This window comes from Copadichromis virginalis, linkage group LG11 (genome assembly GCF_057382275.1).
Source record: "Copadichromis virginalis isolate Kocher_CV1m ecotype Utaka linkage group LG11, C_Virginalis_male_GT1.1, whole genome shotgun sequence".
In the NCBI taxonomy this organism is placed as follows: Eukaryota; Metazoa; Chordata; class Actinopteri; order Cichliformes; family Cichlidae; genus Copadichromis; species Copadichromis virginalis.
This window is the reverse complement of record NC_140628.1, coordinates 29,521,910-30,018,145: the sequence shown is the minus strand read 5'-3', so window position 1 is coordinate 30,018,145 and position 496,236 is coordinate 29,521,910. Positions and strand designations below refer to the sequence as shown.

Genomic DNA, 496,236 nt, shown 5'->3' with positions numbered 1-496,236 from the left:
TACTTTCTGAAGTGCCTTGAGATGACTGTTGTTGTGATATACCGCTATCTAAATAAACTGAATTGAAACACTGACAGAAAATGGATGAATGTTTTCTCCACATTTACTGTGTTTATAGAGGCAGTAGATACCTACATGGCAGCACCAAAAGAATGAACAATTGAATTTTTGCTGAAACTGTCCCCTTAAAAAGTGCTCTCCAGTGCAAGTTTCAACAATGACTATTAAGAATAATACATATTTCACAATTATATTGTCTCTTTTGAATATATGAGGATTTTGCGTGCGATGAACCTAACTCAAATTGAATCTAGAAAAGAAAGTGTGATAAGCGTACCAGATACTCCTTGAACAGTAGATCTGGATCTTCATTAAAGTAGATCACCAGGCTTTTAAGAGTATGCTCCCTCTTTATGTCGATGTCATCACACTAATGCAAGGGTGAAAAACAAGGGTGAAATAAATGTAATTGATTGCATTTAATTGATGGGTTTATCATTAATACTGACCAAACTACTGATCGCCATGATATCCTTGATCTTTTGGCCCTTTGCTCCTTTGCTCCCCTCAAAAATTTGCATCAGCTTGTCTGTTAAGTTGTCCAGCTGAGCCAAGAACTTTGCCTGCAGGGGTTTTGTAGTGATCTGCAGGAACTCTGCATTCACCTGGAAATAAAACATACATAAATATAGTAAACTAGAAGTTAAGTAAATACAGACTGCTGAATCAACTGATTATGTATACAAATATTATCTCTAAAATCATGAAGGGAGTATTTGTTGTGTTTTCTGTATATGCGTGTCTGAAATGTACTGTATATATTAGTTTCAAATTCACAATTTTTAAACACACATTGGACAGTTTGGTGACGCCTGAGATGTGTATTTATGTGTTGGAAAAAATTTCTCTCTGAAATATATTCTCTGCGTGAGCAAATAGGACACTGAAAAATGGATTGTTCTGATTTGTTCTGTGTTGTTTGTTCTGAATGATTTTTGTACGTGTGATTTAACAATTTAGTCCATGTAGTAAAGCTACATGGACAATCTGAGTACGGACAGGGAAACCGAATAACACCTCTTATATGCCCGTGAGCCTGTCTAAAATGTTTCAACAACAAATACCTGCTAGATAATTCTAAACTGCAGCTTTTACATGTCCACATCCAACTACCTGAAAGAAAGAAAAATAAGACAATATCAGTGAAAAATAAGCTTATAGAATCCCAAAACTGTTTTACACAAGGGAAATGTGCTACTTACCAACACTTAAAAGTTGACAGATAACTTGGTGACTTAGTGATGTAAAAATGATGATCACACTTCAAAATTGATCACACTGTAAAATAAATCATATAACATTTTAATTGGTAAAAGAATAATTTCATGGTTTTTCTTTACTTGCTCCTTACAGTGTTCCCATAATAACATCATGAATATTTCCGTAATATAGGCAACAATAAAAGCTCTGGACACAGATAGAAGTGGCAGAGGTTCAATACAGTCAGAACAGTTATTAGTAGTCGTGTTTCGATTTTCTAGTTAAAAGAGAACATGAGAATAATGTCAACAAGTGACGATTTGTGAAAGGTTTCACTAATGATAATGTGTAAGTAAGAAACATGCATTTGAAAACAAATATATCCGCCTATGTTCCTTTTTTCATGAAAGTTTACGTTTGGAATGCAACAATTTCAACAAAAATGTGGGTAAAAAAGGCAGTAATTCTCCATGAAGAGAAATCGGTTAGATTTATTTTGAAGCGGTTTGGGCCAGTTTCACCTTATGTGAGCGCATGCTGCGACATATGCGCGTTCACGAGGCCGTGTTCTTCTTGAATTAGCTATAAGTTAAGTTAGGGGCTGGAAACGTTTCTGACCCAAAACGCTCACTGCATTTGTTAGGCGGCATGTCATCGTAGTTCTACACAGAGTCGTTCAATAATACCGGCCTGCATAATGATAAAGTATAGGGAGCGGGGAAACCTCCGAGGGCAATCCGATATGGGCTCACTGTCCCGGGGAATAACTTTCCGCGATGGCCCGCCACACTTCACTGGTTTCACAGTGCTCTCCCCTACAAACCAGGCGACTGTCATCCGTCTCTCCTTCCAACACTTCCCGCCTGCCAGGGTGGATATTTTTGAGAACTCCATTTTTGCATTTAGTGTGGATGAGAAAAATTGAGAAAACGCAGTGTCAAAGGTGTGCGCGTTTTTTGGCGTCACACTGTGCGCCACGTTATTGTTTCGGTGAAATTAATTTCTACAATAGGGGACTTAGACAAAATACTGTTAATTGTCCTCTCTGCAGTGTTTAAATGCTTACATATACACACAGTTACTGTCCCTCTACACATAGGTCTCAGTTCTGCTGCTATGCGCCATCTTTGTTTACTATTTCTCGCCGAGGCTTCTAGACTTCTGATTGGCCAACATTTCTACACGGTTAGGAATATATCGCCACCTGTTGCTTTGGCATGTTCCTAGCAGCGTTTTCCTTCAGTTTTGCGTTTACGTGTGGACGGGATTATTTCTTGAAATGAAAACGGAAAATCTCCGTTTACAAAAATACCCGTGCATGTGTAGACGTAGCCGAAATCTTTCATAATAATAAGTAGGTTTGAACATCACGGGAGTGCGCATTGTGCTGACTACAGTTACTCTTCCGGCCACATGGTTCGCTTTTGGTAGCACCCTCAGTAAACTATGCAGTGCTTTTAGAGACACCTCAAAACAATACGTTCTACTAGAAAATGGCATTATATGATAATAAGCACAGAATACCACATTATTTGATTATATTAAAAAAAAACAGTAAGAAAGAAGTTAGCTATAGGACATCATCTTTCATTGAGCACATGGCCGCTGGCTAGCTGCTGATAAGCTAGCACACGCTCTGAGTACTTAAAAGTTGGCAGCTACACAATTTCTCCTCTATAACAAGGCACTTTTGAAAAGACCTGTCTATATTGTCCAAAAATTAGTATCCAAGCAGAGAAGAGAATGGTAGCACCACCTAAAGTTCGAAAAACAACTATTAAAAGCTTCTATGATAAATAGCATTGCCATACATTCAGCTCATAAAGTAATACACAATTGGATATATGAAAAATAAAAATGTTACCTTACCTGAAGGTGTAGTTTTGTTCGAAAAGTACAGAGAGAGGCCAACAGCAGCTGCATTCATTCTGATGATCCTGAAAGAGCGCAAAATCTTCGGAGAGGGCGGGCTGTTGGGTAACTCAGCAACTTTGTGTTCTTGTGACAAATACCGTTTTGAGGGAGAATAATTTAGGTTCACCACACGAATAATAGTTGCAGTAACCCTGGAGTGCTACATTTGCGTTGAGTGAGATTAAAAAAAATGTTTAGGCTTAATGAGGGGCTTGAATTTTTTTCTTTGAGTTTACAAATGTGCAAGTGCAAAAATGTACTCCCCCTACCCCCAGTGCCCCAACAAACTCATTCATTTTGTGTTCAGAATCAGCCTGTGCTGGTTTTGAATAATTTTAGGTTTACACAAAGAAAATCAAATTGATTTGGTATTTTTTAATTGCATTTGTGAACAACTAACATAATTTGCATGTGTTCTTTGAAAGGAGGACCTGAATCTGTTTTTTGAGTGTGTAAACTAGATCCTGAGTTTCCTCACAGGATTGCCACTCAGTGTGGTCTTCAGCTGCTGTAGCCTGTTTGACTCTAACTTGATATGTGTTGCATTCAGAGATGCTCTTCTGCATACTTGCATTGAAATAAGTGGCTATTCGAGCTACTGTTGCCTTCCTATCAGCACAAAACATTCTGGCCATTCTCCTCTCAGCTCTGCCATCTCACTGAATACTTTCTTTTTTTTGGACCATTCTGTGTAAACCATAAAAAAAATGGTTTTGAGTCACTCAAAATACCCTTTCTAATTCTCTGTTTGAACATCAGGAGGTTTTCTTGACTATTTCAACATGTCTAAATGCACTGAGTTCCTGCCATGTGATTGGATCATTAGCATACTGCAATAACAGGTGTATCTAACAAAATAGGTGATAAGTCCCTTGAAGCATCTGTTGTTGTGATAAGTAAAACTGAATTTATTCAAGCATATGTTATGTAGCAAAACTGAACAATTTATGCGTTCAGAGAATAACACTACGACGATGGGTATGGAAACTTTTATGAAATTTATACATGCAATATAAAAGGTGCACAAAGGTTTTTGTTTTTTTTTACCAAATATTTCTATTATTTACAATATGGAATGCTGTGCTTAAAATGTATGAATATGTTTTCTAAATCGGGCCGTCTTGGTTTTTGTAACATCATCTGGTTTTTAGTCGTGAAAATGTGACTCACCGCAAACATTAGAGTATGCAGTCACATAAAAAGCGTCTGGACTTCTTTAAGTTGCTTCAAGCAACTTAAAGAAGTCCAGACGCTTTTTTTGCAAGCTCCTTTGACTACGATGACCTGGATGACTGAGAACCTTCACAGACGTTAGAGTACGCACATTTTTGTTGCTGATAGGGTCTCTTGAGTCTCATGACATGACACTATTAGCTGCCTAACGGAGTGTGAGACACATGATGTGAGGTTTTCATTTTTGATGAGACGGCTGTGAGATGTTTAGTTATATCTTGATAAAGAAAGTTTTATTTATTTTTTTTTAGATTATCTTGAAGTGCATAACTGTCAGAAATGTGTCACTTTGCAAAAAATGGCGATTTTGTAAAACTATTGTAGCTCTTGGCCTACTTACAACAAAAGAATAAAGACCAACAATAAAACCACAATTATGACCACAGACACTGGCAGACACACAAACAAGTGGTGCACACTGATTCTTACCGTCCGTTCTGTGTGAACATGGCCACTTAGAGCTGGGCGATATGAGATTTTTTCATATCACGATATGTTCTTTTCATTTCAGGCGATAACGATATCTATCACGATATAAGCCAAATAACTATATTTGTAAGATTTAAATGTGCCGTTGCTCACAAGTAAAATGTGAAATAATCAGCAGCTTGTTTTTATTTAAATATTTATTTCCCATAATAAGTTCAACAGGGTAGATGTACTTAAGGAACATGAGACTTTTTCAGATAAATAAAGGCAAATATTGCAAACTACACAAAAGGCAGCCGCTAAAGCGTTTAAGTTTCAAAATAGAACAAACGAAACAGACTAAATTGTCAATTCCACTTAGAAACAAAATATTAATTCTAAAAATAAATCTTAGTTTGTTTTACAGAAGAACAGACAAAACTGACTAACCTTTGTCAATATCAAATAAACTGAGAACTAAAAGGAAATTCTCAATCTCTCCTTGTTGTATAGCTTAGCTTTTCAAACAGTTTTAACAGTTACTTTAGTCTGACAAAAGCCGAATGACGAATTAGCGCTTCCAGTCAGAGACTGAGGCTACGTCCACACGTACACGGGTATTTTTGAAAACGGAGATTTTCCGTTTTCGTTTTAAAAAATAATCCCGTCCACACATAAAGGCAGAAATGAAGAAAAACGCTGCTATGAACATGCAAAAGCAGCAGGTGGCGCTAGATTCCTAACCGTGCAGAAATGTTGGCCAATCAGAAGTCTAGAATCCTCGGTGGGAAAAAGTAAACAAAGCTGGGGCATAGAAGCAGAACCGAGTCGTATGTGTGGAGGGACAGTAACTGTGTATATGTAAGCATTTAAACACTGCAGAGAGTAGAATTAACAGTATTGTAGAAATTCATTTCACCGAAACAATAACGTGGCGCACAGTGTGACGCATGCACCAGTTTATTGTATTTCCAGACTTGCTTTCGGCACAATTTACAGTGCACGCTACTCTGTTTTTTGTCAGACTTGAAATAGCCGAAATACCTTCACACTACGGAACTTCTTTGGCTCTTCCGTTCGACAATCTCTCCGGCATTGGAACCATCATCTGTTTTCTCTTCGGTCACGCTCGGTTGATTTTTCTAGTCGGCACACTCATTTCCTCCATTACGCGCTGGCTCCATTACCCGCTGGCTGTTTCCCAAACAAACACACGTGCGGCTTGGCACTTGTGCTGTACGTAACAAGTCACGCGACGTGACGCTGCGGCTGTGATTGGTTCGGCTCTGCGCTGCTTAATTTGGATTGGCTGACCTTTTTTTTTTTTTTTTAAGAGGACAAGAGCGGCGAGGTCTATCGCGATAGCTTAATTTCTCTATCGAGTAAAAGTTATATCGCGATACATATCGTTATCGTTCTATCGCCCAGCTCTATGGCCACTAGAGGCGTAGTACTTCGGTCAACTGAAAGACAAAAAGGTATTTTGTTAAGTTTAAAGTTAATCTTCTTGATGATATTGTTTTCTTCTTGGCTGTTGCAGATTGATGGCAGATTTAACCCTGACATATCATCAGTCACAAAGGATACTGTGGGAATGGCCGGGCAAGTATTGTCTGAGAAGAAAAAGTAAGGCGAAGACAAGACTCCTTTATCACAATAATGATAGAGACCTTACTTAAAGAGATTTTTTTTAAGAGCAATGAAAAATTGAGCCTGAGGCTTGTTGCAGTTATCCCAGTGTGTGTTTACCCTCACCACAAGGCTCAATGTTTAAATCCCCACTGGTCTTATTAAGGATGAAAGAATGATTCATTGTATGATGTGAAAACGTTACAGAATCCGGAGCAGCTAGCCTCGGCTTCCTGCTCCTCCTGGTCCACAGAACAGTTTGAAACTGCTTTGTGAGTGATAAAGAAAGGACAGGCAGTCCTCAGTGATACATTACATATATAACCTAATTATATGTGGTGAATCTGACATTATGATAAACATACAGCATATTTCATAGCCTGCTTTATAGTCTTACTAAAAATATTCTCACCACTTTTTACATTTGCTGTCACTTTGATTTCAATGTACTGAACAGCAAGGAAGCATCGACTGTAAAATTCTAGGTCGCCAACAATGTTTAATAGTTTGACTGGCAGCCAGTTCTGATACCGATGTACTGTTGGTTTATTTTTGTTGTTAGTTTCCCCCTTAAAAAAAAAGAGAAATAATCATCATTCAAAAAGGCAACAAAATTGCTTTTAAGGCTTTCAATTCTTTATTAATTAAATGTGAGCTAGTATAAAATTGTTGTAATACAACAGTAGCAATTGCCATAAGGAAAAGTCATATTTTTGTTTTTTGCCAGTAGCAGCCAAAAAAGCCAATCTACTAAGGAGACTTAGTTCTGTCTCTGACTTGAATTTTTGCAGTTGTTAATATACCAGACAGTCAACTGCCTTAGAGGAAAAAGATAAATCCAAAAAAACACTAACTCATTTACCAGTGATTCACTCTTTCACCAGGTACATGTCAACCCTTTTCACAGAATCCACATTTTTCTAAATTTCTTCTACTTTTCCTTAAGGCCCTGAACATGTACTGTATCTCATTTGGTTCTTTAGGACTTTTGAGTTGGATCTGAAATGGCAGTTCTCAAATTATGCTGGGATTGTGGTCCAGAGTAAAACATCAAACCTTGGTCAAATGAAAAGAGGCAGTGTAGGTCAGAAAATAAAGTGAACCATGGTTTAGTTTTATTCTGGTGTAAAAATATTTTCTTGGGTGGTTTGAACCTTTGGACCAACAGCAAGGCAAAACAGGCTAACATCAGAACCAAAAGGAAAAGAATCAACTACAGTAACACATAAGACATGTTTGAGGTCTAAAATATGAGTCAACAATGCTATTAAAATAAACTAATGCCATTGCCGTGACCTTCTAGCTATTTTTTGGAAGGGCAGGAGAGAAAGGATACCAGGAGGTGGGAGTGGTGAGTATTATGCTTGAAGTTGGTGCTGCAGGGAGTGTTACTATTCTGACAACAAAATTAATCGGTTCATTTTTCTACATTAGTGTAAACAATAAATAAAAATTTATTTCATTTAATAATTTCCTATTCATGCCATCTACAGACAAACTGATGTCAAGTGCACAGACATATTGCCCATAGGTCATGACAACAGGACACTGGTATGTCATGTGCATTTCTTTATCTAAGTAAGTTTTATGATAGTGGACATATTTACTTGGCGGGTGTAATTCTTGGGTCTGAAATTTACTATTTTCTTAGGTAATCGTTTTTTCAAGTTTCAAATTGGTGTTACCCTCTATTCTAATAAACCCAAAATATAATAATAATGATAATAATAATAAACAATAATTTCCTGTGATGTAAAATAAGGAAAGGCAGAACATTTGGGTGAAAACCATATTTTGCCTTTATTTTTATTTTTTAGGATCACTTTAATTTTCCTGACTGCTCCTCGTTTGACTTTAAAAAAAAAAAAAAATTTGTCTGTTGTCAAGTTGTTAAAAAATGGCAAATCAATTTTGGATTATTTATTGCTTTGTTTGTGGCATAAACAAACTCAAAAGGTCAATACCACGATTACAGCGCTAGACAGCAATTTGCAATCAAGAGAGATTTTTGAGAGTAAATATCTGGGTCACAGAAAGACTTGTCGTAGACGTACATGCTGGAAAAGTCAAATCAAAACCACTGAGCAATACACAGGTAATCTGCAATCAAGCCCTCATTTCCAAAGGACAAGTGACTTCTGTGAACAAATTAAGCAGAAGGACAAAGAATTTGCCAGCACCAAAATCATTACCATCAGAAGCTGAGATGGATGTTACCATTTTATTATAACCGCCATCTTTTTTCTTTCATTTTGTCTCTTTTTTTCCTTCTAGGTTTGTCTCAATATCTCTCTCATATTATTCTCTTTTTTTATACGTATATTGCAGTTTTTTTCCGTTTAATTTGCATGTTTTCTCCATTGTGTCACTAACGATAGACACAGTAAATTGATATTAGAGAATAAACTACTGCATATTTCAATACAAAAAAGGTCGAGCATTCGATGATAATTTGTAAACAAAACAAATAAAAAAAAACCCCACATAAAATACAATTCTCTAAAGACCAATGTGACATTAAAAAAATGTGACCATTTAAAAGTCCAAAACACAAAGATTTGTGAATCAAAATGAAATACAGCAGAAAAGACTAACAGGTCCTAACAATGGAAGCTGGAATTTGAATTCATTTTTGCCACAAGTTACTTCAGTAATAAATAACCAGTCGCTATGATTAGTGATTTTTTTTTCTTATGTTGCAGCTTTAACAGACATACTTGTCTGTCTAGACTTGTAGTCAAGACCGCCTAAACCAAGACCAGAGGGTATCGAGGCCGAGACCAAGACCAAGACAGACCGAGTCAAGACCAAGACAAAGTCGAGACGAGACCAAGACCGAGACAAAAAAGTCTTTAAACTGCAGCCAGATGCTGCTTCGTTTACGGGTCCTCAGGCATATTTATGTGTTTTTGGGATGCACTCGTACATCCCTCCTCACCGCTGTCTACTGTCTCACTCACTTACTGAGAGGACAGACGCACGCTCCACTTGACTGTCGCGTCTCTCACCCTCTGTTTTTCACATAATGATATTATCCTATATCCTCACATGTGATTGGCCACAATATGGAGGGATTGGAGCATAGCTGAGCCACTGTGTGAGAGCTGAGCGGCGAAAGGAAATTAAGTGAGGAGCCGGCTCTCGCTCAATGGGAGTCGACTCTTGTGATTCACTACAAAGCACTCTCGAAGCACGGCTCTTAGAGCTGATGCTTTTGCGCATGACACATTATCGCACGTTACGCTGTGTGTCATGGATACTGTTGACTCCAAATCTCCCGACCACTATGTCGATCTGAGACAGCAAGACCGAGACAGTGAGACCAAGACAAGACCTAGACCACGTAAAAGTCTCAAAGACATCCAACTCTAGCATACTGATTAGTCTCCATGAAGCTACAGTATGCTCTTTTGTCAGCTGGAGGAAAGATAGGAGACAGAGATAAAGCTATTTCTGCATCTGTACTTTCAGAAAGTACAGAACATGCACTTTAAACCATCGATGGGATTATGACGACTGAATATATTAAAACCTCATCTGTTGTGAAATTAACAAAACTAAAGACTTACAGTTCAAAAGTCTTGAGCCACCCCTCATTTTTACTTTCACTTTTATCTGGATGTCCTAAAAACACCCTGAAAAGCCTTCAGTTAATCCAAAATGCTGCAGTAAGAGTCCTGACAGGGACTAGAAAGAGAGAGCATATTTCTCCTGTATTGGCTTCCCTTCACTGGCTTCCTGTTAAATTGAATTCAAAATCCTGCTCCTCACATAAAAGGTCTTAAATAATCAGGCCCCATCTTATCTTAATGACCTTGTAGTACCATATCACCCCATTAGAGCACTTCGCTCTCGCTCTGCAGGCCTACTTGTTGTTCCTAGAGTATTTAAAAGTAGAATGGGAGGCAGAGCGTTCAGTTTTCAGGCCCCTCTTCTGTGGAACCAGCTTCCAGTTTGGATTCGGGAGACAGACACTATCTCTACTTTGAAGATTAGGCTTAAAACTTTCCTTTTTGCTAAAGCATATAGTTAGGGCTGGACCAGGTGACCCTGAATCCTCCTTTAGTTATGTTGCAACAGGTGTAGGCTGCCGGGGGATTCCAATGATGCATTGTTTTTCCTTTTCAGTCACCTTTCTCACTCACTATGTGTTAATAGACCTCCCTGCATTAAATCGTACTTGTTATTAATCTCTGTCTCTCTTCCACAGCATGTCTTTTATCCTGTCTTCCTTCTCTCACCCCAACCGGTCACAGCAGATAGCCCCGCCCCTCCCTGAGCCTGGTTCTGCCGGAGGTTTCTTCCTGTTAAAAGGGATATATGAGATATAAGGGATTATGCTATATAAATCAAATTGAATTGAATTTATTTTTTATTTTGATCCCATGCAGACAGGCTTTCTAAAAAAATTTAAGTGGTCTTGAATGACAGTTCTTCAGGCTTTTTTGAGGCTTTTCATAGTTTTTCATTGGATATTGGCTGCTGTTTCACTAATTTTCAGTTCAGTCATTGTACCTGTCCATTCTCAGAGGAAGACACCTAACTCAAGGTCTAAACAAGTTTTGTGTCAGTTTTGACATGTATCAAATTGTATTTTTCCACCAAAAAGGTAATTTCCAAAGAGCTATTAGCTGGAAATGTGGCATATCTTAGCATGGTGTGCAGTGTATCCTAAAAAGAAAAAAAATATAGAGGAACATAGGACAAGTGGAGGATAAAAGAAGAAGCGCCAGGTCAAAAACTACAATGTCTACAGTAGAAAAACAATATCTGAAAGGCAAGTTGTACAAAAAAGGAACAAAACCCAGCAAACACCTGATACAGGACCGTCAGTTGTTCCAGCTGTTACTTGTTGAAACAACAAAAATGGTCTCATTGGCAGAGTGGCTGTCAAGACGGTATTCTTAAAGAAGAGAAACAGGGAGACAGGGCTGAGACATGCCAAATTACGCAAGAACTGGCTCCAAGTTTAAGTTTCTGGAAAGGTACTGTCAGATTTTGATCCACTATGCATCTGACTGGTAACAGGTACATTTTTCAGCATGACATTGATGCCAAAGACACTGCCAATGCAGTAAAAGCATACCTGGATAGAAAAACACACAGTGGAACACTATCAGTCATGGTTGCCCTCCCCACAGCCCAAACCTCAGCATTATTGAAGCAGTGTAAGATTATCTTGACAGAGAACAGAACAAAAAGCGGGCAACATCCACATAAAATCATTGGAATGTCAAGGTCAAGGTCAAGGTCAGATTTATTTATATAGCACATTTCCAACAGCCGATGCTGCACAAAGTGCTTAACAATAACAATAAAATTAAAAACTACAGTGTAATACAATAATAACAATAGAAACAATAAAATAGAAGAATTGAAACAATACTAACTAATTCCGATAAATCCAAAATGCTTGGGTCATAATGTGTTAAAAGCCAGAGCGTAAAAGTGTGTCTTTAGTAAAGATTTAAATTGCTCAAGAGTTTGAGCAGATCTAATATTAAAGGGGAGACTATTCCAAAGTCTGGGACCTGCCACAGAGAAGGATCTATCACCACAAGATTTGAGGTTAGTCCGTGGAATGGACAACAATAGTTTTGAACTAGATCTCGTGGGTTTTCCTGGAGCATAGGCAGAGAGGAGCTCTGACAAGTAGGGGGGGGCTCGGGCGTTGAGTGACTTAAAAACAAAAAGTAAGAGTTTAAATTGGATCCTGTAGGGGACAGGGAGCCAGTGTAAAGAGGCTAAAATTGGGGTTATATGCTCTCTCCGTTTGGTACCGGTTAGCAGGCGAGCAGCAGCATTTTGAACCATCTGGAGGCGATGGATGGTGGCATGATCTAGGCCATAATACAATGAATTGCAGTAGTCCAATCTGCAAGTAAGAAAAAGGTGGATGATACGCTCGAAGACGTCAGCCGGAAGGTATGGCTTTATCCTGGCTAGCTGTCTTAGCTGAAAAAAACAGGACTGAACTACTGCACTCACCTGCTTATTCAATTTAAAAGAGCCATCAATGTAAACTCCGAGGTTTTTTACATGTGTTTTACAATACGAGGAGAGGGTACCCAACGTGCTGTCGATATGATTGAAATTGCCAAAAATGACAACCTCAGTTTTGTTTTCGTTTAGCTGTAAAAAATTTAATGATAACCACTGTTTAACGTCGTCAAGGCAGCGTAATAAGAGCTGCGGTTGATCTGATCCTGATTTTAAAGGTAGATAAATCTGTAGATCATCCGCAAAGCAATGAAATGAAATGCTGTACCGCGAGAAGATGGAGCCCAATGGCAGCAAATAGAGTGCGAAGAGGGCGGGACCCAAAATAGAGCCTTGAGGAACGCCGTATTTAAGAGGAGCTAATTTGGAGTTGTGGGGGCCCATATTGACATAAAAGAACCTTTCTGTCAAGTAGGAGCGAAACCACTGAAGGGCAGATCCTTTTAGGCCAGCATGCGATTCTAGCCGTGATAACAGGATGTCGTGGTCAACCGTGTCAAAAGCTGCTGACAAGTCCAACAGTAAAAGGGCAGCAGGGCTGCCAGAATCCATAGTTAAGAGAATATCGTTAAAAATCCTTAAAAGTGCTGTCTCAGTGCTATGTAATGATTTAAAACCAGATTTAAATTTTTCTGAGATCATATTAGAATCGAGGTGTGCCTGCAACTGTAGATAGACCACTTTCTCCAAAACTTTAGATAGAAAAGGAAGCTTTGAGATGGGCCTGTAATTAGACAGAACAGTTGGGTCCAGGTTTTGTTTTTTAAGAAGAGGCTGAACTACAGCTTGTTTGAAGCATAGTGGGACGCAGCCTGTAGTAAGGGACGTATTAATCAATTTCAGAATAAAAGGGCCAACAATATTAAAAGTGTTTTTGAGCAGACTCGGGGGAAGAGAATCAGAGGGGCAGTGTGATGATCTTAGGCCACTAACTATCGCGGTCAGGTCCTTAAGGGAGACGGGATCAAACTGCTCTAAGACAGCTGAACACACAGGTGGAGGGCTTTGAACTGAGACAACAGACAACGAAACAAGGGCCCTAATCGATAAGATCTTGTTATTGAAAAATGCTAAAAAATCATCGCACATACTTGGTGAAGAAGTAACTCCAGGATTATCACATAAACTAAAAAAGCGATTAAGAATGTTAAAAAGTACCTGAGGCCTATGACCGTTTGCTGATACTAAGTTTGAGACAAATTGTGTTTTTGCAGTTTTTACAGCTTCTTGATAAGCAGAGAGACGAGTCCTTAAAATCTGTAAGGAAACATACAATCTGTCCTTTTTCCATCTCCTTTCAGCGCGTCTGTAGTCGCGTCTGAGGGAGCGGGTGTAATCGTTCAACCACGGTTCTGATGAATTCTTAGCGCGCACAGTTCTGAATGGTGCAATAGAGTCCAAGATATAAGTGCAAGTAGAATGAAGAATAGCCGAGAGGTCCTCAACATTTTTACAATTGGAGTTCAATATTCCAGAGTCCATAAAGGCAGCAGAAAAGGCAGGTGCTGTTAGTACATTAAGCGCTCGCTTTTTGCGCAGTGGGGCGTTCGACTTGTCCATTGAGCAGCGCAGTGTTAGAGTGAACAACACAGGAAGATGATCGGAAATGCGTAATTCGGATATATCCGTGATGCACACTTCCAACCCGTGGGAAAGCACCAAGTCCAGTATGTGACCTTTTTCGTGCGTGGGACCAGAAACCCACTGGGTCAAGTTAAAGGAATCAATAATATTTAAAAAGTCCTTGACCAAAAGTTTCGAATCACAACAGACATGAATATTAAAATCGCCAAGGATCAAAAAGCTGTCGTATTTAAGAGCGATTCCAGCCATAAAATCAGAAAACTCTTTGATAAAATCCTTATTAAACTTGGGAGGGCGATATATGAGGGCACACAGCAGAGGCGCAGCAGGATTAAGGTGTCATTCAAAATATTCCTGAAGACTATTTAAAGAAATTAAAAGAACACCTGGCTTGGACAGTTCAGGTTGTGTTGAAAAATAAAGGTGCTCATACCAGATATTGGCTTGTTAGAATTGTACAAATTCAGTTTTTGTCTTATATACTGTATTTCCAGGAATTTTTGCATGTTTGCATGTATCACTCAATTTCCTGAAATAGTGTTGTCTCAAAACTTGTGCACTTTAGTACCCAAAAAAAAAAAAAAAATACATTTAACCAACTAATATTTTAGTGTGACTAGCAAGGGCAGGGACATTTAAATGTCGCTGTTAAATATGCAATCACAAGAAAGATAAATTATGAAATCCACTTTCACTATATTCGTGTATACAGTGTCTGGTTGGTGAGTGCAGAATAAACTAATTTCCCACATTTCCAGCTAAATTTAAAGAAATGAGAGGTGCATCATTGTCATCTCAGGGCTTTGATTACTACTCTTAGGATTAGGATCAGTCTGAGTCCGGGTTTTAGTCATCATTTCTTATAATTTACAGGTATCATATGCATGTTATATTTTAAACAGTGAATAGCTCATTCATTCAAATAACCTACAGATTAAGCAACAAATAAAAATAGTCATGAATAAAGACCTTGTTTCTATAACAGCTATGACTTTATCGTACACTCTGGCAACACTTGCAGCTTTCAGCTTGTGGTTTTTGATGAAGTTCACTCTTCTGTTTTTGCTAATAAGAACAACTCGTCTGCTTTTCTAAGTAACTGCTGTTTCATCTAGTCTATGACAGAAGTGCAGAAGCTGCACTTCAGCTGTAAGAGATTGGGAAGCAGAAGATGAGCTGCCAGCTTCTATTACCAATCCACGTCACCAGGTATTCACAGTGTCATTCAGAATTTAGAGCATGCACGGTCAGCGGGAACATCTCAACAGGAGACAGCTTGTCGAATTTAAAAATGCACTCCTTCCAATTAAGAGGCATATTAAGATGGTGTGATTGAGTACTCTGTGACTAATCCCCTGACATTAGTTTGAGCTACTGTGCAGGAGTTAGTCATCATTTTGACTGCTCATCACAGAAACTTCCTCCTTTCTTTTTTTTTTTTTTTTTGCATTATTCTAATACTATTTTAATCAATCAAGTTTTTTTAAGTGTGAAATGTCAGGTTCCCAGAGCCTAGTCTGACATATTCAGTCTCTACACTTCAAATAGCAAAGATTCAAATTTCATTGGAAAAGCTGAAACCAGTGAATGTTTCAGATTTTCTGCAGATCAAATACATGGATGCCTGAACAGTTAATAGGCAAATCTTAGTGATGATGTTATCATATTAGTGCTGCACCAAATAATTACTTTCATTATCACTTAATCTGCATACTGATGGAAAATGTCCGTAACGATTCACGGGGCACAGAGCGTGCCTTCAAAGGTCTTTTAACTTGAAGCCTTGCAACTCTAATAACGCATCATTGCTTTCTTACTCAAGTACCCCTTCAGTTCAGTCAAATTTCATTCAGTTTCATTTATAAAGCACTGATTTACAAACTTTTATAAAGCAAAGTAAAGATCCTACAATATTAGAAGGAAAAACCCCAACAATTGAATGATCAGACTATGAGCAGCACTTGCCAAAAGTGGGAAAGAAAAACTCCCTTTTAACAGGAAGAAGCCTCTGAGGAGAACAGGGCAGAGGACAAAGAACAAACGATGGGAGACAGACGGCACCATTTAATGACTTATACCAGCTTACAAAACTAGAGTGGAAAAGAAGTGTGTAGTGCATCATGAAAAGTCCCCCAGCATAGCGGTCCCCAACCTTTTTTGCGCCACGGATCAGTTCATGCTCGACAAGTTATTTTCACGAACCCTCCTTTAAGGTGTCGTAGATAAATACAACAAAATAAAACCAGTACCGGTACCAAAAAAAAAGAAGATTTATTCATAACACACGGGAAAAGACCCAGGGAAACCGAGTTAACTATAAAAACGATTTTAAAAAATGATGGTAAAAACTGATAAAAACCCTGAAAACCATCAACTTCACACCCGAGTCTCAACTCTCACAGCCCGGTGCCAAACAACTCACAGACCATGGCCCGGAGTTGGGGACCGCTGCCCCTGCAGATTGGGCCTAATGCATGAAAAATAAGGAATTGTTTGGGTCTACCTGTGTCAGGCGTTGTGTGGAGGCGAGGAAGAAGGAACCCAAACGCAGGACTAGCAGGTAGGTGAAGGTTTATTATAGGGAGTGGGTGAACAGAGGGTGAACGAACACTGACTGGCTAGACAACTGAACGGCTGACTGAACTGAGGGAACACACGGGAAGGACAACGTAACATCAATGACACGACAGTGAACGAATAGAAACAGAGGACTTAAATACACAGACTGGTGAGGATGATAATGAAAGACCGGTGAGTACCCAGCTGAACATAATCTGACTAATGATACGTGGGAATAACTGGAACACAATACGCAGGCGGTATGCTGGCACAGAAAACAGATGTGAAAATAAACTGAAGATGACAAAACGGAAAACACTGGGTCAACGACCCAGGAACCCTGACAACCTGATCTGGTCCTAACGCTCACCTGGAGACCGCTGGAAGCACTGTGAGAATCATGTTCTTTGATTTCTCCAGTGCCTTCAACACTATTCTTCCCTCGGTTCTGAAGGACAAGCTGGAGAACTCTGGAGTGGACCATCACCTCACTACCTGGATTTTGGACTACCTCACCGACCGACCACAGTATGTGAGGACTCAGGGCTGTGTGTCGGACAGGGTCGTCTGCAGTACGGGGGCCCCACAGGGAACGGTTCTGGCTCCGTTCCTCTTCACCATCTACACTGCAGACTTCTCCCACAATTCCACCCAGTGCTTCCTGCAGAAGTTCTCTGATGACTCTGCAATAGTCGGCCTCATCACTGATGGGGACGACAAGGAGTACAGAGGACTGACTCAAGACTTTGTGGACTGGTGCCAGCTGAACTACCTCCAGATCAACGCCAGTAAAACCAAGGAGCTGGTGGTAGACTTCCGCAGGCACAAGCATTCTCCACTGCAACCACTGACCATCCAGGGTATGGACATTGAGGCTGTGGACAGCTACAGGTACCTTGGTGTTCATCTGAACAACAGACTGGACTGGACTCATAACTCAGATGCCCTCTACAGGAAAGGGCAGAGCAGGTTGTACCTGCTGCGGAGACTCAGGTCGTTTGGGGTGGAGGGCCCACTCCTGAAGACCTTCTATGACTCTGTGGTGGCTTCTGCTATCTTTTATGGTGTGGTCTGCTGGGGCGGCAGCATCTCTGCTGGGGACAGGAAGAGACTGAACAGGGTGATCCGAAGGGCCAGCTCTGTTCTAGGATGCCCTCTGGACCCAGTGGAGGTGGTGAGTGACAGGAGAACGGCGGCTAAGCTGTCATCCCTGTTGGACAACATCTCCCACCCCATGCAGCAGACTGTGACAGCACTGAGCAGCTCCTTCAGTGGGAGACTGCGGCACCCACGGTGTGGGACGGAGAGATTTCGCAGGTCTTTCCTCCCCACTGCTGTCAGACTCCACAACAAAGACTTTAACTGAACAAACACACACATCCACACATGTGCAATAACACTAAGTGCAATAATCTTTTCTGGCATCGTTGTATTTTTACTCAGTTGTATATAGCATTCGTATTCTATTTTTATCTTATTGTATATTTTTATTCTATTTTATTCTACTGTATATAGTATATTATTTTATTCTATTCTATACAGTTGTGTACTGTATTTATTCTTATTGTATTCTAATTTTTGCGTCATAACTTTTGCACTGTCCACTTCCTGCTGTGACAAAACAAATTTCCCACGTGTGGGACTAATAAAGGTTATCTTATCTTATCTTATCTTAACTATAAAAAGTAAAGTTTTAAGCCTTATCTTAAATGCAGAGAAAGTGTCTGTCTCCTAAAACCAAAACTAGGTGCTGGTTCCACATGAGTAGGACCCCCCCCCCCCCCCCCCCCCTAGTTTTAAATACCCTAAGAACCAATAATAAGCCAGTGGTCTGAGAGCAAGGTTCTCTATTGGGGTGACGGTGCCTGATTATTCAGGGCCTTGTATGTGAAGGAAAGGGTTTGAAATTTAAAATCCTTCCTCTCAGATTTAACAGGGAACGAGTGAAGAGAAAATGCCAGAAAGAAATACATAAGTGTCACATTGAGACACATTGAAGGACACATGCTGGTCAAAAATGACTCCAAAATCTTTCACAGTGTTATCATTAGTGGTCAAGCTAATGCCATTTATAGGGCTGACTATAATAGCCTCAGTTTTGTTCAAATTTAGAACAAAAAATTTAGAGGCCATCAAGATGTTTATGTCTGTAATGCATGCAAAGCTACATGCAATGTCTGAAAAGAAAAAAGAAGGAGATCTTCAAAGCATTCCAGATCATAAAAACTCCTGTTGGTGGACCATTTTTCCTGAAATCTGGCTCGCTGCATCTTTCTAAGTTAGTGATGAACTATAGCTCAGAAAAGAACTTCCAACAGTCCACAGAGGGAAAGTCATAGGTCCATTTCATATCTCACATGACGTCCAAACTCATCTGACCTGCAAATCGATTGAGGCGTTCCACACAATTAAGGTCGTCAGAGTCCTTTAAGTTCTGTTTTGAGGAACGAGGCAGAGTTTAAGAGAGTAGAGCGAGGACAGAAATAAGTGGAGCTGAGTAATATGGATAAAATCAATATGATGTTATTAATAAAAGTGAAAGTAGAGACCAGTAGTCTCTCACAACAGTAAAGTCAATGTTGCATCATAGAGGTTTTTGCTTTACTATAATCTTATTTTTGACCAGTTTCACATAAACTTGTCAATTTTTTTAATATAAAATTGATTATAACTTAATAATAAGTTATAATAAATAATAATATATTCCCTTTTCTTATGAAACAAGCATTTCTGATGGATTACTTGTGACTTGTTATATTCTGTCTCAGCATGTGCTGCTGTTTTCTGCAAAAATTTCGGTGGATTTATTCATACACTTGTTTCAAGTGATAAATATTGTTTTCTTCTTTCACACAAACAGACTGCTTCCTCTTCCAGGAATCCTTCATACATGCATGTGCACACATGCATACAAACTATATTCCACACACGTGGAATATATTTAGAGGAAAGGTTTTCCAAGTAAACACCTTAGAAATGGAAAGAAGTATGTTGTTGCCAGAATTGTCATTGTCAGGTTTTCTGTATCACGAGCAGCTTCAAAAGCTACTCAGAGTCTTCCATACAAAATCAGGCAACAAAATCAGTGCATGTTTACAGGGCCTCTATTGGCAGAAAGACCATCTGAAGCTTCCAGGCATGAATATTAATATGAAATGGAAATTCAAGCAAAAGAAAACTTTCTTTCTTATCCTCGATCAAGGCCGATCCTGGTGTTATCATTCATACGTGCACATTTTAATCAAAGGAATCTACTTGTTTGTGATGTTTTTACTGACCATGTGCCATCTTAAGATGAGAGTGTAATCCAAACTACATTTCATATTATATTTTCTATTATATTTAAAGTAATAGCAAAGTAGAAGGTGTGCAGTAGGTGTCAATGTAAAGGAGTCAACCTTTCATTTAAAGAATCTGACACGCACTTCCAGTCAGTCAAATCATCTGGAGAAACAAAGTATATGAGGACTGAAGTTTTGCACAAGTAACCTTGTATTTAGGAAAAAAAAACAAGGTCTTAAAGGTAAATCTAAAGAGGCTTTTGTAAAGGCTCGACCTAGGGTCACTCCAGAGTGATTTTAACAAAGTTCCAGGAACCCTTCTTGCAGAATAAACTTTATTCTACTAGAATTTTGTAAGAAACCTTTAAAAGGATCATTTGAATTTAGTCTTTTAATATTTCTAATACAAGTGTGTCTGACTAATGTCAGTATGTAAGTGGTGTCAAGGGGTTAATGTGAACAGTCTAAGACTGAGGAGAATGTTACACATGCATTTATGCTTTTTTTGACTGCTAACCTATTCACAAGGGGTTGTCACAGCAGATGGCTCTGCATATTTTGGATTGGCATAGATTTTTACACTGGATATAAGCCCCCCAGAGCTTTGTGTCTCATCCTAGTCTTAAATCAGGGATCTTTGCATGTTTGCATGTTAAGCAAATGTGTTAACCACTACACTACTAAATATGATTAGGAAGAGGTGAAGGGGGTAAAAGCCAACAACAAACTGACAGCTGTTTATTAATATTTCAGTATCCTGAGTAGGCATAAAAAAAAAAAATCAGGTTTGCGGTTGAAAACTTTTGGTCTGTGATGATGTTTACAGCTTAATTACTCGGGTGGTATTTTAATTCTTTTCTTGCAGTGTGTTGCTGATTGTCACACAGAGTGCAGTGTAATGCTGCAACATCCTGCGATGCAAACCTTAAGTTGTCTTCCTAATTCTTACCTTATCGAGTCAGTGCTCACCATGAATGCCCTATGCAAGACAAAAGTAATGAGGAACAAGTGCAATTAAGTATCAGCAACTGTGATTATGTTATTTCATTTGAGACACTTTTTAGCTACAATAATTGTTAGAATGGAATTAGACTGCTATGTTGTCTACGTTTAATTACAAATAAATTATAGAAGCTGATAAATACAGAGTTCTGTGAACAAATTAGTGTGTTTATTTGAGTTTTATTAGGTTAATCTTATGAGAGAGGTGAATTAAAGTGCTTATTAAGTTAAGTTCAATGAAAAGGTACAAGTAAAAAACGATTGTTTAAAAAGCTATTTGGACAGCTGGTGATTCACAACAGTGTACAGATTATAATGTTGCACATCAACCTGCATAATGAGCTATAGGCAGCTGTCAGAGTGAGTTGCAGGGATGAAACAATAAAAATCTATTTTGAAATCTATAAATGCTCAGTAAATTGCCGGGCAGGGATGATAATGACATGACAAATAGAATATTACTTTTGCGTTACGTTTGACTTTATTATAATATCTGATTTTTTAAACTGACTAATCCCCACCTCCATAATTTGCTTCAGAAGCAATTGAATATAATTGGAACGAAATTGCAGTAATTTTTTACCTATCCAGGAATAATTAATATGGATGTTTCCGTAATGTATATGAATCTATAACAGATGTCAGCAACATGCTTACAAGTATGAATTACAAATTTACATGTGTGGGTTAATTATTGGGTATTACCACATAACATGATCACATGCTTTTTATTTCATCATAAATGAACATTATTTATCATTAGTGGAAAATATATGTTGAATAAGCTCTCAAACCTACTCCACTAAAATCTATTAAGTTAAAAAAATGTAAAAGTTGTTAGCAAAAAGACTATTTTGGAATAAACGCATTAAAATTTGGTCTACTATTTTTTCCATTTCAAAAACAGAATTATCCACTCACTGGACACAGTGGGCTGTGACTTGCCTTTTATTCTCCGTGGCATAGATTCAACAAGGCTTTGGAAACATTCCTCAGGGATGTCTTTGAGTAATGGAGCACATCAGTTATTCACAAGCACATTTGTTTTTTATTTCACCTATATTGTTATTTCTTATGTTATGTTATTTCACCACAAAGGCAAGTTTACATAATTCAAGTATAACTGAGCAAAAGCGATCAAATGTCAGGCTGAATTTATGAACATGAACCTGTTTAACCATCATCATCATCACTTCTTGCATATTGCTTGCAGCTCTCCTCTCCCTGGATGCAGCTCCTCTCTCTCTCTTATTCCTGTGGGACAGTTCCCTGCTCTCTCCCTAACTTTGATGCCATCTCGGTCCCGCACTTATTCTCTAGTGAATTTTGAGATCTACCACTTTTCACAGTGGTAAAGTCACAGTTACAGATATATATCTGACAGCTGAGATGGAGTGCAGGCTTCATCCAGAGGAGGGCTGGTTTATTTCCAAGTATTTCACCATGTAAATCGAAAGCCTGTGTTACAGTTGTCTTTCATGGTGCGTAGAAGAACACAGCCCATTACTTAGTTACTCATTAACTGACACATCGCCATTGTTTTCTTTCTGCATCTACGTCATCGTAGCTCTTTATTAAGGTCAGATTTATATACTGTAAGATTCTTGTATAAATAAGACACCTCCGAGCTTTGCGAGTCCCATTAATTGGAGCATTTTGACAGACATTTCAGTGCCGTGTATTACAGATCTGAGAGAAGAGGTAAAACACACTACATAAAAGTGATTTATGGTGTTGCAGAACTCTAGGACTGCACTTGGGTTCATTATGGACTGATTTCTATCAATTGACTAAAAATCTGAAACACTCCATCGGCTCACTTTCAAGAATATCTTGATTGCCTGCAAGAGAAACTGTGATAAGGTCAACTGTAAAATTAACTATGTCCAAGAGGTGCAGTTGGTTTTGTGACTCATAGGTTTGTACATTTATAGGGACTTCCATTTCAATACACAAGATTTTCAGAGGGGGATATTTAAATGAAGTTTGAGGCACTAAATTTAATGCTAAATTTAATACTGCAAAAAGGTTATTTTAGTTGTGGATTTGTGACAGTTGGAGTGTTTGTTTATTTAGGATGACACATTCATAATTGGCATGCATGGGTGCTCCGAGATGTGCTAAAACTCTGGCTTTGTCCTGTAAGTTTGAGTAAGCCCTCTCCTTGCATGTTCAGAGCTGAGTCCCTGTCTGCTCCTCAGTAATAATACTCATATTTTATTGAAAATGAGAAGAAATGAATTGAACTGTGTTCCAGGTTTTCCAGTCACATTTCTACAGAGATATTGATACGATTTTTTTTAATAAAAGCTCTGCACATCTTTTTTCAGCAGTGCACGCACACAGAACAATTTTCTCGTAGCCTTTTCCCGTTACTTTTCTCTACTAAAGCCATACATTCAATTTTTAAATCCATCCAACCATTCTTTCTCTTCCGCTTATCCAATTCAGGGTCGCAGTGTGGTCGAGCTACCCAGCTACCACAGACCATACTCCCTTTACAGATCACCAGACTGTCACAGTGCCAACATAGAGAGACAGACAACCATTCACATTCTCACTCCCTGATTGGCTGTGTTTGTTTTTAAACCAGCAGTTTATTGTGCTCTTGGCAGATAATACTAAAATGAACTGACTAGTTCTTTGTTTATAAATTAGCACACTGTTAAGAACTTTCCACTGCCCTAGATGCATTTTTGGGAATTAATCATCACACTAATTTGCCCCACAGCTTTCAGTTGTAGACACGGCTCCTCTTTGGTAAACCCTGACAGTAACTTTTTGATGCCAAAGTGAAGCTAGCCAACTTCAATTATGTTTTGTGTGCATTTTGCTGGAAAAAAATAAACTATAAACAAATAAAACCATATTTCATTCATCACTTGTTTTTTTGATAAATGAGGAGGAAGGATTATGTCAATGTCTTGTTGCAGTGTGACTCAAGGAATAAGCTTCTGTCTTCCCCCTGGAGAATACAGGGCCCTGCTGTACTTGCTCACTAATAGTTGTTGCTAGCAGGAGAGTGATAAGTCTTCAGTCGCATACCGTAGAGGAAATATCGCTGTATTTTTCGTGATTGATTAAATTTGTCTCCAAAAAACAAATTTCCTGTGGGTATCTTTAACAACTGATGCCCGTGTGGTATGAGGATATAGTAAGATGCAAACAATCTCAAACTGACACATCTAAAGTTGAGAAAATATAACTAATCACAAATCCAGGCCCCACAGCTTTCTTCTTCATCCTATTACTCATAAACCTCTCAGTTTCTCCCAGCTGTCTGCATGGCACAGATAATAAGGGAGCCAAACATTTTTCTCTCTGCTTTATGAGGCTCCCCTGTCTCCACAGTAGCTGCCGCATTTTCAGATGTCTTTTTATTCTCTCCACACGAAGAAACACTTCTGACGTGATTAGCTGAAAATATTTAATAAATGGGACCTGGCTAACGAGCTTTTTCTCGGAGAGAGGACTAAACATGCAAAATGATTTCTTACTTTTGTAAAACTTTAATGTGCTGATTATACAGGATTGGAGCCAAATGTCAAGGGTGTGTGACTGATCAGAGAATGTTTTCATATTGAAATCGGGAGGAACATTGTCATGTGTGCAGTGTATGCCCCACTGACTGAGAACAGCTATTATTTGTTTCATGTGAGGGTGATGTTAAGTGGGAGGTGAATTAGGCTGTGAGAGACAGCAGGGTTTTTGGATGATATTTTGTCCCTGCCAGGACCATCTGCACTGTTGGAACTGCTCTCATTTTGAAGCACTCGCTTTGGTCGTCACATCTGTTTGTGAATTCTCTCACACACTGCTGACATGACACATATGCACACGTGTGTTTCTCTTCTGTCTTTGCAACAGATATTATGACATTTACACTTTTAAGGTAAGGACATTTGTTTAACATATGCAGACAACATGGACAGACCTCACAGTGAGCTTATGATTTACAAGTATGTTACGGTAGGACATCAACGTGTTAAGAGTTACTTTGCCATCATTTTGAATGAGATTTCATTAAATACTTCTTTTAGAAAGTTGCAATGTTTTGTTTCACCGCCTAATTCTAACAAGACGTCCAAATATTGTATCATATACTTCTTTAAAACTTGTAAAAGTTACTATCAGCCCTGAAACCCTCGACTTCTGCGCACCTGCCTTTTCAGTCTATGGTACCAGATGTGTGAAACACTTTGCCTGGATCAGGTCCCATCAGGTCAGGCTTTTAACTTTTTTATTTACTAATTTGTTCCTATTTGAGGACAGTATAGCCCATGATTTAGTAGGTCTAATCTACACACGTTCACAGAAAATGTCACATATAGGCACAAATTTATTTAATGTGTAAGAAACTCTGCATGTTCAAAAAATGGTTTCATGACATAAGACAAGCAAATACAATTAATTAAGAAACAGATATCTTGGTGAGAATGAGCTTGAGTTTTAGACAATCACTCATTTTCTTCTGCCTACTGCATGCAAATCAGGGTCATCTAGCAGGCTGAGGCCTGTCCCAACTATCACAGGGCTTATCTACAAACTAGAACTTGTTGTAAGACACTCGTTTTTTTCCACAGGTAAAGGGTTAAGGCTTTTTACAGTTGAAGGTATGTTTATGGGACAAATTAAGATAAGTTTTACCACTTAGTTGATGTAGCTAAATATATGATTAAGAGTTTTGGGAATGTATTACTAAAAATGCCAACCAAAAGTGCCTCTGTGTCTGCATGTGTGTTTGTTTGTGTGTTTTACCACAAATTCAGAGTGCAGCAGACAGGAACCACTCTGGTAAAAAAGAAAAATGGTAAAAAGAAATATGGGGGCCACTCTTAAGCGTTTTCTAAAGGTTGAATTAAAAAGTAATCTTCACTACTTGTTTAAGACTTGTTTTGTCAGCAGTGGTTGGTCAGTTAACTGACTCATTTTCGTTAAAGAGCAAATCAATTAAATATCTTCGATAATGGACTTTTTTTGTCATCTCTTTAAATGAAAATTTCTCTAGTTTCAGAAAAAAAATCTTTCTTCTCTTGTTGCTAAGAGCAAACTCACTATTTGTTCAAAGCATCCCTCTGAGCTTTACAACTTGTCACACATTTTTCATAGTAAGAGCCACTTTGGCGACACCTGTCTGAAAAACTGCAAAAACCAAGCCTTGTTCCCCCCTCGCTGTATTTTGCATAAATAAATATTGTAAAACAATGGTTTTGCCTGTTTGTGGAAATGAAAAAATTGCACATGATGTGCCAGAGATGATATTTAAAAAGCTCATCCAGTGAGATAAACCATTTAGCAGATGAGCTCACAGCTAGAAATGATTCGATGGGGTTTGGTGGTCCTGAGCCAAACCAGGACAGCATTTGGTCCATGGCTCACCCTGCTGGGTAATAATACTATTCACTCGGCTGCTCCTGTGCCCTCACCATCTGGGGATTTAATGAGCCCAGAACGGTCTTGTTGATGCCAACCAATTGCAGAGCTTGCACTCAGTCCCCCTGGTTAGTCAAACTCCAGCATGAGTCTGGAGCTTCATGGAAGCAGAGATACGTGAAGTGTCCCATACAGCGAGTTCAAGTGAGGCGCTGCATGATAAGCATAGTTTTGGGGGCCCAGAGACATACCTGCGTATAACACTTTCTTCATGTATCAGTATACTCTTCATCATAAGAATCATAATTGTTTCAACAATGATTTAGGAAATTCAGTGAGGAGGTGCAGTATCTTTGCTAAACATCTATAATTTGCAGGTCACACTGTTTGACTTTTGATTAAGCCCTAGAAATTCTCCTCTATCTAATTTCAAACTCTCCATGAGTGTGCTTCTCTCGAAATTCATCTTTCCTCACAAGGACATCAGATAAGACCGCGAGTGCTGAAGCAGGGAAGGTGAAGGCGGTTTACAACTATAAGTCTGGCCGAAATTCTTTTTTCTCACAGTGCGAGTCAAAAAGATCAATAGTCTGTGTTGCTCATGTTGAGCCCTGCGGGTCTTTGAGTGGTGTCTTGACATAGCAGCGGCGGCAGCTGCTGATTCAGAGTGCATTGGTGATGGTGAAATCCTCCCTGTGATCGAGAACTTTAAAGTGACAGAGCTCTCCCAGAAGGCCTGAGTGGGGCTCAGTCAAAGCCTTCTGATGCTGTTCTTCGTGCTCGGAGAGTGAGCAGGGACTGTAAGCTGCATGCATTTAGTCATAGTAAAGCACAATATAGTACAGCTGTTCTTTTACATGACTTGGAATCACAAGCCCTGATCACGGTGTTAAATATGTTTGTGATATTTGGCACAAAGACTAAACCGTTGGCAAGACGTAAACAAAAAACAAAACCTGTGTGTATACACTCACTGTAGAGCTGCAGTGACTGGTTGGTTAAACAGCTGATCTATTTTTTTACGTATCGAGGAACAAATGAGGAAAAAAGGATCTGTTTTGAATGTTTTCTTTCTCATGCATGACAGTAAATAAAATAATTGGGGGATTCAAACCTTTTGTCAGACCCACACTTTTCACTTTTTGCTGCCATTTTATTAACAAATTAATTAATGGGTTGTTAATTGAGCTGATTGAGCTTGAACTTGATTAAAAATTATAGACATTTGGATCCAGTACCAACTGAATTTTAGAAATGTTTGCATTTACAATTGTACTTGGAGAAAATTCAAGGAGATAAAACTGTTTCCCCTGCTTTCCAGTGCTGAAAAAGAAATACATAAAAGAGCATGTTGGTGCCAGTGCGGCTGAACTAAATCCCCATTAAATTATAAACAGAGGGGAGCTCTGACAGGATCTTAAATTATGAGACCATCTGGAGCTCTCTTATTAATTTCTATATGCTGATATACTAGCTTTCATTTAGGCCAACGTTGGTTTTATTGGATATCATAAAACTCATTAATACCAGATTTTTAACAGCCCATCCCAAATGTCACAAACGGGCTTATCCTCATTGTGAGACGTGACAGGAGAAACATACCATACTGGGGTGCTCGGTACAACAAATTTAAGAAGCAAGCACTGATATTTGTTAAGTTTAGGCACAAGAGAATAATCGAAATGGCATCTGCCTTTTATGAATTCAGACAGCATCATCAGACAGTTGATTTAACCCTACCTATTATTTTTCCAAAGCTTTTATTTATTCTCGTGAGAACAATCCTGCTTGTTTAAGCCGCAGAGAAACAAACAGCACAATTATGACAGGGAAGTCAAAGAACTTTTTTTTCCCCAGAAATGTGCAGCACAACAGCACAGCCATGGAGGAACTAATTAACCACTTTTTCCTCTGCTTCTTTTAACTGACACCTAACAGATAAAAGTGACTTTGCTGGCTTCTCAGTCGCCCCTTTGACCAAGCGGACTTTGTCAAGACAATTCAATTACTTCTTCATTGGTTACACACAGGGCTTGTTTATTGATGTTCCCAATTTTATTTGCCTTTGATTCTGTTTTTCTCTTCGAGAGACTTGCTAGTTATGCCCCACAGTTGCATATAGCTAATGAGGAGCTGTGTTTATGCCTGCTGCTTTTTTCCCCCCCCCCCAAGCACTCTGTCACTGCCTCATAGCCCCATTCCCCTCTCCTCCTCCCAGCTCACGTAATGTGCCCTTCAGGAGACCCTAAAACTGCGCTCCACAATCTGTACGGAGGTGATCTTCTCTGTCTGCACCTCTTCCCAACTGAGACTGTAATTAACTTGCACTGATTGAGCCATCAAGCCCACTCAACGTGTGTTCCTGCTCATTTGAATCCCATAGAAGAAACGACACGAAACACCAGACGTGCTGCTGTTAGCTTGATGACGGTTGCATTGTTTTCTTCCTTCTCTCAACTTATATTTTGTTTCTATTTCAAACGTTTGGGAATCTGTCTAGACAAGAATACATCAACACGTGAATGAGAGCTCTGTCGCACAAACACACCCACACACAGATACAACCCATGCTTTAATCCAGAGAGCTTTATTAGCAATAATTCTGAGTTATCTCTGTAAAGCCTCACAGGCTCCGGCTCAGTGTGAGGCAGCACTCGAACCACACAGAGACCTCCCTATAGTGCCAAATTATTAGAGCTCAAAAAAGACTCTTCAAAGGCCTTTGTGACTTACTCCTCCAATCCTCAAGCACTAATTTCCAGCCGTGGGGTTTGTCTGGGGTCAGGTGGGGATTGTTAAAATTGTTTCAGGTCCAATTATGCAGAGAAAATAAGCCATGTTTATTGGCCAGCCGGGACTAAACTACAGCTCACTGATCTTTCCAATTTGATTTAGGAAGTTTAGATACACTTGATGTGTTTTCTTGGATATTTCTTATCTTGACAGGTTTATTAGCTTGGGCAGACTGGCTTAACTCACTCAGAAGGGCACTGCTTTGTAACAAGTGATTTTCAGGACTTTCAGAGATGTCATCTTTCAGTCATTTTGATATCCAAAATGGCAAATGAAATCATAAAGAATGTATTTATTACCATCAGCAGATTTTACTTATAGTGATTGTGTGAACTCAAGAAGGTCTTAGTCATACTTGATGCACTGCACTGGCCTGAAGTCTGTCTGAGTTAAAACTAGGCAATGCAAACATGATACAAACAATGTTTAACTTCTAAACTTCTTATTCGCAATTTACAGAGCGATCATGCTGACTATATGTGAAACAGCTTCATCGCAGAAACAATTCTAGCAGTGCTGCCCACGCATGAACTTTACAACGACAGGCTGTCTAAGTATATTTACTGACCTGTTTAATTTCTTTATCTGTCTGTGAGAACAACACAGTCTGTGATGAACACTCCCATCAGCCTCGTTTTCAGAGTTTAGTTGGTTGCTTTTCATTTTTTCCCTGCTAGCTATTTTTTAGCTAGCTTTTTGCTGTTATGTTGTTGATTGGAACATCACCTTGGCTTCAGAGCAGAGGTATGCTACATCCAGCATCTTTTTAAATGCATGTAGGAAAAAGAAGCACGCTGATTATGTCAAAAACTGGTGTATCAAATATGATACACAGAAGGCAGAATTTTCTCTGTCACAAAGAGGCTCTGTTTTTACCCTGCTAAACCATTGTGCTAACTTATGCCTAACACTCCACCTAGTCAGGAGCAGGTTATGTATCCTCATATTTCCAGCATATTTTAGGTGCAATAAAGATTCTCTGCTAGGGGAATACATTTTAAATGTGCAAACTGATAAAATATGCCACACTAATATCGTGATTGAACCCCAGCTGTAAAGTTGGAACAGCACAAACCACGTATCGAATTGTCATAGGAAATTGCATGCATTCAGCTGGTAATAAGAAATTCTATTGAGAAATTATTCTTCTAACCTGCTGATGCTGCTTGAATTGCAGATACTAGAACACAGAACACTCGCCATGTATCCAGTTTAAGGTTTCAGAGCTTTAATGTGCAGCCGTCATGTTAGAAATAAACATCAGAACTGAGAGAGTTTAAACAATAACTCAAATTAAAATGTTTATTTTACCGCTCTGTGTGTTAAATCCAAAGGTTAATGATTCTCTGCAGTATTAATCTCTCGTACTGTTTGCAACAGCGTTTCATTTGCTTGTTCTTTACAGATTTTTAAACCATTTTGTCATCATCTGATAATATCTTTGGAGTAGGCATCACTTGCAGGGTGGAAGAATAATCATATGATGAATAAAACACCCCTTGAGGTTGAAGAAAAACCTGATAACCACTGTTGTGATACTCGTAACGTTGTAGCTTACGCCCTCATGGGAGCACCTTTGGTGCCATGCAGTCCTCTCTATAGCCTCTCTAGACTTAAATACCTCTGCTAATGGACACAATGACAGTTGCATAAATTAAGCATAACAGGAACAACTACCTGGTCAACAGGTCTCCACCTGTCCATGTCTGCAAATGAGAATAATCCAGGCTTACGAGGCTACAAGGATGTTGGCTCAGTGTAACGCTTGTTGGTGAGCTTTTACAATAGTACTTATTGTGACAACGTGCTGACAGCATGATTAAATATTATTTCACTTCAGCTGTCTCCTGTTGGCTCCACACCTGCGTGTGAGGAAGAAGGAGAAACCACTAAATTTAAGATTCTAGGCACTGCGTCTGTAAATGACCCTCACGTTGATATTTTTTATTCTGGGATTCGTTTATTTTTTACATTTTATTTGACAAAGTTAGCAAAGATCTTAATGTTGGGCTTCATGTTTCCTGACACATGAAGGTGAGTGATACAGAATAAGAATTTAACACTGGTATCAGATTGTTTCTCTGCATCTGCAGATACCCATAGCAAAGATACCATAAAAACCTGTCCACCCCTACATTTTCTTTCCTTTTAAAAACAAACAGACAAAAACAAAACAAAGCAAAAAAACCCACAAACCTTGGAGGAAAAATTGCACAGCAGATAGTGGCAGCTTAACAGTCTTAAGAGCCTTAAAAGTGAACAGGTGTTGTAGTTAAAAATACATAAAAATACAAGAAGCTTGTGGCAAAAAGTTTGGCTAATAAACTAAAGTTGGGCAGTCAGTCTCACGTGTGAAATGCTATTTTCATAAAACTAAGTATACCACTTTAACACTGCCATCCAACAAAGCATGAGGAATGTAAGCAGATACAGTAAACACCAGCAATTTGTCTTTTCCCCTTCAAACAGCAAGGCTCTTAATCTTCCTGCAACAACAGCGAACACTGCTTAGATAACTCCCATTTGCTGATGTAAATTTAAACAAATGACTATTGCTGCAAGCATTTCAGTCTGAAGAGTTTTTAAGGATTAATAGTGAGAAAGAGCTGCAACGTACAGACGATCAGTCAAGTCGACTGCTCCACCGAAAAACCATATTTTTTCTGTATTTTGGTAATCTGTTGTGTCTTTGTCATTTTTCAAGTGAAATAGCCAAACGTTTCTAGGTTTTGCAATGTGAGCATTATCAATTACTGTATGGAACAATGTACATCTACTGGACTGCTGGTCCAATCGTTTTTGCTTTTCAGACACTTTCTCTGTTTCAAAAGATGAAGTCATGTTATTGGTTTAAACAGAAATTACACAGAACATAAGTTAAAAGAACAGACACTGTGTCTTCAGCTATTCCCATACATGCAATGCAATTGTGAGTTGTTAGAAGGAGACATACAAGGAGAAGTTTAAGATTCTAGGCATTGTTTGGGAAACAGCCTGGAATGAAATTAGGAGAGACAGCAGTGAAATGGATCCTGGTTGGGCTCTCGCTCCAGTTAATCAGATAACAACAAAAGGCACCAGAGCATGGGGTGAGGAATCTGTCAGCGGGAAGTTGCGGCCTTGAAACCCTAGGAGAGGCACAAAGAGATGGAGCGAGTGAACAGCACATGTATTTGGGGGATGAAAGAGCACAAGAGTATCCTTAGAGGTCCGTGCGTCTAATTGCTTTTGTAATAGATGCACCAGCAGGTGTCAGCAAAGCAAATGCTAACTAGGACACACTCCAAACCGCCCTTACATGAATTATTCTCCCTAATCCCCATTCTTTGGGCAAAACTGGAGCATGAAGTATGAGAAAGAGACTTTAAGTGCGACCTAGTGATGACAGCGACTCGTAAGCAGATCGAGCTCTGTCATCTGGCTCCCAGTTTATTCTTAATAAGCCAGGCACAAAACACACATGGATAAGCTTACATCAAAACTCCATAAGTCCTTTTTTTTTTTGCACTTTCCTAAAGTTGGGAGATTTGGATGCTTTGGTGTCTGCCATGAACAAAAATGAAACAAATGACACATTTGACCGTGTCAGGATGACACACTGCCTCTCAGTATGCAGCAGTAGTGGGTCCCTAGGACTCCCTACTGTAACATTGCCTTTGATATCATAGTGGGAAGAGCATGAAAACCCTCTTACTCAGTACATGACGTCAACACAGGCCCCAGTGTGTATAATAAATATGTCAATCAAATAATGAAACATTAATGTTGAGTATTGAAGTGTCAGCACATCTGTGTCACATCTTGCTGAGATGGTTTCTGAACTGATGGTTTTTGGCTCACGTTAATAAGACCGGCTTCTTCCAGCTTTTTCAAGTAGAGGATTTTTTGCTATTCTGTAGATTAATTAACACTGTTTTTAATTCAGTCTTAAACTGTATTAGTATTTAGATCTGTGAAACGCAGAGACAGATATTTAGATAAATTAGAATTGAAATACAGATGAAATACAGTGGGAAGTATTTCAGCTGGGACACACATATCCCTGGTTACCTGCAAAGCTACTCTGGTGAAGATGCAAAGTTGCTGCTTTATCACTTTGAATTGAGCCAGCTCTAATATACTGTTAACGTTACTGAATTTAATACAGCAGCTGAGTCTGTAACCCTTGCGGCACATCTATACTACTCGACACACTGATTTCATAATTACCGATGAATCCGTTTAAAATCAGAATCAATAATTGAAAAATGTCAAAAGGAAACAGACAATTTAAGAACAAAAAACTCATTAATGTTGTCTGTTAACATGTGAATACTGAATGGAAGCTCGGTTTTAAATAATATATCTGCAAACCGAACTGCACATTGTCTCATTCAGCCCTTGTATGTGACATGATGTCAGTAGTACGGCTGACAAAAAAGTGGCATTTGACAAGTGCATTCCTCAGTCCTCACTTGTGGTAGTGCCTCATGGGCTAATTTTTAAAAGCTCCTTTGGATGCATAAAGTGGTAATAATGGATTGCCTGTCTCGTAGGCGGAGGCTGGAGGACGTTTGGATGGATTGGCAGCTGTCTCCTGAGCAGTGTCAGGTCTATTTTCATCTCTATACAGTGTGAGTGCAGCCGTTAGCTAATGTCTGTCTGTCTCGTGTCAGTTAAATCCCAGAGTCTCTCAACTGCAATACCTCTTTTCCTTTGTTTTACAGTTTCACTCCCAAGAGCTCTGACTCTAACTTTTCTATCTTTGATGTTTTACTCCAATTCTCAATCTCAGTCTGCCTTCACTCTCTTACTTCCTGCTGTGAAACCCAGGATAATTTTATGATTTCTGCCTGAAATTGTGACAGAAGTGAGCACACAACTAATATAACTCCCAGTTCATTCATTTATACACTGGCCTGTTTCATAAAACTGCCTTCCTTTATTCCTTCATTCCTCTGTTATGTCATATTTCATGTGGTAGGAAGGTTTCAAATCAGTGTCAAGCCTGACCTTTCCTTTAAAAATTGCCCAACATGTACAACACGTATTGTTAGGTGTGCAAGCACGCGTGGGCTTCAGTGTGTGTGTGTGTGTGTGTGTGTGGGTGGGTATATATATACTGAAACACATACTCAATCTCCAAAAATAATAATAAAAAAGTAATCAGAATGCCATGGTCGTTACCCCTCATTTTTCCAGAAAAAAAGCTGGAAGTTTACAAGAATCTATTTGTAAAAGGTCACGCATGACAGTCCAACAGTTTGCAATTTCATTTCCATTTTGTACTTGATAGGTTTGTAGCTTGAACCCATCCGCTGGAACGTTGAAGACAATATAATTACACTGCTAAGCAAGACACAAATAGGCAAAGTTCTTCATGTTACACGTGCACGGGAGAGACCGGACAGAGCGCCGTCCCTTCGCTTGACCCCAGTCGCTCTCGTCCGTCCTCCCGTAACACTGTCCTTTTACAATCAACAATACAAACTCTAACAGTACTGTTGTCCTCTTGCGTGCGTTTCTCTTTCTCACACCCCCTCCTGCCACCACTATCTCCTATTCCTGTATGTCTTCCTCCAGAGCATTTCTCATCAGACAAACAGAGCCCATCTTGCTTTCCAAAGCAGCCACACCAAGTAGCTATCAGCCTGTCACATCTTATCAGAGTTTATGCCTTCTTTCCAGGGAGCGGAGACACTGGAATCATGGCTCGGTAGATTCCTAACCATTAAATAGTAATAATAATGTGGACCTGTTTCCGTAGTTTGGGGAGCTTTTTGGTCACTGGAGTGTGCAAATTTGTCACAGGAGAGAGGGCCGAGTTCAGCTGCAGAAAACACAGATTTCCTTTAATGGCAGCCGACATGCTGTCAGCTTTCTTTGAATTTTGTTAGATTACATTCTACCAAAAATAAATAAACATATTTAAGCTAAAATGCATATTTGGTGCTTTCTTACATGTTAAAGGTATTGAACACCGTTATATTTAACTTTGAAATGACTGGCAATGTATTCTACTAAAAAATATTGTACTTTGATGCCTTATTAATGATATAATTTAATGTATAAGGTGTCAGGAAGGAGCTGCAGCAATGGGAATGAATACCAGAGCCAAGGTGTTATATCCAGATGCCTGTGTTGGATGAGCAGCCTGCAGTTCACTGCAGTTCATTTACCCTAACTGACTGGAAAGTAAATGAACGTGTTCTCGAGCCACTGCAAACTTTTATAGTTTTAAACAAGAGCATTCTCTTTCCTACAGCTTAAGAGAGCATTGCTTTATGATATAGTGAGAAATCTGCAAATAACTGAACAAACATTTTCCATTGGTTGTAGAATCCTGATAGTTTCCATTTCAAAATTCAGTACTTTTCCAGATTACTCATATTTATTATTTTAAAGAATAATAAATTTTCTTTGTGCAGAAATCGGCTGCACTGAAAGGCTGCTACAAATTTTTATATTTTAGAAAACTGAAAAAAAATCTGTTTTTCCTTTTACCTACATCACATGCTCTCAAATGTGTAGAAACCACTGATTCCTACAGTTATGCTCTAAATGTTTTGTGAGAAAATTCTGTCAAACCTTTAAGTTAGGCCTCAGCTACACAGGCCTAGAGACCAGTTGGCAATAGGGAAAGATGTGTGCGGACGGTAAGTGGTTGCTTGCAGTTGCTGAGCTGTAGTTAAAAGTGTGAAAAGTTAGATGCAAAACAGAAACAGAGGGAATTCACCTTCAAAGTAAAAGTTGTTCCTGCTGAAACAAGCTCAGTGGTCAGTTGGTGACTGCTTGCACGCAAGTCCATTTTAACCATGCTAGCTGAGCGAGACTCTGCTATTGACCAAAGCAATAACAAATAGGTTTTTGGTGTAGCACCTTCTTTGCAACTGATTTCACCTTCTGTCAGCCAACAATCTCCAGCAACCACTCACCAACAGTTTGGTGAAATACATTTTCCAAAGGTTTCCAGGGGGTTGCTCTGTCTCTAGAGCCATGTGACCAAGGCCTTAAGAGTTTGGTGAAAGAACCGATACAGTCAGTCATGTAGTATATTTTATTATCAAACACTGAGATTTGAAACCTGTGCAGAGCAGTCCTCATGCTTGCTTTTTTTATTTTAGTTTTTCAGCTTTCTTGGATTGGTTACCCTTCTGTCTGTCCGTACCAACTTCTAAAACTTAATGGATACTGAAGAACAAAGAAGGGGTTGGAACAACTGTGTGAAAAGTGGCAGATAACCTTTAGAAAGTCGTTTCATATTTGTGCGGCTTGAAGAGACTCATGAATAATGAGAGCCCCAGGCCGGAAAGTCTCTGCTGTTTAACTCATAATAAGTTCAACAACAAAGAAAGCTTTACATCCTCAGTACAACAACATTTCTAAGACTCATTTGCTCCAAGGTCAAAGACCCCAGAGAGAAGTGGTTAATATTTGCTTATTATTTCTAAAGAGCCTTTGCATAATGAATTCAATTATTTAAAAGAATTTAAAAAGGACATGGGAAACCTTGGCAGTAAACTAACGCAACAAAGTAAACTTTATTCTATAATCAAAAGACATGTAGAAAAATTCTGCCCTGTTCTTTATCCAGAAGGTTAATGGAATAGCGACTTATTTAGAGCCTTCTAATCAGAACAGGGAAGCGGGGCAAATGGAGAGAGATACTGTAAATCTCTGACATCAGTAAGTCTCATTTATTTCCTCAGCTCTCTCTCAGTTCTCTGCTTTCCCTCTTAATTAACTGATAAAAACAGAGGATATGAAAAAACTTGTACTGGTCATTTCAGTTGTACAAATGAATCATATTCTATTACAGCTCCACAGACTGAAGGTGTTGACATAAAATTAGTCATTACTTCAGAAAATAAAGGCCTCTATTAATTGCTCATGATGGCTGGTTCATTCTAAACCACAAATATTTCCTTTTTTATTGTTTGCCTTCATTTGATGAGAAACTAGAAGAACTAGATGCACTTAGCAACTATTCTGACAAACTATTAATTATGTTTATAACCATTTAAATCACACTGCTTCTGTAATGAGGAAATATAATTAACTGTTAATTTTAATACTAACTATATAAGTTCATAGACATTACTGTGCATAAGGCTTGATTCACCTCAGCTATTCATTGAAGCATGCAAACATACATGGAAAAACAGTACAGTGATATAAAACATGGTATAAAAACAGTATAAAAGGCAAAAACTGAGGTTTTACATTTCTAACAAGCTTGTTATGACCTTTATTCTCCAACACAGCCTGAACTCTTAGGGCAAACTTTCTTGTAATTGCTTTAAGTAGTCTTCAGGATTGGTTGTCCAGGCTTCTTATAGGTCAGAACCTTTCTTTGGTCTGGAGGTCTGGGCTGTGGGGTGGCCAGTCCGCCACTTATAGCGGTCCATTGTGTGTTTTTATATCCAGGTATGCTTTTACTGCACTAGCAGTGTGTTTGGGATCCTTGTCATGCTGAAAAATGAGCCTGTTGCCAATCAGATGCTTTTTCCAGATGTTATTGCATTGTGAATTAAAATCTGACAGAACGCCACTGGCTGAAATGCAGCCCTGAAACCTGACAGACCTTTTTTTTTTATTTTTATTTTTACACGTGTCTGTAAACACTGACTACAGTACCTGTCTTATGGCTTACCCTGTGCATAATAAAGACCTTCAGAAAGCCTGGAAAACCATTGCTCAAAGACCAATTTAAAAGAACATCTGGCTGCTTGGAAGCAAATTATTTAAAAAAAAAAGAATGATGATGGGGGTGGCTCAAGACTTTTGTCTAGACACTGGTATCATTAAAGTCAGATAACGTCCACAGTAATGTGATGCACAAGAGATGATGTGTTCATCACAACTTAATTTAAACTATAATCATCCCCAAACCTTATTTGACTAGGGAATGGTTGTTGTAAATCCTCACTCATACATAGAAATAAAAAACGTACCTTTGAGCATTAATCAGGCAGTGATTTATGAAAACGCCACTAAATCATTTAACAGCATAAGCTTAATTTACAAGAAAACTGATCTGACAACAGCTGGAGACAAAATTCAAAGTATATTGCCTCACTGTGGTCTCCACAAAACGCTGAGGCAAAATCAAATGAAGACTGATTAAATATTTACAGGCTAAAGATTAACTGATTAAAGATTAACCTACACTAATTAACAAAGGGTTCTGGAAACTGTAGCACTCAAATAGCATTTACCTGAGGATTATACTTGTGTCTGGTACCAAAAGACACATAAAACCATTTATGTGTAAAGGGTTTATAAAAGTTAAAGAGAAAAAGGTCCTCCAAAAGAAAAACAAATATCTTTGGCTCAGTCAGTGACATGGTTTACGTTCTGTTTTTCATTTATATATTTTCTGCTTGTACAGCACTTGTTCTACAGCTTTAAAACACAATAAAATAAAATTTGTTTACTTAATGAAATATTCTGTAGGAGGCAAAACTCCCAATGCGACTTTATTTGCATTCACGTACTAGAGTTCAATTTGAGCCCTCCATTTCTTTGATATAGACTGTATATATGGGCCACTTTACAGGCTGGGCCAAGCTAACGAAGCCTCGGCTCATCACTCGATGTCATGGATATATATCTTTCTTCTCTGTCTCACTGGTGATGGAGAGTCTCTCTGCTCACCTATGAAGTAATCAATACTTCAATGAGGGTAAAACAGAGCAAAGGGTGGGAGGCAAAAGGACAGGGGCGCAAGTCAAGGGTGACTGAAAAAAGGAATACTGCTGATGAGTGTTCATAGACCTGTGTGTGCGTGAGAGATGACAATAATAGGACCTGAACTAGGGTAAACAATGATAAAAAAGGAGTACAAGCTGCATCAGTATTTTGAGTCACTTGCTTTAATCATAATTAGTGAAATAACTCCAAATTCAGTAAAAGTAATTGAACTGAAGTTGGTCAGAAGCCAATAATTTACGAGCAGATCACAGTTTATTTATACATATTTATAGCAATGGTCTCACATGATGTATTTGGTACCAAGTGTGACATCTGCCATTTGGCAAAAAACAAATTACCAGAGTTTGCACAGAGATTGCTGGAGTGACCTTATCATGTGACAGTTACTCAATAATGACCTGTGATTACAATTTGGAGGGAATTAACTTTCACTATTAAAGGAAGAGGTTCTTTTTCCAAAAACACAAATTTTACAAACATGTGTCTGAAAACAAATCAGAGGACTTGATACTAAAAATAAGGATTTTAAATAGTAAGTGTTTAGAACCTGTTATAGAAAGTACAACCTAATACACTGTACTACACCGCATCTAAAATCTGATGTGAGCTGTAATTTTGACTACAGCAGCAGGTACAAAAACACAGTCACGCTGACAACAACAACGAGAAAACACTGGGAACATATTATACAGCGGTACAGACTTTGACATTTACTGCATGTTTATGGCTGAGGCATCAGTATCTGAGGAGCTTCTAAGGACTCAAGAGATGTTGTCTTAATGATTCATAACAACAAAGATCTTTTTTTAAAAATGGTGTAATTAATGAGCACTTTATTTTTTCTTTGTTGTGAGTTATTTACATAATTTAATAAGTGTCATATTGTTCACAGCTATAGTTAAAACGATAATGTAGTCCCCTCGCAGCAAGATGGTCGTGAATTCAAAATACACAGCGACGCGCGTTTTCCTGTCTTGGGGACAAACAAAGATTTTACACTTGACTGCATGTCGTACATGTTAATGTAGATTCAAATCACACGTGATTTTGGGCCTTTTTCAGGCACAAAAAAGATTTTATTTACATGAAAGTTTCAATAAACAGTGTTTACAAGGTCTCAATAATGCCATCTTAAAATAAGATTCAGGTTGAGATATGATCATCCTATTCAGTATTTATATCAAATCATATAAATACACTTATTCCTAAATTTGCCTCTGCCACCACCAAACAATTTATTTTTTTCAGCTGACGACACTTTTCATTGAGTTTTTATTGAAGAACAGACACTCCAGGCTGCACCTATCACCATTGTATTTGATTTAAGACAGTGAAGGGCTTAAATGCCCAAAACCACTATGGTACTACCGGGCGGCATGGCTGAGGACATTAATGTTTTACTATTTATAAGAGAACATGCCATTGTGGAGAGAGATGGGAGGGTATACTCTGAAGTTGCCTCTTCCTATTTACCTGTACTCAGCTAATTTTAAGAAACACCAAGAATCCTATGGTCAAAAATATTTATGATTGGGGTGTGGCATTAAGTTAAGACTGTAAGTAAATTGTGTTACATGTACCATTGCAGTATGTATAATTTGTGGTGTATGCACTTGTTTTGTTACATTTTAGCAGTTGGGAAACACAGAATCATAAATCTGTGAGGTATATGTATGCAGTTTGGGCAATGGTTATGCTGCGTTTCAGGTAATTTTGAGGTGTTATTAAGCTTTTTGAAATCTAAATTTTATTTGATTTCACAAATTCTGGCACACTAGCAACAAAAAAACAAAAACAAAAACAAAAAAACATCATAGACTGACTAGATAAAGTTAATCCACAGAGGGGAGGCTGGCAGAGACGAGTAGACAAACCTGTGTAGAAAGGTCAGCCCTAATCTGACCGTTATGTACTGCATCACTCACAAGTTACAATCGAGGTATGTTTTTATTGACTCACAGACTCAAAGATCTGCTGATGATCTCTGTAAATGATCAGTTTCCTCTTTCCCTGTCCAGACGTTTACAGATGTGGGAAAAAGAGGACAATGTGCTGCAGATTACGCTCTGCGGGAAAGCAGAAAAAGTCTGTTATTAAAGCTTTTTTTTTAAAAAATTGACAGCATTTTGCAGAGTTCATTCATGCTTGAAAATGTTCCAGTGTGGCTGAATTAAAACAATTCTGCAAAGGAGCATTGGCCTCCACTCCTCCTTCACAGCAATGTCAAAGTCTTATTGCCAATTATTGCAAATGCTTGATTGCAGGTGTTGCTGCCAAGGGTGGCTCAGCCAGTTATTAGGTTTAAGAGGAAAAGCTTTTTCACACAGGGACAGGTAGGCTTAAATGGCTTGTTTCCTTAATAAATACAATTTGATGATTAGAAATATTTATTGTGACAAATATGAAAGGAACTCACACAAAAAACACCAATCAAGAAGGGGACAGGATTTTTTCATGGCACTGTATAGATGTGCATTTGATTTAGTGGCTTATTAACTTGTTATCATGTCTGTCCACGGGAATCCTGAATCCTTCTCTATCAGTATCTGTAAACAGCTCAGGCTCTCTTCAATAATCCAAGTTTAGAAGAGACACTTCTTGCTGGTTGAGAAATAGAATGGTTTCATTTAACCATCTTCTCTCACCAGCCAGTTGGAACCTTTTGTTCTCTTCTATATCTTCGGTTTAATTTAATTTCAACGTTGACTGATTTTGAAGAGTGGCGTTGTGTGCTTTGGCTTAACGTTGCCCATGCTGTCAGAATGGGTAATCAGTTTTCTAAATGTGAGAAAAACCCAAGGGAGTCTAGCCACACAAAAAACGTCACAACCATGCAAAATAATCCTGGATCTGAACGGCTTAGTCAGTGTGGTTTAATTGCATATACGTTGCTCTGCAAACAAGGACATGCAAACTCTCTTCAAAACTACAAAAAAAGTTGTGGACTCGGGTTGTTGTTGAGGGAAGGAAACAATCCAGAGCCTGCCAAGTCTGTCTCATGATGTGAAAAGATTTGCAAGTTGCTTTGTCGACTCTAACAAAACTAGCCGCTACCGTAAAGCTGACATTGAGAAAAATGGATGACTAACCTTACTGTTGTACAATTTGTTTTGGTCACAGTGGTAAACCTAGCTTTAAGGTGGAAAATGGAAAAAGGAGGTGCTACCAGTTAATTTGCTTTGTGCAGGGACCTTAGCTTTGTAGTGACTTGACTTAAAAAAAAAAAAAATGCAGTGAGAGAACGCTGCACAAAATCCTCTGACAATCAAAGATTTACTCCAGGCCACGGTTGGTGTTGTTACTTGTTAGGCATGTCACTAATATATTTGATGCAGTGAGTCAGCAAGTTTGATCTTTTGTTGCAAGAATAAAAATGTTGTTATTGGAGGTTCTAAATCTTTGTTTTTTGTTTTGCTTTCTCAGATTTATGGTGTGGCTGCTCATAGAAGATCCATGCAAGCTTAAGTTTATAAAGAACAAACATTGACAGTGGTGAATCTTTTCACTTCCAAGCATCTATAAGTCTGTGTAAAGGTCTCAGTTTTGGTTCAGAGCTGATACTTGATTCAATAAATCAATGCAACACGTTTTTCAGATTGTGTTCTACGTCAGAACAGCTTTTGGAGATGAAATGAATATAATGTGATAATCCAGGTGATTTGGGATTTTAATATTTTTTAAAAAACAATGTTTGTGCAACGTTTTGTTCAGTCTCTCACCCTTTAAGGAGACAACTATATACAGACATGTATACATATGGCTGATGGGATGAAGTATTTAAGACTTTACATGTGTTACATAGCTAGTCAGAGTTGCTTTTTTCGTGGTCAAATGATTCAATTCAATTCAATTCAATTTCTTTATCGAGTCTCGATTTCTGCTGGAAAAAACAGATGCAGGGTTGGATTTTTGTGTAAACAGCATGAAAGTATGTCCATCTTGCCATCACCTCCTCCACCACATGATAGTGTAATAGTGTGAAGGTGATATTTTCTTGTGACCCTTTGAACCACTTGATACAAAGTGAGCATAATTTAAACATCACAACCTACCCATCCCTTTATGACCACAGACTGCTAGGAGTCAGATAACACTGAATGTCATTAGCTCAAATAATCTCAAATGTCATGATCCTTGGTGTTGTTATTTAGTCTTTAGGTTTCTGTTATCATGCCTCGCCTGTGTTCAACATCACGTGTTTAGTGATTAGTCACTTGTTGTCAATCTCTCGTCTGTTTCTCACCAGTCTCGGTATCAAGCCTGTGAGTTTATTTCCTGTTTTATTTTGATAGTCTCTCGTCCTGTGTGCTGTTTTGCTTCCTTTGTCTCTTTAGTGAGTAATTAGCTCCAGCTGTGCTCCCACCTGTTGCCCATCCTCTCGTTATCTGTGTGTGTGTATTCATGTCCTCAGTCTCCCTCTGCTCATTGTGTTGTCTGTTTAATCTGTGTGTTCTGCCTCGAGTTTCCATGTCTCCTAGTTTTGTGCCTTACAGAGTTTAGTTTTGTTTCGGAGTCCTGCCTTACCTGCCACACAGCCGTAGTTGACATCAAATAGGTTTTTTGAGCATGGTCATAAGTTCACTGTACTCAAAGGGTCCACAGTATACCAGATCTCCATCTAACAGAGTACCTTTGGGTTGTGGTGAAACAGAAGATTTGCATCATGGAAAATTTGCAGCAACTGTGTGATGCTATCATGTCAATATGAACCAGAATCCCTGAAGAATATTTCCAGCACCTTGTTGAATCTAGTTCATGATAAATGAGAAAAGGGTCAAACCCAATGCTAGCAAGGTGTACCTTATAAAATGTCAGTTGAGCTTATAGAAATGTAAAATTTAACTTTATTGTTTTTGTTTAATAAGAAAAAAAAAGTAAATTACTGTTAAGAGAGCATAATGATGTTCTGATTGTCTTATGAAGATTCTGAAGACAATACATCATCTGTACAAGCTAAAGGGCTGCATTATTTCCCAGTTTCTTTACCCAAAAGGACTAAATAAAAACTTGTTCTTTGGGGTCAGGGTTTATAAAAAGACAGTGATGATATTAGTTATAGCCTTGCCAGATGTTTTGAGGAATAGATCTCTTTATAGTGCAAATCCAGACAAACAGCCAGAGATATAAGAAGAGACACCTCACTTTTGAGAAATGAAAAAAATGCAGCCCTTAAATTCCTCCCTGAAAATGCAATAATGAGGACAAATGCACTCGTAACATGGAGGACACCTTATTCCTTTCGGAGGACGCGTTTATGACTCCCTAATAATTCAATACCCAAGGTGAAGTGAAGATCAGTAAAATATTGCACTGGCAACAGGCTAGGAGGTGGTTTGGGCCTTAGAATTGTCACATTTTGATTTGTGTATCCTCAGAGAAGCCCAGCAAGGGCTTGCATTCGTTTACGAATTATTCTGTTGTGATGCATTTTGTCTTTTATCCACGTCCAATATACTTGCTTTCCTGGGAAGAAATATTGATAGTAGTTGTCAACCCAGGATGACGCATGGGGCCTGAAGTAAATTCTGCCACTAGGCCTGTATCTTCCTGGTTCTCAAAGGTGCCTGCTTCAGATTCACAACTCTCACTAATGTTGAGTTAAAAATGACAAGGCCGCCATTGAAAACTCTCACAGCCAGGTTTGCTGCATATTGGCTGTCTTTACTCTAATAATCATTGATTTACTTAATGGATTAATGTTTGCTCCTACATGGACTGAGGCACAGATCTGCAGCACATTTCCATTTAGCTGAGCCGGAGCAATTTAAATGAGAAAACAAGCTTTGGCTCAATGACCCAGACCTGTTTTCTCCCTGCTCAGAACAGTGTTATTAAGCAGAGAGTAAATTAGCATGTAACATACATACAGCATACAGTAGTACACATTAAATGACTTAATGGTTTATCTACCATTAAGTTCAACAGTATCTTTCTTTTTGCTTTCCTTTTTACTGACCCACCACCAGAGTGGTCATGCTGAATGATTTTACAGGCAGCATGTTCTTCATGGCTTCTCCTGACCATTTTAACATCTGTCACATGTACTCAGGGTGAACCTCCTCTGTGAAAAGCACAGGGCCCCAGTGGTGGACCAATGGTGCCAGTTCTGGTATTCTATTGTCCATGCCAGTTGGGCTTTACAGTGCCAGGCAGCGAGCACAGGGCCCACTAGAGGATGTTGGGGCCTCGGGCCACCCTCTAACTGTTTGGTTAAAGACCTGTTAGAGATTTCTGGCAGTGTTCATCCTGTTCCTCTTTGCACAAAGGAGCAGATACCGGTCTTGCTGATGAGTTAAGGATGTCAGGAGAGCTGCCCCATCTCCTGGATTCTCATCCATGTGCTCAAGACTGTGGGAGGGAGACACAGAAACATTCTTGTGATGTTGATGTGATATCCTGGAGGACCTGGACTACCTGTCCAACCTCTGTATGGATCCAGGCACTGCCTGATTCTACCATTAGTGACACTGACCCTAATTATTGCCCCTTTACTGCACGTGTTGTTAATTTTATTTACAACAAGGCAGCTGAAGCTGACTAACAACTCCCTCTACTACTTAACTGACCAGATCAATATCCCAAAAGTTTAACTGACTTGATGCTCTAATTAAAAAGTGTCACTTTTTCATGGTACATTAAAATGTGGCCAATAAAAAGCACTTCTGCTGCTAGCAAGAGAGAGAGTTTTATTTATGACTTCAGCTCACCATAAGTAGAATTTAGATTATAACTAGACAGATATCAACTCAAAGCTGTAAAATATGTTAGGTGAAAACCTTTGCTTGGCTCCTTTTCACATTTTTTTCCCTTTGAGTTGCCCAACTCATTCAGGATAGAGACCAGGGAGATCCACACAGCAACAATTTTCTGAGTAGAATTAGAATAGCTCAAAAAAGATAAAACAGAACTGGTGAATTGGTGCTAACCTAAGTCTACATGGTTTAAAGTAGGGATACTAAAGCTAAAGCAATATTTGGTGTCTGAAAGGCACCAGCATTTCAGCAGGATAAAGACACAAGTTTGGAAACAACTAGCTTATATAAAATCTCAAACAGCACAGTAATTTTTTATGACATGGGGTGAGAACTAGACTAGATGGACAGAGTCTATATGGAAGCATGCATCTGCACACATTAAAAAGATCTGTGTGCAATGTTGAACTGCAGATTAAACCACTACCACCCCTTTCTTCGTTGTGTTATATAACTTTTAAGTGTGAGAAAAAGGTCTGAAAGTTACAAAGTTCTTGCCGAAGGCAGTTATTGCTTCCCTGAGAAAGCACTTACTTGCAAACTCCTTGTAACAGCTCATTTGTAGTACAGGCTTTTCTTCTGTAACTCATCTACTTTACCATGTAACACATATGCATAACCCTACAGGCTGGTCCCACACACACACACCCCCAAACAAAGAGGAAGCTGCTTAGCAGACCATTTTTTATCACTTGAGTTGCTTCTGCTATGATAACTCAAGCATAGACTGCATTAAACATCAAAACATTCCTACACATTTCCATCCCGGCTCAGTAAAGACCAAACCAATGGAACCAACAGTCAACAGAGTACGATAGTCTATGAAAGACTTCAGAGACCGCACACATAACTGGAAATAACAACACATAACGAAGATCCAGATTAAACACAGGACTGCATAACATGATGTTCATGATGTTCTGTTGTTGTGATCACTTTTTATGGTTAGACTATCACATCATCAATTTTGTGTAAGTTATGCTTCACATAGCCACAAAGTTTCAGTTGCATCTACATATTGTTTTATTATTGCTGTTTCACTGACACTGTTGGCATTATTGTTTGAAATAAGGAAACTCAAAGCTCCCACTTCACATGTGCTCACCACCCCTGTGAGCACACAAAACACATAACGACAGAACCTGAACTTATTTCTTACATTTGATCCAATTTATTGCAAACATTTTGAGTGAATGTGGTTATTGTGTTGATACTTTACTGCTGCCCCCCAAAAGGTTATTAGTTTGGTATTTTGCATTAGTTTTCTATTTTATTTATTTATGTTTTTAATAATGTTTTGAGTTTTTGTTGATTTTTTTTCCGTTTTCAGTGCAATTTAATTGTACAGGCTATTTACCAGGGGCAAGAGCAAGTTTTGAATGAGTACTTTAATCCAAACACTGAGATGTTTGTGTGACATCCCAACCTCAATAATCATAATACTAAACCTGCCTCGTGCTGGTTGCCCTGAAAAATTTGACAACAACTAAAAACATTTCCTACGTGTCTTCCCGTTGTTTCAGCTTTGTCAATACAAAAATACCCTTAGTTTTTTTTAAGTCTATTTTTTTTTATTTTTAACTTGGTTTAAAGTAAGTTTTAGTATTAGTTACTGTACAAAGTTTTTGATACTCTTTACTAGCTTTGTATATATGAAACTATGGCAACAACACAAAAAGCAAAAGAGACTTTAGAAACTTCTATAAAACCTAAACTCATACATGGACTCAAGACACCCAGACTAGACCCAGGAAGAGGAACAAACATGACAGAGTTGAAGAAACGGGACCGAGGGATGGAGAGGGCAACAAACATAACAAGACAAAAACCAAGGACTACAAACTCAGAAGCACAAGAGAATACTAAACACAACGACCAAGACAACTTCTATCAAAGAAATAAACAACAAGTCCAGAACCAAACTTAAACTACTGGGTCAATGAACCAGGACTAGGATGGCAATATTTCATGTTTGGTCTGTGATTTTAGTCACTGAGGTTGTTTCTAGGCAACATGATGGCATCATAATATATCAATCATAGATCAAAGTTTTGTGGATATGAATTACATTCAATTATCATGAAATAAAACGATAAAATGTTTTTATAAGGTGCCACAGATGGGGTCATTTTAGCTCAGGTGGCTGCTAGATAAGGCAATGACATGAAGGTATCGGATATACAGTAGATAAGGGGGATGTACCTGTGTGCCAAGAGGAGTTTGCACACAATAAAAAAAAATGGTGTGGTATAGTAAGATATAAACATTAACATTATTTAAAACTGATAATTCATCAACTCATTTGTCTATTTTCTTTACCTGGGGTGGTGTCTACAGTGACCCACTACAAGTTCAGAAAACACCAGCAATCAGAAAAATGCTGCGAAAGCACAAAACACAATGAAAGTAGAATAAAACATTGCAAAAGCTCAAAAAAATAAATAAATAAACAAAAAACACATAAAAAACAGTGGAAGCCATTTTGGGGAGAATAACATAATAGGACAGCCGTAGCAAACTAATAGTAAATATGTATCTTAGTATCTCAGTCTTTTATGAATGATGCAATTAAAACACACATACCTGCATCTCTCCCCCACAAAGCTGACAGATCTTCCACGTCTTAATCCTGTTTCTGTCACTTCTGCAGCTGCTCAGCTGTTCCGTCTCATTACCGTTTCCCCAGAAAAACCTCTGCTGTGTTTTTTTTTTTTTTCTTCATTTTCCTTCCATTGTGTTTTGTGTGCTTGTACTAGTTTAAGAGACGGATCTACATATCTTAAAACGGTGGGAGCAAAACAAAGCAAACCTCTTGGAAAAGCATATGAATCTGCAAATGAGCATAACATGGGCACTTTAAAAAGACTCATCTCTTTAAGGATACAACCTCACTCTTCTGACAGCTGATGATCAGGGATCTGTGGTTGTAATGCATTATTCAAGCAACATAATATCTGCATCAAGAAATCCGGTCCACATCAACAATCCTGTGTTGGAATAAGACTCTGTGAAGGGCAGAATGCATTGTGTGCTTGCAATATAAAGCAGACATGGCCTACATGCATTTCACCAATAGATTCCCATCTCATCTAAGTAAATGTTCCAGCTGTTTTCCACTTTTGACTCGCTGCACTCAAACACCTCCACCTCCTGCTAAAGTTATAATGATCTAGTGTTAATTGATGGGTTTGGATAATGTCATGGCAATAGGCCAGGCATGCACCATGCAAATCACATTACCAATCAAGCCAAGGGTCTTCGCCTCAAGACACATGGTAGATGAGTTTTACATTTAAAACAACAAAAAAAATTCTCATTAATTTACGAAAAGGGCACACATCACAAAACCATTATTTGCCCATTAGCGAGTTTGTTGTTTAGAATAATCAATTTTCTGCTATAGTTTTTCAGAGAGTATACATTCAAGCCTCATTATAATAACCTCCTCTCCTCCTTGTTGTGGTTAATTAAATTGTTCAGCTTCTGTCTATGTTCTTGATGAGCCTAAAGGAGCTTTATATATATTTAAAATGGCATTAATGCAGAAGTCAAAGAATGTATTTTTTAACCCAATTTGTGCTGGATAAGGTTACTGTGTGTAGGTTACTTTTTGACCTGCCTCTCACAAATTCATTCGCTCAAACATTGCGTGAGACACATATTTTCTTTGTATTGAAGAAGTGCAGCTCGTCTGTCAAGTGCGTGAGGTTTCTTTTTGGGCTGATCAGTTTCACTTGAGGTCTTTCAAAAGGGACTGTTGGGAGAACAATATAAAAGGGTGAAGGTGGCAAAAAGGGGGTAAATATAATTAGCAGAATTAGTGAAGCAGCAAGTAGCACCCATTATATAAAAGTGTATGAAGATTGTATCCGTCATGTCTCTCGGGCCCTGTTTTCAGTACTGTGTGCAGTTTTAGTGGAAAATGCACAATGTGTTTTTGTGTAACTATGCAACGCCCATCTTAAGTTGCCACTTTGGCCAAGTCTCTCATAAAACAGTGTAACTCAAGACACTTCCTGGATAAATAAAGGAGGTGGATGGGCAGCAATGTGCCACGTAACTTTCATGCTACATTTACTGTGGCCAGAAATGTTGGTAGTATTCATACTTACTAGGATATAATAATAATAATAATAATAATAATAATAATAAAAACTAAGAAGTTTTACTATAGACAAAACAAGCATTTCCAAAAACTATAAAGAAAACCTACTATATTTTTTGCACATGCTCTTCTTTCTTATTCAGCTATTTATCAATAAGTGACATATACACACACACACACACACACACACACACACACACACACACACACACACACACACACACACACACACACATATATATCACTTATTGAGACATACATACATGTATATATTGTGCCATTCCTTACTTAGTGTATTGTCTGTCTGTGTTACTGTTTGTACTGGAGCACTGTAACCAAAATAATTTCCCATGGGGATCAATAAAGTATTCTGATTCTGATATATAACTAGCTATTTTTACTATAGAATACAGGGTGGAGCTGCAAATCAGGGGAAGGCTGTCATTTTCCTGTGATTTGCAATTTTCAGTTCTTAAATCCAGTTACTGTTTATATTAGTTTATTCATTTCCTGTTCTGTCCTGTTTCCAGTTCCTATTCTTTCCACCGTGTTCTAATTTTCCTTCATTCCCTGTGACTGTGTGAATGTGTGAGTATGAATAGGGCTGTCTTCCCCTTACTTATATTTCGTTACAGTATGCGTTTTTGGGATAATCAGGCTTTTTTGCACAAGCAATGCTTCCTTACACCTGCATTGTTGTAGAAAGCGGGGGGGAAAATTCTCTGTGTATTCAGTTTTGTCAAATAATGAATGACACTGCTGACTGATCAAAGATGCTTCTGATCCTGAACTCAATATATTTTTTACTCCACTGGTTTTTAATCTGCTTTTTCACTTTCAGTGAAAATTAAAGCTAGATCATGATCATCAACAAAGAAAACAAATGAAACATATTAGTCATTTTAAATGATGATGTTCTTGAAGTGCAAGAGGCTACAGAAGTGCATCACATCTCTTCCACAGGTTGTGTCTAAGAAAATCACAGCTTTTGTTTCTCCTGTTGTAATTTAATTTGACAACAATAGGAAAAGCAAAGATTCTTTCACAAACAAAATGTTCTCCCAAAAAACAAAAAAAAAAACAAAAACGTTTTTTATAATAAAAGTCATTGGAAACTCTGTACAAGCACAGATTTCTTTTATATTGTGGTTTTGTTTGTTTTGTTTTCTTCTTTTTTTTGCCTTTACTTACTCTTTAGCATAGTGTCTAGATGCAGAAAGCAGAGTCATACATCAGCTTTGACAGCCCAGTAGAGTCTGTTTTCGTTGTTTAGCCACTTCAAGGCTAGTATATTGTGTATTACACCTTCTTCAGTGCTTGTCATGGCAAGCATTGAAGCACTAAAGCCAAAATGTTGTTGTCAACAATAAGGTGTCATAGACCATAACCCACTGAAAACAACGCAATGATAAGCAGATTGTGTACATACAGTTATTAGGAAGAAAGAGACTTAAATTAGTAAGAGAGGTTGTTAGACTGCATGCGATCTGTGTTAACTCCTGATATGCTTTGTTTCATTCTGTAAAGGATTTTTAAAAAATACATCTTTATAAGATGTTTACGCAAGACTTAAGACTTTTCTGTTGAGGGGGAACCTCAGGCTTGTATTTCAGCAGCAAACTGCTCGCTTTTAGTATTTTTCTTTAAACCTTATTGTCAAAGTAAAGAAGTCTAGCAAAATAGTCTATATTAGTTTCAGGGGCAAACATCAAATCACCATAAAACACTTCAGCCTGACCTACAGATATTGCTTCTGTGTTTATGATTCCATCACCTATATGTCAATATGTAGTAGAAAAGAGCATTTTGGATTTCAAAATCATTCTCATTTACACCTCATGTATATACTTTGTCCTAAGAGCTGGTTTCAATGCTTTAATGTATTCATTTTGTCCAAAAAAAGTGGGAAGGCAAAGCAAAACAATGACATTTACTTCTTAGTTTTAATTGAACAAGCCCACAGATTATAAGAGCATGCATAATTTATCAGAAAACTAGGCCGCCATCACAAAATCTAATCACATTAAAACAGGGAAAGAATGAGGGTTAGAGGCCAAGTAGAAATAAGTTTTGCTTTTCAAATCGTGGGAGCATTTTAAATTGTGACTTACGGTCATAACTCAAGGCTCAGACTCCCAACTCTCAAAGTCAGTCTTTGTCAGCTTGTTGTTTTGTTAAATTTGATTATGATTTGCCCTTTGCCACATAAGCGAGCAATTAACGATGAAACTTATGACTCTAAAGCTCAGAGTGGCATACAATATTTTAATGTGATCACTTTGCTTCCCCGTGAGACCTGCAGTGTTTCTGGATTAAAGATTGGCTGTACATTTAACAACCTTAACAGTAAGTATCCTGTGAGCCGGAAGTCTGTCTGTCGGATAAAAAAATTATGAGTATCTAACATTTATATAAATAAATATGTTTTTGAAGACTTACAAGTCCAAAGTTCACTTAAGCATGACTGCATCAACACGTAAAACTACATTTCCCTTCAAACAGGGCGTCTGTTTTAACTGTGAGAGCTACTGATGCCTAACACGTTTATCCAATATTGCATAATAACTGCATTCCTATTATATACAATAGGCACTCCCAGCTTTGAGATGTCTGCCTACATATTTAAAAAAAAGATAATGAATGGGGACAAACATGTCGCATGAACATCACAACACCACAACGTTAAGAACCTAAGCTGCCTCTAACAGCCTCTTGGTCTTGAGACAGCCTCTTGGTCTTGAGAAATGCTTTCAGTGAGGTAAGTGACGGAAGTGATGTTGTAGGTGACGTCAGACGCCGGAGATTTTGGCGGAGAAAAAGCAAATGGTAGCATAGAGTTTAACAAAGGTTTTCCAAGCTTCAGTATTTCCAAATATTTTCCAAATATACTAATCAATTGTCATATAACTAACAACATCTGTTTTATCATCTCTAACACCCTGGAGGACAACGGGGAGAGTTTAGACGCTCTCCAAGATTACATCGACCGCTGTTTTCAAGATTTAGTAATGCATAAGGCCCAGAGTGCATCTTCCCCGGCCAAAATCGAGACGCCGTCATCGAAGAGAAGTCGCCAGGCAGACTCCCCCGGTACAACATCGCCTGCCGGCAAAGACATCGCAGAAATCCTGGAGTCCATCGACAAGCGATTGTCCAGTTTCGATGCGAGGCTGTCCCTGGTGGAGATCTTACACCGGGAATTTAAATCTCTGAGAGAATCCCTGGAATTCAGCCAGCGGCAGGTGGAAACGCTTGCCGCTGAAAATGCCACGCTACGGGAGTCGGTTAAATCTCTCACCGATAACGTGACCCAGCTAAACATTGAAAATAAAAAAATAAAAGAGTCCGTTATCGATTTACAAGCCCGTAGCATGAGAGATAATCTTGTGTTTTCTGGTATTCCAGAAACTGCCGGAGAGGACGCAGAGGCAACGGTGAAAAGCTTCATTAAAATCCACCTGAAGCTGCCGGAGGACACCGTAAAGAACATCGACTTCGATAGAGTACATCGCTTGGGGGGCGTGAGGTCGCGGACCGGGAGACCACGGCCTATTGTGGCCAAATTCAGCCAATTCAAACAAAAGGAACAGGTGAAGAGTCGCGGCAGAGAGCTGAAAGGAACGGACTTCAGCGTGAACGACCAGTTCCCCAAAGAGATCCTGGAACGACGCAAGGTCCTGTTCCCAGTTCGACGTAGCTTTATCCAGAAAGGCTCCCGTGCTGTCATCGCTGTGGACCGGCTCTACGTGGACGGACAGCTGTACCGCGACCCCGGCACCACACCGTGGTTATACTGACTGCACTCCAGATAAGAACCCGCTACACTCTTTTCTTATTCATTCACACTTTCTCCTTTAAAATGTGTTTAACCTAGTAATATCAGTAGGATGTCATAGCAGATATAATACCGTCACCCTCCGTCATTGCTTTAATTGGAATGTTTCCGTTTCGTTTCCTTTTTTTTGTTGTCGCTCACAGTTCATGTGGTTTCTTTCTTTCTCTTGTCTTTCACTGCTGTGATCACCTACTTCCCCACTCACCTACAAACAACACCCTCTATTTCTCCATATTTTCACAACACGATCACGCAAACACATCAGCTCAACGGCAGCACATTCACAACAGCCTCACAGCACGCACAGACTTGCAGGACACATAAGCAAGCCACGCTTGTTCATATTAGTGAATATTCACACACATAGTCAGACTTATGGAGTCTCTCACCACACTTCTTTTTCTCTTTCTATTTACAAACAAGGGATGTTTCCATATTCTCTCCACCTGTCTAAACGAAACACCCAGCATACATCATTAAACATACACGCACAATTAAGGGCATGCTGAGGTTTGTCACATGGAATGTAAATGGAGCTGGCACCAGAGGAAAGAGGTTAAAAATATTTAACCAGCTTAAAAAACTACAGGCAGATGTTGTTTTATTACAAGAAACTCACAAACCTGTCACAGGTTTAAACGAACTTAAAACACCTGAGTTTCCTAACGCGTTTGCAGCCGGTTATAATTCTAGACAACGGGGAGTAGCAATTTTAATACATAAAAATGTTAATTTTACAGTACTCGATACAGTTATAGATCCAGAGGGTAGATTTCTAATTATTAAACTATCAATATTGAACAAAAAACTATGTATTGTTAGTATATATGGTCCAAATGTTGATGAACCCTCATTCTTCCACGGTTTTTTTAGTGCACTCTCTGAACACCTTGATTGCACACTCATTCTTGGCGGTGACCTCAACCTTGGACTAAATGAAGAAATGGATAGGCTCAACACAACAGGAACTCAGCGTAATTGGCAGTCCACAAATATAATCAAACAGTATATGAACGACTTTGGTCTTTGCGATGCATGGCGCTCTCTTCACCCCACCAGTAAGGAATATACTTTTTTCTCGCATGTTCATCACTCTTACTCTCGTCTGGATTATTTTTTGGTCAGCAGCTCACTGCTGTGTGACATTTCAGACACTGAGATTCATCCTATAGCTGTCAGCGATCATGCTCCTGTATCTTTAACACTAATGCACAAGAATAATACTACGCCAAGTAAAAACTGGAGATTTAATATATCACTACTTAAAGATGAAGACTTTATTAAATACTTTAAAAAGGAATGGACTTCATATTTAGACTTTAATGACACTCCCGGAATATCTGCTTCTGTTCTATGGGAAGCAGGGAAAGCTGTGATGAGAGGTAAAATAATTTCTTTCTCATCACACAAAAAGAAAGAAGAAAACAAAAATATTCAGGAATTAGAAAAAAACATCAAATCACTAGAAGAAGCCTACGCGTGCGACCAAGATCAGGAAACATTGAACAAAATATGCAAAACAAAACTAGAATTAAATGAAATTATTAATAAAAAAACACAATTCCTTATACAAAGACTTCGCTTGCAGAATTTTGAACACAGTAACAAATCAGGTCGATTTCTAGCTAACCAGCTAAAAATAAATAAAGAAAAAACAACTATATGTGCTGCTAAAGATTTATCGGGGAACACAATATATGATCCTGGAAGAATAAACAACATTTTTAGGGATTTCTATGAAACTTTATACTCACCACAAATAAACCCATCTAAAAATGAAATTGATCTGTTTCTTGACAACGTAACTCTTCCAAAATTACTAGACAGTCAAGCAATGGAATTGGATTCGCCACTGACGCCAAGTGAACTCCAGGAAGCCCTGATAAGTATGCCCAATAATAAGGCTCCAGGTCCAGACGGCTTCCCTGCAGAATTCTACAAAGAATTCTGGACAATTTTGGCACCAGTATTCCACAGCATGTTGCAGGAAATCGAGGAAAATGGCAGACTACCACCAAATATGAATTCTGCCAACATTAGTCTCCTGCTAAAACCAGGCAAAGACCCTTTATTTCCCTCAAGCTATCGTCCAATTTCTCTTTTAAATGTAGACCTTAAAATAATCTGCAAAGCTCTCTCAAAGAGATTAGAGAAAATGACCCCCCTCTTAATTCATCCTGACCAAACTGGTTTCATAAAGGGTCGGCACTCCTCAACAAACACTCGTAGATTACTTAATTTAATAGACTACTCATACGATAAAAACATCGAAGCCATAATATTATCTCTAGATGCAGAAAAAGCATTTGACAGAGTTAATTGGAAATTTTTATTCGCAACTTTACACAAATTTGGTTTTGGAAACTCTTTCATAAACTAGATAAGAATATTATACAATTCCCCAACGGCTCGTATCAGAACAAATGACCAGACATCCTCCAGCTTCTATCTCCTGAGGGGCACCAGACAGGGATGCCCACTCTCCCCCTCACTTTTTGCAATTTTTATCGAACCTCTAGCAGCAGCATTTAGACAGGCTACAACAATTAAGGGCATAAAATGTAAGAACATAGAACATAAAATCAGTCTCTATGCGGATGATGTGTTGCTTTTTCTGCAAAACACACAAACCAACCTCTCTGAAGTAATTACTTTAATAAACTGGTTTTCAAGAGTTTCAGATTATTCAATTAACTGGCCAAAATCTACAGTTCTCCCCATTAACTGCTCCTTCCATAATTCTTCCTCTGCCCCACTGCAATCCGGAAATATTAAATATTTAGGTATTAATGTCTCTCCTAAGCTTTCAGACTTAACTAAACTAAACCACATCCCACTTCTAAAGAAAGTAGAAGGCGATCTGACTAGATGGAAATCTTTACCCATATCACTCATGGGAAGGGTCGCCACTATAAAAATGATGATCTTGCCAAAAATAAATTACTTATTTTTGATGATCCCTAACAAACCATCACAAGATTGGTTCAGATCTCTGGATTCATATATTTCCAAATTCCTTTGGAAAGATAAACCCCCGCGTATTAGCTTAAAAACGCTACAAAGAACCAAGGATAGAGGAGGATTAGATCTGCCTAATTTTCACCAATACTTCTTAGCCAACAGGCTTCAGTTCATCTCAGAATGGTTAAAACATACCTTCTTAGTTGAGCCCTGGCTAGATGTTGAACAGGCACTATGCAAGGATCTAGAGATTTCAGACCTACCATTTATTAGCTCAAACATCAAAAGACATGAATGCTTTAAAAGTATCAACATCAGCTTTTCTCTAACAGCATGGTGGGAGTTTCTAAAAATAACGGAGTCTTCATTAATCCCATGCAAACGTACACCTATCTGGAATAACCCTGACATATTACAAAACAATAATATGATTAATTTCCCAGAATGGAGTTGTAAAGGAATTAAATACTTAGAACATATATTAGAGGGAACAGAATTTATTCCATTTGACAGACTAGTTGAACAATATGGGATCAACAAGACAAGGTTTTTAGAATATCAACAAATTAAATCCATAGTAAAAAAGAAATTTAACCTGAGTCAAGTTGAATTACAAACACCACTAAGTGCGGCACATTTTCTTACTCTTAAATCCCCCAAATTATTATCTAAAATATACAGAACACTTTCTAAATTAGATGAATCAATATCCCTTCCTACTGCAAAGTGGGAAGCAGATTTATCAGTCAACCTAGACCAAAACTTCTGGTCTCAGATTTGCTTAAAAACTTTTAAATTAATTAAAAATCCCAGTCTGCAATTAATACAATACAAAATACTTCATAGAGTGCACTATACAGGTCATCGGATGTTTAAGATGGGCTTTACATCTTCCAACAACTGCTCACACTGTCAAGGCAATACACCAGACAATTACATCCACGCTCTTTGGTTCTGTCCACCAGTGCAAAAGTTTTGGCGCGAGATATGTGAAGACTTATCAAAATGTCTGAAATGTAACATTCCAACTTCCCCCTTAGTGTGTTTGTTGGGCAGCTTAGATAATGTCACTTCAGAAAAGAATATAGCCCATATGATCTTCACTGCCCTATGCATAGCCAAGAAAACAGTCCTCATGAACTGGAAAAATAAAAATAATCTTAATTCTAACCAATATAGAAATTATCTATTAGATTACATTAGTCTTGACACAGCCTCTGCCACCACATCAGATCAATTGCTCTGGGCCCCTATTATCAGCTCCATCACCTAGTGGGGGTGGGGGGTCATAGTTTGGTCCCGCCTTCACTGTTGTGATTGGTGAGGGGGTAGGGACAGGCTTAGGGCGTCGGGGGGTTCCCCGGAGGCATCTTCCTTGGGGGGCTCAACCCGGGGTAGCGGTCACGTCCGGTTGAGGGCTCTGTTGGCTCTCAGGTGACTGTTTCCTCGCGGCTGCGTGCAGCGGGGCTAGGGGAGGGTCTGTGCTGACGGACGTGGGTTACTGACCTGGCAACCTGGCTGCCCCTGGGTGGGTCCGGGATGGGCGTGAGGTTCTGGGGGTGCTCCGTCTCTGGGCGGGGGCCCGGGCCGGGCCTCGGGGGCTCGGGTCCTGGTTGGTGTGTTGCCGGGGTTGTGGGCGGGTGGGTGCATGGGGGCCCGGCCCTGGAGCAGGGTGCCGCCGGTGCATCGAGCCGCCTGGGGGGCTCTTCAACTGGTGGGGGGGATGGTCACATCTGGCAGGAGCTTTCTTCTCTCAGGAACTCTCTGCAGGAGGGGGAGATACAGGAGAGGTGGAGGAAGATCTCAGCCTGGGCGTTTACCGTCTTATGTAGTCTGGAAGATGTGTGGTTGGTGGGGTGGGTGCAGTTTTCTCTGTGGTGGGGTTGGGTGGACTGTCCAGGGCTCTGTGGAGCCGGGGGGCGCTACTGCACTGGGCCCCGGTCTGATGGGCCTGGGCCCCCCTTCCCTGGCGGGTCGCGGAGGGTGGGAGTGCCTACTGGGGTCAGCGGGGGAGCTGGCCCCAGGGAGGGGTTACCTGCCCCTCCCTTCCTTCCCTCCCCATCTCCAGCTGCCTCCCTCTTCCCGCTCCTCCACAACCACCCACACATGCAGGGCCTTGGAGTGGGGGTATGTCACCAGGGTGCAGAGGAGGCTACCCCCCCCCCTGTCCCCTTCTGGCTGCCTCTGCCTCAATTTTATCCCACAACTTAGACATTCACATTATTCACACTCTCATTACACATACATATAGGATCTTGGGGGTGGGCACAATCACGGAGTCCAAATCACCATCAGGGTGTATACCTCACCCCTGACGTCGTTGCCCACCTCTCAATTTTAAATACACTTAGTCATTGAGGGCTAGCAGGAGGGACCATGCGCTTACCTGCTGCTCCTTGGCAGGTAGCTCCATGCCCTCCTGGGTTTTAATTGCACCTTAGAACACATATGCATCAACACTACAATGAGCGGGTGGAGGGAGGTTTGGAGTCTTCTCCCACCCCCATTCTCTGCGGCCTGCTGGAGCGGGGGGGCTAGTAGGAGGAGTTGGCCGTCCGACTGCGGTCTGGGGTGTGGGGCCTCCCTGCTGCTGCGGAGTCGGGGTGGTCTGCCTCTCCCCACCGCAGGGAAAAGGGTAACACCACCTGGGTCTGGGTGCAATTCCCCCCTCCAGGGGCAAGGGTACCTAGACCCGGTTTGTAGAGTACGCTTGGGGAGTGTGATTGTGTGTACAGCGTCTCTTTATGTCTGTCTCCACGTTGGTTGAGTGTGGAGTGAGTGCATATGAGAGCATGAGGGTGGGAATGGATGTTTGTGTCTGTGTGTGCCTGTATGTCTGTGTCTATATGTCAGGTTGGGTATCAGACGCCACCTCTCTGGGGACACCTCAGGCCCTCCAAGGTTTGGAGGCCTATCTCCACCCACCACCACTTCCCCTGCCGGTGGCGGACTCCCTCAGGTGTCGGTGTGTTGGTGGTTCTTTGTGTCTGGGGGTGGGCGTCCGGGTACACACCGGCTCACTCCTTGGCGGCCGCTTGTCGGGGCCTGGGGCCTGGGGCTCGCTCGGGCCCCTTTGGAGGTGGGGTGCCCCCGGCCTCTCGGCCTAGGGCTCGGTCACTCAGGCGCAGCTGGGGGCCGGCGGAGCTCACGGGCGCGTCACTGCAACCCCCCCTGGCTTCTGCTCCGCGGCTGCTGAGTGAGCCCTCATCTGGGACTCTCCTCAGCTCTTACTGGAACAGTGGCGCGGCTGCCCCTCTGTTGGTCTTCCATGGTCTCTTGTGTTCTGGGGGCCTCTGGATGTCTGGAGTTTTGATCTCCTCCATACCCGCTTCACACCCTGGAGGATGGGGCTGTGGCCCCCCCACACTCCCTAGCAGATCATTACATGGAGAAACCTTTGGAATGCAAGCATGCTGATCCACACAGGTATGCACACATGGGTATTCACAGACGCGGACTAAAGCTTTCTTGGCTGCTGCCTCAAAGCACACTGTGCGCTGTCTATCTTGCGTGCTGCACAATATCGTTTATTACTTAGTAAATACTGATATCTATGACTAGCTAGTTTATTGTGATGGTGCTTTGTTTTCTCTATTATTATGTTGCTCTTTGTTGTTTGCTGTCTCCTCTGTTTGTTTGTTTGTTTGTTTGTTTTTTCTCCATACAGGTGACCCAGGAGTTTTTTTTTTTTTTTTGTCTCTCTTCCCCCCCCTTCTCACCGTCTCTTCTCCCCTTGGGTTTTCTTTCTTTCTCTCCCCCTCTCTCTCTCATTCATTCCCCCTGTCCTATTTATTTAAAAAAAAAAAAAAAAAAAAAAAAAAAAAAAAAAAAAGACAAAGGATGAACTGAAGCTCTGCCATCACGTAATGTCGCATACTGCTGTTTCTGATGTCATTTAAAAAAAAAAAAAAAAAAAAAAAAAAAAAAAAAAAAGAACCTAAGCTGACTTTAAAATCAATAGCATAAGCAATTTATATATAAAAAATACACACATCTCATAATTTTCAGTAAGTGCTCTGAGTGTTTCTAAACTCAGAACTTTAAGAGGAACCACAAGGTCACTGAGTACCAGGGTAGCCTGATTATGTAAATATTTATGTGTTAACTTCGGATTAGTGAATGTGATAAAAATTATCAAACTTTAACATGTTTAATTTCTTAAGTTGTGCCCCTATAGCTTTTTGGTCCAAAATTTTAATTGCCTCATTATATATTGTCATAAAGTGCCTAATTGTTTAGTATGCCGCTTGTCGCCAAGAGATTACACATTAATTTAAGTGAGCGAAAAATCATAAAATCTTTTGGTAACCTTGGTTACTTTTTTAATATGTATTTAAAAATTTAGATGAAAATCTAAAATTAGGCTGAGGAATTTGAACTCTGAAACCCATGAATTGCCCATTAAGCTTTCAACTTAGCTTACGCACTTCTTTTCAGGAGCCAGGAGCCTGTTTTTTGATGAGTGTAAGACAAGGATATTCAAGCCATATAACCATGTATTTCCTGTTCAAACAAATCAAACTCTCTGCCATGAGAAACATTAACCAGGCAATCTACTAGGCCTCTGTTTGAAAGCGATAGCTGTGTCAACGAACTTGGGTTGCATTCATTTTTACACGTGATCAGTCACCCGTTCTTTTCTGTGTTTGAGCCATTGACTTTCGTGCGCAACCATTTTATGTCAACAGTACAGCATAAAGAGTTTAATATCAAGTACACTTTTACAATTAACTTTTGTTTTACTTCATAATGTTGCTCTCTTCCAGTCTGTTTATAATTGTTGTTGTCAGAAAATCAAGAAAAGAACTTAACAGATTTTCAACCATCAGCAAACTTTTGCTATAGATGACATGCCATTTTATTTTTCAGGATGCAAACCATTTCAGATAATCTTATGCAATGTTTCAAATAAAAACAAATGAAAAATAATACCTATAACCAATCTATATGAAGCTAATATCTAATTAAAAAGATTTTTGGATGGATGGATGGATGGGGCATAAGCGTCTATATATGTATGTGATGTATGTCTGTGAGGGCAGACTTCTGTATGGAAGGAGCAGCCAATCACAAGAAAGCTGGTTTAAAGCAAGCAAAGCCTGCCTCAAAGGTAGAGTCGTTAAAATCACATAGAATTAACTAAGAGGGTCCAACGCCTATAAGTAAGGTTTATATGGAACTGTGAATCATGCAAAGAACAAAAGAAAATGAGTTTCTAGTACCAGCCAAGCCTACTGGCAGATGATCTGTGTGAATGAGCCAGTATCTTGTAACCACTGGGCATTGTTCCTTAATCTTTTCATTGTAACCTCCAAAACAGGTAGAATTCCACAGCACATATCCCACAGCTTTCTGAATCAGACAGTACTACACTTACAGAAACTGTGACATAACTTGCACATCTATGTATTTATTGCCTGAACTGTGTGTTATAAGTGTCAACCCTGGGCTGTTTCAGCATATATAACAGTGGTCTGTGACCCATATATACGCAAAGTTTTTTTTCTTTCACTTTCTGTTTTTTCCAGTTTCAAATCTCGATCATTTCCAGTAAACCATGAAAACCTGAAAGACAAGTCCAGAGAGAGATTGACTGACTCAAGGTGAGGAGGGAGGGAAGAAAGAAGGAAGTTGTAATTCTGGAAACAGAAAATGGGCGGGACATATAGCAAGAAGAAAAACAGGAACAAAGTTATGGCAAGTCAAAGTCCAGTACACCTGCACACCTGAGTAAAGCCACTCCTTTCCTAGATCGCATCAGAGATGGTTGAGAAGCAGAGGCAGGGAAATGCTTTGAAACCTTATTCAGCTCCAAGACTTAACAGCGTTTTTCACATTCATTCAGGTTTTGTTTGGGAAGATTTCTGACATCAGGTAGCTTTTTTATGCAGGTGTGTTTGTGTGTGTGTGTGTGTGTGTGTGTGTGTTTCTTTCCCCCTTTTTTTGTATTTTTTTGGTTTTACTTAAAAGAGAGCAGAACTACCTGGAATTTTTGGAGCCCACATAAGTGATGAAGATGTGGTTCATGAACATTATGATGCTTCTCTTTTTCTGCTTTGGTGAGTACAGCAAGTTAATTTGGATCTTTTTCTCTTATTTACAGGTGTCAACTAGAGGCAGGCTTACACTAAATGGATCATTATTTTCTAACAGCAGAAATAAAAAAGAAACACTTGCAGAATTGAGTTATTCCCTCTTATTTGAAATGAAAGAGTTTCGGTGACCGAGAACTCCTTGGCCATTGTAAATGACCACAAAAAAAAAAAAAAAAAAAAATGGAGTCTTTAATAGATGACATTGAACCACTAATTTTAAAAAAAGCTAATTCTGAATTTACTGTGTCCAAATTTCAAGCTTTCGATAAACTTCATGCACTTTAAAATTGAAATATAATAATACAATCTGCGCTGTTGAACCACTAAATCTGTGCGTATGGTTTGACTCCAAAATGCAGCTTGTAAAGGATATGGTTTCCCATCCTGAGTCACAGCCTGGGAAATGGCCGAGTTTTATATCCATGTATCAAAGATATGACTGGAAAAGGAACCAAGAGCTTCTTGAGTTTCAGCCACCTGTTGAAACAAAGCCCATCTTAAATGATCTCCCCGCAGTCCCAATCCAGTGTGTGCTCAGTTCAGTTATACTGGGTAACTGCTACCCTCTTTAGTTCAAAATTCAGGCAGCTGTATTAGCTGAGGGCACGAATGCTTTTAGACCGACTGTATTAAGAAAAAGCAACAGAAATGACTCATTTTGAATTTATTGGTTTTAAAAATACTATCAAAAGAAATCACTTATTCAAACAAAGGATTATTATTTGTAGCAAAAGACTGACAGACTTTTCCCTTTGTCTTTATAGAATCCTCAACTGGCAATGTCACAGTGCAATTTAACTCCAGGAATTTCAATAACATACTCCACTGGGATCCTGCAAAGAGTGATTTTCCAGGGCAAAGGTTACTCTATAGTGTCAAGTACAAGAAGTAAGTCCAGCATGATTGATGCAAGATTATGTGACAGCTGTACTTTCCCTGCACTGTTGCTCTGATATAAGGGGCCAATGCAAACACACTTTTTTGCCAAGTGTTGCTGGTGTCTCATTACAAACTGTCGTGGAAAAGTTATAATGCAACTTGACAACAAGTTAAGAACACAGGGCTGGGTGCCACATGATTTAGGGTTGTATATAGATGTAGTGTTGCGATGGCAGGTATGGCATGCTGGACAAAACCTTGCTTATTTTTACAAATGTCCTCTGCTCACATGACTTGTATAAAATAATCTTAATCTCTGTTTTATCATTTCTGTATGTTTACTAAAGACATTTAAAAAAAGACTAAAATTGCCACAGACACACACTGTTAATGGTCCTTCCATGAACTACCCCACTGCAGTGGAAAAATACTGTTCTGTTTCTGAGCTCACATACAGGCTACTGCAGAGACAAAAACAAATATTCAATTACTCTTTGAGTAAATCCTGATAAAATCTAAGCTGATTTCAGGCCTTTTCTAATGATTCATACATTTTTGATGACGGTTTTTGGAGATTTGAGATTGGATCTCTTCATACAAAAACATAGAAAATTGCCATTCTTATCCGTCAGGATCTAGAAATCTATTTTGCAAAGAGTAGAGGCCCCTCTGTTGCTTTCCCTCACCACCTCTTTTCCCCCTTTCTCTCCTCCCCTACATGTGTGTTTATAAAAACACAGTGACTCACAACGTGCCTCAAAAATCCCACAGTTAGTCAAGTTTATCATGCTGTTGTGTGGCTTAGAAAACTTCTAAAGAACGTCTAAATATCTCCAAAAAAATAAGGCTTGTTACAAGTGATTAGCAGCCTACGTGTTTGTTTCTATGCTGCTTTCGTCACTAAAGAGAGCTCCAATACTCATATGAAGCTTCCAAGCTGATTTCTTTTTTTACTCTTTTCAATCAGTCTCTACAAACGGCCTCCACAAAGTGGAAATGTCATCTTGTCCAATTAATCATGATGTAGTTTCTTAGACAAATGTCAAGTGCTCCTCCTATCCAATTGACTTTTCTCCCAGCTACTGTCACTTGAAATTTCTGGAGTGATTTTCAGCTTCATTTTAGCTGCAGAGAAAGACTAGCATGCCTGCAGGATAATGGTTTCTTATTAACACAAAATGCTCATTTGTCTCTCTCAAATAAAAAAAACGTATGTGTGGTAAAATGATTATGGAGAATTCTGTGAATTCAGTGCAGCCATTGAGGCGCATAACATTTTCAGTGCTTGAATGCTGGTTTTCACAACTTTTTATAATATACAAGGATTATAATGAATAATTAATATACTTTGCTATCAAAATTCGATTATATTGCACTACTCTCTTTACAGTGATGATAGTGATCAGTCATACAAGATAAAAGACGAGTGTCAGAATATCACCGTCCTGTACTGTGACCTGACGGCAGAAACGCCCTTTGTTTATGATGTTTCTTACCACGCTAAGGTGTTGGTTAATGGCAGAGCTCACGGTTCCACTGAGACAAGGTTTAAACCTTCAGAACACAGTAAGAATACCCATACTCAATCATACATTTCCTTGCATCTTATAGTAAGAACTATTATATCGCAATATTCATCGATTCATCTTTTTTTCCCCATCTTCATCTTTTCTCCATAGCTATTTTTGGTCCACCCATCTTGTCTACATCCACAACAGAGTCGTCTCTGTTTGTTAATGTCACCTTGCCTGTGGGACCAAATGGAGTCTCCATTGCAGACATCATCATTAATGGCAGAAAAGTGCTATTCGAGACTAAATTTATCTATACCTTGGATTTATACTACCCAGATTGGGCTACAGCGGTGAGTGGGAATTTACAATATAAAACATACTGTGTGCATATCTATGTATTGTGTAAAATACGGCACAAGTGAAACCAAAATTACAATAAATTTAAAAAATATAGACATTTAATCTACTACTGTTTGCTGATGACAACAACTGTATGTATCAGTAAGAACAGTGAACCAGTCTACACACATTAAAAAAAGCTCAACTCTGGTAATTCTTATTATTTGAGCCCAACCAATATATATTGGCTAATATTAGCCATTCAGTGATAGTATTTATAGCATTTATAACACCTGAAAAGAGTAAATTAACAGCCTTCAAGTGCATTATGAATGTTTTTAATACTATGACCACCAGAGGACACATCTTCAACTTCCCTGTTGGTAACACGTTTTTGGAAAGCTACAAACACAACAACTAAGTGATCAGAGGAAAGTTAAGCATAGTGTAAATGAGTGATCAATGACATATTATAATGTTTCACTGCACTGCCATATTTTGCTAAGGACTAATGACTCATAAGTACGCACTAACAAACACTAGCAGACGTTAGGGAGCTATATTTATGTTTCATGTGAATAAAAGGGTAAAAAAAAATACAACATGAGTATTGAGCTTAACTGCATATCTGTATTTTTATCTTCTGTATCATTTTGTCAAGTGGGCTCTGATTATTGGGGGTGGGTGTTGTTGTATGTTATTTTACTACTAAAGAGCATAGAGAAATTAATGTTGTTGACTAGAAACTTTTTTTTTTCTAGCTTGAAGCGTACAAATGCATAAGAATAGGGTTGAGTTTTAAGTATTTTTAAACAAGGAGACAATGCAAACACAAAATAGGAAAAATCAGATTAGAGTCCAAAGCAAAAGATCAGGGAAAAAACTAAGAGCTACATTAAAAGGCCATTTTAAAGGGTTGTGAATAAGGAGTGCTGATTCCATTTTCTTCTGTAACTGATTACCTGCAGTGGCAGGAAATCCCATCTATTTTCCAAATATGGACTGCTAGAAAATGACATAACTGAATTATTCTCTCCTTGCCTAAGTGTTATTTTTCTACTATGGATCAAGAAAAAAGGATCGAGACAAATTATGCAGTGCTCTCTTCCATGTGAACGCCTTTGCTAATGTCAAGACAGTCACGGTCGGGTGATGCCATGACATCCTTTATTGTTCCAATATGTTTACATTAAATAAACCTGCTTTCGAATTGTGTTTGACTTCGTGGCTTTGGTTATCTTACTATGACAACCAATCCACACTGGCTTTGAATAACTGAATTTTAAACTGAACTGAAGCTTGATCTGGATAAAATCTGATCTCTATATTGTAAGTGGGCCCCTGACATGCATTTTAAACTTCGTAACAAGCTGAGAAACATATTCTAAATTATTTTAAAAAGCATTTACCATTAGTTCATGTTTAGTTCTCCTGTACATTATAACAGAACACAGCAAAATGTGTTTGATTGCTCTAACCTGTGATTACACAACTATCATTAATATGAACGTATTTTTCCTCTAGCACTTTGAGAGCCACACTGGCCAGTTCAGCATCGACTTAAAGAAGAAGTCTAAATACTGCGGCACAGTCATCTACAAACCATCTTCTGACTGGGGTCGCCCGAGCAGTGAGAGCGCCTCCTTCTGTGTAACACTGCCAGGTTAGCACAATAATGGCAACAGCATATAAAAATATCATTTTATTCAAACATGAATATGTTGGTTGTTTGTTTGTTGGTATTCAAACTATGATGGGCTGTTTTTGAACAACAAAACTTGATGTCAGTTTTGGATGTTAATACTTGTGTACCTTTTTTAAAACTCCTGTACCCTGATAATATTTACAAAAATCAGGTTTCACTTGAGAAAACTGTGTGCTGCTTGACAACCCCATAGGAAGCTTTCAAGGGTCCACCTGCTGAAGAGAAAATGCAAAAATTAAGATGCTTGAAAATGCTGCTTTTTTTTTACATTTGACTTTAATCAGACTGCACAAATTTCTTCGAGTGACTGCAGTGTTTGATAATAAATCAAGACAGTTTGTTATAAATCAGCGCTTCTTAAAGCCTTTGCATCTGCACCACACAGATGAGGCACTCACTGGCACTGCAATGAAGCAGAAAATGAGGCTACACAATAAACACGCTGTTCCTTCTGTAAATCTGTACTAAAAACGTAATCTTTTTAAATCTCAAAAAAATCTACCCCTATTATTGTGAACTCGATTAGGCAAGAGATAAGATTACACATTGGACTTGCAAAGATAATGTTCTCACCTGTGCTTGCCAGTGTACATTCCTTAGTGCCATATATGACAGTAAAAGCCACAAGTGCAAAGGAGTTTTCACAGAAAATCCATTTCTGTATTATTTTAGAGGAGTTACAGTTAACTATCATTCAAGTTCATCTCGAAAATACTTCTACATACCGGAAATTCAGGAATGTCTGTATTCATGTGCTCTGTGTGACAGGTGTAGTCAGGATACTCCTTGAGAACATTCCTAAGCATGCACGTCACCCTGGGAAGTTTTATAGCTCCCTGCTTTTAAGTGCTCAAGCATTTTCCTGTAACATGTCTATCAAACAACCTTTCCTCTATTTCAGAAAATCCGTGGATGCTTCTGCGATGGCTTCTCTTGATTGCGGCTGGTGTGGTTGCCTTAGTCATAGTATCAGCTGTGTGTACGTGCAAATATGTGAAAGGTGGAAAGTCAAAGAGCATGACACAAGCACTGGTAAGGCCATTGTTTTGTGTCTTTGTGTCCTTCCTTACTGTCACACAAGGAAATGTTGTCTTACCGGAAAATCAATATCAATTGCACATCACTAACTCAACACAGATTCAGTTTGATAAAGTGTAGCATCAACTTAAGATACAAACAATGAAACACTGTGGGTGTTGTTTTAGTAAAGTCAAAGGAGCATGTGCAGTGAGTCATGGTTTGGTAACAGGTGTTTTTTGTAGTCTGTGTATGCTCTCTTTGCTTTTTGTATCAACGTAGCATTAACTGGGATATATTGCTAAAACATTTAGAGAAAATGAAAACCATACCCATCTGACATTCGCCTGGCAGTCACCGTATACCCTTATTGTTGAGATGGCGATTAATTTTGTGCGAGCGATTGCCCTTTAGGTGCACTTCTTTAAATATGGTGAAATTTGATGTACTTCATTCTTTTTTTTTTTTTTTTTGGGGGGGGGGGGTATATATAAAAAGGAGCATTGAGCTTTTGTTACATCTATATCTCTGTACTACAATCTTGAGGCTCAGTAAAAATTAATTTAAAAAAATGTAGCATTGACTACAGATTTCTAAACAGCTTGGTAGACCTAAAAATACTTTTATCAATTGTTCAAATCGTGTGTGTTTGACTGATCTATATCGCTTCATTGTTTTGGAAACAGGAGGTAACCACTTCTGAAACCCCTAAGATACTGCAGGATCCAGATAGAATTCTCGTAATTTCTCAAGTCGAGGTATGCCCTCACATGGATGAAATAGTTTATGCCAAAATCCAGATGAATAAAAATGGGCCTTCAGTTTGGAATGGAGGCTATTCCCCCCAGGACATCCCTTTCCCTCCCTGGCAAGACCACACTGGCTCCTCTGTGGACACAGGAACACGCAGAACTCCAAATTCTGAGGACACAAGTGCCCAGTCCTCTGACATCTACAGTTCTGTGGCTGTTCTACCTAAAGAGAATGATGACATTCAGGAGGCTGTCACTGAACGTGAAAGACCATTACCGGATGCTGATTCTTGTGACACCAACCCAGATGGGAAGCTGCTGCTGCACACAGTGCGGGATATCAATGGAAAACTCATGTTGCCTTTCCTCAATTTTCAGTCACAGAGCAGCAATAGTGATGCAACATGCCTGTCAAACAAAGAGAGAAAACCTCTCCTATCAGACCTCATACCCTCTATGGATGAGTCATCGTTAGCTTCCTTGCTCAGCTTAAATAGCTCAGAGTGGTCCGATTCTGGATGTGACGATAGCTCTTCAACGACACCGACCCACTCATACTGCACCACCCGTTTTTCTCCATCTCAACCACTTATTCCAGATTCTGACAAGGAATGTGAGACTACACTATCGAGTGATGTCTCATTTGAATCAGGATACAAGCAAAACTGGATGCCTGAATTATGTAGCGGACCTTCTATTATAGACAGTTGCAGAAGGACAAACTACATGTGGACCTGCAATGGCTCCAAAATGGAAGACGACGACAATGAGGAAGTTGAAGACCAGGGAGAAGAAGAGAAATCAAGACCAATTTTCCTGGGAAGTTGGACAATAAGAATTCAAGAATAATAGACTTTGATTGACCCCTAACCCCCACCCACACATCCCGGTCCTTGAATAACTATAGAGAACATTTCTCTGTTTTTTTGACGGGAGGACTGACAGTACTTTGGAGGCAGAACTCCAGTAGATGGGTGGGTTAGCAACACACTGTGTTGTTCAAGATGGAGAACTGCCTCTGAATTGTTAAGTACATTTCACTCCTATGCGTGGCATATTTTCCTGTTTGTATCGTATATTTTTGTATATTTTTATTTATTATCTGACAATTGCAAAATATTGGTAGAAACTAACTGGGTTTACATTTAAAAGCCTGGGTGCATTTGCTGTTTATAAATTCTGCAAATTCTTTGTCACTGTCACTTTTTAGCCAAAAAACCCACTTAAAAAAAAAACAAAAAACAAAAAACAACAACATAATTTGCATTTTATATGAGGTTAAACAGCCAAAGTTTACCTCCTTCCAAACTAATAACATCTGTTCTGAATATGTCATTGTGTAATGTCTAAAGTGAAGTGAATAGGTGTCAACAAACATCTCATTTCTTAGGGAATTCATAGCATATCTCACATTTTATGTAATGGGCAACAAAAAGAAAAAGTTGCACACTATTAATAACTCCCAAAACTCTAATGACACATCACAAGCATGCGTGTTTGTGTGTTATCTCTTTGACAACATGTTGCAACTTATTACAAACCCTAAATACACAAATCCAGTCTGGTCATTTTTAAATTACAATGTGGGCGATCAGCCTTAAAGATTAGATGGGAAAACAAATGCGATTGCATAGTGGCTGAACACAGCAGCAGACTGAGCCCGACACTTATTGTCACATATTGAGGTGTTTAAAATGGGAGTAAAATGACTGAATGTCTGCAGGACAACAATATATTCAATTTCTTTTCTCATCAGCATGTTTCAGTGTTAACAGATTTACAATTCATGAAATGGCTACATTTATGTATATAAAAAGAAATGGTTTTTTTCATCGCAATGTTTACGAACTCAATGTTTGCTGTTCTTCCAGCAGAAGGAAACAGACGGTATCACATATATTAGAAGGTGGCGTTGGTTTCCACGCACGCCATGTAGATAACACTGAGGCTTTTAATAGCGTCAGTGCAGACTTTTAAATACACCTATAAAGTAATAATGTCAGGTGTGTTGAAACCATGTGATGTGAGTCACAAATGAACTTTGTTTTATAACAGATGATATATAATCTGTCTGTGTTCTTTATTTACACTTTGTAAATTTCCACTTACTGTTTATGTTGGAAGTTCATCTTTGCAAGTCTGAGTAGCATTAAGAGATAAGAGTTTAATAACAACCATTGAGTAACATGTTCTACAGTAAAATTTGTGAAAGTGTCATTTTCAGTTTTGAGTTATTACTGGAAATTATTAAAATGTCTATATACTGGAGAACTTCCTTAGAAACTGTTGCAGTGTGAGTGTAGCAGAGACACAGTTCTGTATGCAAGCTTGATTGGGAAAACTGAACATATTCTGAAGAAATGTCTAAGAAATGTTTTGATTAATGGGCATTCACTAACCAAAATATTGGTTAGACAGTGCTTATGTGAAAAAACCATGCCAACGAAATAAATTTGCATCTGTTTTGTAACATACTGAAAGTTCTTGCAACATGCCGTACACATTGACCTCGTCACGTAATAAAGAGGTGATGTGGACGGTGCAAAGAATCCAAAGTTCAACTCAACCGCCTGTTGCTAAGTGCATGTTTTCAGTCAACTAATGATGATAAAGTAGCTTTGTTTTTCTACTTCTGCCTGGGTGAACATGCTGTAAAAGTCTCGTGCTTAACAGTTTAAAAAAACAGTTGTTATGTTGAAAATCACAAGTGGCACTGATTTAGCAACAGACTGCACACTGAGAATAGAAATGTCATTAAATGGTTAAATGGTTAGAAGGCACGCTCAGAGGGGGTAGTTTAAATTATAGCCTAAAGAATCTAAGGGCTGACCCAATTGATTGTGATTTGAGCTTATATACAAAAAATACACAGCATTGTTGGCAACTGTATCTGTAGCCTAAAATGAGAGTCCATTGTTTTGTTTGGGTTTTTTGTTTTGTTTGGGCCAGACACTATTGGACCTCAAACCTGTGGTCCAAAATATTGTGTCCTTTGGAGCTGGTGGGCAGCAACCCCTGCCCCCATTTGCATCGGAAACCCCGGGTTACCTGTACCGGGTTCCCACGCTACCTTCCCGGCGAAAGCGTCCTCGTCGCCGGGGTAAACGAAGCGGTCGCCTGGTGAAGCTAAAGGTTTACCTAAAGAATTATTCTGCTGTTTTCCGACCAGTGCATGGATTCTTGCCAAGGCTGTTTGAGTCTCGGCGTTTTCTGGATCCTGTTGATACCTGTTTGGTGCCTGTGGTCGGCTTTGATGATGATGCTCCTCGGCCTCGCTGCCCATGCCCTCCCAGGCTAAACCTCCGCTGTCAACATTATCGGAATCTGAGATCGCTGCGGCGGGTTTCTGGACCTCCTGAACCCCGAGCGCCAACTCCAGCTCCAGCTAGGATTGGCCTGGTGAACGCCAGATCACTTTTAAACAAAACTTTTATTCTTCGGGACTTCTTCAGTTCCCGTGATCTGGATTTTCTGTGTGTGACTGAGACGTGGCTGAGTGTTGGTGAGTCCAGTGTTCTATCTGAACTTTTACCTGTGGATTGTTGCTATTTTAACTCGCCACGGACGTCAGGCAGAGGTGGAGGCACAGTGACTGTTTACAAAAAGGATTTTAAATGTAAGCAGTGTTTTCTACAGCCTTCGTTCTCCAGCTTTGAACTTACCTCATTTGAGGTGAGTCGTACAAACCCGATTTTCTGCGCTGTCATCTATCGCCCCCCGAAATACAATAAGAACTTCATAAACGACTTTTCTGATTTTTTAGCTGGGATTATGCCCAACTATGATAGTGTTCTTATTGTTGGAGATTTTAATATACATGTATGCTGTCCTGATAAGCCACTGGTAAAGGACTTTTTAAGCCTTATTGACTCTTTTAGCCTGGTACAGTCCGTACGTGGCCCTACACATGAGCACGGACACACACTGGACCTTGTTCTGTCATATGGTCTGCCTGTCACTGACTTGGAGATTTGTGACTGTGCACTCTCAGATCATATGCCTGTGTTATTCAACGTTGGTTTGACATATACCGCAGTTAAACCTGGCGCTGCTACTCGGTGCTGTCGGGTTATTAACCCCGCCACTGCTGCGCAGTTTTCTGCTGCTTTTAATCAGCTCGGCGGGCCTTCTGACTTTGTTTCCTCTGACACAGAAGACCTACATTCCTGGTTTAATTCTTGCTGTCAAAAAATCATGGACTCTGTGGCTCCTTTAAAAACCAGGCAGCTTAAGGCTAAACCTGAGCCTTGGTTTAATAAGAGCAGTCGTGCTGTTAAGAGGGAATGTCGTCGAGCAGAACGGAGGTGGAAAAAGGATAAACTGCATGTATCATTTCAAATTCTCAAAGACTGCTGGCATCGCTACCAGAACACTGTTAAAGAGGCAAAAAGGGAATATTTTGCAAATATTATTTCTTCCAACTGTCATAACCCACGTGTGTTATTTAGGACCATTGACACTGTTCTTAATACTCCTTTGAATGTCTGTTTGGAAGTTTCTCCTGAGATTTGCAATGATTTTCTGAACTTTTTTATTGAAAAGGTTGTCACCATCAGGGCTCTTATCACAGCTCCTGACTCTGACCCCTCTGTCTCTGTCCCTTGTGCTGCTGTTTTCACTCAGTTTGAGCTTGTGACGCTCTCCTCTTTAGAGAATGTGGTTCGCCATATTAAGCCCACAGGTTCCCCACGGGATCCTGTCCCTCCACAATTCTTTAAATAAATTTTTCCTAGTATACAACAGTATGTCCTTGACATTATTAACAGCAGTCTGTCTTCTGGTGTGGTTCCTGCAAATTTCAAACATGCAGTAGTACAGCCACTGCTTAAGAAACCTGGCCTTGATCACACAGTTTTAGCGAACTATAGGCCTATTTCCAAGCTGCCTTTAGTCTCCAAGGTTTTAGAGAAAATTGTTTTTAGTCAACTGAAAGATTTTCTAGATGAAAATGGAATCTTTGAGGTTTTTCAGTCAGGTTTTAAAACCCTTCACAGCACAGAATCTGCATTACTAAGGGTTTTTAATGACATCCTTCTGGCATGTGATTCTGGTAACCATGTTGTTCTTGTCTTGCTTGACCTAACTGCTGCCTTTGACACAGTAGACCACAATATTTTAATTTCTCGATTACATGATGTAGTGGGTATTGGTGGCACTGCACTCAATTGGTTTAGGTCTTATTTGTCAGATAGAACTTTCTCTGTCAGCCTTCTCGGTTACGAATCGTCTTCTGCTCCTCTGTCATGTGGTGTCCCACAGGGCTCAATTTTAGGGCCACTGCTCTTTTCTCTGTATCTACTGCCTCTGGGTTCTATCCTTAGAAGGCATGGGATCTCATTTCACTGTTATGCCGATGACTGCCAAATTTATTTGACACTAAAACGCAAGGATGCCATCTCCATAAAACCTCTCTTGACATGTCTAGATGACATTAAAGCTTGGTTGGCTCGAAACTTTTTAAATTTTAATAAAAAGAAAACAGAAGTGTTGGTGTTTGGACCCAGTGGTCCCTGTGAGTCCTCCTCTGTTGTTTTAGGATCCCTGGAAGTCTATTTTAAATCTGTTGTTACTGACCTTGGTTTTAAGTTGGACAGTGATTTTAAATTGGACAACCAAATCAGAGCAGTGGTGAAGTCCAGTTTTTATCATTTAAGGCGACTGGCAAGACTAAAATCTTTTCTTTCGAGGCAGCACCTTGAAACAGTGATCCATGCTTTTATTTCTTCCCGCCTGGACTACTGTAACTCACTTTATGTGGGGGTCAGTCAGTCATTGCTCTCACGTCTGCTCTCACGTTCAAAATGCGGCTGCACGACTCCTAACAGGAACTCGAAAAAGAGAGCATATAACCCCCGTGCTGGCCTCTCTGCACTGGCTGCCTGTGTCTTTTAGAGTTAATTTTAAAATTCTTATGTTTGTTTTTAAATGTCTACACAGTCTTGCCCCGCCTTACCTCTCTGAGCTTCTTCATCCCCACATACCCTGTCGGTCTCTCAGGTCAGCTGACCAGCTGCTCCTGGAGGTACCGAGATCCAGGAGGAAGCTCAGAGGGGACAGGGCCTTCTCTATTGTGGCTCCAAAATTATGGAATAATTTGCCCATGCATGTTAGAGAGGCCCCTTCACTGTCCACTTTTAAATCACGTCTTGAAACCCACTTTTATTCCTTGGCTTTTAACCTCAGTGAGACTTAGTTTCTTTTTTAATGCAGTAGTTATTTAATTAATGATTTCACTCTTCTTTTATTTGTTTTTTATTTATATCTCATGTAATTTTATTTTACAGTTCCAATGTACAGCACTTTGTGTCAGCTGTGGTTGTTTTAAAGTGCTTTATAAATAAAGTTGATGATGATGATGATGATGAGTAGCTAGGAGAGAAAATGATCCTTCCATTCACTGTTCAAACTGAAAAGGGTAAAAGTGTAGCTAACTTCAAGACATGATACAGTATAAGCTTTTGTGCGCACCTCAGATTTAATGGCCATTGTTAGCTTAGTTATACAACTGTTACCAGATATGCTAATAAGATATTTTCCAATGAAAAGCTGACCTATAAGCAGGAAACAAAGAAAAAAGTAAGTGATATGCAATGCTTCACTCAAAACAAGCCTTAAATATCTAATCAGAATAACAGATTCATTGTAACTACTATACGCCGCTGTACTATGACTTTTTCCTTTTTCTTCTTTTTTTGGGGGGCAGTGGGGGGGGCTTAAGTGGACAAAATAAACAAAATAAAATTAATTATATTTTGAAGGTAATGTCAAGATATGATAAATCATTCAATGTAATATACAGGTTTCAAAGCCAAATTAGTAGTGGCAAATCTAATTTCAAAGTTGCATCAGTAACAAAAACACAATGCCCTCAATATAACAAAAGGAGCAGCTTCATATATCATGGAAACACAATTTGCAGAGTGCACTTTGTAGGACAGTGACAAAATTTTTTTACAAACACACACACACACATACACACACGCACGCACACAGTATGAAAAATAACCACACAATTAAATCAATACATCCTGAGACACGATATCGTCACAAACTTACATTATGAACATGTCAGAAGCTTAGATTTATGACCATGCTGCCTGGTAGAAATTACTTGAAATCCAAAGCTCCTGGAAATGTGTGACACAGAAGTAAAGCACCTAGACAGCTACATGGAAACAAAGAAGTGATACCGTCTAATGTGACAGATTGTGCAGCAGATTATTGGTTTTAAAAGTCAAAGATAATGCCAGGTTGTCCAGACAGCTTCCCCATGAGGGCTTTTTTGTTTATCTTGTATCTTTTATAAAACTAGTACTGTGTTTTACTTTATTTTTAAAGGAACAATATAACTCCTGCATTAGTGGATGATGCTGATAGCTAAGGTTCAATTTTGCTTCGCTGTTCTGTGCAAACAAGTAGACACAAAGTATTTTGTGCAATAGAGTTCACAGCCCTTGGGTGTTCTGCAACTCTCTTCATCCAAATACAAGCGTCTGAATGAACATGGGGCTCCTGCTCTGCCCTTTACATATAAATGAATGGGTTCATCAGTTCTTGAAGAGAGAATAGGTCTGAAACATAAAGGGAAAAGTAGATATTGTTTAACATTAGTAGAGTGCTGGAGCTGAAAAGCAGTTCAATTTTATTCAGTTTTATTTATATAGCACCAATCACAATAATAGTCCCTCAAAGTGATTTATATTGTAAGATAAAGACACTACAATAATACAAAGAAAACCCCAACAATCAGATGACCCTCTATGTGCAAGCACTTCGCGACAGTGTAGTGTTTTAACAGGAAGAAAACTCCAGCAGAAAAAGCATCAAGCAGGGGCGGCTATCTGCCATGATTGGTTGGTGTTTAGGGAAGGGAGACAGGACAAAAACATGCTGCGGAAGAGAGTTTAATAACTACTAATGATTAAATGCAGTGTGGTGTAAAAACACAAAGAGTTAAAAGAGGTAGCGATGAAGAAATGATCAATGCATCATAGCAGCCCCCTTAGTTTTGACCCAGGCAAAACTAAGGGAGAGTTCAGGCTCACTTTATCAAGCCCTTACTATAAGATTTATCAAAAATGTAAGGTATAGCCTAATCTTAAAAGTAAAGAGTGTCTTTCTCCTGAAGCTAAACTGGAAGCTGGTTCCTCAGAAGAGAGGCCTGAAAGCTGAATGCTCTACCCCCCTCTACTATTAATCGTCCTGGGAATCACAAGCAAGCCAGCAGTCTGAGAGCAAAGTGCTCTACTGGGGTGATATGGTACCACGAGGTCTTTAAAATTAGATGGGTGATTAGATTTCAAAACCTAGTATGTGAGGGAAAGGATTTTTAATTTGATTCTGGATTTAACAGAGACCCAAGCAAGAGAAGCTTAAGGGAAGCATCCATAATTAACCTTAATGTGTAAGGAATTCTCCCCATTTGCATGAACAAACTGTAATCTACTAGACAGATATTATTCAATTCTGCAGAGGAGTAAATATGACTACTATACTACTATAAATATTTTACAACTATGCTTTCAAGAACTTTTGAAATTAGCTAAGAATTAGCTAAGAAATCTAGGTTAAGCAATGCCTTGTTAAGTAATGATTTCATTACCACAACCTTAAAGACTTATGGCGTTGAGAGATAGATTGATGATATTCAAGATCAAAGTGTTAATTAATGGTAGAGCTACGCTGCGCAGTCTTGTCAGAATAGAATCTAGCTGCTGAAAGTGATTACTAAAGTTAACTCAGAAAGATCAATCGGAGAGCCTTAATAAATATCTGTAGTATTCAAAGTTGCTTGCTCATTATGAATATTTTTTTATGTTCTGGATTAATTTTTATTTGGAAAAGAGATTCATGAAGTCATTACTAGTTCGCTTTAAAGGAATGCTTGGGTCAACAGAGTTTTGACTCTTTGTCAGCCTTGCTGACTGGCTACAGTGCTGAAAACCTGAGGTTGTTCCAATTTCCATCCAAACACTAATGAACAGTAAGTCCTAGCTTTACATAGGGCTTTATATAGGCCAACACATTCTTTTCCCAGGCTAAACAAAGATATTTTACATTAGTGCAATGCTATTTCCTCTCCAGACTAAAGGTTCTCTGCTTTAAGGGTCTTCTGATTTAAGGCTTTCTTTTTCAGAGAAACCACAGTATCCAGAGTTGGATGAAGTGATGATTTAACACTGTTAACAAGATAATTGACCTCTGTGCGAGTAGAGTTTAGGTAGCTGCTCTGCACTCTACTGGCACACGGCATTGAAGATAAAAGTGAAGGAATTACATACATTAGTTACAGCATTTTCAGTAAGACATCTACTGCAATGAGATTTATTCCCCACTGCTGTGTTATTAAGAAATGATCAGACAAAAGAGGGTTTTCAGGTAATACTGCTAAATGTTCAGTTTCAGAAAAAAATCCAGGGCTTATTTAAAGTGGTGGGTGAGCTCATTTACATTTTGAGAGAAGCCAACTGAGTCTAATAATAGATTAAATGCAGTGTTGAGTGTTTTCAGCATTTACATGGATCTTAAAATCACGTACTATGAGTATGTTATCTGAACTGAGCACTAAATTAAATCAAAAGTCAGATAATTTAGATTGAAACTCTAAGTAAGGTTCAGGTTTACAAATTTACATAATTTCCTTAGGGATGTTGTTACATAGGGAACAAATAATTAAAAACAATCGCAGTTTTCCAGTTAGGGCGTACAAAGGTGAGCAAGGCTTGCAAATATTTCAAAACTCTTTCCGTTTCTTTGGTTGATTAATAAGTGGAGTAACAGATTGCTCCAACAAAATTAAAAAAGAAAGAAAGAAAGAAACTAAAGTAGACCGACAACAATGAAATGTATGTGAAAGGATCTTGTGTGTAAGAGTAAGTGGGTAGTCGAGAGACAAAGAAACTGGGTAACACCCAGAAAAGAAAAAGGAAGGAAAGTAGGACAACAACCTACATGAGAACAAACTGTGCTGTGGAGAAGTGAGGAAAGCAAACAAGAGGATTTTAAACTGTAGCCGTGGTGTTTCAAAAAGTCTTTGAGAAATTAGGGTTTTTCTATCTGTTGTGTTTAGAAAGTCATGGCATAGAGCATATTGTCAAGCTTTCAAGCTCGTGCCCCGCATCTCCCCATCTGGCTCCTCTTTGGACAGATGTACAAAAGAAACTAGGAGCAGTAACAAGCAGTAGTTTGTCTGTCAGAAAGCCGTCTTTCTCCACTTTCAAGCCTTGACAAGATTGAATAGGAGATCTCAGGGCAAACCCTCGAGTCTTACAGCTATAAAAGAACCTGCAATGGGGAATAGCAGTTTGGATGAACCCAGTGCTTCTGCACCCAATGAGTGTCAGACAGTGTTGAGGGAGTGTGCCTCCCCTGGATCAATGAATATACTGACAGACTGACTACCTGGGCCACTTAAGTTAAGACAACACGCAGGCAACCATGTTAGACAGTTGCATAAATAACTGCCCATTTCAATTATTGCCAGAAAACTCAAAGGCTGATTGTATTTACAGAAACAAACACCTTGATTACAATTCTTTTCTTATCGTTTTTCATATAAATTACAATATTGTTAATTCTAAAAAAAAATGCCAGTGCTCCCCCTCAGCCTCCTAATAAAAGCACCTACTGTATGGTTTAAATTTGAAAATCCTAGGGATTTTCTGAAACGTTGACCTCTGACCTTGATGTCCAGGTTACTGGGATTGCAACTTGACTGAGATTTGTAGTAAATGCACCTATAGCATGAATTTGAAAGTCCTACTTCCCCTCGTTCTTGAGCTATCATGTTCATAACATTTCAAAAAAAATTTGACCTCAAGGTCACTGGGATTCAAACGCACCCAAAATCTTTAGTAGTTTCATCGATGGTATTTGTTTCAAAATCCTGTGTTGTCTCTTAGTTATTGCATTCACAAACTTGGTGTTCATGCTGCCCCACCCGCCTTCACAGTTACGATAATGCTTAGCTTAGCGTTAAAAATTTTTTTTTTCAAAAAATGCTCAATTTATGACCTTAAACGTCCTTGTTGAAGTATTTAATAGAGATCTCAATATTTAATAGCTCCTGTGATATTTCGTTTGCGAAGCAGTCTTTATGAGTGTTATTTTGGGTCATGTTCAGCTAATTTATCTTTTGTATAACCAGGCAATGCAAAATTCTAGTTTGGAGAGATACAACAAAAAGAGGAAAAACTTATTTGAAGAAAATATATTTGAAGATGCTCAGAGAACATAACTACGGAGCCCCGCAGGGGACATGGGAGAAAAAAAAATGAAGACAACCTTTTGCGAGATCTCGCAAAACAAACTCGGGATCTCGCAAAAGTTTTGCGAGATCTCACAAAAGTTTTAGCCGCATTCTTTGGAGGCCGCCAGCTCGAAGCCAACCGGGAGGTCGAGGCACGATGTGCCGGGAAAGCGGTGTTCCTCCCGGCTGTAGTTGGTCTCGACCTCCCGTTAGCTTCGAGATGGTGGGTGTCAGATCTCCGAAAACGTCGGAGCACTTTTGCAAATATGTGATGTCTTGTAAACCGAGCAGGTATCTGACGTTTACACAACTACATTCACGCCTCAAAATATCTTAAAAGTGTATTTTGTGACCCAGAAAGAGTAATATTACAACTAAGTAGCTGCCGCCATTGTTGGAATTCAACTTTTGCAAGATCTCGCAAAAGTTTTGCGAGATCCCGAGTTTGTTTTGCGAGATCTCGCAAAAGTCAGTCTTAATTTTTTCTCCCATGTCCCCTGCAGGGCTCCGTACATAACAGCTATAGGTTTGGGGGTCTCGTCATAAAACTATCAACATCCCTCCAATCTCAGATGCAGCCATCTGTTTTCTAATTATGTCTTTTCTGATAAGGTGAAGAGAGTTAATTGGGTCTATTGAAATGCATGCATGCCTCATAGCTAATAACTCTGCACTCTGATCTTCAAGGTCCTTCATTAAAGGTTCTCATTATCCTCATAAGATAATAGAGAGAGAAAGTAAACTTTCAGCTAATAAAAGACTGCAAAATAGTTTGTCTTTTTACACAAGAGAGTGTGTATGACTTGCCAGTTACTTACAGATATAAGACATAAAGCAATGTGTGTTAATAGTATGAAAATGAATGAGGGGAAACAAGATGTTTAACAAAGATAATGCTATAAATAGCTTGATATTCTTGGGGATTGGGGATGCAGCCTTCCTAAAGTATAGCCCCAAACTCTGAAACAAGAAACTTTTAATCTGGCATTTAAACAGTCCATACAATTAATAACAACAGCTATAGCAACTGGGTTCAGCCACATTTAAAAGTCTGGTAGATGCAGGGCTTATCGATATATTTTTCATCAATATCATATTGACCTTCTGCTTTTGTTTCTTCCAAGATTGTTTTCATATTTTTCTGTGCTTGACATGATTTTATGTTTGACTATGTATTATTTACATGTCTACGTGTGCGCTTCTGTAGGTATGTATTTCTGATGGTTTTTATGTTTGTATAAATTTCTGCTTTAATAAGTGATTTTTTTTATGCCCGTGAAGCTCTTTGAACCCAAATAAAAGTCCATTTAGCTGAATTAAATTGATCTTTGCCATTTTGCATTGGGCCTAAGTTACACAGGCCTAGAGACCAGTAAGCATACCAGCGAGTGGTTGTCAGACATACCAAGCAACCACAGATTGTTAGAGAAAAATGAGTTGTGGCAGTTATTAGGTGAAATTGGTTGAGAGAGGTATACTGTGCTGCACCAAAAAACTTTGCATGCAAGTAGATGGCTGCACTCGCCAATGGTTAGCATGGAAGAAGCCAACTTAAACCATAAATGGAAAAGTTTTGCCCTCAAACTAAAAGATGTACTTTTTTTTGGTAACATTTCTCGGTTGCAGCAGTAAGGCACAACATTTACTCTGAAGGCAAACATTCCCCGTTTACCTTTTTGCGCTGCACTTTTTCAAGTTTCACCACAGCTTGCCAACCATTGGGCAACTGTTTACAGACTTTATGGTATCTTAAAGGCACACTATGAATAACCACATCAGTTTGCTAGTGACCAAAGTAATCACAAGGTAGTTTCTGGTGTGGAACCATCTAAGGAAAGCCATTGAACTCCAGCAGGCACTTACCAACTGGTGAGGGAATACAGTTTGTTCCCTAGTGACTGGATGTTTTGTTTTTGCCTGAATTGATCAGTTGCCGATTATGTATTGATTCTCGATGACCTGTACTTTTATAATGTACACTGTATACCATTTGTTATTTCTATATATATATTAGAGATGGACCATCCGATATTACGTATCGGTATCGGTCCGATACTGACCTAAATTACTGGATCGGATATCGGAGAAAAATAAAAAATGTAATCCGATCCATTAAATATCACGAAAGCACCTCACAAAACTTGCAACACGCCAGAACGTTAGCACGTCGGAGCAGTATGCATCACGTGATAGAGCGGCTGTGGCATGCGGGACCTGTCGGTGGTCTGGATAGCATGTGGAGCTTCGCTAGCAACCTGGCATTTCATCTCTGACAAAGTTATCCCGAGAGAAGTAAAGCAAGTGTGTAAGTCCATCTCTGAATGTTTGTAAAGCATTCCTGCCTTAAGCTTAACTAGCGACTGCCTCTCGCTCTCCGGCTGCTACTTCAATCATGAAACTGCTAATGATCAGCTGATCGGCTTTTCTGTCGCGAGTCCGTGTCTCTTGTTTGCTTTTGGCCCACTTTGCACCAGAAAGAGGAAACCAGCGGCTGAACAACAGCAGCACGTTTAAGCTTGATCAGCTGTTGTTAGAATTTATTTAATATTACTTTCTACACCAGGATCTTTTTCTACGTAGCTGATGCTGGTAACTGTGCAGGGGCGGATCTAGCAAAGTTTAGCCAGGGGGGCCGATAGGGCATTAACAGGGAAAAGGGGGCACAAAGACATAATTTTCTTTCTTATTCTCATTTAAAATGTCGAGCTTTTAATTATTTAATATTTATCTGAATCTTACACCCAAAGTTTTAATCTGATGTAAAATGTATAGAAGTCCATTATTGTATATAGTAACTGTTAAGTCTAATATACCCAGTGTTGGGGAGTAACGGAATACATGTACCGCCGTTACGTATTTAAAATACAAAATATGAGTAACTGTATTCCGTTACAGTTACCGTTTAAAAAGGTGGTATTCAGAATACAGTTACTTTGTTGAAATAAATGGATTACACTGCGGTACTTTCCTGTTTGATATTGTCGCGGGTCAGGACTGTTTGGGTTTTGTTTGACAGCTACGTTCTGTTGTTCCAGGCGGCAGCGTTACGGTTGCCATGGTTACAGGGCGACGCTCTCTCTCTCTCTGCGACTGTGTGTTTCCTGGGTGAGAGAGCGCCTTTTTGTTGTTGTTGTTGTTGTGCTAAGCTAACAGGCAGAATGCTACAAGCATAGCTCTAAAGAATGTAGCCTCATGGGCAGTGTAGTCCGTGTTGCAGGGAGAATGGACTGCCATACGCGTTATGGGTCTGTGAGCGCGAGGAGGGAGAAAAAGGGGAGTGGAAAGGTACGAGTAGCTCCTTGAAGGAGAATCCTACTAATAATTTTTATACAAAGGTAAATGAACCTTGTGCTATACTAATATTAGATTTACACAACTGAATTCAAAACGATGTCAACAGTTTTAAAAGCTATGATGTCTGATGTCCACCCCCTATTCTGACACTATACTGTTTATACTGTCTTTACACTAAGACCGTATGAAGCTGCAATTCAGTAAATTAATCTAAGGCTCATCCGCTTCAATGCAAATTCATCTCTGCATTTGATGTAAACCCAACTCTGACCATTTGCATTTTAAAAAGCAGCTCTTACCTTTAAATATAACCTCTCTACTTCCTCCCCTGTGTGTCTGTCTTCCTACAGCTGTCTCACAGCAGCTGGACCTTCAGCTAGCAGCACACTCAGCAACAAACTGCACACAAACAGTTTGTGTGTTTGCTGATGTTTGTTAAGCTGATAGAAACGTTGAAATTGAAATTACCTGCTACTTAAAATTGTTACTAGCTTCATGCTCACTCCTCTTCTGTGGAGCTAGCTAAATGCTAAAGTACTTCAAGCACGTCCTACAGTCACCAGGAGCTTCCTGCCCACTTTAACTCCCGAACATAAACACTATAGACGAAGCTAAAGTATGAAAATGTAAGGAGTAAAAAGTACTGTTTTTTTTAAATGTAGGAAGTAAAAGTAAAAAGTTGAGAAAAAAAAAAAGAAAAAGAAAGAAATACTCGAGCAAAGTACAGATACCTGAAAATTTCAAAAGTCCACTTACCATTTAACACCAACTTGAAAGCACCGATCATCAGTCAGCTCTTGTAAGTTGTCAGTCTGTTGAGAGGCAGTAAAGGAAGGTGATACGCCGTCATTAATCTCTCTCTCAGCTCTTCATACACTAAACTGCTTCACCAATCAGCTAAAGCAAGACCTGCAGACCTCTTTATTAGATCTGGGTGGCAATTCAGAAGAGCTAAAAGCTAAACAAGCTTTATTTAGCATTAATAAACTACCTACTTAATGCCAACTAGTAAATATAAAGGGGAGACGATCATCTTTTGGCTCTGTGGTGACAAGCCTTTTTAAAAGTAAAGATACATCCAACAACAACATGACTGACAACAACTGGCGTCCTTTTTCCTGCCATCCCCTTGTAGAGGGCACCTACATCTCGTCAAGACCATGTCATTTAATAAATAGAAGTCTGCATGTAATTGGAACCAATCACTTCGCCCCCTTCCTTTCCTCTCTTGCATTCTAATGATCTCGTAATGGGCCCTTGATTAGAAAAAGGCATGGAAACAGCTGTCAAGGCAGGCCAGGAAATGATGGATCATCCTGCAGACTTTGGTGTCCATTAAGTTCTATTCTGGGCCTGATCACCACTGGGGGAGAAGATAGCAAAGAAAGTTTAGTAATATTTAGTTTCCCAGTGGAACAACACTCACTAAAGTCTTGAAACTGATACCAAATTAATTTTGAGCACTGGGAAGAACATTCAGTCTGAACCTAACAGTGTCGTGCATTTTTGCACATTGCCTCTTGTCAGCATGGTGTGTAATGTGTCTAAACTTCTCATTACTAAGCCCGGCATACTATGCTATTTGCTCAAGGGCGCAAAAGGTAAATATGATGACACAAACTGATGGTATCACATGACGATGGGAGATATTCAGTTAAATGAGATTAAATGCATTAAAAACCGAGTAATTCATCATATGTTATCAGAAAATAATAACATGACATTGTTGCTTATCAAAACATGAACAACCCCACATGAAAAAATGTAATGCCATGCAGGAAATGTCTCGTATCCTTTCATATTCTTGCCTCTGGCTCAGGTCACGCCAGATTTACTGTAAGCATGAACTGCAAAATAAGGAAAGAAATACCTGGCCTCCAGGATTGGCGTATGCTAGAACTTTCTCTGATATGAGGTTTTAGAGTCTTACTCAAAAAAGTTCCCAAGTCCAACTGAAAACACTGCCTAATAATAACTAGAGACAACATTGTGATTCAGTCACACAAACCACATCCACCTTTTATTTTAATGTCAACTGCACACCTGTAAAGTGTCTGCTTGTGATGAGGTACCTGTTGACAAAGGCCGATGACTCACCACCAAGCCGAGTATCACATCCTTCTTAGAGGACTCAAGACGGATCATGTATCTGTGACAAGAAGCTGATCTATTTAGTTGTATTCTCTGTTAGTTGGTGCTTGCAGTAACTTTTTTAGCAGCAGTAGAGAGCAAGGAGTCTGCAGTTTCAAGGCATTTCACAAGTGTCATGCCTAGTATCTTATTCTCTCCAAGTCTTCTACTGTGATCAGATAAGTCAAGAAATTTGGGTTATTTTAATCTATTGTTGCGTTCAGGTTGTCAGTTGTTGGGAAGTTGTTTGAGTTTTCGCTCTTATTGTAGGTTCTTATCAATTATTGTCTTTAAATCAGTTAATACAGCTTCTCCTAATTTTCCTTTTGCCACCACTGATCCATATAAAATATTCTGGACCAGTCAGAAGAAACAGCTTGGATATAACAGTTCTCGTCAATGCAACCTCTCGCTTTGTGAGCTTCAGATGAAATGATATGATTTCCATGAGCCCCCCCCCCCCCCCCCCCCCTGAATTTGGGCTTTTATTCGTACTTCAAAGAAGTAAAAGTATAGTCCAAGCATGAATTGTGAATAAGCATTAATGATTAATAACACATAAGTCATTCTGAAAGTGCTGCAAATATTTATTTCCTCTTGGCTTCCCGTACATGTTTAACCTGGCACGTGTAGTAATTGAATGTAATTGACTGTACTGTATGTTCCCAGAGCTATTACTCTGGGAACATGCAAACAAACTGATCTGCATAAGTGGCCTAAATAAATTAGGCACTAAACAGACAGAAGCTGCTCCCATCGAGCTTTTGAGCATGACAGCACTTCAGCAATTTTGTAACAAACGTGCTAAATCATTCATGCCTCTCTGAGGATCCAAGAAAACACGTTAAAGGCCTCTTCTTTGTTCTGCAGTTATGGTAAAAATATAAGACGGCACTGACATTAGATGGTCCTGGTGAACCTTAAAGCTGAGGACTCCTTCAGAGAAAGAGGAACTAATAAAGATGGCCCTCAGCTGCTTTGTCTCAGCAGTTATTCTTAGTCAGACGGTCACTGCTCATGTATGTATGAGAAAAGAAAGCCTGGCAACCTGAGCTTGTATTGTGCACTGATATTCCAGAGGCAGGTGTGGCAACTAAAAGCTTATAAATAACTCCTCAACCTTTTATACACTGCTATGGCCTTAAACGATGAATGCTTTGAGTCTCTGTGAGTCAAATGACCACTAGACACAAGAAAATCTTGTACCACTTATAGTAAAATGTCAATTTCCTTTAAATTGTTTGCAGATTTAATGTCCAAAAAGTGGAATTCAGTCAAGTTTATGTTTCCAGAGATAAAAAGTTTTGAGAGCAACATGAATAGACACAGTTCCAATAAACTCTTGGGAATACAGTGCCATATTTAATGAGACGAAACAGTGGCGAAGACAACAAACGAAAGGCAGGAAAGAATGTGAAAAAAAGTCGTGCTGCAGAGGATCAACTCGAAGTCAAATCATGAAAGGAAACTTCTGGAAAGTTTGAAACTATGATATCCAGTGTTTACTGAACTAATTACTAAAGCCAGCCACAAAAACACAATCCTGTGTAACAGGTTTCAAATTAGTTTCGTCCTTGAACGTGTTATCATTCTCCAAGTAGCAAAACAAAAGACTAAAAGGAGATTAAAAGTACACATACACCCACAGATAAGGTGACTATATGTACAAGTATTCCTGTGAGCCAAAAGTTCAGGATTCGGACTGCTTTGGTTAAGTTTCAAACTTTTTTTTTTCAACTCTTGGCCCTGTCTGATGTCATTGCAAGCAGATACCACTAATATGGTCATCTCTGTGAACACTGACTGGGTAGCCAATCAGAGGAAAGCTGATTTAAAACATTTTACTTTAAACAGATTGCAAACTGAGGGGCTAGAAAGTATAAGTGAAGCTACTCTAATACATTAATCATCAGAGGGCCATAAATGTTACTGCCGTTTATGCTAAGCTATTGAGGATGTGTGTAAATTATGAAATGCTGGTGACAATTATTAGGGTTCATCCTGTGGGCATCATCATCATTATTTTCTGAACCAAAAGTCATTGCAATCCTTTTAACAGTAGAAAGATTTTGCTCTGTATTCACGAGCAATCACACAGGAAGCCTGCATTATACCAACTGCTTTCTTTTAAAAACAGACTAACTGGTCATACTGTTAATGTGACAGATTGTTTCCTTTTCAAATACTACTTATTATTTTTTGCTTTTGTTTTCAACTATCATGTCTTTCTTCCTCACTTTCTCCCGTTCTCTTTGGATCTTCCTTCTCTCACCATGGGCATCTACCTCCCCAGTGCTTTAGCCTTTAATTTTCTAACATTTGTACCCAGGTGGAACAGTGCTGAGAGGGCTGAAATAAATATATATTTCTTTTAGTGGCAGTTTGTAGTATTACCACAGCCAGTTGTTCTCCTGAGGCCGTTCCAGCTGTTACTTTCAGCTGTTGGGGTTTCATTGTACAGGGAGCTATTGTCTCATCTTTTAGCTGCTTGTACACAAAGATCTTTCTAAATCGATCTGGCAGTGTGTGTGTGTGTGTGTGTGTGTGTGTGTGTGTGTGTGCACGTTTCAGTATACACAGGGGTGTCATTGGTCTATATTTACCAACTTAAGAATGAGACAGCATTGTGTTGTCGACATACTTGGCAGTGAAGGACAGAGTTCAGGGTCACCCTGATTACTCAAGAGACATAGAGAGAGTGAGGTACAGTAGATGAAGACAGACAGACAGTCAAAGGCAATAAAGAGAGGTGAGACACTAAGACTGAAAAGCATCTTCAAGGAGTGAGACAGGGAGACAAAAGGAAGTGGAATATATTCGTCCTACAGATCTTTGGCAACAAGAGAAACTGTGAGTGGGATTTCCATTTCCTCAGCCACTAGCTAGATCTAACACAAATAGCAAGCAAGGCTTTTTTTGCTGTTCATCAGTTGCTGAGGAATTAGAGTACCTAATAGTACTAAGCCTGAGTAAAATGCATGCACTGTACCTCTACAGTACATTTGCATATAGCAGCTAATTGCTAGTGTTTTTGCTTTGTCAAAAAGGTTTCCCTTCTCTTCTTGTTTCTCTTGAAAATGTTTGCTCGCTTCTTCTGCTAGCTGAACTTCTTAATTGTCTTGTCTTTTGATGGCCTTAGTGGATGTAGCTTTTTAATTACTCTCCTGGGAGACCACAAGTCAAGCTCCTGATGTATTTGTATAATTTCTTTCCCGTCAATGTTTAAAACAGTGAATCATTTACCTTGTTTTGTCTCAGGTTGATAGATTTTTATTATTAACATCAGACCTAGAAAATGAGCTCTCACATTACTCCAGAGACTTTAAAAAAAATTGCACGGTGCATAGAAATAGAGCCACTTTGCTTTATCTGCTTTCCCTCCAGGGGCCTGGGGATCCAGGCTTCCCCATGGAGATTGATCAATTCCAATGTGCTAGAGGTTGACCTACTATCCTCTGTGTTCAAACAAACCTCTCCCCTTGGGCAGCAGTGAGACGCATAAAAACTAAAATAAAATAAAATAAAGTAAAGCAGCAAGGGAATCAGCTGACCTGCAAGCATATTAGCCTGTTCCCCAAACCTCTTCCACAATGCAATTGAAGGAGATGAGAAGAAATAACACACTGCGCTTGTTTATATTGCTAACACAGGTGGCTGCTATTGGGAATGGGTGAATGAAGCTATCATTCAGGCACGACCTGATTCTGTTTGTTGGGTGCGTTCTGCACTCACCTCCCCAGAGCAAACACATGATTAATGATGGACAGGGTGTGTGCAACACCATGGCCAACTGAGGCTCAGTTGCTGAAAAAAAGGGGGTGATTCACTATAACACACCATTTCAACATGTCACAACACAGTAGGCTGGACAGTGAACAACACACAAAAAAATTGTAGGTTTTCACTTTTCTTTAGCTTTCTTTTCTATTTTACCAATTTATAGGTTAACCCAATAACTAAAGCTTCAATTTTCAGTTAGAGGCCCAGTAGAAACCCCAGTCGCTGGGGGAAAATGATCATTCCCTGGCCGGTTTGCAAGTGATTTTGGACGTTGCCAAATTGGGTGGAGCACCAAGAAAACCTCTTGCTAGCAGATCTCCATGGTCAACTGCAGTTTGCATAAAAGGTACTAACTTGTCTGCAAGATGTCAGGGCTTCGCAGTGTGGAGAGAAGGAAGAGAGGACCCAAACGTAGGATTTATGAAGGATAAGGACAGTGTTTATTACAAAGGCAGGATGAACGGAATATAACAGACTGAAACTGACTGATTGACTGAATGGCTGGCTGGCTGGCTAACTGAACTGGAAAAACACACATGCAGAATTGTCGGCAGCAATGACAAGACAATGAACTGGAGGAAAGTAAGGACTTAAATGCACAGGAGTGATGATGATGAGAGACAGGTGAGAACACAGCTGAACTGAATCTGACTAATCACACACAGGAAGTGGAACAGAACATAATGGACACAGACCGGGGCAAACGTAAAACATAAAATGTGAAAACTAAACAGTGGCAAAATTCAAAACTGAAAACGCTGGGTCATCGACCCAGGAACCCTGACACAAGAACCTGCAAACTAACCTCAGAGCTGTAGTGAAATTACAAAAAAGTGTGGCCAAAAACAAGAAAATGGAGAACGTTCACCTTCAAAGTAAAAGTTGTGTCACAAAACATTTCAAAAGGCAAACAGTCTTCGTTTCCAGTTTGCATTACAAGGGTAACAACCACTTAGTGAGTAGCTGGTGAATGTCTGCAGACAAGTCAGCGACTTCTTCAGCACAGTTTATCTCTTTGAAAGCAATGTCACCTAGCAACAGTAAAAAACCTCCAGCAACCACTTGCCAGCTGGTTGGGGAATATATGTTTCTCCGTAGCAACCACAGGTTGCTAGACAGTCGCCATTCAGTCTCTAGACCTGTACGACAAGAGCCTATGATAATCAGCAGCTTAATGAAAAAAAAGTAGTTCCAGCAGTATTTCAAATGTTTTTGTAAAGCTACATATTAAAATGCTTAATCGGTTTTGATGTATTAAATGGATTCTGAACAGTTTCCTTTCCTCTCTGAAGTGTATCATTGACATATTGGATTGAAGCCCCTTTATCGAAGTAGTATTGGGTGTTTGATAACCTCTTTTGATTGCTGTAGATTTAGAAATATAATTATTATTATTTTCACCTTGTTCGTTGTTTGTAGTCACTTCAATATAATATCATAAGAGATTTAAGCACTACGACAAATATTCTATATACAATTAAAACTTAGGGCTGATTATTCCCATTATAAATCTATTGCTTTTGAAAAGCTTAAAGCACACAGATAAAGGTGTTTACTGTAAACATATGCATAATCGTGCAACTAATCTGAACTCAATTTCAAACCCAGCTTCAGGCTGCTGATTACTAATACAGATACCCTCATGGCTAAGGCTACAGTGCCTTTAGTGCTCGACTGACTCCTATTGACAATCACATTGCCTCCTACACACCTCTGCATGCTCACTCGTAGCTTCCCCTCCACTCCCAGGTGCCAGTTGGGGCGTTACCATGGAAACCAGGATGGTGATGCATCGAGAGCAGGAGGAGCAGTCGTCCCAGATGTCTCACAGCATGCAGCTGTCCTCCCAGATCAAGAAGAGGACCTTCACGTCAAGGTGCAAACAGACACACAGTGATAGCAACATCACTGCATGCCATTTATAATGAATTAATTTGATAATATTTATCTTCATTTTAACAAAATTCGGGAAATGCCACAACCAAAGAGGAACTAAGGTATTATCTTTGACATCAGATCCAATTTATTCTTTTCTGCCAAAGGCTTTCTTTGTTGCCCAAAACCTATAAAAATCTCAACAAGCTACACTAAGTGGCATGTTCCTTCATCTCGCTAATAAACACAGGAACCTCTTTATATCGTGTTATGTGTGGTATGTGTTCTCCGCTTTTCTCTGCAACTATTCTTTCGATTTACTTCAAACTTGGCAGGTGTATTGCTGGGGGCTCACAAAAATGCAGTGTTAAGCTTGAAGTCTGTCAGATCAGAACTTCTGATAATTTTGCTGGAAAATCGCTTTCTGTTACACTTCTAAAACAACTAGTTGCCTAGGGTGTTTAGGGAACATCGACACCTCGTCCCCCAAGGAAAAAAAAAAAATCTGAAACAACGGCTCTCACCAAAACAGGTCTGTTTCTGGTGATTATTTGACTGTTCAGTAACTGTTTCTTTTAGCATTGCTCTGTGCATAATTTCATATGATTTATTTTCCATTTTTAGTACTTAAATAGAAAATACAGGCTTAGTGAGGTCAAAACATTATAATCAAGAGTTGGTTTTGTCTTTTCATGGGGTTTGCTAACAGCACAGATAAGGAGGAATAATCTTTTACCCTTTCATTTAAAAACCACTACTTATCAATATAATGAACTAAACGCACTCAAACATGTGGCCTTTACATGGATTTACTGTCATCAGTGATCAATAAGTACTGCATACACATGAAATTCACTTCATTAGATGCATCTGTTCAACTGATTATTATTGCAAATATCATATGGACGCAACTCGCTGGATTTAGGCCTGGAAACATGGTCAAGACCTGGTGAAAGTCAAACAAAAGATTATAATGTGGAAGAAAGATGATGTAAGTAACTCTGAATGTGGCGTGATTGTTGATGCCAGAAAGGCTGATCTGAGTATTGGTAAATGGCCTGTATTTGTATAGCGCTTTACTTAGTCCCTAAGGACTCCAAAGTGCTTTACACTACATTCAGTCATTCACCCATTCACACATCATACTGGTGATGGCAAGCTACATTGTAGTCACAGCTGCCCTGGGGTGCACTGACAGAGGCGAGGCTGCTAGACACTGGCGCCACCGGGCCCTCTGACCACCACCAGTAGGTAACGAGTGAAGTGTTTTGCCCAAGGACGTAATGACCGGGACTGTCCGAGCCGGGGCTCGAACGGGCAGCCTTCCGATTACAAGACGAACTGCCAACTCTTGAGCTATGATCGTCCCATTTTAGATTTTAGAAACTGCTGATCTACTTGGGATGTTCCCACACAACCATCTCTACAGTTTGCAGTGAACGATTTAAAAAAGAGGAAATATTCAGGGTGGGGTTGGTTGCAGAGGTGTTTTTGTACACATTGTTTAAATACTAAACAATGTGTTAGTGTTTACCACAGTTATCTCTTTATAACCACAGTGTACATTTTTGGATGGCTGCTTAGAGCAGGATAAGATGCCACGTCACAAAGCCCAGACCATCTCAAACCGGTTTCTTGATCATGACAATGAGCTCACTGTGCTCAAATGGCCTCCGCAGTCATCAGATCTCAATCCAGTAGAGCAGCTTTGGTGTGACGCTATCATGTCAAGCCAAATCTCAGAGGAATGTTTCCGGTACCTTGTTCACTCTATGACACAAAGACCGAAAGCAGTTATGAAGGCCAGCACTAGCTACTTTACAGTACTTTTGTTTACTATACAGGATCTAAGTTAAACTCCTCTTAACTCTGGGACACCTCAGAGTCTAAAAAGTGGCTTAAAAGAAGCTCCGTAATCACTCTCACAGTAACAGCTTGAGGGAATACAAAAACAGAAAACTGATAAGCATAATGTTTGTGTTGTCATATCATGAAGACTTCTGTTCAAACTCAAATTTCACAAGCAAAACTCTAGAAATAACTAGTTCTGTTTTACTTTATGTGCAGTATTGTTTATTGCACGTTTATTTTTAAATGAAAGAGACAATTTAAACAAAAAGTACAATAGAAAATTCACTGCACTATAATAGGAAAGTGCAGCTTGAGGCTTTAAAATTGATGAAGCAAACTGATTAATATTTGAAAAAGGTGGAACTGTCTCGCACCATACGCAGCTTTCTGTATAGTATTAAAAAGAAATAAACAGGATATAGGATTAACAGATTGAGCAACTTGTTAAGATGAGGACTCCTTGCAGCTTTACTGATAACAGAGGACATCCGTATGCATCTTTGTTATAAAACAAATGTATCCTTTATGTAAATTTCATTTTTAGTACTGATTCACTACATGGTTCAATGACACATTCAATCAAAAAACGACCTCAACACATGCACACAAGCAAACAGTTTTATATTTCAGTCTTTTCTACCAGAAGTCCCTTTGACATTGTACTACAGCCGGTTTTAAAGGCTAAAGTTAAACATAAACTCTTGATCATATGATAAGCAGACAACAGCGGGATGAGCTAACGGATAAATTAAGACACCTGTGTGTACAGATGCATCAGTTCAGCTACTTTGTGGTTAGCATGAAAATTACCTGAAGCAGGAAATGAATAGCTTTCAGTTAACCTGCTACACAAACATCTAAAAACAATCTCAAGGTCCAAGGCTGACTTTCAGTCTAACCCATGAACACCCAGTCCATCATATTTGATAAATATAGTTTTATTTTTGAGACGTCTACAACTATGTGATTTTTTTTCTCCTGAAAAACCTAAAAACCATTTTAAAGCAAATTCAAGACGTAGCAAATATGATACAAATGAAAGCTATATATGGAAATGAACATTTTATAAATAAAATTGTCAGTGGTTTATTAAACTCTAAAGTTTCAAAAAAATTAAATTAAAAGGTTAAAGTTTTAACCGACTATAAACATGTCATGTGTAATGATTAGATTGCAAGTCTGGTTCATTGTTATTTGCCTCATTTTAATTTTCTCAAAAGGTTTTTTTTATAACTTTTTTTTGTTTCTTTTCATTTGGCTGCCCACACTCACATGCAGCAGGCCTATCCATTTACACTATGGCAGAACACAAATGAAAGCAGGCACACAGGTACAAGTCAACATATACTCATACTCTCAAGCCAAATTTGCCTTCATTTTCATGCACCCCTCTTGCTGTAGTGAGTTATTAAATTAGGCTAACCTGTGGGTCTACAATCTCCATTGCAGAATAAAGGGAACTGGCCAATTTTTCTCCTCGGGGAAGTTGAAAATAAGCAATTATTCCATCTAGCTTAGTTCAGCTGAACTTAGAGGTCATGTCTCCTTTTGTTTAAAAGAAGAAGCATGAGAGGGAGCAGGTGCATTGGTGAAATTTATACTTAGAACATGCTCGTGGGAGCACACTCAAATTTATCTTCATGTTAGATTGAGCAAAGTGGCCTCTGGGTAGGTTTAGCCAACACCAGAGAAGGGAACGGTTTTCTCTACAGTGGTTTCATTTTTTGTATTTGTAGAATAGCACAAAACAGTCTTTGTACAGTATGTTGACATGCATGAAACAGCGATAACAGAACGTCCAGTTCCATCAAGTTTCCCTCTTTTTTATTTCCTCCTTCCAGTTACACCAAGTTAATATTTTGAGGAAGCCCACTGTTTGTAAACACAAACGAACAACCACTCTCTTTCAACCAACAGCAGTGGCATGACATTTTTGGCCTGCATGGATTACTGCATGCATTTGGAAGTTCCTGTTTATATGTGCCCTCATGTATACATATATCCACACACACACACACACACACACACACACACACACACACACACACACACACACACACATATATATATATACACTACCCAGCCAGATACAACATTATTCAGTGGTACACACATTCAATGGGAGCCCAAACAATAGAAAGAAAATACAATTATAGGAAAGCAAAAGCAGAAGTTGTTCTCTCAGCACCGTGAAATGGGGAAATTTCCCAGATTACAAACAAAAGAAAAAGAGAAGTCACGTCAATTTGCATTGCCATTTGTAAGATGACTTGTTGAAAGCAATGCTTGAGGCTAGATGTTAACAGCAACGGTCGGGGTTTGTGTGACGCAGGTGGATAAAAATACAGTTCTGGCATCACATTTGAGATTTTGAGATTTTTATTTATTACAGTGGGACTCTGTGGTAAAGTAACGTACACTACTTCACAGGAAGAATAAGAGCAGCAGCTTTTTAATTAACAGGAATCCAAAAAAGCTAATGCATATTCCTAAAAACAAAAAGAAAAGGTTTTCATTACATAAGAAAAACAAGGGAAGCCTTCGCACTTATAAAATAGCCTCTCACTGAGGTTGCAATTATTCTAAAAGAGTAAGCCTCGTCTTCAGATAAGGAAAAAACTCAAATTTGTGCTTCTCGTGTTACAAATGTGCTATTCAGTTTCACAACTGCAACAACAACAAAAGCCTCTTTCCTTCCATGGTGGTGCACATACTGTGGATAACGTCGACTCAGTTTTATGTTGGAAATTCAGACAGAGTTTGTGGTGCAGTGTAGGCTCAGAAATGTACATATCTGCATAATTGGGCAAAAGTCTTTTCTTTACTAGAAAAACGGGAAGTAGGTGCAGCGGTTTACTGAAACATGGAAAACATAAAAGGCAAAAACAGAGTTTTTACAGTGATGTGCGGGAAAATCACTATTTGTTATGAACACCTTCTTTCGTCGACACAGCCTGAACTCTTGCAATGCTTTCTTGTAACTTCTTTCTCGAAGTCTGTAGGTGTAGTTCTCCATGGATCTTGGTGGATGCTTCAACGCTACATTTTGGATTTTGACTAACTTTTGTTCCATTCTCTTGCAAGATGACCCCACCCTGTTTCAATAATGTTGAGGTTCAGGAAGGCCAATTTCTCAGGTCCTGTTTTGATTGGGGTTTTTATTTTTCTTATTTTTTAAGGACACTACCTTCAGATGCTGGTCATCTACCGTAGATAGGTTTTTCAGGCCTCAATTTTTACAGACATACTGCACAGGCTGCTGAGATCTGTTAAGTCAGCGGTCCCCAACCCCCGGGCCTCGGACTGGTACCGGTCCGCGAGTCGTTTGGTACCGGGCCGCGAGAGTTGAGGCTCAGGTGTGAAATGTATGGTTTTCAGGGTTTTTATCGGTTTTCAGCGTTAGTTTGTTATCGTTTTTATCGTTTACTCGGTTTTCCTGGGTCTTTTCACGTGTGTTAGGAATAAATCTTCTTTTTTTCTGTACCGGTACTAGTTTTATTTTGTTGTATTTATCCGCGACACCTTAAAGGCCGGTCCGTGAAAATATTGTCGGGCATAAACCGGTCCGTGGTGCAAAAAAGGGTGGGGACTGCTGTGTTAAGTCATCAGCTAATAGACAAAAATACTATTTTATCTGTAAAATTAGGTTATTTTTTGGGATATTTTATAGAGTCAACTAAAGAATTTGGAAACAAGTTAGGCTAGGTAATGATGATCGGTTTTGCCTAAAGACACGATTTGAAATTGGCTTAAAATTTGCTACGTTGTCTGTTATATAGAGAGAGCTAAAAAAGCATCCAGTGTCTAAAGAAGGCTTTTGAAAAAATGTAAGAAAGACTAAGGACTTATTGTAAAAGACCGTGTTAGAAAAAAATATATATAAATAATTCTTGAAAGCAAAATATAAACAAATGGGGGGGTTGGTGGAGTAGTATATGATGAAGCGATAACTAGGCGGTAACTAGGAGAAGTGTTGGCAGTGCATCAATATTTACACTCTCCTGTATGTGACCAGTGACTGCAGTTTATGTTTAGTTCATCTGGTATATTCCCCCTCACTAAATGTAGCTCAAACAGCCAAACCATCACCTGAATCAAACATACTGTAGAGCCTGAAGTTTTACTGTTCACTATAGTGGCCAGTAAAACTTTCAAATGGCTGTGACCGTGTCATAAACAATCCAATAAACTCGCCTATACATTTGCATGGGCTTAACGTCACCAACTGCAGTTCCTCTTGATGACAAACACAATAATAACATGTGTTTGTACACCAGTGAGGAAAAGGGGAACACTGACAGAGCAGAAGCAGCAGCTGATTGCAGTTATGATATTTCTCACACTCGAGGAGAAAAGAGGTCGTATGCTGCTCTGCTCGAATGGCTATATTAGGGTTTTCAAACCCCACATGGGATGAAGCTAGTTGAATAATCGCATAAAGCACAAGGCTACAATTCTGCAAACACTGCACATTTTACTGCCCACAGACAAGAACCTGAAGACACGACTGTTTCAGCCCTACCACTGTGTTTAATATCCTGTTTTTAGCTCGTATCCCATTGCCACAGGGTCATAGCTAAAATTAAAATATGTTTTAACAAAGCAGTATTTTGTATTTCCCATTTAAAATAGTAACGAATCCAATTTAGCAGCTTGCACAGTAATACTACTGACAACACAGGAGTAGTATAAACTGAATAGTGACAAATATGCTACACCATCCTATGAACCACGCTTTGGGTTTACCCCAGAGCTGCAGAGTGACAGAGGGTATATTAGTGTGACAAACATTACAGAGGATGTGTTTCAAAGAAGTTCTGCCTGTGATGGATTTATTTTCTTTGCAATTTCCTTTGTCTTGTTTGATTTTTGGTTTGCCATTGTTTACTTCGCTACATCTTCACAACAGGAACCAGAAAAGATGCATAAAAGTTGTTTTCTTAACTGAGATAAGAGTTGCCTGCTTTAAAGTGAATCCCTGGAGCGCCTGAATAAATGAACCCTCATGTACTTTGTATTTGCCTACATTAACCGAAGCACTCTCTGATGCACGGCCTCCTGTGCTTCTCAGCTAGAGGATATTAGAGGCAGTGCTGCTTTCTAGTGGCAGAGGAGAATAATGGCCTGATGAACAACAGATTGGATATTGTGTCATAATCCGTGACAAAGTTAATAGGCGTGCTAATATCCTTCTATCAGCAGAATAGATAACTGTGAAGGATGACAAGGGAAGATATCTATTTTGTAATCTGTCACCTTTGTGTGTCGTTTGATGATTTGCGCATGTTAATCATGCTTTGTTTTATTTATTTTATTTTATTTTTTTTGTCCTCCACAACACTTTGGATGTCACAGCGATGAGGAGGCCTCCTATTCAGGTGTCTTTCCTATCGTACCCGGTGATGTCATGTCAGTCAAAGAGGTCCTCGACATGGACAACTTCCCTCGGCACAGAACATGGTGAGGCACAAAACAGCTCACAGATCATCTTCATACAGATGTAATTTGTTGAAAAATACTTTTACATTTAAATTATGTTTTAATTTAAATTTGAAATCCTTGCATTTACATTTTAATAATTGTGGATGAACTACTAGACAAGAATGTCTTTATTGAAACGTGTTAATTCTAGTGTCGTAAATATTCAATACTTCCATAAGACGAGTCAAGCTCAGTGAAATGTGTCCTGGGAATTTCAATGGATATCTATCAACAAATACATATCACCTTGCAGGACGATGCAGTCAATTCATCCTCTTTAAAAAAAAAAAAACAATAACATCCTTGAGGTTCAAAAATGGGACTCAAAAGCATAGAAAGTGAGAGCAACCACATGATCCTTTAAATAGTCCTAGTAGCAGAGGCTCACAAAAACCAGAAGCCTGCATCTGCAAGTCTTGATGCGGGGATTTCTAACGCAGGATGAATCTTCAGTGCATGAAAAAAAGGGCAGCAACCATGGACGAGTCTCTTCACACTGTCAACAAGGCTCCACTTTTTTTTTTTTCCTGAGGACTTCCTTCCTGGATGATCTGTTTATGTCATAAAACCCCTGCCTCTCCGTCACTATCATGCTCTCTCTCCAGTTTATTTGAGGAAGAAGAGTGGGTCAACTTCCACTGACGCTTTGCCCTGCGAGCTAATACAGCACAAGAGCTTTTCTGTCAATAGAGAATCTCAGTAAACAACGGAAATCAGGGTTTTTTCCCTCGTTCTCGTCAGTCTATAAAAGGCCAGCTGGGTCCCTTCATTTGCTGGCTGATGTCATGGACCAAATAAGCAATAACTATTCAACTGCAGTCATGCAGAAGAAGGATATTAGATATGTTTGTATTTTTGTGGTTATAGATAGAAGCAGGGGAGTCTCACATCCTGTGGAGGGATGTAGAGCACAAAGCACTGTTTTATTTGTTAGTCCATAAAACTCTTTTGTTTTTGCTATTTAATTATAATAAATATTTGTTTCCCCATTTATTTAATGTTCATGAAACCCTTCATCACACAAATGCATGAAACTGTAACCAGGATCAAGACTGATGGGATACCACTGATAAACATCAACTACCGCCACGCTCAAATGACAGCTAATCTAAGATAGGAGTCAGCCGATACTGATGATTGTCTGATAAACTCAAGCTATCGAACATCTTCATTTTTGACTCTGGTTCATTTACAGAGAGTGGGGCAGTGGTTAGCCTTATAGCAAGAAAGCCCTTGGCTTGAATGTGATGGCCTGTGTAGTTTACATGTTCTGCTGTGCCTGCACGAGTACTCCTGGGGGCCCTTGACTTCCTCTCATAGTCCAAACACATGGGTGCTGAGTTAAATAGTGATTATAAGTTGACCACAGGTATGAAAGTGAGGGCAAATGGCCGACTGTTTCTCCGCGCTAGCTCTCCAATAAAATGATGACCTACCCAGTTACTCACTTAACTACCTATGTAGTTAACATCTACAGACTACTGCAGATTAAACCTACTAGTTTGGTTTTTAATTTAAAAGATATTGAATTTTTTTAATCACTTTATGACTCTGAGTATAAGGACTTTGCAAACAGTCTGTGAAAGTAAAGAAACATAAATAAATAAAAAAGGTCTTTTTTTCCACTTATAGAACATATACCACCTACATAGTGCTCTCCTGTCTGGTGCAGTCAGGTCCATTGATAACAGCCTATCTTTGCAGCATCTTTGCAGCAGACGGTTTGGTTTTCAAACAAGTGAAGAGTGAAGGCAGTCTGCCAAAAGGAGCATGAGGTTGTTACGGCCGAGAGGGCCCGGCTGTGGGTGTGGACTCAAATGCAGACACAGAGGGAGGCAAACGGGCGTGAACACAGTGCTTTATTTACAAGTGTCTAGTGAAATTACACAACAGGAGACTATGAATACTATGAATTATGAAATGCTATGAACTGTGAACTGTGAGGCCAAACTGTGAACATGAAACTGAGTGCTATGGCTAGGTGCTGGATTTCACGGATGGAAAAAAGGGGCAGCGGCTTGGATGGAGGTACGCAGTCAGCGTTGCAGGTTTAAAGTGTCATGCGAGGAAGGGGTGTCCAGGGGGTTCCGGGTGAGGAGTGTCCAGAGAGGATCCAGAATATGCGTGGAGTGAGGGACTTGGCAGGGACTTGGCAGGTGTAGTCCGATGGTGGAGAGGAAGAAACCAGATGACAGAACCAGCGTCCAGGCGGAGATGAGAGTAGTTCGGGAAACGTGACTGCCAGGTGGGTCCTATGACAAAGAAAAACACGGTGAGGGAAAAGCAGTAGTTGAGGGTTCTCACATGGGGTTCGCAGCCTAGCACTGACATGGGTTAGCAGAAGATCTGGCAGAGGTCTGTTGTGAATGCTGGTCTTATATGCAGGTGACTTGATTGGAACCAGGTGTGGAAGCTGATTGGAGTCTCTGCCTGAAGGTAGAACCCAGCGGAGTGGAAAAACCCCGTGCTCACCCGGACCATGACAGAGGTTTTAAAGAAAAAAGGCCTCCATGTGCTCAAGAGGGAATTATAAAACTGGTTTGTGGGTCAATTTGAAAGACATGTTGGTTAATTGTGTTGGACTTCATATACGAAGCAAAAGAATAAATATTCTGGTACTCAAGCTGGACTTTTTTTTTTTTTTGCCAGAACACATGGTCTTTAACTTAGTAAGTGAATCAGAATATAAGAGGATTTTGCTGATGACATGTATGAACTCTTTTTCTTTCTAAGTGTCTTACGGTCATGTTGCCAGGACAGGATTACTGCTCGGCTGTCATATCTAAAAGTAATCCCAGAATAGAGAGGTTTAGGTCACAGAGAACACACGCTGAGGGATTGTTGCCTCTAGTGACTTGATTTGCTTTACTAAAATCCCTCTTCTGCTCTAGGGGCACCTTGTCCTGTCTGGGTCACGTAGTGTCTGTGTTGCAAGTCAATAGCACTTTCAAATTTAAAGGCTTAGCAGCAGCCAGTTTCCTGTTCTCCAGTCTATCCACAACCTGATTACACTCTTGTGTCAAAAAGGATTTGACATCGCTAGTGTAGACTTCATCATAAGTGCTAAAAATAAAAGATATTTCCTTCTTCAGGCCATGAAAGGAAGCTCTGGCTGGCAAGTGGCCGAAAAAAGTAAATAGACAGATGAACAGAGGTCACAACGAGTATTAAAGTAGCAGATTAGAAATAGTAGAAGACAGTTGCCAAGTAGCAAGAGTGAAAAGAGGGGAAGTCATCGAGGGTGAAATCACACCCTCTTGAAAGACAAAACACAACTGAAAGTAATGAACCTCAGCTGCAATGATGTAGTCCTGCCAACTTAGCATCTCATTATGTCCCCTCTTCCATATCACCACGACAACCCTCCTATCTCATCAACCAGTGACTATCCATCCACAAACATGCTCAGCTAATGCCGCAGTTTTGTGTCACCTTCAGATTTTAAGACCCAAACCCTACCGCGCAAATTTGCAAGGTCGACTCCCTCTGAAGTGCATCTTCAAACTTCCTTTCTCCTCAGATGTGCTCAGATGAACACAGTGTAGTTGGATAGTTTAGGATGGAGGCTGGAAAAAGCTGAAGATGACTGACCTCTACGGGCCAAAAATGAAACGATGGAAGGATGAAGCTGAAAGCTCTTGAGAACTGGCACACTATTTCCAGACCTCTGCTTTAGCGTTTGCAAGATGGGGGAGCTTAACATTCGATTTGATTTGTGCGGAAACAAATGTGCTAGATCATTCTGTGCTGGCAACTACATGTTCCTATCAGATTCACGTAATGGTCTCTCCAGTATCTTCCCCACATAGGTAAGAAATAAATTATGCAGCTGACTCATGCATGCCCAGTTTGTCTTGGCAAGAACGTTTTTCCTTTTCTTTGCAGAGACAGGAAAGGTTTTGGAGAAATAATAAACCCATAAACCTCTTCATGCCCACTGACTCGATGTGATCCAGTGGTTCATTCCACTCTAGGCTTAAATCTGAACCCACAGAGATTAAAAGCACCAACACACTTTGCTAAACAAGCCGGTGGCAAAAAATACTAAAAACTGTGTTTTTAGGCACATGGGATTGTTAGTGTGTGTTTGCACATATTTATTTTCCCGTTTAATCAAGAAGTTTGCGCATTTAACTGAAAGATCTCGGCCATTTACCGAGCGATTCATGCTCTAGCAAAAAAGCTCAGAACTGCTCGTGTGAATATTTAAGAGTCTTTCTCTCTGCTGTGGCAAATAATTAAGCCCTGGGGTCTGTCAGTCAAAAAATGCTTCAAGATGCACATCCACTCTACCATGATGAGAGAGGAGTATTCATAATAACTATAATTACATGATAGCATGTTTCAGTATGTATATATCTATTCAAATGGATTAACTGGATGTACAGAGGAGATGTATACATATTCATACCGTCAATATGTCATGCAAACGTGCATGGGCTACCAGTAAGGCTTCATTAATTTTTTAAGAGGTGTCTGGTTTGTTTAACAGCTTACAAGGAGATCAGAGCACAGGTTCAAGAGCTGAGAGCTGGTGGGGATTAACTTTGTAACTTCACAAACACTTAGATTAACACAAAAGAAGAGACTAATCAAAAGCAAGCCTTGATCCTCTTCCGCTAGTAACGCAAGTTTTCCTACTTAGTGTGTCACCTTTTTGCCCTGAAAAAAAACAAAAAAACCCCAAAACATTAAATTTGCTTCTTCTGACTGAATATACTATCACAACTGCCTTGCATCTCCATGACAACCAGCCCGATGAAAGGCAAGTCAAGGATGTGACACGGCCGACGACACAGTGTCGCTTTGAACTGTCCACACCTGAAGGATTCCTGAAGAGGTGTTCGTCAGGGTAGAAGCGTTGCATCGTTTTTACAGTGATGTGAATCAGCAGTGGCAGCCGGGCTTGATGTACAACTCATAAATACCGATGCCTCAAAGCCTTTGAACGTGTGCGAGAAGCGTGCTATATGAAATGACAGAAAGCTACAAATTGAGCAGTGAACTAATGACCTCATCAAGGAGCGTTTGAGAAGACAATCTGACGAATATCATAAAACTAGCATTTGACTGTAAATGAAGTGGGACACACTGAAATTGTATTATGGCCCTCTTAAAGTGAAAAAGAAACGCTATTTGGATTCTCTCAAAAGGTAAAGCCATCTATTGCAAAACATGTTTAAAATTTTACCTGCAATTCACGTTTCTGCTGTTACCTCTGATGAATGCTAGGTGTTTTTTTAACATGCTACTCACACCAACAGCACAAACACCTTTGGGAGGTCCAGTTCAGTGAATCTAATTAATGTAGGTGAAGCTTAGCAGACAGGCACCAGCTACATCTCCCTGTGTCAGCATAACTATCGGTCACAGTGCACAAGCCTCAACAGCATCCAAAAGAGAGCTGTAAAAAAAGTATGTAGCTAACAACTTTGGAGCTTTAATGAGAGAAAATTGTTTTTGAAAATTCACTTTTTAAGCAGAATGATCTAAATCATCCTTGGTAAGGACAACCCAGACAGAAAACTCTGTCCACTGCAGTCGAAGTTTGCCTTGGGATTAATTACCCCAGCCTGGAGAGAGAAACACCTACAGAAACTACAGTAATATTAGACCTAAATCTGTTGATCTATTGGATGATTCGAGTTAGTGAGACAACCAAAATGGCAATCTGGCACCTCCTAGTGCAGGGGTGGGCCATTAATTTCCCCAAGAGGCCACACAAGCGACTTGGACTGTTGTGGACTACATCAAGAGGCCACATTAGCATAACTGGTACTCCAAACCAGTCCCAGTGACCCTTTGAGAAAATTAATTGCTCACTACTGTCCTACTGAATGCCCAAACAAGGACACAAGTAGAGTTAATGTAGGCAATAAAGTAAAAAAACAAAGATTTAAAAAAAAAAACCCATCTGGGACCTAGCATGGCATATATAACACATCAAAGCCTGCAGAGGTTATAAAGAAGCTACTGCAGGATGGAGCAATGTAGTAGTAGTGTTGTTTCTTTTCAACAACATTCACAATACTATACTCGGGACAAATCATCCAACATTATGAAACAGCAAATAAATAACCACCAAACAAATTTAAATTACTTCATGGTTTACACCAACAGGGAAATCCTAAAAGAAACCATGGCTGCTGATGAAGAGTATGAGAGAGAGCAGTGGACAATGTTTGGGAATGAGGCGGAGAGGGTGGAAATCGATGTGATCAGGAACCAGCAGTTGTTACGCACTCGTGTTAACAAGATAGCTCTTCGCAAACAGGTACAGTCAAGTATTTGTCTTAAGAATCCCATTATTTTATTCATCAAAAGACTACAAAACTGTTTAGATATTAGCATTTCTGGAGAAAAAGTGCCACAGTTTGTCCACCTTAAATAAATACCGCTTTTCTGATTGGTAGATAACAACCAGAATATTTTTCAGAAAGGTTCCCTCTTGATTACTGTTCCTAATTTTAATATATAATTTTCCATCCTTCCTTGGTCCTCCCGCTTGTTTTAATGACAGCCAAAGCACAGAGACTTGCTATATTTAAAAAATACAGTGTGTTTATCTACAATAAATATTTATAGACATGTTTTCCTTCCATGGATAAATTCACCACTGTCTGTACCTCAGGCAGAAATGAAGGCATCTGCCCACATGAGGTACCTGGAGCAACTGAGTCAGAAGGTCCCAGACTTTCCAATCCCTCTGAGGGCTCACACTGTCTGGGAAGGCATGAGTGTGAAACTCTCCTGCACTGTCCAGGGCTGTCCAACCCCAAAGGTGACATGGTGAGTACCCTCATCTCTTTCTACTACTGCATTCTTTATGCTAAAAATGTGCAGTTTCCCCACAAAAATCACAGGACCATGGGCAAAGTTGCATCCTGTGGTGTTAACCTATGATGTCACTTGTCTAGTTTTGTAGATATGCTCTCTTGAATATAATACAACCAGATGTGCCTTGCCTTGTGGAGCTGTAAGGGCCAAAAACTACAACTGAAAAATCCAGGAGCATCGCTCTTCCTACAAAATCATGACCAACTTAAGAAAAATAAATACCAATATAAAAATAACAAACCACAAAACTTGTTCTAAGCATTTTACTTGAGAAACTACTTTTTTATACTGTTAACATTATAAATGAACAGTAAGTAAGTTTAATTGCCATAAAACTTGTTCTAATGGCCAGCAAGATGCGACTACTTGGGTTTAAATGAAGAAGCCAGATTGTTTAAAAGTCTGAGGAAAACCTAACCCTAACCCTAACCCTAACCCCCGGGCCGGCGGTTTTTCGCTTCTTCACTTGTATTTCGAAATAATCGAAGGCGGGTAAAAATCAGATCGTCCATCCTGGATCGTTCGGTTCTTCGAAGCTCATCCGGGACTTGCTGTCATAGCAACAGAGCCGTAAGCGTAAACCTGCTCGGGAGCAGGTTTACTTTATGTAAACAGGATTAGATCGCGGCCACTCAGGTATTTCCGCTTCATGTATACGAAAGCAACAGCGATATTTTACCACTGTTGTACCATAAATAAATAACATCAATGTAACTAAAGATAATGCAGCACTTGATCCTTTTATTGATTTCACACAGATACATACAGGTCATTTCCTAAAAAAGGGAAATGTACTATTAACATTCTATTACATGTATGTGATTATTACAGATGTAATTCAGATTTCAGAGTAGTAATTGCAATTTACTTCGTGTAATCAAGATGGGAGACCACGGCTATAAAAGCGAAGGTGGATTTGGGAAGTCTGTCGCAGCCATGTCCTGTCCGTATACGCGAGCCACCCATTGCGGAAGGTGCAAGATTGATAAGGAGAGTCCTCAGAATTCAGCGTATATTGCGGGACAGACAGGATCCTTTAGCTCAGCGCGACAGTGTGCTCATAGAGAGATATCGATTTTCCCGTGAGGGTATTATTCACTTAACCAACTTGTTGACGAGGGGGTGCAGGACCACCACCTGTCTTTTTTTGCTCTGCCCTTTTCTTGGTTGCTGTTATAAACAAACAAACAGATTATTTCAGGGTCTCTGTCCAAGAGACGAAAAGCAATATAAGTGATCAATATTACCATTCTGTAGAATATTCTTATATTTCACTTTTACTTGTTCCCATGTTCTAGTGGGTCCTGTTGTGGCTCTAATGTGAAAGGGGATATAATATAACATATTATAATATAATATAATGTAATATAATATTGGATAATATGGTGTGATATGATAAATCTACCCTACCACCTACTGGTGTTGGCCAGAGGGGCCGATGGCGCAATATGGCAGCCTGGCTTCTGTCAGTCTGCCCCAGGGCAGCTGTGACAGCTACCAGTGTGTGAGTGTGAGAGTGACTGAATAGTGGCATTGTAAAACGCTTTGGGTGCCTTGAAGAGCGCTATATAGATCCACTCCATTATTATTGTTATTATTAAATTACTTACGAGTTTAATTTGTCAGCAACTTTCTGCCAGCCCTCTCTCCTTGCTTTTGCAGCCTTTGCAGTGTTCCCTTGCGTTTTAATTAGACTCTGAAACTCCTAAAATCCCTCACTCAAGAGTTCTTGCTCTGCTGCCGAAGAATACCGAGCGCGCTCCTTCGACATTTTCGCCGACCAATCAAAGGGTTGCCGATCAATGTTTCTACTATCGATGCGTAGCCCCTGTTGGGCCACCCAGTGATCTCACATTACTTCATCCAGCTATACTAATCGTCAACAACAGGTGTGTTCGGGGAACCGGAATAGCGAGCTCAGAGTTAGCGCGATGATTTGATCTTGGATGTGTCATTTGATCTTGGATGTAGTAAGCGACGTACGAAGAACGGGCCCACTGTCACTGATTTCAAATTTCACTGAACGCATCATGATGCTTATTTAATAAATTACGGTTCCCATTACAGTCACTGAGGAGGAAAAAGCAGGGTATGCTTTACGGTGGGTCGACCCTGTAATTGACTACTCTGTGAGCATGCAGTATCCTTCAACTTGGAAAATCCACCCTTTTTAGAAACAGACACACATCACATACATAGCTGGTCTCTGTCTATAACACAAGGTGCAATATCCTGGGGAAATGGGTTCCTATCCTCTGGTCTAGCCATACATATCGATATCTGCATTTGTTCCAGCTGATAAATGAACATTTTAAAAGTAAAGAAGAGACAGGAGAAACATTCGTCAGCATAGCTGGTTCACCATTGAACACTCTGAAACTTCCAGCACAGCAGCTAGAGGACATAAAGAGGAATCCACAATTTGTTATTGTAAAATGTGTATATTTTGAACTGCGTTGTCATGTTATCTCATAAATAACTACATATAATAAATATAAGGAATAAGGAAGTCTGTTTATGCTTTAGGTGTTTATGTGTCACGTGTGTTTATGTTATTCACAGCAAATTTTCATGCTGTGAATCATAGTCTAAGGAGCTTGGAAAGAAAAGCGTCTGGACTTCTTTAAGTTGCTTGAAGACGTTTCACCTCTTATCCGAGAAGCTTCTTCAGTTCTAAGGTCAAATGGTGGAGAGTCCCAGATTTAAACCCAGTGGGAGTTTCCCCCCCAAAGAGGGACAAAGGACCCCCTGATGATCCTCTACCTAATCACATGAGCCAAGGTGTGAAAACGGGTGTGGGTCACAATCAGCCAGAGTTTCGGGTGAGCTCATTGTGAAACCTAGCCCCACCCTATCATGTGATTTCCTGAGGTCAGATGGCCCAGGATGTGAGTGGGCGTTAAGGCGTCTGGGACGGGATCTCAAAACTGGATTATAGATGGCAGAGAGTTGGTGTCGTAAACCAACGCCTCTGTTCAAAGATGGTCGCTCACAGTGGACATAGATGGCTTCTTTCACTCCTCTTTCAAACCATCTGTCCTCTCCGTCCAAAATGTGAACATTGGTAGTGACCTTTGTCCTTTAGATGCAGATGGACTGCTGAGTCTTGTCCTGTGGAGGTGGCTCTTCTATGTTGTGCCATGCGCTTGTGAAGAGGCTGTTTGGTCTCTCCAATGTAGAAGTCTGGGCATTCCTTGCTGCACTGTACAGCATACACCACATTGTTAAGTTTGTGTTTAAGAGTTTTGTCTTTCGGGTGAACCAGTTTTTGTCTGAGTGTGTTGCTGGGTCTGAAGTACACTAGGTTTAAATCTGGGACTCTCCACCATTTGACCTTAGAACTGAAGAAGCTTCTCGGATGAGAGGTGAAATGTCTTCAAGCAACTTAAAGAAGTCCAGACGCTTTTCTTTCCAAGCTCCTTAGACTACGATGACCTGGATGACTGAGAACCTTCACAGACACATGCTGTGAATCCTTTTTATACATTTATTTTTTATTTAGGTAATAGTAGTTTTCTCAATGAAATATTGATGATTGGTGGCCTAAGGAACAATTGGATTGCCTGAGATCTTGCTCTGCAGGAAAGCAGGAAAAAGACTGTCATCATAGCAGACTTTGAAATCTACTAAAAAACAATTTTTAAGTGACAGGTTTGTTTGTTTTTTGAGCACTTAAAAAACAAAAATCATAAAAAAAAGTTTAATGGCACAGCTGACCTAACATCACTAAGTGGAAGGGGAATTTTATTCTGGTATGTTAAACCATTTGTATTTTGGGGTTTGATTGAATCATAGGCATGTAAAAAGGAAAACATGAGACTGAGAATACTGTATATTGTAGACCAGGCACCTGTTACAGCCCACCCATGGCTGTTTTCCTCCATGCCAGTCCCCCTGTGACTGCTTCTTTAACTGTCCAAAAGTTTCTATTCAATCTGACATGGGGTCATCGGCATAATTGTGTCCCTTTAATTTCATTTCTCGCTTGGATAGAGTAAGTTAGAGCAGAATAAACTGTTTGCAGAGTTGTACCTTTTGGGGAGAAACTGTGTGTTATATAATCAGAGTTGAAATAATCAGTCTATCAACACACACAAAAACAAACAGGTTTAGAAAATTACTTCTTAAGTCATTTATCAAGCTAGCAAGCATTCTGGTTTTAGTCTCTTGAGTTTGATGATTTGTTGCTTTCTATATTTTATATCCATGCTAACTGAATATCCTTGGTTATTGGGAAGTCAGAGCAAAAACAGAAAGATGAATCTTCTATGAATAAAACAGTCCTTAGTGGCAGCACTACATTGCATCATTATTTAATATGTAATTGATCCAAAATAAACAAAAGGTTACATTAAAAGTCCAAAACTTACTTGCAAAAAACCAAAAAGACCAAGAGCCATGACATTGCTGTCCAGAACCCTGAGCTGAATATTGCACGCAGTATTAATATGAAATAATCTGTGTTAATTCAGGCAATGTGCCAAACTGTCGACCTTGATACCTGAGCTGCTGTGAGACTAGCTGATGAAAAGACTGCGTATGCTTAGTATTCATGAGCTATGAGATCCACACAACCTGTGGCTCATGAGTTTCACTACCCCATATGGGACCCATCAAGCCCAATGAGCTGCCCTCAACAATGCCCAGCACAAGACAGAATAACAGATCAAAGACCCCCTGTAGTCGTCAGACATTCAGCCAAACTAACAACTGATTATGAAAGCTGTGCATGAGTAATTAGTAGGCAGGAGCATAAACCACCCAAGTACAGCCTGTTGTTCATTTACTCTGATATTCAAAAAACAAAAATTATGTACTTTTTCGGCAGGTACAAGGATGGTGAGCCGCTGATAATATCTGACCGACCATGGAATTACAGTCTTCAACAAAAATTTGGTCTCAACACACTGGAGATCAGAAGGTGGGTCACTAGCTCAAATCTCTAATTAAGTCTGGGAAACTGGAATGAATGTGATGGAAGTGTGCAAGATAGGGCACGCAGCAGATTACTTGACCTTGCCACTGACAAATTAGGAATGGAATAAGAAACTGAAGCTACTTGTAGGTAAGATAAGGAAATTAAATGGTGGTGTTATGAGATAAAACGTGCCGGTTCAATTAAGAAGTACATGTGCGTGCTGTGTTGCAGGTTTTTTCTATTACCCAAATCCAGCACATGAAAAGAGGTCACAGCTTTTTCAACATCTCTTGTGGCTTGAAATTCACCCACTTTCAACTCTCACTCACAAACAGATGACATTCTATATCTTCTACAAAGGTGCTCTCCTGATGATGCTGGCGAGTACAAAGTGGTAGCCAAGAGTCTCCTGGGTGAAGCTGTGACCTTTGGAACGCTCGTGGTGAACTGTGAGTGGTTTCTTGTTTCATCTCAAGTCAGCTTTGCTCAAAAACCAGTAGCAAAGATGGAATACAGTACAATTGCCCCCAAAACACTGAAGAGTCTAGTTTCAGTCAGGCTGGCAATGAGACACTGACTGTCATGATACGTTGTGTGGCAGGCAGGAGAAGGACCCAATAGCAATACTCACAAACACGGGGATGAACTTAAGAAACACAGCTTTAATGCTGGCAGGACAGAATACAGGACATGCAAAACTAAACCGGAAAAACGTAAACTAGTACTCGAAGGTAGACACAGGGAGATCCACACAACATGAGGGAGAACACGACGCCGAACAGAGGGAGACTCAGACAGAAATACCCAGAGGGTAAACGAGGAAAGTGGGCACACACGGGGAACACAGGTGACACTGATAATCATAACGAGACAGGGCGGGGTGAACTGAACATGACATGTAGAGGCACAGAGGTTCCGACAGGAGGAGAGAGAGCACGGGGAAAACACAGACATAACGGGCTGGGGAAACATGAAACAACCACAAAGGGAGACGAGGGCTCATCAATACATAGAGGGCACACAGGGGGGAGAGAGCCATGAAGGGAAAAACACTTAGGGAACAACACAACAGGGCAACTCAGAAGACATGGCCTAAATAAGGAACGAAATACGAGAATACAAAGAACTAAGAATACTGGGCCCACATGGCCCAGGACCATGACACCACCCCCCCCTAAAGGGCTGGCTCCCGACAGCCCAAACCCGAGAAACAAAAACAAAAACAGAAAACAACCCACCCAGGGCAGGAGGCGGGGGACCAGGACGGAGGGACCAGAACGGGAAACAAAATAAACAACAGAAAACACGGGAGCACACGACCATAGTCAAAATAAAGTTCAGGGGGCCGACCCAGAGCCCACAGGAACAAGAGTTCACGGGTCACACGGTCGGGGGGCCGACCAGGCGGGTGGCACAGGTGGCAGAGCTGGTCCGGAGGCCGGCCGTGCGGAAGGCAGCGGCGGCGGCGGAGGAGACGGCAGAGCTGGTCCGGAGGCCGGCCGTGCGGAAGGCGGCGGCGGCGGCGGCGGAGACGACGGAGCAGTTCAGGGGGCCGGCCGCGCGGAAGGCAGCGGCGGAGGAGACGACGGAGCAGTTCAGGGGGCCGGCCGCGCGGAAGGCAGCGGCGGCTCTCCAGTGTCAGGCGTGCTGGCCATGGCCCGGTGGGCACAGGACCAGACGAAGCACAGGCCGAAGCCGCGGCAGACGAGGCTGAAGGCTCTGAGGCTGCAGCGGACGAAGGCTCTGAGGCTGCAGCGGACGAAGGCTCTGAGGCTGCAGCTGACGAAGGCTCTGAGGCTGCAGCTGACGAAGGCTCTGAGGCTGCAGCTGACGAAGCACAGGCTGGACCAGGCGTAGCAGAAGGTGGCTGGATGGGCTCCTCGGGCCCTCCAGCTGATGTGGCATGGTGCTGGACGGGCTCCTCGGGCCCTCCAGCTGAGACAGGAGGCTGAACGGGCCCCTCGGACCCTCCAGCTGACGTGGCATGAGGCTGGTGCGGTTCTCCCGAACCCCCAGCTGACGAGGAAGGTTGCTGAACGGGCCCCTCGGACCCTCCAGCGGAGACAGGAGGCTGAACGGGCCCCTCGGACCCTCCAGCGGAGACAGGAGGCTGAACGGGCCCCTCGGACCCTCCAGCTGACGTGGCATGAGGCTGGTGCGGTTCTCCCGAACCTCCAGCTGACGTGGCATGAGGCTGGTGCGGTTCTCCCGAACCCCCAGCTGACGAGGAAGGTTGCTGAACGGGCCCCTCGGACCCTCCAGCGGAGACAGGAGGCTGAACGGGCCCCTCGGACCCTCCAGCGGAGACAGGAGGCTGAACGGGCCCCTCGGACCCTCCAGCTGATGAGGTAGATGGCGGCGTGGGAGCCGCCGAGTCCTGGATGAGCTCATCCGAGCTCCCAGCAGGAGCTGATGCAGAGCCAGAGAGATTTGAGACCCCTGGCTGAATGTTAAGCCGACCAGCGGACCGTACTGCTATCGGGGCCTGCGCTACAGGCGGCACTGGAGCTACTGGGGCCTGCGCTACAGGCGGCACTGGAGCTACTGGGGCCTGCGCTACAGGCGGCACTGGAGCTACTGGGGCCTGCGCTACAGGCGGCACTGGAGCTACTGGAGACTGAACTGAGGGTGGCTGCGAGGGAGCTAACTGAACTGAGGGTGGCTGCGAGGGAGCTAACTGAACTGAGGGTGGCTGCGAGGGAGCTAACTGAACTGAGGGTGGCTGCGAGGGAGCTAACTGAACTGAGGGTGGCTGCGAGGGAGCTAACTGAGCTGTGAAGGGCTGCGAGGGAGCTAACTGAGCTGTGAGAGGCTGCAGACCCTGGCGGCTCCGAGGGCCCCCGAGAGCCAGGCGTGTTCCCCGAAAGATGTGCTGACAATCGGGGGTAGGCCACGGCTTTCTCCGGAGCTCCTCCTCTACGTGGGTGCAAGCTGCTTGCTGCTGCTCACAGAGACCGGGCCCCATGATTTCCGGAGTTAATGCGGTGCCACGGCGGCGCCGGCGCCGCCCCCTTCTGGTAGCTGGCGCGATGGGCGCTGATGGCACCAATGCAGGGGGTGATGTAGCGGCGATCTCCCGGTCGTCCGCCCACATCCTTGCCAGAAATGAGGCAGGCGAAGTAAAGTCTAAGTGGATTGGAGACGGCGAGCGGCTGGTAGGCTGTGCAGCAGGTGAGAGGTCCTGCTCCGAGATGAGCCAGGGCTTCCACCGGAGCTCGTCCTCCCGATAAGCCCGCAACACCTGCTGCCGCTCCTCCTCACCGAAGTCAACAGCCTCGGGCATCTCCGTGCAGGCAGGCGGTGGCGAAGATGCGGAAGCTGATGAAGTGTGAGCCAATGGTGTGTCCGTGGTGAGCCTCACCGTTCCGACTCTGACCGCCACTGGCTCATGAGGCGGCGGGGCAACGGCGCGATGGCACGGCTCTGGTGAAGGTGCACGCCCACCGGGCCGCTGCTGCTGCGGACGGAGTCGGAGAGCGGAGACGAGAAGGTCGCTGACGAGGGGGTGCAGCGTCTCCCATAACCAGGGGAACACAGACACGCACACCCCTACCTGGCGGGCGAACTCCTCCCGTTCCTCCTCACTGGAGCAGTGCAGCCACTTGTCGCATAGCGACTCCACTGTCCGGACAATCTCCAGTCTTTGTGTCGCTGGGTCCGGCATGGTCGCGTCGTACTGTCGGTCCGCGGAGGGGTTGTGAACTGCTGGGTCCATGTTGTGGTCGTGTTCTTCTGTCATGATACGTTGTGTGGCAGGCAGGAGAAGGACCCAATAGCAATACTCACAAACACGGGGATGAACTTAAGAAACACAGCTTTAATGCTGGCAGGACAGAATACAGGACATGCAAAACTAAACCGGAAAAACGTAAACTAGTACTCGAAGGTAGACACAGGGAGATCCACACAACATGAGGGAGAACACGACGCCGAACAGAGGGAGACTCAGACAGAAATACCCAGAGGGTAAACGAGGAAAGTGGGCACACACGGGGAACACAGGTGACACTGATAATCATAACGAGACAGGGCGGGGTGAACTGAACATGACATGTAGAGGCACAGAGGTTCCGACAGGAGGAGAGAGAGCACGGGGAAAACACAGACATAACGGGCTGGGGAAACATGAAACAACCACAAAGGGAGACGAGGGCTCATCAATACATAGAGGGCACACAGGGGGGAGAGAGCCATGAAGGGAAAAACACTTAGGGAACAACACAACAGGGCAACTCAGAAGACATGGCCTAAATAAGGAACGAAATACGAGAATACAAAGAACTAAGAATACTGGGCCCACATGGCCCAGGACCATGACACTGACACAGTAAATTATTTGACTTAGTTTGAACATTTTTCAAACCTGGTTTACACAACTTTTACCTCTTTTGTTGTTAGTTTATCTTTTCCCATTTTCAAATAAAACCTGAGTTCTGGCTTCCTGAGTGCAATTCCTTCGAGATCATACATCGGAAGCATGAAAAAATGAACTTTAGATCTCACACTTCTAACATTTTCAAACTTCCTTATTTTCCCCATAAACATACTTTTCATACACTCAGTGGAAAAGTTTAACCCTCTTTGCTTTAATTATTTAACACAGATTCAACAAGATGCCAGAAATGGTCCAGATTGACCTGATGGCATATGCAATTGTTGCAGATTTGTCAGCTGCAAATCAACGATGCAAATCTCTCTTTCCACCACATCCCAATCTCTACCGGATTGAGATTTAGTGACTGTGGAGGCCAACAGTTAACTCGCAGTTATGTTCAAGAAACTAGTTTGAGATGATCCGAGTTTTGCGACATTATGTGTTAATCTGCTGAAAGCAGTCATCAGATGATGGATACATGTGGTCATGTTGAGTTGGACACAATGCTCAGGTAGGCTGTGGTGTTTAAACAATGCTCAGCTACTACTAAAGAGTCTAAAGTGTGCCAAGAAAATATCCCCCACAGCATCACACCTCTATCCCCAGCTAGAAACACTGATGTAAGGCAGGATGGATTCATGCCTTCACCTTTTATGCCAAATTCTGTCCCTAACATCTGAATGTTGTCTACACATAACAGACAAGTTACCAAAGAACCGATTTTAAATTCAATTTTTAAGCTAGTTCCTCGAGTTAGATACAGTATTTTGGCACCTACAAGGTGATTCAGAAAGAGGTATTAGCTGAAAACGTCTCACCGTGGTATGCAGGATACCCTTAAAAACATTGGGGAAACTGGAGAAGTGTGGTCAAAGCATAAGAAGAACACCACCTAAAACATCTTAAAAAATATTTACTGCAAAAAAACAAAAACAAAACCATAACCTGAAAGAAATATTCTTATAAAGGATTAATTATGAAACCACGATGCACGAGTCAAGACCACTGACATCAGCCATGCAAGGAAATCCTAGCACTTTAAGAACATCTTAAGTTTGCACAAACAGCCTGTAGAAACAAGTGTCTCAACTGCAGCCTGTCCAACTGTCAGCCATGCACCTCTTAGTTTGACAAGTAGAATAAAAGTAGTAAGTGAAACTGATTTTTTTAAATAATTTTTTACCTTGTTTAACTTTAACTTTATTTTCAGATTAAAGAAGCCCCGCCCCTGACATCCCAGGTGGTTTGGCTAGCCACTGAGAAACTAGAGAAGAAGACGATATTGTGTTTAACTAAAATAAAGTTCAAACGTTAAATTTAACCAGCACCTCAAGCTTCCATGAATATTTACTTAAACCTCCTTTTACATTGCACCAAGAATGTAGCGCTGGGTTTTTCCTTACAGGCATGTTTTTCTTCATTAGTCCATTTACAGCTAACGTAAGTGCATATTTTGAAATCCTGCTATGACAAATAGAGCATTTCATTTATTTTTTATTTTTTTGCTTTATGTTGTTGCACAGATGATCATTAAGGTGCCCAGGGTGCAGATGCTATGCTAGCTAAATTTGACCAAATGTTTGTATCTCCATCCTCCTAATGCCTCAGGTCTCCATGGTGCGGTTTTCTATCCTCATTATCTGAGTCTCTATGTAAATTTGGTGTTTGTAAGAGAACCAGCATCAACGGAAATGATCAGAAAAACAGGTCCCGTTGCAGTGCTCATGCATAATAAATTAAAATGAGACAGTGGGTGTAGCAGTGACTAATAACATCTACAGTGAGCTATACTGCCTCGCAGCAGTGTTACAGAAACTATTTATTTTTTTATTTATTTTTTATTACCTTGACCTACCTGCCCTTTTATGAAAAGGCTTCACTTCCTGAATGCTCAGCTCACTTTAATGACTTTAATGAGACACGTCAAGGCTTCTTCTACATTTCACAGGTATTCTTCAGGCTTTAACACAGCCTTAGGTTAAAGGGAATATTAGATGTGACTTGCATAAATGTGACATTGCCAGGTTTGATTCGCCTTCTGCTTTATCTTTTCTTGCTTTCTTTCTTTTTTTTAAACATATTTCTTCTTCAGTCTCACAGTATCATTCACTGCTTTTCTCTCTGTTTTTGACCCTGCCTGCCACTCTCCAATCTGTCCTGCTCTGCCGCCCTGCGATTCAGCATATCAAGGAGCCGTGGCTGGTTCAGAGCGCTTGCAGACCTCCGGTAAGCTTCACACCAGTGCCTAATGAAAAGTGTCCCCTTTCATTTTCTCTGCCACCCTTTGAAGTTCCTCCCTCCATCAGTAAACGAGGGCAGGCTGAGTGACTTTGAAGACTGACACAACGTTTGGCTCTGCTGTGCATGTGGCACCTCTTAAAGAAAGACATGGGAGGAATGAAAGGGAGCTGCACACTGATGCTGTTTGGATATCATGGGAATTTATGTTTCTGTGTGGGTGTTCATAGATGTACAGGCATAAGTAAGACTATTTGTGGGGTAGTTACTGAAGGGATAAAATGACTTGCTTCCAAGTGAGCAGAAACGACAGTCATGTATATTTCATTCCAGGGACAGCGGGAGATTTATCCCACTTCGCTTCAAGCTGCGGAGCACCTCGCACTAGCTGTGGCACTCTGTGGCCTAGATTAGCTTCTGCCATGTGTGGGGTTCAGGACTTTTTAACCTAGAACTACATAATTTCTATACATATATATGCTCGCAATCTGATCAAACCAAAGAAGCGGTTTTGCCAGGAACAGCTATCTGACATAGACATGTTTATCTTACAAGGACCTCTAGTTTTTGTATAAAACATGACATCCTGAAAAAATATATACACTTTTAGAGTTTTATATTAAATTAGTTAATGTCCCTTCAACTTCCCCTTGTTTTTTTAATTTATTTTTGTTAGTATTTTCACAAATTACCATCTTCATCCAACCTTTTCCAAGTAGCTTTAGTGCCCAGATTTAACTTAACACTTGTATAAATGACTTTTGCAAACATAACCCAACCACAGGTGGCCACAACCCTGTGTACCCCTAATGCTGGTCCCAAGCCCATTTTGGTCCTGGTATTCATGTGGATTTTACTGTTATGTATATAATATATATACACTTGCCAAGCCTAAAAGAAAAATCCCAAAAGAAGAAGGCTCAAACATATGCTTCGGTGGTGGTGGTGGTGGTGGTTGGTTGTGGTTGGTGGGTGGTGAGAATGTTTGAAGTGTTGTAAATAAAGACAAAAGCTCCCTTAGTTTTGCTCTGAGCTGTTAGATAAAGTGAATGAGGGAAATATCCAGTCCTAGAGTGTTTTGTTGTTGCCCCCACGGGCCTCCCAACGGTTACCAAGGGCTCTCATTGGCCTGCAGGCCACACTTTGAAAACCCTGCTTGTAACCCACAGGACCCAAGGATACCAGTCTCAGACAGCAAAGGCCTGTGACCATTTCTCAACAAGCTGGATTTTTTTGATAAGAGTTATTTTAATATTGTGACCCATGTATGCACTGCTAAAAATTTACTGATAGTCAACTCTGTCCATTGTCATCATCGTGCACAGATGTTGCGTGTTTCTTGTCAGGTTCGACAGATTTCATATACTGACTGTGCAAATGTGCGCGTTTCTAAAGAAAGCAAGATTTCTATTGAAAATGTGCTGATTTTTATTTTATCTTAAAGGGATTTTAAAGACATAGCAAAACTGGAAAAGTCAGGAGCAATATAATTTATGTATATATTACACTATTGCTTCTGAGGAATGACCATGTGGGTGCGAGACAATCCAATATTTTCCCTACACACACAGATATTAAGTGGCAATCATGTTGAATGAAGCTTTATCAGCTTGTAATGGCATCAGGGGCCGCTTGCTAGGAGAATGTGCTGAAGAATTGCATGCTGCTATTTTTTTGTAACTGATACTTGATTATCTCATATGGAGCTGATTGTATTTTCCAAAACAAATCACTCAAACTAAAGCGTGACTGCGGTAAATTTATCATAACATCAGTGCACTGAGGGAAATGCAGGACTTGAATGATGGGAAGCAAACATCTTTGCGGTGTGTTTCAATAATTCTACGCACACTGTTGTGATAGCCCGGACTTCTAAGCAGAACAAGATCATTATGAGAAGCATGTCACAATCTTTCAGATTCATCCCTGAGAATGGGATTTGACGAGACCTCATGGCACACATATCTTGCACGTCCGGATTGTATTGCTTTGCTGTTTTTGACAAGGCAGAGAATGACAGGCAGCTAAAGGAATAACTTGTCAGGAACTGTTCACTTAAAAACAAAGAGTGCCATCTGCAGCTTTTCTGCTGTCCTGTGACGTTTCCCCCGGGGAATTCTCTTATAGCTGCTTTGTGTGTGTGTGCTTGGATAAAGCAGTGGGTCTTTTTCTAGTCTGTATTAGATGGTCTTTTTAGGCATTTCTGTCTCTATCACCCGTGTGTTCTTACTCCTGCTCCATTCCTCCCATCTATTCTAGCCTTACAGCTTCAACAGGAAGCTCGGTTTGGCACCTCCTTTCCTCCGACCTGGGTGAAAGAGGGCGACACCCTCACCCTGGAGTGTACATTCACCTCAGCTCTGCTCCTCTTCCAGAAGGATGTCAGCTGGTATAGAGATGGTAAGTGTTGCAAATACAAAGTAATTAAGTAAGTAAAATTTATTTATATTGCATTTTTAAAGAACAAAGTTCACAAAGTGCTTTGCAGAAGAGAATACACAACAATTTAAATGGTATAAAACTAAATCAAGGCAAGCCTGCACAAGCTGGTCTTAAGTTTCTTTTAAAAATGTATTAACACAGATCTTAGGTCCAGAGAAAGCACAGATCTAGGGCTCTAGGGACAGCCATCAAGCAAGGATCAGCAGATCTCAGAGATGTAGAAGTTATATATGGCTGTAGTAGCTCACTGATGTATGGAGGCAACTGACGATGGAGGGCTCTAATCGCCAAAGGTTTAGGACCTTTTAGATTTACTCAGAGCAAATCATCCCAAGGGTCCAAGATTTTAATTACTTTTGGGAACAAAGATGTCAGGTCCACAGATCATAACTTCAGTTTTTGTGTATTGAGAAACAGATAATAGGATACCATTTAGTCCTTTATAATATGAATGCAGTCTTGAACAACAGATAATTTGGTCACATTCTGGGGTTTCAAAGACAAGTACAATGAAATGTCAGCCGTATAACAATAGTATGAAATGTCTTCAAAGTTATTCAGGATGTGTCCAAGTGGGAGCAAACAGGATACGTCCCAGGACTGAACCTTGCGGCACACCACGGGATAAAGCAGCAGGAGATGACACAAAATTAGCAAAAGCAAGTGTAACACTCCAATGAGAGGGATGGGAAGAAAATAAGTCAAAATGCCCACCCACGTTCTAAATCTCTTAATCAGGGTACTACGATTAACTGTGTCAAAGCAGCTGACAGACGCAAGAGTATAAGGATTGAATAGTTACCTGCATTTCATCTCATTTTATATGCTAAAATTTCATTTGAATTTCAGTAGAGTGAATCTGGCTGAAAGTTCTCTAAAATGTTGTGAACAGTTCAAACTTCTGGTAGTTGGTTGGCCAACACTTTTTATAATGTTTTGGAAATAAAGGCAGTTTTGAAATTTTCCTAAAATTAAAAGAGGGTGAATAATGGCCTCATTAAAATATGAAGGGACACAGCCAGAAGTTAAAGTTAAAGCATTAATTACCTCGAGTCTAGTGGTGTGAAAGACCTTTTTGAAGTTGGTAAAATGAAAGTAATGGGTCATAAAAGCATTATTCTTGACTTTTTAGCTTGCTTTTTCTATTTTCCAGGTGTACAACTGCATCAATCCAGCAATGTGGAGATTAAAACATTTGACACCAAGGCCGTCATCACCTTAAGGGCTGCACACAAGGAGGATGAAGGTCTTTATACTGCAAGACTGAGAACCACGGATGGAATCCAAGAGCACAGCGCTTTTGTCTATCTCACAGGTGAAATACTCTAAAATGTTAGCCTACACTTACAATTTATCAATGCATTAGAGTCCAAAGATTAATGGATCTAATATAAATACTGAAGCTGGCTTTGGCGCTTTCAAAATTATCCATTAATGTGAAAATATACCTCCACAGCCTCACTGAGAGAAAATTAAGACCACTTTTCATGTGCAAATGCTTAGCATGAACAAACAGAAAACCTCCAGATGCATTAGTTTAGCTTAAAGTTTAGAAACAATAGGAAACCCTCAGCTGGCTCTCAAAAGGATCATCATGATTATAAAAAAAACCCAACATACCATTCATGTAGTCTTAAAAACTGTCACGGGGGGGTGGGCCGGTGTGTTTGAGGTGTGGACCAAAAATGCGGACACAAAAAAAAATTGCGGTATAACAAAAAGCGAACCGTTTATATCTGGGCTGATGTCGAAACAAAAACAAAGCAATGCAAACTGGAAAAAAACTAACCTGAAACCTAAATGGGGAAAAACTAAAACATAAAAACTGACTTGAACATGGTCGGAACAGGATTCATGAAAAACTATGACAAGAGATAAATGGACAATGAACAGGCGAAAGGAAACTCTGTGACAAGATGTGACTTGACCTGGTGAAGACAGAAGACATAAATACACTGAAGGGTAATGAGGGAAGTGGAAACACCTGGGGAAACACAGCTGACACAAATGAACCTGAATGCCACAGGGGAAGTACAACTAAACACATTGAGCATGGAACGGACTCTTCACAATAAAACAGGAAACATAATAGAATGTAGACATGACAACACGAGCTTGACAACGTGGAAGCGCATACATGAAACAGACAAAGGAGAGACGAAAGTACTGGCACAGCTAAAAGTACAACATAGAGGACAACACAGACTTACACCAAAGACAGGAAAAGACTCATAAACTCAGAGATATGGATGAAACTAAACTAAAGAATAAAAACCAACTAAACTCTAACTAAATAATAACACAAGAGCTTCACATTATTTCAATATAACATAAGAAATTTCTTGACCACGTGCTTCTTTCCTTCTGACGTCTCTTTTATAACCACCAGTCACAGTCTTGTAATATCCCACATTTTCACTGTTTTTACAAACACACCTAAGCAGAACATGCATCTGAAAACAGAGTGCTCTTCATTTGTTCCTTGAAGTGCCCAGCACTCTTGGTCATATTACAAATTTTGCAAACATTTTTAAAATAACTGAATGTGAATTCATTTTAAGCATATTTACCATCAATGGTCATTGTATTAATTACCTCTTGCTTGTGCTTGGTTGGACCCAATTTACTTTTAGAGCTGCTTCAATTTGTATTGGTATAGATTCAACAAAGTGCTGGAAACTCTGGAAACATGATAGCATCAGACAGTTGCTGCAGATTTGTCAGCTGCACATCCATCATGTAAATCTCCCATTCCACTAAGTCTTGATGGTGCTCTATTGGATTGAAATCTGGTCACTGTGGAGGCCATCATGTCCTGCTGGAAGCAGCTATCATAAGATTATACAGGGTGGTCATAAAGGGATGGACATGGCCAGCAACAATAATGCAGGAGAGATCCATGATCTCATGTTGTTTACATCCAATTCTGACCTCTCTCATCTAAAAGCTGCAGAAAATTGAAACTAACGTTTTTCTCAGTCTTCTGTTGTTCAGATATGGGGAGCCTGTTTGAACTGTTGCCTCAGTTTCTTGTCATAGCTGACAGCTCGAAGCAATCTGGTGGTTCTCCTCTGAACTCTGGAATCAGCAAGGCTTTTTCACCTAGATAGCTGCAACTCTCTGGATATTTTCTCTTTTTTTCAATCATTCTCTGTAAATTCTATAGATGTTGGCAAATCTCTGTAGGTAAAACATTTTCTGAAATACTCAGACCAGCCCGTCTAATACAAACAACCATGGCACATTCAAAGTTAGCTAAAGCACTTTTCTTTTCTGTTCTAATGCTTGGTTTGAACTTTGGATTTCCTAGATGCATTGAGTTTCTGCCAAGTGAGTAATTCTCCCCCCAAAGGGAGGGAGTATGTAATCAGTTGCATTTGTTTGTCTGGCTCTCTGTTTGTTAGCCATCTAGCATCTACAGTTTTCAAAAAAATAATTTCCAAATTTTATGTGATGGTAGATGCTAATAACAGATTCAACTGATTTCATTTTGGTGAAAATCGGGTGTAAACGTCAAATTTGCACCAAATTTGAAAATCAGTAAAAATTTTATATGATCCACAATTTTTTTGTGGATCATCGTCAAACCTCACAACAATAGGCCTTGGGAACATGAGTACCTAGGTTGCCTAGGCATTACCTGCTTCTATTTACATAATAACATATATAGTGGTAACAGTTAATGCTTATCTAAGCAGATGATGAAATGTATGATTCATTTTGCAGACACGTTGCTTTTTTTGAAGTACGTAGCTTGTTTTCAACGACTTCCTAAAGCCACTCATAGGCATTGTGCCACGCTTGTAAGTGGGTGTCAGATCACATCAGAAACTCCTCAAATATTTAGTGTCTTCTTTGAAGAACTTGCCCAGCTGTCTTTCAAATTATACGCTTTGTTTGATGTGATGTTTTCAGTCCTCGGCAAAATGACAAATAATGACAAAGTGTGATCTTGTCACCTGTGCGTACAAAATATATGTCTTTTGGAAAATATAATCGTCTTTTTTTACTTTCGAGTTCAGAGCAAACATTCCTCCAAACATTATTTGTATTCATCAGATTTTGGTTCTAGTTTCATTTCCTTTCAGCAAACTGATTCACACAGGGAAATTGCACCATCAATCAAAATATTTCTCTGTCGAGGGCTTGTTAACTTTGTTCGATGAAAGTATATATTTTTCATATGCCACTTTCTTCTTTCGACATGCAAATAAACCAGAGAGAAGCTCACACTTGAGTCATCAACTTGAAATCTAAGCAGCATTTGTGTTTTAAAGTAATTGTAGTGCTTGTTCATGTATGTATTCAACCTTAAGTCCCACAGCGACAGCATGAAGTGCTCTGAATCATTCATGAGCTCCTGTGCACATACATCGATAACACATCTGAGCCCAAATAAACACACGTATACGGACACTTAATGCAAGGTAAATCTCAAATACTTGAGATACTCGCTCTCTCTTTTGTTTGGGAGCTCGTTTTTTTCACCAGAGCTGTAGGTACTAATTTTGGAATCAGGGAAGGTCTCTGAATGTGTGTTTTTTCCATCATTCAGCCATCATATTAGCATTACAAATGGGGGGGTTTGCAATAAAAAACAAATAAGAAATGAAGGATGGGAGCGAGGGTGGCTGGTGGATGCGCATTTAAAAAGGAACGAGATATGTTTCCTATTTAAATGTTGACTTAAGCCTTTTGTTAAAAACAACAACAATCTATTCTCAGCATCAAGAAAAGGTTTGCAAACATGTCACGCTATGTTATTCAAGTCTGCTTTGAATTATTTCTTCATTTCTTTTTTGTCCTTTTCGCTATGTCTGTGTGTGTGTGTGTGTGTGTACATGTTTAGGCATCTTTGTGAGGACAGAAATTAGTTGCGGGGACCAGCAGTCACTTATGGGAACAAAATTCCCGTCCCCACGAGTTTGAAGACATTTTTGAGGGTCAAAATGGGGTTTTGGTGTCAAGGTTACAATTACGTACAATTACGGGTGTCAAACTCCAGGCATCGAGGGCCGGTGTCCTGCAGTTTTTAGATGTGTCCTTGATCCAATATAGCTGATTTAAATTAATAAATGACCTCCTCAACATGTCTTAAAGTTCTTCAGAGGCCTGACAATGAATTAATCATTTGATTCAGGTGTGTTGACCCAGGATGAGATCTAAAACCTGCAGGACACCCACCCTCAAGGCCTGGAGTTCGACACCCCTGGGTAAGGGTTTCATGGTTAGGGTTGCGGTGAGCAGCGAGGGAAAGCATTATGTCAGATGCTGACAGACAGATGTCCTCACTAAGACATGAAAACAAGTGTGTGTGTGTGTGTGTGTGTGTGTGTGTGTGTGTGTGTGTCAAATTTGAGACGGCAGGAGATTTGAAAGTTCAGAGATTAACACACACTTGATCTGTTATAATATCAAAATCTAAAGCCAAAGTCTTGTTTGTGTTCAGAACAGCTTTTTCCATAACCAGCTTTGAGCATCAGTATCGTGGGATATATCAAGTTTAAAGTAGCAAAACTTCACTAATGCAGGGTCTGTGATGTAGATCATCAGAAAAAAACGACTGCTACCGGTGAACTTTGATCTGTTTTCTGATCATTTGCTGGAGAAGACTTCAAAAGGTGCATTTTAGGTAAACTTTCCAGGGAGATCACCATGTGGGATAGGTGGCTGGTCAAAACAAGTTAGAGCTCATGGAAGGTCTTATTTGTACCTATACGTTCTCTACCACCCCGTCTTTTAGCAATGATTCCATCTCTGTCTAAACAATTTTCTAATAAACCATAACTTAACTGTCACTAATGGCTCTGAAATGGAAGAATTACATTTGTTCACATGTTCTTTTGGATAAAAAAAACTGGATCAAAGAACATCAGGTACTTGAGACACTGTTTTTTTTTTTTTAATCTTTCCAATTTGAGCACACAGAATTTATTTTATATAGAATATCTCCTGGAGTAACTTAACATGTGGAGTGGCAACTATTGATTACTTTAAAATCATTGATAATCCTTTGGTCATTAGGAGAAACACACAATAGCAGGTCAACAAAGCAAAACTCGTTTTTGATATTGTCGTCACTGGCAGGCGGGTGGCATGAATGCCCAACTTTGTGAACATGATCATTTGAGACTGACACAATGTAGGATTTTCAAATTGATGCCATAGGTGCATCTACTAAAAATCTTGGACAGGAATCTCAGTGATCTTGACCTCAAGGTCAGAGGTCAAATTTTCTGAAAATCTTGCAGACATGAAAACTTAAGAAACCCAGGATTGGTGGCCATTTTTTTTACTTTCAGGCTTATATGTTTGAATCGATTGCATGAACTAGATTGCTGTAGATCCTATTATTAAACTTTCCAGTTCCTTTTTCCCTTGGTTTTACACATCTCCTCCTCTTTTGGCTCACTAACTTTTTCCTACTTTGTTTGTTGGAAAAACAAACCCTGTGTTTCCACAGTAAACGATTTAGTTGAGTGCTAAACTGGAAATCCAATAAATATATTCCAAATAATGTGAAAAAAGCAGCACATCACAAACTTCTCTGTCAGCTGGGACAAATTGCTCCTGTTTGACTTGTTTACTGGTTCATTCAGCTTTCATTAGAACTACACAAATTCAGTTCAGTTATTAGTACATAGCTGGGGGCTGAATATTTCTATGCCGTTTTTCTTCTCGCTAACTGACTCTCTGCTGACATCCATAGATGCATCGGCTGCAGTGGTGGGCGGTCCCGCGTCTCCTCTCGCAGTGCAGGTGTCTGACGTGAACAAGGACTACGTTTTCCTGACTTGGCAGCCGCCCAGCGCTGATGGAGCTTCACCTGTGCAGGGATATTATGTGGAACGGTGAGAATCGCGATGTACCGCTTACTTCAAATATTCCGTTGGGTTCAAATGAATCGGGTAAAACAAAGTGAAAGCTGACACTGAAAGTTTATTTCAGACCTTTGAAAACTAGCTGACAGTGTTGGCAAATCAACAGTCCACTGAGCAGGTGTTTATCCTGTTGACATAGAAATGTGCTTCTTTGTATATTTTAGGATTTCTAGATTTTCCCTTTTAAAAAGTTAATGATTTAACAGCTTTGGTGCAATCACATCCATCTGCACTTTCTTTCTAAATGTGTCCACACACTTTTAGATTTCAACAAACCCGAGCATGTCCCAGGGCTAGAGGTGAGGTACACCCCACCTCTGTATTCGGACAAATTTTTCCTATCATTTTCTATATTACACAACACTGTCCAGAAGACAGAGTGTCACGGTCCTAGTGACCCAGTGTTTTGTGTTATTATTAGTTTTTGATTACATCATGGTTTATCACTGTTAGTGTTGTGGTTTCTGTTTTGTATTTCTAGCGCTCTAAGTTCTGCAGTATTTCTTGATTTCTAGTTCTTGGTTTTTGCTCATGTGCCCTTTATGTTCAGTGTAGGTTTAGTTCTGTCTTCATGTTTATTTTCTTGTTCCCCAGTCAGTCGTGTCTCATGTCACTCCTGTCCCTGTGCTCCGTGTTCCCTCTGTTCAGTATCAAGTCCGTGCACTTGTGCCTGTCGTGTGGTTCCTGTTTTATTTTGATAGTCTTGTGTTCTGTGTTTGGAGCTTTGCTTTACTCCTGTCTCGTTACGTCTGATTAGTCCCAGCTGTGTTTCCACCCGTTTCCATGCTCTCGGTTTTCAACCTGTGTATTGTAGTCCTCACACACACTGAGCAAGTGTGCTGTCACGTTGTACCTTAACTACTCTGTGTGTTTTTCCTCCATGCTCCTTGTAGTTGTTTCCCAGTTTAGTTCCTTAGCTTCCCAGTGTCTTAGTGTTTTGATTTTAGTTCGTATTTCTAGTTCCTCGCTTTAAGGCTTTGTTTTTTGTATGAAGTGTTACGCCCCTAGTCTAGGCGGGTAGGGACGCACATAAGGTTGGAGGAGAGAGAGACAAATCCCCGCCCTGGTTCCCAAGCCAAACATCCAAACCAGTTGTGAGTAAAAAAAGTGATTTTATTTAAGGACAAGAAGCATAGCTCCAGGGTGAGCCCAGGCCAAAATAATAAACAAAACCAACTAAGTCCCACCAGAAAAGACTAACTAAACCCTAAGAAAGAAAAAAGAACAAACAAATGACAGAGCTATCCCTCGCTCCCTGACCAAGAAAACAGGAGAAAACGATTCCAAAAGAAAAGGCAGCTCACCCCTTCCGCTTCAGCCCACGAGTGCCTAAGCTCTCAGCTAATGCACTAGGAGCGGCTTTTACAATTCACACTCCCACAAATACACAAGATAAACACAGGCTGGGAAAACCAGGGTCAGGACTGCGACGGCTGTCAGGCTACTCGCTCATTCCACACTCTCTCTCTCTCTCTCTCCCTGGAGCTGTCAGAGCGGCTTTTTGAATGTGGTCACCTGTTCCATGGTCCAATCAGCTGCTCACTACTCTTCATTAGGGGAGGGACCTGTAAAGAGTCTTAAACACAGTAAAGAGACACAGAACAAACAGCCCACACAGTGTTCTTATGGCCACAGCCGTAACAGAAGAGTCATTTACAGCCAAAATAATGCTGCCTTCTTTAGTTCACTCCTTCATTGTCCGTGAGTCCTGCATTTGGGTCCTACATCCTGCCTGCCACACAGCAAACCATGGCATCGAGTCACCTTCATGTTTTTTACATATTGCAAATGCAATGTCAGGGTTTCTTTTTCTTTCTTTTTTTTAACCTTGAAAATTGACTGATGAAATTTCGATTGTCAGAACTGTTTTTGTTTTGTTTTTTTCATTGTGTTCATATTGATTTTTACATTAAGCTTCTACATTAAGTCATTGCTTTGGTTGGTGATTTATCATGTCATTTAAATATCAATTAAAATGACAGCTGATTATGTCATTTAAACACGCACTTAATCAACTGATGAACTGTGAGACAATTAGTCTGACTACGCTACCTTTTCAGACTGTGTGCATGTTTGAATTCAGTAAAACAACGAAAGAAAAGTTTTGACGAAAAGATTACAGGTTTTCATTGCCAGAAATATCCAGCACAGAGATTGAATCTCCTACAGTGAGCTCACGTTGATTTGGCATTCATTAAAATGCTTATTTTAGATTGGACTCTCAGTGATTTCCTGTACTGCAAGTCAACATGTGACCAACAGTAAGCCTACACTGCTAACCCTTCTGTGTGCTTCTGCTGCTGAGGAATTTGAATTGGACATATTAAGTTGGCAGAGCCCTAATGAGATGGATGGTATACATGGTAATTATCAACCCTCAACTGTGTGTTAACAGCAGACTCAAAGGCTCTCTGAGGAGAACAGCTACTGGAGCTATCACCAAAATCAGTCAGTCAGGATCACCTGAACATGTGTGCTCATATATTTGCATTTCTGCATTTCATGTTCGTTTGTGTATTTTCTTCTTTAGTCACAGCACACAGCTCTAAACGCTACTGGTTACTGAACAACGAAACAAAGTGTAGGATACTTCCCAGTTCCCTAGCAACCCCCCCGTCTGGTTAGAAAAGTGGCAACAGTTTGTCATTGATGTCGTACAATTTGAGCCTGGACTTGTACTTAAAAAACATTTTTGTTCTGTTTTTGGAGCCTTGTTATTTTCGCGATGCTCTCTGGTCACAATTATACTCTTTTGTGGCGTACATACTGGCTGTTATGTGGGATAAAGTGTTTCAGAATTGGTGTTATAATACTGTACCCCGCAGACTGCACCTAGTGTTGTTCAAACACAATGGGTTAGTTCTTTGTTTTTCTTGTACAATTTTTTTTTCTTTATTACTGTATTTTCAGGACTGACTTCTCCCTCGCACCGTGTGTCCTTTTCAGATGTGACCTCAGCCAGGGTGAGTGGGTGCGCTGCAATGTGGATATTCAAAAGATTTGCCATTACCCAGTGTTTGGGCTGAAGGAAGGAACTCTGTACCAGTTCAGAGTACGTAGTGTGAACCAGGCCGGTGCAGGGCGCCCCTCCAAAGCCACGAAGCCCGTCGTCACTGCAGACCCCCTGGAACACACCAGGACTATGGGTAACACATTAAACATCAACACTGACATATAAAAAGCTTTAAAATGTGTTAATGTTGCTGGTTTTTCCTGCATCGTCTAATTTATTTGTGGAGTGAAATTTAAACCTGACCAGCAGAATACCTCAAGAGCTTTGTCTTTTTGGCGTCTGATATCATAAATAATGCCAAAGTATCCACAACAAATATGCATGAGTGCTTAAGTGGAGGAACTTTCCCCGATCAATTAGCAAGTGGAAAAAACACTCTCCTGAAATTCCTTAAATTACTGAATCAGGCTTTGCGATGCAGTTGTATTTATTCCTTAATCATAATTAATTAATTGTTTGAGTTCATAAAAAAAGATAAAGAAATAAAGAAAATGTTCCCAGTCTCTAAGATGTCATTTTGTCTCTTGGGCAGCCTTGATGATGTAAGATCACAGGCACTAAAACTGTCCTATCAGTTAGCTGTCAGGTTCATGTACTTCATGTGGTTTGTAAAAATGGGGGAACTTGCATGACACATCAAAGTGTTTTTCTTTGGTAGAACTTTTGGATGTCTGACAAAAGATGCATAAAGATGCTTTTCTGGCTCTAGAGAAAGTTGATCTACTTTGAAAACCAAAAATGTAAGATTATAGAGTCAGAAGGAAGAAGAATTTCTTCTCATACCTTGAGATTTTCATCTGGACTTTACTGACTTAAATCTCTGACTAAACTGTTGGCTTTCAAGCTGCATTGTGGGTAATGAGAGGAAAACATGGCGTGTGCCAGAGTGAAAAGGTGTCAGTGTATCATTATTTCCTTCATTCAGACTAATGTTAGGTCACCTTTATTTATATAGTACATTTCAAACAAGAGCTGTTGACTCATAGCTCCACATGAACAGACTCCTGCTTCCTAGAAAAGATCCTTGAAGTTTCAGCACTTTTCTACATATTTCAATTTATGGTCTTTTGAGAGCCAGAGTCAAAGAAAGTTTAAATTCCTCCACTAAACATAGCAGACATAATCAAGCACTGTGGTTTGCAAATGCAGTTGCTCCATAAGTGCTATTGGAGGACAAATGCCTACCAAATCAGCACAATGGGTGGGTTTACCACTGTTATCAAGGGGTACTTTACATAGCTAGCACCCTGCCCCAAGGACAACAACTTAAAATACCTTTGGATTCAGGTGGATATGGTTGTCTCCAGTGAGTGATTAGAGAAAAAATATGTTCCCTCTCGCTTGTAGTTAGTTAGAGTGGACCTAATGGCAGAAAAAAGATAGAAATGCAGCTTAATCATTGGGCAATTCTGTCTGAAATCGGGCTCAAAATCGTATGCAGCTGTTGGGTTGTTGCTGACTGTGATCGCAGCATATGATTTACATTATTTTCGAACACATCAAGCCATTGAGCGACCCCTGCGCCTTTTCATGGAAGCATCTGCGTGCACTATGTATCCCCACTTATTTATTCAGGCTTTTCCTTTAATTTGTCACTCATCTGCATCTACAAATGACTACAGGGAGCATCAACAATGCATTATCAGTTCGTTCCTACTGTTTATTCACCTCATCTGCCTCAGTTGCCATGTTACACCTGCAAGGAAATCAGCACTACCAGAGAGAACAGATGCAGATTTAGATCTCACTTTGTAGAGCCGCGGGCTTTTGCAGTTGTTTCTCTGACAGCTTCTTAATTACATTGTGGGGTAGAACACATTATTTCCTAAAAGATTACGTATTTTAAAGCTTTTCTGTTTGGTCAACGGTGTAATGTTGGAATGAGCAATTAATAAGATGCGATGTGGATCGTGGAGTGTGTGCGTGCCTGTGTGTAACTGGGAGGACAGATGGACTCTGGTCAGATGCTGTGGATCATTAAACACAGATGAAGGACAGACAGAAGGCTGACTTGCCTCCGGCCTGCTCTCCATCCTCCCATGTCGGTCTAGCTCACTTCTTTGTGTCTCTCTGAGTCTGACTTTCTTATCAGTGGCTGCTCCTCTAACATTAATACAATAATATTGTTATCGCAAGCTCATATATAACTTCATTACCCTGGTACCACGTTCCTTTCTATCCTCTCTATCTTCAACCTATATCTATCTGTTTTGTTCTCCTTTCACAGTGGTTACAGTGGACAGAGGAAGGACCATTACTATCACAAAAGATGAACTGGAAGGTGAGAACCTTTATTTTTATTTCAGTGCATAATTTTGTCCGAAAAACAAGCCACTTGAACATTTTCCCCATTGATTTAAAACAGCATCCATGTTTTACCGGCACGCATGGTGCCTCCTTTATGCCTGCAGGATCCCTCGGGGTTTGTGGCTTAATGCATCTTCATATTATATTTAACAATGAGCTGCAGTAATTGTATGACTGTAGCAATGAGCATTTGCTCCATTTACAGAACTGAAAAGAATGAACAATCCCTGGCGGTGTCCTAGTAAATGCACATAATGGCTCGAGCTAGTGTGAATGCCTGTGAAGAGGGCTGATAACCTTGGCAATGTAACCCACGGACAGATAAAAAGGAAAGCGGGAGGAGGAATTTGTGTTTGTGGAGCCATCTAAAACATGTAGCACAGGGAGTCCATTTATACTCTCTTTATTGTGTTCTCCAGAGGAGGTTTAGAGCAGAAGGAGTGTATACATGTATAACAAAGAAGTGCATGTGTGCAGCTTTTAACAGAAGTGAAATGACATAGCACTGCAACATCCTGAACTTCTAAGATCAGTCTCCATCCAGACTGACTCTGTTGCAGTACACATAACTTCGGACACTCCCTTGTCCAGATTGTATGTTGTGTGTAGAATGAAGAATCAGAATATTTGAAAGGTTATATGCTGTAGAGCTGTGGGAGGGTTGGAGAGAAACTAAGCCGAATGAATGTGATGTATGTAGTTTGCTAATGCTGTCTCACTGACCTTTGTTCCTCTAAAATTAAACTTGGATCCCTTTTTTATTATTTATGATCTATAAAAAATTGTGACGTTTGGAGGTCTGACCTTTGTTTGACTTTTGAAGGTGGAGTGCATGGCATGAAAAGTTTGAGAGCCACTAAATTATGGTCTCTAAGTTCAATGAAAGAGGAAACTTTCTCCCTTATTTTGGCTTTCTGAAAAGGGGAGGCTAGCCTCCAGATTAGAAAAGTGAGCTAAAAAAGTCACAACCAAAACAGGATGTGACTTTTGTAGTTAATAAAAAAGGCATCTAACTCTTCCTTATTACTGAGTTTATGGTCTCAAGCTCTAGTTTCAAAGTCTTCTGTATTATGTAAGTTTACATTTAGAGTTGCATTTAAAGTTAAATATGTTGTAGATAAAATAGGGTATTGGAAAACTGTAAACTGAGAGAAACAGCTAGCTAGTTTTTATTAATTTCAACAAAAGCAAAATATAAAAATGACAGTGTACTTTTATAAGTGGCTTCATAAGTACTTTGAATCGATCCCGTTGAACTGCCAAGCTAATCTTGGCTTGATCTTCATCTTGGGGACACTGATTTACAAAATCATACCATATCACCCTATTAGAGCACTTCGCTCTCGCTCTGCAGGCCTACTTGTTGTTCCTAGAGTATTTAAAAGTAGAATGGGAGGGAGAGCCTTCAGTTTTCAGGCCCCTCTTCTGTGGAACCAGCTTCCAGTTTGGATTCGGGAGACAGACACTATCTCTACTTTTAAGATTAGGCTTAAAACTTTCCTTTTTGCTAAAGCATATAGTTAGGGCTGGACCAGGTGACCCTGAATCCTCCCTTAGTTATGCTGCAATAGACGTAGGCTGCCGTGGGATTCCCATGATGCATTGAGTTTTTCCTTTCCAGTCACCTTTCTCACTCACTATGTGTTAACAGACCTCTCTGCATTGAATCATATCTGTTATTAACCTCTGTCTCTCTTCCACAGCATGTCTTTTATCCTGTCTTCCTTCTCTCACCCCAACCGGTCGCAGCAGAGGGCCCCGCGCTTCCCTGAGCCTGGTTCTGCTGGAGGTTTCTTCCTGTTAAAAGGGAGTTTTTCCTTCCCACTGTCGCCAAAGTGCTTGCTCATAGGGGGTCATATGATTGTTGGGTTTTTCTCTGTATCTATGAAGCGCCTTGAGGTGACTTTTGTTGTGATTTGGCGCTATATAAATAAAATTGAATTGAATTGAATTGAATCTCGATGTTGTATTCATTATGTTTGAGGCCATATATTCATCAGCACTGTGCAAAGACTATAGGAGCCCAGGGTTTTAATGACCTCATATGATCACTGAAAAAAGAATTAAGGTTAAAGTTGGCATTGGTTTCACTTAGCAGACAAAGATGTCAGGTTGTAAGTTTTATGAAATTCATTTCAGTTTTATTTAAATAGCGCAAAGTCACAATGGTTACCTCAGAGAACTCTATATTACAGAGAACCCCCCCAAAATGAGCATGCACTTGGTGACAGTGGGAAGAAAAAACTCCATTTTAACAGGAAGAAATCTTCGCCACAGTTCCCAGACATGTATTGTTGTTCATTTCCTTTTGTGTACAGTATACACACCGTATGGGAGAAAACTTCAGTCTGCCATGTTGAATCATTACGTGTAAATAATAAAATGCTAAACACTTTTATGTTTGACATTTAAAGATGTGCTGCAGTCATCTTCTTTTGAACTGAGGTCAGGTGACTGACTTCACCAATCAGGTGCATTCCACTTACTGTCCCTAAATGCTCATTTTAGCTGCACATTAAACATAATTTTCCTACTGCTTGGTTGTTTAAAAAAAAAAAAAAAAGAGTGCATTAAAATGACTATATTGTTTGGCTTCAAACAGAGTTTGATTAAGCACTTTGAGAGCCACGAAAATCAAATCATTTCCCTTAAATTAGCATATTCAACAGTCAAACAATACAGCATTGAATAAACAGATAAATGTTCAAAAGAAATGTAAATGCAAAAACAGTAAAGCTGCAAAGTACATAAACCATTTAGAGACCAAAAAATATTCACTGTGATTAACATCCCTCTTATGGACAATATTTGATCATTTGATTACCAAGTATTGTTGGCTTGTTGTGCAAGCCTGTGCTTTAAAACTCAGTCCTGGAGGCATTGTTATGCTCATTATGAAGCACATGTGTGGGGTTATTAGTGATGGCTTGGCTTTTACTGTGTACTTGTTTGTTTGTTTGTTTGTTTGTTTGTTTGTTTGTTTGTTTATAGAGCTCTATCAGGGATCTTTGGGTTCTTATAATAAATGTAAAACTGGTGTTAGTTGTTCTTTTAGCCTGTTCTTGTCTTTCTGGAGCAACAAATGAAAGAAATGCAAGCATGCATTAAATAGAGGAGGTGAAATATGTTATAATTACTCTCTCATCTACCCCGCTGAGAAAACCCGTACAACCACCGATGAGCCTGCTTAATAATATCTGTGTTCTCAGTAAACTTTCATTTCTCTTCACATATACCACACAAATATGTGTATGTCTTCACAGTTTCACAGCATTCATTAAAAATAGTCCCCTCCCAGAAAATGGGTTTAAGGAGCCTATCATTGCTTTTGTCTGTCATCAGCAGATTTTACTACATGGCTTTATGGTTTTTTCCGTAACCGCTGCAGCACTACATGAATTTTGTTTTTTTAAAGCACAGTGTGTCCTGCTGCTCAGATACTCCTCTGTATACTAACAAAGGTTTGCTGCCTCTACCATCCCTCTCTCTTCACTACTCTTTCAGCCGTGGAGCTCTTCTCTGATCCACACTGCAGCTCTACAAACTCTACAAGGAATACAAACGTGCAGAGACAGATGGGACACTTCTGGCTAAACCTGAACACTTCTATTGTCCTTGAATCATTTGGAGTGTCACTGAAAGTATTTGACTACATGTTATCTGCTATACTTAGGTATTAGAAAAGGAGGTGAGACTGGGGTAGCCAGGTGCTGTGCACACATTCAGCAGCAAAGCATTTTAAGAGAAAGAGAATCAAACGCAGCTTCTCAGCCAACACTTTTTTGGATTTTCATTCTCATTGACCTTGTTCTAACTTTTGCATTTGTCATCCTCCGCCTCCTACTCCTGTCTTTGCTCTCTAGGTCGAATCAAAGCTCCTTTTCCTCCCACAAATGTCCACGCCTGCGAGGTGAGCGACACCTACGTGGTGCTGAGCTGGACCGAGCCTGAACCCAGAGGCAGGGAGCCGCTCACCTTCTACGTGGAGCGGGTCAGTCACGGCACATAAATATTCATATTACAACAACTTAGAAGACTCTGATTGGCTGCAGGCCTCCCCGAGGGTCTTGGTTAAACTTCTTTCATCTTATGAGCTCATAAGTGAAGTTTTAGTGCATCTACTAAAAATCATTTTTAGATCAATCACATCTGAACATAATTTAAACTTGGAGAAACATCTCCAATCTTTGTAGCAGCCAGTAGAAAATCTCCTCACAGCGACTTGAAACTGGTCACTATAACATATCAGAGGTTTATTATCAAGCTGATTTGTTTTGATCCGCTATTTGAAAAAGTGGCCTGCTCTGGGAGTCAGGGTTAATCTGAAGTCATGTGATATGTTGTCTGAAGAACTGCAAACTAAAATCGCAATGATAACTGTTCATGCCAGAAGAGGAGAAAAACTGAAAGATGAGGATATCATGATTAGATTTTAGATTTCTAAGATGGCTGGATAATTGAGATAAACTTATACAGTTTAATTTACAAATCTGAGAAATGAGACTGATTACCTTCTGTGAAGTTTTACAAATTGGCTTTTATTTCATTTTAAAAAGACCTGCCTCTGAATTAAAAATATATGCATATGTGGGAAATGGACAGCAGTAAAATGTTAAACATTCATTTGAGCCGAAGCTCCTTAACTCCATAATTATAGATTAAGAAAATGTAATGGGCCTGTGTAAGTTGAAAACCCAGCAGAATTTTCACCAGAGTCTGCAGCTTCTGCACTTTACGAAGCAGTATGTCATGTTTCAGCTAATTGCTTCCATTTTACTGCAGCTTTAGTGTTTTGGTTCAGTCTCGAGTCACATAGCATCACACATCATTGTTGCCTGCAGCATGCATACAGCTGTTTTTAGCAACAATAGACTTGATGTACTTTACCTACTCTGTACCAAACAGAATACAATGATTGCATCTAGCTGGCAACCACAGTATTCAGCAACTTAAAACCTCAGCAGACGACAGAGAGCAATCCAGACCTGATAGAGCAGTGATTTTTATACCTTCAGGTTTCCAACAAAAGTTTCATGTTGCTCTGTAGATGCTGGATTAATAGTTCCATCTTAAGGAAGCGATGATCCAGAAAACATCTACACCTTTAAGATTTCTGAACAAACACGCACCTACTATGGTAAAAGACATTAAAAAATATCTACATTTAAATTACAATTAGATATAAACTCACCTGGCTACTCTGCTAAGTAAATCTTTTCAAGTTCATATATCTACGTTTATCACATTGCAGCATCTAAATGCATTTAGATGCTCGCAATCACAGAATTGGGAAGAAAGGGAATTTAAGTGACTTTAAACATGGAATAGTTGTTGTCACAAGATGGGCTGGTGTAAGTATTATAGAAAGTGCAAATCTACTTGGATTTTCACACAAAACCAGCCCAGTTGTTTAAAGAGAATGGTCTGAAGAAGAAAAAAGAAAATGTCTAGTAAGTGTCAATTCTCTGTGTGGAAATATCCTGTTGATGCCAGAGGCCAGAAGACATTGGCTGAAACTCACAGCAAGGCAACAGAAATTCAAATAACCATTCCCTATAACCAAGTTATGCAGAAGAGCTTCTCTGAACAATCAATATGTCAGACCTTGAAGCACATTGGCTACATCAGCAGAAGACCACATGGTGTGGTGCTTCTTAACAGCACATGTCTATCACTCTATGACCACAGTGTACACATTTTCACAATGCTCATGCCATCTAAACTGGGTTCTTTAATACTACAGTGAGTTAAATGGCTGTGCTTTGAATCATGGATGTGTTGCTGATAAACTGCAGCATCTGTGTGATGCTATCACATCAATATGGATCAAACTCTGTTACAGTATGCAGCAACACACTGTATGAATTCACAAAGAGGACCCAAAATGCAGACACCAGGGAACGTGGAACAAACCTTTAATGTTGACAGAAAGCGAGCCGTTTATTCAAGTTGGTAAAACATTACAAAACAAAAGGCAGACGTGAAACTAAACTGGGGAAACTAAAGATAAACATAAAACAACCAAAACATGAAACCTGACTTGGATACAAAGATACCTGGGGCCCGTTCTTCGTACGTCGCTTACTACATCCAAGATCAAATCATCGCGCTAACCGTGAGTTCGCTAATCCGGTTCGCCGAACACACCTGCTGTTGACGATTAGTACAGCTGGATGAAGTAATGTGAGATCACTGGGTGTCGTAAAAGGGTCTACGCATCGATAGTAGAAACATTGATCGGCAACCCTCTGATTGGTCGGCGAAAATGTCGAAGGAGCGCGCTCAGCTCGGTATTTTTCGGCAGCAGAGCAAGAACTCTTGATTGAGGGATTTCAGGAGTTTCAGAGTTTAATTAAAACGCAAGGGAACACTGCAAAGGCTGCAAAAGCAAGGAGAGAGGGCTGGCAGAAAGTTGCTGACAAATTAAACTCGTAAGTAATTTAATAATAACAATAATAATGGAGTGGATTGATATAGCGCTTTTCAAGGCACCCAAAGCGCTTTACAATGCCACTCCACCACATTCACACACTGGTGGAGGCAGCTACGGTTGTAGCCACAGCTGCCCTGGGGCAGACTGACAGAAGCCAGGCTGCCATATCGCGCCATCGGCCCCTCTGGCAAACACCAGTAGGCGGTAGGGTAGATTTATCATATCACACTATATTACCCAATATTATATTACATTATATTATATTATAATATGTTATATTATATCCCCTTTCACATTAGAGCCACAACAGGACCCACTAGAACATGGGAACAAGTAAAAGTGAAATATAAGAATATTCTACAGAATGGTAATATTTATCACTTATATTGCTTTTAGTCTCTTGGAAAGAGACCCTGAAATAATCTGTTTGTTTGTTCATAACAGCAACCAAGAAAAGGGCAGAGCACAAAAAGACAGGTGGTGGTCCTGCATCCCCTTGTCAACAAGTTGGTTAAGTGAATAATACCCTCACGGGAAAATCGATATCTCTCTATGAGCACACTGTCGCGCTGAGCTAAAGGATCCTGTCTGTCCCGCAATATACGCTGAATTCTGAGGACTCTCCTCATCAATCTTGCACCTTCCGCAATGGGCTGCTCGCGTAAACGGACAGGACATGGCTGCGACAGACTTCCCAAATCCACCTTCGCTTTTATAGCCGTGGTCTCCCATCTTGATTACACGAAGTAATTTGCAATTACCACTCTGAAATATGAATTACATCTGTAATAATCACATACATGTGATAGAATGTTAATAGTACATTTCCCTTTTTTAGGAAATGACCTGTATGTATCTGTGTGACATCAATAAAAGGATCAAGTGCTGCATTATCTTTAGTTACACTGATGTTATTTATTTATGGTGAAACAGTGGTGGAATATCGCTGTTGCTTTTGTATAAATGAAGCGGACATACCTGCGTGGCCGCGATCTAATCCTGTTTACATAAACAGCTGACACTAATCTGACATAACGAGACAAAGGAAGCACACTGACATAGGACACGGACCTTCAAAATAAAACAGGAAACATGAGACGCAGACATAGCAATGCAAACTTGACACATAAGACAGCATGAAACACATAAAGGGTGAGAGAAACTTAAATACAGGGGTAGAAAAACACAAAGAGAATCTAATAAACAAGTGTACTTAGTTAACCTAAAGAACTTAAACATAAACATCAAAATAAACTAAAACTTAAAACGCTAGTTCAGTAGACCCAGGAACGTGACAAAATCTCTGAGGAATCTTTCCAGTACCTTGTTGAATTCGAGTCACAAAGACCTGAGACACTTCTGAAGGCGAATGGGCTCCAATCCAAGTTTCTTACACAGCAAATCCAGCATGTCCAAATTAACACTGTCAGATTTGATTTCAACACTATTAAAGTGTCTATATGGGTCCACACCAGAGAGTGTTAATTTAACTCTTTTTGGAGAGTTGGTACGTTAACTCTGATTTAGTGTTAAACACCAAATCTGTCTGGAGTTGATCATTTAACACTTGGTGTTAAGAGTTTATATATTAACTCTTAAAGAGTATTTTAGTTTAACTACGTAAGAGTTATCTTCTAATTCATTCTAAAAAGCGGGAATTTTACTGTTCTGAACTTCTAGAAATTTCTTTTGGAAATAAACATTTACTAAAAAGACGCAATGGTTTTTGAAAAACATTTATTCTGAACTGTGCACCACAATTTCAAAACATTTTCTGAAAGATGTAACAGTATACATGTTCTCACTTTCATTAGAATTTTGTTTATCAAAAGGTCTGACATGGTAAATGCAAATAACAGCATTCTCATCACTTATTTCTTCAATACAATATGCATGTCCTTCATTCATCACTTTGTGGAACTTCAACGCACTTCTGCTCTCCCCCATATTCCATCTTCACAAGCATATCCTGTGCGGAGATTGAATAAAAATTAGTTGACACTAATTAATGGCACAAATAATCCAGTAAACAATTGCAGCACAGTAAAAAAAAAAGGAATCCTTTTTGAGCCATTACTTGTGTAAAGTATTTTCCCAAAAGACAAGGACACAGGCAACAGGTAATACTGAACTAAATGTAAAACCTCAACCTTTTTCATTTTTACCTAAACCGTGTGCACAAAACTCTGGAGGGATCTATGCTAACGTAGAATCCAGTCAGGACGTCAGCTACTGCTGTTTGCTCGTTTTTTTTTCATGGGCGATCGTTTTCAGGCTTCAAGTAGCACCATTATACCAACATTTCACATTCTAGACATTGTTTTAGGTGTATTTGACCAAAAGTTTGACTGAAAATTCACATGCAAGCTTTTTTCAAGGCTGTGGTATTTGCCTGCAAACAATACCTTTCAGCTAGCTAAAACAGAATATTATGCTATCAGCGAGCAACATGGCTAATGCCTTTCACACAGCTTTGTCTCAACTCCAAAGAGCCACAGAAGTAAAAGCTAATAGAAATAATTGAAACAATCTTTGAAAAAATGACTTACCAAGCATGGCAAACAACTCAAATATGTAGAGCAAAATGTTCTGAAACGGCTTCACTTCAGCTTCGATTGGAGCCGTGCTGGGGGCGGAGTCTGTGAATTTACTCTGTTGGTGTCATAGCCCCTCTAGGAGTTCAGAGTTAAGAGGTCAAGAGTTAATGTTTCCATTGTAACACCTCCAGATTTGACATAGAAACACTCATTTTTAACACTCGATTTTAACTACTATCATTTTACACCTCAGAGTTACATTAAAAGAATGTGACTCTACTTAGAGTAAAATTAACTCTACTTTTGCAAGAAGACTATTAACACTATTTAACACTTTTGAATTTGCTGTGTATAAGTGTATATAATGCTCTCTCATATATGAATATTTACACGTATCCAGCTAACCACAGTTGCAATTAGTAATACCTTCACATCCAGTGAACACAAGAATCAGTGTTCTTGCATCAGTACTTCCCCCTTGTTTTGTTTGGGAAGTCCGGAGCTGGAACGTGAGTCAAATTAACAGCAGGCTGCTGACAACAGCACTAATTAAACAGACAGAAGGAGAAGAAATACACACCCACATATACTGTGGTGTTGTCAGTTTAGCTGAAACTTTACCATCTTATTAAAAACAAGCAGACCTTGATGTTGCTCTTACATGCCACATATTCTGGCATCAGGAGTTGTGTTTTGTTTTTTTTTGCTTGCATGCAGAGATTTTTTCTAGTGATTGGTTGTTGGCTGGATGTGTTATCTAAAAGGCTTTGTTTGGTTTAAAATTAGTCATGCATCTAATCCAGCAACCTTTAAAAAAAAAAAATTTTTCAGAGGCATTATTGGGGATGTCAAAAAAGTTTTCTCCAACATATTGGAGTGTGTGGACAGCCCCTGGCCTTTACAATAGTAGGAGGCCTAAAGGCTCTCTAATATCAGCCCAGGCACTGAACAGCTTCTAGCTCCAATAATCAAAAAAACTGCTACAGGAAATAGATCTTTATTGAAGCTTTATAAGTTACTGAGGTAATAAAACTGTCAAATCTGTCACAGGCATCTGAAATTACTAAAAGTCTACAGCTTCACTTCCTCTTATATAATGAAGAGAACATTCAAATATCATATTCGCCCTTGAGCAAGCACTTTATAATCACTGATCTCTGGGAACATACCCGTTTCTCACCGGAGACTTGGGGAAAGAAATGATGGCAATACAGAGCAGGACAACAGCTACGTTAATGTAGCCTATAATGTAGACACTGCATGATGATGGCTAATTGACAAAGATGAAAAGGAAAAAAATTCAAGATGACAAACTGGCGGTCTACAATTTGCATACCTACCCATCTGTCTTCTTTTTAACTTTTTCCTGGCATATTGTTCCTTTTTTCATATTTCTGCCTTTCTAAATCAAAGTATCACTGTCTGTCACTCCAAACTGTGCAGATTGAATCCACCTGCATATTTTAAGGATCCTGAATTATGAAGATGTCCTTGAGATAGACAGCACTTTGGAAATTAATCTAATTCCCCACCTGTTTCAGTCCCTGACAGGAAAAAACAGCTGGGAGATGGTGAGTCTGGACATGGTGGTAAACTCTCCCAGGTTCCCACTATTTGACCTGGTGAAGGGCAAGCAGTACTACTTCAGAGTGCGTTCAGTCAACAAGTATGGTGTCAGTGATCCCTCTGAGCCGAGCACACCGATCTCCCTCGGAAAGGCACAAGGTGAGATTAAATATGTTATGTACCGGTAGCCATTTATTACTCTGCCTCTTGTAAAGGTCACTTAGATTTTAAAGAGTGCCGTCATTGTTCAGCATTTCCACACTGAACTGTATTTCTCCTACTCTACATGTTCACTCATACAGTAATTTTACAAGAGAAATGATGTGGCTATATTTATCTCGGTTTTCAGTGGTTTAATAGATTATCTGGATTTCTTATTGAGAACAGATCACAGTACAATATTGAGGGCTCGATAGGAATAATTTATCAACCATATAATTATCATTTTAAATAAATGACAGTATGAGACGTATCTTATGGGTCTAATAACATTACCATAACACACAAATCCTTGTCTGTGTTGTTAGTGTCTTTGGCCACTGACTTCGCATGTTGGCGCACAGATACTTCTCGGGCCCCTGCTGCTTCTTATCGGTATCTGATGTTGTTGCGTGGTCAAGTTGCCTAGCAACCACTTAGCATCAGGATAAAATGAGGCGTTCTGTTTCTAGCACTTAGACTCATTATAAAAGCATTGGATCCTTTTTTATCTGACCAGAATAACATTTAATTTATATCTACAAAACTACAAAACATTTTGCATTATATATAATATAACGTCATTAAGTTGCCTAGAACACATCTATGTGGGGGGGGGGGGGGGGGGGGGGGGGTAACATACATGCCTACCAATGACCTAAAATGACCTATTTTTAGCATATAAGCAATACCTACCTGCCTTATTTTTACTTTTCTCAATGTGATTGAATGTATCAATTCAACAACACAGCAGAAGCAAGCCAAACAACAATACTGAAACATGGCCATGCACTACTTTTTTATTTTAACAGAAAAAAAACCTGAAATTAGTGCTAAGGTTTTTATTTTCATTCCTTCAGTGCTTGGTTCATAGAATTCGTGAAAGTTTCTTGCAAAAAAAAAGTAAAGTTTTCAGTAAGTGGTTCTGAACAACTTTGTATGTACCCTTGTGCTCTAACAAATGTGTTGAGTGCATTTTCTTCCTCTTAAAATATTTAGTTCAGTGGAATGTTCCCAAAATTTGGAGGTACCCCCAGTGGAGGTGGAACAAAGTAAAGCGGTGTTTTTGATAACCTCTAAGGTTTCCCACATATGAAATGGATTATTGTATAAAAAAAAACATTTCATTGCAAAGTGGCAGATGTTTTGGAACAACCCATAAATAAAAGAGAAAAAGAGAAAAGGGGTCCTCTACATGTCTGAAAATCAGAATGTGAATATCTTGATGCACAACAATAGGTATAATTTTACATTGTACCTATATATGAATATATGGTGAGCTATTCATTTACTTTTTGGCAGACCTGCCCCAGAAACACCGACCAGGGTTGGCTGGGCAGATATCACTTGTTAAATCCAAGAATATGTGATATGTAACTGTAGCAGTAAAAAGTAATGATATTGTAAGTCCACGTAAAATAATATTTCTCTGCCTTATATACCAGTAGTGTGTTTTCTTTCCTTTTAAGGGTAGATTTTTTACAGGTATTACTATGCACCCTATAGAATCCAGTGTTTTATGTGCAGAAAACTGCCAGTAGCTACTGGGAAAAACAAAAGTCATCTTCCTTTTTTGGTTGCACAGTGATTTTTCATTTTCCCAGAAGATTTCATACCCAGTGGCTTAAAGCTGCATGGTGAAAGCAAGGTTTAGAACCAGTCTAAACACCAGGGGTGCCAGTGTTATATTATGAAACCAGAAGTTAAATTATAATAAGTCCTTCCATCTCCTACCTCTTATCCAGTTCAGGGTTGTGTGGTAGTTTATCCCAGCTGACGTGGGGCAAGAGGCAGGGTACGCTCTCGACAGGTTGGTTATCAGAGAGATAAGGAGAGACAACCATTCATGATCACGCCTTTGGCCAGTGTTAGAATCACCCAGAGAGAGCCCACACAGGCATTTCTAGGACCTGTAGATCAAGTGTAGGTGTGTGTGAGTGCATGTGTGTATACACAAGACAAACAAGACAGGGAAGCAATGATAGAGTCCTTGAATTATAATGCTACTCTAGATTATTTCAGTATAGAAAACAACAAAGTTACTTCAAGCTCTACTGTGGGCCAACTCCTGAGGAGATTATTGACAGAAAAATAGGTGTTTTCTATCTTGTAGTCAGTTTTCCTTTTACCATTTTAAGTTTCGTGGTTTTAGTTGATATTTTTTTTGTTTATTATCTGATTCCCACCAGCTGTGCCAGTTCCACCTCACTCTGTCATGGCAATTAGAGACACGGACACCTCTGTGCTGGTGCAGTGGCAAGGGCCCAAAGACAAAAACGGCATCCTGGGATATTATCTGTACTACAGTGAAGCTGGCAAACACAACTGGAAGACAGTTAACAACAAGCCCTTTGCTAAAAACAGGTATGTGGGTAAAATGTTAGTATGAATAAAATTAAGTTATAGTGACAGTCAAAATGATCTCATTTCATAGGCCATTTCCAGATAATTATAAGTGATATGCATGATAAATAAAGGTTATTATAGTTAACAAAAACTAATATTAAAACTCACAGTGGATATAAAAAGAAATTGAATTAAATTAAAATAAAACACAAACTTTTTAAGTGTAAACAGATGTTTCTTTAATTTAGCAGAAACACTGAAAATAACATCAATATTACTTTCAGATTTCTTTAGTCTTACTTTTAGCATTGGTCAAATTTGTTATGACAGCTTGTCTGGTGAGCCTTTGATGGGAATATTTATTGAGGCTTTAGACACCTAAGAGACTGCTTTCAAAAAGTTCTTTCTTTTCATTTTACATCTATAGTAATTGTTCTAAATCCTGCCTCTGGCCCACCTCACATGAATACTTAAAAAGACTAAAACTACACTGAAATTAGACTACAACTAAGTATGTTCAAACTGCAAAAGCTAACTGAAATCAGCAAATCAACTCTGGAAATGAACTGAATTAAAAACATAAAGTCAAAAAGAAATAGAAATGAATATCATAGAAAATGCACAACTGCAATATATGTGATTTGAACATAATCTCTCCTCAGGTTTACAGTCCATGGCCTCAAGACTCGGAAGGACTACGTGTTTAGAGTAAAGTGTGTGAGCCGAGCAGGAAACAGCAGCTATTCAGATGAGTCTCAACCCATCATGGTCAAATCAGCCATTCGTAAGCATGCCTGCCAGACAAAAACATAAAATACTAAATATTTTGTAAATATTTTGTAATTCTGTTATTGAGCATCTAACTCAGAGCATTCACACTATATTATAATGTTTAAATGGCAGTGAGTGCTGAGTATGTTCAGGGGTTTCTTTGGTATACAGTTGTGATATGCATATGCTAATCATAGGCATGAATGTCATAATAATTTGGAGATTTTAATGATTTCTTTTAACATCTGACATAATTCAACCTGGATATTTGACCACTCTTTTTGGCAGAATTGGTGGAGTTTAAATTGGTTGGCTTCTTGGTTTTTAAGTGGAGTTCACAAATTTTTAATAGGGTTGAGGCCAGGGCTTTGAGAAGGCCGTTAGTGAAGTGTAAAGTTAGCCTAAGGGCAGCTACACATTTCAGTTGATCTTCAAGGTGTTGATTTTAGAGCAGGGTTTTCTGTCTTAGTCAACATCCTCTCCATGGTGATGTAGACCTCCAGCAGTGCCAGCTCCTGTGGCTTGAGACTCGGTGGTTCCTGGGTTGTCTTGAACATCCCAATCAGTTTCCTGTCACCTGAAGGTGACCGTTTGAGTCTTCTTCCAAGCAAAGTGATGATTCATCCAAATGAGTTGTACTTATGTACAGTTGTTTTTACTGATAATCTTAGAATCTGTTGCAGTTGTTTACAAATGGCTCCTTCACAACTTGTTTAAATCTGCAATTCTGCTTAGATCTTCACTGAAATCCTCAGATTTCCCCATGGATCTGATCGGTCAATTGAATAAGTGCCGTCTAATAAATCATTTTCAATGTTAGAAAAGAGAAACTGCCAGCTGAAGTCAATCAAGATCAATAACGTGAAGTTAATCGGCCTTTGTATTGTCATTTAAAAAGACACTGTAGAACCTTCAGCACCACTTATTAAAAGATTTAAGTGAATGTATGTGTATTTTTCAGCCTCTATGTATAATTTTGACCATGTGTGGATTATAGAAAATCCAAAACAAATTCAAACTTCTGCCCTCAGTTATTAAAGTTCTACGCTGTGAAAACACTCCACTCTGGATTTCTTTGACCTGGTCAATCATTAAAACACCAAATTATCATGACATTCATGCCCATAATGTGTGTTTGTAAACTTCTCATCACAGTTAAATTTTATTTTTTTTGCTTTTTCTCAGCTTTCACTCAGTCTTGGTGGAATGGGTTTTTGTTTTTCACTGGTAGTTTTCATTTGCAGCCTCACGAGTCCTCCCCGTTAATGCATATGCACTGTAAAGCAGGACAATGAAAGGCTTCCAACATTCACCCTACATTTGTTATTTGGTGTCCTCCACATAGTTGCAGCATTTTAGGTAGTGCAAAATCATTTTTAGGAAATATTTAACAAAGAAGGCAGAGAAATCAAAGCTTGCATTAATATAGCACATCACTGTTCACTGCTCTTGTTATCATATCTAACGGAAATTGTGATCCTGTCACATAACAGTCTATATGTTTTGTCAAGTAAGCTCTACCAAATGACTAATCCGGTAGAGACTGACTATACATGAAAAGCCACTGACCCTTCTTGCAGTCTCAGATAATATGCTTTCTGCAGCCTGCAGTATAGTAGAGTTATGACTCATTTCGCTTGGCACTCACTGTCAGAATAATCTATTCTGCTACTCTACCATTACCTGTGGGATAATAGCTTGAATCCAATTCTTTGTGAGGAATGCATTTTTGTCAAATAGAATATGAGGTGAATATTTATTTCGTTATCATTGGAGAAAGTCTAATGTAGGCCTAGAGTTGTGAGATTGAAAATTTGGACAGAAGCTGTTGTCGGCCAGAGAGTTATTGGCATTTTTTGGTCTATTTAGCAAGAAGGAGTGCCTGCTGAGACTTTCTCATCTATATGTATTTTTTTCCCCAATTCCTTCTGCTTGTCCAGATGTTCCTTCTGCTCCCTCTGCCATCGTCCTTCTGCTATGCACTGGGTCAGAGATGGTTTTGGGCTGGAGGGCTCCGTTCTCTGACGGGGGAAGCCCTGTACGTGGCTACTATCTGGACCAGAAGGAAAAGGGCATGGAAATATGGAGAGAGGTCAACGTCAAACCTGTCAAAGAGCGCCAGTTCAAGGTGGGTAATACTGAAAGTTTTGGACCATTTCTCTGAAATTTAAGTGCTGACTTAGGTGATGGTCTGGTTACAGTTACAGACACAGGCACAGGCACAGTTTTGGGATTTCAGTGAAATGTCTGCTGTCAACCAGACTGGCACAGAAAGCAGAGCAGACTTTGCAATGCAGTTTTTAAAGAGACCATTTTTCTCCATTTAAAATGATAAGTTAACATTAGAAATTCTTTATTTAACCCATTTTGGGAAATTCCTATGTCACAGGAGAATATAGTATTATTATTATTATTATTATTATTATTATTATTATTATTATTGTTATTATTATTATTATTAATAATAATAATAATAATAATAATAATAATAATAATAATAATAATAATAATAATAGTGTAAAATATTTTTTAAAAGAATATATGGACTGGTTCTTGTATAGCGCTTTTCTACTCTACCAGAGCACTCACTAACCCATTCATCTCAACATTTTATTCCACACTTAGATGGATGCATCCGAGTGCAAGTTGGTGTTAGTATCTTGCTCAAGGATAGTTGGCATACAGCCTGAAGCAGCCAGGGATCAAACTAGCAACCTTCCAATGCATAGACGACCTGCGCTACCTGTTGAGCTACAGCTACCCTGACAAAGTAGCAATGTCAATACTTTTTGTAAATGAAAGGAAACGTGATTACGTGCCAGACAGATATGTTGGATTGTAGTGTTATTGCATTTGCTTATCATCGTGGCAGCTGAGCTGAATCAGTCTGTTAGGTAAGGGGTGCGGCTGCTGCCTGTCCAGCAAGTGCTGTGGAGGGTGGTCAGCACTATCCATGATGGAGAGCAGTTTGTTCAGTGACCTCGTCACCACCACAGCCTTAAAAGTGTCCAGTTTACAGCCAGTCACAGAGTCGGTCTTCCTGATCAGTTTAGTCAGTCTGTTGTTGTCACCAGGTTTTACGATGCTTCTCTAGCAGACCACAGTTAAGCAGACTGCACTTTCCACAGCTGACTGATCTCCAATATTTTGCTGTACATGTTGAAGGATCTCAACTTCCTTGGGAAATAGAGCTCATCCCCTTTTTATAGTCAATTGCTGTGTACAGTTGTAATTTTTTTAAATTAGAAAAATGTCAAACTGTTTGGATGGATTGCTTTTAAAAATGTCAAGACATCGGCGTCCTCTTTAGCATGCGGCACGATTTAGCACCAAGATTGGTTCAACACTGATTCCAGTCTTGTCTGTGCTAATTAGCAGCTAAGACAGTAAGCCTAGAGCTTTAAGGTAGAATGCCAACATGGTAAAACGTGTACCTGCAAAACAGCAGGCTGGTATTGTTTTCATTGTTGTTATTATGATATATTCATACAGTCATCAAACATTGTACAGTTAGTATGGACAGCATAAACAATACAAAAGTGCTAGCGTTATGCAGTGTTTCCTTATGTCAGCAGAAAATAAGTTTGCATGTTTTCCACTTACTGACAGCAGCCGAAAAACAAAAAACATGCTGTTATACTTTGGATGAAAATAAAAAAAAAGAATAAGTGCACGGAGAGATTTCTAGTCACTTGCTAGTCCTTGAATTAAGGACTTTTATAATAATAACAATAATAAAAGTTATTTCTGGATTTTGCAGTTGCCTCTAAATAATGGCAATAACGGCCAAAGCTCCCTCATCCGCACTGGCTGTGTCACTAGGCAACAAGCAGTGTCCATGGAGACCCAGAGGAAAGTTAAATCTTTAACCTGTCTCAGAGAGATTACAGGTGCTCTGTAATTAGACATTGTGCAAATGTGTTATGTGTGAGTGGCTGTTTTTAGCTCCTGGGAAAAACAAAGACAAAGCCAATTAGAACGAAAATGACTGTGCCACCATAAATCAAGATTAGACCCGCGTGTTGCAAAGTGCAGACTTTTGAGGATTGGAGACCCCTTTTGCTGAAGAAGAAACCCTGTGATGAGAACATGCAGCGCCCCCTTTTGGACTAAACAAGCCTTTTCAACATTGCATCTTCAAGAAGCACAGAATCGGCGTGAGCCTTCATTTGAATCAAGTTGCTGGCTTCCTGGATGCAAATTAGAGTCATTAGAACATCGATTGTGCTGCAATTTTGAGCTCAGGGCTGCTTTTCTGTCTGGAGCTGTGCTCATGATTTTGGTTTGGAAGCTTCTTTGCTTTAGCTGTCACAAAGGACCATCAGGAGCCCATTTTAGAAGACAAAAACAGACTTTAACCTCCTGTTTTTCTCTCACTTAACTAAAACGAGTACACAGATTGCTCACTTAAGTAGAAGTATCAATCAAATACTGTGCAACTACTGTAACAAGTGAAAGTTCTTCATATAAAATCCTACTTACAGTACAGAAGTATTATCATATGCATATACTTACCAGTTAATAAAAGAAAAAAATCACTTTTTTTCCAGAGCAGATGCTATTTTGAGTGACACATTAACACTGCTTTGTTAAGTCTGATGCATAAATATATATTAATTAATCTTTTGCTGTAGCTTGCTTGTTATAAAGTATAAATCAACTTATACTAACAGGGTTCTCTGTGAGCCTCAAATTGATATTTAAACATAACCATCAAAACTGTCTAGACTGCTTTTTAAGATAAAATGATAAAAATCTGAAACAGTTTTTTATTCTTTCTTTTTTAATGAAATATCTTTCCTAACCTGCAAAATAACAAAACAAAAAAAAACTTCAGATGAATACAGTGGAATAGAAAATATGATATTTTACACCTAAAATGTAGAGAAGCTGCAAAAGAAAAAATATGGATACATTCAAGTCTAGGTGAAGTACAGGTCATGTTTTCAGCCTTTCATCATCCAACCTTGCAGATGCTTTGCTGATAAAACTCTCTATAAAAAAAGGTGTCCCGCTGGAGGATGGAAAATAGTTCTTTAATAATCACATGCATCCTGTTTGCCATCTAGTGGATGAAATTTGCAGTCATTACTTGGGATGGGCTTTATCTCAGTCTAATACCATGATTGTTGCTCCACCTGAGTGTGGTTAGAGCGGGATCGTTAGTTAATAAAGGAACTTGCAGACTGTTGCAGGCTGGATTGTCCAGAGAGCATTCTGGCCATGAGCACAGGGCCCATGCACCATCGTGCACAGGGGTCTGTAGCTTGATGATCCGAGCATGGCAGCAGGTGTCGGGTGGCGTATTTTAGATACAGTGAAGAAAGCTCTCCGTGGTTGTGTCAATTAGTTACTGGTGGAGAGCTGAAAGTAGAAGCAGAGGTTCACAAGTGTTCACAGCGCCGATAAGGGCCTTAAAGTCTAAGTGGCTGTGAATAGAAAGATCAATGAGGCGATCAATAAGGCTGATTCGCCTGTCTTTCCAAAGCAGAAGTGTCTGGGGACAGGCTGCAGAAAAATGCTGTGGCAGCATCTCCAGAGAAAATATGTCGTAAAATGCCTTCCTGAGTCAAGAGGCTTTAACTGTTCAATGAGGGAGCTTTTTGTCCCTGCTTGATGGGACATCGTATCCATGTTTTCAAGTACTTGGTTTTGATTTATATGAATAAAAGCTTGAATCACTGTTTGTGCCAGATAAATAACACTACACTGATGTTCTTAGAAACAGTATTAAAATAATTTAGAAAATCAATTTAAGGAAAACAAAAACAAATACAGCCTAATGGCAATACTCAAGTAATATGGCAATAATAAATTATGTATTTACCAGTTTCATGACCAGGGAACAGCTTTGCTTTAACAATTGGGAAGATCTGAGTAATATTACAACTCAGTATTACAATAAGGTGCCATAAACTAATAGCAATATTTAATACCGGGGGGGGGATTTAATCACTCTTTTACCCCAAGACACAGGTACATTATGAAGTGTACTGTAAATGTTTCTGCAGGTTTGCAACCTGACAAGCGGACATTTCTACCAATTCCGTGTGTTTGCTGCCAACGTGGTCGGCATCGGGAAACCGTCTGAACCCAGTGAAGCTTTCCTATGTGAGAAGTGGACGATGCCAGAGCCAGGTGAAATTAAATTTCCGTTATGCATGCTTTACTTTTAAAGTGCTTAAATGTTTAAATCATCAATTCTGCACTTTGTTTTGCTTGTCGCTGGTTTATTTATGTGAGCAACCCTTTCACGCATGAATTAGCCCATTGAACAATACACCCCTAACTTAATTAAAGACCCTAAACACTTCTTCCATCACAACACATATAGTTAGTGACCCTTTTTCATATAATACCATTTATATTGGGATACAATGCAAAGGTTGACCATAAATTATTTTTGAAGTGGAAATTAACTGTAACCATGTCATGTTTTTTCAGCAGTCTGTAAACATGTTGATTTTATCTCTGAAGTCAGGCATCTCAACATGGGAGTCAATGGGGACTGAGTCACTTTTGAATCCATTAGTGGAACTGCAGCTATTAGAAGCTTTTTGGACCTGTCTTTGTTATGAACAAAATGTATTCTTTATTTATTTTAAAGAGGATCCAGCTTACTGAAATAAATAACTCTGTTTATATGAAAATGTTAACAAAAGCTTTTGATCAGTGCTCAAATCTATGTTCACTTTCCACAATGTAATTTGCATGTTGCACTGTAACTGTAAGAACTTAAATATTAAAAGTTGTTTGTTACATTTATACACAAATCTGTTTTATCCCCTGAGCTATGTGCCTCCATCAGTACCCTCCTGGCATTCGGTTTCCTCTGTTTGTTGACCCTGGCTCCTGTGACCATCTGAGACCATCCATCAACTTGAGGGCCCATTTATATAAATCAGTGGAAGTGTGTGTGTGGTCACCACACATACATACATATTTTGGTTTCAGAATAAAATGTGCTTATTTGCTTATTGTGCCATTAAAGCGCAGGTCAGTGGTCAAGTGAAAACACAGTATCTACAAAAACAGCCTGTGGTTAGATTCAGTTAGTGGAATTCATTATGTGTTTATCATCTGTGGCTTGTGCTCAAATATTGCTATGGATGGTTGTTGGTATCCCAAAGCAAGACACTGAAAACACTACAGAAAAAGTAGGAAAAAGTCACTGAAGCAATAAATGACTAATGATGGAAATAATGTAGTATCTATCTTTTTGTTAAATGAAATCAGTTAAAGTTTTAGCTTTATGTTTTGACTCATTCTTAATGGAGTAACAATAAATAATAATTTTGTTGTTTTCTTACTTTTGATTGACGTTGGACTGATGTGTCACCCACAGGCCTATTTAAAGCTGATGGTAGACTCTACCATCAGCTTTGCATGATTCAAAATAACACTTATCTTGTACTTGATGCTGCCTCTCAGTTTATCCTCCATCTGAAACAGGCCAACTCAGCTTCCTTTCAGTCTTGTGATTGGCTGCCCCTTCCAAATAAATGCTTGGACATTTAACAGCTGTGGTACGTGCAGGCCTGAAATGATTATTCTCAATGCAATAAAACAATTCCAAGAGTAGAAAATGTTTTTAGAGCAATCTGAAGCCTGTTGGCTACACTTAATGCAGGAGAGATGCATTTTCAGCGCTGAGCGGTGTCTCCAGGCATTCCCTTTAGGTTACCTAGAGTCCAGAGTCGAGGCTCAGTAGATATCCCAGCCACTCTGACTCTGCTCATATCAGCTTTGTGTGCCATTAATATTGAAAATGGAAAAAGGCGCTCTCAAATGTGCCACTTTTAAAGCGCAGCTCGTTAATCTTGGCAAATGGGCTTTCCTCTGTGCCATTAATGATTTAAAAGTGACCCAAAATCATTAAGCAAATTAGCTACCACATTCTGGGATGAAGTCAGTCGGGGTAGATTAAGGAAAGTCATTGTACTCATTTTGACTTTATTGTTATTTATAGTTTGCTCTGTAATGACTTTCCACTGTGACAAAGACAAGCTGTTTTTGTGTCTGTGCACTTTTACCGAACTTTTCTGGCCTCACATTGTTGCCCTGTGTTCAAAGTCCATGATCTGTTCTCCTCTTTCTCAGGCTGCCCCTACGACCTGGAGATCAGGGAGGTGAGAAACGGCTCCCTGGTGCTCTTATGGGCTGCTCCACTGTATGAAGGACGAAGCCCCATCGCTGGCTATTTGCTCAAAATCAGCCAGGGTGACCAATCAGAGAACTGGACTGCTCTGAGTGAAAAAACTATTTCTGACACGCATTACAAGGTGAGCGAAGTATAAGCATGTTCAAAATTTAATCAGGTGACAGGGCAAGCGATGACGGTGTGGTTTAGCCTATGACTGGATTGTTATCAGTGTAAAAATGATCTCTGACCTCCATACCAGAATTTCATTACTTTGTGAGTCTGGGGGTAAAAATGTTTAAATGATTGTGATGAATTATGACAGTGACTGTTAAATATTTGATGTGTTTCTAATGACATCCAGGTGTCGGGACTTCAGGTGGGTGAGACCTATCGTTTCCGTGTGTCGGCTATCAATGAGGCTGGCGTGGGTCATGCCTCTCTGCCGTCTGAGCCGGTGATAGCTCAGACACAACCAGGTAAGCTTCTAGACAAACTATACAAATTAAAATTCCTATGTGTATGTAATAATAGGAAAACTGCACACTTGTTTGTTGTTTTTGATGAGTTTTTAAAAAGGAACAAAAGATCTTAGCAAAGATCTCAAATTCGTCTGTCAGATATGAAGGAGGAGTCAGGAGATGGTTAACCCAGCTTAGCATTAACACAGGAAACAGGAACAGCTTTAGCTCTATACAACAAAGCAAACAAGTGGATTTCCTAAAAATAAATCAATAAAAATACATTTTATTTTCATTTTATATCCAGCAAAACATGCAGTACTTTACACAGAGTTCCTTGTAATTTGTTTAAGTAGACTTGAGCTGTAGCTCTAAGGCTTTGTGGAAGGACAGTATATGACAATTATGTCCTTAAAAAATTAGAAAAGTCCAGCAAAGACCTGACACGGCCGGAGAGATGGATCCACCCTTTCATTTGATCCTTAAACCGTTTCAGAAATTACTCAATGAAAGAGTGGCTGTCAGAACTCATTTTTAAAGTCAGAAAACAGGGAGAAAAGACGGAGAAGTGCCAAGAGCTTGTTAAATTTGATTCACATCACGCCTGATTTTGATCCACTAAAATTATAGATTTTGATGGATTTTAGTGGTAAGCTACTCTCAGCTGCTCTCTTATGCTCATGGGGTTGCCACAGCAAGTAGATAAACATATTTTATTTGACAGATTTTTATGCCAGATGTCCTTCCTTATGGAACCCCCAAGGGGTGTATGTCTCGTCCCAAATTCCAACTGTGATTTTTCATTTGTTAGGCTAATGTGTAAATCACTGCACTTTGGAACCACCATGGAGTGTCTGATTGGCAATAGCTTAATTTTTTCAGCATGACAATGATCCTGAACAGAATGCCAATGCTGTGAAAGCACACCTGGACAGGAAAACACACAGTGGAACACAGTCATGGATCAGCCCTCCCACAGCCCCGACCTGGACATTATTGAAGCAGTGTGGGATCATCAAAAGGCAGCCAACATCCAAAAAAGAGCTTTGAAAGTCACTATAGAAGTATTCCTGAAGTCCACTTAAAGAAAGCACACTAAAGCTTGCTTAAAAGAGAATAAACATTGATTTTTCAGGCTCCCTGAAATTGCACAAACTGTTGCCTTATCTAATGTGTTTCCATTTATATTCACACATTTCAATACATTCATGCCCTTATTTCTCATTTTCCTTGCAAAATATAAATGAGGAATGGACCAAGACTTTTGGATAGTGTTGTACACCCAAGCAGTGAAAAATATGCACTATCCAGCATATGCACTATGTTCAATTTGGTGCCACTAAATGGACTATTACTTATATAGTCGTATGCTGCTACAACACCAGAAGCACTGTAGAATAAAGTGAAATACACGACCCCTTCTAAGCAGGCTTCTCTTTCTCAGGCACCAAAAACATTGAGATTGGTGTGGATGATGATGGCTTCATATTTTTGGGATACGAAGCTGCTGAGATGAACGATGAGAGCAAATTCCTCTGGAGCAAAAATTACACAGACCCAATTGGTGCTGGGAGAGTGAGAGCAGAAACCAAGACAAATAGGTAGGTTTTTCATGTGCAATGTGGAGCAATCATTATTTTTTCTCTGAAAATGTCTAACAGCATTTATGAACGGGAAAGTGTGTTTGAAGTTAAAAAAGGTAAAAAAGACTCGGTGCATTTCAGTTTCATATTCAAAGAACCACTTGATACAACCGAGGTATAAAAAAGAGCATCGCTGTACACACAACACCACGAGGCTTGAACCAGATAGGCTTCAAGTAGGAGAAGACCACACCAGGTGCCACTCGTGAGAATAGGAAACTGAGGTCAGGACTCAAACAGGCTCAACATTGGAAGACAGAAGATTATGAAACAGTGTTGGTCTGATGAGGCTGGATTACTGCTGCGATATACAGATGGTGGGTCAGAATTTGGCATGAACAGCATTAGCCCGCCCATCTTCTGATAGCTGCTTCCAGTAGGACATCACGCCATGTCACAAAGCTCAAATCATCTCATTCACCAGAGCTCAGTTCAATAGCGCATGTTTGAGATGTGGTGGAATAAGACAGCTTCAGCATCTCTGTACATGCATCCGTTTGTTTTTCATTGTCTGTCAGGTCAGTCCTCACCTTCACAGACCCCTCTGAGGAGGACCTGGGTCTCTACACAGTGAACATGAGCGACAACCCCCAGCAGTCGTCCAGCTACGATTTCACAGCTGAAGGTAAAGTGGTAAACTTGCGAGCACCCCATGCCCCTTTCTAAATGTAACACTCATCAGAATGAAAAATGTTCAGTTGTCTCTTGCGTTATTGAAGAAGCTGACGGCAGCAGGAATATACAGAGCCTTTAATTTTAAGCTTTATCAAGCTTTTCTCGCAAGCGAGTAATTATTCTGCTCACAGCCGCTTCCACAAGGTCACTCGCCCAGCAAAGCAGATGGTCTCAATCGATCTTGATCTTCAACTATTGCACTATTCACTAGTACTTTGACAATACAACTGCATTATGTAACCAGTGTTCAGATCAAACTATAATTAACCTTGAGTTTCTGTTGGACTTTTTTTTTCCAGATCTTGAACGGCTCAAAGAACTCAGTTGGCAAGTCAGAAATCCGCGTACGTACTGCTAAGACATTATAATATATGAGGAAGAGCTCACATTGTGCTATCAGCTTATTTTAATCACTGGAATTAGTGTTATTAGTATTTATTCATGACATATTGATCACTTAATCTGCCTTTAATTTATCTTTGGCAGTGATTGCACTGAAGTCGGCCTGGCAGGTGGAGGTTTCTGAGAAAGGCAGTGTACGGCTTTGGCTTCAAACTGAGAGTCTGAGTAATGCAGCTGAGCTCCGTCTAATCTTCAATGACCGGGAAATCTCCAGCACGCCGGTAAGAGCCACTGATCTGGTTATCCTGTGTCCTTGCCAATTTGAGAGTTGAGGAGTTCACAAACCCTGAGAAATACTACCATTGCTGACCTTTAAATGGTTAAGCGTTGTTAATGTAAGAATCTGCCAATGGGCCACTTTTTAAGCTGCTGAAGGTTACTCTATTAGTGTTGAACTGCAGTTTATATCACCTGTGCCAGGTTAGTTTTGGGCCAGCCCACATCAATATCTGAGGAATTCGGTTTGACAATCTGCCGAAATGAGTGAGTAGAGGTCACTTGTGATCTCGTTTGTCTAGGAAACATCTTATTTGAGTGAAGTGACTTGGAAATATTTGCATGAAAGCCATAATAGGAGGTCATCACATTAAAATAAGGTGCTTCATCCTTTACGAAAGATATCGGTATCCCATAATCCAACACAGCAGACCCAGATTAGAAATGAAGTCTAGTCTAAGTACAGTTGGATTCTCTGCACATTCAAGACTCTTCTGTGAAGTCCTTAAATTTTTTTTGCATCTTTGTTGACACACCTCATGACATTTTCAATCAGGATCAAGACGTGATTGGGAAAAGGAAGGAGGTTTTTGGACAGTTTGACTAAAAGCTCAGTGTTGTCATGAGATTTTTGAATGATTTGGTTCCATATTTCTGGGCGTGTAAAACAAACTACCAGATATGAAATGCTGAAACATGTCACTAATTACACAGTAATTTGGTCATGGTTTAAATTAAGGGTTATCTGTGATGATCTGTGATGCTGTACAGACATGCTTGTTCACACTTTCAAATTCTTCAAGTGGCCACAAACCAGATTTACAGCTTTCCGTTTCTGCTACGTAATATAGAATACATTTGAATCCCCAGGTAGTGACATCAAAGCTTGCTGAAAATTCCCCCCTTTCATGCTCACGACGTGGGAAATTTGCAGATGTCATGAAACCCTACCGGGCGAAAATAATCAGGTGTAGGTGCAAGCATCTGTGTTTATGACAAGTCAGTGTGAATTCAAAACAGCAATTACTGTTTAAACGAACATCCTGAGATGCAGGATGGTGAGGCTATCAACAAAGATGAAGAGCAGGTGTGCGCGGCTACAGACAGGCCTGGAAGCTGTGCTAATTTTACATAGTCTAGGAGAAAAATCAGCTCAGGTGAATGTGGGGGAAAAAGCCAACATCTGGGCAAGGCACATGAAACAAATTTGGACAATGTTCTTCAGGAAAATATAATTTAGGATAGTAAATCTGTAGTTAAAACAATAACATAAACTAATGTTACCTTCTAGTGCAAGAAGAAATAGCTCTTTGAAATTTTGAAATCTGGTATATTAAGAAAAATGTTCCTTTTTCCTTCCTATGACACAACTAGTTGAAATATATTACACTCACCCGACAATTGATTAGACTCACCTGTCCATTAATGCAAATATCTAATCAGCCAATCATATGGCAGCAATATACTGGCTTTAGGCCTGTAGACATGGTCAAGAAAACCTGCAGAAGTTCAAACTGAGCATCAGACTGATGAAGAAAGGTGATTTAAAACCCTTGTGTTGTTCTCAGGTCGAAAATGACCCCAGGTGTATGGCAAACAAGCGTATGGGAATCCCGAGGACATTAAGTGACTTAGAATGTGGCCATGATTGTTGGTGCCAGGCAGGCTGATTTAAGTATTTCAGAAACTGCTGATTTACTGAAAGTTTTCTGTGCAACCATCTCTAAGGTTTGCAGAGAATAGTCCAAAAAAGAGAAAATATCAGTGAGCGCCTATTCTCTGGACTAAATACTTGTCGATAGCAGAGGTCAGAGGAGAATGGCCACACTGCTTTGAGCTGATAGGTTGGCAACAGTAGCTAAAACAACCACTTGGTACACCACAGCCTACCTAAGAACACTTGTTGGCCATGTCCTTCCCTTATTACAGCAGTATCCTCTTATGGCTCTTTTCAGCAGTTCTCTCTTTATCTCAAGCTGTTTCTTAAACATGATCATGACTTCTCTGTACTTAAATGACCTCCCCAGTCACCAGAGCTCAAGCCAATAGAGCACCTTTGGAATGTGATGGAATGGGAGATTTACATCATGGATGTGTCGCCAACAAATCTGCAGCAACTGCATTATATGGACCAAAAGCTCTGAGAAATGTCTACAAAATATTGTTGAGTTTATGCTATGAAGAATCAAGGTAGTTCTGAAGGTGAAAAGGAGCCCAACCACGCACTGGCAAGGTCCAGTTAATAAAGTGCACAGATAGTGTATATCCACACACATCCATTTTTTAACTATTTATCCATCCAGGGTCATGGAGACTTGGACCTTATGTCACATAAGGGTCAGGGTTTAAAAAGAAAGAAAGAAAATTTCTGTCTCAGTAACTATTTGCAACAAAAACAAGGAAGCAAAAAAGCTATTTCAAAAAGATCCTTACCCTATTATTGATAAACTAATGTAATGTTACTGTAATGTAATGTAATGAGAGACCAAATATGGAAAATGTAAAAGTGCAATTCAAAGTCAGACCGCCTAAAATAAAGAAACATTATAATCATAAAGGAACATAAACTGAATGTGAACAAACTTATATGTGTTGTGACACTGAGCACAGAATAATCAGTGCTGCCATTGTAGTTATTGAACCGTGCATTGATGTGTGCACAGAGAGAAAAACAAATACAAGGCAGCATATTTATTGCGGTTTCACAACTCTGTCAGCTACATTTTCTTTGCCCTGGTTTGTTTGCCGCTGCTTTATATTCAGCAGCTTCCATTTATCGCTTGTATTTCATTTTCATTTATTCCATTATTTCCCAATATCAGAGTTCCATCTGAACAGCACTGATTACACATTATTTCTAAATGATCACAGCTGAGGTTTGTGAATTCAAAAGCCATTTAGCTGATTAGGGCCCTTAGGCTTGCCATACATCACAAATCACATCCACCACTGAGGCCTATCAACATGCAAGGCATACACTTATCTTGATGAGCATAAAAGCCGTGAAAATGAGCTCAAAGGCTGTTTTCTCTGTGTCACTGTTTGTTTGCGTGTTTGCATGTGTTATAGAAAAAAAGAAGTGTTTCATCTTCAGTGTGCACATGGCATTTCAGATGCTTTTATGTGACTGTTTCATGATGTATTCTCTCTGTACGAGGAGCCATCTATAGGGAAGTTGCAAGCAGCACGTTCACCTGCCATCTGGGATCATCTGAGCTGATGGGTGTGCTGTATGTGTGGCAACATTTGTTTGCTTTTCTGCAGCACCGCAAGATCAACTTTGACAAGGCCAAAGGTTTGGTGGAGATACTGTTTGATCAGCTCTCTCAAGAGGATGAGGGCTCGTACACGGCACAGCTGAGAGACGGCCGCGCCAAGAACCAGTTCACTTTGGTCTTTGTGGATAAAAGTAAGTCATTCTCTCATATTAAGTGAGTAGTGCTAAATCTGAGGACCGATAAACAAGGAAGAGCTGCACAGAAAAGCAGGCATGTCACAAAAGGTACTTAATGAATAAATAAACACGCTACTGCAAAAAACCCAAAATGCAGCCTTAACTAAAATACATCTCCCTCCCTTAATAATTTAGAAACACAGAAACACACATAAAAGGGTGAAAAACCATTCAACAATAATACAAAAATAATGATGCAAACATCTCAGATAACTTATATTATTTGCAATGCAAAAATAAAAAGCTCAAAAAAGCTAATGGGAACTGTTGATTCCAGATTTTCTCTTCACTTTTACACCACACCCCCACTCAGTGAGTTTTACCCTCATGCGCAGGTCATCGAGAAGTGGAAGAAAATGGAAAACTTGTTGAACATGTTGGTTGTGGAGAGAAATTGACGTGCTATGATCTGAAAAGGTGGTGATGCAAAAGAGCATTCAAAAAAATGTCTGCTGATATTGTTTCGTGCAGCTTTAGGTGATTTATTTAATAGTGCTTAGATGTAAAAATTGGATTTTATTTGCTGATGTGTGCCATGTGTGTCTATATTGATAAAGGATATATAAACACAGATATTATATTCCTTACAGCAGAGGTCCCCAATCTTTTTTGCGCCACGGACCGGCCTTTAAGGTGTCGCGGATAAATACAACAAAATAAAACTAGTACCGGTACCGAAAAAAAGAAGATTTATTCCTAACACACGTGAAAAGACCCAGGAAATCCAAGTTAACGATAAAAACGATAACAAACTAACGCTGAAAACCGATAAAAACCCTGAAAACCATACATTTCACACCTGAGCCTCAACTCTCGCGGCCCGGTACCAAACGACTCACGGACCGGTACCGGTCCGAGGCCCGGGGGTTGGGGACCGCTGCCTTATAGTATAAATACAACTTCAACAGGTTGAAATCACTTCTCATCTGATTAAGTGTCATTTCGATCTTGTTTGGGTTCATTCTTGCACTCAGTCTGACGCTGTCTGTGTCTCTGTCAGAGTTTCATGAGACGCTGGCCTTGGCTGATGCAATCCGACATGACAACAAGAGGAAGACTGGTAAGAAATCTTCCACACATCAAAAACAACTAATGCAATCAGAGCCGACAGTCAAGGACCATCACGACAGCCAGTGGCGCAGATATTCTATGATGATTGTTTGCCCTAATGCTGAGAAATGTCTTTGTGAACTGATCTTATTCATTCAGTGATGCCTTGTTGCTTTAAAAGACTTTTTTTTATCTCATTCCAAGGCGAAAGCTAATAGTTGCAACAGGCGTTCATAATCGCTGTATTGATGAAACATATTAAAATTAGAGAGTTGCATAGAGAGAGACATGAAGCTTCCTGTGCCGCTGAATTCTCTGTTTTCATCACCTGAGCTCTGAGACCTGATACGAGAGGTTCTGCTCTAAAACTCTTTTGTGTGTAGAGGCCAATGTCCCAGTGTCTGTTTGTGTAAACAGAATATCTCAAATCAAATCCACTATTCAAAGTCCACGTGAGACCCAAAGTCCACAGAACTCGTTCTGTCTATTACAAGCAGAATACTAAGCTATAAAAGAAAAACCAGCTGGGGAAATCTTTCCTGCAGTATGTTTCCTGATTAAATCATACCATAATTCATATTTCAGACACCTACCACTGTGCGTGTACTGAACATACTGTTATGAATGATGTGTTTTGAATAAATTAAATGATCAGTATGGATGGATAATCATTTATTTTGTTTTCCAAGGTCCTTATTTCCAGGAATTCTTGTCCTGGAGTGTAAATGAGGATTGTGAATTAATTTTGAAGTGCAAGGTACTTTTATATTTTTACATATTATATGTCCGAATACTGACATATCTCATTTATACTAACCACCAGAAAATAGTGCTACTATAACCATTTTAGTAGTATTATGCTAACTCTGTTATCACTTATTGACTAATGTTTGTCACATCAACAATTTTAAGTCTGAGCTGTTCCAAGCCTTCTCGTCTTTTTCTTTCTGTCATTCCACTTTAATCTGTCCAAAGAGGCCTGTTTCATCAGTTAGCTGATGAATGGTTTTCACCTCGTAGTGATTAATAAGCACAATGTGGACAAAAGTACTGGGATACACAGGAGTTGCTAGGCCATGGAAACACATGCAATGAAGCTCCTAATACAGAGTTTTATGCTGATGTTGATGCCAGAAGAGGTTTGAAACTCAGTTGTTGGGTCAGTAGGACACCACGTGCTTTAATAGTTAGTTTCTTTGGTTCCTTTAAGCTTCCATGTTACAATAATACCACTTACAGCTGATTGTGTTATATGGAAGAAAAGTGAGGTCTTTTCTTCCACAAAGGCAAAATATATGGCTAGGTCCCTAAATTATATTTTCATGTGGTTCAAAGATGTGGCTCAATACTTTTGTCCATAAATTGCAAATGTATTAGATCATCACCCAATATAAGTTTTATGCCACAGCTGCACCAAAGCATTTTCCTGTAGATCTCCATCTACCAGTCTGTGGAAGCTCTCAAACTAAAATGATATTTTTAATGCTATAATATAATTCTTGTTGTTATTCATGAATTTTCAGAATTACTGGTTTTAGAAAAAAGCTTAAAAATTGTTTTTTTTTATTAAAATGCCAAATTACAGTTATTTACTTGCATTTCTGAATGGAAAAAAATCATTTTAGTGGTTGAATGTTTTACTTTCTAATTTCAAATGTGGGTATGAACATAAAATTAAACATATAAATGGTTTATTTGCCAAATAAAAAAACAACGATTTTTAGTTTCAAATGAGTTTTTGGCAAATTTTTTGAATACTTGTGTTTTCTTGTTTTTGCGATAAGTACTCTACTACATTTGTTAAGCACTGTATTTGCTCTAGTGCAGATGTAGCCTTTGATAAATTGTGTGCCTACCTCCTGGATCGTGTTCTTCATTTGGATAGATGTTTGTTTGGATGAGGTCATTTTTAATCATTTAAAGGATTCAGTGATGAACCACCTCTCTGCCTTTTAATGTGGCTGAATTCACCGGTGATCATTCTTTGTTTGGTTTTTTTTATCAGAACTAACTGAACTGTTTGTCTGGCCACATTGGTTGTTCTTGTTTCTCTGTAGCAGACTTGTTTTATTTTTGCATTTTTGGACAGCCTGTTTTACTTGAGAGCTATTTTGGCCAAATGTTACAGACTTCATAGCCACAGCTTCCAAATGCAAATGTGAAACTTCTTATCGTCACCATCTTTTGTATTCTCTTGTGAAGAAAGAGTGAAGGAACATTTCAACCTCTGCAGTCCCTGAAAGTTTATCCAATTTCTTACATTAAAACTGAAATTATTTAGGCACATAATTATCTTCCTATAACTCTAACTTGAATGGATTTTGGCAGTCTAGAGTGACTGAAAAGAAATGTGACAGTATAATAACATATGAGCCTCCTTGTAACCCAAAGCTAAAATACTAACATAACCCAAACAAGATGAAAGGACCCACAATTTTTGCACCAGCTTTTGAGAACACTTTGTGCTGTTTTTACAGGTGTTGTTTATCTCTCTTGACGCAGGTGACAAATGCAAAAAAGGAAACATCTCTCAAGTGGTTTAAGGATGGTTTGGAGGTGACTCAGGTTGCGTATGATCCATCAACAGGGGTCAGCGTGCTTACTATCCCACAGGTATGCATAATGATTGTGTCCTGTTCTATTTTCAGATAAGGCAAGTATGAATCATCACACTGTAGCTGATGTAGAGAGCGAAAGGAGATAAACAGAGTGACAGCTGACATTTATAGGATTAAGTCTACATGAGTCTTAACCTTGAGATGAATCAAGATTCACCTTGAAGTGAGCCTTGCCCTGGAAATGCCTCTTAATCAAATATTTGGTTCTCACAGATATCACATACTAAATGGTGAATGTTCTGAATATGTTTAACTTTTACACAGTAGATGATTTTTTCCCCCCCTCAGGTTACAAAGAAAGAGGCAGGCTCGTACAGAGCTGTGGTGTCAGACGGGAGAGGAGAAGATGTGAGCACCTTGGACTTGCTGGATGAAGGTGATACTTGATTTTCTAGCCAAACAAATATTACTGCTTTTTGTGTTATTTGATTTATCATGGAAATTAGTCATTTAAAATAAAATATAAAAATCTATTTGAATATGGATGATTGTTTTTTTTAATTTGCAGAGTATGACAAGCTTCTCCAGCACCTGAGTAAACAGTGCGGTAAGTGACACGTATTCAGAAGAACAATCTTGGTGAAATGTGCCAATGGCTTGTTTTCTACATCAGGTGAGCTGTGTCGGGATGGGGATAATACACCTGAAAGCCATGTTGATTAGCTGTTCCGTGCCCAGAATATTACTGTGCCGAGCACCCCAGATAACAAACACTTTGTTTTGAATTGCTAAAATATATCCAAAATGTGCTATTATATTAATCGAGAGTCCCACCCCCATATAGCGATATCAGCCAGCTCACTGAAGATTCAGAGCACCGGTGAAGGCTTCAAGCTCTACTGCTCACTTAAATACTACATAAGCTTCCTGAAGACCAGCTGGTACTTCAAGTGAGTTCACAAAGAGAACACTTCTCTGATCTAACATCCAATACCTGCTTCAGACATATAACTATTTTAAATAGTTATATGTCTATTTTAAATTATATATATATATATATATATATATATATATATATATATATATATCTATATATATATATATATATATATATATATATATTTTAATTTATTTTAAAAAAAATATATATATATATATATATATATAATTTAATTTAATTAAAAAAAAAATATATATATATATATATATAATTTAATTTAAAATAGACATATATATATATATATAATTTAATTTAATTAAAAAAAAAATATATATATATATATATAATTTAATTTAATTAAAAAAAAATATATATATATATATAATTTAATTTAAAATAGACATATATATATATATATATATATATATATATATATATATATATATATATATATATATATATATATATATATATATATATATGTATGTATATATATATGTATAATGAAGTAATTTTAATCTAAAATAAGATGAATCTTCTTCCTAAATCCCAGAATTTGATACTTTCTCTATACATCTCTATATATATCTATCCTGCACATCAATAGCAAAGCAGTAAAAGGAAACAAGTTGCTCTATTAACCTCTGTTTATGCCATAAATACATTTTCAATGTAATGGATTGTAATAGTTGTACGTTGTAATGGAGAACTGTGATATTAGTACCGCTGTCCGAGTACTTCATCTACCACTGCGTGATAATTTACCTCAACACTTGTTTTTATGGGAAAGTCTGAGGCTGCTTCCCTTACATGAACAGGCTGTAAAACGTCTAATAAAGTTCAACAGCTACATGTTAAAGACCTAAAAATAAAAGAGCCTTGATGTCTTTGATGTGTACATGCAAATCTGCACACTAAAATATCCTATTCATCCTCCTCATATGCTTTACAAAGAACATAGCCTGGAAACAGCCTTCAAATTCTTAAACTGCTAGCACCCCCTGCTGGATCATTCAATGATAACAGCAAATGATAATATTTTAAAGGCTCCTTAACGCCATTCCATTTTTCATTAGTCTCTTTGCACTAATCAGTGCTAAAAATGCTTTAGCTGTGATGTAAAGGAAATCATTTCTCACTGGCTGCCACACTGATCTAACATAACTGTATTATATAGTAACTTTAATATACGGCAGTACATAACTGTGTACATGCTCTTCTCCATGCTTAGAGAGAAGAGGATTGACGAGGAAGCCAGAACAAAGCCTGGCAGCAGCATGCAGAAGGTTTGGATTGAAATCTTCAACCCAACAGAGAGCGATAAAGGAAAATACACATTGGAGATGTTTGATGGCAAAGAGACACACAAACGGTTTCTTGACCTGTCGGGAAAAGGTGAGTGCAAATGTCATTTTAGTTTAAAGGTTTTAGATTGTGAGATCGTTTTTTCCCCAGATTTTTTATTGTGATTATTTTTCAAACATCCAACAGCTTTTGATGACGCTCTGTTGGAGCACCAGAGGTTAAAGTAAGTGCTACACCCAATGCACTGGATGAGATATCTAGGCTTTTACTGACACTGACAGAACAGTTTTCCAAAAGACAGAGGTTTTACTTGAAAACAGATTATCGTTTCGTGACACTGTGCAGTTCATTTTGATCTAACCCTTTGTTTTCATCCCTCAGGCAGCTGGCCATTGCAGAGAAAAGTGAGTGATAGGTTATGTGTTAATCCCAGGACATTTCTTTCCGTGGCAAAGATTAAAAGATTCTATATCATATGCCAGCAGAGAGTTATTTTTGCCTTTTTGTTTCAGATCGGGCTAAAGTGACAAAAGGCCTTCCTGATGTGGTAGCCATTATGGAGGGCAAGGTACAATAACTGTTTAAATCTTGCATATGTGCTTCTCTCTGTGACCTGCCATTTCATATCTTGTTTGCTCCTTCTCTTCAGTCTCTGTGTCTGACGTGCTACATTGATGGCGAACCAGCCCCAGAGATTTTCTGGCTTCGTAACGATAGGGAGATATTCAGCCAGGATCACTTTACAATCACTAAGGCGCCCAAGTGCAGCAGCATCACTATAAACAATGTCAACATGGAAGATTCTGGAAAGTACAGCATCTTTGTACGCAACAAGTACGGCTCTGAAACGGTTGACGTGACCGTGAGTGTTTACAAGCATGGGGAGAAACCTCCAGCTAATGCAGTGGAGTTGAGTTAGGACTCCAAACTGAGTCAAAAATCAATATTTCTGCAGGGAGTGAGGGTTTACCAAGATCTGCGCACATGTTACTTTTGAGAATTTCCTGCAAACAAACCACAGTATCCTCTACACCAGGATTTGCTTCTACTTTATTTGATGTGTCTAGTATTTTGCTTAATGAAACTCTTTTTGGCTGATTATCTTATAAAATACCACTATAGTAGCCAGTGTTCTGCAGTAAACAATGGTTGCATTTTCTGTAAGCAATTAGATACATATAGATATGATATGTAATTGACATTACGGAGCTAGTTTGCTGGCTTTTACTTGCTCCACTAGCACTGAATTTGGACTGCATTTTGTCATTTATCTGCTTTTGGTCATGCTGACAGTTTCAACAAGTCTCGCTTTAAGTGCTTTTGAAAAACCCTAAACTCTGATCTTAGTTTCCGTTGAAGCAGATTTGTATTTTGTGTGTGTGTGTGTGTGTGTGTTTGTAGTGAATAAAGGGATTTACAGCAATTTTTCTCTAGTGGATTACTTCTAAAATAGATTTTGCACTCTGGAAGCAAACAGTCCGCAGTGTCATTAACCTTTCTACTTTACCTCAGTGGTAGATTTACATTAGCAGGCTGGAGACGTGAATGAGGTTCAGTTAAGGTCTGCATATTAGTCATGTTTATGAAATGCTTTCATTTAGCATTTTCTTCTTTTCATCCTTAAACTCCTCTACGATTTGATATCCTTCTGATAAAAGGTTCGATTCTTTGTTTGTGTGCTCTTTTGCTGATTCAGATCCTTTGTCATAAATTGCAAGTGGAGCCTCAAAGAAGAATAGCTGTTCCTTTATAATACTAATGAGGATCAAAATAGTCAAGCTGTGAAATAGGCTGGCATGCATTTTACTGCTAAGTCCATGTGTGATCTGCACATCTTTCACACCAGTGAAGCTCTTAAACGCTAAATTTACTGAATTTACTAAATTTACCAATATGAATTGACCTTTGGTGAACGCTGTGTCGCCACATAGGTATAAATGAACTCCAGGTTGTTCAAACATGTGATTACTTCAGAGGACATTGTTACTCATTAGACATAGCACTGGGAGCCCTATACCATCAAGTATAAGAAGGTGGGGCATACGCTAGCAATCTCCACATTGTGTTGAGCTTCACACAGCTGCCTCAGCCTCCCGCCACCTCAGTGAAGGAGAAGCCAGACCTAAACAACATGGACTTCAGTGGAACGTGGCAGGTCTATGCTCAGGAGAACTATGAGGAGTTCCTCAGGGCCATGGGTGAGAAAAAAGCTGGGCGGTAAAGAAAAAAATCGATTATTTTCAGTAGCTGAAGTTGTAGGTTATTGTGCATAAATTAACAATATACATGTGTTCTGCTTAACAGAGCTCCCAGAAGATGTCATCAAAGTGGCCAAGGACGTCAAGCCAATCACTGAGATCAAGCAGAGTGGCAATGACTTTGTCATCACCTCCAAGACTCCCGGAAAGTCCGTGACCAACTCGTTTACCATCGGCAAGGAGGCTGATATCACCACCATGGACGGCAAGAAGATCAAGGTTACTCATTTTTATTTAACTTCTTTTTTTATATGAAATATTATCTTGAATGCTAATTTACTTCAGGATGATGCAACTTTTGAGAGACTAAAAAAATGCTGCATTCTCTTTATTCGTGAATCATACTCATATTTAGTAAACTGCCCCATTTTGTGTTATGGCAACAGTACCACTGTTAAATTGGTCACTTATTGCTGCATCTGCTGCTTCTGTTTGACTAAAGTTCGGCCATCTGTGTCTAAGAATACTCCTCTTCCTACTGGAAAAGTAAAGTAAAATAAAATGACATGTTAGTGGGCCTGAAGATGTGAAGGGTTTAAATTCATTTTCTTGTCTGTTTTGAGGGTTTCTTTATGTGTATTGTCTCTTCCACTTCTCTGCAGTGCATTGTCAATATTGAGGGCGGCAAACTGGTCTGCAAAACTGACAGGCTCCGCCACGTCCAAGAGCTCAAAGGAGGAGAGATAGTTGAGGTAAAGTCCACCTTACCAGAATTCAGACAGTAGCAGCATCAAAAACCAAACAAACTATTTGCTGGATTATAATCTTAATATTGTCTGTAATTTAAAAGTGTTTTCTTTTCTTTATCCAATTTCAGACTTTGACCATTGGGTCGACAACTCTCATCAGAAAGAGCAAACGGATATAAACTTGGCAGCGAAGAAAGCAGTGTCTATTTAAATAAAAGTGTTGATTAAAAAGAGCAGCGTGTGTCATATTTCTGTCCCCTTATATTTGCAATGGTCTTAATAAGGTCATTGCTTTGTGAGGCCTTTTTTCTGTGTCTAACGTGTTTTATAAAATATTAACTAGGTAAACAAAAGATATCCATGCAAAGAAGCATTTGATAAAAGTTGTGTTTGCCATGTCGGCTATATTGAGAAATGTGCTTGTGGCTTGACGTCCACACCATCCTCTAGTGGACTAGCGGGTCTAATGCACGCTATGCCGTGATACTGGTTTGGATAGTTCTGGGGGCTTGAGCAGGCATAAATCAGTTTCTATGGTCAGTGTGGGGATTTGGCTTCTGTTTGATGAAATAAAAAAGTAATTATAAATCAGGAAAGGTTAAGGTGAAAACTTAAGGAAGCTTTAAGCTTATAAGGTTATTTTAGGGAAATTTTGGCAAATATTTTAAAACATTAACTTTTAGGGAATTACATTTAATTTCAGGACTCTGTGATTGCCATATGTTTCTCTTATAATCACAGACAGTATGAAACAGATTTGTCACACATAAGGTCAGATTTTAGACTTTTAACTGTATTACATTTCCTGCTGATGAGGACCCTCCCTTTGGCCATTCACAATAATAACGTAATGAAATAATAGATCAACAATTAAATGGCAGTTATATACCATAGGAATTTCTGTGGATTCAAAAGACATTGAATTAACAAAAACTTTATAACTACATGACAGTCTCAGTAATGAACTAAATATTTTTCTTTAATTTTGCACATTTAAGTCTTCCAGTCGTGCTGACAAACTTATTTCGTTTGCTACTTAATTGTAATGCAATTAAACCTCTTTACATTCACAGGAAGAGGGAGTTTCACTGATCCAATTATGCTCAAAGTAGCCTATATGTGGTCCACAATGTAAACTGTCAGTTTGATATCCCTGTCTGAGGTCTGAGAAAGAGAGAGCAAGAGAGACCGTCGTGTTTTACTTCTAGGCATGCGCAGTGCCGAGAGAGCGCTCTGACTGACCACGTAGCCTGTCTCAGCTGCGGTACAGATAGCTGCAATACACGAATTCACGGCCTCTCTACAGTAGCAACGGGCCGCTGAAAAATGGCGAGATACCTGAGGCCTCCGAATACATCTCTTTTTGTCCGAAACATCGCCGACGAGTCCAGGTACGTTGTTACTTTCAACCCCGCCGGCGTGCAAGCAGGCATGGTCAGGCTAAATGTGACGCTAGTTAGTTAGCAAACATGTCAACGTGATGTCATCATCAAAATTAGGAAACTGACGTTAACGGTCAGAGAGCGACTCCGGACAGAGAAGCTGGCTACGGACAACACAACCGTGTAATATTTGGTAATACTTAGAAATAAGAAGCTGAAACATTCGTGTTGTTACTGAAGTTAACGCTACACCCTGACCTGTCTGAGGGGACAAAAAAAATAAACGACTGAAATACGTCTTTGAAACTGAACTAAAGGCTGGACAGCAGCAGTTCCTGCAAGTAAACTACAATATCTGTAGTTTACGCACTTTTGCACTATGCACTTTTTAATTATGGAATTTAATTTTATGTCCTTCCTATCATTAAAAAAATAATTAAAAATATTAAGGCAACACTTGAACATTACAGCCAATTAAAACTTCGGGCATATAAATAGTGAATTCATTTTATCTGCTTTGGTGCACGTGAAAGTGATAACAGGTGGATTGGAGAGGCAACAATACGACAGAATGGGTTTTGAAGGTGGTGGCCACAGACCGTTGCTCTCTCTATATCCCCTCTCACTTATTTTCTTGTTTTACTTTTTGCTGGTGCCCATGTCATTGCTGACATCATAAGACTGTGGTCCATTCGAGTTACAGAGATAGTCCACCTCTTACAGGATTGCACATCTTTAAGCCCTGTCACGAGGTTTGATTTGTCTCCCAGCACAGGCTTAAGACAGTGGAAGGGATCTCAATGCACTTCAAGGTGCTCTGTTTTCAAATTAAGTTCAAAAGGCCTTTATCCTCAGGGCATGGCTGTTTAAGCTTAAACAAAAAGTTCAGGCACTTGCTTGACTGTGCTATGAGAGTAAAGGCATTTTAAATTTTATTTTAAACAGAATGTCTTTTGAGTGTTTTGAAATTTTAGCCAATGCGTATCCTTTCCAAAGAGTCCCTCAAATAGAATTGGTATTATTCTGACTGAATAACAGTCAGGAGTGCTGACTGACTCCACAAGACTGTTGAGGCGATCCCAGAAGACAGCCCATTCCTTCAGGGGAGTTTCACGGGGCCATAGAAGGGAATTGACCCAGCAAAAGGACCAGTATCTGCTCCTTTGTGTGAAGATGAACAGAGCCTTGCTCATGTGTATGTTTCTGACCAAAGACTATGTAGGGCATCCTTTAGTAAGACATGTGGTCACATGCCATACACTGTGTTTGGCATTACCAGACAACACTTAGAACTAGCCCGTTGTCTTCACGGATGCAAGTCCACAGTGAGTACATGTGCCAGGTGTGAGCGAGCCTGGAGATGCCATGACGAATGTCATGATGCCAGCTACAACATTGGCACCAAATCAGGTCAAATGGATTCACAATGGGTTATGCTTCCTAACTGGGGACATTGGTATCCCTAAGGTGTAACTGCCTTTGTGCTACATTGTTTCTGCTGCCAAGATTAAAATAAAAAATGTATTTGGAAATTAGCGTAATGAGTTCTGTTTGATAATCTAGAGGCCTAAATGTGAATAGTATGACTTAAAGTACTTATTATTAAAGATAATAAGTAGATTTTTAAGTGTGGTTGATTTCACAAAATAAAAAAATCACTTCTGTGAAAAGTGCCATATATGGGTTTTATGGCCGCAATGAATATGTGAAAAAGACAGTTTCTGGTTAAATTGCACAAATTCACCTTAAATGTCCTGATGAGGAAACTTCCTTATGAGTAAGAAAGTAATTCGGTTTATTTGCTGTTAAGCAATGTCCGATGCTTTGCTGGCGCCAACTCTTGTGTATGTGCTGCACACTGGACTCGAGCCAAATTCATATGGTAGCCAGCAGAATAAATGTGCTTATTTCATGACACTTTAGGCCAGAGGATTTACGGCGTGAGTTTGGTCGTTATGGGCCTATTGTAGATGTCTACATTCCACTTGACTTCTATACACGACGACCAAGAGGATTTGCTTACATTCAATATCCTTTATTCTTTCAGTTTATGTTTGTACTTTTTCACTAATGGATTGTAAAGCATCAACTCTGATCTGTTGGGTGCAGTGAATTGAGTAACACCTGATTTTAATATTTCCCTTTTAAGAGGAGTTTTTGTAATGTAATTGATTTTTTTGTTTGTTTTTTTAATGCTTCTAGCATTAAATATACTCCTAACCAATATTTCTTCTGTTGTTGCCTCAGAATGGTAAAGATACAGGTATGGAGACCCCACACCAAAGAAAGTTGAAAGGCGGTTGTAGAGTAGATTCAAGCCAAAGACATCCAGGCGACAAGCAGTAGTGGAATTTGGAAAATAAAGACAGAGCAAAAGCATGAAGATACAAAGAGGACAAAAAAGAGCTTCCAGGCTTCCATTTGTCTACCAAAGGGAGGAAAAGAAAAGTGTTTATTGGGCAAAGACAAGCAGGAAACCTCAAGTTCTTCTGCCAAGGCTATAAAGATCAAGCTGAAGGTCAAGCATGTTAAAGGTAACAAGCCAGACTTTTTGTATCCTACCCAATCTGATCACCATTAGTATTTGTCTTGTCTTCACAATTTGAAGTCACAAATGGGCCTATTTTTAATGTTACATAATTTGAGTTGGTATTATGGAAGACGGTCAATTATAAATGAAAGAAATATGCTGAGATGATGAATTACTCTTATACATTTTTGGCCTCACTGATCCAGTAGCTGTGTGGTGTTTTTTTGTGTGTGTTTGCTTTTTATTTTACTTGTGTTGCAGCTGCTTGCTGGTTTTTTTTTTTTTTTTTTTTTTTTTTGTTTTTTTTTTTATTATTGCATGCGTGCAGCTTTCAGCTCCACCTTTCCAAATTAAAAGTCCTTAACAATCCAGCATGTTTGAAGATGTCCGGGATGCAGAAGATGCTCTTCACAACCTGGATCGTAAATGGGTTTGCGGGCGCCAGATTGAGATCCAGTTTGCACAGGGAGACCGCAAGAGTATGACCCATTGGCATTCCTACTTGAGCTTAACTGCACCATCTCCTTTTGGGAAATGTGTTGTATTGTTACATAACCTTTTGATGTGGATTTGTCAATAAAGCCCCTAATCAGATGAAGGCCAAGGAGCGCCACTCCCCTCGCAGTTTCTCTCGCTATGAGGATGATCGGGATACCCGCAGAAGACGATCACGGAGTCGCAGTTATGATCGCCGCAGGTCCCGGAGCCCTTCTTTTGACCGTCGCCCTCGGAGGTCTGAGAGCCCTAGAGAGTGAGTTCTTGGCAACTTTTACGCCTTTTAAGGAATATAAGACATTAAAGTTCACCAAAAACATAATTATATAAATGTAGTGAGTGTGAAGGAGTGCTCTATGGATGTTTGCAGCTCTGAAAGCAGGCACTTGCAAAGGAGGAGGAAAAAAGAAAGGGGAAAGATGGAGGGGCAATTTATGACTCAATAGAGTGGGGGGGGGGACGTGTGTGTACATACTGGGGCTGCAACAATTCAAGTAACATGAATATAAATAAAATTCTCAATGCAAATTTTTTGCTTCACTGCTTTGTTTAAACTCTGTAGCACTCAGATGTCATTATGTAAGTGCAAGCGTTTCACACACGTTTTGTATTAAAAATAAATATGCAATAGAAATATATCTGGCGCACATGTGCAAATTAAAAAAATATTACAACATTGAGCCCAAGCAGCCCCCAATTTTTCAACAAAAAAACGGATAACACAACAGCAGCAGGGAAGATGCTGTCATAGTTTATCAGGGAGATGCCGTGTGGGTAGTTGGCACTCTGCCTCTGCTCTGTGTGGGTAGACAGTGCAGAGGCAGAGCAGTTACTGAGATGCTGAGCTCAGCTGGGGTTAAAGCAAACATTTTCTAGTGTGCAAAACAGCAGCACTTATTCCTGCAAGCATTATTAAAACCTTTATTTGGAAAAAGCTGGTGGGAGTTCTCCATCAAACCACCTGTTTAAAAGCCTTCAACGTGAAGAGAAGCAAACTCTGTAGTCATCCTCATTTTTGTTTTTTCCACAAGGAAAATCTACAGTAAAGCTACTGAAGTTAAAATATGGAGATGGGCTGTTAGCTTAGTCTGATAAGATGTTTAGATTAGGCAGCTAGCTAAAAGCTGCAAGCAGCTGTCTTACTTTATATCAGAGCAATACCTGCAACAGGGGTGACTCAACGAAATGGGGACATAGGGTTTAGTAACCCATATTTATATCAAAGCTTTAGTAACGTTATGCAATCCAAATCCACAACATAAAATATACAGTGTTATATTAATTGTATCAATATTTAATAATATAAAAATAAAAGTTTTTTTTCACAGGCTGGTCAAGCTATAGAAGGGCCAATAGCTGCCCTCTTTGCCACCGGAGAGCATTGAACAACACTTCAGGAATTTGGAGTTATCATAAATGTTAACATGCTAACATTTGCCGTTTAACTATTAGCAACTAAATGATAGCAACATTAGCCACCTGTCATCAGTAATGTAGCAGCCTGTGGACAGTGAGTCACAACTTATTATGGACAAATGGAGAACGACACAGGTTACTGGCTGTGCAGTGTCAGGGGAACAATAGCTGAACCGAGCAGAGAATCCAGAGGTTTGTTGAACTAGATCTGAAGACCAGAGCTGAGGATCTAACGAGCTGCACACTGCAGCAGAGAAAATAGTGGTTTAAAGAGAGACTGTAGGCAATTGTGGACAAAATGACAAACTTTAACTTTTCTACTTACAAAAATGTTTTGAAAAATGTCTCATTTAGTTTAGCCAGCTGTGACTTGGCTTTGAAATTGTTTTGTGACAAAACCTGAGACAAAAACATGCATTAAAACATACACATGATCACACATCAAATCTACCTAATCCAGGAGCTACAACCCTGTCAGAACTTGCCTGCTGTAAGAAATCTTTTGTGTTTACATGTATGTATTCACGTATATAATACAAAGGGTGGGGGTGGGGTACTGCAGGGGCTGGCAGAATTTTACGTATATATGTGACTGTTGTTTTCGTTTGTTTGTTTTCTCAGCTTCAATCTGGGATTTTGCAAACATAACACTTTTTAGACATAACTAATTGTTATTCTGTTAAATTAGGACGTTATACAGGCAGGACTTTTTCTCATTTTCTTCTTATCCCTCACTTTAACGTTTTTGTTTGATTATTAGCTATTGCGACTGGCCACTACTTTAATGATAACGTAACAAGCGGTTAATGTGGCTTTTTCACAAATGTACTTTTAACTATAGCAGATAGATCCACATTAAAATTATTTGATTTGGCACAGTTTTTACACTGCATGCCCTTCTACACGTAACCCTCCCATTTATCTAGACTCTGGTCTAGGAGTGCACTAGCTTGTGACTGACTTGAGTTTGGGTTTCTGTCTTTCACTGTCTTTTACGTTTATAACTGTTTAATATGTCAAGGGTATTGAAACGAGAGCTTAACCAGCTTTTCAACATCCCTCAAAGAATTGCTCGGTTGACTATCTTGCAATTTTGGATTATGCAAATTAGCAACTTGCTATTCTCATGATGAGCTGGGGACCTATTCAGGTTATAGCCCACCTCTCAACCCTGAGATAGGCTTCATATCCTGCCCCTGCAACCCTGAGTGGAATAAGCGGTAAAGAAAACTGATGGGTGAATGATGGATTGAGGAAACATGGTGGGTGTATCACTCGTCTCTCTGGTGGAACTTTAAAGTAGAGCCTATATTTAGTATTAATTTCCTCATAATTACAAACTGATATGCAATACATTCCTTGGAATTCTGTTTTTTGTTTGTTTGTTTTTTTACATTTAAATATTAAATTAATTGAAAGTTGTCATTACATTTAAAAAAAAAACAACAAAAACAAACAAACAAAAACAAAACAATTCTGTGAACTTCATTTACCAAAATGCAAGTGAACACAGTCTGAAATGGCTCTCATGCTGTTGGCTGATTGCAACTTGGTGCAACACAGTTAACTAAAGCAGTCATTTAGCAAGTTTGGAGTGTCATTGCTTTGAAAGTGACCAATCACAGTAAGACCAGTTTCTGCTGTGGTTCCTCCCCTCTGTCATTTAACTTTAAAGGAGAGCTTGTACACTCTGCAGTGTTCTGAGACGAATGTGCTGTGTGCCTGGTGGCTGTTGTGCACTTATTTCTATGTGCTGACATGAGTGAGTCTACCACCTCTTGTGAAATATTTATTTGTGACTATGTTTTAGTTATGATCTGCTTGTGACATGTGCCATAAATGTAGTTTCCTGTAATTGTGTGGGCCATGCGCAGCGTGTGAGAGGGCATGATGTTTGCAGGTTTGTACACAGAAACTTTGGACGATGTCCGAGCGTGGCAGTTTCTGCAGGGAACAATTTATGTAATAAAGAGGAAGCCATATACTGCTTGTATGTAGGCAAGCCATGCTGTAAGGATATAAAGTAATTCACTCAAACTGTACAGTAACTCAGCAATTTTGTTTTCTTGTTCCCTCTTCAGCTCTCGATCCTACAGCCGACACAGAAGAAGCAGAAGCCATGAAAATAACAAGTGGGCTCATTTCTGTCCTCTTGTATTTCAGTAATCATATAAACATGGCACTGTACTCTGTAATGATAGTAACTGTAATGATAATCCCAATAGGCACAAAGCTCCTCCCAGTGACCACCACAGAACGCACCATGAAACGGCCTCACACTCCACCTCCCGCTCCCCATCAGCGTCCAGGTCAAGACCAAAAGGTAAAAAGAGCCAGTCCAGGTCTCACAGCCCTGCCGAAGACTTCCACCCATCCCAGAAACAGTCTGTCAGGAGATCCCCATCACGCTCCTACTCTAGATCCATGTCCCGGTCACGCTCTCGCTCCAGGTCCTGGGCTGGACGCAAGTCTGGAGGCCACTGACAGACTGTTCTCCAAAGCCCTGTTTATGTTTCTCTAGAGGTTTCTGTTTAATGTTCACCTCTAGCCATTTTGGACATGCATTACTTCACATTGTTGGCTTCATTAATCTGGTTAATGATTAATTAACTGGTTAATAATGTTCTGTTACGTTCCTCCCAGGTTTTTTTGTTTTTTTTTTTGTTTTTTTTTCCCCCCAGACGTACAAGCAGCAGTGACAGGAGAACCACAGTATGTGTGCACAAGATTTTTTGCTTTTGTAGCTACAAGTATTATCAGTATTGACTCTAGCATGTATAACATTTGGTTCCCTGCTCTTGCTGCTGAGAACTGCACCAATTCCCTCCCACACAGAGAGAAGGCTACCTTCTGGATTGGGAAAGTTCGTAACAGAAGAATACCTTAAAGTTGTAAATTTAAAAAAAAAAAGATTGGATATAAGCTACTACTGTAGTGAGCTATGGAACTCATGCAGAGCAATGATTTTGTGCGTCACTATCTATCAATGTAACTGCATGCACTCAAAGTTGAATGCTTCAAGGTCCAACTGTGTTAAGAACTGCTGTTGTGACCTTTATGAAGAGACCAGGGTGCAAGTAGACATGTTAAAAGGTTGTATTTATAGAAAGGTGTGCATGTGTGAAAGGAGTCTTGTGCTTCCTGCTTTCATTTCTTATTTGAATACGGAGGAATCTCTTGCCAAAGGTAAATAAACAATTTTGTTATGTTTGTAAGAAAAGCACATTTGGCTCCTGCTTTCTTTTTTCTTTTTTTTGTGTACATGTGTTAAATTAAACTGAAGGCCTGCTTTGCCAGTATTCACAACATGCCCTGGTCTGGTTTAATTTCAGCAGGCCAACTTGTATACTATAGTTATTGTAATTGCTGTGACAATGAAAGAGATGCTGATACAGCTGGTACCCAGAGTCATTTTGTTATGTAATAATATACTAAAGATAAGAATCAATTGTTTTTCGTGTCCCTAAGTAACTCCCTTGTTTAAACTGTTATACCTGATATCTTTTGACAATAAATACATTCTTACACTGCTCTAGTTGAACAAGCTGTGTTGTAAAGGTAGTGTCAAACAAGTGTTACTATATCAAGTCAAAAATACTCAAACACAAAGTAGGGGGGTAGGGGAGGGGATTTAATTTTTTGTTTGAGGTTTTTTTTTTTTTCGTTCAAGTTTTTCATCAATTCAAAGAGTGCTTTCTTGTTTTACATTTTGTAACAAATTAACACCAATTGTAAACAGGGCACATTTCATTGTTCTTGGTGACATTTCATCCGAGGGACAAATTAAAAAGCCAATTCACTGATTAAAATTTTGAATATGGAGACTGCCATGCATGATTTAGTCTGGGCAAGAAAAAAAGGTTTACATGAACCAAGAAAAGGCAGTAATTAAAATAATAGACATTTTCAATTGTCAGCAGGCGGAAGAACAGCCAAGAACTGAAAATGTCTGGAAAATATTTGGTCAACTTGGGAATTTCCACCAATGATTATGGTCAGTTTCAGTATGAGTTTTAACTTAGGCACAGTTTTTCTTTTTTGTAAAAAATAAAACAAAATAAAAAAGTGCTATGCTTACACACCATTGTAAGCACATTCACAACTCAAATCTATACATATGCAAGTCTCCTAGAGTCCAATTGGGAGTTTTTTTTTCTATTTTACTTGTTTTTCCCATTTAGCATCTTTCAACCTACACTGCACAATACACAATAAAAAATGTGCAATAACTCTGGAAAGATCAGAGTATAGGGGTACTGATAGATGCTATAGGCAGCTTTTTTTTTTTTAACAAAAATATTCTTCAGTATTGAAGTCAAGACATGACCTTAGCATGTCTCATACATTCAGTGTTATTACTAAAAATACTTTTGTCAAACAGGCCACAAACTTGGCCTGCAAATGTACATATGCTACAAGTGTTTTATACAGTTCATTATTTACATGGCTCTTGAACTCACAAGCTTTCATACTTTGTTTTGTCATCTTTAAGCTGGCCATGAATGGCTCCAATTCTGCAAAGGGAAAGCAAAGAGCCTCAACAGAGAACTGAAAGAGAATCCATAGAAGATAGTCAATTACGCCTCCGTTAATTGAACAGCATCCTGGCCTGTAACTTATGAAAAAAAGAAAACAGTCTGATTGCAGTGCAGAAGGTTAAGGGACAGAAGTGCAAGAGACAACAGGCAGCAAGTGTCTGTTGATTATGGGGTAGTTAACCATTGAGACTTAATTTGTAAACACAAACACCAGCCTCCTGTCTCACATTGAGGCGCTTGGGCCTCTTCAGAAACATTCCTTAGCTCTGTCTCGCCTTGTGCACAAAAGCATACAGCCAACAGGGCCAGGCAATGTGGGGTTTTTTTGAGAAAACAAAACTCAGTAGTCCCACATTTAAGCAAGGCCCCCTTCCGCATGTTGGAGCTGCAGGCACTGTCCTGAAGAGGCAGAGACTGAGGAGCAGTAACGGTACTGATCAGAACAGGTGATCAAGGAGACGTCAAACCATTCACTTCGAGTTGGCAAGTGGAAATGGCAACACTGCCTTCTGCCCAAATGTCCAAAAAAAGAAAAGCAAAACATTGCTTTGGTTATACACAGCACATTATACATCTTTCAACAACCACAACAGAAAGCACTTATACAAAATAATGCTATGATAAGAGTGCTGTAGACCTTGGACACACTCAACTCCAAGTGCATGTGCGCACAGCGCAGTAAAAAAGGGTACGTGAGTTGGTGGTCCAAAGCCAGTGTGCCATGGTCTCTTACTACCCTTCGTTTGAGGTTATACCATTAACCTGTAGTTACACTACAGCTCATCTCCTGTAAAATATCTTTTTTTCCCTGCAGAACTGCAGTTGAGTGCCTTCTTTAGCCAAACAATGAATGTGATATATAAACAACAGTGGGCCCTTGATTAAAAGAAATAAAATTGCTACAAATATGAACCTGCTTTAGCACCTAAAGCTTAAGGAGATAACTCCAAAGATCATTCTTCATAGAAACATAAATGAAACACCATGTCTGTCCAAAGAAGTGGACCGTAAAAGTGATGGGAATTTACCTGACTAATGTTACCATCCTTGTTTGGGGAAAAAAGCACACTCAATCTGCCTTGGCAGCCAAGATTAAAAATAACAAAACAAAACATAAGTACAAAGAATATCCAGTTTGTCATAGTCACAGAAACTCCGCTAAAGGCATCACCGACCAGCAAGGCTGCAATTCTGTAAATTTTAAATGATCAGTTTTTTTAAAATGGATGGTAAACAGGAATTGCAAAACATTGCTCCTGTCAAGCATCCACCAACTTTGAAGGTCAGCCAAAAAAAGGAGAGAAAAAGAAAAGAGCTAAAAATACTACAGAACTGAGGCGTTCCTGGTGGGTGGGTCCATGCATTGGCTTATTTTTTTTCTTTAAATGAAGAACTGGTATCACCCCCATCAGGCCTGCACCTTCAGGAGGCTCTTGAGCTGGAAGGTCATAACTTCCCTGTTGTCACAGGAGCCGATAGGGAAAGACACCCAGTGACTAGGGGGTTTGGGCAAAACACTGGGTGAAGGTGGCTCACTGAATTTAGGCCCTGCATAGCTTGGGCTGCCTTGGGTTGCCAGGAGTGTGTTGAGATGAGACACTGCACCCTCCCAGTTCTGATCATAGTTGGTGGAAAAACGGACAGAAGCATTCTTCTCTGCAGACACGGCCTGCCGTGTCTCTGGAGACCTGTGGTAGGCAGCGCCTTTCTCGCTCCGTCGGTGGCCGTGGTGGTGAAGGCCCCCTGCCCCCCCTACGGATGCAGCTGCTCCGTTCTGGTCACGGCTTCGCTGCTTTGCCCGGCCAAGCTGGTGGTTCTTCTTGGCCAAAGGGCGCTCAGGGTGGGTAACTGGAATGTTGTACCTCTCTCCACCTCCCATACTGCTTTTGCTCTACGTGTCACCTAAATTGTGAGAATAGTATTATTAAAAATAAACTCTGGTTATACATTTCTATTCACGCTAATAATCTATGCAATTACAGCGCAAGTTGTTGACTACCAACCGCGAGCACAGGCGCACCACATCACAATAAAAACAAGTACAGAGACTACGTGCAGAAACACCAGACAGCGAGGCTCGCCCATCCCCCACACGGACACCAGGAAAACAGCGCCAGCTCACCTCTTTGTTGTCAGAAAGTTAACCGAGTAGACGTCTCTCTTCAATCTTTCTCCTCCAATCGGGCCCCAGGTCCTCGAAGTAGTCTTCTGTCTACCTCTCGCTGCACATTTGTGTCCAGCAGGGTCTGAGGTTTTCATGTGCCAATAAGCGTTGTTTTCTCGTGAAGCCGAGCTGAACATCAATTCACCTCGGCGCACGATACTCCAAGAAGTCGCCGACCCTTCAGGGCATTAACAAAAAACGCTTATCAGATATGCTAACTTGACAGGACTTAACGTCCATTAGATATGCTAAATAGACAGGACTCAACATAACAATAGCGCTCACAGTGTTGTGACGTGTGACTGGGAACTGACGTTTTCTTCAAATATTCTATTACATAACATTGAAGTACCGACAAAATGACATTTCCTCGCCATTACATTTATAAAAACCTTGCATATAACTTGTAATCTATAGCGATTATCACACGAAAATGTTATGTAAGAAAAGTGCGACATCATAGCCCACTCCTGTTTGCTCAGGCTGGGCTTAAACTGCGGCCAATTTTTCCCTTGTTCTTGTGTAGTAAATTAATAATAAAACGAAATAGTTTGTATACCCTTCATATAGGATCATTTAATTAATTAGCAAACCCAGTGGTTCAAATTCTAACGTTTTTTTTATGATCTAGGACGCTCTACTTTGGCACAGAACCAAAACAAAGAAACTCGGTTTAATATGGCGACGAGGTACAAAACTGTTTCTTACCAACTTCTTCAGGCTTGGTTGTTAAAGCCTTTCGTCAGAAAAGAATTTACAGTTAGCTTCTAAACTCCCTCTACGGACTATGTAGGAAGCACAGCAAACTATATCTCCTACAAATCCGTCACTCTCGAAGCTTATTTGGTGTTAAAGGCCGGTGAAGAGATCTCACTTCTCTCTCTCCCGACTCAGAATTGCGACAAAATGGACTCTACAGCAGCGGTATGTACTCCCTTGCAACGCAAATCTAACCAATCATAAAGCGACTACGAAATAAACAACCAATCATCGAAGAGGCAGTCGACAAGTTGCCTGTTGCCAGACTGGTGACGTTAATTGCCGACCCGCCTCTCCTTGCCTTTGTTGGAGCTCGGGTATTTCCCGAGAGAAGTGAAATAAAGAAGGAAAAAAACACCACTTTCGGGCTCTGGAAGTTAACGTAATAGACAGGAAATACCCGAGATGGCACGTAAAACATTACATAAAGGTTTAGAGTGAGCATAGAGGCAGTTAAGTGTTATGTAACACCAAGACACCAAGCATGTCCGCTACCCCTTCGGTTAGGTTGTAAACACGTCCAGTGTTTAGATTTACTGAGGTTTGTGCCACAGGAAACTGTTTTGGTTTGTTTTTATCACATTTCTTGCTTTTTCAGGTTAACCCCTTTTATGCCCACTTGACACAGCAGCAACAGGCTGTAATAACAATGTCTATGAGCGGTTGTCCATCCCAAAAGTGTTTTGTTTTATTTAAATTCATTGGGTGGAGGTCTTAATAAGGGTTGGGGGGCTATATTACATATATTACCCTGTTTGTCCCTTTGATGTTGGTCTCACTTTTCCTCCCAATCTTTTCAAAGGACTTTGAGGTTTGACTTCCATGGCAGTCTTCCAGTAGGTTTTATGAGCGCAGGCAGGGCTAAGTGTCATCGCTCTGTGTCATCGAGGCCTTGCCTTCTTTTCTCGCCTGGATTTTTAAAGAGTTGCACAACGCTGCTGAAGGCTGAAGGCCATGGCAAGGCAGGACACTCCCCAAAGCAAAGTAATCTCTGAAATGGGGCTGTGCCAATCAAGAGTCAGCTATGTAGGTCACCCAGAGACTGGGTAGGTCGCTAGAAACACATGGGGGGGTGGAAAGGACTACTCGCCATATTTGACTGGCTGCAGAAGCCAAGCAGTGTCAACACGTCACACAGATAGTGTACAATTGGAAAGTTGGATGGAAACTTTTTTCCTCACACAGAGAAAAAGAACAAAATTACAGATTATCTATTGGCCTGATTGTTTACGGAGTCCTGTTGGCCTACAAACAAGTGATTGAAGTTATGAATATGAACTTGAATGGTGCAAAATGTATGTCATATGCCCACACAAAGGGAAGTGGGGAAAGTACAGAAGCAGTTTCACACAGCTCAGCAATAAGTTCAACACATATAAAGAAAATCTGCACACTCAGTAAACATATTCAAATTAAACCTTGTACATTAGTTACTTAACAAAGAAACTTAATATGCTATAAAAGTAACACATAATTTACAGAATTTAAATATTAAAATGAAACCCATGGTGAAATTGATCTATAAGTGGGTTTGGGTAAAACAGGCACATTAAATTGGAGGTCCTTCTCATCCCTACTGTTATTTAAGATTTATTTAGTTAGCACCACAGTGCGCAGATGAAGTTGGTACACTCAGATAACACTTTTTTTTTTTTTTGAAGATGTGCCAGCCGCAGATGGTTTTCTGTGAAAAATGCCCACAGAGCATATTTGGAATGAACCACTGAAACCAAACAGGAAAAAATACCATTTCAGATGAAAAAGTTATTGTTGACGTGTAGTTGACAGAACTATTTTCATATATATATATATATATATATATATATATATATATATATATATATATATATATATATATATATATATATATATATTTATTTATTTATTAATTTTTTTTTTATTATTATTATTTTTTTTTTTAATGTGACTTTTAACAGACCACTGATTTACAAAACAGATGAGAAATAATGGCAGTTTTCAACAACATTTCTCAGGTTTCCCAGTTTCCGTCATTACATGAGCAAAGGCTCAATTCACTTGTATTATTTTACAGCTTTATGAATCTAACAAGCTGTTTAAATTACAAATACATTTAACTCCTTATTTGTTTCGACTAATGCTGGCATCACCACACCAGAAATAGCAGTGCATGATTTCTGAATTATTAATGACTTCCTTGCAATCACGGGTATGGGTTTCATTTTACTTTTTGGGGGCAGGGACACCAAGTGCAGGTTATCATCCAATAATTAGAATTTTCTGCATCTGCATGCATGTGCATGGCAGGTGTCATTTTTATTCACTATTTTAATAGAAAATATCTATTATTCTCATTTAAAGTATTTAAGTGCTTATGCATATGCTTAGATGGAGTATGTGTATGTGTCAGCATGACCTTTTGAAAACTGCTTAGCTTTGCTTAACGACGTTTCACTATGTTATCTGCTAACTGTTAGGGCGTAGAAGGACTAAACTCCCAAGATGACCAGTGCCAAGAGCTTCCTGGGAATAGATAGTGGGAGTTGTTTTCTGCCCAGAAACAGCCCATTGGACAGAAACCTGTTGTAACTGGGAAGATACAGAGAGTTGTTTGTGAAGGTATAAAAGAGGAGCTGAGACACCCCAAGGGCAGAGCGCTCGTAACTCAGACCTGTGATGTTTTGATGTGTGTGTTCACTCTCCTGCATGCATGCAGTAATAAAATAGCTTGACCACAGCTGACAGTGTTGCAGACCTTTTTTTTTTTTACAGAAAATTCCACAACACTACAAATGAGTCATCCAAGTTTTATGAACTCAGATTTTCATATTACAAATGACCTCTTGTATTCATGCAATGCAAGACCTTGTGTGCAGCAAAGCTAACATAAGCTGAGGGGCGTTGAGCCTGATGACCTACCCACTGCAGTGACCCAATTTAAATAGATAACACAAATCAATACATATATGTAGTCCTAATCCTATACTATGATAAGGTATGCTATTCCCAGGCGCTTTGTTACCTGTGACTGACGGAGTGGGATCCTGGTTATAGGCTGGCCTTGTATCGTCTTGTTCAGCTGTGCACTAACTTGCTCAGGAGTTATTCTTTCTTATAAAATTTGCTGCTGAACTGACTCGGTTAGTGGTGGGTAAGGGCCCAACAGGAAACTTCTGCACGTTTCAGCATGACTGCAGTTAAAAGACTGTTGAGTGTGACTGTTGGCACAGAAGAGGTCAGAGGCCTCAGACCTGAGAGCAGAGCTGTGTTTTTAATTCTCTTGTTGAGAAACAAATAGAACTTACGCAGTTGTGGGTTGTGGGAAGTCTGGTCAACGCTACAGGATGTGGCTGTGACCTATTAAAATATATATTCTCTTTACAGATAAACAGATATCTCTGTGAACTCCATCGAGGTTCCTGCGGCATTCATAATTCTCATGTTGAATTAAAAATTGTAGCTATCACTTTTCATATTTCGTATTCCCTCAAAAAGAACCCTGATCATGTCCCAGTTGAAGTGAAAGTAAACAACGCTCTAGATTGTCTGTTAAATTTCAATTTTTAAGCAAGTGAATATCCTTGTCCTTGTCATAATTAATTGATATCTTTCTCTCACTCAGTTATTGCAATAAACATACAGTTAGGTCCATACATTTTTAGACAGTTGCACTTTTTTTTTGTAATTTTGTCACAGTACACCAGCACAGTAAATTTCAAATCGAACCGTCAAAATGTGATTGAAGAGCACAGTTTAATCTTTAATTTATGATGTATTTTAAGAAGTACAGCCATTTTTATACAGGTGTGAAAAAGATTGTTTTGAACAACAAAGATTAAAATGAACTTGTATCAGAATGATGACAAGATAAAAGTATGGTGAAAGAAAGGAACAGCTCATGATCTGTCTGTGAAATATGTTATATGTAGGCATGTGTGGCTACCGGTGGAACTGGGCCACTAGTATTTATTGATGTGACTGAGGTGCACAGGGTTATACTCTCTGCTCAGATCAACCAAATGCTGCAAAAGTAGTCAAAATGTGCTTCACAGTACAAATGAATAACGACCCAAAACACTCTGCAAAAGCAAACCAAGAGTACATAAAGACATAAAGAACATAAAGAAATTGGGCAATCTTGAATGGCCAAGTTAGTCACGTGATCTTGAACCTAATGACGCATGCTCCTCGGTTACTATAAAGATGCTATAAGTTGCCTTAATTTCTAATATGAAGGCAGAGAGTCCCATAAACAAGCTGCAACTAAGAGGAAACAATTGGTGATATGCACAATTTCCAGGGGCACAGACACAAACAGTGGCAAAATTACAAAACTGTATTATTGTCCAAAACATTATGAACCTGAACGTAACTCTCTGCATGTCCTCCTTCATTACGTATATCCGTGAATCTTCCTTTTTTACTCCTGCCTGGCAGCTCCATTTTCAACCCACTTCGCTGTCCCTCCTCTGTACATGTCCAAACCGTGTCAAACCTGAGCTGTCCCTCTGATGAATTCATTAATAATCCCATCCATCCTGGTCACTCCCACTGAAGGTCTCAGCATCTTCAGCTCTGCCACCTCCATCTTCAAATCGTCCCCAAACCATACATCACCTGCTGCTATCCTTCTGTCACAAATCCCCCCTGGACACACGTCTCCACCCACTCCACCCCGTTTCCCATGACGATGTAATTGAAAGCTATTTGAGTCAGAGATTTAGATTTATCTGTGTGCTTTTGCAATTTTCATTTGGTGCGTTTCATTTCCATATTTAGAAGTCAAGCCTTTCATTTAACAAAAACAAAGTAAACAATTAAGCATGATTAAAGAATTAAGCGTCCAAGTAATTAGATTTTTTGCCTGATCATTTTTTCCTGTGTTCTTCATGTCAGTGAACTGATACTGCTCCCTGAGGGTCTGGCAATCTGGAAATGAGGAGCGGAAATTTGATTAATGGATTTAATCCAAATCTGTCTGAAGCAGCAGAGCTGGCCCTGATGTTTGTGTCCAAGGCAATTTCTAAAAATGGATTGTGTAACAGGATGATGCAGTTCAACAGATAATTGAACATTTCAGCTTTTAGTCTGCCCTGTTGTCTGTCGTGTTTATGCTGCACCTGGACAGACAGTGAGCGGGTAGAAATCTTATTGAAGCTGTGCTGCCTGCTCCTAATCACATTTCCTGCTTTCTGTCCTGCTGACTTTATCAGGTCAAAGTAGGAGAAGACACAGCCCGTGCACCAGATATCGCTGCCTTTCCGCGAGACATTTTTTGTTTCCTTTTCTTTTAAAACAGTCATGTAGTAGAACACTAACTCCTTTCCTTCATGAAATTTGATATATTACTTAAATTCGTCAGACCCAGTTACCGACGCATGATTTTCTCTAAATGCTATAATAGGTTGCTAATTTATTTCAGATTGCCTCGGGTATGTGGTTTAGAGATCTGATTAAATTGTTGTCAAACTAATGCAGCCTATTTTTACCACATGGGACTTAATCTAAATTAAATGACCTCATTGCTGAGTGGACTGCTTGTTGCGTTTGTATCTCTAATGAATAATCTTTAAACAAACCTTTAACTTGTCACCTTTAGTCTGATGCTTTTGGCCAGTTTCCTGACTCAGTCATATTGCCTACTGAATCAGGGTTGCCTAGTATTGCCCCCTATGTACTGCCACCAGTACTACAATACAATGGGCGAGTGGACTACTCACATAAAAGGGTTTCAGGTCAAGTGAGTCAGTGCTATCACTATGCAGATAGTATTTGACTAGTTCAATTTCAAAATGCTGAACTGGACACTTGAAATCCTGTCAAAGTAGAGTGGCTCACATTAGAATGAATTTGGTGGTGAAATATAAGGATCAAAAATCAAACATGTAGTCAGATTTATTGAATTGCAACACACACACACACACAGAGGAAAAAACTATAAAGTTGTCTGTTGTACGGGTTTTGATGAATGCTCAATCATCCAGGTAAGGAAATCCCAAAAGTAGCATTTTTAATGTAGAGGCCTTCGGTAAATGGTCTTTGATCATGAGAACTTGCATATTAATGATCAAGGAACTGACCTCATAGCCCATTGTTCATTAAGTTTCAGTCATTGTGCAGATGCATTGTTTATAAAGTTGGGGGAACTTGGAGTGAGCTAAGACTGAAAAAGTCACTTAAATGAGTGATGAAACGTTTCTACCACTGAAAACACTACGCCCAGATGAACATAATCAACTTTTATTTCCTAACAGATTTGTCGCAGTCTGGCGAGGGCAGACTGTATGAATTGACAAGAAGGACCCAAAATGCAGACTCCAAGGAACAGGGAACAAAACTTGAATGTTAACAAAAAGCGAGCCGTTTAATGAGGCTGGTAAAAGGTACAAACAAAAAGCAAGGCAAACTGAAGCAAAATTAACACAAATCTAAACTGGGAAATCTAAACAAACACCTGGTGTAAAGAACATGGCGTGAACAACAGACGACCTGACAAAGAATGACCAGAACACACCGACTAAATACACACAGGAGGATAATGAGGGAAATGGAAACACATGGGGAAACAGCTGACACACATGAACATAAGGACATCACAAGAGGAGAGCAAAACTAAAAACATTGAACATAGGAACATCGGACCTCTGCAAAATAAAACAGGAAACATAATGAGACGCAGACATGACAAACCTGCACTTGACAACGTAAGACTGAGACATGAAACACATGAAGGGCAAGGGAGACTTAACAGGGGTTGGAAGACACAAGGGGAATCTAATAACAAATGAAATAGAAAAACTAATGAGCTTAACCATATACTATAAACATCAAAATAAACTAAAACTCAAAACACTGGGTCATAAGACCCAGGATCGTGACAAGATTATTTGTGAGTGCAGAATACACGTTTCATGTCTATCCACATTTAACTGTTCCGTGTTCTTGCACCATATTTGTCATAATATGTGTGCCAGCCAAATGCAGGATGCCAACTTTTACATCTAAAAATCTTTATACGGGTTTGTCGCAATACTGTAGTAACCATCTGTTTTCTTCCACTTATCCAATTCCTGGCTCATGTTGGGGGGGGAGTCTACCCCAGCTCTCATAGGGCAAAAGGCGAGGTACATCCTGGGCAAGTCAGCAGTCTACTGCAGGACAAACAAGAAAACCAAGGAATTAAAGCCATCTTTTTATTATCTACAATTCCTTTACTTCTATAAACTGCAACAAGGTGTTCTTCTAATCCTTCAAGCAATGTTTTATGAGTATAGAATTAATGAGTGAAGCAGGGGTAGGCAACTCCAGGCCTCGAGTGCCGGTGTCCTGCAGGTTTTAGATCCCACCCTAGGTCAACACACCTGAATCAAATGATTAGTTCATTACCAGGTCTCTGGAGAACTTCAAGAAATGCTGAGGCGTCATTTAGCCCTTTAAATCAGCTGTGATGGATCATGGACACATCTAAAACCTCCAGGACACCGGCACTCGAGGCCTGGAGTTGCCTACCCCTGGAGTAAAGCATTAACTAAGTGATCCTGCAGGGACAGGGTATACGCACATATTTCTGTTATGATAGATGCTGTTTTGTCAGATGAATATGAGTAGAAGATAATAACAAAAAGAGGTGGAAAACAATTGCTATTTAAATAGAAATAATCTAATTGAAAGAGGGCTTCACATTGACTAGGACAGTTCAATCTTGACCTTAGGTAGTTCGTTAGAAATAACAAAAGTTCTCTTATTGAGATATTTAGGCACCATAAGAAGCTGTTGGCACTTGCAAAATATGCTGCAAAACCCAATGTGATTATGGCCCACTTCCTCTTTTTTTATGATCATGCTTTTTACACTTAACATTTGATATCTGACACTCAATAATCTTATTGGCTTTTCGCCACAGTCCAACCTCATGAAGCATACTTGAAATATATGAGAGACTTCAAAATTCAAAAGGGTTGATCTTTGAATGATCTACTGGTAATCTCTATTTCTGTTTAAGAAAATATTACGGAAAAAAACAAACAGAAGAAAATTGGAATTTGTGACAGAGAGTGGATAATTGATCAAAAAGTGGGCTTGGTTTTTGTTTTATCTCAGATGTCGTCTAAGCAGCTCCCGCCCCCTCATGTCATCACAGCTATACCCTCCTTGTCTTCTCCCTTCACATGCACACCAGTACTCACGTCTGCTGGTTTGCGTGTCATGCAGCTTCAGCTCTGCGGCTAAGAGGCAGGAAATCAGATATTTCAGTAGTTTGCCAAGAAAGAAGAGAAGGTGAGCTCTTATAACTTTATTTAACACAGTTAAAAATTTTCTCTTACATATGAGATTTAGCAATTTGGTTTAAGTGGCATTTTGCAAGTGTGAAATTGTTAGAAAAAAAATATGCTTTCTGCAATATTTCTAATCTAATGTGTAGAGAGTTGACCTGCTGTTTCTGACTTATTTTAATAAAGTCTCTGTTTCCTGCAATACATAAAAGAAGAGTGACTTCAAATAGTAGTTTTATTCTTTTTTTATTCCAATTCTGCCCAAAGGGTTCATGATCTTTTGTAACAATGTGTCAAGGCGCAAAAGTGACTCAAGGGGTTATTGCCACACGACGCTGCGCATGTCACCACAATGTTCATAAAATGTCTCTCAATAAGGATCTTTCTCAATACGTGCTTCCTTTGGCCTCATACATATGCAATTTTTATAGTCTTCACATGGCCGTGTCACAGATACAGTGGAAACAGTATAGCGTGGTATAATTGGAACAATGCCACACCTAATCATATTTATATAATTTCTGAGTGTTTATCAGCTGCTCTAGAAATATATTGCTTCAGGAATATTTTGATTAAACCCTCTGTATTTCATCAGTCATGCTGTTCCCCGCCAAAAAAAAAAAAAAGAACAAAGAAATCCTCAATCTTAAGCCACTTTGTGCAAACATTTGAAGGCAGTTCTTTTCATTTATAACAGCATAATTTACTTCAATGTAATGTTTTTGCCTCAGCTTTCCACAAACCCTTTAATCTATTGATTGCATACAGGCGACGCACTTCACTGGAGATCATTTAATTCAACTGTGACCTTCACCCGCTGATAAAACGACTAAATACAGTCTCCTCTGATTCCACAAGAGGGCACCAACATGGAGCTCCTGTACAGTGACGGCGCAACAGCAGTCTGGAAATATTTCAAAAAAAGCCAGCTAACAAAAACTACATAATTTTATAATGCAGAGTATCCACCCTAGGGGATAAACATTTATGTGATGTGCATAGATGTTCCTGACATGAATGGGAAAGCTAAATGTTTTAGAGATATAGTAGCTGAAATTTCACTATAACACTGAACATATCATGATGAAAAATTGGCTTATTTTTTAACATAACAGGCACAAGGATAGATCTCTGTGTATTTTTAAACTCAATTCAGCCTTCAGTAAAAATCAAAGTGTTTTATGGCTTGCTTGAAACCATGTTCTACCAGGCGACTATCTCTCCCGTAACATCATCAGCTGAAACTGTGATGATCGTGTGTTTGTTTTGGCCTCTAAATGACTTTCTGTCTTGACTCAGAGACGTTTATGTTCCCTTTAAGCTCCAGCTTCAATGTTGACAACAAGATAAAAAAGTAATCCCGTTTTCTGCTTTGTTTGTTTCACCACGGGAAGTTACCTGTCCCGTCCAACCTAATGTGACATACGTCAAAGTGACGGAATCTTAACACATAAAGATGTGAATGAAAGATCAGATTCTGTAGAGACATCTGTGCTTCATAAATAACTTGTAACATTTGTTACAGCTTTTTTGTACTTCATTTCCTAATTATAGTAGCTGGAATGACGGACGGGGAGAAAGCTACTTCTGTAGAGCATGGACACACAGGTAATATCTCATCAACAATAGCTATGCAGCTTTCCATTAATGGTAAAATTCAGTTCTGTGTTATATAAAAAAAAGGACATCTGTATGTACAGTTGACTGGTCAGCTAAGACTTGTCACGGTACTGATTGTGTTTTTCTCCTAGTTAACAAGTCCTGTGTGAATCTGACGTGCTACATGGTCCTGAGTGACGAAGAGAGGAAAGCCATCGGCACCATCTGTTTCCTGGCAGGCCCTGTCACACTACTGGAAAATGTTCTTGTGCTTGGGGTGATTGCTAGCACAGCCACCTTGCGAAAGCGGCCATCCTATCTGTTTATTGGCAGCCTTGCTCTGGCTGATGTCTTTGCCAGTTGTTTCTTCACCATAAGTTTCTTACACTTTCACCTCTTTCATCTCAAAGATGGCCCAGGCGCCTACCTCTTCAAGCTAGGCGGTGTCACCATGGCCTTCTCTGGTTCAGTGGGAAGTTTACTGCTGACTGCTCTGGACCGCTACATCTGCATCTACCACTCCTCGACTTACAAGGTGTTGCTGACACGGCGCAGAGCCCTGCTGAGCCTTCTGATTCTCTGGAGTACAATCATCTTCCTCTCCTTCTTACCTCTAATGGGCTGGAGGTGTTCCACAGGCCTTACTCCACCTTGCTCAAACTTGTTTCCATACATCAATAAGCACTATCAAGCCTTCTGGACCAGCTTCGTCCTTGTGATTCTGGTTCTGATTTTGGGGGCTTATGCTCTCATCCTGTGGAAGGCCCACCGCCATGAGTGCTCAATGACCAGCTTCCAGGGAGCAGCAGGAAAAGCTCAATCTCGCATGAGGATGGATATCCGGTTGGCTCGCACCTTTGGCCTGATTCTGCTCATACTGGTGGGCTGTTGGGTTCCTGTGCTTTCTTTCATGCTAGTAGATGTCTCAGTGATCCTGACCCGAGACCAACAGCGAGCCTTTGCTTTCTGCAGCACCCTCTGTCTGGTCAACTCTTCAGTCAACCCACTGCTGTATGCCCTGCGCTTTCGAGAACTAAGAATTGCTCTTTTGCGGATGCTGCAAAAGCTGTGTTGCAAGGGAAGGTGTAAAAAACTCACAGAAGACTCAAGCCATGGACTACCCTCTGCAGAAGACAACTGTACTGCTTTATCTGACGATGAGATGCCCAAGGCCAGAACCACCAGACCTGACTCCATTTCAGAAATGGTCTACAGTCACCAGCTGACCATGAGAAAGTGAAGGAAGCTGAACGTTAAAATAAAAGAGAAGCAATACAGTTCGTGAAACACTTGTTTTCACGACAGCTGTTAGCTAGTGATCAACACCATCACTGTAGATCAGGATAAAATCTGTCTATACAAGGAAATGTCACTTACTGCTTTTTTTTTTTATTGTAATTGCGAATAAGCTTGTAAATAAGTAAACAACACATGATAACAGTACTTGTCAAAACAAAACACAAACCCTGGGAATTACAATGTGACCATTACACATTACTTTAATTATAAGAGATTATAAAGTATGTTGTTGACCATTAATCCGTAATGTTATTACCAGTTAATATGCTTAAAATAGAAAATGATAGTTACACAGAGGACACACGGAGCTTTTTTCAGCATTTTGCAATAACTGCACCCAAAAGATTTAAATGGAAATAAATACCTCTGCACTCAATCAGACTAAGTAAATTGTTTTGTACAAATGTATGCTACTATGTGTTACTAATATTTAAGCACATATAAAGGTCATTTACCTTTGACCTCCATGTTTCCCCTCTCACTACTTTAGCATTCCATGAAATCCTGGTTCCGTGAACTGAACTGCTGACTTTTGGGTTTGCCATTTGTTGCTAGCATGATTCTTTATTTTTCAGTGTATGACCCAGAGCACGCAGGAACAGAGGAAGCAGTGGGTCGCCAATCTGCACATGAATGCCAGGACCCCACAGAATTTCACACAATGCTCACTGCACAAATCCAAGCAGTGTGTAGAGGTGAATGGAGCAGATGTTAGGAAGAGAACGAGCACAGACACTAGAACAGTCTTTGCGATAGTAAAAGCTGGCAGCTGCAGTAGAGCGCACACTGATATGCAGTTACACTCACAGTGACACACAGCGTAACAGAGGTAGATAATCAGAGCTGATGCTTGTTGATTTAGACTTTAGAACACCTATTTCATCCATTGTGTGAACTTATTAAAAATAACACTTGGTCTCGACTCTTTGTATCTTTTTTTAAAGCAAATTACACAAGTACATTTCTTTAATCTGATAAAGTGGGCCCATCTCTGTATCTGTCTTTAAGATGACTAAAGGGACGCTCTCTACCACAGAAGACAATCTGTGAAATTAGCTAGCAGTAAAGCACATGACTGCATTGGAGAAGAAATAGCAGCAGGTGGTGAACGGAACGAGTATGTGGCTTAATTTTTCTCACTACAGCAGCAAAAAGTAGGGCTACACAATTACTGTAAAAATTATAATCTCGGTTACTTCAGGAAGTATTAGGATTGATTATTTCGTGTCATAATCTGACTTCTGAAACGCTGAGAAAAAAAATTGCCTGTTATTCTTCGCCTAACTGAAACCAAAGCGTTTATAAAGAGCCGAATCGGTTTTACAATTCTTGGTAATCAAAGTCTGCCTTCCTTTGATGTTACCTCAAGCTGAAGTAAACCTACCCCCACCTCTAAGGGAGTGAGTTGTAGAGAAGCATGAAAACACACAGCTGTAAAGGAAAGACAAAATGAGAACTGCAAAAAAGAATGCAAAAACAAAATGGTTATTTCTTGGTCATTTTCTTTTACATAATATAAGATGAGCTTTATTGTCACTCCAAGCAAAACTGGAACTGTTGGGAGCCATCGATTTAATCAAATTAAAATTTTAATCATTAGCAAAAATTTAATGTAAAGGATGATCATATGTATACATTCATTTTAAACTAGTCTAAAGTTATAGCCTTGCAATATATAAACAAATAAAGTTATTTTATAAAGATTTGGTGGAAAGTGTTATACAATCAGGTGGTATTTATAAAATTCTTATATTGTTGAGGAAAATGCAATACAATGATTGGAAACTTGACAATAAACAAATGAAGAATACAACAGTGGAGGAAATTAATACATTTTTAAAGATTTACGTCATCATCATCTGCCTCCATCTCACCCTTTACTACATCCATGAACTTTCTCTGTGGTCTTCCTCTTTTTGTTAGTGCCATCATCTCCAAACCACATATCATAGCAGGCCTCAGTATTATCTTGTAAACCTTTTAAACCTTTTCTTTCAGTCTTGCCAAAGTTACTAATGCAATCATGGATAGGTTACTTATTGCCGAGTCTGTGCTTGGTCACTGATGTGTTTTAAGAGATCAGATAGCAAACTATCTCTGTGCGCAAATGTTTGAATGCAAGACATAGCAGATTAAATTTAGATAGATAGTGTGTCTGTGTGACAATAAAGCTCAGTTGTAGAGAATTTATGCTCTAAACTGTTACTTAACCTAATTATTAAACCTATTTAAACCTAACCTAAATATTAAATCTAAATTTTTCCATATGTCGGTAAAAAATTTGGGGTCCGTTTTTAAAATACCTAATTTACCTGAACTCTACGGCGAGACGTCTCGTGAACCTTGAATTTAAGTTCAAGGGAACGGCATCAACATCAACAACAGGGTAAGACAGCCGGAAAACGCAGCCTAGAAGCGCCGTATTAAAAAAGTGAAAACGACAAATTAATCTAGTTAGAATTAATCAAGACATTACAAAAGCAATTCTGGATAAGAATTACATTTTAAATCTGCGAAAAAACACAGAAAGATTCGTTGTAAATATTTGAAGACCCCCCTATTTCCGGTAATGGTAGGCTCTGGCTTTGTGACGTTTTAAAAATTCAGCAGGCAGGGTCGGCAGTTGCTTTACTACTGAGAGAAGAAAATCCGTTGTTGTGGAGCGGAAGAAAGGCGAAGAAGAAAACCGAGGAACGTTAAACGTACACACGCACGAGCGTTTAAAGCCCAGCGTTTGCGGGTCGTTTTTCTTCCTGCTTATTATTTTCCGTTTTGTTTAGCTATAATGGCTTGTGGAGCTACGTTAAAGCGGTCGATGGAGTTTGAGGCCCTCCTCAGTCCCCAGTCTCCCAAGCGGAGAAGGTGCAATCCACTACCGGGGACTTCTAGCACTCCGTCCCCTCAAAGATGCAGCCTCCGTCCCGCGGTCGACAGCCCGGCGCATTCGATGTCTCCTCCGGCTACTGGCGGCGAACACAGGCTCACTCCAGGTATGGATTTAGACCAAATTTGACGGCTTTTTCTCCCTTTCAGGGTGGGTGTCATGGGGGAGGGGGTTTGGGTGGAGTGGAATGGATAGCTAGCTACTTGAATGGGGGTTGGAGGCTAAATGTTAGCTTACCTCAGCTAACGTCAGGAAAAGGGAATGTCGTCGCTGATTTACCAGAACAGATCTCGTTACCAATCATAATGAATCAGTATAGGCACCGAAAAGTAGAAGCGACTCTGTAAGTATGGGGCTTGTGGCGTCACTGCAGCTCTCCGTTTTCGTCCTATTCTTTGCTGAGCTGGCTTACATTGGCTAAATTTGTTTTGTCCGTGAAAAAAAAAAATAGATCCAGAGTTGTTCGCTTGGCTAATTCAAACAGTCTATGGCGATAGGGGAAGTTGAATAAACATGACGCCCTTTTACAAGCTTTGCTCAGACAATCTTCAGCCGTGTTACCACGTTCAATTATTTAATATATTTCATTAAACTTTAATTCGTTTAACTAAAACTGGACTGAAAGGACTCAACAGATCTTTCTTCTTTAACCCCTGCTCGTTGGCTCTCCTGCAGACAAATGGCATCACAGCAGCAGCCACATCATTGCAGACTATTAATTAGGAGGTGCCTGGGTAATGTTCCTTAGTTTCAATGCCAGAGTGCCACAATTGTGTTGTATTGAGGTGGGGGTTACCATTATGCACCACAACCATTTCTTTTCCTCCTCAGGCATGGAGGAAGGCATTGTTCATTTCCTTTATGCCTGTACTTCACTCTCCCATTGATTTGAAAATGCAGCTCCATCCACTGTGAGTCTTGGATGGGTGTGTGGGGTGCACAAATAGGCCCAGACTAATTGCTTGTGTATATCCACTGCATCAAGTAGCCTTAATGTATGTGCCAGTCAGTGATATTTGGCAGGATGGCAGCATGAGGCCTAATCAATCGGTTAATTCTGCCAAAAAAAAAGATTGCAAGATTAATTTAGCTCTCTAACTTGCAGAAAACCACACAATTATAAACCCCTAGATTTTTTGGATTTAAACACAAATGTGACTCAGGAGGCAGATAGTGTTCTTTTTTGCCTATCATTTGGCAAATACTGAACCCCAAAAACTGCTCCTGATATGTAGAAATTCAAGGCTTTTACTCCTTATTGAACAGTTTGGAACTCACTAGAAAGGTTTTAGCTATAAAACACAAAAGTAAAATTACCAGAACTGAGAAAATCAAATTCACCAGGTCACTGTTGTTGGCCCAGTTGTCTCCTCCATGAAGTAGTTTTAATAAAAAAAGGCTTAATTATTATTTTTACTTGAGTTATTAAGCAGCTGGAACACGATTTGACTTGATCATTATAGCTATTATTGCTGTTTCTTGCTGGGATTGTGTTACTTGACCTAACTACTGAGTGGGTGTGCATGTCTGTTTTCATTTTCTTTTCCTCCTTGGAACAGCAACATGGATGATGTTAAAACCGAGTGATATTCGAAAAAAGAAATATGCTATTAGTCAGGGTTGTATTCATCAGAACATTAAACCAACGCGACTCCCAGTTTGCACAGTATGCCTGCTGGGCTGCACGTTTGTCTAGTATTGTTTGAACACAACTCTTTGGAATTTAGCTTTCAGTTTTAATTTAAACACCCCAGGATTATGTCTCAGTCTGACCTAATAGAAAGTTTTGGAAACAAGTGAGCAAATACCTACATTTGCTTCCTGATTGGCTTAATATGTATGACTGATAAGAGCTAAAGCTTAATATAGAACTTCTACTTGTGTCTGCCTTTGGGTACTTTTCCTCCATTTGCTATCAGTTCCTCTTGGGTAGATACTGTAATATACTGAAATAATAATACTGAAAATAATACTGAAATACTGAAAATATGTTAAGTTTATTTTGTGACCCAGAAAGATTAATAAGAGTAATTTTAAAACTTAGTAGCGGCCGCCATTGCCGGAAACTGGAGTTTGGCTGGGCCGCGCTATGATTTCTGGGATATGGTGGGCCACGAAGGACACACCCAACCCATCCTTCAAATTCGGGGAAAAGGACGACGCATTTGTCGGCTGCATTCGGAGGAGTCTACGAATTTGGACAGCCTAATCGGTCTACAAATGCGTCCTCAGGAGGATGCAGTCCTTGGTTTTGGACACAGCTATAGAAAACCATCTGGGTGATAATTTGTGATAATTATATGTATAGCAAAAATGTACTGAACATTTTACTGCTTGCAGGCAGCAGCGCTTATTAGTGCAACAATAATGCAAGGTGTTTTCTATAATTCTTCTTCAATGAACTGCTGTCATCTGTCACAAATTGCTAAATTCAAAGTGTGAATGGGCTGATCATCTTGTTGCGTGTGCTATGGAACATAAATTCATGGTGCACAGCAACTTGGGATTCAATTGACTTGTGTGGAAAGGTAGGACAAGTTTAAAAATGATCAAATAAGAACTAATCTCATTGTGCAGTAAGGTTAAATGCACACATTTGAGCTTCTGTTGAAAAGATTCAAGATGGAGTTTCAGCTAGCTTTCATGCTCCCGGTTTCTCATAAAAACGCAACAAAATGTTAACACTTTGGGGGACTCATGCAAAGGGACATAAATGAGGTACCATGAATTTACTTTCAGTAACACTTCCTCATGGTCAGTTCGAGCAAAGAAAACAGTTTTTTGGGTTGTTTGTTTTTTTTAATGCCCTACATCAGTACTTTGTGTGGGTTACATTAGTTTATACTGAAATTGTATGTAAAATGTTGATCTAAACCTCATTGAGGTTTGGTTAGGACGCAATCTCTGACAAAGGGGTCTCTGTTGTTGCTGTTGTCTGGACTGTAAGGAAAAAATGTGCTTCATTGTACACATTATTGTATGATGAGGCTGGGGGCAGTGCATGATATTTGTCAGAGATGAGGCGAAGCTGCCCTGTTCCTCATAGATACAGGTGTTTATGGTGGTTGGCTTGCTGTGAAATGTGTTTGATCTCTGTAAATATTAGCAGAAACTAGCCAAAGAATCAGGAGTGTTTTTCGTTTTGAGGGAAGACGGGGCAGTTAAAAACAGTCTTTTTCTTCTTCTGCTGATTTGTTTATTTTGTTTTGTAATTACAGCGTGGCTGTGTTGTAAAAGAATTAGAGTTCAGGAGCTTGGAGTAATGAAGATTTTCCTGCTTTAGAGACACAAAGTCCAGATACCTGATACTAAGCTCATCTTCCCTGAAAGAGGCCTCCCATGGGAGCAGCTCTGCAAGGCTGCCTTTCTGATGTGGTGTGCTAAGCGAAAGCAGCTTTGTATTTAACGAAAGGTCAACTGTCATCCCTCCCACCCAACTCTACCCGCACATGTTTTCCAGCTAGTCAGGTTCTCTCGTGTGCAGACGAGAAGGCAAGAAAACAGGATTGGACGTTGCCAGTGGATCTTTAAGCAATTTCATTTCATACTGTAGATAGGACACCTCTTCTCCTCTGCCAGTCTGGGCTTGTACTTCTGTGAAATTCCCGAAGATGACAAATGAGCGGAGTGTTTTCTTGAGAGGCGTTACTTAAAAGGATAAACTGTGTGGCACTGTTAATTTATAGGTTGGGCAGAAAGCTTCCCAGGTCATAGTTCAAGTGATAACCATAAAAAAGAACATTTAGCATACTATTAGACAATATATCAGGGTCTTTCCTGGCTCAGAATGGGTCTTCGGGTATGACTATGCACCAAAACACAGTCTGAATGTAGTTAAGGCGCCATTGTGTTTCTGTGCAGGAGTAAACTCTGTACTGGTGTTAAATGAAGCCTATTTATCAGAGTGTCTGTACTGACCTAAATGCATAGACATAAAAGGGCTAGTATTGGTAGGAAAAAGTACCAATATGGTGATTTTATTCAATTACATTGATACACTGCTACCAAAACATGTAGGCGCTTTAAACAGATCCCCACACCATTTTCACTTACCAGAGTCACTATATCAAAACAACTTGTAGTGCAGACTATAAGAGCAAATATTAAATATTAAGAGAGAATAAATAGAGAATTTTTGCCTTTTTTTTTTTGTTCTTCTTTACTTGTTTTAATGTATTATAGGTTATTTTTATGCATTGTATAGACAATAAAAAAAAACCACATTATCTTGGTAGTGTATTGTTTTCATTTTAACATGCTGTAGTTATATGTCGTTAAGACTTTTCACAAAGTCTGAAGTAAAGAAAATATCAAAGTTCTGGGAATATCCAAAAGCCTGATTTGTAGTACTGCACTGAGTACCCGCTGTAGTTGGGGTTGTTGTTGTTTGCATACTGTGAATTGGCGTGTCTGCCGTCACTAGGCAGCCAAGCTGTTGATGTTGGACTTGGAGCTACTAAATTTTGAACAGCACCTATGTTTTCTGAATTGCAGGGAGAAGGGGCCAACTCCATACTAGTGTTTTCAGAGCTACAAACACAAGGAAATGCATTTGTTTTTACTGGCAGAGCACTAGCCAACTATTGGCATGATGAGTGAGATAGAAGCAATGAGAGTGTATTGCATGTAACTAGTTTCTACTTAGCTAAACTCTGCCAACCAATCTCACATTGTGTTTTCTACATTATATGTGACACAAAGTGCAGCAACTTTTAAAACATGATTAACAAGAAAAATAAAGGTTTTGGATAGCTTCAAAAAATACATACAAAATACTGCTTTTGTTTTTTAACTTTACTAATTAGTGTTTTGAATGCTTTGGGTGTTGTTTTATATTAGTTGAGTAGTCTGATGTTAGAAAGTCTGATCTCTATGTTAAATGACTAGTTAATTAGTCATCAGAAACCTCCCTACCAGTAAAGCCTTGGTAATACTCTCTTATGGACATGGTTACCTGGAGACCTGATGACCGAGTAGTCATTCTTGTTAGACTTCTTTGAAGTCCACCACCTGGGGCACATGGATGTCAGTGGAGTCACAAAAAACAAACAGGCATACAGACATCTGCACAGACCCTCGTGCTTACTGTGCGATAATATTTACGTGGTTCTGACCTGAGCAGATGCTGGTGAACTCGTGGACGTGGAGAGTATAATCTTACATCACAACCTACTTCCCAACATTCGAGATATTTGAAACCTACCTCCCCTACTGCCCTTTACGGGTGGAGGGTAAAATGAAGTGAGTCAGCTTTGTTTTCTCTCCACCATGTCCATGTCTAGCCGATCTTCTGCATATTCACTGCTTAGCCCTTCAGCTTCTCTACAGTGTTGCTCTGGCTTCCGGAAGTCTCTGTGATTGATTGCTTGGTCTAGTTGTGGCAGGGTCATTGTTGCCAAGCAACCCTGTTGAGGCACTGGCAGTTGGCAAAGCTTTAAGTGACATACAGCAGGAGAGGGGTTTCACTTGTCATTTAGATGAAAAGACCAGTGATCAGTGGATACTGTATGCATACAAAGCATGCACTCAGAGGATTGTGTTCTCACTGATACTCTTAATTGATGATATTAAATGGCTAAGGTTTTTGGAGTGACTGTGGTTGAGTGGATCATCGGCTAATTGGAAGGTTGGTGGTTCAATCCCTGGCTGTTTCAGTCTGCTTGCCAGAGTATCCTTGGGCAAGGTACTAAACCCCAAGTTCAGTCTTCATATATGTTCAGTCAATGTGAATGTTAGAAAGTACTTGGATATAAAAAGTAGCACTCATATGACTGTCTGTATGAATAGGTGAATGAGTTGTGTTGTATAAAGAGCTTTGAGTGCTGAAGTAGACTAGAAAAGTGCTATATAAGAACCAGTCCATTTGAACTCTTCAACACATTTGACTTTAAGCGTCTGGCCTTGTCTTCTCACACATATTCATGCAGGCTTTGTTTGATCAAATGTCAGTTTGAGTTCCCTTTACAAGTGGAAGGTTTCCCCTAGTAAACTGGTTCGTGGAGATCTGTAGATCTACCAAGTGGCACTTGGTAGAACTCATAGTAAAGGCTAAAAAAATAATTTCAGCTATTCTTTTGGCTTCCAAGAATTAAGTTTGCCATGATAAAAATTATTAATTCTGTTTTTTCCTTTCAGCACATCCTTTACTTTTGGGCCTCCATAAAACCCTGCCAGGTTGTTGAATGTTTAGTTCATTTCACACTTTATTTTTCAGCAACTAATATAACTTGATGTTTGATTTGTCTTCAGGACAGCTTCAGCATTTTGCCGTTTCTGCAGTTTGTTGTCAAACTTCTTCAACTTCAGTGGTTTTTAAATGGCATCAAAACAGTGATCTGCTTAAACATTGTCCCACATCCCTTTTCTCTTCATACAGCTGATACGAAGCTGCAGAGCCTCTGTTGCCTGTAAGATGACATTGTTCTGTTTGCAGTGACGATGTTTTATTAGTCGCTAAACAAAAAAGTGCCTTCTAGATTGGTCTGATGGTGTTTATGCTCAGAGGGTTTAGAGGCGCGACTACATCCAACAGGAGGATGCATCTCGGAGGACAACAGTTCACCGCACAACCGTATAGAACGCAGTAAATCCTCTGGGTCTCCTCAGGTCTAAACAAGCATATTGATGAGTGGGTTGAAGTGAAAGAATGGCTTCTTACTCTATCCCCAGCCAAAATAAACAAGGCACTTTTCCTCATATAGAGATGCAGAGTGTGTCGAGACTTTATCTTATTCGACTTACAGAAAACTTTACTCTCTCTATATTCTGTTATCAGCTCAGTTTCAGGCCCCTGTGTAGATCTCACCCCACCCCGCCACTTGTTATGTGAGCATGCAGGCCATGATATTAGCTGTTTTTAACACTGGACAGCAGATTAACATAGACTTCATTCTGAGGAAAGGTGCTAGTCGATAAGTTCTTAGATACTGTACAGGAACAAAATTTACTTGTTGTGACACAACTTAAGGAAGAGATGGACATCCATGAATTAGTAGAGTGTGACACTTTTTTACCTTTCATGTCAAGGTGAACTTGAGGTATTGTGTTTGGGATTATTTTGTCCAACTAACAACCTGAAAGTGTCAGATGGTAAACCTTAAAAAGCAGCACATTTTTCTTACTTGCATTAATATACTGGTGCCAAGTAGAGCAGGGCGATATGACCAAAAATATTTATCACGATATACATTTAAAAATTTGCGATAACGATATAACTGACAATATAATTGACACCAGACAAAATACTTTACAACTCCACAACTTTATTAGTGCAAAAAAACCCCATCAATGTATTTTCACTTAAACAAGCAGCTGTTTTTTATGTGCATTAAAGTTATATAAAAATTTAACAGTGCAAATTCCTCGCTGACAGTTTAACCAAAAGGCATTTCAGTGGAAACTGGCCGACACATCCTCAGCATAACCATGTATAATATGCACAAAACTTAAAAAGAGGTTATACACACACAATACGGTAATATTATGTTTAAGCGCAGTACGTATCACTCCGCCTACGATAGCCGTAATGCTCCGACAATCCATCAAGCGGTGCTCAGCAAAGTCGTACTGAAACATTTGACAGATTTTCGAGCGCCGTGCACATAAAATCGTTTCCAGGTCAGTAAACACAACCAGAGTTCATACATAAGGCACACGGGATTAGGGCTGGGCCATATTATACCGTTCACGGTAATACCGGTATAATGTTAGGCAACGATAGGAAAATGAAATATCGCGATAGAATGGGAGTAAAACGCGCATGCGCAGTGCCTTTGTTTTCATACGCACATGGCCGATTGTTGAGTGAAACAGATGAACCAGAATTGGTTTGTAAAAATGGTGCAACTTCAGTGATGTGGAACTGGTTTGGTGTTTGTCCGTCAGATACACGACAAAGCACATTTTTTTTGCAGAACATGCAAGCGGGCTGTCGTTATTGTTGTATTTGTCGGACTAAGATGCTCTTAAATCTGGGAGTGATCTGGGTCCTAAACTCCGTATGCTTCAGGTCAAACGAACACTGCAGCATCACCAAGAGTTAACTGTCTAAATTCTTTCATCTTTAATAAAACGATCAGCATTGCTGCTTTACCAGGTGTAACTATGAAGTTTAACTTCCAGGCATCCATGAAAACAAAAGTTATTACATTTAACGGAGTTAGAAGCTAGCAGGAAGCTAGCGGAAGTTAGCTCGCTAGTTTCGCTAGTTACCTAAGCATGATATTGCATGTTCTGACAGAGATTTCTGAAAAAAATCAAACGTACAGCTCTGCTATCACTTCCAACATAAATGAAGACAGGAAACTAAACAGCAGTGACGTTTGTAGGGTTACTGAAGTTGGGCTAGCTGGTATATAATGATGTGCTACGTGATCGCTAGCGACACAGCTATGTTAGCATAACATAAACAGTGAAGCTGGAGGACGAACACTAACACTTTTCCACTTATAAAAGTTAACGTGAAGGTTCCTCATGGTTAGAGACAAATGCAATCACATGGCAGGATGCTGTAAACGGACCAAACTTCAGTCAGGAGAACAACTGAGATAATCCATCCACAATACGAGGTTAGTCATTAATATACTGCAACAACATGGGAATAGAGCAGCTGCCAGAGAATTCAACATTAATGAATCAATGGCACAGAAGTGGAGGAAGCAAGAAGAATGAGTTTAATAAAGTTTGATTTATCTGACTGCTTTGTTTCGCTTAATGTGCCTTATAATCCCGTGCACCTTACGGTCCGAAAAATGCATACTGCACACTGCAGTTTAATGTTGCAAAGCACCTATTTTTAACTTCAGTGGATATTATACATGGTTGTGCTCAGGATATGTCAGCCCATTTCTACTGGAAATGCCTTTTGGTTAAACTTTCAGCAAGGAATTTGCATTTGCACTGTTACATTTTTATAAAGCTTTAATGTACATAAAAACCAGCTTCTTGTTTAAGTGAAAATAAATGGAAGGTTGTCTTTTTGCGCTAGTAATGTTGTGGAGTTGTATTTTGTCTCGCATCAATTATATCGTCGGTTATATCATTATCGCAAATTTTCAAATATATATCGTGATAAATATTTTTGGCCATATCGCCCTGCTCTACACGGGATTATAAGGGGCTCTGTCGACTTTCAGAAAAATCAAAGGATTGATTTTAAGTGCGCCGTATTTTCCAAACAATACGGTAATACCGGCCCGCTAGCATGCGCTACCAAAAATAGTGCTTTGTTGTGTATCTGACGGACGAAAGCTAAACCAGTTCCACACCAGTGAAGCTGCAGCATTTTTACAAACCAGTTTTGGTTCATCCGTTTCATTTTACGAAGCTTACTGGAAAAACGACTTAAACTTGTTGGTTAAATCTTTGACTTTAGTTAAAAAGAAAAAGGCTGCTTTTTTTGTTTCCTTTATGGGAGATTTTGATTTAGTGAGTTAATAACCTGTTAAATTATGTGACCCCATCTTTATATTTTATTTTCACTATGTATGAAAGTTGCTAATATGTAAGAAATATCTGTTCTCTGAATCTGTAATATATGGTGCATTTTGTTTGTATGTTTATATTACTAATAAAAAAATAAAATAAAAGTTTCATTTTATGATCCGCTTTCGCTCTTCTCATTCTGCGTCGCCGCAATGTGCGTATGTAAACAAAGGCACTGCGCATGCGCTTTTTACCCATATTCTATCGCGATATTTCATTTTCCTATCGTTGCCCAAAATTACACCGGTATTACCGTGAACGGTATGATATAGCCCAGCCCTAGTGCCAAGTAATATTTTTTGATAAGACTGACTTATAGATGCACAGTATATAGCTGGCCTGTTACTGTACTTATGTTTCTCTTAGGCTAAAAATGCATGACTCATGCAGCTTGTACAACAATACTAATCACTTTGTACTGCATTTTCACAAAAACTGCTAAACAGACTATAGAAGGACAATGGTTGGGTACCTTGGTAAAGAAGTGATTTCTGTTGCTGTTTAGGTCTGAGCATTTGCACTAGTTGTAACTTGGCTTCACACACTGCTATTATGGAAACTGTATGAAAGAGAAGTGAAAATGATAGTCATAAGATTTAAAAACCAAAAAAGACCTTGTTTGGCTGTGTATGTGTTACAGCTGTGTTAGTCATGTTATTAATGTCAATCTAGTGCACATCTGTTCCTTCGGTCAATATTTTAGCCTATATTGGCTAACAGAGAACACATGGAAAGTGTTTGTTTTTGTTTTTTTCTCCTGGGTTTTTTTCTTTTGTTTTTTCTTTGTTTTTTTTGCTGGATTATATTAACTTTGCTTTGTGGTTGATCTTGAATTTAACAACAGAACAGATTAATGAAAATAAGCAGGGTTTTTTCCTGGAACAAATCTATGTGCGAAAAACAAAAGTTGGCTTATTCTGCTATTTAAATGTGGACATTTAAAGTTTGCATCAAATACTTCTAGATAATTTACACTGACCATCATTTCTACGATCAAATGTCTCAGTGTTGGGAGCATGTGTGAGTAAGTTTTTAATCCTGTTTTTTTTTGTTTCCTGTTTGCCCCCCGCAGAGCAAATCTTCCAGAACCTCCGTCAGGAGTACAGCAGGATCCAGAGGCGGCGGCAACTGGAAGGGGCCTTCAACCAGACTGAGGCCTGTAGCTCCAGTGATGCCCCCAGCCCCAGCTCCTCTCTCAATGCTCCCAGCTCCCCACCAGGTAGGAGACGTAATAAACTTGGTTTTCTGCACCATGCATTTTTTTCCTTTTTTTTCCCCCTTTCTGGTAAGCATAAAGACAAATAAATAAATAAATAAATAAAACACACAACTGCACAACACACTCACTGCACAATTTCAAGAAAGGCAGATAAACTGTTTCCAAGTGTTGATGAGAGATGTTGACTTCTGCGTGGGGCTGGGTGACTTGCTCCTTGCTCCTGTTGTTGCATAGAAACACGCCAATTTGAAAGCATACAGGAGTCAGGGCATGAGCTTCTTTACATGTAGCCATGCAGGCCAAGATACCTCAGTGTTGCAAGTGTTTGTTATATGTGGATGTTTTATAGAGGGGAAGATGGACTTAATTAATATCATTGTCAATAATATACTTTATCATTGGTGAAATAAGATAGCTTGCCAGTTTAGACAGTTTCTATCAGCGCCACGTTGATCATTGTTGATCGCCATCATCATCACCCTTTGACATAACTTTACTTCTGTCCCAAATCTAACCTGCTGCTGGTGAGTCACTCTTATCCACTAGATACGATAAAAGTTTGGGTGAACACAGAGAATACATGCATCATGGGCATATTATCCAAGTGCTGTTGACTGTAACGTATGTGTTTCAGTTGGAAAAATTTTTTTAGATTAACATTAGATTATTTAAATACATACATAATTTAAAGAGACCTGTCATGTTATTACATGGTCAGGAGGAAAAAGACCCTTGTGACTTTGCACTATACAAATACAATAAAATAGAATTAAATCTGAAGCTCATAGATCAGATTCACTAAAAGAGTTGACTTTTTCCCCTCCTCGTCTGCTTTGTGCAGCTTGATGTGGCTTCCATAAAAAAAAATTGGCCCACTGCTATTTTATGTGATGCAATGCATCAGATGTGATGGAATTACAGGCATTGTTTCAAGTTGTTCCATTCAGCAGTGGTTACATTATCAGTTTGGTGCATAAAGTAAAAAAAAAAATTAAAAAAAAAATCCCAGTGACTGTGTGTAATCCAAGCCTCAGGGCTTTGGGTCTGTGTGCTGTGTGACTCTATGCAGGACGACCTCGTAGATCACAATGACTGCACTGTTACTAACCTGGCCTCTTTCTGTCTGCGAGGCCACTGTTTTAACCTTCATCCCCACTCTGCCATCCTCCACTGTGACTTACAAACATTTTAGTCTATCTGGCTCATAGCAGACCTCAAAGACCACTTTGTAATGAATCACCGAGCTAAAGCCGGCTCCAGTTTGAGCCTGGCAGAGATGCTGGGGAGACTCAGAAAGAGGCAGCATTAGTGTTGCATGACCCTCCTGGTCTTTCTGAGGTGAGAGAGGACACAGAGCTGTAATTCTGCAGCCAGCTGAGCAGCTATTAGCTTAGAGAGGATGTTTCTGCCCATGACTGGGTATTGCACCATAGATGTGATTCTGCCTTATTTATAGCTGATCTGATTTGTTTTGCTTTTTTCCTCAGGTGCCTCAAGGAAGGACCAGCCTTCGTTTACGCTGAGGCAGGTGAGCTACCTGTGTGAGCGCCTGCTCAAAGACCACGAGGAGAAGATCCGGGAGGAGTACGAACAGATCCTTAATACAAAACTTGCAGGTAAAAAAATCCTCCTTAATAATAAAATTGAAACAACTCTAATATGAACAGTGCCCTTTATATTCCGGGGATGATGTACAGTCAGTGTGACAAGCATTCGTCTTTAGTATTTCTCAGATTTTCACGACTAAGCGTTTACAGTGTGTAGCTTCCTGGGAGTTTAAATGTGCTATTAAATCCCAAGATGAATATTTTATAACAGCTGGAGGGAACAAAGACATAAAGAGGATATAAAATGTCTTTTGGCAACAAAAGCAAATCTGCATTCATTTGAGTATGTCTGCTTTAAAACGGTTAATTTAATAAAAAAAAAAGTGCGCTCTCTGTTTTGACTCAGGCCTGAGTGTTTGGAGGGTTTATAAACTTCCAAATTCCAGCTTGGGCTTGTTGTATACAGGAAGTGAGACGATCTGCTACATATCACACATTATGTTTATTAAAAGCAGTGTTGACTGTTGCACACAAAAGTACGTTACTTCTTTTCTTCCTGTAAACGAAAACTTGTTAAGCTTGTCTTTACTTTTGCATTGCTCTGTGACATGGCCCCAGGTGCATTATCACATAGTGTGCAGCCCCTCACACTAACACAAATACCTGTGCTAATGAGAACACACAGGGTCTTTGCTCTATCGAGGCCGAAAGCCACACAGAACAGTGTTGCAGGGGTCAGCAAACACTCTGCTTTAACGTCACTCTGGGTTCTTGGTTGCTACGTTTGTACTGGCTTGCTGTCAGTTCTAGGAAAGTGGCAATGTCATTGTTAGCAGCTATTTGTGGTCTGAGTCAAACCGTTTGTACTTTACTGATATTTTTGTCCTTCCATTGAGTATAACTCAAAGTAATGGTTATCTGCGCTGCTCTAAAGTTGACTTTTCCTCCTCCACATAACTACAGGGAGCCGATTGTAGCAGAGGTACACTGATTAAAACGGTGTCGGTGAGGTTTAGTAGTTCTACTGATGCTTTATTATGGACAGTTTTTATTAAAAGACCTGGAAATGTGATTGTGAATCAGTTTTCAGGTACTTAGCTTAATGAAAATGAAGACTCGTTCCTCCACCCATTTGATGTTTGCAGAATGTGGCACACACCCTCACCTCCATCCTCTTCTCTTTTCAGAACAATATGAATCTTTTGTAAAATTCACACAAGACCAGATAATGCGAAGATATGGAGCTCGACCTGCTAGTTGTGAGTACTGTTATCTTTATTTACTTTGTTTTTAAGTCTGTTCTCAGTTAAAAAGGACTGCCTCTCTTAAAATAACAACTATTTTGTATTTCAGATGTGTCCTGAGCTCACATCCGTGTGATCCCGGCTTCCTCTAATAAGATGGCTGCTCTTCTACTGCCTCCTTCCAGTTGATTTACATTTTATTTCCCTAACACCGCCCCCTCGTCCCTTCTCAAACTGTTTGGGTGCCATGATTTATCCACTTTTTAATCCAGAAGTTGGTTTCTTACTTCAAAATTATTGCTGCTGGCCAAACTTAGAAAAGTCTGAGAGAAAATCTGTATGAAGCCCGCTATCTTTTGTTTGTTTTGTTGTTTGTTTGTTTTTTTTTCTTTCCCCTTCTCTTTTATTTTTTTTAAAATATGCTTTTCTGGACTTCCTCACTAAAGCAGATGTTTGTTGAATCTCTTGCCAGCGCTGTAGAAAAAGCTTATTGGCTTGTGACCGTTCTGTATAACCTTCCAGCAGCTGTATCTACTGGCTCCTGCTTCTCACCTTGTCCCACTTTACTGTCCCCCCTTTCCCAACCTCCCTCCTCACAAAACTTACCCAAAATGTGGATTTTTCTCCCTTTTGAAAAAAATAAAAGTTCTGTGACTAAAACATGTTGTCTGGGTGTTTCTTTAAAGCTCCATATTTATATTAATGTGCACATTAAGCCACAACATCTCATCATAAGGTCAGTAATAGTTGCTCTTTTGTGACATGTTGACCATAAAATATGCTATTTTTTTTTTTTTTTTTGTATCATCTCAAATGTATTTCTTTGCACACCTAAATGACTGAACTTTGAGTAAAATTATGTTGAACATCATTTTAACCTAAAACAGGTTATTGGAAATTATCATCCTGAAGAATACTGCTGGGGTTTTTTTTGTTTTTGTTTTTTAATCTACGGTTTGGCTTGTCTTCCAAAAACAAAACAAGGGTTATAATTAAATGTAGATAAACGACTAAATTTGAATTTTATTGCTTTTGCTTTTGAATTTTCTGACATTTTGTACAGAAAAATACAGATGAGCTGTGATTAATGGAGTATAATTGATGAATTTAGCAAAAGACCTCTAACATGAGTTCATCCATGCATAATAATAATAAAACCTATTTATGTTGAAATCTCGGAGCTGATGACTTGTTCAAATGGAAACTGTATGGCCATTAAGACTTGTTCACAACTGGTGTCTTATCTACTGTAATCGTTGATTCTAAAAATAATCCCGTCTATTAGCCTTATTTGCGTGCTGTAGCACCCCCCTGTGGTAGATTGGGAGAACTACAACCTCAATATTAAAGCGGGTCTCTGACCTGAGTGAAGTTTATTGACACTGATCAGTTTGAATGAGCCACGCTTCTACTCAAGAGTATTTTCTTTTCTATGTGTGGTTGGACGCTGGGGTGGTTGTATAGTGTTGGTCGGGATTAGGCCACGGCTCCTTGGGACGAAGCACTACCGTGTCTGTGACGTCACTGACCGCAGGTGTGGTACACAACAGGTAGGCTGTTTGTGCGCGGTTTGGAAACTTGGGATTTGTGGGGGGAAAAAACACAGCTGTGCTGTACCTGGGAAGAAGAAGGGGAGCATCGGGGTTTGTTTATGTCGCGTAGGAAGAAGGAAGCTTCCTGCAGGAAAAAAGCAATGAAAGGCCTATAATTATCAACAAGGGCTTAAGCGTTTTCTTTCAGTCTCTTAGGGAGGGTCAGTCTGAAGAAGGCAGCTCTGCGGGTCGCCCGAAAGCATGGCCGGACTAAGATAAACGGGGAGAAAAAACCCACAAAACATTGCTGTAGGTTACTGTTTAACTCCAGTTCTCACCGATCAGCTCTTTCATTCAGGACTTGGAGTCGTTTGATTTAGTTTGGAGAAGTCGGTATTTGTCTCTTTGGCACCGCCTGGAGCCATCTTCTCTCTTCCTGTTGAAGGTTAAGGTGAGTTAGACAAAGTTCGTGATGATCAATTTATTTTATGTATTTATTTTACGCAGCTATCCAAGAAGATACGAGCGCGAATGTAATCCAAAGCCTCTTAATGCCGACAGTCACCGAGCCCTAAAAATCTGACTTCGCCCAGAAAACAGGAAATGCTACAGCACCCGGTAACCCTGCACTGTTACTGTGCTGTGAGATCAGTTGTAGGTCAAAATGTAGGCAACACGGAAGGAAGTGCCATAAAATAACATTATTAATAATAATAAATTTGAATCTCAGCCTATAGTCTTAAAAGTTAGTTTAATGCTTACAGTAACCTTCAGTGTATTTCATGTAGTTGAAATGCACGATTAAAGACGACACCCAGCTTCAGGCCAGCTCTTGTAAACAAGGCTGAAATAATCAGCTGAAACATAACTGATCTAAGTAAAACATTTCTTTAGTCAATTTTCTTGCGCACAACCCGGAGGAGGCTTTATTGAATATTGGATGTTTACTTGTTCTGGGACATGACTGAGAGTCAGCTGCCTTCACAAAATGATGTGTTTGTTTTGGTTCCTTTTTCCAAACCTGTTAAGTGTCGTCTCCCGAAAAACTTCCGGATATAAGGAGAAAAAATAAACCTAAATATTCCTCAATAATCGGAGCGAAACTGAAACAAGAAACTAGACCTTTAAAACTAAATGAAACCTAAAGAAGTCTGAGGGGGGGGGGGAAAGAGAAGAGAATTATAATAATTGTTGGTGTCAGAGGAAAATAGGATCGGCTACTGGGTGTAAACAAAAATAAGAATGCAAAATGAAAGTATGGATCCATCTGGCCTTGTGTCAACGATTCAGCCTGCTGGTGGATTAATGGTGTGAGGGATCTTTTCTTGGCAATATGGGCTAAACTCGCAGAGGCAGGTGTTTCTAGCTCTGTGTGACAAAAAACTCAGGTAGTTATGAAAGCAAAAGAGAATCTAACAGAACGTGGCTGTCAAGACATAAATAGATGTGAAATGACCACATACTATTTATTAAATTAATTTCCATCCACATTTTAAAAGCTTAAAACGCAGCTCCTGCTTCCAGTAGTACTCAAATTTCTTTTACACTAACTTAGAATTCACTTTTAACTCAGGGCCAGAGCAGTGATGGCGGACGATGACCTGGAGCAGCAGGAGCCGTTTCCTGTGGAAACGGATGAGAGGCAGCCGGGGGATGAAGAGGAGCAACCGGATGGTGTCTTGGAGATGGGATGTTTTGAGAAGTTCCACCGTCTTGTCTCCAAATGGATGCTCCCAGAACACTTGCGCGAAAAGTACCTGGAACGTGCCAACTGCTTTCCACCCCCCATCTTCATCATCCTCATCAGTATTGCAGAGGTAGTTCTGCATATGCACACACTGATACTGTACAGGCACTAGGACAGTGATTTTGGTTTACATTAGTATTAAATACATTCAGGGTAACTGTTAATAGTACTGTTTTGTTGTTCTTTTGTTCTTAACTTATTTACTGTACAGTTCTTTGGTCCTGTGCTGGCTTTTTAAAAGTACTTTATAAATAAAGTTGGATTGAATTGGATAGGATAGCAGATATTAATGAGAAATTATTTGTGTCTTATTTGACTGTTTGTATATCTTTGAAAATGTGTGTTTTCACAAAGATGAAGCCTTAAACTGAGAAGCTTTGTTGGGCATTTCTTTCTTTCCATGTCTTTCAACATCTGCACTGCCTCCTCTGAATGTCCAGATGTCATCAAGTCATTGTTATCAGTGAAAACAGCGGTAGCTTCAGGTTACACTGAGCTTCACTGCTGGAAGAAGCTTTTCCACAGAAAGCCAGTGTGTCTTTCATTCAGATTCAGTTAAATAAAAAACATCCAGTGGAATTTGGTAGCTCATCAGTTGATTTACTCTGACCTCAAAGAGTTATTTATGATGTACATTATTAAGTCAAGGTTACAGGGAGTGTATTTAAAATCGCCTCTATGTTAAACACACATCACTGTAAGCTCTCATAGTGCCAATGTGAGCTCCTCTTTCTGGCCTTGTTGCCAGAACTTTATGGCTTCTGCCATTTTGGTTTTTTGGAGCGGGAAGTGATCATATTTAGACAAGAGGGTGGAGTGCTAACCTGGGAGCTAACGCCACCGAGCTTGTTTACATACCAGCCTCAATTTCCGGGGCTGAAAATTAAAGAGCCACAAAGTGCCAAGAGGAAGACTTCCTCTACTTGGCCACATGTAACAAAGCTCCCATGTTAAAATGCCCAACTTTCATGTTTACAGCCTGGTCTGTGCAGATACTGTCCCCCGTCACAACAACACTAGAGGTGGTGAATTTCAGTATAACTCGCCTATCTGGATACTGGAGTTAGGCGTGTTGGTACTTTGATTGGCAGCTGTAGCTGAGTGGTGTTTGTTAGGATTCACCTTTGCTCCTTGAAGTCACTTAACTGGATCTCTTCACTTTTTTAGTGTCCTTTGGAGTATTTTTAAAGGCTTAGTTGTATGTGGCTTGCTGTGCAGTATAGATTGTCTGTTTATGCTTCAGTTTCTGTGAGCACATCAGGGCTTGTGAGATAACCAAGTCAGTTTTCTACTTGGTTATATTGTAATGTGAGAGCTGGTGTGAAGCCTGTTGCCTCTGTTTGCATGTTGCCTTGTTCAAACTTAGGAATGAACAGCTCTCTTTGTGGCTCACAGATGTTCAGTGTTGCTGCATTTGAATGCCCATGGATACTTTCTCAGCGTGTTGTTGCTTTATACTCATAGAGATATAACCATGTAGACTCTTTGTATCATCAGACTGGGAGGAGTTTTGAGGTCAAGTTAGTGGGAAACATGTCTCAGTAAAGCAAACCTCAACATCTGTATGTCTAATTCCCTCATCCTTTTGTTTTGTTTTTTCACAGCTATTTTAGATTTAGCTTGACCCTGATATCTTTTCTACAGTGTTTTAGACTCTCATACTTCATGTCTAATGTTTTGTATCCACCCTATTTCATTCATCAGCTGGCTGTATTTATCTACTATGCTGTGTGGAAGCCACAGAAACAGTGGGTGACCCTGGATGAAGGCATCTGGAACAGCCCTTTAACCTACAAGCCTGAATGCCGGAACGAGGCATGGCGCTTTATCTCCTACATGTTTGTCCACGCCGGGTAAGCATGGGTAGAGCTTTTAAATATGTTAATTACACGAGTGAGGCTCTAATCAGTGCAAAACCCCCCAGAAAAACATTTAAAAAAAATGTGGATAAAACCCACTCACGGGTGGTAATTAAACCCAGCGGTCACTTTTGAGATTGCAGGTTTTGCCTAAAGCATCCTGTCTTGTGTTTTTTAACGTTGAGCTTTTAGCTGCAGCAGTAGCCCTTCAAAATTACTCACCACAGAGGTGAGTAATTTTTCATGAAGATGGATAACTAATATTATCCCAGCTGCCATGGGTCGAGAATGGGGGCACACCCTGGACAGATCAAAGGTTTATTACAAGGATAGCACAGAGAGAGGCAGACAGTCACACCTCCCACACCTACAACCAATTTCATTTTGAGCCCCCCCCCGCCAAAGAGGAAACCAGTGCAGGCACATGGATAGCATGCAAACTCAAGTTGAGCTTCAGGTCATGTTAAAGAGTTGCATGGAATCTTGGTAGTAATTGTCTGGCATGGCTGTAAAACCACTGCAAATGTACTGGATGCAGCAAGAAAGAAGTCATTAGTGCATAAGCTGCAGAAAGACCGGAAAACCAAACATCATGACTCCACAGGAAAGCTATTAGCAAAGAGGAACAACAGTCTAACCAGCTCTGACTGAAAAAAACAAACCCTAAGGTTTAAGGCGGGTGATATTCTGTAACAAAAACCTCTGAAAAGACCAAAAGCAACAATGAAGTGTATGCTGTGTGTAGACAAAATCATATAGAGCTTATTGCCACGGACACTCTTATTGTCCAAAACTATTAAAAATACTTACCTGAGGTGTGTTGTTGCCCTGGCTTTTTCCCCCCCATGAATAAACGCACTGTATATTGCTTTGAATCTGGCCTGCAAACTGCTTTAGTATCCTTCTGGAACAATGTGCAGAAACAAACAAACCAAGTTTAGTCTCTTAAAGTAACATTTGTGGAACTGATTTACTAATAAAACCAGTTTAAACAGGCTTAACACTTCAGAATGAGCGATCTAAAAAAGAACTGTCTGTGTTCATGCTATTTTGTCCATCATGCTGTCCTGCATCTCAATGGCCAAGAACTTATTGCCTACTTTGTATTTTCTAGTGTGCAGCACATTTTGGGCAACCTGTTGATGCAACTGGTGGTAGGAATCGCACTGGAGCTGGTGCACAAAGGATTTGAAGTGGGGATGGTTTATCTTTCTGGTGTTCTTGCAGGTGAGAATTACCTTTTTTCTTTCACTTAACAGCCTCAAAACAGAGAACCACCTGCTGGTGGAATACTGAAAGAGGATAGAGGACACACAAAGTGCCATGATGGTTTGGTCTGGCTTTAAATTGGATTGCTGCTATGTCCCTGAGGCTAATCTGGGACTATCGTCCAGTTATAATCGTACAAGTCTGATGTTATCTGCCCAGATGTGACTCTTAATCCAGGTATAGGTCCTTAATCTTGATATATGATGTCCAATCAGGGATATTCTCCACTTCACAAACTTGTGTGGAATAGTCGTTGCAATGGCAGGGCCAAGCCAAAGCATCACGATGTCTACTTTCCTAGGCAGTATGGCAGAGACGGCTCTGTCCATGACCCCAGTCCTCTGGGACTCTAACTACCAGATGTCAGCAAGCCTCCCTTCCTGAGACTCAGCCTTTCTGAAGTTAATTTTCCTGTTCATGTTTGTGTTTGAGTGTTAAAGCTGTGCATGTTTCTCCCTTAGGGTCTCTGGCCAGTTCCATTTTTGACCCTCTCAGTGCCTTGGTGGGGGCTTCTGGGGGTGTTTATGCCCTACTCGGTGGTTACTTCATGAACGCTGTGGTGGTAAGTTCATCAGCAGTTCATCAGGAAATCTGTATTTTCTTTTCATGTGACAATGCAATATGGTGTAGGTAGTAAAGAGACATGATCTACAGGTTAGTCTTGTAGGTAAAGACTAGAAATTGAAGTAGTAATGTTGAATTTTGTCAGTGCATATGCCCCACAGGTTGGGTGTCAGAAGAGAAAGAAGAATTTGGGAATAAGTTGGGTGAAGAGATTTAAGTCAGAGCGGTAGATATTGGTGATTGGATCAGGCTTGATTAGATACATAGCTGAAGGGAAAAGAGCTGAAGTGTTCATAGATGTGGTATCAAGGACAGAAATGCAGAAAAACAGATCGTGGTGGATTTTGCAAAAAGGATGGAAATGGTTGTGGTGAATACCTACTGCAAAAAAACAACAACATATGAGTGGAGGAAGGTGCACACAGGTGGACTGTATCTTAAGCAGAAGGTGCAATCTGAAAAAGAGGAAGTAGTGTCAGGGGGAGAATCTAACTAGAGATGGCACGATACCACTTTTTTATGTCCGATACCGATATCATAAATTTGGATATCTGCCGATACCGATATGAATCCGATATAGTGTTTTTTAATCAACAAAACTGTTTTTTTTTAAATATCTTGCTGCATTTTGTATAAGTTCATACTCAAGTTTAAAACAACAACTACACTAAAGCTATTCTGTTATACCTGTATGCAAAAAAAAATATTTCATAGTTCAGCAATACTGATCAATCTAATAAACTCAAACCTACACCATCCTCCCTATTCTGGTATTTTAAAGAGTACTTAGCGTAAATATTAAGCAACCTAACTAATAGGGTTCCAACTCCCAGCAACAACAAAAATAAATAAAAAATAGGGAACCACCCCTCACGCTCCACCTCATGATGCTTAATCGACGTAATCAACCTTAATTTGATGCAGTGTGAAAAAAAAAATGCACAGAAATCAATTATTTTTCAAGAATAATTAAATAGATTCAACATCTTTCTTCAACAAAATTGCAGACTGCACAGATGGTACCTTCCCAAAGGAAAAAGTACTATAGCTTACTAGGGTATATATATTAGACTTAATAGTTACTATATACAGTAATTGACTTCTATTCATTTTACATCAAATTAAAACTTTGGGTGTCAGATAATTATTTATTAAAAGCTCGACATTTTAAATGAGAATAAGAAAGAAAAGTATGTCTTTGTGCCCCCTTTTCCCAGTTAATGCCCTATCGGCCCCCCTGGCTAAACTTTGCTAGATCCGCCCCTGCACAGTTACCAGCCGTCAGCTGTAGAAAAAGATCCTGGAGTAGAAAGTAATATTAAATAAATTCTAACAACAGCTTATCAAGCTTAAACGTGCTGCTGTTGTTCAGCCGCTGGTTTCCTCTTTCTGGTGCAAAGTGGGCCAAAAACAAACAAGAGACATGGACTCGCGACAGAAAAGCCGATCAGCTGATCGTTAAGTAGTTTCATGATTGAAGTAGCAGCCAGAAGAGGCAGTCGCTCCATATATCGTTTGTTAAGCTTAACGCAGGAATGCTTTACAAACATTCAGAGATGGACTTACACACTTGCTTTACTTCTCTCGGGGATAACTTTGTCGGAGATGAAATGCCAGGTTGCTAGCGAAGCTCCACATGCTATCCAGACCACCTACAGGTCCCCATGCCACAGCCGCTCTATCACGTGATGCATACTGCTCCGACGTGCTAACGTTCGGAGGCGAGTTATGGCGTGTTGCAAGTTTTGTGAGGTGCTTTCGTGATATTTAATGGATCGGATTACATTTTTTATTTTTCTCCGATATCCGATCCAGTAATTTAGATCAGTATCGGACCGATACCGATACGTAATATCGGATCGGTCCATCTCTAAATCTAACTGGGCAACATTGGATGGTAGTCTATAGGATGACTTTGGAAATCAACGAGAGGAAGTGAGTGATGTGTTCATAGCAATAGTTCGCACAGCTTGTTTAATTAAAGGGGAACTATTCTGTTCTTTTCCTTTTCCATGATTTTGTTGTTGGATGCAGTGGTAGTAACTTTACATAGTGAACAGTGTAAATTCTTTTTAGCCCTACATTGGGCCTTAGGACAGTCCCTTAGTTCATCCCCTCTTTGAAACAAGCCATTTTAGGTTCAGTCCTTTTAAGGCAGCTTTCTTATCACTGGCTGACCTCTGCAAACAGAGCGTTTGTGCTAGCTACTGACAGCCACTGCTGTCTGCCTGAAATGACCACATTCAAGTTATCAGCTTTCATTTTACATCATACAAAGTGGTCATGATGAAACGGAGCATTTAGAGCTCTGGGAATGCTTTTGGCTCATAAGGATTATTTGTACATGTGCTGACCTCATTAGGTGAATTTTTATTTGATATTAGTAATTAAATTTTTTATGACCAAAAATAGAGAAAAACAAAATAGCTGTACATTTACATTTCTGATCATCCAATGCCCCTTTTACTTACAAATATATGGCAGATGTAAATTACTGTGTTAAGTTTAAATCTAAGTATTGATCTGGTGTTTGCTTCAATCTACAGAATTTCAGAGAGATGATTCCTCTCCTTGGAGTGTTTCGTATCCTCTTCATTGTGGTCTTTGGTAGGTTCTCCTAGCTGTGTTTTGGCCTGTTTGTGTTTTTGTACCTGAGGAAATTACCTTCAGAAACATTTGATTTAAAACTGTTTGCTTTTTCCCAGTTGGTTTAGATTTCGGGTTTGCCTTCTACAGAAGATTTGTCAAATATGAAGATGGTTTACAGGTATGATTTTGCTGCTGCTGTGCAAAAGCCATAAACAAACAGGGCCTTTTGTTAATCTCCTCTGACACAGAAGATGCCTCAAGACAGATCCAGCTAAGTCAGCTAACCTCCCCCAGCAGCAAGCTTGTTTTGTGATAGCATTACTTCCTTGTGGCTACAGACGAGCTCAGTAGCTCTTGCTGAAACTTGATTATTCATGCCGATACGCGCTCCTCTGTGCAAAACATGCCAAAGCTTTCCACACAACCAGAACACAACCTTTTTATTTGGTTATTAAACTGGTCTTGCAAGTTTTCTGAGTCGCTTTCCAGTGGGGGTGGGGGGCAGTAGCGTGACTACATTGTAAATAGAGTGAAAGACTAAATGTCGTCTTTTCTCTTAGGTGTCCTTTGTTGCTCACTTTGGAGGAATTGTGGCAGGGATGACCGTCGGCTACGTCTTCTTCAGTGCTTACAATGAGAAGCTACTCAAAGATCCACGTTTCTGGATTTGTATAGTGGGCTACACAATCTTTGTTCTCTTTGCTGTGTTCTTCAACATCTTCCTTTCTCCAGCCCCGTAGGAGCATGAAGCTGCACTCAGGTCCTGTTTTAAACTCTAAAATTCTTGTGTCACTCAGGAAGCAGATTTTTACTGATTTGTTGTAGAGAACAGTTACTTTTTAGGGACCCGAACATTGATTTGTTGGGTTTTTAGCCTTCTTTTTTTTTTTTTTTACTTTGAGCTCTCTTTAGGGCTGAATTTGTGTGAAATGGCTCCTCCTGCTGTTTATGTGTAGTGTTGCTTTAAGGCTATGCAGATGAAAATGTGCCCATTGAAGCATTCATTTTGAACATGATGGGGCAGTTATGTATGACTTAATTAACATATGTGGTTTACTTTTTCCTTGTGTGCTTTGTTTTGACTTTCTGTATTTTCCACTGTGTTCTTTTTATTTGGATCATCGAGGACTGCCATTGATCCACTGTTCATAGAAAAGTTTCTTACACTGCTTAAAAACACTATGCACTAGAAGAAAACATCATATTAACATCTGACATCACATTTTAAGAGTTTTTATACGTGACAGCCATAACTATATGTTTACACTGATGTAATGACTGGAAGAACAGGGTGAGTGTCCTTAATGCGTTTTCTTTAGCTATGAAGCCGCTTTACTATCAAGCATGTTATTTTAGAAATGTACTTTTTTTTTAAACAAAAAATATTTTTTGTTATTGAAACTGTAAATTATCTAAGATTGTGTGTAAACTATGACAAAAAGACCAAACAGACCTTCTACACTGTGTTTTCATAAACAAGTCACATTTGTAAATATTTTTTTCACATTAAATATGGAACTTCTGAAGATTTATTTTGTGTTCCACTTGGTTAAACCTGGTTTTGATCAGGTCCGCTGGTGGTATGCATTTACATATTCTGCTCTCTGTGTTCCAGATGTTGTTGTTGTGGGGTAGAGTCACCATCCCTCCTTAATAGCACCATAGCCTGGGTCAGATATAGATACAGCCAGTAGGTTATCTACTAATAAGTGATCTGATTTAAACGTTTCTGGGTAATAAAGTGTTGGAATTAATCTCCCATTTATGTGCAGATGCGTGATCAAAATTATGGTTTTTAGAGAATCATTTCTGAAAAGTTCTCCCTTTGACATATTGGAGATGTACTGAAGTTTCTCCTCAATAAATTAAACGAGATCAGTCTCATACAGCAGCAACCCCACCAAGAACAGTTACAAATATGACCAGCAGAGGACGCACTGTGCCACACTACTCAGTAATGTCTAAAAAACAGGATAGAAACAAATATACAGGCAGCTCCAGGAAACAGCTGCTTATATGGCAACTAATCTGCATCTGTACAGACAGTAAGTAAAAAAACAGGTTTAATAAAAATAATAATAAATTTAAAAAAAAAGCTTAATCTTCATTTGATAATTAAAGCTAAGCACAGAGTGAAAAATCCAGTCAGAAACATCACAAAAAACAGACATGAGTTACACTAGATGTAAACATTTTGTCAGTACCACCTCCAGTGGGAAACCTATTTTATTTCAGGCCAAAGTCAGCAAAGTATGTTTTGGCCCAATGCAGGCACGCCCATTCTTACCTAATGCACTAATATGTGTGATGCTAATATGTTTTTGTTGCAGTTTTGATAGAAATAAATGCAGAAACGGGGGGAAAAAGTTTGAAAAAAATAAGCCCAAATAAAATTAAAAGTATAAATATTGCATTACTTTAGTGTTTTTTAAAGCTCTGCTACATGTGGAGAAGTTGCATTAAGACAGATCAGGGACTAATATTGCTAAATCTCACCTGATTGTTGCGGTTAAATGTAATGTGTAGAAATAAGCACATCTGGGAAATTAGCACACTGACAACATCGATGTGCAATTCAGAAAACTGCTGAAGTTTAGAGTTGCCGGTCTCAGGTTCGCCTGCTGCTCATGTTACCACTGATGTTTCTTAGTTAGAGGAAAGCAGTCTGATTTATCCCTCAGTCATGCGACGATGCTGGGGCAGAGGGCTCAGGTTGGTTTTGTGCAATATTTTTGATACTCTGCTTACATTTGGCACTCTATATGAATCTGTGCCAGCACTCTTATGTTTAAAGAAATTAAAGACTCATTTAAAAAAAAAAAAAAAAAAAAAAAAAAACCCACAGCATCCTCGATCCACCTACTGACATCGAGCATCCGAAAGACGAAGAGGATGGTGAGACAGATTTTCCTATGGAAGTGGAATGAATATGCACCAGCTCTAAAACCCCCCAGAGGAAGTTCCAGCCTCTCAGCTTCACTCTGCCACGATGACTGATAGTAATTCAATAACAGAGAGACATTAACCAAGTAAAAGCAAAGAAAATCTGCTGAATTAGTCCAAACGTCAACATTTCCAAGGATAAAATGTCACATTTGGAGAAAATGGACAGCAAAGATGATTTCAAATATATGGCAGATGTGATCTCTGGACAGGTCGTAACCCTCTTCAGCAAATCATCATATGCTTGAAATCATCTTTGGAAATGCAGCTTTCTGCAAACGTGATGTTTTCTCCTTGTTAACATTTCATTTTGTTAAGCTGAGATATATTACATCTTGACAATACCACTGTTAACTACCCAAAAAAAATTTATACTGTGCACCATTAGTCTAAAATACTGCTGCAAATGTTGCTGTTTGAACTAATTCAGCAGATTTTCTTTGCTTTTATTTAGTTACTGTCTCTCTGTTATTGACTTACTATCAGTCATCGTGGCAGTGAAGATGAGAGGCTGGAACTTCCTCATGGGGATTTTAGAGCTGGTGCATATCCATTCCACTTCCATAGGAAAAATCTGGCTCACCATTGTCTTCGTCTTTAGGGTGCTTCCCCTTATGGCTGCAGTCGAGCATGTGTGGCTCAATGAGCATGCTGACTTTCTCTCCAATACCAAGCAGCCTGGGTGCAGTAGATCCACTACTGGGTGCTGCAGACCATTTTTGGGTCTTCTCCCTCTCTGGTTTCTATGGGGCACGCTCTTGATGGGCTCTGGATACTAGAGAAGGGATGGCAGAAGAATAAAGCTCCCCTCACTCCAACTGGTCGCGGCAGATGGCCGCCCCTCCCTGAGACTGGTTCTGCTGGAGGTTTCTTCCTGTTAAAAGGGAGTTTTAGAGCTCAGGATATAGCTTCCTCCAACTACGAAACATTAGTGGTAACAGAAGCAACAAACGAATCTCAGATCTGCAAATCTAAAAATCATTACAGGACACAGCGGTCCAGCCTATAAATGCGCTCCTTTTACATTGAGAAACTTTACACCAGCTGCTTTATTTTTATTATTTTTTATTTATTTAGTAACTTTAGACATGTCTGCACTGGGTAGACACAGGTGAGCTGTGACAACGGTGCTTTGGCTGTTTTATTCATTTAAACCCTCCTCTACCAGTCGTTTAATTTGTGGATTTCCAGAAAAAATCTTGTTAAACAGAAGAACATCTGATTGGAAGTTTTCTAATGTAATTTCAGGTTTCACAGCATCTGGACTGGATTTTAAATCTCAAATGACACATTACTATAAGCACTTATCTGAACAAAAACAATACTGTCAGTTTTCTTCGCCCGTTTCACAGTTTTGGTTTTTGTATGCACTTGGAGAAATAGGTTTTTAAGTGTGGAAGAAAGCCTAATGTGCTCTGGTCCCCAAGGTCTTTGTGCTTGGTGTTTGTTTTTTAATGTGTTTTATATCTGGTTTCTTTCAGCGGGTGATTGAGGATGTGTGTTAATGAGCCTACAAAGCTGTAAATGACCACAGTAACTCTGTTGCATTACAGAACTCACTGATTGTTTGCTGTAAATAAATTGATTAAAATTGGAAAAACAAACAAACAAACAAACAAAAACAGTGATTACATGGCCATGTTTTATTTTAGATGTGATATATTTTTGTGCACCTACACCAGATTTTTGTAAATAACACACATACATTGATCAGTGTGTGTCCTCTTAACAAGACAGGAAAGTAAAACAAACAGCTTAATGACTACTGTCTATTACTAACCCACTCGTCATGCTGAAAGTCAGTTTCTACTATAAAGCTATACTAAAGACTAAATAAACTAAAAAAACCAACACTTATATACATTCATGTACAAAATAAGTTAAATCAAAAGTAGTAAAGTAGAAACTGAGATTTATAAAAAAGACAAAACAGCAACATAAAAATGTTTAGTTTTCACCTAAGTGTTGTCTCGCCTTCAATTTTTAAAGTGATAGCAACGTAGAAACAAAATGCTGTTGGGTTGGGGTCTAGTTAGCTGTGCCTCCATCTTCAGGTACAGATTCATAACGCTGGAGCTAGAGAGACAGAAGAAAAAAAACCCAAACATCAACATTAGTCGAGTTCACAAGCCTTTCAGGAGCTCCTTGTGTCCATGCAGACTGTCAGATAAAAAAAATAAATACACACTGTTACAGACAGGTATCAAAAAGCATCATGGCAGACAACACACTGACCCACGAGAAGCGATACAACACTCATACCAGAAGCATCGGAATAGAGCTGTACCACGACAAAGGTAGGACGTGGTACATGATTGAGGTTTGCTTCTTTTGTCCTTACTAGTCTGGACACACTACATCATAACAAAACTACCAGACAGTCACAAGGAGTTTTTGAGCAAATTCCTTTTCATTGCACTTCAGGAGATTATGTGATTGGTATCGGAAAGAATGTATGGAAAAGATTACATTGAAAAATTATGCATGATCCAAATTTTTCCAGCAAAACAGTTTCCCAAATATGACGTTAAATATTGAAAACAAACAACAAACTGGGAGGCATCAACTGCATGTTTTCAGGAAAGTATCACTCGTTTACATTTGTAACGCTGGTTAAAACTTGTTAATGCTTCAATCGAACACACTGCTCCAAGGTCATGGGGTCATTTTGTCTCCCTTTGTCTCATTTCAAGTTATATTGGATATGTCGCGCTACTTTTGTGCATGTTAAAGTTTGTACTCTGAACTTTAGAATAATTGAAGACTAAAAGATCTATTTTTGTGTTGTATTAACTTATGTACTGATGAATTGTGAAATCATTGCACAACATTTTTTTGCTTTTTATTTCAACTTGTGGTATCTTGGCATTAATTTATTCTGGCCAGCTGTAGGACACCATGTCTTCTTTGCATTCTGTGTCTAATTATAATGACTGTGCTTCAAAAATCTTAAAATCTAAATGAGGTTTAAAAAAAAAAAAAAAAAAGAAGAAAAAAAGTCTTTTTACAAACCACTGGAGGCTTACCTTTGCTTTAAGCTCTTTATTTTCCCCTGCCAAGCGTGCACACTTTTGCCTGAGATTAATCACCTCCTGCTGCAGAGCCTCAGCATCTTCTGAAGTCTGCCCAACAGCACCGAGTTGCTGCTTGACAAATCTGGTAGAAGGAGCCAGTTAAAGAATCTACAGCGAGTGTAATTTCTGTTCAGACTTGTAGCTGGGAGGGAAAATATCAGCTGAAGGTTCACCTCAACACACAGATCATAATGTTGCAGGCTCATAATGTTCAGAATCAGCTTGTGCAATTAGAAGGATACTCCAAAGCGTTGTTGGGCTTTTCTTGTTGTTCATATAGCGACACTAGAACTGAAGACCAGGAGGGGAGAGAAAAGAGTTAAACTTTCTACTTATCACTGACTGTCAGTAAATACTTGGATGGACTCTTAGTTCTGTTTACTTGACCTCTGATAACATAATTCGTGAGTTAAATGGCAAATTTGGACTGTTTACTCCTTGTACTGTGCATTTACGTTAACTCAAATTATAATCTAATGAATTTGAGAAGTTCAGCACCATTTCTTACAGTGAAAAACAAGTCAAAAATTCTTAATAGGTGGAAAATCCTGCAAAAAATGTATGTTTGATATCTTACATTCTCTATCAACATTACATTAGCTATCAATCCATGTTCTTAAGATGTGTTTACTAAAAAGCCTGACACTGGTGAAAAGGTTTTCGACGTTTCCCCTCAAGGCTACTTGGTGTCAGATAATAATTTGCAGCACTGTCAGAAGAGGGTCTAGCTTTCAGTTATGCTCTGCAATACTTTGCGAATAGCTCCCAAAGCTAGTATAATGACTTTAACAGAAAAGAAATGCACCTTACCACTAGTTAGACTGTCAACAACACCAGCTTTCTCCAAGTATCTCCTAAACTGTTCCCTCTTGGGGTCTGGACCCTGCTGGAGGAAGAAAAATAAGACATTTTATTACCAGCTAATCATAAAGTACCTTTAAGCTGTCACGTCTTGCCTATTAGAGTGGGCCAATCCGGTTGTTCAGTCTGACGTCACTAGCCGTGTCTGGGTCTAAACTCCGCTGCAGCTCCATATATCAAACGATCACTGTGGCATTACTGAGAGTTGAAAAACTGTCTAAAGTCTTTCATCTTTAATAAAATGATCAGCGTTCTGCTCTACCAGGTGTAACAATTGAGTTTAACATCCAGGCATCCATGAAAACGGAATTTATGACATTTAACGGAGTTAGAAGTTAGCAGGGAGTTAGCTCGCTAGCTTCTATCTAAATACAATATAGCGTGTCCTGACTGCGGGGTTTTGGAAACAAATTAAAACGTACAGCTCTGCTATCACTTCCAGCATAAATGAAGACAGAAAACTAAACAGCAGTGACGTTTGTAGGGTTACTGAAGTTGGGCTAACTGGTATATAATGATGTGCTACGTGACCGCTAGCGACACAGCTATGTTAGCATAATATAAACAAGCTAACTTTTTTTCCACTCGATAAAAGTTATCGTGAGTGTTCTCGGTGGTCAGGAACAAATGTAATCGCATGGCAGGATGCTGTAAAAGGACCAAACTTCAGCCAGGAGAACAACTGAGATAATCCATCCACAATACGAGGTTAGTCATTCATATACTGCTGCATGGGCTGTGCTGTAGTTACATCCTAAGGTTTTAAAAACTGAGCTTAAATAAATGATTAGCGGTAATAAAAGCCGAGGGAGGTCAACAGTGATCACTGACTGTTTTAGGAGCTTTTTGAGATCAAATAGAAGAAAATACATGACATTAAACATGTTAACAACACAAAAGCCATATTAAACGCAGACTACTTTAGACCCGGAAGTAGGATTCGTCACGTCATCACTGAACAACCGGATATGATTAAGAGTGTTCTCACTATTTGTAATTCCCTCGTATTTAATGCCCTGGACTTCAAAGGTGTAATAAAGAAAGTATAATTTGTAGCCGTAGCTAGTTTATTTACGTTCTCCAAACTCTGTTTACCCACAAACATTTGCAGACCCCCATCACCGAGAAAGCCCAAATACAAGCCGTCACAGGTGCGATGGCGACCTCCCGATGAGCCTCCCTCCCTGCTAACATTAGCTTAGCTGTGCTTGAAACACAGGACATGAAGCGGGTTCTTAAAAACAGCAGAGTAAAATGAATACAATGACAGCACACGCGCTTACTTTATAATGTGCCATAGTAATGTCGGTTAGAAAACTGCCTTTTTCGTGTAGACAGCTCCTATATTTAGCGTTCCGCTTAAAATGGGAGCACCTAACTTTGAGAATCAGGTACACCGCCGGCCGGGTCGGTAAAAGTTTACTTTCGTTTATCTTCTTCGCTCAACCAACTGCTCCGCAGAGTCAAAGCTGCATTCAGGAGCTCCTCGGGAATATAAGAACGTGCAAAGGTTCCTCGTCACGAAACCAGTGATAAATTCTTACATATCTCCATTTCTGTTGTTTTCCCTCTTTTACAAAGCACTTAAAATTGCACTCTTAGGCCATTCTGCGATTGGAGGGCAAATAATGCGTCAAAACTGCTAAACAAAACAACAACAAAATAATATCATTGTGTTTAGGAACAATAATAAATAATAAACCATCAAAAAATTAGGTGTGTCCAGCTCAGGCAGTTTTTATACAGATACACTAGGTACACTTTTTAAGAGTTATTGTAGTTGCCGTATGCTATGCGGCATTGCATAGGCAATATAATTTACACAACAATGGATTTATTTACTCAACATGGATTATTTAATCTGTCCTGCAATTGCGGAAAGAAATAATTCCTACATTTCAGAAGGCTCATGAAAGCCTTTGCTTCACTGTAGTAGGCGCCTGCTTCCATCTGCTGGTAACAACACAGAATAACACTATAACACACTCTGTTTGGTTCGTCTTCATTAAATGTTCCCTTTTAACCCAAGATCATTTGTGACTATTATTTTAGTCCACAAAAAAAAAAAATACTCTAGGTGGTTTAAAATAGCTCATTTAAAAAAATGAAAGGTTTTATTTTCTCCTCTTTCGAGCGACAGTTCATAAAACAAGTCCGAGTACTAGTCAGGTGACAGCGGTGAACCTCATTAAAGTGGCAGGCTGCTCGGCCAATCACCTGTCAAATTGTAACCAAAGCAGCGACTCAGAATCAAAGGGCGGGACTAAATGGTGAGGTTTTTTTTCAGGGCGAGAGGAAATCCTAAGGAAATGTGTGGGATCACGCTCTGCGTTTCCAAGTGGCTCAGGCGTTATTGACAAACTATCTCCATCGGGTGACGTTACTTCATGGTGCCTACCAACGGCCCGCTACAAACAAACAACTAACCGACAAAGTAAACGGGGGGAATAAGGGGGGAAGCGACCGTGCTTAGGACAAAATGTCGATTCAGTACGAGGTGGAACAGCTGTCTGACAGCTACGGGGTTGCGGACTCGTTTCCCAAAGATTTCGGTTATGGTGAAGAGGAGGCCGACATCGAGGACAGCCCGGCACCGTCCGACAGCAAACCCAGGATCCTGCTTATGGGCCTGAGGAGAAGCGGCAAATCGTCGATACAGAAGGTAGGCGGAGATGTTAAACTGTTAGCCTTCCGAGGTGAGCGCCGCCTGCCTCAGCCTCACGCGAGTATAAACGGGACGTTAGCCAAAATAGCTACCGAGTTGGGTTAGCATGTCGCGAGCGATGACGGTTATCAGTCAGCTGACGGCGTGCTCAGCTACGTAAGAATTGAAGAAATAATAACAATAATAGTCATAATAAAGAAAATTTGTAGAAAGCTAATGGTCACTTGGTTATCTGTGTGAACTAACACCGGTGTGTCCGCAGGAGTGAATTATTAACCAGCTGAACAGAGGCGCTCGGTGCATCTTTAATGGTGTGTGTGTACATGCAGCATGTGACTGTTTGGTTAACAACTTATCCGACATGCAAACAAAAAACAGAAAAGAAAGTATGTCAGTCCCACACAACTGTGCGGTATAGATTTGGAGTGTGCCTTTCACATGATATCAGAGCGACCACACCTTTCGGTCTGCAAGCCATAACACTTTTTAAATCAGTGCAGCACGTGCAAGGCCTCTTTACCTGAGTCGTACCCATTTTATCTCAGAAAGAGGGATAAAAAATTTGTTCGGCCGCTACTTACCCCCCTCCAGTAACTGCCCCTGTGCATGATGGACTATTCAGACGCTCCCACACTCTCTCAAAAAATCAGGAACAGCCAGGACTCCAGTATGCTCAAGGAAATTAAGCCCGCCGTATAGTGACACAGCTCCTTGTTAGGAGATGACCTCAGTAGCTGCTCTGAGATTGCTATGACCAGCGGCACCTGTGTTTTCACCTGAATTCCTAATTATTAATTTCATAAGCAGTTTTGGCCTTCCAGCATATTAATGACTGTCTATAAAATGTTTTTAAAAAGTGATGCTTAATTTGCTTAAGTTTGAAATGCATTTTTGATTTTTTTTTTTTTTTTTTTTTTTTTTAAATGGCCAAAGGTACTTAAATCTATGGATGATGATTAACACAGACTTTTTGCTAGCTAAATGCAGGGAAACGCCACCCTCACCCCACAAAGTAAAACCCTGTATGAGTGTAGATGACATTTAATATGAAGGCAAAACCTCTGTCAGCTTTGGTGACTGCTGTAAGCCTGGAGCCAAAAAAAGTTGATATTACAAGTTATGGCAGAGGCAACAAGCCACCAACGCCTGTGGAAACTTTGCAGTTGTTGGCAAAGGGGGAAGGCACATTCGGAGGCAGTGAGAGAGAAGGAAAAGCAGGAGTGTGGATAACAGAAAAGGGACTTGTAGATATTGTGGGTTGGTGCTAGGGATGGGCTCAGGCGGAGGCAGATGACTTGCTGTTTCCTTAAAAGAAAACAGGAAAAAAAGTTTTTAAAAAAGTTAATATATGTAAAGAATAATAATTAAAAAAAAAAAAAGTTCATTACTAGTAATCCAGTTAACTACAACATAATTAAAAATAGGCACAGTATAAGGCGGAATGATAAGATTCTTTAAAAAAGTCCAGAAACTGAGTCTCAGTTAATTTTGTTAATTCCCCAAAGTATGGAATTGTAACTGTAAATAATCAAATGACCACAACCACCTGTCATGCAGCAAACCCTCAAGGCTGGTTCCACTTTTTCTATTTTTTTTCCCTTTTTCTAGTCTTTATTTCATATTTCATCTATAGGCTGCTCAGAATATGTTTCTTGGCCTGCCACTTTCACTGTTGTTGCACTGTTGTTTAATAATAGATTAGACGTAGTTGACCCTTCTATGATATTTTATTATTTATGTTCAAATCCAAGGGGGAAGTATGAAAAGACTGCATATAGCTTGACGTGCTGCAAACCTAACCTACAGAAAGTGCATGGAGAAACTTTCTTGTGACGAAGCACACTTCTGTGCCAGTGCATATATGTGCACTTGCACTGTGTTTGCTATAATCCATACACCCTCAAGTCGAAGATTAACATTTCGATGTAAGCTGCCAACTGGGCCCGAGAATCATGTGATTTGGATTTTTGCTGGTTCATCGGCCGGTGACCTCAGTGGACGACACATTGATTTAAAATGCCAGCAGGGGAGCAAATACTCCTACCACATCACACGTCCAATACATCTCGTTTTCTACCCTATTTGTTAAGCCTTCCTCTCATTAATTGTTAACTTCAGTTCAATGTACAGCAGCCACTTTACTTTCCGCAGCGTGAAAAGCTGAAAAATGCTGACGAGAATGACGTGTTGCAATGGATCTGAGTCTGCAGTGTTTTGCCCTTTTCCCTCTTGTTCTACATGTGATGTCTGGATGATATCCTTGTGCTAGAGTAACACTATAAAGCAAATTACAGCACTATTGTGATAATCTTTCACATGACTGCAATATTTTAATAATGGGATTATGGAACAGCCATTTGTAAACCACAAGTGAAGAAAACCTTACACGTGTCTTCACACATACAAATGTACGGTCATCGGACTTAAAACGTTGCTGGATGACTTCAAGTCTGTTTAAATTCACACCCGCAACAAAAGTTAACAAGGTTATTATACTGAAATTTTTTTATTTACACATCTGTTAGACCCCCTCTTTATGGCCACCTCCTCAAACTCTTCCGTGAGGACAACCATCTCAGTTTAAACATATCAAATCTCCATGAATCTGCCCAGGGTCTCCTTTTGGTAGGACATACCTGAAATTACTCGTCTAGGAGTAACAAGGCATCTTAGTCAGATTCTCAAATCACCAAAGTCCCTCCTTTCAGTGTGGAGGAGTACCAGCTCGTATGTGAGCCCCTTCCAAATGATCTAGCTCCCCAGTTTTTATTGAAGTATTTATTTAATATAAAAATAAAAACTAGACTTTAGAAATAAAGAATTGTAATAAAACTAAATTGATATCCAACACTCTTGATTTAAGAAAAACATACTTGTTATGTCAGTGGCAGTTAAGAATTGATTGCAGTATTGAAAATTTGAAGAAGCGCATGTTTGTCTAGTGACTACAATGATTAGCGCTGTGTCCTCTGTCCCCAGTATTTCCAATAAATAAAGATGAAGTAACGAGAACAGACAGATGCATTTTTTTTCCCAGCAGCTAGTGTCAGAATTACCACAGATTTGTGGTCACTGCTATATTAAAGTTTCAGTGACCCTCTTACAAAAGTGCAATTTCTCATAATCCCACTGTTTGCTGAGTGTCATCATATACCAGTTTTCCCCACTAAATTTAATTAATGTAAATCCGGTTCCTCACTTTAGACTCTGTTTGTATTTATTCAACTGAAACATGGCATCAATTTTCATTTCAGGTGGTATTTCACAAAATGTCTCCCAATGAGACCTTGTTTCTGGAGAGCACCAACAAGATCTACAAGGATGACATCTCCAGTAGCTCTTTTGTCAACTTCCAGATCTGGGACTTCCCCGGCCAGGTCGACTTCTTTGACCCCACCTTCGACTACGAGATGATCTTCAGAGGAACCGGGGCTCTGATATTTGTTATTGATGCTCAGGTGAAGAGAAAAAAAAAGAGGAAGAATTGTTTGATAAGATAAAGTGTAGAAGTGCAAAATCAGACCGCTTTCAGAATCACGACCACTTACATTTTTATTAAGATGAAACTGTACAGAAGAAGAAAACAGGTATCCAAGTATACACCCATTTCAGCACTGAAGAATGAGCTGGCTGATGAACAGCCAGAGTGGCTTGAATAAAAGACAATTACATGCCACGGCTTTTATGCCTGCGCTGTCCACATGACTCTGAGTGCTTTCAAGAAGTAATCTCAGCTGCGATATAAGCCACAGCTCATCTGATTGCATGGCTTTATTTGTGCTCAAGGTGCATCAGATTCAATTTGCTTCAGCAGTTGGTCACACAGTGATATGAGAGGAGAGCTGTTTTCCTTTTGCTGTTTTGGGAGGCGAGGCAGAGGTGCATTTCCTCAAACCTCACTTTAAACTGATGAGAATGTACTCCTCCATGTTATCTGAAGTGACAGCTAATAATTATGTTGGGCTTAGCTCACAAGACTGTCATTCTCACTTCTTTAAGAAGAAGCACATCTTGATTTTCCTGTTTATGTCACTGTGATAACTTTTTTCTTTTTTTTTTCTTTTTTTTTTGAAGGACATTGTTGGATATTATATACACTCTTACTACATTAAAATTTTTTCTCATAAAGTTTTTAAGGTTAAAAAAAGAGCAGATTATGGATGTAGTGTTCTGTAAGAATAAAGCAGCATGGTAGTATTAAAATTGTTAAATATTCTATGCTACATGTTGTTTCTGGTTTTGTGTCCAGAACAGCAGATTATGCTTTAAATCTCGTTTTAGATTCACTTTGTGAACATGCCTGTTTTTGTGTCATCTTCTTTGTTATAGGATGATTATGTGGAGGCTCTGAGTAGGCTTCATCTCACTGTGTCGCGGGCCTACAGGGTCAATCCAGAGATAAACTTCGAGGTGTTTATCCACAAAGTTGACGGCTTGTCAGACGATCACAAGATCGAAACCCAAAGAGACATCCATCAGAGAGCCAATGATGATCTGGTAGATGCCAGTTTAGAGAAGCTGCATCTCAGGTACGATTAACTTGTGATTATTTTTATCATCTGTAAAAGCCAGAATAAGGGGGGGGGGGGGAGACATCCATCCTGTTTTATATTTGATTTTCAGCAAACAAAGTTTCACACACTCAATAATGCAATACAATAACTCTACTGTTAACAGATTTAACTAATCAAGAAAACAAGCCACAGCTTATATGGCCATTAATAAGTTGGTACAGCAGTTAATCGCTTACTCCAAATCTCTCAGACAAAGCATAGTCTCTCAACAAAACTGGCTTTATTCAAGACAGTTTTAACATCCGTAATCACGTTGTCGTAAACAGACATGAGTAAATACAAGTCAGTGCAGACACAAAAAGACAACCTCACTGACTGGTAATGACACATGAGACTGAGAGATGTTTTAACCTCTTCCACAAACGTTTTATACTTGGCCCCACTCATCCTATTTGATAAAAATGGTTTAAGAGTATGGTATAAAATAATTTTTGGATTTTTTGGTAAAGTGTTCTTGCTTCAATCAGAGTGGCTTTTTGTTTGTTTTTCCCTTTTTCAATAATTGCAGTAGAAAAGCCATTGGGATGGTTGTTTTTATTAATGTCATTTGGTAATTGGTGTTGTTGCTAATAATAAGGCCTAAAAGTAGCTTCTGTTTCCGTCATTATATATCCAGTAGTCTGTGTCTTCAACATTGTCTGCATAGTTTTAGTGTTCCTGTGAGATTCCTCTTTGACCTCTTAATGAAGCAAGAGTGGCCTCTGCCACAGCTATCAGAGCTGTTGTGATTAAGGCTCCAAAGGGCAGAAAAACTTGAGATGCAGAAAGAAAGCCAAAGTACACATCTGCTGTTTGGTTCATCTTTGTGTGCACATAGCACACCATGGTTTGTTTGTTTTCTGATATAAATGCTAAAAGTTTTAACTTTTATATAGCCTGAGGACTAAATATGTTAATTTAGTAGTCTTTAGATTGAAGAAATGATCTTAAATTTTGTCATAGAATGCTATTAATACTTTGCCATTTCGCACAATGGATGTCATGGCTTCAGTTTTTTAAAATTCTTTATTTGGTTTGTTTTGATGTGTGGTTGGTGTCAAAAATTCACCATCATAGTAAATTCATCTTTTGAAGCCTCAAGTTACTTGTTTTGGCTATACTCATCCTACCATTTTGAAACAAGAGGAGGTAAAAGTAACTAAACAAACATGGACATTTGATACTTTAAGGGCTGTACTCAGACTGTGTTTTGAACGCAATATGGATAAGATCTTGGAGAAGAACAACGGGAATGGACAGAACTGGTGACCAGTGATGGACATTAGACCAACTGTAAAAGTTGGATGCAGTTGTTCGCACTAAACCCAAACATTCACGATCTTCACTCATGCGGCCCCCCTGGCGCCAGCTGAAGGCTTGCCAAAGTTGAAGCTGACTGGAACAACAAATTCTTCCCATGATAACAGGATTGTTGACGGAACTCTTTGTCCCTCCTTCAAGGCCACCTGGGTCCACTGGAAACTGTTGACTGATGCTTAACTGGGCGTGGTGACGCTTTCTCTTAGCTGAACACAGGATACACACATGCACACACACGAAACACGTACACTGATACGCCCTCACTATCACCCTCCCTACCCCGGATCCAACGCCTCCTCCCATGCTTACCTCCCATCCGATGTGGACACCGGATCAGCTGGAGGCGCAATCGAAGATTGCAGCGGTCCCAGATCAGCTGTACACACTGGAATACTCTCCCATGTTGCTTGTCTGTATTTTTTTTGGGCAACTGCAACTGACAAATAAAGGCTATCTAATCTCTCATCATCATCATCATCATTTACAAAGTGAACAATATGTTGTATTCATTAAGATTTGAAAGTAGTGTTTAAGACTAAACTTGTCAGGAAAGGGTTTACTTTGGTCATAGATCTGTGGAGGTGAATAGACATTTTGTCAGACAGTATAAAAATGTATCGCAACTTCTTAATTTGAAAAGTAAAGTCAAGGCCAAAGTGTCTTAGACATGCATTGTTTCAAATGGCTACCACATGATTCATTTTTGTGATATTTTCTAGAGTTAAACTAGTCCAGAATTACTAGATACTGAAATTTATGTTGCAGCTCTAATAAGATGAGTTAATGTTAATTGCAGCCTTTGCTCCGACACACTGTATAAGAAGTCTAAATGTGTTGTGTAGCACATTAAACAGTCTGTCGGGGTTAAGCCTGGGCAGCTCTGCAGCAGCTTTACTGTTGATTTTTAGGACTGTGTTGGCACACTGTGGGGTGTTTTATGTGGAGTGAGATTGTTGTTTATTCCGGTTAGACAGCCTGAGCGGTCCTGGATATATAGTGGATCTCTGCCTCTGGTGCTTTCTTCACCGTAATACATTGTGAAGTTGAGCTCCTGCCAAGTGTATGCAGACACTTCCATTTGGCTCACACCACTGTTTTCTCAGACACAAACTTTTTATTTATACATCTCACTAACCAATGTCTATAAGTCATGTGTGCCTAGTTTTCAGCAGCCTTATGAAGACTGTTTTGTTTTTTTTATTTGTCGGAATTTTTTTGCCAAGTTAGCATTAAGTTTTTATCCTTGTGCTTTTGTCTGAATCAGGCTTTAATGCTTTGATTCACATCTCTTTTCTACAATTCTGCAACTGTTTGTCATGTGATCTTGTGACTCTATGTATTTTTACCTGGTTTCATATGCATTTTGAGGAAGTGAGAAGTGTTTCCTACTTGTAACAGCTTATATGCTTCCTTTTTTTTTTCTTCATCATTCAGCTTTTACTTGACGAGTATTTATGACCACTCAATCTTTGAAGCCTTCAGCAAAGTGGTGCAGAAGCTCATCCCACAGCTCCCCACCTTGGAGAACCTCCTAAATATCTTCATTTCTGTAAGCACACAAAAACCAATCCTTTATGCATAAGAATTCTCTTGCAACTTTGTCACTGATGGAGTGATTTATGTGTGACAGCGTTCATGGCGTGAGTCATTGCCAGCACGGAAGCCACATTAGTGTTGGCAGTTCCTCCACTGTCCCTACAGCCTTTTCTGAAGATGTTTGTGATCCTCAGTTGTAATGCTACTTTGTCCCACACTGGTAGTAGTAGTCGCTCTGTAACTTTTAACTGTTTTATCTCAGGGTATGACTTTTGAGTGGAGAACAGCTGTTTCTTCCTTAAATGTACTAACTGGTTTGGTAAGATTTACTGTATCAAGGCAGTACATTCAGTAAACAAGTTCATATTTAGTTTGCCTAGTTTATTTTGGATGAGGTTTGGCTAACAGTTACTTGCCTCTTTACTTATATGAAAAACATGTAAACAAAAACAAACAAAATGCTCCAAAGTTATTGTAAATTTAAATTGGCAGCATCTTCAAAACAGCTTTAATAACTTTTTGCCTTTTTAAAAAAAAAAAAAAAAAAATTATATATATATATATATATATATATATATATATATATATATATATATATATATATATATATATATATATATATATATATATATATATATATATATATATATATATATATATATATATATATATGCAGGATTTATTTTACAGTTGTATTAGACTGCATCAGTTTAAGCTTGTTGTGTTATGAGTTGACAGTTGTCTTCACATGTAAAGCTTTAAGTATAAAGCATTGACTTTAGCTTGCTCTTATGACACATTGTCTTCATACCTGAGTTACTGTGAGATCTGATTGTGTATATATGTTATAATACATGATAAAATGACGAAAAAAGCCACAACTTGCTCATTTCCCATTCATTTTGTATTCATAATGTTCTCATAAATATATTAATTTTTTATTTTTTTAAAAAACAAACATTTATTCTCATGACATTTCAGAGTCTGCTCATTTTCTTTGCTTTATATTATTTTGCTATTTCAGGCTTTTAGACCATTAAAAAAAACTTTTGAATTTTACAGCCTGATCATACACAAATCAAAAATCTGATTTTTGTTTTGTTTGGTTTTTTTGGGTTTTTTTTGCAGCCTTTGTAAAAAAACAAACAAACTGTAACTTAGTTTATTCTCTCAGTAAGGGATCTGCTACCAGACATTAATTGTAACAGGAAGTAGCTTCCTGTTTCTTTACCATATTACACTTTTGACTGCCTCTTTTTTCTGTCTGTCTTCTTGTTGGTGACAGAATTCAGGGATAGAGAAGGCCTTTCTATTTGACGTGGTCAGTAAGATCTACATCGCCACAGACAGCTCTCCTGTGGACATGCAGTCCTATGAACTGTGCTGTGATATGATTGATGTGGTTATCGATGTCTCCTGCATCTATGGGTGAGTTTTGTGCTTTAGTGATGCACCAAAAGAGGTCAGAGTTGAGTAATGAGTGCTCCATGATTTGATAAACATAATTTTGGTCAGTGGTGTCTACAAAGTTAATTTTATATTAACTTTCTGTATTCATTTGCATAATAATAACTACCGTCATATTTGCTTGAATCTTTTGAAATCTTTTAAGCCTTTAAGAGACGGAGTTCACCCACGTGCTGTCTGAGGGTGCTTTCATTGAAGCACGACTTAATTTATGCACAATTAATAACCTCATAGACAAGCTGCAGTTTATTTCCCATTTCCTCTTTGAATGTTACAGTGTTTTGTTGTGTTTCACTAGTCTGAAGGAGGATGGCAGCGGCAGTGCCTATGACAAGGAGTCCATGGCCATCATCAAGCTCAACAACACCACTGTGCTGTACCTGAAAGAGGTCACAAAGTTCCTGGCCCTTGTCTGCATCCTGCGAGAAGAGAGCTTCGAGCGCAAAGGTAAGCTGTCAGATGACCTGTGATCCTCTGCTGCTCACTCGGCTTAATTTGGTTAATGGTTTTGGCTTGTGTCAAATGTCTTCATGTTTTCTTTCACTTTGTTTATCAGTGCAGTATTAGTGTGTGTCTGCATGTGTACAGATGGAGTGAAATTTGTAAACCTGGATGTTATCATGCACTGAAGTACATTACACAGAAAGATAGCCAAAGTTGGGAGTAATAAAAGGAAGCAGTAATTGACTTTCAAGCTCCAAAAACAGGAGATCCACCACTTACAATTAATTTAAATAGCAACATACTAGATGGCAGTTTGGGTGAATATCTTTGTGGCTTGTGATTGTCTGAGCCCATCTGCAGTTTGTTCCCCCATATTATGGAGAGTGTAGGAGAGTGGGTTTATTTTGATACTTAATTGTGTGTCTCCTTGAGAATTCAACACAGTCGATGAATTCTTGAGTGAAATTAAAAGTTTGTCCCATCACAAACTTTAAGCTAAAGCTGTTGTGCTAAAGGAAAAAGATATCAATTTGTAATTTGTATTTGAGACCCTGATCATTTAATAGCATGTTAGCCCTGGATCAGTTTGTGTATTCAAACAAGCTATGGGATGTACTATGAAGGACCTTCAACATAGCTGGGCTTTCTTTGCATCAGCTGGCTGGACAAAGCCTAAACCTCAGGATGTCACATTATGGTTGTGGGCTTTCTCTGCCTGTCTCAGAGTGCTTCAGGTTCTGTGAGTGTCACCTACTCTGATGAGAGACATTATCAGATGATATTAAAATGCTGATAAGAATCTATAAGGAACATAAAAAAATCTAACATTAAAATGCAATACTGCAGCAAACGAGATGAGATTAATGCTGAGCATTAATAGAGCGCTGAAATTTTAAACATCATACATTTAAACATTAAAAGGTTACTGTCCCATAGCCTAACAAAGGACACATGGGAATAAAAGTTAAATTCAATTTACCGATCGCATACGTGTTCTTTTTGTTTGTTCTGTGTGCTAATTGTTAAAATCCCTAATGACCCTGATGAAGGCCACAAGCCGAAACGCGTTGGTCAATTATTAAAGTTGTTCATCTTCCCTCAAGTGTTGCTGGAGTTCCTGCTTTGTGAATTCTTTCATCCTCTCCATGCACCTTGGAAGCAGGTGAAGTTGTGCCAGAAAATTTTGCTGCGAATTGTTAAAATCCCAACAGCAGTATAAATTATAAAAACACTTTTACATTTTCTGCATCACCAAAGGGAATGCATGCACATTTCAGTGAGTTTTGAGTTAGTGTAACATTTACTCAACAAGTCCACATATAAAATGTTCCCTTAGCAGAGGATCTATATCAAATTGTAAAGCTGTAAATACAGAACTCGTTGAAAACGTGCTGCTTCCAGAGTAATCTTTATAATTGGCAGTAGCATATGGCAATTCTATAGATTTGTAGACTTTCAGAAGCACTGTTACTGCTACTGTTTGAATCCCAAAGCAAGACTCCAGTTTGGCAACTCTAAGCTTCAGCTCCCTCTACAGGATTGTAGTCTGGAGACTGGCTCGGCTACTTTATGACTTTAATGGACTTTAGCCACTACGTTGTTGACAATGTTTTGGGTCAGGTCATGCTGGAAGAGCCATCCACGACCCGTCTTCAGTGTTCTGGCTGAGAGGAGGTTCCTGTCTAACATTATATCTTGCCCTGTCCATTGGGCCCTCAGTGTGGAGAAGTTGGCCTGTACCCTAAACAGAAAAAGCGTAATACTTCCACCTCCAAGCTTGACTGTGAGGATGGTGTTCTTTGGATATATTCAACATTTCTCTTCTTCCGAACACTGCAGTTCAAGTTGATGCCAAGGTAAATTTTGGTGTCATCTGACCACAACACTTTCTCCCAAGCCTTCTTTGAGACATTTAGATGTCAACTGATAAACTTCAGATGGGCCTGTTCATGTGCCTTCTTGAGCAGGGGGACATTTTTGGTCCTGCACGATTTGAATCTATTACAGCATACTGTGTTACCAATGGTGTTCTTGGTGATCCCAACTCTGTTCAGATGATTAACATGCTCCTCCCATGTAGTTTTGGGCTGATCCACCCCCTTTCTCATGATCCTCACCCCAATCCTGCATAGAACTCCAGACGGAGGGCGATTCATAGTGATTTTAGATTTTATTCAATTTCCAAAAAACTGTACCAACAGCTGTCACGTTCTCACAAAGCTTCGTGCTGATGGTCTTGTATCCAGCCTTGCAGCTCTACGTTCTTGCTTGTCATGTCCTTTGACAGGTCTTTGGTCTTGCCCATGGTGGTGGAGAGTGTGGATTTTTTTTGTTAATATTCTCTCCCTCGTCATCAAAATATAACTACCATTTAAAAAAATTAGTGCCAGTTCATTTCATTGGAAGTGAGCAAACAGTCATTGGACTGATCAGTTGTTTAATAACATAGTTTTTTGTTTTTCGCTTTCACAGGACTAATAGACTACAACTTCCACTGTTTCCGGAAGGCTATCCATGAAGTCTTCGAGGTGGGAGTTTCCACTCCGCGTTCAGCTGGTCCACAGGCAATGGGCTCACCCTGCTCCAAGGCTGTTGCACTCAATGGCACACCACGCAACACCATCTAGATGCTGATGCAAAATTAAAAAACAAAAAGATGCAACAAGAAGGAAGAGGAAAGGAAAGATTAGGAAGGTCTCGGGAGCCTGTAGAGAAAAGACTACAAAACTGGGGCTCACCAGCTCACCAGTCACTATCCCATGCTCCCAGCACTTAAAGCACTGAGAAATGCCTCAAGCCAAGAGTGTGGGAGCAGCAGTGGAGCACAGAGGGGTCAGGCCAAGATGGACGATTGAAGGGAAATTCAGGCATCAGGTAAATGCAAAGCACTGTGTTAGCTTTGAGGAAGCCGAGAGACTAAACTGCACCTGAACAGGAAAAGGTTCAGGATCTTTCTTTGGATTTCTTAAAGCAGTCAAAGGCTGTGATAATTAGCTGCTGTTTCCTCTGTATGAACAATGTGATGTGGGGGAATAAAACCCTCTGTTATAACCTCTTCATATGGACAAACTGTTAGTTTGGAGGCTTCTGTCTCGTGATGAACCCACCCCGACCACTTCTGTGCTGAAAAAGACGATGGACATGTTCAGAGATGGCCTTATGTAGATAAAGCTTGACTGTAGTGCAAGCTTTTTCTCTCACCACCATTCACCTCACCTTACCTGAATGCTGCCCAAAACTTGCTTTTGGTTTGACTTGTGAAGGGAAAATAAGGTTTTGTGAGCAGATTAAAAAGGGATTGTGTTGTCCAGTTAAAGTGAGTGTGTGTGAGAAAGGTTTTGATTAAATCCCAAGCGCGTTATTGTGAAGGAACTTAACAGAAAACGTATATATGTCCTTTTAGCTAAGAGCAGTTTAGCATGATTAAACTCCTGTCATTCAGTGAAAATAACTCTTCTGTGCTTGTGCTCCACTGAGGAACAGCTTCTGATTGACTTTATGATGAATAGAAAAAGGAGTTTACTGGAAATTTGGACATACACATTGCAAAAGCACTGCCACCATGAATGAATAGGAGCCAGTTACACTATGCCACAATTTAAGAAAAAAATTAATTAAATTTGTTAAGTATGAATGAGGTGGAAGGTTGATGAACAGGTGGACTCACGGTTTAGGATTGTCAGACTGGTTGCAGCATGCTTGCATGCTTTTCCACTCAGTCACAGTCCCGCCAAAAATTATTAACCCATGTAGCAACCTGATTTAGTTTAGTCCTGATGAGCGGGAGTCACAAGAGCAAATCATTACTCCAAGCATGCATACATCAGTGTGTTTTTTCAGTTGAATTGTTCTCAACCAAAACATTGCTTCTTGTTTTGAAAAGGGGAGAGTGGAAATGGAATTAACAAAGAAACTCAAACTGCTAAAGTAGGAGAAAAAGACCAAATTTTATTATAATCGCCATTAAAATGAAATGCACTGTTCATGTCTGTATGTTTGTGTTTGCTTCTGTCAGGACTGAGAGGTAAAAACTCGTACCGGTTGCACCTAAAGATCGGGAATTTGACTCAGGAACCAGGATTACCACATTATCTAGCTAACTTTTCTGAGTAAAACTAAGTTCTAGCTTTGAAGGTGCCCCTGGTTTTATTCAGCAAAGTTATTCAGGTAATTCTGGTGCTCCTTGAAACTGGCCCGAGAAGTTGTTTCATTAGTCACCCGAGAATAAGTCGCCGCTTCATTGTTGCACATCAGAACTGTGGTGGATGATTGATTTCATGTAATGTGATGCTATACTGTGTGAAATAAATGAAAATTTAAAGTGTGTTCTTGTGCTTTTATTAGTTCGTTGACTAAAGAGATATTTGAGAAACTTGCAACATGTGTGGAAATGTCTGCATTCTGCTTGACAACCCTTTCTTCACTATCTAATGCAAAAGTGCAAACAAACACAAGATGGTGCTGCAGGACCATCCAAGCCTCCTCTCCACTATTATGATATTCAGTTTTCTCTTTGCCAAGACCAATAAGTCTTTTTCATACTTGTTAAAAATACAGAAAGTGTGCATTCATTGCTTCACCTGTGCGGTGAATTATACAGCTTGTTAAATGTCACCAGCGTCTATAACAACAGCGAGAACTGCTGCTTCGTTTATTGGTTCTGCATTATGAGCATGACAATAGAATAAATTGGATTACTCAGTATTGAGGAAACGCAGGTGTTTACTCGCATCCAATTTCTAAAAAAGGCATCTTTATGTCGATTCAATGTTTTCATGTTAAAATGCCAAATAACCGATTTTAACATTTATTTGCTCAACAAAACTACTCCAATATAAAACAAGACAGACTGTTAATTGTCAGTTTTCTTAAAGTTGGCTGTTGTTCAGATGGCATAATAATGAGTGGAGAAAGACCCCCCCCCCCCTTTTCTGGTTTAGTGCATATAAAAACAACTCTGTGAATAGCTTCACCATGCAAGTTATTCACCAGTTAAGTTAAATAAGCCTCACAGCTACTGTCACGACCCATTATGTGGGGAGTAGGCGAGACAGCTAAACACCACTTCCACACAATTTAGATGCAATAAAACACTGACAGCTTTTTTATCCACTTCATTAAGCCAGTAATTTCTTATAAAAATCTCCCGCATTAATCCTGCCGATGGTTTCCCTGCGGTTCCTTAAGCTCTCCTCCAACCTTAGCCGCCTTGCTTTGATTCTTACTCAAATAGGCGCTAATTTGAGATAAATTATGCATCCACATGTAGCCTACCCATGCCAAGGAATATAAAGTGTGACACTGTGAAAGATGGTGAATTAAAGCAAAGTGTGATACCTTGACGGACTAATGGCAGATAGGTTAGGCCTGTCAGCCGGATGGTTTGTTGATCTGCATGTCACTTCACATTTGAAGAAGTAGAGAGGTCATGCTTATGATGTTTTGAAGGTCATTTGAAGTCATAGCTATTCCTGGAAGACCTTGCGGTGAGATGAAGAGCCCATGATATACTTAAATGAAGACACTCTAAAAGAATAAACAGAGTCATTTTTAGTTGTCCTTTAATTCCAATATGAATATCAAACATTTTTGATTCCATGCAGGGAAATTCAAGTGTCACAACAGCTGAAATACAAGAACAGATGCACACATAAGTAAGTTCAACAGTCAAAATGTATCTAATTTATCTAAATATGAGCATCTTTTATATGCCAGCGTAGCTCGAGAAATTAAAAGGTATTTAATTCTGTATATGCTGACGCGAAGTACACCGAGACAAAAATAGTAGCAAATAAACTGAGGCGGCAACAAAATCTGAATACAGAAAAAGCACTTGAGGGAACAAAAATTGTCTGGTGGTTAACGTGTCTCATGCCTGCAGACAGCTTAAAAAGCAGCTATTGCACTTGTACTGTAGCAGCAAAAACAAAGCGTGCTTCTAATAATGCAAAACCTGGATGTGTGCACTTCATCCCGAGCAGGTGTATTTATTGTCAGTTTGCTGGAAAAAAAAAACAACCCAAAAACCTCTCTTCATTTACCCAGGCTGAATTTAAAGTGACTGAAGTAAACTACATGCAATCAAGATATTGGTAAAATAATATCCATGAGCTACTGTTTACTGGAACACCTGGGTCACCTCGTGTCCACTCTGTATCACAGTGACTGAAAAGAATCTGTAGATGGGGCTGTTGTCTGCTGTTTCAGCTGCCGTCTCTCGCTCTTTGGCCGGTCTTTCTGCTCCGTGGTGCAGGCAACATGGAGATCAACATCACACGCGGAGACCTTCCAGTCAGAGAGAGCTGGAGAAAAAGGAGACTGTGGGGAAGTTGAGGAAGCAGCAGAGAGCGAGCCGTATGATGTACAACTGTAATTTAGCGCTGCAGCAGGTCTTGAAATTGCCTTGCTTTATCAAAGGCAACACTCCTCCTTCCCCTGTCCCTAATAAGTAAGCTTAACTAATAATGAAATAAAGCGAGCAGAACATACTTTTGCCTGTGATGTCATGCCCACTTCCGCACGCCGGTCCGCCCATCATCTCAGATCTCTTAGTATCATTACGACGACGATATTGCTATTACGTTCTTAATAAAACTCAGTCAGCGGTGTGCTATCTCCCATCTTTACATTTTATTAACCATGCTTATGAGAGATGAGGGAAAAATGATGTGGCTAAGTAAGACGTCGCAGATAGGTGACAGATGTAATACAGGCTACACTGGAGCTCCAGTGAGAACAATTATCCAGCATAGACAAGGCAAGCTGGTGCTGAGATGATCTGACATCAAAAACTGTAAGCAAGGCAGTTAGTAGCACGATCATAGCAGTTCGGCTTTGCTTATAGTCAAAACTGGAGTTCCTAATAACGTGTAATACAAATATGAACTGCTCCAAAATATGCACAAGGCATCTTGTAAATCACAAAAACCAGATGCCTAGTCGTGTAACAGGATAAAGGGTGTTCAAAAGTTCTTTGTTTCTACCTTTCTTCTTTTAAAAAGATGGCTAACTTAAGAGATTTGTGTGTCTTTGTAATAAATGAATTGGGGTAATTGGATAACAGATTGCCAATCATAACAGAAAAGTAATACAGGCATTATTTGGACAGTAATTGAGTCAGTAAGTCACTACCTTGGTCCAGCTTCTTTGCTTACTCATTAACTATCCTCCTTCATTTTGGAGGCTTTATTTGTTATCTCTCTGGTACCTAGGTTAAAAAAATCAGTCAGGTGGACAAAGCTTAAGTAAGGAAATACAACTTTCATGGGGATATTTTGGTATCCAATAAAAACCCATCCATGCCAAAAACATCACCTGATTTTCCCACAGCCGACACACAAACAGAAAACCTAGTTTGAGGTTTCTGTTGCAACATATCATTAAAGCAAAACAGACCTGTCATAAGGTGTTCACTGCTTTTTTTTTGAGAAGCTAACCAGTACAGCAAACTGCTCTACTACCCTTAATGTGCAGCAATGGGAGAAGCGGTATGAGGAGAGGGGAAAAGGATAACGACAGTGGAAGTTAGAGGAAGGGACAGGTGTCTCCTGCATTTTCTGGTCAGCTAGCAGAGCGTGGAACGAAGGGGCCAGCGGGCCAGCAGCCAGCTAATGGGGACCAGCAGTGAGCACGGGGCCAGGGACAGCGCTGACAAAAGGAACAGCGACAGATGCCATTATCTCAGCCTCATGCAGATACAATGGAGCTGGACAACACGGGTCCTGACACTTGCAGACATTTGTGAGCGAGCGTGTGGGCCGAGAGAAGGGGGCGTGTGTGTGTGCGCGCGCGTGCGTGCACTGTGAAGTTAATAGAACACGATGGAGGAGAAGTGGATTATCATGGAGACTACAATTTCTTGGTAACACTCTGAGCTCCGCTGCACCCCTTGCATGCATGCGTGCATGCGCGTATGCAATTCACGTGTGTATTTGAGTATAGCCTACATGACCTCATCTTGTTACAGAAAGACAGCTGGATCAGTCACCCATCACTTGCTTAGAATTCAGGGGCATCGTGGAAAGCGCACCACATTTGGTTTCATATTTCTCTGGGTGCTACTCTTGGACTTAAATTATGCAGCGTTCACTTCAACCAAGGATGTTCTGGTCATTTGGACAACCAAAAACGTGTCAGGGTGGGGTTTTCGAGGGGTGGGGGATATTAGCTGGCTGTGGTGATGCTTTTAGCAGGATTGGCAAAGGCAGAGAAGGGCTGTTAAGCAGCAGTTTTTGGGAGGGATAAGAAATGTGAGCTTTAGCCAGTGTAGTGCAGTGACATGGGACAGCGTTATTGACTGTGGCGGTGCATGCTGACAGTGGATTGTCAGCCCCTGCAGTCATTTGCCAGACTGAGCGAATGCAAGGATCAGAGTTCTTGGAGCTTAGAGAACGAGAGAAAAGAAAGTGAGACAGGGAGGGATGGCACGGAAAGGAGAGCAGAGAGACTGGCAGCCATACAAATGCAGGAATATAAACATAATACACACACAAAAAAACACACACACACAAACACACACTGAGATGTGGGCACCCCGCAGAGTGTCTGACACTGATGCTGCCAGACTAATCAGGGTACTCTCCCACTCTTTCACTTGCTCATTAGTGTTAGAGGAGAAGCCAGACAGTTGTGACGTTGCAACGAGGTTTTGTCTTGCCGTTGTAACCATGTGAGAGGGTAAGCAGTGATTTTAAAAGTGTTTGAAACAGGTCCGTGACATACTTTGAATGCACTCTCACATGATAGATTGAGCGGTAATATTTTTTGTTGTCGTTCGCTATGTAGAAGCTGTCTGCTTTAATAGAACAGTAACTTTAAAATACAATATCTGAATACTTTTTACAGACTTGTAGCATCTCATCCCTGTGTAAGAAGGAATTTGTGTGGCTGCAATGATTCTGAAGGCAAAAAGCTGACCAGTGAAATCAACAGAGGCTGAATATCTCAGATTCAAGAGAATATTGGAAAAAATCTGATATTTTTTTCCATCTATTGCTTGAGAGATTTTTCATATATTCAAGCCACCCTTGACTCGTGAAGGCATTATTTTAAAATTCAAAACAGAAAAAGGGGGTCCAGGTGAAGACCTGCAGGAAAGCTATGACCAGGACACAGCGTTATGTTTGTGCCTAAAGTGCTTTCTAATTACTTAACATAACTTTATTTTGTCATTTTGGCCAACACCTTTGACATAATGTTTTGCCATTTGAGGTGTGGTGTATTCATTTTGTGACATATAATTAATACAAAGTCCCTAGTTTACATGATGAGGTTTTAGGTCAGATTTGCTGACCTTATCATAACTGTTTTGCTCTTCAAACTAAACAAAAAAATGTATCAGCCACAGGTTGTGTTTTGTAACAGTTTATCTCAAGATGTTTGTTTGATGTAACCTGTTTTAGTTAAAAAGGATGCATAAATCTCAGGATTTATGCATCCTTTCATATCAATCCACCGGTAACAAATGGAAAAAAATCATTTTTATAGGACTTTATTAATTCTTGAGAACACAAGGGGTTAACAAGTGACAAGATTCCAAAAGACCCTAGACCCTTTCTAAAAATAACATTTGAGGGAAAACCTGCTCGTGCATTAACCAGTGTGTCAGCAGTAAATCCTTCACAACACTCTCACACAAACTGACTTTATTAGCCGTTCCATTAATGCCCGTCTGTTTTTTTTATGTTTTCCCTTTACGGTCCCAGCATGACTTATACAACCACAGGTTTGCTTTTCGTGATTTGTTGCCCCTAAATGGAATAGCAAGAGCAAGAAGAATACCGAAGCGGCTACTGCCAAGACATTACAAAGGCTGCTCGGCGCTGAACGGCACAAGGCAAAAGACTAGCGTTGTTATAGCTGTCAAAAAGGCCTCTGAGAATGCCCGCACCGAAGTGCGTTTAAAAGTGATGGAGTGGGCTTGAGTAAAGAGAGTTGGGAGCTTTTAATGCAACAGAACATAAGAAAACAAAGATCCTAAGGTCATATTTAAGTGTGTTATTGACTGGGGCAAAAACAAATCTAAACACAACTCATACACAGTACTTTAAAAGCTTAAACTAACTCAATAAAACTCACGTAGTTGAATGTGGGACCACTGAACAGCAGTCATAAAAAGAAGGTCTTTAAATAAACCAATAAAATGTATATTCAGATCTTAGGGAGAAGTACAGAAAAAAATCAAGAGTAATGATGCAGAAAACTCCCCCTTTGTCTGGCATATTATTACATATCGCATTATTGATTTTTACTGAAGCATCAAGTAGTGTTTTCGTCTCACAACCGTGTCTAACTGCTTTATATACTGTTAATATAGTCAAGCAATCCCAAAACTACAAGTTAGGTCATGAGTTAAATCGGAGACAGCCTGCGATGATTAATGTGGAGCAAAAAGGGCTTCCTGCTCTAATCTGTATTCATTTTTCTAAGACCTGCAAATTAAACAGCAAGAATTCAACACATTAAACGATTTCCCTTTGGGTGCATGAGTTTTCTGTGCATCCCAAAAGAGTTGCAAATTGTTCTTGAAGTTTTACACCGTGACAATGCTGCTTTTACTATATGTTATTAATGATAGGGTGGGGCACAAAATAGGACTGTGTTAGAGTTTCAGGATATTAATAAGAAAAGAAAGTTGAATGAAACCAGCACTTGGGTCCAAATAGAAAAACCTAATAAATGCAGTGAAGGAAAAAAACTATATTGGAGAAGAAGCATAAAGTCATTGAAAATGCCTTTTTCAGAGTTTCAAGGAACTTTGGTGCAGAAAGTTATGCGACTTATAAGAAAGGCAATGGGCATGGATACTAAAATAAAAATAGTGCTTCCATTTATGAATAGATGGACTTTGGAGGTGGCAGATGATCAAAGCAGCCAGATGATCAGACTGTAGATGGCTGAGAGAGCAGGGGTCGCAGGGTTATGTTTGTCTTTGGACACTGTGCACACTCTTGACTGGGTGCTCACTTGTTTCCCTCCCAGGAAACTTTGGAAACTTGGGAGTAGTTTCTGACTTTCGTCCCTCCTTCCTTCTTCCCTTCCCTGTTTCCTTTCCCTCTACCACTCAATCTGGGAGTCATGCTAATGACCCCGCTGTCTGCCCTGGCAGTTTCTCATAACACAACTTATCAGCACAGAGCAGGAGTATGGGTATTTTTAAACTCTCTTGCACACACACACACGCACTTACATGCATATACTTTCTTACTATTCAGTAGACTCGCGGGGAACCTGCGCTGAGGTCCAGATTGAAAATGTGATGTGTGCTAATGCATTCAGAACAGAGGTGAGGTTGGTCCTTTCCTTTTCTGTAAGCCAGCAGTGGGAACACCAGCCCCAATATGGTAAGCTAGAAAGGCGAGCACATTACAGTGGCTGAGTAATGAGAACCATGGAGCTCCAGTCATTCCCACATTCACACACACACACACACACACACACACAGAGGCTGGTCTGTGGGAGTGTGTGAAGCAGTATAAGACTCCAGCAGAGTAGTACCAGTGCTATCCTCTCCTGATGGTGATGCTGTGTGAAGTGCAGAGCTGTTCGACACAGACTCCAGCTGCTGCTGCCCTGTATTCAAATGGCACCACAAGACATCGGCACGCTGTCTCTTGGTTCTTATTAGACTCAGCCTCTCACTCTTTTTGTCTCTTGTCTTTTTTTTTTGTTTTTTCTTCTCCCAAACCTCTCAACTTATGTACACCCGCGGCATCCCACTTTTGCTTTGCTTCTCCCCCTCTCTCTCCGCCTCCCCTTTTCTTTACTTCTTTCCTCTTCTTGTCATGTGTTCTGTGCTCTTGTGACTGTTAGGCATCAATTTGTGGCACATCAAAAGATGTGGAGGGGGAAAAGAGGATGCATGGGGAGAGAAGTTTATAAGTATTCTTAATTTATTTGCTGAGTGCCTTCAAAGGAACATCTGAGAATCTCAGCGCTTTATTTATGTCAATTGCTGTTTTGTTTTGTTTTTTGTTGGTTTTTTTATTCCACAGTCATGCTACTTTTACTTGTAAAAATCGAAGTGGGATCAGTCAGGGTGTGTACATGTGCTAAAAATACACATTGTGCATGCAGTACATGTCAGTGTGTGCATTTGTATTTGTGAGGGGGTGTTCTGTGACAGCAAACATTTTCACGAAGCGTAATAGAGAGGTGAGACACTGGAGTTTGCAGCATGCTGGTTTTCCACTTTATCACGTGCACTCAGGTCCACACAAAGTACAAACAATGAGTCAGCCTTATATAAAGTATATGAGGGATGTATGTGTGCAGGATTATGGTGCACTGTTGGTTATCTAAAGTTTGGAAATAATGTTTAAACAACACATTTACACATTTCGAAACCTTGAAAATGTATTCACAAGTTATATATAGTCACACCGACATATTCTTGCTTACTGTAACATGTTGAAAACTACTTTTAGGGAATTTTATCTTAAAAAAATGACAATATTGCTATGTAAGATGCCTACTGAAGGGGAATTGTTTTATATATATATTTCACACATGGTGTCAATAGGATCTATATGCTTAAAGGATGAACAAATTTATATAACTGAAAGAAGCAAGATGAAGGAAATTCAAACATGAAAAGTAACAACAAAAAATAATTCATAATTCAAGTTTCCAAGAGGTAATTATTATTATAATTAAATAATCAATTTCATCACTTAAAGCATTAGAAATAATGAAAAAAATACAGGCCCATCAGACTAATGCCTGGTAAGTAAAAATACTTAATTTTTTGCTTAAAAAATAAATAAATAAAATGCTCTATAGCGCAATAAAAAAGGTAACTTACACATAATGTATCGCTCAATATTGGAATACGATTATTAATGTCACATTTGAATGCCAAACCACTCTGCATTTAATTATTTGTTATTATTCATTTCCGTCTCTTTTCTACAGGTCACCCCCAACTGGTCTGGCAGATGACCGCCTGTCCCTGAGCCTGGTTCTGCCAGGGTTTTCTTCCTGCTAAAATGGAGTTTTTCCTTCCTGCGGTTTTCTCTGTTTTCTTTATATTATTGTAGGGTCTTTACCTTACAATATAAAGTGCCTTGAGGCTATATGAATTAAATTCAATTGAAACTGGACAACAACAAACATGAAGGGCACATAGAAAAAAGGAGTGTAGAGAGTGGAGTGACGGCATACTGGATGCAGGTGGTCTTATGTAGCAATAGTGAGTTTAAAGACTTACCTGTTCTTCACCTGTTTCTCACTTGAACCGGAAAACAGACGTGATGAATTCGAAGCTACCGGTAGCTGAAAAATGAAGTTGACCTCTGGTGAGTGCGCATGCTCGACGGCTGCCTGAGCTAACTTTACTAAAATGTTAGCACAATAAGCTAGTTTAAAAAGTCCTCGGCAGACAATCTCCTCATCAAAAAACACTAAGGCTCTCAAGACTGTTAACATCTGTAACCGATTGAAACTGCTAACTTGATTTTGGCTCTTGCAAACTTTTGTTTATTTATGTTCCCCTTAATTTATTTTATTTTTTGTACTCACTTTTGTCTCACTGTCCTTGTCACTCTTTCTGTTCCTCATTGTACTACCACAATGTTATCTTTTATGTGATCCCTGTTTTACTTGACTGTATGTCTATAATGTGATAAATAAAGTTTAAAAAAAAAAAGCTAGTTTAATATCAGTGTGTGTAAGCTAGCAAACCAACAGTCAGACTACGATGTAAATAAATGAGAACCACAGACCGGAGTAAAGTTTAGCTCTGAGGGTGGAGAGTGGACTCTGGCTCCAACCAGCAATACTGACGGGATTACTGTGTATTTCACAGGTGGATGCTGTCATCACCAGTATTGAAAGACGAACAAGGCTAAATTCAACTTTAAATAGACTACATGGTGCGTTTTGGTAAGTACTCTGTAGTGACGTTCAACTAATTCCCGTTAGTACACTGTTTGTTGGGTTAATTGTTAGTTTTTTTGATATAATTGTAGGAAATAAACTGATAATTAATCCAACAATGATTACAGTAACTACAGGATAGTTAAATAAAACACTGATTGGGTAGTTCGGATGCTATTAATTGTATCTTTTTGTCAAAGAGATACATCTAACAGTAACTTACTAACTAATATGGCTGATTCAGGCTAGCTGCTTTGGTCTAGTTGACCAAAAGATGTCTTATTTCCTATTTTTTAATTTCCTATCACAGTAAAATGCAAAACAATTTCTGCAATCTAAAAGAGACAGAAGTTACCAAAGAAAATTTCCCCCAATCTTTTCTGAACTCACTGAAAAACCAAACTGGACTAAAACAGCAGAAAACAAGCAAAACAAAAAAAAAATTTGTTTTGAATTTGATAATATCTTCTAGTAGAGCTGTGCCAGCTGTGAAATTTTAGATCAGTACCCATGTTTAAAATAATAATTTGCCCAGTAGCAGAAAGTCTTGAAGGATTTCCTCAATTCTTTCATATTTGGAAATTCGATCCACAAACCTGTTGGAACTTAACACAAAACAGCATACAGGGGAATATTGGACAGTATTGACTTACTTTGATTTTTTTAATGTGCTATCCCATTTTTTTGCGCTATCATGCAAGATCACTGCTTGAATGTTGGCATGTTCAGTGGCGTTCAAAATGTCTTTAATTTGGTTAATTTAGTATCTGCTGTCACTTGGCGTGCCTTGCATAGTGGCTGAGTGGAGTTTGCAGTGAGAGGACACCTGAACTGTTTATTATTTCTGAGGCAAAAATAAGATGGAAAACCTTCAGTCAGCACTCAGTCCATCTGAGCCAGACTCATTTTAAAAGACAAGCAGCTCTTCCACTGAAGGATCCAGGGTCACCAGTATATGCTAATAGGAAATCTCTGTGGACTTGCAGTTTCTCATCACATAACCCATCTGCACAACACAGTGGCTGTGTATTTTAGACTCTGCTGCAGCCTGCCTTCCTCTCTTCCTCCCTGTCTTTCTCTCTCCCCTCTTCTGTCTTACTGTCTTTTCTCAGACTCGCATATATGTGGTGGGTTGAGCACAAGCAAGAGCACCTAAACTCACACACACAAAGTGCGCACTCACGCACACACACATACACACGCGCACACAGCAGGAGTGGGGCCTGCAGCTCCTGGGTGTTTTGTGGGTTGGATTCACACCGATGCTTTCTCTGACTGCACTATTGTTATTTAAATGTGGGAGGGCGATCAGCAGCAAGCATTAATGGCATCCTCAGCACTGCGGATTCTGCACAAGACACACACACTTGCACGCTCAAAAGCGTACGCACATAGACATGCACACGTGCACGTGCGAGACTCACACTTTCACGCAAACCTTGTGGATGCACCTTGAGGGCCATATGAATAACAAATACCTCTGCCATCTGCAATACCACAGAGTATTCCCGACCATTTCGGCACATTAGTCAGCAGTCCTTTGACTTAGGCTCTCCACGCACTACTTGGTGTATTAGCAGCAATCTCCCTCGCCACGATACGCTGCGTTTAAGAAAGTGCAGTTTGAAGAGAAGTTTGTTTTCTAAGCTTAAACTTTATGTCGCTGCCGATCTGACCTTGTCCTCTCGAGTTTGATGTAATGGGAGGTGCTTGAGTCATTTGCTGCGGCGATGTTTTGTTCTGTCAAGGCCAATCTGAGCCCGGCTCGAATACCTGTGGTGATGGTATCGTTTTAAACTGGTGAAGACCTCCCCCACCTCCCCGACACTGCCAGACCAAATGGGATTAGACAGGCACCCCTGGCCATTAACACTTGATCCTTACCTGATTTCTTTCTCCCTAGGAAACCACGGCTGAAATAGTCAGACATGTTGCCTTTCGATTCCACATGATAAAAGATGTTAGTTCAGAACTGTGGCAAGTGAGTCCAGTGGTGTTATAATGCAGCAAAATGAATTTGGAAGAAAGTTTTGTCGTCTTCCAAGTTCATAATGTAGTAGAAATTATATGCAGTGGAGTATTTTTTTTTTTAAGTTGCAACACAATATTTGAATTTGAGGCTTAGCTCAGTACTGTCATTGTTGGTGGTTGTGATTGTTTGACAGAATTTGGCAGTTGCATATATTTTCATGGGCTGAAATTCACCTAGATTTTGGTTTTTTTGGTACCCTAACAATTTATTTTCAATGATGTGTAGACACAGATTACTGAGATATACATCAAACTTACCTGCAAGGTCAAAATAGACATAATTGATGCTTTTGTATAGTCCATTTTTGCAGGATATTTCTAGTTTTCGGATGAGTGCATATTATAGGTATTAGACACCAGATTCCCTAACAGACTTGTCACATCCATAGATACTCATTTGGAGATGGTCTTGGAATATTTGTGAATTTCAGTCAAAGCATATATGGCGACAGGTCTGCGAATCCTGCTAAACACCCAAGCTGTCATAATGTTATGTCTGTAGACACTAAGGTTTTGTTTAGATGGCCAACATTTAGGTACACTTAGTAAATTTCACTTATTATTTAAATTGCTCTTTTAAGTATTCTATCAGGGAATTATTGAACAGCTCTCCAAGTTTATCATGTGCAGAGTTTAAGTTGTTAGTGTCCAAACTGTGCGGTATTAAAAACTGCAGCGGCATCTCTACACTTTTGCTCAGCCGCTGCAAAGTTTGTGATATGGGGCTAATAATGTTGTAGCCTGTAGTTATTTACTAAGATAATATCTTTCCCACCTGCACTGAGCAAAATTCTCTTGTTTTGCTCTTTTTTTCCAGCTAAAATTTGAATATGATTTTAGATGCTTCAAGCCTCGCTGAAAGATGTTGATATCACTTAAATGCTGATGTGTTTAGCACTTTTCTAATATCAGTTTTAGGTCAGCTACATCAATAGATTTTTTTTTTTTGATAGATTACTTTTCATTTTGCCTCTCAGGAATTTGTGTAATTGTTTATGTAATCAATGTTAACGTCAAGATAATGTGAATTTGGTTTATCACAGAACAATTTTTCTCATTTCTGTGTAATTAAATAAGCAGTTATTTAATAATTATTGCTTACAGTATTGGGTTAACTAACTACTTTTGTCTAAAAGAAAGCATAAGAATTAGTAATTACATCTAGTTATTATTAAAAAAAATACTAGAAGGCATTTTTTGTGACAGGAGAGCTGATTTGGAGAGCTGGCAAGCGTTTCTGAGTTTATGAGCGCAAGAATCTCCTCGGTTCCTTGGAAGTTTGCGTTTCATCGATGTTGATGTTTAAATGCAAGCGTTTTTGAGGAACATTCACGAATATGTGTTTGTGTGTGTGTGTGTGTGTGTGTGTGTGTGTGTAAGAGTGCATCTGTGTGAGTCCGAGTGTTTGTTGCAGAGTGTTGTCAGAAGTGATCCTATTTTCATTACTCACTGGCTCAAAGGAGGAGGTGAGGCCCTGGCTTGCAGCAGTGATAAATGCATTACCCCAATAAACCCTGTCTCCACTGAGGTGCTGAATGCTGACACGCACACACACAAAAACACAGACACGAGGGAGGTGGTTGGGGAGGAGGTGGTGACAGAGAGAGAGTAAGAAGGATGTATAGATGGAAGGAGTGAAGAGACAATCAGATAAGGAGAGAAAGACAGTGACAGCTAAGAGGAGATGAGAAAGAGAAGATGGAGGAAGAGAAAGGGGAAAAAAAAACAACAGAGGTTGGGATACAGGGGAAAAGTGAAAGGGAAAAGTGACAGGTGCCCAGGAAAACGGAGTGACAGCAGAGAGAGGAGACGGAGGAAAGGATGGAGGCAGACACTAAAGAGAAAGAATGAGAGAGAGTGGAGGGGCAGGTGGAGGGAGTGGTGGGTGCAGAGAAGCAGAAGGTTAGGGGTAGAGGGGTGCTAATGGCTGTATGCAGAGCAGGACTGGAGGGCACGCGGGGGCTTGTGGGAGCAGAGGAGCAGCAGGGTTGGTGGATGGTTTCAGTAGGTATAGATAGGAAGGGAGGTGAAGGATCAGTGGTGTCCAGCTGGCCTCTTCCTCTGCCCCTCATTAGAGTAGCACAGGTCTGTTGAGAATAGTAATCCAGGAGGAGATGAGGTCCATATTCTGTGTGGAGTGTTCATTTCCCCACATGTAGCTTTAAGTTGATTAAATTACCCGTATTCCTGCCTGATCTAACCTACATTAAGAGAAGTTCTCACATATGCACACTCCCATTTTTGGATTCAAACCCAAAAAGCTGAGTTTATTTATCAACGTGCCATCAAATTGAAATATTCTAAATGTCTTCATGTAATATTGATTTCATCCACACACAGCCCGGCGCATTTGGTATCATTAAAATGTGGGCGTCTGCACTAGAAGTGTGGTATTGAACAAAGTTTGGATGCGCAGCACAACTTTGTAGTGATTGACATAAACCTTCAGTACGCCAAAATGTGTGTGTTGTTGATATCATGCATGTTTTTGCTTTTTATTTTGGTGTAGAAACACAGATGTACATGATGTTTAATGTCTTAGGCAGATACACTATATGCGTGTTTATGCATCAGTGTCTGTGGCCAAAAAATGCTTGTGTGGGCATATTATAGGATGAATGTGCGTGCAAAGGCTGTATGGTTAAAAAGTGTGTGTTTAGTAAGAATGCATCTTAGTGTATTTATTTGTAAAGGCAGTTGTTTATGTGTGTGCAGCATATGTGTGTGCATATATGGAATGAGAATATAAAGAATCTGGCCTTGTGTGTATGCAGTGTTTTCATGAATATTTGTGAATGACTGTGGGTGTGTGTGCTCAAACTCCTAATCACCAACTTCCTCCCTCTCTCTCTCTCTTCTTTGCCTCCCAGCCCACCGCCTCTGGTAATGAGGTGAGGGTAGGAGCAGATCAGAACCCTTAGCGAAGTGGACTGGCCCCGTCCTCAGTCGCAGCTACATGCGGGTCAGGCCTCCCTCATTAGCCGCCATCACTGTGACATCACAGGTGAAAGCGGCGGTGTGCAAATTGAAAACACCAAGTTCACCAAATCAAATCAGAACCTGAACAAAGACCTGCCGAGTCTGAGCTTTAAAAAAAGGGGGGGGGGGGGGGAAGAGAAAATAGAAGAAAGTGTTAAGCAGGTCTTTTAAAAAAAAATTTTTATTTTATTTTTAATGAATTAGAGGAGGAGCTGGATATTGTGTGTTGAAGTAGTGGGAGGGTGTCTGAGAGGGGTGAGAGGGGAGAATACAATTAAAAGAGAGCAGAGAGTCAGGGGGACTGACCTGGTGATGGGAGAGGAGAAGGGGCAGTTCTGAGTGCACGTGAACCACATAATGAAAGGTTGAACTTTTTGTGGCCAGGCTGGCATACCAAATCAACTCACCCTGGGAGTGTTGAGGGGGACAAGAGGGGAAAGAGTCCGTAGTGCGGCGTGAGAGAGGGAGGAAGGAGAAATGGAAAGCTCAAGTGACCTAAATGAAAGAAGCAAAGGCGAAGGAGAGGCACAGACTTTAACGAGGGACAAGGGAGGTAGAGAGGGACTGAGCATGGGAGGGACAGAGGGATGCAGACCAACTAGCTGAATGAGTAGCGAGGAGGAGGCTGGAGAAGGAAAGGAGGGAGAGACGGAGAGAGTGAGAGGCCCCCGCTATGTGGCTGCCATGGGGGCCTGAGTGACAGAAATTAATAATTAGTGACAATGATTGACAGCACTCCCTCCATCTGCGGCTCTCTGCCGCCTCGCAACGCCTGCCTCCGCCAGCGACCGCGGGCACAATGAGCTCCAGAGGGATTGTGGGAGATGCACTTGATTGACAACTGCCTCCTGGAGAGACGAGGGAAGTGGAGTGGTGGGCTGAGGCAGAGGAGAGAGAAAGGAAGGCGTGAAAGAGAGGAGGGTCGGTGTAGGAGAGGGAGCGATGGAGGGAGAGGTGGGTGAAAGGGGCAAAGAGGGGACAGAACAAGAGAGGGGGGTTGGGAATTTAGGAAGATGGTCAGAGATTGAGGGAAGAAATGCTGCCATCAGCTCCTCTTCTATTATCATCCCCACTTTCTCCATCACACCTAGGGTTGCTCATATTGCCATTCCCTCCTCCACCCTGACACTAGCAGCCTTATGCAAAAGTGACAAATTTACCACAGAAGGGAGGAAATGGATAAATAAAGAGGAGAAAATGAGAAAGCGGGGTTGAGGCCTCGGGTTTCCGTGGTGAGAGGGAATAGCCTGTAAATAGTCATCAGCGGGGAATTTGTCACTCTCTCTGCTTCTGTCCTGTCTCTCTTTTCCTCGCGCCATCCTTCTCCACCCTTCCATCACTCCTGCTAGCCATCCCTACTTTCTTTCTCTTTGCTGTCAGCTGTGACACCACGAAGTGTCTCGGGTTTGCTATGCGCCTTTTCTTTCTCTGGAGGTGGAAATGCATCCGTGTAGGCATGAAACCTTGTATGACGATGTGCAAACCTCATGACATGAAGTCAAACAAATGTCATTTCTCCAACACATTTTTTCCTCTCCTTTTTCTTTTATCTTTGTTCCTTATCCGCCCCCGTCACATTTTTCTTCTCTCCCTGCCCTGTTTTTTTCCTCATTCATTTCATTCCCTTTTGATACCCTTTTTCATCTACTTCCCTCTGGTGTACCCTTCTCTTCATCCTTTTTCCTTCCATGCCAGACCCATTTCAGCCTGCCATGACATGGCCTGAGCTAATGTGCTCCAGTACGGCTTAATCGCTGCACAGGTCTCCAAGGCTTACTGCTACACACTGTAACAAAGTACACTACTTACCTCAGGGCCACACAGAGAATAGGCTTGTACAGAACACAGCGAGATCCAGTGGGAATCAGTTTCACATCACAACACATTATTGATTTTTTTTCTTCTCTCCCCCCAAAACAGACACGTTTTTCATTGTTGCTGTAACCTAGCTTCCTATCTCTCTGTCCCTTGCAGAGATGGGGAGGGAGCTTAGGATTAAGGTCATGCCCTAGAGGTAAATGCTGTAATGGGTCTTTTTTCCCAGTTTTACTGGTTAACACTTTTTCTACTGAGAATGAACCCATCACTGGTTAGTTTGCACTTTTTTTTTTTTTTGCTATGTCATGTTGTAACAGCTTATACAGCTTTCTCCCAAGACTTCTGCAGCACTGCAAAGAACTAAGTTGGAAAATAATATTTAAAAAATGATTTTAGTTTTCTTTTTTTGTGCAACTAGAGAGACAGAAGAGAACTTAGAAAGAACTCAGAAATCATTAGTTGTGAGGTTGATAAAAACTTTATTATTTTTTGTTGTTGACATTTTACTGTTCAGGTTGACCTGACTGTGAAGAAGGAGATAGGTGTCTGCTCTTTGGGGAGCTTTCTTAGTACATAACTGTCTCAGTTTTTGGCTTTAATGTGTGTTTGTGGGTTAAGAAATGTTTCCTCCTATCCCTCGTTATAGAAAAAGCAGCCAAGTGCTCTCATTTAATTGGTTTTTGTTGAAACATTTGTTGAAAGCAAGTAAATGTCCTTGAACGGCCCGCATCATTTCTTCTTCTCTGTCCATGGCCCAACTGATGCTTGTAACTTTGCAGCAACCCTGTACTCTTTGTACACACACACACACACACACACACACACACACACACACACTAAACAGACGGCAAAGAGCACGTGGAGTTGACAGCTGGTAACTGCAGGGCCCAGCAGGTGCAGAGTGTGTGTATGTGTGTGAGTGTGTGGTTGGCCCCAGAGGGCCCCTGACTCATGGCCAGAGAGGCAGGCAGAGGTGTGTGTGTGTGTGTGTATATAATGTGTGTATACATGGTTATAAGGGGGGCCTGGCTGACTGACTAGCCTGGAGTTGACTTCACTTCAGCTCCAGTGATTGATTGCAATAGGCCTGGACATGAGGCGATGTATTGCCCGTGGATACTACCTTTGACTACCTTCATTACATCAATAGCCCTCTCTCGCTCCTATTTCCTGTTTTGTTGTTGTTATTTGTGTGTTCTTATGGCCTTTTACTGAACTTTGAAGAGTTCACTTTATTATGATAATCGGCACCGGACTGCGAACTTTGTGGAGAGACTCACTTGATGAAATGGATCATCGCTTGGATGCAGGAAAAGTTTGACTTGAATGCAGTGAACGTCGAAACTTTCCGTGCACACACCGGAAACTCTTTATCTGTATATCTTCTTTCCTTTACCAGAACCAGCTTGGTCTTGGTCAGTATGCCATTTGATGGAGTGCTCTTTGCCAGCCCGCCCGCCTCTGGCTATGGTGCCATCTTGAAAAGCGCCGCGGCACACACACCTGGCCTGCCGGCTGCGTCTTTGGTCTGCCTCACCTTTTGTCAGCACCATGTTAATGAAGGCCCTGTCAGTGTCCACTGCTCGCACACCGGGGTGCCTTTTAATGAGTTCGCTATTTGATCACTATAGACACCCGGCATGAACCATGTTCCCTTTTTTTTTTTTTCCTTTTCTTTTTTTTTTTCAGATCCCTCATGGTTGCTTCTGCTTCAGTCTTGTATGCATGTTCACAAATTTTGTGTTTGTGTGTGTGTGTGTGTGTGTGTGGGGGGGGGGGGGTTAAAGGGAAAGGAGACAAGGAGGTCAGCTGATTGGGACTAGTTTATAATAAAAGGGGAGGGTGGTTGTCTTTTAAAAGAAGGGGGGAAAAGAAAAGAAAATTATTATTTTTATTCCCCCCTCTCTCTATACCCAAGTGAGTCGTGGCTCTCTCTTTTCAGGGGTAGATGAAAGCAGCTGGGCGCAGGGCTTCCAACAAAAAGTGCCAAGCGATCACAAACAAACCTTCAGATGAATCACATCAAAGGCGCTGCCCCAATTGTTAGCCCTCTCATATCTGCGGAAAATTGGCTCATTAAGGGCAAAAAATGACATTGTTTACATTAGCCGGGGCCCTGATTAGTGCTAGCCATGTTTGTTGTGTTGCTCTGCTGTCCGCTTACCAACAGACCACTTCAGCCGCTCTGCACAATCGCTCCTTTGAAGGCTTTCTTTCTGTGGAAAAAAAAAAGGAGATAGAAAGAGTGAGGACAACAACAACAACAACAACAACAACAACAAAAAGAAATGGAAAAACAGAGTGGAAAAATACACCAACATACACACACAAACACATACAACTGCGTTTGTGAACCCACACAAATGGACATGATAGCTTTTTCTCTCTCTCTGCCTCTCTGCTCTCCTCTGCTTATTGGCTTTTCTCTCTTTAGGACTAATTAGGTTGCTTGTGGAAATAAAGGTGATAGGAGAGGACAGTTGGGCCAATGATGAGTCTGTTTGTGCTGTAATTGCACTGATAAAGAGGCTAGTGTTGTTGGCGGCAAAGAAAAGAAAAGAAAGAGCTTGACAATGAAACGCCCGGGGCTCTTCTTTGTGGCGACGGCTGCGTATCTGTGAAAAGAACACCTTTTGTGGAGCAAAGCTTTTGTAAACTGGGATGATTTCTAATCTGTGGAAAGTGCTATGTGTTTTAGACAGGCATGTGTGTGTTTGATCTCATAGATCTAAGGTGTAAGGGTCCTTATACCTTCTCATCTACTACTTGAACTTGTTTTTTCGCTCATCTGCCCTTTTAAAAAAAACAAAACAAAACAAAGCTAAACAAACAAAAAGCATCTAGACACTGTGGAATCATTCAGCGCTACAAAAGAGATGAAATAAGACTGTTTTAATTTCTAATCACCTCTGCACAGACCCTGTCTTGTTGCATGCTATGCCATGTTATATATGCACAGAGAAAGCTGGACTGTGTTTGTATATTCTTTTTTATGGCGTGCTTGAACAGATGCCAAGATTCATAAAAAAAACCACGGCTAAGACTTTGTATAAAGGTCATGGCCTATAATGCATTATGAACACACTCATAAGATATTATAATGGAATTATGGGGCTGGATATAAACTGAACTAGCATGCCCAGAAAGCTTAAATATGAAATGAGCGTTTCAACTGCTCCAATCCACTGCTGGCATGTTTTACAGAACCACAGTGTGGTTGTTAGGCTGTTATAAATTGTTAATAACAAGCTGAAATGAAGGCTGTCTGTATGTATGTTTAATATGCCAGGTATCTTAATACACAGGCTGACAGCAGCAGTGGCCTTGCTCAGCATTTATTACAGCTATTACAAATCATAAGAAATGCAAAGAAACAGTAAGACTGGGAATGAAGACAAGATAAATACAGAATAATATTTATAGCCGCAGAGTTGAGAGTACCACAGCCACCTGACCGCTGCTATCTCAGTATCTAACAGGTAGGTTTGCTTGCTATTGTCATCCTTGAACGTGGCACCTGTTTGGTGTCTTTAGTCAGGCGCAGGATAGTTTGTTGGGCAAACAAAAACGAGTGACAAGCTCACTGCTGTGTATTTTCCACGGGTTTCTGTGATCTCTACAAACACTTTTCTCTTTCCATGAGAAGGTTTGCACACAAATTGTGAACTATGCTCCTCTTTTTTGTTTTTCTTTTTTTGGTTGAGTGTAACTAATCAAAGCAAGTGTCAGTGATCGTTACCATGGTAACATCAGTCTTAAGCTTTACTTAACCTGGGGGTAAGTTGTCAATATTTATTTGGTGCTAAATTAAGACAGGTCTAGCCCTACAGGCCTGTCTAAAGTATCCTTGTGAAACCATCAAACCGTCCATTCTCTTCCACTTATCCAATTCAGGGTCACCAGGGGGATGGACTCTGGTATTTGACACTAGGTATTTGACACATGGAGGTAAAAAGCATTGGGAATGCTGAACGTATAAAACCTTGTGCCTATTATATTAGCTATTTTGAGACCTTTCATCTCATTTTACTTGAGTAAATACAGATGCTGGAGTTTTAGTTTTTTTTTTTACGAAGCCCTCACATATTTGGCCCTTACACCCAAGGAGGAAGAGAACAACCAATAGTTGGAATGAGGTTCAAAGCTTTTTGTATTCCTGCTAAAAAAGCAACTTAATTGACACCTCAGTTCGAAGGTACGGACAGACAGTTCTCCAAGATGCTTGGAAGACACGGGTGATAAAGAAAAGAAAGACCTGCATGTGGTCTTTCTAGACCTAGCCAGTGCATTTGGGTCAGTGCTACATGAAGTACTGTGACTGCATATGATTTCTCAAGCGTTCCAGAGAGCATAGCTGCCTAAGCCTTGAGAGGATGTCACTGAGGAGGCAGATGAAAGGCAGAAACTGTGATACGTAACCATAGCCTTTATATTGTGCTATGCTCTCATGGATTTTAACATCTGGTCTTATTAATCAGTCGAATTCAGAACTTATGAAGAAAAAGGTAGAACAGGTCATCCAGTAATCAAAGGGTTGGCGTTTCAATCCCTGTATGGCTAAGCCTCCAGTCTGCATGCCTAAGAAGCTTTGGGATGCTGAACCCCAAGTTGGTCTTCTATGCATTTATATGAATGTGCGTGAATTTTAGATAGAAAGCAGTTAGGCGTAGAAAAAGTGCTTGTATAGGTGAATGTTGTAGAAAAGTACTATTTATCAATCAGGCTGTTTACTACTTTTGCCAATTTCTCCAAGCTTTTCCTCCTGTCTCTGTATCAGTTGCCCTCAAACAGTGATGAGGGACAAGTTTGTCCTATTTTTGATTGTCAGTAACATCAGGAGAATGCAAAATTTGTGGGAGAATAGTCACAATGTGTCTGAAGCATTTTTTTCCCAGCTGAAGTCGTACATGTGGATTTACTTCTTTGTATGTTGCCAGGTTCAAATTCATTCAGTCTTTCTTTTAACACAGACCATGAAACGTCTGCATATTGTTTCCTATTAAAGTACTTATAATGTATTATACACAAAACATTCATAAAAAACTGTTATCATGGATGCACTCCCCCCACCCACAAAACAAAACATGATTTTCATGCGCAAGAATTCTGTGATCATCTCTATCGTTTGAGTCCGAGATTTTTTTGGCAAACTACTTCCAACAAGTTCCCGCAGTGACACGTTTGACCTATTAAAATTCAGGGGAGGACATTTAATTTATCTTAGCTTGGTCTGGCAGCAGTGAGAGAACAAGACCGTGCATGACAAAAAAAAGATGGAAAAAACTTTGGGAGTAAAACTTCAAGTTATGGGTGAGCAGGTCAAGCTGCACTGCTAACGACAGCCACCGACCCCGAGCTCGCCCTGCGTTACCCTTCACCTTCCTCTGCTCCCCAGCCCAACTCACCTTTGCCCTGGGAGAGAAATGGAGTCTGAGATAGAAGAGGAGGGAGGATTGAGGGAAGGATGGAGAAGAGATCCCCCTCAACATAATGATAACCGCAGAGATCTGGCCACCGTCCCCCACCGGCCCCTGGACACTCAGCCCCGCGGCCCCCAGGTCAGCTCAGCACATTATACTCGCTCTCTCCTCCTGAACTCTCTGACTCTACATTTACATACCCACCACTTTTTTTCCCTCTTACTTTTTCTCTTTTTTTTCTAGTTTGCTATATTTCACCTCCTTTTTTTTCACTACACCTCATTTTCTTTTCAGTTTCTCCCTGAACTCCTCCCTTTCTCCTCTTTGTCTTTTGCATTTCATCTGTGCAGACCATGCGCTGTGCGTGTATGTGTGTGTAATAATTACCATTTAGAATACTAGTAGATCTCTGAGGGAGGGAGCACAAGTTTGCCAACGCTCAGGCATGGTGGGAGCTGTTTGGTTTGTGTTTAGGTGCCCTTGGTGTGCTCTGCAGAGGAATCAGAATTTCCTTGACTTTTGACCGTTGTTCTCCCCAGGGGGGCGGCGGGTGGGATAAAAGGGCACAGACTGACTTCCATTTGCCGTTTAAAGACCCATATGGAAAATATAAATTGGTAGCAGCAGGAAAGACTGAAACCATTGGCATTCCGGGCATCCAGCATTTGAATTCATGAGGTTGTGTTATGTCTCTGCCCACTTCTCGATTGGAATATTTAAGAACGCGTCACACGGGGAAAGATGGATAGAGATGTCGGCAGTGCTTGCTTCTGTCATTGTTTTTTGTCCGAACCTCTTTCTGAATATTTACTCTGTTTCTTGGTAATATCTGATGCATAAACAGAATAAATGTTGACAGCTACGATGAGTTGATTTAGGATCAACAGAGTGCTTTCTATATTTACAAATTGCTGAAGCCTGGGGAAAAGCTTGTACATCCAACATCTTGTTTGTTTTTATACATTTATTGGTGACATCCGGGAGATGTGCTCATCAAGACAAACTTACATAATGTTCATCATTAAGGAAACATAACTAGTGGAAATAAGTCGGCAGCAAACTATTTCCACAACAAGACATCTTGATCTTTTCTACAGTGTTTACTTGTTTTCAAAAAAGTGTAATCCTTCTAGTTTTTAACCCTTAACAACCTATGAATGACCTGCTCTCTGTTCATTTTTTACGAGCTGACGGCAGTGAGTGTTGACGTCAGCCTTTTTTTTGTTTTTTGTTTTTGTTTTCTAATCTGCATTGTTTTCATTTAAACTGATGTCAGCATTGTTAATTTGGAAAATCTAATGTAGTATATTAAACTGTTTGTGTCATTGTGCAGTCGTATAATGTTGTATTGGAAAACATAATGCTTTAAAGGGCTCAAAAAAGACCCAGTAACTAGTATGTTGTTTTCAAGCTTGGAGATGATCCAATGGAAACGAATGCTTTTTACTAATTCGTGTAACCCTGACCTTGTACCTTGAAACATTGCGTATATATATATGTATGTATGTATTTTTTTTATCTTTACCCATATGACTTGAGCTGAATTTGCCGAAGCTGCTATAAGTTTCAAAAATACCGGCAGCCACCAATGCTGCATATATCCTGTCTGTGCAGTTTGCAAAGTGCTGATGTTGTGTTCGTAGGATCTTGTATTTTTGTGCAATAAAAACAAAAGTAATGTCCATATCGCCGCTTAAAGACAAACAACAACAAGCTTAATGATAAAGAAAGAAAAAAGCATTGATATATTTTTTCTCTGTTCTATCTGCCTGTTTTGTAAATAATTCTTGAACTGTTATAATATAAGTAAAAAAATATAATTGTAATTTGATTACTGAATGTAGTATTTAGTTATTTAGGATTTAGTATAGCTAGTGTAGTTCAATTATTGTGTTACTAAAAATAGTAATGTGATCACAGTAACTCATTTTACCCAACACTTACAGTGGACAGTAAATTAAAAAAAAAACCAGAATAATAATTGTAATAATTTGTCTGTCTAAAAAAAAATTGATGTATTATTTCATTTATAGGTTTTTCAGCTATTTCTTTTGCGAAAGAACTCAAGATTTTTAAATATTTTTTTCCACTTAGATGGCCACACTATGTCGAAATAACCCGTAACTAGTTGATAAAAAAAGCAACACTTCCATGCAACACATTTACGGATGCCATGAGGCAGTGTCATGTTGACACTGTAATAGATTTCGTGTCTTACATTGCTCCTCCTGCTTCACAGAACCACGCTTGACTAGCACAAGGTGGTGGCTGAATGGAGTAAGGATTGGTAGATGGATGAGCAGAGTGTAGTATATACTGTGTGTGTGTTTGTGCTAAGCAGGGGTCGTAGACTGACTGTTTGGCTTACTGGAGGAAGAAGTTCTGTGTGGTTCGTGGGACCACAGACCAACTGACCTTGTGGATCATAACTGCCACCAGGGGTCACAGCCAGCCAGCTAGAGAGAGAGAGCGAACAAAGCTTGATGATGCCCCATTTTCTCCATCTCACCCTCCTTATGTCACTGCTATCAGTTTAAATGGAGCATTATGCAAAATGAAGATGATTTTGGCTTCAGGGGGTGTGATGGGGAGAATTGCGGGTTAATGTAGGGGAGAAAAGAAAAAAAGATGGGGATTTTGTAAGGTGGGGAAAAAAGGGTGGAAGCAATAGTATGAGGTTCTGGGGTTTGGTGGGAGGTGCTGGTGGGGGATAAGGGGTATAAGAGGGTTAATATAAGTGACAAGTGAGTGTTTCATTCTATCTAAACCACCCTCCTAGACAGGTAACTCACTTAGAGAATTTGCTGAATGAGGCAGTCAGGCTATTGGGAAAGATCGTCACTCCAGTGTCTGTCTCAATATCTGCCAGAGGCGACACAGGACCCCGGGGTCCAGCCTTCCCATATAAAAGCCCACCTGAGAGCCAGCACAATAAAGGCCACTCAGCCAGATGCAATATACCACAAAGAGAATTTCCTGAAAAACTTGATTTAAGCTGGAAAGAAATTGAAAGTTATTTGCAAATAGTGATTTCCTAAAATCATATACCCCAGGTTGACTTAGGAGAGTCATTCATATAAGATTGACTGTTATCTACAAACTAAATGGATTTAGTTTCACCTGACTCAAAAGAAAAAGTTATTGGAAAACACTTAGCTGGGTCTCTCGTCTCTTCCTGTGCACTGTTGAGGGAGACTGCAGCGCAGCATATACCCTCAGAGGACTTTCCATTTCCATTGCATACACTGTTTTGAAAGGGACCAAATCTCAGACTTCCCTTTAAGTTTATTCTACCTGCCATGAGTCCAAAATGCGATTACCTAAAATTGTTGTAATTGTATCTCGGTCATGTGTTCAGCAACAGTGAATTCCCGACTTCTTTAATATTGACCGTGTGTCTCTGTTGATTGTGTGAAATGTATGCAGCTGAGCTATTTTGTCAAATGCAGCAGTAAAGTAATTAGTCTGACTCGTTGTAAACAATACATTTTTTATATGGAGCTTATATTAATACTTCAAAGACATGTATTTTATATTGCATTTGTTTTTGCTTTAAATATGGAGGAGATGTAAAAATGAATTACAGGTGAAAAACAGTTTACAAGAAAGTTTTTTTGTTGAAAGTTTTTTAGTTGATTATTGATTTCTTTCTTTTTTTTCTTTTCTTTTCTTTTTTTAAAATTCACTTGTAAACTTCTCCCAAGCTCTTTATAACACAACAATATAATATCTTGCAGTATCTACATAAGATATTTGACTGCCCTTGTCATGTAAAGACACAGGAAAAGTGCAGTCCTCTGTTTAAAAGTAATTTGAACTTCCTGTCGATGTGCTGATGAGGCTGCACCCCTGGGGTGTGTTAAATAGTTTCTGTGTATCACTATTACAGAGGTTAACAATTATTTTCTCCCTTGAAATGAGGGGCATTGACCCTAATATGAGGCCACTTAACATCCATAATAAGATGATAATTGGCCAATGATGATGGCCTTGCCCCTCCCCCACCACCATTGCCGTCAGTTAATTGTAATAGATTACCTGTGTATTAGTTACATTCATCATTTCCAAAATAAAGCACGGGGAGACGTGTGTGCTTTGTACACTGGGATCTGTATTTGACTGATTATCAGTGGGGGCAGGGTGACTGAGACTTGAGATAATAATACTTCAAATCATTTCCTCCTTCTCCATCCTGATATTTTCTTTTTACGCTCAATGCCCCACTTCCTCACATGCGCGGTTCACTGATGACTGTCGTAATTGCGTGTTCACGGGCTCGATTTCCCCCGAGGGGTTCCCCAAATTAAAAGAAGTCATCCCACTCTTCCCTCATCTCCCTTTTCTCTAGCACCCTGTTTTACGCACACATAAACACGTACACAGACGTACACACACAATCACGCACACACTTTATCTCTCCCCCTTCTTGTTCTCTCTTACAATCCTGCTCCAGGGATGCCATGCTTATTTGAATGGAACTTTCTTGTCTTTTTTCTTCTTCCTTTTCAAGCCGCGTGTCACTAATGAATAAATAAAACACACACAAGCAGTGGATTGACTTTCATGCATGGGTGCACTGGCTTTGATGAGACACCCCCCCCCCCCCCCCCCTTCTCCAATCCTTAGACAAGCTGCTGAGGACAGTCACTCTCTGCTCTGTTAGGCTGCTGTTAAACATTTGTTCTGTACTCAGATGATTCACATTTTCAAGTTTGCACGTCCTCTCCACCTAAGATCAAATAACTGTAAAGACAAAGAAATTCAAATTTTCATTTCGTGTTTAACGGGGCACTTAGGATAATCCCATCTATTAATCTGGTGCTCTAGACTGGTACTCTAGATGCTCTGGATTTGCAGCAATCCAGAGCATGCAGAATTCTGTGCTGCACGCGTGGTGATTATTGCAAAGACTATAAAAACTGCAGCAGCAGATGCTGTGGTTTGCTTTAGGATAAAGTGAGAGTGAGCACTGGCAGTGATAGCTACCAGAGATCAAAGCCTGCAGAAACCAAAAGCAAATTCAAGGACAAGGTCAATCTTGTGCCACGGTTTAGTTGTGAAGTGATGACAGGGAGTCGCACGCACCAAAACAGATTCAAAGAGCTTAAGAACAGATTTCTGCTTTACACCTGGATAATGATTGAAAATAACTTTGATGCTTTTTATGCATGACGTAGAATGTCATTTTGTAAAGGAGCTGCTTGTTTATTCTTAGTTTTTGTTGTGAAAGTGTTTTGCATTGAACAAAAAGTAACTGTCTATGGAGAGTAGCCTTTGCTAGTATTTGGAAACCAATGCCAGGGGTTTGTGCCCTCTTAACTGCCAAGGGCCTGGCGTGCTGAGCAGGGCAGAGGGATCCTGGCACTAATTAGCTTGTAATGGCATCATAAATTATGGACAAATCAAGGCGGTGCATCAGACAGACGCTTTAATGAAAAGTTGTAATGGGTCACCCATGGAGGCCTGAGGGCTGAGGTCCTCTCGCCTGCCAGGGTTATCCATCACATCACAGCTAGCAACAGGATTGGATCCACAGACCGATTCAGAGACTGCATGTGTTGTCTGGAGGCTAAAGTTTTCATTCTCTGTTTTTCTTTCTTTTCTCCAGCGTTACCTGTTTGATTGCTGTGTCACATTTAAGTTTGTCACCCGTGCTGAGCTGATATTGGATATCCAAGCGAAGCAATCTTCTCCCCATTCAGCATTGTGACATCACCTTGCGTCATATTTAAATCCATGTATGCACATAGAGCTTCTCACACATGTCCACACACCACACATGCATGACTTGTGATGATAGGTCCCCTCTGTGTAGGAACAATCTTTCAGAATGAAATCTTTGAGGAATTGAACATCAATTTCTGAAACGAGTGGTCAAATAAAACAGTTTTGGGACTTATTGATGTTTCTTTTGTCCCTCTGTGCAAAATGCAATAGGGTTCTGGCCATGGCTGCCAGATGAGCGTCTGAGAATCATTAGCAAAGCTGATTTGATTTACGTCCTGTGTAGATGGGGCCATCCAAATGATCTGCTTCACCATTGCCATCATCAATCACCGCCAACCAGAGGGCACAGCCAACACGCATGGGAAAGAGAGCGGGTTGGCACACCAAAGCACCCACAGGGCTGTGAGCATGTGTGGGCACATGTGTACAGACTATACAAATGTACATTTTGTAAATGTTTGTGTGTGATTGTTCCCATGTGTATTTGAGTAGATTTTTGTGTGTGTGTGTGTTTGCTCGTGTGTTTGCTCGTGTGTTTGTATAGGGAGGCGGTGGAGGGTTTGTGTGTGTGTGCATGCATGTATGATTGAGACTGAATATGTGAATATTACTAACATTTAATGGTAAATTTATGTTACTTTGTAATAGCAGCTTTTTTCCAAGAAAGTAAAATCTTGTTGGTTGGTCTGTGATACTTTCATCTCAGACCTTTTGGACTTGAATAAGATGTGGCCTACTTCATATAGTGAATCATATAAGGCTTATGTGATTTACTCATGAAAGTGGCCACTTTCTCATTGCTTTCATATATTGTTTCAGTAAGTATCCAAAACATACAAGTTTCATTTATATAATTTTTCAAGGGATCTTATATAGGGCTGCCACAAACGATTATTTTGATAGTCGACTAGTCACCGATTATTTTTGCGATTAGTCGACTAATCAGATCATCATCCATTGGACGTAAAACTACAGCTTATTGCACCAGCAGCATCTGCTCTTATATAACTATCATTAGCTTACAGCTTTAAGCTTTTAAGGTCTGTGCTAACTAAAAATAAAGACAAGATGATAGTTTATTAAATTTTAATGAAATTTGCAGATTGTTTCGGTGAAGTTTAATAAACTCCTTGCTATCTAAAATATAACAGGACACTGGAGTATATTCTCCAGCATCTCACACTTCTGATAATCAGTTGTCTGCTTGACGTTTATTCAGCTGTGTAAAAACTATAACTTTAATCTCAGACAAACTGATTTACTCAGGAACAAATAAAATACTAAAAAAAAAAAAGCCAAACAATAACATTTTAAGTTATCTAAGTGACTCATATATATTTAACCTGAGTAGCGAAAGACGGCGGTGGGTTTGAAAACAATTTGCGGGGAGTCCGGTGTTCTCACGGCGCTAGTGAGCCTAGCCCCCGGCTCGCTAACGAGCTAGTGGGTAACAGATGTCTCCGAAAACGTCGGAGCGCTTTTGAAAATATGTGGTGTCCTGATAAACTGAGCAGATATTTGAGCTACATTCTCGCCTGAAAATATGTTAAACGTTTATTTTGTGACCCAGAAAGAATAATAAGAGTAACATTAAAACTAACTAGCTGCCGCCATTGTTGGAAACGGCGCTGGGCCGCGCTATGAATTCTGGGACACAGCTGCTTCTTCTTCTTCTTCTTCGGGGTTTACCGGTAGCTGACATCCTTGTACATGCAATGCTGCCATCTTCTGTTTCAGTCCGTTATTACACTCTTAAATCCTGCCACTTATTCCTGCGTCTTTTGTGATCTTACAAAGCTTCAAACGACGCATCGAATATTAAATCAGTCGTCGACGATTTTGATAGTCGACGTAATCGTGACTAGTCGACAAATCGTGGCAGCCCTAATCTTATATCTGTTTTCACTCTTGTATGCTTTTCATACAAGTTTCACACAAGACAGATACAAACTTTATAAGATTTATATATATCTTTTCCATATGGGTAACTAACTCTCTGATAGAGAATGAATATTGGTGCGATTATGACGATGTCTATGCAATAACATACAATAGCTGTTGCTGATTGTGGCTTATGATTTTAAAAATAATAAGGGAATAATAAACATAAACCTGACTACATATAAGGATTTTGTGTATCTGCAATAAATAAGCAGGACTGTACTGAACATAAGCCCTATTGGTGAGTCATTTATTACAACCCCCCCCCCAGACTGCCAAGAGTTGGTACTGCTTCACGTACTGACATTTCTGCATAACAAATCATCTATCCAACCCTAACAAAGTAAATACAACTAGCCAATCAGATAAGGGATAGGTTTGTCTTTTTAAAGGAGCAAGCCATAAAGCCATCATTAGGGCTGGGCGATATGGCCTAAAATCCATATCACAGTATAATTTGAAGCATGTGCGATAACGATATATATATATAGCGATATATTATTTTCTTCTGTATAACGTATTTTACACACCATAAGGTGTGTAAAATCTTATGGTTAAAACTTAAAATCCTTTAATTTTCTCAAAAATCGACAGTGCTTTATGTATGAATTCTGGTTGTGCTTACTGACCTCAAACCGATTTTATGTAGTACACAGCTCGCAGAAATCTGTCAAAAATGTTTTGAAACGACTTTGGTAAGCTATGAAGGCGCACTGCTTGATGGATTGTCGGAGCATTACGGCTGCCGTAGTCAGGAGCCTTGCAGAGTAATCTGGGTCCAAAACTCCGTCTTCTTCAGGTCCCAACGTCAAACGAACACTGCGGCATCACTGAGAGTTAAAAACTGTCTAAATTCTTTCATCTTTAATAAAATGATAAGCGTTGCTGCTTTACCAGGTGTAACAATTAAGTTTAACATCCAGACATCCATGAAAACAGAATTTAATAAAACAGAATTTATTAAATTGAACAGAGTTAGAAGTTAGCAGGAAGTTAGCTCGCTAGTTTACACCTAAACATGATATGCCATGTTCTGACTGAGAGATTTCTGAAAAAATGAAAACGTACAGCTCTGCTACCACTTCCAACATAAATGAAGACAGAAAACGCAACAGCAGTGACTTTTGTAGGGTTACTGAAGTCGGAGTAGCTGGTATATAATGATGTCCTACGTGATCGCTAGCAAAACATCTACGTTAGCATAACATTAGCACAGTGAAGCTGAAGGATGAATGCTAATTTTTTTCCACTCGATAAAAGTTAGCATGAGGGTTCCTGGTGGTTAGGGACAAATGCAATTGCATGGCACAATGCTATAAACGGACCAAACTTCAGTTAGGAGAACAACTGAGATAATCCATCCACAATATGAGGTTAGTCATTAATATACTGCAACAAGATGGGAATAGAGCAGCTGCAAGAGAATTCAGCATTAATGAATCAATGGTAGTGAAGTGGAGGAAGCACAGTTTTTGGCTTTCCCCATATTCCAAAAGTGCTTCGTCTCTTTGCTATTACTGTCGCCCGGCATAATTTGCAGATGATGTTGTTTGCAGCCACTGCAATGCTTTCGACCAAAACAGGCGCAACTCGATGACACCATCAACATGTGCTATCGTGGTAGAGCGGTATAGTCACAATCTCTACCGTTGGCCATATTTATCGTTTAATTTATCGTTTCTACCATATACCGTTTATACCCCCCACCCCTAGCCATCATCTTCAGTGTCCTGTCATGTCATCTTTTCGTAGTATTGACAGAATACTTGACAGAGTACACCAGCACAGTAGCTGTTCGTTGTGTAGGAATGCCAAAAATCTGGCTATTTCAAGCGAAATAACATCTCATTGTACTCAACCAAAATAAAAAAGCCCTCAAAGGGTTTTGTAGACACTGAATACTAGTTCGTCACTCTCCACTTTTAAAATAAGAAACTGAATGTTAACATAACCAGAGAGGAAATTTGTATAAGTGGGACAAGGGCATCTCAGCTCAGTGTAAAGATAAAGTCCACTTTTAATTCTGAATATAATTGTAATTAATATAAAACTACTGGGACTTACTAAAGGAGGGTTGGGGGTTGGTACTTGTATAGCACGTCTAGCATTTACCAAATCTATTTAGAATTCTGTCCAGTGAGTAAAATTATTTTCTAACCTGAGCACTTCTTACCTAAGGCAACTGAGCTGGTAAAATTCCCATGCTGCTCATGATATCCTGAAATCTCAGTTAAATTTTGTGCAGCTGCTAGATTAATCAAGACATTCTTATCAAACTTTCCCCTCAAAGTGCTCACCTCTCCCCCTTTGCTTTCAGTGTCTCTGTATATGTGTGTTTGTTTGTTTGCATGTGTATGAATTTATGTCTGTCTGACAAACTGAGTGAAGTAGTGGGTTAGTGAGAATAGGGTGCATTTCCATTTGAGGGCTCATGATTGACGGCCAACTCCAGCTTCCCTGGGAGTATGTTGTTGCTGGCAAGAATCCATGGTGCCTTGTTCACTTACAGAGAGCTGGCACAGGTTCCACTGCACAGTGGTGCACAATTCACATGCCATCGCACTGTTGCATCAGCAATAATCTCTCAAAGCCAACGGAGACAGGGAAATGGATCAACATTTAGTTAATCGAAGTGCTTTTATCCAAGCCTCCTCCCATCGTAACCACCTCCACGCTTAAACAGCATGGCGCTTGTATTATTGGAACATGCATGCTGAAATATCTCTCTGTGATATGCAAATGAAACACTAATCCTTTAGATTGTAGGTCTATTTGCACTTTTATAGCATTCAGAATCCAGCAATTCCATTGGATTCAGGTTAAAGAAATATCAAATTAGATATGCAGTATCAAGTCCTGGATTTATTACTCAAATGTAGGACTATTTGTTTTGTTGTTTCTAATTCACTGGAGCAATAGTAATGAGCTTCACTCAATACTTTAAAATTAGTATAGCACATGCACATACCATGGATATTAGAGACATGAATATTACACATTAGGGAGAGAAGGGTTGTCTGTGCATGTGTGCGTGTCTGTGCATGCACAGGGTGAAGGCCAAATTAGCCAGGTTGTATAAGCAATTATTGGGGCACACTCTGTACCTAAGCGCCCTAATAGGTATGTAAAGAAGGCATTATTCAATTAGAGTGGTGGTTTGCTGTAGTGAGGAGCAGAGCAGTGGTGACAGCGCCGGTGTCTTCTCCTTATGAAACAACCTATTTAAGCTAAATCAACTCCCACTTAAGAGCTACGGTAATAAGCGTGTGGCGACGCTCGCCGGCCCGCGGGGGCCCATCCGTCATGCTGTAATACGGAATCAGAATGAGTGATAACACCTAGTGCCGCTACAGCGCCTTAGCTGCTGCCGCAGGAACGGCTCTCAAACACACATAAGATAACATACACACCTGCACTGACACACTCATACACATATTGCTAGAAGCAGCAATACTGCTGGATGGCTTTGCTCATTTCCTTCTCCCACCCACCTCCTGTTCCTCCAACTTGCATATGTGGAAAGAAATTGTGTTTCTATGGATTTGCAAGTATGAGTTTCTTTTTTTTTTCTTTTTTTTTTGGTGGTGGGGGGAGTTTTTGGTGTTGTCCAATGTGAGCACACTTTATCTACATGTGTGTCAGTTGCTCCCTTAAAATTAATTAATTAATTATGTATTAAAATATTCTAATAATATGCTAACTGTTTAATATGTTTGCGTTATCAGGTGGTTTTTAAAGGCGTCACACTGCTTTTACGTACTTCACAGTCCTCAGAATTTCAATTTACAATAATAGATTAGAGTCAAAAAGCAACAAAAACAAAATTTTAAATTTTGACCTCAAACATTTAATGAACTCCTAACTGCTTTTAAAAGATTGTTTATTTTTTTTTGTTGTTATTTGTTTGTTTGTTTGTTTTGGTTATTATTTGCTGTTTCCAAAAAGCTGAGGTACTTATTATAGAATAAGATGATTTCAAAATAATTTAAAGGCAGTACTTTCTTGAAAGGAGCACGGAGATGGATCTTTTTTTTTATTTGTTTCTTGAAAAACACATATGTATTATCCCAGCAACTTCCCAGTGTGTTGCATCACCATGTTTGGAAAGTGAGGGTTTAGTTTACTCTAATTTTCAAAGCCAATTTTTTTTCCATTCTTGCTTGATGCTAAACAGTGTCCTCCTTTGTGTGTACTCTCTTTTAGTATGCTTCAGATGTTTTCAATAGCTGACAGGAGTGCAGGCAGATCAGTTTGGTGCCCAGGCTCTTTAACTACAAAACCTTGCTTTTAAAAAACATGAAAAATGTGGTCTGTCATTGTCTCGCTGAAACAAGCAAATATTTCCCTGATAACGACACTCTCTGCATTTCAGCATATGATTCTTCAAATCTAGTAGATATCATTCAAAATTATTGGGGTCTCCACAGATGTACAAATTACCCATGACATGTCCCTCATCACGTACAGGTATGTGAAAGTTTTCACAAGACTTTTTGCATTCCTGTGAAAAACTAAGTACTGTACACTCTTATTGCTTTCATAAGAATTAAGAGGTTAAGTAGTAGCCAAATGCACTTGATGACTGATCATCATCATCAAATGTGCCCTCCTCTATAAAAGCAGATGTTTTGGTAGCTTGCTACTCCCTAGCATTTAGGTAGTAGTTAACACCATACTACAATCTTCCCAGGAATGGTTATCCAAGCAAATTCACTCCAAGGACAGACCATAATGTTCAGAGAAATTGCAAAATACCCACAAGCTACATGTCAGACTCTACAGACTTTAGTTTGCATGGTAAATGTTAAAGCTCCTGAGAAAATGTGGTTTGTTTAGAAGGTTTGCCAGGAGAAAGCTTCTTGTCTCTAAAGAGGATTTGTTTGGAAAGTTGCATCAGAAGAAACCACAAGAACTCTGGAAAAATGTCCTTTGGGCAGCTGACAGCACATCGCCACCTTGGCAAAAACCAAATGGCAAATCAGCACAAATGCCTCATACTAAGCATGTCAAGCACAGTGATGTTGGTGGGTTTGGGTCATGCAATAGGACAGTGATTCCAACCAGACCAGGAAATCTACAACAAAATGACTGAAAAAGAAAAGTTTCAAGGTGTTGCAATGGCACAGTCAAGGTTCAGACATCAACCGAATGAAATGCTGTGGTGCAAATATCAATGAAGTGAAGTAACGTTGGAAAGAGGAGAGTTTGTATTTTTTATCCAGCACTGACTCAAGACCCAATATTAGTTTCCATTCAATATTAGTTTTCAGCCAAAAAATCTTTGTAATTTTATGTTGATGAATTTATTTCTGAAATATTTAAACGACAGACATTCTTTCACAGAGCCAAGAAACCTTGGCTCTCTTTACTTTTGAAAGACTCTGCTTCTCTGGGATGTTTTTTGTGTTCATAATCATGTTACTAATAAAATTAACTAGTTTTGAGATCTTCTGTCACGTCTTTCTTTTACCATTATCAAACTTTGGCAGTCTTTTGTTAAACCAGCGCCAACCTTCTTGAAATGTATTTGTTTCATAAAACTTTTATTTATTTATTTTTATATATACAGCGAATTACATACCAAATGAATTAGTTTTAAAGCTTTAAGTGTAGTAGTTTTGTTTTGATTGTTATTTGCAAATCATTACATTGTATTTTTATTAACTTTTGGCATAGAGTCCCAAATAGGGCTGTTCGACAGGTTGATGATATCAGGGATTGATGATGTTTGGAGTAATTCGAATTTCCAATCAAGGTGATATTTAGCTTGTTTTACCATTAATGCATCATAATTATTGATAAATTCATAGTAAAATCAATCTGTGTTGCAGGTTACATGACAAAGCACTCCGGCATATTTAAAAAGCAAGGCACTCATCCAACACAAGAGGCACTTGGATCAGGAAACAGAGTTGCTACGTCATCACTTTGCCCTTTATCTACTATATTTAAGCACGCAGGTTATTTTGCACAAGTTAGTTTGCACTAATTAGTGGGTATGCACTCCACACAATGGTATACAAGATGCCAGCAGCACAGGAGAATAAAGGCCAGGGATGGAGATAGTTGGCTCCATTCACCAGTAGGAATGGATAGTTCAGTTTCTTGGAATTTTTTAATCTGCTTGCCTATCGATCTTGCTTATTGATTCCACTTTCACTTGTGCTACAATCAGCTTATTTCAGTTTGTGTCCTAAACGAGGAAAAGAGTGGCACAGTCATAGATGTGGACCTTACTTTTATTTTTATTGCACAAAAGATTGAAGATGGGATGGTAAAGTGAAAGCTGCATCCAGAACAAAAACAACCACATTATGCTGCTAACACAATTTTGACTCTTTGCAAGCACCTGCACAGACAGCATGCTAGCACTAAGCTAGCCAAGAACCCAAAGTGATGTTACAGCTGAGTGAATGCTGACCAAAGCCCAGCAGCCTGACCCTGGACTTCAAGAGGTTACAAACAGATGAGCAGCCGTATGTGTGTCCCCATTAGAATAGGGATTATTCTTGTGTGTGGGACTGTAGCCTATGTTTTATATTGCTAAATGGGTTTTAGGAAATTTTATAGAGAAACACAAAAGTAATGTTGGGAGAATTGTAATAAATGACTTTCTCCTGATAGCAATTGAGTAATGTACTGCATTACTTTTAAGAAAAGTGTTCTGTGTAATACATAAATGTCTTTTTGAGTAACAACCCAAACACTGATCACAACAAAGAGTGCAAATAATAACATTTGACTACAGAGCATGCATTTTATTTATGTGAATGTAAGGTCTTTGATGTGATGCTTAGAGATTGACTGACTGAGAGTGACTTTCAAAGCGGAGCCGAAGGGAACCCAATGAGAATCGTTGAGTACTCAACTAATATCGATAATTGAATAAGAAAATTCTTATTCTCCCCCCCCCCCCCCCCCATTCACCAGTAAGATTCTGGTCAATCCTATGAAATGTTTGTAAAAGTTAGTGTAAAATAGTCACTCTAGGGCCAATGGGGATGGTGATCTTCAGCTGTCCAACAACTTTAAAAAAGGGAACCGAGGTTGTATTTGCTGAACTATCTGGAAAACTGAAACTCCATTACCCTGTAGGTGTATTAACTGTAGTAACATACTCACATTTGCATATTGTTCTAATGTAATAGGAGAGTTTATGCTGTGGGCACTATCCCTTCACTGAGCTTTGATCCTGACCCCCCCCCCCCCCCAAAAAAAAACCAAAAAAAAAACAGTTTAAACTCTATAAAACAGTACAACTGAGTTTACTATGTTGAATGTGCTTAGAGACAAAACTCTGAATTTCCTTTAGAGAGTCTTGAAGCAGTAGTTATTAAGTCAGTTACACAATGTAAAATGTTGTTGTACTATTTGGCTCATTAGATTTGCAGGGAACAGTAAAGTAAGAAGCAACTCTGGAGCTGGCAGAAACGGGAAGGAAAAGCCACCCATTGGTGTAAACAAAGTCAACCTTAAAAGTCCATAAAGTTGGGAAGATGATCAACTTTGACAGCACTGCCTTAAGAAAAGCCACATATGCACTGCCCACATCACAGACCCACTGGTGTTACACATGAAGCTGTTTATTTTTTTTCAATAAACACTTGCATGGCTGTAAATGATGCCCTGGGGGTAAAACATTGTGCCATATGTGACCCATTGCTGGTTAATGTTATGTTCTTTATAAAAGAATGTATCAAATTCTTAAAGCGTTCTAATCAATCATAAATCAACCCTATGTAGTGGATGCTCTGCCTTAGACTTTCATCCTATCAGTGGGACTGCATTATTTAAGGTTTCTACTATACATGTTCTTCTACTCACCACCAGCCTGTGTGCAGATAAAACTTATTACCAAGAAACACCAAAACAAATGCAAACAAACAGAAAAACGGGTACTTTCTAGAGTTTAATTATGGATAGTTGAATGTACAGATGAAAACAACAACAGATCATCTACAGTGATGAAAACAGAGGAGGGGAAAACACAGTCAATAAGCGGCATGCTTGAAACATTTGAGAAGCCTGATTTCATGGGCATCCTTCGTTCTTTTTTTTTTATCTCTTGTTTGTTTTTCTGCTGCATTCATCCCCCATCTCTCTCTCTCTTTCTCTAGCTGACTCTTTCCTAGCTCTCTCTATCTCCATGGCTCATCAGTGTGGTTGTTCATCGGTAATGACTCCCACTGTGGCAGGGCCCCTTTAAGGTTGAGGTCCCCCTTCCCACCCCTCCATCCTTCCCCCTCCTTCAGTCCCATCTGCCATGCATTATTCATGGCTTCACAATCAAATGAGGGAACAACGGTTGGTAGCAGGAGACATGGTGCATGGCTCTTCCTCCCCAAAAGTCCCCCGAGGTGCCCCAGTCTGGTACCCACCATCACCCACTCCCCTTAACCCCCACCCCAGCTCAGCCCAGCACTTCATACTCACCCCTCCCGACACAGTGAGTGACTTTTGTTTTTTTTTTTTCCTCTTTTTTTTTTCCTCTTTTTTTTTTTTTTTGCAATGGTGTGGGGGTCCAGACACATTGACTCCATCCTACTCTTCCCTGGGGTTGTTGGCAGTCACGCTGGTCACTGGTGACCTCCGTTGCCCTTTGGGGTACTCATCACTTCCTCTTCCTCTCCACAGGGATGCACACAAAGTGTCTGGCACCTTTTTAGTAAAGGGCTAAGGATGGTTGGGTTGTTGGGTTGTCATAGGTCTTTCTTCATTTCTTCTTCTTTCTTCTACAGTAAAAACTATACAACTGACAAGCTGTTAAACTAAAGATGTTAGATTGTACGAACTGCTGTTGCTGTCATTGCCCATCCCCCCCTCCACTGTGCTCTTTCTCTCTCAGAGCTTTGTGACAACAGGCATCCACTCATCTCATTTACTAAGATATCATCGTTTAGATAACTCTTCTAACTTCAATTCATCATAATATGCAATTATGTTATCTTTCCGAAACCTGACGGCCTATTTTAAAAATCGAAACAATGAGCATGCGAGGCAAACTTACAGGAGAATGGGGTATACAATTATTGACTTACTGCTTTCACAGGAATTAAGAGAGTGAGTAGCAGTCAGGTGCTGCTAATCAAATACTCTTGATTAACTGATCATCAACAGATGTGACAAACCTCTGTAAAAGCAGATGTTTTGGGAGTTTGCTGGTTTGGAGCATTCAGGTGTATGTTAAGAAAATCCCACAATGTGCCCAGGAGTGGAAGATCCCAATAAACTCACCCCAAGCTCAGATAATCCAATGCTGAGAGGAAGGAAGAAAAAAACAAAAAACGAATAAAAACCACAAAACTTCAGGAACAGCGTGCTATCAGATTAAAAGTGGGAATGTTTGGCCATATTGTGCAGTGCTATGTTTCCAAGCATATCAAGCCCAGCTGTGGAGGGTTGATGAGTTGGGCTTGTTTTACAGCAGTCACCAAGTGGACCGTGAACTCATCTGAACTTTTAAGTATTCTGGAGTCAAATATGGGGCAGTTTTAAGGTCCAGCCACAGTGTTTCAGAGAGCTGTGAAGAGCAAACGTCAGTGAACGAAAACAAAGTTGTTGCCATTTCTCTGGAATGATGTGAGAGACTCATAGAATTATAGATAAAATAATTAATTCAAGTTACTGCTGCTAAAGGTGGCTTTCCAGGCTGTTGAATTACAGGGTGTACTTAGTTTTTCACAGGAAACACAAAATGTAGGAAAACATTTATTTTTCACAAGACTTTAAATCTCTTCTGATCCTCTTAGATTAATAAATGATAAATAAAATTCATGTGTAGCACACACTCATAATGTACCCAATCATTGTGTGGACAGGATAAGGTACAGGACAACAACCAAAGTATCTCTGCCTGGTGGTGGTGGGGTGGTGGTGATGATAATGATCACATCTGTACCCAAACATGTGGCTGCTGACTACTGATAAACAAGAGCTGGATCTGGAGGTGAAATTTGTTAATTAATTAATTACATTAATGCTCCAAATATTAATTTGGAAAGTAGAAACGTCCTCTTTTGTTCGAATGTATCAATGCACTCATAGAATAAAAGGATGGGAATTATGAACGAGAATCAGACAGAAGTTTAATTGGTTATTTAATTGTATCGTGTTTCCCATAAATACAAATGGACACATGTATAAATTGTCACTCTTTTTGAAACATAACTCATCTCTCTCTTTTAAATGCTTGCACGGTGCACTTTTTACATTTGAGGACTGTCTTTGAAGTTGATCAGTATATTAAATGATTAGCTGGTGCAGAACTTGCATCAGCGTTTCCCACCATTCATTCTTGTACCCAGTGTGTGGGGGTCAGTGAGAACCGCTACGATTAGAGTTCTAGCAAGACAGACAAAAAAGGAGAAAATTCCTTCAGTGTGATGCCTGTAGAACAGTTGAATGAAGAGGAAGATTACAGATTAACATATTAAATGCCAAGATAGGCCCACCTGGTGTGTGACAGATCTTTCGCACAGCGCAGCCAGTGGAAATGGAAATGTATCATAACTAGGTCTCTTGTGAGTAATTTTATTCTGATCACTCCTGGTCTTCTCCTTTGCTGCTTTTTTTTTTTCATTAGAGGCTTTATGTGTGAAGGATTAAGTCCTGTAATCATGTTGCTAATTGAAATCGGGGGCTGTGATATTGTAAATTTCTTAAAGCCGCACAGTCTCTCGCCTGACTCTGGGTCTGAGTTCTCCCGCTTCTTTCGCTCCAATTCAGAATAAACTAAAACATAGCAGCCAGTCCTCTGCTTCTCCTAGCCAACCCATAAATATGCCATTATGGTACTCTTATTATCCTCATTATTGGCATGGCTGGAGTGGCGCCTGCGTCTATCACGGCCCTTTAATGTGGGTCTAATAGTTCTGACCTGTGCGGGACACAGGTGGTCTCCAGAACAGCCTTGATTGGGTCCATTTATTAAGCCGCTCTGGCGCCAGAAACGGTCCAGTTAGTCATTTGCGTGCGGGGCAGGTTCCATTCTCAAAACTGCTGATCGGTTAGAGGCGACCTCCCCCCCTCCACAACATCTCGCCCTATAGCCTCAGCTTTGTTCTTTCCTAATGGCTCAATTAAATTGGTTAATTTGGAATGGAGACCCTCTTCAAATCTGTTATTATCACCTAGCCCCCTTCCATGCAACATAACCAAAGCGTGTGCACGCACACACACACACACATTCTGCTGTTGCTTCAGTGCCCCCCCACCCCGCCCCAACTGCAAGCCCACACATTTATTATTCATTGCAATCAAATAAGTGAGGTGGTTGAAGAAAGTTGCTTTTCTCTCTCTCTCTCTCTCTCTCTCTCTCTCTCTCTCTCTCTCTCTCTCTCTCTCTCTCTCACTTTCTTTCTTACCTCTCTCTCATTCTCTCTACCTCCATCCCCTCCCTGCACCTCCTCTCCACTCGTCACCTCTCCTCTCCCAGGAAAGAATTGCTTTTATTGCGACAAACACTCTGTGGAGCCCTCGGCTTTCGGCAGTCCCAGCCAGTCATTGATGCAGGCAGTCAGGAAAGCAGGCAGCCAAGCAGCCAGGCAGCCCTCCCCGTCAGGAAAATGAGCAATTCTCTCATTGTAATAATGCGCCTCTGTCATCTTCCCATTATCGGCATGATAAAAGATGAAATATTCAGGGAGGCTGGCCTCCTAACCTGATCTGGGCGCGATATTGGGCCTGTGGAAAATGAGTTTTATCAGCTTTAATATACTCCTTGGCAGACTGACCCTTGAAATTAAACATTATTACAGAGCGGATATTTAAAAAACCGGGGCCACAAATTACATCAAAATGAAAATATTAAGGAACATTACGAATATATCAAGTGGCGCTTCTCTCCCTCTCTTCTCACACTTGCACACCGGCTCTCCTTATACTGACACCCCCTTTCTCATCCAGCCTCACCCGCCCCACCATTTCACCACCACCACTGCCACCCCCATCCTCGATGAGCGTGGTTGGGGATACGGCAGACGACGTTGTAAGTGTCACTGTTGTTGTGCGTGTGTGTGTCTGCAGTGGGCTGGCAGAGAAATAATAACAATGCTGCCTGTCCCACCAGCTTCATACGTCTGCATAAACTAATTAGACCTAGACGCTCTCATCACCTGCTTTATTGAGAATGGAGGCAGAACACTGGCACGAAGTGTGGGACTTGAGTTGCAGAGTGTGTTCCTATACTTGTGTGTTTGCATGTTCTAGAGGGAGTGTGCAATGAAATTAGTGTTCAATGTGCATTTAAGATGGGGAATTGAAAGTGTGTGAGCCTCTTTTACAGTCGCGGTGGGACTTTATGTGGCAGTTACAAATTTGCCAAGTAAATAATTCTTCCTCCTCAAAACACTCCAGGTTTTTCGACTGCTCAGGTATTAGCTTTCTTTGGACTGACTCCTGTACAGCGATGCTCATGGAAAATAATGGAAATACCAGCAGGAAGTGAGTTTCTCTAATCAGTTTAAAAGTAAAAATCCCCCAAATCTATCTGTCCCCCAAAATGGAGAGAAAGTGATGTTGGTTCTGTGAAGTGTGTGGTGATTTGTCACTTTGTGATGGGGGGATATGAGAAATGCAATAAAAGGCGGAGGAGAGATGTGATTTGAATAGATTTCAGAGGAAGTCGGTCCTTGGGGGAGTTGGATGAGTAAGCAGTGTCCCCGAGGACCGAATTAAAACTTTACTTTTGGTCACGGCGCCCCCCTCCTCAAAGTGCTCCCTTTCTTATCGCCCGCATGTGCGAATGTGTGTACGCATGGTTTATAATGTGTGTGTGTGTGTTGGTGTACAAGCATGTATTCGTCTGACTTCTCTGTTTGTGTCCCCGTGTGTGCCAATGTGTTTTCAGATGTGTGTTTTTACTTGTGTATGTGTATCCCACGCAAATTGAGTGCCCTCCCCTGCCCCTCGCCCCGAGGTTATGGGGGGATACACACAGCTCCCTCTGCCAGGCTCAGATGAGTATTCACAGCAGCACGCCCCTCTCCCTTAACCCAGCACAGGGGAGCTTTGCATATTGAGGCCGTGTATGTATCTAAGTGTGTGTTTGTGTGCGAGTGTGTGCACTAGCCTCCCCTCCACAGAAATGAACAGGGGGTCCAGATGATTCCATGCACATGCATTATTATTATTCCATTGGTGATTCAGCTGGCTTGGTTAGTGCCAAACTCACATAGCTGCATGCATACTTGCACAGTAGCTTAACATGAATTTAGTATTTATTTATTTATTTATTGTCATTGTCAAGAACAATGAAATTGCGTTTGGGGCTTCCATACAACCCAAAAAAAAGAAGAAAATAATAAATACCCCTTAAAACCCAAGTGTACATATTTAACCCAGTGTGACTCCAATGCAATAAGACAATCCTTAGCAATAATGTTCGTAGAAATTCAGACAAAGACCTGAGAAACATGACAAAATACAACAATGCAACCCATTCAATATTATTGTACTGTGAGATATGATATCAGATATGATAGTTATCTATTTAAGAAAGAGGGGGGGGGGGGGCAGGAGGGGGAAGAGAATAAAGATATGATGCACCAATGCAGACCAGTTCATTGCTATTAAGAAGTTGGATATGGTTATTGTCCGTGAGAGGGGGGCAGAGAGTTCAGGAGCCTCACAGCCTGTGGATACAGCCTGTGGTTGATGCATGCTACCAGCATATATTTTACTGTATGCTGTTAATGCTCAAAACTCTGATTCTCATTGGCCGGGCTGATGTCGTATGTCCAGAGTAGAGACAGAGGGGGAGTGAAATAAGCTCCTGTGTGCTCTGTCCAGCCAAACTCCCAGTGCCTGAAAGATTGCTTTTAATGCTCTGCTAAAAGAGGGAGAAGCAATCTGATCAATCCAAGAAAAGGGGAAAAAAAAGAAATAAGGGAAAAAAATAGAAAATAGGGTTGAAAAAAGGGAATAAGGCGAATAGAGAGAATAGACACCACAGGGGTTGGTTGCCGGGAGGGTAGAAAACAGAAGAGGGAAAATGGCTTTCTCCATCCACCCTCCCTCTCTCTCCCTCTCTGTTTCTCTCTCCTCTCTTTCTCTCTCTCTGCCACTTGATTCATTATGCTGATATACACAGTATTTGCTTCCTGAGTGAGCCCCCCTGCACTCCCGCCCTCCTGGAATGCACACACTGGCGAATGTACACTCGCACACAAACACACAGCAAGGTGGCGGTGGTGCCATAAATATAGCAAACGACACAGCCTAGCAGCGGCGCAAGGTCAGCCGCGGCCCAGGATGACAGTGCCGTGGGCGCTGCACCGAGCTCTTGTTAGAAATGCACACAGATAGCTCATTAGGACAGGCCCCTGAGGCCCCTCAACACACACATGCACACACAAACATATACAAACATTGATCCATTTACTATTTAATTGCAAAGTTACAGAGTACGCCGAAGTGTAGAACACGCACGGCTCTTTGGCGAGTTTTAATCTGCTCACCCCATCAAATGCTGCTTCATTCCGAGGGTGTGTGCTCATAATGCAGACTTGCAAGCATGTACATGGAAAACTCTTTAATTTTTTTTTCATATCTTCAACGTGTTAGACTCATGTATTTACACATTATATTTATTTTCCTTTTAAAAAGGGTTTGCTGCCCATTTTTACTCATATCAAGACAACTTTCACCCAGGAGATTCTGGATTCAAGATCCATCTTTTTTTTGCTTTCATTTGGTTTTGACTCACTGTTTACTTCCATTTTCACTATCTGTTTAGTTTTGTTTGATTGTTTTTAAGCAGCAAAATAGTTTTGGTGCCTACATAAATAAATGGCTCAGGTACCTAAAGATCAGATGTAAAAAGATGGATGTTGTTTTTCATGTCTGAAAAGCGACCACAGTGCAGAAGTGCCTTAAACGCGCTTTTTTTCTAATTGCCTGGAAGTCCAAGTTTATAAGTTTATAGTCTTACTGATGTTCATTTTGTAGAATATGAAGGAAAAACAAATGGAAAAAGCCGGTGGTGCTTCAGGGGAAGCTTACATCGTGAATATAAAGTCGCCAACCTATGAGCGTGCAGCGTACCTCAGTTTCTCAACCAGTTCCCCACTTTGCTCTTTACATTCATTTTCAAATGACTATGATGGCTGCTTCCATCCTCCATATACAGTTTGTAGTTTAGGTTAAATGCAGACTTTCACAGTGTTATCTGCAAGTTGCTCCCATTCTGATACCAGATTGACAATTCCACCAAGTATGTGACATGCCTTTATTTATTTTACCTCAAGATAGTTATCTTCTGTGTACATTGATTCTCCCTCTGGGCTGGGTAGGTACAGGTGGTTGTCTATTAGGAATGTGTATGGGAGTCATTACAAATTTTAACAGTCGATCAACTGGCTGATAAAATCATGTGATGTTTCTGTGATGTTTAAATGATCTCAGTATTTCTTTAGAAACCAGAACAGAGATCTAACCACGGAGCGGTCTCTTGAGTTTTCTTGCCTGTGTGAAAGATATCATGTTAAACAATAAAGGGAGAGCTGTGAAGTGTGGAAAATGTGTATGAGGAAAAAATTGGCAGGCGGGCCTCCATGAGAAAAGGGATGTGAGGACGACTAAAGCTGGGAATCACTCATGTAGGAACAACTGGAGAAAACGGATGAGTTGATTACGAGTCTACATTAACCTTATAATTGCAGGGGAAAAGTTTGAGTGTGTGTCAGGGAAGTGTTTACATTGTGTGTTTGTGTATAAGTGTTGAGGTTAGGGAGGGAGAGAGCAGGTGTGTGTGTGTTTGTGTGTGGACTCGAACATAGTAGAGGTACTTGGCTCATGCTCTGGACACGCCTGAGAGACTCTCTGAGTGTTGCCCTCCTCCCTCCTCCATGCGAGCCTCAGACACATGCTGGGACATACACAACTAGTTTTCCACTCTCCTTTTTTTTCTCCGCTATCTAGTTTTTCGTTTCTGTCACAGATAATAATTTTTTATCAAACAGATTTTTTTCTACAAAGGCATTGTTGCTTCATATTGCATGTATTGCTATCCATCTATTATATGCTGAGTAATTGCTGTCTTGTGCTCCAACCCTCTCCACCCTTCATATACTCCAGTTGTAGGCGCTCTATTGACCCTCTCTTCTCTGAGTGTCATCTCCAACAGTACCCTACTATGTGAAATAGATAAATGCATTGGATACTGATTGTCCCTTATGCCAACCTCCACCTCCATGCACCCCTTCTCTGGCCCCCTCCTCTGCCCCCTCTCTGCCTCCTGCCTGGCCGGCGGTGGTGTCAGTCTGGCAGGCCTTGGGGCCCCGTCAGGTGACCACTGGGCTGTGACGGGCAGCAGCTCTGCGTCCCTCTCCCTGCAGTCTGGCGCCCGCTGGGGTCTCGTCCGGGAGCCCAGCCTGCCAAAGTGACCTCCGTCCAACTGAGAGAAAAAAAACCTCATACAGGTCACGGTTCACTTCATTTTTACTCGGCGAACTGGACAATGCTGCAAACAAATTAACTAATATCAGTTACTTTGTGATAGAAATTCCACATGTTCTTACATAATAAATGCCTTAAATGCAGTTAATATTCCAAAAGAAAGGCTGACTTGTCTGTCTAAATTATTTTACTAATATTATTACATATTGCTCATTCAGTCTTCACAGATATGCAATCAGTGGTTTATGTTTTAGACCCAAACAATAATTTGTGTCTTTTGCGCTTTCACAAGATTGTTTCTCATCGTGATGAACATGTCATTATCACAGTTCCACCAAAATGCTCCAGTAATGGTTTGGAAGTATAAAAAGCCCACAAAAATACATTTTCATTTTGCCAGCAGTATAAATGATTGTAATTCTTCACTGTTCAACATCTGTATGAACATTTGTGGTTATGATCTTTAGTATTTTTCCATCACATTATAGTGTTTGTGTTTCTATGTAAAATTCTAATCACTCGAGAATATTTGCTCTTGTTTGTTCGCAGAGGCAAGTGTTAAAATGTTTGAACTTAAATTTAAATTTTCAGTAAAATTGAGCGCATCTCACGTCTATTCATAGAAGATACATGTTAGTTAAGCAGCACTATAATAACTGGATATCAAGGAGATTTCTTCTTTCCTGCCTACCAGTCGAAATCTTAATTCACGTGTGCGTTATTTAATCTTACGTTTGAAATGCGACTCGCTCATTTTTAACCGTCGTCAAATGCAGATGCTTCAGGATTTGTTCTTGCGTTGAGGACTTTCGAGGCAACATTAAGCTGCTCTTGAGAGGTCTAATTATTAGTGCGCCAGAAAGATCCAGGTGTGTTACACAAACAATTTTCTCTGCCACCATCTCTGGTGGCAAGAACACAACATCGCAGGCTCTCCTGCGACCGAGCATTGAGCTGTGCCTGCTGAGGCGAACCTCCCCCAGCATCCCTGAGAGGGTGATGCAGCGAGGTGACACTGTTAGGGAGGAGAGCTCTCTGTTGTGTGTCTGTTTGTGTATGTGGCTGTTTACCTGCATTAAATGGTAAGAAAGCGTGTGCCTTTTTCGGCACGTGCGCGTTTTATTATTATTTATTTTTTCTGACTTTACATCCAGTTCAAAGAACTATTTCTGATGTGTGTTTCGGTGCAGGCAGTGTGTACTTTATTATCTCGCTGTATGTTTGCAGTGCAATGTACTGTGCTTTACTTCCAACCCCTACCTCCCCGTCCTCTCCCTGTGCCCCGCCCTACCTCAGCCCCATGGAGATGCGTCGGGGTCAGGGAATATGGGGAGAGGAACACAGGGAGGCCGCACTCCACAACTTGAAAGGAATTCTAATGAACCAGCACAGTCGCACTCGCTATTCCCACGACAACAGGCCCCAAACAAATAGCTGCATTTGAAGTCCCCTCGCTTTATGACTTTGAAAATGCTGTGTGTATGTGAGAGAGAGAGAGCTTGTGGTTGTTTTTGTTTTTGGGGTACAGTAAGTGTCTGTTGTGCGAGTGTGCCCATGTGTGCGCACAAATGTCTACCTCCACATTTTTATTTTTTTCCAGAAGAAATTGGCCTGGGAACTGATCGGCTTTAAAGTCTGCACCAGACGATGTAATTATTGTCTGCTATGACCAGAGATAGACTTTTCTGGTTGTAATCACCAGATTTTTATTGGTGTAGTTCCTCCCCCAATAAACACTTCACATGTGCTGTGAGGAGACATCTGCTGTGCATGTATGAACAGATAATTGGAGGCTAATTTGTCTTTTATATTTAACATCCAGATACTTCTTTTAATCCAAGATAAGGTAATCATCGAAACACATTTACTTAGTACCGTATATTTCACTGTCATCACTCTTGGTGTTATTTAATTATTAGATTTGATCAAAATGAGCTAATTTGCAAATTTTTCTCATAATTGATCGGACTTTGAAATTTTCCTACTGAATATACAAACACCACAGAATTGAAAGAAACTTTAAAAGCTTGCAAAAACATTATTAACCTGGCTTTTGTGGAATTAAAACATCTCTGTTCATTTTTTGAACTTTGAATTTCGGGTTCGGCCTTGCTTTAAGGTTTGAGCCTATGTGGCATGAGAAAAAAATTAAGTATTTGTCACTCATTTCCCTCAAGTCATTGAGATTTAAGGGATTTCCTTTGAGTTTTAATTACATTTTGAAGAGAAAATGTAGTTTTATGCCAAACTTGCTATACTCTTGAGCTAAAAAAACACTTAATCCTGGTATGATATCATATAGTCTTATAGTATACCTTTCGCTCACTCTTTGTGCGTGTTTGTGTAGTTTGTAAATGGTTAAATAACTCTTCCATATCTTGTTCACCAGGTAAGGTTCTCACCCTCCATTTCCATTCTTTTAATTCATACACAAAGATTGCTAAAAGAAGATATAAAATTAACAAAAAACATGAGTAAGGCAGATGAGGGAGGTGTTGGCCAGTTTGGTGTCTGCATAAATATTAATATCAGTACCCCTTCAGTGCCCTCAGAACCTCCTCCCCCAACCCTTTTCAAACCCCCACTGTGTATGTGTGTGTTTCTCTTTGACAACCTCAGGATGCATGTACAACGGCTCCTATGAACCGGGATGTCTTTTATTTCTCAGTCCAGTGCCTTTGCATCAACTGAGCGTGGCGTGGAGCGGGTGGCTGCCAGGTTTGGTTGGCTGCCTGCTTCGGCTGGCGGGACCAGCTTGTCTGTCTGCGCTGCTTGTTGTTTCGCCTGCTCTGCGCAGACGGTGCGGGTGAGAATGTCAATCCACAAAAGCAGCATGACTAGAGCTGTGTAAACAGTAAATAATAAACAAGTACTCTAATACATTATTGAGAGAATCACTTTAGGCAACTGGGACAGCATGAAACGCATACCCCCCCTACCCAACACCCCCTCCCTGTCTCTTTTCAAACTCGCACTCTTTATGTTTTGGGTCGGTGATGCTGCAGATAGGCTCTAGCACTGTACTGTAGCTTCATGTTTATCCGTTGACATGTGTTCTGCTCTCTTTATTTTAAGATGGTAATTCATTTAATATTACTGCACTGATAAATGGGGTTTTTGGCCTGCAGATTATTGTTGTTTTTGATGATTAAGTCTGTTAAGTTTGTTACATACAAGAGTCAAAAACTCAGGAAAAATCAGCAAATCTTTACTTTTGAGAAGGTTGTTTTTTAACCTTTCTGCTTCACGAATTAGTTTTGATTTTAAATTAAATTAACCAATTGGCGAATTGCTTCATCAGTACTGGCCACGTAAAATGTTCAAATGTTAGAATTTAATGATTTTTTTTCCACTTTGTCATTTTCCAGCAACAGTAAAATGGATAAACAGTTATAATCATGAACTAAAAGCAAAGCATTTTTCTTTTTTTTTTTGGCAGATGTTTGTGTAATATTTCTAGTAGCGAGTTGGATGATATTGTGTGAACATAAAACAGCACCTGAATCTACCTGCTTGTAGCAAATGGAATATCCTCCTCCAGTGGCTTATTGAGCAGAATAATTACATTGCCCATATTGAATTCCACTAATGCTCCAAATGTAGGTCTTATTTAATACCACAACTCCCCGAGGGTTCAGAGAATGATTTGGAGCACACTTCCTTTCACTGTATCTAATGTTCCAGATAGATTTGTATATAAAAAAAACACATCCAGAGTCACTGCAGTGGTAAACCTGGCTGAATTGGCCTGAAAGCTACCTGGGAATGTACTTATTATTTCTCTGAAAATCTCTGCGATAGATTTAACCACGGTGATTATTTTGCTTTCAGCCTGCCGTATATTCATATGGTGACTGCTCTGCTGTTCATTTCTCAGACTTTAACTGTTCACGCTTTTGAGGAAAATCATTAAGGTGCATATAAATCTACAAGAATCTGAGCTGTTGATGTACGTTTATGTAAACACATGCCACACGTAATGATTATGTGTAACGTAAGTCTTAGGGTTACGGTGTCTACAAATCCTTGAATGAAATTAAAAGCGATTAGGGGTGGGGATGTCTAATTTTCATGAAGGAACAATCACCATGTTTAGCTGTAGGGCTTTTAAATCATATCTGTGGCTTGTGGGGAGTAATACTCACAACAGCCTGAAGATGGCAGCCAAAACCTAGTTAGCTGTCATGTGAATTTGCCGGAGCGTTTTCAAAATATTACTTCATAGGTCAAATGTATCTTCTGTGGTAGAATCATGTCTTACCTTCATGTGTTCATATCACGTGAAATACGGCAGTCAGCGTAGCGGCAAGACAAATTTAAGCTTTGTTCGTTTTAAGTGAGATGCATTTTCAACGCGCTGCAATAAAGGGGAAGTTAAACATGATGGATGGCATTCAGAAAATACAGTAAAGTAGTTGCTGCAATGAAAACAGGAGAAAAAAATTGTATGATTGGATGGAAAACAAATTGAGGATGTCTGCTGTTTTATCAACACTTTCAGGGCTGAAAATGTAAAACTTGGGAGAGCGCTTCGGCTTAAAACATGAAAATTACTCGAGGTCTTTGTGCATTAAATAAAAAGGCAAAAGAGTTATGCTAATTTCTAATTAAATAAAGTGTGAATCTGTTTTCAATTAAACAGAAAAAATGAATAGTGGTGATGCAGGTAATTTGCTCCCAAATGGATTTTATCCACTGTTGCGGTCTCACCTTCCTAAGTTGAGTGTTGGCAAAAAACACATCAGCAAACCTCTTCTTTTTTTTTTTTTTTCTTTTTTTTTCCACAGCATGAAGAACTTTCCAGCAGACACTTCTCTGCATCAGCATCCCTCTTTCACCGGCTGTTCATCTCTCCATTCTCAGCTGAGACAATGGAGGGGAGGAGAGGAAACAATGGGAGGTTTGGGTGGACGAGTGAGAAGAAGGGAGACAGAGGGGGTTCACACACACACAGACACACACACGGGCGAGCACCCAGACAGAAGGAGGGTGGTGAAGAGGGAAAGGTCATGTGGGTCAGCGATCAGGCTCTCTTAATCTGTGTGTGCGTGTCTTTTGGGTGCGCTTGCATGACTGTATGGAACCCAACACACACACGCAGACATAACAGCATGGGCAGTCTGGGTCATGCCTGTCCCTTCACAGTCCACTGCGCCATTATTGACGGCTTGAACTGATACCCCAACAATGAGGGTGTGCACGGTCATATGTTGTGTGTGAATTTATGTGCACACGCTGGTGGATGTGGTGTAAGGGGATTGGTCGTTACTCTTAAAGATGTCAGAGAGATTCAGAGTCCAGATTCCTCTCTTTATTTCAACCTTCTTTTTTTTTTTTTTTGTTCCATCTTGCATTACACACACAAAGTCTCTGCTGACACACCAACTGCTGGTATTTTGCACACATGCACACGCAGGCACAATAGGAGCCGAGTAGGGAGCCGAGGAATGGGGCCCCTGTGGGAGGGGCCTCCTCCTGGTCCGAATCAATATATGAGAAGCCATGCAAGTATAACAGAATCATTACTCTCACAGGGCTTAGGAGGGTACAATACACAGTATGGTTTGTGTGTGTGAGATAGTGTTTACATGTATGCTTTGACGCCTGTTGTCTCCATCCTGCTGGTGTCGGGTTTTTTTCTTTCTTTTTTAATAAAGCCAACTTTCTTTGATATCATTAGTATTAAGTCAGAGGATTGTCATTGTGCAAATTCATCGCTGGCTCTTCAGCTTATTCAGTAGTCTTTCCTCCTACACAGAACAGTATAACAATGTAACCGCACACACCTAAGTACCCACTGTCAAACATGTGCAGTGCTGTGGGTTCAGCGCAAAGAACAACAATCTACCGCTGCCTGAACCTGTGTCTAACAAGACTTTGTATTCTTCTCACTAATCATGATTACTGCCACAATCTTCCCCTCCAGCCCACCTCTTTCTACCCCCTCACACATCAGTGACAACCTCCTTTCATCTGCCGACGTTCAGCCCCACATCTACAATGTATTTACAAGGTCTGAAATGAACAGAGCAATTATTATCAGTCATGCTAATTCTGCAGATAATGATCAAAAGCCGAGTCCTGCTCCTCTTTCTTCTTCCTATCTCCCTCTCCGCCTGCTCTGGGGAGCGAACAGCGGTGACAAACCTCCCCTTTTATTATTTCATGGCCTGTTTAAAGATTTAGTGAGGCCCACAAACCACTACTTTTAATGACCAATTAACAGGAGCAAAGCTCTCTTCGGAGCACCGCGGCCTCGTTCAGGATTTGCTAGAGTAAACAGTGGCGCGGCGTTGGTTGTGCTGGTAGTGGTGGTAGACAGGGTGTATGTCTCGTTACCGGCTCACTGTTCAAACTCGCGCACGTACAACCAGCCATGCACTCACACACACACATACACGCACACACAAGCCCTCTGCTCCACTGCTTATTAAAACCTGGAGGAGCAGCAGTGCTTACCAAAACCTTGAGAGAGAGAGTCAGTCAGCAAGAGACAGAGTGAAGAGTCCCGCTCCCACTGGGTATGTGTTTTTTTTTTTTGTTTTTTTTTTTCCACTGCCCCTTTTTTTTTTCTTTTTAAGAAGAAGGGGCGAAATCTAAAATGATAAACCTTGCTACATCATGAGCTTAGCTAAAACTGGTCCGAGAGCCAGTGAAACGGCGTTGAAAAGAGAGTAAATGAGTAGAGCCTGGATCATTAGCATTGCTCAATAATGTAGCTGGGGGGTAGGACAGCACCACTCAAGGCCACAGGCTTTCTGAGCGGCTAATTTGGACCCGTCTTGTTTATGGGTATGGCAAGCAGGCCCCTCAAGATGACTGTCAAGCTGAGGCTCGCTCCCCAAACTAAACAAACACAAATGAATACACACCAGTAGAAATCCAAAACATGCATGGCTGATCAAGCATATTCCGAAGCACATCCATGGATGGTTCACTACTGTAACTTCTTAGCAGCTGGGTTTTGAAGTTTGCACAAAGTTATTTAAACTCGTCCGTGTTGCAGTTTTACTAGGAATACCTTTTAAAAACAGTTTTAGCTCAAAGACAAAGCAGAAATTAAAACGTGCATTTTTGTTATGTGTGGAATTTAATATAACGGCTACTTGTAAAGCCTTTTAAAGTATCTTGCAAAAACACAAGAGATGTAGCTTCTCAGTGATTTAAACTTTGGAGTCTTTTTTTTCTAATTTCTCTCTTATAGGTACACATATGATAACATTTTTTGGATCGCATGCATTTCAATTGTTGTTTTTCTTCTTTCTTCCGTTTATGTCTGCCCTCCTTCTATTTTGATTTTGGATGTTCTTTACTTTGCTGATTAACCTAACAGTCCTTTGCAATGCCATCCCTATGCCTCCTTACCTTTTCCCCATTACAAATCAGTGTTGTACTGTGTGCATATGCAAACCTGTATTTACATTTACTGCGCAGTGTCTCCATCAGCACATTGTAGTGTACAGAACACACAAGGAGACGAGGTATTGTCTAGCAGAAGAGGTGTTGTGGAGGATCAGACAACCTGGTTAATAAGACAGTGTCTTGATTGTATTTGTTTTCCATTTGTCTCTCATGGTTTGCATTAAAGACGCTCAGCGGTAATTAAGCCACTAAGTGAAACTGAAACAGGCGAGTCATGGGGTGAGCTCCAAAGCAGCATTATGAGATGAGAACAACAGGCGCAGAATGACAAGAGCTTGGTAGAACAATGCACGGAAATGGAAATCCCCCCATCAGGAATATCCTATTGTACCAGAAAGACAAAACTAGAATAGACAAAGGGAAAAGACGGAAATAAAACCACAATGTTGAATTGATGCCAAGTGTTTAGCATAATATAATAAAAGCGTGGTGTTTATCGGTGCATATGTGTACCAATATTGTAAGAGGTATAAAAGCAAGGCAGTCAGGTAAATATGGTGTGTGGGAGGTTGCAAGTTGAAAGAGGGCACATAAAAAGCTACATGTTAAATCAATACATATGTAGCAATGCACTGATATTCCAGAGAGGCTGGGATTATGGCCTCTCTGGAGTATAAAGTGTGTGTTTTCAAAGCAAACAACCCTCCCAAAGTCTTGGTCTCTTAGCTTTAAAAATAAAAATCATGTAAACTTTTAACTTTACTCTTCTCCAGTGTACGTTTTACTTGCAGCCAAGTGAAGCAAGTGCATTTCATCCTAAGAAATCTGGAAAAAAATGCCCATCAAATATAGACAAATATTAACAGTATACAGGAAAGAGGAAAACAAATCCTCATTTATGACAATATAATCAACACACCTCAGGGGCTTTTACTTGATAAATTGCTTAAATGAATTATGTTATGTTCTGTGGGTCTAAATGATCTATATTTTTCATTTCAGCACTGATGTATACCTAAAAATGATGAGATAAAACATAGTTTCATTCAGCAACTCCGTCCCAACACCTCCCTCAGAAGGTCCAAGAGCAGGGTGAAGACCCTTCGTCAGCCTTTCTTGGATTCCCCTATTTACTCTACCTTACTTCCCCCTTCTCTCCCCACTTACCCAATGAACCCCAGCAGCAAATCAATGGCCAGGGATAAACACAAATCCCCCACAGAGGTGACTTATAGAAAACAATTTGAACCTGCGGACCCCTCTTAGGCAGTCCTACCCAGCCTTTTTACAGTATGGTTTTAACCTCAAACCTTCTCTGTCTGGCAGTCAATTGAAATTAGATTCCCAGGTAGAAGCGAAGGAGGTGCAGAGATTCGGGAAGAGTGTCAGGAGTGACGTTTCTACTAGTAACACATCTAAATAAACAGTTTGCTAATGGTAACAAATGGTGCTGCATTCAAAGGAAAAGGGGCTCTTTTACTTTAAAGTGTCATACAGATAGATAGATAGATAGATAGATAGATAGATAGATAGATAGATAGATAGATAGATAGATAGATAGATAGAAGGGGTGCAACAATACTCGTATCGATATTAAACCGTTCGATATAGTGCTTTCGGTTTGGTACGCATATTTATCGAACGATACAAAATTTTTTATTTATTTTATCAACTTTTCTTCTGACGATGCTGTCTGTGTTGAGCGCTCAGTGGATCTGCGTTCGACTACTCCGCCTAGGCTGCACTGTCGAGTGCAGATCCACTGAGCGCAGCGCAAGCTAGCGAGACAGCTAAGCTCGTTGCAACATGGCAAATTGAACCTCCCCCACCCTCATTCAGATGTGACGTTTGGAACTATCTTGGTTTTCATGTGAAGTATGACCCTGATGGTAAGCGCGTCATGGACAAAAGTAAAACAGTATGTCAGATGTGCCACGCAATGCTCAATTGGTGGGAACTAGTGCGTTAGCGCAGTTAGCTTGTTAACGTGTTGACGCCGCCCAGCCCCACGCACGGGGCGATCCACGGTAACTTGTTAACGAAGATTTGCCGCGTTATGGCGTTAACGTCATTTTAACGAGATTAACGCTGACAGCACTAGTGGGAACACAAAGAATATGACTGCACATTTACACCGACATCATCCTAGTGCAAAGACAAGTGGAAGCAGACAAAAACAACAAGCACGCATGCTACAAACTTTACCCGAGTCCTTTAGACAGCCGTTAGTACATGATTCTATTTATGGGGACCTGATATGTTTAATATGCTGCTGAGAATATAGCCCAGAAGAAGCATATGGTATAGCTTTTATTTTGGAAAGACCCATTTCTCTGTAATAAACTCTCTTTTCCAAAGATGAGCGATTTCTCGATCAGATAGATTTATTTATTTTTGTTATTTTGTTGTTTCAGCAACACAACATTTTAAAACTGTACTTTTGAGTTAAAATATATATTTATAATTTTAATAAATGAAAAATAAAAAAATGCATGAACATTTTTTTGTATCAAAAAAATATTGAACCGAACCGTGAATTTTGTGTATCGTTGCACCCCTAATTAGTAGATAGATAGATAGATAGATAGATATAGATATATATTAGTAAATATTGTAGATATTGATATTATTGAAGAAACAGATTTTTTTAAATTACTAGAAAATAAATAAAAATGTCTGTTCAGCAAAGTGTCAGTATTAGTCTCATTCTTTTGCACACACACACAACAATTGTATTGGACCCAGTGATATGCAAAAATAAACATGATGTGCAAGATCTAATGAGATCAAGTTTGAGGAAGATGCAGAGATGAGGCCTTGGTTTCCTCAAGGGAAGACCTGGGCCCAGGGGTTGCACCGGGTAACTCTGGTAGGCAGCAAGAGAGTTAGAGGAGCTCAGGTGAAGAGGCTGTGAGGAGGAGGTGGGTAAGAACAGGACCTTGTGCTGAGTGGGCCCTCAGAGGGCTCCATCCCCTACTTCCAGATTTAGTGAGGTGGTGGGAGGGTGGGGAGGAGGGTGGGTTTGCATTACCTATTTCTTTATTCTACTCATCCCCCCCCCCCTTACTCTCTCTCCCTAAGTCTCCGGCTCTGTCTCTCACTCTCTCTGGTCATGCTAATTGCTCCCAAGGTCAGAGCTTCGGCTGCTCTTCACCGAATGCCCACCCCCAGCCCTGGCTTTGAATGGCATGTTTTGATCAGGCCTAATTTGATTGGTCGATGCTGTCTGGGGTGGATAGGGACAGCACTTTACAGCCCACTGCTTTTGATGTGTGTGGATGTGTGCATGTGTGTGCGTGTCAGGGTGATGCATGTCAGGTTATGAAGTGTCTGTGGATGAGTGCATGAGAGTGTTACACGTCAGTAGGGAAGTGTTTTTTGAGGGGTGTCAGAGTGTGTAAAGGGGAGTGTGTGTAAAGGGTGGTTTATGTCACGGGCGAGGGTGATTTTGTGTACTTGAGTGTCAAGGAGAGTTTGATGTGTTTTGATACAGCATATGGCAAGGATATTGGGAAATGTGGGCTGACATGTGTTGAAATGCTGCTGTTCAAATAGCAACCTTCATGTTGTCGATACCTGACAAAACTCGAAGCGTGCAGTGTGTACCACGGTGTAAGTTGTATTAATAAACTGCTCTTCTGATAAGGATTGAATGCTGGGTGAATGGTTAACGTTCACCACTTCATTTCTCAACAAAAAATAAAACTGTGATTATGAAACAGTAATTTACTTGAATAGTAACATCATTGCTGAAATAATCCCTTTATTTTACTCTGGTTGGCATTTTTTTTTTAAAGAAGTGATTGTTTATTGGACAGAAAACTGACCCACAGTAAGTTCCACATGCTTAATTAGAATTCAAATTAATGTCATGTTAATAGAATCATCAGATTATTGATATTGTGTTTGATGTGATTGTTTAGGTTACCCTTGACTCTAGTATAACAACTTTTAATACCCAAAAGACAAACTGTAAAGGAACTCCAGTGATACAATGTCAACCATTTATAACTGCAAAGATTGCTGAATTTGTTCATCTGAAAGTCCAAGTTGCCAAAATATTAATCAAATCAGCAAATTCAAAATTTAGCATATGGATCTAAAATACTCAAAGTAACTTGAATGGTAACAGGACACAGAAGAAGGAATAATAATATCCCGTCTTCCACTAATGGCAGAAAAATTGTTTGAAAACGCAGACCAACTTTTTAAAAGTGTATCTGAACTCTGCACATCACTTCCACATAAAGCCAGTGGAAAAGAAAGGAGTTTTGTTTTAACTCATTTCACCTCTGTCCTGCCAGTTACGTCTGGATGCCTTAAGTGTTTCCCTCCCTGGGGTTCAGAAACAGCAACATCCCTTCTGTGGGTCTCCCTGTCTTAGCTACACTCAGTTCCCCTGTGAGTGCTAGTGCACTAGGTACAGTAGGAAGTCCTAGCATTTCAAACAGGCCATGTGTGTCTGCTATCTGACAGCAGCGCTGATCCGGCCCCTATGAGTGAGATTGATAGGGCCTGTGATCAGGGACGCCGCGCTCCCTCCATCGCCGGCGAGATGGATCACATCACACTGCCGTCTCCTCTGCTTCCAGGATAAATGAACTGAGGGGGAATCTATCACTCCCCACGAAAGAGAGGGAGAGAGATCGGGGGACAGAATACCTTACAGAGATACTGAGGAGGATGCAGAAGTAGGAAGTGTAGGAAAAAAGGTGGGAAGTACAAAAAAAGCCCAAAACTGAGACAGAGGGAATAGTGCAAGGAATAAAAAGTGATTTGGGCCGAGGCAGAAAAGGGAAGTGGAGGAAAAAAAGGTTGTATGATGGCGACTGCCCCAGCGGCCTGCTGCTAGGTCAGCCCCCTTCCTTGCCCCCAGTCCCCTCACAGGTTAGGTGTTAGGGTGTGGGCTTTTTTTGTGCTCGGCTGTCAGCCAGCTATTTGTCACGGTGAGCGATCTGATGCTCTGCTGAATCAATCACACAGGAGCGCTGTGGGTTGCGCGTGCTATATACATGTGTCTGAACATGAAATCGTGTTTGTGCGTATAAATACATGAATATATGTGCATGGAGGCACAAAGCCGCGAAAAGAAGCACATTGCTCTCAACAGGAGGCCATAGCGGACATGCTCTGCTCTTACTTGCACCGGGAAAAGAAATGCATTAGGTCTAGAACAGGTGTTCTCGAACTTCTTCTTCTTTTTTTATTATACTTTCCAGTGGTCACAATCATTACTCAGCCCCTAGACTCCCCTCTTGCTCATTTGGCCTGGCATAAATTAGTCTTTGTCATGGCTGATTGGGAATAGGCACCTTATTGCATTAGGCCATGGCTTATTAAGCAAATGCTCTTAAGACAGGCCTTGCTTAACTGGGTGACAGCTTCTCAATTAGGTCGTCTGTGAAAAATACCCAAGCTAATTGCCCACAAACGTGAGGCTGAGAATCGGATTAGAACTTATTTTGTTTGACTTGTGTGGACATATTTTCCTTTGAGTTGACAGGTGTCATGGAGCTCAAAGTGGCTGTGCATGCATCAGTGAGTGCTGAAGCATTTGTAGTTATTTAGACGCCCCCCCCCCCCCTTCCCCCCTTTTTCTATTTTTTGTGTGTGCGCTCGCGTAAGACAGTGCACTTCAGAGTGTGTTTATGCATGTGTGTGAAGAGATAACTGACACTTTCTGCCTTTGCCGGATATAGTGCTCATGAGATCCCCTTCTTCTCCTCTCCGGTTGAAATGACAGCTTCAAAAACCTTTCCTCAATGATAATAAGTGACTGATTGGTGAGTCCTTAACTTCCTCTGCCTCCTCCAATAATCCCAACATGGCTCTCAAGTGGCTCTAGGCTGTCTTTATGAGTGCCTGCTTGCGTACTTTATGATTGCCTGATGTGAAAATGGCAACGGTGGTATGAGGGGGTAATTTGTCGGAACCCAACAAAGAAATGTTGTAACAATTAATCACGGGGTGAATACAGAAGAACGTGGTACAGTAATTATGTTCATTAAGTGGCGAGCACAAGAGCAATTATCTGGCATCAGCTTGGGTTGTTACAGTCATGTCAGGCCGAGATGTTGTAATAACTCACTGCTTTCAAAGGGTTATCCCCTCTCATTTAATACCGTGCGATCAGCAAGAAAACGTATGTGTATCCAGTTTGGAGCAGGATGGCCACAGTTTTGTCACGTGGTTGAGAAGATATGCTGCTATATGCCCTTGAGTTTGTATACAAATCCAGTGAACTGTGCATCATTACTAATAAATAGACTCTGAATGTGACTAATTGCTTCTCCTTCATCTCCATAAGAGAAATGCATTGTTGTTATACAATAGATGTAGTGTAACGGCAATTTGAACCACTTTCACTCCAAGTACGTGCAGTTGAGTTGTGTTTATTGCAAAGAGTGCCCCTTTGTTAAAAAAAAAAAAAAAAAAGTAAAAATACTTGAAAAATTAAATATTCCAGCTGGTGGAATGTTTTATTCCTTGCTGTGGGAATTTTTCATTGCTGTTGCTGTTTAAATCCAGTTTGAATCAACACCTGTTTAGATTCCTTCATCAGCTGATACAGTGTGCACTACTTATTGAGATACAGCTGAACACTTTGTCTAACATCTGCCTCAACTCCGCTATCTAATACCACCACATTCTTTTTAAGGTCCTTACTGTATAATTTTTATATGTTTTATTTATTTGAATCGTTTTTTTCAGGCTTCAGGCTGCTGTAACACGGTAATTTCCCAACTTTGAGGTTTAATAAAGTATTTTTTGTGCTAGTTTATTTTAATCTTTGTCTTCTTATCTCCTTCTCCCTTTCTTTTTCTTCTTTTTTTCACCTTATTCACCTTCTTGATGGGACAATGAAAGGACTATCACCTTGAGGTTAGATTTTGGTGTCCCCCAAAACTAATTCAGGTCAAACTACTGTGCCAAACAGCATGACTCCATTAGACAGATGATTTTTAAAATACCATGCAGGAACTTGTATACGCATTTGTTCATAAATGGCATCTAAAATCTAAATAAATTTTTATTAGATAAATAATCAGTGCATTACAAATTGCGATTTGGTGAATACTTTTTTCTCCTGTCACTTTTACATGAATGGTTGCTCTGTTAGGGAAATGATGTCAACAGGCGTGATGTGAGGGAATAGAAAATGATATCATGCAAGAGTTGAGACCTGATTAGTTAAAAATGGATACTGGTGAATAGAAATTCCAGTTTTTCATGAAAGACATTCATGATGTAGACACAAAAACCCATTAAAAGAAATAAGTCTGCTTAAAGGAAAAGTTGAATACTACACGTTCTCTGCCCTGTAGTGTGCGAAGTGGGCATGACTGGTTGTGATGTAGGGAAAGGAGCTATTCAGCAAACTGACAAGCATATTCCTTTAGTATCATACTGTATTAAATAGTTCCGAGTGTGGCACAGAGATAAGAGTTGTTGTCGACAGAAAACAGAGTTATGACTCATTTCTGTTCTCTCCTAAACAAATAGAAAAAAAGATGAGTTACCACCACACCTGCAGGAAAAAAACAACAAAAAAACCCACCTCACTACACCTGTATGAAACTCCTAGCGATGCTTGACTGATGTATACCTACTCCCCATCTGACTTACAGTGAAAGAGACCTGCAAGCCCCAGTGAATCTTTAAACAACGGGCTAAAACTTAAATCCTTACTCACAAATCCCAGCCTTGTAGATACAAAACCTGGAAATAGCATCGGACTAATTAAGCTGATTGGCTCTGTCTGTCCTGAAAGAAGGGCGGCCTGCCAATCAAACATGGATGTTTCTGCTGTAACAAACTCTGGCAACATTTTTTCTTCTCCACTTGAAGCCGGGGGAAGAATCAACCTGACAGTGGAGCGTGTGATTGGACAGAACAGTGCAGGCTGTAGCTGTCAATCAGTCAGTGAGGAGTTGAGTATTTCTGACCCTTCTCACCACGCTGCACACCTCTGAAGCTTCCAGGCATGAAAATAATAGATGCTTAGAATAAGGACTCCCAGTGTAATTATACAAACCTGCAGAAGAAGCGCAGTTCTCCACATTGTGAACACATTGTGCGCTCAGTTCTTTTCTGACATACTCTCTCCTCTTTCTGTGGTTGAGAAAACATCTGCAGGTATCTGTGCTCTCGAGGAGGGCAAGGCAAGAGAAAGATAAATAGCGTGGGCTTTTTATCACCAAAGCCCTCTTGCAAACAGACAATAGCCACACAGGTCTTATTTTAGTCACTGTCTTCTTTGGCTGCCAACAGTCTCAAGCTCCCTCTCTCCCATTTCCCTTTTATTTTCTTGTGTTTTTCCTTGGGCACAGTTTTCTCTCCCTCTCTTCCCTTTTCTTCCCTTCTCTCTCAATTGCAAGCCTATTTGGAACATGTTTGTTTTCACGCTTTCTCCTCTCGTTCTCAATCTCTCCCTCCCGCTCATTTCCTCTTGCCTTCCCCACCTCCCTCTTCTCCTTCATGTGTGTTTGTGTGTGTGTGTGTGTGTGCGCTGTACATCCATCGATGGATGCGAGGCGTGTATAACCTCAGGTAAGCTCAATGAAGCAGCCTGACTAGCCAGTGTGTCTGTGGGAGGCTCTGGCTCATCTCTGCCTGCATCCCTGTAGCCTTAATCTGTGACAGACCATTTCATAATCACAGCCAAGGGGGCTTCTCTCTCTCTCTCTCTGTGGCTCTCGCTCCTCCTCCTCCTCCACCTCCTCCTCTTCTTCTTCTTCTCCTTCTTATTCCTGTGCTCCTCATCTCCCTCTCTGCCTCTTCCTTCTTCTCTTTCTTCCTCTCCCAAAGTGCAATAATTCACAGGCATGCACCCTCCCACAGGCGGATTAGCAGGCGGCGTGCTCGTCCTACATAATCGCAGCACAATGAGCCCATACGTGCTGCCGCCACAGCCACGCCATAGGGCACAATGCATCTGTGCCGTCCCCCCCGCACCAAATGACATCTAGCTTCCACCACCTTCGGTGCAGGCAGGCCAGCAAGGAATCAGCGTTCCTATTTGGTCCCCTGTGGACTAAATTGGAACTGGATGCATTAATGAAGAAAGACGTACTTTTACAAACTCTTTGTGTTTCACTTGAAGTCACTTCTTACTAGAGTCACGTGTCAATAGTTAGATTCTTAGACCTTGCCAGTCAGACTCTGAATTAGTTTGTGTCTCCATGTGTTGATAAGTTTGTTACAAGTAAAAAAAAAAAAAGGCAAGGAAACAATTTTGGTGGGCATTGTTTTGGATTTCACATATGACAATTCAGCGAACACACTTGACTGCACTGAGCTTGCCTCTAAATTCTTCCGTGAGCCCAGCTGACTACACTGTGTAACATTAACATATTGTAAAAAAGGAACAAGCGTCTTATGATTCATTTTCATTGTCAGAATAATAGCTGAGCCGATTAGCAGCATTGTTGCCATTGGAGAGGCAAAACATCATTACGCTCCTCAATCTGTTTGAGTAATTAAACCATTTGGGAGAATAATTTCATGTGTTTGCTGATTCAGTCAGAGGAGGGAAAAAAACTGCTGTGGAGCACTGCAGCTATATGTAATGTTACATTTATGTATTAGCTTTAAAGGGCTTAAGTGTGAAGCTGTGCACAACTGCTCTGGTAACGGAATGTCAAATAGGATCCATCGCTCCATTCCAATGCGTTTCATATAATACTATAATGAAAGGCAAGGATTTATACCGCATTAGTATCAAGCTCCATCAGATTTAAAGCCATAAATCCATTCTATATCCTCCAAGTTTTCCTCTAACATTTTCCGGGCGCTTAATTTAATTTTCTCTGAAAGTGCCAGGCAACCGCTGTTCTTTGGTGTCAGGTGAATGAAATAATTTGCACATACTTTGTGCCTAAACTGTGGAAATCCAGAAGGCAATTGCTTGCTTTGCTATATCACACAAACACACCAGATCTCCTTTTTCCTGATGCTCTGTTGTTGAAAATGTGCTATTAGGCTTACTTTCAAAGTGTGCAGCTGGAATAACTGTGACTATCCTATTTGATTTATCCAGCTTCATCTAAACCACATCTGCTGTGGTACTTCTGTAAAAGCCATTCTCTGTCTTTCACGTTCATTCTATAGCATGAGACATACATTAATCTCTCTTTCAGCAGGGTCCAAATCAGACCGGTACAGGTTTCTTGAAGACTTGGCCTGTATGTAAAACACAGACACATTCAGCGTGGTATAGCTTCCTCTCCTCCTCTTATCCCTTTCTATTTTGCCAGCTCAGCACAAGCCCACACTGCGGTAATCCCTCACAAGTCAGGACAAAATGAGGGACACAGGGTGGGTTGCAGCTGGAACATGCACGGCCATGCATAAGAGATCTCTTAGATTCTGCCCCTACCTTAGCTTACCGACTGACGGAGAATGAATTAGCAATTAGGCAAACCATGTGGCCCAGTGTGTAAGCGCTTTCTACGGTGTGGGACTTTTCATGCATGCAGGTTTAAACACAAAGGACTTCATTAAAAGTATCACAGCCCGATGATGCTCGCTATATGTAATCCACATGCATGTTCACCCCTTTCTGCTTTGCAGCTCCAAACAGGGTTGCTAATGCTTATTTGTGTAGAGGTAGACGCTGAAATGCACAGCCATTAAGGACGCATGTATGGTTTGAAGATGTGCACATTAACATTTAAACACATAAGCACTGTTTCGCATGGATATTGATGAAATATTTCTAAGAACCCTAACAAATCTTCTCTTTTTTTAATAATAATTATAGTTCTAGTGTCAAATCTGTAAATTAGTAAAGGCAACGTTGACAGGGTCAGTGTGGCCACTTATAGGATAGTGCTGTACATGCATATTAGCTAGGTTAGCTAGCCTTTGTACTAACAAAATAAAAGAACATCCAGTTTAGAAGTACAGTATATGCAAGTCATAAGAGTTAATCTTGTAGGTTGGTGCGGCTAAACATCGGTAATGTTATGCTGCTGTTGTCTCACTTTTTGGTTTTGCTCGTCTCTCTCGCTTTCTCTCTCCCTCCCTCGCTCATGTCAGTCTGCTGATTTATGGCTCTGTTTAAGTGAAGGCCACACGTATCTCCAGACGCTGCTATTTGTTTCAGCTCGGCTTCATTTTTCCACTCTACCCCCTTTGAAGGCAGCGAGGAACTAACAAAAATTAACCCTTGGCTCTTACGCACGCAGCAAAGTAGGTTTTGTGGCTCTTCCCAGGGTTGTAGCTGCATCAGGGAGCTTGACAGGGCTGCACGGCAACTCCTTGGTTGCTCTGACAAAGCGCCTAGTAGGCCCGGTCCTCTGCTTTTATTGTCAGGAGTGCGTCGGAGATGTAGAAAAATGACATGCCACAAGGATGCCATTAATAATGCTCACACACACGTTTTTCTTGACGTGGGGAAAAATGGCCGACGTCACAAGGCCCTTTTATCAGCCTAATTTCATAAGAGGATTTCATGTCTGAGCAGGGAAAAGTGGCTATTTTTCTTCTTCTTTTATCTTGTAAACAGCCATTACTTGGAGAGGTATACAGGCCTGCTCTGGCAGTAAGTGGATATGAATTTCAAGACCAAACCATCCTTTTATATCAGCCACTCTCACAAACACTTTGACATAATCGTGACATCAGATAGGCCTTACTTGTTTTGTTTTTTTTAAACTGCACTTGAATTCTAGCCGTGCCATAATTCAATGCATTTTCTTGATGAGACTTTTTTTCCTTCCTTTTGGTGATACTGAAAATTAGTTCTTATTGATTTTTCCAGCAAACTAAAGCAATTGTTTGACTAAATCAAAGAGGCAGCTGGAGCCACAATTACATATTGTGAGTGTGATTGTGTTGCCATTGATTCTAAATGTCTAAAGCACTGAGAGGGATGTGTCTGAGTTGGCTTTAGGTAGTATTGTGGCTGTTAGTTTCTTCTGCTATGCAGTATTATACTATATTTGCACTTCTTCTTGTGCTTTTCTCATCTGTACCTTTTTGTAGGATGGTATGGAGGAAGCTGTTGTTTACCAAGATAAGCTGCCCATTGTCTCTGGTGGGAATTCCCTGTGGGAAAGAGTGCCACGGGAACACGACTTCAGCATGGCATGAGAAACTAACCGCAGAGCTGCTAGACTCACGTGGTGGGGCTTCTGTCTATCCACTGGGATCTGGTGCCAGGGGTAAGATGTCATCCCCTGGGACAGCGAGAGATGGTAAGATAGAGACAACAAAAGGGAGAACGGGAAAGACTGGCACAAAAAGAAGAGAAAAGGGGACGGATAACACATGACAGTAAAAGGAAAATCAGTATAACTGGCAGGTAGGAGCAGACAACTATAACAAATTTAGATTAAAAAAAAAAGGGAGATAGAAATAGATGATTAACTGAAGAAGAAAATCAATGACAGGACTGGAATTAATCTTTATTTACTTGGCATGTTTAACTAATATAGGACAACAACAGTAGAGAGAGGAAAAGAGATGGACAGGGATACATCAGAATGGAATAAGAACCAAAACGCCAGTCTAAAATATTCCACTCCCCCTCCCATCATTTCTAAAACAAGGCTTCCTGTTGTATGACCTAACCCTCTTGCACAATAGAGTTAGCTAGAGCCTGGCTATGCCTGGGGCTGGAGTAGAAGGTGTACCCCAGCTCAGGTGTGTTGGTAGTAGACGCAGGGCACTGACATTGTGGGTTAGTCTCCTGTCTGGATGCAACTTGACAGCAGCAATGCTTGCAGGGCCCAGTTGGCAGGTTTGGTGCTAAGGGCCTTATAGTGAACCCGAAGTGCACAGGACTCAAAGGGGATAAAAGCGCACGAAACATAACTGAGTCACATCTCAAGTCAAACAGGATGAACTGTTGGTCAATCACTGTCAGTCCCCGTTGCTCTGCCGATTCATAATGACAGCAACAGACAGCCTAGTAGACTGCGTGTGCTCAGTTTTGAAATTAAATTCAGGTAGCGTTATTAGAGCGAAATTGTCTACTTACTTTTGTATGACATACACCAGTGGCAGTCATAGAATCACATTACCATACCCTTGTTTGTTACTGCGCTTTTTTCCTTTCCCAGTTCACAAATGAAAATCACACTTGTTTTTTGAAGATGGAGATTTAATGGCTTTGCGTAGTTTAGCAGCATTGCACTACTTTGGAAGAGGTTGAAATGCCATTGGTTAAGATAATGGAAGAGAGAGATGTAAAGTTCAGTGGAAGAGAGCCTAATGCCTTCTTAAGGTGAGCCATTTTAGCACGCAACCACATTTGTATACGTCTGTGTATTTACCCGCAAAGGGAGGGAGGTGACCTTTCCATGTGGAGATGGCGTCTGCATGGAAACGCTGCTTGCTGCATCCTAATGGCCACCTAGGGCCAACTCGCCTCCACGTCTGTCCTGATATTTGCCTAAACGTGGGGTGGGTGAAAGTTTTTTTTTCTTACCCCTCCCAGAAATATTTACTGAGAATTACTAGTCAACAGAAGTGAGGAGAGAGGAGTGAGTAGATGGGAATGAGTGTTATAAGGTAAATGTGGTATTAGGCATTCTGTGAATCTGTTAAAGTTAACAATGTTTACAGTGTATTAATTGGAGCTATAGTAGCAAGTGCTACTTGTTTAGTTTAGTGGAAAGATACAACAATGTATGCACAACTGTGTTTATGCACAGCTGAGTGAACTCATTTCCAAGGTTATATAACCACTATTGCTGTATTGGCAAGTTTACATACATTAGTAAACTATAACTGAGCACACAGTCAAATATTAGGCTGATGAATTGGTTTGTACCTCCTACCTGAACATCGTGCCACTAGTTTCATGTCCCTCTCACCCTGAATGTGTGCTCTCTCGCTCTCTCACATATTCTCAGGTGTTGAAGAATAACATGTAAAACGTGGTAATTTAATATAGATAATTTTATGTCCTATATTTCTAAAAAGGAAAACAAAAGAAAGTTTTCTAATCATGTTGCTGCAGATCTGCTAACAAAGGAAGGGTTTTGTCCAGTTAATATGTTAGAGTGCTTTAAATTTAGTAAGATAAAGGAAGTGCTGAGATTTTGCTGACATTATAATGCATAAACTTTAACAGGGCAGGAGCGTAGCAGATACTAAAATATTGTTCAATATCTTTTTTGCCTTTTAAACACTATGAAAAGCTGGGCATGCGGATGCATGTCATTTCCTGTTTGAGGAAATGCAGTATTCATATAAATGAATGATGTATAAAATTCTGTTATATAACTGCCATCAGTGCACTATTTCACCATTTTAACAATTCTGAAAAATGATGATACTGTTTTATCTTTAATAATTAGTGTAGATTAGAGAAACTGACTGAATTTATTGGACTTCTTATGGAATATTTTCTCGCATGTTGCTCATTGCATGAGTTTGTCATGAAACAACAAACAACGGGTGAACATACCTGAAATATGACTGTTGCTTGTGTTTTATTGGCTGTCTTGCATAACACATGCTTTATTGATGATTCGATCTTTTAACGCATGTGAGCAAGATGTAACTTAATTATGTGGGATTGTGGGAAATTTGGATCATTCTGTTTTTCTCACGTGGACAGTTGAAGTGCGATGCCTGTAACTCGTGTGCATCGTATATTAGTTCACGTGTATTTCTTTTTTTTTTTTTTCATTTCTTAAACTAAAAAGTTAAATCACAAAAGTTAAATTATGGTGTGTGACTAGTTGTTGTTTCAAATGACAGAAGAGAAGTTTACAAACTGACCAACATGCTCAGCAGAGTAAGACTGACACGCTATCATTAGTAATGCTGCCCTGAGTGAGGGTTAAGGCAGAGGTCTCCCAGTCAACATGGCTCCCTGCCTCTAGCTGCTCTGCAGATCATTAGGAAAATGAACGACTGGAGAACTGTGTGTGTGTGTGTGTGTGTGTGTGTGTGTGTGTGTGTGTGAGAGAGAGAGAGAGAGAGAGAGAGAGATTTCTGTGCCACTGGGCTATGGACAGCCTGATTACTCTGCCCCGTCTCCTACTTACCTGCCTGCCCACTGACTTACCCTCAGCATACTAACTCCCTCAAGTTCCTTCCTCGCTCACGACACACATAGACACACACAGACACACACGGTAAGGAATCACAAATGCATTAATTTGTCAAGATTATTTTCTGCAAAACTTCTGAATGTATCACATCTTGACAGATGAGCCTAGGCCAGTAAATCTGTTCCTCGGGGTATCTATGTGCCTTTGGAAAAAAAGAAAAATCATTTGGCGCACGAAACCCTTACCTCCCGTCTTTCACCTGTGTTCATATCTGTTGTATATTTGGAAGAAAATGGCACAGATGTATTTAAAGTAAATAAATGACTGGAGCAACAATCCTGAAAGGTGAAAAAAAAGTTATTGATGTCAGAGGGACAACTTGGAGTAGGGGGCTAGACATTTTTCACTGCTGTATGGGGGACCGGTGTAAGCTATCCCCACTGGCAAACTGAGGATGAAGGCAATGTAATGCATTAAGCTACCAGCTCTAACTTTATTTCAAAAGTAAAAATATTGTTTGGAAAAATGTAGATAAATGCTGCATGCATTTAAATCTCCAAACAGAGCAGGAAAAATACATGTCCTTTTTGCTACCTTTGTAGAAATTGCAGAAGTATCTTTGTATCTATTCTGTAATTTAAGGCGCCGGATTACAAACCCTCATCTTCTTCCTCTATGTTTATTTTTCTAAAGAGTACAAAGCAATCGAGTTGTCTTCTTTTTATAAATTCCCATCATTCCTTATTTTGGAATACTAACAAATTCACACATTGCTGTTCACACATTAATTATGCAGTTAGAGAAAAAGCTGTAATGGTGGAAGGGAAGGAAGGTGAAAATGAGGAATTCAGTTTCTTGTCTTCCTTTGTTGAATATTCATATAAGATCAATTTTTTTGATGCTTTCGGGCATTGTTTGTTCCAGGGCGGAGCATTCACTTCCTATTTGCGAAGCTGTTAGGTCCCAGGAAATGGGTGAATCTGATTTGGTGAGAGGGGAAAGGTGTCTGTACTCTTAGGTTGACACATGTGAGGTGTCTGTGGCAGATTGTGTTAGATTTTTAAAGGGCGGTTTGATCCCCAGTGCTTCTCCTCTCCTACCCGAATTGTACCCACAAAATACCTGCCTAAATTTCATTTGATTTTTAATATAAAACCTATTGTCGGTGCTAGGGGGATGTTGATTTTCTCTGACACTCAATTCGGTGCATGTCTCACGACCACTTTTGTTGCTCTTTCTAGTTACCTGTCATAATTTTTCTCTTGGAGATTTGCACAGTTTGTTTCACCTCCGAGATATTTGAGAGCACTTAAAGATAATTATTGCCAAATGATGCTCTAATGAGGGGAACAACTGTCCTCGAGTCTTTGCTTGAGAGCTCGGCCTGCTTGCAGTTACGCTGCTTTTTTAGGCTTCATTTTGTTTCCCTGTTTGACAGTGTCAGACTTTCTATAGATGTTGCCTCAATCTGACGCATGCCATAATAATTGGCCGAGCCCAGGAGATGCAAATTGCCAAGGAGTTATTAAAATGCACCTTAAAGGGGTTAGAAATGTCTGTTCGCGAGTCAAATTACCATTTTGCCTCTCTTTGAGTCTTCCTTTTTTTTGTAAACCTCTCTTAAACTTCTTGCGCTCTTGGAAGAGGTCAGACACAGCCCTTCATTTGTGGAGGAGGATTTTCGTCTCCTGTGGAAAATTGCAAGGCATTTAGAGCTATCGGAGAGGGTCAGGGACCTTTCCTTTAATTTCCCTTTATCTTCTCTACCATGCTGCACGACCCCAAGCACATCACAGTACTGATGTCTGGCCTGTCTCTATGCATGATGTTTATTTGTGTACCTGTTTTTTCCTCTCAATCAAACAGGATGGAATTTTATTGGCCTGTTCCTTTAAGATATTTGGATCATTTTTGTCTTTTCCGAGTGTTTTAATATAATACAAGATTATTGTTTAATTCAAATCACAAATGTTACCTTTTATTGTTAATTCTTGTGAATTCAATTTTAGATTTGGTGACGGGATCAATGTTAAGTGGGCTGAGGTGATGCATTTGCCTGGAGAGGCTTCCTGCAGGTGAAGCTTGTATATCTGCCTGAACCTCCACGAGAATATTAATGACTTCGGTCGATTGTTTCTTTCTACAAGCTGCCGTCTTGTGCTGCTGTGTGTCTGTTTGGTGTCTTGAAAAGCCACGGTTTCTACGGGAACACAGATATCGTCACTGGTCAGAGGTGAGTGGCAGTTGTTTCTCATCAGTGACATAACGGGATAGTAGCAGGTACAGAAGCTCTCTCAGAAGCTTTACAAGAGGATGTTAGCACAGACATTTTCCCCAGTAATCCGTAGCTGAGACTCGCAAGCAGGGGACTGGAACTAATGAAGACAACAATTCAATTATGAGCTCAATTAATGCCAGTGCCTGGAAGCACAGATCACAGATGAACTGAGCTGCTAGCCCTAGATATTGTGGTCTACTGTTGCAGGCGAACAACACACCGAGAGATTGAAATTCTCCCTCAGTCCCTTGGCTTAGCAGTCATGGCTGTCTCCACTTTAAAATGGCTTTATGGGCTCATGAGAGGCACCTAAGAGTGTGCCTCAAATCTGTGCCTTTGTGCCTTCGTGTAGGGTCATAAGGACCTGAATTGACTATGTCTAGCTATCGCTTCTTAAGTATTACTCTGTTATTGCCATTCTCTCTTGAGGTTCATCTCCAGCTGCACGATATTTGACCGAGCAAAACAAAAATTCCAATTTAGGCTGATTTTCCTTTGATTCTTTCTTTGGCTCATATTGATTTCGTACAACTTGTTATGTTCTGTTTCTCCTCTGTTTTGTTTTTGGATAAATCCATGTTGTTTACAGTGTGCAATGACCCACGGGGCATCAAGATTATTCTTAACCCTTCTTTTCTCACTGTGGTTTTGTGGTGTATTGATAGGTAGCCAAGTTTGCTTATAATTAAGTCCCTACCATACCACAAATGGGACTCAGACCGGACCTCTTGGCCCAATTAAAACAAATCTTCCTACTTCAGGACCACCTGCTTTGTTATATCTATATATACGCACACACAGACAGACACATTATATATATGTGTGTGTGTGTATGTAGAAGTGAATTAGTTTGATAATGAATGTATTAGTTTGATAAAGAGGGTTACGGTATTTAGCTATTAATGCAGGTTGATACATGATGCTTGCATCCTCATGATGCAAAGCAGCTCTGGATTATCACAGAATATTACATCCTACTATAAAGCACCTTTTTACCCAAAGGGAAATGTTCCACACTGATTAAAGATTAAACATGGAGGAAAAAAAACAGGAGCTTTGCAAAAAGGAAAAAAAAAAACTAATTATTTCTCTAGAAGTAAAATAAAATGGTTAAGCCACTGGGGAGTTGGGTCTAATTATTTCATTTATCCGTAAAGGGCCTCATGAGGATGTTTCCTTCCTTTACTTTAATTTTTCTCCTCTTTTACACCTTTAGCAGTCTTCCATTGTTGCATTATATTACATTACATTATTCTTTCTCTGGTTTCATCTTTGCTGAACACGTCGAGGATGATAATTGATCTGCATGCATGCACTGGATTAGGAGACATTGATGGTAATTTGTTAAGGTGACTGGGAGTAATTCAAACTGGTCCACAGTCCTCTGGGTCTCATTAGCTGAAGAAGGCTGAAGATATGCTCTGTAGACCTTTGCTAAAACCACTGGCAGAAAAACGGGCCATCTTTGTCCTTGATCATGCATTAATGCTTTCATTTACACAGCAGTGTTTGTTACACATTTGATAGCAATGTGTCAGAGAGTAAGTGAATACTGGTAACTGATCCGTAAATTTGCCCTCTTTACACAACTAACTATGAAAGTGCAAAATAACTTGAGGCTTTTCATGTCCAGCACTCTCTCTTACACGATTATAGAGATTGATGCGTACTGTGTTTTTGTCTCTTCTGCAAGCAATACAACCCTTTAAGTACTGGCGCTGTACTCGACTGAATTTACGCAACTGAATCTGATTTAGCCGTTGCTTTTTTTGTTTTCCTCAAACAGACTATCTGACAAACAGAAGAATTTCAGCTCTGATTGTTATCACATTAACAGGATCTTAGATCGCCACAGTAACTTCCACATTGTTTACTACACAAGAGGTACAAACATATGACTATAGGTGTACGTAGGTGTGTCCTGTTAAAAGTCTATTTTGTAAAAGCCGTGCTGCTCCTCTTCACCCGCAAAATCAGCTGTGTTGCGTGTTCAGACAATGGAACTGTTTTGGAGGTGAGGTTTAATATTGTTTCTGCTGCTAATGTTTGACTCATTACAGGCACCTGTGCTCTTCCCTGACTAATTAACTGAACATGTATAGCCTACACACCTTCCTCAGTTCATTTGTACTATGCCCCGAAGAAGGCACACGCCGGTACGCGTGGGCATTTTTAATCGTAAAGCGCGAATATGTCAATATAATAAAGACATTTTAACCCTGAGCAGTGCTTTGATTCAAAGATTTTTTCTCTCCCCTTCTCTTTATGCATGGAAAATTTTAATGTTTATGCATTGCTTCAAACAAAAAGCACAGTTTTTCTCATAGCCTTTGTTGTCAGTAAAGCCAAAAGATATTCCCTTGCATGTGCTTCTGCAAGAGTTTTACAAAGTAGTTGGTGTGAAAGCCAGTCGACACTCACTATGCACCTTGAAATGCTTAAATTGTATTTTTATATTTAGTTTGTAAAATGCAAATTTGCTTTTTTAAAATAAAAAATAGTATCCTATTTTGATATTGCTTCTGATTACTGTGCTTTGTTTGTCTACAGATATTGACTGCTACATCAGCACAGGGCCTAACTATGAACAAGCTCGGTCCTCCGTAGCTCAGGGCGGTTGTGTGGTTATGGCACCCAAAGCAAGGCTTCCCTAGTGAGGTGACAGAAGCAGCTAAGCCAGTAAACAACAATGACAGTAATCATATGTTTGTGGTGCTATGCTTCATCACCTGTCTAGCACCAAGGCTTGTTAAAGGACAAATGACTGTTAATAAAGAATATTCTTTCCCCTCATCTCTCCCTCTTCCTCTTCTCTCTGTCCCCCTTGTCAGTGTCCCTTTGCTCCCTGCAGCCCTGCCCCCACCTGGGGAGGCCAGGTTGCCAGGCCATGGGGCGGTGGGATTGGCCGGCTCCACGCTGAGATTGATTACCCCTCTAATCTTAGGACTGCCAGTGTGTCTCCAGGGCAAAAACTCTGGCTTGAATCCCCCTCTCTCTGCCTCAACTCCCACCCTTCCTCTGTCTCTGTACCTCTTCTCTACCTCGTCCTCCATCCCCTTCATCCCTCTGTCCCTGTGCTGCCAGAGGCACTGAGGGACGACACTAAGTCACAGCTTCAGACAGGGCCACTCGCTCGTACTGACTGCCTTGTTCGTCATATGTCACGGCAAATGGGGCTCCCGTGGACTCTGCCATGGACTTACAGTAAAAAAAAGAAAAAGACAAGGGGGGCTTGAGGATGAGGGGTGGAAGCTGCATGAGTTGGGCAATAGGTTAGAAAATGCCAATCCAACTAATACTCAAAGATCATTAAGAACTGCAGTCTTCTTCTGACAGTTGTGCAAATGTTGGAAAAACTAAGTGTATAGAACCTATACCCACTTGGTTTTGGGCGTTGATGCTCAGTGTTTTTTTGTTTTGTTTTTTTCTATATTCACGCCGCTGAGGGGTGCAGGTGATGACGTGGAACCCTTTCAATGTGCATTATCGCAGCATCAAGGACACAAGATTCATGACAACGTGTAAAGGTGACAATTGTGCTTGGTGATGGTAGGACCTGTCATCCAGATGCTAGTGAAATGAGCTCTCTTGCTGCTACTCCGGCTCTCACTGGATTTCGAAAGACTTCATATATGGCTGGGTGGTGACATTACCTTTCAAAATGTCAGTTTGGCATTCGGCTTCTCTTGTAAAATCAGATTTATTTAGAACAAAGGTGGGAACAGAGTGGAAATCCTATGACAGTGTAATTAACACTGTCGAGATTCTGCACTTAGAAGAAGCAGAGCAGAGTGGAAATTATAAATAAGGCCAGAAAAAATCCCCTAACTATTGACTATACAATATGATGTGTTATTCCACCAATTGCCAATTGTCACATAACTTCGGGCCTTTTACTTGGAGCTACTTTAAAGCCAGCTGTTCTTTTAAGTGCATGAACTCGCATGAACTTTTAAGCGGCACAGTGACTTGCTTTTGTTGTTTCTGATCATCTTGTTCATACTGACCAAATATTTTTTGTCTGATTTGCCTTCTTAACTTAATCTCACCGTGGTTTCACATTGTATAGGGTTAAACAAGGTATAAACAAACCCCAGCACCTGATTGCCTCAGTGACAACCATTTGCACCAGTATTAAGAGTGGAAGGTGTGTTGACGTGATGATGTTGCGATATGGTGTTAACACTTAAAGACATGACAGATATTTGTCAGAAAGAAACACTTTTATTTCAAATATGTGGTTTCTTTTCTAGAATATATGGATATGAGAATAGTCGATGCTGATCATAATTGGAAAATGAGACTTTTTTTATTACATGTAAAGTGGAAACAAAACAAAAACTCCTCTTTTCAAGGTGAAACTTTGTTTACTAAACCACCTGCACATGGATGAGTAATGCTTAAAAGCTGAGTTTATTTCATACATATGAGTATGTCCCCAAAAGCACATGGAAAGGGCCAGACAACCATCAGAAGGCTCTTTGAAGTGCTCCGTCGGGCCACCATGGATTACCCACACACAAGTATTCACAAATGCACTCTTGAGAAAGTCATTGAGGGCACTGTTTTCTCATTCACCTCTGCACCTGTTTATACCTTTCCCCCGTTCTTCCTTTTTTCCATGTCTGAGTGAGTCCGAGTCATCGGAAAAAGAAAAAAAGAAAGAAAGAAAAACAGCGTGGGTGAATCTGAGCAGAGAAACATCCTCTGGGTCTTTTTCCTTTTTTAAAAGAACTCCTCCAGATCTCATGTTTAATTTATGAAGGAGGACTCAGGCGTGATACGTTCTGGCATGACAGGCAGAGTCCATCTTTGACTGGGAAACGTGGATTGGACCGGACCAGGGGTGATGTGCCAGTCTCCGTCAGGGCCCCGGGGAGCCACAGACTGGTCAACAGCTGGGGGCGAAATCAACCCTTTCATTGGAACCGGAGCGTGGTTAATTAAACAAGTTCCCCTTGGTCAGAAAGCAGCTGGAGTTGGTTTACTCCATGTGCCAGTCAGTGCCAGGCTGGCTGGAAGGCACACTCCACCACACAAAAGGAGAGAAGATGAGACACTGTTCTTCAATGTAGGAATGTGCAGATCACAACAAACAAATGAGAGGATGTTAATGTTTGGGTGTATTCAGATTTTAAGATTCTGCGCCTAAGAAGAGGAGTGGGATGTGCTTCCTTTGGCTCACCCACATCCTACTGTAAGCATCAGTCCACAACCCACACCCTTAAAGCCAACTCCACAGTTTTATGTGCAAGCGCACGATGAACAAATCTAATTTGTTTAAGGCTCTCCAGATCTGCATATTTACAGTGCAGACAAACATACCAATACGCACACATACAGGCTTAAACAGCCACAAACAAACTCAGACGAGTGAAATCTTGTCAAGCTGAACACCGAGTAAAGATTAGGCATCCTTGTCCGCCTTCACAGGCTGAGATGTCGTGGTCAATCCTGGGGCAATTTCAGGGAGAAAGATGGCAGCTGATAGTTGATGGAGAGAAACAAGCTGTAGTCTGAGTGCTAAATCAGTGCTAGGGTTGCAAACTGGGGGAGGGCAATAAAAAAAGCAAGAGAGGAAGCGAGGGGGGGAGCTGGGTACAAAATAGCCAATTTCATAGTACACATGTGGATTAAGTTCCCTTCTTTGAAAATGCTCTGGAATGCCCATGTACCAATTACACCCTGGTGGTACAGGCGGGAGCTGTGGGGCCATGTTTTTGGATGTTCTTGCGCCTGTGTGTGCTCGGGCTTGCCAGATTGTCTGCGGGCAGCATTTGTGCCTGCTTTGATTCGGTGCCAGTGAGGCCTCGCAGGCTCTTGGCATCCTGACACCTCCCCATCAATACGCTGGCACTATATGGTAGGGGGTATCAAAAATGACCCAATTAGAGGATGGCAATGTGTTCTGACAGGCACTACCTGCTTGGGTGTGTTTAACCACTCTGCCGTCTTTTTCTTTCTTTCTTTCTGTTTGCTGTGCACTTTCAAACTCTTCACACTCTGTCTGTGTTTCCCCTGCTGAAATTTCTGCTCGCAACTGGTGACAATGGCACAGAAGTGAGTGGGTCTGCCTGTCTTGACACCCTCTTTTTATGTTTCTTTCAGCTGTTTGCTGTAAACATCCCAGCACTTTGCAAGTGTTCAGATACGAGGGGATTGGTTTTGACTAAGAACACTGTGATTAGAGCTCTCAGTGACAGAAACATTATCCACAGAGCTGGCTTGTCAGTGTTCATTGCGCTGACTGACAAGTCTCTGGATTTCCCATTCTCTTTTCCTATGTCTCTGTTTTTCCCTGCTTTGGATTTTCTTGATCTGACTGCTTTTTCCACCAGCTGCTGGAGTTCAGTAGGAATCTCTGCCAGTGTGTGTCAGTGTCATTTGATATCTGTTCAATATGACTGCGGCTCCTTAACAAATTTAAAAACATGTTATGCTGCGTCTTACAAATACATGAAGCTATTAAGAACACTTCAAGTAGAACTAGTTTATATGTTGATGCTCTATAATTCAAAATTTAGCCTAAATTTAAGTTGCTTTTGCACTTCCTTCCTTCAGTTAATTCATGAAGGCAGTCCCCTTGAGTTCTCTTATTGAAAACAATTACCAGCATTAATTTCTGTCCTCAAGTGACACAAACCAACTTGCTTTTTTGCTCTTCTTTTACATTAGTTCCAGTCTGTCTAATTATATTTTTTCACCTCTTTCTGGAATTACTTTTAGTTCTTTCTCATTAGATTTAATGCCTTGCTTGCTCCATCTGAGAGCAGACTGTGAAGGTTTGGCATCTGATGCCCTCTGGCATCATACTGGTCGTGAGCCGAGCCCTCACAGGTCTTGACTGGCATGTTAGAGCAAGCTGCCAAGCTAGATGGGCAGTTGGCGCCAGGTCCACTACCAGCTGGTGAGGTTCTGTGCCATTCTCAGGGCCATCACGCTCATCTGTCAAAACTCCTATGACTTCTCCTCCAATTTGTATTTAACACGAGTGTCATTTGCTAATTTGCTAGTTCAAAATTTGCATCTCAAAATAAATATATTCTCACCGAAGTAACAGAAAAGAATATATTCCTGTACATGAAATCCTTTGCTCTGTGAATCCTTCGCGGCAGCGTCCCTACACTCGACCCCCACCCGATTCTCTCACACCAACTAACCTTTTGTGCCGTATTCTGTACTTGTGTGTATTTGTGTATTTTCTGTGAGGGTGTGCTTGTAAGTCTGCTTCTCCTGCTGATTGATTGGATGTGCAGGTTAAATGACCAAAAAAGCTTTTAGGAATAGGACAACTCCTTTTTCTTAAGGCACCTGTTAAGTTGTTTGTTGCCAGGAGAAACAGACACTTCATCATGCCGCCGTAAATTATTTCCTTGCTCTCTCACCCCGAGCTCCCTTTTCCTAGTTTCATTTTATTGGGGGGATATTTTAGCCGTAGACCCTCCATTTGTTAGTGCAAAAAACCGGGGCCACTAAAAAGGATGCAGTGCTGTTTCAGGACAATAGCTTATCTACAAGTAACAGAGGCCTCGGCTAATTTGTACGACTCGCCACAACCTGCCGCAGCACAACAGCTGAGTGCTTTCAGAGAAAGACTGATTTGACTTTGGCCATTATCTTTTGATAGATAAGGGGTCTGCAGGTGCTTTTCTCGTCCCTCAGGGTGTGGTTTTGAAGATGGAGGACATGTTTTTACCCACTGACATTGATGCAATACAACCCAGAAGCAAGGGTACTAATGTCTATATGGAGTCCACTCAATCCTGATGCCTAGTGTCCTCTTCTTGCCCCGGCCACAGCCTGCGGAGCCCTATAACCAAGGAGCGTGCCCACCAACCATGAGTCATTAAGGCCTGTGTTTAGACAGAGCTAGGGGTCATTGTGGTGGATGGTAATGTATGGTCTCAGTATAATCTCACAAATCAGAGATGGTCCACTCTAAACTGCTTTCTTTCTCCTAGAAAACAAAGAAAAGAATGAAAAGAGAAAAGTAAGGGGTGGCAGATACACAGGTCTACGCAAAAACAATTTTGGGTACATTTCAGAACTCATTTAGTCGCAAATTATGTGTTGATTACTCCAAAATATCTTTAAATATAGGCAAAATGTTTTGGTGAAATGATCATATTACTGTGTCTGCAAGCAAAAAAGACTAAAACTGTTATTTATCTCGGATAAGTGGAGCCATTCCTGTAGGTAAGTTTTGAATGGCAAGAGTTCACGGGTATGGGGGGGGGGGGGGGGAATCCACACTTTGCAATTAATTAAAGTAAATCCTTTCAGTGTAGTTTTTACCACATTTAAAAGCTCGAAACTTGACCATTAACCTCCAAATGGATGTGAAACACCACTAGTGTTCCCCTTCGCCTTTCTAAACACAATGTGCCACAGAAAGGACTGTAAAATGAAATGATGAGTTTTAAATGTACTTTTGCAGGCAAACTCAATTAGCAACATGTTTTTTTTCTCCCCTTTTGCAAAGAGCCCTACATTAGCACCAAGGCTAGTTATTATTTCCAGCGCGGACATCTTTACAAATCATTTCTCTTTGCCTTTCCGCCGCAGCCTCTTGTGTGCCACTATGTTCCAAAGTAGGCTCCAATTATGAAAGCATTAAAAATGCTGGTGAAGGATTTAGGTACATTACACCACTCAATGACATTCTACTCGCCATTATGTTATTAGCGGAGTGCTATGTGTAAAAAGGGCCTTTAATTGAGAAAGTGTTGTAGAAAATACATTTAAAACAGCCACTGTTCCCCTCCCTCTCAGCCTCTTTTACTGGCAGCTGTGCTCACTATGAAAAGCTTCTCATCTCGGCCGATTTGGCTAAAATCCCTCACTCATGACAAGTCTTTAAGGGTAAGACCTACAGAAATGCAGGTATTCACATACTCGGGAACAAATGTTCAGGCTTATCTTTCGGTTTAAAATTCTCAGATTTCTTCCATACAGGCTCTTTATAAAAAGTCAGCTATGTTGATTAAGATCCTGAAAATACAAAACCCATTGTCATTGGGCTCTTTTGTAATTGTGTAAATTATTTCTGGATGCATATTGTCATTACCAGCGTTTCCCAATACATATGCGCGTTGGATATACTTGCATGGTAACTTTTTTCCTCATAGATTTATGCAAATGTCACCATACCTCAATTTTTGTGATGGCTGCTTGTAAAAGAAACAATCTTTGTCAGCTTAATTTTCTTTTCAGATGAAAACTTAGCTCTGCTGTTCAGTGTTTGACATAGTAAAGCAGAGATAAGTGAAAAACATGTGTACCGCTAGAATTAAAAGGAGTACATGTCGACAATTAAACTCCAACTGGTTGCTTTAAATTAAATTAAATTCACATTAAACTGACAATCAAACTGAATATTAACTGGCACAGGTATGTATATTTGCGTACCCACTAGACACTTATTAGGCCACCTAGTACTGGGTTGGACCCCCTGTTGCCTTCAGCCCAGCCTTAAAAACCTTTCTCAAAGATTTTGATCTATATTGACATGATGGCATGGCACAGTTGCTGCAGATTTGTCAGCTGCACATCCATGATCTGAATCTTTTGTATCCCAGAGGTTGTTTAGATTGAGATCCATTAACTGTGGCGGATAACTAAGTACAGAGAACACATTTTTTTGTTCAAGAAACCAGTTAAGGATGATTTGAGCCTTAGGACATGTTGCGTTACCTTGTGGAAGCAGCTATCAGAAGATGGGTAAGCTATTGGAAATAAAGGGATGAACATGGTCAGTAACAATACTCAAGTAGATTTAAGCCATGCTTAAGAAGTTGGTACTGAGGGGCTCAATGTGTGCTAAGGAACCAGAGGACCAAGATATAAGGCTGGATGGAGCGGTGCTTTTATGTTATTTACACCACATTCAAATTAACCTAAATCATGCTCCTTCACAGTTTAGTTCATCATGTCTACATGCCTAAATTCATTGAGATGCTGTCATGTGTTTGGCTGATCAGATATTTGGGTTAACAATACGTTAAACAGGTGTGACTAATAAAGTTTGTGGTGAGTAGCTCTGTGACAAACCTGCATGTGTTAAAAAAAAAGCGTCACAGTTTCAGTATTTGTTTTAGCCTTAACATTTTTACTGTTCATCTGATTGTTTTTTTTAGATGATTTATGAACCCATTACAACTTTAAATTATATTTTAAAAAAAAACCTTTTTTAAATGAAGTGTGCTGCGTGTGCTGCCACAGATTAAAGCAGTGCGACATGCTTCTTTTTTGCAAAAAAAATATGGCAGGGTAACAGATGGAGTTTGGGTTCTGTCGTGCACTCCGTCCACACTCCCCATGTGTCATCTGTCATTACATTCAGGTCATTGTTCGGAGTTCAATGGCAGCGTGACTGAGTTTGCCACGGCTTGACAACGGATTGCGTTTCACGCAGAAATGGGGAGAATATGCAGACACCCCCAATACTCACAGGACATATTGTGCTATTAGTTTTTTCTTAGTTCAGTTTCCTAAATTAGCACTAAGATGTTGTCCATAATTATTGAATAGAGCAGATCACAACAGACTCTTCCTAGGGCTTTTAAAATATATATATATATGTATGTCTATCATGTGAAGCATTGGTTGTATGTTGTCATGGATGTTTTTCCTGAATCTATGATGTTAACTACCTCACTTACAAGCTCACAAACAGAATTTATATCAAGTTGAGCTACATATTCTATTCTATAATAGGTTCATTTCCTATTTGGTTTGTGTATTTTTCTTTTCAGTAACCACAAAATCATTGCCAACATGAAACCCACAACAAAAGAAAATAATCACTGAAAACATGACTGAGATATACAATGTAAAAAACAACAGAAAAGAATCAGGATGTTTGCGATGACTAATGTGTTTGTCAGTTAAAAGGAACTGAAAAATCAGAGCCATCAACAAGTCTAACAGAAAGTACTCAGAAAACCGTTAAACTGCAGTTTAATGGACAGGGTTAAACGATGACTGCTCAAATATTGCATATATATTTAGTGCCATAATAAGAGCCATTATTTGCAAAATGTCAAGACGCACCACAGCTAGCATCGTAGGTCTTTTATCCTGACTCATGTCCACAGACTTGCGATGATTGCACAACACTGGAATCTAAGTTTTTAACTTACCTGTTTACAGCTGCCTGTCACAGAGAGAAATGCTGCAGCCCTGCTTTTATAGGCCTGAAGTAGCAAACAGTCATCAACTTGCCCAAAAGGTAAACTTTTACTCTGGTTGAATCGCGCAGCAGTACATTATTTGCTCAGAACATCACCAGTAAGGTCACATATTTATTTCGCCCTGCAGTATTAGAACATGTTTCTAAACCAGAGATGTTGATATGCAATCGGATTTGAGGTACCACTGAGACTGGCCATTAAATGCCAAGTATGCCTCTGTGGCTTATGCATGCATTTTTTTTCTCTTTACATATTTGTATTGTGTATTCGAGTCAAGTGGCCTTCATTGTAGCACATTTTGAAACAAAAGTTGACCCCCATTTTTTTTCCAGTTCAAAAGGGCCGTCAGAAAATATTCACACTGGATTTAACCAAAGATGAATAACTGTGAAAAGTCTAAAGTAATTAGTACTTTATATAGACTAGCTTTTGGTTGCTTTATTTAGGAATGAGTAAATATTGCATCTTCCAGAACTGCTAAAGCGAGAAAAGGCAAACACACAATGCTGCTTTAGAAGCAGGAGCTCTGGGTTGAGTGCAGGGACTCCAGAAGAACGCTTTCATATGTTCACAGCAAAGCTCCTTCTGAGCATGCTGGTTGAATAACTCTTTGTCACTGTCTGTGGTAAGAACTCCCATAAAAATAAAGATGAGTGCCATGCAGAGCTAGTAATAACCAGAAATGGCCTTCATGTCAGTAAAAGTGTCTGCAACTATATTTGCTTAAATGCTTAAAAAGCAGTGTTATTATTTACACTTATAATCATAGTACATTTAATGTATATTGTATATTATATAGACTGTATATATACTAATCCTACCTATTGCAACAGATTTGCAGTAGATGGCAAAATATTTGTTATTTTCACCAATTTATCACAGTTAATTGTTGTATTATTGCAGACACACCTTCTACAGTTCATTGAAGGTAAAGAAATGGGCTGGGTTTCATATATTTTCACTTACTTTGTCTTACTGATGACTCAATGCACTTTATAAGCAACATTTGAACCATGTATTCATCTAGTGCGTTATCCTATACACGTACACACTATCTCTCGTTTTTGGCCAATTTAACTCACCAGTTTACCTAACATACATGTTTTTGGACTGTGGAAAAATAGAGTACCAAGTTTGAACCCACACAAGCACAGGGAGCACATTCAGACTCCACATAGAAAGACCTCAAAGCACTATGGTGAAGGTATAGAGATCAACACTTAAAATTTGCACTTTTTAGCTTTTAATAACAGGTTGAATATTTAATGCCTGTTTTGCTTTTTTGTTGTTTGTTAAGTAAAGAGAAAACGAACACACAAAAAGCACTTAAATCCCGTACCCTGCAGACACACACAGACATTTTAATTCCATGGCACATATTCTTTTATGTTTCCTTAGACTAGTTTATATTTATATTTCCATTTATTTCTTTATATTACAGTATGTCCGCTTTCCTATCTATTTCTTTATCCGTATCCTCTTCATCCAGCATCCCATTTTCCAGAGCGTTGGTTGGGCTTCTTCAGCGGTTGATGGGACAGGTTATTAGTAATGCTTTTTGTGTCTCTTTGGCCTTGCTCTAGCCCTGCAGGGTCAGGGCTAACATAAAGTCTGCTTATTATATATCTATGCATAAATCTAACTATAAACTGACCTGACAGTGCGTGCAGTGCTTAATGCACATGCTCTCCTTGGATGTTTGTGCGGTCGTGTGAGAACATAGTGACACTGAAGCTGTGTACTGCGTGCGTATCTCGTTGGCTTTTTGTAACCGGTGTTGACGATCACTCCTCGAATGCCGTAGTACTTACATCGTACAAGTATCAGGTATTCACCAGAACCAAAACCTTGTGCCACTAATGGCAAAGGTTCATATTCTGATAGCAATGCCTGGTTTAATGTCAACTGAATGTTTAACCTTCTGGTGAATAAAATAAATCCCTTGAAATCCATTTATTAATAAGAACTATTGACCAGCAGCATTGACTGAAGCTCAAGAGCCTGGATCCAATAAAATCTGTTAACCTTGTGGCAGGAAGTGTGGAGTCAAACCTGAAAGAAGCAGAGAGAGAAAATTATTTATTTTTAAATAGTTTAAAAAATAGTTTATTTTCCATTTAATTTTAGTCTTAATACAGTTTAACGCAACTAAGCAGAACCATGTCACATCAGCGATTTTTTTTAAAGTGATGGAATCTGTATAAAGTCTGTATAAATTCATTAGCTGCTGCAGTTTTTCAGTTTTATTATTTTTATTATAGAGTCTTTGCACTCCTAAGCAGCTATAATTTTGTCCGACTGTTCTGTCATAATTCATCACACCTTCCTACACTCATACCTCACAACCACATTTTCTTTGTGCGTGTGTGTATCTGTGGGTATTTGTGTGAGCGGAGCTCTGACTTTCACTGCTGGTTAGGGGGCTAACACCTCTTTCAGGTTAAGTCTTTTTTTCCACCTCAAAAAAAAAGAAAAAGAACGAATAACAGCATTTTGTGTTCCCTCCTCCCCTCCTTCCTTTCCTTGCCTTTCCCCACTCATCTGTCAATGAAAGACACAGTTTTGCCACAAGGCATTGTGTGTTTAGCAGTGGTGCCAGCAACTACCATTTGGGTGCAGGGAGGCAAGGGGATCCACCCCTTTGAACTGCTGCCAAGCCAGCCAGCTTGCACCTTCTTTAATAACTTCCCCCGAAGGCACTTCCTTCTTTTTCTCTACCTCTTCTCTCTTTTTCCCCCTTTCTCTCATTCACTCCCACCCTAGTGCTTCTTCTATTTTTTTTAAATGACTGCAGTTTTCACGGGTAAAGCTGTGATGCTGATAAGAAAGGTAAGGCTGCTTTAACTGACAGCCTGACATCAAATCTGTGCAGAATACTTGCACAAATGAGAATAGGGTTAAGAGCATGTGCTGACTTCGAGGGAGAAGCTTATGGAGTGTTTTTTCCCGAAAAAATTCGATTTTTGTTTTCCCAACTGTACAAATCAATGAATTCTTTTGTAATTTTTTAAAAACATGTTCAATACAAGTCCATTAAGCCACACAATTACTCCCTGGTATGCAGTGTTTTATTCTCAAAGCATTTTACTTGATTACAAAAGGAAATATATTATAATAAACAGAAATATCATTTAATTCTAATTTTTTTCTTCTTCCTTCTCTTATGGATTGCCTCTTTGGGCAGTGAGACGGGTTAGCTCCCACCATAAAGGCGCCCTGCGAACTCCTAGTCTGTCAGTTCCACTGTACAACACTGTGGCCCCAGGACACACGAGCCGGAATGGAGAGTTGAAGAGAAAAGAAAAAGCAGAAAGACCTGGTTAAAAGTGCAGTGGGCAATAGGTGTCACATTAAGGGTGTGTAATACACTATGTCACCTCAATTGCGTATGGACCATTAAAGCTATAACCTCATACAGCGTGGCGTTTATTTTGTCACTAGGGATTATTTGGAACAAACGGGCATGCTGGGAAATTTGTGTGTGTCTGAGGTTTGTTGGATTCAGTTTGCAAGTAGTGAAAAATTTATTGTTTGTGTACTGCGATTGTTGAGGCCCCGATATATATTATCTTCAGGGCATTTCTCTCTCTAAATCCATAGTCACCATTTTTTTTAACATGTACCTCCAGTGTGTGTGTGTGTATGTGTGTGTGTGTGTGTGTGTGTGACAGTGTGTGCTTTGCATGATGTCAGTGGAGGTGTATTAAAGGATAACGCTTTTTGGGGGAAAAGGGGGGGAGGTGGTGGGATGTAAATACAGGCATGGGCCCCCACCTCTGCCGCCGCCGCCACCTCGTTGTAGTCGTCCTCCTCCTTCTCCTCCTGTGTGAGGGTGAGCCAGCTAGGGGGTGACCTTGCCCGGTGTAATTAAAGTGAAACACCTTGACTTGTCACCATTGCCTGAGACAGCTTAAATCTCCCTAATGTAAATGGAGGCTGCCGCTGACGTTCTGCTAGGCATGGCCGCGGAGAAGATACAAGCGCTGGTGATCCATCTCTGTACCATAGCGCACACACGCACTTACACACAAACACACATGCCCTCGGTCTTCCTCTTTTCTCTCTCTCTCTCTCTCTTTTTCTGACATGCAGAAATGTACACAATCCTGTTCTTTCTGTCTTCTATTAACACCCTCCTTCCTTCCTTTCGTCCTTCCTTCCTCTTGCACCGATCCTTGGAAATCTGCAACTCTTATTCCATCTTGCTCTCCACAGCCTTTATTTATTTTACATTGCACAGCACAGTGCTTACTGTTAAGGCAGCAACAGCTCTTCTCCAAATAGCTCAGATGTTGTGATGAAAAGAGACACAAACATGCAATTATTCATACTGCAGTCACATTACTACCCATATCAGAAATGACATATCAATAGTTTTGGTGTTGTTGCAACAATGCGTGCATTATAATTCTTTAGAGAACGTTTTATACTATGTCAGAAGTGTACTGTGTGAAGCTTATTTGTGTTTTAAAGTTCCCCACACTGCTCTGTGGCTTGTCTGACTTTGTAGGCACCAGTGAGGCCACACACTGCTCATATCAACTGCCAGTTTTTTTGGAAGCAGGGGTGGATAGGGGGTACAGAGACGGCAATTAGCAGTGAAATTCTGTTGACTTTGCCCTTCAATTAAAGCTCTGTAACACAAAAGTCTTGTTGACCCGTCTGTTCTGCCTTCCATTATAAGTCATGGCAACACATTGCTGAAAGATGGCCTACTAAATTCCAGGCTCATTTGCAGTTCAGGGAACCGGGGACCGCCTGAAACAAAAACAGAAGCAGGACCAGAGGCTCCTGCCAAAAAACGCCCTGTCTGAATGCCACAGTGGCATGTGAAAGAATGCTATGGGTCCCCCGTGCCAACTTTACCAGTTGCCGATGCTTTGTGCCAGCACCTCTTCCCTCCCATGCGCTGCCTGGTCAGTGGGCAGCGTGACAGCAGACAGACACCCATCATGTGTCTGCACCAGGCATCGTGCCCTCTTGCTCTGATCCCTGGGGGAATGGCGCTCCTGGAATGGCACTCCTCCCAGGGACATCCCATGGATTGCGGGTGGTGCAAGGCAGTGAATATATACACACACACACACACACACACACACACACACACACACACACACACACACACACACACACGTTTTAATGGATTTGAGGAGGCGCAGTGGTTTGATGGCAGTTCCCACTCAAAAAGGAAATAATTCTGGCAGGGAGGGTTGTTTCTCTGTTTTTTTGCCCTCCAGTAATGCCTGTGCTCTCGCCACTCTCCTTTAGTAGATATTTTATTAATGTCACCTGTGAGCAGGTGGTGATTAAAAATACAGTCTTTAAAATCTGATTGCCCTTCCCATTTTACAATGTTATTTTATGTGACTATAAAACTGTGACGACATGGCAAGAATGAAAATCAGATTTTATTCGTCCATTCACAAAAGCAAATCCATATTTTACCATGTTAGCTGAAAATACATACCCCTGCCTGCGTGCTGTAGCATCATAGACAAGTACAGGTTTAGACAGCGTGGCAAAAGAGAGAGACAACAAACAAGCATGCTGCTATTGTGATGGACAGCCTCCACTGTGAGGTTCAGTATGTCAATGTGTTCAGCGTGTGATGTAGCAACTTCTCCAGCCGTGGGGGTCTGCTGGAAAAAAAAATGAACGAGCAAGAAAGAGATCGTGGCAGAGAGAACAAGAGAATGAGAAATGAGCTCAGGTGGGTCCGACATCTGCATTCACTTCCTGTCTTTTTCAGAAGGGAGGGAGAGGAGAAAAGGAGGGGTGGTTGCAGTGTAGAGGGGGGGTTGAAGAAAACAAGTGCAAGATGAAGGCCTTTCTGGAGGCTACAAAGGAGCTGTACACTGGGAAAGGGCTAGGGAGCCCTCAATGGGACTGAAGAACACACAGACAAAACTTGGGAAGGAAGAAGGCATGCCTTACAATGCAACCGGGCCCCATGCTTGGTTCAAAGAGCCAGTCAGAAAAACAGAAAGAGGAAGAGAGTGAAAGACAGAATGGAAATGATGGACCTGCTGGGAAGTATAGCAGTCGCAGCAGTAAGGGGGGCTGGTATATATGCTGGTCAAAAGGCCACCATGTTTTCTCAGCTATTCATTTGAAAACAAACTGCACAGGCAGGCACAGTCAAACTGCATCTGGGTGTGGAGTGGATTTTGTCTCGGTCTTCCAAAAAAAAAAAAACCTCTCAAAAAAAGAACAACCGATTCTCCATGTGTGGCCCCGTGCTACAAGTCAGGACAGAAGGCAGTGAAAAATAATAAAGAGAACCGGTGGGAAAGGAAGTGAGTTTGAACAGGGGATACACGAGTGATGATGTCATATCAGTGCTGCAGTGATGTAAATAATCCTGTTATAGTGGATGAATTGAAGAGTACAAGGTCTCGGACCTCTCGTCATTTGTTTTTATGCAAGCTTACAGCTACAGTTCCAATAAGATAAGATAAGATAAGATAACCTTTATTAGTCCCACACGTGGGAAATTTGTTTTGTCACAGCAGGAAGTGGACAGTGCAAAAGTTATGAGGCAAAAATTAGAATACAATAAGAATAAATACAGTACACAACTGTACAGAATAGAATAAAATAAAATACTATATACAGTAGAATAAAATAAAATAAATATACAATAAGATAAAAATAGAATACAAATACAAATACTATATACAACTGAGTAAATTTTAATACATTCAATACATTCAATACATTTTAAGGCAGTTTTATTAATGTTTAACTGACTTTTCATTCAATATCTAGCGTTTGAATTATACCAGAGTAAATGAATAGTGCTGGTGAGCTAGTCGGCCAAGGCATTTAATGTGGACACGGAGCACAAAGGGAACCGGAGTGACAGTGAGCTGTTTGTATGTCCTTGGTATGCCAGTGTCATTGTCGAGGCTTATCAGAATCTGGGGGCACAGAATGAGCAGAGGGAGGAAGAGAAGAGGGACAAAAAATGCACATGGCTTTTATTAGACTTTATCAGGAGTTACCTTAGCTCTGTCTACCTCCTGCACACTACCCCAACCCCCCCTCCTCTGCTACCCCGTGACACCCTCGCTCTAATATTTAAAGAGCTCTGGGTGCACGACTGCAGGAATCACGTTTAACTTCACCAATTTCTTATTGCCTGTCAGTCTCTCTAATTTGATCCGGCGTTGGACAGTTACTGTTTTGGACAGCAGAGTCACGGCACATATTGGCAGTGAGACTGGCAGCTAATAAAAGCCAGCTTGGTATTTACTCCCCTTTTCCTTTTATTTGTAATATATCTCAATATTGTTATTATGAATATATATGCATTTAAGCCTCACCTATCTCTCTGGGTGGCCTCTCAGTTAATAATATGTTATTGATTTCCATACCGGACTGGCTATATATCTGTTTTAATTTCCAGGCCTTATCGCTCCCTCTGTGATTCACGTGAACCCTTACTTTATTTCTTCTTCTTTTTTCTTTTCCTTTTTCCTACAGGCATTATTAAGTCTGTGTGGGAATATAGGTAGCATGTTTTTATAGACTGACTGGTTATTTTATATGACGGAGGGGCAGTCATTACAGGTCCCTTGTCTCCCTCAAGTCAGCCTCCATCTTCACTTTGACAGATTGAATCAAGGGCAAATTGGGTCAGGTAGTGTGTCAAGAATTAGGTAGCGAAGAATCACAAGAGAATTACAGAAAGGTGAAGAGAAAAAGCTCAAATTAATGGTTCTAACGCTTACCTTCTCTGATTTCGCCTGGTTTCTGATGCAGTAAAATTGCTTACCTTGTAACCTGATGTAACTCATTAATACTTCATCCAGATTCTGGACTTTCATACCATTTAATTTCTGCAGAGGACAACAGAGACATGGTGGCCCACACGGTGAAACCTTTGGCCAGCCTTATTGGATAGTTAGACCTCTGAGGGCACTGCCTTGCTTTAGGTCCCCTTGGCCCATCTCCTACCACCGGAATGATAAAGGGATGGAGATGAAGGAGAGCAGCAAGAGGAATAGGAAGACTACGAGGGCTTGGCGAGAAGGAAGAATAAGCAGTGCATGTATATATGCGAAATATATGCGCCATCAGCAGAAAAAGGGTCTGAGTCAGCCGTTTGCTAGGCCTTGCTGCATGCTAAAACACATAGAGGCAAAGCCCATTAAAAATGAATGCCACACTATAATCACATTCACACTTAAAATTTAATGTTGGTACATGGCGGCTGACAAAGAGAAGGCGGCATAGGGCGCTGTGATTATGACCATGTCTCCTGTACTTTCTGCTTAGAGGTGATGGCTGCGCGTGGCCTCGGGAAGTACTTTCTGATTTAAGGGGATCCAGGGGCAGATCTTGTAGTCTAATTTTAGCAATTAGATTAAAGGGCTACTAGAAAAGATTGACATCTTCATGGGGGACAGAATCTCTGTTAAATAAATCTGTACAAATCCCACAATCCCATATAAAATCTCAACCCAACTTTTTTTTAGTGCTCGTCTGTAATCCTTACATTTCTTTTTCTTTATTTACCTTTAATGTTCATTGGAGAGTTTTGTTTTTTCTTATTTTAATTATTTAGTAGGTAAGCATAGAGATCATCCCATTCGCTACAAATTTAAAAAGCTTTTTATTTCATTCTGCGATTTTCTCCATCAAAGTGAGTGTCACATCCAGTATTCTCCCTCCATTATTAATGGGAATGAAGCATTAGTATGCATTGGGATACTTGATACAAAGTACTCCTTGAATGCTGCTCGATTCTTTACCAGTGACAAAATTAACTCATCATCGTGTTTGCGCTGCTCTTGCTTGTTCACTATAAATTAATCCTTAAGCAAGTTCTCCAGCAGTGACAGCATAAAAAAACAGAGGAGTAGAAATGGGACAGCTGTATTAGTCCATCAGCCACCACACAAGCCCAAACCATTCAAGCCTCCCTATGTTGAGAGTGCATAGGGCCTCAGGGCCCTCATTTGGGGAGGCAGCTGAGACAATGAGTGGGTGGGTGGCGGCGGGAAGGATTGAGGGGAGGGTGGGGGTCCACTCCAATTCTAGCTCAAGTGGGCTGAAGATGGCTGAGAAGTGCACTTTCTTCAAAGAAAGCAAATGAATGTTCTTCTGCCCAAAACATAATATTGTCAGAGAGGTGCACAATAGAAGCCTCTCACCAATGTTTTCTAACTGTGCGTGCATGTACTGTAAGTGTGTGTGGGGGTGTGTATGTGTGCCCTAATGTGTGGCCATGACAGCCCCACTTAACCTGCCATCCTGGTCCACAAGAGAGTAAGAACCTCCTTCTGGTCTTCCTTCAAGGTCAGCCTGGAGTTTCTGAAAGACACTCTTCCAGTCAATTTTAGCTCCTTATGCAGACAAAGGATATCTCTTTTAACCTTTTCCCCTTCTTCTCCATCCTCCCCTCAATTACAAAAACCCTGGGCATCTTCTTTTGACAATGACATGGGTCCTTGGAAAAAGAGGAAAAGACAGATGGATAGCACACACTTTTGAATGAATGAAAAGAGACAGTAATGCAATCTAGGCTAGTCAGAGGTTGGCTGGTTGAGTGCGGCTAGTAGTATTTGTCTTGCAGAGCCAAATGTAGATTGCATTTTGGCTCTGTCCTTTTCTTATTGTAAAACAGTGGAAAACATAAAGACAGCTTTATTAAACACACATGCCACCTACTGGCTTCCAGACCACCACTCATTATCGCAGTTTTGCCTCGTTCACACCAAATGACACCAAGCGGGCCTAATGCTGCTATAAGTGATATTTAACACCGCATTATGCCATTGGTCTCCGAGATGTCTAAAGCCTGGTATGGTATGCAGGGTGTGACTTTTGGGTTCTCCCAGACAAAAGTCGACAAATGTGAAAAGGTTATGACAATATATTTGGTCTTTTGACCTTAAGATGGGCTGGAACAAAAATGTCAACAGTGACAGAAATTTAGGAGGAACATCAGACAACGTGAATATTGCTACGACACCAGTCAACTTACCCAAATAAGGATGCAGCATGAACTAATATGAATGGAATCTTTTGGGGGGGAAAGTGTTGAGAACTGGCAAGTTGAGCACAGAGCCAGTATTAAGCTAACTAAAACCAGAGGAAATAGAACAGATGAAGACAAAATCTCTTGAAATCCAAGACTCTTATGACTACACCAACCCAGATAAACAGTTGTGGAACTGTAGCTCTGCACCAGTCAGTAAAAAATAAACTCTGTGTTGGACTCAAGAAGATTCATATTGCACAGCGTGGCTTACATTAAACTTTTTGTCAGTTAGTTTGTTAATACCTGAGTCGTCAGCTTAAAGGCGCAACAAAGGTCCTTCACTCCACCTTGTGCCTTTATTTAGAACAGTATTCCACCTTAAACAAGCTTTGTGTAAAAAGGCTATGTGATCAGCGGCCTAGAAATAAAAAGTTTTAAAAAAAAGTGTTTTATTCAGTTTGATTTACTTACATTAAAGATCATTCTTCTAAGACCAATGTATTGAAATCATATGTAAAAGTGGAAATTATGCAAAAATCTACTATTTTGAGACAACTAGACCAGCAAAATGAATAGACAAGTGTCAAACACAGACAAAGGCGACGCTACCTATAAGAGTGAAGTTTTTTCTTTATCTAGGTCACAATATGTGGAGCAATTTCAACAGATGGGCTGCAGAGAACTCCCCAGGCGAACAGAAGTTAGTTTTTCTCTTTCTGTCTCTTACAGTTGCTGCGGTACCCCTCCTCTGCCGTGAAGGATTTCACGGCAGAGGAGGTTAGGTTGTTGCAGGCAAAGGGCCCGTCAGACACATAATGCATGCATACCCAAATTCTATAGACATGAAGGAGATACACAAAAAGTGTCCAAAAAAGTCTGATTTTTATTTAACACGATGGCAAAATAATAAAGCAGTAATGCTTGCTTTTTCTTTTTGTTTTCTAAGTGTAAATATGTAAAAATGTCTAGGAATGAGTTTGTACTTCCACTCTCACTCCCTCCAAAGAAGAAAAAGATATGTAAAACATGACATAATGAGCTATAGCAGAATTATAAATTAAGTCTTTTTTTGTTAAAAGCAGAAATGGAAAATTGTAAAAATAAATAAGAAAGAAAAACATTAAATAACAGCGGGAAACAGCGGTGGGAAAATGAAGAAAAAATGGCTTGTTTCTGGATCCTGTTGGTGTTCCTTCAAAATCTTCTCCGCACAAATTTACACATGCACTTTCTCTCTAACACACACTGAGCGCTCGGACAGAAAATGTTATGAAATATTCGGGTGAAAAAGGCATCCTGGGGAAATGTGGGATGCTGTTTGTGAGCGTGTTCATCCAACAGCCGACAACAGAGAGATAGCTTTAGAAAACACACAGTCCTGAAAAAAAAAAGCAGTGGTTGGTGGTGGAATTCATATGAGTCTGTGTGTGTTTGACTGTGTATATGTGTGTGTGAAAGACAGCAACATAGAAAAAGACAGTTGAAGGTGGAGTGTGTGAGTGTAGAGGGGGTCCCATATAATGGAGAGGGTCCACCTGTTTACACTTCTTTGCCCCCAGCATTCTTCAGCGGGCCCCCTTTAGAGGGCCTCATTGCTGACAGCCAGCTAACTGCTCTTTGGGAGCCCTCCACAGGGACCACAAAAAACAGCTGAAGCCTCAGAGGGCTTCCTGAAAGGGAGAGGGAGGGGCATGGCGAGGAGAGGGCATGACGAATAGGCAAGATAGAGCAAGAATAATAGCAATAAAACTAACTAGAGAAGGCTAGCAAACAGACACAAGCAACTTAAAAGACTGTATCACTAGTGAAACACTTCCAAACAAGCCTTACTAATGAGGTCCACTATTAATAAAGAAAAGGAGTGGAGAGAAAAGCAAGAGAGGGGAAAGCAAAAAGCAGGAGGGGCTGGCAGCAGACAAGGAAAAGAAAGAACGAATGGATGAATGTGTGTGTGAATGCAGTTTGTGTTCTAAATCATTTTATCTTTGTTTTTCTGTGACTGTACAATGACCTCTGTATGGGCTGGAATGAAAACAGTAGAAAGATAAGGATGGGGATGAGGAGAGGTGGAGGCGGAAGGGGGTGTTTGGGTAGTGGGAGGCTAACAGGCTAGGCACAAGGCCTTTGTGTGCAAATTTCCCAGCAGCGCCTTACCAGTTAATTAAGGAGGTCAGTGAAAGAGGGATAGAGAGACAGAAAGAGAGGTAGAAGGTGGGGGTCAGTCCTAACGAGCTGTCCGCAGCACATGAATGAGGGGTTTGTCCTAAACTAAGCAGAGAGAGACCAAACAATGCCGGCAGCAATTAGCAACCAGTGGTGGGCAACCAAGGGCCTGTTGACTGAGCAAGAAAAAGATGTGAGAAAGAAATTGGAACAGGAACACGCAGACACACATATACAGTTATGAACATCCAGGAATAAATGGGATGAAGCTAAGCAGTGGGGGGCGGGCGGCAGTGGAGAGCGGCAGAATAGGCAGAGGCGGGTCATGTTGCCTTCACCTCGCTGCACAGAAATGCCTTGCCCCTGCTTGCTGAGTGCTTTGAATCCACAATACTGGTAGAAGGCAACAAATGCAATAGATGATCTGTATGCTGAACTAGCACCTGATATGGTGGGAAGAATCTCTGAAGGTCTGAACAATCATTTCTGAGCACAAAGCAAAACAAAAAAGAGCATTTTTCTGCCTTTGAATTCAGGATTTATGATCATGATCATGATGATTTCTTTGTTGTGTCTTGCTTCATAAGAAGAGCAGTGAATTTTTAATTTTTTGTTTCTTCTTCCAGAAAAAGTCACTCCAGTCAGCTCTCCAGCACGTCTGTTTTCGCCTCACGCCTTTTCCCTCTCCTGTCTTTTTCCATTCTTGGCACAATATGAAGATTCCAGTCTTTGTTTCTATCTAATCTCAGAGGTGAAGTGGCCCTCATGTACATCAGGCTCTAATCGCTGGCTGAGACAGTGTTCTCTAGTGGCGCTGGTCTGCAGCAAAGACCCGACATCCCTACAAAGAGAAGGAAAACTGCTGCGTTCAGGCTTTGTGTGCAAATATAAAAGCACACAAAAGCGGGAGCCTGAGATAGTGTCAGAGTTACAATGTTTTCACTCTCCAGTTCTAGATATGGATTATATTTTTTTTATTGTGGGGGTTATTTGTTGGCCACTTGTGGGAAGGAGGGGATGCAGTGACTGTGAGAAAGTGGAGCCTGTAGACTGTAGGCTGTGAAGAAAGTAGGTTGGGGTGGTGTGGAAAGGCGAGAGGGTTCACTGGCTGTTAACGATGCTTGCAGGAGGGCATGAGAAATGTGAGAACTGTACTTTGTAACTGCCAGATGAGTTTCTCTTCTCACTAGTCAGTCAAGGGGATCAGGGATCGACTAAAGTCTTAACTGTTCTCCAACTAGTTTGTTAGTAGCTTGGGGTGGGGGGGGGGTGGGGGGGGAATCTGCACATTACAAGTAGATGAAATAAATCAGCCAAGTACCCTAAGTGGTCTCAACATCAAATATCAAAATACAGTGTTTGCAGCATATTCAATAATTTGAACTCAGTTATTTTAGATTAAAATCATAACATCATCTATGCTGGCTGTTGAATACCTGCCTGTTTTAAACTTTTATTATTCTTACATTGTCTTAAAAATACCATCTTTTAATTCCTTAATTGATTCATGCACTTGAGATGCATTTTTGGCTGCATCCTCTCGCTAGTGTTAATTCAGGGCTTTTCCTGGCACCGCCAAGAGGTTTTGGCCTTCCTCCAAAGGAAAATCACCAGAAATATAATAAAAATATATTTTTAAGTAGGGCTTAATTTACTCAGACAAAAAATATATTTTTATTTATCCAATGGGCAAAATTAGCAGAAAGAAAAAGCAAATACGTTTGTTAGGTAAGGTAAATACAGACTCACTGACTTATATGCAAATCAGTCGTGTAATGTAATGTTGCCAGATATGGATCATGATTTCAGGTACTTGATCTACATTTTGTTAATTTTGAAATTTAGAAATACTTTGTATTGGCTGTCAAAAATGCAACAAAAGTTGACCTTTGCAGGGTTTTTCTGCAAAAGTTTGTGCTGCTAGTAGGGCTGGGCCATATCATACCGTTCACGGTAATACCGGTGTAATGTTGGGCTAATAAGAAAATGAAATATCGCGATAGAATATGGGTAAAACGCGCGTGCGCAGTGTCTTTGTTTTCATACACACATGGAGGAAAAAGCAGAATGAGAAGGGCGAAAGCGGATCGTTGAATGAAACTGATGAACCAGAATTGGTTTGTAAAAATGCTGCAACTTCAGTGGTGTGGAACTGGTTTGGCTTCCGTCCGTCAGATACACAACAAAGCACTATTTTTGGTAGAACATGCTAGCGGGCTGTCGTTATTACTGTGTTTTTTTGGAAAATGATAAATTTTTATATAACTTTAATGCACATAAAAAACAGCTGCTTGTTTAAGTGAAAATGCATTGATGGGTTTTATTTTTTTTGCACTAATAAAGTTGAGAAGTTGTAAAGTATTTTGTCTGGTGTCAATTATATCGTCAGTTATATCGTTATTGCAAATTTTCAAATGTGTATCGTGATAAATATTTTTGGTCATATCGCCCTGCTCTAGCTGCTAGCATTATGAAGTGAACCTTGCAGTTCATGCCTTTACCGATGGCTGTCATTCTTGTTAGAATGCTCATCTACATCCCAGTAGTACGATCACCGTCAAAGAACTGAGTGGACTTGTGATGTTGATAATCAGCTGTGGTAGGATTCATATTTAATTTTGTCTTCAAATCTGACTTTTTAAAGAACATTGTAACAGCAGCTGTTTGTACTGTCTTTATGCCTAAATTTTTTCTGAGAAACTTGATTAATTTCATATTTCTTTGGGCTTTGTTGCTCAGCGGTGGGGAACGAGGTCAAGAGTATACTATAATTTTTGCAATTTTACACCCAACTTTCTGGCCATTTGTAACACACTGCAGCAAAACCGACGATTTCAGATAGTTTAAAAGTAAAAGTAACAGAAATAATCATATTAACAATGAGTTTTTGGTATGGTGAAAACATCTTGTTCAACAATTCAACCACTGACCAGTCCAAGTTCAGCCTCTTAATTTTGTTGAGTGTGCATGTCATGTGTACTTCTATGAAAGTGTTCTGAGTAGGTATTCTCACTTTTCATCATGTATTATGTATCGGAGTAGATACATTATAAATGCTGTCTCCATGTATTTTCACAGCCCATTTACAGAAATTGTCCAATTCCCTCCCTCAGATATCTCTGTGTGCAGATACTGTAGATATTGCTCAAATGTGCTGCTAAACCAATCTCCAATCCATCCAATCAACAGATAAATACATCCATTCATATTCCCACTTCTAAAATCCAGTCCCCTGTGTGCTCTAAAGCAGGAGAAAGATTCACTGGAATAAGTCCCCCTTGTCCTTCAGACCGATCCATATTGCTGCTCAGCCAGTAATCAGGGCATACAGGGGCTGGGTGATCAGTGACAAAAGCTAGGCAGGGAGACATCAACCTGCTGGAGAAGAGTTGGGGAAAGGGGTGGGGGTGGGGGTGGGGTGCTGGCGGGATGAGTGTTGTGGCAATGGAGGAGGAGCAATCAGAATCCCATCCAGCCTCAGTCTCCAGATATTGCCATGCAGATTTAAAGCCTATAAAGGAGGATCCTTGGACTGTTCCTTCTCCCCACTGCTACTTCTCCACTCCCATCCTTCCTCTCCCTCTTTCTGCAGTGCTAATTGGAGGCAGGTAGCCCCCAGATGTGGAGCCCAGGTTACGGTAACCTTGATGGTGCGATCGGCTGCTCGCCTTCATGCAGCTGGCTATTCATCAAAATGGAGGGGTGGGGCGAGTGGTGATGTGGGGCATGGCAGCAGAGGGGCAGAATATGCAGTAGGGGGAAATGAGCGTCCAAGACAGCTTCCCAAAAGGGTAACAAATCACCCTCCTTGGCCTAATCCGCCAAGGGGGAAGATGATGGACCAGTGGTCACAATATGTGGCAGCAGAGATACACAGGCTTGATAAATCAAACATGGAGGCTCATCTGGAATAATAATAAAAAAAATCAACTGGTAATATTGTCTTACATGTCTTACACGAAATACTGCAGTGCTGTTAGGTGTCGTGTACTCCAAAGAGAAACGAGTGTTTGCAGGTTGGTTTTGTTATATGAATATAAGAAAATAAACCTACAGAATATTGCAGTAAATGCAAATTTCCATGCAACACAATACGGCAAGCATCTTATCTGCAATATCCCACTGATCGATCACTGTGGTTCCATTATCAATCATCCATCATTGCATTGATATCTCTGCCATACCTATAATCGCGCTTGATCAGAATCATTGATCAATACTGAGGTGTGATTGATTTGGATGCCAGCTGGACTGGATGGCAGTGACACAGAAATAGTAGAGAGATATAAAACATCTGAAAGTGAGCACTATTGGCCATTATAATGTTTGTACTGAAAATAAAAGTTGCAAATTTAAATATATTTTTGCAGCAATAGTCATAGCTATGTGAAATATATCTTTTCTAATTTTGAACTGAAGGGAATCCCATATCTACAACAAAGAAACATTTCATGTGGCATATTACAACGTAATTACCCCTGATCTTGCATTTGTGATGACGGGTTTCCTCCCCATTGGAGAATACTGAGCTTGTGGCTTGTATTCATCAGGGAAAACAGGCAGCCACGGTACAGTACCACTCAGAATCTCTTCTGCATAGGACCTTAATCATCCTGGCTCAGTGTGCATGTGCATACAGGGAGATTTGTGGGAGAGAGCAGGTTGTGTGTACATGTGCGTGCATGTCTTGCAGGGGATGTTGTCCAATAATTGTGTGTATTTGTGTGTTTCTGTTAAAGCGTTTTCTTGCTGCTGTCTGCCTATGTGTGCATGACATAGAGAGAGGAAAAGAGAGAGGGGGAGAGAAAGATTGAGAGAGAAAACCCATCCCTCCAATTCCCCCTGAAACCCTCTACACCAATTTCAAGCCATGGGCAATCACTCACTCTGCATACACATCTACATACATAGAGGCTGATGAGATCCTTTACCATGTGACTAGAGCTCGTCATCTACTGTATGTGCCTCCTTTTTGCGCTCATATTCCAATACTATAAGTCACTGGGGGGGAAAAGGGTTTGCAATGGATGATCCACACACAGTTATAATACATAGATAATCTCTAAGGCGCAAGTCAAAGATACTCTTACCTTTGTTTCCTTTTGAATTCAAGAAGAATGCATCATTTTTGCATGCCCATTACCGCATGAGGTGAGGTGATGTCTTCCAGTTTTAGATGTCCTTGTACCTGGAAACAGATTCTTTGGTATATCTTGGTAACCAGTGACTGATATGAATTGATGTAGGGTTGTAGACTTGGGTAGAGATTAGAGCTAAAAAGAATGTCCACCCTCAAGCTGTGATGTTAACATGGGGCACTGTGTGCTGAGAGTTCATTAGTGTAATTGCCAGAATATTACCCATTGGCATGGTCATAATGTATAGAATATTAATGCTATAAATCTCCATTCCTCTCCCATCCAGCAGGCCAACAGTATAACCAACATAATTGCATATTTATGAAAAAAATGAACTTTATGAGCAGAGGCTATAAAATGATGGTCTCTGCTGTCACTAGTCTTCTGCTCCTGTATACCGACTACCATTTATATCCACATCTGTTTTGTTGTGCATGTATAGAGGCAGTAGCTGACTTTGTCTCTAGGGAAAAATAATGTTTTGATGAAGGAAGAGAGGGATTTTCTTAGAGTTGCACAACTAGGTGTCTCCATCCACCTCGCCTATCTAACATCCAGTCCTCTCCGTTTCTCTGCCGATGTCAGCACACAGCTTATTATCATTCTGGGGGCCAAAAACCTACACAGATGTGTAGAAGGAGGGTCAGTGCTGGGTTCTGAAATTACTACATTGTTTTCTCGAATAAATGATGTTATTGATGGGTTTTGTGTTAGGAATTTTGCTGACCATAACTAATATCATATTCAGCTGAAAAGCTACTCAGAGAGCAGATCCCATGTTAAAGCTGTTGGCCTTTTTTGTAATTGTAAAGAAAGTGCTCTTCATTGCCTTTCCACAAAGTTTGATTAAAACCACTTGAGTAGTTTTTATGTATTTGTGCTGGCCAACTTTACTCAGTGGGCTGTATTATTAATAGACATTTTTTATACTTGTGAAATTGAGCTATTCTGCAGAGGTCACGGGTTTATATGTAATCACAGTCTAAATCTTTGCTCAAACTATTTTACTAGCTTTTAACTCACCATAAACTTCAGAAGTAGTAGAAATATATACATTCAGAGATATGTAAGTGGTCCTTACATACCATTCCTCTTTTTTCTCTAGGTTAAAGGTTAAGGACATACACCTGTGTTTAATAAAAGGCCAAAGCATTTTGAAGGAACTTAAAGTTCTTAAGGCATTTATGGTGTTGCTGTAACATTTAAAGTAGGCATTAGAAAAGGGAGGCTGAAATAGCCTATTCTTCAAGCACCCACCCATTTATTTCTTTCATTTATTGATCTGACCTTCTGCTGCCCAGCCGCTGAAAATACCTCTGCATTTCCTTTCACAAACTCCCACATTTAACTTGCCAAGGAGTTATACATATACTACACTATCTAATGCTTCTGAAAGTAGTATGAAAAATGTATTTAATAAGTTAGAAAAAAATGTCAGTTGGTTCCAAGATTACTGCTTTCTCTCAGTGTTCTTCAGTAACATGCTAAATGTCGTTTAGAAGCAGTAGCTACTATTTTTTCTTTCACAAATATTTAAACAACAGGAACTTAATTTCCTTTGAGATTAATAAAGTATTTCTGATTCTGAATCTGTTTTTGATAACACAAAGCTAGAGACCTGTCTGTAGCTTGCTGTTCAACACTCAAGAGCAATTAGAACATAATGGAGGATTTTCCTTAGATCTTCCCACCACTTAGTGCCCAGTGCACCCCCCCCCCCCCCCACCCCCTTCCACACCCCTTACCTTCTCTCCCCATCTTTCCGTTGTCTTATATTTCCTTTTCACTCACCTCCTCCTTTCAGCTCATCCTTCCTTTGTACCAAATGCTCGGATACAAACACCAACACCCCTAAGAGAGTTGTGGAGGTGGACGAAAATGGGTTGGACCAAGGGACGAAATAGGTTGATAGGGTCATTAGATAGCAAGCAAGGGAAAGGGGTCAGAAGAATGTTGCTGACACAGCCTGAACCTTTACTGCACATGAAAGATAATTTTACAGTGTGTCTGCCCTCACACACATCATAACAGTAATTTTCAGTTGCCCCTTTTAAATTAAATAAGTTGACATGTTCATACAAAACATATGGCCTCTATTTATACTTCATAAAATATCACTTGTCATACGCCGGAGTCTAACTATGCAATTCATGAGCTGACTTGCTTCAGGAGCACCATTATCTATGATAAATGCTATGTAGTTTAATAGCTCATAAGGGTTAATATTGGTGAATATCTGGGCTGTTTAATGGGATAGTGGTGCAAGGAAAGCTATGAGAAAAACAGGTGTGCTTTAATATTACAATGCAGGAGGATTCCTGTGTCTTCTTACATGCACACAAGAGATGGTCATTTCTTGGCTGCCATGCTCAGTAACCAGAGGTGTGGACTCGAGTCACATGACTTGGACTCGAGTCAGACTCGAGTCATTAATTTTATGACTTTAGACTTGACTTGAAAAAATGTTCTAAGACTTGTGACTTGACTTGGACTTTTACACCAATGACTTGGGACTTGAATTGGACTTGAACCGGTTTACTTGAAAAGACTTGATATTTCACCCCAAATATAAAATTTAACATGCATATTATATAGAGATTGAAAATGTGACGTCATTCACGGGTAGAACCGCAAAGGATTCTGGGAACTCGTGGCAAGCGGTACTAGCGCACGCAGGCTTTCAATTAAAATCAGTTACACAGCGATAAAAAGAAACACAAAAATGTCAAGAAGCTGTTGTATTATTAACTGCAATAGCCGGTCGCATGACAGCCACGGGAAGCCGACGGGTAAAGAGATCGGTTGTTATCGGATTACGTTGTTGAAGAGAAATTGTTCGAGCCATGTTTCCGAAGTAACAAAGAGGCGACGGGTGGCCTGGATTGCAGCCATTCAAAGACCAAATATAACGTCCCAGAACCCTCCAGCTCACAGGTTAGTCTGCTCCAAGCATTTACACGAAGGTCAGTCTGCTGTTGTAGTTAATGCGTCATTTTCATAACATAATTGGTGATATAGGTTACAAGCAAGTCTGGCGCTGAACAGAAATTGTCGCGCTATGCTCCTTTATTTATTGTGCATAAATAGTGAATTGTCCTGACACAATATTGCGTTTCGCTTCTGTTATTATGGTACATTGACAAAAACATATACTTTTATTCACAGGGTAAAACAGTTGTTTTGTATCACTAATTGTCCAGTACGATTACAGCATACAATATTATTGTCACTGCTACATTTCTGTGATGCTACCAGAAATTATTTCCACTACTAATTAATTACCGTTGAGCTCAAAGGTCCTATTAATAAACGGTTAACGAATGTGTATTTATGAAGACGATTTGTGAGACTGGTAAACTTATGATACGTACGATGGTCTTTCGTTCTACACGGTGCATTTCAAGGTCCTGTACCCATCCGTCGGTAAACTGTACCTGGGCTTGTTGCAGTGACCTGAAGTTACTAAACTTCATGAGTGTATGCACTCACTCCAAGAACCGTATGATTATAAATATGCATATAAATATGCTACAATGAGATAGCTGACTTCATCTAACTAGCAAATGTTGTCCAGGCTACGTTGGTGATGCAGTTTTTTTTAATGTGTATGATATTTTTGTCATGCTATTTTAATAAAGCCGGTCCTACAACCGCATCCAAGAATGACATGCAGCTTATCTCAGAACTGTCGGTGAAAATTATTCTTGGAGCTAAGTTTAATTGAGCTGCATTTTAAAGAGGTGCAATTTCACAATTTGTGTATATTTTCTAAGTTCACTATTTTGTCATGTGTTGAGAAAAACACAGATTTTAAAATTACATGGTCTAATATTTACATTTAGCATAACTGCAACATTATTTTTTCATTATTTTTTTTTTAAAGACTCGAAAGGACTTGAAATTCAAAATTTCAGACTTGTGACTTTACTTGGACTTTTACACCAGTGACTTGAGACTCGACTCTGACTTGCCTGACATTACTTGAGACTTGACTTGAGACTTGAGGATAAAGACTTGAGACTTACTCGAGACTTGCAAAACAATGACTTGGTCCCACCTCTGTCAGTAACACATTTGAAGGAAGCATAAGTTAGATCATTAGCTGAAAAGACTTCCTTAGGTAGTTTGCTTTGTTTACTTCCTTACCCGCTTAAGTGTGAACTGCTTGTCCGGTCCACACTTCTCATTTACGGAGCATGCTGTTACTTGTATACATCCCTTGACTTTTCATGCAAATTTATGTTTAAGCATACTTGTTTGTGTGTACAATGAGGAACACAAACATATAAACATGCAAGTAGAGAGTGGAGGGAGACCTAGAAGGGGGTTTGCGGGGAGGGGGGGGGGGGGGGGGGTATTGGTGGTGGTGGTGCAAGGCGGTGACAGAAATTGAGGGGGACGGGGTGGCAGCTGCAGGCTGCTCGGTGCACTGTCAGAGCGGAATGATTAATGAATGGCGGCCCCAGCTGAGCCTAACCTTTGGAGAACCGCACAGGACATCTGCAGAACTGTCAGCGCTCTGACAAGGACAGAGCTGAACAACCAATTATTTCGCCATCACTAAGGTGGGCTGTCAGCTTAATCCTAGCCATTCACTTAGGCAAGGACAGGCAAATTTCTCCTTTACATACACACACACACACACACACACACACACACACACACACACACACTGAGCAGACCATGGTCCTGCATGGACACACAAACACACATACAAGTGAACAAACAGGCACACACGTACAGGAACACATGCCTATGTGGACATGTACACAAAGCGGACTACTACACTCGCTCAGTCACACACTCGCGTATTCACACACAGGCATGAGGTCTGGACAAAATAGAGTTAACCCCTCCACTGCTGGTAGTGGCAACCCCATGCAGGTGACATATATTAAGGAAAGCGGGGCAAGCAGGGGAGGTTTAATGATGACAAAACAGGGCTGGTAGACGCCGGCTGGGGTAGTGAGCTGGACATGGGTGGGGCTGCTTACTGGGGAAGGGACTACGTCTGGTACATGTGTGAGAAGGAGGGTGGGAAGGTGGGAGCTAGAGAGGGAGGGGTGACCGCCCTTTTGTCTGCAAGATGCATTTACATAGTAAAATAGGAGAGAATGCAGCAATCTATTGAATGATAAAATGATAATAGTAATTTCTGTCTGTATAAAAGTTGTAATAAGCTATTATGAATTAATAAATACATTTTCAGTTTCTCAGTGTCAAAAACAACTGAGGTATGGATAGCACAGCAGATGATCAAGCTCTGACATCCACTTTCCTTTGAATTTATAACACAAAAGCTAAGTGTACGTAAGTAAAAGATATCCGACGTTCAGTAGTCTACACATTCTGTGGATCTCTGAGCGTGCACATTCTTAAATTCCCCAGTGTGGATATAAAGTATTGATTGACCTTTTAAATTATACAAAATGGATCCTGTTGCATTGAGGAAGATTAAAAAAGAGTATTTGAATAAAACATGACGATTAAAATCACGATACCTTATCATGTCATATGAAGAAAAAGTTGATGCAGTCTTAAGTACTGATGTGCCGGATGAAACTGTTCAGTTTGACAAATGTTACGTTGTTGGAAGCATGGCAAATTTTAATTAAATGGGTTCTCAGCTATAAAACCGGCCCTCATATCTTTTTCCACTATGTCAAAACAAGAACTAATCATTTTACTGTAATTAGGACTAAATAGAACATAATCATAAGATTTATTGATTGGCCAGTGCGACTTTAGGACTAACAGAAGTGTACGAGTAAAAGTGCATTTACATTTACATTCTTCATTTATCAACCGCGTGTGTGTGGGTGCGTGTTTGTGTGCGGTGCTTGGCCAGAGTTGGGTGTTGATGGGCCATATGAGTGACTGATTGGAATTTGATTAAGGCGTTTTGGAGGTGATAAAGGATTGAGCGCGGCTACGAAGACTATTGACAGACTGCTGATGAAGCCAGATAGAGAGAAAGAGAGAGAGGGGAGAGAGAGAAGGCTAAGGAAATTAATAAGAGGATACAAATCAATTAACTTAAAAATCATCCAGTGGCCAACCACGTGTGTGTGTGAGACTGAGTTGCATTTTGCTCCACGCACCTGCGACAGAGCTATCATGCACTTACCTACAGTAGCTTCACACCACAACGCGGCTGTGTTTTGTGTCGATTGACCTCCTGCTCAAAGACAATTAAAACATAAAATGCCAAGTCAAGTCTCTTGAATCCTAAATGCTGCTTGGCTGTTGTATATTCATGAGTGAACAACGTACTACTCGAAGACTTTGAACAGCTCAACTCATTTGACCAGGAGAATCCTAATACTGCTTTACGATTTGCAATTCAAACAATCATGTTGGCATTATCTGCAACTCCGCTGTCTCCACTGAATGCAAAACCCATTAGCTTGTTTAGCAGTATTTAGCCCTTTGCGGTTTAAATCTAGAGAGCGGCTAATACAAATTGATTTCACTCATTTTTACAATAAATGTTTAAATGATTTCAGACGTGGAAGGAAGTGCTCGGATTTGCTATCTACTAACACAGACACAGCTGTGTTTGCAGACCAGTGCGTGTAAACTGAGATCTTAATCTGTGAGCAGTTTTAGGAGTTTAGCGATATTGCGTGCTCATAAAAGCACACACGTACGCACACATGCGCACACATTCGGTCAGGGTGTATTCATTAGAAGCCTGTTCCTACTAAGGGCTGTCTCTTGTCCCAGACAAACTGCAGGAGGAGGTGTCTGGCTGCTTGCTTTTAAACTGGGTTAGTGGACCAGAGAGTGAGAGAAAGAATGAGCGAGAGAGAGATAGGGCATGAGAGAGAGCGCAGGGGAGAGAATTTGAGGTCTAAAAGTGGGACGGGGTACATGAGAAGAATTTTCTTCATCAATTGCAGTGGCACTCCCTACTGTGTAACCCTTTATGTCACATGCACGACTATGCGTGTGCTTTTGTGAATGTACTACTACGTGTGGCTACATGCACGAAATGTCTATTTATTACAGAAAAGTTTTACTGTTTTCATACTTGAGCTCTACTGGCTTCCTGTAATAAGTTGAATATTTGTCTTGCGCTTTGCTCACTTCAGTCTCCTGCCCTCAGATGATTTAGTAACCAAATGGCTGCCCATTAACATGTGAGAATGATTGTGCAGCCTTGGGGTTGTAGTGCGGCAACCCACAGAGAGGTTTTTCCACAGCACATCTCTGTGATTCTCAGTCTTTGCACTGTCGACAAGAGTTAAGCATCAAAGGCAAGGACTAACTATCCTCACCCTCAATCGCTCCCTCTGTCTCTTTTTGGCCTCTGGGTTCACACTGTAATTTGTTCTATCGTTCCCGCTCTTTCTCTTTCTTTTTCTGTGTCTGTTTGTCTCTGTCTCTCCCCTCATCTCTCTGAGGGCTTGTGAATGAGGAAACGGAGGTGATGAGGTCAAAGTGAATCTTCTCTTCGCTGAGGATGATTATGTCTTAACCTGCCGTTATTCAAAGCAGCAGACCCCGTGGCCATGAGCTGGCCTGCCAGCCACGTGTCGGCATTGAAGGGGGCGACACATCGGCACTGTCGCAGAGGAGGAGAGAAGCTGTGCAGCCAAATGCACTCGCAGGGTCAAATGTACAATGCCTGTCTATGTGTTTCGTGTGACTCACTACCCCCATAGAATCTGTCGATTGATGGATGCTTGTCATTTTTTTAATGGCCAAGGCCCCTAATCTTAGACCCCCAAATCGATTATGGCTGTGGGTGACATCACAGAGAGCATTAAATTTTAAACTTGCACTGCAGGTTGATATAAGAATGAGTAAAGTGCTCTTGAGCAGATCTGATGTACCACTGGTTTTAGAGGGAAGTGGTTATGCCAGAGGTGTTAATTAAAAAATGAGCTAAATAGAAAACAGTCAAAGGAGCTTGCAAAGAAAAGCGTCTGGACTTCTTTAAGTTAAAGAAGTCTAGACGCTTTTCTTTGCAAGCTCCTTTGACTACGATGACCTGGATGACTGAGAACCTTCACAGATAAATAGAAAACAGCGTTTTCTAATTGGTCAGTTTTGGTTTGTTTAGGTAACGGAGAAGCCTCAATTGTGCTCTGTCTCTTTGACCAGCGCCCAAGGCTTCTCAGAGAGAAAACTGTTCAGTCTTCTACCTTTATCTCTGTCCCTTCCGACTTTTCATTAAGCCTCAGACTTCATATTCAGCAGCCTCAGACTTTGAGCTATTGGTCTCTTTCTTTTTTTAAATTAATTCTTTTAGAGGTTTGACACACTACACTTTAATACACTTCCTGAGATTGATACATGTGGACACGTGTAAATATGTACAGTAAATACACATTGCAGATACATGGGACATAGGAGATTTCACACACATCATTTAGTTTAGTGTGGGTAACTGGGAAGTCAATGAGCACTTATGTGAAATCCACTGGCAACACGAACAAGCCAGTATGAGGTGTGAACACAGCTGTTTGAGTCGCAACAAATCTAATACGCATTTCATCACTTCCTAAACAAGCTATCAGCAAGTCTAATGCTCTGGTTCTGTATGAGAGCTGCACTCTGTGATACATGTGCCTTCAAACCATTTTCTTAAACATCAGCACTTAGCACATCATTTTCACACCTTGGCGTCATGCATCTACCGTAAGCAGCGCTGCTGATAAGTCAAAATGTATCATTTTTGTGATTTGGATTTATAAAATCAACAATGTCCTAATTGATAACACCAACAGCTGCTACGGTTTCTGTTGCTGGCACCTAATCTGTGTGAAAATTATGTCTTAATAAGCGATTATCAAGCAGCGTGTGCCAGAATTTTGAATGCAGCTTCATTTTTCTTCTCTTCTTCCTATTTTTTGGAACAAGAAAATACACCAGAGCTGTCAGTGTCACTCACGACTGAACCAAGCGAGCCGTAGGGAATCACCCTGCGTGTCTGTTTCAGGGCTTAAGAGTTACTCTCTCATAACGCCTTACCATTTTAAACCTTATTTGGTTTGCAAAAGTGAAACTAAGCTCTTTTCTGTGCCACTCTTTTTTTCCCCCAAGTTTAATTTTTGGATTGCATAGCTTGAGACAGAGATAAGGGGGGATAAGGGGATAACTTTGGGGGACAGTGGACAGAGGATTTCAAGTGGGGGTCACGAGGGGAAGGGAGGAGGCAACAGAGGGAGAGGAGAAGAGCACATGGGAGGATGAGAGAGATGGAGGTGTGGAGCCTGGAAGGGGCAAGGAGTATGTGGTGGGGGCTGGGGTTGGGGCAATGAGACACTCCAGAGAGTTGACAGAGCTTCAAAGGGAAGTTTTCTACTTTGACTGACAGGCCCCTAGAGTGAAGGGGACCTGGTAGCAGGCGGCATACTCCAATCCCAGGATGCCCGGCCGTCTCCATGGCGCTTACCCCACATCCCACCGTATTCATCAGAAAGTGAGGTCAAAGTGATGGGGGTCAAGATGTGTGTAAGAGCAGCCATATGTCATTTACAGACTTCAGTTTTCATGGTATTGTGACCTTGAAATGTGAGCGTGAAGAACTTTAAGACTCCTTTAAACTTCTAAATGAAAATTAGAAGAAAATGTTCAGTTCTTATTACTCACAAATTATGATGTCATTCTTCATCTTTAAAAGATCTTGAAAAGCTTATCCACGCATTTATTACATCCAGATTGGACTACTGTAACTCCCTCTACTCGGGCCTCCAACACTCCTCTCTTTGCCGGCTCCAGTTAATTCAAAATGCAGCTGCGCGTCTTTTAACAGGTACGAGAATTCATGAACACATAACTCCAATTTTAGCCAAATTACATTGGCTCCCTGTTAAATATCGTATAGATTTTAAAATTCTTTTGTTCACTTTTAATATTTTGAATAATTTAGCGCCCAGTTATCTTTCTGATTTACTCCATTCATACAATCCCAACAGGGCACTTAGATCATCCAACCATAGGCTCCTAGCACAACCTAGGACTCGAATGAAGTCGAGAGGCGACCGGGCCTTTGCATCCGTGGCACCCAGACTCTGGAATAACCTCCCCGTTCATATTCGCACTGCCGAGTCTATCCAGTCTTTTAAATGACGTCTTAAAACTTATTTTTTTACTTCGGCTTTTGATTCTGTCTAGTTGGCTGTTTTAGCTTGTTGCGTTGTTACCTATTGTTTGTTGTCCTCTTCTATTGTTTGTTTTAACTGTCTCATGTTTTTATTGACTGTGAAGCACTATGGTCAACACTGTTGTTTTTAATATGTGCTATATAAATAAATTTTGATTTGATTTGATTTGATTCATCTAAATCACCCCAATTACAGTCAAAACATAATAAACTAATAACACTGTTTGCTGAACATATTAGAAATAATAAGCAAAATCTTTCAGGACCACCGGACTCCATCAGATGTTACATGACATTCACAGTGTGGAGACGAATGCTTTCAGTTTGTCAGGGTTTCTAGGATTTCTTGACGGAACATCTTCAGATACCGCCACAGCATCGCAGTTTGGTTAAGGTCAGAACTTGGCCATATCTATAACTAGATTGCCTTTTTTCCCCAGCCATGTTGTTGTTGATTTAATTGCATGTTGCAGGTCACTGATGCATTGCCCAGCATCTTTATAACCTACACTTACAATCTCCTCTCCTTACATGGAACATCTGACTTCAGCATTTGGATAAGGTATTAGTACATATGGTCCCCTATAGTGAAATATACAACCATTGGTAAGTCCAGATTTAAAATCAGATTTGTCTATTATTGTCACTGAGGATGAAGCCACATTTCCAGATCTTGTTCTTACTGTTTTTACAAGGCGATCATGTGATTTTTGGCTGTTAAATGCAGCACATTGATGGGCAGCCACTAATGTTTCTTCATTAGTGACAGTTTTCTTGCGTCCACATTTTGGCAAATCCAACATTGAACCAGTTTCACGGAACTTAGCAAGCAGTTTGCTAACTGTAGCATTGGAGATGGGTGGTCTCGTAGGGTGTCTTTCATTGAAATCTGCTGCAATGACCCGGTTACTGCGTTCACCAGATATCAACACGATTTCGATCCGCTCCTCACGTGTTAACCTCTTCGACATGTCAATGGCTGTGAACAAAGAGAAACTTGTAAATAACTCATGAAAGAATAAAGTTACGTTGAAACCAAGCACACCATTGTTTTTCTTGTGACATTACCAATAAGTTTGATGTGTCACATGGCCCTTTTCCTATTGAAAAAACAAAAGCTGTATCCAAGATGGCCAACTTCTAAATGGCCACCATGGTCAACACCCATCTTGAGGAGTTTGCCCCCTCACATATACTAATATGCCACAAACAGGACTTTAATATCACCAACCATTCCCATTTTATTACGGTGTATCCATATAAATGGCCCACCCTGTATACTTGCATCAATATTGCAGTCTTTTTGTATGATAGTGTCGAGGCTGGGACAATTCACATTTTTAAGTTATATAGTCTCAAATTCTGTTAATGACCAGATTTTCCCAATCCAATTTTCCATCAGTTTCTTGACTCATAAAAATCGTCCTTGATTCTCAGGACATTGGCTGAATGTTATATCACCTCCAATATTGTGCTTCCTCACTTACAAAAAGAGGAGCACTGTGTCTTTTCCCTGTATTCACAAAAAAGGACAGTTAAAGGAAAAAAAAGGACTGCCAAACTCTCAAAGAGTGCATCATAGTTAATGTCTTTTTGAGGGACAAGATAAATGACACCCTTGTTCCAGGTCCCTATAATCATGCTGATAGGTGAGAGCAGAGGGGTGGTGTTTAAAGGTTTCTCAGCAAACACTGTTAGGCCTTTGTAAACAGCAGAGCATTGATCAGCCCTCTATTTATGATCAGCATGTCTTTGCCTGCACTGGATTAGTCAACATACCGACCCATCTGTTTGCTCCACTGTAAACTGAGCCCAATGTCAATGCCAAGGCCTAAGTGGAATATTACACACTGCAGGACACGGGTGCACGGGAGCAAAAGACTTCCAATACTTGGCTGATATAACTTTTTTCTCTAAAAAAATATATTCCAATATCAAAATAAAGAGAATTTTCTCTTCATTCCAAAAATTGTTGAGCATTAAAGTGCTTGTATATTATAGACATACAAGTTTATAATCTACTGCTGATGAATCCAAAAAGACATCTGGTACCGCTTTAAATTCACTCCTTTGTTTTTACAACTTCTATAGTTGTATCTGCTACAACAAGTGTGGCATTATGTCAGTGGAAACCTCAGATCCACAAACATCAGGCTCGTGCCACTAACAGCCTCTCATCTCTCTGTGCTCCTTAGAGGAATGGACGCCACTGGTTGGCTAGGCACTGGCTGCTGTTTATGGCAGAAAAAAGAGGTAGAGTGTCAGTGATGGAGAAAAAGAAAGAGCAGGGGAGAGAGAAGCACTGAATTGTGGAGGGCAGCTGCATTGTATCACCCCATTTTAGCCCATTACACTGTGTATGGGGGCCTTTTTCCTCCCTCTTTTGCATGGTAATTATTTTCCAGCCCAAAGGTAGCTGCAGGCAACGTCAGCCACTGCGTCAGGGCCCACTGCATTAGCCGGCCATTGCATTATTTATTTGTGTGCGGGCAGCTGGATGGATACCCCAAATCCGCCGAGACACCGGGGCCTCTCAATGTCACCTCGTGCATTGCGGGAGGCATTTGGACTTACACTGGGAAAAGCTTAGGCTGAGAGTGGCTCAAGGGCAAAATGGTGTCTTGGTGTTAGGGGAGACATGCGTGGGAGTAGTAGTTAGGTGTGTAACATATTCAGAAATGGGTCCGAGGTTTTAGGAGCTGCCCTCAGTTATGCAAGAGTCAACTGTATAGGCTGCATGGTGACATAGTGGATGACCGTATGAGGGTCCTAAAGGACATCAGTGCGTACCAATGAAGTACAAAGTATAAATAGAGGGCCATACAGTTCACATTGCCTAAAGGCTTTTTGTTTAGTTATAGACGGTCCTATGCAGTTTGCTACCCTGGTTTCATACGTAAATAGACTTAATTTCAGCATGTAGGGACTGTTTTTACATTATACCACTCTCCCCTGTGTATCAATAAAAGGTTATTACACCCAAATACCACAGGGCTGGGTAAGGTCACAGCATGTCAGGCTTATGTGGAGAGGTAGACATAGCTCAGTGATTGTGACGTTTGGGAAGTAATACCCTTGCGTCCCCTTATGTACCACAGCACACACACAGACTACACTGCTCTGTTGGACATGAACCCCCCTGACCTGTCAGCCCCGGCCAATCGCATCGTAGCACCCGAAATGACAGCTGAACCACTGTCCCTGTCATGGCTCCTCAGTGCAGAAACACACACAAACACACAACGCACACATGCCACTACATATCCGCAACAACAGCGGTGCAACATCAACTCCCGCCGGCCCCTTGGATCTATCTCTCTGTCTCCCTGCTTGCCAGCCAGCTCGACCGCACGAGATGCTCAGACGGCCTTGTGACATGACAGTGACATCGTACTGATGCTGGAGAGCGCCCACAATGCTGTCCACTTCACCCTGCACTACACAACTGACTCTCTTGTCTCTCCGTAGACCCCTTAAGGGAGAAAATCCATGTTTCCTTTTCTCCCTCTTTCTCTCGCCAAGACAGAGAGGGACACAAACACCGACGCACAGCAGCTCCCTTGTTTAAATATGTTTTGATCTTTCAGTTTGATCTTTCTTTCTTTTTTAGGTGGAATTTAAGACTCATCGAACTCATGACTCTTTACATAGCTAGATAAATGATTTAGATGGATCTACAGAAAGATAAAGGAAAACAGACAGAAGATGCAGAGAAAATAAGTCAGTGATAGACATGGTTACACTTTGCTGTCGCACATAGCATTCCTTCTAATGGGTGCTGACATTGCTGAAGTGACCTGGATGGACAGTGGGGGGTGGAGGGCGGGGACCAGGATACTGCAAGTGGTAGACCTCCCAATTATTTTTCTGGCTGATAAGTGCTGGTACTTGTTTAAGGCTGCAGTATGGATGAAGGAATCGGATTGAGAGAGAGAAGAGGTGGAGGAACAGTGGGGCTGGGCTGCATGGCTGACAGGTCTTGATCTGGCAGTATGGCTGGTTGTCACACTCAACCTTAAACCGGGTTTCTCCTCGGGGCTTGTACATACACATGCACATGAACACAGAAGTTGCATGCACTTGTACAAATCATGTAAGCATGTTTAGACAGAAAAATGTACACATGTGTGTGTGAACCCACCCCCCCACACACATTGTTTAGATAAATGCACATATGTGGATGCTGTTCAATAACATTAATTTAGACTTGCAATGAATGTGCACTGCCTTAGAGGCATGTACTTGCTGCTGTATTACACACAAATTGCAAAAAGTGCAGAATCTGTCTATTTCCTGAGAAAGTGTTCAGTGAAATGCATTTAGAAAAAAGGCCAGCCTTGCTTGGCATTTCTAGTGTGGCAGAGAAGACACATGCTCACACTCATTGAACCAATTAGACTTTTTAAGATCTGAATGTGTCTTATTCCCAGGTATTTTATTTTAGCTTAACCCCATAACACGTGAGGCTTTGTCCTCGAAAAGTACAAGTGTGGAAGAACATCGACCTTTTCTTTGTAAATGTACAGTATTTTATCCAGTCTTTATTTGTAGTTTTTCGACGTGTGGTGTTATTGATACCACAGTGTACAGGATTTGCTAAAGTCTCGAATGCCTTGCTGAACAAGGGAAAAGGCTTTGCTGGCGAAGAGAAAGCCAAACGAATAATCGATGTCTCCGTTCACATGTGTGCAGAATGAGCATTGGCAGCTGCATTTGGTTGAAGAGCTGGATACTGCCACTTATTGCTATTCCTTTTGAGCAAGAAGAGAGCTGTAACAAGCAGGAAGCGAAGAGCAACAGCGTTGAGCTGTTAGACTCTCATTTAGCCGTAGAAGGCAATCTTTGTGTGTCTGTTTTAGCAGTAAATGACAGGATGTGCTTATTTCCAAAATTATGTAATGATTCTGAAAAAAAAACCCGGAAGTTTGAGGACAATTAATTCCAAAATAATACTTTTCAGAAATAATTATATACTCATAGTATAATAATATGCTTCAGATCATAGATACATCACATGAGAGAAATTTTTGCATCAATCACATTGAGGAAAATCATGCAACAGCAGTTCTTTAGTGTCAAACCCTTGTCTAAACAGCTGGGGTGTCAGTGTCTCGACAGCCTATAATTTGCCTCATGTTAGCTTAAATGAATGCCCTAATAAGGGTTATCCAATCTATGGTAAGTGTCATAATCTCAAGCAGGATAGCTGCATTGCTTTGGTGTCATTGCTGTGCTTTTAATACCTCAGTGATCACCGATGTGCCTAACATGCCCCACAGCCAGAAAAGGCTGAGCAGAGAGGAGTTGTCTTTTTGATTTCTTGTCAATCAGTAAAAACTATCACTAGCTTCTTTCAAAAACCTTTTTTTCCCCAAGATTTTGTTTTGCATTTTCCTTATTTCGTCATTTCTTCTCAGTGAAGGAGAAGGGATTGTGTGTTTATTGCAGTTCCTTCCATTATCACTGCAGAAATTCTTTATGCATTGCCAAAAAGGAATTTTCTTTTGCCTGTCTAGGGTGCAGCTTCAGCAACTTTGCTGTGCTGCTGAAGTAGCTTAAGTAGCTGAAGTAGGTTAAATAAGTATCATTCGGGGCTTCTTCGACATGTATGGCCATACTGAGGCACAAATGCAAATCCTGTTGGGTGGAAAAAACCCACTAACCACAGCACTCACCTGCAACATGTACCTTTTTTGTATCGCCATTTGTATTTCTGTGTATAGAAACCACTCCGGGATACTTAGCTATACAGTTTTGAGGTCCCACTAAGGCTTTGTGTGTTCCTTCTCTCAAGCAAGAGTCACTCCTTTTGCTTTAATTACAGTAAGTACAGCAGACCCCCCAGGCTTGTTTAAATAGATCAACCAGCAGAAGAAAGAAGAAAATGCTAATTAGCCCCATAATGTTGCTGACCACGCTTGTTCCTTAGCACTGCTGAGTTTTATTGACATAAGAAGGACAATAGGAATCTGTATTCAAATGATTTGCTCTGCCCTTGTGTTTGGGTGCAGCTGCTGCTGCGCTGACTGCTACCTACCACATATTTTATTGAATTGTTTGACAGAGTGATATTAGACTTGACAAAATGAGAGAGCGAACGTGTTCTTGTGGACACCTGTTTGGTTCTTACATCTAAGTGCAATGAAGCCTGTGGACCTCTAGTATTAGGCTGTTTTACTGTTTTGCATGTGTGAATATTGATAAAAGGTGCATGTTTCCATTTTTGTGTATTCATGTGTCAACTCCCCATCTGCAACTTCGGTGCAATGCAGAAAGCCTCTAATGCATTCCATGTTTCTGAGCTGAGGGGCTGTATGTGCGTGCATGTGTGCATGTGTGCTTGTGTGCGTGAGAGAGAGAGTCAGAATCAGGATCAATACTATTGACCTGTTTACCTTGGTGCCGAGCATACGGGCCAGCTCTCCAGTTTACCACTTGAAACATTAAAACCAGACTATTAGTAATACTTTGGTTCTTCTCTTTACTGATTGGACAGCAGCAATGGGGCAGTCCACCTAATACAACATGAACAGAGCGGGAGGGGGTGAAAGGTGGAGGGGGAGAAGCGGGAGGTTAAAGAAAGAGAGAGACCCTGAATCTAATCCTCCTGACTTAAAGCCATTGGGTTTTGCCCATGTCTCGCCGTTTGCCTCCAGACCTGATGTGGTCACTCAACCCTATCGAGCTGCAGGGCATTGTGGTCCGCCCGTCTCTGCCACACTCACACCCCTCCACCCTCAGGCGCTTTTGTGCTCCTGGCCTCTTGCCTCCTCCCCCATCTCTCCTTTTCTCATCCTCCTCCGCAACCACCAAAACAGAATTTCTTTAAATGCTTAATTTTCCCCCCTTTGGCTTCCTTTTTGCAAGTGTCCTCTCACTTGTTTGTCCATCGATTTTTCATCCTTCTCCTGCCATTGCCCCCCTCTGCCTCATTCCCGTCCTTCTCCTCCACCTCCTTCTCTTCCTCTTGCCCACCCCGCCCACCTCCCACCCATGCTTTTCCTCTGCATCTCCCCAGTCTCTCCATTTCTCCTGTGTTGTTGATATAAACTGATTTATTTATTTATTTAAAGCTTGTTGCCCAAGTAATTTGAGGTAGGTAATGACTTTCAGTGAACCTGCCTCGCGCTCTTTGAATGCTTTTTTTGACCTTTCCATCATCCCGACTGAACTCCTTGCACATCCCCTCTGTCCCACTTGGCCCCTCCTCATTTCCCTCTTTTACCATCTCACTGTCTGTCTTCCGTTCTCTCCCTCAGCTTTCTGCTCTTTGCCAGTGTATTTTTAATTCCCCTAGATATTGGTGGTGCATGATACACACGTGTGTGTGCCTCTGAAGCACACCTGAGGAGGTGATTGACACCTGGCCACTTTGCTGTGGAGAGGAGAGTTCTCACTCCTGCCCTCCTCCTTGTGCCCCTCTCCACTTTTTCTCGCAGCTTCGTTCTTGTGTCTGTTGAGGTTCTGAAAGAAAAGTATGTCTCTGGCAAGGAATGCAAAAGAGGGGAGATGTAGTGACTCAACATTTACCCTACTGTAATTTTGTGGTATTTTGCTTCCCTTTATCCTTTTTGAGCCGCAAAGGTAAAGAAAACAGTTCTCTTAAAGAGTGTTTAAGTGTACATGTAGAATTGCTGCATACACCCCCCCTCCCACGCACGCACACAAGCACACACACACGCACACACACTTTCCTCTTTCTTCTTTTTTTATTATACCACCTTTTCTTTCACTTGTCCCCATCTTTTCCATTGTGGCCTCGGCAACATTGCTACATTAGTATTCATAGGGGGGAACTGTTTGGGGGAGGAGGGCTGTTTCCCCAGCCAGCTGGCATACTGGAGCTGGCTGTAAAGCTGGACTGGACACTTACGGGAACAAGCAGTACTGGGTACTGGGAAGAAACAAGGACTATAGGGTGAGGTTTTGCGAAAACACTCTAGACTTTTTAACAGAAGTAACCTTGTGTTAATGTATACCTTAGAGTACAGCGTGCTATGTTTAATATACAGTATACTAAAAGCGGGTATTGTGACCCCCCCTCCCCTCCTCCTAATTGCAGACACAAAATTAGCCTTTAAATGAATGCTTTTAGCAAGGATAAGTATTATAGTGCTCACAGTATTTGAAGGACAATAAAGCACATAGTTTAATGTATTTCAAAGTGTGAAAAAAATAAACAGTTCACTTGAAAGTTTGATTATCAAAAAACAATAGAAATTTTGCATGCAAGTTTTTTGTCAGTTCCTATTAATGCAGACATTTCCCCCTTGAAATAAATGAGGAAGGTATTACTAATTCAGTAAGATGCAGAATTACACAACACAGCTGTGCCTTGTTTACATTTGTTAAAAGTGCAGGATTTTAGTGAATGAGTCTCTCTGCACTGTGAGTGTGATGGGCAGGTGTCAGTGTGTGGAAACCAGCTGCCTTTTTCCTCCAGGAGGGGACAGTAGAGAGCAATGTGACCACAACCACCTCCCCTTAATCCACAAGGAGGAGGGGTAGTTGAGGAAAAACATGGACAGAAAGACCCTCTTACCCCTCAATATCCACCAAGAATCAACGAGTTTAGAGAGCAAAAAATGATATGTATAACTGTAATGGGATGTATAACTGATTTTTAAACAGAATAATAATGACATTTATGAAATTAGTCTGATTATTTTAAAGTAATATTTCCACATTTGGAGAATCACACAAGAGTCTCCTACATACTCATAGACACTATTACTTTCCTCTGGCACAATTCAGAGGTCAGGGCAGAATTCATCTCCCTTAATCATGCAGATGAACATGACCTTGGCCGGCCTTGGCACCCGGTCACATCAGCACCCTTATCCAGCCTTGCTTTGCATCTCTGATTGTGTTAAATCATGTTTCCCTATCATCAGCACACACTGGATGGACAGCATCCTTCTCTAAGCACATCCAGAAAGGGATAATTGCTAAGACCTTTAAAAGCCTTTCAGAGAGAAACGGGAAAAATCAACATAATTCAGATGAAGGGGGATATCAGAGACATAAAGTAAAGTATGCCAAGCAAAATTGGGTGGGGGTGGTAAAAAAAAAGAAAAAGAAAAAAAAGATGCAGGAGTTTTAAAACGTTGGGTCCTTGGCATTATTATGATGATGATGCATTTAGCCACGTAGAGTGGGCCAGCTCATTGGAGGGCCCCTAAATGAAGAGCCTGACCTTCAACAAGCCCCTTTTCTGTTCATTAGCCACGTGGTGCTTATCTACAATAATACCGCTGCAGAGAACATGAGGCCAGCAGGCCCGGCCAAAGTCAGTGATGCACTACAGGTGGAAAGATGAATGTCTGAATCTGACTTCCATCCTCTGACTCCATCAAGCTCCTCCACTTTAGACAAAAGAAGTTAACTTTTCACATTCTTTAAGTGTAAACCCCCCCCCCCCCCCAAAAGTGCACTGGTTTGTCTGCATGCTTTGATTGCATACTTGCAGTAGCATCAGTGCATATACAGCACACAACAATCCATGCAGTGTGAAGAGGTGCTGATTAAACTGAAATAACAAAGGTGCTTTTAGTCTAAATAAGCCCCTGAACTGCTCACAGCTTTTATTGCACCCTCTTGTAAAAGGTGTGATCTTACAAGCTATTCAAGAAAATCTAGTTTATTTGTTTCTCATTTACAAACACAAGTAGACAAGCCCATATTGTATTAAAATTGCTCATAGGATGTCTCCATTGTGGGCATAGTTTGCCTTTCTCTGCCAAATATCTAGCCAAGCTCAGTCTAACATTACATCATAAAAAATTCTTCCACTCTTCTAATATAAATGACAACCCATTTACTAGATAAAATCACTTGTACAACTAAAAGTAACAGTGTACATGCTGACAAAGTTCTGAAGTATCAGATACCTCCAAATGAGTGAGTATAGGCCCAGTTCAAGTACTGATATAGGGGCTGGGGGGGAAGGGTAAATAGATGAATAAAGAACGAAGAGGGGGAGAGCAGACACAGAAGGTGGTCGATAGTGTCAAAAGCAGATGACAGATCTAAAAGAATGAATATTGATCTTTAGGAGGCCTTTACTCAGGCGACCTGTGGGAGGTCAGCCTGTGTAATTAGACCAGAGGGGGTCTAACCCAGGACTGGTGATGAGGCTGGTGCTATAGGAATGATGTTAGAGACGGTAAACAAACAACAACAGCAAAAAACTGCAAAATTATTGGAAATTGATGAGTTTTGTGGTACAACTTTGTAACTGCTGTCACCTACATTTGCTTTTAATTTCACAAATCAGCTTAAAAAAATTCTCCTCCTTCTATTTTTATCAGAAAGTATTGCAGTTTTTATCCCTGTAATCTTGAAAATATGATTTTTTTTAATATAAAGAATTTGTGCTTTGCCAGTGGGTTTCTGTTGCAGTAGCTGAAGTGGTAAATGTGGGCTGAGAAAGACATGGATAAGGTGCTGTTTATTGGATCAGGCTGACTGTGGATTAGAGTCCATACAACCCCAGGCTACAGACACTGCCCAAACAGTGTCCTGCTTGATGATGACAGTTAAATATTGCTCTAAATGTGACATACAGAGACAGCCGATGTCTCTCTGTATATTTTTGTATGCTTCTCTTAAAAGTATACCACGCTTAAAAGTAAGGAGGTGTGCGTGGTGCCCAGAAGCACACACTGATGAACATAGATGCATAAAAAAATATATGCGGAAAATGTGCAAACGCATACTAACAAGCACGGGCCCGTATGCAGTCCTGCACACACCCACAGACATACTCGCGTGTAGGTGCTGTCTCTTTATCTGTCTGGCTGTGGATAAACACAGCCAGCAGAGAGTGAGTGTGGATGTAATCCGTGTATCATTGGCTTTATCCACTGCAGTAGTACTGCTGATTTAGTGCTCCACAGCCATAGTAATGGGCCCCTGACATACGCATACCCACACATGCACACACACATACACAGACCAGACACAGTGCACCATGCAGTACATCCACTTCACTTGCGATGTCCTCTTTAAGATGTTACTGCTCACTGACCGACCCTCAGATGAGACATACATGCACACACTGTCATGCACACATGCTTATGGACAAGCAGTTGCATGCATTTACGCAAACACACACACACACACATCAGCAGCAGTGCGGTTGTCACCGCTTGGGGACGTCTCATGGTAAGGTGAACTCAGAGTGAACCTGCTCCAAACATAAATAACATCTCTCTCTCATCTTTTCTTAGCTGCCTTAGACCTTTCTTTCTTTCTTTCTTTCTTTCTTTCTTTCTTTCTTTCTTGTGAGTGGCGATACCCAAAGTATACTCATTAACACAAAGGGACGTTGAGCGCACAATACCCACACATAAATATAGTCTCTGAAACACCTGAGGTCATGCCTTGAAGTACCCTCGCAACATTACTTCAGTCACTTCAAAGTGTCTTTCAAAAGATTTCAGATCATATTTATTAGATGATGCCTCAGATCTTTTCTTGGCCAAAATGGCTTCTACTTCTCTTGCCTGCTTGTTTGTGCAACAGTGCATCCAACCTACCTTTCAGCAAAGCACCCAGGAACACAATAAAACCCAAGAATGCAACGTCTATCTCTAATAACCTATCTCCTCCCTGTGTTTATAGCTACTTATATTAGAGAATCCACGCCTTCCCTCTCTTTATCGCCGTTGGTCTGTATCGTCTGTCCCCTTGCTAGCGCTTCCTGTTAACATACAAGGCGTTTATTGATAGGCCATTCCCATTAGTGCTGTTTACCTGTCAGGGCTCACTGCACTAATGAGAGAGCTTTGGGAAGGAAAAATGAGTGAGGATGGTTAACCGCTAATGGATGTTTACAGCCTCCCCCGGTACTACTGTGTTTGCTTCTGCCTCTGCTGGTAACACTATCACTAGCCCCAGACCCGCTCACCAGCTAATTGGTACAACCTGAAGAGGCAGTGTGGGCCCTATTTGATTATCATGGGATTATGATGGGTGGAGAGAGCATGGTAAAGGAACGAACCGGATAAGTAGGAGGAGGGTTGCTGCTAGAGAGTGGGGGTAGCAGTTGGGGTCATCGGCCTAATCGATATCCAGCGGGTTAGGGGCTTTAGAGGGGCTGAGTGCAGATATTGGAGTAGGAGCTAGAATGGAGTTTGAAGGGGTATGTACAAGGGTTGTAACATCAGCCCTACATCAAAAGGTTCTCTTAGAGCACTATTAGTGGCAGTGGTGAAGGGTAATTGTGCCATTAGAGCTGTAAGTGATAGTAAATGGTGCAGGTATGGTAAAGGAACCACTGTGTATAGTGAAATGGCAAGTGATCTAATGTAAATCTCCAATCATGCATCTTAATAGCCAGTGTATCCTTGAGAAAAGTGGCCATTATTGTTCGAGTATAAGAGAGCAGCTTAAAATATCACAGTCTGATAAAGCAAACCTGCCCAAGTCATTAAATTTGGTCCAAGGAGCAGACCAAATTTCAATAACTTTATTTGCAGCTTGTGTTTATTATAAAAGAAAATAATTATTATAGAGATGGTATCAAACTTGGGAGGCCAGTCTCTTAATAATATCAAGAACTCTATTGTAAGGGCATTATCAGAGGAGGGTTCGCATGGTTCAAGGTATAGTACCGTATTTTTTTGACTATTAAAATCCTTTAATTTTAATAGCTACGCAGCTGCACCGCTTGATGGATTGTCGGAGCATTGTGGCTACCATAGTCAGGAGCCTCCCGTAGTAATCTGGGTCCAAACTCTGCTTCAGGTCCCAAAGTCAAACGAGCACCGCAGGATCACTGAGAGATAAAAACTGTCTAAATTCTTTCATCTGTAATAAAATGACAGATTTACCAGGTGTAACAATTAAGTTTAACATCTAGGCAACCATGAAAACAGAATTTATTACATTTAAAAGAGTTAGAAGTTAGCAGGAAGTTAGCTCGCTAGGATGAATGCTAACTTTTTTCACTCGATAAAGTCAACGTGAGGGTTCCTGATGGTTAGGAACAGATTCAATTGTTATGCCTTATTGTTCAAAAAATACGGTATATGGACTTTATAGTTCATGATTTCATTCTCCCAAGAGAAGACCAAATTGTGAGATTCTCAGATTTTGACTACTGATTCCCAACACAGATCTCACATCAGCTTGTAATGCACATTTTCTACCGAATGCTTGAATTTTACTTTTCCATTGTTACGGAGTTTTGTAAGTGACACTGAGGGAGCAAAGATCCTAACCTTCTTACTCTAATTCACTTGTGCATTCTCCTTTTCTCAGTTACTTATCAACTCTGTTTCTTCACTAATTAAAACCACACGTGAAACAAGGGGATTGTAGATGTACACACACACACACACACACACACACACACACACACACACACACACACACACACACGCACACACTGAAAGAGAGAGAGATAGAAATAGTTGGAGATACAATTACCAGGCAGGCCTCTAGTGTCTCATTGGTTGTCTATTAAGAGGGGGGCCTGGCTCATTGTAATGATGGCAGAGTTTAATTACTTCCACCCGGCGCCTGTTGTAAAACATGCTGATAAATGAGCCAACAGGAAGGCACATCATTATTTTTCTATAGTGCCAGGCTGCTTGTACATGATTATGAGAGTGGGAGGGAGGTTCCCGTACCTGCACGAGCCAACGAAAAGCACATGAGGAGGAAAGATGAAGATATGTGACATTATGTATAAGAGTGTGTGTTCCCTCACTCTGTTCATGTGTTTGTGCACGTGTGTAAGAGTGGAAGGAGTTCAGATAGCCGATGGACCCGTAGATTCTGAATCAAAACACAATAATAAGCTGTTGCACCAACCCCTGCTAGTGCAATGATATCCGGCCACCCATGATATAGATATATATTCATAGTGCACAATGGGCAAAGTTATTTACAGTGAACAGGCCTACTGTTGCGGGCTGTGAGTTCACACTCTATGGTGTATGTAGAGACTGTATGTTGCTAACAAATATACATATGCATATTCATTAATTCTACAATGTTTTAGAAGGGGGGCATGTGTAGACCCCATCTGATTAATTGTGTTCCTCCTCCACCATTATTAAATCGCTGAGGCAAATATCCCCCTTATAATAAATCCCTCTTGGCCAATGATTAATCAAAAGGCACACAAACCTGAGACTGGTGGCGGGCAGGTAGAGTTACAGTGCTAAATCATCTTTATTGCACGACGAGCAGGTTTGTGCATTTGTTCAGGGATTGCTGCCAAGGTGGACTCTCTGTTCTCTGGTCAGCCATGTCAGGGCCACACAGTCAAGCATTTTGGCCTCTGTGACATTGATTTGCCAACCTGACCAGGGCAGAAAGGTGAAGAAGATGGTTGCAGAATAGACTCTGAAAAGGCCCAGTGATTAAAAGGATTTTGCAATCCCATATACAAGTTTCCTAGTCATCCCCAAAAAGAAAGTCAGAGATATGAAGCCATTTTATTCATATATGTAAAAGCATGTGTGGAAGGTTGGGGAGAAAAGTTTAACCTTGTCCTTCTCTAATTAGTGGTAGGTCATACTGCGATAATAGTGGGTGATGTAATTAGGGTGGGTAACACTCTTTCACTACTGGTACATGGAGACTCTGCGGGGGGCAGTGACATGAAGTAGAGATGGGTATTCTATAAGACGCAGCTTTCTGAAAACCTCAATTAACCTAAATGATTAGCTGTAGCCATGTAGCACCCCTCACTAGCTTGACATTTCTCAACCAAGTTAATATTAGCATAGTGACTTCATTCTGTCCAGATGTACTTCATCAAGGTCCTTTTACCGGGAGGTCTTTCTTGTCTTATTGACCGAAAATGACATTGTTTGTCAAATTAGCGCCTCGTTATTTCCACTGAGCACAGAAGGGCTGACGCAGATTTTATGGTTGTGTAATGAGTTTTATTTTTGTTTTATTTACAGGGTGCTGGGTAGTGGTACAGCAACAGAGACCATGGTTAAAGTATGGCCGTATGGTTAAACTTCACCTTATTTTAAATACTGATTGATTCCAATGCATTTTTAATTACATACTAATTCATGATTATGCTTTTAAACTGCCTGGCCTGTTGCTGCTCTGAAAGAATTACAGGGTTGTTGAGTGTGAAGACTGAGTTTAAAGGGCATAGTCTTCTTAGCATCCACTACTAAATGTCACAGTTGTCTGTTAATGTGTCAACCAAATCAAACATGCACAGTGGTCGAGGGGTGCTAAGTGACAGGTGACCTTGGTGGTGTGATGGAAGACTGGGCTGCTGTTTGAGCCCTCTGATCTTGGAGTGGGAAACCCTGTCTGGTCTTGTCTAGAGATGTTCCCCCAACCAATTAGACAAGAAATGGCAGTGACACTCACACCCCACTTATCAAAACTGTTTTCAAGTGTGTTCATGAATTCAAATGAAATGCTTCAAACGTAAAGGCAGCGACATGTGATGTTCCGTCTGTATTATTTGTATCTCGGTCAACATGCATAATGTTGTTCTGGAGGTCAAAAAAGGGTTCTTTTTTCAAGTGTAACCCTTTCAAGAATACACAACCTCTCTTGCTTGTCTTCTTGCCCTGTAAGGTTTGCATAATACACAAAACAAGCTATAGATATTCTTTCTTTTTTTCTATTCTTCCCTTACCCCTAGTTACCCCTTCATGGACAGACATTCCCATTGGTTGAGACAGAGGACCCAGACACCTGGTTGGGTTGTCTGCGAGGCATCTGACCTCTCATACACATACCTGCCCCCCTCCTACATCTATTACTGGGCCCCACAGTGTTCCATAATGTTCTGAGTAGTCAAGCATATAAATAAAGGTGAAGCAAAATGACTGCCTCTGTCTTGACAGAAGTGCTGAACCACAAAGAACACCTTGAAGGGCATGTTAACTGTCAATAGAGTTCTGTGTAAGCCCCTTCAATTAACATAAAACTAAACAGCTCCCCAGTTAGCCGCTATATAACCCTGGCGCTGTCTCCCGTCACCCGTTCGCTATTTAACCCCCACAGTGTGGATGCCGTCATGCAGCCTAGCCGCGGAAAAGGCAGTAAACAACATTTCACCATGTACTTGCACAGAGGCGGTTACAAACATGCATACGCATAATGATATTCTATGCACACACATTCAGACCCACATTCACTCGCAAGAAATTCAAACACACACTAGTAAAGCTTCCTCACAGTGCCTGCAAATTACAAACCCAAAGAGGCCATGCCCACATTCTGCACACACACACACAAATTTGAAAAATCCCATTTACTGTGATGTTACGTGACTGAACATCGCTAGCGCAGTGTAGCTTACCCCTCTCTCCTAGGCCCATGGTAATGCTGCATGAGATTTGTGATGCAGTGGGGAGATGCATATGGAAGGCCTGTGCTCAGATCTCTCGGTCATGCACCCCATTAGGTCCTGCTGTTGATGCTGTTGCTATCAAAGCTGAAGTAAACGGCTCAGCAGTCGGCTGTATGCCTAAGCACAGAGACAGGCTAGCGATCACACTATACTGCGACGATAGGCCTATCTATCTTGTAATTAGGACGTGTTAGTAGGCTACAGGGAGGTTACTTCAAGCACACAAACAACAAAGGAAGTATTCTGGTGTGCGAGATCAGCCTGATTTGGATTCTGCTACATTCTCCAATATATACCTTTGCTGTGTGCAAACTGAACCTGATATACTTTGCGATTTTAAACTAATGGTGTATTCCTTATTGAATTTCAACTGTAGTAAAGTATTTCATCATGCAAATTCTCAGACTTCACAGAATCACAACCAATCTAAAGAGGATAATTTGCCCTAAAGACAAACAGAATGATGAAAATGCCCAGAATGAATGGGCTAGAAGATACAACCCTCTATGTGTTGAATAGCCCCTAATGTGTTTGGGTTTTGCGATAACATGCAGTAAATACCCGCATTCTTCTGCTCGTCACAAAAAAACCAATGGCAGCTTTCACATTTGCTTCCCATCACCGGTGATTCCTGGGGAGGCGTTATTTGTGCAGCACACAACAGTGCTGCTCTGTTGTAATTGTCTAGGTTTTGCAAAAGGCCACTCATCTTTCATTCCCCTGCCAACACACATACATATTTGTGGAGGTGAAACTAACATGCTTAGTTGTTGTCTTCCTGCTTTTGCTTTAGTTCTGGTGTGGATTTGCTCCCTTTATGCCCGGAGCAATATGCCTGTGTCTCAGGGAGAGGGATGGCATCAGCTGGCATCGGATGGCAGCAGTTCAAACCTTGGTTTCTTTTCTGTGGGCGCTCCTGTTCAGCTAAGTAAATTGCTGGGGGAGGTTGCTATCTACCTTCTGTCCTTTATTTCCTTTTCCCTTTAAAAAAATTCTTGAATTCCCTTCTTTATCCCCACCCTGTGTCTCTGCCTCATCCCTGCTCACATATGACTCTTCTCGCGGTACTCATAGCATTAGTGAAAAGAACAACAGATGTGGAGAAGTGTGCTTGGATAACGAAACTTAAAAGAAGTTTGAAATATCTGATATAGATTAAAAAACAACAGAAGTAAAAGGAGATGTGAAAGATGATACCAAAGTAAGACAGTGTTCACCACAGTTGAATGAAACCAAGAGGTGTCTGTGAGTGACAAAAGGTTGCTCATCCTATTGCTACCCGGCCTTATCCCTTTAGTGTAGCATGCTGGTTTTAGGTTTGCGGAAAGACTCTGCCGTGAAATTCTGCTAAGCATGGTCGGGAGCCGCGGAACATGGAACAGGGATGAGCCGGGATTAGGGAGGCCCAAAGCCCTCCCTTCATCTACGCCTTGTAGGGCGTCTGTGATCTGGATGGTGCTCAGTAGGCGCCACATGCCTGTCAATGTCCACCGACACTGACTCGCAACAAATCGCGGTCTGCGCGACAACATGGCCACACGCCACCTCCATAAATCCCCTGCCCTCCCACCGTGCCACACGTCTATACACCTCTGTCCACCAATCACCCCCCTGCTCACCCTCGATTGCCAGTCCCTCTCTTTATCTCCCTTCCTGTTTCCCTCTTCACATGACAATGTGTTCTCACTGTGATCTCGTCATGCCTCAAACCGCACTAGGCCACTTACTTTGTATATGATACTAGATGTGCTGGGTGTTTACAGGAGTTTAAATGTTTGCTTGAACGCCCATGTCAGGCTTGGATTAATGCAGTGCATGGGTGTGAATTTATTGTCTTAACTTGTTCTTTCTGTATCCATCTCTATGCACTTATGACTGTGCATGTCAAGGGCCCATATGCTGTCCTCATTGAGTCATCCACCTTGTCTGCTGTTCTTGTCCTGTCCTTAAGACTGGCCATACTTGCACATGCCTTTCATCTGCAGTCAATACCTATTGAGCTTTTCATGAAAGGGAAATGACAGCTAGTTCATAACTTCAAAGGCTGATCGATATGTACCTGCATGGGCTCGAGTCCTCTATGAATCAACCCTCTCTGCAAAAACTCCTCCTCGTGAACGACCTTCCCAAGCGCAGTGTACCTGAATGAAATTGTACCTATATTTAACTTGAAAACTATTTCAAACATATGAGTTGAAGCCGTATAATATACTCTTTGGGTTTAAGAATAATACAAAAATGATTCAATGCAACTGCAGGTGTTAATTCTACTTGAGACTTTTAAATGTGAAATAAAAAAAATGCAAAGATTGTTAGATGTTTGAGTCCTGATTCATGTTGTAAATTTGTGCTTGAATTTTCAGTGTGACAAGGGTGTCTGCCTGGAACAAGGGAAAAGTGTTGAAATCACGACTTAGATATTTACATGTAGCATTTTTTTTGCATATTTACTTTCTAATACGCATGAAATCATTTTTTAATTTCTTGACACTTTTTTTTGTATTTTGTGTTATCGTGTGACTGCATTTTCGCAGTAGGTATGTCATTGTTAATAGCTTGGTGTCTCAGAGGTGCAGTGCAGTCACAACAAAGCCTGCAGCCCTCAAAAACACACACACTTGTCCCCTGAGTCCAGGGATGTCGACACAGAAGACAGAGGAGTCTTTGAGGGCCTAACTAAGAAAGCTCAGGGCCAGCACAGGAAGAAAAACTAAGGTGGAGGAGGGGAATAAATGATAAATATCTTTGCTTAGTTTTTCAAACATGAGCAGAAAAAAAAAAGAAAAATCGGAGCTTGAAATGCTGAACTCTGTCTACGTCCGGTTGCGACCAGCCAGCAGGCAGCTGTGGCAGCAACGCTTTGCTATGTATCTCTGACTCTCTCTCCCTCTTTCTGATGCTTTCTCCCTCGACCTCCCGTTCAAAGCAAAGTTGGCTCCTTATTTATGTGCAAATTTGCTCTTAGGCCCTACGAGGGTGGCGCGCATGCTGAATCTCTCCTTTCTGGGCTTTAGCAGATTATCCCGCTGCTCCCTTTGGTCCCTGTCGCCCTAAGCCCAGCTGCCCGACCTTTTGTCATTGAGACTTTCTCTTCTTGCCTTGGTGTCTTTCTTTACCTCTCCTCTCCTCCCTCCCCCTTCCACCATCTCTCTGTACACTTCCCCCATGCCGCAAGGCCTGAACTCTCCTATCCTTCTCTAGACGCCACAGCCACCACCCCCGCAACTCCTCCTCATCTTACTCCTTCCCCCTCCTTCTTCATCTCGTCCCTTGCCTCTCTCCTCCATCTCCTGCCTCCCTCCTTCACTCCCTCTCAAAGGGCCATTATATCGCTCTCTTCATGGACAAAGGACCCTGGAGAGACACAGGGACGGAGGGGGAGAGGGAGAGAGAGAAGTAACATGACTGGTGGTTTGCTGCTCTCTCGCTCCTAATCGATGAAAGTGGCCCACGTGGAGCTCTGAAGGCTAATCGATACTCTTTTTTCCCCCTTTTTTCCATTTTTTTTTCTTGACCGTCCGTTTTGTTGCTGACTCTGACAAAACATGATGGCAGAGCAAAATAAGTGGGGGAGGGGACATGTTTGGAGGGGACACCCCCTGATCCCTTCCCTCGGGGGGGGGGGTTCCAGAGGATTGCTATAAACTGAATGCGTGCTTGACGGTGTCAATCTGCACAGAGTAAGTTGTGCATGTGTGGGGAGGGGGTGAGTGGTAGAACAGAGGGTGCATGGACGAAATAGCCTATAAAAAGTAGAGGGCGAAATCAAAAATGTGACCTCTGCTGACCCCATCTGTATCCCTACCCCAGCCTCACATCCCATCCACACATTTGCCCCTTTTCTCCTTTTTTTTTGTTGCCTCCCCGCCGGGTTGGGTTGCTGAGCAAACAGAAGGCAGAGAGTTGACTCCTTCTCCGCCTCAGCTTGCCGTATGAGCGCATAGACGGATTTGGGAAGCCTCCGTCTGTTAAGCCACTTCATTGTATTCTTCTCCATCTTCTTTCTCCCACCTCTCCCCCCTTGCTTTCTTTTGCTGGTCTCATACTGTCTGCATCTGGCCTACTGCTACTCATACTTGATGTAAAAGTGGTGTTGTCATCTAAAAAAAGAAAGAAAGAAAAGAACAAAAAAGAAAATGACAATGGCAAAAAATTATTTTACTTGAGAGATGGTTTTTGTCGGAGCTGTGCTATTGTCACTTCATTAAAAATCCATGTAATCTTCAAAAGACATGACAGTTACAGTGCACATCATTTTTGTGGACACTGGTGTACAGAAGCTTTGACTCTAAATCATTGAGGATTTCTTTTTGCTAAAGTATTCTCTCTGTTTACCTACCTCATGAAGTCAGTGTTATTCAGACAATAAGATGCAATGTGCACATGTTTTCACTCTGCCTCTCACTTTTTATAATTCTGTGATACAATATTAATGTTTGCACATGTAAAAACCAAACAACTAGCTGTCACATTTTCCATATATCAGTACTACTTCCTTCCTACTGACCACTGAATCTTTACAGTGACATGTACTCAAAGCTGTGATGTGAAGTATCAGTGAAATATTGAGATAAACTGAATTCAGTGTGTTGACAGTTACACCGCAGCTTGAAGCACAGTCACCGGGTTGTTGCAAGAAGAAAATGACAGCGATCCATCAGTCAACAATTATTGTAATCAACTTTTCAGTACCTGATGTCCTAAAATAATTAATCTCACAAGTACTTCTCTGGAGGGTTTTATTCTTTTTCTGTTTAAATCTGAGATAAATGAACATACAGCACAAAAGGAAATGGATGATTGAATTAAGAACAAATGAGGTGAAATGGATTTAGATGGAGTAAACTTGTTGTCTCAGGCAGAGAGCTGCACTTGCATGCATACACATCACATATAAAGCAGCGCACCACCAGGACCTTGTCCCTCCCTACTCATTGCTTTACTCACCTGCCTAACTGGATATTTAACAGCTTTTTCCCTTCCCTATCACATTCCTAACACCAGCAGAGAGAAACAATTACCCTCAACTCTGCTACTAAAATGACAATGCGACATCCTCTTCACTTTACACCATCCGACTGTTAACCATATGTGGTAATTACCTTTCTCCAGCATCTTCACAGTCACTTTATTAGTCCCCTAACAAGGCTTTTTAAAATATAAATAGCGGCCAATGAAATGGCAATTAACCTTGCAAATAGGTATAAATGACTGTCCAGGAGATAAGGCTATTGACAGGTACTGTCAGAGTGAAGGAGGGAGAGAAGGCACAGGAGAGAAAGAGGGAGAGATGGGGATAAAAGAGGGAAAAAGCAGATGGAGAAACAGGGAATGGTAGGAGATGATGCAGCCCATAGGCAAACTACTCCCACGGGCCATTGTTTGTTGTGTCTGCGTTCGACTATTGTTTCGGCCCCTATTAACCTCTTGGCCTGCTGCGCGAGAGCGGGACGGGATGGGCGGATTCAAAATGACAGACATGGCCCAATGACATGGGAGGTGAGGAGTGGTTTTAACAGGGGCTTAGGGGCATTGGGGACTCAGCTGTCTGGCTAAATAAAGAGGGGAGGTGAATGTAAGATAGCGTTTCTGTGTGTTTTTAAGACGAAACTGGGGGGTATGAGTAGCTGACCAGAAGGGGGAGGAGTTGGTCAGCCTATGACTTAGTGCAGATCTCTGATTTGCACCTCAGACAGTGCTCATGCCTCTCTGGCCCAGGACTGTCCTTATGGATGTATAGACTGTTTGTAAGTTGTTCTGGGAAAATGTCTGCCTGCTACATTTTTGCACTACGAACAATAAACCTGTATTTTACAGTACAGTTTTACTTTTTCACTGACGTGACAGAAATGCTCTCTGTTAGATTAAAAAACAGGAAGTATTTTAAAAGATGCTCATCATTGATGTGCAGGTTGTCCACTTATAAAAGTGCTTGGATACAGCACTACTTTGTAATTCTTGCTTGTGGATTTCCATTTTGCTTTTATATTTGTAATCCTTTTGCATTGCCTACTCATAGTACGTGCCCTTCTCACCTTAGTATTTTTTACACTCTCTTGATCTAATTTTTTTGCAATATTTTTCTTTGTCTGAATCAAGACTTTAAGTATGTAGAGGATAAGTATTCTGTGTGGTTCACGTAGCCTTCTTATCCTGTGAGTTAGAAATGACTGAACCTGACTTTATTCTCACATTTGCACAAAGACAGCCAGGCAGTCAGCCCGGCACCCGAAGTTGGCTTTATACATAAAAGATTTAACTGAGAACAAAACAGAGGAGAAACTGGCACGTACAAGACTGAACCTATAGTAAAATATTGTAATCTCACTTGCCAAATCATTAGGTATATCTTGCTAGTACTGAGTTGGATCCACCTTTTGCATTTACTAGTGCCTTTATTCATTGTGGTATAGATTTACAGAGATTTTAACTGTCTTAAAGTTACATCCATATTGACATGATAGCATCCCACAGTTCCTGCAGATTTTTCAGCTGCACACCCATGATGTAAATCTACTGTTGAACCACATCCAGAAGGCACTCTACTGGATTGGGATTTGGTGACTGTGGAGGCTTTTTGAGTCCAATGAACCCAATTTCATGTTCAACAAGCCGATTTGATTGGTATATGAAGGGATGGACATGGTCAGCAACAGTACTCACGCTGTGGCATGCAAACAAAGCTAAGTTGGTACTAAAGGGCCCAAACCATGCCAAGAAACCAGAGTGAACCACAAATGCAAGGTGAGATGGATCCTTGTTCTCATGTTGTTTACACCACATTATTCTGACCATCCAAATGTTGCAGACCAGGTAGTGTTGTTCCAATCTTTTATAGTCCAATTTTGGTGAGATTTTGTGAATTGGAGCCTCAGATTTCTGATCAGTCAGGAGTGGCGCCTAGTGTTGTCGTCTTCAATTGCTTCAAGATTTGATATGTTGTGCTTTTGAGATGCATAACGTGTTAAACATGAGTGGTTATTTCACTTACTGTTGCCTTCTACCAGCTTCTTCTCTAATCTCAGGGATCAACGAGGCATTTTTACCCAGAGAACTGCTGCTTACTGGAATTTTTCACCTTTTCGGACCATTCTCTGTAAACCCTGAAGATGCCTGTGCAGGAAAATAGATCAGTAGAGCAACGGCTTCTCATATATTCCAATAAGGTCATCTGTCACCAAAAATCATGCCATATTCTGAGTCAATTAAATCACCCTACGTGCTATTTGAACTTCATCAGGTAGTTTCACCATGTCTGAATACACTTGGTTGCTGCCAGTTCAACAAGTGTACCTAGTGAAGTGGCCGGTGAGTGTGTACTCAGTGTGTCTTTTGAAAACAGCAGCAAAAAAGCATTTAATATGTTTTTCAGATTTTATGACTTCAAGTTAAGACTTTCCAAGATAAGAGACTTGTTCAAGGCAGCAGGGATCCTTCTCACAGTGGTTATAAAAAGACACTTGCAAAAGTCACTGTTTCTTAACCAATACATGTCTTACTGCATCAGCCAGAAGCCGCATTACAAAAAAATAACCTTCCATTGCTTTGCACCATTTCCTGCTAACGAATGATGCGGTCTCTGCCTCCACCTATGTGTTCAAGTATTACAGGATTGTGACAAGAGGCGAGCTAACCCTTGAGAGCTGTACCTATGCTCTAGTCAGGAGTGAAACGATAGCTCTTTGCCACACATTGAGAGCCAGTGGGAAGAAGAAGCTGGAGGAAGGAAGCCCTAAGAGGATGAACCGTGGGATTTAGAGTCCTGTGGGTAGGGCAGAATGCCAGATATACTAGCTGAAAGTCCTGTGGATCAGATGAAGCTGTCAAACAGGGCAGTGAGATGAGAGAGCCATGGGGAGAGGGAGCTTGGAGATGGAGGCCAGGCAGGGAAGCTCGACAGATAGCAGAGACAGAGAGCTTAGGCTGAGGATCAGGGCTGTTTTACAGGAAACTGTCAAAAGGTAGGAAGAAAAAGGGAGCTGAGATAGGGTGTGACTAGAGAGTCAATGAGGTGAATGGAAAGTTCAACACAAAATAATTCCCACAAAGGTTAGATTAAGAAAATGATATAAGGTAATTTGGGGCTTAAATTATTATTGTGAATGAATGCACAGGAGACTACTATGTGGAAACAGGTCAAGCTCTTAAAATCAGCTGCCAGCTTCAGCTATAGCCACTTGAGAAACAAGATATAAAGGGTCAGGCAGTGGAAATCTTAGAGTAGAATCGACAAGACATATGAGCTGTGTTTAACACGTCCTTGTATGTCTGGACCCATTCAGGGAGCCTGGGAAAGTAGTGTTAAATTACGCAGAAGGAGGTAGCGGGACCTTGTCAGGACATGGCGTGGTGTTGTGGAGGGAAAAGCGGATGGACGTGGCACTGGTTTGTGCCCCCCGGAGTGCCCTGTCAGGCCTCATGACCACATTGTGTGACCACACACAGATGCCCACACACACACACAGACACAAACACACAGACATTACAATGGAAGAGGAGAGATTACAGGGCAAAAGAGGGAAAGGGGGCCATAGGCTTATTATCGCCTTCGCCTTTTAACCTCTGGAGTTTTGAACTTTTAAGACTCTTTGTTTCTCTTTATTGGATACTTTAGCTTTTTCAATCCTGCCTGTCCTTCAAGTAAAATCCACACTACTGAAAATGAAATCCAGATTCCCATTCATTTATCAGACTTTTGTAAACTTTTGCCAGTATTTTAAACTGAAAGATATTATCTGACTGGTATTAACGATTCATTTTGTGCCTCTGTATGTATAATTTGTGATGTATGTACATTAGCCTCTTTTGGTGCATTTTGTCATTACACATATTCCACCCACATGGTTGGTTTGTGTCTATAGAAAATAAAATGCCATTATTAAAGACCAGTGTCATTACTGTATTTAGCCACCAGGGACACAGCTGTCACTATCTTTTTTTCTGTTGGTTCTGCTTTAAAGACAAAGTGTTTTGTTATTCATCTTAAACATAAAGTCCTTCACCTTCAATAAACATGAATGATTATATAGCGGCTGCCACCAAAACTCACACTGAAACGCCAAATAAAGCCTGACAGTCTGCTTATCGATCAGCAAAGCATTGATCATACAGCCTGACACACTGTTGCACTGCTCATTAGGTGAACATTAACATGCAGCCACATGAACTTAAATCAAGCTCTTCCTCATCATTTACACAGATCACTGGGCAAAGCTTTTTAAGGTACATCTCTGACCAGATCTGGTTTCGTTGCTACCATCAGTGAGAAGCTGAGATGCATCTGAATCATTTTGGTTAATAGATTTAATTCTGTTGCTGTTCTTGATTTATGTCATTGTTCTTATCTAACAGGATGCCAGTGCTTCAACTGGTATGTCCACCACAGCTTGTTCAGCACAAAGCAGACACCTTGATGCGCTTGAGCAAATTCATATGATGTGTCACATGTGACACATCAAACTTATTGGTAATGTCACAAGAAAAACAATGGTGTGCTTGGTTTCAACGTAACTTTATTCTTTCATGAGTTATTTACAAGTTTCTGACCACTTATAAAATGTGTTCAATGTGCTGCCCATTGTGTTGGATTGTCAATGCAACCCTCTTCTCCCCCTCTTCACACACTGATAGCAACACCGCAGGACAAATGCCAGCACAGGCATCCAGTATTTTGGATATGAGAGGAAATTCAGAGTCCACATGAAGTATTTTCACAATATATCGAAGCACACAGTGCGTACGTGTCCTTGTTCCTTCTCTGCTGTTCTCTTCTGCCTCGATCCGCAGCTTCTGTCTGTTTTTGTCTGTTTCAAGGTGCTACAGAATGACATTCAGTCCCCAGTCTGATTCTCTATTGTACTGTGTGGAGCAAAAACCTTGATGTGAAAAGTTGATGCTTAGCTGATAGATGTGGTCAGACCTTTCGGTTGGCGTTGTTGCATACAGCTGGTGAATGTCTTCCTCTGATGTGTCTGCAGCATCACTGCTGAATGAGGTATTGGAACAACAGAATAACCGTAAAATTGTGTTTTTTATGGCAAGGGTATGGAGCCATTTTCATTCAGCATATTCTGCGACACTTCAGGGGTTACAAATCGGATTAATAAACGCCTAATTATTTTGAAAGGAAATTCCTCTGGCTTTAATCGAATATTAATCACTGCTTATCGTTGTCTTTTAGTCTCACTTAATTACCATGCTTTTTTGCTTTTTGCATTTTTTTTGCCTGTTCTCTGGGATGTGCACAGATAAAATGGTTAGTAATGGCACGGCTGAGTCACAGCTTTTATTTTTAATACACTCGATTATCCATGTTTTTTACTCCACCCAAACCCAGTTTTATAGTGGATAAGACCTTGAATGTTTTCGCTATGCTATACATTAAAGCATTTTTCAAACATAATATAGAAAAACAGTATGGAAAACATATTTCTTCTTTAAATGAAAACATTGTAGATGCTGAAAACTGTCATTTAATATAAATTATACACAGTACTTGTGTAAAAGTGTGGAAAACTACTGTATTTCCTTTATAGTTTTACTAAAGCACTCTCCTTCAAGGTTTCAGGTGTCAATTCAGTTTGTGATTTTAACAAGATAAATTTAATCAAGGCACAAATCAATCTACAACCTCGTTTTCAAAGTTGGAATACTGTGAAAAAAGTAAATAACAACAGAATGCAAAGATTTGCAAATCATTTAAAGCCTGCATTTAATGAGAAGAAAATTACAAACAGTCTATGAAATGTTCATTTTAAATTTGATCCAAGCAACATGTTGGAACAGAGGAAGATTGCATATCCTCTTCTTTTATTACTCCAAGTGCTTAAAAGTGACTTTTAAGCGATTTTTCCCCCCTCATTCTTGCTTAATATAGGACTTCAATTGCAGTTAGAGGCAGCCTCTAACATATTTTCTTTATTTCATAATGCATGTATTATTATTTTTTAATTAAAGGGTGTCATTTGGGCTTGGCTACAGCAATAAACGCTGGGCCACTTTAGTAACTGTTTTGACGTTACAGAGCTATGCTTTTGTATTCGGTGTAGAATGCGGTTTTGCATTTGCTTGAGGAAATAAGCAAGACATTTCCTGGAAGAGTCTGAAGGACAGCATGTGAAAAACCAATGAAAGACAGAGACTGAGACTCCTGGTTGTACAGAAAAAACAGCCAAGGAATGAGCAGCCTATCTCTCAAAACTATGCCCAAAAAGGTATGCATTCGAACAGCTTCTCATACATATATTTAAAATAACACCTTATTTTGAATTCATGTTTTTTTTTATGTAAATATGTAAGTTTTAAAATCTTAAACCACACAAAAAAGTAAAAAAACACAGATTTTTCCACGCTGCGTCACTCCAAATGCTATATATATAGCCTTCAGTACTGTTAATGCATTAACAGCAAGTTATGTAACTCATGGATGCCACGTGCTTTCATCATGCACCCCCATATTATGCTGGCATTTAAAATATGCGCTGGTGGTCCATTTCATCTTGAAACCAGAGAATGCATTGTGAGAAAAGAGTCCCACACAGAAGGTGACGACGTTTGTGGCTTATGTTTATAAATGATCGTTTTAAATAGCATTTTATGACACAGTAGCAATCAAGAGACCCACTCTGTATTGGTTTTTGGCTTCACTTTTAGAAGTTGCTGATTAATGTAATAATTGATGACAAGTTGCTTTCAGTTTCTGTAAAATATTACACAACTTTTCTGGAGTTTTTTGAAATGTGCTGCCAACATCAAACTGAGATAAGCTTTTGTTTTAAATACATGTAAAAAAAAATATCTCTATTTCAGCATCTCATATGATTTAAGTATTGTTTTCAATTAAATGATGGATTTAAATAGTTTACAAATGATTGCTTTGCATGCTGCTTTTATTCACATTTTACACAGAAACTTTGAAAATAGGGGTATGAACGGTTTGCATTTATCATTAGATTATACAAGAAAAGTCACTTTTTTCCTTTGGTGCCCATCCTTTACCTGTGGCTACACAAAGAGATGGACATTTCTGCCATCGTATCATATGTGGAGACTGAGGCATTTGTCTCCAGGGCACTGACTGACCACACATACAAATCTTTGCTGTGTCCAACCCGAATATTCCCTGACGTGTCGGTCCAGCGCCCAGGGAGTATAATTTAACATGATTGGCCAGCTCTGCTGGAAGGCATGATTCTGGCCTGTCCAACACCGTACATCACTGTGGCCTAGGGGCACTGTAGAAAGGGGGGGGTAGGATTTTATCCTGGTCCAGTTAACACCGGTGATTTAGATGAAGGAAAAGTCTGGTTGCATGTTTTTTGGGGGGAGATTTTTGCCTACTATTTTGAGGGGTTCTTTTACAGTTGACATTCACTTGGAGGATTTTCTTTTCCAACCCATGTAGTCTCTCCACTTTCCTTTATTTTGTTCTCTCACACGGTTTCCCCCTCTTAACACTTCAATTGCTCTCATACGCATACGCACAAACGGTGTGCAATCTAGCATGTGCTCTTCTTTTGTTTCTTGATTGTGACACGCAGTGCTTTGGGCCAAACTGGGGAGCACAAGGGATGCTTAGCCTGATTCTGTCTCTCAGTGCCCCTGGATGCCCTGCAGGCCAAAGGAGATGGCCTGGGAAACTTTGCCATGTGCCTTACTTACATCATGTATGACATGTTTAGAACTGCCCTCGCTGTTTGTCATGTAAAAAATAGATCATTCAGGTTGCTTTATATGTTTGTCGGTGTAAAATGATTGCATTAAGGAATTCATGTATTTGCATTATCCTTTTATCCTCACCATATCACTGTTTCAGTTTTATACTTTCACTTTTTATACTGTGTGTGGTTTATATAAACACAAATGCAAGCAAAGTAATAAGAAAAGGGCTGGCAAAAGGGAAACTGATTAATTAACTGTTGTTCCTATGCCACCACCTGGCACGATGCATCCACTGGGTGGGTATTGCCAACTGTATTTCTTTTCTGTCTTGCAGGAAAAAAAGTCTGTAGGACTCCAGACTGCACTGTAATAACAGCACTAAGCTACACTGTCTACAAATGAGCTATGCCACCCACCTTTCCTTTACCATAATATCTTCAAAGAGGTGGAGATAGAGGGTGGTGGTTATCGTTGCGAGGGGAGATGTAGAGCGCAGCCGATTATCCTCTAATTAACGCTGATACCTCCCCCATGGACAATGTCCCATCTCATCAGTGGGCTGCTGCGTCTTAATGTTAGGTGCTAACTGCCTCTTTCGCATATGTCAGTCCTCGTTAAGGGACTATGGCGTGCTGTAATGTCCTTCTGTTTAATGGCTTGTAAAAAGATGGTTAACCCTCACTATTTAGCTTCTCTCCTTTTTCTCTTCTGGGTGCCGCCGCGAGATGACAGATACTGCATGATCGAGCGCTCTTTAGGGGACTTTAATTGCAGACAGAGAGTACCTGCAAACGAGGATGTTGATAGAAGGTAAATGATTTCCACCTTAGCCATATGAGTGCCACAGTGTTAAACCGAGCAGAGTCACAGTTTGGTTACAAACAACTTGTTAGGGTGAGTGTTATTAGCAGTTAAAATTATTAGCTGTCTGTTAATACATTATTCTTCATACTGGGTTGATTCATGAATAAAGTACAGTTTTACCACAGCTATTCCATAATCATTAACGATGACACGTGAGTACACGTGTAACCCCCCCCCCCTCCCGGAACAATTAAACGCTTTCCTTTTGAACTTCACTTCGGCTTTCATTAACCAGTAAGCACGTCTCAGAAATCTATTACTCAGTATAACTTTTACTCTTGCCATTAGTCCGTAAGGCAGTCACACATGAACTGTCACTTCTCAGTATGTGTGTCTTCACTAGACAACAGTAAGAATTCTTCTAATGTCAAGAGCAATGTTTCCTTTTTCTCTCGGCATCTCCTCGCTCATCCTCTCTCCACCCCCGCCCCCACCTCCATCTATGCATTCTTGTTGTATTATGAAAAAAGCAAACACAATTATTTTTGATTTCCCGTTTGCCTGAGCAGTACATTTGGCCCACCCCTCTCTCCCCCGACCCTCTTGATTGAGGGCTAATGAAAAAGCTGTCCTGAGTGTCGCTCCCTCCCTGTATCCATTAAGAATAATTAGACGGGAACAATTTTGATGCCTGTAACCTCGGCGAGTGTGGCTAATGGTGTTATAAATTGCTCCTTGTCCTGGGCCCTGCAAGCATTGGCGCGCGGCAGTGGGGGCGAGACGCTTAATTCAAAAGCACTCTGTCAACAGCACTGATTTGTGTGGTTAATGAGAGCGTTTAAAACAACAGGCGCAGCTCATGCATCCTAATGCTGATGGCAGGAGCAGGTTCGATAAAGAGGCTTGTCCACCATAATTAGCCGCGACAAACGCCCAGGATTAAGAGACAGGGGGCCGTGCATAGTGTGCCCTCTTAAAATGAGCCCGTTTGCTCTCACTCTCCCTTTGCCTCTGTTTGACTGACTCTCTCCTTATATCCTCTTTAACAGCATGACTAACTGCATTTTTCTGTCATCTGTCTCTTTTGGTCAGACAAATTGAATGCCATATTTTTTTTAAGAATTCGCTGTAGCTTTTCCTTTTTTAATTAATTTATTTTTTGATGTATAATAGATGTTTCTGAGGCAGTAGAAAGATTAAAGTCTAAGATGGCTCTTTGGGACAGGGCCTGCTGGTAGGGATACATGTTCTCTTCTCGTAAAATGTCCTATTTTCTCCCCTTGAGTCGACCCATTTCTCCGATGATCTTCATTACATTTTTTACTCTCTGCATTGAACTGATCTGTGTCCCTCTACCTGTGCATCTTAATTTATTCCCTCCCTCCCTCCCTCACTCTCTCTTTGATGCCCATTTTCACTTTTGTCCAGTTTCTGTAACTCACTGTCAGCTTTTACAGCAGTAAAAGGAGTATGCCTGTGGGCTAAAGGCCTCAGGCTAAGATGTAAGGAAGTCATGAAACTTTAGCAGTACCTGAAAGCTGTCCCTTTGTGCTGAATTCCTGAGACAACAACTCAAAGAAATTAAGTTTCTTCATACTTCTTTTTAAAAGCCAAAGTAAAGAAGGGGAAAATAAACAGAACAACTACAGAAACCGATTCTGGTCACTTTGGTCGCTGCGATTGCAACGGACCTCAAATTGGGTAAAAGTCTTAAGACTGGGGTGAAATTTATCCTTTCTAGTCTTGTCCGTGTCTTAAAGGGGACTTTAATATGTTTTAATCAGCTGCATTCTGCAGAAGGTCTTCCAAAGGACTGTGTATGTGTTTCTGTAATGGCTGGAGAAGCAGTGTGTGACAAAGCCAGGTCCATTTTAAAAGGTGTTCAATTCCCCTGTAAATGCAGGCTGACAAGATTAATTGAGCATTGCAAATGGTAAACTCTGATACCCACAGCTCAAAAAATGGGAGCGCATGCACAAAGATGCAGGTGTTGACACACAAAAACACACAAACATACATAAACACGTTGATATATGCATACAAACACATATATATTGTGTTAATAAACACACTGTAATGTGCACATATCTGCACACCAGTGTGTTTTCTTGCACACACATACAGCATACGTGCACGCACACCCCTGCTGGCCTCCCTCAGCCTACTTCGGTGTCTTGCCCAACACAAATGACTTGATGGGCAGTTAAATGCAGGGGTCGAGGGTTAAATGAACACCGTTGTTTATGAGGATGTGGTGTGAATCCATTTGCATTCTAATATTTGCTCTGTTCTGAAGACACACACACGTAGACACACACACACATACTCACAGGGCCCGTTATGGGCAAAAGGGAGGGTGCGAAAGGAGGGGAGATGACTGGTGGACGGCTTGTTTTAAAATCCCATTATCAAGTTATTTATGGAATTCATGGCCTGACAACCTCTGTGACCTTGTTTTGTTAAACATGAACCAGACACGATTCCAACACGTGGTGCTGCCTATTAGCTTTTGTTTTCAATAGCCTTAAAATGTCAGCAACTTCAATCACCCTTTGGGCAGCTTTCCACTTGTGTGTTTTGGCCCTCATCAAACGGACACACGGTACACATATACAAACACAATCTCTCGCATTTAGGTGTGCATAAGAGTATGTATGCGTAAGAGCACTCACGCATGCAGCCATAATCACTCACAGGCATGATGAAAGTGTGCACACTTGCACAGAATTATAGAAATGGGCGCACATGCACAAACAACATTTACACACACAAAATTCAAAATGTATAGCTTCACACTCGCTTCAACTATCCCAAAACAAGGCCCCCAGACAGATGCCACCCCGCCCCAGACCAGACCCCATTATTCCCTGTCTGTATTTGTGTTTGCTTGGAATTTAACCCAATCACTATGATTCGTCATGAGCTAACCGACACAGAAGGATGAAATCCATGCAAATCCCAACAACCTCTTTACCCTAATGCCCCTGTTTAAACATGGAAGGACCTTTCATTTTCCTTCAGCTATCAGCAACAGACATAAGTCAGCAACAACTCATTACATGTAAACAAATTGAGGGATTATTCAAAGATGTTTGGCTTGCAAGGTTGTTTTCAAAATTGGCTTGGTAACCGCGTTCACTTAAGGTGTAAAATACTGTTTTTATTTGTGTCTATTGTGGTTTACTGTATATTTTTGTGTTTATTGGGTGGTTAACCATCTGGATTCTGTCACCTCCTGACCTGTGTCAGGAAGGCATTGCATGCGGTCTGGGTCATAGCTGCTTAGAGATAGGCCAATACCTCAATTTCAACCTCAATTGAAAATAGATATCAAGTTTTACATTATCAGTGCATTGTGATCTTGTATCACATCAGAGTTGTTCATGAACTTTTTGTTGTATTGTATACACTAAGATTTGTTCAGTTATGCACAAGTCACAAAATGCATGTTATCCTACTTGATCAGCAACTGTAATTTTAGCTTCTAAAATTTCGCGTATTTCCTGAAAACAAATACGCGAAATGTATTTGTTTTCAGGAAAAAAACAGTGCAGTGCACTTTACCGTTAACTGTTAAATTCTATTAGCAAGTTTCTCCATTTAATCCCTCGTTCCTCAGGTTGCTCCACTGTATAACTGCACAGTTCAGTCTATAAATATATTATGATTGTGCCCGTTTCAATGAAGAACAGAGATCTTACAGTTTCACAATGTTCCCTGGCTCCATCATCTCTTTCTTGTTATTTGCCCACAAAACTCTGAGCAACGCCACTGGCAAAGATCAAGTATTTGAAGAGGGCAAACGTAAAATCGAGCCACAGACTGCCCCTGTGTGTCTTGCATTATTTAACGAGGCCCCAGCTGTGAGGCATGGAAGATTAAATCCCCCACATTCTAACATATGCCAGCTAAAAGACTTTAACACCAGTGTGGGCCAGTGCCACCAGGCAGAAACAGACTAAAACAACAACATATAAGCAGCCCTCACGTACTTCGCGATACTTTTTTAACCATTTAAGAAGATCAAGCCTAACACTGATTAACATTTAGTGATCAACTGTGGCAGCTATAGGTCTGCCACAGGCCAAACTTCACTGTGCAATGTCAATCCATTATATATTGGATAAAGAATATATTTAATGGTTTTAGAAATGAATACATTATCCTTGGGTTTTTGTGCAGCCTCCAACACTAACCAGGCATTAACAACTGTTTGAATGTTGATCTTACTTTTTTCCACAATTTCCCGAAGACTTTGAGAATAACTGGAAAAATAATAAACAAGAAAAAGTGTTATACTGAAGAAATTTGCAAGCTACTCACAAGAAATTCAAATAAATAATTTAAAGCAAAATAATTTCAGTGTTTAATGATATAATGTAGATGAAATGTTAGTGAGCTACCTGGTAGACACTAGAGTGCTTTTATAGGTTGTAGATATAATGATGCTTCATTGTGTTTATTCCCAAAATAGGAACAAATAATGAGCAACTGAACTGTACCAACAATTCACATATATTAAATTAGGCAAAGGTAAATATTTCTGTACTGGTTGGCCATTTGATTTCAAAACACAAGAATTGGCCAACCCTTTAACTTTAAACATACTCTTCAGTTTTATAACGATGGGAATAACAACAAAGGACAGGATGTAGAATGTATTTTGTCTCAAGCATTTCTTCTTCTACAGCCACATTTTCTCTGACGTGTCACTGCAAAACAGTTTAGCAGTGAAGGGATTCAGCAAGCAAGCATCTCTCAACATGACCATATATACGGTGGAATTAATTTACCCCAAGTTGACAGCACAAGCAAAACAATAAAGTCAATAAAAATAAAGTCCGTTTATTCCCCGTAAAGCAGGTTGACAGAGAAAGCCACTGTGTGAACAATCAACAAGCTTGTAAACATGACTCGCGGTCATCAGCTGTTGTGAGCTACTCAGATTCTTGTGCTTTCTCCTTTCTTTACTGTCGGAGAGTGGCCTCATTACAAGTAATTATATGTTTAAATGCTGTGAGAATAAAGTTCAAACAAGGCCCGGAGAAAGCTTGCATCAGCTGCAGTGGTGGATAACAGTGCAAGTGAATAAAATTGCTTCAATTCTTCTGCATGTTGCAGAAATTTGTATCAGAGCAGACAAACAGACATGTTACTTTTATAGTGAAGGAGGAATGTATTTCACTGGAATTAAATTCCGTTCTAAAGAGTTCATTCTCGACAATTTAATCTGCACTTGCACTGACGCTTATGTGCAGTTTGGGGAAATAAAAAGGTGCGCACACATGCACAAATGTACACTGACTCGCACATAAAGCCCTGGGACGTTGTGCAGGTGGTTGTCATTGCCCCAGGAAAGAGTCGTTTTCACTAAAGAAGAGGTGCCAAAACACAGTAACTGGGTACAGGCCAACAACTGGGTAAGTGCTTTCCAGAGAGGAGAGAGGAAACTGAATAAGCAAGAGAACTTTTTGGGCAGTACTGACATGTTGGCTGCAAGATGAACCAAGTTCAGACTGAGTCCCAATGCCTAATTGGGCATTCCTTACCTAGGTCTCTAATTTAAAGTAAATGCAGTGATTTTTTAATATTCTCTTAGTTTAAAATAATGATGTTTTACTATAACTGAGTCAGAAGTATCTATAGATAATAAAATAAAATGTATTTAAAACAACATACCGTTGTGCAAAGTGTAGTGTGTTTCCAGCTTGCCATGACTGCTGAGTGAGCAGAATAGAAAAATTGTTAAGTGGTCTTTTAAGGCACTCTTGTGCATTACAATTTAGTACAGGATGTTTTTGGACATTCGGTTGTTGTGAATTTCTTGTATGACAATAAAAAAAATGTGATGCTACATGCCAGAAACAACTTTTCACTGCTTTAAAGTCAACATGTTCATTTGCAAAGAAAGCATGCTAAAATAAAGCTAAAGATCCTGCAAGTTGATGCTTGAACCGACCCTAAGTAAGCAGATACAGCTTTTATAGCAGGGCACAAATGTGAGGATGAACACGCTTGTACCGTTGCAGATAAGCAGAGGAAAGGTTGGACAGTGCATCTCTAGAAACCGTGCAGGCTACTGAAAAACTAACAAAGCAAATATAAAAAGAAATGTATTCGTATAGCAAGAAATGTCTCACACAGTAGCTTTTTTTGATTAAGAACCCCAACACTAATCAGTTCACAAGCAGATGTTTGATAGAAGTACATCTGGTTTTTAAAAACAATAGTGTTTAATAAGCCTCTTTGTGCTCTCGGGTGACAAACAATCTCAAGCATGTCTTAAGCATTGTTTATTTATTATTATTGCTATTATTGTTGTTACTTCTCAGTTGGCGTGCACTGATATCAGCCACTGGATCTCTTTTTCTTTTTTAATTCTACTAAAACACTTAAATAATTATTTAAAACACGTTGCTTTTGATTTTGACCTCTAAACGCATTAAAGGCATTTTCATGTCTGTGTTTATGCTTCATGTTATCCAGTGAGAGTGCGGTTCAGATTTTTCTCTGGGTATCCTCTAACATGCAAATACAGAATCTACTTTTCCTTATGCATTCAGCACATCAGAGTGGGTACCAAAGCTGTAGTGCACGCTGCACCGTTGGCTCCAATCTGTACTGAAACTCCCTACCGGATCCAAAGGTGGTCTGCAGGGCCTCGTGGGCAGAGAACCTGCTCTTCTCCCTCTACCCCTTATGTTAGATACCTCTCTGGGGAGTGTATATGTGTGAGTATGTGTGCTAGGGGTGGCAGCACTCCCCAGTGTAGTGTTGGCCTCAGGCAGCACAAGGTAACATCAAACGATTCTTCTCTTTATGACTTATTTATTTATTATAGCAGCTCACTGTGACGTGTAGTGGAGAGAAAAAGAGAGGGAGAGTTTGTACTTGAACAGACTCGTGTGCATTTGTCACTTGTGTCGATTTGTTTTCATCCTGTCCTCAGACACCACCACCGGTTGCAGCAGCATCCTCCCTGGTGGGGAGCAAAATGAGCCAGGGGAGAGTGGGGGGTCCCTGTAACTCCAACTATGGGACCCCCACAGGTCTCTCTGCTCCAGCTTCCACTGTGTTCAAAGAGTGTGGGAACCTCCCTCATCTGCTGTAACTACCTTTCCAGAGCAGGCAGATACACAGAAACTCATAAAACTCAAGAAGAGAGATGTTTATTGGCTGTGTCACCTTGGGTGAGGCTGATTTTTTAAGTCTTCTTCCATGCCATGCACCCTGGGAAAGCTTCACATAGGAAACACCTGCTGCTTCACTTTGACATACAAAAATCCCTGGAAAAAAAGCAAATATGACAAGGTAAATGCTCCAAGGCGGGCAGACATGACACCAACATCCAAATAAACATTCGTGCCAATACATTTATTATGTTTACTGAGTTGTCTTTGTGTTTTTTTCAAGTACTGCAAAATTCAGTTTATATTTGCCATTAAAAATGAAAATATAATATTAAAGCAGCTTAGAAGAAAAAGATAAATCAGTCGCTATTAGAACAAGCAGGGTTTTGTGTCAAAATGTAGCATTTTACTTAGGTCACCTGGTCTTCCTTGTGCACTTGGTTTTTAGTTGCAGTTCTTTGATTAGTTGTCCCGGTACTTCCTCTTGTTATGCTTATGGGCTACTCCACAGAAAGCCCAGGGAAAGTCAGGGCTCCTACCTACTTTACCTGTGATGAATCGCATTACTGCTGGACCAAGTGTCAGCCGAGCCCTTTGCTAAAAAATCGACCAGCTAAAATGGGTGGACGGGAAGCGGTATGGCAGAGCACTTCGTCCCGACACCTCCCCCACCCTCTCCCTCCTTCCAAATGAATATCCAACCTCGTCCTCCATAAAGTGCATTAGGCATAGAGAGTCATTAGTACAAATGGGCACAGGGTACTCCTGCAAGGAGCCTGTGTGTGTGTATGTGTGTGTGTAATGGGGATGCAGATGGGGAGGGGTGCCAAGCTGTAGGATACGCCTCTCTTGCCCATTGCTCGGTTTACCCAGCTAATCCTCTCTCTACACACACATACATAAAACTAGTCGGTGAATCTGCACCCATCCCTATTCACACCCCCTTTCTCCTCTGCCCCTGACTCCCACCCCACCCACCATTCCTGTGGAGAAGACAGGGTGCCCCCCCTGCCCCTTGTTCTCTCCTGCTGCGATGGGGAAGTGCATCCTCAGTTAATAATGTATCAGAGAGAAGACAGAGCGAGAGAGAGAGAGCTCTGACCCAGACGAATGCAGCCTCTCCATTATTTAGCATTTACAGACACCTTCCAGCTCATTTCTGACTCAATATTTAATATAGCACTCGGAGAGGGAGGGCATTCTCTAATACTCACACCCACTTGATTTTCCGCTGTTAGTTTGTATTTTGGCCTAATGAAAAAAGAAGCTGCATACATATATATTTACAGACAAGCATGGGCTAAAAAGTAGGGGACAAATGGGTGATGTATTTTTGTGTAAGCGTGTTGGATGAAGGGCAGGAGTAATATGCAAACAGACATATGCACACAGGAAGTGAAGTGCTCACAAGGACGGGAAAATGTGTTTCCAGTCCTCTGCTTTTGTTCTGCTGGGTTACATGTGAAAGGACAGATGAGAGAGGCGTGTGTGTGTGTGTGTGTGTGTGTGTGTGTGTGTGTGTTTGTGTGCGTGTGTGTGTGTGTGTGTGAGTGTGTGGAACAGGGTCATGGTGGCTGTAGCTCTATGCCTCTATGGGGGGTCCTTGGCACGGATGGACAGACAGTCTTGAAAAGCATGATGGTTTGTCAACATGGCCTGCTGGGGCCTGCAACCTCACACCCCACTCTCCCTTTTGTCTGTCACAGATACATCTTTACAACACCTTGAGGTCAAATGTTTTACCCATCCATTTGAACACAGAGAATGCAATTTTGGGCTACAATCTTAATTTTTGCACCCTACTTTACATACATCACCTGCTGTGATTGCAGTGAATGAACTTGATTGGCTGGAATTTTTGCAAAAAAGCTCTATATTGTGAAAACAAAATAAACGTGCCTGCTTTTTCTCGAACACCGCAGTGCTCGATATGTGCTAATAGCGACGCTGGCAGTAGTGCTCACTGGACCTTTGGCGATAATGCAAGCTGTCGGTGTCTTCTGCAACACATACACAGGTTTGAGCTTTACTGCTCCAGCACATATAGAAGCCACTGTCACCCAGATTGCAGAGACAGGTGAAGGAAACACCAGGGTATAGCTGGCATGTTATACATTTACAAAAGTTTTAGGAACCGTGCTGTCACAATTGTTTTTCACAGATAGCACTGCCCTGTTTGCATGTGATTTATCACTGAACATTTGCTCCTAGTGTTTTCTTTATAGCCTTGCTGGTGGTGCTTTTCTGCTGATGGTCTTGCAGAAAAAGAAAAAGAATTTTCTGTCAAATTTGTAAATCTGTGGGGGGAAAAAAGGGATTTGAATTGTGCAAAAATACTCTGACTGTGTCTCTGGCTGTTTGATGGGTTTGGAATATGCAGGCCGTGTTCACACCAGTGTGGTGAAACATTTGTTTACAGTAGAACTGAGACTTTTTTTCCCCTCCTAGCATGAAATGGGTTCAGTGCTGTTTGAGGTCATACTAAATACTAAATGGTATTATCTGCTTTTTCTCCACGGTGTACTGACTTTAATTTAAGTATAATGTGATTCCTATTATAATGTACATTAAATTTTAGTTTATATCCTTTAGTCTCGTTCTTGCCGTAGGAAATGACTGTTGGTGGTGGAATGGAGATGCCATGAAAAATTAGTGTTTCTCAAATACAAAATTAAAGAAAAGAGCTTTAATATTTATCAGCAATTTAAAGACTGAACTTAAATTGAAGGTGAAATATGAAAACAGTGAAACACTTTTAAACAAAGTAAAATGTTACAGGTAAAAACTCTGATGCAATTAATAGTTACACCCAACTTAATTCAAGTGCATGACCAGTTCACCTTTAGTGAGACTTCTCACTGAGAGTTTATTTCTTATCAACAAAAAATATAAATAATATATTAACTTGTCAACAAACTGAGATAGCACATAACATAAACAAATAAATGCGAAATGTGTTTGAGATTCTTTTTTCCGGTTAACAGGTTGGGAGAGAACATTTCCTGTGCTTGCAAATATTAGAAAGTAGAGAATTTGCACCTTTTTTCAGAGTGTGTTTTACTCTGGGCCCAATTCACATGTCACATGAAATATTCATCACACTTAAAATTTTAGTGGAGTTAATGAATTCTCAATTAACTGCGACAAAATGTTTGCCTGTGTTTCTCTTCCTGTCCGCATGACTACATGCATTTGTGAAACTCATTTAAGCATGTGATAATGCATGTACAGGACACCTAAACCCACATGTCTACATATATATAAGATCTATATGCAGGTGCATGTTGATGCTCACATTCACATAGAGTATATCAGTGCTTTAATCACAGCTCAGTGTGACACGCTGAGCAGTTGGCTTAAGACCAGTGGCTTTTAACCTGGCAGATATGTCACGCTTGTGTATCATTAGCTACAGGCAAAGGAAGGGAAGGACGTGTAGAAAGAATGCAGGCTCTTTATATGCAAATATTTGGCCCTGGCTTGTCAGGGCTCACCCCTGTCCCTGTGACAACAGAGGGAGCAAAGAAACAGAGAGAGTGATACAGAAAGAGGGATGTGAAAGAGGGAGAGAAGGAGGCTTTCCTCTCTGTTTTGGCTCCTTAGGGAAAAGCACTAGCCAATGTAAATAATGCCCAGGCACCAACCAGAAGGAAGCTACATGCAAATGATGGTGAGTCTCACCAAATGTACCTGCCTCTGTGTGTGTATGCATTCTTTTTTTAAATTACCTGTTCAGTAGGCTATGTCTGTTAGTCACCCACTCACTTATTCTGTCTCATTCTATCTGTCCTGTATTTCTGTTATCTTATAAATTCACTTCACCTTTCTGTGTCTTTTATGGCTCTGTATTTCTCACAGTTTATACTGTTGCACAACTTCCCTTGCCATTTCATTTGTGAGACAGTGCAACGGCAAAATGCTGCTCTTACAGTATTGAGCTATTTCACTTTGTGAAAAAGCTCCAGGCAGTGTCATTTTTCAAGTCGTGTAAAAATCACTTTGTCAGGGGTGATATAAATTACCTAGATAAACGCTGTCTGACCAGCTCTACTCTTATAGTTCCCTGGGTTTCCCATTCCCACAAGAGGGGATAATATGACTTCATCGTACAGCCTGTGTTTGAATTTCCCACATAAAGAATTCACATAAATTCACTCACTAGACTTCAGATGTAACACAGATTTTAAAAAAAAAAGTAAGATTAAAACTGAATAGTAATAATAGTAATAATAAAAATCATCTCTCTTCTGGATGGTCAGTCTTGTTTTTTTGTGTATGTTTGTGTTTTGCAGGCTCACGTTAGTGCTTGGTTTTTAATATTGTTAACTGAGCCTAAGCTATTAGCGTGGACTCGCTAATTATTTAATGCGTTGCCTCGTTTGTTTACATTATTTCCTTGTTGACTAATCGAAAGCTGTACTGTAACTCGGAGGATGTTTTTATGTGTTTTCCTCCTCATACAACCTCTCTTTAGCGTTGTTCTTATCTGTCACACACAGTAGACAGTGTAAATCTAAGAAGCAAATGCTCTACTTTATCTAGAATAACTTCAATACATGAATATTAATCTATTTTTCTGATGCAAGACAGGTTCTCTGCAAAGGTAGTCAGGAAATTTATTTCCATGATAATAAATAAATAAAAAAACCCACAAAAACTATAAACCAAATGAGCCGAACAAACATGTGGTGCTGAAAATACTGTTTTACAAATCAGCCAACACATTCTTATTTACTCTAACCTTGGTTGTGTTTACGTGGGAGGGGGGTGGGGGGGGGGGTCACACACATTCATATTTTAAACGATCACACTCTCATTCAGAAGTAGTTGTTTACTTTGGGAAAAAAATGAGAAAAGATGCTCATTCACTCATTATCTCTATAAAAATGAGCACCACCATTTGGAGAATGTATTGACCTCGCAGTGATATAGTTACTAAACCAAATTCATTAAACTGTTCTTGTTCCACCATACTATGTTACAGTTTTTATTATCATTATTATTATTATTATGTTCAGTCCTTCCTCTCCTTCACACTTACAGCATTTTTCCTGAAAGCACAGGACACACACATACACACATGAACTTATTGAGCACAGAGACAGAAAATCTATCTCAACAAAAAAACAAAAAACTAAGGAGGAATGAGACGGACATGGCTGCTGACAGAAATGGGAATCTGACACAGAAAATAGGAGCCCACAGCCACTGACCACCCCTTTACTTCTCTCTCGTTTTACTCTCCTTCTGTCAGTGCCCACCACTGCCGCCATTTCTCTTTTTCCCATGGAATCCATTTCACATAATTAAAGACACTCAAATGAAATGGACCCTCAGGAAAAGTGGCTTTCAGCAAGGACGAGGTTGTGGAGGAGGTGGATGAGAGGCAGAGAGCTGGGAATGGGGTATTGGTTCTTCAAGGAGCACCCCTCCTTGCTACCTCCCTCCCTCCTTCTCCTTCTCGACTGGGGCCCACCCTGAAGGGAGGCAGAGTGGCTCTGGCCCCAGTACGGATCAATATCATCTCCGTTATTAATATCAAAAGCACATTACTTTGTTTTGCCTCTGGCTGTGAGCCAACGCAGCTCAAAGGCCTTGTCCCGACCAACGGCCGTTTCCTTCCTTCCTCTCTACCCCACCCTCGCTGGCCATTTACCAGGACCATAATTTACTTTGGTGAGTTTTTAGGGTATTGTTTTGTCAGGGCCAATCAGGGCTGAGTAACAAATGATCCCAGTGGAGTGGCGGTGGCCTGGCCCCAGCCACCCCTCCTTCCCACTCTGTAAGTGACACACGTGGCCAAATTCATTTTTGAAAGTTTCACATCAATTGTGTTCGTCCTTGACTCCGGGAAGAACAGAGAGAAATAAGGAGGGGTTAAGAAGAAATAAGGGGGGGGTCTGAGGACAAGCAGGTGCCAGGGTTAAACTGGACAGGGTGTGTCATTTACTCCCTCACCGTACGCCTTCCCACTCTTCCACAAGGGATGAGGTAACAACACAAACAAGCATCCCTGTAGCCAGAATTAGACATGACGGTATCTAATTGGCCCATTGAATTAAAAGGGCCATGGTGGAGCTCGCTGTGAGAAACAAAAAATATTGACCACTTAAAGGAAGAGAGGGGGAATTGATTTTCAAGACGACAGCAAGCGTTTACCTCATACCGCCAAGCTCACTCACTTTAAAGAGTAAAGGCTTACCCGCTGTTCAGCATGATAGCTCAACCATCCGTGTTTCTCAGTGTACATGGCTCAAATCTTCCATTTCTTGACAAGCAAACCCAATATGCTCATCTCAAATTCAGCAAGGATGCAGGCAATTCTTTGCATTATACCAATTATTTATTTGCTTATTCGTTCATCCTTTCATTCATTATTTATTTATTGAGAAATCATCTGCGTTATGATTTTATTTCATGATCATACTTTATGCCTTTTCTTTTTGCAACAGAATGCACACAGTGGTTATTTTGGACATTGCTGCTTAAATGTTGATCTCTCACGTTCACGTCTGACAACTAAAAAAACAACGCGTGCCGATCATGCTGCATTATGTCTTATTTTTACTGATACATTTATAGAGCCAAGAGGGGAGTGGGACTAAGTGCAAGGTTTTTTGCACACCTTCTGTCTCGCTGCTGTGTAGAAGTGCCACTAATGAAGGCTCTGGAGCCTTCTTCGTCTCCTGTCCCGTTCATCACATTTGTGGGACATACTGGGATGCCCAAGTGCCTCCTCGTCTTGCTCACATTTCACACTCATAAGAGAAACATAATTCACTGCTTATTGGGTATAACTTTGGGCCTTTTTTGGTCTTGGATTGGATTGCTTTTCTTGCTTTTCCACGTATTATTCCCTGGTTTTTGTGAGGTTAAAGAAATGGGAAAAGGAGAAGGATGCAAGGCTGCATAGCAAACCAAGTTTCATGTCTATCGAGCGAGCAGTCAAGCACCACCAACAGGTGTGTCTGTGTTTGTATTTGAATGTGAATAGCGATTGACTTCAGAATGTTAATGTTGTGGAGGACTGCATGTTCTGTAGATGAGATCCTGCAACATGTGCATCAACATGATGGGAATTATCAGTTGTGAGCACAGTGTGCTTTTTCTGATCAGGGAACAGTTTCAAAGTTGGTGACAAAGACTAAGTAAACTGATTAAGAATATTTGCTCTGTGATTGGATGCAAGCTGGACACTTTTGAAGCTGTGTTGGATGTCACTGAACACCTGAACATCATAAATATCCCTGACCACCCAAAGCTCCATTTACTGGATAGGCAGCGGAGCACCTTCTCTAACAGACTGATTCAGCTCATCTGCCTCAAAAACAGATGTTTGTGACAGGAAATCTTTCCTACCACTTGCTATCAACCTCTATAGTACAGTATATATTATTAGCAAACACACCTGCCAGAAATTATTATCAGTGTCATTATTCATCATCATTTAAATTGCTGTAACAAAAGAATGTCCCAGATATGAGCTAATACTTGTAATTTTTGAGCGAGTTTTTAAAAAATTAAGTTATTAATGGATTAAGCCTGGTTAAAAGCATCCTGCCTGTCTCTGCCATAACATTTCTTTTCCAATCTTTAATAAAATCTTTATTGATCTTCAATCACAACCCTGATATTTGAAAGCCTTCCAGTCCATGCCAATGTCAAATGCTGGTAAAACAGGAAGTGGGTTCATATCTCAGTACACTTTGATCGATGAAATACAACTTAGTGTTCATTTTGAGATAGCATAAAATATTTTACAGAATTTGACATCTACGGGTTTTTAAAGTTGACATGTTTGCCTTAAACAATTTTTTCTTGCGTGAGGGTAACACAGCCCAAGAATGACTCAGGTCACCTTATGTTGTAAATCTAGTCGTTGCTACGACCATATTGGATTACACTGGGAGATTTAAAAGAAAATTACAAGCTATATATTTCTTAAATCTTCACCACAAGTAGAAAAGATCTTCTGATGAGGTTGATGATTTAGTGTAAAAAAAATATCTAATACAACAAATTCAGTGGTCAAGTTGTTAAACAGGAAGTATATCTCAGTCCTGTGAACTACTTGCAGATACTAGAGTGTCCATCTCTGGAAGTCTACCTCACTGGATATGTGTGAGAGCTGCTGATGGTGGAAAATTTCTGAATAGTGACATCTCCTCCCAACCATTTGGCCTCTGACAGTACGTGCTCGCAGCTTGCTTCTCGCTCCATATTGATGTCACGCACCAGGAGGTTGCTTCAGGGTGCCATTGTAGAGGGCGCTAATTTATGCTTCTTTCAGAGCGCCCAACACCAGGCACTGCAAACATCGCAGCATGGGTAAACACTCAGGTGCACTTCCTCTCTCTCAAACCAAAGTGCAAACGAGAATCAATGGAATTAAAGAGAGAAGTGAGCCCTGTTGCAAAGAAAAACAAGCCACCTTGGTTGGGGTGAGATGGCTGGAGGCAATCCAGTATGATGGGGTAGATGTTGGAGACGGTTGGATGTCAAATGAACACACACGCACACGAAAAACGACCCAACAAAAAAAAAAAAACTCACAGCAGAACAATGCTTCCTTAGATGAGTCTGTTGGGGATCCAGAAATACTTAAAGGCGATAAAGATGTTTGCTAGAAGTCAGGTTTTGTAACTGCTTCTTCAACACTGTTTATTTGGATGTGCACTGAAACATTATTTTATTTGACAGTATTTTTTCTTTTTTTTTTTGCTGTGATTTTTAGAGCGGCAAGCATCTATCTTTTTTTTTTCTTTTTTGAAGGAATGCAGCATTTATCCAGTCTAGTAAGGAGGTGAGAACGGCAGGTGGAATTGACGGCAGGTGGTTGCTGCCATGCCAAGTTCTACTGTTTGACATGAGAGTAACGTGTCAATCAATGGCTTCCTCCCAGCCTCTCCTGTGGGGCCTTGTGCTATTGATTTCAGAGTGTGTCAGAGTGCCAGGGGGTCTTTACAACCACGCAGAAGATTCACACCACAGAAAAGCTCTTCCGTATATACACAGTAAGCTATCGCGACCCAATTGAACAAATTAATTGCTCAGTTACAATCGGAAAAAGAAAGAAATGCTACAGATAAAACTATTTATGAAGCTAAAACTTCCTGCATGATGTTGCGGTCATGTCTTTCAAGTTGTGGTTTGGCTTACTGCTTTATTATGTTAATCACTTGCTTATCAGCTCAAGTATATTGTTTAATTTATGTGTGCTCCCTTGAGTGAGTAGAAGGCTCTAAAACAATCTTTAAATATAGCTGCACTTTCGAACAGTTCACAGGCTCACCGTTTCTTATTAACCCTCTGTGGACAAGTTAATTAAGAGCTCATTAAATCATATCTCCATCGCATCAGAGAGCCTTCTCTTCTGGCAACAAATGGGTAAGGTAATAAATCTCATCATCAAATGGTCCCAAATCAAAACGCTATGGCATCTGTTTGTTATCAAGGAGACATGTTGATTAGAGGAGATAATAGGGGTCTTTAGTCCTTTCATTTTTGTATAGCCTCTTGAAATTGGAACAAAAAGATGAGGGATGAGGGTCTTGATAAAATGAAACAATAAAACAATGAAAGTTGTTTTTAGTGCTGTACATTTGTCGAGTATCTGCTTGAGTTTCCACTTCCACCCCAGCCTCTGCCTGGTGCAACGCGAGACTGTTGTTTTACACAAATGGCTTAAAAAAGCTATCAAGGGGGAATTGTTTTGGTGGCATTATTAATTCAAGATTTAATTGCAGCCTCTTTATGTTTCACCTTGTAGCACAAAATGAAAGTGTGTTTTTATTGTTCCTGGAATTTAAGGACTGGTCTCTTTCAGGGTTTTACTTTCACGGCTACTGGTCTTTGATTGTCTACAAAGGCGCTGCCAGCTATCACTTGCCATAGGATGCACATTGTGCTTATGATCATTCTGTTTGAATCACTCGTGTGTCACAAAGTGCTGTTTGAATGCATAATAGGCATAGGGTGGATTCTGTAATCACTGTGCTTGTCTTCTCGCCAGCCGCTGTTATTTGAAGCTAACAAGAATTGGAGCAATGAAGCAAAGTGAGGTCACCCATATTGTTATGCAGTGGCCAGGCTTCTTCTCTTTTCCTTTTATCTGTCGGAGTCTCTTTTACCTTCCATCCTTTTTTCTTCTTTACTTCTCTTTCTACTTCCACTACCACCTCCTTCCCCCCCGTCTCTCTCTCTGTCTCTGTGCACGGTGGGGGGAAATGTATGCTGGTGCCCAGGTGGAGAGGGGGAGAAATCAATAGTGAGGCTGTTTGAAGTTTTCTGAAAGACTTCCCAGGGAAGACGCTCTTGTCAGGGTGATAGATAAAGCTCGCGCCTCAGTCAACCCCGGCAAGAGGCGGCCAGAGGAGAGGAGAAGAGAGCGCCTCACCTTTTTAAGTGGGGCCCTAATAATAAAACAGCATGAATAAAACATCCTGGCTGAACCACGCGCTGCATTAGCGCTGCTGTCCCGTTATAAATGATACCGGTGGCCCTGGCGCCATTTGGGTAAAAGCCCACAGCACCGCTTTAAAAGAGGGCTGTGCACAGGGAAAGGGAGATAGATTGATATGTGTGTTCTTCACTTATTTATTTATATGTTATGGAGCTCAAGGAAGAATGAGGGAGAATTAGTAAGCTTTAGTGTTGCAGGGTGAGTTATTGTTACTTTGTTGCTTTTGGAGAGTTGGTGTGATCAGCACTGTGAGGTCATTATCTTTACAGCCTATTTTTCCTCCCCAGTGACCCAAAAAGCAATCCTCAGAAAGCATGGTTGAAGGCATGCAACAATTAGAGAAAGAACTGCAACAAAAGTTATGTTTTTCACCAAGTTTATTGCTTCAACTCCCTTTCATATATCCTGGCACTGGGCCCCAACACTTACATCAGATACCCTCAAGCTCTGCTATCATAAAGAGCTATATTTTACTATGATAAGGTGAGTACTTGTTCTCATGCCTCGTTGATCCTGTAGGTTGTATCATGCCAAGACAAGTGCATGCAAGTAACTCTTTCTACACGTAGGGTTGCCAACTCCCTGAAAAATAAATAAGGGACACCTCGTGGCCAGGGCCGGGCGACCCAGTTGTCTTCACCCTTCCCAGTGTGGTAGCTCTTTTTTTGTGTGTGAAATTATTTTTTAACCATTTGACTTGAACTTGATTTAAGCAGATGCATATTCTTTGTGATATGACCATATGGGAAACAAATGATCATTTAGCCATTTATTTTTAGCTCAAAATGACAACATTAACACAGCAAAACAGGTCTCTTTCTTAAACAGAAGCCTGTCATGCTTAACTTTTGAGAATATAAGTAAATCTTTCTTTAAAAGAACTCTGTCCTACTTAACTTAAAATTATATAAATTAATAGAAAACAATAGAACAAAATCATTCTTGTAACAGTGCACATTTAGTGCATTTAGTACAGTTGGCTTCAGTTGAGGTATTATTTCAGCTTTTCTAAAGCTAATCAGCTGCTCCTGTTTGTAAACCCACTTGTTCCCATGATTACGCATCATAACTCATCATCATTATTCATCTATGTATTACTTTTATGTATTAGTCATCTATTTGTTGTAATCATCTATCCTTGCAGTTGTTTATTACACAAAATAAATGATATTATCACACTTCTGGCCACATAGCCCTGATATTCACCGCACATGCCCATATTAACCTTAACCAGAGGGTTTAAAAAAAACAAACCAGTGTTTACATACCATATCTGCTTCTGCCATGGCCTGGCGGACAAAAAATTGGTAAAGGGTTCCCCGAGCTTTCATGCCCCTCATGTTCTTCATGTGCCCACCAATAGAAGCATGCCTATGGAAAAAGTGCGCCAGCACACAGTGCAGTGCGCTTTATAGTGCACTTTTCCAGCCAGGTGTTTTCCTTTTCCCATTCCTCCCTGTACTTTTGCAGCCTTTTTTTTTCTTTCTCTGAGCGAACAAACATTGCTGCTCTAATGCTGGGCTTACACTGTGCGATTTTTGGCCCATTTTGAGCCGATTTTTGAGTCGTGCGACCGATTTGGCGATCAGCCCGATTTTGGCCTTCATCGTGCGTCGTGTAGTATACGTGGGGTAACGAGAAGTGATTAACACCTCACGACCAGCTCCCGATCATCAATCGCTCGTGAGGGTGTCACCGCAGCTGCTCACGCGCAAACACGTAAACGTCGGTGAAAAAGACGTTGCAGCACAGCTGTGCAGCGTGTGATCTGGACACAAGCGATGGAGGCACAACTTGTAGAACTTTGGAAAGCTCATCCGAGCCTTTTCCATGTGGCATCACAAAATTATCACGACCACAACAACCGTGAAAATAGTTGGATTTACACTGCTGCTTAATCACAGCTGCCTGATCAATGTTTTTCATTAGCAATTTAGCAAAGTTGATGTGGTGGTGGTGTGTCTGTGTGAGTGAAAGACAGAGAGAGCGAGCGACAGATTTTCTGTTATAACCTTCATTTTATGGACGCACAGTGTGCCGTCCGAGACTTGCACCGCAGTGTCGGCGTTTGTTTCCCTGTTGGCCATGCTTGTTGTTGTGGTCATCGGTTGTCTTCCGGTATTTTCTCCGTAAGCGACCTTTCCTCAACCAATGAGATGAGCGGTAATCTGACTTGTCATACTCGAATTGTCATAAGTGTGCTGTCAGCTCATTGGTCACAAAGCAGGAGAGGGGCTGGGAATTATGTTTTCAAACAAAGTGTTAATTCCATTAAAAGTTATAGACTACTTTTGATTCTCACTGTATTACGGGACAAAGTGCGTCCCTTATTAGCTCAATACGGGACGTGTACTTTTGTTTCTAAATACGGGACGATTCCGTTTTTTAAGGGACGGTTGGCAACCCTATCTACACGTTACAGTGTCAATACAACAGCAAGCTGGGAAAATAACATGGCTGCACAAATTCATCATTCATCTGCAGCATGCTAAGGTTTCAGCATAGTCTCAGAGCCAGAAGGCTATCAGAGCTTCAGAGGGACATAAATCTCCCAGCATTGCTGCCCTGACCTCGTTTGTTTTTGCCTTGACCATTTCTTACTCTGGGCTTGTGGTGGAAGGGTGGGTTTGCAGCCACGGGCTCCTGGACCAAGGAAAGCTCCCTGAGCGCAAGGGTAAGCAGGGTCAAGTGGCATGTCGCAGGGGTCAAGAGCTCTCAATAATCCCCCTGGCCCAGAGGTGAAACCCTTGACCTCAGCTGTGGCTGGACACTTCTGAGGGAGGCAGAAAGAGAGGTCAAGCCTTCTCCACCTCCGCTTTCACCTCCGCTTCCTCTAGCTACACAGGTGTCGAACGCCCCAGTCCTAGCTAAAGGTCAGAGGTTTCAGTGCAAAAGGGGTTCCAGTTTATTGCTTTGGATCAGGCCGTGATGGACTGCTGCCGAAAGTGCAGGAGGCAGTATTGACACAGAGGAAAGGTGCTGGAACCGTAGGTGTGTGAGATTTGCTTATCTGCTGAAGTTGAAGCCTCACTGGATCTGAGCCATGTGGTCTTGTTTTCTTAGGTTACGTGTTTAAAAAGTTCTGTGAAATCTAGATTATCTATGTGGAATAACTCTGCTCTTTAGTCAGTGTTTTACCTCAATCTCTCCTGCACCTCTGTTCTTTATGTACTTAAATATGGCTATGTCCAAAATCCCCCAGTATTCTGCATTTACCCTCTGCCCATTGCAAAATGATGGCGATTACGTTGTGGTGAGCACAGTTCCAAAAATCTCACTTTACCAATCATAACAGTTTTTCTATTATGTATAAATTACAGGGATAAAGCCTATGAAGAGTGTTTAAAAACTGAGGCAACTTTGTCATCTGTGAGCATCTGTTGTGTCATTTGCCAAGAGAACACAGGAAATATGTTAAAGCTATTCTTGAGGAGCATCGTGAAGGACGTTGAGGAATGCTGAAACACATAAACCAAAACAAAAACCTTTGGAGAATATTTGGCGAACACGTAGAGAATGCAGAGAGAGAGCGCAGCTGGAACGTTGAGTTTGTTGCATACTGAAGGGAGATGCGCACCTAAATCTGACAGCACCCCACTGAGACAATCACAGAACTGGGAGTCTCGTTATTTGTTTAGCAGCCACTGGATAAATAACAACATTGTGCTCTGAACTAAAACACTCTCTGTCTCCCTCTGTCTCTTGGTCTCTTTCCTGCTCAGATCTCACTTTCCCCGACTGCCGCTATCGCTTGCTTTGTCTCTTTCTGAGCCTTGACAGTTATTTGTATCTTTGTTGCTCTCTACATCTACCTGTCTGCAGCTATTCACACAGCCAGAGGCTAGCTGTTTCTTCTTCCTCTATGAATTGTAATATATCTTCCTTACTCGGTTTTGCTACCTCTCTGATTCACTTGTGGAGGATACGAACCGCTTATCTGCAAAACACGCGTGGTTTTTTTTAGCAGCTGAATGTGCGAAATCAAAATAGCAAAGTAAACCTTTTCATTAAAAGCAGTCCAGTTGTTGTGCTTTATATCCTTTGCTCTCTTGTACATCTGACAAGGGACAAGGAATATCCGGCACACGGACAGTGGCAGTGTGATACCAATCAAATGCCCCCAGTTATATTCTGATTTCCTGGATATGAACCAACGTTGTTTGATATTCAGAGTGCGAAACATTGATTCATAAAGATTTATTGTTTGTGTTCTGCACTTAAGGGTTTATTCTGACCAGAGTGAATGATAAGCCCATTGCACAGTATGTCCTATTTGCCTTCTAAAAATGACTGTGCCTTTTACTTGCTATTATCAGATGAATAGTTATCATAAAGTTTCATCTACACATCTTTTTCTAGGCCTTAAAAAAACATTGTTTTGTAAATGAAATCTTGTTCCCACTCAGCCGCATCTGAATATTTAATGCACGCAAGTCCACAGTGGTTAAAACAAAAAAGACAGAGACGAAGCAAAAAGAAATCACTGTAAAAAGGGATAACATGAATTGCTCAGTGCATTTAAACCTTTGCACATAGCTCCCACATTCATCAAGATTTCTCATGAAGTCCCAAATATATTTCAGCTTTACATTTCCTCACTGACACTGCTTTTCTAAATCAGTCTCCAGAACATATGGTGACAAGTCACTTTGCAGAGATTATAGTACAAAATGTTATAATACAGTTAAACGATACCTAAAAATAGAGGTTATTGCAGAGGATGACAGCAACAGTGTTGTACCAGGTGAATGTTTAAAAGCACAAAATGTTCACCACGAATGCCGAGCATGTGTATGAGATCATTAGTGGAAGCACATTGATCGGCATTAAAGCCTTCACTCCAGAGAGGCGGCTGTGCTCAGTTACTGAAATTTATGGACACATTAGAGCCCCTCCTATAGACCGCTGAATACATCACGGTGAAAAGTGCAATGATAAAGTGTTAGTGTGTTGCTTTTCACTCCTCTGCGAGAGAACCAGAAATGTAGGCTATGGACACTTAATTGTTGTCTGTTAATTGATGAAGGACAGGCCCTTTGTTTTTGAGCTTAGGTAGTTTGCTTGTGGAATACGTTGCATCCCCCGCAGAATGTTTTTACATTGCTGATTGCTGCAGGTTGCCACTTCCACTACCAGCTCTGTGTGAATGAGAGCTTGACAGGGGATACCTTGACTGTGTTGCTCCAGCTTCTGTAATTAAATTTACAGATGAAATAGCAAAACAGCGGTGAGAGTCAAAGCCCGGAGAGCTCAGACAGAAAGTGCTGAGCAGGACATTTTGCCTCTTCTCACACAGGCTTTATGTTTCTGGCCCCCGACAGATGGAGCCCGGCTAAAATCACAATGGGTGCAAGGGTGGCAGGGGCAAGGCTATGGAGGTCCGTGAAAATTTATGAAGTTATTGATTGACTCGTTTGGCTATCACTAACCTTCGCCCATTGCATCAGGGAAAGGGGAGAAAAATGATAAAGAATTTTTTGAGCGGCCCTTTTTTTTTGTTTGTTTTTCTGCCCACTCTACCAAATATTAATCTCCTAATTTTTAATTTTTAATCTGGACAGAGCGGGAAAATAAATGCCTCTGTCCGGCAGGCCATGGTAAATAATTAAAATTGAAAATTGATTGTTTGCACCAGAGCCGGGATTTATGGGATAGGGGCTCCACCGCACCCCCGGGGGACCCACTCTCACGTCTGCACACACCGGCCTTGTTCCCGTGTGCTAAGCATTTTTTCACATTATTCTCCACCTAATATGCTAAGGAGAGAGTGGGTAGAGGGGTTGGAAAAGAAGACGGAGGGAGGGAGAGGTGCAGTGGAGGTTTGCTTTGTTAGAAGACTACTAGGATATTGTATTTTTTTTCACAAAAATCAATGGATTGGAACCTTCCCCCATCTTCCACATGGCTCTAATATTTATTTCAATGTCCTGTCAATAAATATAACAAGGTTAGTTTTATAACGGTTTACCCGGGGAATTTGATTCAAGGGAAGTTATATTTGTTATGCCCGATTAAAAGGAGGCAATCGATGGGGATGAAACGACCACATAACCGCCTTCCCCCCCAAACTCTTTCTCCACATATACCCTTTACCATTTTCCCCCAAATACCCCCCATCCCTTTGGCAACAGGCAATAAATAATGCACTTCTAAACACAAAGGCACGCCTCCTGTCTGGCTGGTTACAAACGTCTTCCAACTGTGGTGGCCCACCGTGTCAGGCTCACCTGACTAATGAACAGTGGGAAAACAAATAATAGTCCTCCGGTTAAATTAATGAGGAGGGAAATTCGCCTCGCCTAACGTTCTTTTTTTTTTTTGTGCTTCTGACCAGCTTTACTGCATGTACGTGGGTGTTCACTGTAATGATAATTCACTTCATGTAGCCTTGCATATCAAGATGAATCTATCTAGTCACCTGTGGCTCACAGTCTCACTGCCAAGACTCATCATATCCATTTCAGCGTGGATTTATATTCAAATACAAATATTTTAGCGGATATTTTTATCATATAGCTGTACAACTAAAGTCTGTAAGCAGGCTGTACTGTTTTATATAACGCTCAACCATCACTGAGTCACTGAAGTGTCATCGCTTGCTGTGTTGTCTTTTTTCCGCCCCTCTTTTTAGATTTAGAGTTCAGTACTTTAGTTCTGTTGTCCTTTTGTTGTTTCACCTTGCAGTGTTGCTCTCTAAGCACTGTGCCGGCAAAAATTCAAATTTTTCGTCTCTCTAGTTGCGGGCAGAGAACAGTGTGATAACCTCCATGGTTCTAACTTAATAATTAAAACACAGTGATATAAAGTAGAGTGCTGCTCCTTTATTTATGAGTGAAGTGTGCGGAGTGAAGTGATTGTGTTGAAACCAGGCAAGTCCTTGATCCCTGACATAAGGGTTTGTATTTTCAGGGCATATTTGAATATCATTGCAGAGACGCGGCCACCCCGCGAGCACAGCCACGCCATTAGCAGTCTCAATGTCACCCCCATCCTACACCCACACCACAGCACCGGGAGTCCTTTAGAGGTGTGAGAGAAGGAGCCGTGATCAGACAAACGTCAGTCATATGCGCACACTTATTTGGAAGCACATGACAGTACATAGGCTTACTTTTGCACATAAAGTATACATATGCAAAACAGATACTCTACACTTTTAAAAATAGTAAATAGTGTGCTTTGTGGATTTTTTTAAAAATAATAATGATATTGGTGAGAAATATTTCTTGGCAAATGTTCATTGCTTCTCCAGTTTTTGGGTGGAGGCAGCAATATCAGATAAACCTGTCTCCACACCTGTACAAATGACGCAAATGATTTCCAAATGCTTTTCTTTGTGAGTTTTAGTAACCACTCTGTGCACGTATAGTTCCTTGAACATATAGCTGGCTAGTAAGTCCTTTGTCTTCCCCTCACAGTTTCCCACCTACGAAGACAGTGACTGTAGGTTTTGGTTTTCAGGTGCTAGCTCATAATGCCTTGTGCAGTTCTTTCATGCATCATGACCCATGTATGTGTGAGCTGAACATATACGTGAAGTAAGAGCTTCTTCCAGTGTTTCCATCACCATCAACACCACTGCCTCAACAGGAAGCTCTGAGGAAATCAATTACTCCCAGGGCGGGTGTGTCGGGCTGCAGGCGAGAGTCCATACATCCAGCAGGGGGAATTATTTAGGAGAGAGAAGGAAAGGTATAAAGTGGGAGGAGGGAAGAGGTGGAAGGATGTGGCCTTGCTGGGGTCCTCTATCTCCTATAGCTCAGAACCCTAATCCCTCAAGGCGACATGGGCCCATCTTCTCACATTACTGCGCCGATACACTCCTCATTCCTGTTGGCCTGCCGACTCATTAGATCCGGATTCTCATCCCTTAGCCTGCTGCCAAATTGCACAATCAGATGAAGGGGGGGGGAAACAATACCCATTCAGTAGCATGAAGCATACACGTGCATGCATGGATGTCTTTACCGACACATGCGCACACACATACACACACACAGAATATGGCCTTGTTGGGTAAGTGTGTATTTGGTTGGTCATAGTTGCAGTGATTTCAGAACCCACATATAAAATTAAGGGAGAGAAGGAGCACCATCCTGCGTGTTTGTATGTTGCAAATGCATGTGTCTGTTTTTAATGTGGGAGTGATATGGTTGTGTAAAAATATGGAGAGCGAAAACAGTCACCTCTGTCAACACCCGCCTGCCCAGTGCATGCACTCACACTTTCACACACGCACACAAATACATGCATGCTCACCCCGTTCCTTGTGTCACTGCCACAAGGCTTTTTGTAACGATATTGATATCACCACATTATGTACAGGTTCAGCTCAAGAAAAAGGATGTTGGCAAAATTATTTTATCTTCTGAGAAAGGAGGAAAGGGAAAATTATTACAAATTCACTTCTGCAAGGTTATTTATTAATGCCTAACCGATGTGCCCTTTTGAAAAACCAATGCCAGTCCAATACCAATGTAATTTTTTTAATATGGTTGTGTTGTTTTTTAAACATTGCTGGGTGTTTTATTGTGACGCAAATGAAGTAGTACAGTAATGTGAAAACTATAGAAGACAATCGTCAGATTATACAGATTATATATAATGACAGTTGCCTTAATTAAAAGTCGTACCCAGATTTCAGTTTCCTGTGTAATGCTGGAAGATTTTTTCACACCTGAAGAAATTACATCCCTTTTTCCAATTAAGCAGTTTTGCATTTCTTTTTGGGCTTTGACTAGATTGAGTAACCTTGTTTACACTGTTCATGCTGTATGAATATTACCGAGTGCTGTGATAAGGGGTATTTTCTCTTTTCCCAGAAATTCATTTTACATTTTTGCCTTGGAAAATTTCATATTGGCATCATTATTGCAGTAAACATTACAGTAACATATGTACATGTGGATTCAGCAGAGTTTTTTTTGTTTTTTTATTTCGACATTATGCTCACATTTTCTTGTAGATTTTATCTGCTCAAATCAGGGTGACCATAGAGTATGGAGGCAAGAGCATAGCAAGCTCATACTTGATACTTTAATTGATCAGATAAGGTACAAGTAGAGCCCAATTTTTTTATTCACAGAACGATAAAACGAAAGTGTTTTATACATGAAATCCTTCCATCTTGATTTTGACGCGCGGTTTGGCTTTCTCCTCTAATATTCTCCTTGATGCTTCCAAGCTCTTGCCATATACCTTGACTCTGAGCAAAGAAGGGAAGCTTTCTCTCGCCTTCCCAATGTAGTGGGTGGAGAACCAGAAGGATGTTGGGTGGAGAGCTGGGGAGAAGGAAGAATCTTAGGGCCTTGTCAGGGTCCCAGGTCATTAAATATCCATGCTGAGGAGGAGTGCTCGGCACTTCCAAACTTCCAGCTGCAACACACTGGCTTTGAAACCAGACTATCCGCTTTCTGTTTTTAGCACTCCTCCCTGTTTTCCCTCACCTTCCACTCTTTTCCTGCTGCCTCATACACACTCTGTTTACAACCTCTGGAGATTTACATAGGCTGGAACAGCACGAACAAACTAACAAATACACACATATCAGTCCAAAAATCTCTCCATGCGCTATCCATGGTCTCACTCTCTCTGCTCAGCAGTCCCTCCCTCCTAATTGACTCGCAAACACTGACTTTGTATCACCGTTAACTACGTGACGTAAATACATTGCACACACACTAAAGAAATGTTCTCCCTGGACCCCCTATGTGATTCTATTAATAGCTAATACACACCGCCATTAGCATGCATGGAAACCTCCCCTGCACTATTAATAGGACATGTCCAAATCACTGCTGTCGCATTAGTGGCTAACCACTGCAGCACAGGGAGTTTAAGTGTTGTTAACCGAGCGTGCCTGGTTTATTATGCCTTGTGTGAATAATAAAATACTTTCCCTCGCTCTCCTTGTCGTCTCCCGGTTTTCCTCTAAGTCTCTCTCTCTCCCTCTCGCTGTCTAACTCTCTCTCTCGCTGCCACACTTTCTCCTGTCACTGCACCTCAACATACATGGGTGAACTTGGCAGAGCACTTTGTTTGAACACTGAGTTGCTTGGCTTGTATCGTGAATATTTAACTTTCTCTGATAGGATGCGGTTAACGTTGCTGAAGAGGAAGGCAGATGAAAGATTAATCGGAAACTATTTTGATAATTAGTTAAACATTTGGGTCATTTTTTTTTAACAAAAAATAATGTATTTGTACTTTTTTTTCTGTTTTAAGAAAAATTGGATTCTCTTTTTCTGTCATAAATAATTGCAAACTGAGCTTTTATGCCTCCATCATGATACCAGAGGCAGACTTGTGTTTTCCATGCTGTCTGACTGTTTGCAAGGTCAACCAAAAAAATACCAAACTAACATTCATGAAACTTTCTGGACTGGTTGGACATCGTTAAAGGAAGAATTCAATAAATTTTGGTGCAGCTCTGGTTACTTCTTATGCACTCTCTCAATACACTTTTATTCAAATATTAAACTATGTATCATTTCTTAAAAAAAGCATCCATCAAAAAGGAAAATTATATAGATTTGAAACTTTAATTTGATGATCCAACAGTCAATTTTCACATAGTTAAATTATTGTAAGTGGCTTTTGGGAAAGCATAAAAGCTGTGACACTGTTGTTTTAAAATTGTTTTTGGTTTTCAGCTAAAATAACATGTTTCGCATACAATTGTAAAGATTTCAGCTTACCAATTATTTATTCATTTTTATATGAATACATAATCATCTACTTTATATTGTTGTTAAATGAAATATGCACTGGGAACACCTGAGCAGACAAAAGTGGAATAATAAAGTAGCTCTGCAAGTGAAAAATAGAAAAAACAAACAAACATAAAAAATGGCAACATGCTTCACAATTTTCTAAGATAACTTTTCAGACTATATGATAACATGTTAGGATGTAAATGTGTCTGTAATTCATCCAGAAACTCTTAAAAAGTTTCCTTTTGTTCTTTGGTTTAACATGTTTTTCCATCTCAGTTACCACTCTCCCACCTTTCCCTCTTTCCTATTTTTCCTCCTCATGTGTTCCATTTTCTTCTTTCATTTCATGCAGAGGAGGTCCTTTGGGATGGCATTTTCATGTAACATGCCAACAAACGGAGAACAAGGGGGAAGGAGTTTTAAATGTCCTGCTAAACTCTATGTGCTTTTCCTTCTCCCTGTTTTTCTTTCACACTCTACTCTCCTCCGCTGCTCTCATTACCTTTTGTTGCACACAGAATGCTGCTCTGCACATTCTTTGTCACTTCCTAAACTGTTTTTCTGTTTGGTGAAGAAAAAGGTGTTTTTCTTTGTGTGTCTGTGTGTTTCTGAGTGTTTGAATGTGCAATTTTGGCTTACATTTGAACTCATGCTTTTGTGTTGTTTATATAATTCACAGTCTATATTGTAGCTGAATTTATATGTACCTGTAGCATAATTGAATGGCAAATTAGACGCTAATATTTTGTGGCTGTTGTGGTGAAATAATTAATAGTCATATATTCGCAATTCATTATCCTTTCAAGCGAGGTGGTTGAAACATTGTACATGACATTGTACAACTCTACAAACGGAGGAAGTCATTGCAAAACCCCTGCACCACAAACTTCATTCTCTGTCTTTTTTTTCTTCTTTTTTTCATGTTCCAGGGTCATGGTTCTTAATTGGCCAAGACCAGTCCTTCATCCTGGCCTCCTTGGATTTGTCATTAGCCTATCATACCGCTGAAGGACTACGGCCAAGCCTCAAAACAGCAGCAGCCCATTATTTCTCAAGGAAATTGATTATTGATTGTGAGCAACAACAGAACTGATTGAGGCCGGAGAACGAGTGACAGATAGAGGGAGAGAAAGCATGAGAGAGACTGAGAGCTCAATAAAGAATGATCGAAGCGTGTCTCACAGCAGGTGTATTGGCCGAACAGCAATCGAAACAGAAAGGGTCTACAATTTTCCTTCATTCCCTTGAGAACTGACAGCTTGCCTCCTTGCCTGCACTCATCCTTTCTTCTTTTCTTTTCTTTTCTCATCTTTGTTATAATCTTATCCTTAGTATCCTTCACTTTATTAAGGCTATATTAGCCATGTACCACCTAGGTTTATAGGTTACTGCATCTGAGACATTCACAATCTTATCCTCCTATTTGTTGTTGCTTTGTGGTTGTATAGGTGTGCTGATACATAGGGCTGTTTTGTCTACTATGTGTTTGTCTGTGTGTGTTTACGTGTGTGTGATCCTAGTCGCTGCAGTGTTGACAGGTCTCTTGCATGTCCTGGCCACTCTAAACAAACCAAGGTTGGGTTTAATCTTATAATGGCTGAGAGAAGGCCTCCTTAAAGCAAATCACAATGCATTGACCAAAAGACTCATGCATTATTCAGAGTTTCTTTTTTTTTTCATGCCACACAACCTCAGCAATGAGCACATACACATACTCAGTAACACACAGGCTCGTTTGCACTAATGTTTCTGTGCAAAGTGCACACACACTCACTGCTGGCTATCCATAGACCCGATGACCGCTCGCTCTGGATTTAGATGTAATTCAAATGATATCTGTGTTTTGATTGAATGATTGCTCTTTTGTTAATTCAAATACTTTTAAAGTCAAGCAGATTTATGCCTTTCAAATAGGATTTGACATAAACCTTTTGTTGTCCATTAGGTTTCCAATAATATACCTGTTAACAAAGGACTTACAATATATTTTCATCCCAAACAAACAAGATTGCATTGCATAGTCGCTGTTCTGTGTCTCTGTCCATATGTACGTGTACGTCCGTCTGATGTGGTCTCCATCAATCTCCAGCATTCAATACACTAATTGCAGCAAGATTAAATATTCATTAAGAGCTTAAAGTAAAATAATCTGATAGACTGGAAGAAAGAAAACAGTGCCAAACCCAAGTGTTAAATAGAGAAAAGACACCTAATTATTGAGGAATAACAAGTCCACTCCAGAAAAACCCATTCAACCAGTATAGATGAGATATGTTGAGTGATGGTATAAAGTACAGTAAACTTTGATAGTATATAGCGTGTGGCCAAAGCACATAATGTTGTGATCAGTTTGTGAGCACCCTCAGCTTCTTTATACACATGGCCACACACATAAACTTCCACACATTTGCCCAGCCACTGTAGGTTTTGTATACTTAGCTACTTAGTTACTTGTCTTACCTCCCTCCTAATTGGCTCCTTTGCAGCAGAGCCCTGCCACTTAAACGCAGGGTGTGCCTCTCTCCTCCACTTGTCTATCCTTCTATCCTTCATTCTCTCTACTGAATAACCTCCAACCTTCACCTTTTCTCTCTTCCACCCCTTTTCTTTCAGATGGCCTTGACGTATTCTCAGCTCATCATCACTTTTTCTGCAGCACGGTGAGGGGTGAGGCTACTAGTAAGACTAAATAAAACCTGGTGTATTTCCAGCTGTTAAAAATCCTCATTGCAAGCCCAGGTATTTACTAAATAATACCAAATACCAAATATCATATAATAATGCTAAATGTGGCACCTCTTTCTAACCATAGAAAGCTGTTCCTTGACCATTGTGAATACTCTGTTAATTACCTGAAGCCAGCTTGTTATAAGGCACGTGCTTTTAGGTTCCTTTCTTTCATAGTGTTTATGTTTAGGATTACAAGAGCTGCATGATCTAAAAGAAATGAATGTATTTTAATACTTGTATGTCATCTTTTTCTCTCTTTTTCCTTTTCTTGCTTCATTATTCTTTGTTTTATTTTTTAGATCTGTTAATGTATGACGTTTCTCTTGTGGCAGAAGGTTTGACATTTGCACTTTTTTACACGGTCGTCATGTATTCGAGGTAAAGAATGGTTCCATTAACAGGAAATTTCATCAATTTTTTTTGATAAGAATAAAATAAATATTTATGTATGTATCTTGCTTTGACACCTCATGATTGCTGGGGGACATGGTTCAGACACTTTTTCATTTAGCTGCACGTTATTGATGATGTTACCGAGTGTATATATAAAATGTCATTGTCTGTTTTGGGGCATTGGTTGTGGGCGAGTGTACTGAATTGCAGATAGAGGGAGTATTATTTGGAACAATGTCCTGTTTCAAGAGACAGCTTAGCCATGTTTGGCCTGAGGGGACATTTATAAACACATGAATATGCCCTGACCCAGACACAAAGAGATGACACCATACATAAACACACACTCACACGTGTGCGCACACATAGTCCACGCACACATATGTGTGGAAAGACAGACACAAACACAGACAGTGTGGACATAAGTGAGACTGCACAAGGTGTTTGGTGAATGAATAAATATACTCATGCATGCATGAACACACACACACACACACACACACACACACATGCAGGCCCTACTTCTACTCACCTTAATTGGCCCACCAAGCATCACTTAAGAAGCCTTTGAGACAGAGAGAGTGTGAGATAGACATGGAGGAGGAGGAGAGGGGAGTTCAGAGATATAGACAGAAAAAGGAAAGAGATGGAGTCTTGGAGAGAAGGAGGAGATCGGGAAGAGAGAAGAGAAGGAGAGGGAGGGCAGAAGGCACGAGGAGGAGAGAGAAAGAAAGCTCCCTGTGTATTTCTGGGGGTAATTACAGATGCAGATTTGCGTTGCCACTTGCAACATGGCTGAATTCATTTCCATCTTCGCTCTGCCCTTCCCCGGTGCCCCTGGGGAGGTACATACAGATCTGTGTGTATGCACGTGTGTGTGTGTGTATGTTTGTGTGTGTGTGCACATGTGTGAATGTTGAAGGAGGCAAATCTGGGAATCTGCATAACAAGCTGGGAGAGGAAAGAGGTGAAAGGAAGAAGAGCATAAGCATAAGAAAGAAAAAGATGGTTTTTCCAAGGAGTGTCTAAGAGGTGTGTGTGTGTGTTGTGTGTAAGAGGTGGCATCTATAAACAGCTGCTAAGTGATACAATTCAGTTAATGCTTAACGCCTCTGTTGAAGGACCACACTGGACAATGTTGTTATGAAATCATACATTAAGTACTGTAAAGACATATACTATAGGGGAAGTGGTAACATTTACGTGATGGTTTTGTTGTAAATTATACACAGTTGGCGTTGGCATTACAATCCATGCCACACAGATTCATCAATCATGGAAAAGTACATTTAATCCACTTCTACATGATTGATGGCTCAAGAAAAAAAGTGCACTCTTGTAGTAAACTTCACACACCTTATGTGGAGAATAAAACAGTTGGAGGGATAATTTCACTACTGCTTTATGACCCAATCTTTACTATCAAATAAGTAATAATAATATTTAATTCAGTTTATCAAGGGTTTATTGCCTTTTTCATTTATTAATTTCCCTGTTAATTATTTTTGAATGATTAGAAGCAGTCTGCCCTCTCAAGATTCACTTTCTGCTCCCTCAAGATGTAAACAATTGCCCAAGAAGCTAATATTGGCTTTAACATAATGTTACTCTGTTTCATCGAAAGAGAATACAGGTGTTTGATGCCAAAGCAGAAACCCCTGCGGTGTGTTTACCTCAGACTTGTCCTTCAGTCAGGAGAAGATTGATGGAGAGCCGCACGCTCCCTGAGTGCACTTATGTTTGTGTAATGACTACATATGGCCACCAGGGGCTTACTGATCACAGCACTGTGTGTGTATGTGGGGGAGAGAGAGTCAAAATTATAAACAGAGTGAAAGAGTAAGGTATAAAATGAACAGCAAATATGCATGTTATTGTATTAAAACATGCATGAAAGAAATTTAAAATATAGCGCGATGTGGTGTGGATGCGTTTGGAGCCCTTTTATTTTGCACTTTGTTATATTTCTTTCTTATTCAGTTGTCTCAGTAGATAAAAAGCAAAAGGGAAAGGCGAGAGAATGAGATGAGAAGATGAAGATTCACCGAATCTATCTTCGTTTTTAATCCTTTTATGTAACGTAACATACACAGATACGCACACAAAACATGTATATGCACACTCACTCATTCCTGTAAGACCACCTGGCTTCCTGCTGCCAGTCCGCCAGCCAGCTCAGCAGCCAGAGACTTGGCCCGATTAATTATCTTCCTGCTAATTGAATGTAGAGGGACTCTACAGGGATGGGTCATTAAACTGATGCAGCGTATGTTTGTCTCCACTGTTTATTTATCTGCAGCTAAAAGATACATCAGACTCACTGCACACATGCACAAACACAGGCAGACTCAAACACAAATGCAAGGATGCACATACGCATGTGCTTATGAATGATACGTAGGCACACAATCACGCACAGACTTTGTGTCACTTAAACACATGGAAGAATTACACGCATATACAAAGAATGACTTTTGAGCCAGTACATTCACTGTATGAAACAGTGAAAGCAGTCATTTTAATTTCCCAGTGCCCAAGGTGACTTTTTTTCAACAGAAAAAGCATTAAATTGGCACAGTCGAAACTGGAAATGGTGAAAATGTGATTTGTTTCCTTTACAAATACCTTAGAGCTAAACCAATTAAATGTAAGTAGTCACTATTGGTTAACAGAAGAGAGGAAACTATTCCATTAATCGCTTAGGTCAGTTTTCACTCAGAAATACAACAAGGTAAATTTAAGCTGAGATATATTTTATTTGCCCCAAAGTTAGAGCGTGTAAAACAGTAGGCTGAAGACAACAAACATAGAATATTATACCAAGAATTCAAATTTTAAAGATTCATAGTTGAGAAGATTTTTCTTTGCCCAGTGTTTTGTTTAATTGATGATTTTCGAATTGTCTGATATTGATTCACTAGACATCAACTTTTTTTAAAAAGAGAAATGTTTCTGTTTTTAACAAACCAATCAATTAATTAAGTGCTATGGAAACTGACATATTAATTATTTCTGAAAATATCTTTGGACTCATAGATGGTTAATTAATAATAATGTTTTTAATTCATTTTTCCTTGATTGACTGAAAAATCACAGGAATTTCAACTAACTCCTCTCACCACACAAATAGCACAGTTGTACTGCGGTTTAATGCTCTTCCTGTCATATTAGGATCACATGATAATTATTTCATGAGTATGTTTAGATGTTGTCTGACACAGATATTATAGTGGCAGGACACATGTTGAGGCTTTATAAAAGTGTTACTAATAGAGTGGATATGAGGTGTAATTAATGCAAAGCATAGATGTCAGAAGCAAGCCCTCAGTCCTGAAAATTAAACCTATGTTGTTTCAGTGCTAATGAGCAGGCTCTCAGGAGAAGAGCTATCTTTGTCAACTCATGTTATTGGTGTCATGTAATCCCTGGTACTGTGACTCAGTAATAATATGCCACTCTGTAATGGAAGTGCCATGTTGATGCACTCTTGGTGTTTGGAATAAAGAAAATAGACCAACTAAATTAATTGACAAAGACATTCTGGTTTGCTTTCCTAATAGAATGGGCTGATTGAAATACTTATATGTCTCATTCGTGGCATCTTCAAAAAGTATTCACCCCTTTTAGCAGGTTTTCTGCTTTATTGTCTTATGACAAGGATCAGCAGAAACATAACTTTTTAATGAAAACAGACATCTAGAGTAGGGTTGCAGCTTTTCGTCGAGTAATTTGAATAATTCAATCAGAAAATATATTCAATGTAAATTCTTTATTTGATGCTTCATTTAATGCATGTGCCATTGTCACTGTATAAACGCAAATGTGAGTGTTTCACCCACATTTGCACCTAAAATCAGGCCTGCATTAGAAATGTATTTACTCAACATATGAGTAAAATGTCTAACCACATTAAGCCCACACAGCCTAAAAGGGTTGATAACACAACAGCAACAGCGATGATGATGCTGGCTTAATTTAACATGGAGACAGATTTTCTTAACACACTAAAACCTTTTCCTGGGAAAGCTAGCAGGAGTCCTTCATAAAAGCATCTGATCAACAAACGTGAACTTTAGAGCCGCTCCATTTGTTTTACACAGTGAAAAAACTGCAGCAAGTCTCCCAAAGTTGTAGTAAAATACCCAGATGAACTTTTAACTTAGTCTAACAAGATCTTTAAATTACACAGTTTGCTGAAGGCAGCTGTTCTATTTTAAATGGAAGTGATACCTGCAGCAAACAGGGGTGAGTCTAAAGGGGGGCATGGGGTGTACTACAAGATATTTTTTTTTCAATTTGAAAGTGAAATAATGTAAAATATTGTTGCATTCAAAAATATAAAACTTTTTTTCACAACATAATAAAAATGTACATGGGCCAGCAAAACTCTGAGCCACTGACCTGAGGGTTGAATTATTATTAATATTAATTAATGCCTATACCACCATAACGTCTTGTTTTCAGCAGCACAAATACTTTGCATCAAAGTATATCCTCGCTTTTCTTCATCGCAGCCAACAGATACTCCTTTAAAGGCTTACAGACACAAACCCGCTCATTCACTCGCACAGTCAAACATGCAGACACACTCAGAAACATAAACACGCACCAAATCTACCTCATCCAGGAGCTAAAACGCTGTCAGAAGTCTTTTTGCCTACTATTAATGTCAGAAAGCCTTCCAAGAGGACAGAGTAAAGGTAAATGGTTTATGCTTTAGTTTAGATTGCATATATATATATAATATTATTTTACTTTGACCATTGACTGTACGTGAGGTTATTTATATATTTTTGCATTTTTTCTTTAATAAGTTAAATTTGATATAACACATAAATACAAAGGTTTACTTGTTTGTTTTTTGACAGATTTGTGCAGTTAAACTTTTAAAACATTGCAATTTTTCTATTTTGAATATTTATTATTGCTCATTAATAACACAAAAGTATTTCTTATCTGATTAGCTGAGTAGTCGATTAATTGATTAATAGATGGAATAATCAATAGAATACTCAATCACTAAAAGAATCTATTTCTGCAGCTCCAGTCTAGAGTAATCCCAGTTAATCACAAATGTAAAATACAATATACATATTTTCTCTAATAGTCTTGTAACACTGTAGTTTGTCATCAATAGTGCAGCCAATAGGTGTAAGATGTCAGATAATTAGTTGAATGAATACCATCTGTGTGTTGCAGTGAAGGGCTTTAAACGTATTTTAGAGTCAATACACAAATAAGCAGCATTAAATATCCATACAGCATACAGATGAATGCCATTAAAATGCCCTAGTGCAGGTTAAGTCCTGCAAAATCTGCCAGAGTGATTTCAGAGTGCCACTGCAAACATGTTAGTCTCTGAAACTCAATAGGAGGGAACAACATTCTTCTAAACGATGGTCTCACATTTGGTGTTCTGAAAATCGGCATTGGAGAGTGAAGTCTAATATTACTTTTAGATGTGAGTTTACTCACGCTTCAAAGTCTCCATCGGCTCATTTTGCTTCTCACTGTCAACAAAGACTCCAGTCTGCTGTATAATTCCATACATGACAGTCACACTGAATTGCCATGAATGATTTTTGGATACGTCAACACATTTCTGTCTCTCCGTACACATGCACTCTCTCTTCTGAATGCTTATTCACTATATGGGCAAAAGTACTGGGCCACCAACAAATTTACACCTGCAGGAGTTGCTCTGAAATGGGAACCCATGCCCTGAAGCTCCTGGCACACAGCTTTTGTGCTGCTGTTTAAACCAGCAGAATTGTAGAACTCTGGCATTATTGCAGGCACAATGCGCCTCAGCACTCAGTGACCCCGCTCTGTAACTTTACATGGTTTAATTATTACGGTACCACACTCTAATTCAAGTTTTTAGACGTCTTTACAACAACTCAGCAGACTGCATGTCTAGAGCCTTGATTTGAATACTCTATCGTCAGTTTCTGACTGCTCAGGTAAAAATGACACAAATTAAAACTTAGATTTCTAAAAGGCTCTGTTTTTGGGTGCATGACTCACTGGGATAAAGTTGATGCCAGGTATTAAAGTTTTATATTGTATCGAAGAGTGCTGAGTCACTCTGTCGGTCTGAGCAGGATACAGAATCCATACATTTTTTAACCACTTTTCCACTGTAGGGTCACAGGAAGGCTAGAGCCAATCTCTGCTGTCATAGTGACAATTAACTTAATATGCAGGTCTTTGGAGCACGTAGAGAGAGTCCTCACAGGCAGCGGCAGAAGACAGAACATCCATCCATCCATTTTCTTAAGCACTAATCTAGTTTATGGTCACCCAGTACATGACATGTTATGATCTGTGTCATCATATTCATCTGTTTTGTGTCTTTTTTTGGTTGATCTTCCCTGAAACGGTGACTCAGTGTTATTTCACTGTATTTAAATTTACTTGTCTGAGCAGGGTATCCAACCCTATATGAGGCCCATTGTTGGCTGGTAAAGGCTAACGGCCGACACAGAAGCCAATTCCCACCACATGCCTGCACACACATAATGGCCATTTCACAGCTCGTATGGGGGTAATGGAGCCTGCCTGGGCCTACCGTGATGGATTGCTCCAGAAAGGGATGAAATGGGTGATCTAGCAAAATTGACAATGCCTAAGAGGTGCTTTTATTGGACCTGGTGACTGAAGTTAGACACCCAAACTTCTACTCTTTTATTTCCTTCTTGGTAAGTCAGAGAATGGGTTGAGGCCAGATTTTGAGTGGTGTGGTTAATAGAGCAGTTTTTAGGGTGTTTGATAAGGGGGTGCTTTATACTGTACATGAAGCTATTGTCTATGCTTATGTGTTTTTATGTGTTCAACAAACAAAGTTAAATAAAGTGAAACTTGAAGCAGCTGCTTTAATCACTAGTCTGGGACCACAAAATTACCTAAATGACGCACACTTCCAACCCTTCCCCTTCAAACTCAACACAGCCAAAACACAACATGACTGTGCTGGTATTTCAACTGGACCTTTGAGGTGAGCGTTAGCCGACGTTATAAATGGCGTGTGGTAGATAATGTCAATACTCTGTGATTGGACTGAGCCTGCTGAGTCGCTAAAGGTCAGGGAGGAGCACATTGCTGATTGTTTTCCAAAGACAGCCCATTGAAGTTTGTCTGATAGGGGTCATTTAGTTTAAGACATGCTCAGAGGATAAGTTATCAGTCTGCGTCATGCTTTTTCCTTTACAAGTGCTGCTTATTTGAAAATTAGATGGAGGAGGGGAGAAGTTTGCAAAATTTGTTTGCAGACTTTTTGGTGTTGAATCAGTGTAAATGATAAAGATAAGTATGAGCGTATGGTTCCATTATGGCTCTCAACTGTCTGCACACAAGAAACAGTCTATCCCTCACTGTCAAGTTGATGGATTAATGTCATATCATCCACTGATATGTTAGTATCCTATAACTTTGCTTGAGCTGTAGTTCTGCCATTGAACGACAATGACCTCTCAGTTTATGATGGGCTACGTAAAGAGTACGCACAATTCAAAAGCCGCTGTTTATTTCTCAGGTTTTATCAGCTACATAATAAAAGGTCATCTTCACCCTCAGTAAATGTACTGTTTTGTTGTTGTTTTTTATAAAACATGCTGCATTACAAATGGAATAACAATATTGTAATTACAAGTACCATCACAATTTCCAGCATGATGTAGATCCCATTTCACACTTTAGCTTCAGAGTTTACATAATTTTAATATAATTTAAAAAAATCTCTGTTTGCTTGTTTGTTTGCAAAGCCCTCTTAAATTATTAGGAGGATATCTTAGGCCCATGAAGGTTCTTATCTATATCAGCTATTAGGACATCATTATTTTGCCTAGCAACCACATACCAATGGCCTGTTTGCGGTATTTATCCAGCTACAACACCTTAAGAAATCACAGTATCACTTTCATTTCACAGCAATAACATCTGATTTATTTTCAGAAAACTTTCATTATGCATGGCATCTTATAATGTTATCATGTTGCCTAGCAACTACAACAGACTAAACCCAAACCCAAACAATGTGGGGATGTATTAGGATACATGCAAAGGCATTAAAAGGTCTGAGATTAAAAGATTATGTTTTTATTCAGGATTGGTAAATCATCAAATACTCATCAAAATGAGGTGAGTCAACATAAATGAAGTTAATACATTTTATTTACTTTAGCTTTACATTGTGGGATACACAAAATACCATGATCAATTAAGTCTCCAAATGAAAGCCAAGAGTATGCCCCCAGCTGCTTTGAAGAGTAAAACAAATTGTGCAGTTAGATTTGGTTAATTTATTCATTTGTTGCCATGGAAAATATCTGTCTTTGCTACCACATCTCATATCCTCTAACAACCTTTAAAGATGCTTTAATCTCAGGTGCCTTAATGCCTTTTAAAACGCATAGACCACTCCAAACACATGTATGCATCTATTTTCGTCTTCTAATTAAGGCTTTTAGGTCTAAATCATTAACGATGATCCCTTTGTCCTATATCCTGAGAAGTGATCTAAACAACACGAGATGCAAATGGGGGTATTTGCTATCCTATCCACCCACATCATTTTGGTGGTTGGTGTATGTGTGCGCGTGTGTTTGTGCAAGGTGCGTACATTTGTGCTCACGACACCCCTCGCCTCAGTGTCTCTTCAAAGGCATTGAGTGGTACCCTTTGTGGCCCCCGCTCCCACCTCTTTCACTCACTCCTTTTGTCTTAGCGTTTCATATTTAATAGAGCTGGCTCAGAAACAGAGCAAGGATAGGTACCTGAGGCTGAGGGCGAAGGGCTACTGATGCCTCGGTGAAGTGTCTGCTCTATCTCTCTGTCTCTGTGTCTCTCTCTACCAGGATCCTTTCAAGAGACTATATGAGCAGCAGATCAAAGGGAACCACAATGACGTCTCCCTATTCTGTTGGGACAGCATGGTCGTTGATACACCCCCTTCTCTGTATGCGTGGACACACTTGGCCGCTTTTAAACAGGTGTCTTGACTGATAAGTGATACATATCCAGAGTGTCAAAGAGAGCTGGAACAAAATTTAGGAGCTCTCCAAAACTAAGTGCAATTTATGCATTGCCTTTATCTCTGATTTTCTTCCATGACATGATATTCAGTGTTTAGTCCATTCCCTCATTGTCTCTCTAATCTTTTTTATTCCAAGCGTGGTTGAAATTGATTCACTGATTCTCTTAGTTCCGTTCCTTTTAGTGTATGAGTATTTCAACCGAGTTCAAAAAGACAAGAAATAAGAGCCTTCCAGTGTGTTTACCCTGTACCCCTATTATCCTGTGCTCCACTTTTTCCCCCTTACAGTGAGGTGATGAGAGCCTACTGGCGTTTGTCAAACTATCTGGCTGATTTTATAGCTGGCTTTCAATCACTTGCCTTGTAAAGGACAAGAACACATGTTCGTATTGATCATCAATCAATGATCAATTAAGCAAGCCATTTGTCCAATTAGAGCAAAGGGTCCATCCGGACCATGGCTTATTTAGCTGTTTGATTGGAAAGGAGCAGAGGGAATAGATATGCTTGCATAATTGATTAGAATCAGGTCTTTAAACACTTATCTAAGTCAAATACTGAGGCCTTTCAGGTTTTCTGTCTGAGCTATAATAGACTATTACAAATCAAATGTGTTTTTATTGCTTGACACTTTGGTCCCTATTTAAATTGTGAAAGCAGTCCAACAAGGGCAAAACAAATCAAATCAAATCAAATCACTTTTATTGTCACATCACATGTGCAGGCACACTGGCACAGCACATGCGAGTGAAATTCTTGTGTGCGAGCCCCACAAGCAACAGAGATGTGCAAACACAACAACACAAACGAGCAAAATACAAGAATGGCCAACCTGAAACTAATAAATATATGTACAATATATAATAGTGTATGCATTTCTGGATGTGTATACTAAATATTTTCCTACGTGTGTGTGTGTGTGTGTGTGTGTGTGTGTGTGTGTGTGTATACACATTTTTACAAATTAAATAGTAAAAAAAAAAAAAAAAATAATAATAATAATAATAAAATATATAAAATATACAGAGTTGAATATGTGCAAAACAAGTGGCATTTATATACAGTGTGGAGTGCATAATGTTGAAGTTCCAGTAGTGAAGCTGAGGTGTCTATGACGTGTTCAGCAGTCTGATGGCCTGATGGAAAAAGCTGTCTCTCAGTCTGCTGGTACGGGACCGGATGCTGCAGAACCTCCTTCCTGATGGAAGCAACAGTAGACAACAGTAGAAGAAACAGTAGACAAAGGGTTAACGAACTGTGTGGTTCTTCATGCACACCTGCTATTTTTTGTTCGTGGTAGTGAAGCAGTGTAATCTATACAACTTCCTGAGTGCATAAAATAGACAACGTGGTGATTTAATTCATTATTAGCGATTTATATCACTGGTGTCATTGTTTTGAATAATGATAGTAATAATAAAGTGTGCTCCAGAGAAGGATGAACTGTTTGCTTCTGGCAGAAGATCAGATCAAAAAATGTGCATATTGCACTAGAGTGCAATTAAAAATTATAATCTCCTTTAGGGTTAGGGTTGGCTCGTGTAGCATTTCCTAGCTTGAGGTCTTTGAAGTCTATAGTTTCAAGTTAGTCATTGATCTAATTTTTTTAAGTTCTTGTGACTATTTGGCTTATTGACTTACTGATAGAGTGAGGGTGCGAGAGTTTGGCAGGACTCTTATTAACTCACTTTTCCTCTTCCTATGACTCTCTCCCCATACAATTATTTTACCTAGGTGGCGCTGTCTCCCCATCTCTATCCACCTCTAAACATAAGCCCTCCTCCTTCTTTTGCCACTTCTCTCAGTGGACACAGATTGTTTATTTGGGTCAAATAGTCAGTTATCTCAGGAAAAGAAAGAGGGGGTGTCTTCCAACCCTGCCATCCTCTTTTCCCAAATCCTCACACTCCTTCTCTTTTTCCACTTTTTTCCACCCCGACCCCTCCATTTTAGTTTTCAGCCATTTAACCAGTCTGCAACAATCAGAGCTGACAGAGTGATGGAAAACAATTGAGGCGGGGTCACTGGAGGGTTGACCTTAGAGCTTGGGGGGGGGGTAGGCATTGGAGGGAGGCCCAGGGTAAAAAACCGCCACCCCAGCGTAGTGTCCTGCCTGGGTCTTTGTTCTACATGTTCGGTGAGAAAATGCAGGAAACTTAGCTTTCTGTATCCACCTCTCTTTCAATAACTGCTCCACTTTCCTTTACTATCGCCTTCTCATGTGCTTTTCTCCAAGTCTTTTTTATCCCTCTTTGTGTTATCACCCAGACAGGGTGAAGTGAGGGAGCAGAAGGTGATGAAGTGACTGACTTTTTCCTCCCATTTTCTTCATCTTCCCTCTCTCTCCCGAGACGGTGACTGCGTGACACTTGGGTTTTTGATTGGCAGGAGGCGTGGAGGTGCATGTGTGCACGTCTGTATGTTCGGGGGGGGAGGCTAAGTGACTGCGCGTCTTTGTGCATGTTTGTCTGGATGCTTTAACGGGGCAGAGGGAGTTATCGAGACTGTAGTGGTTCAAGAGGGAGGAGGGTTGATGGTAGGATGGGAGAGACGAGGGGAAGGAGTGAAGAGAGGGGGAAGGGGGGGTTCATCCACTCTTTCTCTCACCCTGTCTGTGACAGTTTGGAGGTTTCACACTTAGCTGCCCTTGCGTTTGTTTGTCTGCTCGCTTCGACCAGGTTCCCACGTGAAAGTGTGCTCTTAAAGTCCTCATGCACTCGTCTGACCGTTGGGCATCACAGCAGTCAAAATCAGAGCTTAGAGGGACGTGTGCATGACAGCTGGTTCCAGGTCCACAGGAACAAGCCATACAGCACCTCAGGAGGACTACTTCTGGTTCCCATGCTTCGGGCCCAGTTGGTTATTTATTTATATATGTATTGTTTTTCCAAATTATGCCTAATGGACAAATTATGCTGCGTTTAATTCTTATACAAAACACTATGATTTTTTTTGTGTTATTTTTCCAATTAATTAGCGTTTATTTTAATATTACAAGATGATTCTTTTTAAAGATCATTTAAAAAAATTGGTAGTGTCATGTCCTTGTGTGATGTGCTATTGCAGTAAGTCTAACATCTATATTAAATTACCATCACTGAATGCATATCATTGCTTTATCTACTGGAAAAATGTCAAAGTTGGTTGACTTCATTCTCTCTAAATATCTAACTAATACACTGATACGCATAATTAGAGGTCATGGGCTGGCAATTAAAACAGTATCCCTTGTTCTCACAAGGCTCATCACAAACGTATGATAATTTAATAATTTTGCCACTGGTGTTATATATGGATGATTGATTGGAGAAAGAGAGAAAGGGGGTGGATGCGAAGCAAAAGGAAGCAGAGTGGGAGGGAAATGAAGTGGGAGTGGGGGTGAATTAGTGATGGGATGGAGGGAGAACGAGAGAGAGGGGGGTGGGGGTTCCTGGTGATTCAGCACAGTAGACCAATGTGAAGGAGGATGCAATGTGACGATGGCGAGTGGATGGACAGAGGGTGGGATGGATGGACAGGAGGAGGGGTGACAGGGCTCCCCTCTAGCAAGTGGTGCGGCGACAGGGACAGATGGCGTCCCTTGACGGACAGAGTGAGTCCCAGTTTTCACCTGCGGCCCCATGGGAAAAATCCGCCTTCCTCACACATGCAGCCATACAAGAGGCCCTGGAATGCTCATGCTACACTACAGCAAGATGAAGGATGTACTCGGAGGAGCTGGGGGGAGGGGGAGGGGGGGGGCTGATGATAGGAGGGAGGAAAGCAGAGAAGCGGGTCAGGGGAACAGTGATATGGGATTGTCTGAGAAAACTTTAAGGGAGGAAATACGTAGAGTGGGAAAAAAGCATAGAGGATTAGAAGGCTGTAGAAAGTAGAAATTGAAGGAAACTATAAAGAAGGCAGTAAAAAAAATCAATAAGGACAATGTTTGAAGAAAGAAAAGCAGCAGGGAAGCCTTCACACTGTGAAAACTATTTGACAGATACTTTCCGACAGACAGCGCAACACCCAGGCAGATGCCTCTTGTTCTCTTTCCCTTTCTCTCCCTTTCCTTCTTTCCCTCCTAAGCCGTCATCTCCTTTCTCCCCGCCTTGTTTTCTTTCCTTTCCTTGCCCCGTCTCTCTCTCTCTCTCCCTGACTGTTGGGTGATACAGATGGTGCCTTTGAGTACTGTGAATGGGGTCAGGCCGGGTCGGGAGGGAAGGGGGTACAAGAGAAGACCAGACAATAATGTAACGATTTGGCCGCCCCCCCCTTGGACCAGCAGGGCCATGGAGGAGAGTGAAAGTAAACAATGGTCCTTCGCTGAGGGGGTCAGTGGGAGGGGAGAGAGAAGAGGGGAAAGGGGTATGCAGGGGAGGGTTTGGGGGGCCGGGGAGGGGTCAGTCTCCCAGGGTCTTGATGCAGGCCGCGGTTGGGAGGGGGCTGAAATGTGTGTATTTGTGGGTGTGTGTGCTCGCTGGCTGGTTGGAAGGGCACAGAGGTCACAAGGTAGCAGCACTCCAGTCTTGGCATGTGGTCTATGTTCGCAAGTCTGTGCTTTGAAAACTCATTACTGCACTGATTCTTTAGCCTACCGCTTTTGTTGTCAGTGAGTCTTGTTCCACGTGTGATCATTTTTCATTCTTTATATTCTTTAATACACCCTTTCATCAGACTTGGTAAGACTGTCAGTGATATATGCAATGAAGCAATGACAAATCAATGGTAATTTGATCTAATGAAGAGTGGACTCATGCACAAACAAAACTTAAGGATTCCAGTGATTCAGATCTTGTGGTTATACAGGATGAAATTCTTAAATGTGTGTTTTAGGGGAATCGTATATGTTCTGGATGTTGATTGTTGGGATTTCAAACTAAATCTAAATTTATCTTGAACTGTCATTTTGAAACCGTGGAGAAGATTGAATGTTGCAGGTGTGGTTAGTCTTACCTGTAGATTTCTGGAAAAGAAGACAAATTTTAAGTCATAGTTTTCAAAGCCAAATTTTAAACTGATACGATTTTTCTTTTTGTAGATGCAGATCTTTTAACTTTAAGATTACATCCTGTTCGTGGTAATGTTTTTATAAAATAAAGAAAAATGAAAAAAAAAATTGTATGAGGTAATCTGTACCCAATGTGTAATCTACATGAATAAAACATCTTTTTCGTAAATATCTTTATTAATAATTATATAATCAAATAACAATTTAATTCGTGCATTCATGCTTGATATAATGCTCGTAGATGCAATTGAGGTCTAATAAGACAATTACTGCACATAAAAAACATAACATGGTCTTAAAAAAACACTTTAACTTGTACCTTAACTTGAAAATCACAACCACACCAAATATCAAATCAAATCAAATCAAATCACTTTTTATTGTCACATCACATGTGCAGGCACACTGGCACAGCACATGCGAGTGAAATTCTTGTGTGCGAGCCCCACAAGCAACAGAGATGTGCAAACACAACAACACAAACGAGCAAAATACAAGAATGGCCAACCTGAAACTAATAAATATATGTACAATATATAATAGTGTATGCATTTCTGGATGTGTATACTAAATATTTTCCTACGTGTGTGTGTGTGTGTGTGTGTGTGTGTGTGTGTGTGTATACACATTTTTACAAATTAAATAGTAAAAAAATAAAATAAAATAAAATAATAATAATAATAATAAAATATAACTATTCTTAAAAAAAAGAAGAAATTCATGATTTCAAATGTGTGTTCCAGTCTCTTCATACCATCCCCCCCCCCCCCCCCCCCCGTAATACTTAGTAGACAAAAGTCGTTTAAGCCTCGTTATTTTCTGCATGTTCATACTACTAAGGTTCATAAGGCAATCAATATGCATACTTGAATTCTTGACTTTTGCTTAGCTGTTGAATTATAATAATATAATATGCATCATTTAAATGTAAAACAGACTAATTTGTATGATTTCACACTTGCAAATGAATTACCTACTAGTGATTGTTTCCTAAGGAAAATCTGAGGAATCGTGCTTTAATACTAGGCAGCAGATTTTGTTTTGAATAGGTTCATTCGATTCTCAATGCCTATTTTGTTAATCAGTTTCAGATTATTGTCTGCAGGCTGTAGTGGACTGTATAGGTTACCATCTGTGCACTGACAGCATGTGCTTGAGTACAAATGAAAGGGATAGTGGAGTGTGACAGTTGACACATGGCTAAGTATGTCTAAAGATGCCCCATTGATCTAATTGACTGGAGAGGCAGGAATCAATGGCAGTGATCAGCAGTCCCCCAAAGTCCAATATTTGCACAATGACTTAACTGCTCCAACTAGCCAGATGTTGCTCGCTGGTCTCTGCAACTGCTTGTTAAATAAATAAAATACAGGATTCATATTTCACTGTACTGCACGGTGATGTAAGTCTGGAGAGCTACATTTACTTTACAATTCCTGATGTTGGAACTGGTTTAGCTCTTTACATTTTAACCTTTTGTTTTCCTTAAATAGTTCCATCACATTTAAAAATAAAAACATTCCCAAGTATGGGACAAATGAAGTTTTTTTTTTTATCTTATTATACTAAACAATACCACCTTAAGATCCCATCTGACTTCTCGAACATCTTTCTCTACACTTCCCATCTGTGGCTTTTGATCGACAGCTGCTCGGAAGTGGAAAGGGAGTTTCAATGCAAAGATGAGAATTCAAGCAGCAGGAGTGGGGTCGCTGAGCCCCTGGGGGTTTGCCTTTTCCTCCATCCCTATGCCAGAGCGAGGGGCGCTTGCAGGGGCCAAGAGATGATGCAGAAACCTGCATTGTCTGTGAGGCCCTCACATGTCAATACTAAAAGTCAAATAGTGTTGTGACATGTTTTGGGATGTGTAAGCGACAAACACGTGTGAATGTCTTTGGGCACGGTGTGCGCACATGCTCATGGTGCATCACTTTTTCTCCGTGCACATGGGATGCATGAACAGACAGACATCTACACTTGGATAAAGAACGGCACACTGCACAGATTTCACACAACAAACCACTTTATTTACTGCCACTCTAAGTCTGTGGAAAAGGCAGCAGTAAATGATGACACTTTTAAGGGATTATTGCTAGTGAAAACTATAACAGCTGCAGTTGTGAGTGTGCGTATGTGTGTGAGGGGTCTGATTTTGCCATATTTGACTGGACTGATTTGAGTTCTGGGCTGTGATTAGATTTCATACCCCAGGAGTCACGTCTTAAACTGCTACCCATGAAAGTTATTTTAGGTGTGCTTTTACGGTGGTGGTTAGAGGTAGAAATATGATAAATTCAGGAATGTTTAACCATTTTTCTCATTTATGTCTGTCTTTACCTTAAACCACATCATTTCTATGCTTCGCTGAAAATGTGGCTCCTTCCTCTGCCCTTCTTTGAAAACAAATCTCTGTGCAGTATATCTCTGCAGTGTTACATTATGATCACTGACAGCTGTGCATATAATGGTCACATCTCTTGCAGTATTTTATAGAAACATATATTTTCTTGTTCTATATTCATGGTGCTACTTAACTTCCTTATGCCTGATGTTGTCTTTTGTAAATACTGAGAGGTGATTCTATTTTTATCTTATACTTCATCCTTGAAATATGAAGCCCATGAAATTAGTTGTAAATTTAAATAGGTGAATTGAGGTTGCTGGTATTTTCATCTGTAGTTATTAGGGGTGGGGGAAAAAATCGATGCTGTATAGCATCGTGATATTTTGTTTGCTAATATAAGGTATCGATACAGGGACAGCAGAAATCGATATTTTGTTACAAAAAAAGTTTTTGTGCTCTGACTTCAGAGCATGTTGATCAGCTCCTTTTTCTGAGCAAGAATCCTGACACTGTCCAAATGTGTTTAACTTTTTTTTTTTTTTGGCAGCAATAAACATGACAGTTTACTTATTTTAATTTAAGACATGTTTTATTTTAATTAAGTTTAAAACTTTTTTATTTAATGTAAAATTATATTTTGTTTTAATTTACTTTCAAATTCTTCAGTTGCTGAATGGGCTGCATAGTTTTCATATTGCATAGTTCAGAATAGCTATAATTGTACCAGATGGTTGCATTCAGTTCAGTTGGACTAGACTGTAATACAAACCGTTCAGTTTGTTAACAATAAAACTGACTGAAATGAGAGAAAGACTGAGTGCGAGACTTTGATATTAGATAAAATGAATATTGATAAAGTTTACCTTTATGTACAGAATCTGAATATCGCAAAATATTTTAAAAAATTGCAATAATATCGTATCGTGAGTTAAATATTGTGATAATATCGTATCGTGGGATGTATGGTGATTCCCACCTCTAGTAGTTATATAAATGTACACTATATTAGCTACATTCAGTGCAGTCTCCATTCATCTTCTATCTTTTTATGTTCCATTTGGTTTTTCACATAAAGTAAATTGTGAAAATCAGGTTCCAGGATTGATCAAGCACTGTCACTTTACTTCTGAACATTATTCTGCACCTCTCTATATCATCCTGTAGTTCTCATTGCAAGACTGTCTGCCAGATAGTATTCAGTCCTATGCAGACACACATATAATCATACACTTTAAACAAAATCATAATTTTCTGAGGTTTCTTTGTGCCTTTATTAGATTACACAGTGAAGACAGTCAGGATGCAAGGAGAGAAAGAATGCAGAAGACACGCACAGCAAAGGGCATTGAGTCAGAGTCAGGCCACTGCATCCATCCTTGTGTTTTTTTGGCCACCTGCTCAACTTGCGAGCTGAAGTGGTGCGCAGTTTTTAAAGAAAACTAAGTGAGTGTAAAGAGAAAAGCAGTAAACCAGGTGTGGATGATGTTATTATTTCACTTAAGGTCGTTATATTCTGACATTTTCATTTTTTTTCAGTCTGAAGTTGATTGCATTACTTTTGTGACTAGTTCAGGAGAACAGTGACGTTCCCTAAGAGGTGCAGTCTTGATTCAGGTATATTGCAGGAGGGTGTCTTCATTGTAGCTAAGGTAGAGAATATGTGAAACTACTTTTTCTCAGAAGGTAATAACAAGGCGACTTAACCACCTGGTGAAATAACTGGATGTATTATTGTAGGGCAGGGGTAGGCAACTCCAGGCCTCGAGTGCTGGTGTCCTGCAGGTTTTAGATGTGTCCTTGATCAAACACAGCTGATTCAAATGGCTAAATTACCTCCTCAACATGTCTTGAAGTTCTCCAGAGGCCTGGTAATGAACTAATCATTTGATTCAGGTGTGTTGACACAGGGTGAGATCTAAAACCTGCAGGACACCGGCACTCGAGGCCTGGCGTTGCCTACCCTTGTTGTAGGGTCTTTACCTTACAGTATAAAGCACCCGGAGGCAACTGTCGTTGTGATTTGGTGCTGTATAAATACACTTGAATTTAATTGATAAAAGTCATTAACCCAACCTATTTCTGGATGTTTTCAAGTGAGATTTGTGGAAGCGAGCGACGAGCCAGATGAACCATACTACTGACTTGCTACACATTGGTTTACAACATAAGCATTATTATGCTCATTTGGTGCTCATTTTTTAAATAAAAAAAGATGAGCACCAAAACTAGAAAAGGCACGTGCATTAATCTTCTACATTAGCACACAGTCTATGTCAGTGACAAAACTAATATCATTTTATCACTGAAGTGAGAAAATGATTTAAAATGCATGCCAGTGTAGAACTAACAAGGAGAATAATACTGTGCATTGCTCATTCAAACTCTTATTTTTCTTATTTTAACTCCAAATTATTCTGAACTTATAGTTTGTAGCAGTTTAAATAACCTTAGTCTGTAGAGTCTTGAAATGATGAATGACCAGTGGCTTGACCTTTTAAGCAACTTCAAACATAAAAGCTTTTGAACACTGAAAATACATACCCTGAGTAAAAGTGAGTACATTAAGCGTGTCCTTCAGCCTTCAATGGCACACATGTCGATGGAGCAGAGGGGCCACAGGAAAAATCACGCAGCTTTGTGCTCGCAGATAGTAGTGCCTTAACTATCTTTATGAAGGAATTACAGGACCGGTGTGAATATTGTCGTTGGGGGTGCTGTGACACGTTGCTTTTCTCAGTGAACAAACGTTGATATAAGAAAAGAGTTAAGGACTAAAATCTGTTATTGGAATTCATTTCTGGTGTTAGAGGGCAAGTCTAGAGAGTCTAGTTTAGAACCTGTTCTTACATTACAGCCCTAAAACAAACAACCTCTGTGTACCCGTGTAGAATAATTGATTTTTCCATCAAGATCTTCAAAATGTGTTCCTCTTTTTCACCAACATGCTCCAACATCATGACTCGTTCTGAACTAAGCTCTGATGGCAAGTGTTTACAGGAGACAAAAAAAGAAGATTATTTTTAATCATTGCAGTAGAGTGTAAAAGTCTTGTGAAACAATCTCCAAAATCATGTTGGCTTTTGCACAAAACTACCTAATAACTGTAATGGCTTTAAATGGTCATGTGGAGCTAGAGATTTGTATTCCTTCGGAATAATTTAAAACTTTCCAGCAGGGTATGGGAAAAGGATCAAAACACAAGATCTTAAAAACTGTTATTTCTTCTTCTTTCCTCTAAATCGCAGTTTTATTGTATACCATCAAAAAAACAGAACAAAACAATAATAGCACAATCACGAATTGGTAGCATATGAAAATTGGTCAGCTGAGCCAGCAGCTACTCCCTTATAGTGGAGACAGAATTATATATGTTTGTGTGCTGCACCTGCAGGGCAAAGAAGAGTAAGCTATTGGGCTATAAGAAATTTAGTTCAGAGTTTTGGAACAAGTTGCATTTTTGAAATTTGATTACAGTGATAGATGGCAAGCTTGGGATCTGACAGTAATGATGCATTTTGAATTATGGCTTTTTCCATTATATTGCTTGCACTTTCAGATAAAAAAAACTATTTTCAAACTAGGTTTGCTTCTATGCAACAGGGAAAATTTGAAGGCCCGGTGGTGGGGCCATTTAAACTCCTACCAATCGGCTCTCTGACCTAAGTTGTGAACCAGATAGAAACAGAGATAACAATAACTCGCAGGAGCACAGTGCGCCTCTAGCAGTTGCACAGAGGAAGAATGCCTGGAAGAGTACATGTTGCTGTTGTCTAAAGCCTTCTGGAAAGAACACTCTTAGGATTGATGCCAGTTTTACACTCCAGACTCTTGAGGACTTGCAATACAACAGGGAAACTGTTTGACATTCTTTCTGCCAGATGCCAGGCCAGTCAGCTGAAACCTGAGAAGACTGGCTCTCTGGGTATTGCTTCCTGCAACTTCCATAACTGTCTGACAACAAACATTGTGGAACCCCCCCCCCCAAAAAAAAAAAAAGCCAATCACTTTTATGTGAGAGTGTAAAAATATTGTGGCTTCATGAGCAACTATGCTGGTATTGGCCATGCTGTGTAACTGTTGAGTCTTTGCTTATTTCCAAGGCTTCATGCTAAGCTAGTCAGTAAGTAACTACCTTTCTTTAACCCTTTAAACCTGGTCGGAGGGGGCACGCTCCGTTTTGTGTTACGGCCCTAGCAGGGCCTCCTCCTGAAGGTGCCTGTGTGGGCGTGTCCTACCACCTCTTCTGCCTGAGGTGCCACCTTTCCCTGTTACACAGCTGACTCACATCAGTAATTAAAAGTATTTAAGCCCAGGGAAAGGTGAGCTCTTGGCCAGAGTGCCATTAGTGTGTTTACAGCTTGTGAGCTGAGTGTTTGTTCTGTTTGCAGCTAGTGAGCTGCTCTTTTTTTTGGCTTACGTTTTACTTTATTGACCAACGCCTGAGTTTTGTTTGTTTTCTTAAATGGTGATAGCGGCTTGTCCGTCTCTTTTAGTTGAGCTACTTTAATAAAACTATTTAAGTTAACCCTTTTGCCTCCTTGACTCCTTTTTCTGACCCGGACACTTTTTGTTACTTCCCCCTCACCACCTGGACCCTTTTAGGGGAACGTAACATTTGCGTAACTATTTTTAAATCCTTGTAGAACTGCAACCACATAAGCTAGCGCAATAATTTTTTTTGCATATGAAACCGGAGGAGTTGTACTTACATCTTATCCTATTAGCTTGTCCTAGGTCACGGTATCCTTCCACATATAGCTTTGCAAAGATTGCATTAAAAACCACTTGCAGCAACAAAAACACAATATTCCAGAAACACGGTTTGCCGATCTGATCAGCTGTTCAAAACACTTCCTAGGTTGGAATAGACGGCAGCGCGAACTATCGCATGTCCGCAATTACCTGCCCGAAACCAGAAGTGATGTCATTTTCGCGGAAAAAAATGAAATTTTCTTTAGCTTCAGGGCCTTATAAGCCTAGACTGGTGTTTTTAAAAGTTATGTTTGACTTTATGACTTCTGTATAGTTTCTGGGATGCTTAGAGCTCAAGTTGCACTGCTGGAAATAGTTTATTTTGATGCATATGGTGTTTTTTTTTTTTGCAAATTTGCATTACAATATTTGTTTTCATTTTATAAATATATAAAAAATTATATAGTATATAAAAATTGGTGTATTTCAAAAATAAAACTATGAAGACACTCAAAATAAATTTCCTGCGGTGGGGAAATATTTTGTGCAACTTTTTTGTATTTACAGTTTTGAGCGCTAAACCTCTTAAATTTCTCTAACTAGAAATATAGGTAAAAAAAAAATTCAAATAGAAATTCAATTCTTATTGCACTTTTTGCAATTTATGTAGTTACTATGCACTTAATACATACATATGATTAAAATTTGGGCTATAATGGTTGTATTGATGTATAGCAACTTGAAATGCTCCCAAAAATGGCACTACAGCATGTAAAAATATAAAGATACGCTCTGGTGGACTTGGTTCTGTGGTAGGTCTTAAAGGGTTAAATACTTTAAATGTACTGTTCACACAGGAGGGTGGAATTATGCTGTATGAGTAAAATATTTTCTTCAGGAAAAAATATTTAATATCCAAGCAGACATTGTTACAATGTTGTTATCTCCTCAGTCAAAATTGCTCAAGGTCTAAAAAAAAGTGCACTTAAATGGATATTTTATAGAGGTTCATGCTCCACAATACGTACTGTGTCTCCCAAACACAAAAAAGAAAACAGCGGTCTCACGTGTGTGTGTGTGTGTGTGTGTGTGTGTGTGTGTGTGTGTGTGTGTGTGTGTGTGTGTGTGTGTGATGTGTGATGAGAAAAAAAACCATACACTTTGGGTAAGGACAAGTTGGCCTGTCGTAATTAATGATTGTAAGTGAATAGATATTAGATGAACAGCTCATAATCTCTATTTGCCTTTCTTTTCTTTCTTTTAACTTTTTACCCTAATTCTCATTCAGTTAGTGTGGAAATGTCTTTTCATCCACTCTTCAGCAGTGAATCAAAAATTTAAGGAGATAAACTCTAACTGTGACTTAAAAAAAAAACACAAACACAACTTGTTATGTATTTTTTCATGGCACTTCACTTCTCGTACTTGCTGTCAGTGAACGTTTGTAAGTTTTGTATTTGTTTTAGACCTCATTCTTGTTTCTCCAATCCATGAATCATGGCATCGACGTCAACGTTGTATTTTTCCTGGCTTTGTTTGCACTGAAAATGAGATGTGGGTTCATAAACACACTTGTCTGATGTATGTGTTTGTTTTTATCTGTAGTACAGTCAGACAAATCCTGAAGGCATCTAACTGTGTTCTCTATTAGAGCAGCACAGCTCCTAGGATGATCAAATGCCTCAGTGGCTGTATCCTAGTCAAAGCTCACATGCAACATGTGGATAGAGAAAAAAATGAACCAAGGTGCACTCCAGTGCTGTATGTCCTCGGTCAAGTTCTTCATTCTCTTGGCTGAATCACCGTGCTTTTATATTAGTGTGATTGGCAGCCACAAGAGCTTTATGAACACCCGGCTCTGTCAAAGGGATGTACAATTCACAAGCTAGTCTTTGTAAGGCTTTGCCAGGAAACGAGGCTGAGAAAAAAATCATATAGAGGGAAAGGTCTCAGTCCTCTCAATCCTTCACCTCTTTGCTGATCCTCGGAGAGAGCGACAGCAGCTATGTGCATATCTAAAGGTATATTTTTGTGTATCATTGTGTCTGGGTTTCTACAGTTTGTAATGGGGAATTGGTGTGTGTTACAATTATGCGTGTCTGTTCTTCAGCATGCGCAGACCTGTAAGAACTATGAAAAGATAGAGGTGTGGATGACAGACACACGTGACGATGAGGAGCGCAACAGTGGAATTGGGAGTTGGTAGGGGTTTATAATGGGGCACTGTAGACGCTGGGCCCTGGCCCTAATTGATCTCTGGGTAGTGCAGAGGGCCCAGCCTCGGGTGCCACTGGAGGGGTCATTAGGATGCAAATATAACAGTTTTTGCAGCACACACCAGACAGACGCACTGACATGACTGTCACCTTGCAGTCTTTTTTGGACGCTTTCTCTGTCTGTTTCCTGCTGTATAATAAAAAACCAGGGATGCTTTTCCATTTGTTTAAATATGTTACATTTTGGCACGATCTAAGTTACCTACAACAACCCAAAAAGATATCCATCCATCTTCAACTACTTATCCTATTCAGGGTTAGAGGAAGGCCTGGAGCCAACCCCATGGTTGATGGTGTTTTTATGCTTGCCGTGTTTAACATTACATCATCTGGTGCATGCTACCGTACGATTTGTATTCACCTGAAAGAAGCGCAACACCTATCTTTCAGTGAGTACTGCAGTGGTTTCTTGTGCGTTAACAGCAGGCATAAAGAGAAGTGACTGCGTGATGACGTTGCGGTGGTGAGGGTATACTGGCGTCTTAAGAGGCACGACACACCCTGGACATGTCACCAGTCCATTGCAGGGCTAGAATATGCATTGTATTAAATTAAAATCAACTTAGAAACTTGGTCAGTGGTGTTTTTCAAAGACTATGAAATGTCATTTTGGCATTACAAGTGAATTTTCCACTGCATATACTGTGTTGAATTTGAAAAAGTTAATCCATTTATTCTTCCAGACATAGATAAAAATGGTGATGAAGTTGCATATTGTGACCACATTTCTCTGGGGACCAAACCAGCATCACTTTGTCATTTATGTTTATTGTGTTTGCACTGAAGAACCAATCATGTTCTTCCACTGAAACAAACCTGGACCTCTGCCCATGAACACTCCTTTCATTATTCGTCTTTTTCATGTCTCCATTTTTTAAGACAAAAGCAGAGGATATCCGTGGCAGAGGTTGGGGGGCTGGGGCCAGCTAGAATGGGGATCGTTTTTTTTCCATTCTCCCCTAATTGACGTGAACAGTTCTTTTGACCCTAATTAGCGCTCTGTAATCTCTCATTTGCATATCACAAAGGCAACAGCATTTGCATATTTGTAAACGAGATGGGTCCTGCATCTGCATGCGTTCCCTTGTTTCCTTGTCTTTCTTCTTTGCCCCTCTCCTTTCTCTCTGTCTCTTTCTGGCGCTCTTTCTTTCATCGCGTCCCCCTCTCTCGCGCTCTCTCCCTCACATGGGTACAGTGCCAGAAAGTGGCAGCGACAACAGGGTGACACGCAGACAGGGACAAGAGGCAGGCGCTGGTCGCTTGGCACGTGCCCTGGCACAGGCACTGACAAGGATAAAATGAGGCAAAGGGGAAAGGAAAAGAAGTTTAAAAGAGTTTGCAGGTGGAAGGAAGTGGAAGAAGTTAAAGAGAAAACAATGAAATGAGGTCATTAAGGATGAGCTGGTGAGAGACATTACAGAGCTGTAGGCAGACCGATGATGGAGAGTAATAGGATGAGATAAAGGGACAAATTATGGCGATAAAGGGATGAAAAATGGTGGTAAGATGCAGGACAGTGAGAGGGGATCAAGAGAAAGATGGGGACTTGTATACAACATGCAAATCACTGGTTCTATGTCCAGCAGTATCTTTGCCTAAACAATAATGTAGCTAGTCTGCTTGCCCTCTCTCTTGCAACCAACCACTCAAGCAAGTAAAGCATTATGAAGTGTTGACAGGTGTTCACACTGTGTCAGTGTCATCATCTTCAGTTCTCTTCTTTCTTCTCGCTCCTCTGTAATACACAATACCACTCAGAGCTAAAATTTGTATTCCTTATTGACACTGTGGAAAATGGCCACGTAAGACCAGCGAATTTTCTTTAGCTTAATTAATTGGTTGTTCAAATAACTAGATGCTGTAGAAAAATGGATGCAACCCAAGGTGAGGTCAAGGAGTTCAACTAGAGACTACTCATGTTTGAGATACCCGTTTTATCTATCTGTGTGATTTTTATCTTCCATATTCACACATCAGTGGCTACAGAGTCATATTTTAGGTCATAGACACTAACATTCATCTGCCTTCAGTTACACAGGCATCTCTTTTTCTGTGTCCCTGTTAGTCCCTCTGACTCCTCTCCTCCTCCCCTTGTCAGTCCTGACCCCAGTGAATCAGCTCTCTATTACTATGGTAATGGGGGCTAATTGAATGGCCGAGGTGTAATGGAGAAGACAACACAGCCTACATTATGATAAGGAGCCTAGACAACAGCCCTCCGTCAAGGGTCACCCACCAAAAAGGTGGGCTTAAAGCCCCTTTTGCACATCGACCTTCCCATACCAGTTCCATTTTTTTATTTCTGACTCCCGAGGATGCGAGCATCCTGTGTGCAAGGCTTTGAATCTCTAAGGAATCTCTGAGTTTTTCCATTGAGAATTGACATGTAGTTACTCTGCATTGGCATACAGTGTTGGGTGTCTGTAAATGTACTGTAAGTTGGAGATGTGTTTCAGCATTCCCTTATGGGAAGGAGAGATGTGGACATCCTCTCATGCAGGTATGATGAAAAATTTAATGGGGATGAATTGTTGTTCTCCGCTGTGATGCCAGAGCGCTGGGGAAGTGAGCGGGCATTCATTTCCTCTCATTCTACGGGTCCTCTAATGTATTCAACAGGGAAAGGTACTCTGTCAAATGTGAAAGCGAGAGGTCTCCTCGTATTGCCTTTTTTGCATATGTGAGATCAACGGCTGATTGCAGAGTTTGGGACAATGCCATTTTGACACTTTCAAAATCTGCATGGAGTAAAAACACCAAACATCTCATCAATGAAAACACTGAAATTAGCCACAACACGTTAGGGAGGAATAAAAGTAAAAGAAATGTTGTCGTAAACTTTTACTTTTTAAATGGATATGATTTAGAAAGCAATTAAATCCCAATCCAAATTGAAACTTTTAGGTTTGGTGCTGTTCTGCTTCCCTTGAAGTGTTTAGAATCCAGTTTAGAAAAGAAGATGGGAAGCGGTAATGTGCTGGGGTTTTTTTTTAACTGCTTCCATTATGGCCTTCCCTGGCAAAGGAGAACAATGTAGTCTTTTACAACAAGGAGAGGTGTTTCTGTGAGGTGGACCCAAATTCACTTACTGAATATCATTAAAGAGGGCACACGGAAGGGAGAAAGTGCTGCTCCCTTTGATTTTGTTTATGTTCTGGAAATTGCATCGCCTTTGCAATTAGCCTGGTTGAGTGTGTGAGTCTGTGCTTTAAACAGATAAAAGAAGGAGGTGAGAGATCAGAGAAGATGCTGTTTAGGAGTACTGCTAAACCCAGCTGTTACCCAGCTGGCACTTAATGTTCTCCTTTTTTGTTCCCCTGCGTTTGTCAAATAATAAACCTTCACCCCTGCCCTGCTCTCTTGTTACACTTACTGAACTGCCACACACACTTCATTACTGCAGATATTTAAGAGAATGTTGAACTTAGAAAATGATATTATGTTATGTATTGTTAGTCTTCTTAGTTTTTGTGCTCAAGTTATCAGATGTCATCATCCATCCATCCATTTTATATGCTGGAGCCTGTTGTAGCTGTCTTCAGGCAATAGGTGGGGTACATCCTGGACATGTCCCCAGTCTGTCACAGGGGAACATACAAATGAAAAACTCATGATAGATCTACCAATTTTTTTGCTCTCTGTTTAGTTATTCATGATGATTTTCTAGTGTAATTCAGATGGGGATATTTACCAGGTCAATCACTGAAGGGTTTTGAGGTATTTTACCAATGCTGGAACATCACCAGAAATTGAAAGGCACCATCCGCGTTCACTTTCTAGAATCTGTGTTCACAGGCAGTTGTTTTAGCTTTTGTTGCATGTATTTTCTATACAAATCTCCTGAAGTTCATCATTAACAACTGTCAGCATATATTTGATATAAGAACTGAATTGTACATCTTTTCTTTAGCTCTCCACATTCAGTTCCAAATAAATAAAGGGATTCGATTTAAAGTATCAACCCTTTCAGTGATGGTTGGTGAATAAAGTGATCTTAACTGTTACTAATAAATAATAGATTTTTTTTCTAACATTAATCTCACTGTTGTGAGGTAAACTATGGGAATTTCACAGTAAAGTAATGTAAAATATGAAGTTCAGTGCTGACTCTCTAAGTTTTGTCTATATTTGTGTACTGGCAACAAGTGCTTTCTAACAGTTAAATGCTATTTTTCCTAAAAATAAAAAAATGTGTTCCCCCACACTGACTAAATTATTCCTTGAAACTACAACTGAATCCTCAGCCTACTCATCTCATCTTCTGCCTTCCTCCCTCCTCCCACCCCCTACGCCCTCTGCCAGTATGCCTCTCACCTTTAGCCGCGCTCCGCTCTTTGTTGATGTGTAACTCCCCGACCTGAGAGACCCAGCGGCTATGCATAAAACATGTCATATTGTGCTTGTGCTTCTACTCAGGGCTAACCATGTTTTTCTTCATCATTTATACAAAGTGGTATCTTTTTTGACTTTTCAAACCCACGGAAACAACTTTAAGAAGTTGGACTCTGCTCTAGCTTTTAGACTTCTTGGTGTGCAAGAGAGGTGTGAAGAGTTAGGGTGAAATAATAACAGAGAGGTGGACAGACACATGCGCACACCTTTACAGTCATGGAAACAAACACACACACACTGGTTCCAACCCCTGCTGGGTCGCAGCATCAGGGTCAAGCGGGCTGCACTTTGCAATCTCAGCACTACCCGAATGAGCAGGGCATCAGTGAGGAAAAACAGAGAAAAAAGGGACACAAAGAGTGAAGCCAGAGACAGAGAGACATGAAGAGAGGGTAAGGAATGGAAGAAAGAGAGGGAGCAGGAAAGCCATTTGAAGCCATCTCCTTTTGGAGGTCTGGGCATCAACCACCTCTATCCTTCACTCTCCACCTCCTCCTTGTGTTCATCGTGTTGTTGCTGTGTATTCCACCCCTGCTGAGGGCCCACTCACGCCCCCCTGCCTCAGCCCCATATTGGATCTCAGTAGGTATTTTGTGCTTTTAAATGAATAGGCAAATGAGAAACAGGGTCCAATTGAAGGAGGGTGAGCAGTGGTAGAGGAGGGGGAAATAAGTAGCAGGGGAGCGGAGGCAATCGGGTCTTTGGGCGGAAACACAAGCCCCCACCCTTCACCCTGAACACTACGCACAATCACACACACATACACCCAAAATGTCAGGAGTGGCTAAGAGCCTGGGGGAAGGCATCTCATTTCAATATGGCCTCCTGCCGGGTGCCCCGATGCAGCAAACTGGGAGACCCCCGCTCAGAGACCCACTGATCTGTGATAAAAGCAGCCCTGCATCCTCATCATCCTCTTCCAACTTCAAAATCCAATTCAAACTCCTCCAAATTGCTTATTGGTGTTTTTTTTCTCTTTCGGTACACTGCACTCGTGTGCTAGGATATTTGCTTCATGTCACATTTTACCTGATATTTAGTTTTTAAGTACATCTACTGTGGAAAATTCCAGTTTATTAAAATTCTGATCTTGTGTTTATAGTTTTGGTAATTCTGCTTTTTGTGGGAATATTTTATTATAATCACCAGGTTAGTGCTGGAAATGCTGGAACATTGTTTAAAAGAGATATGATGAGGAAGTAAGGTAGCTTATAAATGCACTACTCCAGAATTATCAGCAAGTCTTATAATATAGATGACTGAGATGCTTGTATGTGTTGCAACACATATGGCTACATATGGACATTAAATATTGGGCCATGAAGGGTTGCAATGCAATCACTATTTTTTCTCCCCTTATGCTTATTTTAAGTCTTGCCCTCCCGAACATGCTGGTTCACAAAGTGTCTTTTTCTTTGCTGTGGGAATACTTTTTTCTTTGGGACATTGAACTCCAGCGTAACAACTTCATGGCACTTGTATCGTTTACTTCAGAGATCAGCTGATTGGCCTGCAGCTTTGTTTGTCAGCTAGAGCAACAGAGATTCCAGTTAAAATCTGGAGAAAATCATAGAGGATGCAGAGCTGGACAGAAGAAGAGGGAAATGAGGGGATGGGGCGAGACAGCGGAGAGTTTTGGAGAAACCGAATTATAAGCCACGTCTCCCCACTCTGATCATGTGGACTGCAGGGTCGCTGGAGAATAAAATAGAAGAGCTGACGGCGCTGGCCCAAAGTCAGAGGGAGTACCGGGAGTGTAGTTCAACATGCTTCATAGAGACATGGCTGCACCAGGATATTCCCGACAGCAACATGTCCATGGAGGGCTTTTATACAATTTGGCCTGACAGACTGCACAACTAGTTGTAAGATGAATGTGGATGAGTCTTGCTATTCTAGTTAATAATTGCTGGTTTTACCCTGCTCATTTTAACATAAAAAGTATATTTGTTGCCCAGATATTGAACTGTGTACTCGTGAACTTCTAACATATCATCATAGTGGCTGTATAAATTTCTCCAGCCCCACTTGTGCATCTACCACCATCACCTCTGCTGTAGCCTGGTTACACTCACAACACCTGAGTGAGTACTTTCTTTGCTGTCTCAGACTACCACATCACCTTTGAAATCAAAGTTTGTGAGCTGTACCATCAGAGAGGAGAGAAGAACAGATCAGCTTTATACAAATGTTAAGGATACGTACAGCTCCTTTTACCTCGCCCCACTTGATAGGTCAGGTTCACCTCACTCCCCTTACAGGTTACTAGAGGTATCCTGTGGCCTGTGAAGGCAGTGACGAGATGGTGAAAGGAGGTTTTTGTGCTCCTGCAGAGCTTTTTTGAAGTGACTATTTGGCAAACACTCTGGGAGTCACAGGGAGAGGACACTGATGTGCTGCTCACATGATTAATCACAGCCTACATACGTTTCTGTGCAGGCATCATTCCAATAGAAACTGTGTAGTGTTATCCAAACAGCAAGCTGTGGGTAACAAAGGACATCAAATTCCACAAAAGGAGGATGAGCTAGAGCTAGGAATAGGGATGAGGTATTGTATGTTATATCTTTGTCCTTCTCCGTGGCTGACTGATGGATCCACAACAGTGCAGAGTAGCAGAACACTACCACATATCTTTGACACTGCACCCATCTGACAACAGGTGCTCTCCGCAGATAGATGGACAGTCCGAAATGTCCCATGGACTCTGTACCCAGGTACCTCCTTTCCTCCTACTCCAGTCACCTTCACTGCTGAACAAATCAGGAGACAGTGATGAGACTCCTCTCAGGCAAGTCTGTGTCCCCCGATGATGTGAGGCCCAGGGTTCTCAAAGACCGTGAGTGTGGAGCATTTCATTACATCTTCAGGATAAGCCCGAATCCGCAAAAGGTCGAGAGGTCATACCTTGTGTCCATTTCAAAGACGTTACATCCCAGTGGCACATCCAATCATACCACAATATTTGCCAAACATGGTGGAGGCAGTGTTATGGCGTGGGATTGTTTGGCTGCCAGTGGAAACGAGTCACTAATGTTTGTCGATATATATATAAGTAAGCATGAATTCTGAAGTGTACATAGCTATAATCTCTACTCAGATTGAGCCAAATGTTGCAAAACTGATTGGACAGCACTTCTGAGTGGGAAAAGGGATAATGACCCAAAGCATACTGCATAAGCAACCCTGTCCTGCTGAATGATGAAACACTGAGCAAGTTTTGAGACATTTGGCTGCATGTAAGTACACAAAATGTTCCTCTATGCAGTATCTTTGCAGTCATCCTCTTGCTTCTGTCAGCAGTGGAATCATCAATTAATACCAGTGTGACAGGTACACATACATGTTTGGCAGATAATGTGGTCTGGGTGAGGAATACATTTTTTTGTTTAGTTCTTTTTTTTTTGTACCATTATTCACAGTCTGTTAAATTTTGCTTCACAACTCAACCGTTTGTTTTAGTTTTCTTTCAACCGTATCCTTGCTATTATCTAGCCAAATATCCAGTTGATTTTGAACCCATGCAAATTTTATGGTTTGCTAGAGGCTCTAAGTTTCACTCTGTTCTTTAGAAATTGATCTAAACTTGTGCAAATTAGCAGAGGCTTGACGCTTTAATTTAGTTTCCATTATTTTATTACAAATAGAAATAGACTTAACTGCAAAGCCTGAAGAATTATAAGTGAGTAACTATCCATCCAGATATTTATATGGATTGTAACTAAAATGAAATCGGGGGAATAAAATAAAATGCAGGAGTAGATGCGAAGGCACAAAGGTTGGATGGAGTAGCTAGGTGAGCTGGTATATTGCCATGCACCCATGCCATGATGTTTTGGTGGAACTGGTACAGGGGTCTCCAGTAAGGTCCGCTGAAATATTAATCCTTTCCCCTCCTGCAGTTGAAATATAACACACACACACACACACACACACACACACACACACACACACACACACACACACACACACACACACACACACACAATTGCATCAAGACACTCAGTAGCTCCCACTGCCTCCTGCACCAAGCCTGCAGAGGGCCCTGAAATATTAATGTACAAAGTAAATTAAAGCTGCAACAAAAAGAGATAGGGTTTTGTCTTTCTCTTCCTGTATATCTGACTGACTGGTCTTTATGACTGAGAGAGGGGGTGGCATTCAGTGTAAGGCAGGGAAAAGAGAGACAGTGGGTGGTTGAATTGGAGAGGAGAGTAGGTGAGGAAGATGAGTGGCAGATAAAGGGACTACACCATGTCTAATGACACAGGGCATAGAGAAGATTGTGCTGTCACAACGTTGGTGGATTTGATTAGCTGGATGGCTTCAGAGCGCAAAGTTAGATGAGACGAGAAAAATCTTGGAAAGGACGAGAGAGAGAAAACTTGAGGAGGAAGTCTGATACAAGTTTGAGCAGGGTTATTTTAAAAGGTTCTGGGGTCATGCTTGCTAGAACTGAACAAGAGAATGAATTGGCACAGGCTTGTTAGCATGTATATGCATACCCCTGCAGCTTGTTTGTGAATGCTGAGTCTTTTTCGCCCTCCTGCCTGTAATAAAGCTATGTATTGAAGCGAATGAAATGCAGCAAGCAACCTTACACCCTCACTCTGGCCCCTGACCCTTTTGACTGGCAACTCATCAGACAGCTATAATAACTTTGAGGGGAAATGATCACAAATCCTTGCACAGAAGTAAGTCTGCAATGAGTATAATCCACTCTCAAAAAATCTACAAAGCTGATCTTGACATTCTCACTTACTTCATATCTCTCAGAAATACACTGACACTTAGCATGGACTCATTTCCATATCTGCTTGCTTGTACAGTATCAGCTAATCAGACCTTGCCAAACGTATCCGTCTTTAAACGTGTTCACACAGCACAAAGACTCCTCCTAAAAGCCCCAGATTGCCACCTGATCAAACACTTCCATATGGACATTGATACAATGCATAAATCTTTCTCTGCCTCATTCTCTTTCTTTGCTACACAATCATAGACACACATACACACGCACACGCAGGCACACAGTGAGCAGCAGCAGCACAGACTTTATCTCCACCATCAATTTCCGCTTTCTGCATATGGGTAGAGCTGCTTATGCATGTGCCGCAGAGCTGCACTTTATCAAAGGGCCCGTCCTGGGCTTGGGGCCATGCATTATTAAACACAACCACCACACATGTGCACACGTGCACATGCACTAACTAAGAAAGGACCTGATCGGACAGGTACACGCACACACACTGCAGTATTTGCAGTGGACAGACACTACTCATGCTTTTTTGGAACTTTAGGTAAAAACACAAAATTAAGCACACGTAACTGTACATGCAGCACATTCAAAGGAGGCACATGGTGGTATTTGTGAGTTACACAGATATAATGTTGGTAAAGTAAATTGTCATTAAGCCTACTGTGTAATACTTTTCATTCATAAAAAAGAAGTACATTCACTTCATCAAAGTACTTAAGTACTAAGACAAACCCAGTGAAATTAAAAAAAGCTTTTTCAACCACCGTAGACCCTTTAAAACGGGTCTTTTATTAAGTTAAATTTTGAACATTACCATTGTAATATATTAATTGTTGCATTTTTGTATTGCATTCTCTTTTTTGGAGTTCTTTAGCATTTGTATTTTGTTTTTACTTAAAGAAAAACAGGTAAATACAAGTGAGTTTTCCTAACATCACATGTTGGTGAAAGTATTACTGCAATGCCATACAATTAGGAAACCCACACTTGTTCGTTATGATTCTCAGTGATCAAAGCTTGTGACACAACATGGCATAAATATCTGTGTATACAAAGGGAGATAGCTGCTTTCTGCTACAAAACACTGTATAGATCTTTACATACACATACAAAACACCCATAAGTAGACAAACACAAAGAGACTTTCAGCCTCTGTGCTGAGGCCGGCTACTCACTGGGGTAATATGCTGTCACTCTGTAGAAAATGAATTTGACAAATTGAGTCTCAAGTGTCTGCTGCATTGAACTTTAAATCTGAACTACTTAAAAAAAACCTTCCATTGTCTGCAGTGAGGTAAAACTGGAGAATGCTTTGTTCCACAACCTGGCAAGGATTTATCAGATGGTATGATTTTTGACATGTATGGTACACAAGTGGGTCTTAGTGGATGAAATGCTGCTTGCATTGCAGAAATTCTTATGCCACAGACATGCTCATTTCTTGTCTACCTTTGGATTAAATGGTTGATGAATTTTCCACTAATGGCAGAATAAGTACACGGGAAACCAAGGCTCCGCTGGCCATTGCTGCATGCTTGCATCAGCCATTTATTCAAGCTTGTTAATACTATAATATAGGGTGATATGTGCCTCTTTCCTTAACAGGTGTGAGAGTCAGGCGAGGTAAGCAGCTGCTGGGTCGCCCTCTCTTTCACCTCCCTTACCCTCTCTGTCTGAAAGAAACTGGAACACTTACAGCGTTAGTGGCAGGAAGTACCACAGCTGTATGTGTGTTATGATAACCACCTCACCCAAACACTGACATGCCTAGCAGGTGTGTGAATCGACTCTTCTGATCTTGGAGACCTTTCAAAGTTTCGATAGACTGCGATTGGAATTTGATTTATTGTTAGATTGGTAGGTTTTATATCAGCTGGGAGGCTGACTGCTCTGAACCCATCCTAGCAGAAGAAATAATTCCAATAAAGGAGAGCGCTCGCTTATGAAATAGAAATGAAAGGAAAATTCCCCTGTTTTTTTTTTTTTTTATCCAACAAGTAGCATGAGCACTTAAGCAAATTTCATATTAAACTAGAAAAAAAAGAAACATTAAAAATTATATCCCAATTTTTTAACTGTATTCATCTTACATTGTATTCTAACAGGCTTATCCAATCATAGCTGAGCGTGAAAACTTTAATTATTTCAATATACTGTGATTGCATTACTGTGATTTTAAATAACTGCCTTACATGACAGTGCTAAAATAAAGCCCAGTGTTGGCGCTACTCTCACATCTTCTGTTTCACTGTGGGATTACGTTCTGTGCTAAACAGTTTCTGACTGCGGGATTAGCTAAATAGAAACATCTAGTGCAGATCTGGGCATTTAAGGCCCGCGGGCCATATCCGACCTCTTGAGCCTTCTGCTCTGGCCCGCGTGTGGTCACTTGCAAACAAGAAAAGTAAACGGAAATTAGTTCATGCGATGTGTCCTGTGCCGCTTTTATTTTGAAAGTGTGACTTTTATTTGTGTAAGGCTGCATGTGCAGGTAAATCCTTACTGACTGTCATGTCAGACATGTCAGCTCATGCAAAAAAAAGAATGATTGATAGCGAATGCCGCATTGCTAACAAGGCATGTTCTGTAACATATTTATGTACATAAGTCAAAGAAAAAGCTGTGAGCTTAGTTTGCGGTGAACAGGTTGCTCTGTTCAAGGACTACAATTTAAATCACTATGTGACCAAACATGCAGAAAAATACAAGTACTTGTCTGATGAATAGCGAGTCAGGAGTCAGATGCTTTGCTAGCTTAACTGCAAAACCAACAAGGAATTTATTTTTACAAAACTACACACATCCAGGGATGCAGCTCACAAAGCAAGTTATGTCATATCCCACAAAATCTTAAAAGAGGTAGTAAACCATTTTCTGATGGAGAGTTTATTAAACAGTGCCAGGTGGACTCTGCAGGGCTAAGTCCAGATAAATCAGTGCACTTGTTAAAGCCCAAAACAAACTTTAGTTTTCCGCTCCTAATCTGCTGCTTTTTACAGTTGGAGAAAGTTAATATTGAACATGGTTAAATTCAGGTTATTGTTGGTTCGACCGTATAACACAGCTCAGGTTTCTCATGTGGCCCTTTGGAAAAAATAATTGCCCATACCCTGATCTAGTGTTATCCATTAGTTTGTGCCATATGGCTATTAGAGCCCAGTGTTTCTCGTAACTTCTATTCTGATCATGAAAATCTAATTTGCTGTCACAATTTTTGGTAATGTTTACTTTACTAAGATCTAACTTCCACGCATGTGTTCATTAAAGGGGAAATTCCCTGTTGTTGCTCAGTATCAGTTCCCTCGGAGAGCAAAGGCGTTTCCATCAGATGTAACTTTGAAAATATTTGCTATCATTAGTCAGTTCTTTGGCGTGTCTGTGACTGAACTGGGAGTTTGTTTACAACCTTAGTGATTATCTCACTGTTTATGTTCTTGTTTGGCTCTAATGTAGTTATGAAGCTGCATCCCCAGAGCTAAACACTAACACTGCAAAATATATCGACTGTTCCTAAAGTTGAAATGAAAATGTTTATATGGGAATTTCAGACTTTTGTACAGATGCTACAGATGCTACATGCAGGTTTTCCTGGTAAGTTTAACCTGCATCACTTAAAATGAATTTTATAGCCTGTGCGTCAATTCAAGCAAAATGGGAATCTCAAAACTATGCCACTCATATCTCTGTATGTTTCTTATGGAGCAGTAGAGACAGAGCACAAAGAGGACCTTGACACTGTTAGTGCATTTGATTTTTATTGAGACAGGCACATATTGCTCTTTGAAGTATAATGAGTGAAACCTAACAGACTGAAAGACAAGGCATTTACAAATATTGGTACTTGTTCATTCTGCAAAGCTCCAGGCTTGCTGGACTTCCACTGACTTACAGGCAATCTGCTGCAGCCAAGGAGCCACTGTTTACCTATATTACATCCCTTAACCTGGAATTATGCATTTACAAGGAGTTAGCTGTATGAGTAAAAAAACACATATATAACATTGACTCTATCTTCAGAAACATAACTATGAAATATCCAAACATAAAACTGTATTTTTTTATGTAAGAATGCAAGAAATGCAGTATATTATTGAAATATTCTCATGAATTTTGTGTTGACTTGTGTATCACATTGTGCGTACCACCTAGATAGATGAGAATAACAGAAGAGAAATCTTTTCCATATTTGTGACTGTTTTTGTGGTACTTTTGCTGATATTTCTCTTTGACCTGCAGAAATGACAGACTCTCAACTTCTGTCACAGACAATCTTCTCTGCAACCAATGTTTTGTTCTATGACATTAAAAAAGTGATGTTTTTATTCATATTTAGGACTTTGCTTGTACCTGTACTAACAGGAAGTGTTAGGTATACTGATGAGCTCATATTGTGAGCATTCAACTCTGGCCCTCACAGCACAGACATGAGACAGGTGGTGCAGAGTAGTTGGGTAGAGAGCTGTACACCGGTGTGTATCGGTCATCGAGGTGAATGGAGCGAAGAGAGGGCAGTGGATGACCGCTGTGTTCTTCACCCTGCATGTCTGTCACGCTTTCGGACCACCGTCGTGACTGTAGCCTTTGCAAATGAGGAGCAAACAGGCGATGTAGAAAATGCATGAGCTGTGATGGGATGGAGTGTGAGAGTTAGAGGAATGCGGAGATGCAGACAACACCCCCAAACATATCATTTTTATTCAGAAAGTGAAGTGACTGCAAGGGCTTCTAAACCCTGCCATGTTCAAGAATGAGCTTGAGACATTTTGTTGTGTCCCACTGGAGCAAGAACATTTACACGGATATGTTGTAGGTTATGACCCACTCGGAGATCAGTCTCCTCTACTGCAAAGGCAAAGAGAGGCACTATATTGAGGAGTTGACAGGAATCCCATACATTCTTTATCAAGCTGTATTTCCTCTGCAGTGATGAACAACTTCAGATGGTTGGAGTTAAACACATTAAGGAAGGTTAAAAGAGGTGATTAGTTTGGCATTTATTCATTGTTTATAGCTGTTGGGCAAAGGCTGGACTGCTGGGATGCGTCTGACCTGTGGCATCATAGAACATGTTTTATTAGCATTTCCACCCTGCGAGGCACTACGTTGATTGTGATTGCCAGCCCTGGCTAGCTCTATCTCATCCCTATCGGGGCTGATGCTGGCTGTGTTTCCTTTCTGGATATCTAGCCAAAATTTTCCTCAGTAGCTCTCTCTTCTTTGAAGATTACATTTCAATGGGTGGTTGCCCTGACATTTCTGAACATTTTGACTTGAAAACATATGTATCTGTACGTGTGTGTGTGTCTGTGTGTGCAAGGTGTCTTTCAGCAGTCACAGCTCACGAGCAACAAGCTTGAAAAGCAGTCTAGCACATTCTGTCTGCCTCATTGCATCCGCGCCCAGCCGCAACATGCTTGCTTACCCCAACAAAATGAAAAATCAATACATGTCTCCCATCGCCCCCATCTTTTGCAGGACAATTGACCCTGACACCATGATCTCTCAGTGTGAGTGATATTATTTCCACTAGGTTGGGCAAGAGGTAAGAGACACATTTTTCAATAGGCAAGCAGGCACCTCTGAAGGCACCTCTCTGCCAACGGCCAATAAAGTCAAGTGCAGGCCATTGAACAAATAAATAGTTGTGGCAGGTTTAGGGTCTTTAAGGGCTTTGTTCAAAAAAAGGGAGAAATTTCAGGCACTTTTACTGCTGGTTATAAAAATCATGCCAAAGTTGGAATTTTAAAACCACCAGAAGTTTAAAACAATTTTTCTTCCCTTCTGCATATGTGAAAATGAATTCTCTTGTATATTAAAGATTAACCCAAACTGTCAAAAGATGGTCTTCAGTTAATTTCTACTTTCCTATTAAACGATCACATCATATCTCACAAAATGCAGCAACATAATATGAAAGAAAACAAGTTGTTTTTCTTCTGAATTCTTCCTATTACCCCAGTATGCCATAACTCAAAGCCAGAGACAGAGACTTCCTGCTGAGGTGTGGCGCTTTGAGCTTTCTCAAACACAGCCATGTTTTAATGTATCAAAATACACTCTGTCAGCACATTTCAGAAATTATGGGCTAGATTAAACGGCAACTTTGACCCACCTGTCAGAGGATACAAGCTTTTTTGCTGAGAGAGATTAATGCTTTGCTCTAACATTTTCTCCTGAACCCCCCAGAATGTTAATCAGAGCCCAGAGCAGCAGTAGGGAGATTGGTCATTAGGTGAGGTGGAACACATTGATTTTTAATTTTGACATGCAAATTTGTTTGCCACCTTATTTGTACAGTAAGCTGACCCGCTTGCATTCTTCTCAGCACTTCTCAGCATCATGGGATACTTTGTTTCAAAGTGAGTGATTAGTTTACTTTCCTGGCAAGTTGCGCCAAGGTGGTGTACGTGTACAGATGTTTTCCTTTCCCGTGAAAGATTTCAAACCTGATGTGTCTTGAAACGTGTTTACATTAGGTGTAAATGTAATAACTGCTTAAGGACTTAAAACAACAAGACTTTTGAGTTTTGACAGATATATCTGACAAAAAAAGACAACAGTGGAAGTCATTAGGCCGCAAACCTAGCCTTACACCTAACAAGTCGTTACTTGCCTGGAGTACTTTGTGAAACAGCGATCGATGCGGGCAGAGGACGTGGCGGTGTTCCTGACCTCTAATCCCCACCTCCTTAACGGGGGTGAGAAACAGGCCTGGAGGCGAGAAGGGATCGGGCCCCTGAGGAGAAATGTACCAGTGAGAGGAATAAACAAGAGCACAGAGGGAAGAAAACACATAACATTAGCACAGGGCAGGGAGAGGCAGTATAAAGGGATGTTATATGGATGAGAATGGGTTGTACCTGAGGCTCAGCACCAATTGATCCGTCCGCCTTCCCTCGCACCTCTGGCATTACTCCTACTGTCTCTGCAAAACACCTGCTCTGTGCAAGTTTGGCTCGACTTCCTTCCACACTGACCTCCTCATCTACATCTGTCTGACTGACCTGTGTCACTCCGCCTGCTTGGGCATTATCAGTAAGAACTTGAGGTCACTAATCTGTAAAGGTAAGGAGGTAAAGACACATTACATTACTTCTGAAACCTTTTCACTTCTTTCCGTGTTCAGTAAGTCTCCGTTTGCTTGCTCCGTTGCACAGCCATATGAGTCGTGGCGGCAGTGCAGAAGCACGTTAGCCATATCAGGGGAGCAGATAACTCACAAAACCTGCACTCTGTCAAGGCGCATCACAAATTTAACTCAGCACGCAAGAGTGCCTGTGGCACTGTCAGGCAGAATTAGAAAAAAATTAAGACATCCATCCCAGCGACATCCAGTAGAAAGATAGAAACAGAGACAGGCACCAATAGATTGACATATTTGCCACATTCATTTGAGCGTGTTCATGGGAGCACAAGCGGTGTCAGTGACAGCACTTTCTCACCTCAGTGACAGTGAAAAAGGCGCTGTGATCAGTGCAGTGGAAGGCGCAGCATGGCGGAGCTGGATTAGCTATGATAATATGATGACAGTAATTGAGCTTGTCATAATTGCTCAATCACGGAGCCTTTCCCCGGGGTCTGAGAGGCAACTGTTAGCGCTGTACAAGCCTTCATTACAGGGTTGTGATATCGGGATAATTCACTTAGAGTGGGACGACTGGCACTGTGATCATTTTGTGTGCATTACCAGATTAGGCCACTAAAGATTAAATAATCTTAACTGTGCCATCTGATTGTGACATTGAATTAGCTAACAAAGACATATATTCATCTCAGTTCTGACAGATATTGAGGGTAGGTGGTAATCTAAAGGACTCTGATCAGCAGTGAAATCTGCTTACATATTGGAAGCTGTGAAAGTAGTTTTCAGTGTGTTGATTGACTCGGTATAAAGCAGAGGCCATAAACAACCCCATCACAATGCCTTCAGTTCTTACTGTCCCTCAAAGGGCAGAATAGGAGTATGAGATGGAGGGTAGGAGGGGTGGGAAGACAGATAAAGGGGGGAAATATTGGAATAAGGAGGTGGCGACGACAGGACCACCTCACGGCGGAATTTACTGTCAGATTTTCTCCACGAGACTCTGGACCAAAATCCCCCTCGCCACGAACGAGCGGACGAAGAGGGGAAAAAAAGAGAGAAATTGGAAAAAACAGCTGAGGGTGTAAATAATTCATGCAGACAATATGACTTTTTTATGTAAATTCAGTGCATTAACCCTCTATTATAATGATGGACGACAGATACGGGTGATGTTTCCTTGGTAAGAGCTAATGGATGACCATCATAAATTCACTGCACATGTTATTGTGTTGCCAGGAAAATTGTGCCTGCAGGCAACGTTGTTTACTTTTATGTCAGGGAGGAGGAGAAAAATCCCGCCGTCTTCAAAAGGAGAGAGGGGAAAAAGAGAATGGGGAGTAAAAATAATGGGGCCCACACAGTGCGCCTTGTTCCATACCTTCTGCTATGTTTGGAGCAAGCGATCCCCCAACAGCCTCTGTGTGTGTTCTTCTTCCTGCTCATCCCTCTGCCTCTCCTTCTCCTCGTCTTCTTCCTCCCCTCCAGCAGTCTTCCTCGGAGAACAGCAGGGTCTAGTCGCATTAGCTGCACTGCACTCCTCCACATCGCTCCGATTACAGATTACTCACTTTTGCCACCACTGTTACTCTAGAAAATTTGGGGAGGTAAAGGGACATCATTTTTCATTACTGTCTTCTGTGAGCAGCATCATACTTGCTGGGCAGTGTGCGCACACGCATCCTGTATATGACATCCGTTTTAACAACAGACATTTTTTGTCATCAAACGCCGAAAGTTTCAGCCATTTCTAGATCAAAACGCAGAATTGATTAGACTCAAGTCAAGTGACACTTGGTGGTTTTTAAGGCTGACTTTGAAGCAAATAAGTATGCAGCTTACAGGATTTCTCTTGCCACTTTTTTTGTTCACTATTGATTTAAAGAAGAGCGCTACATAGGCCTGATCAACATCTGGTTAGCCAGTCTATCATTCCCTTCTTTACCCTGTAGGCTGCCCCCAGGCCTTGCTCAAATCAACACCCTGCCCTCCCTCTCTCTCTGTTTCTCAATCTCTCTTTTCCCCACTTCCCTTTCCTCCACTTCTGTGCCTCCTCCCTCGTCTCACTCTCCTTCACACCTTCCCTCCATCTCTGATTTATCCTGTAATATTGGCTCCCTAATTAACAGTAGAACCGAATGTCTCTTGTGTCTTGTTTTGGGTGGATTTTAGCATACTAACCCCCCCTAACCTCCCAATCCTTCTCTTTTTTCCCTGAGTCTGTTAGATAGAGTAGACTTGCTTGGAGCAAATGATTAACAACCAAAGGGAAAAGCTAAAATACACTAGATAGTGTAGCTTTTAAAGAAAAGTACATTCACTGTTTTACTTACTCCAATAATCAAAGTCTGGTTTCTCTGTTTGAAAGGAGCCACACTGCATACATGGCATGTTTTTTTGTTTTGTTTTGATTTGTGTGTACACAGTATAACCTCTCAAAGTTGTTTGATATTACATTTATGCATGATGTTTTTAATTGTTCGAAATGTTGAAGGAATAATACTGAAAAAGAAGGGATCAACACATGGGACGCACACACACACATCCAGTCTACACACATTCTGGAGCTGCTCATGAAGAGGAGTAGCAGATGGTGGGAGCCAGCTGTTTCATACAAAGCTGGCACTGGGCAGACATGTATGCACTAAAAGGCTCACAATCACATGTAAACACACTCTTGCAAACACACACAGACACATCTGGGCCACATGCTCACCAGGCACCCAGCTGGAGCTTCATGGGGTCACTCTTTCACCTTCCCCAAGGACACCAAGTTACCCTCATTCAACGCGAGGCCAAGTTAGCCACAGTGGGTCACACACCTGGATCGGCCCAAGGTGCCAACTATGCCTGAGTTGGCATACTGACACTTAATGCTAAAGTAGCATACTAATGGAAATCCCCTCCTCATCCACTTCTCACACATGCATCCAACACCAAACGGGCCAACTAAGTGATTAAAACAGAATTCCTATATGTTGCCCTGGTTAAGGGCGCTGTGCTAAACACATGATGATAATTACCACACAGCTGCCTAGTGCCATGAGCTCTAATAGGTCTCGCCTCTGTACTGGGCCCTCGGAGACTTTCCCCACTCGCACGTTGTTAATTCCTCAATTTGTCCGCCACGTTTCTTTTCTCATTTTACCACGCTTAACCTTATCGTTTGCCGCTATATGCACTTTCTCAGCTTCTTTGTCAAATCTGGGCCAAAGTGATACTTCCTAATGATTCTCTTACCAGCAGAGTCATTCTGTAGATTCAAAAGAACAAACAGCTTCAATCTCACTGGGGGATTAATAATACCATGTACATAAAGAATTGATAAGTGAATGAATAATACGCTTTGTTCAAACGAACAAGCCTTGCTAGGTATTTAGTTGATTTTGTTTGTGCTTAAAAGTTCCATCCTGTGCCTCTGGCAAAGCAGACACTTTGTGAAATGCAGGGCCACTTTGCAGAGCCCAGCAAGTGTCTGGGGAGCCCATCTCCATTGCAATTGCTGGAGGAAAACCAAAGCTTGGCGTCTTTTCCCCCTTTTGTTTGCGGGCACTTGGAGGGTGTTTATCTAGAAAAGAATAACTTGTTTTATTCATGTTGTAGATGGAAGACAGCATGCCCTCTTGAGAGAGAGGGTTGATGGGTATTAGTAGAAGAGGGAAAGTCCTTTTTTTTACCGTGGCATACATGAGTATGTACATTTGCACGCAGGTTTGCTTGGGGTTTGTTTTTGTAGTTCAGTAGGCAAAAAAAGTAATATCTCAAACTTTGATTGTTAAAATTTATGCCACAATTTTCTGCTTTTAAAAAACACTAGATAACCCACATCCAAAAAATAGTTGCACTGATTTTCATTTTTCATAGTTTGGGATAAAAGCTGATAAAGTAATTTGTATATTTTACAAAAAGCATTTGTGTTAAAGTGTTATTTTTTTTTGTTAATACCTTTAATTAGACACTGCCTTGGATATGATTACACCAGCTGTGATGCTAATTAAATCTCAGATCACATTCATATTCAAAAACTTTAAAACACAGATACAAAATACTTCCTGTGGCGAGTTCCAAATAGATAACAAAATAAAAAGACTGGGACAGGTGTGTGAAGTGGTTATACCAAAGGCCCCCGCTGCCTCGCTATCACAGATGTGCTTTACTTATTGTCCTTGAATGAGACTACAGATATCGTTGGGTTATTTTGATCTTGACTGCGCACCTGTAAACCTTCATAACTGCATCTTACACAGTTGTGACATGGAGTCAGAAGACAGACACATATATAAGCATTATCCAGAGTACAGGACAACAAAGTAAAGGACCACATTTAACAAACATGGTCAGACTTTGAAAAAAACAAAAATAATGTCAGAGACTCACATCATCCTATAAAGGCAAGCTAACAATTTTTTCAAGTATAGGAAAGTGCAAAAATTTAGTCTAAACATCCAAATTGATTTGTGATGATGATATTAATAGTATAGTGTAACCATCAGGAGACACCTTAGATGTGGGCAGCCTTGTACCAACCCCTTTTTTGTGGCATCCCAGTATATAAAATCTCGTGTAACTGGTTTAGGCATTTCAGTTCCTAAAAATTCCAACACATTTTGTGATACTTATTTAAGTTACTTTTACTCCTACCTGCCTCATCTTTTTGTGATTGGCTAGGGCAAGTACGATGTTCAAGCCTGTGTGAAAAAGATGAAAAGCATGACATGTTTTTAAGCGGCGGGCACAGGATGTCAACTTCTGCTCCTGTTAAGCTTCACTCTCGGCACGAGTGGTATTTAATCCCGGGCAATTAAAATATTAATCATCTTACTATTAATTAAGTGGTTAAGTGCTAGTTGTGGTTTTATTACTACCGCCATTTGGTAGTATAAGTGACAACCCTAATGGGGCCACTCTGAGGAAAAGACAGTAATTGGGTTTGGCAATTCCATTTCCACCACCGACCATCCTCTCACCCACCCGCTAGCCCATCAATAATTTATCTAATTACTGATATTGTGGCATGAGTCACTCTCAATTTAGGAGACAAACATGATTATTTAATAATAATAATGCTTCCAAACATATGCAATGTCTCCTTGCCCGCCTCACGTCCCTCAATTTTTAATGAGTTGTTAACACAATGGGCGAAAGAGACCTCAAACAGCACAACAAAAGAAGTCCATCAGTGACCTTTACTGGCTAAATACCAAGAGGAGAATTACAATAATACAAGCTGCAAAATACAAACACACCTCTTTGAATATGTGAATGTCTGTGTGTGTGTGTGTTTGTGTGTGACTGTACGCTTTATTGATTAATAGAAGCTCAAATCGGAAAGCTTTAGTAACCTTTCATGAGAGGTCTCTAAGATTCAGAACTGCAACAAAATGGGTGGGATTGGAGAGGGGAACGGGGGCAGTAGGTGGGGGAATCTGAATCCACATCCCATAATGATCTCAATAATAACCCTGACAACATTCATGGACATAAAAATAGTGTGTGATATGGTGATGTGAGTGCAAGTATATGTGCTTGTGCATGTGTGTGGTTGGCTTGGATTATGAGGAGCAGTAAAACACAGAGAAACTCAGTGAATATGCTGGAGGTAAATGAAGTCCCACGGGGGTAATATTCACCTCGCCATAATAACTCTGCTACTGTCAAAAGCCAGCTAGCTTTGCTGTAAGTGTGTAAATGTGTGTTTGTGTGCCTGCATGAAGTGTCTACCGATCCCTCCAGCCCACACCCCTTCCACACTCAAGCCAAACCCAACTTCCCTTGTTCTTTATTCTCTCTGTTGCGAGCTCGACAACTCGGAACTGCACCTCAGTAGTCGACTGAGGCGAGCAGGAGGACGTAGTCATTCATCCAGTGTGTGTCAACCAGAAGTTGACTAGGAGAATGAGCAGGGAAGCAAAGCGATGTCTATTTCGGTCGCGGATGAGTGAGAATGGTCAGGGAGGAAAGCAAAGGCTTCCCACTCAGGGAGACACTGGGTTTCATTGTGAGCTCCAGGGCTATAGGGAGCAGTGATCGGAAGGATGGATCTGTTGAATATGTGTGTATGAGTGTGCTTGCATGTCTCCGCTCCACCCAGATGCAATGAATGTCCCTCATTAGCCCCATGTTAGCCTTGCTTGCTGCAATGCCCTGCAGCAATGAGGTCTCATACAAGGTCATGACTTGATTACATGGTAACACACTTGGTGACTTTGGTGTATAAGTAACATACATACACCCGACATGAATTTTCCATATACTTTCAATACTCCAACAGAGCAGAAGGCAGCATCGTGATTTTATGAGGGTTTTTTTTTATTATTCATTTGTTATTTTCTAATAAACACAAGTCCTGTTGTATGTATGTATATATATATATTTACTGTGAAATATATAATTATGTCTATCTCATCTTGTGTCCCTTTCAAGGTGTTGGTATGTTTTATTATTCTTATTATAATCTCTAACTTTATCTTCTGTGAACTCTTTATTTATCTAAGTTTGTCAAGTTTTTATTTATCCAGTGTTTACACATCCTACTACATTGAGCCGGTCATCTTATGGTGATTTGTAGGACTAGTAGTGCGAGCATGTATTTGTCTTTTCAGGCTTAAGTATGTTGATGAAATTCAGTCAGTCGATCCGGTCGAGCGAGATATCTGCTGGCAGGGATCCCAATAAATTCACTGCTGATATTTATGACACACAGCAGATTATTTCTAGTGTGTTTGTTGACCTTTGACATTTCTTTGAATGCAACGATCAGGCCACCTATGCATTACATTTGGAATATGTATAATATTGAAAGAGCATATAGATACCCCCTATTGGACAATCTCTTTCCATTCACTCCATGAGCTTTTATCAAACAGCACAAAATCAGGGCTTTATGGACCAGTACTTTTAAGGGTTTTAGCAGATCAACACTGTCAATGTGTTTTTTTAATTCTAAAAACTCAAGAACTGTAAAGTTGATAAATAACTAACAATAAAATCTTATACATTTTTAACTACTATCTTTCTATTTTTATGCTGTAATTTTGCAATATACATGTCAGTGTGTTCATCTTCTAATTTGTGGCACTGCTCATGCAACATTTTTGGCATGAATTTCTTTGTGTGTGTGATTTAATATGTGCATTTGGGCTTGAGGTCCTCTTAGACTGTTGGTGGAGCAGGGGAGAGGCTCTATCTGAAATTAGTCTCTGTGGGAAGACAGGAGGCATTGCTGAGGCCTTCTCTTTTAGCCAGTTGGCCCAGCCCACAGCTGGCCAGCCACTGTCACACTGAGAAGCACATGTCATTGAAAGAAGACATTAATTGCCTTGGTGCTATGGCAGGACACTCACTAGCTGAGCTCAGGTGCACCTTTGCTGCTGCCTTGCAAATGAGATGCAGAGTGTTGGCTACAGTACCTCCTTCGCAGGGATAATTGACCCTGGGGATCCGCCTTGCAGTCCATCCACCCTCATACTTTCCCTGCTTACCTCCTCCTCTTCTTCACCTTCTCCTCCTCTTTCCCCCCTCTGTTTCCTCCAAGACAGCACAGGACACCTCCATATTGGTTGGTAGTCAGCAAGATAGGTTTGGTCCTTTGACCTGTAGCCTCTCTTCCCTCCTTCCGTACCTCTCCCTTTCTCTTCCTGTCTCGACCTCCTTCACAAGGGTATTCACGTGGCGACGTGGCCAGTGGAGACAACAGAAAAAGGAGATGCGTGACTTGGCTATGTCCAAGGGCATTACTGGCACTTCTGTGAGACGTGTATGGACCCCCCCCTCTTCTCTTTTTCTGTTCTTAAAGTGCACCCACCCTACACAACTGCTTCCTAGTCATGCTGTTTTTGTTGTCGCAGCTCTAGGTTTTAATGAGCTAAGACTCCTTGTATACCACTGTGTTACTAGCTGAGCTACAGCAGGCAATGCTTTTTATTTACAGTCTGTGGCGCTAGACTTTAATCGCCTTTTGCGTTGCTCAATCACAGGCTGAAGTATGGAAAACAGCCTACCTGTGCACCTGTGCACAGTGCTGCAGATTACCTTTCCAGCCCCCCTGCACACACACACACACGCACATTTTGTTTTCTTCTTTTTACTTACTTGTTGTTTGTTCTCTCTTTTCACTGCTTTCCTGCTTGTTTCCCTCCTCTAACTGTCCCCCTTGATTGTTTGCCCTGTCCTCCTTTCAGTTTAGTCTCTCTCTTGCGTGTTTGGCTTGTCAGTGCAAAGCAGTTAGTAGACGCCTGGTAAGCCATTTGCAAGAAGCCTGCGGCTGAGATCGCTGCTCCCTGAGCATAATATACAAGGTGTGGCAGAGAATGACACTGTTAATCTTGAAGGATTACTTTCTCATAGAGCAATTTGTCACACAAAAAGTCTATACCGTTTACTTATGTGCTCTGTGAATATCCTCTGTGTTTTTTTTGCTCCCGCTGATGTGTGGGTGTTAAAATGTCAAATGTAATTGAATGGTCGGCCATGTGCTAGGATGCATATTTCCTTTTTTACTGTTTAGATCTATTCATGGTTGTATGTCTGCACGTGTCTGATGTTTATCTTAATATGGTCGTATGTGTGTTTTATCTGCAGCCTTTAACTCGCTGTGAGCGCCTGTTTTTTTGGTGGTGAGGCCAGCCATGGCAGAAGAGGGCTGTGCTTAGTGCATTTCATGCTTAATTCTGTGTCAATTAGTTGACTGCTACCTTCCCTCCAGCAAAAAAGCGTGGAGAGAAACACAAGCCCACAGAAATCCTCTGGCTTTGACAGGCGCAGTGTTCAATCATTTATCCCAAGGCCCCGGGCCACGGAGCACTGTCAACAAACATTCCATTGAAATCATATCAAGCCTCTTCTGTTCCCTCATTTTTGTACTCTCCCTGCTCTGCCTCTCACTCTTTCCATCTCCCTCTGCCTCTTTATCTTGCTTGTTCTTTACCCTCTGCTTCCTCTCTCTTTTTCCCACCTTCGCTTTTCTTTCTCTCTTCCTCATCACCCTTCACCCTCTGGGGTTTCTCTGTGTCTGTAGCAGGGGTTTTTAGCTCCCTCTTTAAGCCTCTGTGCCTCTACCTCCCTCCCAGGACTTGGCAGCAGAGTATTAATTTGTTAAGCTGTTCCCTGTTTGCACTAGTTTCACCCCCCGACTTGGCATGCAGTCAAGTTGTGGTCAGATCGCAAGATGAGCACTAGATATACCAAGATCGCAGAAATAATATATTTCAGATTGAATTTGGATCAGAGGAGATATTAACAAGGCAGGAGTGGATAAATCATAAAGCACAAACATCAATAACCACACATCAAGTTTTACTGTTTACGCACTTGTATACACAACACCTTTGACCCATATCTATTGCACGATGAGCACACAGACTAAAACCTATCCATATGTCTTTGCAAATGCTGTGCTTTTCAATATAGGCTGATGTTGAAAGGAGTCTTTGATCACAGCATGCGGCTGGATTGAAGATCTAACAAATATTGAAACTAAGCAAGGGTATCAGGCACTCTTCAGCCTAAGCCTAACTTGCTCGACTCACACTAATGAAATTAGTTTCATGTTTATTTTCTATTTAAAAGAAAATAGAAATTAGGCTATTTAGAATGCATCAGACAAGTAGCTTCATTGCCTCCATCTTTTTTCCTCCCCTCGTTCTTTGCTTTTGGCCCTTTGGAGCTCTGCAGAATATGCTGATGCTGGATATTTCACAGGTAAGGTGGACACAGGCCAAATCTGAGGTTTTTTTCTTCGCTTCCTCTGCTCTGGGCTACAAACACTAATGCAATGCAAGATAGTGAAGAGAAAAAAGAGAGGAATCTTCCACTCCCTCATCACCTCTCCTGAGCATTCATCCCGAGAGAAACTCAACTCACCTGGGTATCTCAGTGGAGAAGAGTAATAAATAAATGTACTAGCTTAATTATTAAAAACAGCCTAAACGAAGATAGATACTATCCTCTGTAGACTTGGTGGTTCCACAAGCTTGATCTTAACTCAGATGTTGTGATTCCTGTTTGTTTGCCCCACTGATGGTCAGGAGACACATGGCCTAGTGTAAGTCTTCGTGTTGTTATTTTTTGTCATTTTCGACAAGTTTCTCTGAATTTCTTTTGGCCTCGTTTTCTTCTTCACTTCCCATAAATTACACTTACTTAGACGCAGACAAATCCCAAACAGCTCTGGATCAAATGTGTATTTGAAATGAACCTTGAATACATGACAACTCTAATAAAAATGGATCAAAGGGCATGACTGAATTGTGTCTTACTCAGTTCAAATTTGAGGGGCTTTAAACTGTATTTGGTGGGTGCAATCTCTTACTCAGCACAAAATGAGCCACCCACAGTAAAAAAAACAAAATAAACAACAAAAAACCACAGAACCTTTCTGCAACAGTAACCATAAATCCAACTTTTGTCCTTTTCTTTGTGAAACTGAGAAATGTCAAGATGAAATATTGGAGAAGTGATATAGAAAGAATACTTCTTTATTTGCACATGTTAGCCAAACAGCCTAAGACCTCCTCTGGCTCTTCAGGTTTACCTCACACAGTAGAGCGTCTCTGACTTGACAACTAAAAATCCAGAAGACAACAACAAGGCCCTCGCATCAGTCCCTGGACAAAGATAAATTAATATTTAAAGATCATTACTAATGCCCTGAAGGAAAACGCACAGTCTAGGTAATTAATGGATTGAGCTGGGTGGTCCGCAGAGAGATTAGACCGGATGAGTGTTGTTTATCGCTGTTGTTATTGAAGTATGGAATTGCTTTGAGCAAATGATTTCCTATTGAATGTAAAGAAGGGGGACACACTGCTGTATGTCTGACCTGTAAGGCATATGAGTGAGTTCATATTCTTGGATTGATATAATCAGTTGAGGATTAATTGTCCCTCATGGTTTTTCACGGTATGTATGTTGTGTAAATTTGCAGTGCCAGCGATATATTATACAACACCATTTGTTCAGGCAGGACCTGTAGACTTGTTTTCACAAGCTTATACAACAAGTGGATGGATTTCCACTGCTGATAATAGCAGATGCACTTGGCAAGACAATGAGTTGTGTTCGACATCATTTGGCCGACTTCGTGTATTAACTGTTGGATGTGAATAGAGTGTCAACTGAGTGCTAATTGTTGTTTGGCATTTTGATTTATCACAGGCACAAGCCAAGGGAGAACAGAGGATGATTTTGCATTTGGCAGAGTGTCCTCGTTCCCCAGGAACATGTCGAAGATTCTGTTTTCTGGTAAAATGCCGAAATTCAGTGAGTCAGTACTCTGGGTACAGCTGAAAGAACGACTGTGCGTGCTGCAGCTCTGTCCTAAATACATACTGCAAATATGCAATACTCTGTGGCTTTTATATCATATACACTATGTACTGTTAGGTGTTGTGGTATTTTCTTTTTACATCTGCTGCACTATATTTCAGAGGGAGACATATCGTGCATTTTAATTTATTTTTATTTATATGTGAGTTTTAGTTTGAGTGGAAATTTTACATGTTTAGAGCACGTGTTGCCATAATATCAAAAAGTTCATGTATAATAACTTATTAAGTTATTGCTTGAAATTTGATACTTTTCAAGCATATTTTTTCTCTTTAAAAATACCACCACTGACAAACAACAGCATTTTTTTAAACCAAAAAGATGCAAGCAGGCACTGTCAATAACTTTTACTTAATGGCTTTTCTTGTCAAGGCTGTTTCCACATTAAAAAAAAAACTAGCTGTGAGCGGCTTTATCAACTCCATTGTTTTTTGTTATTCAGAAGCATGAACATCCATCAACATCGCACTCAATAAATGAACCATTTCGTGCTGGCATTTTAAAATATTTCTTAATTTTATCATTTTCTATTTAATACATACAAGAAACTCCAGGTAGGGACACAATTAGCATATACAGTAGCATATGACAGGGACAGTGGGTATGAGGCTTTTTGGTCTTTTTTTTTCTATGGCAGTGTAAATGTGAGACGCGTCATAGAAAGACACATAAATAATCCTTTGGGCAGCATATTGAATAATCTTTTCTAAGTCACCCCAAATGTCCTTGGCTTAAAAGGCATAAAAGGTGTTCTTCCTGCCTTTCTTTTTTGATTTTCTTTCCTTTTTGCACATTTTGAAAGCATCTTGCAAAAGGAGCATTCAAGAATCACCAGGTTTTTCACAAGTTTTTGGAGATGCCTGTCATGAATGAACATGGCGGTGTGTTTCAGTGCCAGCTGGCAATAGAAGCCTAACACGTCCCAGAGATGAGCAAAGGGCCAGCTGGATGCCCGCCGAGAGCTTTAACACACTCCTCACCATTGCTGTAAACTCCATCATCCCATCCTGTTAACTGACAAAACACAACACTAATTGTGCATTAATCAGTGGGTTTAGTTACCCGATCCCATGAGCCTCTGGTGCATTTTAGTGGTTGTGAAACAGAAGTCTGATATTTGTGTTTCACAGTTTGAAGACTCCCTGGAGTCCTGCTATTGGCATGTTGTTAGTTACTTAGATAAAGTTGTATCTAACATATTTAAGAATAGATTTTATTTGAATTCTCGGTAAGTTAAAACTAAATATATTAATTGAAGTTAGTCTTTACCATACAACTACTTTACTCCCCATTTTATCACAGTTATCTTTTCCTGCTTTTCAGCATCAGGCTAGAAGCTACGGCGTGCAGGAGTGGATATAATCCCACTGAAAACACTGAGCCTTTATCTGATGACTTATAAAACCTACCTGAAATGCACCAGCAACCCAGTCATCACTGTGTGATATAAAGAAGCTACTGTGAGAAAATGTTCACGACACAAACACTGACTAGTTTTGTGCTTTGCTCATTTTTCTGCTTTAGGCAGTAATCAATCATCAAGTCATTTATCTCACCCTGGTGCTGAGTTTCTTTTATCAACTGCCAGACTCCCTCAGCTGCACAGTATTACTGACTGCAGGTTCGTTGGCCCACTTTGTCAAAATTACCAGTAGATAAAAAGCCGAGTTCCCATGCCTATCTACCCCATGTTGCTATTATGTGAATGTTGAGCCTGCTGAAAGGAACATAGGCTTATGTTGGGGCAGTGGCTTGGGGCAATGGCTAACTTCCTGATCAGGGTCCTTTTGGCTTATTCTAATTGCTAGAAGTAAATATACAAGGGAAATAAAACCCAAATTTAACCTTTGCTAGCAGGGGTTTTGCCACAACTTTGCAATTTTGCTCTGTTGGGATGTTAGCTGCAGTATGAATGGCCTCTCACCTCTGTGGGTCAAAGCTAACTGTGTCTAGGATGCGTCTCGGCACTACGAAGTGTGTCTGTCTGTGTGTGTGGGTGTGTGTTGGAGTGGGGGTGCATGCAGATGGTTCACAAGCCAACCTTTCAATTAGGCCCGGAGTATAAATATCCGTGGCTGATTGGAATGTGGCGGCTGCTGGCACAAAAGGCTTCGCTTGGCCAGGCTCCAAGACCCGTCGCTCACTCACTCTCTCAGTCATGCTGGAAGCCGCCCAAGGTTACTCCGTGATTGGACGCAATGATTTCTAACTCACTGTGTTCCTTGTGACCACCCTCCTTTTTCCATCCCTGCTTCTATCCTTTTTTGTTCCATCTCTTGCCAGCTCCATGGCTAACTTTACATTTGAAAGAGGCCTTCAGTTGAACCCATGTGGAGGTTTGATGTCTCTACGTCCCTCCTTCCTATGTTTTGTGCATCAACTGGATTTTGAAATCCCATTCCAAAATGTATTAACTGTGTTTTCAGCTTCACATTTTCAAACACATTTCCCTTATGTGATTTTGTATATACTCGTATATATTTTTTGGCCCACAGCGAGTGTTTGGGTTCCAGTCCAGCTTCTAATCTTATTTAGCTAATGCTGCAGGTGAACAGTCCCTGTTTTCTGCCTGGGGAGGCCCTGTATATCCTTCACAGATTATAGGGATGAGCTCCCAGACAACTTATCCCTTCGTCCCAAAAGCCTGTCACCCTAAGCTGTCTGAGAAATTATCCACACACCCAGACACATGGTGGTGAGGGTATGAAATGACAAAGCAGAAATGTTTTGGGAGAAGGATATGTTATCACTGTCACATGGCGATTTTGAATGTTGTGTAGTGCACAGATTGCAAATAGAATTGGAATCACTCCTGTTACAAGGAAGCCATAAGCTGCTATCGCTTTACTTTGATTTCACTTCCGATATTTCGAGTTTGGCAACTTTTCTAGCACTTTATTGCATTTTGTGATTTGTGACTTGACAATGACTAAAAAATACCCACTGTTGCTGCATTGAAAGATTTCTGTTTGTTGTTCTCACACTTCCTTAAAGCAATACTACCACATTCCCTTTGTTAAGAAACCTTCCCACTTATCCTCTCAGCCCTCCTTCACCCCCTCCACTCTATAACCCACCTACCCAAGCTGTGTCAGGGAAGCCGCCTAGTCTCTTATGCATCCCTCTGGAATCAAGAGAGATTAAAAATTAGGGGATTAGGTTCCCCTCCTAACCCTGTAATCCAACAAAACAATGCTTTCTAACGTCTAGTGAGAGCTCTCAAGGCGTGGGTCAGTCCTCCACGTCAGTTATTCCTTATGGAAGGATTCCCCTGGAAAAGACGCACGCTCCCTTTCTGTTTCCAACAACTTCCTCCATTCCGACCCCCTTTTTTATGATCCAGGGCTATAATGAGGCAACATGGGAGACGGGCCTAATATCTGCTAATAGGGTCAATGGAATAAACTGTTTTATAGGGGTCACTGATGGCACAAGGATGAAGGGGGCTGCTAAATGTTTGTCTCTTCTGTTGCCAGCTGTAACTATGCTTTTTGTTTTTTTTAACAGTATTGTGTAAAGGAGTAATAATGATTCTGATAACACAGAGGAGCCCTGGTGATGTAAGACACACACAGGCTACTGAATTAGGGCCCTCTTTTAAATATGTCAGTGCCACGCTCAGGCTGGAGCTATAGCTGGCCATGGGATGCACTCCTTTAATTTCATTGCTCTGTCAGCTTTTATTAAAACCCATTTTTCACAAAGAGAAAGGGAGAAAACAAGAAGAAGAGAGAAAAAAGTACCGGGAAGGGGGGTGTGGAGGGGAGAGACACACAGATGGAGAGTGAGAGGGGAATGGACCAAAGGGGGGATATATAGAGACATAAACAGAAAGGAAGAGATCTCGAGACAAAGAAGGGTGTCTTTCCCCAAAATGCTAGATCAGAGAAATTGTTGTTTTAAGGCGGGGCAAGTGTTGTGGGTGGTGCTGTTTTTTCTTCTTCTCTTTTTTTGTTGGGTTTTTTTTTGGTCTGTTTGTTTTGTTTTTGTGTTTTTGTACGTGTCGAGGGCGGGGGTTGCCATCACCTTGGGGACTGGGTCTTGTGGGCGGAAGGCAGGGGTGGCAAGGAGAAGTAGAAGGGTGTGAGGGGCTTAGCAGGAGTGATTAATGATGAATCTGGGATGTAGTGGACCAATGGGACTCCCCATCCACGTCTCCATCCCCATCCTGCTCATCCACCCCCCACCTACCCAATCCCCCAGTCCTCGCCACCCCACCTTCGTGCCCATTTGTAACTGTCGTGGGAGGGGCCCATCAAGGACCCAGTGATGTGCCCCCTCATTTTCTTGAAGACAAGAATGAGAAATATGTCCAGAAATGTGTCACACCACAATCCAGCTCTTTAGATTAATTTTGGATGGATACTGTTTATTAATGTCATTGACTCAAATCTAATTATTCCTCCATGCTTCTTACAAGAAATTCCTTTAGATCTCAACAATGCTTTCGACACATATGCGCGTGGTGACTCACATTATTTTTTTAGTGGTAAAATAATATTTTGATGTTTCCCTCATTGTAATCCAAACAGGATTACATCCGGACTCCTGTCCTTCATTTTGAAGGCTTGAGGAAGCCATGAGCTGTAAGAAACTCACGAACATTTATTTGTTTTTGTCGGGGTTCCAGCCAAAGATATTATGTGCCTGACTGAGAATGTGTGTGTATTAGTGTGTGGCAGCCACATTTTCCTCACTCTGTCAAATAGCTTTGACTTGGCGCAGAGTTCTGAAATCACATCAAAGTGGCCCGCCGCCACATCTCCACCCCGTCCTGTGGTCCCCTACTCCCTGTCTTCTACCTCTAAACCCACGCGCCCCAGCACCTACAATCAAAAGGAAATTGAATGATTCATTATATCTTCCCGCCTTCTTCAGAAAGTAAAAACATAAAAAATAAAAGACAAGAAAGGTCTTTCAGAAACACTTGTACAATGCTTTTTACGTTTTCTGTTTTCCTCGTTTCTCTCTTTCTGCTGAATAGTACATGATGGCACTTGACAGAGAAGAGGAGTAGGAAGAAGAAGAAAAGGAAAAAAGCTGAAAGAAAAAGAGTGAGAGAGAGTTAGAGGGAGTGAGTGAGATAGTGAGTGAGTGAGAGAGAGAGTAAGGGGGAATAAAATCAAGTGTGACAACATATGAATTTCAAATTTCTGAGGAGACATCAAAGTGCACCATCCGGGGTGTCTCTTCGACAAGGACACTTTCTGATTTTTAATTCCATCCCCTGATTGTATCGCTGAGGCCCTAACGAAGAACGGAGGAGCAACGCCAGAGAGTAGCATCAGGCAGCAAGAGATAGAGCAGGCAGGGAGGGAACGTGTTAGGGGGGGGGGGTGAGGGGGGTGGCATAGAGGAAGGAGAGAGTAAGTGAGATCAGAGGGGGTTAGAAGAAATAGATAGAGAAGGAGGAGGAAGGAGAGAAGAAAGGAGAGTCTCATCCAAACACAAGCGGCTGGCCCCTTTGTTGTCGAAACGATCATAGCTCCTCTTTCATCAGACAGAGAGATGGAAAGAAGAGAAAGGAAAAGAGACACTGAGACTGAGAGTGATCCACTCCTTTTTCCGCTGGGTGACAGGGACATGGATAGAAGGAGGGCAACTTTTTTCACCCTTTGCACATATCACATCAAGGCACTTCTTCCAAGGACTTATTATGTGGCGCACACTTTGAGAACAAAATGCTTACAAGTAGGGCTGGGGGGCTGCATGTTAACAGTATGCTCACTTTAACCAGAAACAATATGTTTGTTTACACTCAGTCGATTGGCTGTGTCAACACAAACTGGTGTACATTGCTAATCGCCGGTCTTCTCTTCCTCTGCTTTACAGTTTAGACGGCAGCTCACTGCTGCAGCAGTCTAATTGCCTGGGAGGTTCTCAGCAGGAGTGTGGCAGGCTTCTGGCATTGCCTTTCCTGGCAAAGCTCTGTGCCAGTACTGCCGCAGTGCCAGCCCGCCCTGCCCAGCACACACGCCAGGGGTCTCATAACCCAGAAGGATCCCATGTTGGGAACTCCCCACAAGGCCTCTTTGGAAGCGGATGGAAAACCCCAGGGAAGAAGGAGAAAGGTTGGAAAGGTCAAAATACTGGCACATATTTGCATGTAGTGAAATCCCATCACCTCTCTCAGGTTTCCTCTCATATATGGAAGCATATACACGCACAAAGGTGCTTCCATCACTTACATTTATTTCCAAAAGCACTACTTGTTCTAATTCGCTCTGTAAATTTTCACACTCAGAATTAATGGTTTAGATTTTGGGGGTTTGGCTTAAGTCACCATAATAGGACATTATAATAATTTTATCATCATCTATCATTTATTATATACCTATTATAAAAAAGAAAAGAAAAAATCATGTAGAAGAGATGTTGAAAGACATTGTATCAGCAGTCTTAAAACACAATTTTATGTTTTTTAAAAGGGAGCAATGCTAATGACAGTGATGATTATACCAAAAACTAGTATTTCGCACATATGGGAAAGCGTTTCCAAAAATGAGAAGAATGCTCTTAGAGAGCTCCTATTGCCAAAGAGATTGCAGCATAGGAGTGCTTCAGGAAAATTCACAGAGCACAGTGGCACACTGATGGAGCTGAAACTGAGGATGTGGAGGTGTGATGAGCTCTTTGCTGCATCTGACACATGAGAAAAATCTAAATTCATTCTTAGTGAGTCTCATCATACAATTTAGTCTCCATTAAAGCTATTTTATTTTAATTTGAATGCTGTTTTATTTTATGCAATGACCTACCTGCACAGTGGTCTATTCACACGCTCGTGCTTGTTATATTTCTTTGCTTATGTTTATTGACCATGCTGGTAATTTTAGCATTTAATCTATTTGATATTAACGACGTGGGAAATGGGAAGGAAAAAGCCTCAGCTTTTACCAATTTCTGTGGTGAAATGAACTATGTCACAGTGTGAAACTGTGAAAGCGCTGTAATTGTTTGTGTGATTACTCTGCTGATGGAAGGTTGCGACAGATCCGAGTCATCATTGCTGCATTGTTGCACTTTTTCCAGCTTCCAAATATCTGAGTGTTGAGTGGAAGATGTGTGTGCATTTCAAATGAGATAGACCACAAACATTATCTCTGCACAATTGTGTAACGTCTCATTACCTCACTGTCCTTCAGCAGTTGGAGAATATTTTTCATACCTCTTTTTCTGCTTTGGTTAAGACTGTTGAATTAAAGGTCCCATCAACAATTTTTCAAACTATGACCTATCTTATAAAATGCTTCGCAAATAACTTACCTCTACCAACATCTAATCAGGACTGTGAGGGGAATTTCTTAGAAAGTATGACAATGCAAGCAATTTTTTAAACATTTTGTCACTTGGATCAGCTCTTTGCTCATTGTGGTTTTATGAATACGATCCCTGGGTTCAAGGGTCCTCCAGTATTCACCGGAGCAGAGGCAGAGCTGCAGGCCACTACAGCAACACACTTGGCATTTACTGTATATGTGGCTTACGTCAGCATGGAGACTAGTTGAGAGAAGTTAGGATGTATTTTTAAGTCAGGTTCAAACAATCAGACATGTGGCTTTAATGCAATACTTCCACAAATAAAACAATACAGACTATTCATTCGAATGGTAACATACTGCTGTTTTAACAACTCACACAGCGAGCCCGTGCCATGCAAACCTCATCACCCTAATACCCAGCCTCGCTCACAAGAGCCCCTCCTTAGTTTTGGAGAGGGGTGCATGCTGAAGCAGCTGGGAGACGTGGAGCCACAATGGCCCTTTAGGGCGAGACGGCCCTAATCCATCCCAGCGTCCAACAGCGCCAGTGAAAGGAGACCTGTCAATCATAGAATGGCACCCTCGGGTCTCAGAGATGGGCGTGCTCTGATGTAGGATTTACTGTACCCCCCTCTCTTCTGTCTTATTAAAATCTCTATGCAGACCGAGATATATGTATGCACACAGTTACATGTTGGCATATACAGACACAGTTTGCAGGCTCTTGTCTGTCACCGCTGAATAAGATATATCTTTGTGTATTTATGTGACTAGCGAAAAAAAAGGGGGCAACAATAAAAATAAAAATATACAGCATGATTTTAAAAAAAGTATCTCGTATCTTAAGCTCTCACAACGCCTCTAAAAACTCCACATCAGACAAAATTTCATTCACATTTCTTTTTTATTTAGATTGTTTCACTTAATCAGCAAACAGTTCAGTTGTACTTCGCTGGCATATACATATGATGTAGACATTTTTAATCCAAATGAGCAGTTGAACATGGAATTACATGCCGCGTATGTTAATGACGGAGACAGTTGTGTAGAAGCAGACGATGGGTGATGATCATTTTGGATACATTTCATAGGGCTGTTGTCTGGCGTGTGTGCGTGCACACATACACAAACAGTTATGGATGGAGGAACACCCATACGAGCAAACAAAATGCAAATAGACACACACGCTCCAATATACACACACATACACACAAGGAGTAAACACTTATTTAGAGGTGTCAGACACTGCATGTAATATCCTCTGGCACAGTGGCTCTATGTGTACGTGTTTCAATGAGCTGAGCTGTGCACTGTCCGTTGCAGTTGGGTGATGGTGATCAAATCTAACAGACAGTGAGGACCAGAGCACGCTTTCTGCCTCAGAGACACGAAGAGAGAGAGAGAGAGGGGGGGGGGGGGGGGGGCACTCAGACCGCCTCTGGCCACCATTATCTCTTCAGTGCATGACTGTGTCCATGTGAGTGTGACAGTGTGAAAAATAGAGTGTTTGTTTGTTTACTGTGTGCATGTTGGTGTGTGTGTGTGTGTATGTGCGTGTGTGTGCATGCCAGTGTTTGCTTGTTCATGTGTGCGCCTGTCAGTAAATCCGAATAAGTGTGTGTTCACATTTGCTGTTCAATATGCTGAAGCCAATATAACTGACTGGGGGATAACTAGTGAGCCAGATGACATAGCGGGAAGATATTTCTCCTCAGACCTTAATTCAACCCCTCCAGGCAGGGTTAAAGCTTCTTAAACTTCACAGACGACTTTTTCATTCATTATAATTATTTAAGTGGACAAACTTCTCTGAAGCTACACTTATCTGGTGTAAAATAAATATAATCTCCTGCTAGAAGACAAGAGTCACTAAGACCACTAAAATAGCTGACTGCAAGTTGAAGACTAACTTAAAGTAGGCTTCGGGTGAGATCAAAAGGTAAAATCTATTCATACTGCTGATATCAGGTGTTATTGTGTATCTCAAAACACCACAAGAGGATTAAAAAAAAGTTGATGGGTCTCAGATCAGGTTAAGTGCATCTGGACACTCTATTATGTGCATATATGCAGCAGGTCAGGGAATCCTAATAAATCTGCTTAATTGATAATATATTAATCACTCTAATAATAATAATAATGATAATAATAATTGGTAAAATGTTCTCATTAGTATGTAAACACGGGCATATCTGGAAACATGTTTAGTACCTTTAAAATCTTGTTTTCGTGTTCAAATAAATAGAATGGATGGAGTATTAGTGGCAATGTATTTTTTTCTGACAAGAAATGTTGACCTAAAGTAAAGAACAAAAAAACACTAAACCTCTGAACTAACCTCCTTTTCACTGTAGCATAAAACACACTTTCTGCAGACTAGTTTGTGTAAAGCTATGTCATAATTTTGTCGTAATATTTCTGACAAGTCATTTTGCATTTTTTTTACTTTTACATGCCAAATCGAAATTTTTATTTTTGTCTATTGGACAGCAAAGATAAAATTCTTTAAAGCAGTAAAGAGACCACAGTGGGATGTTGCTAACAGAAAGTCACCCAGAGCTGGGCTGGCCTAGAGACCTACATCATTTAACATACTGCCAACACCACACTACCTATATAGCCAAAGCACCCCACACACTCTATCCACACATCAGTCACTGCTCGCTGTGTGTGATAGCGAGAGAGAGAGAGAGAGAGAGAGAGAGAGAGAGAGAGAGAGTGTGTGTGTGTATGTGTGTGTGTGTGTGTGTGAGTGCGGGAAACAGAGATGAATGACCGTCTAATCGTGCACACAATGCATCTAAGCTCCATAATGAAAACCACTGATAAGAAAAATTAACATAACAACTAAGTGGTACAGAACAAGACAGTGGACTTAAATAAGGAGGCCTCACGCACCATAAATCTGAACCATAAACACAAATATGTAAGACACACAAACATAACTCAGTGACTTCCTCATTCTAAGCTGGGAAAAAAGACCCTAAGGCATATATACACATATCTGCTTCATCCTCATTTTTGCTTTTTGCCAGTTCCCGCAGAGCTGGGTCCTCCACTCATAGCACGGTGCAGTAAGTTTTAATGGTAAATCAACAAAGGGCCAACATGAAAGAAAGGCTAGCTTTCCAGTTTGCAGGGTGAAGAATTATTCATCAGCACTGTAGTGTTGCACTGCAGGCGAAAATCCTGCAGCAGCGCTCCATTTTAATTGCCAGAAAATGACTGTAAATGATACAGAGAGAAAGGGAGAAGAAGCCAAAAAAGGAGACAGAGGGAGAGAGAAAGGAAAAAGAGAGTTCGAATCAGAGGTATAAAGAAGGGGAGGAAAAAAAGGACACCCCCTCTACCAACAGCTGCCCCCCAAATTGAAGGCCATGGTGATAAAAAGCTATGTGGCAATCAGAGAAGTGAAGTGTCCCCCCAGCAGCCTAAAAGAGAGATAGTGAAGGGAGAAAAGAGGAGAGGAGGGCAAGGGGGAGTGCCATCAAAAAAGGACTGGTGGGATTAGGTCTGAGAGAGAGTTTACTACGCTCTTTTTGTGCGCCGAACCTGCAGGATTAGAGATAACAAATGTTAGCCGAGGACGGGCACCTGCTGTGAGCCGAAAAGAAGAAGAGGAGGAGAAGAGGGGAGGAGAGACGAGAAGAGCTAACCCACTAAAACAGCAGAATGGGCTTTTGTAGCCCTGTGCAGAATTAGAGGAAAGAGGGCTGAAGGGGGGAGACAGAAGAGGATAAAGAGGGAGTGAGTAGAGAGGTAAAGAAGTGGATGGAACGGGTACAAAGTAAATTTGTAATTGTCAAACAGATGAAGGAGCTGAGATTTTGTGGAGGGGTAAACATTGAACTTGCTAATCTTTGGACCTCAAAGCCTGCTTTGCTCGCAGTCACTCTAACGCCTTCACCAATATGCGTTTCTGTTTGCTTGAATTGTGTGGCCCCTGTAAATCCACAGATCAGACTTCATGTAAAAACGAATAAAGCACAACAAATATTCCAAGTTTTTAAAGTCTCTCAGCTCTCACTTGTTCTCCTCGCCTTCTCCTAACTACCTTTACACTTCCTCCTCTCCACCCGTCTGCAGCACTTGGGTGTATGTGACTGAAATTGCTGCTGGGGCCTGGGGACCTCCCCACCTGCTCTCTGCAATGACCCCAGCCCAGGAAGCACTCAGACTGGTCAATCAACAATTAAAAGCCTGTCTGTAGCCACTAACTCAATTCAACCACTCAGCTTAGTGCTCCGTTAGAGCCGAGGCACCCAGACAGAGCCGAGACAGACTCAACAGCCTTGACCTCTCCACTCCAGATCTCTCTCTCTCTCACACACACACACATACGGGGTGGTCCAAGCCAGTGTGGTCACACCTACACACCCTTACCGATGTTTGAACCCCTGGGGGCTGTCTCGAACAAATGCATCCCTAGGTGGGGAGCAGTGTAGTAGATGTGCACGTGACAAGAGGCGGGAGAGATTTACCTTGAGGCCTGGCCTGGACAAAAAGGTCACAACCTCTGTCTTGCAAATGTCTTGGTACCTGTACTTCAACCTGAGGGTTTAACCCTGTTTAGCGTTCAATACTGAGTTTGACCTTTTCTTCAGGCTGACTTAAGGCATTTACTATAGTGGACTCTGGGTCAGTATATGTGTGTGTGTCTGTGTAGTCCAAGTTTTCACACACGCAGACGCACAATCCTTAAACTAAATGATGTAGTGATAGAAGAGGCATGAACACAAACATATTGGCACCAGTTTCCACTCTAAAAATACACAGTAGCGCTCTTTAACACACACATACACCCACTAAAACGCTTCAGTCACCCCATATGTTTCCTGTTTTTACTGTTTCATCATTCACTCACTGCTTGGAAAAAAAGACCTGGAAATGTAATATAAAAACAAAAGCCAGAGAATAACTGCAGGGGCTGGTAAACGAAGCATAAAGACCCCGAGTGACCGAGGGGAATTATTTGGCTCCATTAAGCAGGCATTAACATGAATTACTATCTAATTAAAATTAAACAGCTCATTAATAACTTTGCGGTGGGGCCTTAGTGTGGAAGTTCTCTGGAGTGTGTGTCTGGAGTGTGTGTATGTGTATTTGAAGATCTGTGTTTTGTCACAGCCAAGAGAGCAATCAAGTGGGATAAAGCCGAGCAGCTGCCCCAAAGGAAAGTCAAGGCCTGAGAGGGCTTACCTCTGGAACAAGACAACTCTGAAAAAAGATGTTCTTCAGCAAATAAAGTTAACTTTATTCACTGTTTAATCCTGCAGCATCAAAAACTACAGTAAATGAAGCCGGCATCCAGCTGGCTTTGAGGTTAAAAGTGTGAACCACAGATTCAATGGTACAAATCCGTATGCTGCATTTCTTTCCATTTGTTGTCTGTAATCTGTCAATTTAAATAAATAAATAAAATGTCAACAACATATTTCAAATTTTAAAAAATGCACAAAAATCTTGTGTGTAGCTTTACCAGGTGAAAACGCCTCATTCTTAACTTAAAAGTGGTTTTAGGGGCCTAAATGTACACACACTTGTGGGTATTGAAAACGGCTTTTTAATAAGATATTTAGCATTAACAGTAATAATCAATAAAAGAATCGTGTGAGTCAGAAAGTTCCAGCAGTGTCATCGTATCTACACAAGCAAATAACAATCACACATACAGGAAACTAGAAGAGGGGTTTACATAGAATGAAAGATTGAAATGGAGCAAAAGGAGTCACGAACAATGATCGATCATGAACAACAGACTTCCCACAGAACATGTTTGCACACTTCTGCGCGCACACACATGCATTTTGACAATATGTGAGACACGTCGACTCACTCCTGCCGTGTCCTTTTGGGGTCGTGGCCTTCATGTCGGCAAGCCGCTCAGCCTTGCAGGGTCTGTCAGGCGAAAAGCAGACAGAAAGAGAGAGATGGTCTGAGTCTGAGATCAATGTGTTACCAGTCTTGTCATCATTTTAACAAGAGGATATTGAAGAGAAGAGGTGTGGGCTGTGTAGGGTACAGCTGATGCTCAGTAAAGATGGCAACAGTGGTCATTGTTACATTTGTTTTCATGGCAGTGGGACAGAAACAATTCCAATGTTAAATCCTGGCCTGCACTGATCTTAAAAATGCACTATCAGCAAAGTGAACCCAAAAACTTTTGGCTTTTTCAGCCTAAAGTCAGATTTGCAAAAATCATTTCCCGCGCATTGATAATGCAACCTAATAATCAAAATCCACAAGATTGTCCAAAGCAAACACTCGACATTCTAACAACAAAATAACTTGAAGAAATAATGATAGATAGTCTTCAGAGATGCGGAGTGAATGACAGAGAGGGGGGGTATGGACTTAGGCCCCAAATGTATGCCAGTGCATGCATCAGCCACCCCCCTGCACTCTCCTCTAGGCCAGGAGCTGTTTACCTCTCTATCAGCGGTCCTCTCTAAAAGCTGGGACCCCATCCATATTCACTGGCCTCAAATTCCTCTGCTTATCTCCCCCCAACCCTTGAAAAACCTCCTCGTGTTCCCCTTTGCACATACATACATACATAAACACGTCTTTATGGAGGCAAGAGGCAAACGCGCTGGGCCAGGAGGGTGTCGGGGATAAGAATCACCTTGAATTCAAAGCAGAGGATTGTGGGTCCTTGGCGGGCGGATGGATGGACAGGAAACCAGGCACATAGGCTAAGGATCACACTGGCATGACACACAAAACTGCTAGACAGGTAGAAAGAGGCTTTAGGCAGGGGGAAGGGGTGTGTGCAGCAAGAATATTAGCAATTCAGAGGATTTGGAACAGTAAGGTGTGATGCTTTCAAAATTGTGTGTGATGTCAGGTGATCTGTGTCATTAGGTGATGGATGCTTGTGCAGGTTGTTTTTCTGTATAAGCACATTTGTGCTCTACTCTAAACATGAGCTTTAAATGTGGAGTTTTACGAGGAGTCTTTTAAAATTGAATTGAAATTTTTGCTTGTATGTCAAAAAGTGAACTCAAAAAGCTCTGCTGGCACAGGAAATAGAATAACTCTTATGGGCACTTAAAAAGTTATTGAGAAATATAATTGGATTAGCTGTTGTTCACAACACTGAGATTTATATGAAGTGGACAAATCACTTGTGATGGTGGCTGCTTTGAAAAGGGGAGCAGGAGACTGGCTGATAAGAGCTGAAAGTACAAGTGAGGGCTCAAAGAGTGCTTGAGCAGAAGCAGAGACACATGGAGTAGGGGGGGACCGGTACCCCGTTCCTGTACAAGCTGCGTTGTTTGGGGATTGAAGTTGGGAACTCTCTCCACTACTAATTGCGCGCCGGTGCTTTCATGAATATTCATTCTGGCGTGTTCAGACCCCGCCTAATTAGCCGGGAGATAGAGGAAGAAATTCGCACCTTTTACCACAAGAGAAGCGTTTTTCCCCCGTCGCATTCTCAGGGGGATGCTGGCAGAATAGCCCAAGTTCATTAGCCAAAAAAGAAAGCGAAAAAAGTTACCTGAAAAGCACGGGACGATTTTGGTCTTCAGAATGGATGGGCAAACAGGATTTTTTTTTTAATTACAATTGCATATTTAGTGCCTATTACGCATGTCTGTCAAAAAAAGAAAAAGAAAAAGGAAACGAATTACAATTATCTGATTGAGTGAGTTGGTGGATATTATTCTACTCGCGGTAGTTGAGGGGTACATCACATGAATTTTAAAATCTAAATATAGCTTGTGGCAGTTCGAAATGTTCCCCCTGGAATTGAGGAAGACTTGTATTAAACATCTAATATGAAGCCGCTGCCGTTTTAGGAACGCGAGTGTCTTATTTCGGATATATTTGTGGAAAACAAAACCCGATTTAACTTTATTTCGGACTTAAATGTCGAAACTACTAAAACCTCGAAATGCAAAAAAAATCTAATGTAAAGCTTTGCTGCTAAAATCAGTTACATTGTGAAATGATATATATTCACTTTGTTTCAATTGTTCTCTGATAAAACATTTAAACTTTGTCTCCAGCAACATTTTATTCGAGATACAGAAACGGCTGTGAGATCATTTTATAATCATCCTATTTGTCGTGTTTAATTTTAATGCATCCCTCCCATCCTAACTGTACTCACAACAAGGCAGCGCGTAAATGAAAGGTGGGGTTTGGTTAATTGAAGGGTCGATGAGGTTTTGTTGGCTGAGTTGCGCCCTGGCAAAAACTGCTGCATTTAAAGAGATTGGGATTGAGGGGGGAGATTAACACGTGACTGCCCCAAAAAGAAAAATGCCTCTGCTCCTAAACAACAACCTTAATTAGAGAAGCACGGATATTCTAAAATTGTGAGCGGTCCGGGAAAACGTTGTTTGGTTAGTTTTCTGTTGTTCAGATTTCGTTACACTGTCTCTCCAAATCTGTCAGTGCATCGCAGGAAAGGGGCTCGCAAGAAAGTACAGAATAAATCAGAGAATTGTCTTCTCAGGGTGACACAAAGGGGACTTATTTCGGGTAAAAGAGGTCACCCAACTTCCTCATCTCTGCGGTTCCACTGTAAGTGTGCCTCGTAATTTCTTTCTTTTTTCTGAATCCATCATATCGCCTTCATTTCCAGCCGCTTTTCCTGTACGGCCTGTCATTCACCACTAAGTTCTGTGTGATCCCTTTCATCGAGCGCACCATGGAAACCTCGCGCATCCTGGCAAAAATGCACCTCAGCTCACACAAGGCCATATTCTTTACAAAAGGGCCAAAGCATCTGGACCTTTCTTTTCCAGCAACTACTCGCTGGCATGGCAAAGCACAAGACTGGGTCTGTGAGGCAGAAACCACTGCTTTTTATAGACTGGGGACAAGAATGACTGAATGGCTAACGCATCTTCATTAACTGAGAGCTGCATGGAGCTCTGGTCTCTTATAGCAGTGACGCGCAAACCCGGGGTCTCTCAAGACAGAGGAAAGACAGTGATTTTTATTAAAGGGGTCGCGTTAGAGGGGCTTTGTCATCCTCGTCATACATGTTACTTTTAATTTTTTTCTCAGATTTCTGCGTTGTATTGCATAAAATATTAATTAAACTACGTAAAGGTTAGTTGATAAATGTGGTAATACATAGTGTAATTATGCATCAATGTATTTTATGATGTATAAAGACAAATTACTCATGCAAACTATTCATTTTTTTAAGAATTAAAGGGAAACATCAAGTGTAACTTATCAATCACGAGTCGTGTTTCTTAAATTCTTACATTGCATCTTATACCCAAATATCAGACTCTGTTACTAATAAATTGCTCCGAGATGAAACGAAGATAACTCGCGGGGACTGTCTCCCACTCATTCCAAATAAATATATAACGGATGGGTGGACAAAAACCACGCCTTTCAAGAGATGATGACGAGCACCTGTGACCCCGACAACATTTTCCGCACACACGTACACACTCACGCCACACACACTCGCTACATTGTTAACGCTGGAGACAAGAGTACAGCAAGGACGCAGTGACAGCAGAAAGGAGACAACTTACCTTTTAGTCTTGTACTCCCGGATTAAAATGAACACTCGAGTTGAGTCGTACTGTAAATAGAAAGAGAATAATCGCATGGGGAAGATGACAACAAACAAACACGCGGCAGAGATAAAAAGGCAAAACATTGCTTTCAGGTAAATGATTAAAATGGGACTGTTGCGCCTGAAAAACCTTCCAAAAAGCTCCTGTTTTAGAAGGAGCGGAACATGTGCCTGATTGCAGAGTTTTAGGCGAATGGAACGGGAGAGATGTAAGATTTGTTTAAAGCCCCGCATTTCCATTTAAGAACGTGATTGTGTTTGCAAAGATCCCTTTCAATCTTCGCATCCCCCCCTCTCTCTCTACCCCTCAGCGTCTCTGAGGCTGCTTTGCAATTCATAGAATTGGTAATTTGCTATTGGGACAAAACGTGAAGGGAAAAATAATCAGATCAACCGGGAGAGGTAGTGAGGAAGGAGCCAGGAGAAAGAAACACAAGGTTTCTCTCTCCAAGTTGCTGCTTAGTAAAATGCTTCGAGAGGTAAATGATATCAGAATATAGACTTAAAAAAATTAACAATTTTAAAAAAAAAATCTGGAATCTGTTAAATCTAAATTTCCAGGGCTGGGGAATATCCAGATTAACCAAGACGCAAGCCAAGAGCTTGGCAGCGAAGAGTCCGTGTCATATTAAAAAAATAAAGATTGTTTTATGATTATAAATGGTAATTATCAGATGTGGCAGTCTGGCTTTGAGGATATCAAAACAAGAGGCGTAATGATGGGACTAAATTGCATCGCTATAATATGTCACCTCTGTCACCTGTACTCAACGTATGTGCAGGGAGGAGGGCTAAGGAGGGAAGGAGCACGTTTTGGCCTTTCTGATCTAAGTGGGTGGTGATGATGAGATCACACAACATTGAAAATTACCGAGACAATACAAATAAATGACACACGCGGAGGCTTTGAAACAGAGCAAATGCTTTCGAATTTGTCACACATTTACGACAGCATCCACAGACACGTCGCATATTATTTACACGCCTCTCGTTGTGTGGGTGGCTGCAGAACTGGAGCAGCGCGCCTTATAATCTGTTTAAAACGAGGAGCGCTATAATCATCAGTGACCTATTATAAAGGTGCACGGGTGTGTGTCTGTAAGTGCATCTGTGTGTGTTAGAGGGAGGTGGGGGTGGGGGGTATCCTTCAAAAAGATCTCCGTACTCCCCCACGTGGTTATTTGCAAAACAACCGATCTAAACCAGAGGAAACCTAATCAAACCCCGCTGCTGTAGCCCTGCTCACCTTCCTTGGAGAAAACTGGATGAAATGAGAGAGAGAGAGAAAAAAAAGTTTAAAAAAAATGAATTAATTAAAAGACGCGCCTTGTGTGCAGGTTCGCCAAAACGAGCTGCAGAAACTACTGTTAAAAACTCAGAGACATTTATTAAATAGAACATATGTTTTTCTATAACATATGTAAGATCGGAGCTCTGTGCGAAAAATGCGCTGCACCGTGCTCTGAACCCCTGCGTCTATTGAGTGTGTCCCTAGTGGGCTTGAATCGGAGAGGAGCCAATACAAGCGGAGAGGAGGCGTGTCTTCGCTCTTCCACAAGACCTCCCAGAGCAGGTTGTTGCGTTTTGGCTCTAAAGCCTGGAGACCTCCGAAGTGCTCGTCAGTTTTCGAAGTAGGAGCCATGGCGACAACAGCTCAGTATATTCCGAGGAATAACTCCTTACCGTCTAACCCGCTCATGCATCCGGATTCGGACAGGATGCACCAGGGGACGACCTACAGAGAGGTACAGAAAATGATGCACCACGAGTACTTGCAAGGGCTTGCGGCGACCAACACGGGACACCCGATGAGCCTGACGCACCATCAGTGGCTGCCAACCTCCAACACAGACTGGTCCAGCGGCACCCACATCGGACAGGAGCACAAAGCCAGCGTGCAGGCGAGCAGGGAGGACCTGAGCAACGGGTTCCACCACAGGTCTCACCTGGTGCACCAGCAGGCGCAGAGTGGCCACCATGGTTCGTGGGCGCCTGCCACGACGCACCACTTATCCCCGCTGTCCCCAGCATCTAACGGCCACCAGTCACTTGTCTACTCACAGCCTGGATACACAAACCTCAACGCAATGTTGAGTCCCCAGCCCGGCACGCTGCACCATGGCATGCGGGACCCACTCCACGATGATTCGGCCAGCCACGACAACCAGATGGAGTCGCCCCAGCAGGCTTTCAGCCACCACCAGGATCACTCGGACGAGGACGCGCCCAGCTCCGACGATCTGGAGCAGTTTGCCAAGCAGTTCAAGCAGCGGCGGATCAAACTTGGCTTTACGCAGGCGGACGTGGGGTTGGCCTTGGGCACCCTGTATGGAAACGTCTTTTCTCAGACCACTATCTGCAGGTTCGAGGCGCTGCAGCTCAGCTTCAAGAACATGTGCAAACTTAAGCCGCTCCTTAACAAGTGGCTGGAGGAGACAGACTCAAACACGGGCAGTCCCACCAATTTGGACAAGATTGCTGCGCAGGGCAGGAAACGAAAGAAGAGGACCTCCATCGAAGTGGCTGTGAAAGGGGCGCTGGAAAATCATTTCTTAAAATGCCCAAAGCCATCTGCTCATGAAATCAGCACTTTAGCCGGTACTCTGCAGTTGGATAAAGAGGTTGTCCGTGTTTGGTTTTGCAACAGAAGACAAAAAGAGAAAAGAATGACACCAGTGGGGGTCCCTCACCCGAATATGGAGGACGTATATTCCCAAGCAGAGACCCCTCCTCTACACCGCACACTACAGAGTCCTGTGCAGTGACTGTTTTCATGAACAATCCGAGCATTTCCGCGGGGGGATAGAAAAGGGAAAGGGGCTATGGAGTTTACAGTATTTAAGTTTGGCTTTTGTTTTCCTGAGAGAAAAGAGACGTGGAAAAGTTGAACAGATCAGTTTTGCCTTTAGTATTCGCGATTCGTGTGCTCATCAAATAGATGGCAAGAGGAAAAAAACGTTAAGAAAAAAAGAATCATAAAAAAGAAAAAAAAAATTCGCTATTACTGATTCCGTGCGCATTTAAAGTGAAACAAAGATCTTTATTTACCAAAATTTTACAGAGGAGACATGCATATAAAGTAAATTTGATATCCAATGGCTGCTCCAAATAGGGGGTAATTAAATGTGGCAACTGAGTCCATCTCCTCCTGGTGTACCATGAACTGTAGGCGCTGACCCGAATGAGGTTGTAGCCTGAAAATGATCAACACTGGAGATGAAAAGCCTACACTGAATGAACATTTAGCTTTTTTCAGGCTTAAACTGGTTATCTGAATATTAGTGTATACTTTCTTTGTTATATTAAGTGTGATGTTTTGGTTCGGGAAATTCTTTAACTTCAGTGTCTCTCTTCCTGCAAAGTGTCTATGATTTTGTTCATTATTTGCTATGGGTACTGTATCTCATCAGAGCAACCGCTAATTTCTTATTTTTTCTGTTTACTCAGTGGGAGTTGATGGTTGGAGGAGTGATGGAAATTGTGGCACCCGAAAACACAACACTTACAAATAACGCCAGACACGTTTTAGAAATTGTGCAAGTGCAACAGGACATCCAAGTTCTGACTGCATGCCTTAACAAAATCGAGCTTTTTGCAGCTGACCACGCCGAAATTTGCAAAAAGCACCAAATTAGAAGCAAGCGTTTCTTTTCTTTTCTTTTCTTTTCTTTTCTTTTCTTTTCTTTTCTTTTCTTTTCTTTTCTTTTCTTTTTGGAGGTTTTGATTGTTCTAAAATTATTGTTTTCTTTGCATGGAGCACTTATTCTTTCGTTAATATTAGTAATGCTATATTATGTTTTTAATAAAAGTGTGAGTGTAGCTGATCTCATTAGGCTTAAACACAAAAGCCTAAAAATCCCATGTTTACAGGTTCCTGGTTATCACCACAGAGCGCTGTCAGCCCACACTGCTTACTGCCTGTTATCCTGTTGTATCCCAAACATTTTGAGAGATTGGTCAAATATGAAAAGTTATAATAACTCAGGTAACTTCAGTGCCCCATGTCGGAATATGACGCCTGTACATGATTTGTTTTCCTCCGAGTGTGTATTTTATTTTTATTTTATTTTTTAATATAATTCAGTTTTTTTGTTTCACATTGTCATTGTATTATAGTTAAACGCTGGAATCGGAGAAAAGAAAATTACAATTCATTCATTGAGGGTAAGCGATGAAGGGATTTACTTTAGATATATTTATTTTTTCCCGATCTATAAGGAAATCTGAAAATCTCATGTGTCGTGTGTCATATCTCAGTGTTGGACCAGTCCAAAAGCCTACAGCAGTGCTATTCAATACAGATGAGGGAAACTTTTTTTCCAGGAAAAAAAATAATGATAATAATAAAGATTTTAGAGAAAATGTTGCCAGGATTATTTCCGATATGTAAATATGTCTAATATGTAAACTTGTATTTGTTCCGAGATATTGTTTTGTTTTTTGTTTTTTCGTTTTTGTTTCTTTCCGGGCAGTTTTGTACACTTACTAATTCCAAGAAGATATTTTAATATGATTTCATTTATGAATCTGACCATTTATATATATATATATATTTATTTCTTAAAAGTGTTTGGAGCTTTTTTGTTCAGCTCTGTTAATGGTTACGTTGCAGTGGACTTCAGTATGTTTTTTTCCTTTTTGTTTACTACATTGGTTGTATGTTGATTGCTAAATGTAGACTGCAAAGTCACATTTATATTTATGTTATAGTAATATTTTATTACTTACATAAAACATATATACAAGAAATGGTCTTCTGTCTTCATTAAAATCCAAACTACTCGTCTTTTGTTGATGTCTGCTACAGAATCACCAGGCAAGAAAAAAATAAACCTGATCATCAAGTTGAATGCTTTTCACTGTGCTGAGCATCGGGAAGAAGTGAGCACCCCATGTGTTCATTTTAAATAGCAGTGATTCGTTATGTAACAGGGGATCGTTTAAAATCAGAAGCTGTGTACATGTGCTGTTAAGGGGAATAGACAACAGTATTTTACCTCAGGCATTCCCTGCTAAGTTCACAGTCTGTGACGTTGTTCACATCTTTGTGTAAACGCAGTATTAAATTGTGCAATATAAATACGGAATTACTGTCTTTTCATTGAGTGATTATTACTATTATTATCATCATCATCATCATCATTATTACTATTATTTAACAGAGGCGTTTGTAGCTAAAATATGCTTTCTGGAATTATAATTTGAGCTGTATTCTTTATAAAAAAAAGCATCGATCATCACTTGACGTGTTTTAGGCATTTAAAAGGCGAATTGTGATGAATCTTTGATCTCAGACAGAAGTGCCTGCAGGCAAACATCAGCCTCTTTTCCAAAGATAGAGAGAGGAAAAGGCACACAGGCCCATAGGATCGACATAAACGACGGGCCCTAAACTTTTATAAGGATAAAGACAAGCCTAATAAACAGGCAGCATATTTATGTGTTTCTAGCATTAAAAAAATCGACATCACTAAATAGTAAATTAAATACAGTCTCACCTCATGGAGCCTTCTGTCAATTACAACGGAACAAAGCGGCAGAAAGCATTATTTTTACATTTGCATGTGTAGATAAAACCAACATATATGTAGTGAAATTTGTGCAGCTGCGGATATTTTAAGAAAATTTACTGTTTATTGATACATGACGAAAACCGAGAAAATTAAAAAGATTTACTGTTGATTTCTCTTATTGAAGTAGCCACTACTAAATGGGATTATAGCTAAAATCTAAAGTTTGCGTTTCTTGATGAATTTATTCTTTTAGTAGAGGATAGTAAATTCATATTATTAATAATTGCACATTTATATTTACGCATTTCCTCATGGTTTTTGTGGTGATCGTACAGGAACTCGCAATGCAAAGTTTTGTGTCCCGTTCAGTTTAGCCACTTTTAAATTTTTTTAACTTTCTTAATAAATAATGCCTTCGTCTGTTAGTATACATATATATGCACCAACGTTAAAATTTCTCTTCGTGAATTATTTCCTTCAATTTAGGATGTTCCGAATAATTTTAAACATGATTTTGTGAGCATCATTTGTTCATCCATGGCATGCCTTTGGAAAACTGCGATAAAATAACAAGAGAAACAAAAAACAAAACAAAAATTCAGATTGTATTGGGGGTTTTTTAGTCGATCTTTGGTGCTTCTGTGATGGAAGTGTAAAAGTTTATTTTTTTTTTCATAGGCTGAGGTGGTCAAATTGTGGGAGAAGAGGCCACATTAGGAAGCAAAGCAATTGCCAGACAACAGCGAGTCGCAGGCGCCCCCTGCTGGCTAAACCGGGGTACTTCAAAGTCAAATGAGCTTTAAAACGAGGAACGTAATATTCCAATAATCATCAGGAACGAGATTATTTCTCTTCATTGTTTGTGGCTGTGTCAGAACCTTTAGCTGGCCAATCTTCAAACAGCTTTACAAAAGTTAAACAAAACACTGCGCTCTATTTCCTTTAGTCCGCTATCAAGCTAATACATAAATTCATTTGGGCTAAGGTTTATGACTCTGATAGACATTAAAAGGGTTTTTGCTGCTTGTAGCATTTTTGGCACCCCCCTAGAGAGATTTTATCCAGATACAGTGAAAAAGCTTTAGTGTTTTAATGATAATAGCAATAATAGTAAAAGAAATCACTATTATAATTTTTTTATTTACCCAAGTATAATACAGATTTTTGTTTATGAAATGTTAGTTACATGAAAAATACATAGATTCCAGCTAAATAAGGTTACACAAACTCATTGCCTCTGCTATACCTGGATCAGTCATGCTTACTGTCATGTTACCCGCCCCCCAAAGGCCCATACTGAGCTGAGGAACACCCTGATAAACTGTTGAGAATGACTTTTTATGCACAGCCTTGCATCCAGTTCATCTCTTCATAGTAAACAGCTTCTCAATGAGCCACTTGTTCTCATTATTAAAAGTTTTATAGGTGAGTCAAACAGAGATCAAACAACAGGCCTGCCTGTGTTAGATCAGGCTCACAAACCACCTAAAGTGACCAGCAGAAATTGTGGCAAATGCACAGAGGCCTGCAGAGGGGACATAGAAGGCTAAACAGAAGACATCCACAGTTGACCAGACATGAGAGACTGTGGTGACTCACACCAACTGTTATTTTTTGATGATATGCAATTTTTATTCTGCACCGTATGGAGGGACACAACCTCCATTATGCCATTAAATCAATAATACATGAGGAGAACTCATCACAAAACAGCAAAACCCAGGTATTTGACCTAAGTATCACTGCAGTTCATTCTTTCCTCCCTTCCATCTCATTCACTCTCAGCAGTCTGCTTTCCTACTGAGGGGGCCCTCGGCAGCCCTTGCAGTGGAGCTCCAGCCTCAGCACTGCCCGGGCGCCGATGAACACCAATGCCTCCTTCATCAGGGAAGTATCGTCACACACAGGAGATGTGGATTAGTGATGATTAGCAGGGATTATGGCTGGTTAATGGTGGGAAAATACATTAGGAACCATCGGCTCTTGGAGGGGGAGGGGATTTCACTCACACTAGCGGATTTGCATTGATCCACAGCAAATGAATGAGGATTAGTAGCATCAAGCTATCTGCCAACAGATAAATAACATTAAGCGTATTATACGCCAACGCCTGCTATTAATGACATTACAAACACCACTACAATGCTGGCAATTATGGAAATAATAGGAGCAGCTGAATAAGTTAGGCTGGGATTCTTGGGATTCCAGCTCATTCTCATGGAGAGGTTTGGGGTGATGCTGGAAAGTCAGGCTACTTAGTGGCAAAGACGCATGTAGCTTTTGGGTACCACCGTCTACTGGGACATACTTTAAGGGGTTTATATATTGTTAATGTTCTGATTTTTACTAAATAATTTATCACTGCTTTATAGGCTGGTAACAAGCCTTTCGTAATCCCATGTTTTACATTTCCAGGCTATGAAATTTCATTTTGGTTGTCATACAACCTTGTGCAGCAAAACATGTCTTTTTAACTGTTACCTTAATTTATCCAAAAGAACCCTTTCAGAGATGAGCAGCATTTGTAGAAGAGATGAAGAAGACCTGGACCAGAAGGGATTCTGTAAGATCAAATAGTTAAACCTTTGGTAAATATTTACTCATAGTTTAGCGACTCTAACTTGCCAACTCAAAGGCAATATTTGCTTATTACTCATAAAAAACATTAATATATCCATTAAAAAAAGGGAACTAAGACAAAGAAGCAAGATTTAATACACAGTGGTGTGTTAATGATTTTCTTTAATATTAGACGTTCTAAAAAAATGTGAAAAGAAATGTGGTGAATAATTTAAACAGTGTTGATAAGTCGCAGTGGCTACCAAAGTATACTTTGTCCTTTGGTATGCCCATGTGTATCCATTTTCATTTTATTGCAGTTAATGGTGAAGTTCTGCTGGATCAATACTGACATCTTTATGCAATCAAAGTGCACGAGGATGGCATCGACAATATTTGTAACAAATTACATCTATCATATTACTCTGTAGGTAGGAGTGCAGAGAAGGCGACAGAGCCTGTAGCTTCCTTATTCTCCATTTCTACCTCTTCCTCTGGCCGAGTTCTCCTCTCCTCTTCTCACCGTTTATGTAATAAATACTCCTCTCCCACAGCGAGCGGTAGAGAAAGTGGGGTTGGAAACTGGAAAAAGAACAGAATAATGCATTTTTTCATCAAAAATTCCTTCTCTTCCCCTACCTCAAGGTTTCCTCCTCTGAGCCACTTGAAAGATGGGCAACAATGTGGCCACACAGTGAACACCTAGTTACCATATGAAACACTCCAGCAGTGAAGTGAAGGAGACGGAGAAGGGAGAGGAGAAGTCTTGTGTTATTTATGATACTGGACCTTGTAGCTATATGGGTTACCTCTTCATGTCTACTCCAAAGTATGGCCCCCATATGCGAAGGGGTATAAGTGCAGGTTTATAAAGTTACTCCCCCTCCTCACTGTATCTCTTTGCTCCTCACTGAGAGGTTTTGAAGAAGAGAAGTAGCCCGTCTCCCTCTGTCATGGCTTTGAGCGACATTTTATATCGCCTCAGGTGTCTGTCAGTGTGACTAACAGTTCTGAGAATGGAGAACTAATATCTCAGGAACTTGCCTTCAGGCAGCTGCACATAGATTTTACTGTTGGTGGCATACAATGAGACGAAAGTCATACTTTAGAAGCATTCAGTAGCAGTAATTACTAGTGATTCAGTGAGCTAGTAGGCATTAAACATTGCCTGTGACAACTTTAGCAGGTGATGAGAAAAGAGTGGGAAAGGCAAGAAAAATACAATCATCTGTACTGCAAAAGCTGCCTTCATTTTGTGGGCTGTCAGGCAAAAAGGTTGAAAAGAACCAAAGGAAATGTATTAGGGATTGTTCTCTAACTAAGCAAAAGCAGTAATAATGATGGTTTTATTTTATTTTCAGAACCTCGTGGCACTTCTAAAAGTGCTGCTTTAGACTACTGCACAAGGTTGCAAAATTAATTATTTTTGCATAAAAGGACATAGTAGTCATATGTTAAAGGTTGCCCCCTCTTTTCGCCTTTATGCCAGTCCTTTGTCAGCTGTAGTGAAGGCGTTGCAGTATCTCTTGACTTCAATTACAAGGTTTACTGAAGAGAAGAGGAGAGAAAAAGAAAAGACAAGACCTTGCAGTAAAGAGACACATACCAGAGTAGGAAGGTCATCTGAACCTCGAGCACACTGAGATGTTCAGGGCCTTTCTTCAGTCATGTGTATTCAAAAGAAAAAAAATATGGCTAGTCAGTGTTCAAAAACGTATAGGAACAGCTGAAAGATCATCTTTCTGCTCACCCTGAGCTGATCTGTTGTTTGCTCTGCACTGTGTACCAGGCTTATAACCCAAACCTAAACAATTTATCTTTGCCGTTGTCCTTTACATACGACTGATCGTTCCTGTTATGCATGATGGAACAGATATCACATTGTGAAGCCCTGCAAATTGGAGCCGGACAATAAATAGATCATCAAAGATGATCCTGCTGCCCCAGACAGTCGGCTTTGCCCTGCTACGCTGAGTTCAAAGGACGAAGATCGGTTGGCAAATGAGTGCGGTTGCTCAGCTCACAGTCAATCGAAACAACAATAAAGATAAGGCTGATGGAAATAAATAAAAAAGGATGGAGGAATGAGGAGAGGAGAGGGGAAAAATAAGGCAAATGGGGGTGGGTGGGGGTGTGTGTGGGTAGGCAAAGCACAAAGATGAAATGGAGAACTGCCACTGTGCTCAAGGACACCGCATGCCACCATGTAATTAGAAATGTACACAGATGATTTGGATGCAGCGATATGATTAGGCAAAGCAGTCTCCAGTCTTAGGCCTAATCAGCTCACTTCTGAGAGATACTCCACCACTACTTGTGTGTGTGTGTGTGTGTGTGTGTGTGTGTGTGTGTGTGTGTGTGTGTGTGTGTGTGTGTGTGTGTGTAGGTGATGTAGAAAGGGGGGTGAATAATACTACTCCTGTCACTACAAGCTTTGGGAGGGTACAATGAGGAAAAGTTTCTGAGAAGATTTGTGAATAAGCAAGCAGATAGAATAAGGAGGTTTGGAGAAGACCTCATGATATTGTTTTTCTTAAAGATAAATATGGGGACAATAATAGTAATCATATGCAAGAATATTCTGAACCAAAATATGTTTCTGTCTTCTACTCTGAGTCACTTTCTAGGTTCAACTTTAAACCAGACATTTTCGATGAATGCATTTTGATATCAGCTGAAAAAGTACAAGAAAGAAAAAACACCCAATACATGTGTGACCAAGAGCTAAAGCCCAGGATGTGCACAAAATAATCGAGGATGTACAAAGACCCCACTAATGAGCACAAGCCAATTAAAAGAGCTTCTGCTTCCACCTCCCTTTCTATCCCCTTCTGTCTGTCCTTCTGTCTCTGTGCCTTCAGTGGCTTGTTATTGATCACCTTTAACCTCGTCCCTCAGTGGTGTCAAAACTACCATTTAGGCTCATCCCTAGGGCTAAGCGTGTGTCGATAGCACCCTGCCTCATAAATCATTACTGGACGGAGGCCTTGGGAGGTTTTGCCTGCGCGAAATGCAGAGGGAAGGCTTGACTATCGTTGACACATTTCGGGACAGCCGACCCGTCATGCCCCTAGGGGTCAAGGGTCATCGATGGCACTCAGACACCACCGCCAACCCTGGTTTCTCCAGCCAACCCACCTCTAATCCCCAGCGGGCCTAGCAGTGGCACCCTTTTGATTTTTAAATAAGACAAAAGGTCAGTCGTCACCCTGCCCTGTCTTTACAGTGATCACCTTTGCTGTACGTGACAGTTCTTCTTTATTCATGATGGATCTCAGTGTCTGGATTGCTACAAACTGAATTAATGATTAGCAGAGTTTTAGGTTCACAGAATTAAGTATTTGAAGTTAGTGACAGTGGCATGAGTGAATGGTGCTACAGGGCACTATTGTTATCACTGTCTATCTTTTTGGTTATCTGTGTTAGCCTCACTCAAACTCCTCTTTACCTCCTCCTGGACTGAAGGCGCTTCATCTCCTCAGTACACGCCTGCATATCAGCCACAGCATCTACCCACAGCACTCCTCTTCTTTTTCTCTCCTTTCTGACATCCACTGTGCTCCCTATGATTTTCTCCCCATGTAAAGAGGCAAATAAAGAATTCATCTGATCCTCTCTCGCAGTTAATCTGCCTCTCTCAGTCCGCCTGTCTAGCTGCTGCTCTCCAAGCAGTGGTCAGACAAGCACAGTTACCCTTTGCAGTGGCAGTCATGGGGCCTGGGGATCAGGTAGTGATGGGTAAAGGTGACAGGTCCTTTGTTGGGGATAAAGACTCAGGGCGCATGGGTAAGTATAGAGTAAAGGGTGGGGGAATCAATGCGTGCTTTTCATTATGCTAACTAATGCTCCTTTGCATTCTCTCTATTACTGTGACCCGGAAATCATTCCTCTGCCAAGATGTAGGATCTTTCAATCATTTAATTGCAACTCAAGGAGCAAGGAGGCTTCTGGAGGAACTTAGGAAATACGGGTCTATCCCTCACAGATGTCTTTTCAAGTGGGTGACTTATAATTGCTGCACCTCTACATGTCAGTAAGTAACTGATGTCACTTAAGACTGAGGCAGTGGAATCAATGATTTCTCACTCGGTAGCTTCGGCTCTTCCTTCTGTGGGGGGACCTAACTAAAGAAATCAGGGTGATTTTAGGATGAAAAATACTTTAAATACCAATGGGTCTTATGCAGTTGTATGTCATTTTTTCTTCATTTTGTGATCAGTGGTGCATTGAAGCCATTTACTCAAATATACTTAAGTACAATAGCCAAGCATTTTTACTTAGGATAGCCATTATACATACATTTCTTTTGCATGTGGTATGATGCTTTCATTTATATAAAGAATCTGAATATTTTTACTTTTGCTGGCATTACGAACACATCTTTACATACTCGCATTAGTTAAATAGTCGTTTTGTGTTGCATGCTTGAATAGATAGATGAAAAGGATCCATTGATGTAGATGCGGGATGTTGGTGTAGCAGAGCATACGGTATAGATTTGGTGCACATTGTTGATTGTTGTTGGTCCCCATGAGCCTCTCCACCACTGCACCCCACCTCTACCCTGCGGGATGGCCCTGCCAGGGGGTGCAGGCATGGGACAGGACACTCTGCCACCAAGGGGATTAATTGGTGTGGCACCTCTTTGGTGCACATGGTCAAAGCAATTAAATGGTGGCCCTAGGCCCTCGGTTTGCTATTACTAAACCAGTGACAAAGCTGCAAATTGGGTCTTTTCTCCTTGTGCCCGTAGTTCAGTGCATATGCGGATGAGTTGAAACGAATTCTGCATGTGTCTGCAGAATTTGCTTTATGATGTGTGAATAAAGGCCAGAAGGATTGCAGGTGTGGCAACATCAAAGCTTCAACTGAGGTAATTTTAAAAATACATTATAATTTGTGCTGTGTGCATGTATTAGTGAATATATATATTATATGTGTCTGGATGGACATTTGGATGTACGATGTGCTTAGTGTAAGCATGGTATGGTGTCTTTCACATCTCTCCCACTCCCTGCAGCCGTCAATTAGTGAGCCCGGGTGTTCGAAGGCCTTGTGCTCTTTCACATGAGCCTTTGTTGCTTCTGTCTCCCGTGCTCTGTCTCCCTTATGTTTGAAGACTGAGAAAGGACACAAGGCAGGTTACTGCTTTTCTCTGGGGTGTTGGTTTCTAGCTGTCATCCCTCTGTTAGCCCGCGTGGGTATGAAGACCACAAAATCCTCAGAGCCTTCAAACACAAGAAGGAAACACATGAACACACAAATGACCATTGCCAACTAGATTAATACACTAACAGATGATAGGACATATTTTTTACAGTAGTTTTTTTCTGGTCAGTTATCAGATTTTGTTTCTTATACAAATATATATAAAAAATATAATATTTAATAAAAATTATTTGTATTGAATAACTGACAGAAGCATTAAGAAATTCAAGAGATTTGGCTAATACTTGTTGTCATTCAGCCTATAAAGAATCAAAGCACTTGAATATGCTTTGTTTAGATTGCAGACATTTGTCTAACAAACCCAGCCATGTTAACCCCCATCCGCCTAGCAGCCCGGCCGTTCCGCCTCAATCTCCAGACACTGGGCTAGAGAAAAGCGTGAAGAAGGGGGCCAGACTGCAAACCATCCATCACATCTATCTGACCTGCCCTGCAGTGTTGAAAAGACCACGGTTATCACTCACCCCTGACACTGTCATCGATGTCTGTCCTTAAGAGTGCACACGTGTACACACACAAAGACACTGAAGCAGCACGCATATAGACAAGCTACAACATCTTGGCACTCAGTCCAAAATGTCCCGTCACCTCCTGTCCTTCGCTCGATTGCACTCTCATGACCATTCATCAGCACCCATCATTCACAAAAATGCCAACATGCTCAACAGATGGCTCCAACCCAATGAGATCACGACGAACAACAGGTAACTCCCAAAAGAGACCGGCCACATTTGTCTGCGCTGGAACCGTTCTGCAAAGTTGGTGTCAGCTTAGACCTCGACTGGTGGAGGCCTTTGTGCTGATCTGAGTTGGAGCTAGGCATTACAATACAATAGCTTGTATTGTCCCACTGCCTCTCAGCTTTATTACATATGTATGTGTTGATTGCTCCAAAACAACAATGCTGGTGGATGGCATTAAGCACCAACAATAACAGTGATGCTTGGCGCTCCTACTCAGCGTTGGATGTTTATCTAACAAACCTCTGTGTTGACGCCCAGCACGCAATAGTGTGAAATACCAACACAAGTGCCAGTTTGGGAATATCATGAATGGGGAGTTTATAGGCTTTTTTCTTTTTCCAGAACCTATTTCAGCAATTTTAACTTTGTGAGCAAGGAACAATGACAGATGAATGATCGTCATACTGGTGTTTCCTCTATTACAGGATACAGACAAAAAGAATAGCAAACAGCTGGCTGTATACAAAATTTCGATTAAGTCTGAGTTCTGTGCTTAGTGTAAGAAATTAGTAAGAGCCACACTGCGTAGATTTGAGAAATTGATAAAGAGACTATGGCAAAATGGACACATGAGAGAGATCCATAGGCTCAAAGGTCATCTAGCCCACCCACGTCACTGTGGTGTAACAAGCCTGCAGGGAATGCTGGATCGTGCTGGTCGAAAACCTTGGGTTTGTCACCCGACCCAACCCTTCAAGCATCACAACACACCCGATCAGGCCAAGCTATGTGCCACCCCTGCTGGTACCCTGTTGTATCAGAGACCTCCCCACCCTTGGGTCCCATTCACACTCAACCACACATGGGCGTTTGCAGACAACAGCCATCTCTGATGCCCTTCTGATTCGCTCTGCTGGCATTTAGCTGGTGAAGTTCAGTGTGTGCGTATGTGTGTGTGTTTGCTTCAGTGGGGCAGCAGGGAAAAGGGACTGAGGTGACAAGAGTTGTGGTGCAGATGTCTGCACAGCTAGCGGAGCCTCATGAATGGCAACTGTTGTGATGGTGACGGGGAAACGCGTTGGAGGCCTGGCCTACGCACTCCAGTCATCTGAATGGCCGGAATTCAACATGGTCGAAAGACAAGCTCATGCGTGCGGACTGGAAACAATGTGCCCTCTTTATTACTTTTTTTTCTATGTCTCTCTGTTACTGTCACTCAATTTTTAATCATTCCTTTTATGTAGCTGCAAGTTTCATTGTGACAGTACTGTCAGTGGCACATATAAAATATATACTGATAGATAATATAACCGATGCATTCCTAATAATACTTTAAACATAACTAGTAATTCTTCGGGAAAAAATCAATTGAAACAAAGGAACAAAGATGAATAGGAAGTCAGCATAATTGATTTGAAGTGGAAATGTTGTGATTGATCTATTGAGTAGCTGTCTGGTCTTTACTCAGGGGACCATAAACCCTGGCCTCACATGAACAAATATATGCCATGGGTTATGTTTTTTTTTCTTCTTCTTCTTCTTTTTTTACCATGTTTTTATCAAGACTACAAGACAAAAGAAATTCATGATCTAATAAGGCAATGCTTGCAGCTGATGAGGATTTGACACAACACAAAAGGT

General features: G+C 40.5%; 12 protein-coding genes and 4 long non-coding RNA genes across 22 annotated transcripts in view; 10 read left to right on the top strand and 6 right to left on the bottom strand.

Moving 5' to 3' along the window:
* LOC146699009 (uncharacterized) overlaps nucleotides 1–680 on the bottom strand; it is a 1,876-nt gene extending 1,196 nt beyond the window's left edge. Inside the window, exons 1-2 of the mRNA XM_085471928.1 lie at nucleotides 510–680; nucleotides 338–430 (exon numbers count right to left, since the gene is read on the bottom strand). Of these exons, the coding sequence (XP_085328054.1) occupies nucleotides 338–430; nucleotides 510–680 (264 nt within the window). The remainder of the gene's footprint in view (nucleotides 1–337; nucleotides 431–509) is intronic.
* A 392-nt stretch (nucleotides 681–1,072) lies between these two features.
* On the bottom strand, nucleotides 1,073–3,297 carry LOC146699008 (uncharacterized). Its single transcript, XR_014922741.1, has 3 exons — nucleotides 3,130–3,297; nucleotides 1,263–1,338; nucleotides 1,073–1,173 (listed from the first exon to the last, which is right to left on the bottom strand). It is a non-coding gene; the product is annotated as an uncharacterized LOC146699008 (long non-coding RNA).
* A 58,803-nt stretch (nucleotides 3,298–62,100) lies between these two features.
* Nucleotides 62,101–70,151, top strand: ifnlr1 (interferon lambda receptor 1). Its single transcript, XM_085471926.1, has 7 exons — nucleotides 62,101–62,441; nucleotides 63,242–63,365; nucleotides 64,747–64,922; nucleotides 65,036–65,220; nucleotides 66,734–66,872; nucleotides 67,816–67,946; nucleotides 68,618–70,151. Exons 1-7 carry the CDS (start codon nucleotides 62,393–62,395, stop codon nucleotides 69,530–69,532), a joined length of 1,719 nt encoding a protein of 572 aa, XP_085328052.1. The 5' UTR covers nucleotides 62,101–62,392; the 3' UTR covers nucleotides 69,533–70,151.
* A 17,918-nt stretch (nucleotides 70,152–88,069) lies between these two features.
* Nucleotides 88,070–167,471, top strand: myom3 (myomesin 3). Its single transcript, XM_085471924.1, has 37 exons — nucleotides 88,070–88,205; nucleotides 90,885–91,011; nucleotides 98,217–98,321; nucleotides 104,463–104,616; nucleotides 104,974–105,131; nucleotides 110,008–110,100; nucleotides 110,458–110,546; nucleotides 116,654–116,698; nucleotides 118,970–119,110; nucleotides 120,306–120,467; nucleotides 125,862–126,003; nucleotides 128,980–129,179; nucleotides 131,274–131,327; nucleotides 135,217–135,344; nucleotides 141,865–142,048; nucleotides 144,277–144,451; nucleotides 145,096–145,217; nucleotides 147,145–147,332; nucleotides 151,216–151,342; nucleotides 153,305–153,486; nucleotides 153,709–153,823; nucleotides 155,250–155,406; nucleotides 155,967–156,073; nucleotides 156,423–156,467; nucleotides 156,610–156,746; nucleotides 160,006–160,150; nucleotides 161,196–161,255; nucleotides 161,935–162,002; nucleotides 163,748–163,858; nucleotides 164,152–164,239; nucleotides 164,372–164,410; nucleotides 164,648–164,753; nucleotides 165,975–166,138; nucleotides 166,235–166,271; nucleotides 166,430–166,452; nucleotides 166,561–166,616; nucleotides 166,698–167,471. Exons 2-37 carry the CDS (start codon nucleotides 90,905–90,907, stop codon nucleotides 166,965–166,967), a joined length of 4,284 nt encoding a protein of 1,427 aa, XP_085328050.1. The 5' UTR covers nucleotides 88,070–88,205; nucleotides 90,885–90,904; the 3' UTR covers nucleotides 166,968–167,471.
* Nucleotides 139,507–140,599, bottom strand: LOC146699006 (uncharacterized). Its single transcript, XR_014922740.1, has 2 exons — nucleotides 140,336–140,599; nucleotides 139,507–139,755 (listed from the first exon to the last, which is right to left on the bottom strand). It is a non-coding gene; the product is annotated as an uncharacterized LOC146699006 (long non-coding RNA).
* Nucleotides 167,472–168,090: 619 nt separating the features above from the next.
* On the top strand, nucleotides 168,091–169,228 carry fabp10a (fatty acid binding protein 10a, liver basic). Its single transcript, XM_085471925.1, has 4 exons — nucleotides 168,091–168,246; nucleotides 168,353–168,525; nucleotides 168,909–168,998; nucleotides 169,124–169,228. Exons 1-4 carry the CDS (start codon nucleotides 168,180–168,182, stop codon nucleotides 169,172–169,174), a joined length of 381 nt encoding a protein of 126 aa, XP_085328051.1. The 5' UTR covers nucleotides 168,091–168,179; the 3' UTR covers nucleotides 169,175–169,228.
* A 972-nt stretch (nucleotides 169,229–170,200) lies between these two features.
* On the top strand, nucleotides 170,201–180,404 carry srsf10a (serine and arginine rich splicing factor 10a). Its single transcript, XM_085471923.1, has 6 exons — nucleotides 170,201–170,386; nucleotides 172,301–172,423; nucleotides 173,280–173,386; nucleotides 173,490–173,658; nucleotides 176,900–176,950; nucleotides 177,044–180,404. The coding sequence occupies exons 1-6, from the start codon at nucleotides 170,322–170,324 to the stop codon at nucleotides 177,300–177,302; spliced, it is 774 nt and encodes a 257-aa protein (XP_085328049.1). The 5' UTR covers nucleotides 170,201–170,321; the 3' UTR covers nucleotides 177,303–180,404.
* On the bottom strand, nucleotides 178,429–182,435 carry pnrc2 (proline-rich nuclear receptor coactivator 2). The gene is made up of 3 exons (XM_085471922.1): nucleotides 182,229–182,435; nucleotides 181,479–181,698; nucleotides 178,429–181,258 (listed from the first exon to the last, which is right to left on the bottom strand). The coding sequence occupies exon 3, from the start codon at nucleotides 181,233–181,235 to the stop codon at nucleotides 180,765–180,767; it is 471 nt and encodes a 156-aa protein (XP_085328048.1). The 5' UTR covers nucleotides 181,236–181,258; nucleotides 181,479–181,698; nucleotides 182,229–182,435; the 3' UTR covers nucleotides 178,429–180,764.
* Nucleotides 182,436–190,380: 7,945 nt separating this feature from the next.
* Nucleotides 190,381–193,805, top strand: cnr2 (cannabinoid receptor 2). Its single transcript, XM_085471921.1, has 3 exons — nucleotides 190,381–190,535; nucleotides 192,057–192,139; nucleotides 192,283–193,805. The coding sequence occupies exons 1-3, from the start codon at nucleotides 190,387–190,389 to the stop codon at nucleotides 193,368–193,370; spliced, it is 1,320 nt and encodes a 439-aa protein (XP_085328047.1). The 5' UTR covers nucleotides 190,381–190,386; the 3' UTR covers nucleotides 193,371–193,805.
* Nucleotides 193,806–196,014: 2,209 nt separating this feature from the next.
* Nucleotides 196,015–210,466, top strand: akirin1 (akirin 1). Its single transcript, XM_085471920.1, has 5 exons — nucleotides 196,015–196,419; nucleotides 206,869–207,015; nucleotides 208,503–208,631; nucleotides 209,750–209,821; nucleotides 209,916–210,466. Exons 1-5 carry the CDS (start codon nucleotides 196,215–196,217, stop codon nucleotides 209,924–209,926), a joined length of 564 nt encoding a protein of 187 aa, XP_085328046.1. The 5' UTR covers nucleotides 196,015–196,214; the 3' UTR covers nucleotides 209,927–210,466.
* An 891-nt stretch (nucleotides 210,467–211,357) lies between these two features.
* Nucleotides 211,358–220,898, top strand: rhbdl2 (rhomboid, veinlet-like 2 (Drosophila)). Its single transcript, XM_085471919.1, has 8 exons — nucleotides 211,358–211,789; nucleotides 212,912–213,155; nucleotides 214,790–214,938; nucleotides 216,059–216,171; nucleotides 216,675–216,775; nucleotides 219,324–219,384; nucleotides 219,483–219,544; nucleotides 219,927–220,898. Exons 2-8 carry the CDS (start codon nucleotides 212,925–212,927, stop codon nucleotides 220,104–220,106), a joined length of 897 nt encoding a protein of 298 aa, XP_085328045.1. The 5' UTR covers nucleotides 211,358–211,789; nucleotides 212,912–212,924; the 3' UTR covers nucleotides 220,107–220,898.
* Nucleotides 220,899–223,933: 3,035 nt separating this feature from the next.
* On the bottom strand, nucleotides 223,934–229,605 carry LOC146698998 (c-Myc-binding protein-like). Of its 4 annotated transcripts, none has more exons than XM_085471914.1 (5): nucleotides 229,491–229,605; nucleotides 226,194–226,269; nucleotides 225,626–225,674; nucleotides 225,336–225,465; nucleotides 223,934–224,385 (listed from the first exon to the last, which is right to left on the bottom strand). In XM_085471914.1, the coding sequence occupies exons 1-5, from the start codon at nucleotides 229,515–229,517 to the stop codon at nucleotides 224,338–224,340; spliced, it is 330 nt and encodes a 109-aa protein (XP_085328040.1). In that variant the 5' UTR covers nucleotides 229,518–229,605; the 3' UTR covers nucleotides 223,934–224,337. The 4 variants fall into 4 exon arrangements, with proteins under 4 accessions (XP_085328040.1, XP_085328041.1, XP_085328044.1 ...); XM_085471915.1 differs by having other exon boundaries at nucleotides 226,194–226,266; XM_085471918.1 differs by lacking the exon at nucleotides 229,491–229,605 and adding an exon at nucleotides 227,528–227,724 and having other exon boundaries at nucleotides 226,194–226,266.
* Nucleotides 228,484–242,553, top strand: rragca (Ras-related GTP binding Ca). The gene is made up of 7 exons (XM_085471913.1): nucleotides 228,484–228,906; nucleotides 232,164–232,367; nucleotides 233,239–233,438; nucleotides 236,217–236,331; nucleotides 237,604–237,746; nucleotides 238,084–238,232; nucleotides 240,702–242,553. Exons 1-7 carry the CDS (start codon nucleotides 228,724–228,726, stop codon nucleotides 240,854–240,856), a joined length of 1,149 nt encoding a protein of 382 aa, XP_085328039.1. The 5' UTR covers nucleotides 228,484–228,723; the 3' UTR covers nucleotides 240,857–242,553.
* Nucleotides 242,554–243,773: 1,220 nt separating this feature from the next.
* LOC146698996 (uncharacterized) lies at nucleotides 243,774–251,853 on the bottom strand. The gene is made up of 3 exons (XR_014922919.1): nucleotides 251,748–251,853; nucleotides 251,437–251,501; nucleotides 243,774–244,531 (listed from the first exon to the last, which is right to left on the bottom strand). It is a non-coding gene; the product is annotated as an uncharacterized LOC146698996 (long non-coding RNA).
* LOC146698995 (uncharacterized) lies at nucleotides 251,469–469,857 on the top strand. Of its 4 annotated transcripts, XR_014922918.1 has the most exons (4): nucleotides 251,469–251,524; nucleotides 252,034–252,110; nucleotides 264,328–264,490; nucleotides 410,710–410,978. It is a non-coding gene; the product is annotated as an uncharacterized LOC146698995 (long non-coding RNA). The 4 variants fall into 4 exon arrangements; XR_014922917.1 differs by lacking the exons at nucleotides 251,469–251,524; nucleotides 410,710–410,978 and adding an exon at nucleotides 469,629–469,857 and having other exon boundaries at nucleotides 251,911–252,110; XR_014922915.1 differs by lacking the exon at nucleotides 251,469–251,524 and having other exon boundaries at nucleotides 251,911–252,110.
* Nucleotides 469,858–482,214: 12,357 nt separating this feature from the next.
* On the top strand, nucleotides 482,215–485,360 carry pou3f1 (POU class 3 homeobox 1). Its single transcript, XM_085471912.1, has one exon. The coding sequence runs from the start codon at nucleotides 482,252–482,254 to the stop codon at nucleotides 483,374–483,376; it is 1,125 nt and encodes a 374-aa protein (XP_085328038.1). The 5' UTR covers nucleotides 482,215–482,251; the 3' UTR covers nucleotides 483,377–485,360.
* Nucleotides 485,361–496,236: the final 10,876 nt, after the last annotated feature.

Coding starts and splice junctions, on each gene's coding strand:
- ifnlr1 (XM_085471926.1), top strand. CDS start 62,393: ATGAAGATGTGGTTCATGAACATTATGATGCTTCTCTTTTTCTGCTTT. Junction 62,442..63,241: donor GCTTCTCTTTTTCTGCTTTG/GTGAGTACAGCA, acceptor TTGTCTTTATAG/AATCCTCAACTGGCAATGTC. Junction 63,366..64,746: donor TATAGTGTCAAGTACAAGAA/GTAAGTCCAGCA, acceptor CTCTCTTTACAG/TGATGATAGTGATCAGTCAT.
- myom3 (XM_085471924.1), top strand. CDS start 90,905: ATGGAAACCAGGATGGTGATGCATCGAGAGCAGGAGGAGCAGTCGTCC. Junction 120,468..125,861: donor CGCTTTTGTCTATCTCACAG/GTGAAATACTCT, acceptor TGACATCCATAG/ATGCATCGGCTGCAGTGGTG. Junction 153,487..153,708: donor TTTCTGACACGCATTACAAG/GTGAGCGAAGTA, acceptor AATGACATCCAG/GTGTCGGGACTTCAGGTGGG.
- fabp10a (XM_085471925.1), top strand. CDS start 168,180: ATGGACTTCAGTGGAACGTGGCAGGTCTATGCTCAGGAGAACTATGAG. Junction 168,247..168,352: donor GGAGTTCCTCAGGGCCATGG/GTGAGAAAAAAG, acceptor TCTGCTTAACAG/AGCTCCCAGAAGATGTCATC. Junction 168,999..169,123: donor AAGGAGGAGAGATAGTTGAG/GTAAAGTCCACC, acceptor ATCCAATTTCAG/ACTTTGACCATTGGGTCGAC.
- srsf10a (XM_085471923.1), top strand. CDS start 170,322: ATGGCGAGATACCTGAGGCCTCCGAATACATCTCTTTTTGTCCGAAAC. Junction 172,424..173,279: donor CAATATCCTTTATTCTTTCA/GTTTATGTTTGT, acceptor TTAACAATCCAG/CATGTTTGAAGATGTCCGGG. Junction 176,951..177,043: donor AGAAGCCATGAAAATAACAA/GTGGGCTCATTT, acceptor TAATCCCAATAG/GCACAAAGCTCCTCCCAGTG.
- pnrc2 (XM_085471922.1), bottom strand. CDS start 181,235: ATGGGAGGTGGAGAGAGGTACAACATTCCAGTTACCCACCCTGAGCGC.
- cnr2 (XM_085471921.1), top strand. CDS start 190,387: ATGTCATCACAGCTATACCCTCCTTGTCTTCTCCCTTCACATGCACAC. Junction 190,536..192,056: donor TTGCCAAGAAAGAAGAGAAG/GTGAGCTCTTAT, acceptor CATTTGTTACAG/CTTTTTTGTACTTCATTTCC. Junction 192,140..192,282: donor TGTAGAGCATGGACACACAG/GTAATATCTCAT, acceptor TTTTTCTCCTAG/TTAACAAGTCCTGTGTGAAT.
- akirin1 (XM_085471920.1), top strand. CDS start 196,215: ATGGCTTGTGGAGCTACGTTAAAGCGGTCGATGGAGTTTGAGGCCCTC. Junction 196,420..206,868: donor CGAACACAGGCTCACTCCAG/GTATGGATTTAG, acceptor TGCCCCCCGCAG/AGCAAATCTTCCAGAACCTC. Junction 207,016..208,502: donor TGCTCCCAGCTCCCCACCAG/GTAGGAGACGTA, acceptor TTTTTTCCTCAG/GTGCCTCAAGGAAGGACCAG.
- rhbdl2 (XM_085471919.1), top strand. CDS start 212,925: ATGGCGGACGATGACCTGGAGCAGCAGGAGCCGTTTCCTGTGGAAACG. Junction 213,156..214,789: donor TCCTCATCAGTATTGCAGAG/GTAGTTCTGCAT, acceptor TTCATTCATCAG/CTGGCTGTATTTATCTACTA. Junction 219,385..219,482: donor CCTCTTCATTGTGGTCTTTG/GTAGGTTCTCCT, acceptor GCTTTTTCCCAG/TTGGTTTAGATTTCGGGTTT.
- rragca (XM_085471913.1), top strand. CDS start 228,724: ATGTCGATTCAGTACGAGGTGGAACAGCTGTCTGACAGCTACGGGGTT. Junction 228,907..232,163: donor GCAAATCGTCGATACAGAAG/GTAGGCGGAGAT, acceptor TTTTCATTTCAG/GTGGTATTTCACAAAATGTC. Junction 237,747..238,083: donor GATGTCTCCTGCATCTATGG/GTGAGTTTTGTG, acceptor GTGTTTCACTAG/TCTGAAGGAGGATGGCAGCG.
- LOC146698998 (XM_085471914.1), bottom strand. CDS start 229,517: ATGCACAGGGGCAGTTACTGGAGGGGG. Junction 225,466..225,625: donor AAGCCCAACAACGCTTTGGA/GTATCCTTCTAA, acceptor TCCTTCTACCAG/ATTTGTCAAGCAGCAACTCG. Junction 224,386..225,335: donor ATAAAGAGCTTAAAGCAAAG/GTAAGCCTCCAG, acceptor CTGTCTCTCTAG/CTCCAGCGTTATGAATCTGT.
- pou3f1 (XM_085471912.1), top strand. CDS start 482,252: ATGGCGACAACAGCTCAGTATATTCCGAGGAATAACTCCTTACCGTCT.